This window comes from Gopherus flavomarginatus, chromosome 10, assembly GCF_025201925.1.
Source record: "Gopherus flavomarginatus isolate rGopFla2 chromosome 10, rGopFla2.mat.asm, whole genome shotgun sequence".
In the NCBI taxonomy this organism is placed as follows: Eukaryota; Metazoa; Chordata; order Testudines; family Testudinidae; genus Gopherus; species Gopherus flavomarginatus.
In genome coordinates, this window is record NC_066626.1 from 3,356,990 (window position 1) to 3,933,705 (window position 576,716).

At 43.1% G+C, this 576,716-nt stretch overlaps 1 protein-coding gene and 1 pseudogene across 8 annotated transcripts; both read right to left on the minus strand.

Moving 5' to 3' along the window:
• Positions 1–33,820: 33,820 nt before the first annotated feature.
• Positions 33,821–35,052, minus strand: LOC127030060 (uncharacterized; annotated as a pseudogene).
• Positions 33,914–462,056, minus strand: HDAC4 (histone deacetylase 4). Of its 8 annotated transcripts, none has more exons than XM_050969401.1 (27): positions 461,934–462,056; positions 409,298–409,548; positions 294,813–294,884; positions 243,477–243,721; positions 216,607–216,757; positions 206,276–206,396; positions 189,403–189,524; positions 158,287–158,418; positions 151,345–151,457; positions 140,436–140,552; positions 140,151–140,349; positions 132,108–132,331; positions 125,459–125,716; positions 117,414–117,600; positions 112,303–112,436; positions 107,185–107,305; positions 94,273–94,319; positions 77,001–77,108; positions 76,380–76,435; positions 75,129–75,216; positions 72,664–72,783; positions 69,728–69,825; positions 56,889–57,007; positions 55,003–55,136; positions 43,722–43,806; positions 39,583–39,724; positions 33,914–38,948 (listed from the first exon to the last, which is right to left on the minus strand). In XM_050969401.1, exons 2-27 carry the CDS (start codon positions 409,317–409,319, stop codon positions 38,909–38,911), a joined length of 3,255 nt encoding a protein of 1,084 aa, XP_050825358.1. In that variant the 5' UTR covers positions 409,320–409,548; positions 461,934–462,056; the 3' UTR covers positions 33,914–38,908. The 8 variants fall into 8 exon arrangements, with proteins under 8 accessions (XP_050825358.1, XP_050825356.1, XP_050825357.1 ...); XM_050969399.1 differs by having other exon boundaries at positions 132,108–132,346; XM_050969400.1 differs by having other exon boundaries at positions 158,278–158,418.
• Positions 462,057–576,716: the final 114,660 nt, after the last annotated feature.

The following is a 576,716-nucleotide window of genomic DNA, read 5'->3' on the forward strand; positions in this document are numbered from 1 at the left end:
GAGCAGCGGGACACAGCTCAAGCCCAGAGCAGAGAAGCCGGGGACTCACCAGGCAGCAGTGGGACCCCAGGGCCAGGGGAGCAGCAGCAGCAACAGACCCCGTGCCCAGGGCCAGGTGGCGGCCCACATTGCTCCTGCAAAGCAGCGCTCCTGGTGGTCGGAGGAGGAATTATATCACTTCCCAGCCAGAGTCCATCAAAGCCGCAGTGCCCCTCGCAGGGAAGTGGGTTAACAACCGGTTCTAAAACTGCTTCAAAATTTAACAACCGGTTCACACGAACTGGTGTGAACCGGGTCAAACTCACCACTGCATCCATCCCCTCTGAGCTGCTCTGAATTGGAAACATTAAGCAAAGCTCCAAGGCTAAGGGAGTGGATGCCCAATGCTATCGACTTTCCAAGGCCCTAATTCTCCCATGTCTCTGAGGGCAGGGCTATGGGCCATGTCAGCGATGTGGTGGAGCTACAGGTTCAAGAGGTGCAGAAAAACAGATGGGAATAGGAAATGTCACTCCCTGATTGGCTAGGATTGATATGACCCATGCAGGGGGGAGATCTCTGGGATAGTTATGGCATTGCACATTTCAATAAGTAACTCCTTGGATTTGAGCAAGGCACTGTTTGCTGGGGTGGGGGAAGGGGACTTGCTTTGTTTAGATCCACTGTCTCTGTGAACATCCAGTAACTTGGTAACAGAAAAAAGGGGTTGAAGGAGAAAAATTGTCCCAATTCTCCAGCTTTGTATGGCTCTGCCAGCCCAAAAGGGGCTGCAAACCAGAAGGATCCGACCAGCTGGGAATTTCCCCAGTGTAGGAGGCACATCCAAGCTCTGCGCCACCTGCATTCCTGGGCTTCTAGTTTAATGGACATGGCCCGGGCACGTCTGTACTTCCTAGGGTGACCAGATAGCAAATGTGAAAAATTGGGACTGGGGTGAGAGGGCTGGGGAGCCTATATAAGAAAGAGACCCAAACATCGGGACTGTCCCTATAAAATTGGGACATCTGGTCACCCTAGTACTTCCTGCTGCTTCCAGCTACGGGAATGGGCCACTGAGGCCACATGCAGACAGACATGTTCAAACAGCCCTGAGCTGTGCAAACGAGCTTAATATTTGTGTACTCCATGCATATAGACTATGGCTCTCTTCTCCCCAAGTGGTTAATCCACATATAGGAGGCTAAGAGTCTGCAATAGCCTTTCAGCTGCAGAACCTGGGCTCAGGGAAGAGACATGACACACTCAAGGTCACATGTTGAAAAAGCAGAGCTGGGAGCAGAAGGCAGGTTCCCCAATTCCTAGGTCCCTGCTGTAACTGCAGTAGTTTCTGTTTATAGGAACAATCTGATTTGAAGGTGAAACAAAGCCAAGCCACCTCTAAATTGGAAACCTGAATTGAATCAATTAGAAAGAGGGAGATAATTTATTGTATCCAAGAAATTCCAGTTCCATTACCTAAAAGAGAGAAAGACTCTTCAGTGAAATATGAAGCTCTACTTCTGAATGTGCTGCTGGCCTGGGGTGCTTAGTCTGGGAGAGCCCATAATTCTCTAATAAGTGTGTTAGAGAACAAGGCTCAAACCACCCAGTCAGGGCCTGTACTCTAAGCAGTCTTTGACCACAACTTCAGGGAATGCTTCATTTTCGATGCCATAAATCTCTACACTCTCTAGTTCCAAGCAAACTACAGCCAAGTCCCACCAGACAGGTTCCACATGAATCCAAGAATTTCTTGTCCAGAAGCCTTTAGCAAAGATTATGGAAGCATGTGAACTCAGAGCTGGTCCTAAGAAAGTTCCAAATGGGGCAACTGCAAGTAATTCGAAGCTGGCTGAAATGTTTTCATTTGAAATTTTTTTTAGATGAAAAGTGGCTTTTCAAACAAAAATATCTATTTTTTTACAGAAAATTTTCATTTTGGCTTAAAGTCTTGCTCTCTTTTGGAGGAAAAAGCAAAAACCAAAAACTTCGGAAGGGAAAATTCTCAGTTTTCAGTAAAGTTTTTCATGTTACCAAACCAAAACCTGAAAATTGTAACCAAACATATTTTTTTCAGAGAAACAACAGAAAATTCTCATGGGAAATTAAGAATTATTTTAGTTTCCCCACAAAAAATAATTGGCCTTTTTCTGAGCAGCTCTAACACCCCATTGAGCAAAAACCTCATGCTCATGTTTGAAGTGATTGATGTAGATTATATTTGTAACAATGTTGCTGTAGCCCTGTCAGTCCCAGGGTATTAGAGAAACAAGGTGGATGAGATAATATCTGTTATTGGACCAACTTCTGTTAGTGAGAGAGGCAAGCTTTCAAGATCACATGGAGCTCTGTATAAGCTCGAAAGCTTGTCTCTTTCACCAACAGAAGTTGGTCCCCATAAAAGATATACCTTACCTTGTAAACTATATTTCTCTTTTAAATTAAATTGGTGACAGCCTCTTGAAGAGGGCAGGTGAGCAGCCGGGTATTTCTTGTGGGGGATTGGAAATACTGGTTCTTTTCTCTTTATCCTCAGAGATTTCACACTTCCTCCAATACTGCAATGCTGGCACTGTCTGAAATTTAGGAGATTTCCCCTTGGCTAGAGCTGGTTCATCTCTGCTAGCAAGGATTATGTTCTGTGCTGCAGAAACAAACTCTAGTCTCTAGCTCTCTTTCCAGTTAATCCCAGCTCTGTGTGTGTGTATGTGTGTGTTTCCCCCCAATCAGTGTAAATCAGAGGAAGTTTTGTACATGTGGCCATTTGTCATCATGAGATCATTCATTTGCTCTCAGCTAATTCTTTACAGGCATCTCCACCCCCAATTTTCTATCCCTCCCTTGGCTGCTCAGCTCATGTTGACATCCTTTCGTGCTCCGTAATTTCAGCTGGCAGGGCGAACACCTATTTAGGGAGGGCCGAACTGGCTACCTGCTGGCTGCCCTGTTAGTGAACTCAGGAATCAAGCTACTCCAGACCCAGGACAAGAGTCAAGACTTCATATTTTTAGACTAGTGGGAGACTGGAAGCCATGAGGTTGCGTGTTTGTGTGTTATTTTCCTCTCTCCAGAACCAAACACCAGCAAAGTTTAACTAGAGGACTTTTATGGCACAACACTCGGAATAAATTGCTCAACAGACTAGCAGCACCAGGACTTTGAACGGGGATTCTAAAAAACAAGGGATCTGACAGACCGGACCATGATTGATTGCATCACTGTGCTAGCTTCCTTTAAGTGAATGTGAGATGGAATTCTAATGAACTCTGCAGACAATTTACTGCTTTGGATATTTTGCACCCCCACCCCACCCCTACCCCTACCCCTTTCAATGCAGATCTTGGAAGCAGCCTCTGATACTTAAAGATTTAAGTCCTGCCTTTCTCAACTCATAAAGGGAACCAAAATAAATTGTTTTGAAATAACAGTTCAAATCAAATTACCCATTATAGATAAGGGGGACAGAGATGAAAAGGCTTAAGATGAAAGAAGAATTAGCCTGCAACCCCCAAGGAATCATTCAATTCAAGTCTGGTTTTCAGCACCCCTAGAATCTGGCGCAATGACAGTCCCTAATGAAGCCAAAAGATAAACTTGGCCAAGATTATACATTATACTGCAGATGTAGAACCATTTCACCAACCACATGCTAAGCATCAACAAGCCCATAAAATGGTAAAAATATATTAACAGGTTAGACTCTACCATCAATCATCAAAGAAGACATAGAAGTCACCGGGCTGCACGTTGGGGTTGTCGGTGACGACAGTGCCAGGATTTGTTGAGCTGATGCTCTCAGAATTCAGCTCGCTGGTTGGATCATTAGCTTCACTGACTGCTGTCAGCTACTGGTGGGTGGCATGATGAGGACGCTGATCCATTGCCCCAATGGTCTATATAGGTGTGAGTTTAGACCACACAATGGGTTACCATGCCCACCTGAAGAAGACAGCAGCTAAAGTTAAGATGTGCAACAATCTTCTTAGCAAACTGGCAGGTTCGTCATGGGGTACTCGTGCTCCAACTCTGCAGACATCAGCTCTTGCCACCTTATATTCGGTGGCGGAGTCCTGCGCACCAGTTTGGAGTCAATCGTCACCAAACTGATGGATACGCAGTTACATGCCACCATGCATATCATCCCCAGCATCCTGCATCTGACTCTACTCCCATAGCTTCCAGTTCTGAGCAATATTGCCCCTCCTCCTATCAGACGAGAGGTTGTCACTGGCAAGTTACTGGAGAAAGTATGTGCCAACTCAACCTGCCACTGCACAATGACCTTTTTAAACCACCAGCTGCACGGTTGCCATCAGGTTGCCCATTATGGTCTCATTCGCCATGCCAGGATGTTATAATCCCCATCAGTCCCTCGTCACCAACCCCACAATTTGCCCACCTGGTTTTGACCTGCCCCATCACCAATGGTCCCTGTTGAACAGGTTCCAGACCAGGCAAGGTCTCTATGCAGCCAGTCAGTATCGCTGGGGCCTTCATGACAGCAGTTTGCACAGCTATGGTGCAACACAGACAATGACACACATTGTCAATGAATGCCTGCTGACTAGGTTCAGCAGTGGCCTAGAAGAACTGCATCATGCCACTGAAGATGCCATTGCTTGGCTAGATGACTATGAACACACTAAATAAAATAATTCAAAGAAACAACCAAAAAATACTGATTGGGTTCCTACCAAAGCTATTCAGCTCCATGGTTTGGACTTCCAGGGGTGTCAATGACCTTTGCTTTTCCACAGGCACCCCCGGGTCTGCCACTCCTGAGTTTGGCTGTGACTTTGGAGTATGAGCAAATAAAATTCCAAGTGAAGTTGGGTAAAGACAGTCTGGTTCTGCATGGTTTCCACATGGGAGCAAACAATCCTCTCCTCCTTCTTGCACTTGTTGGGTTCTTCAAAACTTGCCCAATTCCACAGAATCTTGTCAAACCTTCTGATGAACAAGGGACAAACCTTCTGCACTACCCTAGCCACAACTTCACAGAAGCTGCAGCTTTACCAAAAACTTAATAATCGGTTTGTTAGAATGCTAGTTCTCCAAATAGTCACAGAGATCAATTACTTAACTGAGCTATCCTGGGATATCAAAGTTGGACAATAATTAATAGATTTGAGGGCCAAACTGAACCACTCTAAGCATCTAACCTGACCCCCGGCCTCAGGCAGGTCCTACAGCTTCACCCAGTGATTCCTACAGTGCTAAGAATTCTTCTTCTTTAACACATAAGTGAATGCTGTTGAGCCCAGTAACACATGGATGTTAAGTCTGAGTTGGCTTTTCTATTATGTGTGGGGGTTAGGATGAATTTCAGAAATTGTTAAATACAGTGAAGAGAGGATTTTAAAAATATAAATCTACACAATTGAAGGGTCAGATTTTCAAAGTTATCTGAAGGATTTGGATGCTTAATTCCCATTAAAATTATTGGGAATTGCACCCAGTGCCCATTAAAATGAATGGGTGACAAACACCAACGTGCCACTTTGAAAATCTCCCCCTGAATCTCTTGACCCATTTATTACTGATAAATCTTCAGCACAAACATAGCTGGCACGTGGATTGTAAAATATTCCAAGAACCATGCCACAAAAATGTGTCCAAAGTTTGCAGGCACCAAATCCTTCCTGTTATTCTCTTGTGGCTTAAAAAAAAAAACTGCCCAAGATATTGAGGGTAAAGTTCTCCTCTCTCATCCACGTGGCAGATGCTATGTGAGATTCTGCTCTGCCTATGCATTCAGAACTCCTGCTGTGAGAAGAATTTCCCTTCAGCATAGTTATTTTAAAAAATCCACACTCCATTAAAGTCCCTGGCAGGTTTGTAAGGCAGCAGTGACAAATTGCAATATGGCCAACTCTCACGCAGCCAGAGATCTGATTAGTACATATACTTCGATGATTATTAGAGGTGGTTGGGAGATGTATTTTTCCCCCTGTGAAAAATAAAAAACATTTGCGTTTGTTTTCACTAAATTTTTTCATTTTAAAACATCAGCTACACCAAACACACACAAAACCCCAAAATTGCTCAGTTTTCTGAAACTGCAGCCTGGGATAATGGCTTGTTTTTTTGTTGTTTGTTTGGGTTTGGTGGGGGAGGAGTGTTGGTGTTTGACAAAAACCTAAGAAATGTTGACAAAAGTGGAACATCTCTCTCAGAAGTATTGATTTTGTCAGAAAGGCAATTTAAAATCAAACATTTTTCAGCTTGCTTGGGTTATTATTGATTTCTATTTGGATAGAATCCAAGTAGCCATTCCGGTTCAGGCTCCATCGCGTAGCTGGTGTGTCGTGCTATAGGGAGACACAGCCTCGGCTCTAAAAAAATGTACAATGAACTACTTACTCCTTGGGTTTTTTCTCAAGCTGCTTTTACATAAGAAGCCAGATCCTTGGCTGGTGTGAAAAAGTGCAGCTCCATTGACTTTAACCTGATTCACTCTCACTGCTGATCTGGCCCAAGATGTGGGGAAAGGAAAACACAAAATACACACATTAAAATTACATGAAGATCAGAGCCACATCAGTACAGGCAAAGATGTTGTGGTTTTGAATCCCTGGCTGCTGATGCCCCTCAGTCCCAGTCCTCACATACGTTTTATTAGTGGGGCTTGGAAGGAGTCAATGTGGTCATGATTGCTTCAGTCAGCAGGTGGAGCTCAGCGCTGCCTCAAACAGACAAAGATGGCAGATGCTTGCACAACGCTCCAACCCTGGTTGATGGGATAAGTGGGCAGGAAGAGGAGGAAGAAATTGCTTTACTACATACACACCATATAGTGAGTTCAGGACAGCGTACCTCCAAAAACCTGTAAAGAGCAGCTTCCAGCTGAGACAAGCTCAGCACAACTGCAGAACTGACTAACAAGGCCCTCCTGCGTGGATTGCCTGTACTTGAGCTTCTGCCTTGGGAAACAGGATGCCAATGTGGAGTGGCTACCCACTGCCCCAGAGGGGGAGGAGTCACTCTGTGATCCCTGGTGGGCAGAGCCAGGCTGGGCTCGCCCTTTCTGCCAGAAGTTAAGGGGCGGGACTGGAAGTATAAAAGACAGGTCTTGGAACTCATTTGGGATGCTGCAGAGGAGGCAGATGTCTCCCACCCGCTCCTGAGGCTGGAGACTGAAGAGGTGCCCTGTCAAGCTGAGGACTGGCCATACCTGCTGGTGCCATCAGCTGACTGAGGCACTGAGGAGCTGACAGGCCTGCCGAGAGCTATCTATCCACAGGAAATGGAGGACTCCCAAGGACCCAAGTGCACACCAAGGGGAGGGGAGGAAATGGCCCAGGAGCAGCAGACTCTAGTCTGGCTGTGTTGCAGCTAGAAACCTGGTCAGCATGTAGCGGCTGGATTCCCCACTGACCCAGTGGCAGAACACTCTGCCATTGTTAGAGCCCTCTACCTCCTGCCACCCCACCCCTGGGGTGGCAGCCTCCCCATCTTAGGCCACGAGGCCTGCATTTATCTGCCGTCTACCTGAGTCAAGATGTCAGGCAATAGACTGCCTACTGCTCTGCCCCAACTTGGAGGCCCAAAGTCACGAACTGTTCATTTGCTCTGCCTCTGCCTGAGGGCTCACTGAGAGCTCATTATCCTGCCCAGCCTGAGGGCCAGAAGCTTCAAGAGGGTTCGGTGCTCTGCCCAGCCAAAGGCCTAACCCATACGCCTTTATGGCTCTGCCCCGCCTAAGGGCTAGATTTATGATTGTTTACTACTGTGCTAATTCCCTGATTGTGGGCAACGCCCACCAGCGTAGCGAAGCAGAGTAGCCTCCCTCTGACTCATAGAAGGAGGCCCCACCACTAACCCACTTAACTACACAATGGAACAAGTCTCAGCTGTGATAACATGCAAGACATACCTACAGTAGGAGTCTAGCCGCAGCATGGGGCCAAGTGTTTGCTTGTCTGTCACAACAGCTGGCCAACAGCTGTAGCCGGCAGGAGCTGAGCTAAATTAGAACCCATCACCCAGAACCAGATTTTTAAATGCCTTTAGGCACCTAAAGATGGACACCCAATGGGATGGTCAATGGCAGTTAGGCACCCAGACATTTTTTAAAACCCCACTTGGCACCTATCTACATGAGTAGGCTTCTGAATGCCTTTTACATTTACACTCCTGTTGTTTGCTCTATCTAGGGACAGTCCTGATTTTGGGGGCTTGTCCTTATCTAGGCACCTATTACCCTCCACCCTTGTCCTGATTTTTTAGACTTGCAATCTGATCTCCCTAGCTCTATCCGCTGTGCTCCCTGCCATGTGATGGGTTTGTTCCTTCAAGAGGAGACTTCGCAGAGCAGCCATTCATTACAAGTGTCATGTAGCAATGCTCCACTAGTTCTTCCCGTAGTTGACAATAAACAGCCCCTGCTCCTCTAGAGCCGGTTCAGCCATTGAAGTGGGACCCAGGGTAGCTCCGAAGCAGGAGGAGTGATATCACAGCGTGACATTTCTTTCTGTGCCCTGTCGTCCCCCAAACCCATTTCATCTCCATCGCCATCTGTTTTCCTTTCGCAGATAAAATCTATTTTGAGCTGAAAGTATGTGCGCTGCACCGCCCACAATCCACTCCTCCAGCAGTGGGAAGAGACTGGTGACTGTGGGTGGTTGCAGCTGCAGTTTTTTTTGCTCGGCTTAGTCTGCATCTGTGCAGGGGTGGCTGATAGAAGCGCTTAGAAAAGGGCAGTGTGCTCTGCTCCCCTTTACTAGGCTGGCAGCAGTGACAGTGAACAGACACTGCTCCCCTGCCCCCCAGCAATATACTCTCTTGGGTATAAATTAAAGGCTCCATCTTGCTGTGCAGTGTGTTCTGCCTGAGCTTAGCACACAAATCAAGGGACTGTGCAGTGTTATTGTTTGGCATTAGTCAGCTAGCAGAGCTCTCACCAGGGGTCCCTGCTAAAACCTACCAAACTCGGCACCACATCCCCTTCCTTCTCCCTCACAAGCAGTCAGTTGTAACAGCCCCATTCAGGATACGGGTAGCAGCACTGAACTGGCTGTGAGGCATTACACACTGCATCCCTCCGCAGGCCACGCTTCTCTGGCTGGAGCATCCCAAGAGGAAGGAGGAGCAGTGTTCTCAGCTGTGCGTCAGTCTGGGCTCCTGAAGGGCGAACGTGAAGCTCAAATCCATTAGGACCCTGGAGGGACTCAAGTTTGAATGACAACAGGACTGCAGCCTTGTGGAACTCTTGTTAGCAGAGGCACTTCAAACACAAAAGTGCTGGAGGCTATTTTGGGAGGAGAGCTATGGGAGACCAATGTTTGCCAGCTTCTTCCCCAATCCAAACTTCCTGGAAGTTCCTCCAGGGTCACCCCTCCCCCAGGCCTTCATGGCATGATGTGGGTACAGCTGGATGAAGTTTCCTTGGGACCCCTGTTATTACTGCTCCTGAAAAGAGCAGACGGGACCACTATAGCACAGGAAGCACTTAGCCCTCACCAGCTTGGAAGGGAAGTGTTGTGTTTACAACATACACACCATAATTGTGCTGTACACAGGGCTTAATTTGTACCAGGGCTGAGACCCAGCACTTATAGGCCTGGCAGTTCATAGCCCTGGCACCTCTAGGATTGGCAGTACATAGCCCCGGGCACCTCTAGGATTGGCAGTACATAGCCCCAGCACCTCTAGGACTGGCCGTTCATAGCCCCGGCACCTCTAGGATTGCTGCATCATTTATGAATGTAAAAAAAATTGCTTGAGCCCCAGCACCTCTTTCATTACAAATTAAGCCCTGGTTGTACAGTAAGTCCTCCAGGATGTGTGGGGATGCCAGACTTCCAGCACACTGTAGAACCACTGGCTTTGGTTTGCACTTAGAGCCCTGGGCAGGGCAGTCAGAGGCCGCAGCTACATGGGAGCAGTAGGAAGTTTTGTTGCCTCATTTCTGTACTTATGTAACCCTTCTGCCCCTCTGAGTTGGCAGTAACAAGGGCCGGGTTCAGTATCCAGGGGTTCAGTTTCAATAACACAATGCCAAACCAGCTCGAGCCCCCACCCAGTGACCTGGGAAAATCTTACACACACCCCTAGGCGCCACAAAGAGGCAATGCTTCCCCTCTCGCAAGCACAGAGTCTCGGTGTAGCAGAAAAGGTTTAATACATGAAATAAACAACACTAAATTGGGAAAACACCTCAACTAGAGTTCATAGACCAAACCGTGAGCAAAGACCCACCCCAGGAAATTGGGTTGTGTCCTCTTTCCTGGGCTCTTGAGTCCAGCAACCCCCAAATCACCCACAGTCCCAAAAGTCCCACAATCCCAAAAGTCTCTGTCCTGGGTCAGTGCAGCCCCAAAGTTCGAGAGTCTATCTGCAGAGGTCCCCTCCCCCAGCCTGGTAGAAAGGGGCACCTTACGTGTCCAGGGCCAACTGCCCTGCCTCTCCGTGAGTTCTGCTCCCGCCTTTTCCACGAACTGCTCCGCTTTACCAGCCGCTTCACTCTGCTCCTCCAGCCGTCCTTACAAACTGCTCCACTCCACCAGCTGTCCCGTGAGCTGCTCCAGTTGTCCCTGCAAACTCTCCGCTCTGTGGGCCGCTCCACCCGTCCCACAGCTACTCTGCTCTGCTCCACCAGCTGTCCCGTGATCCACTCCAGCCGTCCCCACAAACTGCTCCACTCCGTCAGTGGCTCTGTTCCACAGTATAGCTTTGGGCTCCCCACTAGTTAGCACAGTACTCAGTGCTCTCAGCTCAGTAATTTCAGCTCTTTAGTGATTTCAGCTCTTAGTGATTTCAGCTCATAGTAGGGGAGCCCCAGTGCTAGTGCACCATTAGCCCAAAGTGAGTTCAGCTCAGTAACCTGTATTTAGATTCTTAAGGGAATAAAAAAATCAACTCTGACATTCCACAGTGGAGAGAGGAGGGGCTAGAACTGGTGCTTCTGGCTCCACAAGGAGCCTGCACCACCAGACACAGATATCTGTCCCCAACCTCTCTCAATTCTCTGGGTTTTGGAACCCATGTCACTTGTCTAGCAAGTACCACCCAACTGAGGGTGAGTCATTTGTCACCAAGCAGTCCTACAGCTCGGCAGTCTGGGATAGGGTAGGCGTGCCTATGCAAATACACTCTCTGAAATTCTTTCCACCAGATGTCAGTGTAGAGCTTATCCTGACACTGCTTACATCCTCCCCCCAGCCAAGAATTTGTCATCCCGACAAATCACAGTCCCTACTATACCAACTTATTGGTCCCCTCCAAAAGGCATTAGATAGCCCACTTTAGCTTTCACAAACCTGTGTGCTAAATGTATAGGCTCCTCACTAATCACCCCAGGTGCATCGTAAGTTAACCGTTTCACTGGTCTTATTACCCTGTCTCGCCTATTAAGAATCTCTGTTGCTATGGTAGGGGGGACATCCTCTTGAGTGCCGGATGGGGAGGTTTCCTGTGAGTTCCCCTCAGATACTGGCATAGGCCCCTGCATTTCTAGTTCTAACAGTGGAGGGTCACAGGTGCTCTGGACATCCTCCATCTGTATGTCACCACTGTCCAATAGCCTGTGTAAGTCATTACACGGGGGTCCCACCAGTGGCTCAGGGATGTCAGGAATGGGCCTAAATACTTCTGCCATAGGGTTTAGGGCGGAAGAGGATGTGCTGTCTTCTGATTCAGCAAATCGAGACTGAAATCTTGTCTTCATCCCAGGATACTCCATGGTTGTGTCTTCCTCGTCAGACTCACTCTCAGATGTGCTGAGTAGGGGTAGGTTAGCTGCAGGAGGCCAGCTGTCCACGTTGGAAGGCGGCTTTGGCACAGCACCTTCGTTCTGCCCAGTTGCGGCCAATCTCATAAGGGCTGCCTACCAATTCCCCCACAGGGAGCAAAAGGTTTCTGTGCACGGTCTTTGTCTGCCCTGTACCCTCTTCAGGTTTGATCTTATAAACCGGCAGGTCTCCTAGCTTTTCCATCACTAGGTAAGGTATTGCCTTCCACCTGTCAGCTATCTTGTGTTTGCCAGCAATACCCAAATTTCGCAGCAGGACTCTGTCCCCTGGCTGGAGCTCTTGCAGACGTACCCTAGCATCATATCGATGTTTGTTGCGGCCTGCATTCTTCTGAGCTGCAGATGTAGCTAAGTGATAAGCATCCCGCAGCTTTTCTTGTAGTCGGGATAGATATTGCTGGTGAGTTTCATAGCTATCTCCATCCTCGGATACACCAAAGCACAGGTCTATGGGTAATCTTGGTTCTCGCCCAAACATTAAGAGATATGGGGTGACTCCCGTAGCGTCGTTCTTTGTGGCGTTGTAGGCGTGCACTAGAAATGCGACATGTTGGCTCCAGGTTGCCTTCTGCTCTGGCCGCAAAGTCCCTAACATATCCAATAGGGTTCGGTTGAACCTCTCTGGCTGAGGATCACCCTGTGGGTGATAAGGCGTTGTCCTTGACTTGTTAATTCCTGCTATCCTCAGCACCTCCTTCAGAAGGTGACTCTCAAAGTCTCGTCCCTGATCTGAGTGTATCCGGGCTGGGAATCCATAAACTGAGAAATATTTTTCCCACAGTACTCGAGCGACGGTAGTGGCCTTCTGATCACGTGTGGGGTATGCCTGCGCATATCGCATATAATGGTCGGTCACTACTAGAATGTTCCCAATATTCCTCTTGTCTACTTCTAAGGACAAGAAATCAATGCAAACTAGCTCCAGAGGTTTGTTGCTGGTGATGTTCTTCAGATATGCGGCCCTTGTGGGCAGAGTTCTCCTTTGAACATATCGAGCGCAGGTGTCACATTTTCTGCGAACATCTTCGGCCATCCGAGGCCAATAGAACCTACTGCTGTTAAGTTCCAGGGTCCTCTCCATCCCTAAATGTCCAAAGTCATCATGCAGGGCCCTCATGGCCAGGGCTCTGTACTCTTTTGGCAGCACTAGTTGATTCCGTTGCTTTCGTAGAGGGTCTGTGGTCACGCGGTGTAGCACTCCCTGAATCAGTTTCAGTTTGGTCCATTCTCTCAATAGTAGTTTACCCTCTGGGGTAGGTGGGACAACCGCAGCTGGGCCTTGCCCCTCTCTTTTGGCAAGTAGTGTATCACAAATGTCAATATCTTGCAGCTGGGCTTCCTGCCAGTCAGCCGCATTGAGCATGGGCAAGGGAGATTGGTCCAAAGCAATATAGTTTACTGAAGCAGAAGGCACGCATTCAGGCGGCAGGCCCAAAGCGTCAGCAATACATCCATGAAGGCTCTCAGGGGCCTCCGGCTCTTGGCGACTCACACTGCAGATAGCTCTCACATCATCCGTGGGTATCACAGCAACATCAGGTGCCTGCGGACGTCTGGACAAGGCATCTGCATCTACATTGCTCCTCCCTGATCGGTATTGAATGCTGAACTCATAGCTAGCCAAGTCGGCCACCCATCTCTGGCCTGTAGCATCCAATTTAGCACTTGTTAACACATAGGTCAGTGGGTTGTTGTCTGTCCACACCTGGAACTGAGCACCGTACAAGTAGTCTCAAAATTTCTCAGTGATGGCCCATTTCAAGGCCAAGAACTCCAGCTTGTGGATGGGGTAGCGAGTTTCACTGTCAGACAGTCCTCGGCTGGCAAAGGCTACCGTTTGCGTTTGCCTTCCACTTCCTGATACAGTACTGCTCCCAGACCCTCCAAACTGGCATCAGTATGCAGGACAAATGGTTTGCTTGGGTCAGCAAAGACTAGGATGGGAGCATGAGTTAGGCGAGTAATGATTTCCCGAAAAGCTCTCTCACATCTTTCATCCCACCGCGGCCCAAATGGTTCGAAGGGGCCATAGTGTCTCTGCAAAGGAGGCTTTGGAGGCCTCCGCTTATTCTGGGTCTTAGATTTGTTCTTGTTGGACTGGTATCCCCTGGTAAGATCATTCAAAGGTTTTACAATCGTAGCATAGTTCTTCACAAATCTGCGGTAGTAGCCACTAAATCCAAGAAACGTCTTGAGTTCTCTGTAGTTAATGGGACGTGGCCAGGTAGTGAGTGCTTCTATTTTATCGGGGTCAGTACTCACACCCTCTTGGGACACGATGTGACCTACATACTACACTGAGGTTTGGCAGAACTGGCATTTATCAATTGAAAGCTTCAAACCATATGCCTCCAACCTATCGAGCACTTTAAGAAGTCTTTCTTCATGTTCCTCCAGGGTTCTTCCAAACACAATCAGGTCATCCAAGTAAACTAACACCTGCAGTAAATTCATGTCTCCCACGACTTTTTCCATAAGTCGTTGAAATGTGGCAGGGGCCCCAGAAATCCCTTGTGGCATGCGTTCGAACTGGTAGAACCCTAGCGGGCAGATGAAGGCTGGCTTCTCCTTATCCTCTTCTCCCAGAGGGATCTGATAGTATCCACTCCGAAGATCCAACACAGAGAACCACTGACTACCCAGCAAACAGTCCAAGGCATCTTGTACTCGAGGCATGGTGTATTGATCAACTGTAGTGCGTCTGTTTAGGTTGCGGTAGTCAATACACATCGGGATTTTTCCACTCTTCTTACGAACGACCACAATGGGTAAGGCATAGGGGCTTCGTGACTCTGTGATGATACCATTCGCGATCAGCTCTTGAAGATGATGGCGCACGTCTTCCATCTCAGAGAGGGCAATCCTTCTAGACCTCTCCCTGAAGGGTCGGGGATCTTGTAGCCTGATATGGTGTTCCACTCCCTTTGCACATCCCACGTCCCACTCATGTAGTGAGAACACCTTGGATCTCTCGCAAAGCTTCTTCCTCAGGCAATCCTTCCACTCCTCAGACAGCGGTGAGTCCCCGAAGTCAAACTTCGCAGGATCTATCATTGGAACTTCAGCTTCACACTGGGGTCTCACAACGCTTTCAGGCTCAAAGATGTCTGCAATCTTCTGCCCTGGTTTTACAAACACATCATGGCGTGTTTCATTAGCAACCAGTATCGTCACCTCCTCCTGGGCTTCAACAGGTAGGGTTATGACTCCACTGAGAACCAGCACTCCTTCTGGGAGCCCTCCCTTGGTTGGCTGCTCTACCACAGCTAATGTTCCCTTACTGCCTTTTAGGCAGGTACTCCTGACAATCACCTCCTTTTCTGACATGGCAGGCACCACTAAAGGGACCGGGCCCGCATACCTCAGTGCTCCTACTGGCAAATCAGGCATCACTTTTCTTGTGTCCTCAATTTTTCTGTAAGCCGCGGCACAGTGTGTGTGTATCACCAAGGTGTTCAGATATTGGTCTCCTGCTTGCTGTCTGCAGTAATCGGCCAGTATCCTAAAGAGGCTGGAGTTGGTCCCTATTAGCACAGATACATCAGAGGCTCCTTTGGGGTCAGGGCATATTAAAGCAGCAGTGTCCACCTCCTGTCTTACCCCAGCAATCTCTTCTGGGAATTCCAGGTGTACTATGACATAGCCCTGATAAGGGTATTCATCCATGCTAAGGCCACATAGGCCAAGCCCTGTCAGGGGCCTTATAGGCAGATGCCCAAGCATCTGCTGGTAGAAAGATTGGAATATGATAGTCACCTGGGATCCAGTGTCAAGCACTGCTCTACATTCTGTCCCTTCAACCTTTACAGTGACCTCCGCTCGGGGTCCTATCAATCCTGGGGGGATTCGGGCCGAATGGTTCCTTCCAGGGGAGCCTCTGCATCCTGCAGGCCTAGGCGGCTCCCTTCCCAGGCCCTGGGGCCATTTCCTGACTTTCCCAGGTGGTCCTCAGCTTTTGATATACCAGCATGGGATTCTCTGCATTCTGACACCTTGCAGCAATGTGCCCACTCTGGCCACACCGGTAGCAGAAGGAGGATTGTCCTTTCCCTTGCTGTCGAGGGTGTGCAGATGTTCTAAACGTAGTCCTCTGGACCATGGTAGCAGAGGTTTCCTTGTACCTTGAAGTCTTTGCTGAATTGAGGGTACTCTCTAGTTCAGTCACTTTCTGTGTCAAGCCCTGCACTCGCTGAGTAAGTTCCTCTTGAGGATTCACCATTAGTGCCTTGGGTGTCCGTGTGGATGTTGTGCCAGTTGCTTGGTGTTGCTGCACCTCCCAAACCTCGCCAGCTGCCTGCCTCTCTTCTTCCTCTCGGACCTCTTTTATCAGGCGAGAGTAACTTGGTGGATTATCTTGCCGTTCCCTTAATCGAAGGTGGAGAAGGATTGGGTTCTGATATTGAATTCCTCTCACAATCTGAGCCAATCTAGTCCGGTCCATTTGCTCAACGGCTACTGCTCCCCTCATGATGGCTCTCTGTAATAATTTCTCCAATCTTTGGACATAGGCAGAAACCTTCTCTCTCTTTTGTTGCCTGGCATTGAGGAATTTGCAATAAACATCCTCTGAATCCTCAGTTCTCCCAAAGGCATGGTCCAGGGCCTCTAGGCAGTCCCTCACCTTGACCCCAGGGTTACTGAGCTTCAGGGTGCGAATCACATCTAGAGCTGGCCCCCTGAGACACTCTACTAGTCACCTTCTCTTTTCAGCCTCAGGCACCGCCCACTCCTGCAGCATCTCTGTGGTGTGCTCCAGCCAGGGTTCAAATGCTTCCTCCCCAGGTATTGGGGTGGGACCCCCAGAAAACAACCTCAGTTTACGATAGGGGCTTGACTCGGGGTGGGGTGGCATGACCTTCCCTAATGCTTGCCCCAAAGCCTTCACCCACTCATCAGGTGAAGGAGCAGTCTCCTGTTGTGGGGCTCTCGGCTTAAGGCCCAACAGACCCGGCATATCAGCCAAAGTTTTTCCCTCTTTCCCCAAAAAGTCTGACATTTTCTTTAAAAACTCTACATCAGCAGTAGGGGCTGGTGAGGGCTGGCTCCCAGTGGTTATTACCTTCCACTCACCATCATCCACTGCTATCGTGCCTGGAACCTGTAGAGGGTCCACAGCCGAGGGCAGCTCACACAATACAGCAAAAGCCCCCTCTTCCCTCACAAAAATGCGCCCACGCATTTTGCACTTACACAAGTACTCAGTGGATGACCTTAAGATAGGTTCTATTGAGCCCTCATCGACTGCCTCCAGCACCCCCGTTACCAGAAGACAGTTCCTGGGGTCAATATTCATCCCCTTGCACCAATCCTCTAAAAAGTGTAGGGCCATAATACAAACTCTAATCTTTTCCCAATACAACAGATCAAAAACAACAAGGTAATCAGAGGTTTTTCCAATTCAATGGATCACTCAAAATGTGCTTGCGAGGGGTACTGACCTAGGATATCCCGGACGAGCCCCCAAAAATGTAACCCTTCTGCCCCTCTGAGTTGGCAGCAACAAGGGCCGGGTTCAGTATCCAGGGGTTCCGTTCAATAACCCAATGCCAAACCAGCTCGAGCCCCCACCCAGTGACCTGGGAAAATCTTACACACACCCCTAGGCGCCTCAAAGAGGCAATGCTTCCCCTCTCGCAAGCACAGAGTCTCGGTGTAGCAGAAAAGGTTTAATACATGAGATAAACAACAAACACTAAATTGGGAAAAACACCTCAACTAGAGTTCATAGACCAAACCGTGAGCAAAGACCCACCCCAGGAAATTGGGCTGTGTCCTCTTTCCTGGGCTCTTGAGTCCAGCAACCCCTCAAATCACCCACAGTCCCAAAAGTCCCACAATCCCAAAAGTCTCTGTCCTGGGTCAGTACAGCCCCAAAGTTCAAGAGTCTATCTGCAGAGGCCCCCCCCCCAAGCCTGGGCAGAAAGGGGCACCTTACGTGTCCAGGTCCAACTGCCCTGCCTCTCCGTGGGTTCTGCTCCCGCCTTCTCCACGAACTGCTCCGCTTTACCAGCCGCTCCACTCTGCTCCTCCAGCCGTCCTTACAAACTGCTCCGCTCCACCAGCTGCTCTGCTCCACCAGCTGTCCCGTGAGCTGCTCCAGCCGTCCCCACAAACTGCTCCACTCCGTCAGTGGCTCTGTTCCACAGTATAGCTTTGGGCTCCCCACTAGTTAGCACAGTACTCAGTGCTCTCAGCTCAGTAATTTCAGCTCTTTAGTGATTTTCAGCTCTTAGTGATTTCAGCTCATAGTAGGGGAGCCCCAGTGCTAGTGCACCATTAGCCCAAAGTGAGTTCAGCTCAGTAACCTGTATTTAGATTCTTAAGGGAATAAAAAAATCAACTCTGACATTCCACAGTGGAGAGAGGAGGGGCTAGAACTGGTGCTTCTGGCTCCACAAGGAGCCTGCACCACCAGACACAGATACCTGTCCCCAACCTCTCTCAATACTCTGGGTTTTGGAACCCATGTCCCTTGTCTAGCAAGTACCACCCAACTGAGGGTGAGTCATTTGTCACCAAGCAGTCCCATAGCTCGGCAGTCTGGGATAGGGTGGGCGTGCCTATGCAAATACACTCTCTGAAATTCTTTCCACCAGATGTCAGGGTAGAGCTTATCCTGACACTGCTTACACTTAGTTCCTGTTCATAATGAAGGGTTTATCTTGACACTGGATTCATTCATTGGCAAGACTTTACAGTGGAAGGCCAATGAGAGAGATCACATGCAGTGCCTGCTACAGAGCCTGTGCAGCTGTGATTGACTGCCCCACCTGTGCTGTGAGTCAGGGGAAATGCTGGACATGCCTGCAAACGGCCCAAACAGCTATGTGAGTTGTATGTAAACAAGGCCTCCTAGAAGTCTTTGGGGGAGTCCAGGGCAAAATCTGAAACTTAACCCCCCCCTACCCTTCCAAAATAATTGCCATGGAGATGAAAGAGTTTGGGAAGAATAAGACATGTATAGAGTATCTAGCACAATGGAGCCTCATCTAGGAGCAGCCACAATAGAAATCAAGACCACCACTTTGCCATTATACCTCAGTGTAGAGGTATAGAGGACAGGACAAAGGAGATGAAGTGGCTTGCTGATCTACAATACCCACCAAGAACAATTCACCAAGTAGCCGATCTGAGTTTGGAAAAAAAATGCTCAACTTCTTCTCAAAGAAGATGAGGCAAAATCTCTACGCGCCATAAGGCGAGCTATGGCTTTCCATGAGTGTCTTGGCCAGAGACACAAAATACCACATTTGGGGCTATTACAGTTACCTCATGTTTTTCAAAGAATGGAAGAGTCCTTATCAGAAGTGTTGTGTGTTATACATATTGATCTTCCTCATGCCATGCACCAAGTCCCCACTTGCTTAAATATAGTTCAAAATACTTCCAAATTGACTCCTCCTTTCAACTAGCCCAACATGTCACGTGTGGTAATGACCACAAGCCAGGTAACACAAAGGTAAACTTGCCAAAAAAGAGAGAGACAGATACGTTTATTTTCAAGCTGTATTGGAAGGCTCCTTCTGTTGGTAAGGTAAGTGTGAGCTCTGCAGAGAGTCTCATGGAAGAGTTTAACAATGAGACAGTACTTTCAACAAACACAAGGAAAGAACTTAGCACAAAATTTGACCTAGCCCTTTGGGAAATAATTAGCTGCTACTGACCCTCATGCCCCTTTTCTCCAAGTCTTCCTTATCTCCTAATTATCCTGGTTACAATTTACTATACAGAAGACTAATTATGTCAGATTCTGCAGCCACTTTCCAATGTCCATCCTCTGTGCTCCACATCCAGCCCTGCTCCTCGGCAGTGAGTTGCCATCACAGTGTGGAGCTCACCAGGCACTTCCACCCCCCAGCAGTGGCATAGCCTCTCACTCCACCCATTCCATCCCTCCCCCTGCACTGTATTTCCTGCCAGACAAGGAGAACAGCCTCGTTTCCTCTCTTTCTCACATACACACATCCCTAAATCTGTATGCCTCTCCCTGCATGCTTGGGGCTCCCCACTGGTGCCTGGCACCCACAGCAACTGCCACAGGTTCTGGCAAGAAGGTCTGGCAGGCAGAGCAGGTCAGCCAAGCTCCTTCGGAGCAGGAGGTCCCATCCACCACACTCTTTACCTCTTAAGGCTTCCCAGCCACACCAAGAGGAGATGCCACAGCTTCCAACAGGTGGAGCAGGACCTGGCTGCTGGCCACACTCCCAGCCACATGATGTGTGGCAACATATGTGCAACTTAAAAGGGAATCACAATCAAATTTGTCCCAGCCACCCCCTATCATTTTTGGAGCCCTCACAAACAGGAAACCAGGGACAAAATGCCCTTTTGCCTTACCCCCCCACTCTGGGCAGCCCTGTTTATGACAGCTACAGGTGCAAATAAACTAGATATGAGCAAAAGATTGCTCTGCTCTTAACACTGGCAGGCATAGAAGTCCTATATAAGCACAGTGCATGCCATACAGCCACAGAAATAACAAATGTTTGAAGATCGTGTCCCCAGAAAAATTGTTACTTGCAAAAGACATATGTCGAGATGACATGAGATGAGAGCACAGAATGAAGGGGAAACAACAGATGAGTTTGTTATAGACTTAAAACTAAAAAGTCCGTCCTGTGCATATGGACTATTAAAAGCCTCTCTCATTAAAGACCAGATTGTCCTGGGATGTAGCAATAGCAGGGTCTATGAATGAGCACTGATAGAGATGGCTCTGGCACTAGAAAGGGCAATATGTATATGCAACCTGCGAAACAAACAGAAATACAAATAAAAAGCCTAGCAAAGGGCACAGAGCATAAGACTGTGACGAGCAGAGCTAAACCACCAGGTGAAATGTTCACAGAAATGAAGTTGGCCAGGGACAGATGCACAAACAAGAAACAACGGCCGCAATGTGGCAACCAGAATGATTATAGGAAATGCCCTGCATCCAAGCAAATATATAGAAACTGTAATAGAAAGAAAGGGAAAGTGCAAGTACTATGTGCAAAAGAAGATTCCTCAGGCGCAGAGGCAGACCTGTTCATACACACAATAATGGAGGAGGCTGAAAACTCAAAAGTGTGGCTCATTAAAATGTGCACAAGTGACACTTCTACGGCACAAGGTAGATGCTGGGGCACAAGTAAATATTATAACAGAAACTGAAAGAGAGAGATGTAAGGAGCACATAAAAGTGGATGAGTCAAAAGGATCCGTGAAAGACTCCTGGCGGAACAATTCCATGGGAAATTGTAGAGTTCACACTGACTCTTAAATACAAAGGGAAAATGATAAAAAAACTTGTGGTAGACTGGAGCAAGCAACCAGTCGTGGACCAACACATCTGAGGTGCTTAGTCTTAAGTGAATATATCCCATAGAGAAACAAAAGGACAACATTGAACCAGATATGAAAATAATAGTATCATCATATGAAGATGTTTTCACAAGAAATGGGTGCCTCCCAGTAACATACAAAGTACAGGTAAGAGAATATGCAGAACCTGTAGTACATGCTACCAAAAATGTTCTACAAGCCTTCAGAAAGAGCCTAGGAGAACTGGAAAACGGTGTTATTCAGAGAATAGAAAAACCAACATATTGGATTCAGTCCACAGTAATTGTAGAAGGAAAAAAGGAGGGAGTCTATGGCTGCATACAGACTCTAAGGAGCTGAACAAAAACCTAAGAAGAGAATACTTCCACTTGCCCACAAGACGTGAAATGTTGTCAGAGATGGCAGAAGCCAAATTCTTCAGCAAATTAGATGCATTGGCAGTATTTTAGCACATCCCCTTGGACACGGATCGCTCCTAGATCTGCACTTTGAACACACTATTTGGCAGATAGCACTTCCAAAGCCAGTCTTTCCAATTACATTTGGCTCCAGAAGCAGTTCACTGTGTAATGAGCCAGATGCTAGAGGGTCTAGCAGGTGTGAAAGTGTACATAGATGACATGATAACTTGAGGCAGCTCTGCCCTTGAACATTAGGAATGAATGAGGAGAGTTCAGAAAATTGTGAGCACTAATAAACTTAAATTGAATGAAGCCAAGTGTCAATTTCAAACAATGGAAATAACATACCCAGGAGATAGGCGGGATTCAAAGGAAATCTTATTCAAGTACATAAAAGGTGGTTACAAGAAGCAGGGAGGTAAATTGTTCTCTGTAACTTCTGAGGATAGGACAGGAAGGAATGGGCTTAAATTGCAGCAAGGGAGGTTTAGGTTGGACATTAGGAAAAACTTCCTGTCGGGGTGGTTAAGCACCAGAATAAATTGCCCAGGGAGGTTGTGGAATCTTCATCATTGGAGATTTTAAAGAGCACATTAGACAAGCACCTGTCAGGGATGGTCTAGATTCTTAAGATTATTTGTACTGGATCTCCTTTCAAAAGTCCAGTATCACCAAATATTCACTTGAGTTCTTCCACCTTTTTAGCTAGGCCCATCATGGCTGCCTCACTGCGGTTGATAAGGTTGTTGGTCTGTGGTACTTTGACCCCTTGCTGTCTGAATACATAGCTTTCATCTTTTTAAGTTGTTTCTGTGGTGAACCGGACCAAGCAATTCAGAATACCTCCAGGGCAAGTCAGAACTGTCTCAGGTGACTTCAGCTCCAGGAGGGGGTTGAAGGTTACCATATGTCCCTTCTGAGATGACTGAGACGTCAGCTTCTGAGTCAATTTTAAAGTAATGGTCTTTCCTTGAATATTCAGTTTCACTCTCCAGGCAGGCTCTATGTCATCACAAACGATCTATCCTAGAAACAATGACTGTTGATTATCATATGACTCAACTCACTGACTGCTTTCATGTGGCAAACAGCTGCAAAATGTCTATATTTAGGGCATTTATTACACTGTGAACCTCTGGCTGGACATGCATAATCAGCCAACTGAATATGATTTTTTCCACACCTTATGTGTATAGCCTGGAATTTGTCTCTCTTCTAGGGTTGCCAGGTGTCCAGCTCTGGTCAGCACTGCTCACCAGGCCATTAAAAGTGACATCGATGGCTCCCTGCCTGCCCTGGCTCTGTGCAGCTCTGCGGAAGTGGCTGGCATGTCCGGCCCCTAGGCACAGGGACGATAGGGAAGCTTCATTTGCTGCCCCCACGCCCAGCTCCCATTGCCTGGGAACCATGGCCAATGGGAGCTGCGGGGGCATTGCCTGCAAGCAGCATGCACCTGCCTGGCCACACCTCCATCTAGGGGCCAGACATGCCTGCCACTTCTGGGAGCAGCACAGAGCCAGGGCAGGCAGGAAGCCTGTCTTGGTCCTGCTGTACCGCCAACTGGGAGCCGCTTGAGGTAAGAGCTGCCCAGTGAGAACCCACAACCCAAACCCCCTGCCCCAGGTCAGAACCACCTCCTCCACCCTAACTCCCTCACAGAACTAGCATCCCAACCCACTGTTAAAGAGTCTGGACTACAGCACAGACTTGGTGGCCTGGGCTTTTAGCAGCATTTAAAGGGCTCCTCTTGTATTAACACACGCACAGGACCTCTGGATAGCCTTCTGCTTGGCACAATTGACGATCCCCTCCTTCGCTGTCTGCCTGCAGCCAGTCAGCAAACATTCCTGATCCTAGGTTGGAGAGAAAGCTGCAACTCTTGCAGGGCGTGGTTACATTCTAACCATAGCAGCCAGGCATGGGGAATGCTTACATCCCTGTCAGGGTTCCACTCAACACTATGGCATCTCCTCCTGGCTGTCCTGAGGCTTAGCTCCACTCATGTCTGACACTCCCTTCTGCTGCTCATTCATGCACCTGGCCACATCCCCTCTTGCAACTTGGGGTGCTCTCTCTTTGTAACTTGGCCCTCCAGCCAGGTCACTAAAGCCCTCCCCTTCTGGGGTATCAAAGTCCCACAAAACGAACCATCTCAGGCAGTCTCCAATTCCACTGTGCCACTTCTCCAGTGGCTGGTAGGGGAAGCCTGGTCTGCCTACTACTCCAGCTTTCCAGCGGTAATGGTCTGCTTACTCTCAGACTCCACTGCTATTTTCCTGTGTGCCTTCCTGCTTTTCTCCTCAGGGCCAGGATCTCAGCACTTCACCTCTCTCCCGAATGCCCCAAGAGTGACTGCAGGCTTCCTCACATCAGCCCCTTCTCCTTCTGCTGCCAAGTTCCTGGCTTTATCATAGCCGCTCCTGGGTCCTCTCCACTGGGCTCTAGTCCCACTCACTGGTTGCTTATCCATCTGAAGAAGTGGGTTTTCTTTACCCACAAAAGCTTATGCCCAAATAAATCTGTTAGCCTTTAAGGTGCCACCAGACTCGTTGTTGTTTTTAATCCATTTTAATTCCCCTCAGCGGTGCCCTATTGAGCTAATCGGCCCCCTTTGCAGCCTCATGAACCCTTTCAAGGCTGGTGTAGGGTGAACACCCCACCCCAATTCACTAGCTGTCTGTCTGAATGGGCTTTAGAGCAGACAACAAGGGGGTCAGATGGGCCCTGTTGCCAGGGCTGACTTCAGGCACTAGCGCAGCAAGCGGGTGCTTGGGGCGGTCAATGGAAAGGGGGCGGCACGTCTGACTCTCTGGTGGCAATTCGGCGGTGGGTCCCTAAGTCTGTCTCGGAGGGAAGGACCTGCTCCCGAAGAATGAAGCGGTGGCGTTAGAGCCGCTGCCAAAGTGCTGCCAATCGTGGCTTTTCTTTTTTTTTTTTTTTTGCCACTTGGGACGGCAAAAACACTGGAGCCAGCTGTGACTGTTGCGGACAGAAAGCTTCCACTCAACAGAGGCCCACATCGTAGCCTGAAAACAGGACATATCATTGGCATCGCCTTAACAAGGACCCTCCTTCGTGCATATTCTGTACACTTAGCATTTGACCTGCCTATTGTTCTCTCCTTGTAATGTTGTTACAAAAACACTCATTTAAAGCAAAGTTAATTGGATCAACCCCTCCCCCACGCCCAAAAAAAATATATATATAAACTGCAACATAAAGCCAACAAGGAAGTAAACCTCCTCCCTGCAGGACTAGATTCATAGATTTCAAGGCCAGAAGGGACCGTTGTGAACATCTCATCTCACTTGCTGCACAGCACAGGCCAGAGTCCTGCTCCAAACTAGAGCAGATCTTGTATAGAAACATCCAGTCTTGATTTAAAAATGGTCAGGGATTGAGAATCCGCCACAACCCTTTGTAAATTGTTCCAATGACTAATTACTCTCACTGTTAAAAATGTACAGCTAATTTCCAGTCCAGATTTGTCTAGCTACAGCTTTCCAACACTGGATCACATTATACCTTTCTCTATTAGACTGACACGCCCATTATTAAATATTTGTTCCCATGAGGGTACCTTTAGCCTATAATCAATCATCCCTTAAACTTCTCTTTCTTAAGATAAATAGATTGGGCTCATTGAGTCTAACACTATAAGGCCTGGCTTCTAATCCTTTAATCATTGCTGTGGCTCTTCTCGGAACCCTCTCCAATTTATCAACATCTTTCTTGAATTGCAGACACCACAACTGGACACAGTTTTCCAGCAGCTGATGCACCAGTGCCAGATAGAGAGAGAAAATAATTTCTTTACTTCTACTTGAGATTCTATGCGTTGAAGCATCACATTAGCTCTTTCGACCACAATGTTCCACTGGGAACTCATGGTCAGCTGATTATCCACCACTGCTCCCAAATCTTTTTCAGAGCAGCATCAAGCTAAAATAGCTAGGACTTTCTTCAATCTAAATAGTCTCCCTTAACTCAGTATTGCTGAAACACAAGCCAGTGGAGATAACAGGCATGCTGGGAACTACTGTAAATAGTTTGTGGTACATTAATTATAGCATAACACTGTTGTCTTTAGGACTAAGATTACTGGCTATAAAAATTCCATGGCTAAACACGCAATTATTGAAATATTTTATTTCACGCTGAATTCCCAGCTCTGGTGCCAGTGCTGTTTAGTTCATTCCTCCTGGAAGCAGGAGTCAAAAGGACAGATAGGCCAGTTTCACATCCATGCAGTCAAACTGGAACAGAGGAGCATCAGGTACAAAGTCTTTTAGTCAAGGTTTGGGAGCTATGGATTGGAGATCTTGAGTGTCTAGAAACACAAATACAGTACATATACAATGAAATCAGTTCATTCCCCAGCAGGGTGTATGCACTGGAGTTTACAAACACAAGGGAACTCCCTTTTTTAATACACAGTTTTGTAGTTGCAAACATGTTGCTGCAAATTTGTATACCCAAAGATGAGAATTCTCATTAGGGATCCCAAGCGAGGGCACAGTTTGTCACACCATGCCACTCTAAATAGCATCTGCGCCCACACATTTTTAACAGCATCTCTTTGCTGTACTTGGCAGGTGTTAACTCTTTTGACCCAAGTGACTAGCCAAAAATTCAGGCAAGTAGGTTGTTCCTGTTGGGAGGAAAAATTGGTGATAGATATTTTTTGATGCAGTTTTGTTTACAAAAATGTACAAATATCAGGCTTCTTTTGCTCACTGCACCAACAACACTCTTTTCAGGCTGCAGCCCGACACGAAAACCTTCTCCTCAGGTTTCTTCCAGCGTCAGCCACCTGCTTTCAGCTGCTCTTTTAGCCTGTCTCTCTCCCCCCAGTCTTTTCTGCCTTCCTTTCCCCCATCTATCCAAAACAATACTCAGCAAAAGCCCTTGTGCAGGTTCACGTATGTCTTTTGTCTTAGGTAAGGCTCATGTTTACCATTATGGTCTCAATGGGGTTTTATCAGAACCCATAATAAGGTTTCACCTGGCTCATATAAACAAGGGTTCTAATCCATTTTGTATGACTATTAATCTTTACACCCTGCGTCGCAATTAGAGCAAAATAGGTGACACTTTTAAAATATGAATGTTTGTCAACCCTGGGAAACTAAAATTATATTTGAAAAATGCTTTTTAGTGACTTTAAGACCTGGATTTGGTTTACTTGCTGTCGGATTTTGAGAGCTTGCTGGCTTTTAGTGCTCCTTTCTAGGAGCAGGCCGAGTCACTGCTGACTCCTGCCTTTTCACCTATTGTATGTCTCATAGTGAACCCCGAGTCTGATGCTATTCTTGCCTGCATGCACTTGCTAAAATGAAACTAAACAAACATGTGTTTTCACTTCTTTGGAGGGCTGCTTTCTGTTAAGAGCTGATGTAAACAGCTGTCCAAAGGAAACCACACGTGCAGAACAAGTAGTAACCCGTCTTTGATGCCGACGGATGACGCTGCCTCTTCTTGAGCGCCATCTACTGGCAACTCATTAACGATTTTAACTTCTATGCAGATAAAGCATACTCCTATAACACCACATTTAAATACATTATTGGCCAAACAAGGCCAGGCTCTGCATGCAACTTAATGGTGTTATGATGAGAAGTTAATAAGACTGGGATGTCTCAGCTTGGAAAAGAAAGGACTAAGGGGTGATATGTCTAAAAAAATCATGATGGGTGTGGAGAAAGTAAATAAGGAAGTGTTATTTACTCCCTCTCATAACACAAGAACTAGGGGCCACCAAATGACATTAATAGGCAGCAGGTCTAACACAAATAAAAGGAAATGTTTCATCACACAATGCACAGTCAACCTGTGGAACTCTCTGCCAGAGGATGTTATGAAGGCCAGAAGGTTAAAAAAAACCTAGATAAATTCATGGAGGATAGATCCATCAATATTAGGCAGGATGGGCAGGGATGCAAAACTATGCTCTGAAGTGTTCCTCGCCACCCATTTGCCAGGGAATGGGTGACAGGGAATGGATCACTTGATGATTACCTGTTCTGTTCATTCCCTCTGAAACAACTGGCCCTGGCCACTGTGGGAAGTCAGGATACTGGGCTAGAGGGACCATCAATCTGACCCAGTATGGCTGTTCTTAATGTTTTAATTTCTCTGTCTGTTTAGATGTAACATGTGTGACAAAGTTCTTCCCTTACCTTTGTGGTTCCTGTGCTTATTGGCAGATTTGCTCACCTCAGTGATCTTCCCCTCTGGTGGAACCCACAGTCTGGGTCAACTCCTCCTGTGTCTGATCAGGAGTTGCAAGGTTTGGGGGGAACCCGGGCCCGCCCTCCACTCCAGGTTCCAGCCCAGGGCCCTGTGGATTGCAGTTGTCTATAGTGCCTCCTGTAACAGCTGCATGACAGCTACAACTCCCTGGGCTACTTCCCCATGGCCTCCTCCAAACACCTTCTTTATCCTCACCACAGGACCTTTCTCCTGCTGTCTGATAATGCTTGATTGTCTGATAATTCCTCAATCCTCCAGCAGCACACCCTCTCACGCTCAGCTCCTTGTGCCTCTTGCTCCCAGCTCCTCACACGCGCTTCCTCTCCTCTGGCTCCTCCCCGCCTGACTGGAGTGAGCTCCTTTTTAAACCTAGGTGCCCTGATTAGCCTGCCTTGATTGGCTGCAGGGGTTCTAATCAATGTAGCTATCTCCATTGCCTTCTAGAAAGATCTTAATTGGCCTCAGGTGCCTTGATTAACCTGGAGCAACTGCCATTTGGTTACCACGGTACTAGGGATTTGTTTAGCCTGGGGCTAACATGCCTGTTCCTCAGTACTTTACTGTAGCCATCTGGCCTTGCCCCATCACACATGATAACCTCTGAGGATAAGACAAGAAACAATGAGCTTAAATTGCAGCCAGGGCGGTTTAGGTTGGAAATTAGGAAAAACTTCCTGTCAGAGTGGTTAAGTACTGGAAATAAATTGCCTAGGGAAGTTATGGAATCTCCATCATTTGGGATTTTTAAGAGCAGGTTGGACAAACACCTGTCAGGGATGGTTTGGATAATACTTAGTCCTGCCATGAATGCAGAGGGCTGGACTAGACGACCTCTCAAGATCCCTTTCAGTTCTATGATTTCCAAATGCTGCACCCAATCAATTCCAAAATGTCAGGGAATGTTGTAGGCATCAGTGGACAGAATCCTACTGGATTTAGATGAAAATTGAAAAACCAGAAAAGCCATTAGCATTTAAAAGGTCTGTCCCTTGCTCTCCTTGCTGAGATCTGCCCAACAGCTATTGGGTGGGTGTTCAGTCAGCAAGGGGAGAAAGAGACTGAAGAGAGTGAAGGAGAGTCTCTTAATTCCTTCTTCAACTTGTTACAGACAGAGACAAGTGAGCCAGCAGAAGAGTAAGTGAAACCAGGTGCCCTGTTATTCACAAAGAAGAGGGATTTATCCAGGTATTTAGAGGGCCCTTATTTCCATAGAGTCTGAACATCTCAGAATGGTGTTTCCTTTTACACTTAAAGAGTCTATGTTGCTCATATTCAACTCAGCTAACGAGGACCTCCCAATTAATTGCGATAAACCAACCAGAGACGAGATCAGAAAAGCCATCACCATGATGAAGAATAGGAAGGCGGCTGGACCTGATGACATCCCAGCAGAGGCCCTGAAAGCAGACCTGAATGCTTCAGTGGAAATGCTGTACCCCCTCTTTGAGAAGATATGAGAAGAAGAAGTGATTCCGGGAGACTGGAAAGAGGGATATCTCATCAAAATCCCCAAGAAAGGAGACCTTAGCAACTGTGCCAATTATAGAGGAATCACACTCCAGTCGGTGCCAGGGAAGGTCTTCAACCTAGTCCTCTTAGAGAGAATGAAGGATGCCGTCGATCCACAGCTACGAGACGAACAGGCAGGTTTCCGGCAGAACAGATCATGCACGGACCAGATAGCAATGCTTCGCATCATAGTCGAGCAGTCTATAGAATGGAACTCCTCGTTGTACATCAATTTTGTTGACTATGAGAAAGCGTTCGATAGCATGGATCGAGAGACCCTCTGGAAGCTCCTTTGGCACTACGGCATCCCAGCAAAGGTGGTCAACCTAATCAAGAACTCATATGACGGTATACACTGTAGAGTGATCCATGGAGGGCAGCTTACTAACAGCTTCCAGGTGCGATCTGGAGTCAGGCAAGGATGCTTGTTGTCACCACTTCTCTTTCTCCTCGTCATCGATTGGATTATGAAGACATCCGCCTACGAGCGTAGGAATGGAATCCAGTGGATGTTGTGGACCCAGCTTGATGACCTGGACTTTGCTGACGACCTTGCACTCCTTTCGCACAGTAAACAGCAGATGCAAGAGAAGATCAACGTAGTGGCAGCCATGTCATCACAGGTTGGCCTCAACATTCACAAGGACAAGACCAACATCCTTAGGATTAACTCTACTAGCAATGACCCAGTCACACTGAATGGAAGCCCCCTGGAAGAAGTGCAGTCCTTCACCTACCTAGGTAGCATCATCGACCAGCAGGATGGCACAGACGCAGACATCAAAGTAAGGATTGGTAAGGCAAGAGCAGCTTTCTTACAGCTCAAGAACATCTGGAGCTCCAGAGAGCTGTCTTTGGCAATAAAAATTCGACTGTTCAACTCCAATGTGAAATCAGTCCTACTGTATGGAGCTGAAACCTGGAGGACAACCAAAACAACCATCAGGAAGATCCAGACCTTCATAAATAGCTGTCTCAGAAGGATTCTCCAGATCTGCTGGCCAGACACCATCAGTAACATCCACCTCTTGGAGAGGACCTGTCAACTCCCAGCAGAGGAAGAAATCAGGAGGTGGGGTTGGATAGGACATACACTATGCAAGCAGCCAACTAACATCACCAGACAGGCACTGCGGTGGAACTCCCAAGGCAAGCGGAAAAGAGGCCGTCCAAGAAACACCTGGCGACGTGACCTTCAGGCTGAAAGCAAAAAAATGGGCTATACCTGGAACCAGTTAGAATGAATGGCCCAGGATAGAGGACTCTGGAGATCTGTTGTTGGCGGCCCATACCCCGATTGGGGTGACAGGCATGAGTGAGTGAGTGAGTTGCTCATACATTATGGAAATCAGGGTCTCAACGTGGACAGACAGTAGGGTAATGTTTCCTGTCCTACTAGCATCCTCACACTGAGTTAAGGTTGTGTGATTGTCTTGTGTGATGGATGACCTCGCCTGTGAAATTTTTATTGTGACATTTGAGGTTCCAGGCGGGGAACTGGATATACAAAGGCCTTACCTTAGCTGAGCATTTCTCTGTTCAAACCCATTCCCCCCCTTTATATATATTTGTCATCCTCAGATTGGAAAATAGCACCTTTCAAACTCATTAAATTCCAGTTCAGCAAGGAATGGAAGTCTAGCCTGTCCCTAAGTCCTCAGAAATAACGAGTTGAGCCCCAAGAAATTGTGAGATTCTTTTTAAAAGAAATCATGAGATTTAAATAAACTTGAAGGGTTTTTTTATTTGCCTTCTAGGTTTAGCCCTTTAGAAGTTGCATTTTCAAGCTCTTCCCTGCTATCATGAGGGCTATAAACTTATTTTTATTTTTAAATGCAATTCTCAGTGTCACATGATTCCAGGAGCTGGGGCTTTAAGAAAAAGACACCAAATAATATTGCAAGCCTTTTGACAAAATCATGAAAGTTGGTGACCTGGGTAGCAATCTTAAAGTTGCTTTCACAGGGCAGTATTACAATAGCACCAGCCATTCTCTGCAGCATGAGCCAGTAGAGCAATGGGCAACTGCTCTTCTTCCTTTCCCAAAGCTGCACCTGCCGAATCCCAGGATCTAGAGTCTCCCCCTTGCCCTTCAACGTCTACATTAAACTGCGTAGAAAGATGGTGGGAGCCCATGGACTTTGCTGTCAACTCCACCTTGATGAAACCTGTTCTGAAAATTAATCAGCACCACCACAATGCCTAGATGAGGAGATCAGCATCTGGCTGAAGAATAGCTGACAGAAAAACAACCCAGACAAGTCCAAAGTGAAGCTGGTCAGAAGGGGAGGGTGAAACTATCCAGAAAAATGACCATTTTACAATCCTCATGCCCACACTCCACCTTCCACTGGGGGAATCTGTGAAACTTCAAGGTCCTGTTTGACTTCATATCAAGATTACAAGTAGCTTCTGTAGTGTTGAGTCCCTTCTGGCTCCAATTCCCCAGGAATCTTCACCCCTGCTGTTCAGCAGACACCTGGGCCCGGTGAGCCATGCATTAGAAACCTCTAGACTGGACTGCTGTAACTCTACCTGGGTGTGAAGGTGATTGCAATGCGGAGGCCCCAGGAGCAGCCCCTGTCCTCAGTGGGATTAGCCACTGTGAATGCCACAGTCCTGTGCTCTCATCCCTTCCCTGGCTCCCATGGCTAGCTCTTAGTCTTGATCTTCCAGGCCATCAACAGGTTACCCCCTGGCTCCATCAATGACTACATTTACAGGCACAACCCACCATGGCAGCCAGCTCCACTAGGATAATGCATCTTGCAGCACTCAAGGCGAAACATGAGAATCAGAGAGGACATTCTTTGTTGATGGGATTGGGCTGTGGAACAATTTTCTCAAGATTAGATTAATCTAGAGCCTGACCACTTTTGGGCCATGCTGCAAGACTCTCTCACCAGAGCCAAATTTATTGAGGGAGGGAATGGGCACAGGAAATACCCCAGGCAGAGCCTCATCTACCATGGAAGAGCAGAAGCCACAAGAGGCCTGCGAGGAACTTTGTCATGCAGACTTAATTGACTTGGGAAGCACTTCTGTACTCCAGTAATGGGCACTCTAGAGAACTCTGAGGTAGATTATGCTCTCTTTGAAGATTTTCATTATCTATAATCACCATTATTGCCTGCTTCATGCCTCATTCTGGCATGTGTTTCACACTTATGTGGTGAAATTATGTGTTCTGTTTTATTGCAGCTGATGCAGAATACCTTCAGAAGGCTGCATGACTATGGTATTTCATGATAGTTTTTTTGAACATTGATAGGAGACTCTTCCTCCTCCTAGGTTTCTATATGTGATCATGAACAGAAGATGACCTAATTGGGTTAACTATCTTCCTGTTTGGAAAATATGTGGGTAGGAGGTTAACGTTGGTGCATGACCTCTAGGATATAAGGTTATAGATTATGGGTGGGATTTTCAAAAGCACCCAATGTTGGCCTAACTATGCTCCCATTGAAGCCAATGGGGAATAAGAAATTGACTTCAATGGGAACGTGTCCAGTGAATTGATGAGCTAACTGACCTCTGAACAGACCAGCAACTTCACTGGCTTTGTGGTAAAGATGCAGAATGAAGTCTCATGTTAAGCACCCATTCGTGTATGAAAATAAACCTTTGAGTCATAAGCATTGAAAACTGCAGACGCACTATATCTACTCACCCCGCCACGATCTTCAACGAAGCCCTCTATCTCCCGGAGGAACTTTGTCTTACAGAAGTGCCACTGTTAAACACCATTTGTTGTGTTTCTGCTCTGTTTCAGATCTCTTCTGTAACCCCAGAACTACAGCGTATGGCCCCATAATATTCAATAAAAGGCAAACACTTGTGCCTCTTTGCCCATTAATTTCAGCAAGACATTTTTGTTTTTGAGAGCACATCCATTGGCAGTTGTTTTAACGCTGTAGCAGGCTTCTTTAAGAACAATTTTAAAATTATTATAAGTCTACATAAGTTGTATACACAACTTGTTTGCATGTTTGCATACAGTACACAGGATTTATTAAAAGGGGCCGGTAAGTTTTCTGAGTAGCATGTATGTTGGTTGTATTCATTTTCTTCTTTAAGAATTGCACAAGAGATCTGGAAAGACAGACTTTCTAGCTGAAAAAGTTTTGGGAGAAAATGAAGGCCCCGATCCTGCAAACACCCATACATATTTAACTTCATGCACTGTGAACTCAATGGAGCTACTCATGTGTGGATAGTTAAGCACATGTATGAGTGTTTGCAGGATCAAGGCCTACATTCTGAGACTAACACAGCAAGTGTTGTTTTGTGGCATTCACTGTTCTGAAGTACTTTCTTACACATTATAAATGCTTAATTTATTGCCTCAGTGGTATATTCTCTTACTGATGCACATACAGATAGTTTCATTAACACCTTTTGGGGGAATATACCTCTTAAGATATACAGCACACATAATTGTGAGTTTAACCTCAGAAATTTTACATTCAGTTCACTAGTAATAAGAAATATGTTTAAATGTCTACTGACTCAAATGATCAACCATTGCTGCAAGCAGAATATCAGAACTTCTTTTGTTAGACCAAGAAATATTTGGAAAACATTGAACCAGGCGGAACAGTTACTATGCCTCTGATGGTCGGGCAACAAGACTGATCCAAGCAATTAAATAGGAGACATCAGCTATGAAGAAGATCACTAGCAGAAACAAAGATGGTACTATAATTAACTTTTTCTCTTTATTTACACCACAAGAATAACAAGTTGTCATAATGTGGTACAAAATACTGGACTCCTAATAAAGTTGAAATTGAAGTTGGTACTGTCAGAGAAAGACACCATTGGCCAGTAAAAAAAACAAAACAAAAACAAAACAAAAAAAACAAAAACAAGAATGAGAAAAATAAATTCCAACTCCACCAAGTAAAAGAAAGGACCATTAGAAAATTTTAGCACAAAGAATGCTACCATCACTTAAAGTAGGGTCCATACAATAAGAGTGAAATTGTGTCTAAATTACAGAGTAAACCGGTAGCTGCTACCAATGGTGACATCATACTGAGCATGTATAGGTATAAAGTAGAATATAATATAGTTACAACTTTGATACTACATATCTGTAATAAGCTCTTGGGTGAATAATGATCAAACCCATCCCCCCCTTTTTATATTTTTTTATATATATATATATATATATTATATATATAAGTTTGTCATCCTCATAAATTGGAAAATAGCGCCTCCACTATGGAGCACAGAAAAGTGTTTATTTATTTTCTTTCAATAGGATACTTTTTCATCAATATCAAAGTACATGAAGCAGAGCTGAGAACAAGCCCAGCTTCGTCACAATGAAGAAATGTTTTTTATTCCTTTTGATGTAAAGTCTTATTTTAAACCACAGTGTTTGCACAGTACACGACTGTTTAAAGTGAAATCTAGTGAGACATTTCAAAGTCATTAAAAAAGTTAACACAGCTGTGCTGAAGACTTAACGCCTTACATCCTTTTTTTCTCAGAATGAATGACTAGATGTGTTAACAAAGGGACGCGCCCAACTCCCCGCCCTCCCAGAGAAAACAAAACAAAAATCAACAAAAAGAAAAAACCCAAATTTTTGTTTTAAATTGACATAGGCAGTTTACTTTGCGTGTTCTGTGTAGTTTCCCTAAAACACTGTTTGCCACATAAATACAATAAACTCCATTATTGGTAAGTCACAAGTGCTAGATAAACTTTTTCTTCTTAAAATGAGAAATGTTTAAGTAGTCCTTTTTATTTATCTCTTTACAATAAAAAGCACAATTTCTTCAGTTCAGTAAGATGCAACTCCCCCGACCTCCACTCTCCTTCCATACTGCGTGTGTGTTTGACAGAAAATTGCCTCAACTTTTGTCACTGCTGATCCCACAAGAGGGGAATTTTTTTTCAAAGCTGCCAAGTTTGGCGTGCAAAATCTGTATACAATATAAAGACATGCCAACCTTACAGACCATGCAACCTCAAGGTGTAGGAAACTTAAAAAAATATATTCATATATATTTATATATATATATTTATATATATCAATGCCCATAAAACATGTGGGCCCAAAAAGTTACAAAAAGGAAGAATGGAATGAACGCATGACTGCGACTAATAAAGGAATGTTTTGTATTGAAAGTAAAAACAAAATGATCAATTGTGTACTGCAAACTGGGACTTGCTTCTCTGTAAGACAATTTGAAGATGTTGCTTCGTTTCCAAACAAACAGGCAAAAGAAAAAAATTATTATTGTACTGGGCCACCCCAAAGGCTTGGCTACAAAATGATGCACAACTTCTGGTCTCTTGCTGGTGGAGCTGAAGTGCATCCTGCTTGGGTTCAGGAGGGGAAGTAGTAAGGAAAGGGAATGAGTGCTCATTGAATCTCCTTGCAATGCACCTCTTTGGTGGCTACTCCAGAGAGTTTGCTAGCATTCCCCTCAGGACTGGATGCTCACTGACCCACATTCTCTTAGAAGGCTACTGAAATGAAGAGGCCAAAAGCTCAAGGGGTGAAAAAATGGTGGTCTCCAAAACGAGGACCTCCTTTCCCTTCTATCTGTAACAGTCAAGGTCAGACAGGCCACAGAGCACCCAGATGTGGCCTGTTGAGTGGGTTTAGGCAAGTAAGGTTTTAGCCAATCCAAGTGATCTAGACTTTGGAGTAGACGGACGACTTGTAAAGTCTTGGTAAGTCTTTCCATTGCTGGTAATAACTTAGTGAAATGATTTGAAATAAATGAACAATGCATCTTAAAAGTGACAAGGGTACTGAATATTTCAGGCTATTGCCAATCATCTAATTTAAAAGAAATCAACTCAATCTGTCAGCAATTGTTCACAAGGAAAGAGGAACACAAATATTTTCTACAAGTGATACTAAAATTGTTAATTAAGAAAAATAAAAAGGTTACGAAGGTCTGGATACAAAAGGTATCATGTATATGTTGATATTGCCAACATTTATGAATTGGTAAATGATTTAAAATATGAAATCACAGGATTCCACAGCCAAATTACGTTTTAGATCACAGCAGCAAAGTGGTCATTTAAAAAAACAATGCATACACATTTTTTGCATTTTTATATATAAACCTTACTGTTAGAATATGCTGAAGACAGTTCTAATAACCAAAACGTTTCATAATTTTAAATGTACTTGGGTTAGCAAAAACTCAAATACAGTAGTGTCTGTTTATTAAATTGCATTATAAAACAAAGCAAAGAACCCTCTTGCACTTGCATGGTATGTTTCAAATTCTGAAACACAAGCCTGAATTTAGTATGTTCTGAATGGAATGAAAAACAGCTACTTCAAGAACTGGAAAATAAGTAATAAAATGACCATCAGTTGTCATAATAAAAAAAATTAAAAATACCCCTGGTTGTTCAGATAAGGGATCTGTGCTCTCCTACTCTTCTTTGAAAAGGTACACGTGTCAATTTGGTCTCCTTTAGTCACCTAACTCCACAACTCAAGGATTATCTGCTTATACTGAGGGCCAGCTCCGAAAGGCAACAGGGAAAAATCAATGGAGCTGAAGATTAAACTCTCTCACCCAACAGTGACTTCATCTTAAAAATAAATTTGAAAAAAAAAAAGTTCTTTGGAGGACTAAAATTACATTTCTAACAATGGTGGTTCAGAAAGATGCTTAGTGTGTGTGTGTGAATGCTAGTTGCCTCAATAGTGTCTGGCAAGCCTTCAACATGGTAGCTACTAATGCCATATATAATCCTTGCCACAATCCACATGGAGGATATGATACATCACCCATTGTAATACTACTATGCTTAAGGTAAAACTCTTATTTTCTTTACACAGCTTCTATCACAGAACTGAGGAAATATACAATCATTGGTATCATACAAGAGACCATTGGATTCCCCTCTTTTAGTTAAATGCACGCTTTCTGAAAATAAACTCTGGCAACCTGCAACAGTTCCTTACACTTGTGGAAAGCTGCTCGCTGTACAAAAGACTTAACCCCCACCCCCACAGAAAGTAATGTACACGCATGAAATTAGGGAAGAAAAATGTTGACATTGTTACCATTCAGAAAAACAACTGCCAAATGTAAAATAAATGTAAGAGTCACACAAACAAGGCTTCTTTAGGGTTTTTGTGAAATATCAATATAAAAATTAACAGCAAATTCATAATCCTTGCTTAAAAACTCATTTTTTGTTAGAAAACCTTAAATTAAAATACAAATGTTTAGGGTAGTTGCCCAGTGGCTAATGTGTTGGTGGTCTGAAAACTTTCCAAACTGTAGTCTGAAAATGCTCAAGTTTCAAACTAGATCCCTCTCCAAAAGCACCAATTCCAATTAATAAATCTTTCACTAGGGACCTTTCAATGGCTACTTTTATAGTCTGCATTTATTATATATATTTATTTTATATAAATGCATTATAAATATTTATCAATAATTCATAAGAATCAGATTTCTAAGCTTGGAATACATTTGTAATATACATTATACACATATATATATATATATATTTATACCTAACAATTTAAGCAGTATCTCATGCTAGTTGCTTTTAATGAAAAGCATTCCAATCTTAAAACTGCAGTTGTGTCTATTGCATGCTTCAACAACCAGATTGGTAAATTCAATTTCTACATAATGTCTGAGAGAGAAAATGTTTGAAAATTTGTTTTCAAAATTGTTTGAATTTCAAAGATCCAACAGTATTTGCCACTTCCTTGGCAACTACCTTAATTTTTTTCCCACGGCAATAAAACAAAACAAAAAAATCGAAACTTTAGACAGTTTTGGAGATGCTCTATCCAGCTGATGCCTGCTTCCAGTAATCATGCCAGCACAAACCAGTCTTCCTTCCTGATGACAGTTCTTGGCTTTCCCAGAGGAAATATGTTGACAAACTGCTGCTGTTCTTTTTCTTAAGGCATTGTTCCTCAAACTTCAGAATATCCAGCTGCACCAAATCCATCAGCTCAGTTAAAAAAAAGGCACAAACTCATTTTCAGATGGCTTTGGAGTTACTAAAGCCGACTCCTTCTGAGCTCCATTTCCTCTTTTTTTTTTTTGTATTTTTTTCAATGTGTGTGTGTCTATATAAGACTATATATATATAGACTAGTCCTCTTTCCCCCACCCTCCCCATTAAAAATACACCATCTCGCATTGTTCTGGTTTTGAAGAGAATGTCTGACTCACAGGTAGGTGAGAGCCATTTAAAAAAAAATCCAAGAAACAAAACTACAAGATGAGTTGAGTGGTTCAAAAGGAGATTGCTGAATTGTGGGTAATCAAACTTTAAGCACCAGTTTTAAATGAAGTTTGTTTGTTTTTGTGTTGTTGAATCTTTGATTTAATTATTTTTTTCAGAAAAAAACCTGACAACTTTGCCAAAGACTTTCATGGGCTTTGTTCCCCTTACGGCTTCCATTGAGAACCAGAGGAAGAGCGCCCAGCATACGTGCTTGTCTTCAACACTGCTGCTCTTCACTAGCGTTTTTCCTTTTCTGTATATACTGTACATGTGTATATCTATCTATTTGGAGAGATTTTTCTGTTGCTGTGTTTTACACCTGGTTGTCCCTTCTGTATTCTGTAAGAAAACCATGACAGGACGCAGGAGTAACAGGAGAAAGCTTCTTGGCAGAGCTTCAAGACAAAGACGAACAAACAGGAGAACTCCAGCTCAAAGGTGAATGCTACAGGGGAGGCTCCTCTTCCATGGGCTCATCATCTGGTCTGTAAACAATTTCACCCAAAGGAGGCAGGATGGGGGGAAGGAGAAAAAGAAAAAGGGGTAGGGGTATGACAAGGATGAGAAATTTACAGTGTGCTGTGTACAAAAGTGTTACGCTTTCTCTAGTGCACTAATGGGTGTTTTCCTCAAAACTCCCACTAAAACCCAGTTTGCGAACCCTCCCCTACCAACCCATGTAAGTTTTACTCACCCAGGCTGTTAAGAATTAAACTTTTAAACTTTTTGGAGAGTCTGCTACAGGTGGAAAGAGCAGCATTTCTCCAAGTTTTCTAAAGTTCAACATCATTGCACTGAAGAATTGACTCCCCTCCAGTCTTGATGAACACGTGTGCTCGGCTGCTTTGGACCAGTATAACGTAGTAAGACATGGTTGGCACTGTCACCATTCTCCTGGCTAGTCTGAGAGGGTGTAATAAAACAGAGGGGCAGGAGCCACTCACTGTTGAAATAATTACCCTGACGATACTGGGAACGTGTTCAGTTAAAAGGAAATGACAAAAAGATGAAGTCAGACTCTGCACTGCATCACCAGAAGGTTACATATATTATTGTCCTCACTACTAACAGCTTCCATCTCTGAGATCTGTTAGACTGATGGAATTGAAGGGAACTCACCTCTTGTCAGCTGGCTTCACACCCACTGACAGAGATGCCATGGCTGTTACTGTTTCTGCTTCTTCAGTCTCACACTTCTGTGCCTCAATCAAGGAGTACCCCACTGTGGAGGAGTAACGCTGGAGTGAATGCCAATACTTGCCTAAGTGAGACATAGGATAAAACCAGGCTGTTAGGCCAGCTGCTGTACCACAAAGTTATGATGTTATTAGTTATTATGAGAAGTGAGCAGGCTCAGGGCTTGGTGCTTTCAGTGTCACCATGATCTTGCATTCAGACAGAGCCTGACATTTGAAACATTATGGGCAAGATTTTCAAAGCACTCAGCATTGGCCTATCTGAGCTCCCATTGAAGCCTTTCCTAAAACTCCCACTGGTATTTCAAAACCAACGCTGGGCACTTTTGAAAAGCTCTCTCTACACATATAGGAATCATATCACCTACCAATTAAACGCAACCACATCTGAGCCTGTCTCATCCCTCCTCTCCAGAGCCTATGAAGGGGCTTGGGTTTGTGTGTGGAAGACACATTCACCCTTCTTCCTTAAGCCTTATGCAGCCTACAAGGAAAAGTAAATACAGCCTGAATCTGTACTAATTAATGGCAGGCTCTCCCACTCTCAGGGTTGCAGCAGGGAGCTGCAGCCTGGTGGTGAGGTTCTTGAAGGGGTGGCACTGGAGCAGCCTTGGCTAGGTTTTCCTGGACATTGCCTCTTTTTTGAGCCTCCGTCCTCTGTCTGGGCAGATTTTTCAAACATGCAATGTCCAGGGGGGTTTCTGAGCAGACATTGCAGTTTAGAAAAAGCTTTGATTGGTACGTTTCCCGACTGGTCCCTCTCCTGCATCAACAGCTGACTGGTCCATTCCCCTGTAGCCACAGTTGCCAGCTCCCGCCCACGCAGGCCCCCAGCTCGCAGCCCTGGGGTAAGGGTCCCACAGGGAGGCACTGACTGACAGCTGTCGCTGCATCCTGGGCTTGCGCCAGCTGGTTGACAGGGAGCGACACTGCCCCTCCCCCTCCTCCAGTGAGTACTCCTCCTGCAGGCACTCCCCTCCAGCTCCCCCAGTGTATCCCCCCTCCCAGTGCTCTCTTTTTGAGAGCCTGAAATATGGTAACCCGAGTCTTGGCTGATGTGGGAGGATGCAGAGACCCCCAGCAAGCCATCCAGACTCTGTGCTCCTTCCCCTAGCTGTGGGCTGGGAGGAACTGGAACAGAGCTCCCTTTCCACGGCTCCCCTCACACATGGAACATCTCTTGGCCTTTGCCTGCTCCATTCAGCCGAGCTGATCATGCTGAGTTTGGGCCGGGGGTGAGGTGGGGGGGAAGTGGGGAAAAGAGACACAGAAGTTACAGACTTAGTGTGGTTCAGTTCAGAGGATTATCCATGAAAAAGTACCTTCCCCACAGACTGGGGATGAGATGAAGTGGAGGATACTACCCCATGCTACCCCAAAGTCTGGCTTCCAAATCCAAATTAGCAACAGATAAAGGCAGGAGTGCTGCACCACTGCTCTGTCTGCATGGTCAGAAAAACCTTTGTCAAGGTGGCAAAGCATCCAGAGACCCATGGATAAGTCTGAACTGCCTCTAGTATTTGCCAGCAGAGAGGTGCAGCCCAAAGTCTTAGACAGAGGGAGAGATCATGGTTCAAAAAACGGAACAGTTCATCAGCAATTTTAGTGTATTTCTTCATATGCTTTTATGGCTCACAACATAGTGAGGGGAAAAATACCACAGTAATTTTGCAGCCCTGGTGACAAGAAAACTGGAATACAGACATGGTTTTAAAATCATCACCGTGACCAATTTAGTATCAAGAGCTGCGGAAAGGAATCTGGTACATGAGTGCTCAGTCTGAAGATCTGGTTATCTGATAAATATGCTGGCCAACCTGGAGGTAATGATGGCCTCCTGAAGCGAGAAGCTGAGTAGTTCTCCATATGGAAAAGCCAGTTTACTTCTACATTGTAACTATGATGATTCACAGTGATAAACAGTCTGGCTAATTCTACAGCAACAGTACAGTTATTAGCTGATATCTGGCTTTAGTGCCATGCTGCTTTGTTAACATATGTTATCACAGTGGTGCTGTCATAATAAAGATCTGCTTTCAAGTAAGTGTTTACTGTAGCTATGTAAACCAGCATATAATTAGCTCAAACAGTTTGTTTGCTAAGACATTTGAAGTATTTAGAGGCAACAATTTTTCCAGTATGTCTGAACTTTACATCTGGGCACAGCACAATGGAACGTCCTCTTAACGAAGCAGTTTCTTGGAAATCAGGGTAAAATCTTGGTACTACTGAAATCAGTGGGAATTTTGCTATTGGCTTGAGGGTTGGGGAGGGTCAGGATTTTATCCCCGTTTGTTTCCTTCAGACAATAAGGTGCATTTAAAATGAAAGTGGAATGAGGAGGCTGACAGGTTAACACAGTCGAAGTCAGAATTACTGTCTGCCAAGAACCCTGGATTCTATGGTCATTCAGTGCTGGAAGAAACACGCGAAAACGAACTTCTGCCCAGCGCTGCTGAAGACTTTGTTGAATATGCTTCACCAGCATCCTTCTAATCGAACTTTGGATCCAAAACCAGAGCTGAATCACTGGTTGCGAATAAAACTGCTCTTCTGCTTTGAATGGTTAAAAACAGGTGGAAGATATTAAGTGCAAAGTTCACCTGCTTTTGCTGCTTATTCCTCACCTGAAGCCCCATGGCGGTTTGGAAACCTTGTAATTCCTGGCTGTGGAGATGTTTATAACATCACCAACCCCTGAGCCAGGTTTAGGTCAGGAAGCAGCAGCAAGGACAGCTGGACTCTTAAAAATCCTCAGAAATTTAGAGCTAAGGAAGAATATGTGGGAAAAGGAAGAGCGGTTTTGTGGCTGAGGCAATGAACTGGAGAAACGGGTTCAAGGGCTGACTCCACCACAGGCTGCCTGTGGGAGCTTGGGCAAGACACTCTGGCAAACTTCAAAAACACTCAAATGGTTTAGGAGCCAAAGTCCAATTAACTTCCAATGTGACTTAAAGCTCCTAAGTAAATTATTCACTTCTGAAAATTTTGCCCTTATTTCTCAGGTCCTTGGTTCCCTACCTGTAAAACATGGACAACACTTTCCTTCTCCAATTTGTCTTCTCTGTTCAGATTATAAGCTAAACTAGGGATAGGATCTCCTGTGTGTATGTGTTTGGCATATTGGGGCCCCAATTGAGCTTGGGGTCTCTTGGAGCTACAAATAAACAACATTAGCACAAGAGTTCAAAGTGCTCCATGCTGACAGGGCAGCATTTTATTTTTAAAAGCATAGGCAAGCCTACAATTCCAGCACTTCTTCCCAACGCTGGGTTTAACTTCTATTAATGTTCAGTCTTAATTAGAAGCTGTAACAATTCCCAATTCAACTTCTTTAACAGCCATGAGAGGCTGCACATAAGCACTACCCATACATCCCACCACACACAGCACAAGGAGGAAACTTGACCTTTAACCTGTGTTTAGTTCCTTTAACAAATGACCCCCAACCTCAGTTTCTTCACCAACAGTAGCACAATTTGTTTTATGTGTACGATTACTAAGAGAAATGCATCACTTGGGTTTATAGTTGGTTTTGGGTTAGGGTGAGAGAAAGGAAACCAAAAGATAAACAAATCATCTTGCTGTCTGACCTCACGTCTGAACACTACAGGTATGTCTACACAGTCTGGGGCAGTGAGTCAGGCTTCTGCTAGCATGGTAAGAAAAGTTGCATAGACAGGGCTTTGAAGTTGTGCCTTAAGCCTCCCAGTGGATGGACATTTCAGAGGCTGAGCTCCAGCCTGAAGCACAATATCTACACAGCTCTTTTTAGAGCACTAGTGTGAGCCCACATCTATCAACCTGTACTGGGAGGCTTGCTGCTGTGAGCTGTGTAGACACTCTTACACAGTTATTCACTTCTGCATCTTGCATGTTCAGCTCGTGGTTGCACAGGGTGTGTTTACTGTACGTTGACCATCAGCAAACCAGCTGAAGTAAATCTAGCAGACCTCGGGAGAATTTATTTACTATCATCGTTAAAATGATGGAGGTGTCAAAATAGTGTTGTCTGAGACAGCTCAAAGGAGAATTATCTGAGCCAAGCTTATATATACTCACTGTGTATCTCAATTACTTTTTCCATGGAATGCACTGCATTGGCATTTGCTCTCTGCTGCAAGACTTTTTCTGGAAGAGGTTCAAGCTGAAAAAAATGGAATAGAAATAGAGAATTTCAAATGTATAGTACTGTATATGCTCTGTATCCAAGCGTTCAAGACACTGTATATACTGTAATCTGTAATGAGTGCCCAGTCCCCTCCTTTGATTCCCATTATCTGATCCTACTTAAGAGTCTGGATATCAAAACTTTCTAAACGGTCTTATTACTGTATACTTCAGTTTTGCATGTGCATGCACACACACACAGAGCCTTACAGCTGTACTACATGTAATGAATGGAAGTTGAATGGAAAACTTGAGGAATTAAATTATTCACTGCCATGAACATGTAGTGTACTTTTTGAAAAGTTTAGGCTCTGGATGAGAGTTTTCAAAGGCATGAGCTATCTATCAGCTCCCCCAGAAAACTGTATGTGCAGAATATTAAAAAAAAGTTAAGAGCGCCAATCCAGTTTAAATTTGAGTGACTCCTAACTCCCAGCGTATTCTCTAACGTCCTTCTCACATGACCTCTTATACCACATCTTCTATTTCTTCCAGGATACTTCCCCACTACTCCCCCATTGCCATGAGCCATTGTGTGGCCCAAGGCTGCTGCTGGCCACAGACTGTGAATATCTACATGCCTCCTAATGTCCACAGGGCAAGAGCTCCACTAGTGTCCAGCTCAGAAACAGTGCAGGACAGGAGCCCTGCTTTTAAGGATCTTTGAACATGTGCAACTGGAAAGGAGGCCTGAGCTTTGACAGTCAAGCACTCTCAGAATAGCTATTCTGCTTTGGTGAGCTAGGCAGAGCCCTGTTCTACAGTCTTCCCCACCTTTCATTTGTCAACAAACATATTTCATTTGTCAGTCACTGGGCGCACAGAGAAATATTAATGAGGGAGAATGTTGATAACTTTGCTGGGGTTTTTTCTTAAAGCCTGTATATAAGATACTATGTAGATCTATTTCTACGTAAAGTCTGAAGTGTAAAAACAAAGCCATATACAGGTTAAAGGGACCTGGAAAAAAAGTTAGATACCAGCCAAAAGAGTAACTTTTAAATTCCTTTGAACTCCTAATCTAATGAATGTACTTACTTGTAACATTCCCAAAAATCAAATTTGTGCCGTCCGAGTAAATGTCCTAATTTTGATTATGACAAACACGACTTTTCGTCCATTACAAAGGAACCGAAACCCTGCTTTAACTCTAAACTCCACAAAACCTTAAGTACAAAGCCACCGGTAGCGCCTCCATAAGGAGTTCTTTGTAGCTCTTATTATCTGCTGGGTCAATCTTACCAGGGCAGAGAAAGATTAACACATGGATTTAATGCCTATGAAATTTGTGCTAAACTTACTGTGTGTAGAGAATTGTGTTATGAACCTTATTCTCTATGATGCTGGTTTCTTTCCTGCCCTCCTTAAACAGTGAGAAATAATGAGAATAATGTGACAGAATTGAAACTGCAGGTTGAAAGGTGATACAGAACTTTAAAAAAGTTCCTACATTTGAATTTATACTATGTGCACATCAGAGTGTCTTTTGGGGCTCAAGAGCCTTCGCATTCTAAATGCAGATAGGACATGAACTGTTTGTCTCTGTTCTTATCCAAACTCACACGTCTCAACCCTGGTGATAAAAAAAAAAAGTTTAATACCTGAGGCAAGGGAACATCTTTGTTTCCCTAAAAAGAGATGCGTGAATGTTTAGCAACTAGACTAACTCAAAGAAAGTGTGCCCTGGTTGCCAAGAAGGCTAACGGCATTTTGGGCTGTATAAGTAGGGGCATTGCCAGCAGATCGAGGGATGAGATCATTCCCCTCTATTCGACTTTGGTGAGGCCTCATCTGGAGTACTGTGTTCAGTTTTGGGTCCCACACTACAAGGAGGATGTGGAAAAATTGGAAAGAGTCCAGCGAAGGGCAACAAAAATGATTAGGGGGCTGGAGCACATGATTTATGAGGAGAGGCTGAAGGAACTGGGATTGTTTAGTCTGCAAAAGAGAAGAATGAGGGGGGGATTTGATAGCTGCTTTCAACTACCTGAAAGGGGGTTCCAAAGAGGATGGATCTAGACTGTTCTCAGGGGTACCTGATGACAGAACAAGGAGTAATGGTCTCAAGTTGCAGTGGGGGAGGTTTAGGTTGGATATTAGGAAAAACTTTTTTACTCTGAGAGTGGTGAAGCACTGGAATGGGTTACCTAGGGAGGTGGTGGACTCTTCTTCCTTAGAGGTTTTTAAGGTCAGGCTCGACAAAGCCCTGGCTGGGATGATTTAGTTGGGAACTGGTCCTACTTTGAGCAGGGGGTTGGACTAGATGATCTCCTGAGGTCCCTTCCAACCCTGATATTCTATGATTCAATGAAAGAAGCTTTTCTGATGAGGGTATAGTTATACTGGCAAAACCATCTGGGGTGGATGCAACTGTATCAGCGTAAATATGCTGACGACAAGTCCCCCAAACAACATAAGCTCTACTTTTGGCTAGGTCTATACTATGAGTGCTTTTTGATATAGGTACCCCAGAATATTTCACTTGCCAACGTTCCTAGCGTAGGCACAGCTCATATTGGCAAAGGTGAGCTTTTGCTGGCTTCGGTTATTTCAGTCTCCTCCCTTTGCTGACCTGAGCAAAATAAGCAATACCAGCAAAAGCTCAGTTCTGCCATTATAACTCCGTCTACACTAGAGGTTTTCGGTGGCACAGCTATGCCAGTCAGAAATCACACTTCTTCACACCTGTGATCAATATCAATCTGGCTTTGCAAAAATCTATAGCGTAGACCTGGCCTGTATAAGCACAAGCAGCAAAGAATCCTGTGGCACCTTGTAGACTAACAGATGTTTTGGAGCATGAGCTTTCGTGGGTGAATACCCACTTTGTTAGATGTCATATAAGCACAGTTACACTGGTACAATTGCATCTACGCGAGGGATTTCAGTGGCATACCTGTGTTGGTTAAAAGACACAATCACCCCTTAACTGGGCAATAATTCTTAGGTCAGGCCTCACGGAGAACAGCAATGTTTAGAATCTAACACAATATAGTGACAACAATCTCAAACATAACATAATTCAAGTTTAAACATATGCAGGCTGTCCTATTTCACAGGACCTGTAGCCATCTCCCACATCATGGGTAAGTATATTGCAGATGTTACAAGGAGTCAGATTTAATTTGATGCATCAGTGAACAGTGAATTTCCATTAACAATGCATTTACTGTGAAAAAATTCTTGCGCACGCCCCTTAGAAGTAAATGGCACGCAGTGCATAGACCATTTCACTCGGCATTCACAGAACCTTTTGGTGCTTGGGGGTAGGGGAAGGAAAGATTGGAAAGGAAGCATGGAAACCCCCCCTCTAAACTCTCCCTTGATTACATTTCCTTCTGTTTTTCTGGAATAGATTTTCCTCATGTCAGACAAAAAGAAGGCCAGAACTGTTCACTGTAAAGGAATTCCAAACTTTCAGATGAGAAGCATGCCATGAATATGCTGACACTGGGAAAGCCACACTGTTTCCCTCCATTGTCAGACAGGAGGAGCTATGTGGGGAAGGGGAGCCAGCTGACCAAAAAAGCAATATGCCTTTAGCAGGACTTAGAAGCTGCATTTCAAGTAATTACACGAGGGTAGGGGGAGAACCAGATAGCACCACAATATACTGCATTCTGTAGCAAAGGGCCCTATAATCCAATTGTGGCATGAGAACTAGCACAATCTAAAACTCTGCCCATATCCTATTCTGATCCTGTAGCCTTCAACCAATACAAAAAATTTAAAAAATTGAACTGTTCGAAGTGATACTCTTTTTCCTGGTGTTTTCATATCATCAGTTTGGGCGTTGGAAGACGCAGAGAATGAGGGTGTGGCGATTTGAGCAACAAAAAGTCAAAACCCCTCCTTCTCCCGTATGCACAAATCAAGAACAAATGGACTTCTGTCAAAGGGTTTGTTTAGCCAAAGTGTCTGGGCAGGAAGTGAGAGATCCAGCACTAACCAATCTAATTTTGTTCCAACAGCCCCAGACATTGCCAGAGACAGCAGTACAAGGGCTTTTTTTGCATACAGAGGGGCAAAAACTTTTTTTTGGGCTAACATTTTATACTGAGTTAAGTCTGTTCACAGTCAGAAAAAATGCTCCTCAAAAGCTACAGTATCCTTTCCCCTTTCATAAAGTCAATCAAGGCATTTCGGCTACTATTGTTATATCTACAGCACTTGCTTCAGTTCCCATTAAGACTGAAAAATCCTACTTCAAATAAAGCACACTGTGATTATAAAGGCTTCTTCCAGAGAGCCATGCTGCCAAGTAAGTACAGGGAGCTGTGTGTGTGTGTGTGGGGGGGGGAGCCCCTTTATCTTTAGAGGATACCCGAAGGTGCACACCAATTGCACGGGATCTGCCAATTCTGGGAGTGTCACCCCTAGCCTCTTTTGCCCACAGGCAGGAACATTACAAATATTTTAATATGGCATATCCATGATCCTGAAAGGGGCATGTTAGGTGTTCATACTACATCATGCTAGCAGAACAGTATGTCCCCTCTGGAACAGAGATCAGATCTGGAGTATATTACAGGGGAAAATAAGAGTTTGTCTGTTTGTTGTTCTTTTAACCAATACCTTTCTGGGTATTATTTCCCTTTATTATTATTTAATATTAATTTTGTGGTAGCACAAGACTACAATGCTATCTAGCTCAATTCACAACACTACTCAAACGAGAACTGGAACAGCCGGGGGCTACTTGCTAGGATTGGGCTGTGCAGGCAGAACTGCATCTGGGTAGGTTGCAGTGCACTACACACATTATTTGGCTTTCATTCACATAAGCTCTAAATGCTCTGATAACTAGATAAACTCCCAGGCCAAGGTTTTCAAACAATGACTGCTGTTTCCGGTGCCCAACTTGGAACACCTCTTCGTGGCTGGATTTTCAGAAAGTCCGACCGCTGAAAAGTGGGCTCCTTTAATATGTCTGAGGCTAGGCGCCCACAAATGGAAGCACCCACACTCACTAGCCATGTTTGGAGACCTTGGCCACCGCCCAGCAACGTAAAAACAATTTATCAGCCAAGAATTCATAGTACCACAGCTTAGCCACAGACTACCCCCCGCCCTCCACCCAAAGCCCTGGCTTGTGACTATTTGGTTGCCATTTGTATGGTAGTTCAATGAGTGCAGGAATCAATTTTGTCCCAAATTAAAAAAAATATTAATGAGACAAAGTGGGTGAGGTAATATCTTTTATTGGACCAATTTCTGCTGGCAAGAGAGACAAGCTTTTGAGTTTCTCAGAACTCTTCTCCAGGTCAAAAAACTAGTATCATTGAAAAATCTGCCTACTAGAAATGATACAGGCTGAACCAATTTATATTTGATTCTTGTTTTATGCCAAGTGCTTGTTTTTGACTCCGGGAGAAACTCTTCCTCTTCACCTCATTTGTACAAAACTGTAGTGAGCTCTTTACGAATACCCTCAACTTCTCTTGATGTAGCAGTGCACTCAGCATTATAAAAGGCAGTGCTGGGCTCCGAGCTGTAGCCTAGCAGCTGCTCTGTCTGTGTGTTATTCTTTATGATATGACTGCTGTGAGCAGTGGAATTATCCACGTTTGAAGCAGAGCTGTAGGAAATCATCTTCATGTGCTAGGAAGAGGTTTAAGACAATTGCTTATTGACAGCTTGTTTATTATGTTTAAAACCTTTTATTTTAAGGGGCATGACTACCAAAGTTGGCACTAGACTGTGTATGTGGGGTCTGAGGACCGGCCCAGGCAGTTTCACTCTGTTACTGGTAGCCCTGTTTTCTAGGAGGATTGACACTACTCCATCTTCACTGGAGTTTGCTTCTCCAATACCAGTGACTGTTACCATGTCAGTAATGAGATGTGGGACAGAAATAAGGTTGAAGTTCACATGGTTTATTATCCAATGTGCAGGACCCCACCCAAGGTTCCAAAGCTGGTCAGGACCTTCCCCCCTTCATGATCTAGAGTGTAACATTTACACTGTCTTTTCAGAGCCTGGCATGGCTGTATGTATTAATAGCATTGGTGAATGTTATTTTCAGGAGGTGGTTTTAGCAGCTGCTTGAGAGGGGTGGCCAGAGCCCACAGCGAAGCCAGGACAACCATGGCCTGGAGGTGTTTGACAGGAGTGGCACTGAGAAATGACCAACGGTATTTGCAGCCATATCAGGCCGGATCTGAGCATTTCATTCAGTGCAGGGTGACCAAAGTTCTTGGGAGTTTTCAGCCAGTCTCCCTCACCAAGTAGAGCAGTTCACTGCTGAGCTTGAGAAACACTACCTCACTCATTCCTTCATGCCATACCCAGATGTGTTGAGGTGGCTGGTTACGGACAGCCACGTTGTGTGGTTGGCTGGCTGTTCAGATACCTGCTGCGGATTCATGTTGTGGAGGATGGAGGGGGGGTAGGTTGGGTGCCAAACTCCTTGTTACAAAGTATTATGTAGCTCTGTCCAGACAACTGTCTTGGGGAGACAGTCTCTCTTCTCTCAGGCAATCTTTTCTGCAGTCTTTCGTGGTGCACTGGGGGTGGTGAGTGGGTGACTAGGGCTTGAAGCAGGCCTCAGCCTGGCAGTCTCCTCATGGATGATCTCTCTTATCCCTGAAATTTTGGCCTGCAACAATGTTATTTCAAAATGAACCAAGTGGATGTTGGATTGTTGGTTCCCCTGTAGCAGGTGCTTAGTGAGTCGGCTTGCCCTATTACAGCCATCTCAGGCCACAGCACCCTGTAGACAATACCGTCTTGTCTCCGCTTGGTAACTCTACTCCCCTCCCCCATGCAGTACTAACACTTTGCTATTCTTAGGGTACAACTGGCCTTGGTGAACTCAGACCACGGAGCACTGAGGTCTCTTTCATTCCTGATAGGTATTGCTGCCCGTATTGCTGTGGTCAGGCTCCCTAACCAAGATGTTCAGGAACTGGATGAGAAGTGTTACGCTAGGTTCAAGATTACATCTGACAGGACACAGCGTCCCCTCTTCCAGACAGGTCAATCAACCCTTCATACTTATCTGTCCTGGCACTATGATTCTTCATCCTGGCTGAGACCCTGTGCCTGCATTTTCTCCTAATCTTGGAAAGACTATTTCAGTGGTCTTCAGATATAGTTTGGATTTTAAGCAACGGCATCATTCACCAGGTACAAGCAGCTGTTCAGCACCGGCAGTCACAGCGTGGCTTCCCTTTTGGACAGAATCCAGTTTTAAGCCGAGCACCTGGTGGCGCATGTCATGGAATCGTTAGATTACCATCATGTGCAAGCTCCGGTTAATGACCCCATCCCACCCCATTTGATTGTGGGTAAACCTCAAATTACTCATTTGAGTTAAGTGATATTGGACTGTACTGAAACTCAGCCCTGAGTTTCTCCTGAAGATGTGCCAACAGATTGGTGGACCATGTCAGGAAAGACATCAGCTGGGAATGGAGTGTTTTTGTGCTCTCTTTTATGGAAAGATGCTGAGGTATGAGTGGATTACTTATGATAATCCAACCTCAGATGTAACCTGTAACACTGAAATAGGGAGTGTACTGAAAACTGACTGGGTGATTTGCAGGTGGCATATACAAGCTACAGTAGAGTCCAGTGCATCAAAGGTTGCTTCCTAGGTGGCGGTTATATTCAGTGGGGATAATGGTGGTTGGGTATCCTTGGAGTGGTTGGGAAAGGCTGGTACTTCAGCAAACTCTCACATCTCATTGCAACATTTGATGTTTTCCAGATGCAGTAACATGCCCAGTATCTAAATCGTGTAAAAACACAGGTAGACATGGGCTTTGAAATAAAGGTGGCCTGGTAGAGCTTGGATGGTTAGCATGTTTGGTACCTGAATACTGAAGGTAGAGGGAGGTCAGGTGTCTGTTCTGTGCTGTTCTGCTGTTGCCTCCTCCACTTTCTGGAACTATTAGCAAATGTTGCCTTTAGGCGTCATCTCATTATGCTATTTAATAAAAGTTGCAGCTTGTTGGCCATAAGTTACATAAATTGAAAAAGTCCTCAGTGGATCCTGCCCTCCACAACCTTTATTTTTTCCAACAATAGTCAAATTATTTGTAGTGGCTTTGAACAAATCAAAAAATGGTAACTGAAAAAATATTTAACTTCTGATGCTGCTAAATCATTTTACATTAAAATACTCTGAGATGCATGAAGCTTGCAGTTACAACTATATTTTAATTTCCCTGACACTTGGGAATTATCCTTGGCTCTAGGCTTTGCAACCACACAGACATTTTCTTAAAATTAAAATTTTAATTTCAGCTGATGAATTTAATTTCAGCTTGTGAGGCCTGCATTTCCCCCTTCATTTCCTTCTGTTTCACTATATAATTTAGTCATATCTTAAGTTAGCAAATTTCCCCTTCAGCCTGTTGCTATCCACAGCTGGCTGTCCATGTGCGTGCATGCAAAATTGTCTAACACACTGTATATCAAACTTCATCAAAGGGCCCGCAGGATACAGCAACGGTGGCTCACTCCAACTTCCTTGCATTAAAAAGATTTTATAAAAGACCTTGATAAAACCAGTGCTTCCTGCTTTTTGATGTGTGTAAGTTAAAGAACATTGTCATGGTATCTGCACAGTCTTATAACCAGCTTATCAAAAACAAGAACAGGTCCATCCTTAAAAGCTTTTAAGTTCTTTATGGATATTCTGATGTAATTACAAAAAACAAAAAATGAAAAAACCCATCAAAACACAACAAATCAAACATTCTTCTTTAAATTGTCTAAATATATGAACCATTTCAACCTAGCAAAGTGACTACTGAGAAGACATAATATAGGTAAATAAAATCTTTGGAGCACTTAAACTCAGAAAGATGTGTTATAAAAAATGATTCTAACCAAGCTGATCACTGGAGAATAATGCTTGTTCAGAGCTTTAAACTGGGTGTTCTGCAAAGGTGGGAGGCTGCAGAAGAGCAGTTTTGCTCTAAGGTTTGGATGAAGCCAAGGAAATCGCCTCTGATGATGAGAGGTCTGAGAGTTTGTAGTACAAGAGAATGAGGGGCTCTGACAAGCATCATACCAATGAATGGGGTGGGATGCCACTGTGGCTGGTTCCCAAGTTACTAGGGACCAAAAGAAGGATAGAGCTGCTTGGGTAGAGACTGGCTGGCAAAATCATCCCCACTGGGGCATGTGACAAATCTGCCAAGCCAAACAGGGAATCAACAGCCTTTGAAGGCTCTAGTAGAGGGGAACTCAGAGAATTTGGAACAGGCGTTATGATGTCCTGACTATTCTCACCAGGGTCCGCTGGATTTATTAGTGAGATCTTCTCCAGAATCATCTTTCTCCTTGCAGAAATGCCCTTAATGTTTTGGACTCCAAAGTTATGGAGCTGGCTGGAGCAGTCATTTATCAGATATATGTCACCCATGCTTCTATGCAGAATCAAACCAAATACTGTGGACTTCTTGGAGCAGTGAAAAGCAGGTCCCTTGTTATATTGCAGCTCCACATCAAAGAGGTTTATGACTTGTTAATGGTTCAATGTCAGCTTTGCAGTCATGATTCTCAACTTGGACAGCTCCAGAATTGAAAGATTACTCAGGTTTTCCTCCATATGGCCTGCACCTGGAGGCTTTTGGCCCTATAGTCCTCCACCTATTGCCTCTGTAGTCTCTTCAGCAAGGAGGGGTGACAAGAGAACAAACTCTCTTCCTCCAAGGAAGGCAAAGGCTCTTCATCCTCCTTCATCTGATGGGCAGTCAGACTTGCTCTCTGGGGAAGCCGAGGAAGAGGCCTTCAGGGGTGCTCCTCTCTATATTATCCCACATGAGGCTGTCTTGATTGCTTCCTTTTCTCCTCTCGGGGATGTCCGGGCCTTTCAAGATTGGTTGAATTCATGACATATTTGTCTGGATGTCTCAGGACTCACTGAATGAGGGGCCTTCATGTCATCAGCTTGCAGTTGTATAGAGCATGGGTGAGTAGATCTACCAAGCCCTGCATGGGAGTTATCCATGCATATCCCACGCAGAATGACAAATAGACCTTTGTGTTTAAATACACTGCAAAGTATGCATGGTGATCCTTTAATCGAAAAGATAGCCCAAAATAATTCACACAGCACACTGATTCAATCTGTGATGATATCCCACTTTAATAGCATAGCTCCAGTTTGAAAATATATCTAATCACTTTCGCATGCTGCTGCAAGTCTCAGCTGCGTATGATCCAGACAATGAATAGAAGTGATATTGCTTTTCTTCACTCATCTTCAACACTGATTTTTTGAAAGGCTCTTGAGAGCTTTTGCTACAATGACATCTTCTGAGCTAATAGTGGATACTTCCTAGGGCTCCAGTCTGACAATTCTAATGTTAACTAGTTCATTGCTGAGAATTTTGGTAGAAACATCCAACTATAATGTACTTATTTCTTGTTGCTGGATGCAGTGGCAGGGAGCAATAAGGTTGCCATCAAAAATTGCTGGGATGGGAATGAGGAATTCTATTCCTTCCTTCCATACACTTACCATCCCTACCCAAAACAGAAAGGGAAGTGGCTTCCCCATACCAAAAGGTTCAACTGTTTTCTGGATGTCAAGAACTAGACCTGCTTTTCACACTTCCATGGGGCCCAACAGCTTAATAGTCCCCAGTCCAGCTATCAAACGCTCCAGTCCTTCCACTGACAATTTCCATAATACTCTACGCACTTTCAGTACAGAAATCTGCAGCACACTGAAAAACTGAGGGCAGGAAAAAATAAAACGGAATGAAATATTGAAACAAACAGCACAAAGGACGCTATCCTACTGCACTGGGTAAGGACAGCAATGAGGAGAAAAAGGGCCAGAGAATGGCTATAGACATATTTATTTGGATGACTAATTTGTTGTCCTTGTCCAGGATGAGGAAAATGCAAAATACAAACAAGCGGCAAAAATAAATTTTGCTTTTAAAATTCACTCAATTCTTATTGTTTAATTTGTTGATAAGAGTGGCAAGGTAAGCTTTTTAAAAAAGTATCTGTGCTCTCCACTGATACTGTTCCTTTAAAGGAAGGACTAAAAACAAAGATCAAAGTTTCAGAAGTTTAGGAACTTCCTAATCAATGCTGGCAAAATGCACTTTGATAATGTTCAGCTTTGCAATACAGTTGTTGAAATTGTAGCATCTTAAATTTGTCAACATACAGCCATTCACAGTGCCTTTAATTTTCTTTATACCTCGTTTCCCAGCAAAGCAGAAACACATGCCTCAGATGCATCACAAATGGCTGTCAGGTCATGACCTCCTTCGAGGGCCAGAACAATTCGACCTCCGGCCAATCCCATCAGCTGCTTCGTCAGGTACCCAAAGCCTGTAACAGGGAAACAGGAAATGCAACAAAAGGGCAAAGGTTGACAGTGGAATCAGACTCCTGGCAAAGGATCAAAGAATTATAAAAGGAATTACATCATATTAAAAAACCCACAAGGGATCTGGGAGGACTAAACACATAATATAAGCCAGGTTTTATTTTAATACATTCGTTTCAGAATTTCAGCTATGGCTCCCCTTTGGATCCGATTACACGTATGCATTATGGGACAGATTCTGATCTCACACGGGTGCAAATCTGGAGTACCTCCATAAACGTCACTGGAGTTACTTCAGATTTACACCAGCACAACTGAGGTCAGAATTTGCCCCACTTTGTTTTAATGCTTTGAATTATTATAGTAGCAAACAATCACTTTGGGAGGGAAGAAAAGACTAGAAGGAGGTCACTTGTACCTTATCTGATCTTTATGTTATATTATATATGATATGCTCTCCAGAATCAATGCAGTACAGGAGATAGCAGGGGGAAAAAACCACCATCTGTGGCTTGTGCTTCTATTTGTGGGGGGAAAAAAATGGATTATAATGTTCCACGGGTATCTGACATCTAATGCTCAGTATCAGCTTCTTCACATATACAACATGCTATAAAAATCTGTGGGGCACCTGGGCTTTGATCATTTGACACACAGTATATTTAATTCTACTTTAAAAAAAACCCCCACACAGATTAAACGACAGATTCAGAATCTGAAAAAACCCAATGCATTACCTCCTCCTTCAGACTTCTCTATTTTCTATTTTACTAAGGCTCACAAGCACCTTTGCAGCAACAATATTGCATGTATTGTAATGTATTAATTAATAGCTTTGGGACAAAACCCACTGACTGAACCAACGACATAATAATTCCCCTTAGCTCAATTTTACATATTATGAGAGCCGTATACAATTAGAGAAATTCAACAAAAAAGCAAACAAGGTATCACCATTTACAAAGTGTTTGGGGATACCTTTAAATAACTTGTCTCTTACAGCTCTCCTATTTCACTTAAATCTTTTTATTAAAGTCATGACTTCTACTTCCTTTTAAAAAATTTTAAAAGGACTTTTAAGGACAGACAACAAAACACTAAAAATTCCTTCTGATTTTAGATTCTTTGGGTCAAATCCTGTTTTCTGCTGAATTACATGGAAAGAGTCCAGATTTACACCAGCCTAACAGGGGAAAGCGTTTGGCTCTGCGTTTGTGCAATGCACGGTGTGGATCCCAAAGAAAAAGAATGAGATCTGAATTATATAACCTTTTGCCAAGACAGAGAGTAAAATCATCAACCTGAATTATTTACAATGAGTCTGGGAGGAAAGAATGGACAGCTAAACACACTCTGCTTGCTTTTCACATTTTGTTTTTCTTTATTTCTGCATGAGCGAAAAGTCACAATTATTGTTATTTGGCAAGTATCTTTCTCTATATTTAGAATCGAATATGAATCGTGTTTTATAAGAATAAGATGCACCAATAGACCAACAGAAGAAGAATTTTTCATGTTATTTTTTTAGGTGGCCTGAAATAAACACAACTTTAGATAATGTTTTCACCCCTCAGCCAGGAGGCCGAGTATTACACAATGAAACAACAAAAGGTACGAACAGTTTTCTGAAAATGTTTACATTTAAAAATGGAGACAGAATCCTGGCGTAAACTGTAACAGCTCCATTGAAGTTAATAGGGCAATGATAGTTTACACCAGTTTAGGATCTGCCCAGTTGTAAAGCTGCAACTTACATTTTGCTGATAGATTATATCCTCCAAGAGGCGTAGGATGGCCTTCCACTGCATCAAAACCAGATGACACCAGCACAACATCTGGGGCAAATTCATTGGCAATTGGCATTACTACCGTTCTGCAACAAAAATGTAACAATGGCAGACTGATTATTTTGTCTGGCTCTTGAACGAACCGAGGAACATTGAGATCACCTTGAGCAAACAATTATAAATTGCATTATTTTTGAAGTTAGCAAAGGTCATTTCCCCTTTTCTCTTCTCAAACGATGAGAACACTAGGAACTGGTTAACAGAGCACACTGGTATGTCATCTCATGCAGTTCTGTTCTGAAGTCAATGCCAGTTTGTAATGTTGTTTATTCAGTGGGGTTGATTATTTCAACCACTAACAGTATAACAATCTGAATAGGAAAATAGCCCACCATCCAATAAATTTTAGATTTCCAGGAGTGACTGACTCTCTGTTTGGTCATCTCAGACCTTTTGTTCTTTGTGTGCTGGAGGTCAAGTTAGAGATGGGGAGAGGGATGAAAGGGGAAAAGATAGGGTAAACTGGCAGTGACTAAGTGGAAAAGCCATAATTTAATAACCTCCCTGCATGGCATTTGTCTCCCCAGATGCAGCAATGATACTTCTCCAGCTTTTGCAAAGGCACTTATTTTTTCCATCCCACAGTTTTCATTAACCATAATTAAAGGCTGGCATGCCACAAGCACTATCCAGTGCAGAGCTGTGTGTGGCTGGGACAGAGGAAAACCACGTCTGTCTTTTCCTTTACAGAACCGCCACTCAACTAGTAATAGAACAAGTGACCGAAAGCTGGCAATAACGTGTTACCATAAACAAATGGTCTATAAATACATGGATAGACCAAAAGGAAGCTTTAATATTGCTGAAATTAAAAATATATATATATATATATATATCTCACTTACCTACTTTTATATAGACACAAAGCAACTCAATCCATTTTAGGGTGGTACAATGTCAGAGGGGAATAAGAAATAAAACTAAAATGGAATACAGAAAATATTTCTCTGCAAGTGTCAACAGATACTAATCTCAGTGTCGTATTCCGTACAAAGGTACTATCATATTGGTTTATCTTTTTTCCTGTCCCCTAAAAATCGACCCAACCTTAGTTCCGACTCAAAATATAGATTGGAAAAAAATTCAGATGTCATGATGAAAATTTAGGCAAAATGAGCTGCTGAATAGGGAATAAAAAATTGCAGTTTATGCCAATCTCACTGGTAAGGGCATTGCAGAACTGAAAATATGCCATTTTAAAACAGAGAACCAAAGCTGCCTCAATAAAAATGTTACAGACCCACAAAATCCCGTGACTAGGAAAGCTTCCAGGAAGTATTCTTGGAGGAATGCCTTTGTAAACGGCTCAGTTTGATGGTACACTCACTTTGTATTCAGTGTACAGCAGAGACACACTCACAAAACTGGCTCGAGTGACTGCAATCATCCACACTGTCATTGATAAGTGACATGAATGGTAGAAGAGGAAGGATACACAAAACTCATTCCCTATAAAATAGGATTTTCTACTATGATTATTAAAGAATTCAGGACACTCCTGGAATGACTAGGGGAAACTGGGTAATGACATTCCACCTTTCTGAAGTCTTATGTCAGTGAAACTGGAGATGGCAGTACTCTCTATTTCCAGTTTCTAACTCACTCTCCTAATTAGGAAAACCCTTAATCGCCAAGCATGTGATTTTGCATTTTGTGTAAAATAAATGTTAACTCTCTCTTCAAAATATGCTCACAATGGGACTGGTGATCATACCTATGCACTTATATTAGTTTCCTTAAAGCTTTTTACAGTATTACTGTATTACCAGTATATACTGCAAGCTGGCACAAGGAACCGATGGCAAGTGGTGTACGATTTTCACAGGGCTTTAAATACTGTCTGCCATGTCAAAGGGAATCCCAGTGTACACCAGAAAAAACTGGGGTTAGGTCACTAAAGGTGAACAACGTGGCATTCGTGCACAGGGAAAAATAAAAAGTTTCAGAACGGCGAAAGAAAAAACTGAGTAGTGTGTGGTCTGACAAAAGTCTTTTGGTTTCACCTCCTCACATAAGATTGCTATGGTAATCTAAGGAGCTCCTGCATTTATTACTGGTGGTTCATCAGCACTGTTATAAAGACACATAGAAGAAACTACTTCACTTTCCTTACTCTGTCAGAAAAAATATGTTTTTTTGCAGTGGTTGTGGGTCACAGTTCTAATTTGAGTGATGATGCTGTTTGCTGTACTGCAGAGGGCTTTTAACTGCTGTCATAACTCCAGAAAGACCAGATTTTAATTTTTTCCTCAATGAATTTATTGCCATGTAAACTTTTCCTCCACACACATTATTATTTAATAAAGCCTTAGTAGGACTTTTTGCTTATGACTTTAAAGCCAAGAAAATCTTTTTACTGAAACCCACAGACATTCTAAGTAAAAACCACCTCATTCACAAAGAACTTAAGCAGCAGTTTCGAAGCAAGTGCATGTGGCAAAGGTTTTCTTTTCTGTGCTTTGAAGTACTGCTGAGCTATTTAGTTTCTAGCCAAAAGAAAACTGCTAAACTCATCAGATTTTTTCAGAACTAGGGTTTTTTGAGAGTTGCTAGTATTTGTTCCTGCTGTGTGGTATCACCCCAACTCCAATCAAAGTGAAAACCAAAATCAACTTTGAATTGTGTAATTATAATATTACACTATATGGAACATGCCAATACAAACAGTTGATATGACCAGTGATTGACAATTATTTTCTTTTTTTATGCATCATGGAATACTGCATTCTGTTGATTTCCAAAAATTAGCATACTGGAGTAATGTGAAGTAACAGCAAATTTCAGGTGAGCAATAAGCACATCTTACTCACATCATCAGTGGCATTCATCAGTTACATGCAGACCTGCCAGAAGTTAAAAGATACCCTCTAGTGGCATGAAGAATACATACACCCATATGAACTGCTAAGAGTTTGCTGAAAATTAAGAACATGAAACTTATTCGAACACACTGAAAAGAGGAAGCGCCATGGTTACCCTTAAAAGTCAGTATTTGCCAATAGTTATCTCACACACAGGTATCTGAGATTCTCGGTTCCCCCTTTATTTAAAAAAGGAGATCTCTCTGGTAACAGTATTGTAATAGTTGGCAAATGCAAGATTTTTAATGGCTACTACTGCATATATGTAATGTATCAGAGGGTAGCCATGTTAGACTGGATCTGTAAAAGCAGCAAAGAGTCCTGTGGCACCTTGTAGACTAACAGACGTATTGGAGCATGAGCTTTCGTGAGTGAATACCCACTTCATCGCATGCATGTCCCATGCATCTGACAAAGTGGGTATTCACCCACGAAAGCTCATGCTCCAATACGTCTGTTAGTCTATAAGGTGTCACAAGTCTCTTTGCTGCTTTCAAATATCTAATGTTTTAAAAGGTAATTAGTGCTGCTCAATATTTGAAATAACGTTTCAGGTGATCATTAGGCCCTCAAAAGTCTGAGAAATTTGAGCTGCAGACGACCTGTCCAGGACAAATCAGTGTAATTAGAATTGGGCCAGAAACACAACTGAGAGTCTGAACTACCTGACAAATCTGAGGGCAGGGTTTGGATGCAAATCCTGGGATCTAAGCCTCGCTCCTTCTCCAATTTTGGTTCCAGGCTGATACAAAATTTAGAGTGGGTAGATTTCCCACTCAGATGCAGCTAAAATCTCATGCAAAAAGCTTTAAATAAACAAAGAACCCTAAGCTAACAATGCTTGATCAAATCTGTGGTCAAAATTCCATGAAACCCAGCACATGAGATTTTAGTGCCCTGGAATCCAGACCTGAATCCCCTCCTTGATTCATGTCTCAGGCCCAAAACTCTAGCCCATGTCTTAGGTCAGCTGTTGTTTTAAAATGTATTACTCCCTTCTTTATAGTAGTGCCCAAAGGCTGCAAACAGGGATTGGGTGCCAATGTGCTACCTGCTGGATAAATGCATTAGGAAGACACAATCTCTACTCCAAAAACTCACAAATAAGACACGATTGGCATCACAAATAAGGGGTCTAAAATATTGCCCTGGTTCTACAACTGGATCTAATCAAGCATACGCTGGCACCCATGCAGAGGTCCCACTGTCCCAGCAAGGGCACAGGGCTCCAGCCACATTGATCTGACTGAAAGATTGGGGCCTATGGCACCATCCACATGATTTTTGACTGTACTAACTGTACTCTATGGGAATCTCTACAGTGCAGCTGGAAGAGAGCCTCTCAGCCCAGGTAGACAGACTCATGCTAATGGGACTCGAGCTGGAGTGCTAAAGAATAGCAGTGTGGATGTTGCAACTCTGGTGGGACTTGGCTAGTCACGTGAGCTCATACTCAGGGTGTCAGTGGGCATGAGAACCTGAGCCACTGCCTGAGTCACAGCGTCCTCACTGCTGTTTTTAGAAATTGTGAGTCTGTCTACCCCACCTGTGAGCCTCGCTCCCAGCTACCCTATGTTTAAACACCCATTGCATTCTAACCTCTTATTTTTACTCCCTAATACTGCTCTAAAAAAAAATTCCTTTAGGCTCAAGTTTTATATGTGAATCTTTTTTAAGGTTTGAACAAAAGCCACAGAGCAACTGAGCTGCATTTCTAGTGTTTTACTTGTTGACAACATTTTGTCAGATGCACCTAACATACCTGTTTTTTTTTTTTTTTTTGGAAGATGAAGTACATGGGGGAAAATACTCTTTTGACTAAAATTGAGCATGAACCCCAGAAAATAACGCAGGAGAAATTAGAAGTGATTCCTTGATACTGCAATGACAGGTGTATTTTGCAAAGGCCATAGACAGAAAGGTAGGGGAATAAAAGCAGCATTTTATACAGAATGGGCTCTTTCTGCCTTTGTGTGGGGTGGGTGCTGGGACTGTCAGAAGAATCAAGAGAATTGCAACACAGAATGCTTCGAACCTTTTTTTCTTCTTCAAATGTTGTGAATTATATAAATTACAAGCACTAATTACACTTTTTAAGCAACATTCTTCTTTCTTAAACCTTTTCAGTTAATCTTAAAACAATCACGAATAAGATGAACAGTTATGCAGCAGTTAAAATTCACTGTAGTAAACCTTCAATTAATGATTTCACTATTGTTTAATTTGAAATTTTGATAATTTCTTTAATTTTGATTTAATCTGTCTACTTCTGCAACTTTTAAAATCTATTAGCACTCACGTCAGAAATTAAAGCACTATGTATAATATTGCACAATTCATTGAAAAGAATACTTAAATTTTCTAACTGATGAACAATTCTAAAATCTTTAGGTCTATTGATGCCAGCTGCAAAATGATGCATAGCATTTTATTTTATTTAGAAACATTTCCCTTACTGTTGGCATTCTATAACAAAACATCATCTACATCTGTTGCTAATCTCGCTCTCGAAATCATGTCCTCCATTTGTAGCAGTAATCGTCTCTACAATAATTTATTATGCCAAATAGGTTTAGGAATTTAGCTAAGACATAAATAGGCAGAGCATATAAAATCTAAAATATAAAGGTGACATTTCTATGGAAAAAGTCTTAGAAGCAAAACCAAACCAAATTCCAAAAATACAGTTCTGCATATCTCTCATATATATTTTTTGCATAAATAGATTATTTAAAAAAACCTAGTTTTCTATGATATGTACATGGGTCTGTAAGAAATCTAGTACAAGAAGAATCTTCCAACAAACAATACTCATTTGACTTATAATTTGAACTAAAAGGTGAACAACATTAAAATAAAATTATACATAGAATATTAATGCTTCAGGAGATCACTGTCATGTAGCCAAGGTAAACCAAAGACAAGACAACACAACTGCTAGTGCTCCATTGTGGATATGTTCTTACAGTGACTTACAACAAGGTGCTAGCAAAACCTTATTTCATGTGTTAAAGGTAATTGTTCTAGCCTTGTAATAAGGACCTGAACACAATCTTCACACTTTTACTAAGATTTTCCTTGGCAGGTTTGCGCCCTGTAATTAAACATAACCTTTTAAAATGTTATGAGAGTTTAAGGAAGAGGAACATTATTTCCTCTTATAAAACAAGTTAGGAAACAAACTGAACTTTACAAAAGTTTGTTCTATAACTATGTAGCAACAAGAATGGATTCCAATAACATTTTGATAATTTAAGAAATTATTTTAATTATATTACATACATTTGAGTTTAATTCACTTCGCCATAATCTATGAAATCTGTATTGGACAAATACTTTAGTGGTGAATTCAGCTGTGGAATGTTAGTGCAGTAAATGGTTAGCTAAATTATAATGTTATACTGTTTTAAGCAAGCATAGTCATTGTTACAATACCATGGAACAGTGCCAAGCACTGAAAGAAATACCAAATCAGTTTTGTCATATGGAATGCCCACTGATGGTTGAAGTGATCTCTTTCAAAATTTATCATTAATGATGTCACCCCAACTTCAGAACAAAGTGAAATCTACTCATGTTCTCAGCTGTCTGTGATTTCAGCCTTCAGTTATGGATAGTACAAATGGCACAGCTCAGGATAAAACAATTCTGAAATTTTTAACTCTTGCTTTTGAAACAACTCAAAACACAATTACTAATTATTTCCACTTCCCAAGGTATTAAGATATCTTGGTTCTTCTGTCTAACACAAACTTCTAGCTCAAACATGTTTCAGAGTGGTAGCTGTGCTAGTCTGTATCAGCAAAAAGAATGAGGAGTCGTGGCACCTTAGAGAAAAATTAGCATAGGAAATAGTTTTTACTTTGTGTAATGACCCATCCACTCTCAGTCCTTATTCAAGCCTAATTTAATGGTGTCCAGTTTGCAAATTAATTTTCCCCCTACTGTTAGTCACATCTTCTTGTCAACTGTTTGAAATGGGCCATTCTGATCATCACTACAAAAGTTTTTTTTTCTCCTGCTGATAACAGCTCACCTTAATTGACTAGTCTTGTTAGAGTTGGTATGGCAACACCCACTTTTTCCTGTTCTCTGTGTTTATATATCTTTCTACTGTATTTTCCACTACATGCATCTGATGAAGTGGGTTTTAGCCCACAAAAGCTTATGCCCAAATAAATGTGTTAGTCTCTCAGGTGCAACAAGTGCTCCGTGTTCTTTTAGCTCAAACATGTTTGTTTATTTTCAGGTTATTGGTATAATGATCAATAGAAAATCCTAACCCTAAATTATGAATTTCCCTTTGGAACTAGGAAAATGGTCCTATCTGAAATTGTTTTTGAACTTGAAGAAAACTAGGAATTTAACTTGCAGTCATTTGTTTTATCATAAGTAGATTACTTTATGATGCCAACTACCCAATTACTTCTTCATTCGAATGCATACTTTTATCAAACCCATGGATCAGTCACGACCTTTAAAATTCCAGCCATTGTTGCACATTTTTTCTTCCTCATCTTGTTACATAGAAAGGTACCTTTCTAAATACAATGTAGTCAAGAATATCAGGAGTTAAAGTAAAAAAAGAGTACATCAGTATCTCTGCCTAGCTCAAAGGATTTTCATTGATTCCTCTACAGACTTCAAAGCCTCACAGTTTGGCATTTGGACTGGTTTGAATTAAAGTTCAGTTCTCTGCCGTGAGTTTCCAAGTTCATGGTGAAAGTGCCTGCTTCTTCTGGATTTCATTAGGGCCAATTTTCTTATCTTTTTTTCATCTTAGGTTTGATTCCCTGCAAATGCAACGTGGCATTCGATGGGTCGGAATAACAAGGTGCTGCCTTAAAGGCATGTATTGTCTCATGGGGTGCACGCGCGCACACACACAAAAAGGATATATGACCCATTCCCTTCTCTTGTCTAACTTTCAGGGGACTATAAATTTTAAACTTCAAAGCATTTTTTACATTAAAATTTAAAAAAAGTTCAGGAAAATGTTTTTCAAAGAAGCTGGTTAAGATTTAAAAAGGTCACTTGATAATGTATTATCATGAAAGAACTTGGCATAAGATTAAAAAGGAATCCAACTGAACTTCTATGCTGAAGGTGTGTGTGTGTGTGTATATGGCTGGTGTTACTATGTGTAAGATTGGTCGGGCAAGTAACTTTCCTCACAACAGTACTCGCAAAATGACGGCCATGACCATGTTTGGTGTGTGTACGCTGATTAGCCATATTCTCTGGTCAATAAGTGTCAGCATCAATTAGGCAATGGCTGGGTACGTTATTTTTTTTAAGACTATTCTGAACAATTTTCCTACAGCCTTGAAATTCAATTAAAATATAATAGCAATTTGCCATTCAGCTCTGGGCTACAGGTTTTTCCTAGAATGAAAAGATCAATCTTGTTGAGTACTAGGATAAAAAGACCTCCACTTTGCACAATAGTATAACATCACAGTTCTCCTGCAAGTGGAGGAAAATGGGAAGATAAATGATAGTTTCTTAATTATAAATTATTGTAAATTATATAAATTATATGTAATCTTTTAAAAAAATTGTTGAGTTAAATCTCTATTTGTTAGTAAAATACATTAATATTTTTATGAGATAAAAATATGCACACTGAGTAAAGGAAATAATGCTACTGGTTCCACTAGATTGAAAAGATGCAATAGAACCTCATGAAGTTGATATTCCATCTGTGTATTTTCAAAAATGTCAAGATATTTGTATCTGATACTTCGCATGTTTACATTGCCCTAAATTATACAGACATTTGCCAGAAGTCCATTAAACCTGACTTGAAGTCAGAAAACCACTTCAGCGGATAATTGTAGAAAAAGATGCAGAATGATCTCTGGGAAGGATGAAACCTACAAATACGTCAGATCACGAACCTATACATATTTTCACATGGAAAGAAACTAGTAAAAATATTTAGAAAGGAACGTGTTGTCTCACACACAGTCCTCTACGTACCAGTATATTATGTAACACTTTAGTCAAACTTGGTTGTCCTCATTTCACCCTGTTATTCCATAATTTTGACAGTACCTGTCATACTTTCCTTCTATGCTGCCCACATTCATAAGGGGAAAGTGCCTTACTACAGACTTCCACTAAGTTCTAAAGCAGTGGTCCCCAACGTGGTGCCTGCAGGCGCCATGGCACCTGCCGGGGCATTTATGTGTGCCCACCTAGTGCCCAGCAGGGGAGAGAAGCCGCGGCCCTGTACTTGCTGGGGATAGAGAACTCCGGGGCCTGGAAGCTGCGGGTGCCGATGTTCTCTGTCCCTGGCAGATGCGGAGCCATGGCTTCTCTCCAGCTTCTCCGGGGCTGCAGGCTGTGGGCACCGGCGTTCTCTGTCCCTGGCAGATGCGGGGCCATGGCTTCTCTCCAGCTTCTCCGGGGCTGCAGGCTGTGGGCACCGGCGTTCTCTGTCCCTGGCAGGCACAGGGCTGTAGGCTGCGAGTACTGGTATTCTCTGTCCCCGGTAGGCACCAGGCCACAGCTTCTCTCCAGCTTTGAAGCCGGAGAGAAGCCGTGGGCCCGCGCCTGCTGGCGACAGAGAACTTTGGGGCTGCAGGCTGCGGGCGCCAGTGTTCTCGGTCCCTGGCAGGCGCAGGGCCATGGCTTAAGCCAAAGAGAAACTATGGCCCCGCGCCTGTTGGCGACAGAGAACTCCGGGACTGCAGGCTTCATTCTGTTAAATTAAGAATAATAAATATATTTGGACCAGCAGTTCAACAATGTTTTACTTTTCTAAAATAAATAAGATGAAAACTGTTTATGATATTTATTTTGTAAAACTCCTTAATTTTTCTTACAGGTAGATAAAAAAGAGCAAATTCACATGGCAAGGTGAGAGAGTAATTACCAAATAATTTAATTAATTCCTTTTACATGTAAAATTACCCTTTTTATCTTATGGATTCATATATTGTGTAATATTAAATATGTTTTGTATTATTTAATGTACAAATACAAAATAAGCCTTGAAAAATTGCTGGCGCCCACCACACTTTTCTGAAAACATGAATGTACTACTGGCCACAAAAAGGTTGGGGACCACTGCTCTAAAGCATCAGTGATGTAGCATCAGCCTACCCTGAGCTTTCCTCTTGCAGCTCAACAAAGCACTACTGTAAACCTTCAACAGAGTCCCCGAAAGGTGCTACTAGACAAAAATTCTCTCAAGTGAACAAGCTCCAGTGTTCTGTGCATCCCCTCCGACAATATGATAAAGTCAAGGCTCTGATAAGTCATCTTCTACCATATTGCACAGTCTTGTTCTGTTTTAATCCTTTTATAAATGGTAAGAGCAGAGCAAAATGAATGACCTAGAAAGTCACCTATACTAAAGACAGAACATGAATGGAAGAGAATGTTTCTACAAAAGAGCTGCTTCCCACAGTTACATAAACACTCAAGACAGTGGAGAGAGACTTATTTTCAAAGTCAGACACCCTGAGCTAGTGACAATATTCTGCAACCGTGGCTTCCTGCTGTATTATAGGACTTGTATTGATACAATCATTTTGCCTGCCTGTCTGATGTCAGTAGAGCAGCAAGGCTGATCAAAGTGCAGGGTGCAGTGCTCCAGCGGTGACACTGGAACAGAGCTACAAAAGACATGTTCATGGATGGCCCAGGTATTGACCCACAAATACAGCAGATTCATGTGGAATCACACATCACTCTGGTTTCTAGCGTTGTTGTGGTGGGTGAAGATGAGACTAATGGGAATGGAAAAGAAGAGTCTGCTCACAAATTCCTGTGTAAGAACGAAAGGCAGTTGGAAAACTCAGTGATTTTAGAAGGTATTATAAGATTGTGTGTGTCTGTGTCAGCCACCGTGTGGAGAGCAGTGACTGCACCTGGTCAATTCAAAGGGGTTTGAAGACTGTCGGCTCTCTGGGGCAGGGGCTGTACTGTGTTTATACCGTGTCTAACACAATGGTAGCCCAATTTTGGTTGGTCCCCAGGAACTTCCCATAATAAAAGGTATGGAGCATTAAACTAGTTAAGAGACTCTCAGAGCTGGCAAGGGGTGAGGCTATGGAGAGCAACTCTCTCCACCATGCCCCCATCCCATCCAGCCATGGTCTTCACAATCCAGAGGGACATCAGAATGCATTAGGTTTAACTGAATGGAAGGGGATGAACACGACTGATGCCATATTGACTCAGCTCCTTCTGACAGATTTGGGTCAAAGGAGGCGAAAAATCAGAATGTGCTAACATGATCTCGAGTACCAAAGGCATATATTGGATGAGAACAGGAGGTCACCAGCATAAGGCAAAGCAAAACATCAGCAAGAGAGCTGCAGAATAATTCTCAGTGTTACCGAATGGGACACTCGGGGTATCCCTCTGCTCAGTTCTCCCATTCCAGGGCTTCCTGTCCCATTCTTCATTCTTGCTGCCCCCACGCCCTATCCCTCAAAGCATTTCTAACACAGCTTCTACACCTTGCTAACTCTGGCTGTATGAGATGGGCAGGGCAGGGCAGAACGGGAGTGCTGCAGTGCCAGTGTTATGGGAGCTGCGTGAGCAATTCTCCCACACCAGGAGAAGAGACTACAGTTGAACAGACTGGACCGGAAGAATTTGACTGGTCTCAGCAATGGTAACTCATGCCTTAGGGTAACTGCACCTGGAATGAATTGGCAAAAAGTCTTTCTGGGTCCATCTCCAGAGAGACAGAGACAGAGAGAGAGAGACAGTGAGTGAGTGAGTGTGTGTGTGTACAACCAGAGAAGAGCTTATTCACCAAAGCTTCTTCACACAGTGCACAGCCAACCTGTGGAACTCCTTGCCTAAGGAGGTTGTGAAGGCTAGGATTATACCAGGGTTTAAAAGAGAACTAGATAAATTCATGGAGGTTAAGTCTATTAATGGCTATTAGCCAGGATGGGTAAGGAATGATGTCCCTAGCCTCTGTTTGTCAGTATATGGAGATGGATGGCAGGAGAGAGATCATTTGATCATTACCTGTTAGGTTCACTCCCTCTGAGACACCTGGCATTGGTCACTGTCTGTAGACAGGATATTGGGCTGGATGGCCCTTTGGTCTGACTCAGTATGGCCATTCTTATGTTCTTACTGTAATTTTATATATCAGACCAGCCGAGCTTTTGCTGAGCAATGAATAAGAGCCAGTCATTTGGCATCTTGCTCACACAGATCCATTGCTATGACCAGGCACACCCCTTTCCTTTCTCTGCATTGGCCTACAGTCACAGAACGCTCAAGCAATTGCAACCCTATTTTAAGTTTACTAAAAAGAAAAAGAAAGTTGCAGAAAAGAAGAGTGATTTCACTGCAGAAAGATGTGATTTCAGCTAAGATGGGTTTTGTCAGGGCCGGTGCAACCATTTACGCGACTGCTAGGGCGCTGGGATTTGGGGGGCGCCATTTTCTTCAGCAGCGAACCGGATCTTCAGCTGCCCTGGTTGCCACCAGCATTTAGGCGGAGGGAGCTAGGGCAGGGGAGAGCGGGGAGGGCAGCCTGCAGCAAGTAAGTGGGGGGAGCAGCACTCAGGGGAACTCCCCACCCCAGCTCACCCCTGCCCTACCTCTTCGCCAAGCATGCCATGGCTACTTCACTTCTCCCGCCTCCCAGGCTTGTGGCGTCAATCAGCTTAGGCGCCGCAAGCCTGGGAGGTGGGAGAAGTGAAGCAGCCGCGGCATGCTCGGGGTGCTTGTGCTTGGAGCAGGGGTGGGCTGGGGTGGGCAGGGGTGGGCTGCCGCCTCAGGAGCTGCCGCAAGGGGGGCACCTCTGGGAGGGGACACAGGGGGCGTAAGGTGGAAGTTTTGCCTAAGGTGTGAAACATCCTTGCACCGGCCCTGGGTTTTGTGAAAGGAAGGCTCGAATGTTACCTGAAAGCAGTCAAATATTCGGTGTCTCCCATCGGTGGTTCGAGGCCACCAGTAAACGCCATATTAACATTGAACCCAACACCTGGTCCTGTGCCGACCTGAGAAAAGGAATGAAGGAGTGAACAAATATGTGTTAAATTCATGGAAATTCTGTTGATGCTGGCAATATATCTCTGCAGCCTGCCATTTCTTTAAATCCCATTGATTTGCTCTGCTCCTGACTGACTGATTTATTTAGAACACATTGTTGGGGTGCTTTCTTCTTTTCCAGAGCTTTTTGGCTCCCCAAAGGGAGGCAGCTTTCACATGCTCACAAGTGCTCAATTCTATGTGAAAGTGGTGCACACATCTATGATTTGACCACTGGTGGCCCAACAGCTGTGGGTTATCTAAGCATGGAGTCCCATCATTAATATACCAGCGCCTTTTCCATTTTCAAATGGACAGTCTGCCCTATTGAAGGAACTGTTTTCTATAACTCATCTTCAGCTTTATCAACAAACTCAGAAGAGTACTTTATGGTCCTGCTTTATTATGTGAATTTTCTTCACTCAGCTACAAGTGCAGTTTATTCAGAGTGAGGGCCCCCTCTGCTGGTGGAAAATATGACTTGCAACAAATAGTTACACAGAGCTAACTGGTTATTGGTAGTATATGAATCATTGTGTGCACATTTGTGAACATAATCACAGTGTGTATGTAACTTTATTAGAGGTGACAGGTGAAAAATAAACACACGACATTTATGGTAATTAATCTGAAGAAAAATGTGAACCTCCTTTCTATCTCCTATCTAAAGTGAAGTGCTGGTATAGTGTTGCTATCTAAATACAACCAATCTGGAGATTCAATTTAGATGCACTATACAACTACATAAATAGCTATATCAGTTTAGATAAATTACCGAATTTGGGAGTCAAACTTTTCTTTGGCTGCCTTACTGTAAATACTAGCTACTAGAAAACAGTCTGTTCATCCATCCAGCTAATTTTAATACATAATCTACTAATATTTCCTATATTAAAATTTCTGTTTGGCAGAACTGTATTTTGTAAATATTCCTGCGAGAACGTTAGGAAACCCTACCACTTTATGCTCCCCCTCCCCTCCACCTTTTTTTTTTTTTTTTTTTTTAAACAATTTATAGTCTACTAAAGAGTGTCCTTCCAATCCAATATATTTATATTTTAGACAAAACAATCATTATATTATTAAATGATTTTACAGACTCAGCATGAATATGAGTGCAGCTGAGGTCTGTAAGTCTGCACTCCTTGTCCATCCTGCAGCATCAGTTAAACGCTGCATAACTGTTTTGTCGTTGGCTCTGATTATAATGCACAAACGAGGTAATAAAACAAGGCTGTGCTTTATATTCTTTAGATGCCTAGAAGGAATATCAAAATGTGCAGAACAGAAAGGATAAAACTGACAGGGCAAGAAATTCTATGGATTTTCAAAATTACCAACATTTCAAAATAAATATAGTTAATTAGTTAAAATATTTTAATTGCCCTTTGAATCACGTATACAGATTTTTATAACTGCATCTCCATTAGAAAGAAACAACTTTGTTTAAATCAATATTAGTCAAAACTATGGAGTCTTTGCGGACTTTACCAATTATCTAAATTAAACACAGCGAAGTCTGGTTCATTCATGACCTCTTTTTTTCCCCTCTCTCTCTCCATTTGCAGTTCTGTGTAGAATTTATTAAGCAATAGGGATAAATAACCTACAAGCAAATTGAAATAACTGTCTGAGTGAACAGCAATCATTTTCTGTTAGCCCACTCTGATAAATCAAACATCCGGTCTTGTGTAATGAGGTCAACTAACAGTGAAGTTGGGAACCATCATGCTATAGGATTCTGTACAAAGAATGACTTCTGGCTTGCTTAAGACAAGACAGGCAGACTAATGTAATGGTTATTTTAAAACAAAATTCACTTTTTCCCTGACAGTTATGCTTTCTTGTGAAAACCAGTTAAGGGTCCACAAGCCAAAGTAGGCCCTTTGTAATAGAATAAACGATGGAACGGAGAAATAGCTGACAGGTACGCTTCCAAAGGAGAGGCCTAAGTTGAGCTTCTTGAAGGAGAAGGCTGAATGTAGAATGAAAAAGATAGTACTTGATGAATGTGTGTGTGTCCATCTAGTGGAAGTCCAAATAGAAAAATGCTTCTATTCTAGTTGACATGCCTTGTCTGTGGAAGGTTTATGGGTTTCTAAGAGTATGTTTTGGATATTGTCCAACAGTTCTAATTAATCTGTATCTAAAAATCCAATATCCAAGCTTCTGGATGCAGGAAAAGCAGGTGCAAATGCAGCACTCACTCCTCTGAGCAATGACAGTGCATGGCCAGGAGTAAAAGAGATGGATCCCAAGCCTGTGCCAGGAGATCAGAGCATTGGTGAGCCCATGCAGTAATTGTAAAACCATAAGAACTCTCTTGTTTTGTCTCACAAAAAGCTTGCATTGTCAGAAGGAAGGAAATGCATGTGAAGTTGTGTTCCCCAATGAAAAGAAGACTTTAGTCTGCTAAGTAAAGGTGCCTGTTTGAACAACTGTCAAATAATGACTTATTAGAGACTAATCTTGTTGATCAATCACTGAATCAATCCTGGAATCATCCTTATTATTTGACTAAGATGGTCTACCAAGGTGTATTTTTTCCTTGCCAGGACAAAATGTAAATTTTATGGCATTGTTAGGACTTTAGAAACACACAAAAATGGGTTCTAAGAGAAGCATTAATAGACATTCATGTGAGCAAGGGCAGTACAAGCTTTCCTACAGTGCTCTGTCATTTCACTTCTTAACCTATGGAAGTCCCCCCAGTCTTGTCAATGCAGCAGATTCTACCAATGAAATCCCGGGGTGCCAATCACAGTAATTATATGGTGGGCAGGTATCCTGTTTGTTTATGCTCTTACCTCATCAGGAGCTCCACTGCCTGGGAAGAAGTTTCCATCATCATAGCGATGTAGTGAAATATAAAGAACGTTAGGATCACTGTAGAAAGCTTGCTGAGTACCATTCCCATGGTGCACGTCCTTCAGGGACAGAGATTGTATTAGATAAGGAGCATTAGTACACTAGTAACAGTCCAGATGAAAAACACCAGGCTGGTTCTTTTTAATCCAAGTGAAGCAGTATATTGAAAACTAGAATGGATCCACACAATACTAAAATTAGGTTTTCATTACACAGTAGAACCCTTATTTGATCAGCTAGCTGGGGACTGAGGAGTTCCTGAAATTGAAGAGTTCATACAATTAACATCACAAAACCACAGTTGGTATGGTGCATAAGTGGCAGCACAGCAGTGCACTGCATTGCTTTCTTCTTGTCCTTCAAACCACTGCAGAGTAATTGCCAACGTACTGACAGTGTCGGAATATGAAGGGATGTCAACGTGTTTTTCATCCTCATCACTTTTGTTATGTGATTCTCTCCCCACCCAAAAAAAATCATGAAATAGGGTTTGAATACAACTGGTTGTTTGTAAAACTGAGGCTCTACTGTCCTTTCAATTCAACGTAACTGGGTAATTAATTAACCTCGATTATACACCTGAATGAAAACAAGATGTTCTCTTAGACAGAACTGGGAGGAGCTATGTTAATCACTGGAAGTCTGACCAGGCCGTCTGTCTGCAGGCCAAACACTTGTTTAAGCTCTGTGCAGGAATGAGCCCTATGAGTGCAATTTAACAGCAATGCAAAGAAAAAAAAATGATCTCAACCAAACAGGCCAATTCCCCTATCACCAAGATATTAATGGACTAATACAGCTTACCAAAGGAGACATTTCTCCAAATTGTCCTTTAATTTCTGCTACAAAACCAAGTCATTGAGAAGGGAAGAAGAGTAAAAGGAACTCTGAGAAAAGTGATGGACCAATGTGGAAATCTATCCTGAACATTTATTTTTAACTTAAATAGATGAATGAGTCACATCCTGAACCTGAGAAAACAATCAGACTTCCAAAAGGAGTGTTGCATGTTTGTTAAAATCCTAGCTTCTCTTGTTGAGTGACCCACTAGTGTTGCTGGGTTGCCCAAATGTGCACAATGTTGCACAATCGCTCAAGCAGGTTACTGAAATTGTCCAGAACGCTGCTCAAGCCAAGCCAGCCAGGGACCCTGTCAGTTTCAATACAATATCAGCTCATGAGAGCAGAGCTGGGATGGACATAATGCTCATGCCCAGTAATCTCAACCAGCACCTGACACAGCTACCCATCTTGAAGTTTGGATCTGATGTGTGTTCATAGAATCATTGAATATCAGGGTTGGAAGGGACCTCAGGAGGTATCTAGCCCAATCCCCTGCTCAGAGCAGGACCAATCCCCAACTAAATCATCCCAGCCAGGGCTTTGTCAAGCCTGACCTTAAAAACCTCTAAGGAAGGATATTCCACCACTTCCCTAGGTAACCCATTCCAGTGCTTCACAACCCTCCTAGTGAAAAAGTTTTCCCTAATATCCAACCTAAACCTCCCCCACTGCAACTTGAGACCATTACTCCTTGTTCCATCAACTGCTACCACTGAGAACTGTCTAGATTCCTCCTCTTTGGAACCCCCTTTTAGGTAGTTGAAAGCAGCTGTCAAATCCCCTCTCATTCTTCTCTTCTGCAGACTAAATAATCCCCGTTTCCTCAGCCTCTCCTCATAAGTCATGTTCTCCAGCCCCCTAATCATTTTTGTTGCCCTCCGCTGGACTCTTTCCAATTTTTCCACATCCTTCTTGAAGTGTGGGGCCCAAAACTGGACACAGTCTCCAGATGAGGCCTCACCAATGCTGAATAGAGGAGAATGGTCACGTCCTTTGACCTGCTGGCAATGCCCCTACTTATACAGCCCAAAATGCCGTTAGCCTTCTTGACAATGAAGGCAAACTGTTGACTCATATCCAGCTTCTTGTCCACTGTAACCCCTAGGTCCTTTTCTGCAGAACTGCTGCCTAGCCATTCAGTCCCTAGTCTGTAGCAGTGCATGAGATTCTTCTGTCCTAAGTGCAGGACTCTGCAATTGTCCTTGTTTAACCTCATCAGATTTCTTTTGGGCCAATCCTCTAATTTGTCTAGGTCCCTCTGAACCCAAAGCCCTGTGTGTTACAGGCTTTGTTTTGGAGGGCTGATAGCGTCTTTAGAATCGAGAGGAGCGGAGAATGGGAGGAAATTGAAAAAATATGGTAAGAAGATTAGTGCTGTGACTTTCAATCTTGATGTTACCCTTAAATAAATGTTTATTGTATATGAACCATTTTAAAGTGAACTTCAGTTCTGAGCTTCTGTAGTCTGATTGTGTTCACTGAGTTATAAATAATGTCTCTCCTCTGTGAGGAACTGACAGAACTTCCATTGTTACTTTGGTGAGAATAAATGTTTACTCACCCAGTCCACTATAAGGATTTTGCTAACGTTGAGTCTCTGTTGGAGAAGCTTGGCTGCAATTGCCACAGAATTAAAATAGCAGAACCCCCTAGAGGTAATGAGCAAGAGAGAGAGAGGAAAAAAGGGATGTTAATTATATGTTCGCCTTGGTCCTTATATATATGTATAAAAATAAAGTGTGAAACGTAATACAGTAAGTAGGAAGAAATTTCTATTGCTGTCACTATTTCTTCCTCCCTAACAGATATGTGTGATCGATTACACACAAAAAATAACCACATGCCAACAGGTGACTCAGTGATCTCACAGGAAATGGTGAACACATTCTAACACTCTTTACTGTGAGATGCTGCTGAAGTATACAATCTGCCTGACAGTGATTTTTAAAGTTTCAGGGCTCTCACTCAAATTAGGGGAATAGGGGTGCAGTCAGAGAGAAAGGAGGAGATTTTAGTGATACAGATTAAATCATCTAAAGCACAGGGGACCAGTTCAGAGAAGCTTCAAAGAACTCCGCTTATTCAAATCCGATAGCATATATTCTCTGATCTCACACTAACCAAGTATCAAGGGACCAAAGGATCTGAGCATTGGTCATGAAGCCAGGCACGTACTAGTTCAAGAAACAAATTATATCCAGGGCTGAGGGAGATGCACTCATTAATATGGTTTATTACCCTCTTACCTTTTGGGAACCAGAGTTGAAATCAGCCCAACCCAATGTGGCCAAACCACTTTCAACTCTAGGGGAATAAAATCCCTACAAAGCTAAATGAGTGGAAGATTTGACTTCAGTTTCTGTTTTATGAAAATTTTTTTTTTTTATAAAATTGGTATTATATTCCCAAGATAAAATACTGCAACAGGAATAACTTTTATAAGTGGCATATCACTGTTTCTCCATATTAAAAAATCCATGGTATACCGAACTTACAAACTGCTCTTTATCCAGATAAACAATAGATGGGGATGATGGATCTAATAGACTCAATGTAGTTTTAGAAATAGATGCAATCTGTAAGCATGATTCTAAAACAGACTGTATTAAACAAAAAGAGGACTGGTAACTTTCCTGCTTCTAAAGTATTACAAACAGCTTTAAATCTGATGCTGTACTGTACATCATTCAGCAAGGAAGTCTATAATAAATCAAATAATTTTCTAGCTTCCAGCTCCGTATCACATAGAGAATTCTCTTAATTAATGGCTCTAAACACTGAAGCAAACCAATTAACGCACACATATACTTACATGGGGGTACTCTCTTCAGCATGATGACCTGGAGGACGAACAACAGCAAATCCATTCTACATATAAAAACCAATAAGAATACGGATGGGAGATCAGACACAAAAGAACACTGGTATCTCACAGAGTGTGCTCAGAAGCTGTAGTCAGAGTTGCTAATTCAGTTTTGTAATTATTCATTAGTTCTTGATCACTCAGATGAGCATTCATGGCTTCTACTCAAGCCCTTAGCAATGTGTTAACTTTCCTTTCATTTTTAGGAGACACAGGCAGACTGCATTTTTTGGAAACTGACTACTTTTTTTAATTGTGAGTTTCTTGTAGAGCATACTTTGAACAACTGCAGTGAACTCTGGCCCTGCTGAAGTCAATAGCAAAACTCCCATTGACTTGAGCGGCGTCAGGATCTTATGTGAGGTTGCAATTTTTTTTTTAAACCCATCCTTAAAGGTTAGTAATTTTTTTGTTCACTTGCTCATGTCCATAAGGGTCTTGTCAACTAAGGCAAGAAGGGACCATTACAACCTTCAAGCCTGGCCTCCTGTGTAACACAGGCCATAAATCTTACCCTGTCATTTCTGCACAGAGCCCTATATCAGAGCCAAGTGTTACTCCTATACCAACCTTCAATTCTCCTGTGGCCACTTTAAAAACAAGTTCAATGACACAGCCCACAGCCAGGCGAGCCGCACCAGACGAATGAACTTCATTCCAAATTGTGTCACTGTCAACCTAATGAAAACATATGAACAAAGTCAGTTTTCAGAAACAGTGAGAAGAGCCTGCAGTTGGACTACCTAGATTTACAAACTACTTGAAACATAAAATTCTTGTATTCATAGTGATCATTCCAATGAAAATGCAAAGAGCTGGAACCACTGGGGCCTTACATACATATATGTACTAGTGCTAGCTGCTAGTATCACAATGCTCAGGAGGTGGCACACCTGTCTCCCCATGTGAAGAGAGAAAAACTATGACACCGCTGTTGGAGCTAATGTCACAGTAAATTCATATCTATCCATATTAACACCACTGAAGAGACAGGATTTCCAGTTGCTCTGGGTGCTGAGGGAAGGAGGGGAGTTTGATCCCATGCAGTGTAAATCATCATGGGCTTCCTTCTAAGATTCTTATTTGAGTGTTGTCTCAGTATTTCTTTTTACCATCGGGATAAAAACTGACCCACGATCAAACAAAAAGATTTTTAAAAATGTAAAACAAAAAACCTACTCAAGAGAAAATAAATCAATGAAGAATGATGTTTAAGAATAGACGGTTCTCTAAATCTTTGTCAAATCTATTTTGGCTAGATTTACACAGAAATTACTTTACTAGAGAATCAGAAAATAAATGGCCCTTCAACATCTAGGTGTTAACTGTGGACATTTAGTTTAAATGCCAAATATTTGACAGGACTAGGAACAAATCCCTTTGACAAAAAAGTAGACTAGATTAAGGGAGAAAAGGAAAGACATTCTTTTGAAATTCTCTGGTTGCTCGTTATTGTACAAGATCACATTCTCATTTAAACAGGAAGTGTGCAATGTTGGCTTTTACCACAACAAGCCCCACAACTGCACAAAGGCAAGACAGGTTCACACGTAGGTGATGAAACGCCCTGTTTGATATTTACTATGATTTGATTGTGAGCCCTGGATAGAAGTGGACAAAAGGAGCTTTTGGATTCCCATGGGATTGTTCATAGGCTTAGCCAGTGGGGAATGACCTGCTCTGAATCCCACTGATAGTGGGCCAGACTGTTTACACAGAGTGGTGACAGCACTGTGTGCTTTCTTCTTTTCACCCATAGCTTCTGCAAAATCCAGACTTAATGGAACTGTTCCAAGATGAGGGTAGTCTAGCTATCGGGGACAGGCTCAGAGTAAGCATAGAGCGTTTGTTGATGTGAAGAACTGTATGATTTTATTTCTAAGATAAGACTGACTGGATCTGAACTGATCACTTTTGTGGGAACAATATCAGAAGGGGACTGAAGAAAAGTAACATCTGTATTGCTTGGTTTTCATCAAATTTTACTTGCAGAATTTTTGAAAGATATAAGCCAATAGGAGATCCCAGAATCATAGAACTGTAGGGCTGTAATGGATCTCAAGAGGTTATCTAACCAATATCCCTACGCTAAGATAGGGTTATCCTTAGACAGTCCTTGACAGGTGCTTGTCTAACATGTTATTTAAAACCTCTAATGATGGATCCATTTCTCTTACAGTTGACTATAGCCAGTGGACTCTCAATCAACATGGATTGTTAATGGCTTCTGTCATAAGGGTGAGTTGCCCACCACATTGAAACAAGCAGTGATTATGTGAGATCCTACCTGAAGAAGTCCCTTTTAGATAATGATACCAACAAGAACATTGCATCAGTCGGCTCCTGGGACTGAGAGTATATTGAAAGTAGAGCTCCTTTTAGCCATACGCAGTGGAATCAGAAGTTGTTTATGTTGCTTGCATTGGGCCTATCACTCACCACAAGAGAAGGTGGACTCACCATGGGGATGTGGCCCTTCAGTGGACTTGTCCCTTTGTCCCCAAGAGATCCCAGAGGGTAATGAACAAACTGGCTGCCCTCCCTGTCAATCTGTCCAAACCGGGCTCTGCAACGTTCCATCTTTTTCCTTTTCCTTCTTAGTGTTTATGTGAAGCCATTAGAGATACCCAAGTCGTTCTGTGGCTGCAATGTTGTCACTATGCTGATGTTCAGTGCTACTGTGCCTTTTCATTGAACCCAGAGTCTTTACAGCCTCATTCTCCCAATGTCTGAGAGGGGTGGTGATACGAAGTAAGTTTTTATAACAATTGGGGGGGGGGGGTGGCTTCCCACCTATGGAGAATGTCTACTAGTCCTTCTGCTCAATTGTTTAGCATCCTCAGCATCTGCCACAATCCAGTACTACCCTGGATTCTCAGACAACTGATGGAGTCCATGTTATTTACCACCATCTACTTCAGGCCATGAGGCTACGGCCATTCCTCTCGACTGTGCACCACACAATGGTCACTCATGTTTTTGTTACATCCAGACTTGATCAAACACAGGATGCAGCTGTAGCTGCGCTCAATCCTTGTCAACAGCCCCCTATTTGCTTGTAAATATAATATAATTTATGGTATTTGTAGTGATCCTTAAGGAACTGAATGCACTGGGACACCAGTTTATGAATGACTGCCATCTTCCCCTATATGCCCCACCACTGAAATTACGTGGCTTTTACTGTTGATCTGACTTCATAGCTGGTGGTAGTTCTCACAATCTGTCCCACAACCAGAGTCAAGTAACTCTCAGGACACAAATTAAGGCTCATTAGTTTTAATATCAGATGGCTTTTTAGCTAATTTGTGTTTTAATATCTGTGACTGAGGAACCTAGTTGTGACAGATATTATTGAAAGTTGTATAAAAAAGGCACTGGATCATCAGAGGTCACTATGGGATATTTGATGCAAGCCCACTTCTTTCTCTACCATAGATCAGGTAGATCCTGTGCAACCCAACTGGTCTCCCTAAGTTGCCAGTTTTGGCTCTCTTCCCCCAAATACCTGAAAATTACACAAAATGCCTGAGCTGAATGCTGCTAATTGCAGGTGGTTTGATGTCACCATAAGCTAGGCTCATGGTGACAGTGTTTCAGGAAGAACTAGGTGGGGAGGGACAGAGAGGTTTTAGAAGGTTTTTATTCCTTCAGAGAAAACTTAAATACTTAAAAACAAAGCAAACAAACTTTGTGCAATTTGGAAGCCAATTTCCAGGATGTTGTCCCATTCTCCAAGGAAGAGAAGGATTTAACCACAGGGGGTCTGCTGCTGTCTGCTACCTTCTGCATCTCTGAAATAAGGATTTCACACCAACAGCCACCTGCTTGCACGGTGGCCAGCTGCAGACTATTAGGCCCTGATGCAGCAAAGTGCTTAAGCACCTAACTGCAAGTGCATGAACAGTTCCATTGATGTGATCCGGGTTACTTTCCTGTATCAAGGGCTTATACTTTACTGGGATGGCAAATGTTATTAGGGTGGCCATGGTCTGGACTCCTCTCCTATTCTGAAGTTGCTGCTGTTGGTGTATGGGCTGCTGTCAACCCATTCATCATTCTGGATTTATGAAGTTCATTATTGAGCAGATAATATTTGGTCTCCCTACCTCTCCTCCCCATGAATTCTCTGGTGTGGTGGCCATGAGAGGAGTTGTTGCTGGGATTGTACATCAGCCCTATCCTCTGGAAGGACTTTAAAGAGACGAGAAGTATATTTCTTGCACTTTGGTGATGCATTGTTGGGTTTTTCTCTTCTTCTTGGGTTGGATGACGTTATTGTACTAAGAGCAGTGGACCGCCTTGCTTCTTTGAATCTGCTGTTGTTGGCTTAAGAGCAGTTGCTCTGTTCATCACACTCGTCTTCTTGAGAACAATATTTGCTCTATTGAGATTTGGGCCCCCCACTCCCATAAAGTTGCTGTCACTGCTGTTCCACAAACTCTTGGAAAATCTGAAGGACTTTATAAGAGTAGAGAAACTGAGTGCCCCTTCACCCTCAATCACACGTTTGAACTTTTGCAGCTCCTATGAATCTTTTTGTTGGCAGAGGCGTATGGGCAGTGTGAGGATCAGAAGTCTGATACTACCTTTCCTAAGAAGTGATACTTGTGGGATTTTGAATGTAGGGATGTTTATCCCTTATGTAATCTATTTTTTAAATATTAGGATATATCACGGGGTTACTAGTGGTCCAGGCGAATCAAGAGACAACAGGTCTCACCAGGGCAACCGATGCTTGATATTAACAAATATTCCTATATGATTTCATTCTCTTTTTTATTTAAGGGCATTTTTTAAAGTTTTAATTTTTCTATGCTTCTTTTGTTAATCAGAAATTGAAATGTCTTCAGAGAAGCAGTTAAATGAAAGGACACACAGAGAGACATTTATCGTTCCTAGCTCTGCAAAAGTCATAAGGAAAAACTGAGGGAGTCTCATTAGGAACATAAGAATGGCCATACTGGGTCAGACCAAAGGTCCATCCAGCTCAGTATCCTGTCTACTGACAGTGACCAATGCCAGGTGCCCCAGAGGGAGTGAACCTAACAGGTAACGATCAAGTGATCTCTCTCCTGCCATCCATCTCCACTCTCTGATAAACAGAGGCTAGGGACACCATTCCTTACCCATCCTGGCTAATAGCCATTAATGGATTTAACCTCCATGAATTTATCAAATTCTCTTTTAAACCTTGTTATAGTCCTAGCCTTCACAACCTCCTCAGGCAAGGAGTTCCACAAGTTGACTGCGTGCTTTCTGAAGAAATTCCTTTTATTTGTTTTAAATCTGCTGCCCATTAATTTCATTTGGTGGCCCCTAGTTCTTATATTATGGGAACAAGTAAATAATTTTTCCTTATTCACTTTCTCCACACCACTCAGGTTTTTATAATTATTTTCTATATATATTTTCTCTTATCACCACTGAGATATCTGGACATAGCAGCTGTAGACACCATTCATGCTGCTGGTAAATTGTCTTCACTTCACTGTATTCCTTAATCCCACAATGCATCACTTAAATCAATTGTGTCAGCTAGTCAGGACTTCAAATCACATTGCCAATTATTTGTTTCTAACTTGTGTTTTTTATCTACTCTGTTTTGTGGTTCTGTCTACAGCACCAGTCAGGATCCAGACTTGCGCTAGGTGCTAAATATACCTGCAGGTAAATACGCTTCCTGCTTTGAAGAAATTACACAGTCTGAGATCTTACAATCGAACTAAAACAATTTTCTTTCAAAGAAAAAAAAATCAATGCATGATAAATACAACTGAATGCACTCTAAATCCCTTACATGTGCACTGATAAGAGATAAAGCTGTACCTGATACAAAACAAAACATCTTAGAAAGTAATATTAAATCTTGTAATGACAGTTCATTAGACTTTTTGGAACAGATGATACACATGAAGCACTGGAACCATTTTAAATAGTACATCTGTGATGGGGTATTTACCCCATACATGGCAGAGCCAGTAAATTAGGATTATTAACCTGATAGGCTGCACCTGGGGAAGGACTGAATGACTGAAGATGGAATCCAGTTGGGGAGGAAAAGGAGGGATTGGTGGTATAAAGTCAGGAAGTTGGCAGCAGAAGAGGCTGCAGGGAAGTAGCCTGCAGTCACTCCCTGGGAGAAGGAAGGTGTATTTGGGACTTCAGTGCCAGGACTCAGAGCCTGCAGTTATTCCCTGGGAGGAGGAAATTGGGCTGGTAAACCCTCGGGAGGGGGGGTGGGGGTGCGGTGGAAGCCAGAAGGTAGAGCTGAGAAGTAGGAAGAAGTCCAGGGGAAGAGCAACATGGTCTGGGAGCGAGCATGGCACCACTGCTAGAGACAGGGTTCCTGGACTAGAACCTGGTGTAGTGGGCTGTCCAGGCTTCCCCTACCAGTCACTGGTGAAGTGGAACCATCCTGGCAGTGCATGAGAAAACTGCCTGAGACGTTGGTACGGAAAGACTTTGATACCCCATAAGGGGACACACACAGTGACCTGGCTGGAGAACTGAGCCACAAAGGAAGAGAGACCCCATGGGGAGAGGAACTGATAGAAAGGGGAGTCAGACCTGCGAAGAGCTAAACCCCAGAGCAATCAGGAGGTGGCGCCCTAGCAGTGAGTGGACTTTTTAAATTCTCTTATCTAAAATCAAAGTCTAACTCTGTACTAAGTAACATTCTGATGGTTACTTACACTTAAGTAAGGTATTAAGAAAAGACTTACGAATGTGGAGTATGGAGATGTAAAGGTAACAGGTCCTCTCTAAGTAAAAGTGCTCCATACCACACCCATGGACGTTGCTACAGCAACTCAGATCAGCAGGAATAAATTATTACTGTTTAAATCACTACTCATATCTGTTCCTATAACTGCTTCTGTGCTTTTTTCCTACTAAGATCAGACTGTTCTCAGATGGGAAGAGGTTTGTTTTTGTCAATTATGACGTTGTGACAGCTTTTTCTTACAACACAATTGAATAAATAAGAAAAGTTGATGAGGGTTTCGATGGATTGGAAGACGACTTTACACTAGTTGGCTGGCTTTGGAATTCTGGGTTCTTGCTTTTCTGGAAGTGATCCAAAATGTTAAGAAGACAAATTGTAATTGTACTTTTTGCTCTCCATCTTCCTTCCCGTTTTTCCCTTTTGTCACTTCCATTAATAAAATGCTGATTGAAATATGAACATTATACAAATGTTGTAACAATAAAATGAAGAAATACTATTGATGTAAATCTGGTTTGTTCACTATAGCAACTGTGAAGCCACTGCTCCCACCTGGCGGGCCTGTGATCCTTAGCACATGGCTGGGACACAAGAATGTGAGCATTAACCACAAGCCCAACAGGATAAGCAAAGAGCAGGCTTCTGGTGAAGAAAAAGGGAATGATCTGACAGTAAGGCTTGGTCTACACTAAGCGTTTAAACCGATTTTAGTAGCGTTAAACAGATTTAACGCTGTACCCGTCCACACAACGAGGCCCTTTATATCGATATAAAGGGCTCTTTAAATCAGTTTCTGTACTCCTCCCCAACGAGAGGAGTAGCGCTAAAATCGGTATTACCATATCAGATTAGGGTTAGTGTGGCTGCAAATCAACGGTATTGGCCTCCGGGCAGTATCCCACAGTGCACCACTGTGACCGCTCTGGACAGCAATCTCAACTCGAAAGCAGTGGCCAGGTAAACTGGAAAAGCCCCGTGAACTTTTGAATTACATTTCCTGTTTGCCCAGCGTGGAGCTCTGATCAGCATGGGTGGCGATGCAGTCCCAAATCCAAAAAGAGCTCCAGCATGGACCATACGGGAGATACTGAATCTGATCGCTGTATGGGGAAACATATCTGTTCTATCAAAGCTCCATTACAGAAGACGAAATGCCAAAGCGTTTGAAAAACAAAATCTACAGGCTACACAGTGCTGTGTGACAAGCGTAACAGGAAGCCAGAGACTCAAATGGACGCTCATGGAGGAAGGGAGGGAGGAAGTACTGAGGACTCCAGCTATCCCACAGTCCCCAGCAGTCTCCGAAAATTATTTGCATTCTTGACTGAGCTCCCAATGCCTGTAGTTCAAACACATTGTCCGGCGTGGTTCAGGGAATAGCTCATCAATTTATTCCCCCTCCCCCACGTGAAAGAAAAGGGAAAGAAATCGTTTCTTGACTTCTTTCAATGTCACCCTATGTCTACTGAATGCTGCTGGTAGATGCGATGCTGCAGCAGTGAAGAGCAGTATCCGCTCCTCTCCCCTTCCTGGTGGCAGACGGTGCAATATGACTGATATCTGTCGTCACCATCAGCCCATAAGTGCTCCTGGCTTGCCTCACGTGAGGTCGGCTGGGGGCGCCTGGATAAAAATAGGAATGATTCCCAGTCATTCCCAGTAGATGGGACAGAACGGCTGGTAATCGTCCTCATTATAGCAACTGGGGGCTGAGCTCCATCAGCCCCCTCCCTTTCCTGTGTAAAGAAAAGATTCTGTACTGCCTGGACTATCATAGCAGCGGGATGCTGGGCTCCTCTCCCCCGCACCGCTTAATGTCCTGCCTGGACTGTCACAGCACCGGGAGGCTGCCTCCCCCTCATTTTATCTCACTAACAGGTCACTGTTTCTTATTCCTGCATTCTTTATAACTTCATTTCACAAATGGGGGGGGACACTGCCACGATAGCCCAGGAAGTTTGGGGAAGGAGGGAAGCAACGGGTGGGGTTGTTGCAGGGGCACCCCCCATGAATGGCATGTAGTTTATCATTTCTGCAGGATCTGACACAGAGCAGCTGTGCTCTCTGATACACTGGTTCTCTAGTACACTTGCCCCATATTCTAGGCAGGACTGACTCTATTTTTAGAAACCATAAAGGAAGGATTGACTCTGGGAGTCATTCCCAGTTTTGCTTTTGCGCCCCCAGCCGATCTCAGCCAGGGCACCCATGACAGCAGCAGACAGTACAGAAGGACAAATAACTGTCATCTCATTGACAATTTACACTGGCAGCAGACGGTACAGAACGACTGGTAACCATCTCTGCTATCATGCAAAAGCAAATGAATGCTGCTGTGTAGCGCTGGAGTATCGCCTCTGTCCGTGGCATCCAGTACATATACGGTGACTGTTAAAAAAAGAAGCTGAACAGGCTCCATGGTTGCCGTGATATGGCATTTGCCAGGGCAATCCAGGGAAAAAGGGCGCGAAATGATTGTCTGCCATTGCTTTCCCAGAGGAAGGAATGACTGACGACATTTACCCAGAACCACTCACGACAATGATTTTTGCCCCATCAGCCACTGGGCTCTCAACCCAGAATTCTAAGGGGCGGGAGAGACTGCAGGAACTATGGGATAGCTACAGAATAGCTACCCACAGCGCAACGCTCCGGAAATCAATGCTAGCTTCGGACCATGGACGCACACTGCCGAATTAATGTGCTTAGTGTGGCCGCGTGCACTTGACTTTATACAATATTTTTTATAAAACTGGTTTATGTAAAATCAGAATAATCCTGTAGTGTAGACGTACCCTAAGAGACAGTTGTCATGTCTCTGATTTTATGTTAAAATGACAGAGGAAAAAAGAAAAAAAACCAAAATCTTTACTGGAACTAACATCTCTTTGAATGTTATAACAACATTCTCACCCCATTACAATAAATAAGTTCCAACAGCGCTCTGCTTTATTTTCAGAAACATGCTTACCATGTTCTGCTGCCAAAACCCTAGTGCTACGGCTCAATATGTTGGGCAACAATCGGAAGGTAGGTCATGAAGTTGGGGAAGGTGAACCAAAGTCATAAGTTTTCAGGGGGCTGGAAGCTTGCGCTTGGTTGACATGGGAGAAATGGGAATCAATTAATTGGAAATAGGACGGGACAGGATTTAAGAAGAAGTGTACTCTACTTCTCTGTTCCCCAGTGCAGTTTATCGAAGATGAGTGTGCAGAAAGGAACGTGGCTGCATCAAATCAGACACTTAGGTATAAGTAGCATTGAATACAAATGTTAAATAAGTCCAGGTCCAAAGCATCTATTCACTAGCTAGAACTGAAGAATCATATAGAGAACTATTTATTGAAACACAACCAAGCTAACGCCCTCTCCCAAGTACCTCACAAATTATCAAAGCTATTCCATTGTGTTACGTTATCATTGGAGAAAAATAGGAGCTACTTACCTGTAACTGGAGGTTTCTTCAATATGAGTGGTCCCTATCTGTATTCCACTGTGCACCCAGAGTTGGAGAATTTTGAAAGTAACGTCTGTTAGTCCATGCTTGCCATGTGCTTCTGACTGAGGCAATAAAGGGCAAGGTGGACCAACCACATCTTCAGTTCCTTCTTCACCACGGATCAGAAAGATATGAAGTGAAGGAGAGCGGGTAGTGGAATACAGATAGGCACGACATCTCAAAGAGCCTCCAGTTACAGGTAAGTAACCTGCTCTTCTTCACATGATGATCCCTATTGTATTCCACTGTGGGTGACTGCCAAGCAGTACCTAAGTAGGAGGAGGGTGTGAAGATGAGGACAGTAGGACTAAGTGGAGGACCGCGATTCCAAAGGAGGCATCAGCAGCCAAGCCTGAAAATGTGTAGATGGAACTCCATATAAACAGCTTTACAGATGTCTAGGAGGGGTACATCCCGAAGAGATGCCATGGTTGTTACTTGAGCTCTAGAAGCTCTGTATGGGGATGGAAGTTCAAGAGCTGACAGAGTTTAAAGCAGCTGGATATCCAGTTAGAAATTCTCTGGGTGGAGATGACATGACCCCGGACTCACTCTGCTATCATAATAAATAGTCTCTGGGACTTCCTGATTGGTCTTGTTCTCTGCAAGTAAAGGGTCAAGGTCCATTGCACATCGAAGGATGGAGTCTATGTTCTTCCACGGATGCGTGTGGTTTTGGGAAGAATACAGGTAAGGGAATGGATTGAGGTGAAACTCCAAAATTGCTTCAGGGATAAATTTGGGGTGTAGGTGTAAGGAAACTAACTTAGAGGAACACAGTGAATTCAGGGTCTGCCATCCTTGCTCAGAGTTCACTGACTTACCTTGCTGAAGTGATGGTTACAAGGAAGATGACTTTCATGGAGAGAAGGGACATGGAGCAAGTAGCTAAAGGCTCAAAGGGGGGCCTTGTTAGTGCTGCGAGGACAAGATTCAGGTCTCACTGGGGCATGATCTTTTGAGGAGGTCGGAAGGTACATATGAGGCCTTTCCAGACTCGGTTGGTTAGTGGGCTTCCTAAAATGGAGTAGCCCTCAGTAGGAGGATGGGATGTGCTAATCACCACTAGATGGACTCTCAGAGAGCTGAAGGAGAGACCAGATGCCTTTAAAGACAGAATATAGTCTAAAATGAGGGAAATGTCTGTGGCTTCTGGTATAATGCCTCTTAGTGTGTCCAGGAGGAGAAGAATTTCCATTTAGGTAACATTCTCTGTTACAGTCTTTTCTGCTATTAGAAAGGATATCCCACATGGCCGAGGAGCATAATTATTCTAAAGACAATGCTCATTCTAAATCCAAATACCATGCCCTGTGGTGGAGAGGTTGTGGATTAGGGTGTCTGATCTTGCCATTGCACTAGATCAGGAGATCGGGAAATGTCAGGATGGTAATCGGTGGACGAGACAATATGAACAGGAGGCTAGGGATCCAGAATTCTATGGGCCAGAAGGGGCTGATCAGGATGACCGTCGCCCTGTCTTGTTGGATCTTGTGTAGCACAACCATGATATGAGTGGAAAAGAAGGGAAAGCATATTTGAGCTGGTTTGACCAGAAGCGAAGGGGAGCATTACACTGGGGGTGATAATTTAGGGCTCTTCTGGAGCAATCAATACAAGGTGCACTTGCTGTTGGTCTGAGAAGCAAATAGATCTCTGGTCGGGTTCCTCATTGCAAGAAAATGTTGTGTAGCACTCTGTTATGGAGTTCCCACTTGTGGTCGATCGTAAAGTGTCTGCTATGGGAGTCTGCAAGCACTTCTACTTCCCCAGAAGTAGGCTGTAGATAGAGTGATCTGATTGGTGAGGCACCAGTTCCAGAGATTGACTGCTTCTGTGCACAGGAAGGCAGACTTCGCTCCCTCTTGCATGTTGATGTAGAATATGGTGGTACTGCTGTCTGACATTATCTGGACATAGCAAGAGTGGATGAATGGAAGAAAAAAAACTTGCATGGCGTCTTACTGCTCAATGACATTGATGTGCATTCTGAACGCTTGAGATGTCCAAGTCCCTTGTCATGTGGTTGTCTATATGAGCTCACCAGCCTATTAGGGATGTTTGGTAACAATGGTTTTGTCTAGAGAAGAGGGGACAAATGGACTCCCACCAGAGGATCTGTCCACCATAGGAGGAAAGACAGTACCGTTGGTGGGAACTGTGCGTGGAAGGTTGCCCAGATGAAATCCAAAGACTGCGTGGAGGTGAGGATGGACTTTTCGATGTTTACACTGTGAGGAGAGGAGACAGACTATTACAGAGGTCAATGCAGAGGCCTCTTGGTGGGAACCTGGCAGCGAGGAGCCAGTCATCGAGATATTGAAAAACAAGGAGGCCATAATGTCTGACATGAACTGCCACTCCTGAAAACACCTTTTTAAAGACTCTGGGGGTGGTAGCTATCCCAAAGGATAATATTCTGTATTGGAAATGGTCGAATTCCACCATAAATCTGAGACAATATCTGTGGGCAGATGAATATTGACATGAAAGTAAGCATCTTTCATATCGAGACCTGTGAACCACATGCCTTTTTCTAACAATGGAATTATTGCAGCCAATGTGACCATGAGAAATTTGAGTTTCAAATAAAGTGGCTGGGGTGATGGTGGTTGATGACTGGTCTTCACCCACCCTTCTTCTTGTGTATTAGGATGTAGGTCGAGTAAAAAACTTGTTCCCTGATATTGTGGAGGAATGCACTCTATTGGTCTTCGCTGCAGTAAGGAGTTCAACTCTTGAGTGAGGATATTATTATTAGAGCGGTCCCTGAAGTGGGACGGTTTTTTGAAGGAGGTTGCATTACAAACTCAATTGACTAGCAAAGCGGATGACTTTCAGCACCTGCTTGTCCATTAGCAACGCACACCAAGTGTCCCCCCCAAAAAATAAAAAAAGTGATAGTTGATCCCTGAATGGAGTAGTGGGATTGTGAGGTGCTAGGCTCAGTGGTTCGTGGCTGTTGGGCTTGTGTCAAAAATATCCTCTGGTGGGTGGTTGAGATTGAGATAGAAGCTGATGCAGGCATGAGGAAGTGGGATCTTTGAATCTTCTGCTTTTTGCGTGCTGGTTTGTAGGGTCTCTGACAGTATAAGTGTTGAGACCTGTACAGCAGTGTTGTTGACGGGCAATGAAACTTCATCTTAGGTGCAAGTGTGCAGATGCTCCACAATCAAAGCCCTAACCCTAGCCTTTAGGGTGTGTAGTGACACATCCGTCTTTTGTTTGAAGAGGTGAGATTCATTGAAGGGGAGGTCCTCAGTGTTCTGGACCTCCCTGGGTAACCCTAAGGCATAAAGCCAAGACACTCACTTTACATAACAATGGCTGTAGCCATGGGTCTAAAGGAAGTATAGGCTGTATTGACTGCAGATTGGAGGGCAGTTCTGGCTATTAATTTACCTTCCTCAATGAGAGTTTTGGAAATGGGTATGATTCTTTTGTGAGAGGCTGTTGGCGAATTTCTCAAATTTAGCATAGTTCTGGGAATCATATTTAGCCAATAGCAATAATTGGCTATCCTCAGCTGTACCGTGGAGGATGAGAAACCTTTCTCTCCTGTAGATCTAAGCATCTTTTGTTTATCTGCAGGTGTAGATCTAGGATGTTGCTGCTTGAACCTTTCTGAAGCAGCCCGAACCACCGCTGAGTTGGGAGCTGGCTGCGAGAATAAAAATTCAGAGACCTTAGCTAGCACATAATAGCCTCTCTTCACCCCTTTGGGGGTGGAAGCATAGAGGTGTGTGTGGAGGGGTGCCACACTGTCTTAGCTGGCTTCAGCATGGCCTTGTTGAAAGGCAAGGCTACTCTTGTACACCTGAGGTGTGGAGGATGTCCAAAAGCTTGTTTTGGGAGTCCTGGATTTCCTCTGGTGGGATCACCGCTTCGTCCTGCAATGAAGATGGTAGTATAGCTGGTTCTGGTGGAATCGCTGCAACTGGAGCATAGTACTCCTCTCTGACGTTGGGTCTGGGGGCAAGTTCAATGGTTGCCTCAGAGGGGAAGCAGGTGGCGACTCCCTGGTGGAGCGGACAGACTCTGAAGGGGGGTACTGCCCCCAGGGCCCCTAATATGGCCAGTAGGATGGATCGATGGGTGATAATGGAGATCCCTATGACATGGGATACCAATGGCTCTGGGCTAGGTGTCGAGGTGGTTGCTCCCAGGGTTTTGCAGGTCTCCTGGGAAAAAGATAAGTGCGTAAGGGAGAGGTGGCTCCTCCGGTGGTTCTGAATCCCTCAAGAACAAAAAGGCTGATTTAGGCTCTAGTGGCAGTACCGGCGGAGACGTGCACGTTGTATATGGGGAAAAGGGGCAGCTGTGTACCATAGGCTCTGTACTATAGGTGAGTCTCTCGGAGAAGATGCGTTCCCTGGAGACAGAGGGTCCTGATGGAGCGGGGCAGATTCTGGATCTAGAAGAGTGAAAATGTGCTGTGGTGCAGCCATGGATCTGGATCTCCCAGGTGTACGAGTTTGAAGTCCAGAGTTCTGAGCACAGTCCAGTACCTGAGCGGGGTACAGGAAAGGGGGGTAACCCCGTAATCTGAATTTACTCTAAACTAGTACTAAAAGTAGTAAAATTACTAATCTATAGGTTATTTAACAAGTAATAACATTATTTACAACTGTTTATTTAGAATGACATCAGAGATGAGGACACTGAAGAATTAAACCTTTCATCCTCAGACTAATGGACCAATGGAGGAAGAAGATTCCAGAACTGCATTTCCTTAAACCCCACTTGGAAACAAATCAACAGCCCCTGCCCAGTAAAAACCACCAATGTTGTGATGTGCTCTGTGTGTGGAAAACACCTCCTAAAAAGAAGTTGGACATATTTTTCTGCAATAGGGCAAGTTCCCTGGGGGGCTCATTGTGTAGCCTCATGTACGGTCACCGCAGTAGCCTAACCTCAAGGTGACAAAGGCACAGAACCACACCAAAAGGGAAGATTTATCCAAGTACTTTTGGCCATTACTGGGCATTCTGGAGCAACAAGGAATATAACAACACCCAAATTGTGACCCTACATTACAAATACTGGGCGCACTTCCTTAATCAAGACTACTGCCATTTCTTCTCCCAAATTTTCTGCCACCATTATCACAGTCTTGCGTGGGCTGAATCTCAGACAACTAGCTGTCATTCAAATCCTGATCTGAGCCAGTTACTCAATTGTCCTGGTGAAGTCAGAAAAGACAGAGATAGAGCTTGGTGTCATCACCACACTGAAGGCTGTGAAATGCATTCCTCCATAGAAACCTTCGTAATAGCCTCAGGAAAGGAAGAATGACAGAGGCCTTGGGGCAGTCAAACAACTGTCTGGTATTGTGCACCTGATCTTCATCCATCACCAGAAAGACACTAACCAGAGCAGTTTCAGACTCAAGCCTGAAACCAGACTGACACGGGTACAGAGAACCTGAGGCCTATACCACACTTGCCTCACCACAACCTCCCCAATTATCTTTTCTCACCAACAGCAGAAATGACATCGGTTGATATTTCACTAGATTCTTCACGTCTGTCCATGTCAACAGATGATTTCTGAACAGAGGCTTTATGAGTGCTGCCTAACTGAGCCATACTAGCCAATGCTGAAGCATAGAAGCCTTAGCATTATTACAGTGAGGCTCTATTAAACATCTGTAGTGGCAGACAATATAAACTGGATCCAAGATATTTTATTTTTTTAAAAAGTCAAAATGAAAAAAGCCTACATGACAATGCTGGGTGGAGGGGCAAATCGCACACTTCTATGTAATCAGGGGTTCTCAAACTGTGGCTCGTGACCCCTCAGGGGGTCACAAGGTTATTATGTGAGGGGTCGTAAGCAGTCAGTCTCCACCCCAAAACCCCACTTCGCCTCCAGCATTTATAATAGCGTTAAATATTTTAAAATATTTTAACTTATAAGGGGGGTGAGAATTGCCCTCAAAGGTTTTCTGTGTGAAGGGGTCACCAAAATAAAAGTTTGAGAACCAGTGATCTAAAGGGAATTCAAACCGGAGAAAAGGTGAACATATTTTTATGTATTAAGAAAGGAAGTGGCAAAACTACCCAAACAATAGGCTGATTATCTCAGAAAGGGATTTGTTTAAGGCATATTTTTAGGAAAAATCTTAGATGTCAGCTTGATGTTGACAGATAACTATTGAAGCAAATATATGTATCTTGGGCAATCTCTACATACTATGGTACTATCAGTATGTCTGAAATAGTAAACAGATATGTAAAGATACTCTGCGAAAACTGGCATCAGGATGTTAACTACACGAGTACAAATACTGCAAACTGTTCTGTAGATAATGTGTAAGTAGTACTAACATCATGGGGTTTTTTTTTGTTTCAGAACTTAATTCCTTCTGTGTTCAGCCCAGTTGCTGTCTCTGCTAGTTACCATTCATTTTCCATTTGCAAATGATAATTTTTTGCTTTGAATGGCATGCCTGGCTGCAGGGCACAGTAAATCCAAACCTTTTCAAGTGTAGCCAAAAATTTGCCATGAATTAGGAGACTGCAGTATATTTACAATACAAAATAAAATATCTCTAGGAGTGCTTGATGGCGGTGATGATGGTATGAATAAATGCAGATTATTTTTTTTTGACAGGATAATTTTCAAAGGAGTAATTTTGCAAAGACTCAGGAAGAAAACAATTTTGTTTCATTTCCATAACAGAATCCAGACCTCCAGATTCAACCTCACGAGCTATAATTATGTATAAGAACTACCAATGTGAGGTTTCAAACACAATGCCTTTTCTTTTCTCTTTTCTTCCAGATTATTTCTGTATTGTCACTCTATGCAAAATCTTTACGGCAAAAATATTGGCTTGAAAGAACTCTAGGCTTTAGAGTTTCATCTCACTATCTGTTAACATTGTGGGAGCAGGAAAAAATCCCTTTATTCATATGAAGTTTTGACCGCTGAAAACGGATGTTTAGCTGTTCATGATGGATGGAAATTTTAGTCATCTCTTTCATAATTCAGACACGATTGTCCTAGACTCCATACTGAAGGATGCCAGATGCTAAAACTACAATTCTCTTCTGCTGTGCAACTTGCAAGACATTTTACTCCACAACAGTCACGTAGCCCAGAAACAAATATAACAAACTACTACTTATAGCAACATCCCAGATATTATCCTTCAACTACCATTGTTTTAATAAAACATTTTCCACCTGTAGCATTATGGAGGCAGCTCTGAAGCACAAACAAGACACATGAAGCTACCTACACAGTCTGAGTGACACAGAAAGTACATCTTTCTTTCTCTATATTTGCAACACATTGTTGATAGTTATTTAAAAATGTAGTAATCTAAGCCATTAAACATCACTGCTTGGGAAATGAGGTTTCTCTGCTAAACAGCCAGAGACAGCATGCATAATAGATGTCAGTGTTCAAAATAGTTAAAACTCTCACACTGCTTTTGAAGCAACACATGTGAGGCTGTCACTGCAATCCCACACCCCAGAAGGACCTTGTTTATGGATAACATCTGGTAGTAATTATCTGCTCGGTAGAAAACAAAGCAACATTTTTTGTTACCATTGGGACTCAGAGAACAAACAGGGCATTATTTACTCTTTAAAGAAAATACTTACTCCAACACCACCACAAGGGAGCCTGACAAACATTGATGTTATAGAACCTGTGGAAAAAATGAGAGCAGTAAGTTATCAAAAAGGCAGAGTTAACAGGTTTGGCGGATGATTTTTATGGTAATACTGAAACCTTTTCTAACACAGTAACATGCTTCGATTTTATTACTCTCTGTTGAAAGGGACACAAAAAAAGATAATATTTCAACATGTGCATAAATACAGAATATACAATTGTATAAACTACACGCACCTGTATGTACAGTTCCTAGATTTTAACCAATCACAGTGAATATAAATAACGAGCCTGCTGAAGTCCTGCTCATAGAAATAAAACTGATAGCAATAGTAGTGACTGCTAATAGTAACTCCTGAACATGTCTCCTGAGACTAACGTGTAATGGGGTCCTACTACTTTAAACTAAAGGGGGAAATTAAAGCATGAAAAACCTAATTATTAGCTGACTGCACTTGTTTATTCAGGACTCCATAATACGAAAATTAGTCAATATAGTACTAGAGGTTTTTGGACTGTATTAGACACTTTCATACAGTGCTATTAAAAAAGACAAATACCATAAAATAAATAATTAGCCAGCAGGGAACATGAGTTGTTTAAGACTGAAAGATGGAAACCACTTTAAGAGGTTCAAGAAAGATAGAAAAAAGATGCTGGGAAAACATTGTGAACTGATGAGAATGGCAATGTTATTTTCTCTGCCCATACATCAGCCATAATATTCTTTGTGCCTCAGAATAGTACATCATGGTGGAATGTAATCTTGATAGCTGTAATATGCACAAATCTTGGAAAAAAATTCTGAACAGAGAACATCTGTATTACAATTCATGACTATCCTATATACAGTGTGTTTAGTTATATCTATATATACATGCATATACAAACACATGGCAGGAAGAAAACATGTATTTAAAAAGGAAATGTTTTCACCAGATTGGGTTCTTGTTATTCTAGTTGGTCTATATTGAAATAATAAAATGGAGGAAGTTTCCTTAAAATGCAAACAAACTCCTTTGTAGATCATGAAATAACAGTGATGGAAAGCACACTTGAGAGACTGAGAACCATGCTGGAGTGAAATGTATCTCAGACACAGCTACATAAGTTTTCCCCTTCAGCTGAAAGTGAGGTTAATACATCCACAAGATTCATTGTTTGAGGAGATCCATATGGAAGTACTCACATAGCCCTGCCTGAGACCTCCGGCCACATCTTCAACTGGTAATCCACCTATTATTTAATATCAATTGTTCTGACAACATTTTATATTTTCAGTGCATAGATTTAAAGTAGCCTTATTCACCTATATTTAAAAGCTGTTCTGCAGGTTCTATAGCATTAAGCTATCAGACAATAGAGGTGTCTATATATTTCACCCAAAACTTTCAAGGGTGGTAGAAACACCTAAGCAAGTTTACGTATCCTGCCAGGAAAGCCACCAACTTGTCACAGCTAACCATGAACTTCAGACACCATTGGATAAATTATATTTTCACATAATAAAAATACTCAAATTCTACTGGGGCAGACAATTCAAATGTCAGTGATTGATTTAAATAGGTTCAATTGGTTTCTTCTATGTTAACAGAAGATTGCAAAGTCTTTTAAAATTTGTTTGAAAGATTCAAAGATACAAGTATAAAGCAGTTTAAAAGTACAAATAATTAGTACTGGATTTCTACAACATTTGAAAGAACCTGCTTATAATGCTGAGAAATTTGAGATGCAGACTTCCTGGTTTCTTTGAATAAATGCTGCTAGAATAAATGACATCACAGCCATCAAGAACATAAATGAAAAGTCATTCCATGCAAGACCCTTGTTTTCTCTCAAGTTTTCTAAATGGCTCCCTTTGGCTGAAATTCCCAACTCTCAGATCTATTTCGGGAGGAAAGTTCAAACAAAATCAGTTGATCCATTTTAATGGCGCGAACGGTTGTAATACACATCTCTATTAACAAAAGTAAAGATTCTCTGCATGCCAGTAAGTCAAACACAGGCTTGTTTTTAAGCTTCAAACTTGCTGAGGGTTTAGTCCTTTGACATATTTTTAAAAACTTGGTCTTAAATTAAGAAAGTACAATAAGCAGAGATGGGCTTGCTCTCAGGAATAAATCATCTGCTTATAACTTCTCAAACTGTTTTTTTCAAACACATCAAAGACAGCTGTTCTCACTGTGCACTAGATCCATTGCAAAAGTAAACTCTAAACCAATGCTGGGTTGTTAAAGACAGTCTCACCCTCCCCATTCCTGCTCCAAAAAGGTGGCTATTTACATGGGTCTTCTGGAAATACCCCCATTCCAAAGTCATGTCCCAGTTATGCTTATGAAACCTGCAGTTATCTCCCACCTATAACCCAACCCAGCGCATCCCTGGCTGCCGGGTCCTCAATTTAATTTCTCTCTGCAGGATGACTGGCAACCACATTGTGCTGTGATGATGTGCCCTTTTCCTTTGTCTAGGTGGTTATTGCTACACAAAATAGTAAATGCTGGCAGCTACATGTGCAGTGCATGACAGAACCACGACAACAGCAGGAGCTGCACACTAGGAGAGGCCAACTGGCAGGTGGTGATAACATATGCAGTTACGGTCAAGGATAGTCACATGGCTTGGGAATGAGCCGCACATCCATAACTCTGGGCTAAGTGAGTAGGGAAAATAAGCTATCTGGCAAGGTGAGAACTCTCTTGTAAGCTCAGCTAAGCCTCTAAACTCCTGGTGAGCCCCTTCCAATGGAGTTCCCAGGGGCCCTCTCATGGGTGCTGCATGTTCTAGCAGGGCATTTAAAATGGCTCCCTAGCGAGATGTGGTACATAGCTTGAGTACACAGTGCAGCACAACATGGGCTCCAACATGTTATCCATGAATATTATTCTTACAATCAATTCTCTGTCCATCAGAAACATTACTCCCTATCAAGCTCATCTTTCATTCACTCCCTCTCTGTTTGCTCAACGGGAGATTACTGATTTGCTTTAATGAAAGGTTTAAGAGTTGTATTTTTCTTGCTGTTGGCCAAGTCATTGAAGCCTAAGATGGTTCCATGGGTAGAAATCCCATATCGCTGCACTCTTCAGCTTGGGGTTCTTTGTTTTATGGGGGCTCCTCTGACTTATGCGGCTTTGGAAAAAAATATGGGCAGATAAACGTCCTGGCCCATATGAAACTGGGAGACCACCTCGGGCAGAAAGGCCAGGTGTGGACGCAGTTGGATGTTGTCCTTGTAAAAGACCATATAGGGCGGTTCCGAGGTAAATACCTGAATCTCAGAGAGACCCTACGGGTCAAAGTATGCAGGCCCAAGGACCGGAGGGTGGCACCAGAGTCTTTTAACGCTGTGGAGCCGTGCATCGGTCAGCTCCAAGAAGAGCCCTGCTCCCTTGAATGGGAGATTGTGCAGGGTAGTCTGCATCTTCTGGGACAGCCCGGAGGACTATAACCAGGAGCTGCGCCTCATGACCACTGCAGAGGCGACCACTCCGGCAGCCGAGTCTGTAGCTTTCCAGACCATTTGGAGGGCCACTGCTTTACCTTCTTCCACCAAGGTGGCAAACTGCTGGGCTCGGTTCTGTGGAAGGCCCTCCTTGAATTTGCTGCTGGAGTCCCACAAGTTGAGGCTGTACCTGCCTAGCAGGGTCTGATGGTGAGACACCCAAAATTGTAGGCTGTCCGTTGAATAAATTTTTCTGCCAAGTAAATCCAGTCTCTTGACGTCTTTATTTTTGGGTGTGTCACTGGCCTGTCCCTGTCTGTCCCTTTTGTTGATGGCAGACACTGCCAGAGACCCTACCGGAGGGTAGGTGTACTGATATTCAAATCCCTTTGCCAGGACATAATATTCTTTTCAGCTGTCTTGGAGGTAGGCAGAATGGAAGAGGGGGTCTGCCACACAGACTTAGCACTTTTCAGGACCCCTGGTTGGACAGGCAATGTGATCTGGGCCAGAGTGGAGGCATGACACTGAAGAGGTCATCAGACTCCTCCGCTAGCTCCTTGACCTCCAAGTTCAGGTTATCGGCACCCTTTTGAGCAGTGCCTGGTGCTCTTTGAAGTCGTTAGGGAGGGCTGCTCGCAAGCGAGAGGTCCGCCACCGCCTCGCCCGGAGACCAAGAAGATGACTGTATCGCGGGGGAGCCTTTCCCTTGCCTGTCCGGGGATGGCTCTTTGGGCGTCGGGGCCCGCTGCCCCGTACCTGCATCGGACTCAGTACTGTGCTTCGATGCCGGAGGCGGCTGGGCCGGAGGCAGTTTGTCCAATGTGCCCTGAGAGGAATGGTGGGAATATGGGACTGGCATGATTGGTACGTTCCAGGGGCTTCAGTAGTGCCACTGGGAGGGCCACTGCCCCTGCTGCCACCACTGCTGGGGCCATGCGGGCTGTCGGCGATTCGCCTCTCGTAGGCGAGGGGGCTGAACTCTCCCTCCAACTCAGACAAGTGCCCTTCTGGCAACCAGGGCGGAGCCATAGATGCCCAAGTCTGTCGATGACCGGTAAGGAAGGGATGAGGAATGCTGCCAGCCCGAAGAGCAGTACTGGGGAGTTGCAGACTGGTGCTGTGACCGGGAATGATCCCACCCCAAGGGGTATTGACACTGGGGGGACTGCCTAGGTGATGGGGCTCTGCACCATGGTGATCTCTGACGGGAGGCGTGGCATTACTGCGGGTACAGGGAATGGCATTGTGATTTGGGCAACCCAGGCCCTGGGTCTTCTAACCAGAGACCAAAGCTGTGGCTCCGGGATCCTAGGCCATGGTGAGGGGGATCGACGCCTGCAGTCCAGGGACTGGAGACTGTTGTATTAGAGTGAGGTCCCATCACAGGCTTACCCTTAGAGGTCTGGGCCTTAAACGGGTCCATCGCCTGGCCTGGTGTCTTCGGTGCTGGCCGGCCAACTTGGTCCTTGGCTGCCAGGGCCACCTCGGGGACAGCCCCCTGTCGCTCCTGGGAGTCGGATCCCAGGCTGGGCTAGGGGGTCTGACCACAGCGGTACCCGCTTGTAGCTCCGAGGCGGGCATGTGGCCTAGCACAGGTCCTCTGCCTGAAGTCTCCTTGTCCTGCAGCGCCAATGGGCATTTGGGCTTCAGCTGCTTCTTGGGCACTGGCAAAGGGGGACGGTGCCAGGCGGGTTCCAGTGCCGACACTCAAGTACTAGACTGAAGTCCGATCAAGTGGGCTCCAAGGCAGGACAAAGTGCAGCCTTCATGAGGAGGGCCTTCATGCGGAGATCCCGCTCCTTTTGCGCTCGAGGGAAAGTTTTTGCAGATCCTGCACTTGTCTTTTCTGTGCGATTCCCCCAGGCACTTCAAACAGCTATTGTGGGGTCACTAATGGGCATCGGACAGGTACACAATGAACACAGCTTAAAGCCTGCGGAATGGGACATGCACTGCTCCAAAGTCCCAGTCAGGACTCTAACTACAAAACTATTATTAACACTTAACATAATGGTCAAACTAAGCACCTAACAACTAACTACAAAGGAGACAGAACAATGGATTGAAAGAACTGCTAACGTCTTTGCGACCAGGGGCGGTAAGAAGGAACTGAGAGGGCGTAGGGTCGGCAGCGCCTGATATATCAACTCATGAGCATGGCACTCAAGGGAGAACCGCAGCCATGACTCTGCTCGTGGGCACACACACACCTAGAATGGAATCGACATGAGCAGGCAATCGAAGGAGAACGAACTTTGTTAAAGGAAAACAATATCCTGCTAGAGAATACCAAAACATATTTTGGTTGGTTGGTTTGGACTATAAAACATAGCACTTCCATAACATTTTGCTGGGGGATAGTCTCTTTAGCCATTCCTTCTATTATTCATTTACTTTCACTCCATCTCCTCCCCTATTACTTTTCACTCTAGCCTTCCTTTCCCCGACTTTTCTCTCCCTCCTACTTTACCTGTGACCTTTTGCCTTCCTCTAATTTTTCTAATTTACTTATAAGTATTCCCAATATTTTAATCCCATCTCCTCTATTTCTCTGCTTTTCCCTGTCTCCAGCATAGACACACTATTGTCTCATGGATGTCCTCTCCACCTGTACCACGACCTCCTCCCAAACATATATGTCTGTAGAATCTCTATTCTTTTCCAGCATCTACTTATGTGTCTTTTCAGTTAAATGCTGTGAACGTGACTAATCATACACATATACATTGTGGATGTTGAGGAGGGATGTTTTTCACGGTTTATACTTAAAAACTGTCATTGTAAATGGTGGTATCTAAGATCTCCCTGGTAGTTTTAAATTTTCAATCAAGAAACGTACAAGTTGGCAAAATTGTCCAAACTGTCAGAGTAGGAGAATTTCAGGCCAGAAGGGACCAATAGAACAGAATGGAAGTCAGTGATTGTCAAGCTATCCTCTAAACAGGGTACAATTTTAGAGATGTGATATGTTCTGTGTTTAAGATTATTTGTTTCTGAACTGAAAAAGCAAAGAATTTTTTGAAAAAACAAGTTTTCCCTTATTCTGATTAGTTTATACATTTGGGCAAAGAGAGACTGTTTCAAAGTCCTGTCTAACTGGTGTTTGCTTTTCACTTATATTTGTGTATTTATTTTTTTCTGTGCCTTAAAATTTCTCTGAAGTGTTTGGAAATTTTGATTCAGAAATTTTCTTCTGAATGCTAAGTAAAACACACAGTATTATGTGTTTGGTTTTCTAGGTCTAATTATTTTTATGGAATGATTGCAGGATGTATCACTAGCTTTGCTAAACCAGGACCACTTTTTCCTCTTCTTCATTATGTGGAAATCCTGCGGTAACAACCAGGATTTCTATATAAAGATAAAGGGTAGTTGTGTCCCTATGTGAACTTCAGGTGTTAGGATTTTCAGTAATAAGAAGTACTACTGCTGCAGGTCACTGTGGGGCGGTAGATTAGTGATAAAATAAAAAGGTTTGATATTCCTGACTACTATTTTTCTATGGATTGCAATTTTCTATGGCTTGCAACTGGCAGGGGCAGCTATAAACCTAAGTGCAGGTAAAAGGATATATACAAGTATCAAATACTCAATGAAGAATAGAAATGACAGATTTCTGGAAGATAACTCATGAATTGCTGAATATTAATAAAACATTTATACTGGCCTACTTTGGGGGCCTTCTAATATCCGTGTCAAAGATGACTGATTCAAATCAAAACTATTTACATCAAATTTAATCAGTATTTAAAATCAGCAAGCAGGAAACTCTGATTTAAATCATCAATTTTAATTCTTGTTCTATATTTTTTAGTTACTTTCCTAAAAGATAGATTCTCACTGGTTGGTGTACTTTGGTACTAATTTGCTAACCAGAAAGATATAGTATATCCATACACATTTAAACAATTTTATAACTTAATGTACATTTATTCAGGGTCTTGATTTTTTTTTCTTTAACTTTTTGTTAGAGAAAGGTGAATGACATTTCTTATTTACTAGATAATCATTATCTGGTTGAAATAAAACCTGTTTTGATTTTTTTTTAAATGACCGATTTTTATGTACCCTGATGTGTGTTGATAAAATACTCGATATCTATCAGGAATCTTAAGATGGCATCCTGTTTCTGAACAGTCAAAATCTGTGAGTGTGCCCATTGTGAAAACAGACATTTAAGTAAAACATTTAAAACTATTTATTTTCACAACAACAAACTTAGAGAAAAAGCAAACAGTGTCCCTAGAGGGATTTTACACTGAGTGACTCGCAAAACAATTTTCCAACAACGAAATGATAAAAAGCAGGGACACGATGAAAATATAGAAAACAGTGAAAAGTAGATTGGGAGCTTGTTCTCCCTGGCTTGTACCAGAAGAACAAGATGATGTTTAATGAAACCGAAAGGTGCCAAATGCAAAACTGTTCAAAGGAGATACTTCTTCAGAGAGTACACAATTTGACCATGGAACTCATTGACCATGGAGATCATTGAGGCCAAGAATTTAGCAAGATTCAAAGAGAGAATTTTATAATATTTATAATAATAAACTGACAATGTATAAATGTTATGTTTATAATATAATCATAGAATATCAGGGTTGAAAGGGACCTCAGGTGGTCATGGAGTCCAACCATCTGCTCAAAGCAGGACAAATCCCCAGAGAGATTTTTACCCCAGTTCCCTAAATGGCTCCCTCAAGGATTGAACTCACAACCCTGGGTTTAGTAGGCCAATGCTCAAAGCACTGAGCTATCCCCTCTCCCCTAAAGAGGATCTGGTATTTATATGCATAACAAGAATACCCAGTTATTATAACCTATATGAAAAAAGTAGATTGGAAAGGATATTAAACCTCATGCCTCAAAGTTTAAGACAAACTCTAATTATTAGGGATTAGAATGAGACCTTTATGGGCACAGATTAACCCACATCTACCTACTGTGCAGTTTTTTCCATCTTCCTCGGAAGCTGCTTGTGCTGGCCACTGTCAGAGACAGGATATTGGACTAGCTGGACCATGATTCTGATCTGTTCTGGCAATTCTTATATTTCTATGAATCACAAGTGCTTGGAAAATGCTTGGATTACATCACAGGGAACCTGGACCTCAAGGTATATAAGTGAAGCGTAGGCAGCAGTCCTTAGCTTTTGTACTACTCCACGTATCAGATACGCCTTTGGCGTATCACTATTCCAACTAATTAGCATCACCCACAGCTGCACAGGTTTTTGACAGCATGCTTGGTTTCATTTAAAAAATGTGGCAGTCATAATCTGGTGGGGGAGAAGATGTACATGTTTATTTGGACAGGTAAATATTGTGTCTAAACAGACCAAGAGTTTTACACTGTTAAAGACATGATGTTTGACTTTCTTTATAGAGTGCATGTTAATGGTGATGCCAGGCCTGGTCTACATTATGAGTTTATATCGAATTTAGCAGCGTTAAAACACATTAATAGTGCACCCGTCCACACAATGAAGCCCTTTATATCAATATACCTGATGAGTGGAGTAGCGCTGAAATCAGTATTGCCATGTCGGATTATGGTTAGTGTGGCCGCAATTCAACGGTATTGGCCTCTGGGCGCTATCCCACAGTGCACCACTGTGACTGCTCTGGACAGCAATCTGAACTCGGATGCACTAGCGAGGTAGACAAGAAAAGCCCCGCAAACTTTTGAATTTCATTCCGTGTTTGCCCAGCATGGAGCGCCGATCAGCACAGGTGACCATGCAGTCCCAGAATCAAAAAAGAGCTCCAGCATGGACTGTATGGGAAATACTGAAGCTGATCTCTGTATGGGGAGATGAATCTGTTCTATCAGAACTCTGTTCCAAAAGACGAAATGCCAAAGCATTTGAAAAAATCTCCAAGGCCATGATGGACAGAGGCCACAACAGGGACTCGACCCAGTGCTGCGTGAAACTTAAGGAGCTAAGACAAGCATAATGGAAAGCCGAAGAATCAAATGGATGCTCACGGAGAGAGGGAGGGGGGACTGAGGACTCCAGCTATCCCACAGTTCCCGCACTCTCCGAAAACCATTTGCATTCTTGGCTGAGCTCCCAAAGCCTGAAGGATCAAAAACATTGTCGCAGGTGGTTCAAAATATGTCGTCAGCCCCACTCCCGTGAAAGAAAAGGGAAAAAAATCATTTCTCGCCTTTTTTCAATGTCACCGTATGTCTACTGGATGCCGCTGGCAGACACGGTGCTGCAGCACTACACAGCAGTATTCCCTTCCCTTCCCGATGGCAGATGGTGCAATATGACTGCTATCCGTCAGCATCATCCCGTGAGTGCTCCTGGCTGGCCTCAGTGAGGTCGGCCGGGGGCGCCTGGGCAAAAATGGGAATGACTCCCAGTCATGCTCTTCTTGCTCCTGGAAATTCAGTCCTGCCTGGAATATCATAGCAGCTGGAGGCTGCCTTCCCCCTCTCCCCGCTTTTCTCTCTGCTTGCAGAGGCAATAAAGTCAGCGTTTTTTCTTATTCATGCATTCTTTATTACTTCATCACACAAATGGGAGGATAACTGCCACGGTAGCCCAAGAGGGGTGGGGGAGAAGGGAAGCAATGGGTGGGGTTGTTGCAGGGGCACCCCCTATAATGGCATGCAGTTCATCATTTCTGCGGGATGTCTGGGGCTCTGACCTGGAACGGCGGTTTGCCTCTCTGGTTCTTTAGTCGGCTTGCCTGATATTCTAGGCAGGACTGACTCTCCATTAGACAAAACTTAAAGAAGGGAATGACCTGGGGAGTCATTTTTGTCCATGCACCCCCGGCCAACCTTACCGAGGTCAGCCAGGAGCACCCATGACAGCAGCAGACTGGTAACCGTTATTGCCAACTTGCAAAGCAGCAGACGGTACAATATGACTGGTAACTGTCTCTGCTAACTTGCAAAGGCAAGGGGATGCTGCTGTGCAGCACTGCAGTACCGCCTCTGTCAGCAGCATCCAGTAGATATACTTTGACAGTGTAAAATGGCTAAACGGGCTCCATGGTTGCCGTGCTATGGCGTCTGCCAAGGCAATCCAGGGAAAAGGGTGCAAAATGATTGTCTGCCGTTGCTTTCATGGAGGGAGGATTGACTGATGACATTTACCCAGAATCACCCGCGACACTGTTTTTGCCTCATCATGCATTGTGATCTCAACCCAGAATTCCAATGGGCGGGGGAGACTGTGGTAACTATGGGATAGCTACCCACAGTGCAACACTCCGGAAATCGACGCTAGCCTCGGTACATGGAGACACACCGCCGAATTAATGTGCTTAGTGTGGCCGTGTGCACTCGACTTTATACAACCTGTTTCCAAAAAACGGTTTCTATAAAATTGGAATCATCCTGTAGTGTAGACATACTCCCACTCACACTGCCAGAAGAACCAAAAGTTTGCAGCTCAGATTTCTCTGGATTTTGAAGAGGTGGTAACTCTCTCAAACTCAGCAATAACCACAGTGCTAATAAGATTTTTAAACACCTGCTGTATAGTTTTCCTCTTTGGGGTTTTTGCATAACTACTGAATTTGTAGCAAAGCCTTGCCAGCTCTCTTACCGTGAGTATTAGCTCCACTGAAGACAATCAGGTTAATCCCCTTTTCACACTATCGAAACTGAAATCAATCCCCACTACGGTTTTCTCAAACTGCATATTCCAGGACTATGTCTCTTACTCTTGACTCCCAGATGAGAACTTCCAAAACTATTATTCAAACCTATCACCTAATGCTGGTAACAGGCACTTGAAAATTACAAAAGAAGAGAAGGTTTCTGCATGAGTACACTCAGGTAAGAGTCATTTAAATGTGACTTGTGTGATACTCGTACAATCTTTTTCTGAGCAGCAATCCCTAGTTTGTACAGTAGGAAAGAGGGAAAGTCTACAGTCCATGACTAATAGATACCTCCCTACTCAAGAAGACTCCAATCTTCAAAGAGAAAAAATAACCTCAGAGGATCCACTGTATAACTACAATGAATGCTTTGCCACTCAGCTGATAATACTTGGAAAACAGCCTAGCAACAAGCAGTTACTCTGCAGATCTTCCTTTTCTCACTCAGCTCCTAGGAAACAGCTTGGTGAAATGAGCACTCTAACAGGGCTGCATAGTTTTAGTATGATACATATCACATATAACACACACAAAATTCATCCACTTGACAACAATGAAGCATGGGACCATCAGAAAAAGATGAACATGGGACTTGATGGGTTAGGGGATTCATAAGAGGATACAGAACCTCCCTCTTTTAGATCAGTGGTTCTCAACCAGGGGTACGCGTACCCCTGGGGGTATGCAGAGGTCTCCTGGGGGTACATCAATTCATCTAGATATTTGCCTAGTTTTACAAGACTACAGAAAATGCACTAGTGAAGTCAGTACAAACTAGAATGTCATACAGACAATGACTTGTTTATACTGCTCTATGTACTATACATTGAAATGTAAGCACAATATTTATATTGCAATGGATTTATTTTATAATTATATGGGAAAATGAGAAAGCAAGCCGTTTTTCAGTACTAGTATGCTGTGAAACTTGTGCATTTTTATGTCTGATTTTGTAAGCAAGTAGTTTCTAAGTGAGGTGAAACTTGTGCATTTTTATGTCTGATTTTGTAAGCAAGTAGTTTCTAAGTGAGGTGAAACTTGGGGCTACACAAGACAAATCAGACTCCTGAAAGGGGGACAGTAGTCTGGAACGATTGAGAGCCACTGTTTTAGATCACCATTTCAAATCTGCCTGCGGTAGGTAATGGCAGGGAGTGGTCACCATCTGACAACTGTTTGACGGTGTAAATCCAGTTCTATGGGGACAGGACCAGCATCACAAATCCTACAAACCAGCTGGTATCTTGTGACAAGCACAGCAGAGTCCAAGGGTAAAATGGGTATGGAGACTGAACTACCTTCTCCCCCTCGGTGGCAGTACCTCTAGGTCTTTGGCACTTTAAAGAGAGGAAATAAAGGGTATTTCTACATTGTAAAAAACAAAAAAACAAACAAACCATGTCAGCGAGTCTCAGGAGCCTGGGTCAACTGACTCGGGCTTGCGCTACGGGGCTAAAAGTAGCAGAGTAGACATCCCCACTTGGTCTGGAGTCTGGACTCTGAAACTCAGTGAGGGAGAAGAGTCTTGGGCTCCCACCCAACTAAGAACAGCTACAGTGCTACTTGTAGCCCTGAAGCGGTGGCCAAAGTCAGCTGACCCAGGCTCAGAGACTCACTGCCATGTTTTTTTTCCCCAGCGTAGATGTACCCTGGAAGAAAGAGGAAACCAAACGTCTACCACCTGTCCCACTGAAGCGCAGAAGAGATTACTTGTGGCGTTCAGAATGGTGTATGCTCAGTAACTGCCAGGGTCAGTGTTATGGCTAACTAAGTTACTCTATGAATGTAGGACCAAAGAGGTAGTGAAGCATGACCCCTTGCTGTACCTAGAAGTTTCTTGCTGTCCAGTTTCTGTCTGTTCAAAGGGTTTGTGCCATACAGGAGCGTGTGCGCCTCCGAGTGAACTGTCTGTAGCTCTTCTAGAGTTGCTTTTCTTCCACGAATACACTGCAGGGGGAAAGGAAAGAAGTGGTAAAATCATATTTACTACAATTACCTAGCTTGTCTTTTTACTTCCCTTTGGTAAAAAGGAAATACTGCTGGAAGTCATACTGCACTAAGGGTTTGTTTTATTTAAATTATAGGTTAAACAATTTTTTGCTGACAAATATTTTTATTAAACTGTTACGCAGAAATTCTTACTTTGTTTACTCACAAAGGTACATTTTTAGTCATGAGAAGGATTTCAGCTTAATCCCATTAATCAAAAGATTTTATATGTAAAATAACCTTTTGGACTTTTTAAAAGATACATGCTCCAAAATCTTTGCCGATTCTCATATTGATGTGTCAGGATTTAGTGGTATAAATCATTTCCATGAATAAGAGTCAGCCACATAAGCTGTTCACTGATGGAAGAACAGTGTTCCAAACCTGCACAATGAAACCCCACCACAACTAATAATAGCTGAACGGCAAAGACTTTGGGGCTTCTCTTCAGAGAAGCAACTAAGGGTTAATCAAAACCTTTTTGCTCTAAAAACTAGGCTGGAGATCACGCAAGGTCAAACTTGAGATTCCAACCTGATTTAGGGTATGCCAGAAAAAAACAGAACAATGTTTCTCCTCCATGCTCTTATTTACAGCTGGAACCAGCAAGTGTAGATGAACACAGAGGATGAAATCCTGGCTTTAATGTAATCAATGGCAAAACTCCCATTGACTTCAATGGGGCCAGGATTTCACCCAGAAGGTTTTACAACTTGGACCCTTTCCCAAATTTCAAAAAAAGTTCAGTCTGCATTCCGGGCAAGCCTTAATGTTTAACTCATTTTTGCTCTGGTCTAATTGCTATGACTGAAATTCACCTCTGTGCAGTGAGCCAGCAGAAGGCATGTGCAACAATGAAGTGCTATTTTGAAGTGCTGAGTGGGACTTAAGCGGTGCAAAGACTTTGGCCTGATATCTGAATAAGAGTGAGCTTTAACCAATATGAAAATGGCACTTGGATTCTCTCTCTCATGCTAGGGAAAAGGCAGTAACTTTCTGGAGTTAAGGAAGTGACAGACTTTCCATTTTAAGTGGGGGTTTGTAACCTTCTCTAAAATGTCACAAAGGAAATATACAGCTTGGACAAGAAAGCATTATTTTGCTGATGTGGAAATGAGAATTTTTGGAGGCTAAGCGTGCTGCAAAAGTCGCTTTGTTCATGAAACGTATGAGTGTAAAAACAGGTGTTTTAGGTGGTTCAGAATTTATTCTAATGTGCTTGGGGTATTTTTGGTCATAGTGTCTCTAAAATAAGTTAATTTTTTTGTGGCTTTCCTTTAGAATAGAATGAACTTTAGCATTTCCCTGACAGCATGATTTCTATTTTCAATATACTAATATTAGTATTCCTGCATCACTGCGCTCTGTCCGCAGCACGTGGAGGTCCCAGGAGCACCAGAAACTGCCATGGAATATCTTTCATTTTACATGAGGGCAATCATCAGGACTACAGAGACTGGAAGGATGTTGTTCACATCTCATTCAGAGCACAGCAATACTTCCAACAATTCAGCACCTGTTCTAGTGCAGAAGTCTCACCACTGGCTGTGGGCTCAAAATCTTGGGCAACTACAATGTCTGACATTCCAGAGAGGAGTGCACTACTTAGTGAGCCACAATGACACCTGTTAAACTGTACACAGGCAGCATCTTCTTGTAGACAACATTGTAGGGCATAATGCTAGGTACACAAACCAAGCTAATCAGAGGAGATTTTGCCTCAAAACTTTGGTGCAACCAGTATTCATTTGTTTTAAAATGTATTTGCACAGGAAATAGTTTTATAAAATCCTTAAGCCTTAAAACCAGGAAAACAAAGCACAGGAGGAAGCTTCTCCCATTCATGATTTGGGTCATCTGTCCAGGCAAGTTCCTCTTTTGTTTGTATTTTCTTTAAACTCTACAGGTAAGATTTTCTGAGGGTAAATGCTGATGCAAAATACACAGTCACGTTACAAAGTCGCTGCAAAAACACAAGCCCCAACGAGATTGAAAATAATCTCAAAGAAAAAATTATTTCCCCTCTTTTGTGCCTTCACTTCCCACTCATGATAAATCTGTTTCAATTATTCCTTCATCCTTTCTCTCTTCGGTCTTTTCCCCCTGCCTACAGGGTTTTGGAGCAGAGCCCGGGGCTGGAGTGCGGAGCAGTTCCTGAGCAGTGGAGCTGTAGGTTTTTGCCTGGAGCTGGAGCAGAGACAGAGCACAGCTCCAAACCCCTGCCTGCCTAGATGCCATTCTTGTTCTCAAGACAGATGAACTGACTTGTGCTCAAATGCTGCTTTTTTTTTTTTTTTTTTTCAGATTTTCTGGAATAATACATCGTGTTACTTGTATTATCTGACTATGCATAAATAGAGGAGAATGGTAGCAGGTCTCCAAATCCTCATCTGGTAAACAGCTACATCTCTGCTGATTTCAAAGGAGAACTACCATTAACACCAGTGGAGGACTTGACCCTACATGTGTCATACAAAGTAAAGTGAAGCTCTGAGGTGTGCTTGTCTCCGCAAAGTCTGTGCCCAGTGGGAGGCTAGAAACACCACTCTCCACTCTAAATAATATCCTAGTATTTTTAGGTACTGTAGATTTCATGTTGCTCAAACCTTTTTTTCTGTATTTCTAGTAAGACATCTTTTATTCTTCTCAGAAAACACATAGTTCCACATAGACTTTGAGAGACAAGCACGCCTCAGAGCTTCACTTTACAACCAAAACATCCTTTTAATGTAGAGTTTTTGTTTTTAATAAGTATATAACGTGCCTAGGAGGAGTTTTCTCCTTCCAATGTCAGGGATGAAAAATTAAGCCAAATTCTAAGACACTCCTACCAATTCCTTCTGGACCATTCAAGTTCCCTGACATAAGACCTACAGATGAAGCTTGATATCTGCAACAGTCTGCAGTGTACCCCAGCCTTGTGGGGAAGCGAAAAGGTTATTTAGAGTCAGTGCAAACAAGGGACAGGTAGATTCCAACATGCCAGTACAAGTCAGTCAAACCTGACAATTCTTCCCAGTCACCTTTTATAGATACCTTGCATCCTGCATTCCGATACTGCCTAAATACAAAACAATATATTGTAAACATAGTCGTAACTGCACACCAATGTGTAACCCTCTACAGAGCTAGAACCCACAGGAGAGTTTTAAGAAGAGATGAAGAGGGAGGATGTGACTCAGGGGCTTGGAAGTTCCAGAGGGATGACTCAGTGGGTCAGTACAAGTTAATGAGTGACCCCAATTAGAGTGGCTCAGAGGAGAGGAAAATAGGAACTGCCAAGATTAGGAATGATGCGAGTGGGTGGGCAAGAAGGCAGATGAGCCAGAGGAAGGAAAGGGAGGAATGGAGTGGCAAGTCCAGGCACCATTCTGAAGATAAGGAATGAGGCCGTGGGACAGGTTTGGAGGTGACTATGAAAGCAGTGGAGAAGGAGGAGCAGGAAGATAATAAGAATCTGGAAGCCAGTGAGGCCACAGCATTCTGGGCACCCTGAAGTTTACTGACTAGAGATTGAGGAAGATCATAAGAAAGGACATTGTAAAAGGAAAGATAGGATGTGATTAACACACGATTAAGGCTTTCAGGAGAGGCAGGGTCAAGATGAGGTTGAAGGCTACCAATGTTCAGAAGATAATTACAGACCAGGGAAAAGTGGGAGGAAAAATGTTGAGTGTCAAACATAACTCCAATATTTCCGCCCTTGGGAGCAGTATGAAGGGTCATATTAAAGTGGGTAACAGTTGTTTAAACTTTACAGATCAAAGCACTTCATTGCCATGTGGAGAATGTCTGTGATACAGAGCTAGGAGATGAGGCAATTAATACTGCATGGTTTAAGCATTGCTTGTAAAAAAACTGACCTAAATGACAATAGGTTGTTTGTCTTGTGTATATTTTTCAAGAGAGAGAGAATAATCCCAAAGTTCAATTCAATTTGACTTTTCAGACACAAACCAGTCTCAACTCTTTCCTGTTCGCTATATAAAGATGCAAGCCCTAGAAGTTTAGCTAATGACAATGCTGCCCCCAAGTGGTTAGCCTTCCTTACTGCTCAGAAATTATTTCTAACCAGACTAGCTTAATCAGAGGCAGCTGTGTAATATGCAGTTTCCTCAGGATAAACCAATCTTATAGGAATTCAGTTACATCTGTGTGCCTTCATTAGTCTCCTCCTGGTCTCTACAACAGAGATGGGCAACTGAATTAATACAAACCATACTGACTCTCTGATTTGTGGGACCATAAACCCCATTAAAACGCCTTCTTCTTTTGCAGGACCTCAGTCTTAGCTAGACCATCAAGTTCACCACAATATTAAAGGGGAAAAAAATGCCACAGAAGCCATGGAAATATCAAATTAATGATAGAGTTTAACCAATAACTCCTGTTATTACAGCTTGGGGTTAAAATACAAATCTTAATTTACAATAGCAATGGATATTGAACTCCGGCAAGAGTCAGTGCTAGATAGGTATTTCATTATAGTAAGAGTAATATCAGAAAATTATATGACTGACTCCTACTGCAAATACTGCAATAGGTATTGGCCAGACATACAGTATGAAGTTCTATGAATTTTGTGATTATAACCGTCACAGTAATACTATGAATTTGGACAACCCAAAAAGTACTCATGGCAGATACAAACAGACAAATAGAAAGAGTCATGTATGAATGGGTTAAACATAAAACACAATTGGCAGAACCTAGCCCTCAGTCAGATCCATGAAAATCCAAGAACAGAATCTGGTACAAGTTTGTGTGCCCATGTGGCAATCAGAAATCCAAGTTGCAAATTCAGTATGCTGGTCTTTAAAAGCAGAATGTTAGAGTTCCTTAAAATGCACACACATGAAATACTACAGCAGAACCAAATACTAAGTCTGTTCTCTCACTCCCAAACACATGACTGAAACAACATGTCTGCCCGTTCCTGTGGTAGTATTTATTACCTCACACTTGCCACGGAGGCCTGTCTCTTGAAGCCTGGACCAGATGCTCTGGATTCTCCCTGCATGCTCTGGGTGGCTGTTTGTGTTTCCGCAGGTACACTGGTGTTTCAGCATCAAGGTGTCATATACAAGGCCTGCGGCAGAAGTTACAAAAATTGCTTGCAATAAAAAGCTGTCTTGTGAGACATGGAAAAAAAGACCTCTGCTGTGCACTAGCACATACTGTATTGAACTGAAATCCTAAACACAATGGAAATACGCATTCCACAAGTAGATGAAGAGCATTAGGAAAACAAAATTGTAGACTGCAGTAAATGAGGTGGACAACTTGGTTATATGACCGAGTTGTGTGCAATCGTGGGGACTGGAGGTGGTGATCCAGGAGGTTCCTTCCAGTCCTATGTTCTTAACTTCTAAGGTTGGCATTGTACTATCAATCATGCAATGACTTCGCCCTGTTGGAAATTCTCAGTGTATTTGGGAAAGAAATGAATCATTAATACTACTAGAGGATGAATCTGTATGGTTTATAACATAGAATCATAGACTATCAGGGTTGGAAGGGACCTCAGGAGGCCATCTAGTCCAACCCCCTGCTCAAAGCAGGGCCAATCCCCAACTATTTCTCCTCCCGGACCCTTAAATGGCCCTCTCAAGGACTGAACTCGCAGTTAGTGAGCCAAAGCTCAAACTACTGAGCTATTCCTCCCCTTCAGCAGATGTACAAATGAAAGCAGGTGAAAGCAGAGATTTAGGCAGACGTGAATACAAGGAAGTGTTATAAAAGGACACCACATTTCTATGACTCTCACATGAAGTATTATTACAACCGCTGATAAAATGCTTCCAGGTTTTTGGATTAAGGAACAAGCGAATATGTCCCTGGAAGGGTCTTTGTTCCATAAAACAGTTTGCTTTAAAGTCGTCACAAAAAGGTTACTTGACAACACAAGACTTAAAGTACATGGAAGGCAGTTTATTAGTACACACTTAGGGATAACTATTCAATGTGTTACATGGGAATTTAGCAGTGTTATTTCCTTTAAACATGGGAGTCAAGAGGCTGAATCGCTGAGCAACAATATTTACCCAATCTCAACAATGTAGGTGACTCTGATACATGTTACACTTCCACCCAGTTACACTTCTGGACCAGGATTTGTGAATTCAGGTCAAATACACCACTCAACAAAACTACCAGTTTTTCCACAATTGTGTATTCTGGGGAATAAAGGATGACATTTTTTGTTTAAACACAACAGACACAGTGAAAAGTTTAGTTCTAGCTTTTCCTTAAGTCAGAGATAAGTTTGTGTTGGGGAGCACCCAAAAATCTTTGAAATATCAGGGGGTTCTGAGGATGCAGGATAGATTTGCAATTAGTGTTGCTCCTTTGAAAGTCAATCAATTTGCCAAAGCTGTCTTTCCACTGTGCACTGGGGCCGGTGCTGACACTTTCAGCCATTAAGGGAAGTTGTCTGGCAATTCCTCACTCTGCTCCAGTTTTTGGGACCTCTGAGTGCAGGAAAACACACACAATAGCTCCAGAGGACAGAATGGAGCTCTCATTAACTAAATGATTAAGTTAACCAAAGTTCAATTAATCAGGGCTTTACAATAAATATTCATAAAAGTGCCCACCTGTCTGCTTCTTTCTGACATTATTCAGTTCCATTAGGAGCTGTTTGGGCAATACCAAGCAATGCAAACTGAAGTTGATGAGAGGATGTGGTCTAGTAGAATGGATAGCTGTTGTTTTTGACCTCGGCACTGGGAAAGAACACTGGATTTTGCTCTGTCTCTATCTCAAATACATATCTATTATAAATAGGGGGCATGCATGCACACAGGGGTGTGTGCACATAGATAAAAAACACATAGTATAGTATTTTATATAGATACATTCATACATTTAAAGAAGAGGTGGTGGTGGGATGGGCTACATATTCTTCTTTGGTAAGTTTGGAGAGGAACCAGGACTCAGAAAAAGTCTAATTTAATTAAATTTTAAAACTCTTCCCACCCCTGGTTAAACAGTGACAAAGCAATATTTCACTGAAGTTTATCTTGTATAGTATTTATGTATTATTCCCCATTTTTAACAGACAGAGAGAGAGAGACCGTATTGTGACAGGATGCCCTAGAGCACTTCTCTGTTTGCCTTTACAAATATTTAAAAAAAAAATTCATTCCCTACCCTCCAAATCAGTATTTTCTGTATCAAGTGGACAGAACTTCAATTCAAGAAAGTAATTCTCTGTACCAATCTTACTGGGTAAGTCTCTTCTAGAATATGACTGGAGTATGGCTGAAACACTTTGCTTTTCCTTTCTGTGCCTAGCTCACCAAAATATTAAAGTTTTAAAATCTGAAAACTCTGCTGTTACTGTGAGCTGCAGTAATAAAATGGAAAATTCTTTTCCATGTAAGGGAATGAGATATGTACCAAAAACAGTTGTCTAAAAGGTTCCCCGCACCCCCGCCCCAAGAAAGAAAAAGAAAGAAAGAGTCACGACTCGAATAAGGGCAGAGAAGGATTTAAATGCACCATTTATAATGGTATAAGGAAAGAACACAAAAATATTCTTTTCCTCAACATTTTCTATTACCCAATTTCAATGACACAGACAGCTGGATTGTGACTCTCCAATGCCTTGCACCTTATGTTGGCTGTCATCTGAACTTGTGCAAGTGCAAAATGCTGCCATTCCAATTTTAAAGGGTTTTACACCCCACTTTCCACTCATTGCATGAGTATGAATAATTGCACAATGTTCAAGGTAGTGGAGAATCGGGCCCCTAGAGTTGAAAACATTTCACAAATTAAATGTTGTGAAAAGGATATTAACCAGATAAAATACACTAAGTACTCTGCACATTATTGTCTTGTCACTGTAATATGTGCCGCATACAATGTAAAGGTAATGTGGGTTTCTTCTCATTCTAAGCAATTTTTTAATCCTACTAGAACGCTTATTTTCTTTAATTTGACATCTACAATTGTAGAACTTTCAGCAGATTTATTTACAGTTTTCAAAATCACTACTCATTGTTCCATTCTAGTATATAATTATAACTGAAATTACGAGGCACATATTTCGGTAAAATGTAAACCCCATGATAGTAAATATTACTGTACAGTCAAATTTTGTAAAGACTCACACGACTGATGCTGTCACTTAAACGGTGAAGCCAGAAACAGATACGGGCAAGTCATGACTCAACTTCTAAAATGTACATAGGATCTGTAATCTTGAAGACTGGGATTTTCAAAGTGGGCTAAGAGAACTAGGTGCTCACTGTCCACTGACCTTCAATGGGGTTTGAGTGCCTAATTCCCTTAGGATCCTTTGAAAATGCCAGCACACACTATTGTATCCTTGCCCTTCTGGTGCCACTGCTGACTGCATTGTTGTTTCCATTAGAAATCAAGGTATGCAGACGTTATAAAAACTTGACATAAGGCCTGATTTTCAATAAGCAGGCAACTGCGTGGGCAGGTGCACTGCTACCCATGTGTGCCTCAATTCACAGCTGCATGCACAGGTACCAAAGGCTCGCACTTTACATTTAACTGCTGTTATTAATGTAGGCCAACAAACTTACAGACCAAGCTGGTTGTCTTTCAGGGTATGGAAAAACATTGGTTTATCTACTTCAGTTATTTAGCGCAAAGAAAATAAAAATAGGAATTGTCATTTGGCCTTGAGACGTTTTTGCACACAGTCATTTTCATTATTTGGTAAGACATTCATTCCCAAAACGGCCTTTGGTACATAGGGAAGAAATCAGTGCATGTTACAAAACTCTTAACTACCTAATGTAGGAATTGAAAAACTCCATACGAGTGATTATCCAAAACAGAATTTACCAAAGAAAATAGAATGCATACGAAAGAGTTTTGATGATGGTCCTTAATGGCTCAGGAAGGAGCAAACTTTTCTCTCTTTAGGTCTCTGGGGGAGAACAGTATCCTACATACATTTAGACACTTTAGTAGCTGATCCAAGAATGAGGAATTGTGCCTACCTACCTTCCAGGACGGGGCTAATATGGACTATAACAAGAAAACAATATCCATGTTATAAAAAAGCCCATTACTGCATACTTACAATTTAAGCTCAGCTGCCAGACCATTTACACTAAGGACTGAATATTTTCCTTTTTTTCCCTCTCTCTCACAATACAACAGTGAAATTAAACTGTAAAAAATCTATTTAAAAACCAATGTATCTCTCTTATGCTAAAATCCATTCAGTGCAGGAGGGCCAGGCGATCAGGTAACTTGACGGCTACTTTAACGTAAGACAAGTGACTACCATCCACCATCTGTGAAGTGATCTGCCTCGGACATACCCCTTCCTGCTCCTTACACCAGGGAGGAGCAGGAGCTGACTGGCAGAGCAAGCTCCTATGCCAATGATACAACAGCTGAGAATTTCCCCTGTCCCTGGGAGGAATTCACAACAAGGCTGCTGCAGCCAGACCACAGCCTGTTTGTGACACTCAGAAGGTGCAAAAGGGCTTGAACTGGGGCAGAGAACATGGTCCAAAATCTGCCTGGAAGTAAATTAAGAGTTCAGGCTAGAAGCATTGCTTGGTATACTGTCTTTTATCAATCATGCTGTGCCTCTTCCTTCCTCATGTTTACATCAACTGCATGGTTTAGTCTGAATTGGCCTTGTTTCTGGGAATGTACAGTCATAACACTGCATCGCTTTCACCTTTTTTTTTTTAGCTTAATTAAAATACACATATAGTATTCTCCCTCTATAGGATCTCTCCCTTTGGTGATGGAGGTTGGTGGGAGGGGAGAGGGTGGAATATGGTGTATAATGACTGACGCAGATTGTTCCATCCCCCACTTAGTAAGAGAGCATGAGGTTAGCCACAGCCATAACAACATCTTGGCCTCCAACTGATAGTAGGGAATACACCAGGTTTGGGGGTGGCTTTTTCACGGGATGGCAAACCGTGCCTCCTCCAATGATGCATTAGCATGACCCATTCCACTTCTACATGGTCAAGTGCTTTTTAAGGAATAAATGATAATGGACCCAAACAGAACCCTCAGCCACATCCAATCACCCTCCAATGCCCTGAAATATTACCTGTTGTGAACCTTGGCTTAGTGGGTGGCTCCTGCACGGACATGGGGAAGGTGGCAGATGCAGGTGAGGACTGTGCACGAGACAGAGGCCGATGTCCTCCAAAAGACACTGGAATGCCAGCTGCCTCCATTGATGCCTGGTAGTTTCTCAGTTGGTGAATGCGCTGCTGCTCTAGTAGAAGGGCTTGCTGTTGGGAGGGATGGAAAGGACTATAAGGGGACGGTTCACGCAAATATCGAAGTTTAAAAAAGGTTGGCATGGAATTTTAAAAATAATATTCTTTGGAGTTTTGGTTTATTTCCTAGATGCAGTAAACACACACACACACACACACACACTGAACATACATACTAAAATAAAGCATGCTAAAATAAAGGCTTGATCCAAAGCCCAATGAAACAGTGGAAATGGTCCCATTAAATTCCATGAGCTCTGAATCAGAGACTTAGTACACACTCACTCACACTGCAGAGTCTAGGCACCCTTACACAGCTATTCAAGTGCAGCTTTTAAAAAGCTCAAATTTGCTTTTGGATACAAAACCACACACTGACTTTGCAGCCTTGCATGATTTATGTTTTTGCAACTCAAGATCACCACTCCCCTTCTGAATATGTGTAATAGTCTAAATCTGCACAAGAGTTATCACCCAGAGGCCCTACATGTGACTGGATCAGGGCTGACGGCAGAATGTTCCCAATGGAGGACCCTTCACTAAATGGCTTTCCCATATTGATCCATCAGACAAGGGTCAGGACCAAGACCGTGCCAAGCTCAGATACTTGTGCAGACACCAGAAGCAATTAAGACAAATTAACTGAAGGTGTTATGTTAAATAACATTAAAACCCTGCATAGACTGCGTACTTTAGAAACAGAGAATTTAACGTGAGTGTGACCTTCTGTATATCACAGGCCACCAGGACCACCCTGCACCCACACACTAAACCCAATAACTGAAATTAAACCAAAATATTGCAGACATCAGGAGACTAAACTATTATGTGTCACATGCGGAGAATAGGGGGTACTGAGGTGTACCAGTGCCTGAGGCCCTTGCAATGGCAGGCAATTACACAATTACACAAGATACACTCAGATGATCCAGCAAGAAACCTGCTGAGGAAGGCAAAATTTATCCCAGGCCAAGCTGATCGAGGGGAAAAATTCCTTCCCAGCCATTGGGTGGGACAACCGTTTCACTCTTGTGGGTTGGATGCCAGTTGTGGGGCACCTCTGCAGTCCACATATAGAAATACATGCTGTAGAACATGGTGTCCTCCATGCACTGTAATCATTCACATATAGCATGTGAGATTATGCTGCACAGAGGATGCCACTTTGCAGTGCAGGTTTCCTCGGGGATGGGATGTGAGGTGTGTGTGGACGCTTTTGAGGGCCAGATATGGCCCACTGGCTGCCAATTAGACCACTGTTAGTTAGACCCTGTGCATGTAAGCAAGAACCAGTCAGCAAGCACCGGAGGGAGAGAACGCTCGGTGCAACCTCAGAACACTGGCCTTTGTTCCCAAAGGGGATTAAGTAAAGTGAACTAAGACCATTTTACTTCTGAATGAGTGTGTCCACATGGGAGGTTAATAAGCTTTAAACTAATGCATTTTAATGTCACATCTTTAGTTAACTCCACTTAGCTTTTTGGAGTGTCCCCATATAGAAAAACGCTCAGTCTTCTGTCTGAACTGTGAAAGACGCTATCTTTTTGGGAAAAAGAATGAGGAGTACTTGTGGCACCTTGGAGACTAACAAATTTATTTGAGCATAAGCTTTCGTGGGCTAAAACCCATTTCATCGGATGCATGCAGTGGAAAATACAGTAGGAAGATATATATACACAGAGGACATGAAAAAATGAGTTTTGCCATACTAACTATAATGAGGGTAATCAGTTAAGGTGGGCTATTATCAGCAGGAAAAAAAAAAAAAACCTTTGTAGTGATAATTAAGATGGCCCATTTCCAACAGTTGAGAAGAAGGTGCGAGTAACAGTAGGGAAAAAATAGGCTCTACTTTGTATAACGACCCAGCCACTCCCAGTCTTTATTCAAGCCTAATTTAATGGTGTCAAGTTTGCACATTAATTCCAATTCTGCAGTTTCTTGTTGGAGTCTGTTTTTGAAGTTTTTTTGTTGGAGTACTGTGACTCTGAGGTCTGTAATCAAGTGACCAGGGAGGCTGAGGTGTTCTCCAACTGGTTTTTGAATGTTATAATTCTTGACATCTGATTTGTGTCCATTTATTCTTCTGCGTAGAGACTGTTCAGTTTGGCCAATGTACATGGCAGAGGGGTATTGCTGGCACATGACATATCACATTGGCAGATGTGCAGTTGAACGAGCCTGATATGATTAGGTCCTATGACGGTGTCCCCTGAATAGATATGTGGACAGAGTTGGCAATGGGCTTTGTTACAAGTATAGGTTCCTGGGTTAGTGTTTTTGTTGTGTGGTTGCTGGTGAGTATTTGCTTCCGGTTGGGAGGCTGTCTGTAAGCAAGGACTGGCTTGTCTCCCAAGACTTGTGAGATGAGGGATCGTCCTTCAGGATAGGTTGTAGATCCTTGATGATGAGCTGGAGAGGTTTTAGTTGGGGGCTGAAGGTGACTGCTAATGGCGTTCTGTTACTTTCTTTGTTGGGCCTGTCCTGTAGTAGGTGATTTCTGGGTACTCTTCTGGCTCTGTCAACTTGTTTCTTCACTTCAGCAGGTGGGTATTGTACTTGTAATAATGCTTGATAGAGATCTTGTGGGTGTTTGTCTCTGTCTGAGGGGCTGGAGCAAATGTGGTTGTATCTTACAGCTTGGCTGTAGACAATGCTTCATGTAATGTGGTCTGGATGAAAGCTAGAGGCATGTAGGTAAGTATAGCAGAGAGTAGGTTTCCGGCATAGTCACATAAACACCACTCTATCGCTTATTAGCACTGTACTGTCCAGGAAGTGGATCTCTTGTGTGGACTGGTCCAGGCTGAGGTTGATGGTGGGGTGGAAATTGTTGAAATCCAGGTGGAATTCCTCAAGGGTCTCCTTCCCGTGGGTCCATATGATGAAGATGTCATCAATGTAACGCAAGTAGAGGAGGGGCACTAGGGGACGACAGTTTTCTTTTTAGGGTTGCTCAGGTAATTGTCTGAGATTAATACCTTATGTCTATATTTTTATTATGGCAGAGGGAAGCTGTAAATTTGGGAAGGATTCTTGCTGCAGCCAACTGTTAGCAGCATGATGTTAAATGCTGCTTAAGTTTTATTAATGCAAATGTGCCCAAATGTTCAGGCAATAGGCTCATGTTTGTGTAAATCAAATAAATAATGGGCAATAGAAGCATGGCTGCAAACTGAAATCTAGAAGATAACTAAAGAATGCAAATGCTAGAAAAAACAGATCTTACACTGGTCTCTGCAGCTCATCAAACCTAGATACAGGCAGACTACCAAGGGGAAGAAGTTCAAAAGCACAGAGCCCTCATCTGGAGGGCAGAAAGCAAGAACATCCCTATCAGTATGAACTGCCATGATGGAGTAAGCTGAGAGGGAATCTTACAAGTATCCAGGTACCAGCACACTAAAGCCTCTCAAACATCTCACACTTGCAAATTAAAAGGAAACCAGTGCAGAGCTTTGAGCACAAGTGCTATGCACTCAATGTGGCCCTCATACTTCGAGGGGCAGACACACTCTGTACCTCTGGGTCAGGAATGTCGAATCTGTGGCCTTCAAGGCTCTAGACTGTGACCTGGCAAGGGTATTGAGAAGGTAGCATATATGGGATGATGAACTGAAAATATGCTCCCTGATTTTTAGGCTGAAGTGTTTGAATCAAGCCCAGCACACTGGGGAGAAGTCAGGGGGCAGCTGGACTCCAGCAGTTGCATGGAGCAATTGATTTGCATTTGACTCACAAAGGGCAAAGAGGCCCAGCCAGTTGCCCTCAAACCCTGTCCTGGTCTGCAGGACATAGATGAACATGGGCTAGGTAGCTCTGGAAACATTAGGTTGCTTGGGATTAAGTACTGAAAAGGGAGTGGGGCCAGTGACAACTGGGGTCAGCTGACACCTTCCCCCTTTTTACTGCTGTAAGGACATGATACCTTTGGGAGATATTTGAAGGTAATGAAGTTGCAGCCACTTGATCCTCATTTGGCTCCCTGCTATTCATAATGCACTGGTCTTGCAGCATTTCCACGAGGTCAACAAACTTCTGCTGTGCTAGTCCTATACAGGAGGCTGGTTCCAGGGTCGAGGGCTCCGTGCCAAAAACACCCTGCCCCTTCTCCCTTCATTCTGGGGCTAACAGTTCAACTTAGACAAAATCCTCAGCCTGCAAATATCTACTAATCAAAGATGTATTTGTTTATTTTAAGTTTCACTTTTTCTCTTATATAGGAGGAATAAGAGAGGCCCACAACTACAAACATGTGCACTATATTTTGAATAGCTAATACGGATTCAAAACCAAGGTGAGGTGAACTTTCACAACACTTTCAACTAAGCTTTCACAGCATTTAGCTCCATTTTAGAGAGCACTAAGTGACTGCTTTCCCACACCACACCTATTGTTGGTGGGTATTCTATTACTGGATGCTTTTAGAACCTTAAAACTTGGAGTGTGGCCATCTATCTACATACCCAAACATACTTAAACAGCAATGCAGGCCAGGAAGACCATCCTGCATGCACCTTGCACAAGTTTTCCACTCCTATCCACTTTATGCAATGTTTATTAATATACGAATATGGGTTTTTTTCTGCCCAAGTATGGTGACACACTGAGAAGTTACTGCTATTTTCACAGCTCATGGCTTCTTCTGTGGGCTGGACCATAAGACACACATCTCTGGAGTTAGGAGGCAAAAGAGCATATATTCTATCTTTAAAAACCAAACTAGAACCATACAATGCCAGAAACACACACAGCCTCCTGATAAAAATCAGTGATTTACAACAAATGTTACCATATTGCAGCAGAAAAGACAGGACCAGAGCCTCAACTGGTGTAAAGCAGCATAAAATCACTGACTGAAGTGGAGCTACACCAATTCTCAGCAACTGAGAATCTGACCAGTTACATTAGCAAAGGACACAGAGAAGTAGAATTATGACAAGTGACCACTGGCAGAGATGTCCAAGGTCTTGAGCATGGGCTTATGAAACACCTACTCTGTATATGTTCAAGGCCTAACATGATACCAAACAAGTAAACGAACGCTGTTTAACAGTCACCTTTGGAATTCTAGGTATTCCTGTGCAGAAGTCACAGTTTATTTGCCTGTATTATTCACTGTTTACAAGGCTGATCTATTTAATGAAGGCATCTCGGGATTTTTTCCTAATAGTAATAGGTATTTTTCTGTTTTCTTGACTTTCTCAGTACAGATGAGATACAGTCAGGCACTTGTTTCCTTCCTCTTTAATCCACAAACCTGGCCTACCAAGGGTATACAGATCCCAATGCAAAAGACTCTATATTAATTTATTTATCCTAATTGTATTGCATGCAATGAATATCCTGCTCTCCATAACACTCAGGGCTGCTCCTCTAGCTGGGGATCAGGAACCAAAGGAATACATCTGTGATGCTGTCTGTGCTGGCTGCATGGAGGGGAGGTAGCATAGGAGCAGTTTTAGCACAAATATGACCTGAAGATTCCTTCAATTAGAAGGAATCCTCCAGCAGCCAGATGCCCTAGCTTTAAGATCGTTTTGTGCTGTCAGAGTGGTGCAAGCCAGTCACAGTACACTGGAGACTCAAGAGACCAGTATCCACTGTGATAAGGCAGGAATTCCACTTTATTTTCTAAAGAAATGACATTTGTTTCCTAGAGTTGGCACACTGTCCTTTAGTGAACAAGTCATGTGTTGATAGCACGGCGGGGGTGGAGAAGGCTGCCTGAAACTGGCAAAAGCAGGGGCACAGACATTAGAAATAATCACTTTCTTTCTGCCTAAATGCAGGTCCAATTTGCATACTTTCAACCAAGCTAATAAACCTGGAACCATGTGTACCGTGTTCCTGTGTATAAGTCATTACAAGAAATATACAGTTTTGCCCTGATGCTTCGTTTCCCCCCGGCAATCCAGTCACACTTCCTGTATGCAACGTCTGCAGATGACTTGGTATGCTGGCCACCAAATGTCTCTTGGTGAAAAGTGCCGTGTTCCAGCTGAATCCCAAAGGACATAGAAATGTTTCCAAAGGTTGCATCATGCTGTAATTACAGCTAACATTATATTCCACAGGCAATGGGGATTCACCAATTTGTAACATACTTCTCAGCGGCTTTAGGTAAAGCCCATTGAAGTCAATGAAAAAACTCTTATTGACTTAAATGGTCTTTGGATCAGATCCTAATTGCACTGTCTTGCAGTAGTGCCTCCTCTCACCCCCTGCTTGTGCCAAACACATAATACTATAGTCATAAAATTCAAGTGCTGTCATCTCTGTGGACCATACATTGGTGCACTGCTGTCCTTATTCCTCTTCTAATGGGGTTCAATATACAGCTGTGTAATGATACCCCAGCCCTTCTATCTTCTAACCGTATTTAGAGATGGCAATATGACGACGCTTATTGATATATTATTTAATTTCTATAATTCTAAGGATAAGTACTTCATTATTCTTTGCTTATTAAACTTATTAGAAGTTGGGTTAATTTTAGAAGTGTTTTCATGTAGTTAATCGACTTGGACTTCAAATGTATACTAATTATAAATACTCTATGCTTCACACATATTTGCCCCTTTAAAATCAATAATAATTGTACAGTAAAAGCTTTGTTATCTGGCATATTGGGAGAACGGGAGTGCCAGTCAGTGAAAAATTCCAGGTAATTAAGCGTTATGCTTACCAATGGAATACTAATTTTCAAAGAGTTAAAATTCAATAAAATGAATAAATAGCATACAGGTACTCACCAATCCAGTAGCAGTACTGCATTGCAGAGTGGTTGGTTTCTTGAAGCAGTTAGGTGTATACAGGTAAAGTGTTCTATACAGTAGGTTATCTTATGACACTACATATCACTATGGGAGGCGCATGTCAGACAACCAGATCACTAAAAATACACTTAACACTAAAACTACACTGAACATAATTTAATTTTTTTTTGATGATTCAGAAGGCACTTCAGGATCTTGCAGTGCTCAGGATAGTTATTATCAACATCAGTTATCACTGTAGATGTAGACTATGTAGGAGATTGGGCTGAATCTGTCTGTAATGATACTATGACACAGCCTGGAAGCTGCTTTTTTGTATAAATCCCTGATACCAGCTTGCTTACTTGTCTTCTGCCCCTTTTGCATAAAAGTAGAGTGCAGAATGTGCAATTACATAACATGCTGGGCAATATACTAGTCCTGGTTACTAGATTGAAGATTTGTATTGGGAGATATCAGAAATGCTAGTTAATAGAGCTTTCTGGTTGATAAAGTGCCAGATAATACAGCTTTTACTGTATAATTTGAAGCATATCACTGAATACAGTACCAAGACACTGTGTGTACAGCAAAATGATGGCAACACTACTCCCAGCAAGCAGTTGGCTCAGTCCTCAAAATGGATCAGACCATCATATGGTACCACCAGGGATTCAGTCCTCTGCCCACTGCTGCTCTGTCTCTCTTTGAAGGGGACCTAGCAGATCTGGCAGCCTCTCTGCTGCGTCCAGCATGCAGCTCTCTGTGCTGTGGGGTTTTCCCAAGCAGTTGTGCCCTTCACACTGCTGGGGATGTTTTGGCATGCTGGCAAATACTTGAAAGAGCAGCAGCTCAGCACTACTTCTGCCTCCACCAAAAAGAAGATAGTCTATATGTCTCTCATTGAAACTCCCTGCGAGGCTATGCTAGCATACACTGCCCTTCTAGCTATTTCATTATTACAGATATTAATCCATATTACTATCTCTGCAAACTTATCTCAAATACCTCAAAATTGGTACAGAGCAGACGGTGGCAGCAGAAGCTTACCAACAGTTCAATGCCAGTCTGCTTCCATCATACTTCAAGAGACCACTTTGTATATCACTCACCTGACGGAATAGCAGCTCCTGTTCGGCTTGCCGCTGCCCTGGGTCTAGTTCCAGTGGTGGCTCTGTTTCCTCTTCATCACTCTCAATGGGCTCTTGTTTCACCTGCACCATACTGGCCAACCCTTGCACCTCCTTTTGGCTTGAGACTCGGTCACTGTATGGCTCCTCCAGAAGTGCTTGGTGTTCTCGTAACTCCTCTTCTGTCTCCTCAGGGTGGCTTTCATGCTGGCGGGCTGGTTCATTCGGTTTTGGTATCATCTGAAAACATCCCAGAGGTTAACTGATAAATAAAGTGTAACACATCAGAGTTAAAGCTGACTGTGTTCTCAACTAAAGAATCAACTTAATGAAAGCAAAATAAAAAGTGACTTAAAATTTCTTAAAACTAGCTCCAAAACAAAAGGATAATTATAGTAAAGAGAAAGAGACTGGGTTAGCCTATTAATCTCTTATCAGGGAAACATGTCCTAAGTAACAATGATCCTCTTATTTTTTTGTTGATTTTTCTCTCATGAAACTGGAATCCCCTAAAGCCTGTATGCTTTGCAGGGCTGCTCCACTTCATTCAGCGTCCGCAAGGAAACAACCATTTGGCAGTAAAAACCCAGAAGGAAATGAGTGACAGAGTTGTTCTTGTCTGGGTTTCCTGTTTGCCAAGCCTCTTTCTGACATACCCATAAATCGCTTCTTACAATACCAGACGCCTTCCTCCTGGTTCCCAGTGAAGCTGAAGTCAAGTATTTTAGCTACTATGGGAGAGAAAAGTTGCGTTTGGTGATTTGTACCACAACTACAAAAATAAACACCAAGATTCGTGCTGCCCTACACTTAGTCAAGTGCTGCTAGTAAGCTTGTTTCCTCCAGCGGTCACACTCACTTTGCAATCTCAGATCCCAAGTGTTTGGGAGTCCATGTGACTGTGACCCTAAGAGCCCCTCCGTACCAACTGGCAAAGGGTTTCCTGTTCTGTCAGCAACTCCTACCACTCCTGACAAACTCACTACAACCAACACATTGCTGTCACAGAATCTATCTATCTATAAAGTATATCATCTGAGGAATCAAAAGGAAGCTGGTGACACACGGGTCACTAATATCACTGTGACATTTATGTACTAACACTACATGAGGAATTATATATACATATTAATATTAGGCTTTAAAGTCTGTAACCAAACAAAGGGAGAAACTGGTTTCTTCCAGTCCAGAGGCAAAGTAGTGATCTCTCTCTGGTAGGCAGATTAAGCGTTGTGAGCCAAAAACAATGGGAGCTATACTGGCATGCAAAGTCAATAGGGAAAACAAGTTGATGGGGGTGGGGGAGAAATGTGAGCACAATATGGCGGCAGTACACCAGGGGAAAACCAACAGGAATGCATTTCAAAGGTCTACTGGACTATAACAAGGGGTGCAAGGAGAAAACCATTTCACTGAGGATGCTATTGGCAGAGAGCGGTGATTCATGAAGGCACGGATACTGGATTGACTGAAAACCAACAAGCTCTGCAGAAAGACTTCAAGGGTGAGAAACTGCTTTAGACAACGGTTGTAGCCTATTAAGTCAAGTCTTAGTGCTGGTCTACACCGGAAACTTACACTGACAGAGCTACTTCTCTCAGGAATGTAAAAAATTCACACCTCTAGAAGTGTATTAAGCCAACCTAAGGCTATGTCTACACTACAGCCTATGTTGGCAAAATGTACGTCACCCAGTGGCGTGAATATTCCACCCCCGAGCAGCATGAGTTACGCTGTCATAAGCGTTAATGTGCACAGAGCTATGTCAGCAGGAGAGCTCCTCCTTTGAGGTGATGGGGGGTGAGGTATTATCCCTATTATGCAGATTGGAACTGGGTCCTGGGTGCAGGAGGTGATGTTCAGTGGGATGGGGGTTCTGAGTGGGGGGGGATAGGCTCGGGGAGGAAGGCCCAGATGCACGGGGATTGGATAAACAGGGGCAGCAGCTCCCCCTACAGTAACCCCTCCCCACAACTGGAACCCCCCAACCAAACACCCCGCATCAGGAACCCCCTGCACCCAGAACCCCTCCACCAAGCCCTCTGAACCTTCACCCCACCAAGCCTCACCCCCTGCATCGGGAGCCCCCCACACCCCCACTGAGCCCCAAGCAGCTGCACCCTGACCCACCAAGCCCCACTCCCCCAGCTCCCATACCCCCCACTGAGCCCTAATCACCTTCACCTGAACTCCCCTAGAGAGTCCCACTCCCCCTGCACCCAGATCCCCCTACTGGGTCCCTGAGCATCCAGATTCCCCCCTCCCCATACCCAGACTCCCCACCAAGCTGCCCGCACCCAGGTTGCACCACAATGAACCCTGGTACTCTTGAGGGAATTCTGCACCAAAAATTTTAAAAAAATTTAAATGCTGCATATTTTCTTTGTTCAAAATAGCACACTAACACCATTAAAATATAATCAGATCATTTTCAATTATTTTGGTAATTTATTTCAAAATACTTGTCAGCAAATAATTAAAAATGATGTGATTATATTGTCTTATTTTGACAAATAAAATACACAGAATTTTTAAATACTGTGCGCAGAATTTTTAATTTTTTGGCACAGAACTCTTTCAGGAGTAGCATATGCATAAGGTGGGTGAAATAAAATTCCACAGTGAACTTTATTTCTGGCATTTCCTACCTTCTAAATGCTTGACTTTGCAACCTTAATGTTCTTTTAATGTACGTTTTTGTGTGTAATTTCCTAAGTTTAAAAAAAACCCTGAAAAAACAAATTCCATCATAGGCATCATATTGACACCTTCAGGTATCACCAGCAGGGCTGGAACCTTTAGATCCACCACAAAGACCTCTGCCACTTGATCTAACGGGTAACTGATAGCAGCAACAGGCTCTCATCCAATATGTGGATCAGACTAGCGGGGGATCAGACAGGCAGTTTGCAAGTGGGCTTCAGATATTTGCTGATGGTGAAGGAATAAAAAAAATTAAGGAATCCTGGGTTCCATTCTAGGCTCTGGAAGGGAGTGAGCTCTAGTGGGTACAGACTCTTCTGCCCATCTCCCTCCCAACTAGTCTTTATCCAAATTCTGTCTCTTTCCCACCCCTGGTTCCTTCTCCCAGTCCCACTTTCCTTGCCCACCCAGACCAAGTTTCCACTCTACTTCCCACTCTGCTTCTCAACCCAGTTCCAGTCTCCATGCCTGGCCAGTCCTAGATCCTTGCTCCAGGTTTCTTGTCTGAACTGTCTCCCCCACTCATCCCATCCCAGCTCCGTGCACCAAGCCTACCCGGTTCTTATCCCAGTCAAACCCTTCCCTGGCTCCTTGTCCTAGTCTCTTTGATGAACACATCCCAGTTCTCCCCCACACCGCAAGCTCCTTGTCAGATATGTTTGCCTTCCCCTGCACACTGGTTTCTAGTCCTAGTCTCTTTGTCTAGCCAGTCACAGTCTCCTCACGGCTCCTCATTCGAGCTCAGTGTTTTCCTGTTCCAACAGGCTCCTAGTCTATCCTCTGCCCTTGTGTGTCTCACCAGCTCTTCCCAGATTTCTCGCCCAATCAATCTCCGACTCCTTATCCAGCAAGTCTACTTTCTCCTTGACACCCCTCCAGTCCTAGTCTCACCAGACTTCTTGCCTCAAGCTATTCTTTTCCCTTCCCCCAGCCTAGCTTTTGTGTCCTCCGCATTTCAATCATACCGCTTCCTGCTCCTCTCTGCTTCGGCACCCCAGGGGTTCACTGAGATCACAGCAGAGACAGGTTCACTGCTCTTAGTTCCAGTGCTCAGCACCACCCTGGTTCTGAGCAGTCATTACAGGGAGAGCATGGCTTTGCCCCTGTACCCTTAGAATGGAGCATTCACAAGCGTTGCTTCACCATATCTAGGAGCTGTGAGGAGATGGTGCATGCTCAGCTGCTCTGTGGGGATGGCACATGTTCAGTCAGTGCTAGGAGCTGTGAGGGATGGCATGTCTTCAGATGGGATGGCACCTGTATAGGCCAGTCATCACTAGGAGCTGTGAGAACTCACTCCGTGAGGACAGAATCTTTGGAGATTTGAGCAACTAAACTCTAAGTCGTCTCCACTGAGCCTGGGCAAACTGAAATTTTTGAAAGTTGAACTTGGTCAAATTTGGGTGGATTTTCACGGGGATGGCAAAAGGCACACCCGTGACACAGAAGCTACCTTGCCTTCAAATTTCAAGTACCTGCTCCAAAGGGGGGGGGGGGGGGGGCAGGGACTAGAAATTTTAAAAGAAAATGTTGCCAGAATTTTTTATCAGCAGCAACACATCTTTTCCCCCAGCCTTGTTCTCAGAAAAGTCTGAACTATTTTGGCAGAAATTTTCCAAAAAATTCAGCCCGAGGCAGACATCTGACATGGAAAATTGAAAAGCAAATGGTAAAGGTTTGGCAAAACCACAAGCAACTGAAAATAGAGTGCCATGAGCCCTGCCTATGATTAAAAGACAATAATCCATTACGTGACTTTTAGTTATGCTGCTACGCTACATATGTGAGCATTCTGAGAATAATTTTTCCATGTCCGCATTTGGATATTATCCCATGGGATAAAACTGCCACACACACAGTAAGTTAAGCATTTTAACTCATTACTTTAACAAGTAAAACAAATGGAAATTGTCCTCAGTCAGCTAGTTCAGCTCCCCCCACCCCCTTTTTTCCATGGACATGACAAATCACAATTTTAACTAGGTCTGAGTTCAGGCTACTGAAAGAGGCATCAGTCTGTACAATATCACACACACATTTCAAACTCCTGGGAGGTCTAAATGAAAGCCTCAATGAGTCCAGTAGGTACGTCACAGTGAAGTCTTTGGACACTTACAAGTGTTGGCAAGGGAGTCTTAAAAAACTAAACAAACAAGCCACTGAAGTGTAATTTACTTACTAACAAAGAAACTGAACCTACTGCCTGCTTCCAGCAATCCTGATTTTGAACTCCACCACACAAAGCATGTTTAGAGTGAGGTAAGGGAAATCTCCATAGCAACAGCAGCTCCACACCACATCAGTATGCTAGACTGAATGAAGTCCAGGGCTGGCACATGCGTAGCGTAGTGGCAAATATCCAGAAGTACAAGATTGACGTCAGTAGCTTGTGTAATCAGCCCGACTTAGCTTTATTCTATAAACAAAGTGTTTGGGGGGTTTTCTTCCTTTAAATTGTGATTCTCTCTTTTACTGGAAAAATTTTATATGGGCCACCACTCAAGCAGGCTAATCCAGCTTCCAGTAGTTATATTTTCTCATATAACTGGAACAGTGAAAATATTTGGAGTAACGTCCACCCGAAATGGAACCACAGCACTCTGAAAAGCAAACTGGCAGTCTGAGTTTTCTTTCAGAATCTGTCAGTGTGTGGAGATTTTTTAAAAACCACAACTGGGGGTCCTTGAGTTTTTTCTTTGTTTTGTTTTGTTTTTTAATACTAGTACAAGTATGCTGGTTAGAACAGAGCTAAAAATAATTATAAATACTTATGATCTATCCCCCACTCGGAGCAGATTTCTTTTTATTGTAATGATTAGCAGCTGACTTTACCTTCCAAGAAGTGGGGAAGATTAGCGGCTGGGGTAAATTGCCATAGCTCCAGTTACACCAGTTGAGATCTTCCCCCATGTGTTTAAAGGACAAGTTTTAAATTCAGATTCTATCCTCACTTATGTGAACCATTTTCTCTTTGAAGAAATATACCTTCACAACAAGTTGAAATAACCTCTTCTATCTGTACACCACAATCTATTTGACCTGCAAAGTGAATGCAATATTTGTGTACTGATGAACAGCTTTGTGCAACACATGTATACTTATCTGCTGTTCATGGAAAGCGCGATAATACTTAAACTCAGATAGCACTTTCCATCTTCAAAGCACTTTATAACTATTAACTAATGAATACCCACAAAACCTCTTTGGGCTAGAAGTCCTCATTTTCAGATGGGGAAATGGAGGCAGAGAAGATAAATGATGTGTCCAACACCATAGGCGGGGGGTGGGGGTGTCTGCATTGGAGCTGGGAATGGAAGTCAGGAATTCCTGGCTCCCACTCAAGTGCTCTGTCCCATTACTCTCTCAGAAGATTATCCTGGTGAGCAAACTTTAAACAAATCTGAAGATCCTCTGGACTAGAAACAGCCCTTCCCCAATTAATTTTTAGTTTATCATCAATGGAATCTTTTACTTTCCTTGTATTTTATTACACTACTTTATACTACACTCTTTCTCCTCCTTCTTCAAGCAAAATTGGGTACAATATATCCATTTTTCCCTATATTCCTTGAGAGCATTCTACGATCTCCTCTCTAAAACTGGATAAGATGCTGATGTGGATGAACGGCACCACAAAAAGAGTTTTGAAAATATGATTGGAAAACCATTAGCTTATATCGTACTTCCTTTCCCAGCATCTGCATCAGAGGTATCATTTCTTACCTAGATGATGATATGAATAAACCACTGTATGTAGCCTAATATATTTCACAAAATTATGAAAAAGAGATCTAAGGATGAAGAACAATTGATTAAATTGTTAGAGGCCATACACATTACAGTGAGAGAAACCATTAAATAGGAACGTTAGCTAAAGGCTGCATTAAAATTGCAGGAGCAAGAAAGCATTTACAATCAGCGTGCCTACCTTGTTAATGTGAAGCTGCTGTTGCTGGAATTGCTGTTTGTGTTTCTCCAGGAACTGTTGATGCTGTTGCTGGATCACTAACTGCTGGAGGGCCTGGGCATTCTGGGGAAGGGGAGCAGACTGCGTGCGCCCCAAGGGGCGGTGTTGTCGGAGTTTGTGTATTGAGGGGGAGACCCGATCTGCGCCAACCAGAGACTGTGCATGGAGGGGCAGTGGCCCCAAGCCTGAAAGATACCAGTCTGAAGATAATATGGAGGAAAAAACAGCAGAGAAGAAAGAAAAAAAGGAAGAAAGGAAGGGAAAAAATGGCTATTGAGTACTCCGATGGTGACAATAATATACATATTGTTAAAACCAACCACCTTGTCATTTGCAGCTGAAGTATCATCCCTTAAAAAGTAAACAAGAACAGAAAGTAAGCAGTTACCATTAGAAAAAAGAATGTTTGAAATACTCCTGTGATATATGTATATATTTTAGAGCTTCCAGAGAATTTATACCAGGTCTGGGAATTAACAGTGAGATATGAAGCCGAAGCCTTTTATCTCTAGATTGCTGTTTGAGTTAAGACCATGTTGCTGGACTCTACAAGGAGTTAAAATCTGATAGCTGAACTATGTGAAATGACAGAGTTTTAAGCCTAGTTCCAAGTGAAAAAGTGTTATCACAATACCTCAGAATTGATATCCACTCACTCTTTTGGGCACTCTCAGTAGAAACGCTAGGGGCAGAAGAGGCATGGAGATGGAACTACCTTCTCACCCCAGATCAGGGTTACACCCACTGGGAAAGCTTGCATTGCCACTGCTGTGCTGTACCTACTCTATAGAATAAACTGGAGCTGACAACTTCCAGTATGGTAAACCCAGCACTTTCCATGAGCATTAAATAGAGTGGTTGCCTGTCAATCTAGTCAACTTTGCCTCTGATAGATAAATATGGTCACCTCAGTATTTTGTATACATGGAACACGGAATGGAGTGAATATTGAGTTAATGTTATATAGTTAACTAAGGCAAAAATTTTAAGATTGACCACTGTATATTTTAGGAGGTGGGGAAGATGTTTAAAATACATATTTATAGTTTTTAGTTTAAACTAATATTTAGCAGTAATAGTGCTGATGAAATTAATGCCAGGACTTCCTGGTAAATATTATTTAAGGTTATATAAAAATCTTGGAATTCATCGGCATTTTGGACAGCTTCATGCTATTCTGCATTACTTATGGACTTACAGTTGCTAAATTATTCCCCTGAAGCATTTCAAGAACATCAGAACTATAAATACCTAGCACCATTACTGCAGTTAGGACAAAAAAAGTGAATTACTATGGGGCAGGCTGGTGTGGTTAAACATGTAAAGGGATTTCCATTGTCATCCCATGTATTCACACACACCTTCATGAAATAGTCACCTTTTTGTGTGGAAAAGTTCATACTTGGTTTTTGCCCAACAGCGAATGTTTTTGGAAGATATTAGCAAAATTCTTTCAGTTATTTTCTTATGAGAAGTGGAAAATATACGCACATTTATACTGTAAAATATCTAACAGCACTTGTTAAAAAACTACATCAAAAACAGCCTAAGTATAAAACTTGAAAAACAGTCTGAACAGAGGACCAATGCCTTTGTTTTATTTTAAATGCTGCTGCTTTTCATGCAACACTAATATAACTATTTGAAAATTGACTACTGAGCATGGGCAGTAGAAAAATGTAGACAGCTTCTAGGGGCATAAAGACTGCCCTTAACACAGTACACCATCACAGCGCCTGGACACCATCGGCTTATCCTTCACTCTTTCCCCTTGCTTACTGCTTGCTCTGGCCTCTTCTCCACTCCTCTCCCTCACAGATCTTTCACTTCCAGACTCAGCAGAGGGCCTCACTGGAGAACACTCTACTGCTAACTCCCCTTGTCTTTAAAATCAGTGGTTTCAACTAGTGGTCCCCCCTCTACGATTTTCAGGACGATGCAAATCTCCATGCGAAAGTTTTTCGGGGTCTGCAAATGGCAAAAGGTTGAAAATCACTGTTTTAAATCAAGGACGATCCAGGCTTAAGCAGTCATGCCGATGAGAGCTGCAGCAATATGGCATGGAGATAGAGGTACTCAAGTTGGGTAAGTCACAGGCTATGTAGGACTTAAGGAAAACACTACACCTTAAATCCCACCCGAAATCTAACAGGCACTGGTGTCATGCACTGCCAGTGACCAACACAAGAGCAGGCTGCTGCCTCTGGCACCAACTGATGCTTCTGGGTCCACTTGCCTGTGCAGAGAGGAGAACGTGATCCCCCTAATGACTCAGAGGGATTCTGCTCCTTCTGCTATCTGGAAGGGATTGCAGGGAGCATAGTCTTAGAGACATGTGCAGACACAGCAGACCTGGCAGCCAGTCTGAAAGGGGCTTTGGAAGCTTTTGCAAACGCAGTTTTGGCTTGCTGGGTATTGAGGTGCTGCTCCTGAACAATGGCTGAGAAGGAATGCTGTGATCTTTGGTGATATCTGTGTTGCGGTGGAGAGGAGAGAAAGGGTGCGGCTGGGGGAGGGAGGGAGACCTAGCAGCTTCAAAGAAAACCCTGTCCACCACATAGGAGACTTTCCCCCAGTTCCAAAGGGGAACCATTTATTTTCCTTTACTCTGGTAGAGCACGACAGACTTTTCTTCTGGCCAAGAAGATGTGTCATTTTTGAATGGTGGTCAGGCCATCAGCAAGGAAGAGTCATAGCAGCACTTCAGAAAAACTGAACAAAACTAAAATCCAGCAAAAATTGGAGCCAAGTGATTAAAAATGCCTTGAGTCCAAACTGCAGTAAAGTTAAGGAACTCTGGAGGGAGAAATGAGAGGGTTCCCTGTCCTCCTGCTCTGTAGCAGATGGTATCCCATCTCCTGCAGAATTCTAGGAACTGAACAGATTGGATATCTAGTCACTGGTAACAGCTCAGCCTGCCCCAAGAGCAGCAAGATCTATTGAAGGCCCATTGTTACAATTGACACACCTGCCTGAGAAAAAGAATTGCCAAGTACTTAGAACCAAAACCTCCCGCTGAGCAGCTCAAGACAGAGACGGGGCTGGGGAAAGGATATGTGGAAAAGGAGAAAATAGCATTAACGCCAAAATAGGAAATCACCTGTTTGTTCTACACGGGTAGAATATCAAGGACGTACATATACAGCAACAGTACATTCTAATTTAGAATTCTGTGTTCAGATGTTGATAATCATAAAAAAGTACATTAAGCTCCATAAAACACGTATATACTACTAAATTTCGTTAAATTGATTCCCTCCGAAGCACTAGGCAAATCACTATCTCTGCCTCAGCTTCCCCACACATAATATTCTGACACACTGGGAGTTACGGGGATAAGAATGTAGAACACTGTCTATAAGGGGCCAAATCCTGAGACTTCAATGTGAGGTATTGATGATCAGCACCCTTAAGGATTTTGCTTTTCAAATTTAAGCATCATCCAAGATATAAAAGAAAAAAGTCTCTCAGCAATTTAAGTACCACTGAATGCTTTCTTGCATCTTCCACCTTAGCCCGATATTGGAAAGCATAGACCAGAAACATAACTCAGAGGTGGCCACTGCTTTCTATTTACTCTTAGAGCAAATATGTCTCTCCAATCAACTACAAACAACTGGATAATTTTGAGAGTACAACCCAAGGCCCAGATTCAAAGGGATTATGGACAGTTTTTGAAATCTTAATAATAAATGTGAAACACCACTAATTTATTATCTTTTGAAATTTAACAGATTTAGTTACAATTGAAAGACAAAATGGTTACCCACTTTCTCGTAAGTGTTGTTCTTTAAGAGGTGTTGTTCATGTCCACTCCAATCAGGTGCGTGCACACACACTTGCAAGGTGGCCGGACGATTTTTCCCCTAGCAGCATCTGTCGGGTCGGCCTGGGCACCCCTTGGAGTCGCACTTTCATGGCGCTCAATATAGAGCCTTGCCGACCCGTCACCCCTTCAGTTCCTTCTTACCAGCTACTCCGACAGAGCGGAAGGAGGAGGGTACTGGAATGGACACGAACAACACATTTCGAAGAATGACATTTACAAAAGTGAGTAACCGATTTTTCTTCTTCAAGTGCTTGTTCATGTCCATTCCAATCAGGTGACTCACAAGCCAAAGTTTAGGTTGAGGTCCGAGTTGCCCACTGATTGAAGCACTGCTCGTCCAAAGGCTGCATTGTCTCTGGCCTGCTGGGGAATCGCATAGCGTGTGGTGAAAGTATGTATAGAGGACCATGTCGCCGCTCTCCAGATTTCCTGGGTGGGAACCTGGGCCAGGAACTCTGTAGATGAAGTCTGCACCCTGGTGGAGTGCGCAGTGATCAGACGTGTTGGGACACCTGCCAAGTTGTAGCACTCACAGATACAGGACACTATTCATGAGGAGATGTGTTGGGATGAAACAGACTGACATTTCATCCTGTCTGCCACTGCCATGAACAATTGGATCGATTTTTTGAATCGTTTCATTCTCTCGATGTAAAAGGCCAGTGCCCTGCGGATATCCAGAGAGCGGACTCTCTGCTGCCTGCGGCTGGAATGAGGCTTAGGGTAGAAAACAGGGAGGAAGATGTCCTGGTTGATGTGAAACTGTGACACCACCTTCGGGAGGAAAGCCGGGTGAGGCCTGAGCTGCACCTTGTCCTTATAGAACACGGTGTAAGGAGGCTCTGATGTTAAGGCCCTGAGCTCAGACACCCTCCTGGCCGAGGTTATTGCTACGAGAAACGCCACCTTGTAAAAGAGGTAGAGCAGACAGCACGTTGCTAAAGGCTCAATGGAGGGCCCCCATGAGCCTAGAAAGGACCAAGCTGAGGTCCCAGACAGGGACTAGCTGACCGACGTGAGGGTATAACCTGTCGAGCCCCTTTAGGAATTGGCTGACCATGGGGTTAGCAAATACCGAGTGGCCCTGCATGCCCAGGTGGAAGGCCGAGATGGTGGCTAAGTGCACTCTTATAAAAAAAAAAAAAAACAAGAGGCCCTCCTGCTTCAGCTGGAGGAGGCAGTCCAGAACGTGTGGCACTGAAGCTAGCGCCAGGGACGAATGGCGCTGTGCCAACCAGACTGAAAATCTCTTCCACTTGGCAAGGTATGGGGCTCTCATAGAGGGGTTCCTATTGCCAAGGAGGACCTGTCTGATCTAGTCTGAACAGGAAAGCACCAACAGATTTAACCATGGAGCTTCCACGCTGTGAGATGGAGCAACTGGAGGTTCAGATGTTGGAGACATCCATGATCATGTGAGAGAAGGTCTGTGGACAGCAGCAAGGTAATCAGGGTTCCCATGGACATGTCTAGGACGGATGTGTACTAGTGACGATGGGCCAGGTCAGTGCTATCAGTATGACCCAACCTCAGTCTCTGTGGATATTGAGCAGTACCTTGTGAACGAGCGGTATGGGTGGAAAGGTGTACAGGAGAGAAGCCCTTGGAAGCCCTGTCTCTCACGCTGGTTAGCAGGGTCCAGAAGAAGAGAGTCAGAGGGTGGGTGGGAGTATAAATGTTCAAACCCTCTGGAGGGCAAGAAATAACGCCTCTCGTTGCGCTTGGCAGTGGGTGGCAAGGAAGCTGGGGTCTGCCACAGGGCCTTGCTCGCGTCCACAATGGTTTTAATGAGTGATAGGGCAATATGGGAAGGTCCTGAAGGGGCGAGGATGTCCACCACGGGATCAGCCTCCTCAGCCTTAATGCCCAGACCCTGAGCAGTGTTGTGCCCAAGTGCCAGGGCTATGGCTGTACCTGCCAATGCTTCATCAGGAGATGATGAAGAGAACGCACTTATAAGGAGTGGATGCTCCCTGCCATCCGCCCCCTCCCTGCCATCCGTCCCTCGACTCTCGGGGCAGCGTCAGTGCCAATGGTGCGCTCAGTGGTGCCAGGGCTGCAGACGCCAAACCCAGTGTTGGTGCCGCCAACAGTACGGTGGGAGGAACTGTCGATGCAGCCGGTGCCGATGGAGAGCCCATCGCTGTCATCAGTGCATGCACCATAGTCAACTTCGACAATGGTGCTGGCGTGGAAGTCTGGCGAAACAGCAGTGCCGAGGTCGGTGCTGAATCTGATGCCGCTGCCAGAGGTGTTGATGTGTGGGCAGACATCGAGGGAAGCTGCGTAGCCGATGGTGGGATGAAGGTGGCTGAGGGCACAGAAGACATTGCGGAACGGTGACCTTGGGTACCTCCCTGGCCTTGGTGAAAGGCCCAGGGGGTCCAGCAGGGCCACTGTGGTGGAGTCTGTCACTGCGGAGGCCATGCCTGGGGCTCCCTCCTGTCTCTCCCCGACCTCAATCTATGGCTCCTACTTCTCCTGGAACGATAGGAGTCGGACTCTGACTCCAAGGTCTCCGAGACTGAAGACCACGGAGGTGCCGAGCCTCGGTGCCTCGAGAGTCGAGAGCTCGGGGAGTGGGTAGGCTCTCTGTCTGAGTGGGCTGGTGCTGAGGGACATGGAGAGGGGGAGCACTTGGACATCATAGCTGGCTTCCTTCTTGACTGCTCCAGGGAGCAGGGTGGGTCCACTGGCACTGGAGGTTTTTCCCTCCTTGGGGGTGAAAACAGTGCCATAAGCTGCAGGAGGTCCAAGGTGGCTTGATAAGCCTTCAGCATCGATGGGAGCTGGAGCTGCTGTGTAGGGACCAGCGACCGTGGGGGCCCTGGACTCAACCGCCTCGACTGAGCAGGAGTGGACGCGGCCCCAGTAGGAGAGCCGGAGCTGTGGCCTGCCTGGAGTCTCACTTCCCTGGATTTAGCTGGAGGTGAGTGACTGTCCGGCTTCTTTTTCTTCTGAGGCACCAGTGAGCGGGATCGGTGCCTGCTCTCAACCAGGCCTCGTGAGGTGTCGTGTCGGTGCTGAGCATCCTGGGATGAGTCCTTTCTTGGCGTGAGCTTGACAACGGTGCTGAGGCACTCCGTGTTGAAGACGATGCGTTAGGAGCTGGGTCTACTGAGCCCAGGTCAGAGTTGGGGCATAGAGCTGCCTCCATGAGGATCACCTTAAGCTTCTCTTCCCTTTCTTTAAGACTTCTAGGGCGGAACTCGTGGCAGATCTTCCTGTGATCCTTCTGGAGATCCTCCCCTAGGCACCGCAAACACGAGGAGTGTGGATCGCTGTTTGGCTTGTACTTCGCACAGGCCACACAGTTTTTAAAGCCCAGGGAGGCAGAATGGGGGAGGGGGTAACCCCCAACAACTCTATACTAAAAACTCTAATACTAATAACAGATACTAAGGTAATTATATACAGGTAACTATGGAACGCGCTTGCTAAGCAAGGGCTGCGAGACCTTCCAGCCAACCATCACTGGCAGTAAGAAGGAACTGAGGAGGTGGCGGGTCAGCAGGCCTCTATACTGAGCGCCATGAAGGAACGACTCTAAGGGGAGCCCAGGCAGACCCGACAGATGCTGCTAGGGGAAAAATCTTCTGGCCACTGTGCATGTGCGCACACATACCTGACTGGAATGGACATGAACACCTCTTGAAGAAAAAGAATTATTATTAGACCGACTGTGCTTTTCATATTACATTTTACAATGAAAACACATGCTTTGGGTTTTATAAGAAGGATAGCAGCTATGCAGTAATTGTAAATACTAAACACAGTAAATTTAAAAAAAAACATTCCCTAAGAAAATACCTTCTCACTGTTCCTTTGATCAAACTGGGTAGGGTTCTACTATTAAAATACTAATAAATTTATATTTACAATGATATTTATAAACTAGTTTATCTTAATCCTGCCAAAATGATATTGATGTTAGCCTCCTCCCACCTCTTACAGATGTGTAATTTGGTCAATCACAGATCTTTTCCAATACTGTAGGTGCCCATTACATCAACAATACATGCTCCACGTCATAAACATATATGATTTCAGAGATAACTGGTATTCCCTTATTCCTTTCATGAAGAAGACTGCAATAAATTGAAATGGATTGTACCACTCTCCCAGTTAGGAGCTGCATTATCTTAGCCTTTGCACACAAGCTTTGGTAAGCTCACCTGTGACTAAGGGAGTTTGTGCAGTTGGTTGTTCCAGTAAAACCATGTGCTGCAGAAGAGAGTTGTGTGAAGTTCCCCCATCCCTTTCCAAAGTCGTAGAGCTCAAGTAAGGAGTGAGATGGGTGCCAGGAAATAAGGAAAGCCGCTGTTGTAGGGTTGGAATAGCAAGTCTCTCGGCATCCTGCTGTCCTGATCCCGCCTGCAAATATACAACTGGTAAAGTATTCAGCTTATGAATGAGTCAATGCAACCACAACCCCAGAGACAACATTAAACATCACTTACACTGGCAGGTCCAGTTGCGGGCAGTCCTAACGTTATGTTGGGCAAGGAAGGAGATGTGTAGAGAGGAAGCTGTGTTACTGAGCCTTCACGATTCGCTAGTCTGTGAGCCAGGCTGGTCTGGAAATTGAATTAAGAAAACTGTGACAATCAGATAATGTAAAGAGAATAGTCAGGAGCTACATTTATAGTCTGCCTAATTCATGAACCATCTTGAGTATGAAGCAGAAAAGGGAATGACGAAAAATAAAAGGCAAACAACTTCACTTCTGATACCAAAAGATTCTGAACGTAGGGGCTAATCTGTGCCTAGTACTCAGTCCAAGTAGATGGGATAAGCACTGAGTGCATTCACAAAGGTAGCAGAGCTGCTCTGAAAGGGTTAATCCAACTGAATGGCTACAGTAGCCTTTAACCCATTCATAGCCCTAACATGGGCAGAGAACTGGGAGATCCATGCAGCAATGGTTTCTTTTCACACCCTGGAACACTCTTCCCACTCCCACAAACTGCTCTACATGACCCTGGAGAGGGAGTGGGGATCATCTGTGCAACCCCACCAGAATCCTGTTTCCTTTAACCCTTTGTGCAGGAAACATCGGTTCATATATCAAGAGAGCCTCCATGGCTCATTTGTCCCTTACAGTACACGGCTAAAAAAGGTGGTTTTAACAAACAAACTTTACATTACACAGGATGGATGTTCTCATCACCAGGCCAAAGACAGTATGAAATGCATCAGTCACTATCAAGTTGTTGTTTAAACACAAGGTAAAGCTCCATTAAAGAGCCTGGATCTTCCTCTTAGGTGGATATTTCTTGATTTTCAGGGAAGGAAGAGGAAGATACTCACCATGCACAGTAACTGACGTTCTTCGAGATGAGTGTCCCTGTGGGTGCTCCACTCCAGGTGTTAGTGCGCCCCTGCGCCTTTGATCGGAGATTTCTGCAGCAGTACTTGTACTGGCCACGCATGCATAGAGCCTGCCCCCCACCAGCTCTGAGTAAACCAATTAGTGAGCATGAACGGCCGGTTCCCTCCAACTCCGAAGTAGAGGGGAGGAGGGTGGGTAGTGGAGCACCCACAGGGAAACTCATCTCGAAGAACGGCAATTACTGCACAGGGTGAGTAACCTCCTCTTCTTCTTCAAGAGATGTCCCTGTCGGTGTTCCACTCCAGGTGACTTAGAAGCAGTATATCTCAAGGAGGTAGGGACTTCGGATCTGGTAGGAATGCAGTAGATAATACTGCTCTGCCTAATCGTGGGTCAGAGAGAGGGCCCTGAGTAAGGGCATAGTGTTTAACAAATGTGTGTTCGGAGGACCAAGTGGCTGCTTTACAAATGTCAGTCAATGGCACTTTACGTAAGAAGGCTACAGAGGTAGATACAGGTCTAGTGGAATGGGTTCTGATGGATGCTGGAGGTATAACGTTTTTTATCCGATAGAGTCGTATGCAATCGGAGATCCAGTTTTCAAACATACGTCTCTGGGTAGAGATAGGCGTGCCTTTGGAGCGCTCCGTGATGGAGACAAAAAGTCTAGAAGAGTTTCTGAAGGGTCGGGTTCTATCCAAATAGAAGGACAAGGCCTTGCGCAGATCCAGCGTGTGTATTGTGGCTTCGAAAGAGTTTGCATGTGGTTTTGGGAAGAAAGTTGGTAGATGTATTGCCTCATTAATGTGGAATGAGGCGTGAACTTTTGGAAGAAATTTGGGGTGTAGCCTCAGGGTAACCTTGTCCTTGAAAAAGAGCATATATGGTGGATCTGCCATGAGGGCTGCTATTTCTCCTGCCCGTCTGGCGGAGGTAATCGCCACCAAAAAGGCTGTTTTCATCGAGAGGTGTAATAGGGCGCAGGTGGCTAAGGGCTCAAAGGGTTGATGAGTTAGACAGGACAATACTAAGTGAAGATCCCACAGAGGGGTAGGTGGCTTAATATCTGGATATAGGGTTTGGAATCCCTTAAGGAAACGCTTGGTGATGGGATGAGCTAAGTATTGTCGATTGTATCATGAAAGGCTGTGATGGCAGCTAAGTGGACTCTGATGGAGCTGAAAGAAAGGCCGGCTTAATGTCAAATAGGTAGTCTAGTATGCGGAGGAGGGGTGTGGATGTAGGAGAAAGTTGTTTAGTTGAACACCATTCTGTGAATCGCTTCCACTTTCAGAGATAGGTGGTACGGGTAGACTGTAGTCTGCTGTGTAGGAGCACTCTTTGAACTTGGTCAGAGCAAGCTAGTTCATTTTGGGAGAACTATGCAGGTATCAGGCTTTGAGATGAAGCATGGAGAGATTGGGGTGAAGAAGCTGGCCGTGTTGCTGCGATAAAAGGTTCGGGATGAGAGGCAGCAATATCGGTGGTCGAACTGACATTCTGGTGAGGAAAGGGAACCACGGTTGCCTCGGCCATGAAGGTGCAATCAAGATCACCCTGGCAAGGTCCATTTGTATCTTTATGAGGACCCTGTTGAGAAGTGTATTAGGTGAAATGCATAGAGTAAGTCCCGGTGCCATGGGATCATGAATGTGTCTCCGAGGGAGTGTCTGCCAGTCCCACCCTGGAGCAAAATTTCAGGCATTTCGTGTTTTTCACAGTTGCAAAGAGGTCTATGGTTGGGTGACCCCAAGTGTGAAATATGTTGTAAATGATTCCCTTGTCTATCTCCCATTCATGCTCTCAGGGAAAACGTCTGCTTAACTCATCTGCAGTGGTATTCATCACCCCGGGGAGACAGGCAGCTGATATGCGGATGTGGTTCGCAAGGCACCAATTCCAAAGTTTTATGGCCTCTGAGCAAACAGAGTGGGAGCGAGCCCCTCCTTGCCTGTTTATGTAGAACATGCAGGCAATATTGTCTGTCATTATGCATACGTGCTGATTCTTGATTAGTGGCAGGAAGTGGCAGCAGGCATTTTGTATGGCTCGAAGTTCTAGAACGTTTATGTGCAGGGAGGTCTCAGAGGGAGACCATAGTCCATGGACTGTTTGGTGAGAGATGTGGGCACCCCAGCCTGTGAGAGATGCGTCAGTAGCCATTATCAGAGTTGGGGAGGTCTGGAGGAAGGGGACTCCAGAGCAGAGGTTGGAGGGGACTGTCCACCATAGGAGAGAGTCTTTGACTCGGAAGGGAATGGCCAGAGGTTTGTTTAGCGAGTGCATGTTTAGTTTGTAAACCGTGGCCAGCCAAGCTTGGAAGCACTTCATGTAGAGAAGTGCATTTTGGACCACGAAGGTACATGAGGTCATGTGCCCTAGTAGTTGGAGGCAGTCTCAGGCGGTGACCTGGGGGCTGTTGCGAAGTTTTGTAGCCAGCAGTTTTATGGTATTGAATCGGTCGGGTGGGAGAGATGACAGTCCCGTTCTGGAGTCAAGGTCCACTCCTATAAACTCCAGGTGTTGGATAGGACGTAAAGTGGATTGGTTTCTGTTTATTTGCAGGCCCAGAGATAGGAAGCAATCAATGGTGAGTTGTGTGAAGTGGAGAGCTTCGTCGAATGTGGAGGCCTTGAGAAGGCAATCGTCGAAGTAAGGGAATATTATGACCTCTTTTTTCTTGAGGTAGGCAGTTACTACCACTAAGAGCTTGGAGAAAACTCTGGGGGGGGGGATGGCAGCGGAAAGGTCGAAGGGTAGAATGCTGTATTGGAAGTGTATTGAGCCGAGGGTAAAACGAAGGAAATGTCTGTGGGCCGGATGTATAGTGACGTGAAAATAGGCATCTTGTAGGTTGAGGGCTGAAAACCAATCGCCCTGCTCCACGGCTGGAATTATGGTAGTGAGAGTAACCATCTTGTACTTCTGCTTTTTGATAAATTTGTTGAGCCGCCTGAGGTCGAGGATTGGTCGCCATCCTCCAGTTTTCTTTTCTGTTAAGAAATAATGGGAGTAGAAACCTTTCCCCTAGTGGGATTCAGACACGAATTCTACAGCCCCCAGTTGAAGGAGATGTTGCACTTCTTGCCAGAGGGGTAGCTTGTGAGAGGGGTCCCTGAAGAGGGATGGGGAGGGAGGGTGGGTGGGAGGTAAGGAGAGGAAGGGGATGGAATACCTAGTTGTGACGATCTTTAGAACCCACTTGTCGGTGATAATGTCCTGCCATTGGTGAAAAAATAGCCTTAGGCGGTGTCCAAAGATAGCTGTAGGCGGTGCATACGCTGAAGTCGAGACGATGTTTTCGAGACTCTCAACCAAAGGTTCAAATCTGCTTATTAGTTGGAGGAAGTTGAGGTGCCCTGGAAGAATTGGGGCGACGACGTTGATATCTGGATCTCTGGCATTGGTATTGCTGTTGTTATTCCTGAGATCTATTGAAATGCTGTGTATATGGAGGGTAGCGTGGACAGTGGTAAGGTTGATATCTGTACTGTTGCCTTCTGGTCGTATGGGTTTGGATTCCTAAAGACCGGAGGGTTGCCCGTGAATCCTTCACTGAGTGAAGCTCATCATTCATGGTGGAAGCAAAGAGTTTAATCGAAAGGAAGATTCTCTATAGTACTTTGAGCCTCGCGAGGAAAAAAGGAAGAGGAGAGCCATGAACCTCGGCGCATGACCAATGCAGTAGCGGTAGATCTTGCTGCGGTATTGGCTGCATCCAGAGCTGCTTGAAGAGCCGTGCGTGATATGATCTGGCCCTCGGAGACTAGAGCTGTGAATTGCTGTTTCTTTTGATCTGGAACGTCTTCAATAAAGTCCATGAACTTGTTATAGTTTCTGTGGTCATACTTTGCAAGAACTGCAGTCTAATTGGCAATTAGAAATTGTAAGTTGAAGAGGCATACACTTTGCGGCCAAGGAGGTCCAAGGGTTTGCTTTTCTTGTTGGTTGGGGTGGAGTGGAAATACTGTTTGTTCCTTTGGCTGGCTGCGTCCACTACTAGGGAGTTTGGTGCAGGATGTGAGAAAAGGAATTCGGAGCCCTTAGAGGGAATGAAGTATTTACGGTCTGCTTGTTTGCAGGTAGGCTGGCTTGTGGTTGGAGCCTGCCAGATGGACTTAGCGGGTTCCAGAAGGGCTGCATTGATTGGTAATGCCACTCTGGACGAAGAAGAGGGTTGCAGGATGTCCGTTAACTCATGTTGTTGGTCAGGGACTTACTCTAAATCGAATTCTAAGCTCGCTGGCAACCCTTTTAAAAAGGTTCTGGAATTTCGAAAAATCATCTGAAGACGTTTGAGGGGAGGGAAGTAAGTCTTCTTCAGGCGTTACTTCAGTCGCTACTGGGTCAGGAGCAGGAGTTGATTGATCCTGCAAGTGGGAGAGTGCTGCCAAGTGTGTCATATCGTTTGGACATTCATCTGATGGTGCTAAGCAAGTGCTGTGCATCGTCGAAGTGGAGTAGCGGATGTGCTGCCAAGGAAAAGATGCCCATGGGGCTCAATACTGTCATGGTGGTGGGAAGGGCATAGGTGGTACCATCCAGGGGTTCACACACCAGGAGGCAGGATCTTGAGGATAGGCTAAGGTAATTTTCCTGTGCCCACGGGTGACAGGGATCCGAGGATGGGAGTCTGCATACATTGAAAAAATCACCCTGTATTTCAGGTTCCTCCTCACTGGAGGAAGGCTGTTCGGACCCTGAATCATTCATAGGGGAGAAGCATTCCTTAAGCAAGGGTGACTGCAGCATAGGTGACACTAAGAGATCGCTTCACTGGGTGAACTGCAGCGCTGAGGCAGCTGAAGGTGAAGGCTGAAGACGATATAACTGCTGTGAGGGAAGCCGGGTCTGCACCGGTGTTCTGAGTCTTGGCTCAGTGCCAGACAGCGCTATCAAGCTGGTGCTGTGCTATTAATAGCAGGCTGCTCCGACTCAGGGAGGCTCTGGTCTGTCAGCACAGCGATCAATGCGGTGCCGATGGGTGCCATGATTGAGGCAGGCAACTGGAAGCCTGAAGCCTCGGCACCGGAGCTTTGCGCTGCTGCTGCAGCCACAGGCGGGTTTGGCGCGGTGCCTGAGGAGCCCGGCTCGTCGAAAGTGCTCAAACGGGGAAGCACAGGTAAAGAAATAGTAGATCTGACTGGAGAAGGCTTGTGTCAGAGGGTTTCCTTTGAGTTTGACAGAAGGTGCCCTCTTTTTGCTGTTTTCTTGGCCTTTTTGAAGCGGGGGAGCTGTAGTAGGGAGCGGAGGCAGAGTCCGCGCCAGGGTCTGAGGCTGACCCTAAGGATTTTTGAAGTAGTATGAGTTTAAGTTTTAGCTCCCTGTCTTTTCTCGCTCTGAAGCTTAGTTTAGTGCAGTGGGCACATTTTTGGGGAATGTGGGTCCCCCCAAGCATTTTATGCACTGTGAGTGTCCATCCGAAAGAGGAACAGGTTCCTTACAGGACGAGCAGCGCTTAAAGCCTGTGGAGCCAGGCATGTCGGAAGCGGCTGCGGCTGAGAGAAAAATATTTTTATTTATTTTTATTTTTTTATTTTTTTTTAAAACAGTAGAAAAAACGTAAGTAACACTAACTAACAGCTAACTAACAAGACTAGTTAACTACAAGTTATTTTAAGATGAGGAAAGAAATTCTTTAACGAGTCTGCTGAGCTCCGTCTCAAGCCGGGGACAGTAGAGAAGGAACTGAGGGAACTGGCCGCCCATGCTCACTAAGAGGTATACTCAGAGCAGGGGGTGGGGGGACAGGCTCTGTGCATGCGTGGCTGGTACGAGTACTGCTGCAGAAATCTCCGATCAAAGGCGCAGGGGCGCACCGACACCTGGAGTGGAGCACCCACAGGGACATCTCTCTCGAAGAATGTGAAATTAACTGAGATGAATACGTTATAGCCAGCTAATGTGGCACCATGGAAGTGTAAAAGTCATTTTTAATTTCACAGCAGTGATTGCTTACAAATATGGACTCAAATATTTATTTCAAATATTAACTGTAGTTATTGAGAAGTGTCTGAAGCCCTGATTAGAAAATAGTTTAACATTTACTATTGAAAAGCAAGTCTTCTATATACAAATATTCTCTAAAGAAAAATGAAGAGTGAAACTGGAATTGCTGAATACGGTAACATTAAAGCTATTCCTGTGAGAGAGGATCATAGACAAGTGTAGCAATGATACCTTTACAAGACTACATTTGCCATCTTTACAGCCAAAGACTCTGCATTTCCAAATAAATGGTTTAATTTGACATTAGTCAGTTAGTCATTCCCTTTACTGTCCTGCCATTTATTTACATGATAAAGTAGTAAAGTCATCTAGTTCTTACATATGCTCAAGCTAAGTTCAATTTGCCAGTGAGGTTCTTTTCATTTCTAAAGTATCCTTCTGTGTATTCGCAATCTTGTCAACAATAATTATTAAAAACCTGTTGAAGATCAGTTCTATCACAAAGGTCTTGTCATCGATAATTTCTCTGCAGTTGTTAAATATTTCCACTGGCACACACACTAACACCAAAGCAAAATTGTAAAGAACTTGTTTGTGTTTCCACTCACTTATTTGCCAGGGGGATTTTGAACACTTGGCAATTTTGCTTTAAAGCATGAACATAATGTTACTGCACCACATGCTGAAAATAAGGTATGTACTGTAGGTGAGGTACTGAAATCTCTTCTTGATTTTTACGGGGTACTGATCTTATAAAAGTAACAAAATTACATCAATTTACACTTTAAACAGTCAAATCCCCATTTAGTTGTGCTTCAAATAGTCTCAGCGGGTTTATTTCTATTAAGCACAACTGAATGAAAAACACAACAGCTTGAAACTAATTGCGCACACAAAATTTCAGTTCCATTATCATCATCTTAAATATACTGAATCTGTCTAGGAGTTGTACATAAATGCTGTGGAAATACAGAGAGTAGCACAAACCCAGCATCTACAGTTTTTGTCTAATCCGGCAGCACCTTTTAAAGCTGAATATGAACTAAAATGTCAGTGAACGTCAAATAGCCTTGCATAGGTGGAAAAACATTACATTTAACACAATATTAAAAAAAAATAAATGCTATATCTACTATGAACAGAATGCAGCTGTATGTTTACTACATTTGAGGCAAGTAATTTAATTTAAATAATATAAAAATGATCAGTTTTCCAATTTGGTATGGGACGAGAGGTGAATCTCTGACCAACTGATGGGCAAATATACACATTTCGCATTTAAAACCGAACACTCAGGTAAATGTGAAACTATCACAATGGAGAAGACTAACTGCTCAGAAATTGTTGATTATTTACAATTTACAAAGTGGAAATGGGTCTGATTTACCAGAGAGAGTCTATCATTCGGGGTAATACAGAAATTGGAGTCCAGTTTGTGCATTACACTGACCTTTTACAAGACACGTGGAAGCAAGCATTAATCGGGTAATACTATTTCCTGATGTATACAACAGCCTTCATTTGAAAAGAAATATCTGCATTTAAAACGCTGTCTTAATTAACTGTATTTGGATAGCTGCTGACAAATGCAGGCAGAAGAGTTTGGAGGAATGGCTCTGTTACCATCATGAAATATCCAATGCTTACAGAAAAGAACTGGTAATGCAGGGCATGACCAGTTTTTGGAAGATGTGAATGTTGAGGCTAGGGAAGATTTAATTAACAGAATAAACTCTAAAATCTGTTGACAGCAAGAGAGTTGGTGCAATAGGTAATCAAAAAATATTTGCCATCCATTAGTGGATTGTGAGGTTACCTGTGGACTGTGGCCTCAAAGATCTAGTGGACCGAATGTTCATATCATACCTACTTTTAAAATCACGACAGCACCATAATTTACAGACTATATTCTTGTTCTCTTCCATAACATCATAGAACAGGTGAAAAAATTCCAGGTGCAATTTTCAGAGAAACAGCAGAAGAAAATGTTTTACTTTTCACATAGGTTCTTTTGGGGGACTACATTAAAGCGTTTCAATTTAAATTAATTCATAGATCACATTGGACTTTTCACATGCACCTGGACTAAGGTGTAGAAAAAAAATGAATAGAAACATGTTGTTTACCTTTTACACAATACAAAAACCAGGTATCATTTGATTAAATTAAATAGTCAGAAGGTTTAATGCAAACAAGAGAAAGTACTTTTTCACACAACACAAAATTAACCTGTGGAACTCATTGCCATGGGATGTTGTGAAGGACAAAAGCATAATGGGGTTCAAAAAAGAACTAAGTACATTCATGGAGGCTAGGTCCATCAATGGCTATTAGCCAAAATGGTTAGGGATGCAACCCTATGCTCAGCGCGACCCTAAGCTTGTGATTGCCAGAAGGCAGGAGTATAAGACAGGGTGGATCACTCCATAATTACCCTGTTCTTTACACTGCTCCTGAGGCTCTGGTACAGGCCACTGTCAGAGACAGGATACTAGGCAAGAAAGATCATGATCTGACCCAGTATGGGAGCTCTTATGTTTTTATGACTTGGACACTGTAGTAAAACTGTGGAAGAGGTGGGGAAAGAGACAAGTATCTTTTACATGTCTGGAGAACTGTTTTGGCAATGGACAGACTTTACATGTCTGGCATCACTCATGCCTCAGTCTTTAAATTATGACTTCACTGCTTTACAAGAGGCAATAGGTAGTCACTGAAAGTGGCTATCAAATGCTTGCAACAACAGCATGTGTATCTAAAATATTATTTGTGCAGAAGTTACTAAGGACTGGAAATTAAAGCCCTGGTGAAATAATACATTCATTTGTAAAAAGCAAAGTTATTTGGAGAGAATATTGCTTCTGCATATCCACACTCATGGGATGAGCCCTCCCACAACACTGATGCTGGGGAAGCTGTGCCCTTTGGAACAGGTACAAGTTTTCCTGTGCAGCACTGAATATTTGTAGCCGAGGCTGAGTCTCTCAGCAGTCCCCAACTAAATCTGCTAAACCCCAGATGGGATGAGAGCAGAATGCTGAGGGGAAGGAGGACTGGCTGTAGTGACAAGTCATTGTTATTACTTTCACTCCTGGGAGAAGTGTAGAGTGAACCAGCGAAGAGTATGCCGCTACTAGGCAAAGTTCAAATAGCCTGGCTTTTGCTTCAAAATGCACCTTTCCACTCTCCAAAATTACAAGTTGGAGGACAGTCTGATTAAACCAAAATTCTGCTTTGTCAGGAAAGTTTATAAATGTAAATGCATGTACAATATTCAAGGGAAACAGCAAATGCAAAGCCTGCAATGCGAAATACTGCAGCGGGGTCTGGATAATTACACACCATCTTTTCAAATATGAAGGTTACAAAATGACAGAGTGGGTCACGTATTTTCAGATTCAATAACAGGAACATAGGAATTGGCAGACTAGATCAGACCCAACTGTAGTCTAGCATCCTGTCCCCGACAGTGGCCAAGACCAGAAGTTTAAGAGGATGGCGCAAACACCCTTCAGTTTATGGGATCATTTATTATTAATAATCGGTTATGGAAACAAAAACAAAGGTTAACAAAAGATAAGATTTAAACTGCAGAAAGGTGGGAGGATGTTAAAATTTGGTAGCAAACGTCAACACACTACTGGAAATCTTTGAGTACTGCGCGAGGGAGAAGGAACTTATTACCTGGTTTATTCCTCCACCCCTGTAACTGAACAATGCTTGTATTAATCCCCAGTATAAAGTGAAGTTATCCCACATTATAAAGCATGAAAATAAATCTCCAAAATTTTAAAACACTCAAGAGAGTTGGCAACTTATATTTGACAACGGAACCCTTTTCACGACTTTCCCCCAACATCCCTTTCCTTCTTTTAATCTATCAATCCGTATTATGGCTACTGCCAGTTACCCTAAGCACAGATATTTAGGAGCAAACTCAGACTAAGCATGTTACATACACAACACATTCAAATCTTCACTGTTTAGGAGAGTAGCCATCCAAATCAAGGTTCCGCTTTCCCTGCATATTTAAAAGCTTCCACAAGTTCATTGGAAGCACAAGTCCAAGGTAAAGAGCAGTTCTGTACCTCTGCTTGAATACTTGTGACTGATCCTGTAATTCCATTCTCAGCACTTATGTTATTAGAGCTGTTGTTTGGAGAACTGGGACCAGATCCAGGAGCACTGTTGCATGCAGAGTCTAAAACACATTCAAAAACAACTATTAGAAACAGTAAAAATGATCTCTGCAAGCTCTTAAGAGAGATCTATCAGGGAAAACAAAAACCCTGAAGAGCTAATAAAACATTTCTATATTGAGAATAACACAACAAGATGTACTTTCAAACAGCGGGGCCAAATACTTACTTACTTCCATCTTTTCTCTGCAACTTTTTTTTGTATAGTGTGTCAAGAACTTTAAATATGATTAAACACACAATAAACAATTTAGAAAGCATGAACAAGCCAAGTCAGTCTATGTCAAACTGTTCTACTACAGTTTTATGAAGTGCCTCCCCCAATCCACTTTAGCCTTTTATCTTAATCATGCTCTCGGTCTTGCACAACTAAGTAACTTTCGGAGCTCTGACGTTTTCCCATGCACTCTTCTTGTATATCTGAATTTATTCATGTTTTAAATGGAAAGATAACTTCATTCCTGACCCTTGACAGATATTTCACACCAGCACCAACATTTACTTTTACAAAAAGTGCCCTAATGAACGAAAGTGGTTATTTGTTAAGAGCTGACGGCGCGCTTGGCATTCTATGAGAAACAGTTATTTCTCTGAGGTGGTGTCATCTACAGAATTGTAGCTTCAGCAGCACACAGGACCCTAACACCAATCTGGAGCCCTGGTCCACTATTGAATTAGAGGAAACAGTACTAATTAGATAATTAATATAACTTCCCACAACACTTGGGTTTTCCTTGGAAGTCTCCAATCCAAGTACTAGTTTCTTTCCATTCCCAACATGGAAGCACTAGGAAAAGACTGGAATCAGAAGAGCATGTGCAAGTCTCCAGGCTTCCAAGTGAGGAAGCAATGAACACAGAGGATGAAGTCTGACTTTCAAGTATACATTTTTTTGTCCCCTGGATTACAGGCAGATGCCTCCGTATGCTGCCTTCTTATCAGGACAGAACAATGGGAGGATAATTGAGAAAATGAAAGACAAAGTCATAATAGTTGTTTTGAGTATCTCCAGACATCAGTCTCTCTACACTTATTGTCCTGCAGCACTAGCTGGACAACTCTCTATCTCAGGGGTAGACAACCTATGGCACGGGTGCCGAAGGCAGCACGCGAGCTGATTTTCAGTGGCACTCACACTGCCCAGGTCCTGGCCACCAGTCCGGGGGGCTCTGCATTTTAATTTAACTTTAAATGAAGTTTCTTAAACATTTTAAAAACCTTATTTACTTTACATACAACAATAGTTTAGTTATATATTATAGACTTATAGAAAGAGACCTTCTAAAAATGTTAAAATGTATTAGTGGCACATGAAACCTTAAATTAGAGTGACTAAATGAAGACTCAGCACACCACTTCTGAAAGGTTGCCGACCTCTGCTCTACCTTCATGAAAACGTGCAAAGTTCCCAGATATTACACTGAAAGTCCCCCATGTAGATACTGGTCAAAGTCTCTCAGAGGTAACACAAACCCACACAGAGTTTGTCCCTAGGGAATCCTAGTCTGTTCTGGCCACTCACTAAGTACTGATTGACCTTTCCCTTTCCACTGTCTCACTTGCAGAGCTTGTGCCAGGCCTATACGTCTAGAACTATAAGCCTCTAGGGATAGGTGTTCCCTTGGTCAGGGGAACTGCCTTTGACCCCATCCTGCACTTTGTATGATTACTCCTTCCTAATTACCTACAGCTTGTTACTTCTGACAGTGATGGTAGGATAGGACAGATATAAGACCCTGTCTCTAGGACAGTCCACTGACCCATTCCTGCACTGGTCCAGTGTGGGGTGTGTACAACTTATCAAAACACAACCACGAGAATTTTGTACTTAAAGTAAAACTTCACTTTATAATTCTATTGCTATATATGCTGCCGCTATGTTCTTAACACCCCCACTAACCAGGGCAAGTGGGACATCCAACTGAACCCAAAACATTTTTAACAGACTATAAAGCTGCATTTCCCAGCTCCAGTGCAGCATCGCAGATTAACTGATTTCACGGCTACCAGAAATTCTTTTGGAGCACAGAGCTGGCCCATAGAAGCCTCTCTTATTTAGCATATAGCACAGTTTTCAGTGTTTCTCTTTTTATTATCTCAGAAGTATGCTTGGCAGAATTCCTTTTTTTTTTTTTTTTTTAATATTTTTGACATATAATATGTCAGTTTTAAGCGTTTTTATTCATGTAAATTTTCACAGTCAAAGGTAATTATTTGGGCAGGGAGAAAGGAAGTAGACTATAATTAAATGAGAGCAGCCACTGAGATTCAAAAAGAAAGCTTTATAGCTGTTAAAATTGTCAAACTATACAAACTGAATATCCTTAAAATTAAACTCTAATAAGTTCTCCAGCAGCACTTTTCTTACTTTGCCTATCTGTAAATTTGGACTGTCAGCACTGGAAATATTTTTTGGTCAGTTTGTGGTTGCACAGTGAAATTGATGTTTACCAACAGAAAGCAGAAATCACTGCAATCTTTTGACAGCCATTCCAAATATGAGAAAATAGGATTTGGCTGACCCCAATATAATTTTCTGGTAGCTGTGATATAACAGCCTGATGCAATCTGGGACGTTTCACTGGGATGTCTCAGTGGACATAGAGCCAACTGGTATGACTTTGGGGACATGATACAATTTTTGTTTTAGTTATTTAATTGCTGAAATCCCCTTAACCTGGTTAGTGGAGTAATTCAGCACATATTATGGTAGAAGTAGAGTAAATAAGTAGATTTTATTGTCCTCTACAACCAAGAGAAATTTAAGGATTAAGTAACAATCTTAAACTGACTGCCCACCTAGTAATGATTGCACATCACATATTCAAAGGTATCCTCTTTCTATAAATCTGCTACTAATCTGATTATTCCAAGCACTATGCATTTTACCTATGTGACTCTATAAGCTCTAGTGAATCGACATCCATTACTACCACATGTCCCAGCCATGAAACTATGGAACCGTCTCTGAGCTTCAGCAACTATTTTCTCCACACCTTCCAAACAATACTATGATTTCTCAAGTCATGCTTCCCAAAACACTTGTAAAGAATGAGAAGCCAGCAACAGGACTTATTTGAGTATGCATACATGTATGAGCATGCTTACTGAACGTACTGATCAAATGGGAGACCTTCTTCCCCTGCCCAAATCCTTATTCCTGACATTGTAAGCAAAAGTTAGTACTCAGCACTATTCCTTCCTATATAAAGTTAACCTACAAGCAAAAGGAAATTCTTTTCATCCATGGACTTGCCCAAAATAGCAATGCATTTTCTATTCTACTGCAAAGATATGAGAACGAAGCCATTACCAAGATGCATGCTCATTTAGTTCACTGATGACACTGGAAGTGGAGAAAAGCTCTTTCAAAGTACTATAGAAGAGTTTGAGAAGAAATTAACCAAATACTTCTTTTTAAAATGCTGATCAAGGATGTGGTTCCTCCTTAATTAGACATGAGATCATTACCTCAGCTGACAGGAATGCAGACACTCAGCAATAGTAGCACTGAGGCAGAAAATCCTTTTTTTTTTTTGGTAACATCACTTCGTGCTTCGAAAAAAAATTACTTTCTGAGGTTCTGAGACCTCTGTAGCACCGCATTACACGCATGAATAAACCAGTATGTTAAGCAGGCCTTCATACTTTTAGAACACGATTTTGGGGGGAAAAAAGGCATCTTTGTGTAAAAACAGCCTCATTACTCTTTCTTGTGCCTTGCCTCCTGCTGCCAGGGTTGGTCTTCCTCTGTCCAATTAAGTGAGCACTAAGCAGCAGTATTTTGAGTGAAGAAAACCCAATTAACCTGAAGTTTCACTACTGCCCTTCAACTTTCCCCACAATGGGCACCTGTGGCGCTTAATGAAAACCTAGACATTGTACAAAGAACATTCTGGTTGGATAGAAAATACATGCACTTCTGTAAGTAACAGGTCATGAGCTATGATTTATTGGATTCCATGTGTATTACCTAAACAAAAGAAAAGAACACATGGCAATCAATTTATCTTTGTGATACATTCAAGCCTTAATTTCATCCAGGGGTACTCTCGATGGATTCAACGTACAATTTCCCCTTGAAAAGTGGCTGTAAAAATGGCATTTTCAACTCAACACATGTACTCTGTATTTACCTAGAGTCTGACTCGCTGACTAATGACCAAAATAAAATGCTCATGCTTTTCATTCCTAGTAGTGCAGCAAGAGCCCACGCAGCTAAGAGCATAAGCAGGAATCTTTTCCTGCCTGTGGATCAACAGCGCTCTATTTTTCTAAACTTCGTTCCAGTCAGTTACATCTGAAGACACCCAGCAAAGTTGGGCATGCACAGGTGTCACAGAGGGCACCATGTGAAAACAATGAGGTTGCACAAGAGTTACAGAAGCCCTAACTTAGCCTGCAGAACCTTTGTAACGGGCAGGAACATGAGGAAGAAAGAAATAAGCTTGCCTCTCAGCTCTGTTGTGGAGTTTGCAGGGCTGCTAGTTAGAGAAAGCATCTCCTGCCTTGTCAACCAAGAACATTTGGTAAGGAGATCACACACCCACACATACGCTCATGGAACCCATGATGCCATTTCTACAGAGTCACTTTTCAGAGCAGAGCTGAATTTTATGTTGCATAAATTATGACATTGCGCTCTGAGGAGCCAGGAAGGTCTGAGAAAAGGAAAAACAGTGGTTGTCCAAACGTACCTACAGACAGCTCTCTCTAGATGGTGCTCAATATTAAACTTTATGATAATCTAGAGTCTTACTTAGTTTACCTCCAAGTATGAAATTTATCAAATAAAAGAAATACTGATTACTTTTTACAAGAGGTTGTGAAATAAGTATATATTATCTATGATAAAACAACACAACGTGTTTTTACATTTAAACTAGGGCTGTCAATTAATCGCAGTTAACTCACATGATTAACTCAAAAAATTAATCTTGATTAATCACACTCATAGCAATAGAATACCAATGGAAATTTATTAAATATTTGTCTACATTTTCAATATTGATTTCAATTACAAACACAGAATACAAAGTGTACAGCGCTCAGTTTATATTATTTTTAATTACAAATATATGCACTGTAAAGATGATAAGCAAAAGAAATAGTATTTCTCAATTCACCTCATGAAAGTACTGAAGTGCGATCTCTTCACCATGAAAGTATAACTTACAAATGCAGATTTTTTTTGGTTACATAACTGCACGCAAAGTAAAACAGCGTAAAACTTTAGAGCCTACAAGTCCACTCAGTCCTATTTCTTGTTCGGCCAATTGCTAAGACAAAAAAGTTTGTTTACTTTGTTGGAAGATACTGCTGCCTGCTTCTTATTTACAATGTCACCTGAAAGTGACAACAGGCATTCACATGACACTTTTGTAGCCAGTATTGCAAGGTATTTACATGCCAAATATGCTAAACATTCATATGCCCCTCATGTTTCAGTCACCATTCCAGAGGACAGGCTTCCATGCTGAGGATGCCATAAAAAAAACAAAAAGAAAAAAGTGTCAATTAATTAAATTTGTGACTGTACTCCTTGGGGAGAGAAATGTATGTCTCCTGCTCTGTTTTACCCGCATTCTGCCATATATTTCTAAAAATAGGTACAGCACTCGATCCAAGGTTTAAGAATCTGAAGTGCCTTCCAAAATTTGAGAGGGACAAAGTGTGGAGCATGCTTTTAAAGTCTTAAAAGAGTAACACACTGATGCAGAAACTACAGAACCCAAACCACCAAAGAAGGAAAATCAACCCTCTGCTGGTGGCATCTGACTCAGATGATGAAAATGAACATGCATCGGTCCGCACTGCTTTGGACTGTTATCAAGCAGAACCCATCATAAGCATGGAAACATGTCCTCTGGAATAGTGGTTGAAGCATGAAGGGACATATGAATCTTTAGTGCATCTGGCACGTAAATACCTTGTGACGCCAGCTACAACAGTGCCATGCGAACACCTGTTCTCACTTTCAGATGACACTGTAAACAAGAAGCAGGCAGCATTATCTCCTGCAAATTGTAACCTATCTTGTTTGTCTGAGCGATTGGCTGACCAAGAAGTAGGACTGAGTGGACTTGTAGGCTCTAAAGTTTTACATTGCTTTATTTTTGAATGCAGTTTTTTTGTACATAATTCTACATTTGTAAGTTCAACTTTTATGATAAAGAGATTGCACTACAGTACTTGTAAGAGGTGAATTGAAAAAATAATTTTTTGGTTTTTTACTGTGCAAATATGGGTCATTAAAAATAAATATAAAGCGAGCACTTTACACTTTGTATTCTGTGGTGTAACTGAAATTAATATATTTGAAAATGTAGTAAACATCCAAAAATATGAAAAATAAATGGTATTCTATTGTTTTTTAATCGCTTGACAGTCCTAATTTAAATTGCTTGATGAAGAACAATGGAGGTCTGCATGAGGCCTATAAAGAACATGGCGTCAAAAGCACTTATTGTTGGAGTGGTACAGTTATGAATTATGCTTAGCAACTGTATCTATGGACATTAGCAGAGATACAGCATGAAACGTTTCAAAGGTATTTCCCAACAACCTGTGATTTCTATCATCTTGAAATACTACACTGGCACCTATAACTGATTAACACAAGCTTAAAAACTAAAGTTGTGAAACTGAGGCTGTGAACTTGGAAACAATGCCTTCAATGATGAATGTGCAAGGACTAAATAGTTAAGGGTGCCAAAGGGAGTATAGAGATCCTGACTAAAGAGTTAATCAGACATATAAACAGGTTTTAAGATGGGAGCCTTGTATAGAATTTGACAAGAGGCATGGCTTTCAGTTGCTTACCCAACATACCTGTGACATCCAGGGGACGCTTCTTAAGAGCAGTAGCCACTGGGCCATCTTTCCTCCGTAACAGGGGACTGCTCCGTCTTTCAGCAACTTTCTGCTTTAATCTGGATCGTAACTTCAGGTTGGGTTCAGATGCTGTACAAAGAAAGGAAAAGTCATCACTGCATGCAGAGTTCCAGTTAATATCATCTTATTCATTGTTTTCTGCCAACTATATTGGCTAATCTTCAGTGAAGGATACCACAGAAATGTAAGGGAAATTAGTCATATGACATAATTTGAATAAAGAATTATCAGTATAATGAAAATATACCAACAGATGTGTTCTGCACTAGTTCTGTTAAAACACTGATGATCAGGATTAATAGTGTTTTTTATAAAAATTAATGTTACAATGTTTTACCTATAGACTGGAGATAGTGGATTGCAGTATGGTTTGTTGTAAAGTTCATGAGATCTAATACAAAGTAAGATATTCACCTGTAATATATTTATAACCACTCCACTGCTGACTACTAAGCTTATCACAAAGGTAGAGCCTTGCAATGGATATTCTGTAAATTAATAAAAGAATCAATGGGTCTCTATAGCAGAAAACAAAAGAATAATTATCTTAATTTTCCAAGAATAATTCAAAGATTGTTGTATGACTAACCCACACCAAATATTTTGCAAGTTTATCTTAAAATGTCTGACTACCTTAAGGTCATCAGCACTGCCAAGAGGACGTTTGTAACATTTGAACTCCTTTACATCAAGTGATACACATTTTAGCTATCCCCTAAAATGAAAGTTTCAGGCACGGGAATGTTCCAAGATGCTATATTCATCCACTGCAAGAATCAGGAGATGTGCTCAGAACCCTCACCACATCCTCCTAAGTAGGAATCAGAAAAAAAACAGTGAACTGCCAGGACTACGAGTCTCATAAAAATATTTTTCAATAGGTAAGGAAGCCATGAGAAAGGGAAAAAAGATTCCCACTGGAAGATATCTTTCTTTGTAAACTTTGTGCTCTCTTGAGTATATTTGAAATATTTCTTTGAGTGCTCCAAGGCTCCTGACATTTACTGAATTTGTGAGCTTACTCAATCTTTCCCTTCCTTCACTCTCCAGCAATTCTGTTGTCTAATTCCTTTGACTGGCAATTCTATGCTCTCATCACTAAATACTGATACACTTGATTCTTTGTGCCCAAGGGTAGACAATATAAAACTTCTTCAGCAGACTTGAAGTCAGGTTTACAAACTGATCTTGTTTAACAAAGTCTGGTTACAAATTTATTTCCTGCTAGAGTGTGTAGAAGGCCAACACAGAATGTTTTAATTGTGGAGAGCACACAAACTGGAAATTGACGACTTCATGATCAAATATTTGCTTAAAAGTTCTCATCAAAACTGTTCTCTGATGAAACTTTACAAAAGGAGTGTTTCATGAATATACCATGGACAGAAAAAAATGTCTATCTAAATTTGCTTTAAAAAAAGATAAAGGAGGTACTTTAAAAAAGTGTCAGACTCATCAAGATGATGTTTAAAATTCAATTTGAAATCCATTAGTGAAGGGCGAAATAATGTTATATACCATTTACATAAAGAAAGCAAGTGGAAAGAATATAAATCTGCTGTTTGCCGGAAGGACAAAATTAAAGAGGAGGCTATTTAAATAACAATTGCACTTTCTTCAATGTTAGTTCAAAAAGGAAAAAAAAAGACCTAATCTTAGTTTAAGAGTAGACAATAGATGTGAGAATACTCAGAGCCTCAAGGTAGATAATTTACACTTGCAGCAAATTTACATTTTAAATAAACTAATTGATTAGATGCTTGGGTCTATAATTTAAAAATAAAGCAAAGCAATGTTTCATATAGATGTGGTTATGTATATTGTGCATATATATGGAGTATCTACATATGCATGCAATGGAGGCATATTCTACAGTTGGTTAAAGCATCTGTCTTCTGACAAAGAAAATTGTGACAATATAAATTACATTAAAATGAGGATTTCATTCATATTATTTATTCCTGTATGGGATTTGTCTGAATTATGTTTTTGTTGGGAACAGACAAATCACTGTTATTTTAAAGATATACAATGAAGGAAGTGTCTAAGTATGAAACACCTTAAAAATGGAGAAAAAATCAGGGTATCAGATTAGCGAATATTACAAATGATGCTACAGGTCTGAATATACTAATAAGAATCCTTCCCTGTAACAAGAATTTCAGTGGGAATGAAAATAAGGAACCGCGTGCTTAAACAAAACCTCTCCAAAGGAAGATATGACCATCCAAAGAAAACACACTGGAACTTCCCAAACAAATGTATTACATGGTGTTCTTCAACCCCTCCTCATATCGAGATAAGTTTCAAAACAGTGAGACATTGTTTAAACCCTTACCATGCTACAACTAAATATTTAGACTTTGTTCTACCATATTCCTTTTTATTTTTTATACTAATCCTATACAGAAATCTTTATCAAAACTTCAAGGACTTTTTAAACATTGGTATCCCATTTCACCTGTCATTCATATCCACGGTACATGAAAATATCTGTATATATTTCACTAGGTGTTATGTAACGCAGAGTTAAGTGAATTAAAAACACCCTGCCAGCAGCACAGAATGATCTGAAATTCTAGGTATTTACATATGTCATTTCTGAATGTCTCAGAGTTATGAAGAGGTTCAATTTTCAACAATGCATATTGAAAGCTCAGTCAAGGCCAACAAGCTTATTTGTTTTTTTCACTGTCATCTAACAAAAAAAAATGCTGCCTAAATTCAAGAGACCTGTACTTCAAAAGAATAAATAAGAAAATAACATGAATCAGGCAGCACATAACTCAAACAATATTATGGAGTTTGAGCGTATAGGTTCAATTTTCTTTAAGAAACATCAGTTCTACGGAAAATCAACTGAAATTAATCCCACCATACAATGTCTCCACCAAACGAAGTGTTTCTCAGAATCTTAACACAATCTATAGTGCTTGGAAGTCAATTTCAAAAGCTTTGTACTCTTCAGGTCATGTAATGTCTTCTGATCTAACGGTATACACTTATTAATTCAAAAATTCAATTAGGTACTTATTCAGCCAGATAATTAAGGACATGCCTAACTTTAAGCATGCTGTTAGTCTTACTGAAGTCAATGGGACCATTCATATGTTCAATTACCTTACTGAATGGTGGCCTTAGTGCCTTAGTTTATTTAGAGAAAATATGTTACTCCTGGGGCAATTCTGAACCACTGTGGACATGCAGAATTCATGTCTCCTGTAGATTTCTTCGCTTGCCCACAGAAAAATGGGGAAGTAAAGAAATCTGCAAGGAAAAAAATGCCCTTTCCCCAGCAGCCAGGTTCGAGCGCCCATAGTAGCTGGCAGAGATGTAAATGAATGTGGGGGAAACGGGGGTTAGGCATGCATGTGTGGGGAGACGTCAGTCACCACGAGAGAGGGCAGGGCTGGGTAGGCATGTGTACAAGCAAGAGACACTCTTGCTCAGTCTAGTGTGGAGGGATAGGGCTTCGGGTTGTTTGGACGTAGGTATGAGGCAGGCTCTGTCCTCTCAGGCAGAGCAGAAAATGTAGTAGCCTGCCTGCATAGTTGTTCCTATTGTTGTTAGTTAATTGTTCTCATTTATAGCGAATTCCCGTAGGAGCATAAAACCGGTGTAAAACTTTTAAGGATCCTTTACATTGCCAGAGTGGTGTAAAGGAGCCTTATTGTAATGACAGTAAGGGAATCCTCAGCTAGGAAGATCCATGTGCTCTCTCGCTTTTTTCCCGTGCCAGAGTGGCACAATGGGGTAGATTACAATTCAGGATCTATTTTACTTACCCATCTAAAAAAAAAAAAAAAAAAGACTGAGGAAAAATAAAATGTTTATCAAACGGTCAATAAAACGTCAGGACTGTCCGAACCAGTCACTTTCAAAAGTAGCTAGCCAGGATTATAAGTGTGATGCAGGGTATTGGTTATCAAGTATTTGTAACTTAACTCCCATGTGTTTAGGAAGTGCTGAATAGTTAGCGACTTTTTTCTGTACGGTAGTTTAAATAAATTACTAAAATAATTTGAACTGGTTTGATTATATTGCATTATTTTGACAAATAAAATATGCAGAATTTTAATTTTTTTTAGGCAGAATTCCCCCAAGAGTAATATGTTCTCTTCTCTCCTCTCAGGCTTCTCTATTGCATGAGGAACATAGGACCTTCACCATTGCCTTTATGGGGGCACACAAGCCTTCCTGCCATGTCAAAGCATAATCCATGGGCAAGGAGAGGGAGAAAATAAGTTATTAATTTACTCACAACATACGAAATTAAGACATGTAGAACAACTGCTTCCTCGATCCACAGGGTTTCCTAAACAAGATACCTATCATGTGCTTTTCCACAGGATCCAATATGACTTGAGCCATTCTATCTGGCTTCTTTCAGCCTCACTGTTTTCCTCCCTGAAACTATTCATTTTAAAGTGGTCTTCTGAAGTGACCTTACATACTGCCTCATTAGCTATTCAGGCTAACAGCATAAGAGATGTAGCATTTTTCATAGTCCCAATACAACACATTTATGGGAGAAATTATCAGACAAATGTGCCAGGAGTATACCTATCTTTACAGATATTAATGGTAGTTCTTTAGTATTTCTAAGTAATATTGACTTTCACAATAAGTCTGGCAAAGGGCAAATGCTATCCTGGGAAGTATAAGCAGAAGAATCTCGAGTAGGAGTAAACAGGCTGTTTTACCTCTGTATTTGGCATCAGTGCAATACCAGATCCAGTTCTGGTGCACAAAACTTAAGAAGGATGTTAAAAAATTGGAGAGGGTTCAGAGAAGACCCACAGGAATGATTAAATGTGTCATCTAGTGACAGATTCCAAGAGCTCAACCTATTTAACATATCTGGCAGCTGGTGGTACTGCCCATAGGCCCGGTAATAATCCGGGGAGCGATGCCACCTGCTTCGAGGAGGGTGTGCAGGCTCTTGCGACCGGGACTACGAGCGTGGGGATCGTTTGTGACGCTCTGGTGGTTGGCTCCAGAGAGCGCCAAGGAGGCTCTGGCGAGCGGCGCCTGAGAACCAGGGAGCAGCGTCTATCGGGTGACTGCTGCTGGGGTTCTGGGGACCAGTACCGTGGGTCCTGTGACTGATGTTGGGATCCAAGGGATCAGTGCCTGGAGTCCAGCGTTCTGTGCTGGGAACTTGCCCAGTGGCCACAACTCTGTGGTCTGAGGTATGGCTCCGGAGGTTGTTGGCACGGCTCTGGCGAGTGAGATGGGGAAGTACGATGCTGCAGGGCTGACTTCTGTAGGGGTGCCATGGAATGCTTTCCCCTACAAATGGTTGGGAGGAAGGGGTCCTTGGCCCTCTCTTCCTGAGGAGTACGCGGCACTGGGAGGGAGAAAGGCTTGAAAGGCTTCCGAGATGGACAGCACCATGAGGTACTGCATGCCTCTATTACTCCCTGGAGTAGGAGGCAGATCATGGAGAGGACTAGGCCCAACAGGTGATGCTGCCTCCTGGCTACCCTCTTGTGATGGTGAGATGGTCCAAGTTGGTCTAGGCTCAACTTCTCCCTTATCCTTGCCCTCATGGGTCCCCAGGGAGCACCCCCTTCCTGCGTGCTCTTTGTGCCTTTTGGCTGGTACTGGTGACATGGGGCGCTTCTTGTTGATGCCGAAGTACTCAATACCAAGTCCAAATGTGCTGGCTCCAAGGCAGTTGTGAGCACTGACTTCATGAGGAGCATGCAGAGTCTTATTTCTCTCTCCTTCTTGGTCCAGGGCTTAAATCCCTTGCAAATGCAACACTTCTTGCTAATGTGGGACTCACCCAGAGACTTCAAATAACTAAGAAGTGGATCGCTGATTGGCATGGGCTTCTTACAGTGATCATACAGCTTGAAGCCTGAGGAGAGGGGCAAGCCCCATCCCTGGGCTAAGTCTCTCAGGGGACTATATCTCTAGAGCAATGGTTCTTAACCTGGGTGCGCGCACTCCCTGGGGGTGCAAGATGCCCTTTCTAGGGGTGCAAGACATGCCAGATTTTTTTAGAAGGTAAATCATTAAAAACACAAATTAAGCACAGGCACATAAGTACTGCACAACTGCTTTGTTCATTAAATCTATGCATTTATTAACTTTATACATTTTTTTAACGATTACTGTAATATATATAAATCTAGGTTTAAAGAACTGACCTACTTCAATGGCTCCTGATCAGGAATGCGAGAACATATTTTGAGAACCAAAGGGGTGCAGGCTGCAGTAAAGGTTAAGAACCACTGCTCTAGAGTATACTAAAACTATTAGGAACTGTTAACTATTGCTAATTACAACTATTTACAAAAGAAATGGTTCAAAGAATCACTGAATGAGAACTACTTGCTAGAGCAAGAGGAACATTCGAGCACTAACACTAAGGCTACGTCTTCACTACCTGCCGTATCGGCGGGTAGCAATCGATTGCTCGGGGATCGATATATCGTGTCTCATCTAGACGCGATATATTGATCCCCAAACGCGCTTATATAGATTCCGGAACTCCACCAACCCCAATCGAGTTGCGGAGTCAACATGGGGAGCTGTGGACATCGATCCCGCGCCGTGAGGACGGTGAGTAATTTGATCTTAGATACTTCGACTTCAGCTACGCTATTCACATAGCTGAAGTTGCATATCTGAGATCGATTTTACCCCGTAGTGTAGACCAGCCCTAAGAAGGAACTGAGGGAGAGAGAGGGGGCCAGTAGCCCCCTTATACCAGTGCATATGTGCGCCACTCCAGAGGGTGCCAGAGCAGGTCCCCTATCGATACCACTGAGGGTATAAACGTGCGGCAATGGTGCATGTGTTGAGTGCACACGCCTATAATAGAATGGACACGAGCAAGCACTTAAAGAAAAACTCTTGTTTTCTGTGCTTGCATGAACAGCTTGGTACAGCTGTGGAGAAGGGCTGCTTCTGTATTTTTATGTATGGCTCTTCATCCTAATTAAAATCTAATTAATGACTTGTGCTGTGGGTTTGTTAGGACAAAATGTTTATTAGTGATCAAAAGAAACTTTGATTTTAGGATGAACAAAAGCTGTTTACACTTCTTTTATAGCTTTGCTATAGTTTGCTTGCCTGACCGTAGAAGAAATCAAAATAGCAGTAGAGAGGAGTATACAGTGGGGAGTTCCTTTGTAACTGGCCAGACATTTCATGAGAATGCCTAGAACATACAGCTTCACATGTGGAAAGGCCCTAAACTAGTGATACTGCTGCTCTTGTGCTGACGCCACCCCAACAGTTACAGAAAAACACCACAGTCATGCTGTGACGCTTTCCAAGGATACCCAGGCCTGTCCGGCACCTGGCTACCTACCCTTAATATGAGGAAGCCTTGTCTGGCCCTGCTGGGGTTCAGCTCCCCAACTCCATTGGCCATAAGCAACACAAGTGCTCTCCTCTAGACCTGCACAGGCCTTTCTGCCTCTCTACGGAGGAGGGATTGGCTCATTCCAACTCTGAGCCCTGTGAGTGTCTCTGTGGAATGTCCAACCCTTGCTTCACTGCACACTCACAGTATTCACAGACTGGCAGATTCTAAAGGAACAGTACACCCAAACTTACTCGTTCCACTGCCGAAGGCTTACATCACATCTCTGCTTAACATACAGTTCTTAGATACTTTGCGAAATACACTTTTACATGTTTTCATGATACACGTATCGGGATTTGAGTGATAGCAAGTAGAAGAACTGGAAACAAATGGTTATGATTTTACTTCATACGTAACATGCATTCTAGAACTCAGACTTAACTAGATACATTTCTGTCTTACAGAGTAATGCTCATACCAAAGCCCTTACTGCATCGTACAGCCAGATTTAGCTGTGATCTTCCATTCATGTGTGCCTCCTTGGTGAAAGATCCAGGGTATGTCACCAGACTCCCAGGTACTCCAGAACTATCCGTTATCCTTACTCATAACTGGGATCCCCCGACTGTGGCTTTCCCCTCTCGTCAATATCAAAATCTCCTGATTGTTCTTGGGCTCAGTATACAAATAGACACACATTGTGAGATGGACAATACCCACTACACAATGACCAGACCGGGATATAAATATCTGTTACCTCCTGCCTCAAAAGAACATTCCTGAGGTATGTCACCTGCTGGTTACTTGCCTTAAGAATATAACTTTCCGTACGGACCCAGCTCATTATATATTATCTGTATGTACGTTTTGCAATGATTATGATGACCAATGGGCTACAAGCTCTCGGTAGAGACCTCACATGCCACCCTTTGGGGAACTACTGTGCATATACTGAATGCAGGGGATCCCTGCAATTCCCGGTGCACCCCCTGAGCCCTCTGCTGGCTGGCATCAAGGGGTTCCAGGGTCACTCTAGCATAGCGGACAGCAAATTTATATCAGCTAATGAAGAGGGAAGATATATGGCAGGAGACAAGGAACGGGAGGAAAGGAGCATAAGGGCCAAGTGTTCAACACCTAAGAAGAAGAAAAAGAGCTGCTGGGTTCAGAGAACTTCTGAAAAATCAGACTACTTCATTTAGGTGCTTAATAGGGAGCTGAACTCTCCTGAAATGCATAGGGAGAGCATCTAGTCTTTAGACAGCAAAGGACAAAAGTGCTTGAGTTGCTGCAATGGCTACAGAGAGCCTGATGCTGGGCATCCATTCCAAGCTGGTATAGCAGGAGGATGGCAACAGTGCCTCAGAATTATCAGAAAGAGGTTAAACTACACTGATAAGCCAAAACAAGGGGTGCGTTAGTACATTACTGGAGCATGTGTCAAGTAGAATGAGGTTTATTGGTACTAGAATAAGACTGATGAAGTTGAAATTTTATTTGTTGAAAACAAGTTTGATGGTATTTATATAACACATTCATAGTGAAGGATGAGAACGGAAGTATGGAAGAAATAGAAACATTCCCTCTACAACTAACTCTACATGTCATGACATTTACTAACATTTCCCCTTCCTCAGAATACATCAACATCTTCAGTTGTGCTTTTTAGACAAACCTGACTCTCTTTCTGCTGCAATAGGTGGCCACAAAGACCCTTTTTCAACTCCCACCTATTATAAGAACAACACGAGGAATATTAAATCTAAGTTAACATAAGCAATACTCCCAATTTAATTTCTGGAATACAAAGTGGGAGCTCATCAGGGGCAGAAAGGGCAGCTGGGTTCATCACGGGGGCCAGAAGAGGCAGTTTAGAGCTATTGCTCTTCTCTCCATCTGCTACCTTCATCCCCCAACAAAAATTGATCCAATAGGGTCAAGAAACTGAGGGTAGCTCTTAGTTCTTCTTCCTTTAGTTAGGGGCTCTTTCAAAACAGCTCAGCTGCTTCGAGAGCGCCTTGGAGCACTGTGGTAGGTTGGGAAGGGAAATAGTAGCTTTCCTTTGGTGCGTAACTATTCATGCCCCTTTTCCATCAGGACATCAAAGGGAAGCCATGGCTCCCCCCCTCCACACTCCCGATAGCACTTAGAAGTGCAAGAGAGCTGGCTGGACTGCTTTAACGTGACTCCTGACTGAGGAAGCTGAATTAGGAACTGCATTAAAGCCTCACCATTAAGGTTCTTAATCTAGTGTAGGCGGGCTAGGCCAGAAGTCAGCAGGTGGTAGGAGAGAAGGGCTCCATGGCACGTGATTTGCAAGCTTTGACTGCATTTGCTAAAGCCTGTAACGTTGTTTTTTTTAAAAGAAAATCCCTAACACGCATTTTAGAGTTGATTTTCTGAAAGGACATGGGGGAAGATATTAAAAGCAAGGCTCTCCCCCCAACTTGCTGTTTGGTTTCTTTTACTATTTTCTAGAATTTCTACAGCTTGACCTGAATAGATGTTCTACAGAACCAAAATACTAGGCAATTTTTATGCATTTTATTAAGTTACTTTTAGTAACATATATACACTCAAAGGCTATTCCTCTCCGCACTTAGTACAGGAAATACAGATGTCTTAATAGGTCAATGACTACCTCTCATTAGAAGAGTATGCCCTGAAGTAATGTGTGGATATGTGGTACAAAGCATGTAATGCAAGAGAACCAGAACCTGGATCACATCAGCATCAGGAAATACAACATAGGTGGGAAAACAAAGATTCTCTTAAACTTGAGTGACACTATGTAGTATAAAACTCAAAGACTTTCTCTAAATTATACTCCCACACAACGCTGGGATTTCAGCCTACTCTATTTTCCTCTAAACAATCTTTGTCATAAAACAAGCCACTTCACACATCCAAAGGATCAGAATCCGCTCAGAAAGGTATGAAGTGTTTCTTGATGAATGCAGTGTTTTAATTAATGACAAAATGCAATTTCTTTTTAACACAAGGTGTTCAGCACAATTCTACCACTTTAGCAATATAATACCACCCTACCCATGTTCTTGCAACATCAAAGGAAAAAACAAACAAACAAAAAATTTCACCCCGCAGCTATTGGGCACGTTCCCCTCCTGCTCTCACTCACAGATTCTTGCCTGATGCATGGAGGCACATGGAAATGAGTGCTAACCAATAGGAGATGATTTTTCTATTACAATTATGCATTTTCTTATCCTGCATCCATCACCACAGGATCTAAGCAACTGTAAGTCTGTATTGTTCCCCCTTTAGAAATCAGCATCAATGAAGGAGACATGTCTTTTATGCTGCTATTTAGAAATTAGCCAGCTCAGTAGTCTAATTGTCGGCATGTGGAGTGCATGGGCCAGTCCTTTCCTGTGAGACTCCACATTAGCAAATTCAGGAAAATTACTGACCTGTCATTTTGCTCCTCTGAAGCTGCCATTTGCCAGGATTTTCATTCTTAGGTCTCAGCTACCTAAAGCAACATAGAAGCATCTACACAAGCTCCTGAGGCCATGGGATTTGGGCTACTTTTTTTTTTTTAAATCGCTAAAGGCAGCAGCAGTAACAGGATGGAGCACAAACCACCAAGTGGCAGTGACCCAGCGCTAGCTGAAAAGCCAAGGTAAGCACAGAACTGCTGAAAAACCAAAGCAAGACACAGAGCACTGAAAAAGAGATGCTAAGACACCAGGGCAAATAGCAAAACCATGAAAAGTGCCGAAGTCCTGGTGTCAAGCACAACACCACCAGCACTGAAGCACTCGGGAAAACTGGCAAGTAATTTTTCAATAATCTAGACCTTACTGGAAGACTGGGCTATGGAAAGGAATCCCCAAAGATGAGTGAAACAGTTCAGAGTAAAGAGCCTGAGTAACAACAGGAAAAGTGCACTCCTCTCAACGCCCCTTCCCCACTGACATTAAGGAGGATCTGACTGGAAGATTCCAAGGGTAGATGTTATTCTCAGCAGGCTGGGCTCAGGATCTAGTCTGCTACCTCTCCTTAGAGAATAATCATGTCAACAGTTAGGAGATTTCAGTTGTCTCACACCATGGAACAGAGAATCAGGTGTGAGACTCTCGGCAGATGGTATCTTTTAGAGAATGAGGCCTTGTACCTTATACCTCCCGCTGAAGTAAATGGGAGCTTGGCACCTTAGAAAAGAAACCATTCAGGTTCATTTTCACTGTGTTCTATAAAAGTGCATCTGTTAAAGAGACGTAGGAAATTTAGTACAGAAGCTTTTACGCATTTAAGTAACCAGCACATCAAAAATCAGCTTATCTTTCTTCATTTGCTTTATGGACAGATGCAAAAATGTTGGTAATCTCATGGGCAAGTGTCATAACATTTCTTCCCAGATCTGGACTTTAGTGTCCAAAATATGGGTGTTAGCATGAAAACCTCCAAGCTTAGGTACCAGCTTGGACCTGGTATCGCTGCCACCAGCTAAGAATTATACAGTGCCTAGCTCACTGTGGTCTCCCCAAAACCTTCCCTGGGGGACCCCAAGACTCAGATTCCTTGAGTCTCACAACAAAGGGGAATAAACCATTTCCCTTCCCCCTCCTCCCCTCCAGGTGTTCCCTCCCTGGGTTCCTGGAGAGATATACAGAAGCAAGCTCCGTGAATCTAAGCAGAGGGATTCCACCCTCCCTGTTTCAAGTCCTTGAAACACAAGCACCGAGAGAGCTAACCTCTCTCCCCCCTGACCCAGAGGGTATGCAAGGTCAGGCTTAGTAAATCTAACACAAAGAGATTTTCCCCCTGACTTCTTCCTCCCACCAATTCCCTGGTGAGCTGCAGACTCAATTCCCTGGAGTCCCAACTAAAGAAAAACTCCAACAGGTCTTAAAAAGAAAGCTGTATATAAAAAGAGTGAAAAAGGACATAATATATAGTCTCTCTATCAAGGTGACAATGTACAGGGTCAATTGCTTAAAGGGAAAAAATGAATAAACAGCCTTATCCAAAAAGAATACAATTCAAAACACTCCAGCAACTACACACATGTAAATACAAAAGAAAACAATATAAACCTATGGTCTTACTATCCTTGTACTTACAACTTGGAAACAGAAGATTAGAAAGCCAGGAGATAGAAAAATCACTCTCAGAGCCGAGAGGGTCAGACCCAAGACAAAGAACAAAGAACTCACACCCAAAGCTTCCCTCCACCCAGATTTGAAAAAGTCTCGTTTCCTGATTGGTCCTCTGGTCAGGTGTTTCAGGTTCCCTGTGTTAACCCTTTAAAGGTAAAAGAACATTAACCCTTAGCTATCTGTTTATGACAGCAAGTAATTTATGAGCATTGCTGGAAAAGTTCCCAGGTCTACAGACTCCAAGTCTGCCAGGTTAGCCAGTAGACCAAATTACAAACTGATATATGTAGAGTCCTGTAACACTCCACGCAGACCTGTGAGAATAACTCTGCTGGGCCAGTACCGCTCTCAGTTTGGCTGTGATGTATGACAGAGAAGAGGCACCTGAGGCTGATGGGAAGGAATGGAATTGGTATAGGGTTTACACAAGAAAGCCCATTCTGTGTATTCTGACTTTAGCATCTTGAGTTGGAGTTCCATTAGCCAGACTGGGCTGGCATTTCTCTCTCGGCCCTCAGTGGTCAAGGGTAAGGATGGTTCTTGGTAGTTCCTAGCCAGCCTCTCTCTGAGAGCCAAAAGAGTTGTACATAGGGATGCCAACTTTTCAGTTTTTCAAAACCGAACACTACAGGCCTCTCTGTCACTTACTCCTCCCTTCCCCGGACTCATCTGCCGCCTGCAGAGCAGGGGTGGGAGGATGTGCTGCTGGCCCCGCTCCTCCTCCAGCAGCAGCTGCTCTTCCCTCCCTTCCCGTGGTTGATCATGGTTACTGCGGTAACTTGACTTTTGGTATCCAGTCAGCGGGGCTGACCATAAACTGCACAGGTCCCCTTTTGACCGGATATTCGAAAACCTGAAACCTGGCAACTCCATCAACTTGTACAGACTATAAATTATAGTTTGTAATGGCAGCAATTTTCACAGTCCTAGCTTTGGACTGATGGGAAGCTGGTCTATGTATATCTTTCCTGTTAGGAGTCAGGCTCTTCAGTCAGTCTTTATTGCAAAGAGTGGACAAGTGCTCATTTCTTTATTTTGTTTTTATAACCATCTTTATACTAATGATGTTGGAGGGGACACCTCTGATGAATAACTGGAAGAAACCCTGAGACTACATTGATTTGTTCACTTTTGGGAAAGGCTCAAATACAGATACCAAGACAAAAACAATTTTTACAGGTAACAGATTTCAAAGACTTATTTTTTACCAGCTGGCTTGCTCCTAATGAGGTGCTGAGTCCCTCCAGAACTGCTGAATTTCAGCAAAAATTAAATGCATTTAGCATCTTGCAGCACTGGGCCCATGAAACTGTAGTTACTGTAGGAGTTCAGTCTGGTGAGATGCTAACCATTCTCAGTTCCCATAGAAGTCAATGGAAGTTCAGGATACACAGTGCCTGACAAAGGTTGGTTGGCCTTTGCAGAATGGACAATCCACAAGAAAAAAAATAGGGTCTTTTTAGATAAACAGAACAGTAACACCATTTCTCTTCCTCAGTCTCTTAAGTCTCGGTGGTGCATTTCAGGACAAAGCAGGACATTTCATAGTATTCAAACTTCTCAAAAGTCAAGGGACAACATGAAAAGCAAAAGCAAAAGAATCAGAATACAGGAATAGTAGAACTGGGAACCTATATCGCTAATCATGTAAATCTGAAGAACCATATTAAACAAAACTTCAACAAATATAAGAGAGTTTCTGACAAACTGCAACGGGTGTTGGAGAGGTTACAAAAGACCACCACACCTTAGGCCTAGCAAAAACAATAAAAGATTAGCTGTCAGTGGATATTCTGAGACTTCACTACAGTAGGCAGCAATTGTTTTAGCTCAGTGCATGGCACCTCAGCAGCTATATTATATCTGAAAGAGTCATCCTCACTTTAGGAAAACATCACCACTATTTTCTCAACAGCTGCAAACAGGACTTGTACACTCAGACCTTCATAAACAAATCTCAATGAATGGAAAAAAGAAGTTGCTATTAAATTCTTAGACAAGGTAAAAGATTTATACGATCTGATTATACAATGGAAGAAAAAAAGTCACGAGAGCACTAAACTACTAACTTTTCAGTTAAAACAACGAGAGACAGTATTTGAGATACATTTAACAGTACAATCTTGCAACCAGATTGAGAACAGGGCAGAAGTAATTATAAACTGCATCTCCAAGGAGTCTGACGCAGAACAATTTCATGCAGAAACCAATGGCCAAGAAACAGCAACAGATCAATCTGGCCCTACAAAATACATTAGAACAGAACTTTGAGAGACGGGATACACGAATGACATGCTGTTAGTATTTACTGTTTCACAAACTGAGTTTTCCAGAAATAATTCTTCAGAAATGATTCATGCCCATTGTATGTGTTTTTTCTGAGGCAATATCAGTTTATATGGGGATTTGACCTTGTTTGTTTAAAAAGGAGGAAAAGGCTATGCTTATATCTTAATTTTAAAGTAACATCATCAAATGAAGTATGTGAAGTGCACAAAAGAATATAAAAATCTATTGCCCAAGATGTCATGATGCAGCTGAAGTCATTGAAGACAGAAAAATGACACTAAAAATAACCTACTGTGGTTACATATGTATTCTCTGAATGACTCCATATTAAACTTTGTCAGTGTACAAGTCAAACTGCCAACACTGAATGTTTAACCTGGAATTAAAGAGTCAAGCTGTGTTCTCTTAGCCTCTTACGTCACACTTATGTTGGATTCCAGTTCTTGTAATCAGAACTGCACTGTGATGGACTTCGTATTTCAACTAAGAAAATTTAATCAAATTTAATAAAAGTTGGAAGGTATGACATGGCAGTTTTAAGTTACAAATACAATTAAGGCAGCATTTTTACAAGCCCCAAAATCTGAAAGCTCACTTGCAGGGTTTTTTTTAAATAGAGTATCAGTGCACCAGAAAACCAAAGAAAAAATTCAACGGTACTTGTATACATTGTACTGTGTTGTCAAAAAGGAATATCAATACTGATGTACAAAGAGGACCAATATCTGTACTTTGGAGGATGAAGTGCTAGTGCAGTATCAATTACTCATCTAAAATAACTCTTATTATAAATCAGAAACCATGCTTTTGCAGATTTAGTTTGTTAGTTGAAAAAAAAAGAAGAATTGGCTTGGTGGTGCTGGGGAGGGGAGGGATAGGTCAGTGGTTTGAGCATTGGCCTACTAAACCCAGGGTTGTGAGCTAAAGTCTTGAGGGGGCCACTTAGGGATCTGGGGCAAAATCAGTACTTAGTCTTGCTAGTGAAGGCAGGGGGCTGGACTTGATGACCTTTCAGAGTCCCTTGCAGCTCTATGAGAGAGGTATATCTCCATATATTAGAATTCCCATTCCTTAACAGCCCAATCCTGGCAACTGCTATTCCCTGTTTTAAGGACTACTCCCATAGCTGAATGAAACAAATTACATGGGAGTCACATCTTACACAGGTGTTAGGTTCTGAAGTCAGTGCGTAAGGCAAAAATCACATATAGTCAAATGCTCATTGAGTGGAATGACAGGCAGAATCACCTACACTACAGGTACAGTATTTAAATTGTAATTTTTCTTTGTTTTGTTTTGTCAAGCATGTATAGTTAAAATCACATAAGTTAAATGCACCTATGATGCAACTCCACTGTAATCATTTGCATTTTATTCTGTGCTCTTCAGGGTTCTTACCTACCCAACAGCAGTCTTATCCAGAACACCTTAAAATGTGGTCTGGAGACACAAACGCAGGGAGAAAAAGGGGGTGAATTATCTTGATGAAGACAGTGACGTGGTAGAGATGAGCACGAAAAGAGCTACTACAGGAGTCCTTCGTACATGAGGACAGTGTCAGAGCAGAAAGGTCAGGTGGCAGATGAAAGTGACCAAGCAAAGAGTTGGCAGAAAACAAGGTAGTGGGAAGGGACGGCATTCTCAAGGCACAGGGGGATAAAGTGGAGAACTTTAGGACCAGAGATAAGATTACTTGAAGGCTGCAGAAAGGAACAAGAAGCCACGAGAAAACTGAGGACAATAGGGAGCAGTGGAGAAGGATTAATTCAAGGGATCATCAGTTTGAGGGGGCCAGACACACTCAGGGTCCCTTATTCTCTCGAAGGCTGACGTGTATGAGACTAGAGTTGGAAGAATTGCCAAGTGAAGGGAAACTGGCACAACAAATGGTGCCAGTTCTGGCTTTAGAATAATTGGTGAAATCCTGGGCAGCAGAGCACACTAAGATACAGCATCAGAGTTAACTGGACATCAGCACAGTAATGGGCCTTCCAGAGGTCACTTAGCGAGTGAGTAGTAATGCAGCAAGTGAAGGTAAGGGGACAGTGCAATTTAGCCCCCAACACCCCTTGTGTCTGGTGCCCTCGCACCAGGGTTACTGTCCCACTTCACCTCTTGGGGACCTAAGGACTCCATGACAGGTTCTCTTGCCTTTATAATACTCCTGCTTGGGGATAGTTTATTACATAAAAAAAAGACCAAAAATCTGGGGGGGTGTCCCCCAAACATAGTCCATTTGTCATACCCAGCACATTTAGTCCTTAAAAGCCCATAACATCTAGTTCACCGACATAACGTGTCACACTCCAACATCTTCATCGTACCAGGGCTCTTCTTTGGTCCTCTTCTGTTCTTCTGCCAAGATGGTCATTCCAGCCCTACCAGATGGAGTGCAACTCTGCTTTCCCCAGGAGGAAACCCTGCAGCCTTTCTGCTGTGAGTTCCTCCTCTGCAGAGAAGCACCCATCACTCCCTGTTCAGTTCATCTCTCCTCTCAGACAGGGCAGCAGGCATGCCTTTCCACTGCTTCCATGGCCCTCAGCCTTCCAGCTCTCCCAAATGGACATATCAGCAGATCATAGCCACTCTGCTGTTCTGCCTTCAGCCCTTTCTGACCTTCACTCTGGCTTGGGAATGTCAGCTGGCAAACTTGTTGCTTTCCTGTCGTAAGCCTTCCTTCAGCAACCTCCTACAAGCATGGAAACATCAGTGGGTTAGCCCCTCCATTGCTCCGTTGCTTTCCTCCCTCTCCAGCTCTCAGGCTTGGCTCTCAGGCTTGTAAATCAGCAGGCAACCCCATCGGCTGCCTTCAGCCTTCTCTCACAACTTCCTTCAGGGATCTCCTCCCTCTTTGGTACTCCCTGATCCTTTACAGTCCCAGGTAATGCACTGCCCTCTTAACTGCCCAAGCTGGGAGCACTTGTAATGGCACAGGGGAGCTGGACCTGCTTCATTTAAAGAGGCAAGACACCCAGTGACAACAGCCAGAATTTGTTATGGGGAAAAGGGGGTAGTCTAAGGAGAGCAAAGGACAGAGAACAGAACTATAGAGTTGATGGAAGGGGAGGAGCTAAGAGACAGAAGTAGAGGTCTGACAGAGGCAGCCAAGTCAAAGAGACTCAGAGATTCACATCACGGAAAGACTAAGACTCAAGGTGTATGACAGCCAGGAGAAAGGGAGAGTTTTCAGTATTGACAGGGAATTAAGAAATGGAGAGATGGAGGAAGCAGTAGTGTTTGGTGAAAACAGGATGATAATTTGTTCAATTTTGAAATTTAATTTTAATATTTAAAATAACCTTTGAGATGTAGGGCTCTAACGTTTGTCCTACAGGTTCTTTAGAATTTTCTAAAGCAAACAAGAGAAAGTATTTATTTTTACAGTAAAAATCCTAAAGCCAAGATGATGGCTAGGATGGAATAGAGAGGAAAAATAAATTCAAGCATCAAAGCCAGAGTGAGAAACTGAGGAAGGCCGGGGGAGAGAGTTTTTAAATAAAAGATGTGGGAGACATGGGAAGTAGCTAGAAAGAACAGGAAGGAACCAGTTCTTACCCTAAGAACTGTATCTGCGGGTTTCAGAAGCAGTGAAATTTAATGCCCTGGTTTACAAGCTAAATTGAGATTCCAGAATTTTTTTCCAAATGAAGAACTAGAGAGAAGGGTCACTTAGAGGGTCGCAGTGAGCCTCTGAAGCTAGCGAAATCTGCAAGGAAACGCGGGACCCATGGAGACAAGGACAGAGCTTTGTCACAGTATATATCTAGGAACAAAGAATGTAGTCCATACTTACAGGATGGGGGACTGGGAAGCAGTGACTTTAAAAAAGATTTGAGCATTGTGGTAGATAATCACCTGAACATGCGTTCCTAGTGCGATGCTGTGGCCAAAAGAGCTAATGTGATTCTGGGATGTATAAATAGGGGAATCTCAAATAGGAGCAGACAGGTTATTTTCCCTTTCTATTTGGCACTGATGTAACTGCTGCTGGAATACTGTGTCCAGCTGCGGTGCACACAATTCAAGAAAGATTCTGATGAATTGGAAAGGGTTTAGATAAGAGTTGTAAGATCAACAAAAGGATTAGAAAAAGATGGTTACTCACCTTTGTAACTGTTGTTCTTTGAGATGTGTTGCTCATATCCATTCCAATTAGGTGTGTGCGCGCCGCGTGAACATCTGTCAGAAGATTTTTACCCTAGCAACACTCGGTGGGTAGGCTGGGCGCCCCCTGGCATGGCGCCACTAGGGCACCAAATATATACCCCTGCCGACCCGTCCACTCCTCAGTTCCTTCTTGCCGGCTACTCCGATAGTGGGGAAGGAGGGCGTGTTTTGGAATGGATATGAGCAACACATCTCCAAGAACAACAGTTACAAAGGTGAGTAACGGTCTTTTCTTCTTCGAGTGCTTGCTCATATCCATTTCAATTAGGTGAATCCCAAGCCTTACCTAGGCGGTGGGGTCGGAGTGAGATACTGCAGCATGTAGAACCGCAGAGCCGAAGGCTGCGTCCTCTCTGGATTGTTGCCCCAGGGCATAATGGGAAGTGAAGGTATGTACTGAAGACCAAGAAGCTGCTTGACATATCTCCTGGATGAGTACTCGAGCTAGGAAGGCGGCTGATGAGGCCTGAGCCCTGGTATGGAAGGTGGTCTTACCATGGCAGGCTTGCCTGTCGATTGAATAACCCGCACCGGCAGTGCCGGGGGTTGAGGCAGGGCGGGCTCCGTTAATGCAATAAGTTCCCTCGTCGTAGCAAATGTCTCTGGCGTAGTGGGAACGGGAAGCTCTACCGAGGCATGCGCCGGGGAGCTGTCATGCACCGGACTCGATGGCTCTTGCACGGCTGGAATCAACGGTGCAGAGATTGTCGGTGCTGCGGCAGTTAGTGGTGCTGGGCGGCTTGACTTAGATTGCTGCTCAGACTGCAATGCAGATAGTGGGGCCGCAGGAGCTTTAAGCTTCTTGGCACGCGGGGAGAGGGAGTGGTGCCGGGCCGGTTTCTGGGCCGGTGACAGCTGGTGCCGAGCTGTCTTTGCGGTGCCGGCACTCTCCGGTGCCGATGAGGCACTTCTCCCCGGCACAGACTGTCCGGCAGCCGGTACCGAAGGTGGAGAAGTGAGTGCTGCCTCCATTAGGAGCTGCTTAAGGCGAAAGTCCCGCTCCTTTTTCGTCCGAAGCTTGAAAAATTTGCAGATCCGGCACTTGTCTGCAAGGTGGGATTCCCCCAAGCACTTGAGGCAGGAGTCGTGGGGGTCTCCCGTGGGCATCGGCCGACAGCAGGCCGAGCACGGTTTGAAACCCGGTGAGCCAGGCATGGGCCTGGGCACCGGGAGAGGGAAAGGGCTAATCCCCGACCCTCTGAATTATATACACTAACTACGTTTACAAAAATCTATTAACAACAACTACAGAGAATAAACTATATACATAATAAGTATTAGAACGAGCGAAAAGCTAGGGAGGTGGAGATCAGCTAAGCTGCGCTCCACTGTTTCAACGACCGACACGGGTGGTAAGAAGGAACTGAGGAGCGGATGGGTCGGCAGGGGTATAGATTCGGTGCCATAGCGGCGCCACGCTAGGGGGTGCCTAGCCGATCCACCGAGTGTTGCTAGGGTAAAAATCTTCTGACGGACGTGCACGCGGCGCACACACACCTAATTGGAATGGATATGAGCAAGCACTCGAAGAAGAAACCTGCCTTACAGTGATAGACTCAAGGAGTTCAATCTATTTATCTTAAAGAGAAGGTTAAGGGGAGACTTGATCATAGTTTATAAATAGCTACATGGGGAACAAATATTTAATAATGGGCTCTTCAGTCTCGCAGAGAAAGGTATTACATGATCCAATGGTTGGAAGTTGAAACTAGACAAATTCAAAATGGAAAAAAAATGTAAATTTAATTGAGAGAGTAACCATCATTGGAACAATTTACCAACGGTGTGAGGGATTGTGGGCCTTGAACCCGGGCCCATGGGTCCCCAGGCAGTGCTCAAGCCACGACCGGGAACGAGCAGCTCACCTGAGTAACCAGAATCATAGAATATCAGGGCAAGAAGTCACCTCAGGAGGTCATCTAGTCCAACTCCCTGCTCAAAGCAGGACCAATTCCCAACTAAATCATCCCAGCCAGGGCTTTGTCAAGCCTGACCTTAAAAACCTCTAAGGAAGGAGATTCCACCACCTCCCTAGGGAACCCATTCCAGTGCTTCACCACTCTCTGAGTGAAAAAGTTTTTCCTAATATCCAACCTAAACCTTCCCCACTGCAAATTGAGACCATTACTACTTGTTCTGTCATTGGGTACCACTGAGAATAGTCTAGAGCCATCCTCTTTGGAACCTTCTTTCAAGTAGTTGAAAGCAGCTATCAAATCCCCCCTCATCCTTCTCTTCTGCAGACTAAACAATCCCAGTTCCCTCAGCCTCTCCTCGTAAGTCATGTGCTCCAGCCCCCTAATCATTTTTGTTGCCCTCCGCTGGACTCTTTCCAATTTTTCCACATCCTTCTTGTAGTGTGGGGCCCCAAACTAGACACACTACTCCAGATGAGGCCTCACCAATGTCGAATAGAGAGGAATGATCACATCCCTCGATTTGCTGGCAATGCCTCTACTTATACAGCCCAAAATGCCATTAGCCTTCTTGGAAACAAGGGCACACTGTTAATTCATATCCAGCTTCTTGTCCACTGTAACCCCTAGGTCCTTTTCTGCAGAACTGCTACATAGCCATTCAGTCCCTAGTCTGTAACAGTGCATGGGATTCTTCCATCCTAAGTGTAGGACTCTGCACTTGTCCTTGTTGAACCTCATCAGGTTTCTTTTGGCCCAGTCCTCTAATTTGTCTAGGTCCCTCTGTATCCTATCCCTACCCTCCAGCCTATCTACCACTCCTCCAAGTTTAGAGAAGGGAACCAGCGAAGTGGTAGCTCACAGAGAAGGTCCTGCTCTTGGGGGAAACATCCAGCACACCCAATAGGCTGAGGAGCTCGACATAAACCAGGAAGTAACACAGGAAGTTGAACAAGCAACTAGAGGAATCCATGGCTGGCTGCTACTATGTGGCTGGCTCTTGCTTACTTGACTCCTGAGCCCTGCATTCCTGCCTGTTCCTGGTCCCTGCTTTATCTCAAACTCTGATCTACTGCCAGTTCCTACTTTCCTGTCTTTCTCCAGGTCTCTGTTCCTATGCCTTACCCCTGACACTGTCTCAGGCTCTGACCCCTGAGCTGACCACTAAGATTAACTCCTGCCCAACTGCTAGACCTGACCACCTACCTTCCGGTCACAGATAATGGTCATGGTGGATTCTCCATCACTGACAATTTTAAAATCAAGATTGGATGATTTTCTAAAAGATCAGCTACAGGAATTATTTTGGGGAAGTTTATGGCTTGTGTTATACAGAAGGTCAGACCAGATGATCACAGTGGTCTTTCTGCCATTGGGACCTATGAATCTATTAATCTTATTCTAAATTACTCTCAGGTTGACTGGCAGGACTCATGCAAAAAATAATCAGTAATGACCTTGTCACAGAGCTGACATTATAAGTCAATGGTTAACTATTCCCCACCAGACCTGGTTGAAGGTGGATCCTACAGTGGGCACCTTTAAACTGTATACCATTCTGAAATATTCTACCAGTTCTAGCTGAAAGTCTATTAGAGAGATGAGGACTACTACTAGAAATGGTAGAATCTCTCATAATGGAAGAAACGTTTTTAAGTACTTCGCAACTGTATCTCAAGCATTATTCAAAGACACTAATATTTGTTTATTAACAAATGGCTCCTGCTTTGCCATTTTTCAGCTCAAATAGGGTGGTAGGTACAGTTGCCCAATGTTGAATAGAATGAAAATCATCACGACATAGAAACTTATGGCCTGCTTCCTCTGAGTGCATCTTTTAGCCATAAGATTACTAGCAGCTGGTTGAGTCATATGTTTAGCTAAAAATATGACTCAGCCAGCTGCTAGTAATGCCATTCCATTCAATGAGGTCATGATGCCATCAGTGGCAAGAAATGCTCAAAATTAGTTTTACACAGTTGGGAAGGGTTGAATTTATCTGGAGGCTGAGGTACTTAAATCCCTTTGGGACATTAGGGAAGAGGATTTAGCTACTTTGTATGAAACCTTCATGTCAGTAGTGAGAATCATGCCTCAAAACTTGGACACCTTCATCTTGAAACCGTAATGAAAATTATAATCCTTTGAGATGTAAAAGAATTGAAATAGCCACTGTAGAACTAGTATGGAAGAAGAGCGTTCAAAGCTAATTTGTTCTTTTCTTTTCTATCAGTTTTAATCTTATGGCTAAAAGATGCACTGGTAGAACTCACCAATGGAAAAGGTTCTAATAGGAACCATCAAATTAAATTTAACACTTGTTGATAGAATTACATGGACTTGAGAGCTACTTGGATCCCATCATGATTTTGGTTAACAACTGGCATCTTTAATGGAAAATGAGACAAAAACTGAAATATCTCCTCAATGTCTCTCTCTGCTCCTACTCCTTAACAATCCTGATCTCAAAAGATCTAGCCATACAAAAGTGCTCATAGTAGACTGAATCAAATGTAATAGAACAAAATTAACCTAGTTTTATACCAGGAAAAATACAGGAACATGGAGAAGATGGTGAAATTCATGCACAAAACCGTTCCTCTCACCTCTTTCCTCACATATGCCATTATGCTTACTGTGTATGGTATAAAAATAATGAAGAGTCTGGCGGCACCTTAAAGACTAACAGATTTATTTGGGCATAAGCTTTCATGGGTAAAAAATCCACTTCTTCAGATGCATGGAGTGAAAATTACAGATGCAGGCATAAATATACTGACACATGAAGAGAAAGGAGTTACCTTCAAGTGGAGAACCAGTGTTGATAGGGCCAATTCAATCAGGGTGGATGTGGTCCACTCCCAATAATTGATGAGGAGGTGTCAATACCAAGAGAGGGAAAATTGCTTTTGTAGTGAGCCGACCACTCCCAGTCCCTACTCAAGCCCAAATTAATGGTGTTAAATTTGCAAATTGATTGTAGCTTCGCAATTTCTCTTTGAAGTCTGTTTCTGAAGTTTTTTTTGTTGAAGGAGGGCTACTTTTAAATCTGTTATAGAATGTCCACGGAGATTAAAGTGTTCCTCTATTGGCTTTTTTATGTTACCATTCCTAATCTCTGATTTGTGTCCGTTTATTCTTTTACGTAGAGACTGTCTAGTCTGGTCAATGTACATGCCAGAGGGGCATTGCTGGCACATGATAGCATATATCACATTAGTAGATGTGCATGTGAATGAGCCCCTGTCAGGGTTCCCTCTCCAATCTGGGGACCCAGTTTAGATTAAAAACTCTTGTACCTTGGATTAGGTAATGCTGTCACCAACAAGTGATTAGACAAAACTCAGGGAAAGAACCAGCTGGAGTTCCTACTGCCCCCTAATATCCCCCCAATCCCTACACCCCCTTTCCTGGGGAGGCTTGAGAATAAACAACATGAGCACAAACCAACTTTGGACTTTTTTAGGACACTAAAAAATCCAAACTTTATTAGAAAGAAACATGGTAAAAGAAGCACCTCTGTAAAATTAGAATGGAAGATAATCTCACAGGGCAATCAGCTTCAAAACACAAGAGAATTTCCCTCTGGGCATAACTTTAAAGTTACAAAAAGAAAACCAGGAATACACCTCTCTCTCAGCACAGATAAAATCACAAGCCAAAATAAAAAACACTCCCTTCCTATTTCTTACTAATTCTAACTGAGTTGGATTGCTTGCTTTCTTGATCTGTCTCCAGCAAGTACCCAGAAAAGACAAAACAAATCCCACCCCCACCCCAATTTGAAAGTATCTTGTACCCTTATTGGTCCTCTTGACCAGGTGCCAGCTAGGATACCTGTGCTTCTTAACCCTTTACAGGTAAAAGGATTTTGTGCCTCTGGCCAGGACGGATTTTATAGTACTGTATACAGGAAGGTTGTTACCCTTCCCTTTATATTTATGACAGCCCCTGATGGTATGGCTCATGTGGTTGGGTCCTCTGATGGTGTCGCTAGAGTAGATATGGGGACAGAGTAGATAACGGGGTTTGTTACAGGGATTGGTTCCTGGGTTAGTGTTTCTGTGATGTGGTGTGTAGTTGCTGGTGAGTATTTGCTTCAGGTTGGGGGCTGTCTGTAAGCGAGGACTGGCCTGCCTCCCAAGGTCTGTGAGAGTGAGGGATTGTTTTCCAGCATAGGTTGTAGATTGCTGATGATGTGCTGGAGAGGTTTTAGCTGGGGGCTGTACATGATGGCCAGTGGTGTTCTGTTATTTTCCATGTTGGACCTGTCCTGTAGTAGGTGACTTCTGGGTACCTGTCTCGCTCTGTCAATGTTTTTCCTCACTTCCCCAGGTGGGCATTGTAGTTTTAAGAATGCTTGATAAAGATCTTGTAGGTGTTTGTATCTGTCAGAGGGATTGGAGCAAATTTGGTTGTATCTTAGGGCTTGGCTGTAGACAATGGATCGTGTGATGTGTCTTGGATGGAAGCTGGAGGCATGAAGGTAAGTATAGCAGTCAGTAGGTTTCCAGTATATGGTGGTGTTTATATGACCATGACTTATCTGCACTGTAGTGTCCAGGAAGTGGATCTCTTGTGTGGACTGGTCCAGGCGGAGGCTGATAGTGGGGTGGAAATTGTTGAAATCCAGGTGGAATTCCTCAAGGGCCTCCTTCCCATGGGTCCATATGATGAAGATGTCATCAATGTAGCGCAAGTAGAGGAGGGGCACTAGGGGACGAGAGCTGAGGAAGCGTTTTGCTAAGTCAGCCATAAAAATGTTGGCATACTGTGGGGCTATGTGGGTACCCATAGCAGTACTGCTGACTTGAAAGTATAAGTTGACCCCAAATCTGAAATGGTTGTGGGTTAGGACAAAGTCACAAAGTTCAGCCAGCAGGTGTGCTGTGGCCTCATCAGGGATACTGTTCCTGACAGCTTGTAGTCCATCCTCGTGTGGAATAATGATGTAAAGAGGTAGAGTAGCAGATAGAATAACCCTGGTCAGGGCTCTGGGGGTGTGTCTGTGTAGATCTGTTCCTGTGCTATAGCAGGGAGTTTCTTGAGCAGATTGTGTAGTTTCTTTTGGTAGTCCTTGGTATTCCTCCTTCATGTGTCAATATTTTTATGCCTGCATCTGTAATTTTCACTCCATGCATCTGAAGAAGTGAGTTTTTATCCATGAAAGCTTATGTCCAAATAAATGTTAGCCTTTAATGTGCCACCGGACTCCTCGTTGTTTTTGTGGATACAGACTAACACGGCTAACCCTCTGACACCCACTTATTCTTGCAAACATAGAACTGCCTGCTCACACAGCATAGGAAAAAAATGCTAATATTTAATTTGCCTGCATAAGTAAAAAGTCATACAACTGAATTTGAGGAGGCAGACTAAAATTGGTATTAAAAGATTCATAGCCCTTAAGACATACTCTATTTCTAATTCCATTAGAGAAATCCAAATTAAACCCTATCTAGAGCTACTTCCTCCTTGGTTGGGTCTAAGCAATTAACCTAGGCTTGTGTCCTTTTCCTGGAAGGGCTGCAGTTAGTAAAGGTTCTTGATGTTCGTGTACAGGCTACTCTCAAAGAGAGGTTCTGTTATTTTGCCACACCTATGCCTAGTATCCAGCTTCTCTACACCCTCTTTGTGTTTGGTAACAGCCCCTCTGTGGGCCTCTAATCATGGCTTCTAGAAATTAATGAAAATTTACCGCTCTCCTCTTTATTCTGAGAATATCAGGGCACAAACACCACAACGGAAGTGGAAAAGCTGAATAAGCACAGACAAAAATATCACAGTATTGACTCCATTCCATGAGTCTTCTAAGGCCAAGTGGATCACCAACATTCTCCCACATTTAGGTAGAAATCTGAGCAGTCTCATTCCCCCCTCCCCTCCTTACTTCCATCTATAAAAGCAAGCAGAGTTCATTCCTCCCATTTGGGGTCTGATTCTTTCACTTGTAGATGGGTATTAGGTTGTTTCTCCTGCTCCTCCTGGTGATTGCTAATACTTATCTCTGAAAATCTGTATGTTTGTTAGTGTTCCATCGTTTTTATAATCACAGAACTAGTAATGTTAAAACTGGTATTCCTTATACTAACATTTATTTTCTTTGGCCTTTCCCTCTTTCTGCTTCTCTTGTGATAAAACTTGTTTGAAACTATGAAATTAGAAACTCTTTTCCAGCTACACAGGATGACAGCAGTTTATTTATATGTCAGAGTAATGCACAAAAAATATAATGGAACTAGCTGACAAAAATATTGTTCTAAAGTTCTATGGTGTACAGAACAATAAGTACCAAATAGAGTGACAGCTGTCATACTAATTTATTATACATGATTTGCATTAAAATTCTCATGCTGCAGGGCTTTACAAAAACAACCATTTAAATGATTGAAAAGAGTGACTAAGAACACTGCGAGCGGAGACTATATTAGATGCAGTAAGGAGTTAGAATATAATTGGACACTCCATCTATAAACTAGCTTTTTAGGCAAAACCTTTGCAAGAAAAAACATGTGTATGTTAGTCCCAAACTTTTTCTTAATCTTCCATATGTCACGAAAATGGTGCACTGAAAACATGAAGGACCGATATCCATATATTTTCACAGACATAGTCTTTAAACAGATCTTAACTAAAGAGAAAACAGGACACCCAGAGAGGATTTCCCAAAGCTTGCTATAAATGTTGGAGGAACAGGATGCATTTGGAAACACAAATAGCATCTAAGTCAAAGTCTTCCACAACAGCAGAACAGATACAGATTTATTGTACAATTGCTCTGGCTAGTGTTTACCTGTAGCGTTTAAATTTCAAAGTAGATTGGTCTGCTCCTATTTAAAGTTTTGTCATATGAGCCAATACTAAACGAAGTGCTGTTCTTCTCTGAGAAATGACTGAAAAAACAGCATAGGATGTTTAATATTTATTCTCTCTCTGATTTACATAATAAAGATTTTCTTTTTAATTTCTGCCAGACTTGCAAACTCAACCCCGGACTCCAAGTCAAGCTAAAATTTTCCTTCTCATGTAGTATCTTCTGTAATAAAAGTTTAACAAGTTATATGAAGCTCTCAGTCACACCTGGGTAACCCCTTTAACCTTCAGTGGGTTTGCAAGGGTGTAACTGATTGGAACTTAGTAAAGAGTTCTATTGCTGAGAACAAGGAATACAACCCACTCACACTCTCTTCTCTATGCTGGGTCATGCAGTACTAATAGGAGCAAGAATAAATAATGCAAAACAAATCAGGTAAAGTTAGGTCTTCTCTTCTGTCTGCTCTTGCCTTAATTGTGCCAGAAAAATGAATCCAGAAGCCCTGTGGGTATGAGTGTGATGTCCAGGAGGACCAAACTTAGATTTTTCAACAAAACATGCAAACTGTAGGAGTGAACCAAAGATCCAACTTGATTTACTGGACTTGTGCTAACCCAATACCAATCATGTGTGCAACCTTGGGACATTTCATCCTAAGAGAGCTGTAGTTCAACTCTATTAAGACAACATTCCCCATCTTGACACTTCAGATTATTTTGGCTCCAAATGGGGAAGCTAACTGAAGCACAATTACCTTACTATATATAGGAGTTAATAGTATTGGAATACTGTAATGGCACTATACTTAAAACAAATGTCTCACTTATGATCAGACCATATAAATAAATGCATGCCAGTAAAGGCACTACAATTCACTAGTGGAGGGGGCAGTCTAGGGTGACCAGATGCCCTGATTTTATAGGGACAGTCCCGATATTTTTATATAGGTGTCTATTGCTTCCCACTCCAACCCAATTTTTCACACTTGCTATCTGGTCATCCTAGGGCAGTCCACTGCAGGTGAACAGCAATTGAAGTATGGTAGCTAATCAGAGCACAGAGATTAACATATTTGCAACATGGTTACTGTAAAACAATCATAACATGATTATGAAAATCACTGCACATTTTTGGCTGGTGGTTGTTGGCCAATCAGAGAGCATGGATTTGCATGGTATATACAGTTAGAAAAATAGCCATGTAGGCTGGCAGTTTTCAAAAGAAGCTGAAGTGAGTTCTGTACACAACTCCTTTGTTCAAATGCACCTCTGCTTTTAGACTCAGGGTTTACAGCCAGAAGGGACAACCAGATCATTTAGTCTGACCACCACTGTATCACAGGCCATCACCACCAAACTGAGACCAAAGTTTTACAGCCCACAGGAAGCTAGACTATTATGCGCCACAGGAGGGATCGAGGTGCAACAGAGCTTGAGATGATTGAGTGAAACATACCCAGTTACAACCCATCTACACCCCATCCTGGACAACGATCCCACACTTTCACAGGCCTTGGGTGGCAGGCCAGTCCTTGCTCACAGACAACCTGCCAACCTGAAACATATTCTCACCAGTAACTGCACACCGCACCATAATAACTCTAGCTCAGGAACCAATCCATGCAACAAACCTCGATGCCAACTCTGCCCACATATCTACACCAGCGACACCATCACAGGACCTAACCAGATCAGCCACACCATCACTGGTTCATTCACCTGCACATCCACCAATGTAATATACGCCATCATATGCCAGCAATGCCCCTCTGCTATGTACATCGGCCAAACTGGACAGTCTCTACGGAAAAGGATAAATGGACACAAATCAGACATTAGGAATGGCAATATACAAAAACCTGGAGGAGAGCACTTCAACCTCCCTGGCCACACTATAGCAGACCTTAAGGTGGCCATCCTGCAGCAAAAAAAACTTCAGGACCAGACTTCAAAGAGAAACTGCTGAGCTTCAGTTCATCTGCAAATTTGACACCATCAGCTCAGGATTGAACAAAGACTATGAATGGCTTGCCAACTGCAGAACCAGTTTCTCCTCTCTTGGTTTTCACACCTCAACTGCTAGAACAGAGCCTCATCCTCCCTGATTGAACTGACCTCGATATCTCTAGCTTGCTTGCTAGCATATATATACCTCCCCCTGGAAATTTCCACTACATGCATCTGAGGAAGTGGGTATTCACCCACGAAAGCTCATGCTCCAAAACATCTGTTAGTCTATAAGGTGCCACAGGATTCTTTGCTGCATACCCAGTTAATTTTTGGCAAATGATCTGAGCCCACATGCTGCAGAGGAAGGCAAAACACCTTCAAGATCACTGATGTCAGGGAGAATTCCTTCCTGATACCACACCTGGCAATCAGTTAAGACCCTGAGCATGTGAACAATAACCAGCTAGCCAAGCACCTCAAGCACCCATCTGAGAGCCCTGGCCCTCCTTGTCTAATGTCCCATCTGCAGATGTGGTCAACTCTGACACTTCACTGGAAGAAGATATATGACATGGGGGAAGAAAAATCCCTTCCCGACCTCTGCAGATAGCCTGGTGAAATCCTGAAGCATGAGCTTTCCCCCTCATTTCCTCTCCCCTCAAAAAAAATCAAAAAGAGCGCTTTAAATAGGGATGTTCCAAATTAAATCGGTAATTTTCAAGTTCCCTATTTAAAAGGTAATTTAAAGACATAGCACTGTGTGCTCAGTCCTTCCCAGCATGGCTGTTAGTGAAATCGAGGGGAGCTCATCAGGGTGTGTTTACTCAGAGCTTTATGCTGTTGAGGTTAGAAGCCAACACTCCATGTTGGCTGTAGGCATAAGATGTGGAGTTGATGAAAGCAGCCAAACAGAACAGATATTTGAATAATGTATAGCTGAGAAATAACTGGCCCCTCAATCAAAGCACAGGGAAGAGCACAGCTGAGAAACAACTACACACAGGTGTGAGCCAGTAACTGTGCTGTAAATCCTCATGCTTTGACTGGCAGAGATGATTATTTTTTGCAAAATATCATACACACAACAAAAAAGCCCCTAAAATAGTATTAAGAAATATGCATTTTTCTCATTCAATGAAACACTTATTGATCGAAGAAGACAAATCTGTTTTAATTTTGCACTTGTGAGGATGACAAACTCATGAATTTTACGTAAATTATGCTTCCATGTGAAGTTTTTATAATTCTTAATAAAAAATTTCTGCCTGGTCAAACTAAACATTACTGAAATTCTAACACTTTCATTAATTCTACAGTGCTATAGAGGTAGAGGTTTAAAAAAAAAAAAGAAGGATTACACGTTAAAAACATCACCCATGATTTTAGTTAACATTTACTCCTTTTACAAAAGGACAGACTGCCACAGTAAAGATATTTAGGGTGCAAGACAGAACATTAATATTGGATTTACCTGTTTTTCGGAGTGGAAAGTCATCTTTGGAATCGTACATCCCCAGGACAGGGTGATTGTAGGTGCCCGATATTCCACTTTGTGGGGGAGAACTCTGGTCAAGAGAACTGTGCTGAGTTTTCCTATATGGGAAGGAGTAGAAAGAGAAAGTGGAAACTTTACAAAAGTTATGTGTAAGAGAAGATTAATCTATACTATCTTCTCTGTTTATATTAAATGATCCTGTACTGACATTCAAAGCAGAGAATGCCCATTACTGACAATGAGAGTTAACCCTGGACAATGTGTTCAGAGAAAAAGGAGGTTACTCAACTTCTGAAGTAACTAGAGTTCTTTGAGACATGTCCCCCTGTAGGTGCTCAACTTCAGGCGTGCACCTCTGCCTTTGCTCAAAGATTTCTGGTAGCAGTGCCCTACACATCCTCATGCCCTGCAACGAGGCTATAAAGGGCTGCATGGGTGAACCACTCTGAGTTTCTTCCCACAGAAAAACTCTGAGTCAGAGGGCAAGGAGGGCAGCTAGAGGAACACCTATAGGGGGACACATCTGGAAGAACTCCAGTTACTGCACAAGGTGAGTAACCTCTCCTTCTTCGAGTAGTGCCCCTGCAGGTGCTCCATTTCAGGTGACTTCTGAGTAGTAACCCCTTTAAGAAGATGGGCGATTCAGAACAGAGTCCAGCACTAAGGAGAGAACTATGTTACCGAACGGCACGCACCACGGTCTACACTACAGCTTTCAGCAACTGGGACTTTCTTGAGCAGGGCTAGAGATCATGACTGTGATCTAGTAGAACATGCAGTAACTCACAGGGGAGGCTGAGCATCAGCCAAGCCATACCAGGTAATAATACATCCAGAGATCTACTTAGACAGTCTCTGCATGGAGACAGTAGATCCTCCAGACCTATCTGCAATAGAAATAAAGTCTAGGGAAGCTCTGGAACGGTCTGGTTCTGTCCAAGTAAAAGGCTAATGTCCTTTTAACAACTAGTACATGGAAGATGGCTTCCGGTGTAGTCTGGTGTGGCTTAGGAAAGAAAACTGAAAGGAGAATAGATGCTAAGTGAACCTCGATGGAACTCGTATAGACCTGATGTCTTCAATTCCAACAGGTAATCTAAGATTGTGGAAAGACAACTGAATAGGTGAAAGGTGACGGCAGTTACACCAAAGATGATACCTTCTCCATTTCTGAAGGTAAGTGTGTCTTGTAGGGTCCTTGCTGCTATTTAACAGCACATGTTTTACTTCTGATGAACGGAATGCTTCTAGTCCCAAGAAACATTGAGGAACTATGCTTGGCGTTGCAGAATGTTCAGACTGGAGAGAAGTCTACCACCTGCATTCTGATTCAACAGTCAAGAACTGATGAGGAGCCTCCACAGAGGATGAGAGGAGAGTCTGATGAGGTAAGGAAACCAAACTTATCTTGGCTAGGCTGGTGCAATCCAAGTGACCCCGGCTTGGTCTGACTTGATCTTGCTAAGAACCTTTAAAAGCAATGGAGTTGGTAGATATGCATACCACCAAAAAAAAAAAAAAAAAAAAAAAAAAAAAAAAAAAAATTCTTGTCCATGTAATGGGAAAGGTGTCTCCTAGAGGTTCTGGATTGAGTTATCCTTTGGAACAGAATATTCTGCAGTTTGTGTTGGCTGCAGTGATTAAAAAAGTCAACATCTGGAAACCCCAGCTAGGAATATTTATTTAAAGACTAAAGAGTCCAATTCACATTTGTAATTTAGGGAAAACAGTCTGCTGAGGTAGTATGCCATAGTGTTTTGTCTACGTGGGACATAAAAAACTGAAATGGCCATCTCACTAGCTATGCACCAATTCCAAAGCTTTATCACTTTGCAGAGTGAGGGGGAATGCGCTCCACCCTGACTACTGATATATACACAACCTATGTTGTCTGTGATGATCTTGAATGTTTTTGATTAGGGGAAGAAAGTGGAGGCAAGCATTTCTGACAGTCCTTAACTCCAGCAGATTGACATGCAAGTCTTGGTTTTGCTTTGACCTTTTGCCTTGGGCTGTGTGAGGACTCATATGTGCTCACCCTCCCAAGAGGGAACTGTCTGATATTATCATGACCATAAGATGATTCTGGATTAATGGGATTCCTGCACAAACCTTGAAAGGATCCTTCCACTAGGTGAGTGACTGCAGGACCCAACTGGTTATGGACACCTGTTTGTTCAGACTGTTTGTGTTGGGCACAAACTGTCCTGAGCCACCTTTGGAGACATCAACAATGTAATCTGGTGTTCTGTGTTACCAAAAATGCAAGATGCTGCATTGCCCAGAAGCAGTGGATATATCCTTGCTTTTGATCATTAGAGGACTTCCTGAAGAGAGATGGGGAAATGGGATGGGATGGAGGCAAACAAACAATCATAGAACCAGATTTAATGGCTTCCCATACTCACCTGTCTAATGTTTTAGTCTCCCAGGCATGTTAATATACATAAAGTGTTGAAACTGAGGAAAATGGGTGGAATGGTACAGCTAAGAACTCTCACTATTGGGTGGTTTAGACTCTGCACAAAACCATCAGAACTCGTGTTTGGAAGATGCTGATAGCTGAGATGAAGCAGCTGAAGTAGTCACTGGCTTCTTTTTAGAGAAATCCTAGCCAGTGGGGTTCAGATGGTCTATGGAAGGTGGAAAAACTGAGCAGGACAAGATCTTTGAGCCGACTGAAACGTGCTACATTTCGTTTTATTTGCAAGTGTGTTTATGTGCAAAGATCTAAGTGTACTCTGAGTCCTTTAGGGTATGATGTGAGTCTGGTCCCTTCTGACCCTGGAATCTATGGATCTATGAATCTGTGGAGACTGCAAAGACGTTGTGGCCACTAAATGTCCTCAAAAGCCAATTGTATTTCCCACAGGAAACTAGACAACTGAAGCCAGAAAGTTTGTCTCATCACTGCTGTGGTGCAAATAGACCAGATTGCAGTGTTGTCTTTTAAGCTTCACTTGATGCAGACATCTTCACCAAGAGCAGACCGACCATTACTTTGGAGTTAAACTGACCTCAGTGTTCCTTCTGTAAATAGTCAATAAAAGCATTAAACTTCTCATAGTTCAGCAGTCACATTTCAACCTCAGGGTGTGGCGATTTGCTATCCTGAACTGTAACATTATCAAAGAGTAGCTTTTATGACCAAGAAGGTCCAAACGCTTCAGGTCCTTGTTATATGGAGTAGATATTTGAGCATGTTATCTCCCCCTTTCATTAACTGCATCTACAACCAGAGAATTTGGTGGCTGGTATGAAAAAAACCTTGGATTTCATCACCAGGATGTAGTATGTTTTATTGGCACTCTTGCCTGTAGGGGTGCCATTGCTGGAGTTTGGAGTTTGCCAGAGGGTCTTGGCTGGCTCTAAAAGTACTTAATCAGCAGTGCCACTCATGCTGAAGTAGAACTATGCAATACGTCCATGAGCGTGTGATGTGAATCCTGTACCTCTTCCAGGAGAATCTGAAGAATATCCACCACCCGCTTCAACAGGTCCTGGAACTGACAAAAGTCATCAGCTAATGGTGGTGGTGGTGCTGGTGGTGGTGGTATTACTGCCTCATCAAGTATCAGAGGGGTAGCCGTGTTAGTCTGGATCTGTAAAAGCAGCAAAGTCTTGTGGCCCCTTATAGACCAACAGACATACTGGAGCATGAGCTTTCGTGAAAGCTCATGCTCCAATACATCTGTAAGTCTATAAGATGCCACAGGACTCCTTGCTGTTTTTACTACCTCATCAGGTGATGATGAAGAGTTATTTGTAAGGGAGTGAACTTTTCCGCCCTCACCTCTTGCTGCTCACAGGTCTCCTCTGCTGATTCAGAGTGGAGGGGAGAGGTAGACCGCGCTGGAGAAAGAGCTCTTTTATGTTTCTTATGAAACTGAATCGGGACCCCTCAAAACTGCTGGTGGTACACTGCCCATGGGTCCCAATAAGGCTAATGAGAAGGACTAGAAGGCATGGGGGAAGATACCCATCGGTGGTTGTCTCAAGTATCAACAAGCAGAGGTCATGTATCTTGCCTGCCTGGCATATGAGGAGGAGAATAACATCTCCTCGAGTAAACTGGAGCACTTTGAGCCAAAAGCTCTGAGTCTGAACACTCTTCCACATATTGTACAGGAGGTGACAACCCTACTTCCTGAATAGTAGAAGTTGGGGAAGTGGTAGGTCTCACTACAACATGTGTGGTCAGTGACCAAGCAGATCTCAATACGGAGAGATGTCTAGATGTTGCAAGGAGGGGACACACTGGCTCTTTCGGTAACAGGAGATCTTTTAGGGTAACGTGGTACCAGGAGCACAACAGATTTTGGAATGGGCACCAAGGTTGTTCTCGATGTCTTCATCTGAGACATTGATTATGGCAGAGAGGATACCACAGATTCCTATGATGCCAGACTCTTACTATAATGGGCTCTGTTGACAGCAGTCTTCGGTACCATGCCCTTTACCACCGAAATATGGAACTTCACTGAAGTCTTGAAATGCTTCACTGTATCCCAAGTGCTCAGAGCCTCATTAGCAATCCTTTTGGGGCCTGAGGTCTCTGGTGACCGAATCCTCTGAGAAGGAAGTTTCTACTGTGCTCCTCTAATCTCCTTCCTTAGTCTTTGAGTGGGAAACCCTCAGTACTGCAGTAGTGGTTATAGGTACCTCCCTCATGGAGAAGGTTAGGAGGCTGAGGTCTCCGCAGTCTTCATCATGGAAGCTCTTGGTGACAGTGATCTTGACACAGACAGAGCACTTACAGAGGTATAGAGTCCCTGTAACAGAAAGATTCTCTGTACCTAGGTCCAAAGATGGTTTTAAGGCATGCTCATCATTAGTAGTCTATACTTAATTTCTGTTTTCACAGAATTTTCCCTTAAAAGAAGTGGAAATCTTGCACTTGTTGGGGATATGCGAGTCTTCCAAGCAACAAATACACTGAGAATGCCCATTGCTGATGGGCACCACTTTTCTACAGGAGAGGCATCCTTTAAAGTCAGCATCCCAGATACAATTAAGTAACCCAAAACCACCCATGAATTAACACTATACGCTATTTTAACTCTAGAGAGAGGACAGGCACACACTAAACTGGCCGATGGCAACTGAGAAGAAACTGAGAATGGTTCACGCTCGCATTCATATATAGTCTCGGTATGGGGCACAAGGATGTGTAAGGTGCATCCGTGAGCCAAACAGGCACTGCTATCAAAAATATCTGATCAAAGGCACAGTGTGCATGCATACCTGAAGTGAGACACCCACATGGACACTAGTCGAAGAAGAATCTCGGTCCTTTTTCTTATTTATATTCTAATGACTTTTTGCATCGTTCCAGTTTCCTTTTTCCTAGACATCCATCTGAAACTACACTGAAGAGAAAATTTAAGAACTCAGGCATTGATATTGCAAGGCAACTAAGCACATGCAAATCTTTAAGCATGGGAATAGTCCCAGAAAATAAAGCCCAAGTTCAGCAAGGTTTTTAACCAGGTGCGCAACTTTAAGCGTATGCTTAAGTACTATGCTGAATTGGGGTCTTACTTCGTGGGACTACTCAGATTCTTAAAGTTAAGAATATGCTTAAGCACTCTGCTCAAAGGCTGAGTTAGTTATCACTTCTCCCACCGACGGTTCTTTGTTGAACTGGAACCCAAACTGGAGAATAAATATGACAGTAAAATTAGAAGAAAAACATTAGCCACCATCTGTAGACTTTACTAACAGCAGCAGTGCTGGATAGCTGGTGTCCTCGAGATTGCTTTAAGCACATACTTAGGCCTTGACTGAGAAAAGTACTTGAGTATTTTGCAAGGTTGGAGCCAAATTGTTCAATATCTTTCAGAATCAATCCCAAAAACTGGTAATTTACAGTTTTGTTTTTATTTGTTTTATTTTGTTGGCTTTGTGTTTTGTTTCAGAAGGCTGTTGGGTGTAAATTATGCCAAATTTGTTAAAGATATTCAATTAATTATTTCCCCAAGCCTTCTGCATGTATGCTGGATGAATCTGATGTGTATCATGTTTGTCAATTGATTTGTGTGAAATTTATAGGCTGATTTTGCAGTCTGACCAGGATACAATTTTGGAAATCTCCAGATTTTCAATATTAATAGTCTGGAGAATTTAACAAAATAAATCCTTTTAGCAATTTATAAGTTAAGCAATGCAGCTGTCAAACAATTTGCACAGAAACATATTTCACAAACAAGAAGTCCAGATGCCCCAAAGTGAAGTTTACTACCAAGAAGCCTCAATCCACCAGGACACACTATGTAGAAAACCACTCTTTGCTCTTGTCCATACAAAAAACAGTTTACCTTATTGTGGCTTAAAGTACAGAGTCATGTCAGGTTAAACTGTTTTCACCACGTTGTTAGAGAATGTACACTAACTCCAAATATGAGTTTAGATGTGCTTTGGATTTCTCAATCACGGAACAAAGGAAGTCCTGAATACTCCAAACATTTATACACCATAACTGTTTGTAGGACTGGGATCTAAGATGCGACAGCCCTACGTATGGCACTATGGAATATATACATCCACACTCTTACAAGAATTTCAGAAGTCTGGTAACTGATCACACCTTGAAACATCTAAAATTGCACAGTGAAGTAAATTCATGAGCATTTCTGATCATGCATGTCTCCAAATACACAAACATATTATTTGAACTGTTGTGATACTTCCCACAGGTTTGCACAGTAACTTTATGTATGATACACACATGGCACTTATGTTTGAATGTACATTCATTCAATTCATGTATCTGTAATGGAATCTCACGCATACACAGAATGTATGCATCTGTGTACATTTGATTAATCTCAATCAATGTCATCGTAAGTCCATCTACCTAGAAACTCACTTATTAACTTAAACACAGATGCATTCATAGTAAACTTCCATGTTTTTTTCCTTTTTTGAGAAGCAGCCACTCTCACAACTCAATTCCAACAAGAAAGGTGATTGAGAACTCCCTCAGAAAATTTAACAGTTCTGCCACTAAGCCTACAGTGCCCTGTCCCATTACAATGAAACCAGATGAACCAACATTTTTAGCATGTTTAGACCCCTACAGAATTATGACTGTCAAATTAGTTTTAGAAGTTATACAGTGGGCAACAATATGACAAATTTTGAAAGTAGTTGTGTTACGCTTTATTACCACAAGCTGACAATTATAGTACGGAAAGGACTTTTAAATAGTTGAGAATGAATGTGAAATATGAAAGTAAAAGAGTTTACAAAATGGCATGAAAACATTGGTTGCATGTAAATTCAATCTAAATATGTATTCCATAAGAACCTCTTGACTAAGGAATATTATTGAGAGTTACAGCTTTGAAGAACTGATAGCTTCTCTCCTTCATTTAATAGATCCTTTAGTGCAGCGGTCAGCTGTAGAACTGATAAATGAAATTGTTTTTAATTTATTAATGTAACTTCTGTTCACCATCCACACTACACTTGCCTACACTGTAACTTCTGTTGCATATTGTAATTCAAACCCCATTTTAAAACACTCACTCCATTTTGTAAAAGCTTCCTCCAACCTTCATTTTTGCAAACCTTGCAGTAATCTTATTAGTTTAGTTTAGATGTGTGAATGAGGTATGTATGGATGATGGAATCAACCTCCAGCCCCAGCCTGTCCTGATGAGATAAAGTTCAAATACCAACGGCTGAAGACCTAGACAACAGCCCTAAACAAAGTAAGAAGCATCCACCCTAAAAAGAAGAGAACAACAGAACAACAGAAGGAAGATCAAAGCCAGGTTCAAGGCTGAAAGTCACGCCTGCAATTGATGGGTGATCAATCCAAACCCAGAGGCAGCGTGACACAGCAAGACCTATAGACTTTGAATCCAAACTAAAAGCCTATAAAAAAGAAGGGTGAGATGAGAGACTCTGGGTAACATTCTGCTGCCAACATGGAAGGACATGGGTGCCTGCCCAACAGAGATCCAGCTTGTCCTTGTGCCCGGCTTTCCTGGCCAGTTAGCCGCCACAAGCTACGAACCCAAGCTACAAAATCAAGCTATGAACTTAAGTTATCTTCAGGACTGGTAACTATGCAGCAGCTGCAGAACATCTGATGGATGTTTGTGTATAGGTATGAGGTATAATGTGTGCGTATAAGAATTAAGATATTAGTTATTAGTCATAAATCAAATTGTTATCATATTAAATGTGGTATCTTTGTCTTGCCCCCTGAAAAGATCCTGTGTGTTTTGTCTGTACAACACAGCAACCTTTCAGAAGTGGTGTGCTGAGTCTCCATTTAGTCACTCTAATTTAAGGTTTCGTGTGCCAGTAATACATGTTAACGTTTGTAGAAGGTCTCTTTCTATAAGTCTATAATATATAACTAAACTATTGTTGTATGTAAAGTAAATAAGGGTTTTAAAATGTTTAAGAAGCTTCATTTAAAATTAAAGTAAAATGCAGAACCCCCCGGACCTGTGGCCAGGACCCAGGTAATGTGAGTGTCACTGAAAATCAGCTCGCTTGCTGCCTTCGGCACCAGTGCCACAGGTTGCCTACCCCTGCTTTAGTGTACAGCTGTACTCTGAAAAGCCACTGTGTAAAACTGGGCCCTTCGCAATCAGCAGATGTTTTGCCTGTGTGTATTCAGAATCATATCTATTTATGTTAGTGACCAAAATAACAAATGGTGGCAGCTTTTTATTCCAGTTAGCCCTGCAGAGCCACAAAGCTGACAGGGAGAGCTGGAGTCAATTTCTTCTTGTGCATCAACAAAATTCTAACATATTTGAAATCCCTTTGAAGGCAACAAGATTCCACAGGGTTCACTCATGACAATCTGGAAACAAGTGGTGGTATGCACACAACTAGAAGCAGAATTCAACCTTTATTACACATTGCAAAAAAGCAAGAGGAGCTCGTTTGCATTTCATATCCTAGGTGGAGTTTGAAACTAGAGCAAAGGAAACAAGTTCCCCTGTAAACTGCACACATTTGATATTGAAGTTACTGACACACAAACATGAAATCCCATAATGCCGTTTTTACAGATTTACTTTTCAGAGCAATGCCTTCTGTATTAAAATACTGGATCCCAATAAACCTTAAAGAGAATGAAGTAAGTGATTGTCTGGAGGTGTGTCAATTTTGTGTCTATTCTGGAATCTGTTACCCTTTAATTGGCTTGACTGTTCAGAGAACAGATGTCATACTTCTTTTCTGTTAGCATTAATTTTGTGTATTACACATAGTTACTACTGATTACTTCATGTCAAGAGTATGCCTACACCTAAGTATCTAAATAAGTGACTTGGTAGCCTATGTGATTGTATACATACACGTGCCAGTAATTTGTTAATTTAAAAGGTCTTCCGCTTCCCTTCCGAAAGAATGGAAACTGAAAAGTTAGCCTTCTGACTGAGGCATCAACAAAGGGCTCTCTTTTTAAAAAACGTCCTGCGAGTAAGAATGAACATTTATTTGCTAGGGCTGTTAATTAATCACAATTAACTCAAAACAAAAACTATTAAAAATTAATTGCGATTAAAATGATGCTTAATCACAATGTTAAACAATAGAACAATTTAAATTATGAATATTTTGATTTTTTTTTACATTTTCAAATATATTGATTTCAATTACAACACAGAATACTTCCATGCTCATAATACTCATTAAAAAAATAATGCATTAATTAAATGATTGACCTTCTTGGGGGAGAACTGTATGTCTTCTGCTCTGTGATTGTACACCCATTCTGCCATATATTTCATGTTATGGCAGTCCTGAATGACGATTGAGCATATGTTATTCGATTTAAGAACACTTTCATTGCAGACCTGACAAAACGCAAATAAGGTACCAGAATGAGATTTCTAGGGTAGCTACAGCACACAACCCAAGGTTTAAGAATCTGAAGTGCCTTCCAAAATCTGAGAGGGATGTGGTGCGTAATATGCTGTCACAAGTCTTAAAACAGCAACACTCATTTACAAACTACAGAACCTGAACTACAAAAAAAGAAAATCCCTATTCTGTTGGTGGCATCTGACTCAGATGATGAAACTGAACCTGCATCCGTTCACACTGCTACCTGCTTGAGCCCGTCATCAGCATGGAAGCATCTCCTCTGGAACGGTGATTGAAGCACGAAGGGGCATACGAATGTTTAGCATACCTGGCACGTAAATACCTTGTAACGCCAGCTACAATAGTGCCATGAGAACACCTGTTCTCGCCTTCAGGTGAAACTGTAAATAAGAAGTGGGCAGTACTATCTCCCGTAAATGTAAAGAAACTTGGCTGTCTTGGCAATTAGCTGAACAAGAAGTAGGATGGAGTAGACTCTAAAGTGTTACATTGTTTTGTTTTTGAGTGCAGTTATGTAACAAAAACACACACGATTTGTAAGTTTCACTTTCACAATAGATTGCACTACAGTACTTGTATGAGGTGAACTGAAAAATACAGTTTCTTTTAACTTTTTTACATTGCAAATATTTGTAATAAATATATAATGAGCACTGTATACCTTATATTCTGTGTTGTAACTGAAATCAATACATTTGAAAATGTAGAAACATGTAAAAATATTTAAATAAATGGTATTCTATTAACAGTGAATAAAACTGATTAAATCACAATTTTTTTTAATCTCGTGATTAATTTAGATTAATTTTTTTAACCATGTGATAGCCCTTTTGCCATTAAGAGGCTGGATTACTGGGGATAATCAGTGCTGCTACTAGCTTCCAGCCTCTTCTAGAAAGACAGTGAGTAACACTGCTGCTCTCTCCTATCCCACTTACAACAAACAGCTCCCAATCAATCACAGAATATCAGGGCAAGAAGTCACCTCAGGAGGTCATCTAGTCCAACCCCCTGCTCAAAGCAGGACCAATTCCCAACTAAATCATCCCAGTTAGGGCTTTGTCAAGCCTGACCTTAAAAACCTCTAAGGAAGGAGATTCCACCACCTCCCTAGGTAACCCATTCCAGTGCTTTACCACCCTCCTAGTGAAATTTTTTTTTCCTAATATCCAACCTAAACCTCCCCCACTGCAACTTGAGACTATTACTCCTTGTTCTGTCATCTGCTACCACTGAGAACAGTCTAGATCCATCCTCTTTGGAACCCTTTCAGGTAGTTGAAAGAAGCTATCAAATCCCACCTCATTCTCCTCTTCTGCAGATTAAACAATTCCAATTCCCTCAGCCTCTCCTCATAAATTATGTGCTTCAGCCCTCTAATAATTTTTGTTGCTCTCCACTGGACTCTAATTTTTCCACATCCTCTTTGTAGTGCGGGGTCCAAAACTGGACACAGTACTCCAGATGAGGCCTCACCAATGTCAAACAGAGGGGAATGATCACGTCCCTAAATCTGCTGGCAATGCCCCTACTTATACAGCCCAAAATGTCATTAGCCTTCTTGGCAACAAGGGCGCACTGTTGACTCATATCCAGCTTCTTGTTCACTGTAATCCCTAGGTCCTTTTCTGCAGAACTGCTGTCTAGCCACTCAGTTCCTAGTCTGCAGCAGTGCATGAGATTCTTCTGTCCTCAGTGCAGGACTCTGCACTTGTCCTTGTTGAACCTCATCAGATTTCTTTTGGTCCAATCCTCTAATTTGTCTAGGTCCCTCTGTATCCTATCCCTACCCTCCAGCGTATCTACCACTCCTCCCAGTTTAGTGTCATCTGCAAATCTGCTGAGAGTGCAGTCCACACCACCCTCCAGATCATTAATGAAGATATTGAACAAAACCAGCCCCAGGACCGACCCTTGGGGTACTCCACTTGATACAGGCTGCCAGCTAGACATAGAGCCACTGATCACTACCTGTTGAGCCTGACAATCTAGCCAGCTTTCTATCCACCTTACAGCCCATACTTCTTTAACTTGCTGGCAAGAATACTGTGGGAGACCGTATCAAAAGTTTTGCTAAAGTCAAGGACTAACACGTCCACTGCTTTCCCCTCATCCACAGAGCCAGTTATCTCGTCATAGAAGGCAATTAGGTTAGCCAGGCATGACATGCCCTTGGTGAATCCATGCTGACTGTTCCTGATCACTTTCCTCTCTTCTAAGTGCTTCAGAATTGATTCCTTGAGGACCTGCTCCATTATTTTTCCAGGCATTGGGTGAGGCTAACTGGCCTGTAATTCCCTGGATCCTCCTCCTTCCCTTTTTTTAAAGATGGGCACTACATTAGCCTTTTTCCAGTCATCAGGGACCTCCCCCGATCTTCCACTATGAAGCTTAATTATACATTTAATGTTGGTTTCTTTACTAAAACCTAGAAGAACCAACTTAGCAACACGTATCACACAAACTCTGGCTACTTGTTAAGCACTAGTGCTAATCAATTCTTCATATGAAACATTTTTTCCAAAAAACACAAAGTTTTTCAACTGAAAAACAATTACAGAAAATATTTAACTTTTCCTGACTAGCTCTATTAAATTATCATCTCCCTAGGTAGTCCCAGTCACCCATTACTAACTGATAAACAACCACTGTACCACACATTAGTTAAATCTTGTCATGGATTTATAAGAGAATTTATAAACTGATTCTAATTAACAAGACTGACCTTATGCTCATCTCTAGTATTCAATATCATATCAAAGAACTATAAAGGTACTTTTTTGCAGCTTACAGCTAGAGTAAGTTAAAGGAGTACACTTTAGCCATTTTGTAAATGATTCAGTATTTTCTTATCACGTGAACATAACTAGATACCTGAGATGAGTTCTGGAATCTCAGGATCTGGAAGGCTGGTTTAAAATTACTGGTTAATTAAAAGCATATGTGGGGTGGCGGCCGTTATTTTTGGTTTACTTGCTTTTGTGAATGTACTGGATCATACACTACATATTTACAGTCTGACACTTTATAACTCACGGTCTAACTGTCCTAAATTAAATAGAATCTGATCCCAATGGAAGGGGGCTTTTGCCTTGTCTTGCCTAGATGCCCTAGGTGTTGATATGTCTCAGGCTGACATCGCCTTGCCCCCCATTTCCTCTTCATGATCCCCATGAGTGGCAGGATACCTAGCAATGGCCTGAGCAGTCTGGTGTGGGTGTCCCAGTGTCAGCCTCAGGGGTGCCACCCTGGGGAACTGTGAGACTCAGACAGGCCAAGTCCCTTGAGCTGGCAGCCTGCTGGAGGGAGTAACTGGTAGTCTGAAGACTGTTGGTAACTCTGTGGAGCAAACAAATGGGGATAGCCACAAAATTTGAGATCTCAGTCCTAGAAGAATTTCAGGGGCCTCCAGCCCTTCCCCTACCCCCTCTTTAGTACCCTATGTCAGCAGGGTACAGAATGATCTCTCCACTTTTTGCAGACATGAGCAACTGAACTCGAAGTTGGCAACCCCCTTAAATACATAGGTAATGGGATGACATCACCACAATGTTTGTGTGTACTGTATCTGATGGCAACACCTGGACTGGCAAAGAAGATCACAGAGAGGATTTGAAATTTCAGAAATTTAAAACATCAATGTATTTCACTAGACTATCTGTGTTCTGTACTTCAGAACGATTTGAAGAATTCAGTGAGTTGTCAGCATTTGCTGTATCAAAGGACAAAACCACTTGTTCACTAACATGCTGCATTACCACAGCCCTTTGAAGTGACACTTTAGACTAGATTTAATTTGCTGATCTATAAATCAATTGAGGTGCTGATTTATAAAAACAAATCAGCACCCTTAATTGATACACACACATACGTGTATACACATATACAGACACAAAGGGATTGACTTCCCTCTCAGACATTTTATAACTTTTGTAACGGAATTTACTTTTGTAACAGATGGGATGGGAGGGGATGGATGGATTTAAAATTATACATCAAACCTTCCTCAGGCCACAGGTTCAAAGTGAGCTAAACTCTTGGAATTAAAATGTTCACTTTTTATTTTTGATTCTGTAACTGCCCTAATGCAACTTTTCCATAATGAAATTAAGGCATTTTAAGCTAATAGGAAACTGAGAATATTGCTGTTTACAGCGCTCAAGTGTTCTTAGCATAATTCCAAAATGTCTCATGATTCTTGTAATTGAAGAGAATACTAGAAAATCAATTATGTGAGAGAAAAGGAGAAAGTAACAGCATGGGCACAGACAAAATGTATATAGGTAGGCACATTTCCGGTCAGGACTGAAAACACATGCACACCAGGCCATTATGCCTCCAGTTTCAAATTCAGATTCATTAAAAAAAAATTCCCTGATTATTCATTTAGCAGTCTCCACATAAATCACCCACACGACTTTAGCATACAGATAAGCCCATACCGATACCACGCAATAACCATACAATCATGATTAGCTTGTAACTTATTTTTAAAGACACATTTGATTTTTTTCTCCCCTCACCCCATCATGTCACTATGAAGTAGAGTTAAGATTTTTTTTAAGTGCCTTAATTGTGCATTTCCATTCTTCAATGTGTTTGGATTTCTTTTAAGTTAAGGGTTAAACTCTCAGATTCTTGAGTTTATAACAATTGTTTCTGGCATACTTACAACATCCCTGTAATGTTTTTACTGATACATTTCTGATATGAACTCAACTTTAACTCAAGTTTAATGTAGTTTTTATTGGGAAATGTTTGGGTTTTTAAAATTTCCGATCACTAAGACAGACACTGAAAAGAATATAATTTTGTGATAGAATGTGATATTTTTAAGGATTTTAATATATATAATACCACTCTTAGTTTTAAAAAATACACTTGTAAGGCCAGATTAAGCAGTACACTCTGGAGCAGCACTCCACTCTGGAGCAGCACAAAGCAGTCAGAGCATATATGCCAGTTTTTTCCAACTCTGGATGTCTACACTCATCTGCACCCATACTGGTCCCCCTCCACACACACACATATATGCTTCCACTTCAGTCCTGATCCCAAACATTTCCCCTGTACATGCACAAACACAAGTTTAGTCTGAGAGACTGAGCTAATGGTATATTGTTGGTGTGCAACCAGTAAAAGGGATCAGGTGATGTTTCTTTCTGAGTTACTACTACGGAAAGGTGAAAAAGCTTGGAGCTAGGTGAATTTCATTCTGTCACAGAGTGGGAGGATGAATGAGAATGGTGCGAGGATGGTATTGTTAGCATTTTCTCCTCCTTTGCACTATTGTCTAGGAAGTCTCAGTCAGCAGAAATGTTCCAGTGCGGGAACACTGAAGTTTGGCTATCATCACCCGGAAACAGGGTCTAATATTTCTCACTATGGCGAGTTTATCATCTTCATTTTGGATACAAATGAACAGACGGGAATAGCCAAATCCAGCTGTTTCTGGAGGGACAAAGCCATCTCAGAGTTTCAACTAGTTTCACTCACAGACATCCCTCCTGAAATAAAGGCAGAATGCAAGCATCTTTTGAAAAAGTGGTGATTAGGCCGTTGCTTAAGAAATCTTTTCCTGACATTTATGGTATCACTAATGCCTCTTTTCCCCTCTAAATTTCTCCATCAAGGATTTTCTCCCTGCAATGGCTAATATTCAGGTGTTCAAGCGAATTCTTTGAGATACGTCAGCAGCCTGTGGTACTGCTGACTGAAAGGTATTTGTGTGATTTATTCTTTACATTCTACTGTGAACTCTGGTCAGATGGCTGGAAAGCACACAGAAGTGGTTTCCCCTCCTCCTTTCAGAGAAGTGGTGCCGAGTAACTGTTGGGACCACAATGTTCAGGTCACTAGCATATGGGAAATATTACTGAGAAATGTATCCAAGCAGCCCACACCCACCACAATAAAGCACGTTTATTTTCATCTTCCCTCATTAGTAGTATCCTGAAAATCCTTTCATATACAAAGAACGGGACCTTGGGAAGAAAATAGCTATGGCTCCAGCCCTCCCAAGACAAGCTGTAAGTCATTCACCATTTTGTGCTTCTCATTGTCTGCTTCCTTATAAAAAAATAAAAATAATAAATACCAATCACTGCTCTATACAGGCTGAGTTGTATCTCCTTGAGAAATCTTTCTTTTGTGTGTGCCACTGTGGCAGCTGAGGTCTGCCGGCACAGCCTCGCTCACAGGGCCTGTTTTGAATGCCCACGGGTCAACAGTTAGGCATTTTCAGTATATGGCCTTCAGCTCCAGAATTCCTTTCCACATTTGGTCCACCACTACCAGACTCTGTTGACTTTCAGGCAACATTTTCTTCAGGCTTCTGCCTGATTGGGGATGTAAATAAGGCGCATTTGGTACTTTTAATGGATTAATTTTAAGAGCCAAATCCTTTAATTTTTGATTGGATACATACCTGTAGTGTCAGAGTGTAACATGAGGAGTAAACTTTAAACATTTTAATAAAAATAACTTGAGTGACAATCCAGTGAAATGCAACAGTAATCTTCCCATTACACTAGAGTCCTGATTTTCTAGTATCATATGCTGAATTAAGGAACTGTAGATGTCTAGTAGAGATTGATCTGTAAGTACAACTACACAGAACAATCAACTTTGAGTGATCATAGATTAAAGAAAAGAACATCAAAATCCTCTGCTACTGGAAACATCATTATAGACCCTTACATTACAGACCTCATCCTTACATCATTACACATAACAGTGCTTGAATTGAACTGTTATAGGGAAAGGATCTTCATCCACACGTAAATTAAGAATATAATTAATGGGCTATCAGATTATTCCTCTCACACCCACTACAAATGTTGATCTAGTTATGTTACAATTTAACTAATTACTTTGCAACACCTTTATTTGTAAGATACTGTTCACCCTTTAAATGCATTTCCTTCAGCCCTCCAGCAATTGTGAACAAAGGTGGCATCGGCTGAATCATGATAAGCCCAGTACCACTTACCCATACCAGAAGCGGGGATCATTGGAAATGCAATGGTTGAGATTCCGGTGTGCCAAAGCTTTCTTTTTATTTAAGACAAACTCCTGTAATTTCATTTTTACTTCTGTGCTTGCCACTGCACCTGAAACACCCAAAAATAAAGAGAGAGGTTATTTAACCAACTTCATTTGATGAAAGCAGCAGTTAATTAAAACTTGCAACTTTCATTCACAAAGCAACAAAGAAAATATTTGAAAAGATTGAGAGCTAAATCTTTGGCTCTCCAATCAACGTAAAAGCTTATTTCAAAGAAAAAAAGACAAAGAGGCTTCAATGAAGAACTCCTCTTTACTATCTGGACTTGTACATAATTGCAATCTATGTCTGAAAAGGGAGATATAATCAGAGATTTCTCATTTTCCTAAAAAAAGGTTTCTGAAGAGGATTTTTGTACTTGCACAAAAATACATGTATAATAAAGCACTTGTACTAGGTATTCCAGCTTTCTTTTAATCAAAGGTATTTAGGATAAGGGGTCTTGGGCATCATCAAGTTTTTAAAATGTCACATCTGCAAGCACAAGGGGAATGAGATGAATATCTCATATGTAGACTTTGTCTTGAGAAATCTTGCAAATAAGGATCTCTTTGTTCAATGTATCTGTGTACAATAAGACCTACACAATATTCCAATTCAGTTACAAGTCTGCAATCCATTTCTTCAAATAGAAAATCTAGCATTTTAAAAAATATCTGAAATTTCAAAGTGTAGAGTTAAAATGTCAACTGTGTAATTTCTAACAATTATCTACTCCACAATAGAGACCAGTCTATTTTACTATGATGATGGATTAAAATTATCCTTCAGTTGGCAGAACTGATTCTCAGAGAGCATTTCTGAAGGAGTAACACAGAGACATTTTGGTAATCACAGCAAGTAGTATATGGGGGCTCATCTAAACCACAGTGTAAGCCAATCATCCAAAGGGATAACATCTGGAATGCAAGAAAGTCATCTGGACAGAAATACACACTGTCAAGTCATGGGTAGAAAAGTCAGCCAATATGAGCACCAGCTTTTACTTGTTATACTTAACATTTTGATGCCACCAGATAGGTTGAAGAAAACTTTTCATTTGTCCGTGAAGAAAAAGCCCTCAAAGTTATTTGCTCAGCACTTTTTGAAGGTGCAGCATTGCTCAATATTTTATAGGGAGTGATAAAATCTTAGAAATTTGTTTTTTGGGGGGAAAACAGTATTTCTTGTTACTTCTAGATAAAGTAGATTGGGCAATGATCCAAAGAGGTAGTTCAAATGAGGGAGGCTTGTAGGAAGTAATATAGTACAATGATGGAGAAGGTGAGAAGTAACAGAGAGCGACTAATAAGACCACACATCTTTAAAAATACTGTCTCGCCAAACAATTCTCATGTTTAATCACTAACATCTTCAAAATAATCAAATGTGGCTAGGTTATGGTGGCTCTGGTTAAAGATGACAGTATTTAGAAGCATCAAGCCAAATATGTGTAGCTCATAGGGTTTACAAAACCTCCACCGGCAATAAGTGTGTGTGTGAGTGTGAGTGAGAGCGCGCGCTGAAAGGCACTACATACATATCAAAGGAGAAACAAAAACTAAAGGCCTTCCATTCTCTGTCCAGTTCTGGGGAGACAGACAGAAAACGAGCCTGGCTTCACCCTCCACCATTCTCCAATGTTACCTCTGGCAGAATTGGAGCCTGACTCCAGAGGGTTTGAACTGGAACTCCCACCATTCTGTTACTGTGGGAAAGCATCCAGAATTCGTCTGCACATCCATCAGTTCCATTCAGATTTCTATCCTACACTTCAGGAAATGGGTAAATACACAGATGTGAAAACTGATTAATTATCCTCCCTGTATCAATTTAACACATCTAAGTGTCACTTTCATGTGAATTAAAACGTTTTCTGTTCTCTAGGTACAGCAGATAATGGCATGTCAAAGATAAGGGGCAAACTAAAACAGACAAGTTTTAAAACTAAAATTAGTAAAAAGGCAAATAGCTAACAGGACATATCCATTAATATCACCTCAACATTCCCTCGTTTATTGTCTATTATACTTATTCTTGGTGTTATCACAGCACGTAAGACCCCCAGCCATGGCTCAGGATACCATTGTGCTAGGCGCTATACAAATGGAGCAAAAAGACAGTCCCTGACTCATAGTCCCAATGCTGTATCAAGGCGACTGGGGCAGAACCCACTGTGGTTCCACTGAAGTCAGTGAACTGCCACACTGGTGCAGAAGTCCTCACTAGAGGATCACTACTGTGACAAAGTTCCTCCTCTACCCTGGTGGGTCCTGCGCTTATTGGCGGATTTGCTCTCCTCACAGATTCACCCTGTGGGTTGGGAAACAGCCCAGAGACCTTCCTCTCTGGTAGGAGCCACAGTCCAGGTCAATTCCTCCTGTGTTTGATCAGGAGTTGAAAGGACTGGGGGGAACCCGGGCCCGCCTTCTACTCCGGGCTCCAGCCCACGGCCCTGTGGACTGCAGCTGTCTAGAGTGCCTCCTGGTACAGTTGCGTGACAGCTACAACTCCCTGAGCTACTTCCCCATGGTCTCCTCACAACACCTTCTTTATCCTCACCACAGGACCTTCCTCCTGGTGTCTGATAACGCTTGTACTTCTCAGTCCTCCAGCAGTATGCCTACTCACTCTCAGCTTCTTGCACGCCTCTTGCTCCCAGTTCCTCACACACACTTCCTCTTCTCTGGCTCCCCCTGGCCTGACTGGAGTGAGCCCTTTATAGCATCGGAGGGGCCTTAATTAGAGTCAGGTGCTTAACAGCCTCACTTGACTCTTAGCAGGTTAATTAGAGTCAGGTGTTTTCATTAGCCTGGAGCAGCCCCTGCTCTGGTCACTCAGGGAACAGAAAACTGCTTATCCAGTGGCCAGTATATCTCCCTTCTACTACTCTGCTGTTAGGGGAGAGGGATAGCTCAGTGGTTTGAGCATTAGCCTGCTAAACCCAAGATTGTGAGTTCAATCTTTCAAGGGGCCACTTAGAGATAGGGGGCGAAACACAACAACAAACAGTACTTGGTCCTGCTAGTGAAGGCAGGGGGCTGGACTTGATGACTTTTCAGAGTCCCTTCCAGTTCTATGAGATAGGTATATCTGCATACTAAGTCAGGCCATGGTCCATCTTAACAAAAAAAACAACACTACTCTGCTGTTCCCAAGTGGCCAGGGTCACACTATGTAAACTTTTGGGGACAGGGACAGTCTTTCTGTGTTTGTCTACTGCCTAGCAAAATGAGGCCTCAATCCTTTACTGAAGCCATTAAATGCTACCCTAATTGTAATAATAATAGGGGGTTATGTAATTGTATTGGATCCAAGAATCCCTACAAGAAACTAAAAATATAAGCTAGTTACAGCAAAATCTTACTAGTGTGCATATGGAGGACGGTGGGAACACTGTGTCTGCAGAACTTTGCAAATTAGCAGGTTAGTGAACAACACAAAAGCAAGGCTAATACTTCCAAAAAGGTGCTTTGTACTACTTCAGAATGTTCCAGAAAAGGCTGAAGTGTAGTGTATTTTGTTAAAAAGCAGTAGCCTTGGGAATATGACATCTAACACATTAACCCTGCTATTAATCTGTACCAAGAAGCTGGGAGAAAGGGTTCTTATTGTGTGTGAAAATTAGCCATGGATGGACTGACAAGGTTCTATTGTATGATTAGTTTAAATTAAAGGTGTCCCTTTTTTTTGTTCTTCTATGATATAAAAAGGCCTGAACATTTATTAGCCCTCTTCCTCTCCTCCCTCTCTCCACTTAAATGGATCTCTGTTATGTTAAAACTTCAGGTCTTATTTACCCACATTTTTCCTAAAAGATGCTATATAACCATCAATTGCACTTCCACACAGCATCTAAAACTGATTTTGCTAACAGCTATTTGACTCACATGCCTGAGAAATGCTTAGGAGAAACTCCATCTTGGTTAGACTAAAAGCCTCTAACCCAGTGGTCCCCAACGCGGTGCCTGCAGGTGCCATGGCGCCTGCCAGGGCATATACGTGAGCCCATATACTGGCTGGCAGACAAGCATCTGCCGAAATGCTGCCGAAAAGCGACGTCACCTAGGGCTGGTCTACAAGGGCAGGGGGGGGGGGGGGTATCGATCCAAGATACGCAACTTCAGCTACGTGAATAGCGTAGCTGAAGTCCAAGTATCTTAGATCGATTTACCTTGGGTCCTGACGGCACAGGATCGACGTCCGCGGCTCCCCGTGCCGACTCCGCTACCGCTGCTTGCTCCGGTGGAGTTCCGGAGTCAATGGGAGCGCGTTCGGGGATCGATATATCACGTCTAGATGAGACGCGATATATCGATCCCCAAAAAAATCGATCGCTACCCGCTGATACGACGGGTAGTCTGGAAGTACCCCAAAAGGCGTTGTGGCCGAAATGCCGCTGATTTTCGGAGGCATTTCGGCAGCGACACCTCTTGATGACACTATTTAGGCAGTGATGCTTCATGACATTGCTCCTTCTCGGTGCCGTTTTGACGGATGCTTGTCCGCTGGCCATGGTCTTCGGTGGCTCGTTGTCTGGCACCTGCCACCCGGAAAAGGTTGGGGACCACTGCTCTAACTCTTCAATTAAAGACAGAGACAGCTTCACAATCCACAGCTGAGGCCTCCTAGAGGTCCTCCAACAAAACAAGGGAAGACCAGGGGACAGTAGGAGCTGGAGAGTAGGAGCCCAAATACCACCGTGGCCTCCTAGGTAGAAGGAGGAGGAGCAGTCATTGTACATGTAGTAGTAGTGTGAGAAGGGGGGAAACTAGGTTTCAGTGACTGCAAAGAAATAAAAGGAAAAAAGATAAGAGACTATAAGTGGTGGTGTTTTAATTTGAGATAGGGTATTGTAGAGGGAATGGGAGACAGGAAGAAGGGAGCGGGAATATAAGAATTAGACTGGTTTATAAAGACTGAGGGATAGAAGTTGTGGTAAGAACAGGTTCTGCAGAGGGTAAAAATGAGACTAGAGCCTGAGTTCGAGCAAGGTTGGCATAGGCACGGACTCAGAAAGAGAATCCAGAGGTGGAATACGGTTTTATTACAAACTGCACATGGGAAACTGAGCAGAGGTGTGGGGGAGTAGAGATGGCATGGTGGAGAGGAGAGAGCTCTGAAAAGATAGGAAATAACGACAGGAAAAACGTGCAGAGGTGCTGAAACAGGAGTGAATGCAGTCAGCATCATGGGAGAGATCATACGGATATGGTGCAAATAAGGCAGACAACCGGATAGAGTGGCAGGCTAAAAGGGAATTAACAGGACAAATCAGCTCATTAATATACTTAATTATAGCTTAGACTAACTAGGGTTGCCACAACTACTGTAACAACAAGGAGTCCGGTGGCACCTTAAAGACTAACAGATTTATTTGGGCATAAGTTTTCTTCACTCTTCTCACTTCTTCAGTTTTTTACCTATGAAAGCTTATGCCCAAATAAATCTGTCAGTCTTTAAGGTGACACCGGACTCTTTGTTGTTTCTGCGGATACAGACTAACAAGGCTACCCCCTGATACATCACAACTACAGTGCCACAGTTCAGAGATAGAAGGACTGCAAGCTGTGACAGCAGAAGGGCTAAGAAAAGGCAGTGTGCCAAAGGTAACTTGTGCTGAGGAGGACTGTGAAAGTCTCTGCAGTAGCAATGGACTTTGAAATTCCATGCCTGGAACGCCTGGATTAGCAGCAGATTATGGGGCCAGGTGTGGCTGGCTGGGCGCAGTGCTTAGAACTGGTTCTAGGTCCTACTGATAATGGTGGGAAGGTAGGATGACGACAGGCAAGGTCCAGCTCTCTGCTGCTGATGCTACTGCTTGTTATATGGTAAGAACTTACAAGTTAAGAAAATTTAACGTAGTCTACTTTGTTTGCTAAACATTTTCCTTTTATATTGTTGTTGTGGAAGTTATATTTTTGGTCCAAATGCATCATGACAGCATATTTCAAGTCACATTCGGCAGTTTTGGTATCCTGAGATGAGAAAGAAGGGAGATGCCATTATTACGTTAAGTGAAATCTGTTTGTGTTGTCTCTTACGAAATACTACACAGTGTATTTGGTCTCATATTCATGGGTGGGGGAGGGTAGACTTTTCTTGTATCTAGTATTTCCTCCTTATTTTCTAGCTTAGGATAACTGTAGCTGAATTAAGTTTAGCAAAATGTTAGGATGTAAGAAAAATATTTTAAGTGTTCTAAAATGTTTAGCTGCACTGATTATACAAACACTATCCTGCCTTTTAAATAAAAGTATTGAAAAATAAAGAGGAAGACTGTTTCCATGATTACAACATAACATCCCACGGTTCTAGTCTTTCTTCTGCACTTATCTGAATTTCTTTCAAAAATATTCTTCAGATCCTTTGAGTGTTTTGTAGCCAGTCTGTTTTATTGATTTTTTTTAAAAAAAACTTAAAATAAAAACAAAACAATACACATTTTACAGGAAGAACAGATAGAACAAAGCATATATATCATCATCAATTGATCTGAGCTAACAATGGAGAGGGAAGATGTAATATTTAGTTTCCACATGGTAAAAGATTATTGTCATTACTTAGGATTTACACTAAAAACGCTAAGAAAAGGGAAAGTATCATCTCATATGGCAGCCAACAGCACACATCCTTGTGGTTAAACCACAGGATTGATCCTACATGGAAAATCATCTTCACCCACTCATCAGCAGCACCAAACTACCCAATTTCTTAATGGTAAATTCTGACTCTTTTGCTTTAGTCATACCAGCTCATCTAAAATAGCTCTGACCTTAAACAAAAGTGTTTTATTGAGGCATTTACCAAATCTACAGCCTCCTTCACTTTGAATGGGGATTAGATTTACTGCCTACCCTTATAATGAGGGGGCTTATGGTGGGGGAAATCAGATTCTAGGAAAAAAGCAGACAAAACTTAATCTCCTAGTCCTGGCAGATCCTGAAAGGCATTGTGTTTCTGGAAAAGCCCTTGCATGTCCACCTCACATATCTTATCTGGTCCCCCATAAGTCTCCCCTATCCACTCACTCTGCCTCTTCCACCTCTCACTTCCTTTCCTTGTCTCATTTTCCTGATGGAAAATCCCTAGAGAATTTAGAAGACAATGGGAAACTCTTCTAAAGGGTTTTCTGAACCATCACATGCAACTTATTTGTCTCTCTTTCTTTTTTTTAAAACAGTATATTGGTATCTCTATAAGGGTTCACAATGTTTTGATCTTTGTAATTCCGTCATGCAGAAAACAGCACTTCCTAGCAACTGGAAGACTCTCCAAATTATTGTCTAGCTCCGGCCACCAAGAAAACATACTACTTTGCTCAATGTTTTTCCAATCAGGTAAGGAGGTGGGAAATGGCAGTCTCAGGAGGGTTGGTAATTGGACCCCTTGCATAGCTTAGTCACTAGTTCAAATCTGTAACAGGCTGTCCCGACAGTTACTTGCAAGCTCATCAGCACCCTATAAGGAACGAGTTGGTGAGTCAGTGAAGCTTCTAGTGGACAAATGTTTACACTGTGAAAACTACCTCTACAAACAGCACCCCTGCTGGCTGTCTCAGAGAAGCTGCTGACTGAATGGAGTACCTCAAGTACCCTTTAAGCCAGGGGTAGGCAAACTACAGCCCGTGGGCCACATCCAGCCCACAGTACCATCCTGCCCGGTGCTTGAGCTCCTGACCCAGGAGGTTAGCAGCCCCTGGCCCCTCCCCTGCTGTCCTTCCTCCCCCGCAGCCACAGTTCGCTCGCTCTGCTGCTGGCACAATGTTCGGGGCAGCAGGGCTGTGAGCTCCTGGGGCAGCACAGCTGCAGAGCCCGGCCTGACCCGGTGCTCTGAGCCGTGTGGTGGTGGCGGCAGTGTGGCCTGGCGGAGAAGCTGTAGCGCTGCCAGCCAGCGGTGCTCTAGGCAATGCGGTAAGGGGACAGGGAGCGGGAAGGTGGGATAGAGGGCAGGGGAGTTCGGGGTGGTTGGCAGGGGTGTGGATGGTGGTAACGGGGTTGAATGGAGGCAGGGGTCCCGGGCGCGGGCAGTCAGGAAGGAGAGAAGCTTGGATGAGGCGGCAGGGGGCAGTCAGGGGCAGGGGTTCCGGGGGCAATCAGGGGACAGGGAGAATCATAGAATATCAGGGTTGGAAGGGACCTCAGGAGGTCATCTAGTCCAACCCCCTGCTCAAAGCAGGACCAATCTCCAGACAGATTTTTACCCCAGTTCCCTAAATGGCCCCCTCAAGGATTGAACTCACAACCCTGAGTTTAGCAGGCCAATGGTCAAACCACTGAGCTATCCCTCCCCCATAAATTAAAACTTTTGTAGGGATAATCGTAGAATGTCAGGGTTGGAAGGGACCTCAGGTGGTCATCTAGTCCAACCTCCTGCCAAAGCAGGACCAATCCCCAGACAGATTTCTGCCTGAGATCCCTAAATGGCTCCTTCAAGGATTGAACTCTCAACCCTGGGTTTAGCAGGCCAATGCTTAAAGCACTGAGCTATCCCTTCTCCCTATCTCAGGTCCAGCCTCCTCCACCACCCAGCCCTGCCTTTTCCCAGGGTTCCGCTTCCCAACCCCAGAGAAGGGGTGGTTGGATGGGGCAAGGGTCCCGGGGGGGCCATCAGGAATGAGAGGAGGGGTTGAATGGGGCAGCAGGGGTCTGGGGACAGTCAGGGGACAGGGAGAAGAGGTGTGTGGATGGGGCAGCGGTCTAGGTGGGGGGCAATCAGGAAACGGAGAGGTTGGATGGAGCAAGAGTCCAGGTGGGAGGAGCAGATAGGAGGTGGAGGCCGGGCCACAACCCTCTCCCCTAACAGGCCCTCCATACAATTTATGAAACTCGATGTGGCCCTCAAGCCAAAAAATTTGCCTGTTCCTGCTTTAAGCACTAAAGGTGGTCTCTCCAGGGCAGGACTGAGACACATTGGGAGGGGAGCCTGCTTGTGAGATCTGGGGTTAATGGAGTTCAACCTTCAATGCTGCTAACTGAACACCCCTCACGTGCTTCAAATTCATGTGCAATAAGGATCAGAATGAGCAACTGAAATGTCTGATGGGGAATTTGTGTGGTCCTAATGCAAATACAAAGTAATGCACTCTTGAAAACAATTCCAACTACATCTACAAAATGATGGGGGCCAAATGAGCTGTTACCACTCAAGAGACAGACCATGGAGTCATTATTTCTCTGAAACCATCCACTCAGTCTGCAGTGGCAGTCAAAAACATTAACAGAACGTAGGAACCATTAGTAAAGGGTAGATAAGACAGAAAATATAATGCTACTATATAAATCCATGGTACATCCACACCTTGAATACTTTATGCAGTTCTGGCTCCCTGCCTCAAAAAAGATACATCAGAATCGGAAAAAGTACAGAGAAGGGCAACAAAAATTATTAGTGGTATGGAACAGCTTCCATATGAGGAGAGAATAAAAAAACTGGGACTGTTCAGCGTGGAAAAGACATCGACTAAGAGGAGATGTGATAGAGGTCTATAAAATCATGAGAAGTGTGGAGAAAGTGAGTATTTTCTCCTTTATGTAAAACAAGAAGCAAAAGTCACCCAATGAAATTAATAGGCAGCAGATTTAAAACAAACAAACGAAGTACTTCACCCAACATTCAGTTAACCTGTGGAAATCATTGCCAGGAGAAATGAAGGCCAAAAGTGTAATTGGGTTCAAAAAAGAATCAGGAGAGAATCAAACGGAAAATAGGTCCATCAATGGCTATTAGCCAACCTGGTCAGAGATGCAACCCCATGCTATGCATGTCCCTAAACATCTGACTGCCAGAAGCTGGACTGGACGACAGGGGATGGAACAGTCAATTTCCCTGTTCTCTTCATTTCCTCTGTCAGAAGACAAGATACTGGGCTAGATGGATCGTAGATCTGACCCACCATGCCATTCTTATGTGATGATAATTTTACTGCATCTTGTTGCACACTTTTCCTTGGGTACTACCACATACACAAGAGCAAACCATACTGTGTAAGGTATAAAGAAATACTTTCAGAATTAAGATACTTTATTGTACATATATAAAAAACAAAATTGAGGGCTCAGATACAGTTTCATCTTTTCTTTATCCTTAATCTCTTCTCACAGTTAACATGAGAATTTCATGCAACAAGTCTCCGTATGCAGAGAACTACAGATGTTTCCTAAGCATTGTAAACTACCTTTGTACAACCACAGTGTAAAACAGAGTTACGAGTGCCCATGGCTTCTATCCACCTACTGTAAATTCCATCACTGAAAAGCTATCTTGCTGTTACTTACTTTCTTTTCCTTTCTCTTTGTTTTTTAGCTGTTGTAGTTTCTGTTCTCTATGCTGCTTCTCCAGCTCCTGTTCCTGTCGATGTTGCTCCAACTTTCTCTGGTGCTCCAAGAGTTCCTGCTGATGTTTCATTGCTAGCATTTCCTGTTGCTGCTGTTGAGACGTGAAAGGAAAAAAGAAGTGAATGCACACAGCCTGACCACCCAAAGCCTTCATATCACAATGCACCAAATAGGAACTGTTATAACTTGACGCTGATGCGTTTTAATACATTTAACAAAACAATGAAAGAGCATGTCTCCTTGTGCAAATGGTTCTTGCATTAGGAGGGCAGGTCACTCCACTCATCCTCATTCCAAATTTAAGAGAGAGAGCACATGCTAAGTTATGGCTAACCTCTTCGGAGATGTGGTACATCTTGTACCTGGCTTACCCTCTGTGGCCCTGTGTAGGAGCTGGTTACAGTCAGAGCCCCTGTACTTAGTGAGCACGTGGACCTATTGTTTAAATAGCACTAACTTCTCCAAAAGGGGTGGGGCTATGCTCCTCAATCCACAGTTGGTTCTACATGGAAGGATGGACAATGATCAGAGCCACCAGAACTCCAGAAAGGCATTTTCGTCTAAGCCAGTCTCAAAAGCTCCTGGATTTCCCAATGGTGTGGCATGCATCTGCACCACCATCCACACGAGGCTAAAACAACTGTGCTCACAGACTGGTCAATTTCAGGCACTGCAGCAGGTTCTCACTTGTGTCAGGTTGTCACAATCATTTTTAAACATTTCCTTTTGGAACCATGCCCTAAGGATACATGAATAAACATTTCTTAAGGGAGGCCCTAGTATGTTTAGGTAAATCAAACCAACAAACCACTACTGGTACAAAATTTAGCTTACATCAGTGCATACTTAAGTAACATGCACTGATGAAAGCCCAGTTTTGTGCTGGTGCAGCACATCTGCATTATGGGTGTGCACATCTACATTACAGGCTTGCACAAGGATAACCAACATCAATGTAATTGCACTGGTGAAAAAACTGCCTAGTTTAGTACTGTCTAGCCATTGTGCATTTTAAACTAACGTGCATTTGTATATATTCTTGATCAACTGAAATGCTTTATAAGAAAATTATTATAACCAAAATAATCACGACTATATTAAGAAAATGTTTTTGAGGTTACAAAATGAGACCCTCACAAATTAGTAAAGTGCCAGAATAAAAGTTGTCTGAGCCCAATGAATTCAAACTCATCCTGGCCACACCCCTCAGAGGTAGATAGAGCTTTGACAAAAGAAGAACTGAGATTCAGGGAGATGAAGACCAAAATCTGCAAAAATCTCCACTAATTTTGGGTGCCCATCTTGAGATACCAAGATGTGATTTTTCAGAGTATTTAGTGTTTTTAAATGGCCCTTCACATGTTCAAAGTACTGTACAGATATTACATAATTAATCTTCATAACTCCCCTGTGAGGGAGGACGGTAAGTAATATTTAAGTACTGTTGCCCCTTTGGCTCAAGTGGTTAGCGAATATCCAGGGCCTTGCCAGGCTGTTTCAATGAGGAGAGAGATGAGATGAGGTCAGGTGTATTATTTGGCGCACTCCTGTTTAGTTACAAAGACTGTACACTGTTTTCCCTGCACAGTAGAAACAAACAAGAGCAGGCGGTTTCTTATTGTTGGTTTCCAAGTCTGCCCTTCCAGTCAGGTCTATGCCCAAGGATCTCTGTCTCTGCTCACAACTGCTTCTCATGCCTTCTACTGACGGGCTCCTCTAACACATACACAACTTGCCAAACAATCCCCTAGTCCCTGCATTTACAACCAGTTCCAGAGACATGTTCAGAGCACACAGTTTTGCAGCCTGAGTCTGAAAGTCTATACCGGTTTGAAAGCCTTGCAGGCAGAGCCAGAGCTGGCTGGCACTGTCCAGCCGCGGAGTTTTTTTTAATCGGTGTAGACATATCAGATAGCAAAGCCAGCATTAGCACTGAGGGCCTCCTGAATCCCTGCATTCCATACCACATAGCCTTACTCCAGAGGGTCTGACATCCACAGCTCCCACTGATTTCATTTATCACTGTGAGTGCTTAACACTTCTGAAAATCAGGGGTTTAAATGTAGACAGCTAGAAGATGAAGAACACACAATTAGTGACCATTTGTGAAAGTTTGATTTAAGTGATTTGCCCACCATCACATACAAAGTCCCAGCCCAGAGCACCATCTCCTAGGCCAAATGGTATTTTCATGGGACATGGGTATGTCGGCAGTAGGATGAGAATCTATTTAGTACGCTAGCACACTAGGGTGGGTGAATGCACAGTGCTAACAAAGTTCAGTGTTATAATGGCAAGCCAGGAGAAAGCTGCACCGAGCAAAAAAACAGATGAGAAATGACAGTGTTTAGTAGCAAATAACTTGGCTATATGAGAATGGTTTTTCATGGGGCCACAAAAAGGCACCTTCCTCATAACAGTACTAGTCTCCTGCCAAATTTCAAGTTCCCACTGCAAATCCTGGAGATATTAGAACTCTTCAAAAAAAGAAGTTCCACCTAAATATATGGGTTATCATCATTCCTACAATGCTTCCAGATTTCACGTGCATCCTATGTGTCGAGATGGAATGTTCTGCGTAGTTCAGTTACGTATATTATTATGCTGCAGATTACTCAGAGTACAGGAACACGTTTACTCATTGGCTTGAGTTACCATAATCACATTACGCCCACCTTGCATTCTTTACCTTGGCAGCTTATAAACTAGCAGATTGATTTTAAGTTGGCACTGTTGACTTTTAAAACCCTTAGTAGACCCTGGCGATAGTTGAGACTTCTTCCTTCAGCATTGACTTAATGGGTATCTGTGCTCAGATACCACCCACTGTCAAAACTTCCCACCACCTTGTCTTAACTGGGAGGGGACTGGGTCAGAGCTGTGGTAGCTGCTAAAATCTGGATTTCTAACTTGCCTTCCGCTCAAGAAAAAAAAAAAATCACTCCATCTCTCCCCAGTTTTGGAAAGTATCTTAATCCTTTTTAAAATCCAAAGATGTTTTGCTTATTTATAAAATATGTTTTTGCTATTGTGGGCCTGTATTTATTACTTTTTCCCTCCCCTTTTTCTTTTTGCCATCTGTTTTTATTTGTTAAAGTTTTTCATAGCTATCTTTTGGGGGTTTTAAGTGGCGCCATTAAGATTTTCAGCACAATGAGCTTCTGTAAGGGGCACATTATAAATAAAGTTATTATAAAATTCTATACAAGCATGTGGAACGAAAGGAGTAATGGCTGCATATGCTGCAATCTAACTGGATAACTACTCAGAGTTTTAAACATTCCTCGATCATTTTTTGCTAAAATTTTAAGCATATTAACTACTAAATAATGCAGAACTGCTTACAATTACATTCATTGCAAATACCACGGTCTATTCATAATGTTCTAGTTCAACCCACCTAAACAATGGAGAGCAATTCAGGATTTAACCACATACAAAAATGAAACCTCCAGAAGCCTGTTCTTTTGTTTTTTAATTAACTAGCTGCATCCACTAACACTTTTCTGTTGGGAGAAAAAAATATTACAGACTTATAACAAGTCCACCACATGGTGGCTATAACCTAGCCCCAGAAAGTATGCAAATGAAAAATAATTTTTGCACAACTGGTTTAAAAAGGCTTTTTTTTTTTAAATGAAATCAGGAGCCTTTTTTTTCTCCCACCTGCAGTCTGCTGGGTTTATCATGTTATGCTTCCTGGAATGGCTTAAATACACAGATGTTTTAGAAGGAACTGTTATTTCATTAACATCTGTAGTGAAATGTAAATGAAGAAGAAAAGAAGTGAAGACAGATTTGTACTGGATTTCTTCCAAAAATTTCATTAAAGATGTGCTGTTTCTGCTGGAGTTCCAACCCACTCTCTAACAAGTATACTCGCTATAGATTATGAATCTTTTCAGAGAAAAGAAATGAAAAAAAGCCTGTCTTATTGAAGAGAAGAGACAGCATTCTAGATCACGTTGTTAGGACAAAGTGAAATGAGGTCTCCTGTAGACTCTGGCAATAATGACAAATGCAGAACCCACTTTTCTGCTGTGTCTATATTGGGATTTTTCCTACATTGCAAATAGAGGCTTCCTTCTTTTCCTACTGGCTGTGTGATAGCACAGAAAGCAGACATATATTGCCCAGACTGACTATTCATAAGTGTCTTTTGAAATATAATTATATATATGCAAATAAATATTTAGGTGGATTTGTTAAGGCTTGTTAGTTATCCTAGTAAGAACTTTCTCTCATACCTTTATGAAACAGTAGGAGACACTATCACCAAACTCTGTTACAGGCAAGTCTACCAACGGCAATTCTGCAATGCTCATATGTTAAGTGCACAGTTCTTTTAAAAGTATGTTTTCCTTGCAAAGTAAGAAAAATTGAATATTTGCAAAAAATAAAATTATACGGCAAGGGCAAGCCCCTGCCTTAGGACTAATTCCAGAACACATCATAATTTGAAGAGTGTACTGTGAAAAATATGGATACTGTATTAAGTAAGAGTGCAGCAGGGAATATCTGAATAAGGAACTCTTGCCAAAATAAATATTTGTAAATATGTATAACTATAGGGATTCCTTCATATGCTTAATGTCACTGCTTCTACTATTTGCAAAAAATGCACAAATGCTTAACTGTACCTGTAGCTAAAGCTTCTGAGGCTCCACTGGCATATATTAATGCTAAAAAAATGTATTCAGAAAAACATAGCGGATTTAATGGCATTTATCATTTTACAGCTAAATGTGAAGACAACAGTACAACAAATGTCAATCATATTTACTAAAATGACTTTTTTTTTTTCATTCTCCAATTAATTCAGGTTTATTTAGAAAACAGGGGAGCAAACCACAGCTTTTTAACTAAATACATTCTAAACTTATTTTCTTTTCAACTATATCAAGTAAAGCAGCTAAAATAGAATCCCTCAGTCATTACAAACAGAGATACTGCTAATTAAAGCTCTCATTGAAATTATTCCCAAAGAAATACAATACAGTCATTGAAACCAAGTGTTACTAAAACTTACATGATAATTAAGACTCAATTTACCACAACAAATGCAACTACATTTCCTAACAAAATGGGGCCAGCCACAGACACAAATGGGCCATCATCATGGTAGGAATTAGGCATGTCCATTGGTGATTCCTTGGAGTTTGAAGATGATTGCCTTACATAAAATCCAGGATCCACAGATCTTGTCACAATTGGTGCAGACATTTCCCAGTGGAAGGAGTGGATCTGGATTGTTGAGTTGGGCTCCAGCACGTTCTTTCCTCCTTTTCCACTGTCTCTGGGATCTTTGACAGAAGGTCCTTTTCCATTTAGGTCAGTCGAGGGCTTGGGTTTCCCATGAGTTTAATTGCACTTCATCATATTGGCTTTGAGGATGACTTTGAAGCACCTTTTTTGCCCTCCCCTTGTCCATTGGCCATGGCTCAGTTGTGAGAACATGATCTGCTTTGGGTGTTGATTTTCAGGCATTTGAAAAACATGATTAGCCCAATGGAGTTAGTGGTGGGTGATCATAGCTTCAATGCTGGAGGTTTTGGCTTGGGACAGAACGCTAATGTTGGTGTGTCTGTCGTCCACTTGACTTAGAAGATTTTGCAGAAGCACTGTTGATGGTACCGTTAAAGAACCTTGAGGTGTCTACTGCACATGAACCAGGTTTTGACACCATACAAGAGAGCAGGGATAACAACGGCCTGGTACATGAGAAGCTTGGTGTGATTCCTGATGTCTTGCTCTTCAAAGACACGTTTTCTCAAGTGTCCGAAAGCAGCACTGGTACATTGAAGATGGTGTTGAATTTCCTCATCAATGTCAGCTTTCTGCGACAGATAGTCGCTGAGGTAAAGAAAGTGTCTGACATTCTCCAGGGTCCCTTTACTGACCTGAATTACAGGGGTATGATTCTGGTGATTTGGATCCTGTTGTTGGAGTACCTTCATTTTCTTGGTGTTGATTGTGATGCTGAGTTGTTGTAGGATTCAGAGAAAGTGTTGATTCTTTTTTGAAGATCATCTTTTGAGTGGCACACAGGGCACAGTCGTCCGCATATTGGAGTTCAATGGCTGATTCAGTCTTTGTTTTGGATCGGAGACAATTGAGATTGAAGAACTTGCCGTCCACTCTGTATTGGACATCAAGTCCGGAGGGGAACTTGTTAGAAATGAGGAATAGGATGACAGAAAGGAAAATGGAAAAAAGGGTTGGAGCAATGAGACAGCCTTGCCTAACTCCTGTCTTGAATAGGAAGGGGTCCATTTCGGATTCATTGCGGATAACTGTCAGATATGTCGCCGAGAAGGAGTCAGAGGACAGCAACAAATTTTGGCGGGCATACAAATGTAATGACAATTCTCCACAGAGTCTCACAATTGATGGAGTAATATGCTTTCGTGAAGTCAATGAAAACCATTTACAGAGGTTGATGTTGCTTGCGGCACTTTTCTTGAAGTTAGTGGGCAGAGAAGATCATGTCAGTGGTACTCTGAGATCGTCTGAATCTGCACTACAATTCTGGGAGCATTTTCTTGGCCAAGAGGAGCAGCCAGCTGAGGAGAATTCTCGCAAGAATCTTTCCGGAGGTGGACAACAGAGTAATTCCTCAATAGTTTCCACAATCTAATTTGTCAGCCTTCTTCAAGATGGTCACAATCATGGCATCTCCAAGAACTATATGGATTTCTTCTCAATTCCAAATCTTGAGGATTAAGGCGTGAAGCTGGTGAGCCTGTTCGCCTCCTCCTCTGAAGATTTCAGTGGGGATTCCATCAGGTCCAGATGCCTTATTGTTCTTCATGTGTTTGATGGCTTTCTTTACCTCAACGAACATTGGTGGGATTCTAAGGTCATCCTTGATAGGATGTTGAGGGATTAAGTCAAAGACCAACACTGAAGTCACAATTCAGATGGTCTTTGAAGTATTCTTTCCAATATGCACTGGTAGATTCATTCTCCCTAAGAAGGTTCGCTCCATCCCTGGATTGGAGTAGGGTTAGCCCTGGGGAACCATAAAGGGCTTTGGTGGTGTTCAAGAGTCCTCGCATGTCATGGGTGTTGGATCTCTTTTGCTTTGCTCTCCCATTATTTGTTCTTCATTTCACTGGTTTTCCTTTGAACTTCAGCTCTGAGTTGATAGTGGAAGTATTGCTTCTGCTTGGAACTGATATTCTGCCAATCACAGAAGGCCTTGTGCTTACGGTCGATCAGGTCTTGGATTTCCTCATAGTTCTCATCAAATCAATCTCGGTGCTTCTTGGTTGAGAAGCCCAGTGTTCCTTCACATGCAGTGTGGGCAGCAAATCTGAATGCTTTCCAGTGATCTTTGGGGCTCTCCATCTCAGTTTTGATATTCATCAGTTTCTTGGGGAGGCACTGCTGGAAATGGTCAAGTTTAGTTGGTCTTTAAGACTCTTGGCATTGATCTTCCATCTAGCTGATATCTTCTGCGTTTGTCATTTTGAGGTAAGTGATACAGCAGATAAGGCAATGTTCCTCAGTTATCACTTTGGTGATGTAAACGTCTTCACAATCACCAACAATGACATAGTCAATCAGATGCCAATGCTTATATCACATGCTTCCACAATGTCTTCTACTTATTCTTTTGGTGGAAACATGTTGTGTGACAATTAGGTCATATTCCGTGCATTTGGTCAGGAGAATTCTGTTGAAATTGATCTTGCCCACTCTTTCCTTTCTGATTGTGCCATTCCAAAACGCATTAAAATGACCAAGGAGTATGAGATTCTCCTCTTCGGGGTTGGTGGAGAGAATTTGGACAAAGTTGGCGTAAAATCCTTCTTTGGTTTCATCATCATTGTCAAGGGCTGGAGTGTATGCACTGATGAGTTGCATGTTGATTTTGGCAAATTTAACATGGAGGGTCATGATGCTAACTGGTAATTCCAAGAGCTGGTTGACTATTTCATTTTTGACAGCAAAACCAACACTGTAGATTTGTCATTCATTGTCATCTGCTACTTTCCAGAAAAAAGTGTAACCACCACCTTGTTCCTTGAGCTTTCCTTCTCCTGTATGTCAGGTCTCACTCAGTGCAGCAATGTTGACGTCATGCCTTCTGAATTCTCTGGTCACAGTCGCTGTTCTTTGCTCTGGCTAGTTATTTTTGGGTTGTCCATCAGGATTCAAACATTCCAGGGTCCAAATTTCATTGTTCAGTTTTGACTGCAGTAAGGTGATCCCTCTGGACATTGTTATCCAGTCTGGGGGAGACAAGGCAGACTGTGTTTAGGGCACCTTTTCTAGCCCTCTCCCACACAAGGTGAGCAGTCTGGATCCTAAAAGGGGCTGCTCAGTCGTGGTTGTTGCTGCCAAGTTGCAGTCCTGCCTCTGTCCAAATGCATAAATAACCATCTGACAGCCGCTGCCTACATGTAGGTCTGTAACCAGGAGCTTCTGGTAATAACTGTCTTGCTCCACCTACCCTTCCCCCAGCCACAAAAACCAACCCAGAGCTAGCTCCCTCTTACTCACAATTTCAGGCAAGTTCCCTCCCGCCCAAGATATTTATAACCTCCTATTTACAACCTTTCCCCTTGACAGCTTTCTGCAAGTAGCTTCAATTTTTTGTTTTCTAAAATTTGGTCAAACTGGGTAAAATTTTTGAAAGCACCTAAGACATTTAGCGACCTACTTCCCAATTCATTTTCACTTAGATACTTTTGAAAAATTACCCACTGCAATTAGTTGAAGGATGTGTAAAACTACCTGTAGCCAGAGAATTTAGTACTGCCTATGTATCTGAGGAGGATCATGTGCATGGTTTACTTTAGCAGAGATGTACAGCTAAATTACGCTCAATGCATTTGTTTCAGATTCTTGGTTACTATAATCTGAAATAAATTTAACTTCTGTGAAGACATAAAACCTCTTAATTTGGGTCAAAATCAGTCCCTGTGACCACCATACACAGTTCACCTGCTGAACAAAAGGCTGCAGCATGAGTGGAATGTACTCTGATCCTGACCAGACAAGGCACTCCGTGCTACTCTGTACCTATCCTAGATACAGTTCCTAATCCACTTGGCAATCATGTAACTGGGGTAAGTATGAAGAATAAGTATATTGTTTTTGAATACTGAATAGGATAGAAATTGGGAAAGTGCTCCAATCTCTCCTCCTTTTCTAGCTGAGGACACTAACAGGACTATAGAACTATATTTAGACTTGGAAGGATTTGAATTCTATCAGTAAATGTCAGTACATGTTCATTTCACCATACACAAACAAACTGATAAAATAAGTATTACCATCCATAATAATCACCATTTAAAGATAGGCAAAGTAAGAAAACTGCTTTTTTGAAAACTTACTAGATTTTGATTTAAGGCTATTTGCTATATTTTAACATGTGATGTTGGGAGTTTGTTTTAACAGTTATAAAGCTTTAATACTTTGAATTATTAAATAACTACTGTCTGACCCCCTCCATAATTTTGCTCAACTGTGAATATTTAAATTGATAAAAAGACAAAAATGCTCAAAAATAATCAAGATTATCAGTCGAAATTATAAAACAATAATCGAATTCTGCCAAACCGAACTATATGAAAAATGATACTCAGGGAGGAATTTTCAAAAGCACACTGTGTTGATCTAACTACTCCCAATCCAGTCAATGGAAGTTTTAATATTGACATGAACAGGAGCAGACTTAGGCCAGTGCTGAGCACCTGTGAATGCTTTGAAATCGTAACTGCTTGAAAACAAGCCTGTCTTTGGAGGGGTGGAGCGAAGGGTGACTGTTAATCTTAAGAAAATTGGTCAGCCCTCAACAAGTTGTGGGATTCCAAGCAGGGAAGGAAGTAAGAGTCCAGATGGAAATAACTCCCTGTATCCCTCCCACTGATCACAAGAGGGTGCTAAGAATTGTGGTTTGTATTCTTAAAAAGCTAGGAGCTATATCAAATCTTCTCACAAAAATCAAAGTGTGTTGGAAATTTGGCCATGCTTGAGCTCCCTCTGGCCCAGCATCATGCCATGCCCATCACCACGTAATGTTTGTGCTCATCCGTAACTGCAGTCTGGATCACTTTATCTAATCTCTCTAATTCTTTTAGGAAAGCTCAGTTCACAAATCAGAACAAAAGACTTAAGGTGCTTGAGGAGGAATGAAACACTTGACCCTGGTGCAGAAAGCCGCAGAACCCACGGGGAGGAAGATTCAGAATCATCCAGATAATCTTAGGCCCAGTCTACACTACACGTTTAAACCGAATTTAGCAGCGTTAAACCGATTTAACCCTGCACCCGTCCACACGAGGCCCTTTATATCGATATAAAGGACTCTTTAAACCGGTTTCTGTACTCCTCCCCGACGAGAGGAGTAGCACTGAAATCGGTATTGCCATGTCGGATTAGGGTTAGTGTGGCCGCAAATCGACAGTATTGGCCTCCGGGCGGTATCCCACAGTGCACCATTGTGACTGTTCTGGAAAGCAATCTGAACTCTGATGCACTGGCCAGGTAGACAGGAAAAGCCCAGCGAACTTTTGAATTGCATTTCCTATTTGCCCAGCGTGGAGCTCTGATCAGCACGGGTGGCGATGCAGTCCCAAATCCAAGAAGAGCTCCAGCATGGACTGTACGGGAGATACTGGATCTGATCGCTGTATGGGGAGACAAATCTGTTCTATCAGAGCTCTGTTACAGAAAATGAAATGACACAGCATTTGAAAAATCTCCAGGCTATGATAGACAGAGGCCACAGCAGGGACTCAGCACAGTGCTGCATGACAAGAGTAATGAAAAGCCAAAGAATCAAATGGACGCTCATGGAGGGAGGGAGGGGGGACTGAGGACTCCAGCTATCCCACAGTCCCCACAGTCTCCGAAATGCATTTGCATTTTTGGCTGAGCTCCATATGCCTGAAGAGTCAAAACCATTGTCCAGGGTGGTTCAGAGTGTATCTCGTCAATTTACCTCCTTCCCCCTTCCCCCCCGTGAAAGAAAAGGGAAAAAAATCGTTTCTTGCCATTTTTCAATGTCACCGTATGTCTACTGTATGCTGCTGGTAGATGCAGTGCTGCGCCAATGAACAGCAGCATCTCCTCCCCTTCCTCTCCTGATGGCAGATGATACAAAATGGTGGAAAACCGTCATCAGCCTGAGTGCTCCTGGCTGGCCTCGGTAAAAATGGGAATGACTTCCTGTCATTCCTGGCAGATGGTACAAAATGCTGGGTAACCATCCTCATCATAGCAGCTGGAGCCTGAGCTCCGTCAGGCCCGCCCCCCCGCATTTCACGTCTAAAGAAAAGATTCTGTACTCCCTGAACTATCATAGCAGCAAGTGACTGCGATCCTCTTCCCCCAATCCTTTAACGTCCTGCCTGGACTATCATAGCAGCTGGAGGCTGCCTCCCCCTCATTTTATCTCACTAACAAGTCAGTGTTTCTTCTTCCTGCATTCTTTATTACTTCATCACACAAATGGGGGGACACTGCCACGGTAGCTCCGGAGGGTTGGGGGAGGAGGGAAGCAACGGGTGGGTTTGTTGCAGGGGCACCCCCTAGAATGACATACAGCTCATCATTTCTGCAGGATCTCTGGGGCTCTGACCTGGAGTGGCTGTGCTCTCTGGCTTTCTAGTAGACTTGCCCCATATTCTGGGCAGGACTGACTATTTTTAGACAAAACAAAGAACGGAATGACCCAGGGAGTCATTCCCATTTTTGTCCTTGCGCCCCCGGCCGACCTCAGTGAGGCCAGCTAGGAGCACCCATGACAGCAGCAGATGGTACAAAATGATTGATAACCGTCATCACCACTTTCCAATTGCAAACGGTACAAAATGATTGATAACCGTCATCTCATCGCCAATTTACAATGGCAGACGGTGAGACAGGGATAGTAACCATCTTTGCTACCTTGCAAAGGCAAATGAATGCTGCTGTGTAGCACTGCAGTACCGCCTCTGTCAGCAGCATCCAGTACACATACGGTGACAGTGACAAAAGGCAAAACAGGTTCCACGGTTGCCATGCTATGGCATCTGCCAGGGCAATCCAGGGAAAAAGGGGTGCGAAATGATTGTTTGCCATTGCTTTCACGGAGGAAGGACTGAGTGATAACATTTACCCAGAATCACCCACGACACTGTTTTTGCCCCATCATTCATTGGGATTTCAACCCAGAATTCCAATGGGCGGGGGAGACTGCAGGAACTATGGGATAGCTACCCACAGTGCAACGCTCCAGAAATCGATGCTGGCCTCGGTACATGGACACACGCCACCGAATTAATGTGCTTAGTGTGGCCGCATGCACTTGACTTTATACAATCTGTTTTACAAAACCGGTGTATGTAAAATCGGAATAATCCCGTAGTGTAGACATACCCTTAGCGAGAGATCATCTCTAGGGACACTTGGAGCAACACAGACCAGCGGACTACTGGAAACTGACCACTTTCTTTACAGCCTTCCATGTCACTGTACTGGGAGGGAAATGAAAGGCAAAGGAGAAAATACACTCTTGTGAAAAGGCATCCTTGGCTCCTGCTCATGAGTTAGAATTCTTGCTACAATACAGAGTAATGTGTTGTTGGCATCAAAAAGGACGCCCATGGATGGAATGCCCTACCCTGAGATAATCAGTCAGAACCCTTTTCTTCCTTTTCAGCTCCTTTTCCTGGAAAGATCTGTGACCTGCTCAGCCAGTCCACCTGTCAGCAGAATATCTGGTACACATTACAAGTCTAGATGAATCAGAGTTTGGTCTCTACTCAAGTGCACAGTTTAAAAGAAGTTATAAAAAATAAAAAGAATCATTATGTTTAAGCACCAACAAGGTGCCTGGTGCTTTAAAAAAACAATATAATATTTATAAAAAGAGTCCCTTCCCCCAGGAACTTATAGTCTAAACAAGCGAAGAGTCAGCAGATACGTGAAAATGGCTGCTTTTGTAAGTTATATAACTTGTCCTCTCATCTGAAGGTTTATTTTTATTTTTTTGGCAATCACTCTTTAGCAGGATATTTATCTGCCTGTGTTAACTACATGCAAAATGTTCTGTGAAAATTCTATAGATTTTTGGCTGAACACATGTATTCAAAAACTTTAAGCTCAGAACCTAAAAAAATTAAAATTGTAAAGATGAAACTTTGCAAAACAAGAAACTATATTGATTGAAGGGGAACTATTTGTACACAGGGTGATTTTAAGTGGAAGTTTTATTTCATTTTGTTTTTTTAAGGATTTCAGCATTGCCTATTAGCTGCTTTGACTTCTTATTTCAAGTTGCCACTTCCTTGATTACTGAATTGTCAAGCTATAAGCTCTGATTTCAGGAACCTTTTTGATTACTCTTCTACCACGTGTTTTAATTTAATTTTATGGTGGATCTCTTCAAGGGCACAGGATGCTAGGTTGAGGTAACTGGCTGAACTGGCAGAAAGAGAAAGTGTTATGAATGTGAAAGGTTTTCAGAGAGAGACACCCAGACACAAGCAGTAAAGGTTCCCAAAAAAGTAGACTGAAAACACAGTGCAGAAGAACACAGTTTTTTCACCTTCCCTGATGGAGTAATACCAGAACGTACATTCACTGTGCTTCTCATCGCAGACAGGCAGTAGGCAGCCAACCTGGCACTAGGACTCTCTGCACCCAGCCCTTCTTCTCTATCCCAGTTGTGAGCTTGCAGAGCTGGAGAATAAATGTGCTCAGATTGCCCCACATTTGTCTAGCTAATTACTGTGCTTGAGTCCATTCACCCAGAGGAAAACCCTTCAGTCACAGTACAAGTTGGTGTGACCATATCACCAAGACCAATTAGCAAGTAAGATAAATGGTTTTCTTCTGCAATATGGCAATCCTCAGTATACAGAATGGGTCTGACTAGCAGTGATAATACTCAGGAGGAAAAGGAGAACTAGAGGTAAAAGCTCAGAGGCTCTGTATAGGTGAAAGAGGAGGAACTAGGGAATACAGAGGATGTGAGTGAGAGGAGACTGCTCGGAACCCCCTTTTCAAGGAGAGACTTCTAGAGCTGCTGGGTTACGATGGATCTTAAGAACTCCTTACCAAAAACTGTCAACTGACCCAGCAGAGCTAACTGGCTGCGTCCAGAGGAAGTGTGAATTGAGTGCCAAGTGTCTGCCCAACAAAGTGGAGCTGCCCACTTGTCAGCTTACACATTAAGCCACCATTGGAGAGGAGACCTAGAGGTATAGGAGGCACAGATATTGAGACCTAAATGAGTTTTTCCCTCATCATGCCCATCCATCTTCTGATAAAGATCTCTAGAGAGTGACATTGGCATCCAGAGGCAGGTCTGAGGGCTTGGAATGGTCAATCCACTGTGGAGTGGGCCAGCCAAACATTATAGAAGGCAGGATCTAGCATGCAGATTCTGTGGAGGTGCTTGGGAAGAGTTGATGGGGCCAAACACCAGATCTTGACCCTAGTGGAGGAAGGAAAGATGCAATTGGGAGCATGCTGCTGGTTTGATGAGCCCTGTGGGGGGGGGGGGGAAGAGAAGCAAGTCTGGCAATGTTTACCAGGTGCTCCAGCACTATGGTGACTGCGTACGGCATATAAGAAGTTAGATAGGCTTCATAGCAGAATCAGATAGTTTTGTGAGGTGGGAGACTCCTCAGAAGCATTCTCTTGGGACTTTCAAAAAAGTGAGAAGGAAAGAGCTGAAGGAGAGGAAATATGTCATTTATTACCCTGGGAGAAGTGAAAAGGTCCCCAAAGACAATGGAGGAGATGGCCAGAGAGACCCAATGGTGAGAGAGCAAGAAATACTCTTGTTTGGCTGTTTCTTGGACACAGAGGAAAAGGAGTCTCCCAGAGGGGAGAAGATGCTAAAGGTGAATGTCTGGTTGATATAAGCTGTGGTCTCTAAGTAGAATCCCTCATCCAATGAGAAAAGAGCCCAAGGAGAGATCGGATCTCTCCTGTGTCCATAAAGCTCAGATTAGTCCTCCTGTGCCTTATCCTTCCAATACCCAGAGTTGGCAAATGAACTGCTGAAGCATGATGAAAGCAACCATTTCAGCTCTGCTTCTGCTTCCTCTTGACCTGGCTGCAGCATCACTGTACAAGGCGGTGGTCAGGAGGAGGATGAAGTAGTGCTATTCTTTGCAGATGTCTGTGATGAAGACATTTGACCTACTTTTGCAACATATTTGAAGAAAATTTTGTGCATCAAAAATGAATTTAAATGTTTTATGTGAATATTCACTATAATTTGAATGTTCACCCATGCACATATCAGGTACATTAATTTAAAGGTAACATACTGCATCATTACAAACTGAATAAATTCATTTGTTTCACAGACTGATCACATTTCAAACAAGAAAAGTAAACGTAGAAAATTCTCATGTAACATTATTGTTGACATTTTAACAAGTCAGGTTATTCAAAATTATGGTTTCCATTCAAATGCTAACTCTGTTCCCTTTCATAACTTTTGTAAGCAGATCGCAAAGTTGCTATGGGACCCATAAGTTTGAATTTATTGAATTTTGTGCATGTCAAATTTCATCAACAGCATTTCATTAATGGATTTTTTGTTTTGCTTTCTTTTTGTTTATTTTCCAGTAGTGGCATTATTTATTTCCTTTCAGTTAATATATTTAAAATTTATTTCATAAAGTTAAGAAATTAGATACAAGATTTGAGTTGAAAATTCATGAGAATTGCAACGTACTCTTTTTCTAATGTTCCTTATTCTAAAATCCCTGTACACATGAAGAGATACCAATATATACATATTTTACACAATATAAACATAATGCATAATGTTCAGATTTGGATGGGAGACAAGTTGATGCTATAAAGACCAAACACTCCATAAATCACGCTATAACTGACACAAAACACAAGGAAAATAGAAAAGCTTCTTTACCCAAAATATATTTGCATTTCCTATTAACTGACTAGTGAACTGCCTTTCTCTACATATTTTCTAGATAATCTTGTTGAATACTTGCAAAGAAACACCATTCTAGCCTCAAATAGCATTGGGCAGCAAATGAAAAACAATGCTGAAACAGAAATTTCATAGAATCATAGAATATCAGGGTTGGAAGGGACCTCAGGTCATCTAGTCCAACCCCCTGCTCAAAGCAGGACCAATCCCCAACTAAATCATCCCAGCCATGTCAAGCCTGAGCTTAAAAAACTTCTAAGGAAGGAGATTCCACCACCTCCCTAGGTAACCCATTCCAGTGCTTCACCACCCTCCTAGTGAAAGTTTTTCCTAATATCCAATCTAAACCTCCCCCACTGCAACCTGAGACCATTACTCCTTGTTCTGTCATCGGGTACCACTGAGAACAGTCTAGATCCATCCTCTTTGGAACCCCCTTTCAGGTAGTTGAAAGCAGCTATCAAATCCCCCCTCATTCTTCTCTTCTGCAGACTAAACAATCCCAGTTCCCTTAGCCTCTCCTCACAAGTCATGTGCTCCAGCTCCCTAATCATTTATTCTGGGCAAGGAGGGCACACAAGGAAAAACATGAGGCATCCGAGATATCATGTGCAAGTTGAAAGTTCTCATTTCCTCTTTGTATTATAAATCAGACATGTCTGCAAAATCTGAAATTTAATATTCTGGAAAAAATTGGGAGCCAAAACTTCACAGATTAACGACCTCTAATTTATACAGTGTGCAATAGTAATATGAGCTGTAGCAGCACGTATCTGAGGATTGGTCAAGATATCATGGCATGATCACCAGTAACTACACTGAGTACCATTAGGTTGTTTTATGATATTGGATTTTATTCAGACATCAGTTCATGTTATTACTATGCACAGCTTATTGACCTTCCTATCTGGAAGCAGCAACACATCTTCGGGAGGTAAAAATAGAGCCTGCTCTGTCAGTATTAGTCTTGTTTGATGTCTGTAAGTAAAAGGTTTTGGCCTTTGGGGACATGGGAAATTACCCTTTCCCTGAAAAAGAAAGTGCCCTGGGCCTGCAAAGGCTTACTCACACGTTTAACTTTACGTATTGTGAATAGTTCCATTGTTACTCATCATGCATAAAGCAAGGGACCTGAGTAAGTTTTTGCATGATCAGGGCTTAAGTCTTTAAAATGGTTAAAAACACTGGACTCAGTTGCTTTTAACAGAAAAACCAATGGAGACCCCTGAAACAGAAAAAGCAGGAGGCTAAAATTACTGTAACCTCCACCCCTCCCCCGGGCATGTGGTAACCTATTTAAATATTAACAAGGCACAAAACATGGAGTCTGCTATAGCCCACCACTAAACCTTCAGGTGCAACTTTTTAGACCAATAATATTGTCATCACAAGATGCATTGCCCACTATTGCATACCTGTAAGATTACTACATTTTGTTAGGTCTAACCTTCAAACTATAAACCCTGCTGTGCAAATGACCAAGTGAAAATGTAAATAGAATGGCTAGTGGGCAGTTATCAACTCAAGTTAACAGTTCTGAATGCTGTAGGAGATATATAAACCTGCTTTGTGAGATTCCTAAAATGGTCCCTAGATCTCTCTTCACATCTCTTCTTATCGTAAGTTTGCAGTTACACTAGTGGATATTAGCATTATTGCATTTTCAAATATATGTAGGTGGTCATATATAAATATTCACTAAAGTCACAGACGTATGCCTTTATGACATTAAGGGAAAATAACCTGCTCTACATAGCTAATACGCTATTCATCAATTCTTTTGGCTTTTCCTTTTTACAAAAACAGAATACAAGTGATCAGCCTGACAGCACTAAAAATGAAAGTCCTCCATTCATGAAATAGGTACAAATAAGAATAGCGGCAGTGCTACCAGTTCTACGTGATCAGGAACACCTCTTGGAAAAGAGAACAGCTCAGTTTCACTAGCCACTGAATAATTCAGATGTTCAGAAGGATACCAAATAATGGCAGTTATGGTGCTGGTTTTATTATGGGGACACTTTTCTATTAGGAAAGTAACAGGCCACCGCCACATTTCACAGAGGCCACTAAAAAGCCATCAGAGTATACTAACTTTTAGTATAAATTAATTCTATGGACTCTCTTGTATGCACAGAGTAGAAAAAGTACTCATGTGTGTCAAAGACTGTAGGGAAAAAGCATAGCTTTATTTGAGAAACAATATGAGACTATTCAATTGAAACTTTCATCACAACGTGTACACACAAGAAGGCAAAGTCATGTGCAATTTCCTGACTTGCAGATGTTTACCTGTCTCTCCCATAACATCTTCTGTCCCACCATTAAAACAACAGTTTTGTACATTTCAACTAGTGCTAATGGAAGTGCCAGTCTAACAGCACCTGAAAGCAAAGTCCTCAGTACACCCAAAAACCAGATACAGTGCAGCGTGCACAGTGACTGTGCAAGCTTCCCGATACTGTGATACCAAAATGCCTGAACCCTGACCAGGAAGAGTCCAGCTGTATGGGAGAAAAGATAAGAGAAACTGTGTCCATTCAGTCCTCCAGTAAACCCACCAATAAATACATAAGTTAGTGCTAAATGTGGTGGGTTTTGTAGGATAAACACCTGTGTCCTAAAACCAGACAGACTCCTCAATCATGTCACTTAGGCCACTGATTAAAATGTAAATGGCAACACCTTTGGGTCACTACCAATCAAGTTTGGATTGGAATTGGAGACTGAAAAGCTCAGCACCAAGTCCTTCATAGGCAAAGTCCCAACAAAATTTCCACTGGAGTTAGTGGAAAGACTCTGATTTCATGGAGAGCTGGATTGGGCCCCAAGTCCCCATTCAAATTCCTGTTATTCTTATGGTTTGGCTGTTTGTGTTTAGTGAAGTAGATTAGTGAGTACTACAAATGCTGTTACACTGCTCGCAAAGCATGTTTATGTGGATAATCCATCTCCTTAATGTATCCATTTACCATCACTTTACAGAAACAAACATTTCTCTCTGCAGCAAGTCCTCAGCAGAGAACAGCCTTTAACTTGCTTTCTTGAACTGCTTTCAGATGTCAAGTTTTAGCAATTTGTGAAGCTTCATGGTAGTTGTGAAAGACAGTTTTCTATATTTCCATATGGTGTGAAGCCTTCATAAGGCTGAGTTTATTTTCTCTAAACATGTTTGGGTTTTCTCATTACTCTGTGTATGCAGTGATCTTGCTTCCCTGGTAAGCAGAACTCCTTAACAGCACCCATTCTACTTTCCCACCACAAATATTATTTCTTTCAGATTCTAGTCCTCTAGTTTTCATGATCTTTGTACTGGTTGGACTTATGCAGAGACCAATTCTTCCAGAGAGCTGAGACTAAATACTTTAAAAGCAATCAGCTGCTGCCACTGTTTTGTATTAAAGCAACAATTGTCAGCTGGGGAGGGGAGGAAGGAAGGAGTCATGAATATATCCAGGAGGTTTCACAACTACACTCCTTTCCTTTATTGGCTGGATCAGAGGATGGGCCTGAGACTCTTAGGTTGTAATATGAAGTCATGTTCTGGAAAAGGTTGAGTGTTGAGACTTAAAGGGGCACTGTCAATTTAAAAATGAAAAGAAAAAATCACTTCTATAATACTTTTAAAAACCAATTCCTGTTAAAAATAACACCTAAAATTACTATAAAGTGATTTATTAGAGACAAAAAGATCTCCTCCTCCCAGTTTGTCCAGGCTGTATTTTTAACAGCATTTTCTGTATAGTCCATGTCTCTCCTTCTCTTCTAGTGTCAGTCATTTTTTCCCCTGTTTTGTGCAGGTCTTTCACACAGCAATAGCAGAGAGAAACACACGTGACAGAAAACGGAAAATGTGATTGCCAAACCGCAGAATTTGACAGGAGGGGGCTCCGGGACTACTTTTTGAAACGACCAGAACTCAAGTTAACATGTCCTTTTAAGTATTTACACAACTATTTGCTGTAAATTTATAGTAACGGGACTGTATGTATTTCTTTTAAAAGACATGGTAGCCTCCAATTTTCAAGTTATAAAAAGCTACTTAAGAAATCTATACAAAATGTATTTAGTTCTCTAGGTATATCCGTATACACCTGTATAATATTTACTATGTTTAATGTTTAGCCATTCAGTATCTGTTGGCACTGAAACTACTCACCAGCTAAAAGGGCAATAGTGTAAAGCTATTTTAAGTCGCATTACTTGCCAATACAAACATGTAATGCAATATCTTATTTCTGTACTACTGTAATTGTACACTCTGCTTTGCAGTATCCAAAATATGCTAAGCAAAGTTCTTGCCTGCAAAGGCTTGTAATAATCTAAGGCAGAGGTGGCCAACCTGAGCCTGAGAAGGAGCCAGAATTTACCAATGTACGTTGCCAAAGAGTCACAGCAGTACATCAGCAGCCCCGCATCAACTACCCCCCCACCCCGCTCCCAACACCTCTCACCCACCAGCAGCTCTGCCCACGACTCCTCTCCCCTCCCCTCTCAATTAGCTGTTTCGTGGTGTACAGGAGGCTCTGAGGGGGAGAGGGGAGGGGGAGCAAGGTCACGACAGGCTCAGGGGACGGAGCAGGGCCTGTGGCAGAGCCAGGGGTTGAGCAGTGAGCACCCTCCAGCACACTGGAAAGTTGGTGCCTGTAGCTCCAGCCCCGGAGTTGGTGCCTATACAAGGAGCTGCATATTAACTTCTGAAGAGCTGCATGTGGCTCCGGAGCCACAGGCTGGCCACCCCGATCTAAGGCATAACTAGATAAAATACAGCAGAGAGGCATGTGGATATTATTGCCCATATACCCAAAGAGACATATAAGCAGTAAGTATACATATGCATTCACTCACTAATACGCCTGCCATTTAATTTAATGGAAAAGCACAGGAGAGCTAAATTCATAAATTGTAGATACTTATGTCACAAATATCATACAGGAAGGCAGAAATGTTTTCCCTCCTCCAAAAGATAGTGTCCTAACACACCCACAGGGTACAATAGAATGAATAATACTGGAGACCTTGATCATTTTTGGGGAATTCATGACCAGCTAGGACGATGTAATCCAACTCATCGTTATTCTCAGGACAGCCATAGCTCAGTAGTTATTACTTACAGAAAATAAAATTACATGAAATACTAAAATGTACTTCTGAATATAGTCAACTTGAAAACTGGAAAGAAAACCTCAAAAGCAGATTCAAAGCCATGATTATCTCCTCCCTGCATAGAAAGATATGAAACAATTTCATGGATTTCTGCCTGTCCATATTGCAAGCTTTATAATATTTAAACATTTGTCCATTCAAAATGAGTGTTTTTCCCTAAACTATTTCAAAGGCTTCATTGCCTGAGTAAATCAATGCTTAGTTATTTTTAAAAAGTGTATTTTGTACCTGCATCTGGCATAATAGTCAAAAAATAAAACAAAACTAATTAGTTGCCCAGCCTTCTAGAACAGAAGAAGATATTTTCAGTCTATCTGATTATATTTTTATTGAAAACTTCCTATCTGCATAATTACATAATCAAATAAGTGCTTTTTCTATCAATCCATAGGATGCCATCAATCCGTTTAATATGCACAGTTTTTCTGGTAATATTTCTAAACTTCCTGCAATAGACTGGTAATGTTTGCTTTAAATACTGAATCCTATTAGTAGCAGTTGATCCTGCTGGCACAGGGTTAAGTGGGCTTTGCAGATTTACCCAGACGGGCAACTTATTACCCCACTACAATGTAAGAAAACCCATTATTGTGACACAGGTGGGCCCTGGAGCTTTTATAGCATGGGAGGGGGGCGGCTCATGTCAAGATTCCTTCCCTACTCTGAACTTTAGGGTACAGATGTGGGGACCTGTATGGACACTTCTAAGCTTAATTACTAGCTTAGATCTGGTAACTCTGCCACCATCCAGAAATTTCAGTGTCTGGATCACTCCCTGTCCCCCCAAAACCTTCCTCTCCCTGGGTAGCCTTGAGGGACTTCACCAATTCCCTGGTGAACACAGATCCAAACCCCATGGATCTTAAAACAAGGAGAAATTAACCATCCCCCACCAATCCCTGGTGAGTTCAGATCCAATTCCCTTGGATCTAAAAACAAGGAAAAATCAATCAGGTATTAAGAAAAAAGGCTTTTAATTAAAAAAAGAAAGATAAAAGAAAACCCTCCAGGAGAGATTAGCATACCAGCTACTCTCACAGACAACAGATTCAAAACACAGAGGATGTTCCCCTGGGCACAAATTTAGTTACACAAAAAAAATAATACCCAAATACCCAATTTGATTCTACCTCTAATTGCATAAGACAGGTTACAAAGAAATAAACAAACTTATTTATTCCTTTCTAAAACTTACTACTCTTATAAGAAGCTGGTTCCTTGATCTTCCTCACTCCGGCTGAAACTGAAACTCTAAACAAAGGAAAAACTTCCCTCCTTCCTTTTGAAACATCTTGTTCCCCCATTGGTTCCTCTGGTCAGGTGTTAGCTAGGCTAGGTGAACTTTTTAACCCTTTACAGGTAAGAGGCATTAACCCTTAACCATCTGTTTATGACAGCTCAGAAAGAAATAGATTGAGAACCCCTGCACTAATAGAACCTAAAAGTCACGAAAAACCAAAGTTAAGTGTGAACATGTAACCCTTTCTTACTGTTTCTGCTTCTGTTTGTGGTCTCTTCAAACCCTCCACCTCTGTGCAGTTAGAAACATAATACCTAAACTGAAGGTTGGAAAAAAAGACCTTTCATCTAATTTCAACATATTTCGTAAATTATTCAGATCCAGCACTTTTTCCAGCATTGAATAGAGACACCCCACAGTCCCAAGTCCAACCTTCTACAACAGTCTACTTAATAATTCTGAATTCCCAAGTGGAAGGTGAGAAAATGATGTGCTCCTAGGAATAAGCAAGAAATAGGCAGGGCTGACTCTTACTTTATCCCATATAGAAGGATTAACTTAACACATGCATGTGGTCCAATTTGAGGGGACCTTTTATCTCAGCAGAACACAATCCAGAGTGATATCAAAAACTTCCCATTCCGCATTGATCTGATGTTTGTCTTGGTCTCTCTAAATTATGCGAGTGAGCCTAATAAGTTTGGGCATGGTCAGCCTTCCTTCTTTAAAAAAACTAATACAGCTTTTTAATTTTCATTTTTAAGGCCCATGTTGTATAACATTGAATGAAACATTTATTTTGTCTCATGGATACAAGAATAGGAAGAGTTTGAATGATAAAGAAGATCCTCTGCAAAAACATTATTTGCATTCACATTATCTTGCAAATCCAGGAAAGAGACAATCGCTAAATGTGTCTGTTAAGCTGAATTAAGAAAGCGATAAAATTAACACCAAAAGTAGGATGATGTGGCAGATGATGTGAATGAGCAAGTATCACATACTTTGCTTGCTCCATTGAAACGGCATAGATTTTAAGACCAGAAGTCACTATTATTATCATCTTGTCTGATCTCCTGCAATAACATCCTACATCCAGTTCAATGACTTGTGGCTGAACTACTTGTCTATCTTTTAGAAAGACGTCTTGGTTTAATGAGTACAAGAGATGGAGAAATCAATACATGCTTTAGTAATCTGTTTCAATGGTTAATAATCCTTTCTGAGAATAACCTTCACCTTATTTTACTTGAAACATCACATGCACCAAGGTGGCCTGTCAGCGTTTGATTCTGGGATCTTTCACACCCTCTGTGAAGAACCATTCTGCTATACAAACAAGACACAAACAAAAGTTTCCACAAGGCCCAATGGAGATTTGAACTGAGGACCCTAATTTACAAGGCCAATGCTCTAACCTCCAAGGTATGGAACAATTTAAGGATCTCTGAACTAGCTTGTTGAGGTTTTACTCTAACATTAAACATGTTGAAAATAGACACTTCTACAATTCCATAATCTCTTAAATAATATGATACCATAAAACATAAGGTATATCTCCATTTTGAGCTGGCGGTGTAAATTCCAGCTTAAATGGACATACCCACTGATAGAGCTAACATGCTAAACACAGAGAGAGATGTCACAGTGATGCAAGCAGTGGGAAGGGCTAGCCACCCAAATACACGCTTAGTATCTTGGACAGGTACGAATTCAGAATGGCTGGCCTCTGCCCCCCACAACCACACTCTCTTTTTAGCGTGCTACCTCAATCAGAGCTAGCGTGGGTATGTCCACTCAAACTGGAATTTACACTTCCAGCTCATAGTGCAGACGTACTCATAGCAAACAATGCTAATTTATGCTCAGAACTCCTAACTGTCATGCCATGAATCAGATATGTCTACAGTGCAAAAGGTTCAGTCACTAGAGCAAAAAGTAAGGGTCATAAAGGGAATCTCTACCTGGACCTGACTAGAACTTTCATTATGCAACTAAGATATAGTTATGCACACACATGGACAGTAGACCCTTCCTTACACACTACAGTATAACAGAACTCTCCTGCACATGCTAAGCATGATTTTCAAATCAAAACTTATTTCCTCTGAAAAAAGGACGGGCACCACCCCTTCAAACAGGGCTATTTCTATGCCAAGTTTTACCTTTCAGCTCACAACTAGCTTCTCTGTTTTGGCTGCAAGGTTGGTTGTTTGCTTTATTTTTAAAAAATGGGATGAGCATTCCCCCACCCCCACCCCCTGCTCCATATGTCCTATGCTCCAAAACAGCTCAACAACAATAAAAATAAATTGCAACCACTACCGTTATCTTTGGGCAGAGATCAAGCATGAGGTTCTGTGTTTCATTCAAGCTCTTGAATGAAAACTCATATAACTATAATGATGGTTGGAATAAATACAGTTGCCAGTTTTCCAAGGTTAATTCACCCATTTTATTAAATATCAAGTATTTTTAAACGTAGGTTGAATTATTAACAATGCAATAAAAACATGCCAAAACTGAAAATAATGATTATGACATTAGTAGAGTTTGGTTTAAATGAACTAGCTTTTTCAATCTGTGCTCAATCGTAGACTTTTACTGAAGTCAAACACAAATTTTATACAAATCAGAAGATGCACTTTTTCAAGATACATTCAATATATACATTAATTTTGGAGGTTCCATGTGATATGTTGTTGTTTTTAAGATTATTATTAATGGCCTTATAATTAAGTTACTAGCAGGAATGTCTCCGCCTGACACCTGACAACCACCATACCTTTTGTACAGTTCAGAATGAGCAGCATTTTTCATGCTCAGAAACCCGGAGTGCAATTTAAGTCTGTGCTGAAGGTCAGTACTGTGGTACTGACAGTACCATTATTTAACATTTACATTGTGGTAACACCCAAAGGCAACAAACACCCAGATTAGGCCTTACTGTGCTAGACACGGTACATATACATGGTAAATAACAGTCCCTGCCCTAAAGAGATTATGTTCTTAAAACCACACAAACGCATGCACAGTGCTGATGAGCCACACAACAGCTGGCACTAAATCTTCAGTTTCTTAGGTATTATTGCTGACAACTTAAGTCAATTATGTTACAATGGACAGTAATTAACACAGGTCTTTTCTAGTGTTTAGACAGTCTGTAAATATAATACAGCACTTAACCTTTAAAAAGAAAGGTTATATATGAAAAAGTTATATAAGATTCAGAGTCCAATCACTTTTTAACGTTACATCAACACTATTTACCCTGTGCAGTTCTAACTCCCCTTTGAGAGGAAAACTGATGTTACCATAGCAATACTCTGTTACACTGAATATTTATATAATGTTTAACATTTTCACTGTGCAACAGCAATCTTCCAAACCGTACCTCCTACTTCCATTTGTTATGTTAGCTTTCATTCTGTTTGACAGAGCAGTTTAAAACATGAGGGTAGAGGTTAACGTGCACTTAATATTGAAAGGCACACCACACACACTTCTCCTCCCCCTCTCTCCCCCTTCCTCTTCCCCACCCTGCATGTGCTTTTGTGCTGCTCTGGAGGAGATAATATCCAGAGGACTGCTTTATAACTTGCAGATGTGCAATGGACAACGTGTTCAGTCCATTCTAACAGCAAATTTGTAACATTAATCAAATTAATTAATGCTCCTCTATTCAGCACCCCTTACTCCGGCTGTTTCCTCTGCAGTTAATAGGAAATATGATCCATCATTATAAAAGCACCACATTTGTGCTAGGCTTTGCTAAAATACCAAAGCGCACACAGTCCCTACCTCAAAGAGTTTACAAGCCCTAGGAAGATAAACTGCAATGACTGAATATAGACTCTAATATCCCAATCTCAGATGTTTACATTCAAACCTAACCCTTCGTTTAACTTTCTTACAGAATGTTACGTATATTGGCTATATAAAGGATCCATCAGGTGGGAATACTTTTGGAATCCTATCACATACACAATATTTTCCCTCAACCTAGCACCTATGGTCACTAACTTATAAGTGCACTTTTACATTTAGATATTAGGCAGAACAGTAACATTGGTCTCCTACAAGTTCTATTCTCAATAGCCATATCGGCAATAAAAGGGGCTCTCTCTTTCTTTATGTAGGCCAAGATTTTTCAAAAATGAAATCCTAAATGCAGGCTCCTAAATCCACACTTAGGCCTCTATATAAGTGGGTTGATGGGAGTAGTTGGGCAATTCAGCACTTCTGAAAGTCAGGCCACTTATTTAGGTGCCTAGATAAGGACCTAGGAGACCGGAATCTAAATTTAATCTCTCATTGTTAAAAATGTGGTACTTGGTTCTCTGTATCAAACCTACACATATGGCTCTCTAAACAGGGGTTACCAGTCCCACTGCTTCTCCGTCTTCCAAACAAATCCGCCTACATTTAGAGCATTTTTTGTTAAATTAGTATTTCTACACACCTCTCACAGCTGTTTCAATCACTTACTTTTATATGTTCATGGAGCTGGGCCTCATGCTGACGGGAGAGCTGCTCATGCTGCCTCTGGAACTCGGCTATAAGGATTTGTCTCTGAATTTGTTGTTTTTGTTTGAGAGCCAGGAGTTCCTGCTGGAGCTGCTGTTCTCGGAGTGTAGGTTCCGTCACTGGCATGGAAAACTGGTGGTCCAAGCGGAGATCCATGGGGACTGAAGTTGGTGCAACTTGCAAGGGCAGTGCTGTGTTCACATCAACTGCAAAAGAAAAAAACGAAAAGCGATCAGCCTATTCCCTGTTCAATAGTGAATTTAGCTTTGGCTTTTAGAAGGCTTTCAGGAACCACAATACCTGAATCAAAAACGTCATCTCTCTTATATTTCATATTGCAAAAGGACATACAACCGCTGGGGTATGTGGTTGGGTACAGGAGGAGATGAGGGGTGTGGGCTCTGGTCAGCATTTACCTCTGGCATCTCCCCGGAGGCGTCAACATGTCCCTCCTGCTCCGAGGCAGCTCTGTGCAGTGCATGCTGCCTCCGCCCACTGGCATCGACCCCCGCAGCTCCCATTGGCTGCAGTTCCTAGTCAATGGGAGCTGCGGAGCTGGTGCTCAGGCAGCCTGTGGAGCCCATCTGGCCACGCCTACACCTAAGAGCCAAGGGACATGTCATCGTTTCCAGGAAGCTGCGTGGAACCAGGTAGGGAGTCTGCTGGCCCCGCCAACTGGACTTCTAATGGCGGGTGACTGGAACCACCAGGGTCCCTTTTCAACCAGGCATTCCGGTTGAAAACATTACACCTGGCAACCCTAAAGAGGACCCACTGTTTAACATCATCATAGGAGCTGCACACTAGGTGAGAAATTCATATTAATCTGCTTCTGGAATGGGAAACCTAGTGCACAGAGTACTAGACTGGAGACCTGAGGTCAATTCCTGACTTTCACTGTTCTGATGGGTGATGCTGCCTAAGTAACCTCCTTCCTGATGCCTCAGTTTCCCCATCTACAAAAGAAGATGATATTGACCTTTTTAAAGTGCTTTGCGATCTAAAGATGAAAAGATCTAAAGACAGAGCTAGGTAGGGTATTAATATTATTACAGACTTAATGCAAGCTGCTAAATGAAATCTATTCTGTGGGATATAATTGTGGCCAAAAATTTACAAGGAAACGGGAAAAATTCAAATTTCAGGTGAAGATAGGAGAGGTCCCAAGAAAACTCCCTTTCCACAGGGGAAAAACTGTAGTGTAACAGAGAAGCACTAAACACAGCTCAGTGTACTAGCAGCTAAGGCAGGGGTTCTAAAGCAAATGGATACCTAGAAATGCCACATTATGCCCCTTGGTACAGTGTAGCATCTGTTTGGAGATAAGCCTTTAAATAATCAGGATCCAGGGATAAAGAGGATATAAAAATATACTTGAATACTTGGCGTATTAAGGAGTTAGTTATTTGGCTACACAAAGAGCATTTCTCTGGGAACTTTTCATAAAGAAGCAAACAGGACAGGTGTTCAGTGAAAACACTGCAGCAACACTGATCTCAATCAATATATTTCCATTGTTTTTCCGTTTACAACCACAACCATCCACTATCATCTAAATATTCAAAATTGCAACCAAAATTCTAATTCTGTACTAAATATTACAGCTGTTTATATTTGTTGTATTTTTAATGTTTTGCTCCACAAGGAAACTCAGTATCTCCTCTGAGATGTTTATATTTATATGAAAAGCCATATTTGTTAAAAAATGATAAAAATATATGTACATTTAACTTTACAAAAAAATCCTTATTCCTTTTCAAAATGATTTACTACATTTATCTACAATTAGAACACACAACATCTTGGAAAACACTTGTGCTAACAAAATGTTTGTCAAATTATCGAAGTATAAAAATGTGGTGCCGGGGTACACAGCCCCCGCTGGAAACCATGGGGTTGGGGCATCAGGGGAGGGGGTGCACAGCCTCCGCTCTGGAGCTGGCTGCAAGACAGGGGTGTGTGGCCCTGGCAGCAGTCCTTGCCCAGCCCAGCCGCAGCCAGAGGGTGGGGTGCATGGACCCCGCTGAAGCCCCTGGGCATAAGCCACAGGACAGGGGATGCAGGGTCCTGTCTGCTTCCAGCCAGTTGCAGGGCAAGGGCGCACAGTCTCGCCTCCAGCCCCATCTCCAGTCCCTGACAGCTGAATTTGAAGAAGTCACAGAGGTCCGGTAAAGTCACAGAATCCGGAACTGCCATGCCCTTCATGACTAAATCGCAGCCTTAATAATGTTCAATAAAGGAACGGAGATGTGTATAGCAGGTCACCTTCTTGTAAATTTCTTTACATGACTTTTTTTTTTTCTCTGCCTAAGAAGCAGTCACAGCTCTGACTGAACTAGCTCAAAAAGGGATAGGCGAAATCATTTAAAAATGACTCAAAGAATCTTTGATAGCAAATTTGACTCACGTGGACTGCAATATTTGACTGCTTACATGTTCTCTATAGAAAATAAACAGGGCTTTGTTTTTGCCCATATGACAGAGTTTGAGTCAGAAACTATTTGACGGGACCTGATGAGAACTGAGGCATGAAGATGACACTCCCACACCCAACAAGTATTAAAACAAATTAAAAGATGGACAATGTCATGATTAACATAGAAGGGCAAACTGTTCTTAGAAACAAATTGGGGTGTGGGTCTAGCAAAAAACGATATAAATTATTCCATCGTAAGTAAAACAGCCAGCTCGCTAATCATTCTAAGTGAGATGCTGGCTACCAGAAAGGTAACTGTCATACAATATAAGGAAACGTCAACTAATATCTCAAATGAAAGCTTTCATTTTATGCAAGATTCAACTGAAATTCTACTTAAAGGCTGGTTGCTTAACTATGGGTTTTATATCAGTCACTTCCCCTATGGAAGTGAGACATGGCTGCAGAACAAGTTGACTTTGATGTTCTTTAAACTGATGTGTCCTTAAATGTCATCTGCAAATATCTATAAAATATAAATACTAAGTTAGGGTTTTGTTCTGAATGCCCCACTGAGCAATGTTAAGAGGAGTTTTCTGTACACAAATGATCTTTTAAAATGTACTCTTCGGGGTGAAAGTAGCATAGAAGATTTACTGGTACAGGGGCCTGACTCTGGGCCCCTGGAAAGGGTGGGGCCTCGGGCAGAAGGGAAAGGGCTGGGGGTCGGCCTCCCCTAGCCACTCTATCCGCGCTGCCTGACCCACGCCACCCAGGGTTCCGGCAGCGATTTAAAAGGATCCAGAGCAGTACTTTGACACTGGCTGCGTACGTGCCGGTACCAGCGACCACTTCTCACCGGTACGCCGTACCGGCCCATAACAGCCTACTTTCACCCCAGTACTCTTCCTCTCTCTGTCTCTCCACACTGGTCTTGTCATATCTGACATGATGGACTGCCAGCTCTCACTCCAAAACTCTATTAGGCCATTAACATAACAAATACCCTGGAAATACCATTCACAAATAAATACCCTTCATCATCAAATACGAGTGTTACTATTGGGCTTCCATAGGCTTAATGTTCTTCAATATTTTTATCAATTATCTGGAAGTAAATATAAAACCACTACTGAAAGTAAATATTGAAGGAATGGCAAATAACGAGAAGGATAAGACAGTCATTCACAGTGATCTGGATTGCTTGGTAAGCTAACCCCATTCACATAAAATACATCTGAATACAGCTAAGTGCAAGGTCAGACAGCTAGGAACAAAGAATCCAGGCCACATCTACAGAATGAGGAACTATATCCTGGAAAACCATCACTCAGAAAAGGATGTAGAGGTCATAGTGGACAAGCAATGCAAAGCTGTGGCAAAAACGGTTAACACAATCCTTGGATGTATAAACAGGGGATCAGTGAAGAGAAACAGAGAGGTGATTTTAACTCTGTATATGGCATTGATAAGACCATTACTGGAATGCTGTGCTCACTTCTGGTGTCACATTTAAAAAGGATGTTGAAAAATTGGAGCGGGTGCAGAAAAAAAGCCACAAACAGAATTTGAGGGCTGTCTTACAGTGAGAAACTTAGGACTTGTCTGCAAGGTGGCGTAATACGCTCTACGGACTGTGGGTGAGGGTGTAATATCAAAAGGGCACTAACATGTTGTGCATTAATTGGCTCATGTAGACCCTGCTCATAACACTGTGAAGGTTCCCTAGAGAGCAGTACTCAACATACAGTAGGGAACCTTCAGGGAACACCAGCAGGGTCTACACAGACCAATTAATATACAACATGCTAGTGCGCTTTAGATACCACATGCTTGTAGGGTGCATTATCCCACTGGGTTGAAATGCCCTTTGAGTGCTCAATTTGTCCAGCTTCTCAACAAGATGATCAAGAACTGACGTGAATTACAGTGTTTAGGTACCATCACAGAGATAAAATACTGCGTAAAGGCTTTTTAATCTAGCAGAGACAGACATGAGAACCAACGGCTGGAAGCCAAAGCCAGACAAATTCAAATTAGAAATAAGGCACAAATGTTTAACAGTGAGGGTGAATACCTACTGGAATAAACTACCAAGGGAAGTGGTGGACTCTTCAATTTGTGTGTCTTCAGATCAAAACTGGACACCTTTCTGGAACACATGCTTTAGTTAAACACAACTGATTGAGGTAATTACAGGGATAAACGGTTGAAATTCTACGGCCTGTGTAATACAGGACATCAGAGAGTAGATGAACTGTTCTGGAGCCTGGTTGTGCCACCCCACCTAAAAGTGAGACCTCTAGGGCTGAGTTCCCAGGTAGTTATTGACTTCTCAGCCCCCCATAAATATGGGAAAGGAAACTGCAGTGAGCCCTGATGATTGGTTCTGTGATATCTGGACCTTCTCCTATGTGAGGATTTTATGGACCCTGACTTTGCACATAATCAGGTAAACTGGAGGAAAAAACAGTGCTCTGCTTATGCTCTGAGAAGGTTTCCAACTCCTCATCTGGTTAAAAAAAATGTGGTAATCTATGTAAAAAACTGTACTGTAATGCAAATGTACAAGCTGACAGCAGTAACGTTGCATGGACAGCCTTAGATTCGATATTTTTTGATTGTGATAGCTACGCAGACAATGCTGTCTTTCACATGATGTGCTGCTCCAATGAAACACCCTTGAAGAAATGAATGGAAACCATTTTTCTTCCCCTCCCTTTTTTTTTTTTTTTTTTTAAAAGGGAAGATGATTGCTTCTAGGAATTTTTAGTCTTGCATTTAAAAGGGGGAACGTGGAGGAATAGTGGACGGGTTCAGGAAGAGATTCCTGTGTATAGGTGAGCTGCATGGGAAAGGTCTACAGATGACAACTAAAGAAGAATATGAAGGGGGTGGAAGCTTGGCTTAGGCTGAGGTGCTCCACCACCAGAACTGTTTAGACATTTGTCAAAAGCAAGGCTTTGTCTGGGAAAAGCAAGCTCTTATCCATCCCTTCAAAACTAGCACACTCTGCAAGGGAGCAGAGACTATTTTGGGGGTACATTTGGAAGTAGAAACCATTGAAACAAAGTAAATTACAGTATGAAAATTAAGACAGGGAAGAAAGACTTTGCACAAGGCCATAGTGTGAGTGGGAATAGAGATATGCTGGATTTTTTTTGTAAGCAAAGTTTTCAATTTGCCTAAATTTGACCTGTGACATGATGAGCAGGTCAAAAAAGTGTTTCACATAAGCTGATATCCAAACTATATATAGGAACAGAGATGACATGATTGACACCGTTAGTGAAATGCAGCCACTTCCAAGGTGGAATGTAGCAATTGTTTACCACACAAAAATGTAGTTTAGCATATGAAGTTACTTGTATTATATATATGAGAACGTCTCCAGATGAAGGTATTATGGGAGTTTACATGAGCAAAAAGTAATTATCCAGCACCAAGCATTAGAGACTCAGAGAGTGTTTTAGCTAATGAATCACCAGAACCACTTTCTGCAGAACCAACCTGTTCCTAGAGGTTTCCCATAGAAGAACATAAGAACGGCCGCACTGGGTCAGACCAAAAGGTCCATCTACCCCAGTATCCTCTCTACCCACAGTGGCCAGTGCCAGGTGCCCCAGAGGGAATGAACAGAACAGGTAATCAAGTGACCCATCCCATCACCCAGTCCAAGCTTCTGGCAAACAGAGGCTAGGGACACCATCCCTGTCCATCCTGGCTAACAGCCATTAATGTACTTATCCTCCACAAATTTATCTAATTCTTTTTTGAACCCTGTTACAGACTGGCCTTCACAACAGCCTCTGGCAAGGAGTTCCACAGGTTGTGTGAAAAAATACTTCCTTTGGTTTGTTTTAAGCCTGCCCACATATTCACACTATGCAGAAGACTTTTTTTTTTTTTTTAAAGCAAAAGGTCAGATTGCTGGAAGCGCTATTTTTCATTCTACAACTTGCTCCCGCCACTTTTATTGTTTTCCTTCCTGACTTTTTCCCTGCTCCATTTTTTTTCCACTCCCCCACATTCCTCTCCAGATCCAGAAGCACAAAAAAGGAAAACAGCCACCACTAGAACCTTGTCTGTGCCCTGGAACATACTGTAGCAAATTTCTCATAGAACATCAGGCTTGTGAAAATGACAGATCATTACACTCTGTAGTTTCACACACAGTTGTTTGCCACTAACTGCTGCATAGAGATAGTATCCTGTTTCAAATGCAGGCATCATCACAAAGCTAGATGAACCTAAGAATCTCTTTGTTGGAGTTCAGTGATCATTTGTGAACCACTTACAACAGCAGATGTTTGTATGGCTGATTCTAAGTTAAAGACTGTGTATAACAGGTAAACAGATAGGCATAGAATCATAAGACTGGCAGGGACCTCAAAAGGTCATCTAGTCCAGTCCCCTGCCATCATGGCAGGACTAAGTATTGTCTAGACCATCCCTGACAGGTGTTTGTCTAACCTGCTATTAAAAATCTCCAATGATGGTGATTCCACAACCTCCCTAGGCAATTTATTCCCGTGCTTAAGCACTCCGACAGTTAGGAAGTTTTTCTTAATGTCCAACAGAAACCTACCTTGCTGCAATTTAAGTCCATTGCTTCTTGTCCTAACCTCAGAAGTTAAGAAGAACAATTCCCCTGGCACCCCCCTCCCTGCCCATAAAAGCTTTTATGTACTTGAAAACTGTTATGTCCCCTCTCAGTCTTCTCTTTTCCAGACTAAACAAATCCAGTTTTTTCAAACTTCCCTCATAGGTCATGTTTTCCAGACCTTTAACCATTTTTGTTGCTCTTCTCTGGACTTTCTCCAATTTGTTCACATCTTTCCCGAAATGTGGAGCCCAGAACTGGACACAATACTTCAGTGAGGCCTAATCAGCATGGAGTAGAGCGGAAGAATTACCTTCCATGTCTTGCTTACAACACTCCTGCGAATACAACCCAGAATATTTGCTTTTTTTGCAACAGTGTTACACTGTTGACTCGTATTTAGCTTGTGGTCCTCACTATGACCTGCCCAGATCCCTTTCTGCAGAACTCCTTCGTAGGCAGTCATTTCCCATTTTGTATGTGTGCAACTGACTGTTGCTTCCCAAGTGGAGTACTTTGCATTTGTCCTTGTTGAATTTCATCCTATTTACTTCAGACCATTTCTCCAGTTTGTCCAGATCATTTTGAATTTTAATCCTATCCTCCAAAGCACGTGCAATCCCTCCCAGCTTGGTATCATCCACAAACTTGATAAGTGTTCTCTCTATGCGATTTTCTAAATCATCGAAGAAGATATTCAATAGAACCGGACCCAGAATTGATTTCTACAGGACCTCACTCATTATACGAAACATTGATAACTACTCTCTAGGAACGGCTTTCCAATCAGTTATGCACCCACCTAATAGTAGCTCCTTCTAGGTTGCATTTCCCTAGTTAGTTTGAGACGGTCATGCGAGACAGTATCAAAAGCTTTACCAAAGTCAAGATAAACCACATCTACCGCTTACCCCCTATCCACAAGGCTTGTCACCCTGTCAAACAAAGCTATCAGGTTGGTTTGACACGATTTGTTCCTGACAAATCCATGCTGACTGTAACACTATCTTCAAGTGTGGGAGTGAAATATGTAATTAAACAACTGGCTATCTTTACAGTTTATTAGGTTAGATCAGCGGCTCCCAACCTGGTGGCCTAGGTCACCAAATGATGGTTCACAGTGGTCAGTCCTCCTCCTGGTTATTAACTGTAACCATTAAAAGACAGGTATAATAAATTAAACATTAATTTTCCACGTAAGCAATTGCAAGAGTTGGGATGCAATGTGGCCATCTCTTCACCAATTACTGGCTGGAGAGATGGCCATGAGCCAGTTTCTGTATTAAAAGAAGGACCATCCTATGGAAAAGTCTGAGAACTCTTCTGTTAGATAGGTTTGAATGGTTATTTTATATATTATATCTGTGTTTACAATTCACTGTGCTGTGGTTCCAAGACTTGCTAAGGTCCGTAAGTACTACCCTTTAAAATAGTCAAATATCACAGTCGTTCCTGCAATGGCACCATCACTTTCATACATGAAAAAGAGAAAGATTCAAAAAACAAATAACACAAAACAAAAAACACAAAAACCCTGCCTTTGTCGGGGGGGGGGGGGGAGAGAGAAACCACTAATGTTGTTTTTACTCATGAGAGGTTCTCAGATACTCTACAATATGGGCCACATAAGAACAGAGAGAGAGACAGAGAGATAAAACATGGGCCAGATTTTCAAAAGAGCTCATCATACAACAGCTCTCCCCAAGACCTGATCTGTGGTCAAAGTTGTACCAGTTTAACTTTAAAACGGTTTTAAAATAGATTTTGTTTAGCATGGATGCTCTTAATTTGAGTTTGTAATATAATGCATCAGTTTAGGTATTTTATAGACAGACATAAAAGGGGGAGTTTAGAATTGTGTCAGCATTTAAGTATGAATTTTCAGGTACTAAAGTTAGACCTAATGCTATATGAAAATTAATGGTTTGGAAGCAGGGGGAAGAAATTTTTAAGTTTGAAACTAATATTCAGTTTCCTAGAGTCCAAAATCTGAACAAAAGCATTCAGATTCTTTTTTTTAAAGACTGAAGATACATTTACTAATGTTCAACTAGTTCATTCAATCTTCAAAAACTACTGGTTCACATTAAGCCATAAAATGTGCATTATAGCAGACAGGGAGAAATCATTTGAGAAGAAGTTTGGCCTAATGTTTCCCTTATGATCTCTTCTAAATATGAAATCTGTTCAACAGATTCTGTTCACAGCTCTATGACAATTCTCTGATGGCCATCTACACTAGACTAGAACTTTAGAATTCGGCGGAGTAATGACAGACCTCCAATGTTATCAAATATCTCTAAATACTAACCTGGAAAACACATACAAATGTATAAAATATTTTAAGAACAGGCAGACAATTGATTTTTCTAAATATGGGATGTCCCCCACCACCATCACGGTTACTTGAAAGTTTTTTCTCCCAAGACAGAACAAGGCTATCATCACAGTAGATTCCTAGAGTACATATCTTTGAGAGCCTGCCAGAAGTCTCAGGATGCTAATAGAGACTAATGAAAATATCCACACACAAAAAGTAAGCAGTAGAAAACAAAAATTTTAACAGCTAGATCATGCACAACTCATCTTCAGAAACAACATGTACTGTGGGTGTGAAGGAGCCAACTTACTATTTCCATCAGAACAACATTTAAGGGCATGTCTACACTTGCCTCCGGAGTGCTTGATCCAGCGGGGGTCGATTTATCACATCTAGTGAAGACATGATAAAATCGACCACCGAGTGCTCTCCCGTCAACTCCGGTACTCCACCGGAGCGAGAAGCATAGGTAGAGCCGACGAGGGAGCATCAGCAGTCAACCTACCACAGTGAAGACATCGCGGTAAGTAGCTCTAAGTACGTCAATTTCAGCTACGCTATTTTCGTAGCTGAAATTGCGTAACTTAGACTGACTTAGCTCACCGCCACCTTCCCCCCAGTGTAGAACAGGCCTTAGATTTAATAGACAAAGCCTCTGCTCCAAGGGGACTATAGGTATGCTTCATCATATTCACTGTAAACAGTAAGAAATCTGCATGATAACTATACCTGAAACAGGTGGCAATATATTTCTCACAATTTGATTTTTCATGTTATGTAATTCTGAATCTACTCAAGATAATTCATTTAGGGCTAAACTCTGATCTCCGTTATATTGAGGTAAATCTAGACAATCTGTATTGATTTCATACCAGTGAGAGTCAGAATTTAGCCTCAAATTAGACTGTTCAACCAAATCTAGCTTAAGTCCATTACGAGATATAGGAATTTTGTATCAAATACAGCGTATGATCATAAAACAATCCAAACCTTAAAGAAATAGTTAACACTAGAGTAGTCAGCTGTCTATGGATTCCCTGCCCAGAAAGCTTCTGAGAGGGAAATAATGAATATGTACAATACTATGCAAAATCTTGCTAGCACTCACAATTGTATTGAGTCTTTCAATGTTCTTTGTTTTTCTTAAAGCCACAGCTTAGAATTCTTATGAGAGAATCCCACCATTCTTTTTTTAAGTAAGTTTCTAGCCCTTATTGTTGCAGAGAAGAACTTGAAATTGTGAATGCTAAAAGACCAAAAACCAGAGGGCAAATCAAAATAACTCCCAAATTTGTTTGCTTTAATTTCATGCTGTTTAAGTCTAGTGTATGACTTTTGTAGGCCTGACAAGATAATTGAACATTTGGGGTTGGCAATACTGCAAACATCTTTATGGAAACACTAAATAAAGATTAGAATTTCTAAAATGCAGGTGGAAGTTGTTTACTCAATCTGGCTAATTTTCAGAGCTAGGAACCGTTACATCAAAATTATTCATGTTCTAAATATGCACCTAAAATTTCTTCACAAACTACTAATTCATGACCCAAGAGTCAGAGTTACTAAATTTAAAAAATAAATGCTATTCAATGGGAAAAGAAATGAACACTTAAGCTGTTTTGCATCAGACCAAATGGAGCAGCTAAAGCTTTGGATTACTCAATCACTGGAGTATTTAGACGAGAATAGTGAACAATTCATAGAGCTTTTCAGCGCTAAATTACTATTAATTTGCCCCATAAAAACAGCTTAAGTTCCATCATGTTAAAAAAAAAGACAGTTTAATATTCCTGAGAAAACTCAACAAATGTCACATTTTTAATACTGAGTAGAGATACAATGGAGCAACAAATCCACAAAAAATGTCTCAAGTCCTAGCACAGTGTGCCAGCTGCAGAGATCATAACCACAATTCTCATTCATTGTATTCAATGAGTGGTGCGTCAAACATGACTCGTACTATTTCTGTCTCAAAAACTACTTGAAATGCCATGAGTTCCCAACAGAAGCACTGAATGCTTCTGACCTGTAGAGCCCTTCTGAAAACAATAAAACCTTTTCTACTTAATGAACGCATCATCAAAACAAAAAAGCCTGTATTCATGAATATTTTATGGTAGACTAGAAAATTGCTTTTATAGGTTCTGCCTTGAGAACATATTAATACAATCAGATTAATGACATTAGCAAAAGCACAAAGGCTATATTCAGAGTTTTAATGAGAAATACCAAACCCATGAATTAAAAGACAAGATCTCAATTATGAATAATAAACTATCCTATGTTCTCCACATCTTTTCCTGCACTGTAGGAAAATAATCAGTAAAAAGGAGGACACTGCATTTATTTTTCACTAGATATGCAGGGATTCTGTTCAGTCTCTCCACTTACTACTACTTTCATAACATGTTAAAACACACTGTGCTATTCTTCTGCCCCAAAATAATGAAGACATTTAGAGGTTTCCAAGAAAACGTATGTTGTAAATTAGATAAGATCTAAAGCATCCCACTCCTTACCGGTTGAAGTCATTAAGAGTCTGGCACTTAGATAAAATGTTACATTTGACAAATTTGGAAATTCATAGTTTCCCCAAAATATAATTAATGGGAGTCATTTGTTGGTTACGAATTGCCATAATGAACTGTTCACTCTAAACACTGAATATTTTCACACCGTAGGTTTCTCATATTTTCCTGAAAGATCTTCTTACATTAAATTATTTCGTATTAAGGCTACATATAGTACCACATTGCTAGATTTTCATGCACTAGTATTTTTTTTTTGCTTCTTGCCCCAGAACTCTGGCAAATAGCTTTCTGCCAATATTGCATGTGTGTATGTGTGTGTATAGAATTTTTTCTAAACGGAAGTGGGGGAAGTGTCACTTTTATACACACAAAATTTACATTACATTTCTTCAAAATAATTTGCATTTTTCTCTTCTCTTTTATAGTGTTCCTGGCGGTCTTTAAAACACTGAATGTAACATTAAAGCATAAAATACTAGAAAGACACAAACATACATTAACAAAATTATTTTAAACAAAACATCTAAAAATGTAAGAGCTCAATTAAAATCTTCTCATTTTCAGTGCAATGTTTACTTAGATACATTTTACTCAAAGGAAATGTATGTCCCAGAATTAATTTTAAATATAGAAACCAATTTCTCACAAAGTAGTTTATGTAAAGTAAAACAGAAGACAATACCTTTATTACAATTTAGGTGCAATGTCAACTTCGAAAGCAGATGTATTAAACTAGTCTTTTGCTTTGTGACACTCTGATGCGCACATACACAGACAGCCACACACCCCAGAATCTACAAAATACTAACTACCTAGATACCCAGTCCGGTTTACTCCTCAGTTTTCTCCTGATCCAAGGGAGAAGATACATTAATCTCCACAGTCTCCTATAAAAACAGTGAAGGTGAGTTTCTGCTCAAGGCTGTGGGGGAAAAAAAACAAGATTAGAGTACAGACATACCACCACGTGTCTGATAGACAGCGAGCTTAGGAGACAGAGTGCGCAACACCCCAATACAAGAGCATTTCAACACATACAGTAACTCTGTAGCCCCTGGTGTATTTCAAACCACTACACATCAGGGAGGAACACACTCCTTCTGGATCAATGTATCTGAACTTAGGAGTCCAGTGCTTTCCAGAAACTATTGGCTCAATCTCCCTCCCTTCATCCCCCACCCTCTCACGACTTTCTTTAGCTTTGTTTCTGACTAATGAGTTTTCCTTCCCTCTAATTGCTGCCATGCTAGTGTTGCCCTTCAGATAAATTCTGCCAATACAGCTTGTCAAGTGTGTTAGTATAAAAGAAAAATAAAATGAAGCAGCCCTGGTCCACACCCGCAGTCTTTCAGTTATTACCATCAAACACAAAGCAAAACATCACACACTGCCTTTCTGAAAAAACAAGGTATTTGCATAGTATGAGGCACACAATAAAGGATGACAGCTATTTCTGATGCAGCTGAATGAGTAAGCACGTGTACAAATCTCCCCTAAGAATTATTTTCAGTGGTTTTCATTGCTAGATGGAACTGGAAACAGCACTGTGTGTGTCGAGGTGTTTCATTTCACATGTTTTATTTCCTCAAGGCTGACACGCTGCACTATTCAAAGCCTAAAAATGCAGGGTACTATTGTCAGAATGATTTCCATATGCCAGAAACATGTCACATAAAGGAACACGTATACCGAACAGCTGGGAGACTTCAAAGGCACGAATGCAGTTTCCAAAAAACACAGCATTAATTTGGTACAAATCATCTCCTAAACGAAGTAAGGGTAATTTCTTCTGGATGAAAATTTAGATTTGCCTATCCTTATGTATTCTATGGGTGTCTCAAAAAAATTAATCACACCACATCATTTTCAAATACCCTTTCTCTGCTTCCATGCAGTGTTTTTCAGCACTGAAGAGAACGCCTATCAAACAAAACAACAACAAAAACCCAAAACACCTGGTACTGTTGTGAAGGGTTCATTGTGCATGCAAAGCACTCTTTCTACTGTCTACACTTCAGTAAATGTCAAAACTCGCCGAAACACTAAGAGACAGTGAGATCAGGGCTATTTATAGAAACAAGCTTCTGCAGTATCTGACTGCAGTGCCAAGATTAAAAAAAAATATATTTTCCTGTAAACCATAATGGGACAAACGAAAACATGGAATTGCATCATAATCATGTTTGAAAGATTATCACGTATGAGGTATATTTAGTCCACAATATGCTAGTTTTCTGCTTATCATCGAGTTTGTTATTAAAATATGAGAATGCAATTAGCTCACATTAAACTGGGAGTCAAGAAACCAGCTATCCATTTCAATACAAGACCAGAAATGTTTATTAGAACAAAGAAAGAAAATAAATTGAGATTTATGTTAGCATGATGTCATAACCCATAACCAGTGCTTCATGTTTTCATATTTTGCACTGGGACATTTAACAGTTAAAACACGCATGAAATATCAACTGCAGAGCACTGCTTTTTATCTCAGAGAAACCTTCCTATCAAATATCCACCTGCTCTTTCCGCAAAAGAAAATGCTTTAAAAACACTACAAAATCTAGAACAATTAGTCTTTATTATGAGAGATTTCCTACCAGCAATGATATCTTGGTAACGATCTTACCTGGAGACTGTATGTTACATAAAAAAATCAAATATTTACAGAGTTACTAGCCACCTTCAAAGTTAGTGTTTGCTATGAGACAGATGATCACAGCAAAGGTTTTTAATTTAGAGACAATGTTGAGTGTGACCAAACCAATGCATGTGTTTAAATGAAAAAGAGTGAATACTTATTCAAACAAACTATTCTGCTACCCACAACTCACTGGGCTAAAAAGACTTGCCTCCCACAACACATTAATACTGGTTGTCACAGGCATTTCTGATGATTTGGCCATCCTCGAAAAGCAGGTATCTCAGTTCACCACAGTTGCTATTAGTTCAGCACAGCTCAACACTTACATGCCTTGGATATGCGTGGAGTGAATTCAAATACAGCCTTGGTCATCCTCCTCAGAATTCACACACATTTCTAGTAATAGCAGCGTGGATTCCCTACAACCAACACACAAGTTGCAATGTGAATAAGAAATGGAATATTTTGGGAATATGAGAAAATTTCAGCCTGAATTGGAACTTAATTATCCTAACACCCACTGAAAGTTTTCAAATGAGGAGTTGAACTTTGGAAAACAGATGAGGTTTTAATGTTACTTACTCATTGCAAAGAAACATCTCTTGTTTTCTCGTATTTAATACAATCTAAAGCAGTGGGTGGCAAACTAAGGCCTGCAGGCCACATCCGGTCCGCAGGACCCTTCCCTCTGGCCCCTGAGCTCCTGCCAGGGAGTAGGGTCAGGACAGGCTTGCCGAGGAGCCAGCCTAACTTCCCAGTAGTGCGGTGAGTGGGGCAGAGGCTAGCCCCTGGCCCCTCCCCTTCTGCTCCCCTCCCTCACTGCCTCCCTCACAGTCACAGTTCCCCCAGTGCCTGGGCAGCGTGACTTCAGCTCCGGCCAGGTGGCAGGGCTACAGCACCGCCAGACCTGGTGCTCTAGTGCGGCATGGTCAGGGGGCAGGGAGCAGGGGGAGTTCCAGGGGCAGTGGAGGCAAGGAGCAGCCAGGGTTGCAAGGGGTGGTCAAGGGGCCTGGGTCCTGCTGCCAGGGACAGGGGCAGAGCAAGCCAGGGCCCCCCTCCTCCCCCAGCAGCCAAGCCCAGACGGGGAGCGAGCCCTGCCCAACTGCCAAGGAGAGCAGCGAAATGAGCAGGGGAAACGCACAGGGAAAGGACTGAACCTCCTTTTCCCCCACCCCACAGGTAACATGGGGCAGGGAGAGCAGGGAGGGTTGGATGGGGCCCCAGGGGAGACAGTTGGGGGTGGGGAGCAGGGGAGATTGGATAGGGGATAGGCGTCCTGGGGGGATGGTCAGGGGGCAGAGAGTAGGGGTGTTTGGATAGGATGCGGGAGTCCCAGGGGGCAGTCAGGGGTGGAGAGCGGGGGGGTTGGATGGGGATGGAGGTTCCGGGGGGCTGGATGGGGGCCCAGCCACGCCTCAATGTTTGGGGAGGCATAGCCTCCCCCAGCTGTCCCTGCTTGGCCCTCTATACAATTTCTGTATCTTATGTGGCCCTAGGGCCAAAAAGTTTGCCCACCCCAATATAAATGCATTTGTGTAAAATGCTGACAGAATATATAATCACATCTTTTTTGTAAAATCTTTAAATTAAAATGATTTCCACTTGAATATAGATCCCACTAGTAAATTCCTCAGTTTTATTCAATCAAGAAACTAAAATTGAAGATCAAAGAACAAAGACTAGATGGTTTATCAAACTTTTTCCTTTGTATTGGAATCTCAAAATACTATGGAGAGTCAGATTTTGTGTCTCCTCCAAAAATGAAAAGTAGTAAATAGTGTTTTAGGACAATTCTGTCTTACCTATTAAATGGTCTTAGGGAATGGGCATGCACAAACCTAAACACTTAAACATCATTCCACCTAATTATGCGTGGAGGCAGAATTATGAATATTCTCTTTTAGGATCCAACAGCCTGTTTGGTGCCTTAAACCCCTAAGTGGGATAGAGGTATGAAGAAAGAAAATTATGTGTACGAAGGGTGATGCAGTTGAGTGTACAGCGTACTACCCAATCAGATTATCTTCAGGGCCCATCAGTCACAAGCTGAACTTGTCTAGGCACTGAAGAATTCGTTCAGCCTTCACCTTACATGGCTTATGCAATCTCGGCTGGCCCCTAAGCTCATTGTTACTTAGAGGTGGCGGTGTTGCAGGATGATTTAGGAAGACAGTCTCAAGCCTGGTCCTCTGACCAGAGGAATAGTTAAAGAATCCCTCTCCCTGAGAGAATAAAAAAAGTTGTGCAAGGATGCCTCCACCCACATTTTTCAAAAATATCTGATGTTGGAAGTGTTTTTACTTCAGTCTTTCTTGGCTGGGTAGCTGAAGCTTACATAGGTCAGTCAGTTTTTTTAATACTACAGTGCATTGTTGAATGGAAGATGAACGTTGGCTTTAGAGAGAGAATCTTCAACCCATTCGTTGAGCTAGATCTTATCTTTTCATTTGAAAACACAGAGGAACAGGAATTCAATACAATACATTTTAGATCAAGCATGACAACTAAAAAGCCCTTAAAGAGTTTGAAAAGTTTTGATATCATTGCTCTCAAAATGATGAGGGCACAGGCTTGATAGACCCAAGAGACCAGCCAAGAAGACACTAAAGTTTCATAAGGCCCATTATAAGCCATTGCTCTATGCTTTTCTCAATCGAGTCTTTAAGAAGCACAGCACCTTTGAGTGGTATCAGTCATCTTCCTCAGCCTGGAGACAATGGCATCTATCCTTAGGTTTGCTATATTTGTCCATCTAGACTTCATACAGTTTAAGTCAAGTCTAGCTGTTGGTTTTATCATGCTCTAGGCACAGCCCTCTGAAATCCATTCTAGATTCAATGGAAAAAATATGTGGCTAAATCAAGCTCCTTCTTTGGATATTTTCATTTTTAGTGGATTCCTTTTTAAAGTGAAACTTTGTCAGTTTCCTCATCTGACACATCCAGGGTGGACTGGACCTTTTCTATAATACAGTCCAGTCATCAGTTTAAAAAAAAAAAAAAAAAAAGTCTTTCCTGTTGACAGGTAGGCAAAATCTCCTTCTCCTGTGAATCCAACAGGAAAGACTACTGATTTCTCAGATTTGTATTTCTTGGTCTTCCTGAATCTCTTGGAATGTATGTATCTAGCCGTCTGTTTTGGGAAAGACGAGAAGGCAGGTGGAGAGAATAAAACTGTAAATAACTTCATCTTTTGAGGTGGAAGTGGGATGGGACAGGAATATGGGCTTGCCCTGGAAGGGAAAACTTCAAATACATGTGAACATTTGATGTGGGGGACATATAAGAAATAAAAGTCAGAGACACCTCAAAACATCCTCTACGGATCTCTAGGGAGACAGCATAGAGGTGATACTTCCACATCAATGTGTCAGATAAGTGACTTGGCCTGTGTGGGAAGAAGAGGGTGAAGTCAAAATGACTACCAGCAACAGAGGGCAGAGGTGATGTTAACAGAACCAGAGGATGGAGAAATGTTTTAGAAGAAAATATAAGCAGCTCCTTTTCAGCTATTTTAAACAAGTTGTTAGCAAGACATCTAGAAAGATTTTTTAAAAAAAGCTAACATTTATGACAGAACAGAAGGAGGCATGAGAGGAGAAGATGTATTTGTCAACCATTGCCATAGAGTTGAAACAACAGGAGAGAGTAAGGTCTCCTCAGGATAAGATGCAGAGGGGAGGAAGAGGCATTTTTGTATTCTTCTGTAAAGTATAATGTTCACATTAGTGTTTTGAGGAGTACATTTTGTTTTTCCTTGTTTTTTGTTAGCATAATAGGTGATGTGTTATAGATTCAATTTTAAATTCAGTTGGATACATTTTTGTGCCTATACTAAAAGCCTTCAAAAGTTTAGCAGTTTGAACCATTCTGGTAAAATTGCTGCTTTTAACTGTATCCACACTTTAATTTTCCTGTGTGCAGTATGTTCATTCACAGCTTTAAATATGTTTCTTGTCATAGAATTTTTTACACTAGAACAGTAGTTCTTAAAAGAGCCTGTGTTTAAGACATCTGTTATTCCTTGTGAGATTTTGTGGAATTATTATATGGCTAAATTCTGCTCTTTAACCTTCATGTTTTCACAGACTTATGACCAGTTCATAAATTGTGTCCCTATAGTTATAAAGGATAGGTATGGTATTTGTGCTCCATATAGATTAGAAGCAGTAGCATATGTATATGGTGCGAATAAAACAGAATAGCGCTTTAGTCTTCAGAGGATTTGCCGGTATTTTCCAGAAAATGCTGAGTGCTGTTTGTATCTGTTCTGTGCATGCAAAGAAGTGATCTGATGTCAGTAGCTCTTGGAGCATATACAAGGGCCAAGGAAAAGCTTGCTCTAGTTTAAATTTATCATTTTGAAGGTTGGCAAATTTTGCGGGGTAGGGAGAGGCGGGCAAGGGCTGGTGTACAGAAAACCGACTTTTTTGTCTTTTGACACTAACTACTACAAAATTTAATGTTAGTGTCCCCTAATATAGCTATGCTGTGTGACATCATCAACAAAATACTTTAAAAATCTATTCTTGGATCTCCTTTATCGAATTGTAGAGAGTGAAGATTAATTCACCTGATATTTTTCATAAAGAAGCTTTTCATTTCCTTTTAAAATCTAAACTCTCAAATCTGGTTCACAGAGTTTGCACTGGGGGAACTGAAAGGTAACATTTGTTCACTAAGCAAAATTAGGAAATGAATTTATTGTAATATGTCTGCAGTATTACAGAATTTGAATACATCAGGGTCCCATTAGCATTACCTGAAATTTTTATAGAATTATATTTTATTTCAAAATCGTGTTAAAATTGCATAATTTGTTCCCCCTCGGGTTCATTTTTTGAATGAATAAAAATAGTGTCTTGAGCACTGATCCAGCAAAGCATTTTAGTATGTGTGCTAATTTTAAGCAGAAGTCGCAGTAAAGTCAAGGAATGCTGAATTCAACCGGACTACTGACCCGCTTGAAGTCATTCATGCGCTTTGCTGATCTGGGCCTTGTTTTCTCATGATCTACTGAAAATACTATTGTCTTGAAAAGGAAGGCGGACTTGCATTCCTTGAGAACGGTCAGATTTCCCTCTTATCATAGCATGCTGTGTTATTCTGCAGTTATGTGAAAGCCGTTTACTTTTCTTCTGACTGGAGGAGTCTCTGGATTAGTTTCTATTTTTAAGGTAAATTGTAAAATTTCTCTTAACCTATTCTGCGTCTCTGCAGTACACCTGTGCTGAAATGTGATATCAATTGATTGACCAGGTCATTAATCAGCATTATCAATCTGTTCATTTACCATTAAAATATTTTGAGTACTCCTTTTAATATAATTATATTCTATGTCCTAGAAGGAGCATAGGTGACTTCTAACATCTTCTTGGTTTTCTTACTGCTTCTTTGATTTTCTTAAAGATCTTATAGGCTGAAGTTTGTTGACTTTTGAAGAAACTAGTTCATTTAGACTGTTGAAACCATTGCTAAAACATATGTTCTTGTTAAATGACCATCCACTGATTCAGAGACTGTTACGCTTCCTTCTGCATGGAGGCAAGATATTACAAATTTTCTCTTCAGGTACCTAGACCCATTCAGCAGCTTTGTGTTGCCTTTTTTCTGTTCTCTAAGTATTATGACTTTCCTCTTCCTTCCCTCTCAGGCCTGTAGAATCTATTAGACAAAGTAGAGTAGGTGCTGGCTGCACGAGCTCCATGTGGGTTTGGCAGCTGACCAGCATTCCTCTTCAGCAAGATAGGTGGTTCTGATTTCCCAGCTCTGAGTACTCCATGCAAGCACTTCCATGTTATCGGTAGCTACTTTTACCACACAGCTCCTCAGAAGCATGTCCCATGGTAGGGATCTGTTCTCTCTAGAAGAGGACGGACCTGATGGAAGGGTAAATCCAGATCCGGCCAGGCAAATACATCTTAAGGTGCAGCCACAGCTCTGCATCTCCCTGTTGCAAGAGGCACTCTTTTCAAGGTATCAGTACTGTTGCTGTAGTCTTTCCCAGTACAGAAGGGTCCCACATCTTCTGGGGTGCCAGCGATGGTGGTACCAATATATCAGTGTCCAAAACTGCTGGATTCCATTGCTTGTAGGTCTTTTTCTCGTGTCTATAGGACTTGGTGCGTGCTCAGTCCCCTTGGGACAAACTACTGGAAAGAGCATCCATCTCTTTTGGTTTGGAGGAAGACTTAGTGCTTATGAGCATGCTTCCTTACCTCTTAACTAGGCCCCACAATGGTCTCTGGGTATGGTTCTGCTGGCACTGGGGTCGGACATGGTAGCAAGAATTATGCTCCTTGCTGAATCTGGCTGATGAACTGGGGGAGGGATTCCTCACTTGGGTCCAAGTGAGGTCTCAGGACAAACTCCATGAGATGCTTCTGGACGCAAAGAGCATGGCCTTATCAGATGTGGCTGGGGAAGGACTGGCAAATACTGCTCCTGGACGTGATGTGAGCTGCCCCTAGGCAGCAGAGCCAGCGTGGTGGTCATCACTGAATGAGAAGGAACGTGGGCAAGAGGCACAGAGTTTGAAGCCGCGAATCCTGGACCTGCGCGTGGGTGTAAAACCCAAAGTCTATCTAAAAGTCTATCTAAAAGAAAGTACTAAAACTATTGACTATTAGAACTAAGATAAAATGGTTAAACTACTATAAAACTCAAAAACTATGTACTTGGTCGTGCTAGTGAAGGCAGGGGGCTGGACCTAGTGATCTTTCAGGGTCCCTTCCAGTTCAATAAGATAGTTATATCTCCATATATTTGGGGGATGAGAGATAGCTCAGTGGTTTGAGCATTGGCCTGCTAAACCCAGGTTTGAGAGTTCAATCCTTAGGGGGCCATTTAGGGATCTGAGGCAAAAATTTATCTTTGAGCACAGGGCTGGACTAGATGACTTCCTGAGGTCCCTTCCAACCCTGAAATTCTATGATTCTAACTATCTTTTTTAAAGGTGCATCAGAGACAAGGACATTAAAAATTCTGATAGACCAACTGAGATAAAGGGAATGCAGGCAAGAGAGACAGAAAGAAAGGAGATATCAGAGTATGAAGAACTATTAGTTTATTTGGAAATAAATTGTTGCCTTTACCATTCTGAGATCAGAGCAATCTCTTTATTCATTGCATAATAAAGTGTTCCCAAATACAGTATTTCCCCAAAAGAGAGCTCATCAGGCAGCTTTAATATCTGTCACAATATGGCTTTTAAAAAAGCTTGCAGTATTTAGAATTACAACAGAGCTAGAAAAATCAGGTGCAATATGCAAACAAAATTACAAAGGTCAGAGAAAAAGATGAAGATTTAGTGTTTTGTTGGGATTTTTACTGCATATGATTCTTTGGAGGTAAAAACAAAGAACAAAAAATCCTGGCCATCTCCAAACTCTCTCTTCCTTACATAATTATTACTGGTTGTCAGAAATGTTATCTAGGAATTTTTATGTGGCAACACAACATATGTGGTTAGCAGGCTTGTTACATTTTATAGGACACTGTTTTACCATCTGCCTTGATTTTTATGTTTAAGAAGTATATGGTGTTTGTGCAAAATATTTTACATGACCGATATCCCAATATTAGTGAAATTGGCTCAGCCTCACCTGTATCTAGTTATCTGATAGGTTATGGTGTGGGATGCCTGGGCACCTGACCCAAAAACAAGTTACGATAACCAAGAGGCAGTACTTTCTATAAAAGGGAGCCTGCTCAGTTGACAAAGACCTTCAGGGACACACCTGCAGGGGTCCCCACACCAGCCACAGGGAGAGACGTAACTGGAGTGACCTGTAGTGACAGTCAGGAGGAAAAACGCCTTTAAAGAGGGACCTGGAAGGCCCTAAGGAACAGTATGAGGCTTTTAAGGTGAGGCTTGACAAAGCCCTGGCTGGGATGATTTAGTTGGGAATTGACCCTGTTTTGAGCCAGGAGGTTGGACCAGATGACCTCCTGAACCCTGATATTCTATGATTCTGTTTTCAGAAAGAAGTAGCTTGGAGTAGGCAGCATACAGAGGTGTTAAAGGGACTTGACACAAACTGTTTTAGGGGTTATGTCTTTTTATTGCTCAGTGCAAATCAAATGGAATAAACTGCTGAGCCCTGTGAGGGCACCCCTGGACTGAGCAGGGAAAGACCTGCACTTTAATAAACTAATCCCCAGAAAGCGTGTTTATTTGATCTGCACAAGTGTCTGGGACAGTCCTTCAGAACCCCAAGAGTGGACAAACAGAGGCAGCAGCAGGGCCTGACACCAGATGATATGAAACTAATAGATAATTGAACTAAACACATACTTGTAACTTGTTTTCCTTCTCTGAGGATCAACTTCTACTTTCTTTTTTTTCCTTTATGCCACTTTTCCTGGAGAGGGTCGCGGTGACAGCATGGAGAGTAGGGAGGACCAGACCTCCTTTTACTCTGCAACGTATTCCACCTCCTCATGTGGAATTCCCCAGCACTCCCACACCAGCCAGGAGATATAATCCCTCCAGCCTGTTCTGGGTCAGCCTTGGGGCCTACACACAGTGGGACATATCCAGTAGAGTTCCAAGGGAAGCCTCCCAGGGGCATCCTTATCAGGTGCCTGCATCACCTCATCCGGCTCCTCTTGATCCAGAGGAGTAGCGGCTCTACTCTACCTGTCTCGGTGAGTAAGCCCAGCCACCCTGCAGAGAAACCTCACTTCCACTGCTTGTACCTACGATCTCTTCTTTTTGTTCATTACCCAAAGTTCATGACCCTGGGTGAGGATGGGGACGTCGAGTGACCTGTAAACTGAGAGCTTTGCCCGAGAACTCAACTCCCGCTTCACCACCATGGATCAGTATGGTGCCTGGATCACTGCCACCAATCTGCCGGTTGATATCACACTCCCGCTTGCCATGACTGGTGAACAAGACCCCTAGATATTTGATCTCATCCACTAAGGGCAGCTGCTCCCCCCTAACCTGGAGAGAGCAGTCGCCTTTCTTCTCAGAGAGGACCATGACCAGCTGCTTCACATTCAACAGCAAAACGGTCAAGTGCACATCAGAGATTGCAGTCTGAAGAAAAAAAAAGGACATCATCAGCTCCACAGCTCGGCTGCGCCTTGATATTCTGTCCATGAAAATCACGAACAGGAATGGGGACAAGATGTACTCTTGGCGGAGTCCAATGCCCACCTTGAACGAATCTGACTTAACGCCAAGAATCCAAAAGCAACTCTCACTCCAAGAATACAGGGACCAGATAGCACACAAAAGCAGCACCAGCACCTCATACTTCTGCAGCACTTCCCACAAGACATCTCTGGAAATGCGGGCATATGTCTTCTCCAAGTCTACAAAACAAACATGGACCAGATGAATAAACTCCCATGACCCCTCGAGTATTTGCAAGAGAGCAAAGAGCCAGTCCATTGCTCCGCTCCATGGCCGGGACAGAACTGGCATTGTTCTTCCTGAATCTGAGGTTCAACTAACAGGTTTTGCCAGGGAGGCTGAGGAGTGTGACCCCTCATAGTTGGAACATACCCTCTGGTCTCCTTTCTTAAAGATTGGTACTACTACCCCAGTTTTCCAGTTCAGAGGTACAGCACCTGCCTTCCATTCAACATTGAAGATGTGCATTAACCACAACGTCCCAACATTGCAGTGCTTTCAACGTTTCTGGGCAAACCTTGACTAACCCTGTTGCCTTACCACTACGAAAGCACTTCAACACCATATTGATCTCAGCATCAGAAATAGAGCCAATCTCACCACAGGATTCTGGAGCTGCCTTCTGGAAGCGGGGAGTGGGGTTGTCCATCAGGTTGAGGATTTCCTCAAAGTGCTCCTTCCACTTCTTGATGGTCTGCTCAGTCAAGGTCAGTGTTTCATCATTCTTACTGAGTTCAGTGTGGGCAACCTCCTGCTGACCCCTCCTAGGGTGACGAATGGTTTGCCAGAACATCTTTGAGTCCATCTGGTAGTCATTCTCCATAGTCTCTCTAAACTTCTCCCAAGCCTGGGCTTTCACTTCAATTACCACCACAGCCGCAGATCCCTTAGCCAGCCAGTACCTCTCAGTCCTATCAGGAGTCCAGTTCACAAGCATTGCTCGGAAGGCATCCTTCTTCGACTTGACAGATGCCCTCACCACTGGAGTTCACCAGTAGGTTATAGGGTTGCCACCATGATAGGCACCAACTGCCTTCAGGCCACAGCTTTTCATGGCTGCCTAAATGACTGACACCCTGAGCAAGGTCCATTCAGACTCAAAGTCCAAGACCTCACCCAGAATACAGAAGAAGTTCTTCTGGAGGTGGGAATTGATGTCTTTCTGCACAGGGTCCTCCAACAGATGTTCCCAGGCTACTTACAATGATTGTTTGGGGCCTCCTGTGTCTATCCAGCAGGTGCCCCAGGCATCAGATCCAACTCACCACCAAGTGGTGATTGGTTGCCAGCTCTGTCCCTCTCTTCACCTGAGTGTCCAGAACATACGGCCTTAGGTCCAACAAGAGAACTATGAAGTCGATCATTGATCTTCAGCCCAAGGTGCTCTGGTACCAAGTACATTTATGAGCAACCTTGTGTTCGAACACGGTATTCATTATGGACAACCCGTAACTAGTACAGAAGTCCAATAACAATTCAACTCTTGGATCCAGACCAGGGAGGCAGTTCCACCCAATCACTCCCCTCCAGGTATCTCCATCATTCCGCACATGAGCGTTGAAGTCCCCCAGTAGAACTATAAGGTCGGTCAGTGGCAGTCTATTGAGCACCAATCCCACAGTCTCCAGAAAGGCCAAGTACTCTCAACTGCTGTTGGGTGCATAGGCACAGTCAGGTTTTTCCTCTCTGATTCATAAAGTCTCATCGAGGCATCCCTCTCATCAACCAGGACAAACGACAACTGCACAGCACCCAGTCGGGGACTTGTGAGTATCCCTAAACCTGTCTGGAGACCCTCACATGGGGCCACTCCTGAGTAGGAAAGAGACCACCCTCAATTGACAAGTTTGTTTCCAGAGCCAGTGCTATGTGTGGAGGTGAGGCCAACTATATCTAGTCAATACCTTTCCACCTCTTCCACCAACTCTGGCTCCTTTCCTGCCAGCGAAGTGATGTTCCACAACCCTAGAGCCCTCCAGCTGCCATCGCACCTGACTCTCACCCTTTGCCTCGCAGGTGGTGAGCCCAGGAGACGGGTCCACATCACCTTTTTGGGCTAGGCCTGGCCGGGTTACATCAGATGCTCTCCTGACACAGGTGGGTCTCTAGTTCAGGTGAGGTTCGCGTGGTCATTTTTGGGCTTTCGTAAGGGTCTTGAAGTGGATCATTTCTAGTTTGGAACCTGCTCCCAGACCTATTCACCTAGGGTCACCCTATCAGGAGCACTAGGCTTCAGACGACATAGCCCTGGGGCTCATCCAAACACGCATGCCCGCCCCTCCCCCCACAGTAACGATCCTCAGAGGGAAGGATCAACTTTAACTCTTTATTTCAGGACAGTATGCATCTACTCAATCTTCCAAAGGCCAAATCCAATACAGTCTTTCAGTACTACTATTTATAGCTATACTATATCTGAACGGGCTTGAAGTGTGAAGCACATCCTTCACTTTTACCTGTATGGGTTCAGGATATACACTGCAATATATTTCTGCTTTTTATAGCCCAGGTAATCTCTGCAACCACACACTATCACACCAAGCCTGAACTTAAATCACTCTCTCTCTCTCTCTCTCAGATAGTTATGTGGCTGCAAATACCATATTATTTAAGTGCCATATGAGTTTTAACATATTTATCCTCTCAACAGTCCTGTGAGACAGTCAGTGCGACTCTTACCAATTTGCAAAAGGTGAACTGAGGCAGAGACTTCGGCCTGGTCTACACTAATGAGGTAAGTCAATCTAAATTATGCTAGTTAAATTACTAAAATTACATAACTTAAGTCCATGCAGCTTAGATTGACTTACAGTGGTGTCTACATCAGGCTATGTCAAGGGGAGACACTCTCCCATTGACATAGCTTCCACCTCTCAGGGAGGTGAAGTACTGAAGTTGACAAAAGAGTGCTCTCCCATTGACTTATTGCGTCTTCATTATACCCACCAAATAGACGCCGCTGCATCGATCACAGCAGCACCAATTTAGCTGGTAGTGAAGACAAGCCCTCAGTCCTGGTCAGACAATTTCTGTATCACTTTAACTAGGGACAGACCTAGTTCATAACCTACAACCCCTTCACCTGTGTGCAATTATATTGATATTAAAGGAAGTTCCTTAAACTGGAGTTTTCATCTAAATTCCCCTGGAAGTATAGCTTATTCCCCTGAATCTCCAGGAGAATAACCTATACTGATATGAGCACCTTTATGATGGAATAACTGTGTCCACACTAGGAGGACATACAGTTTTAGATTTGTTTCTAAATCAATACAGTTATAGCTGTATAAAAAGTGTGTAGACAACCCCTAGAGGACTTACCCAATTTCCCATAGGAAGTCTGTGGCAGAGCAGAGAATTGAATCTGTGTCCCAGGTCAGTGCCCAAACCACTGAACCATTCTCCCTTTCTGTACGAAACATCACGGTCTTGGAAGGAGTGAGAGAAAACCATTCAAAACCGCCAGCTCTACCAGTGATTAAGAAAATGTCAATGCTACTAGGTGATCAGGTGGCAAAAAAAAACAAACAATTCAGGTCTCTCTCAATCAAGGACCTGGGATTTTGAGCCTACTACTTTACAGCAGCTCAATATATATGCAGACCTGAGGCATCAAATAGTGACATAAGACTGTTTTGCTTGAAGCCCTGCTGCTTGTGAAAACTGATGCCATTTAAAATTAGCACTTTGGACCAACAAGTCTGAATTATATATAAATAAAGAAAATGTAAAATAATATGCCTTGAATTAATGAATTCCCTTTCCCCTGTGAACCAAGTTACCAAAAATCTAAATTCATTTTGATCTGAGGGTTCAGGTAATAACTGAAGTCTAGCACTGCTTTACAACTATCTGGAAATACTTTCCAGTGCTCAAATTTCCAGCTGTTAATAATTTGTATTAAATTGACAGATTTATTTCATCTCATATTTGTAGTGGATGTAAATAACTCTTCCTGCCCTCCCACCCCCCACTACTACTCAAAAGGTTCCTCTGTATGAGATGATTGACTAACTTGACATCCCTCCAATACGGCTCTGCCTTGTTAGAGGAGTGGTGGCAGCAACTAGAGGAGTACATGGATTCAAAATTATGTGACAACTTTAAAGATAAGTTGCTTTTATTAAATACGTAATAGGTGCATGACTGACTTAGGTTTTATCTATGGTGTAGACTGAGATGTGTGACGAGGATCCCGAGGCATAACTTGAACTGTGGGACCACTGAACCCTTCAAATCCACCAACTGGGGCTGCCACTCACACTGGGAGATAGTGCACTTACACAGCCATCCACAGGCAGGGACACACCCAACTATGTTATATGAATGATCTCCCAGTCACTCATGAACCATCAATCAGGTGGCTCCAGTCAAATCCCCCCAGCTACCCAGTCTTGCATCCCAGAACTGTACCATCTTGCACTAGTCAAAAGCCTGGCCAGTGCAAGTTCATTAAGCAGTTCACCACTCCCTCAGTATGAAATGGATACATGTTAGTCTTTGTAAACTGAGCTGAGATTTCCCAAGCAGTTCAACCAAAACACAGTTTTACATGTAAGCAGAGTCAGAATGGGTTCTACCCTGACATCTGGTGGTGAGCTGTGGAAAAGGACTTCAGGGGCTGATCTTGTTTGCATGGGCACACCCACCTTGCCTAGCATGATGGACTGCTGGCCCAAATGATCACTTTGGCTGCTGTGGGATCCCCAGTCTCTTTGTTATTGAGGCAGGAGTAGTAAAGCGTTATCTTGGTTATGTGAATCAAGGACAGTAGTATTGTACTTGGTATTTTATGATGGAGAGACTTGCCCTCAACTAAATAGCACTCGCTAGGCAAGGGATGTGAGTGCCAAACTCCAGTGAACTAAAAAAGGCTGGGGACAAGTATTTGTACCTGGTACTGCAGGCCCCAAACATCATTTCGACTTCTCCTCTCTCCATTTTGTAATAACAGAGCTGATTTTGACTCCATTAGGAGTCCTGTTACATGCCGCAAAGCTGAAATCACAATATCCAGGTCTACGCATTAGACCTACTTTGGGCTAGTGGTGTACTAGCACGGAGGCTCCCCTACTACCAGTTGAAATCACTAAAGAGCTAAAGTTGCTGAGAGCTGTGTTAAGTATGTGTGGCAAGGGAGCCTGAAGATATACTGGGTGAGCAGCTAGCAGGACAGCTGGTGGAGAGAAGCAGCTCACAGGGAAGACTGCAGCAGAACCCCACAGAGAGGCACGTCAATCAGACATCAACACGAGCAGCAGAGCACGTAAGGTAACCCTATACCTCCCCCACCTCCACCTATGCTGGGAGGTAGACTCTGCAGAGGAACTTCTGAACTTTGGGGGGTGCGGGGGCTGCATTGACTACGAGCAGAAACTGTGGGAGGGAGGGGTGACTTTGGGTTGCTAGACTCAAGAACCAAAGGGAAGGGACACAGTCCAATCCACTTGGGGGTGGGTCTTTGGGTTCATGGCTTGTGTTTATGAACCCTAGTTATGGTGTTTTCCCAATTTAATGCTCTGTGGTTTACCTCATGTTAAAGATTTTTGCTACACTAAGACTTTGTGCTTGCGAGAGGGAAGTATTGCCTCTTTGAGGTGCCCAGGGGTATGAGTGTAATTTTCCCAGGTCACTGGGTGGGGGCTCGAGCTGGTTTTGCATTGTATTGTTGAAAGGGAAGCCCTATCTGCTGAACCCGGCCCTTGCTGCTGTCAACTTGGCCTGGCAGAAGGGTTACATACATAACATAAATCTGGTTTATTAACTACAGAAAGACAGATTTTAAGTGATTGTAAGTAGTGGCCATAGAGATCAGAGTTGGTTACTTACAAAACAAAAATAAATTTGAAGTTTAAGTTCTACAAACGAAACAGGATTTGAATCAACCAGAGTCTCATCCTGACATATGGTACAAGCAGGTTACAGATCCTCAATACAGAGACTGGACTCCCTTTTCCAGTCTGGCACCACCATTCCCCAATTTAAGGTCTTTTGCCTTCCAGATGTTGAGTTGAGGGATGAGGGAGGCAAAGTTATTATGTCACTTCCTCTCTTTTAAAATAAATCTCTCTCTCTCTCTCTCTCTCTCACAAGGGGTCTCCATTGCATATATGTTCTATCTGAGAAGTCTCTGGGATGGCCCTTGGGAGAGTGGTTTCCCTTTAATGGGCCAACAACATGCCTGGCTAGTCCTTTGTTGCAACTGAAAGGTTGGCTCTAGGCATCTTACAATGTATTTCCGTAACATGTAGCAATTCTTCATAAGTTCACATATAATGATAGCACAAGGCATACTTTGTACAAAACATATCATGATTATATGACAGTGGTGAAAATGGGGATTCCAGGGTGCTACTTTAAGGTACAGAATGTCACCAGATGTCCTCAGTACCCATTTCTGTCTATATCAATTGTGACTGCTGCACTTAACTATTTGTTGAACATGAAATTCCACAACCTCAGCATAAAGTTATGCTTGTTTTTCTCCTAACTTTTATTGCATTTCTTTGTAAAATGGAAAGTGCTGTACTTTACATACCAAATAGCAACTAACAGCATGATGTTCTGAGGTGCAAAATAACTTCTCCTGGTTTTGTATAACACTGTAGGCTGTATCTAAACCTCAGTTAAGTAGACATCCATTTTTTCTTATCATATGTGAAATCCTAGCTTCAAGGCTGGAGAAGAAATAGATTCTTAATCTGCACATCAATTTAAGACTTATACATGTTTTATGTCTTAAAAATACTGGAAATATTTCTCGAGTTGCTTTAACAGTTTTCCAACACTGTAGCTTCTGAATGTACATAATTCTTGTTTTTCTGGCTTTTTCTCCACCTCCCCAAGTTTCATTCAAAATACATTTTGATTTCATTTTTTTCCTGTAATAAAAACACAGTTATGGTTAAATTATACAATAGCCATTCTGTAAGCAATCTGCACTGGCCAGCATGTATGGTTTTCATAGCTCGCCCATTTGATAGTGATTTGAGTATTAATTGTCTAAATTCTATAAAGGTAAGCAGAACTATCCACTAGTAAGAATTAAAACTTCTCTATTATTATGCAGTTTGAATTGTGCTATATCTAAAAAAAGTATATTTTTCCATAATTTCAGAGAATAATGCATGAATCTATTTATAATTTTCAGGAAATACTGTATATTTTAGTGTTGCTTAAAAGCCAAGTTGCCAAGTAACTGCATTCTCAGCTTTTATTCTTAGCTCAGCACTGCAGCAAGCCTGTTCAAATCAAACACACAGTGTTGGGGGCCTTAAATTCCACCTGCCCTGCAGGAAAGGAATATCATTTTTACCAGAACTCAATGCCAGTCAATGGAATTTATCCTCCAGCACAAAAAGAACATTAAAGTTCCATGAACGGAGAAAGAGCATATTAAAAATAATCACATTTTTTGTCTTTAGGGTGTAGAACAAATTGGAAACAATTTTAGAGAGGAAAAATAACATGCCAATTAATGTTTAAATTACACACAGACACAGATGGTTTAACTATCCAAAACAGAGTTGTGATGACTGCAGTTAAATTATTTAATTTAGAGAAACAGTTCCTTTAACAGAGCATGGGTTGCCCTGAAACTCAAATCTAGAATTGAAATTTAGTTCTCAGTTTTCCATGCTGTGCTTAGGCAATACAATGCATAAAGCATATACAATATTTACCTGTTTTTCTGAGGCTGCCTGATAAAGTGCCAAATCAAGAATAGTATTTCTATATAATGGGGTGAGTGAACAGTGAAGTTTCCGTACTCTACCCTTTCATGTAGTGCGTCCTTCACCCAGCCATTAAAGAGTTAATTTTTGGGAAAAACCTTCACAAAAGTCAGAATTAAAATTAATTTTTCAATGCTCTTATAGTAAAAGTGTCATTTAAATTTGTAAACACACCAGCAGTGAGCAGGCTGCAGCTGGCTTGGGTATGTCTACAATGCAGCTGGGCTCCAGCCCAGGCTGACTGACTTGTGCTAGCACTAAAAGTAGGCATGTGGACAGTGCAGTTCGAGATCTCAAGCCTAGGGAGCTGGGTGGGCTTGAGAACCCAACCTGCAGCCCTACCTCCGACATCCACAGTGCTATTTTTAATGTACTAGTTCAATCCCCACTAGCGTAAGTCTGTTGACCCAGGCTTGAAGGTTCACTCTCAGCTGCAGTGTAGACATGCCCCATAGCTCTCCAGAGCCACAGTAATTCTGCTCTTCTGAAGAGCAAGTGTTATTTTAAAAAGCAAAAGAGAATGCTAAAAAATGTTCTTAGAGGACATTGTGGTATCCATTCACCCACTCAGAGACTTTTACCAGTGCTTCTCACACTGGAGTGGAAGGAGAGGAGGAGGAGTGAGATAGGTAGGAAAGAGGGTTGCCCCCTCAGGGGGCACAGAATTATTTCCCGAGCTGGTTGATATTCATAAAAATGAGTGCAATAAAAAGGTAAACAGATTAACTAAACCAAGACTAAAAGAATGAGGAGTACTTGTGGCACCTTAGAGACTCACAAATGTATTTGGATGTAAGCTTTCATGGGCTAAAACCCACTTCATCAGATGCATGCATCTGTGTATATATATCTTCCTATGGTATTTTCCACTGCATTCATCCAGTGAAGTGGGTTTTAGCCCATGAAAGCTTATGCCTAAATAAATGTTTGAGTATCTAAGGAGCCATAAGTACGCCTCATTCTTTTTGCTGATGCAGACTAACATGGCTACCACTCTGAAATCTAAACCAAGATTATCATTCTCCAAAATCCATCAAAATATTTTAAAGGTAATGTTAAAAAATTATATAGTACACAAGTTAAAAAGCGTCTGCACATCTGGGTATAGCACTTGGATTATCCACAAATACAAAGTTTGTTTTAAAAGTCATAAGATACATATAGTGCATAATCAGCAATAACCCAAATTTAGATGAATAAATTTAACAATACAGTTAAGTATTAGCATCGAAGTATTTGGGTACATCACTCATGAAAAAGTCGTACAGAGAGTTGGTCGTGGAAAGCAAACTATAAGATTGTCCCTCAGTAGTTGAGAATTTAGGGAAGGCTGTCCAATAGAAAATACAATTCATCAGGGAAGTATTTCAGTTACTTTCCTAATCATGGAAACTAAGCTACTTTCACACTACTGGAGGTCTCCTCTCCTGGTCCAGGTGAACGCACGCTAATTTGAAATTATAGGTTCTAAGCCTTCTCCTATCAGTAGCAAGACTGAGTCATTCTTAGTTTAGATAAAATTATATATAGGTGTTTAAAACGAGAACTAATGAAGTGTTCCAGCTATAGTGGCGATGACTCATTTTGTGAGGATTCAGATACACAGAAGAAAATCTTTCACTAGCTTGATCCACTGCCTTTAGAGCAGCTCTGTGCCAGGAGACCATGATTAGAACAGTTTGTTTTTCATTCATCACTGCATTGAAATTGAAATATTTGGCCCTATGCTACCACAGCACAACACTGCCTACATTTATCGGAGGATTGCAACTCGCCTGCCCTCCAACCTTTGGGTTTACGGTCATCGCCCTTTAAATTCAGGTCCCAAAATAAGCAGAATTCTAGTCCCTGTTTTCTGCAGCCTCATCCAGAGAAGATACAAAAACAAACATGTAGCCAAGTTGAAGTCCGAATATAGTAAAGTTTCCCTTTGTATTAACAGTCTAGAATATTGTACTGTATAAGAGCATTTACTTTCCAATTTCTCTGTCTGGGCCTGATTCAAGAGCCTCATGGACTAGGAGAAGATGAGATTACTTATTCCTTCCTTCTCAGGTACATTTCCCCACAAACACACACACACACACCCCTCCCTCCCTTTCTGGAAGCCACTTCTCCTCTTCCCCCTCAGAGATTCACAGGTTAGGGCGCACAGATGTTGCCTCCACCTCCCAGCAACCTTACAGGCAACAACTGTCAGCTTGTATCTCCACATTTGGCAGTAATAGTAGGGGGAAAATTAGCTTGGGGAAATAGTTTTTACTTTGTGTAATGACCCATCCACTCCCAGTCCTTATTCAAGCCTAATTTAATGGTGTCCAGTTTGCAAATTAATGTTCCCCCTACTGTTACTCACATCTTATTGTCAACTGTTTGAAATGGGCCATCCTGATTATCACTACAAAAGTTTTTTTTTCCTCCTGCTGATAATAGCCCACCTTAATTGATTAGTCTCATTATAGCTGGTATGGCAATACCCACTTTTTCATGTTCTCTCTATATATACCTTCCTTCTATATTTTTCACTGCATGCATCTGATGAAGTGAGCTTTAGTCCATGCAAGCTTATGCCGAAATAAATTTGTTAGTCTCTAAGGTGCCACAAGTACTCCTCGTTCTTTTTGCTAATGCAGACTAACATGGCTACCACTCTGAAACCTGTCTCTCTGCAGAATGTTGTAACTGGTTTTAGAATCCAGATACTAAGTAGTGAGGTTAAGCCCCCACACCCATTTCAAGTGGAGTGGGACTCTTACCTCTACAATCTGTTTAATTTTCAGTGTCCAGGGGCCTAGCATTCCATGTTGAGCTCCACTCCTTCGTTACCCTTTCGGGAATGTGCTGTGGTTACCACTGAGCAAACAGCGTGGCGACTTCTGTTCAATTTTTATAAAGATACCTTTCAACTAAGAATATAGTAATAATCTCTGTTTTGAAAAAAAGCCACAAAATTTTAAGCAAATCTGCATAAGTCACAGAGTGATTCCTGAAGCAGCTTTTTATTTTTGCATAGATATATTACATCAAATTTCAGGATATTTAGGAGCAAAGAGCTCCCCGTTCATAAAGAGAACCTTCAGTGCTGGTGCTGGACTGTGTCTCTCACGCTGCTCCAGCCAGTATATAGACACACATCATAACTCAATTAATTTAAAGGGGAGGCTTTACTTCTTTTTCAGAGCTACTAGGCTCTTCTTTTTTAATCATGTTGCCTTTAAAAAGGATAGAACAGAATAGCTCATGTACATTACCTCAAGTTTCCTCAAGATATCTCAAAGACTTTGCGTTTAGATTGGATATTTGGTAATATATTTGAAAGTCTCTACTCTAACACAGTCCATTCCATCTGCAGTAAAAAGTAAACTTTAAGCTACAGTACCTGTATGCTGTCATCTCTTAGAACTGTGAGCATGACAATGATGCTAGGTTAACCGTTAATTGAAATGCCCAGCCATCTGCACTGTGCTGATCCAGACAAGACAGCTTCACAGATGTTCCAGAAACTCCAGGATTTGGTAAAGGGCACATTAATAAAGCTTACCTTGGCCTACTGCAGTAAGTACAGGAACTGGAATATAAGAGTTCTATTTCCCTGCTGCCCCTGCTCCTCCTAACTTGCCTTACCATTTTGCCTTCCACAAACCCCAGTGAGGGAGACCCCAAGTCACCTCAGTCAGTAATATCACTCCCATTTTACAAGTGAAAAGGCAAAGAAAAAGCAAGCTTTGAACACCAGAGGGCAAGAGATGCAGGAATAGAATTCAGTTTGCTGGTCTGCAAGACCTATGTTTTATTCACTAGGACAAATGGCTGCAACTCCAACTTATCTATTCCATGTGTGAATCGGGGATAAGTGTTTCTTCGTTTTTGTAAGGCACACTGAAATACACAAATGAAAGAGTGCTACATAAATACAAAATATTATCATTGCCCACATTTAAAAGAGCACTTCTGTTCTAAAAAGGGAGAAACATAGCATTGTAGAGTTCCAAGTCTTTTTCCCTAAGTGCCAGCCCTGTAAATTCAGCCTGGCTCTGCAAGGAAGGGCAAGCTAAATTCTTTCCATCTCATTCCTCACTAATAGTAAAGATTCTGCAGGTCAAATCAAGCCATCAGTTACACCTGTGCAATCCATTTCATAGAATATCAGGGATGGAAGGGACCTCAGGAGGTCATCTAGTCCAACCCCCTGCTAAAAGCTGGACCAATTCCCAACTAAATCATCCCAGTCAGGGCTTCGTCAAGCCTGACCTTAAAAACCTCTAAGGAAGGAGATTCCACCACCTCCCTAGGTAACCCATTCCAGTGCTTCACCACCCTCCTAGTGAAAAAGTTTTTCCAAAGACTACAGTTCCCTGCTCAGGTATAGATGACCTGTAACATGCATTTTTACAGGCAAAGAGCTTTACCTTAGGCATACCAAAGCTTTTCATAGCTTTTCACAAGCTTAAATGGAGAAAGACTGGGAACAGTGAGCATTACAGAATTCTTGCACAATTCCATCTCTTTATCTCTGCACTTTCACTGTTTGAGCAGGGGAGTTAAAGCTCAATCTAAGATTGAGAAATTGCTCAGTTTTTGTCCAGACATTTCAGGTTAGCTGCACAGTTGTTCCCCTGTTATAGCTTGCAACTCCCTTCCACTCCTGCAGCACTTCTGAGGTGGACAATCTTAGTGAATAGGTACACAGTGTCTCATTTATCTGCCATTGTTTTTTTAAAAAAGGTCATTCTCTTCCTTTCAGTCTCCCGCCTCACCGCAATGTCATCTAGAGTCAGGGCAGCCTAAAGAAGACAGAGGGGATTACCATACAGCTTGCCCCCAGATAGCACCTCCAAGGCACAGCAAAACTTCCCTGCAAAATACAACATGCTTCTATAATTTTTGGCACCTTTTTTTTTCCTGCTGCTTCCAACCCATTCCACAAACAGTGCCACCTTCCTTTCAAACAGCAAAGTGCACACTCCACTACCATTTTGCAATTATGAGGAGGTAGTTAAAACAGTGCCTTCCCTCTATCCAAACAGCCTGTGAATGGCTTCATTAACCAAGGAGCTGGGTCCTCCCAGAACAACTGGAGCAATCTCCATACATTAATGTCCATTTTGTTCCTGGGGTCCAAGAGTCCTTTCTCCACTGAGGTACACAGAGCTGAGTTCTGAAAGACCCTAGCACTGTGGACCCTTTGAGGCCGTCCAGCGTCTGTCCATAAGTCAGCCCTAGATTTCACTCACACCCTGGAGCACCATGGAGAAATACCCCTTCCGTTTATGAATTCTAAGCCCTGAAGTGGGAGGAGCAGGGAGGAAAGAGGAGTACCAAGTAATTGGTGCATGGGTCGCATCACTTGACCCAACATAGTCTGGGAACCCCATGCACGCAAAGCCATCAGTAATTTCCTCAGCACTACCAAACTTTATAACTCAGTGCACAATACCTCTTCTATGACATCACACACCTGCATGACAATGGCCCTCAACAGTCTATTTCCCCAGGTCAAATTGCTTGTCTACAGACTAGTAGTATTCAGTATTGACGAGCTTCCAGATAGCAATGGCAACCACCTCTCAACAGGCAAGGGGCATAGCATGTTGGTACGCTGCCGCTGCAGCTCCAAACTAGTTCAGCACATCTCAAAAAGAGGCTGCTCTCCCCATCCTGAAATTCTCTCGCCACTGATAGTCATCCAAATGCTGCAGAACAACCTTTTCCCACCAAAACACGCTGGTTTCCTAAGCCTAGAAATGGCACTTCACAGTATGAGGTTGCTCCAGAAACCACTCATGTATTATCAGTTGCTTGGTGTCCTCCTCCTCTTTCTCATTCTGCTTTCTCTGACTCTGAAGCTCTTCAAGCTGCTGTCACATCACCTGGTCCATGATGCAGCAGGTGGAGTCCTAGGAAAGCAGAATTCCTTCAGCTTTGAGCAATGAAATACAGCTCAAGCAGCCTCTGGGTATTCGTGGTTACCAGCATAGCGGCAACAGCTTTGCTGGGTCCTTTGCTGGCCGACAGCATTCAGAAACAGTGCTGGCCAACCCAAAAGGGAAGGATGGGGTAGAGATATGATTTTTTTTTTATTTTATTTTAACATGCCTGGTTCCCACTGTGTATCCCACAATGCACAGAGAAAAATCCTAGGGTGAACACTGTTCAGCAGAAAAGAAAAAGGACCATGGGATATATTCAGATAATACTACACACTTAGTACATAGCAAGGTGGCACCACATGGACACAATATGTTTTAAAGGCAGGTACAGGCATCCTTTGTGCATGCTATTAGTGCATCTTGTGTACTACATGCTACCTGACATCAAAAAGCTGCAGGTTAAGCCTGCTATGTACAGAAGCCCCCAAACTGTATTCCACATCACTTTGGCACGTATTGTATAGAGAGGAGTAGGTAACCTATGGCACGCATGCTGAAAGGCTGCACGCGAGCTGATTTTCAATGGCACTCACACTGCCCAGGTCCTGGCCACTGGTCCAGGAGGCTCTGCATTTTAATTTAATTTTAAATGAAGCTTCTTAAACATTTTAAAAACCTTATTTACTTTACATACAACAATAGTTTAGTTATATACCATAGACTTATAAAAAGAGACCTTTTAAAAAAGGTTAAAATGTATTACTGGCCCACAAAACCTTAACTTAGAGTGAATACATGAAGACTCGGCACAGCACTTCTGAAAGGCTGCCGACCCCTGGTATAGATCTAGATATGCATTTACTTTACAGCTGGCCAAAAATGTTCAAAGTTTTAAAATGTGCTGTTCTGAATTTGCTGAACTTCTGTGGAATCGCAGGAATTTTGCAAAATGCTTTTGCAGAAACTTGAGTGAAAGGTCACATAGAATATTTCCAAGTTTGATGGTGACACAAGTTGTATGATATTAGTTCTTGCTTTCTGATTGTCTAAGCTTATTCCACATGGTCAAAAGAGTTCACAAAAACCATTCTATTTCTCACACCAATAGGATGCAAATATGCTTCCTTCTGAAACATTAAATTAGTATTGTGTTAAAAAAAAGTCCAAGTCTCGTTCTGATTGATTCACATTTTATATTTTTTTCCATCGCATTATGTAGGCACCATCTGTGTGCAATCCTTCCTGAGTCCTTATGGTCCACCTTACTTGTAATTTCCAAAGCAAAATAAATATGTTATCAAATAGTCTGAAAGTAACAGTTTCCTGGAATACATACAACAGGACTGCAGCACAAAGTTTGTCATGATAATTTCCCCATACAGGTCAAACGTCAAAACTATTTTGGACGGAAAATGAAGTTCTTCTCATTGGCTTTTTCTAATAAAGTTATTCAAAGAAAGGTTTGCAGCACACACACACACACACACACACACACAGACACAATCTGTAAATAGCTGAGTTCCAAATGCTCTTCATATTCTCAGTGTCGGGTGAGACTCAAAATTATCACTGAAGGTCCAAAGTCCCAAAGAAGTCTGTTGCTCTAGCTCCTGGCACCTCCTGTCTATCCTTGATATATGCTGGCAACTCAGGACATTGAAAAAGATCCATTAATGGTACCATCATAACTTGATGATCTTTGTGAACATGACAGGAATGCAGCCAGGATAAAAATGAGGTTTGTCCTAAAACATGTGGCCCCCAGTTGCCATGAAGAACAGTGGTAGAGTAGCTGCTACAATTACTGCTGAGTACAGATAAAGTTTAGCCTTCTCTCAGAATTTTGTTAGAAGTTTCTATGCAAAACTGGCTTATGAAATTTACCGGATAGAACTGCTGTGGTCATGAGCTTCTTCCCAGTTTTTAAAATACCTCTCTAGCAAAGTGACATTAAATTGTAAGTACATTCTGTGTGATATTCCAAATATGTAAATTAGATAACAAAAACTTAGGACTATTCTATAATGAAGGATTTCTAATCAAACATGAAAGATTCATCCAATATGAAATAGTTGACAAATGGCAAATAGAGGGAGAAACGAGCAACAAAAGGAGTAGCTTAGGTCAAAAGGTATTAAGGTTAAGCAAAATGAAAGGATATTTAATTACAGAATGTTCCAAGTAAGAACATAGGAGCCTTTGGTTTAAGGTTGACCTCAAATTACCATCCCACGGACAAGCAGGGGACCAGCACCAGCCACAAGCTTCTTTCAGGAGTTGGCTGTGGCATGAGTCTGCTCAAGTACAGTGCACTACAGTGTACTCAAACAGAAAATTATCCAGTTCCCAACAGCATTTAGCATGGAGTTGACAAATTTCTGGGGCTGCTGGGAGGTAGGTTGCAGCAAACTTCATTCTACCACCTCATTACTCTTCCTGGGCCAAACCTCCTACCAACTTCTGCTGTGTCATCCTCCTCCCTTCCCAACAGGACAAAAAGCAACAGGGGAAGACAGAGGCTAGGGTTGGGCAGGGAACCCATAGCTGCTCCATGAAGAAGAGCCAGCTGGTTTGTCACAACAGGTAGGGAGAAAGAGAGGAGATATTTGGTCAGGGACTTTCAAAAGTCTGCAGAGCAAGCAAGGAAAAGGAGGAAATTGTAGGAGGCGGCGGAAGTGGTTTATGTTTCCACTCAGATCTCAATATCTTCATCAAATCAGGTGCTCTCTCTCATCTCCAAAGCCCTTCACATTAAAAGTCAAAACACTCGATGGTTCAAACTGAAAGTGTTCCTACATTTAATCAGGTTATCCAATGAAAAGCTATGTTACCATACTTGTTTGCAGGGCATTGGAGCGGAGCTGGAGCACGGAGCAGCTCTGGAGCAGTGGAGCTGCAGGTTTTTGCCTGGAGCTGGAGTGGAGCCGGAGCACAGCTCCAAAGTCCTGCTTGTTTGGGTTGGACCTTGCACCTTCCAGCCCAAGAGTCCGAGGAGGGGAGGAGAGTGTTAAAGTCACTCATCAAGGCCACAGCTCAAAACAGGTAACTCTTCAGAGCAATACATGGGAACTGCTGCAATGTGTTAGAAGTGTCTTCAGGTAAGCCATTAAACTAGGGATCCCTTTCCCATTAACATCAAACACACAAAGAAGTGGTACTCAAGCTTCAAAACTTGTAAAATACAATTGTAATGGAACATCCCACCCTGTGCAAAGTTAGCACAAAATCAAGATGTTGATTAATTAATTAAGGAATTAATTAAGGAATCAAAGAACATGAGAAGAAGAAATTGTTCAATTGCCTCTAACATCAATGCTAGGAACAAAATTAATTAAGGAATCAAAGAACATGAGAAGAAGAAATTGTTCAATTGCCTCTAACATCAATGCTAGGAACCTGAGTAACAACCAAGAAAGAGCAGAATTGCTCATTAATAAGCATACATTTGATCTACTTGCTATCACCAAAATCTGCTGGGATAATTCACACAAACAATGTTAAAGTCAATGGTTATGACCTACTTAAGAAGGATCCAGTGGGCAAAAGGGAAGGGGGACTGTCAAAATATATCAAAAATGGAATTACCTGTTTCCGAGTCACTGATAATTCAGAAGAAAATGATCTTGAATACTTATGGATCAATGGCCTAACAGATAAAGTACAAGATGAGGTACTAGCTCGTGTCTGCTACAGACCACCAAATCACACTAGGGAACATGACTACTTCCTCCTTTTGCTCCTACCTATAATTGGTAGGGAAAATAACTATGGGAGACTTAAATTTGAGTGACATATGCTAGAGGTTTCATGTTACCAGTACTAAAATATTCTTAGAATTTCTAAACATTATAGATAACTTCCTAACTCAAAAAGTGTGGCAGCCAACACAGGGGAATTCTTCATAAGACCTTGTGCTAACAGGTAATGAGGAACTGATCACAGAAGATAGCTTAGGTACAAACTGATCGTCACTTGATTTATAATGTGCAAGCAAAATAAAGTCTAGTCCAGTAGAGAAAAAATACACATACTTGCACACACAGCTTTAACAGGTCCAATTTCACAAAGGGAAAACAATTATAAGTCAAATCAGATGGGAAGAAGTATTTAATCAGAAAAACGTAGCTGGCAATTGGAAATCATTTAAGAATGCATTACTAGATGCCCCAGAAGCCACAATCCACAGTTAAGGGAGAAGGCGGAGCTGGTGAAAAATCGACATAGTTTAGAGGGGAAGGGAAGGTAGCTAGAAAATAACTTATATTGTATATATTAAAAAATGGAAAAAAGAGGAAGTTGATAGTAATAAATATAAATCAGAATTTAAGAAAACTGATAAAAGAAACTAACAGACACAAGGATAAATATACGGCCAACCAAGTTAAGGGGATATTTTTATATATATATAGAACAAAAAGAATCTGGACAATGATATCAGTTCTTTAGTAGATGGAATTGGTAGAATTATCAGTATGACTGCAGAGAAGGCAGAAGTATTCAAAAAATATTTCTGTTCTGGATATGGGGAAAAATCAAATGATATAGTCTCATGCTGATAACACTCTTTCCATTCCACTAGTATCTCTGCAGGATGTTAAACAGAAGCTACTAAAGTTAGGTATTTTAAAAATCAGCAGGTTCAAATAACTTGCATCCAAGTTTTGAAAGAGGAGATCGCTGGACCATTAATGCTGATTCTCAGTAAATGTTGGAACAAGTCTTCCAGAAGATGGGAAGAAAGCTCATGTACCAATTTTTAAAAAAGGGTAAACAGGATGACCCAGATAATTGCAGGCCTGTCAGCCTGACATAGCTCCCAGGCAAGATAATGAAACACCCGATAAAGGATTTGATTAATAAAGGAGGAGAATATAATTAATGCAAATCAACATGTGTTTATGGATAATAAAACCTTTTTAACTTGATATTTTTCTGATATTACACATTTGCTTGATAAAGGTAATAGTGTCGATGTAATATACTTAGACTTCTGTAAGGTATTGGACTTGGTACCACCACCACATTTTGATTAAAAATTACAAAGATATCAAATTAACATTGCACATATTAATAGGTTAAAATCTAGCTATACAATAGATCTCAAAATGTAATTGTGAACAAGGAAACATCATCAAGTAGCTGTGTTTCCAGTGGGGTCCCAAAGGGATCAACTCTTGACCCTACTCTATATAACATTTTTATCACTGACCTGGAAGAAAAATAAAAATCACTGAAAGTTTGCATGTGACACAAATACTGCAGGAATGGTAAATAATGAAGCAGATCATTCATTGTGATCACTCTGGATCACTTTGTATATCAGATGTAAGTGAGCAATATGCATCTGAATATGGCTAACTGTAAATGTACACATCCAGGAACAAAAAATGTAGGCCACACTTATAGGATGTGAGACACTATCCTGGGAAGTAGTGACTCTGAAAATGTTTTGAGGTCACAGGGGATAATCTGCTGAACATGAGCTCCCAGGGTGACGCTGTGGCCAGAAGAGCTAGTTCAATCTTGGAATTCATGAACAAGGGAATCTTGAGTAAGAGTTGAGCAGTTGTTTTACCTCTCTTTTGTATTTGTGCAACTACCACTGGAATACTGCACCCAGTTCTGGTGTCCACAATTCAAGAAGAATGTTAATAAAGTGGAGAGGGTTCAGAGAAGAGCCACAAGAATTAGTACAGGATTAGTAAACATGCCTTATATAGTGAGACTCAGAGCTCCATCTACTTAGTTTAATAAAGAGAAGGCTGATTACAGTCTATTAAGTTCTGTGTGGGGAACAAATATTTAATAATGGGATCTTCAGTCTAGCAGAGAAAGGTCTAACAGGATCCAATGGCTGGAAGCTGAAGATGGACAAATTCAGACTGGAAAGAAGGTGTAAATTTTTGTCAGTGAGAGCAATTAGCCATTTGAACTATTTACAAAGGGTCATGGTAGATTCTCCATCACTGATGACGCTTAAAATCAATTCTGGATATTCTTCTAACAAATCTGCTCTAGAAATCATTTTGGGGAAGTTCTACGGTCTGTGTTATAAAGGAGTTCAGATCAGATGATCACAGTAGTCCCTTCTGGCCTTGGAATCTATGAAAGACTGCATCAAGAGGTCATGTCATATTGCAACCGGAAGAACAACATCTGTTTAATGCCTAGGTACTGGGAATGAAGAGGGGTTCACGCCTCCTTCTCCTCCCACCCCCTCAACTATTACATGGGGATATTGTTCCTCCCTTCTCAACCCTTCTATCTACCCTCTTGCTGGTCTGGGGCTTTTCTTCTCTTCCTTGCTTTGTTTCTCTATTTCTCAGGTCTGTGAAGAGGGGAAAGGAGTATTGAGAGGCAGGTTCAGTGTGTCAGACGGGGTGGCTGACACATTGATCTGATCTTGGATTCAAATGCCTTGCCCTGAAAAGCTATGTAGATGATACACCCTGTGGTCCTGTTCAATATGTCCTCTCTCATTAAAAAGTTTCCTACGCCCAAAGATGTATGCTCCTGCTGAGCATGTAACAGTTGCATTGCTTATGGAGTCACTGGACTACACAGATCCAATTAATTATGCCAAAAGCACTTCAAGGATTCCTGAAGTATGACGTGCCATCACAAAAATCCTTTCTGGATCAAGCCAAATCTTTTTGTGGAAAAATATACTGTGAATAAAATAAATTTTTCCAACTTGAGGCTAACTCTGTGGACTATCAAAAGCAGCAGATACTTTCCTGTCATGTGTTGTGAAATTTTTTTGCTAAGGAGGAGTTTTGGTCAGTATCACCAGCATAAAATCCCATGTTGAATACAACTACTGAACTTTTTAGCTGTATTCATTCTTTAGAAACAATTAAGGCAATTCCTGAACTGTACGGTGGAACTGACAGCCAGAACGTAGGAAAGTTTAAAGTTTGATCATGGTCTCCCACTCCATCCTAAAGCTGTAAATCCTGCTTGACAAAACTGAAGTTACAAATGGAGGAATTTTCATTGCTATCTAGCAGACACAGAAATGGGCCTCTCAAAGGTACTGATAAATCCAAACGGTCTTACAAACACTGGGTTCTGAATCATCTCCAGTGAAAAGCAGAATGATGGAACATATGTTAATCATGTGTATCCAAACAGTACTGTCCTGGCATGAAAGAAATCAGAGCCCGCTTCCTCTGACTGCCATTTTCTCCAGCAGGGTTGTAGATCCAGGCAAAATAAAGAGGTTACAATTATAGAGAGAGCAAGTTGGAGGAAATGAACAAAGTAACTTACAGGTCACATCTGAAACCTGAAGAATTCCCTACTGAAAAATTCTTAAGTCCAGGATCAAGTCCCCATGAAATATTAATCACTTATTTTTCACTCATGGCACAATAATGTCATTTTTAGAAAGCCTAGAGGCAATGAGAACCAATTACTGATTAAATTTTTGTTCATATCTTTAAAGAATCATTTGCATTTTAATTTTTCTTCTTCCCCTACAAGATCTGAAAGTTCAGTGTAAATACTGTCTTGAATTCAAAGGCCCTCTTCTAACACTGCTTTGCAGATACATAAATGCAAATTCACATGTTTTAGGTTTTTAGGACAGAGAGGCAGGTGTGCAAGTCACACTTCTGTGCCCAAACAAGACTACAGTAGATCAACATTGGGAATTTTAATAACTTGAATAGGGTCGGGGAGAGATAAATAAGCAACTGGAGCCTTGTAGTAAAGGGAGCAGAGAGGGAGAAATAGCTGAGGATGTGTATTATTCATCCTATGTGAATTGTGCTAAGGGTTAAAAATAATACTTCACATTTAAATGCTGCTTGACATTTTCAAAGAGGCAAGCAAATATTCATGAATTAACCCTACAACACCTGTGAAATAGGTACCGTATATACTCGTTCATAAGCCGGTTCATTTATAAACCAATCCCCCCACCCAAGATGGATAAGTAAAAATGGAAAATTTTTATAATGGTTCATAAGCCAACCCTATAATTTAGAGATCAGCAATCTTTGGCTCCCAGGCCATCAGGATAAGGTGCTGGCAGGCCAAGATGATTTGTTTACCTTGAGCATCTGCAGGCACGGAGATAAACCTAAGTAAACACAGTGTCCCGGTACACCAGCTCCTTACCCTGATGGGCCAGGACAGCAACTGGTGGGGAAATTTTTTTTTGGGGGGGGAGGGGGGAGGGGAGAAGCTGGGACTCAGGGGAGTAACCCCTGTGACCACCCCCCACAAGACCCCACCCCTAGCCCGGGACTCCCACGCTCTCCCCATCCCATCCCTTCCCACCTTATCTGGGGAGGGCCAGGGGAGGAGGTCTCTGACCTGGCTGGAGCTGCTTCAGCAGGCCAGGCGGTACAGCCACAGCATTCTCCAGCGGGCCAGGCAGCACGGCCACAGCCTGCTCTAGGGGTCGGACCGAGCGACACGGCTGCAGCCTGCCAGGCCCAGAGCTGCAGCTGCTTTGGAGGCGGAGGGGAGGAGCAGCGTGGCCAGAAGTGGAGAGACTCTGGCCCCACCTCTTCGCATCTGGCTCTGCTGCCTCTCTTTGCTCCCTCTGTTGGGGGGAGGGGCTGTGTCCCACCTCTCCCTCACTACACCCATTCATAAGCCGACCCTCTTCTCTGATGCTTCCCTTTTTTACTAAAAAAAATTCGGCTTATGAACAAGTGTCATTTCCATTCTTATATATGAGGAAATGGACACAGAAAGATTACATGACATATCCAAGGACAAACATCAAGCCAGTGGGGGGAAAAAAGCTTAGAACTTAGGAGCTCCCAATTCTCAGCTCTGTCCTTATTCCACAAGACTAGGCTGCCTGAAGATTAGATACATAAAGATCAGAATGGGGTTTGACGAGATTTGAATCCAGAAAGGGTACTAGAAAATAAATATATAGGACAATTTCTGGATTCAAACCTCCTCAGACCCTCTAGTGTAGGACGGAGTTATCTTCAGGCTGACATAATTAAATAATTAATTTGCTTGCAGATGGAAACTGTAATGAAACTTTGGCTGTCCTACCCTGCCATTTTTCTGTCTCATGCAATATCATCTAAAAATGCCACCCCTATGTGATTTAATAAACATATCAAACCTAGAGACACAAAAACCATCATAGAGGCATAGGCCGATTATACAGTTATCACTAGATAACAGTATAGTCATTAATGTTAACAAGTAGACTTGTTTAATTGGGTTACCACATGGATGCCAACAGATGTGCCATTTTACAGTAACTTGGCAGTTAGCCTGTGTTACCACTATAGGTTCAGTCTCCATGAAGGATATGCCATGTAGTATACAAAGTATAGTAAAACACTAAGCTTGCTCAGCTTGAGAAATCTTCTGGAGTGTTAATAATCCCGTTGGCTATCTGTTTTAATGGTCTCCTTTCTTGAACAAAACCAAGTAGTTCTGAGTATCCAAGAATTCTAAGTGACCTGTCTGAAATCTGAACCGGGTTCAGAAAACCACAGTGAACTGAACAAACCTCTCCATTTTCTTCAAAAGCTTTTGGAATAGAGGACCTAGAGGCAGTGATCTGATAGCTGGAAAGTCTCAATGCGCTGAAAAGGCACCCTTGTTCCTTTTGGATGTCTAAACCAACAAACAGACAAACTTCTGTCCATGCTTGACAAACTGCTCTATTACAGAGTCCATCTCCTTGTGATGGCCAACGTCTAACAGCTGTAGCTTTTTAAAAAAGAATTTGTGAAAGGGAGACTGGCTAATTAGGTCCAAGAAGAGGATGAAGCAAGGACCTGAAATTTCATGCAGCCTATTGCTATAGCACAAGGGTTCTCAAACAGGGGGTCGTGAGATTATTATGTGGGGGGTCGCAAGCTGTCAGGTCCACCCCAAATCCTGCTTTGCCTCCAGCATTTATAATGGTGTTAAATATATTAAAAAGTGTTTTTAATTTATAAGAGGGGTCACATTCCGAGACTTGCTATATGAAAGGGGTCACCAGTACAAAAGTTTAAGAATCACTGCTACAGCACTTTTCTTTTGCTGAACTACTATTAAAGGCATTACACTGCAGTCTCAGAGTCTGAGAAAACGTCCACAGTAATACGTTGACAAATTTTGACTACATAGGCTATTAAGACAGCAGTAGAATCTTTCTCCTCCCCCTTTTGCTTACTACCAATCCCTAGCACTTTGAGGGGATTACTCTGTATCTTGGGCAGCAACAGGCTTTGTTGAGCCTACTGAAAATGTTGATACCTCCCATCTCTAGTCTGCTACAGACACTACAACCACCAAGATTCTCCATCAAACCAGTGAGTGGTGGTGGTTAAGGTTGCTATTGCTGATGTAATCATCTTGATACACCTTTTCAACTCTGACATCCACATTACAGAGTAAATAGCATCTGTTAGCTATGCTTAAGTGCTGCTCTAAATACCTACTTTATAATGGATAGGAGGGATAGCTCAGTGGTTTGAGCACTAGCCTCCTAAACCCAGGGTTGTGAGTTCAATCCTTGAGGGGGCCATTTAGGGATCTGGGACAAAATCAGTACTTGGTCCTGCTAGTGAAGGTGGCGGCTGGACTCTAGGACCTTTCAGGGTCCCTTCCAGTTCTATGAGATGATAATAATATATGGAGATATTCCTATCTCCCTCATTAACCAGTTCTTTTACAGTGGTTGGTATGACATGTCAAAACAATTGCTTTGTTCCTTGAATGCCATCTATCTATAAACACCACAGCCGAAACATTGTTAAAGGAATGTGTTCATACTTTCCTGGAACAAACTCACTCAGTAAATATGCTACAAGGACACAGCCTAGTCACTTTTAAACCCAATAGATCTGTCATGACATGCACAGAAGATCAGCTAGTGCCAAGTTGCACAGTTTTGCTACTCAAAGTAAGAACTTTTGAGTTTAAAAAGAACATGTTCCCATGGTGCATTCTAGCATTTTCCTGGCAACTTATATACACCAAGTTGTTTTCATACTTCCAACAGTAGAGAAATTGCTTAAGATTACTTTCAATTGTAGCAAAATGAGCAACAATAAAGTTTACGCTGACAAGAAAACTACTTTACGTAAGTGTTTCCACCTTAAGCAGCATGAAACATGGTTTTTTAAAAAAAAAACATACTCATTCGAGTGCTAAAATGAAAGTACACTTAATGTAGACATTATTGTATTTGATCAAACACGCAATGAGGGCATTCTACAAAACATAATATTTGATTTAAATCCTGAAGAGGCTTATCTATATATTTTACATAATGCATCAATTCTGATTAAAATGTTGGAGATTCTAGTTTTACAATGAAAACCTTAAAGCAGCTTTCATTCAAGTGGCATAGACAGACATCATTAATACACGTTCACACATTTTAATATATAGGCTAAACTCCTGTGTGTAGAACCTCACATCCTCACCTCTGATCCGAGTTCATTGAATAAGCAGACTGACATCTAGTGAGCACCTGCGAGCTAAAACAACATGTGAAAAGCTATGTGCATTTGATTCATGCTGCCTGAAAACCTAATCAGTTTGGTCAGAAGACCGTAGAACTGCCTATTAACTTTTCTGAATTCAGCGAATAAAAATACAGGGGAAGACCCATTATATGAAAAAAAAATCCCTATTACAAGTACAGCATTTCAAGCCACACCAGAGCTCTTCTTCAGGTCTGGGAAAGGTACACTCCCAGCATCACAGCAAAATACAAGGTGGAACAGACTGTTCACAATAAGTATCTGGCACATATTGTAAGGGACCACTAATCCCCTCTTTTGTTCAATGACTGCAGAGATGTTAACAGGCCATTCTACCTTGAATAGTCCCTTACAACATGTACTAAATATTTATCCTAAGTAATCTGTTCCACCTTGCATTTTGCTATGATGCTGGGACCTGAAGAAGAGCTCTGTGTGGCTTGAAAGCTTGTTTCACTCACCAACAGAACTTGGTCCAATAAAAGATTATCCTCACCCACTCTGTCTCTCTTAGTCATCTGCACTTCTTTATGACACTGCAGATCACAAAGGCCAGAATGAAGCATTCAAGACATAGGGACAAGGCATTCTCAGTTGAGGGGATCTGGCTGTGGAATGAATCTTCAAAGGAGAACAGAGAAATCCAGAGTCCAGTCACCTTTGGGAATGACAAAACATTCCCCTTCAATAAAGCTTTTCCATCATTACCAGTATGACACTAACAGCATCTACCACTATGTCTTCCCTTCTCAAAGTTATTTTAAGCAAAGCTTTTTATAACCCAAAATAGAAGAACCAAAGACGACTCCATTAAGTGCACTAGGGAAACTTACTATCACCAATAACAACGAAGAGTTCTGTGGCACCTCAGAGATTAACAAATTTATTTGGGCATAAACATTTGTGGGTTTTAGCCCACAAAAGCTTATGCCCAAATAAATGTGTTAATCTCTAAGGTGCCACAAGGACTCCTCATTGGTTTTGCTAATACAGACTAACACGATAATTGGTGTGAAAGGCACACAGATGGTATGGTGATGGGTGACAGTACACAAACCTAAAGGTAAACAAATAGATACAACTAGACAGTGCCCTTGGAGCCCAATAACCTCTACATCCAAAACCATGTAATGATTTCACTTAAATATGTTTGTCCATAAAAAAACATGCTAACCTATTGCTTATGCCCTCCTTGCTGAAACATGTCAACCATGGAACAAAGCTCCCTTCTGCCTTTCATATAGTAACACAATGTTTTACTAGGAGAGGTTGGCTTTTCTGCAAAATCTCTTCCCTCATATTAAGAAACCCAAGAGCATCTTGGGTGCTTAAGAGCAGGCCAGGTTATAGGAAAACACGAACTTGTAACCTCAGACAATGGCCAGGATCCATGTATCACAGGTGACTGGGGGTCATTAGAGACACAGAACCTCCAGTCTGCCTCGAACAGAGAGGGCCTGCACATTACTGGTAATTGCAGGCAGGCTTAATACTATGGAATATTTTAAAAACTCTTGCGATTTTGGTGCCTGGTAGAAAATGGATTAAAAGCCTTCAGAGAGACTTTGCCATCCCTCTCATGAAGAAAGGACCTGAGGGAGGAAGGAACAGGCCAAAGTGAATCCAGGATGACCTTTTTTCTATAGCCCTCTGCTCCACAGCTGATCTTCAAGCTCTCAGCATTTCTATGCCTGTGGCCCAGCAGACAAGCAACAATACCATCCATGTTGAAGACTGCTTTCGCTTGATGCGCAAATTGGATCTTGTCCCTCAGAGGAGCTTTTAAAATTCCTGGTATTTCTACTGGGGAAAAAGTCAACCAAGTTTGAGATCTCTATCCATATCGCCACATGACCCTTGACCATGAAGACCTGGTACTCCAGTTTAAAGATAGCAGCTGTGATTTGGAGATCCTTTTACTCAGTACCACCAATGTCACTGATCAAAATTCTAAGAGCTGTGGGAATTCTGCACATTGAAAAAAATCAAGACCCATGAGTGAGAATTCTCCCAGGTGGTACCTTTAGAAAGAATTATGTTTAATTAGTTCTGCCACCCCTAAGCAATCATGCTAGTCTGTACCTCTCTGTCAGTCCTCTGATACACCCTGGCACAAGAAGACACTCTACTCCTTACTCTTTCTCCCCAGCTCCTAAGGAGCAGCAACTCGGAGGCCACTTCACTTTATAATTCCCTCCAGCCTGTGAGAAGCCTAGTAATTCAGGGGTTACTCCGCTCTTGGTCCCTCCTCACTTTCTGCGAACAACTTTGTAGCTCCAGTCACTCTACTTTCTCCCAACCCCTCTAATAAAAAAACCCAGGAAAACGTGGGCTGTTCTGCTCCTTTCCTCTCACTTCTCGTTCAGACGAGCCAGCAGCTCCCCAGTCACACTCACCAGGTCAACATTTTCACTCACCGTGGAAAAGTGAATTTTTATAAATCCTAGTAGACATCATTCAATAAATTTACAGCTGTAATCTGCTAACCCCTTTACAATAGAAAAATAAGACAATACTCTGCATGCCTTTCTTCCTGGAATAACACTCAACAGAAATGTATTTTCTCCTTACCAGAACTGGGCATATGGTTCACTCTAGGTGGATTTAACAGCTCTACTGGCTGATCTCGACCAGAAAGTCCATCTGGAAAACACAAGAAGGATTTGACATCATCACCTGTTTGCAAAATGTCTAAAATAGTTCAATTAACCAAAGTTACTAACAGAGCCAGCACTAGGGGTATGCAGACTAAGCAATTGCTTAGGACCCCAAGCAGCTCAAGGATCAGGGGGGGCGGGGCTGGTTGTTAATCATTAGCGTGTGTTTGGAAGGGGGCAAAAATATTCCTGCTTAGGGCCCACAATGGGCTAGCACCACCATCTCTGGTCACTAACTAATTATCAATGCAAAGGAAAAAAAAATACCAATATCACAAATCACTTTAAACAAGGATGCTCTAAAGTCAGTACCATAACGATCTCTATATATCAAACCAGAAAATATGAAACATACTTTAGTCTCTTCTGCTTTGGTTTTTATTTAGTATTTAGTTGTAGTTGTCAGAATTCCGGGAGCCTTACTTGTCAGTCTTGCTACTAAAAAGGTACAGTAAATAAGTCCTATCACTGAATAAATAAATGGCTATTTATTTTTCTGTTTAACAACAGTATGGTGAAGTTGCTAACAGAAACACAGACCTGGGAGGCACATTCTAAGAACAGCTGTAATATGCTGAAGAGATGGTCAAAAAAACAGTGTGGTGCAGGAGATTAAAATGCACAGATATGCCTCATGCACCTTGTTTTGCAGTGGTTTGGATTTCAGAAAAGTCACTTCAAAAAAAAATAAAAGCAACCCACATTTATTTTGTACAGTATGTAGAGGTCCATCTTGTCAAAGCATTTTTCTATTTTAAAGATTACATTGTCCATACAAAACAAGTTGAGGTAGAATGTCACACCAGACTTCTTGACTTTTGCCCAAAAATGATAGAGCAAACACTTAAAGTATTTGTTGACCATGCAACTATGGCCCACACCAACTTCCTCCACTTTTTTTTTTTTGTTAATTCTTCTCCTACATCCTGCTCTCTTCTACCTTCTAAAGTCATGTGAATCAAGTTATATACAGTTCTAGAAAAACATCAAAACTGGTACCCTGTCTCTCATAGTCAAATCAAAAGACAGCACTGAGTTTATTATTTACATGTTAATGTTTTTTCATTACATAAATACTGGCTCATCTTTTCTGCTTATTTTCTCTACTCCAAAAAGTTTGAAGAGAAAATGTAATTAAAAGTCTTATCTGTTGTGTGCATCAGTTGTCTCTTAGGCCATGGCTACAGTAGAGAGTTGCAGCGCTGGTGAGGGGGTTACAGCACTGCAACTTAGGATGTGGCCACACTTGCAAAGCACGGCCAGCGCTGCAACTCCCTGGTTGCAGCGCTGGCTGTACACCGGTCAAGCCTCAGGTGTAGGGATTCCAGCGCTAGTGATCCAGCGCTGGTCAGCAAGTGTGGACGCCCACCAGCGCTTTTATTGACCTCCGGGGTATAAGGAGGTATCCCAGAATTCCTGTCCATAACAAACTGGAAGAAAGGGAGAGCTCGGAGTTCTGCCAAACTGCTTATTTAAAAAATAAACACAGCTCCTGTTTGCAGAGCGAGCGGAGGCAGGCAGGGGAATTACTTTGGAATGTTCACAGCTGTTTGCTTGAGGAGAGAAACAGCACTCTCACATGGCAGAGGGGAAGGGGGAAGTCCGTGTTGAGCAGTTGCTTATCTGGTCTGACGGGTATTTAAAAGTACGTAATTTGCATTTAGTGAATGAGAGAGGAGTGGGGGAAGGGAGTTACAACTTTTAAAATGATTGAAGGTAGGCACAGTCCTTAGAACTTGCAAGGCAGGGAGCTGAGAACAGTGTCAACTCCAAAAATCCATTCTGTTTGTCTCCTCCACGCTGCCTGTCACATTCCACCCCACCCCCCTCTTTTGAAAAGCACGTTGCAGCCACTTGAATGCTGGGATAGCTGCCCACAATGCACCACTCCCAACAGCGCTGCAAGTGCTACAAATGTGGCCACACTGCAGCGCTGGTAGCTGTCAGTGTGGCCACACTGCAGCGCTGGCCCTACACAGCTGTACGAACACAGCTCTAACTACCAGGGCTGCAAAACTGTAAGTGTAGACATGGCCTTAGTAGCACTTCCGATTTGGTAAAACCTCAGGTACAATGTTTCAATAAAATGAGCTGTGTCATGAGCTTTTCTTTTCAAATGGTAGCAAATATTGCCCCTCGAACACATGCCAGTTAAACGGTTTGGATGCTCGTCTTTTATTAAAGGAAATAGAATAGCCAGTAAAATAATGGATGATCCCACAGCTGCAGTGGAATGAATATGAGAGACTTGTCTATAAGAAGTTGGTGTTTGGCTGAGGACTAGGTTCTGCTGAGGGGTAATCTGGACAGCTAATACTAAACTGGAAGAACTGGCTAAACTTATATCAACATTATTAACAGGTGGTGTATAATCATTTGCGAATCAAGCTCACAACTTTGTGGCTTTATTAGAACAAAGGTTACATAGCAAAGAGCCTACTGTCCCATCCGTGCTTAATAAGAGTGCAACTTATTGTTTGGGATGTGGCACTTGGTACACTTATCTATGCATTTGTCACCTTACCATTAGACTACTGTAATACTATTTAGGGCTACACCTAAAATTATTCAGAAGCAGACCACCCTCCAGAATGCAGTAACTCACGTATTAAGCAAAGCTTTGCACTAGGAATACATGTATTCTGCAAGCTTTCTGTAGGTTTCCAGGTGGCATTCAGGGAACTAGTCTTAATTATTTGGATCTGGGTTACCAGAGTACTACACTGCCATAGCTTTAATCATCAGAAATGTTAAAAGTAATCTCTCTATATACAGAAGAGGGTGCTTGTGGCAGAGGGTTCTCTGTGAGAGCCTCCTGTCTCTGGAAGGACTTCTCCCCACCCCCTTACTCTGCAGGGGTCTAGAGCAGGGGTGGGGAACCTTTTTTCCTATTGGGGCCCAGTGACCCATAGAAAATATCAGTCACGGGCCACACATAGCCCCACTGGAGAGCGCAGAGGCTCGGGGCTTCCCCTAGGCTTCAGGGTAGAGCCAGAAATGAGAGGTTCAGGATGCAGGAGGGGGCTCCGGGCTGGGACCAAGGGGTTTGGCGTGCAGGAGTGGGCTCAGAACTTGGGCAGGGGATTGATGTCTGGGCTCCGGCCAGGTGCCGCTTACCTCATGTGGCTCCCAATCAGCGGCAGGGCTAAGACAGACCCCCCACTCCACCACACTGGCCCCATGCCACTCCCGGAAGCGGCCACGATAAGGCCAGGTGGCTCTGCACAATGTGCGCTGTCCTTGCCCACAGGAGTCACCCCTGTAGTTCCCATTGGCCGCGGCTCCAGGTCAATGGAGCTGTGAGGGCAGCACCTACAGGTGGGGGTAGGCACACACAGACTTGAAGCTTTCTTGATTGCCTCTGCGCTTAGGGGCCGCTGACCAACCAGCCTGGCACCCTAGCTTCCCCCCACAGCAGGGTAAACTGGCGCTTGTGGCTCCAGTCCCATGTGGGGGCGCTGAGGCTCAGGGCTTCCGACCCATGGCGCAGAGACTTGCCACGGGCTGTATGAAATTAAGCAGGAGGCCAGATCCAGCTCTCAGGCTGGAGGTTCTCCACCCCTGGTCTAGAGTTTCAGCACTGGAGACATGCTGATCTTTAGCAAAGTATTTGGAGAATGGATAGAATTACAATTAGCCACAGTTATTTACTGGTATAAGATAGTTACAGTCTGGGGCTAGCTCAGATTGTAATTGTATGGATTCTGGCTACTGACTTTAAAAATTTAGGATTTTTTATTATTGTGAATGCTCAGTTTTAGAAGGGCTGCCTGATCTTGTGATGGATATTTCTAGTATCTTTTTAGAAATCTAAATAAGAAAAATGCCCAATTCAATTTTCAAAAAGCCACATATCAAAACAATTAAACCTTTTTGTTTACTCTTTTTTTATTCAGCCTCAATAATATGCTCAGTTCAATACAAGAGAATTTGTTTTAAAAATCTCTTTCTTAAAACACTGAAATCTTAAGAGACAAGAGTATACTGTGTAAGCCAGAGTTTTCGTTTTTATAAGCTATGAAATCACTATTTAGCATGGAAGGAAGTGCGTTACTAAGAGAAATCATCATGGAGAGGACAGTAGGTTTGCTACCACTTAGAAGTACATATGTTTGATTCTGAAATATACCTTATTGACATCCAACTCAAAGTTTCAGAAACCAATCTAGAGTTCACCAACACTTTTAAACAATTTAAAAAAATTAAAAATATGACATTTTTGAAATTTCAAAAAATCCTATTTCCTACCCTAAAACAAAACAAAACAAAAACAACACAGACATTCTAGTAGTGTACTCCCTGCTGCTTCCCCTTCTCCAGCCCACTCATAGCTCCCAATGTACCAAAGATATCCAGGCCTTGACAGGGGACAGTACAAATATTAACAAATGTGAAGAATTACTGAAGTGATGCTATGATGAGGGTGAAGAGGTTTTTCAATTCACAAGTCCTACAGTATCTAGACAGGAGCCTCATGACAGTATTTTTTTTAAATTGAATTGGCTGAAACCAAATAACTTAGACTATACTTACTTTTCTCGCTGTTCCCATAGAAAGAAAACTGCAGTAAAAAATGCTAGCACCAGAGACCAGACCACCAATAACACACATGAAATGAATACGACATATATACAAAATCCTATTCTGTTGATGCTTTATTTCCCTCCATTTTAACATTAATTGTTGAAATAGATTGTTGGGGAATACACCAGATTCTCCCCACTTTAGTCCCTGGAAGTAACATTCTCCCTCTTTGTTCCTATCAGCCCTCATCTGATCACCTGGAAGGCATTCTAGAATTTTTATTTTAACTGGGATTAAATTTACAGGAAGGGTTGTTTCAATGGTTAGTTTAGCTAGCTTGCAGGTTGGCGAGTATCTGGGATGGAAATGATGCAATTTAATTATTATGAACTGTATATTAAGTTATGACACAGGCACCTAGGTTCGATAGATAGATATTTCTGTATGGGTCTTAAGCAATAAAATGTTCAGTTCACACGCCTATACACCTCTAACCCGATCTAACGTGACCCGATATAACATGAATTCGGATACAACACAATAAAGCAGAGTGCTGGGGGGCGGGGGGAGGCAGGGCTGCGCACTCTGGCGGATCAAAGCAAGTTCGATATAACACGGTTTCACCTATAACATGGTAAGATCTTTTGGCAGAGGTGTATTTGATCTAATTCTCTTGCTAAAAGGGTTAGCATAGGTAAAAGGGTTATCATGCTTAGAAAAAGTAGTCTACTTTCTTTCCCGTAACTTCACTGCCCATGACATGGGCTGTTCTGTAACAGATCATGACTACAACAAGGAACTTCCTCCCCAGGTTCTAAGCACAGAGCTCTCTCCCTTTCCTCTTATACGAATCTCTTTACTTCCCATTTTTTAACGTACATCTGCAGGGTCTTAATGAAGGAAACCCAAGGGAAGACTGCAGAACCTTACACACAAATGTCATACCAGAGCACAACAGCATGTCCATGTTACAGACTTCCAGACTGAAGACCCCCCAGAGAAGTGTCTGCTTCGCTGAGTGGCAAGGAGACTGATGAGTTGGCAATACTCTGAACACTTCTCCCTGCCAGCATGACATTGAGGCTACGTCCAGACTACCCGCCGTATCGGTGGGTTAAAATCGATTGCTCGGGGATCGATATATCGCGTCTCATCTAGACGCGATATATCGATCCCCGAGCGCGCTTATATCGATTGCGGAACTCCATCAACCCCAATGGAGTTGCGGAATCGACAGGGAGAGCCGCGAACATCGATCCCGCGCGGTGAGGATGGGTGAGTAATCCGATCTTAGATATTCGACTTCGGCTACATTATTCACGTAGCTGAAGTTGCGTATCTAAGATCGATTTCCCCCCGTAGTGTGGACCAGCCCTGAGACTCTGAGGGAGGAGGTGCCCTTGTGTTTGAAGATGAAAAGGGAGAACCCAGTCACAATGGATCAGGATCATCTCCATGAGTTTTAACTCAATATTGCAATTCAATTTTAACATCAAAGCAAGGGTATGGATAATATGCAATGGGATGATAATCAAAACAACATCAATGACAGTCAAAACAAAGAAAGTTCTCATATATTAACTAATTTTCTGCTCACTGCTTTACAGGAGTAAGGTATCTCCCAGGCAATTAATTCCTCATAAAAAGCAAAATCGGTTTTTTCACCTGGAGTTTTGGTGTTGCCTAGCACTGTTATTACCTGAACAGGCCAGGCAAAGCAGAAATCCTTTTCCACATCTGCTGTAACCCAACAATTGAAAAGATCAGTTGAACACAATTCACCTGTTGCCAGGACACTCTGAAAATCACTATTTTAAATCAGCAGGCAAGCACAAATCTGGTCTGCCTGGGGAAATCCCTTTTAGTAGTAAGATAAAGATACCATAGAAAGCTAAGTTTTGGGACCAAATAGCAATCCAGAACCTGAGGACATTTTCTTTCAAAATTAAAATCATACAAATACATACTGTCAATGCATTTGCTACAGTAGGAATTAACATTAACATTCAGTAAAATCTGTAATGTTACATCGAAAATATACATGAAAGAGTTTGGTTATGTATCACTACAAGTTAGCTGCTGCATATTAACCACCGTTATAAAACTGAATAAAAAAATAGAAAAGTCAGGAGTCACTTCCCAAAAGCAACTACATTCCCTTAAAGAGATACTTAGGAGTTTCCAAAAAGCAGCTCAGGAAAAAATATCTAACAAGCAGTACAAAAGCTACTCTGATCTATTGGTCAGGGTTTGCACAATTTTTGCTATGAAGATTAAAATTCCACACAATGTTATTAAGCATGCATGTCTATTGCTATTAGAATACTGGAAAACCATTATTTTAAAATATTTTTAAAAACAACGTTACCGTGCTTGAAAAAAGAGATTTTTTTAACCATAACTGCCAAATCAAGTCAGATTTTCACCAGATGACAAAAGACCACATATCCAGTTTAAGAGCTCACTTCCCTGCAAAATGTCAACATTCTTCCCCCTTCTTCTGGAATGCTAGAGAAGAAAATTTGCCTGGATTGTCTTCGCTCTCAAAAAAAGATTTAATCATAGCTGAGCAAACTTTCAATTTATTTATTTATTTTTTAAAGAAAGGCAGCATTCTGCCAACAGCAAATCTAGTGAAAGTTTGAGAAAGCTATGAGCAACTGAAAAAAGGGCTGTTGGAAGAGGACTGATTAGGCAACCTTACAGCTGTGACTAGAAACTCTAGGTATACTAGAGAAAAAACTATAAAATGTTTTTTAAAATAAAAAATGTGTGATAACAGCCAATACAACATATGTTGTGCTACCACACTGAAAATAAGCTGGCAGTCTTGATGGAATTTTACTTCAGGCCTTGAATAAAAAAAGCGCTTTCTTTGCTCCTGCTGAGCTGCGTTCCCTTCTTACCATGGTTACTTGAGACGTTCAGTTCATAATTCTGATGACGTGTAACTGACCTTTACAATACACGAGAAATGCTTTTACAGAGTTTTATGCCAACATTCACGAATAAACGAAGAGATAGACATTCTGGATTGAAAAATGACAAAATGAATAAAATTAGTTTCCGTTACCAAAATTCCAAAGACATTTTAGCTCTTTCTCCCCAGCCACCCAAATAAACAAATACAATCAGATTAATTAAGGCAAATTTAATTGAAGGGAAAAAAGAGTAGATATTTCTCCAGGCTGTTTTACCAAGTCACCTGTACTGCACCAGTTTCTCTGTCCTCTCTTTCCTGGTGTGTCCTCCAGGAGCAGGAGCCACAAAGGGGAGTAATATCTCATGGCAAAGTTAAACATCCCAGAAAAACACGGAGGGGAGGAGATACAATAAGTGATGTCTCATGTGACAGACTAGATAACCTGAGCAGAGTGTACTCAGCCTGATGTTGGTTAAAATAATTAACACCTTTCTATAGGAGAGTCTGGTATCAATCTCCTTCAAATGACAAGTCATTAGACCAATGAGGCTAGTGATCATGCCAATTTACACCCATTTCTCTATCACTTTTTTTTTTAGCTCAAGTTATTGAGTAAGTAGTAGTGAGGCAGCTGTGTCATCTCAATTCCACATTCCTTTCAACCTGGCTTTTGGGCTGGGCATAGCACAAAGAAGAGAACACAGTGCTTGTTGATCTGTCTGCGGCTTTCGATACCATGGTATAAACTGAAAGTTTTGTTTACTTGCCTATAGATTGGATCACTCTTCAACAGTTCTGTTCTCAAAGAGCTTCTAGGGGCTACTATCAATAGCTCAAATGACACTCAAACGGAGTTCTATGCTGTTCTACTCCACCATTCAGATGGTGAGGCTTTTGGGTAGACAGACATTTGGGGCTATTTTGCCATAGGTATGCAGATGACATGCAAATCTGCATCTCTTTCATCAAGCCCAAATGGGGAAAACTTCTGCTTTCCGAGTGCCTAACCAAGAAAACGTTTAGTTGACAAGCTAGCTGAAGCTCAGCTCAGACAAACAGACACTGCTCAGCGCCTTAGAGCAGTATCCAGAAGACATGGCAGACAAGACTAACTAAACTTTGTCTGAAAAGTTTGCAGCGTAGGAATACTTTTAGGTCTGATAGATCCAAAATCCTCACTTGGCACTAGTGACCAGAAGTATCTTCCCCTCTCTCCCACTGATTTCTAGTAAAATGATTGTGACTCTGTCTCTGATGTAGACCTTGTCAGAGTTATTCCTGCCTTTGTGATCCTAACATTGAATTATTGTGTTGTTCTCTAGAAGGGCCTAACTTAGGCGGCCACTCAGAACATACGGTTAAGGGAAAATGCAGCTGCGCACCAACAGAGTAGAGCTAGGTTACAATTAAAGCAAGCATGTCACACTCATTTAATAGTAAGGGCTGCATTCCACTAGCGCTGTTCTTTGGGCCAGGGTATAAATTTAGTACTCCATACCCCATCTCCCCATCCACAACAGAACGCCCACTCATGTCAAGAGGATGTTTGCACAAAGATCAAAGATAGAATCTGATCTTTGTATAATTACTATACTTTTAGTTACTACTGTTTATTAAGCATTCAGTGGAAAAATGTGTCCCCTCCTCTACCCTGGGACACCACTATTTCTGTCCTCTCTTCCTTCCCAGACCCTTTGTTTCTCATCCCTGTGTCTTTGTATTCTCTCTCTTCTGTCCTCTGCACTTCATTCCCTACAGCAGTGTTTCCCAAACTTGAGACACCACTTGTGTAGGAAAAGCCCCTGGTGGGGCAAGCTAGTTTGTTTACCTACCATGTCCACAGGTCCAGCCTATTGCAGCTCCCACTGGCTGCAGTTCGCCGCTCCAGGCCAATGGGAATGCTGCTTCTCGCAGCTCCCAGCGGCCTGGAGCAGTGAATCGCGGCCAGTGGGAGCTGCGATCAGCCTGACTTGCGGACAGGGCAGGTAAACAAACCAGCCTGGCCCACCAGGGGCTTTCCCTACACAAGCGGCGTCCCAAGTTTGGGAAACACTGCCCTACAGCAATTCCCAATACCAGAGCTTCTCTCTCACCTCCTTCCTCATTCCATCTGTTAAAATGATCAATAATGCAGTTAATGCGACACTGAAGTGTCATTTCAGGAATTCATGCCTCTCTAAATCTGCAGGCATAGGAAGATAAGGCTATCAATTTACCCTTAGTTTATATTCAGAAGATTTTATTTACAAGCATGTGGCCTAGAAGTTTGACTTTATTTATTTATTTATTACAAAGGAGACTCTGGGCCACAGAAGTAAATCAGTCAATAGGTCAGATTTTAAAACTGCACAGCTGCTTCAAAGTGTAATTAAAAGTATTTACATAGAGCTCAAGCTATACAATATATAATAGGCAGACTAACATAGCTTTTTCTATCCTGGTGTAAGTCATCACAGCAAGTGACATAGTATGGTGTGCTCTTGCTCAGTGCTGACGTTTGAAATCTTGGGGACTGAAAGCAGGGTGTGCTCAGGAGGGTCCTCTAATGTTGCATTCATTTCTCTCATCTGTCCAACATAACCTGAAATCTATTGACCTACAGGACATGGCAAAGCTCACCTATTTTATCAGGATTTCTTCAGATGTTTATAGTGTGGTATGCATTGTAACGTATGCATCGATCATTGAATTGTGTGTTTGAATTGTGTATATGCACCCAGGGACTATGTGATGGACATGTTCCAAATCTAATAACAACAACTAGATATTTGTTTCTATTATAGGTATATATGCACTGTGATCACATATAACTTCTGTTTATGGATTTATAAAAGGAGCATAAAACAGAGGGGTAGTTCTTGAATTAAAATGCCCACAACATTCATCCACACCTTTTATTTGAGGAAAACAGTTCAGTTCATGGATGATTTAGGGTTTTGTCTTCCTAAAATGTAGTGAGAAACAGTGCCCTTCACTAGTATTATTGGAATGAAAGAATTCTGAACTGGGATATGTGTGAGGAATAAAGACCAGCACAATTCATGCCTGCCAATTAAATGTGATCCACTACTATTTCCTGAATTACAAATTGCTGTCATACAAGGTAATTGAGAAATATAACACTAAGGTAAAATATTAGTAATGAGAAGAGTAATTTTACTGAATGTATTATTTATCTGCCTATTCACTTGAAGTTTACAAGAGGAAAAAAAACCTGTACATTTAGGAGTGAGGAAGCAATTAAAGGCAGCAAATGCATTATTTTTCCTTAAACCTATGAAAAAATGCTCTATGCATGTTTCCATTCTAATTTGTCTGCACTCAAGAATCTATTTTTAGAACTCTCCCTGGACTGGACCTTGGCACATGTACTGTAATGGCATTTTAATTAGCCCAGAGAGCTGGAAGATGCACTGCGCATCCAAAAGGGAAGAAGTCTAACAGAATGAAAGCATCCTTCACTTGCTTCTCACAATGTGATTTATGGCAGTTACCAAGAAGAAACTCCAATAGCGCATTCAATTGAGTTGACTGCTTAGTTTATTATTAAAATTCAGCATATGCTAACAGCATGCAGAACTCAGCAGAAACCATCATAACAAATATTTGCTGTAAGCAGCTATTACTGGACAAGCTCTATTTACTACTATTACAGCAATTGTGGGGTAAAAGATAACTGGGGATATCCACAATAAGAACTGGGGCGGGAATAAGGGAAGGGTATAAGAGGAAAAAGTTAATCCAACACTGCTCTCGATTTTACATATACTATCTAGCATTAGAGACCTTTCACTGCTTATGTCTGACATGGTGCCTAAATTATCAGTGCTCTCTCTTAGCAAAGCCTTGAGTATTTTCAGAAATATTCGTTTTCTTATGTAACACTTCTTTTCTTTTGATTAACAGTAAATATGACCAATGGCCTGTAATGGGATGTTAGATGGGGTGGGATCTGAGTTACTTCAGAGAATTCTTTCCTGGGTGCTGGCTGGTGAGCCTTGCTCACATGCTTAGGGTTTAGCTGGTCGCCATATTTGGGGTCAGGAAGGAATTTTCCTCCAGGGCAGATTGGCAGAGGCCTGCGGGTTTTTCACCTTCCTCTGCAGCATGGGGCATGGGTCACTTGCTGGAGGATTCTCTGCACCTTGAAGTCTTTAAACCATGATTTGAGGACTTCATTAGCTCAGACATAGATTAGGGGTCTACTACAGGAGAGGGTGGGTGAGATTCTGTGGCCTGCATTGTGCAGGTCAGACTAGGCAATCATAGAATATTAGGGTTGGAAAGGGCCTCAGGAGGTCATCTAGTCCAACCCCCTGCTCAATGCAGGTCCAATCCCCTACTAAATCTAAGGTCCCTTCTGACCTTAAAGTCTATGACTATCATATGCATAAGCAACAGCAATTGAGTCACAATGTCGTCTTCTCTGTCTACTATACAAAAGGTTTACAGAGATTTGAATTTTAAATCTCCTTCATGTCCCTGACACAACTGATTACCCAAGAGACATTACTATGTCTGAATGTCACATGGAAGGTGACAAGTATCCCACTGAAGTCAGTAACAGCTCAGCAGCACCTTGCAAGTTATTTTCTGTAGCTCTATTTTGCCATATAAACCATGAACGTTTGGCAAACAGGATCAGATGGGCAAAATACTTACAATGGCTGCAATGTACATTTCTGCACAAAAACAAGTGACATGAAATCGGATCTCACTTCAGTTAAAGTTGAGACACTGTAATGCTGACTATCCACAGTTAATGTCACCTTCACTATATTACTAGGAAGTTTTACCATCTCTTTCTTCAAATTATATTCCACTTGTCAGCCAATTCCATGAGAGAAGAAAGAGCTCAAGTTGCTGATACAGACCACAAGATACTCAAAAATTAATATCCAAATGACAAAAGTAATATTTTTAAATGTCAGATGCAAACGTGTTCTCTTCAGCTTCCTGTGCCATTACTTTTTAATTGTCTGTGGTGGGAGAATAAAGCCACTCAACTTCAACAGGACAATAAGTCAATTCCACTGATTTGACCTGTGCACACAACTGAATATAAATTTCAAAACTCTGCTATGAATGAGGGAAACAATGTACTTTTTAAAAAGTATTTGCAAAGTAAGATGACACTTTGCAAGGCTGTTAATTAGGTTAAAAGCTTTGAAAGTCAGTTAAACAGTCCAGCATAAGTGTGATAAAAGGAAGTTTAGCAATTGTAATGTGTACATTCCTTAGGGGAATAAGGGATGTTCAGACCGTTTCATACAAATCAGCTATCTTTCAAATAGGTGAATTAGGTAACTGAAGGCAAGGTGAGAGAAATGGAAAAGAAAATACAATTAAATACTGAAAAGATATGGATACTCTCCATAATCCTATTGTAAAATACCATTCTGGGTTAATACTGCCACTTATTTTTATTTTCTTTTAGCACAGTATACCCATCTCTACTATTTTCTCATTCCTTTTTGTCATTCCCCTGATCAATTAGAGACTGCAGATCTGATTTATTTGATTCACAGTGATGGGAACGCTTTAAAACCAGATATTAAAGTTAAAACCATTATGCACATAACAAATGCACACCAAAACATAGGTGTCCTATAATTTGGTGATCTGTCACATTTCAATGGCTTGTGTCAAAATACACACTGGCAGATCTGGAGTTTGAGAGGCATGATGGTACCAATATCATTACCAGAAATATGGCAAATTACTGTTTTGCCTAATATAAAAATCTATCTAATGAATATGTGGGCTACTATACTGGCTATAAAAACTCGATTTTCTCACGCTTACACTTCATATAGCAGATTCGGAGATAGAATTTTAAATCTACAAGGAACAAAAGGTGAAACCTCTTAGCATCCACTCAATACCTTTGATATCTTAGGTCCAGGAACATACGTACAGTCAGACATACGGCTGCTCCCAGGGAATAATGTGAATACTATTTTTGCTTTTAATTCTTCAGTTATATATTGAGATGATCACCAGTAAGCGAAGATCTTGTTCATGTGAAATAAATTGTGGGTTACTAGTGCAGACTTCATGCACTATGCCAGAGATTCTATTTTGTGTTTACCTGTGAATAACCCTAGTGTTTTTGTGCAGTCTCCTTACTTATTAACAGCAGGCACCATCCATAGTGCTGCACCCTTGTAAGCCCCCCTCCACTTAAGTGCAGTACTCAAGAGTGCCAAGAGAAAGGAAGCCTAGGCATTGATTGGCTCCGTTGCAGACCATGGCTTCGCTGCCAACCATCTCAACCCCCTGCAGAGACTTCAAGGGAATCCACATCAACTAGGCCCTCCCCAGGCCCACGAATGCTGGGTGTCATGGCCATGACTGGCTGGGCCATTTAGGACAGTCAACTGCTCCTGATGCTTTGTTTTTGCTCCATTTCTGAGATCCTTCCATTTTATTCAGTTACTTTGCATCTTTCTGCTGGCACACAATATTCATTTTGCCATGAGTTTCATTCCAGATGTGCTTTCACTGAAGTGGAGGCCTCTCCAGAGGGAATGATGAATTTAGAACCCACTTCCTTAATTACCGCATCATTTTCACTAGCTGTAAGCTATTCTTGCTGCACTCTCCCTTTCGTCTGAACCTGTGGAGCAGAGGGTTGTGTGTGTGTAACTATCTTCTCTTTTTCATTTCCTTGGCAGGCCTAGATCATGTACCATCAGCAGCTCCATCACTCAGGCCACAGCTGCTAGCAGAACCAGTCAAGCCCTGGATGTACCACTGAGTGGATAATTAAGTCTGAGCATTTTAATCTGTGTACATTCAATATTAACATTTTTATCTGAGCTAGGTAAGTATTGCCACTGAGCACAAGACAAGACAGACTCCTGCACATATGGGATCTTTAAAGAACATATTTTAAAGCAAGTATGATCTTATGACAAAGGCAGGATGGTGTCAGAATACCTCCTGTGTGACCTGCAGCAAGCTACTTAACGTCTGCTTCAGTTTCCTCTACTGTAAAATAGAGATTGTATTTCCCTTTACTCACTGTTAATTCTCTAAAAACCTGGGAAGGGAAGGTGCTATAACAGTGCAAACTATTATATTATACAACTGAAACACTGTTAAAACATTGGGCCATAGTTGAGTCCAGGGGAAGTGAAAGATAGAACAAAGGCTTATGTTGTTGCTATATTTAATGAACGATTCACAGAAATATTAGTTTCCATTTAAATATGCATTTTAAAGATAAAACCCCAAAGAGTTAAAAAGGCTGCATATTGTTTACAGTATTTTACACACCATATTTTAAGACATCCTCTAACCCTCTCTATTCTTTTACCTTGACAATAATAAAAACATTACATCACAGTATTTTCAAGAGTAATTCTTTAGCTAGTTATCGACAAAGGAAACTTACTGTATTAGTAATAAATTGGTGCCATTTGCACTTAGCCAGGTAATTTACCTAAATCATTAAGGGTGTACGTGACAAGTTAAAAAGACATGTTACCACTTCAAATAATAAAACAATTTGCAATGAGACTCACTAATCTCGCCATTGTTCTATTCAAGAGATATTTGCATAATCTAGATAAAAGACGGTTACTCACCTTTGTAACTGTTGTTCTTCGAGATGTGTTGCTCATATCCATTCCAGTTAGGTGTGCGCGCCGCGCGTGCACATTCGTCGGAAAACTTTTACCCTAGCAACTCGGTGGGCCGGCAGGTCGCCCCCTGGAGTGGCGCCATCATGGCGCTTGATATATACCCCTGCCGGCCCACCCGCTCCTCAGTTCCTTCTTGCCGGCTACTCCGACAGTGGGGAAGGAGGGCGGGTGTGGAATGGATATGAGCAACACATCTCGAAGAACAACAGTTACAAAGGTGAGTAACCGTCTTTTCTTCTTCGAGTGATTGCTCATATCCATTCCAGTTAGGTGAATCCCAAGCCTTACGTAGGCGGTGGGGTCGGAGTGAAATGTGGCAGAATGAAAACTGCTGAGCCAGGGGCTACAGCATCTCTTGTCTGTTGAACCAGGGCATACTGCGAAGCAAAGGTATGGACCGAGGACCAATGGAGCTGCGCGACAGATCTCATGTGAAGGAACACGAGTCAGCAAGGCGGCAGATGAAGCCTGAGCCCTGGTAAACTGCACGATGATGTGGCTTGGGGAAATATGAGCCAAATCATAACAAGTGTGGAAGTCTGCCATCACCCGAGATGAGATCCTCTGAGAGGAAAACAAGCAAGCCCTCCCTTTGGCCCGCTACCGAGACAGAGCTGGGCCACCTTACGAAATGGTTCTGGCAGCGCAATATAAATGCGAGCACTCCACAGATGTCCAAGGAGTGCAATGGTTGTGCCCATTGCGTTGAGCTGTGGGTAACATGAAAGGCCGAAAACACCTTAGGGAGGAAAGCCGGGTGCGGTCATAACTGCACCTTGTCTTTGTGAAATCTAGTGTACGGTGGAACCCCCGTAAGAGCTCTGAGCTCGGAAACTCGTCTGGCTGATGTAACAGCTACGAGGAAAGTTGTCGTCCAAGACAGGCATATCAGAGGGCCAGTCGTGAACGGCTCGACTGGGGGAGACATAAGTCTGGTTAAAACTAGGTTGAGGTCCCAGGTCGGGGCTGGGCGGCGCACCCGAGGGTGCAAGCTCTCCAAGCCCTTGAGGGATCTCGAACCCTTAGAGCGTGAGAACACGGAACGTCCACCTTAGCCTGGCTGGAAGGTAGAGATGGCTGCTGAGTGTATCCTCAGCGATGATACCGCCAGGTCCTGCCGCTGAAGGCCAGAGGCAGGCCAAATAGAGGGGATCGAGACCTTAGCAGGAGCAAGATCGAGCGTATTGCAGCTGTAGAAGAAACGCTTCCACCTGGCCCGGTACGTTGACCAGGGGGGAGGCTTCCTGTCACCCCGGCTCAGTTACGCAGCAGCCACACCGTGAGGCGAAGAGGCTGCAGGTCCGAGTGACGAAGCCTGTCGTTGCCCTGAGTGATGAGGTCTGGGTGGGGTGGCAGGGTAATTGGGTCTGTTATTGACAGGCCGAACAACGTGGTATATCAGTGCTGCCTGGACCACTCTGGAGTGATCATGATGATGCGCGCTCTGCCCCTGCGGAGTTTGAGCAGGACCTAATGAACCAGTGGGAACAGTGGGAAGGCATAATGGAGTTGGCCTTTCCACGGCATCAGGAATGCGTCCAAGATCGATCCCGAAGAGAGACCTTGGAAGGAGCAGAACATCTGGCATGTTCTGCTCTCGCGGTGAGCGAACAGGTCTATGTGAGGAAACATCTCCGCTTCTGGAAAGCAGAGCGCCTCACATGGGGCAGAGTGATCACTCGTAAGACAGGAAAGACCTGCTGAGTGAAAGCGCCAAGACGTTCCGAACGCCTGGGAGAAAGGACGTCACCAGCTCCATCGAATGGGCCATGCAAAAGTTCCGGAAATGGATGGCCTCCTGACAACAAAAGGCGGGGGGGGGAGGACCATGTCCCTCCCTGGATATTTATGAAGCACATGGCCGCTGTGTTGGCTGTAAACACCGAGATACAACGGCCTCGCAGCTGCCGCTGGAACCCTTGGCACGCCAGGCGGACTACTCTCATTTTTGGGGCATTGATGTGGAATGCCAGCTCCCGAGAAGACCAAAGGCCTTAAGCTCGGAGTGACCATGAGCACTTGAGCAGAGAGATGACGCGTCCGTCGTCAGGGGCAGTGAGGGCTGGGGCGGATGAAACCGCATCCCTGCCCACACCAGGGAGTGGGTTAGTCACCACTCTAGGGAGCCTAAGGTGCTCGAGGGAACGGTGACTACCATGACCATTGGCTCCCTGTCCGGGTGGTACGCCGAGGTGAGCCTGACTTGGAGAGGACGGAGGCGGAGCTTGGCGTGTTTGGTTACAAACTTGCGGGCAACCATGGACCCAGGAGACTGAGACAAGTATGAGCCGAGGTCGTTGGGAAAGCCTGCAGACCTCAGATGATTGTTGCCATCACCTAAAACCGCAGTTGTGATAAGCAGGCTCCGGCTAGGGAGGAGACCAGGATCGCTCCTAGGAAGTCCAACCTCTGCGTGGGAACCAGAGTGGATTGCTCTATAGTAATCATCAGGCTTTGACCTGTTAATAAGACCGTGACGATGCCCACGCGCTGAGTGGTTTGTGTCTCAGAGTCTCCTCGGATAAGCGAATCGTCCAGATACGGAAAAACGCATATCCGACATCAGCGAAGGTAGGCGGCGACTATGGCCGTAACCCAGAAGTACTGACAGTTGGCTAGAAAGCGGAGGTATCTCCTGCGCGGAGGGAAGATGGCGTTGCGAAAGTACGCGTCCTTCATATCCAGGGCGGCATAGTAGCCCCCAGGAGGCAAGGATGGAATAATGGTTCCCATGGATACCGTGCGGAACTTCAACCTTATCCTAAACCAGTTGAGTCCGTGCAGAACTAGGAAGGTCTGAGACCTGCGTTCGAGTGGGGGACTAGGGCATAACGGGAGTAAAACCCCTTGCCCCTTTCGTCCATCGGCGTCTGCACCTCTTGTACGAGGAATTGCTCGTGAGAGGGGTCCCTGAAGGGGGACCGGGCTGGAACAAATTAGAGGTGGTACCTATGCTCCACCGTGCGCAGGATCCAGCGATCTGAAATTAACTGGGGCCACGCCAGGAGAAGGCGGGATTGGGATCCCGGCCTGTGACTGGTACACCGCCCTCAGGCGCACCCTGGAAGGTTCGTCTTTGGTCCCAGTGGTAATTGCGAGGGACCTTGACCTTGGCTCTTTAGGTGTCCTGACGTTCGTCTGCGACCACCTTGGCCTCGCCGTTTGCCAAAGTCCTGTCTCTGGCTAGGCACAGAGTATGGCGGCTGGGGACAGAAAGGCCTGCGTTTGGTCGCTGGCATATGCATGCTGAGAGAGCGCATTAGGACCCTATTGTCCATCTGGCTTGGCAGCCTGGGGCTGTCCTTGCCGCTTGCCAACAAAGGGTAAATCCTGAATGGCCTACTGCAGCTCCGGCCGGAGGTTTGAAACCTGAAGCCAAGAGATGCACCTCATGGCGACACCAAAGGCCAGAGTCCTGGCTGCAGAGTCTGCTGCGTCCAACGAGGCCTGGAGGGACGCTCTGGGTACCTTTTTTTCCCCCGTCCTCCAAGACGGTAGCGAACTCTTGGCGGGAGTTTTGAGGGAGAAACTCCATAAACTAAACTACCTTCACCCAGGTGCTATAATTATCGCAGCTAAGCAAGCCTTGTTGCTTTGCTACCCAGAGCTGCAGGGCCTCTGCAGAGTACACCTGGCAGCCAAAGAGGTTCATTTGCCAAGCCTCTTTCAGTTTCGGGGCTGGCGCCCGCTGGCCATCATATCAGAATCGTGGTCCTGAGCATAAGATCTGCGCATGTGGGATGACACAGATGCGTGTCCGGATGGCCATGGAGGTACTAAAAGAAGGCACAGGCAGAGTCTCTGACTCTATCGGACCTTGCCCGACTCGGCACCGGGAACCGGCACTGGGAGGCGTAACAGTACCTGGAACAAGATCCAGACCCACAACCAGAATGGTGCCTGGAGGTCGACCGAGATCTCGAGGCTCGGGGAGAGGCTACAGGAGTCAAGGTACCTGTCGCGGACCCGGGAGTCGGAACGGTGCCGATAGCAGGTCGGCAAACGGGACACCGACCGGTGCAGCGAGTGCGACCAGTACCGATGAGGAAAACAGCACCGGGACTGCAAGTGGTGTCGGGCGTGCCGACAGGATCTGGAGTGTCTGCGGGACCGTGATCATGAACGGTGCCGCTCTGCTGTGTTGACAGAGGACGGTCACATGAAGAGAGTGTATCACCCGCACCGGCGGTGCCGGGGTCAGGCAGCATCGACTCTGTCATGGCAATGAGATCCCTCGCCGTTGGTAACGTCTCCAGCGTGGAGGCAACAGCAGGCTCAACCACAGTGCATACTGGGGAGCTGTCAGGCACCAGATTCGACGGCCCTCGTGGGACCGGGATCGACGGTACCGAGGTCGTCAGAGCTTCGGTAGGCGTCGGTGCCGGGCGATCGGAGTTAGATGAGCTGTCCGGCTGCGGTGCCATCGGCACGGAAGCAGCAGGAGCAATAAGCTCAACCACGGCGCGCGCCGGGGAGCCGTCAGGCACCGGATTCTACGGCCCTTATGGGACTGGAATCGACGGTGCCGACGTTGTCAGTGCCTCAGAGGCGTCGGTGCTGGGAAATCCGACTTAGACGAGCTCTCTGGCTTGTGGTGCTGTTGGCACGGAAGCAGGAGCAGTAGCTCAACCACGGCGCGTGCCGGGGAGCCGTCAGGCACCGGATTGTACGGCCCTTGTGGGACCGGGATCGACGGTGCCGACGTCGTCGGTGTCGCAGCAAGTGTCGGTGCCGGGAGATCCGACTTAAACGAGCTCTCTGGCTGCGGTGCCGTTGGCACGGAAGCAGCAGGAGCAGTAGCTCAACCACGGCGCGTGCCGGGGAGCCGTCAGGCACCGGATTATACGGCCCTTGTGGGACCGGGATCGACGGTGCCAACGTCGTCAGTGCTGCAGCAGGTGTTGGTGCCAGGCGATCCGACCTAGACAAGCTCTCTGGCTGCGGTGCCGTTGGCACGGAAGCAGCAGGAGCAGTAGCTCAACCACGGCGCGTGCCGGGGAGCCGTCAGGCACCGGATTCTACGGCCCTTGTGGGACCGGGATCGACGGTGCAGACGTCGTCGGTGCCTCAGAGGTGTCGGTGCCGGACGATCCGACTTAGATGAGCTCTCTGGCTGCGGTGCAGTTGGCACGGAAGCAGCAGGAGCAGAAGCTCTACCACGGCGCGTGCTGGGGAGCTGTCAGGCACCGGATTCAATTGCCCTGGGGGACTGGAATCGACGGTGCCGATGTCATCGGTGCCTCTGCAGGTGTCGGTGCCGGGCAATCCGACTTAGGCGAGCTCTCTGGCTGCGATGCAGGTGCCACGGAAGCAGCAGGAGCAGGGGGCTCAACCACGGCGCGTGCCGGTGAGCCGTCAGGCACCAGCAGGACTTGTAGGCTCTCTCGACCTCGGAGGAAGGGAGCGGTGCCGAGTCGACTTCGGTGCCGGTGACGGCCGGTGCCGAAAGGCCTTGGTAGTACCGGCGGGGTCCGGTGCCGAGGAGGCGCTTCTGCCAGCCGCTTGATCATCGCTCGGCGCCGAAGGTGGAGGGGTAAGTGAAAGTCCCGCTCCTTTTTGTTCTCGGCTTAAAAGCCTTGCAAATGGGGCACTTAGCTGTCAAGTGCAATTCCCTGAGGCACTTCAAACAGGAGTCGTGTGGATCTCCCTTCGGCATCGGCTTCTGGCAGGCCGAGCCCATTTTAAAACCCGGTGAGCCGTGCATGAGCTCCGGCACCGGGTTCATGGAAGGGGCTACTTCCTGAACCCTGCTAACAATTACTAAACTAACTATGTTAGCAGAGAAAAAACGTATAACTATACAAATATATATATAAAAGGATTATAACTGCATAACTATATACGAGAACTACGAGTAGCTAGGGAAGTGGAGGTCAGCTAAGCCGCGCTCCACTGTTCCAACGACCGACACGGGCGGTAAGAAGGAACTGAGGAGCGGGTGGGCCGGCAGGGGTATATATCAAGCGCCATGATGGCGCCACTCCAGGGGGCGACCTGCCGGCCCACCGAGTTGCTAGGGTAAATGTTTTCCGACGAATGTGCACGCGCGGCGCGCACACCTAACTGGAATGGATATGAGCAATCACTCGAAGAAGAACTGTCACTAGCAGTCCTGTCGACAGTGTAGACCTCAAACTAGGAAAAGGGCATAAAAATTCTTCACATAGCTAACTACATAAAAAAAATATTTTTCTTATTTCATAGGTTGGATTTCAGGACCAGCCAAACTATGGTCAAATCTCAATATGACTAAACAAACAAAGAGGATGTGCTTGACCTATTATTCAACAGATTTCACAGACATGCTGTTCAACTGTGGAATTATAAACTAGAGACTATGCCAATGTTTGAGTAAATATATTAAGTAGAATCACAAAATCTGACTCTTATTTCGAGGTTTAGCTAGCATTCAGGAGACTGAAAATCCACAACTCCATGCAAATCAGATAAGATTGTTTAGTCTCAGACTATTAAGGGCTTTTTTTTTTCCCCCCAACTCACTCGAACTAGTTTCCTCTACCACAATTTTGGCTACTTTAAAATTTGATAAAATATGAAGTTCTTGGCATACAGAATGTAGTTCCATAATTTGGGATTTAAAATATTTCTAAACCAAAGTGAAAAAGAAAATTACCATATTTAAATAGTATTCTACATGTTTATGTCCCTTCATAAATCTAACTGAAAGACTTGAGGTATGTCTATACTACCCGCCAAATCGGCGGTAGTGTTCAATGTATCCGGGATTGATTTATCGCGTCTCGTCTGGGACATGATAAATCGATCCACTAATTGACACCCGTACTCTGCCTTGGCAGAAGGAGTAAGCGGAGTTGATGGGGACGCCACAGCAGTCGACTTGGTGCCGTGAGGACAGCCAGGTAAGTCGAACTAAGATACTTCGAGTTATGCAACTTCAGCTACGCTATTTAAGTAGCTGATCTTAGTTCGAACCCCCCACTCCCCCCAGCAAGTGTAGCCCAGGCCTTGTTTCCCTTGATACTGTAGGAACAGAACTGGATTTGTCACTGTCTGAATACCTAGTTAGACATGGTCCATACAATGTAGTGCTTCCATGATAAAGAGAGAAAGGCCTACTGCTCTTCAGAGAATTCTCTCTGCAGCTTTTGTTCTGACTCTGCCAGCCCACCTGACTGGGAAAAGGAGAGGTCCTGGCAACCTACAAAAAGGACCGAAGACTTCACTATTTCTGGAAAAGACAAATGTTTGTATATATCAACATACAAACTTTAATGGTGAAGCACTATACTGTATCTTCTTTTTCCAATACCAAGTTCTTATACAACAGGCACTTGCCATAAGACAAATCAGCCTTCTTTAGAGAAAGAAATCCAAAACAAGGTCCACTAAAATTGCATTTGGAACCTATCGTTAAAATCAGAGATCAGAAACAAATAGAAAATTCTTTCTGTATTGGCAAAAATCAGTCTAATTTTAATCCCATTACTGTACTGCTTGTGCATATTGAATATCATACTAAGCATTCCTACAGGTAACTGAGGAATAAGATACTCCAATTGGATTAATCTCTCCACAGCACTCTAAGGCCCTGTAGGAATAACAAACAAACAAAAGTCTTCCACAAGGCAGCACTACCCATTATCCCTATGTGATCAAGTAAAATGAATCCAACAAAATATCATACATCAGAAATGTAAAGACTGTCCTCCTGATTTCTACTTCAAAATATTTTCTTATCTCTTGACAACTGCATGATATTGTATGTTTTAATTGTGATTTATATTGGAAGCTGATTTTTTAAACTACTACATAGTATTGATTGTTTGAGATAAAGCCAACATTCTATATGCACTTCTAAATATTTACAGCAAATCAGTAGTATAAAAGCAAGATAGAACCTACAAGCTGGTGAAAGAGACAAGCTTTGCAAAAAAAAATTCTCCAACAGAAGTTGGTCCAATAAATAAATATTACCTTACCCACCTTGTCTCGCTAATATTCTGGGACCACTATGGCTACAACAGCACTGCAAACCAGAAAGTTTCACATTATTTGACTGGAGTTTGTAAAAGACAGCAATCAATCACCAACTTTCTTTTGGTATCTTGGAGATACTTGCAAAGGACTGGATAGGTTAAGTCTCTACGAAGTGTGAACCACTCAATATTTTTATTTAGAAGCTTATTTTAAAAGGGTCTCGTCATAAACAGATAGCTAAGGGTTAATGTTCTTTTACCTGTAAAGGGTTAACACAGGAAACCAAACACCTGACCAGAGGACCAATCAGGAAACAAGACTTTTTCAAATCTGGGTGGAGGGAAGTTTTGGGTGTGAGTTCTTTGTTCTTTGTCTTGGTTCGGTGACCCTCTCAGCTCAGAGTGATTTTTCTATCTCCAGGCTTTCTAATCTTCTGTTTCCAAGTTGTAAGTACAAGGATAGTAAGACAATAGGTTTATATTGTTTTCTTTTGTATTTTCATGTGTGCAGTTGCTGGAATGTTTTAAATTGTATTCTTTTTGGATAAGGCTGTTTATTCATTTTTTTCCTTCAAGCAATTGACTCTGTATATTGTCACCTTAATACACAGAGATCATTTTATGTCCTTTTTCTTTCTTCTTATATAAAGCTCTCTTTTTAAGACCTGTTGGAGTTTTTCTTTAGTGGGGACTCCAGGCAATTGGGTCTGCAGCTCACCAGCGAATTGGTGAGAGGAAAAAGTCAGGGGGAAATCTCTTTGTGTTAGATTTACTAAGCCTGACTTTGCATACCCTCTGGGTGAGGGGGGAGATTAGATCTCTCGGTGCTTGTGTATCAAGGACTGGAAGCAGAGAATCTCCTAGGGTCATCCAGGGAGGGGAGCCTGGGAGAAAATAAAAAGGAAACAAGGGGAGGGGGTTATTTCCCTTTGTTGTAAGACTCAAGGCATTTGAGTCTGGGGGTCCCCCAGGGAAGGTTTTGGGGAGACCACAGTGAGCTAGGCACTGTATAATTCCTAGCTGGTGGCAGCGATACCAGGTCCAAGCTGGTAACTAAGCTTGGAGGTTTTCATGCTAACACCCATATTTTGGACACTAAGGTCCAGATCTGGGAAGAAATGTTATGACATGGTGTGCAGCGTTGTGGGAAAGATAGAATCCAGAAGCCAGTAGGAATGTTATATTTTTCTTTTCTCTGCTAGGGGCTTTTAAGCAGAGAGGGTTTGGTTTTAAAAGGAACCAGAGAGAATTTTTTTTTCTGTTCTCTCCTGGCAGTAGCTTGCATATTAAGCAAGGAACTATCAAGCTGTGACAAAGGGTCTTTTGTAAACACTAGCACTCCGATTGTGAGTCAAATACCCAGCAAAACACACATGCAAATAAAGTGGTATTTCTGGTTTAATTTACATTTAAAAGATTAGCTAGAGCAAGAAAAAAAGGCACTGTTGCTAGGCAAACCCCAGGGGACAACGGAGAGCCTGTAGTTCAGACAACAAACACCAGAGGGCACCCCAACACAAGAAAACAGGAACCATGCCTTCCAAGACTAAACTGGATACAGAGGAACAAATCAAAGAAGCAGACCACAGGCAACAAATGGAAAAAAGAGAAAAAGAGGTGGAGCTGAAAGAAAGAGAAGACCGGATCAAACAGGCAGCCCATAAAAGAGAACAAGACGCCAAAAATGCAGCCCACCACAGAAAACTACAAGAAGAGGAGGCAGCCTACCGCCGAGAAACAGAGAAAGCATGAACTGGAGTTAGCGCAGGCTGGGCAGCATGCTCCAGCCAATCCTAACAACCCTTCGCCAATTATGGTTCCACAACACAAGAAATTTCCCACCTACAAGGCAGGTGATGACCCTGAGGCCTTCTTAGAAAATTTTGAAAGAGCCTGTCTTGGGTACAGCATCTCTGAAGACCAGTACATGGTAGAGCTGAGGTCACAGCTCAGTGGGCCCTTAGCAGAGGTGGCGGCTGAAATGCCAAAGGACCGAATGAACGATTATAAACTTTTTCAAAACAAGGCCAGATTAAGAAAGGGGATAACCCCGGATCATGCCTGTCGGCGTTTCAGAACCCAAAAGTGGAACCCAGATGTGTCATTTCCCAAACACGCCTACTACGTTGGAAAGAATTATGAGGCCTGGATATCAGGAACCAATGTTAAAGCCATAGACGAACTGCACCACCTCATACAAATGGAACAGTTCTTGGATGGTGTTCCTGAGGACATAACACGGTACATACAAGATGGAAAACCCAAAAATCTCACCAAGGCGGGGGAGATTGGAGCCAGATGGATGGAAGTGGCAGAAAGCAAAAAAGCTACTGTCAAGGGGAACGAATACCCCAGAGGGCACACCGACAATAAACCCCACAACCGAGGGCAGCCAAAGACCCCACCTGCAACCCAAGGAAAGCCACAGACACCCTATTCTTCAACCTCACCAGTCTCCAGTAACTCACCTCGACCCAGTGACCAGTCAGCTGGAAGATGCTTCAAGTGTAATGAACTGGGACATATAAAGGCCAACTGCCCAAAGAACCCCAACCAGGTGCAAGTCATTACACCATCACCCAAAAGATCCCCAGGCCCAGATGCCTCTCAAATACCCTTGGAGCGAAGGGAAAATTTGAGAGTGGGCGGAAAGAAGGTTACTGCGTGGAGAGACATGAGGGCACAAGTGTCAGCTATCCACCAATCCTTCGTCGACCCCAAATTCATCAACCCAGAAGCCCAAGTGAATTTACCCCTTCACGTCACAAGCCGTAGACTTGCCTACAGCTGAACTGCCTGTCCAGTACAAAGGCTGGTCAGGAAGGTGGACTTTTGCAGTTTATGACAATTATCCCATCCCAATGCTACTGGGGGAAGATTTGGCCAACCAGGTGAAGCGGGCCAAGAGAGTGGGAATGGTTACACGTAGCCAAACCAGGAAAGCTTCCAGACCCATTCCTGTTCCTGAGTCGTCCATAGAGGCCCCGTCTGTGTTACCAGAGACCCAGACAGAGGTAGTGGACCTGGATCCCATGCCAACGGAAACAGCCACAGCACCTCCAGTCCCAGGCCCGGAACTGGAACAGCCCCCAAAACCCACACCAGCGCCAGCAATCGCAACTACATCTTCAACCTCACCGCCAGAAGGCGCCAGCGAGCCAGAACTGGCAGAAGCAACAGACAACCATACCAAAGAGGCTCAGCCAGAGCCTGAAATACCCTCTGGTGCACCAGCGGAGACCGGTTCACCAGCAACAGAAACAACCCCATCACCTACATCGCTTCCAGGGGGACCAAGCCCAAGTCCCCAGTCTAAGGAAGAACTGGTGTCCCCAGCCTCAAGGGAACAGTTCCAGACTGAGCAGGAAGCAGATGACAGCCTTCAGAAAGCTTGGGCGGCGGCACAGAGCACCCCACCGTCTCTCAGCTCTGCTCACCGATCCTGGTTTGTTGTAGAACAAGGACTTTTATACAAGAAAATTCTTTCTGGTGGACACCGGGAAGAATGGCAGCCGCAAAAACAGTTGGTGGTTCCAACTAAGTACAGGGAAAAGCTCTTAAGCTTAGCCCATGATCATCCCAGTGGCCATGCTGAACAGAATCAAGGACCGGTTGGGGAAGTCCTTCCACTGGGAGGGGATGGGCAAGGACGTTGCCAAGTATGTCCGGTCTTGTGAGGTATGCCAAAGGATGGGGAAGCCCCAAGACCAGGTCAAGGCCCCTCTCCAGCCACTCCCCATAATTGAGGTCCCATTTCAGCGAGTGGCTGTGGATATTCTGGGTCCTTTCCCAAAAAAGACACCCAGAGGAAAGCAGTACGTACTGACTTTCATGGACTTTGCTACCCGATGGCCGGAAGCAGTAGCTCTAGGCAACACCAGGGCTAACGCTGTGTGTCAGGCCCTAACAGACATTTTTGCCAGGGTAGGTTGGCCCTCCGACATCCTTACAGATTCAGGATCTAATTTCCTGGCAGGGACCATGCAAAAACTGTGGGAAACTCATGGGGTGAACCACTTGGTTGCCACCCCATACCACCACCAAACCAATGGCCTGGTGGAAAGGTTTAATGGAACTTTGGGGGCCATGATACGTAAATTCGTCAAACACTCCAATAATTGGGACCTAGTGTTGCAGCAGTTGCTGTTTGCCTACAGGGCTGTACCACATCCCAGTTTAGGGTTTTCACCATTTGAACTTGTGTATGGCCACGAGGTTAAGGGGCCATTACAGTTGGTGAAGCAGCAATGGGAGGGGTTTACACCTTCTCCAGGAACTAACATTCTGGACTTTGTAAGCAACCTACAAAGCACCCTCCGACACTCTTTAGCCCTTGCTAAAGAAAACCTAAAGGATGCTCAGGAAGAGCAAAAGGCCTGGTATGACAAACATACCAGAGCGCGTTCCTTCAAGGTAGGAGACCAGGTTATGGTCTTGAAGGCGCAACAGGCCCATAAGATGGAAGCATCATGGGAAGGGCCATTCACGGTCCAAGAGCACCTGGGAGCTGTTAACTACCTTATAGCATTTCCCAATTCCTCTCTCAAACCCAGAGTGTACCATGTTAATTCTCTCAAGCCTTTCTATTCCAGAGACTTACAGGTTTGTCAGTTTACAGTCCAGGGAGATGATGCTGAGTGGCCTGAAGGTGTCTACTACGAAGGGAAAAAAGATGGTGGTGTGGAAGAGGTGAACCTCTCCACAACCCTGGAACGTCTGCAGCGGCGACAAATCAAGGAGCTGTGCACTAGCTTCGCTCCATTGTTCTCAGCCACCCCAGGACGGACTGAAAGGGCATACCACTCCATTGACACAGGTAATGCTCACCCAATTAGAACCCCACCCTACCGGGTGTCTCCTCACGCCCAAGCTGCTATAGAACAGGAGATCCAGAACATGCTACAGATGGGTATAATACGCTCATCTACCAGTGCATGGGCATCTCCAGTGGTTCTGGTACCCAAACCAGATGGGGCTTTTGCGTGCACTACCGTAAGCTAAATGCGGTAACTCGTCCGGACAACTATACAATGCCACACACCGATGAGCTATTGGAGAAGTTGGGACGTGCCCAGTTCATCTCTACAATAGACATAACCAAGGGGTACTGGCAAGTACCGCTAGATGAACCTGGCAAGGAAAGGTCAGCATTCGTCACCCATGCGGGGGTTTATGAATTTAATGTCCTTCCTTTCGGGCTGCGAAATGCACCCGCCACCTTCTAGAGGCTGGTAGATGGTCTACTAGCAGGACTGGGCGAATATGCAGTTGCCTACCTCGATGATGTGGCCATTTTTTCTGATTCCTGGCCCGAACACCTAGAACAGGTCTTTGAGCGCATCAGGCAGGCCGGACTAACTGTTAAGGCCAAAAAGCGTCAAACAGGCCAAAACAGAGTGACTTACCTGGGACACCAGGTGGGTCAAGGAACCATAAACCCCCTACAGGCCAAGGTGGAGGCTATCCAAAAGTGGCCTGTCCCAAAGTCAAAGAAACAGGTCCAATCCTTCTTAGGCTTGGCCGGGTATTACAGGCGATTTGTACCACACTACAGCCAAATCGCTGCCCCACTGACCGACTTGACCAAAAAGACCCAGCCAACTACAGTTAAGTGGACTGATGAGTGTCAGAAGGCCTTTACCCAACTTAAGGCGATGCTCATGTCTGACCTGGTGCTAAGGGCCCCGGACTTTGACAAGCCATTCCTAGTAACCACAGATGCATCTGAGCACGGTATAGGAGCAGTTCTCATGCAGGAAGGACCGGATCACAACTTCCATCCTGTCGTGTTTCTCAGCAAGAAACTGAGAGGGAAAGTCACTGGTCAGTCAGTGAAAAGGAATGCTATGCCATTGTGTACGCCCTGGAAAAGCTATGCCCATATGTTTAGGGACGGCGGTTCCAGCTACAAACTGACCATGCTGCACTACAGTGGCTTCATACTGCCAAGGGGAACAACAAGCAACTTCTTCGTTGGAGTTTAGCTCTCCAAGATTTTGATTTTGAAATTCAGCACATCTCAGGAGCTTCTAACAAAGTAGCTGATGCTCTCTCCCGTGAGAGTTTCCCAGAATATACCGATTAAAAAATTGTCCGTCATATGTAAAAGTCTTTTAGTTTACATACTTAGTAGTATATGTAAAGGTGCATGTGTTGTATTAATCTGTTTATTTTAAAGTTCTAGGAGGAAATCGCCGCCAGTGAGGTTCCCCACTGTCTGCAATTTGGGGGGCGTGTCATAAACAGATAGCTAAGGGTTAATGTTCTTTTACCTCTAAAGGGTTAACACAGGGAACCAAACATCTGACCAGAGGACCAATCAGGAAACAAGACTTTTTCAAATCTGGGTGGAGGGAAGTTTTGGGTGTGAGTTCTTTGTTCTTTGTCTTGGTTCGGTGACCCTCTCAGCTCTGAGAGTGATTTTTCTATCTCCAGGCTTTCTAATCTTCTGTTTCCAAGTTGTAAGTACAAGGATAGTAAGACAATAGGTTTATATTGTTTTCTTTTGTATTTACATGTGTGTAGTTGCTGGAATGTTTTAAATCGTATTCTTTTTGGATAAGGCTGTTTATTCATTTTTTTCCTTTAAGCAATTGACTCTGTATATTGTCACCTTAATACAGAGATCATTTTATGTCATTTTTCTTTCTTCTTATATAAAGCTCTCTTTTTAAGATCTGTTGGAGTTTTTCTTTAGTGGGGACTCCAGGCAATTGAGTCTGCAGCTCACCAGGGAACTGGTGGGAGGAAAAAGTCAGAGGGAAAATCTCTTTGTGTTAGATTACTAAGCCTGACTTTGCATACCCTCTGGGTGAGGAGGGAGAGAGATTAGATCTCTCGGTGCTTGTGTTTCAAGGACTGGAAGCAGGGAATCTCCTAGGGTCGTCCAGGGAGGAAGTAAAAAGGAAACAAGGGGAGGGGGTTATTTCCCTTTGTTGTAAGACTCAAGGCATTTGAGTCTGGGGGTCCCCCAGGGAAGGTTTTGGGGAGACCACAGTGAGCTAGGCACTGTATAATTCCTAGCTGGTGGCAGCGTTACCAGGTCCAAGCTGGTAACTAAGCTTGGAGGTTTTCATGCTAACACCCATATTTTGGACGCTAAGGTCCAGATCTGGGAAGAAATGTTATGATAGGTCTAATTTTCAGAAGTGATGAGCACAGCTCCAATTGGGTTCAGTAGAATCTGTATATACTCAACACCTCTGAGAATCAGACACTACATCTCCTGGGCTTGACAGAATTGCTCAAAAAAAAGAGAATGAGAAGCCCCCTGAGGCCTGTTCCAAAACTAGTTAAGAATCATAAGTTTGTTTAAAACAGCAAAAAACATGTATTCTGAATTTACTTTATTTTGATTTGTGTGTGTGTTACAGACTGAATAGCAAAAATATCTATAGGCAACTGAAAATGTACACTTTCCTCCAGGATTCTAGGGTGTAGTGACTGAATGAGAGGACAAGAAAGAGCCAAGAAGGGGGACAATCCTTTGAATGGATGCTGACATTCCACATTAAAGCATCCACTCTTTTCAGAGGCTAAGGAAGAAACCCAATTTCTGTCAAGTTTCCTCATACAAAGCTTAGAATTAGAAAATACATTGCTATCTGAGCAGTAGTCATCCAGCAGATGATTTAGATCCACACAAAGTAGAAAAGAGAACACAATCAATGGCACTGCCCTTTTCTCAAAGTTTTCAAGTAAGAGAGTCAGATGTAGAACTCAGGCATTACCATTCTGAGTCAGACCAGCAGTCTGGTATGTAAAGTATGTCTGTCTGTCTTGTCTGCTTACGGGGTTTGATTACACTGGCACTTCGTTGGCAAAATTTTTGTCATTCAGGGATGCTGGGTGTGTGGGTTTTTTTGTTTTTGTTTTTGTTTTTTTAAAACACACACCTGAACCACAAAAGTTTTACTGACAAAAACAGCAGAGCAGTACTTTGCCAGCAGGAGACCTCTCTCCTGCCGCCTAACAGCAGCTACACTATGCATCTTTTAGAGGCAAACGCAGCATAGTGCAGCCATAGCCTTAGACTACGTATTCTTCAGGATGACTATGTTATTATATGTTTGTACAGCACCTAGTATAATGACAGGTTTCAAAGTGGTAGCCGTGTTAGTCTGTATCAGCAAAAAGAACAGGAGTCCTTGTGGCACCTTAGAGACTAACATTTATTTGAGCATAAGCTTTCATGGGCGAAAGTCCACTTCATCAGATGCATGCAGTGGAAAATACCGTAGACAGAGACAGATAGACATGAAAAAATGGGTGCTGCCATACCAACTCTAATGAGAATAATTAATTAAGGTGGGCTATTATCAGCAGGAGAAAAAAAACTTTTGTAGTGATAATCAGGATGGCCCATTTCAAACAGTTGACAAGAAGGTGTGAGAAACAGTAGGGGGAAAATGAACATGGAGAAAGCCCATTGCCAACCCTGTCCACACATCTATTCAGGGGACACTATCATAGGACCTAATCACATCAGCTACATTATCAGAGGCTTGTTCAACTGCACATCTGCCAATGTGATATGTCATCATGTGCCAGCAATACCCCTCTGCCATGTACATTAGCCAAACTGGACAGTCTCTATGCAAAAGAATAAATGGACACAAGTCAGACGTCAAGAATTATAACATTCAAAAACCAGTCGGAGAACACTTCAACCTCCCTGGTCACTCAATTACAGACCTAAAAGTTGCAATTATTCAACAACTTCAAAAACAGACTCCACTGAGAAGCTGCAGAACTAGAATTAATTTACAAACTGGACACCATTAAATTAGGCTGGACACCATTAAATTAGGCTTGAAGAAAGACAGAGTGGATGAGTCATTACACAAACTAAAAAGTGTGTGTGTGCGTGTGTGCACACGCGTGCGTGCGTGCCTTCCTACTCTATTTTCCACTGCATTCATCTGATGAAGTGGGCTTTAGCCCACAAAAAGGTCATGCTCAAATAAATGCATTAGCCTCTAAGGTGCTACAAGTACTCCTCATTCTTTTCACCTAGTATAATGGCTCCCTGATCTCTGTTGGTGCCTGTAGATACTACCATAAATCAAAAGATATAAACCACTATTACCAATGAGATAGCTGGCTGGGCAGGTGCCTTCAATGAGAGATCTGCATGGATTCCTAGAGTGTTAGGGGGAATCTCCAGCACACAGTGTGAAGACACTGCCACCACACTAATAAATTACAAAGTCTAACATGAGGGAGATCATACAGAATGAGACTTGCCATTCCTTACAGGAAATCCCTTTGGACAGGATTTCAAGAACCAATGACATATTGCCCATGCTTTTCAGTGGCCAGATCGATCATTTAGGCTGGGTAATCTGATGATCTGCAATAAGCAAGAAACAACAGTTACCATACTCAAAGTGTGCTCTACTCAGAGGAAAAGGGAAGCAAATTAGCGATATACCATATATACTCGTTCATAAGCTGAATTTTTTTTAGTAAAAAAGGGACGCACCAGAGAAGGGGGTCGGCTTATGAACAGGTACAGAGAAGGAAAGGAGGGAAGCAGCACCTTCCCCCAACAGAGGGAGCAAGGAGAGGCAGCACAGCCAGCAGAGACAGAAAGGAAGAGGCAGGGCCAGAGTGTCTCTGCTTTTGGCCATGCTGCTCTCCCTACAGCCTCCGAAGCAGCTGCCGCTCCAGGGCTGGCAGGCTGCAGCCACACCACCTGGCCCAGGCCACTGGAACATGCTGCAGCCACACCACCCGGCCTACCGGACCAGGTCCAGCCAGGTCAGAGACCACCTCTCCCGGCCCTCCCCAGATAAGATGGGAAGGGATGGGATGCGGAGAGCGTGGGGTTCCTGGGCTAGGGGTGGGGTCATGTGGGGGGTGGTCACAGGGATTACTCCTCTGACTCCCACCTTCTCCTCCACAAAAATTTCCCCACCAGTTGCTGTCCCAGCCCGTCAGGGTAAGCAGCTGGCACGCTGGGACACTTTGTTTACTTAGGTTTACCTCCATGCCTGCGGACGCTCAAGGTAAACAAACCATCTCAGCCTCCCAGCGGCTTATCCTGATGGCCCAGGAGCTCAAGTTTGCTGACCCCTGAATAACAGGGTTGGCTTATGAATGGGTTATAAAAATTTTCCATTTTTACTTATCCATCTTGGGGGAAGGGGGGTCAGCTTATAAACAAATTGGCTTATGATCAAGTATATACAGTATACTTGTGTTTTTTTTAAATGTGCCCATTACACAAGTGTTTAGAAACATGTACACAAATAAAATATATAAAAAAAGATAACTATGGTCATCTAAGTATAAGCAGCCAAAAAACAAGCTGAAAGCACACTATACATATAGGTCACACGCTCCACCATAACCCCTGTCATGCAAAAATGTGAAAGTATAGCAGAACAATGGTCCCAGCTTTGTTTGGCCCAAAGATGAAGTGAATAGGCTCCAACTCTGTTAAAAGATGAAAACTGATGGCAGTACATGAGATACATTTCCATTGCCCCCAGAGTTTGGAAATGGACAGAGTAGGAGGAAAACCTCAGAACTCCTCTTATACAGTAATTACATACCAGCACTGGAAAGTAAAGAAGTGCCTGCAAAAAAAGCCAAGATCAGTACTGAATTTACAATAGCATTGTATTTAAGACAGCTTCTAAAGAGAGATTTTTTTAAAAGTGTACAGATGGAGTTTCAATTCTTTCTAAATCCTCTGGTTCGAGGAATTGGCAATACAAACAGCAGACTCAGTGGCCATGGAGGGACAATTGTTTAAACAAGATAATTTTAACTCTGAAAACATCCTAGAAAAAACAAGAGTAAATAGCAATCCTTTTTTTGAAAAAAACATGTAGTAAGTTCAGAACAGCTGTTTCCAAACACTCAAGTTTCCACACAGTTAACTCTTCGCACTCAAAAAAAAGCAGCAATAATATTTTAGACCCACGAGTTTAATAAAATGCTTTTGTTAACGAAAGGCAGGCATATCAGAACTGGAACCATTAGTCAAAAAATTTGTTCCAGTTTCGTCATTCTCCAAAAATAGCTATTTTTGTGGGGAATCCTGCATTTAAATTGGAAATGCTAAGAGGGCACAGAATGTGTAAAAAGAGCAGTGACTGATATTATGAAAACTGGTCAGACATGTACTGCACAGTCTGATCTGTCCTTACTGGAGTAAGAGGAAGATTGCAAAGGGACTTTTTATTACTGCCATCTGCTGTCTTGATGACACTGCAAGCATGAACAGGCCGCTCGTTTATTTACAGAGTGGCAGAAATCCACTCAAAGGCCTTTCATTCAATCATGGGCGCTTGCGGTTTCAGAATTAAGTGTCACCGTACCAGCTCAAGTTTACAAAGCAGACATCTGCACATGCATGTTCCTGACACTCAGAAAAACTATCACTCCATGCTCACACGAGTTCTTTCTAGGTGGTCAGTATTTTTTTTGAATTAATAATGTAAGTGGGCTTTAACACCATGGAGCAACTGTTCCCACAGGAGCCCTTGACGTTTCTTACTACATTAATCACCAAAATATGAATTTACCAGTTGAGGTTGAATTTCGGCTATTTAAAATCCTACCGATTATACTTTTAACCAGGAATGGGCTCATATAGTAGGTAAGGAATATCAGATCATCAAGTTATTCTAGAGGGCACTAATAAGACTACTCCTTGCCAACATAAGGGTAATTCTATTCGAACTTTCCACTCCTCGACACACACACACACACCCCACACACACACACACACACACACACACACACACACACACCTGTGCCTCTCACTGAATTCAGTTGAAGTGCTCACAATTTGTGCATCAAACCCAAGGTTCTCTAAAGAACAAGAAATATTGACAGCTAGATGACAAAGCCCGGAAAGTAAAAGAATGGTCTCTCTGGAATGAAGCACTCTATTGTTATGAGAAGACCGTTTACACAGAAGTTGCCTGATTTTTGTATGCAAGAGTCCATCAGTCTCCAGAAAGATACTGGGAATTAGCAAACAAGGGACAACTAGAATAGTAAGAGAAAGACAGAGTTACGAGTTCACAGCACACCACAGAACCAGACTGCCTAACGCAGCATAAGAGCTGTTCCTTTTTGTAATATCTAGTGGAAAACTGAGCAGATAAGTAACACTTCTATCTGCAGATTTTACTCTAAGCAGCTCTATTTCTCTTCACCCATGAAGTTGCAACAGGGTTGCCAGGTGTCCGGTTTTTTGACTGGAACGCCCGGTCAAAAAGGGACCCTGGCGGCTCCGGTCAGCACTGCTGATAACTGGTGAAGCAAGAGTACTGTCGAGTATTTTCTCCTTCTTACTAACGTATGTGTCTTTTTGGGGTGGTTTTAAACAGTCACTTGCCATCCATGAGCTGTCCAGGTGTTAAAGCATCTTATTGATGATGGAAGCAATGTAGAGTTGTGTTTAATCTGTATATTCCTAGAATGAATCCATGGAACCAAGCCTCATGACCACCCCACGCAGTCTTTTGTACATGTTGAAGAAGAGGGGAAAGAAAAACTGAGCCTTGGGGAACTTCACAAAACAGAGAGTTGGTGTTGAAGAGCATGTGGCTATCACCGTTCTCTAGGATCTGATCTGAATGAACAGATCCAGCTGACTGCTGCCTCCACTGACTTACGCAGAATTTCATCAACACCACAGAAGCAACTTTGTCAAAGGCTACAGAGATCTAGCAGTATGAGCTTGCTTTCTGTCCAGAGGACCAGTAACATGTTTTTGTACCATGCTCTGATCTGAAGCCCAGTTCTGAGGATACAGAAGGCTAGCAAAGGATAGGTGCTATCTTGGAGCTTAGATGCCACTGCCTTCTCCATAACCTTGCAAATAACCCACCCTGGCAGACAACAGGCTCCCAGATAATCATAAGAAATTGACATAAGTCTATTATATTAGTAATAGGTAATTAGTATAATTTCAAAAAATTGCTTTAGTTTTAAGTTAAAAATTACTGTGTGTGCAATCCACAGCCTGTCCAATGATTCTTAAAACTAATCCAGGAGCTACCCCACATGCTTCTATTAAACAGAATTTTAATCTTTACAAATAGGTAAATCACTCAGAGACTCAAGATGAACATTTTAAAGTTCAAGGCCCGTGGATGGTGCGAGGCCAGTAGCGTCCCCCAGCGCGCCGGGACTGGGTCTTCTTGGAGTCGGGTTGCTTGGGAATGCAGCCCAAAGCTGCTGGTAAACTCCATCTAAGGCTAAATTTTAAACAATGTGTTTTGTAAGGAAAACTCAAGATATTTCAAGTGTTGCTGCATTTAACAAGCCTTTCTCCAGTAGATGTCACTCTTTCCAATAGATAGTAAAGAACTGTAAATTTTCTCCAATTCAACTAGATACAGTCCAGGATGTAGTCCCACAGTAGGATCTCCCTCCTAGGTAGCCTGATTTCATGTCGAAGACTGTCCAGTGTCTCCCACATTTTATTCCCCAAATTCCTCACGCAAATTGTTTTAAAACATGAATCTTGTTTAATGCTTTTGTAAGGAAGCCTAGATGAAAGAACACAGAAAATTAATGCAAAGCAGATTGACTGATTAACACATTAGTGATCTTAGCTCCAAAAACCTTTGGGGCAAGCAATGTGTGTATTTGTAGAGCACTATGTAAATGTACTAACATTAACCTGTAAACAATCGTAGTGATTGTGGTTTTGGGTGCAGATAGGATATCCCCATTAATATGCAAACAAAATGTGCAGTGTTCTGTTCTAAACATACTGGCCTAGGAAATATCTAGATTAGGCTAGGAAGCACTTCAGCATAAGGGTCTAAAATCAGCATCAACAACTTTTAATCAATTTGACTACAAAGAAATTTAGCAAATTATTGCTCTGCCCCAAAATCTCTATATTGAATATAGAGAACAGTAGTGTTGTCTGACCACTATTAAGAAAGTGTACCTATCCATTCCTTTGAAAGCACAAGATTAGCATTTTGTGTTTAATGTAAAGCTCTGTCCCATGCAGGACTGTGGTCTTGGCTACACCGGCGCTTTACAGCGCTGCAACTTTCTCGCTCAGGGGTGTGAAAAAACACCCCCCTGAGTGCAGCAAGTTACAGCGCTGCAAAACGCCAGTGTAAACAGTGCCCCAGCGCTGGGAGCTAATCCCCACGGGGAGGTGGAGTACCTGCAGCGCTGGGAGAGCTCTCTCCCAGCGCTGGCGCTGCAACCTCACACACTTCAAAGCGCTGCCACGGGAGCGCTCCCGCAGCAGCACTTTGGAGTTTTGAGTATAGCCAAGCCCTAAAAGGGTGAACGGGAAATGAGAGGTGACAACCACCCCAGGGGCTATGTTTGCATAAATACTTTAGCCACCTGAATATACACATTACATGATGCCTATCCAGAGATGCAGCTTAGTCATCATAATGGCAACAGGAAATCTCAGTAGATTTTTAACATCTAGGTGAGGCCTGAAGTCCTTAAGGATTTCTGTTTATGTCTGACTTTTAAACTAGCATCAGATGACTGCATGATGAAATATTTTTCACGTGTTACAAAAAACAAAACAGTTTACAAGATTTAGTGCTCATCACCAAATCTGACAGTCAGAATGAAGGAAATACCTGCTTTGTGTCTCGTAGAATCTGTTCATTCTTTTATCTGCAGTCCATTAACTTTATGGATCTGCACAATCTCTTTTCAAAACAATGGTTGCCAGTTATGTGCTACTGAAGTTCAGAAAAATAAAAATTTCTGCTGAATTAGTTTCAAATATACTGTCAGCAGCCAACAATATTCAATAAATTTTACATTGGAAAAGGGTTATTCCTAGGGTGGGTTGTTCAGGTGTGGCCAGAGGTAGACAGCTGCAATCACCAGAGAAGCATACTAGATGACACAATAGAGCATCTTCTTGACATTATAAATGAAATGTGCAAACTTTACCATGCTTACTTCCTCTTGAGTACATCACTAAAATAACAGATCTTTACGCCAAAAACTAGTATGAAAAATTAATTGAACAAAAAATTGAACGCGCCAAGAGAATTATCAGTGATGCTGCTTTTCTCGTTTAAGGGCTTTGCCAAATACGTCACTGATTTATGGTCACTGAAAATATAAGTTTTAAAATCAACAAGTCCACACATAAAAGCCTCTGCAGGCTATATTTAATACAATAACCACATACTTTAAATTTGTGTAGTGAAGTGTTTGGTAAGTCAAATGGTAGTAAGCTGATAACAGCTACCGGAAAGGCAATCAGCACTAACATAGCTATGCAGTATTTTTAAAGAACAAGTAACCCACCACAAGCAGGAAATTAAAAGCCACAGCTTCAAAAAAGCCCACAAAGAATGAGAATCACAACTAGTGCAATAAACCAACTTTAAAAACAGTAAGGATGAGAAATTATCATTCTTAGTAATCAAAGATTATCTGAAAAAACAAACAGCACTTTTTCAAATCATTTATTTGTAATCAATGCTGAAAAAATTGGATTAAGATGTTGCCTTTGTTTCTTAAACACATTACTCTACTTTCCAAAGAAAGACGCGTAGGTTTTTTAACGCATTCAACTTGCCTTGCAGTTTTAGGTGGCCTACTATCTTTATTAAAAAAAAAAAATTAAGACTATGCAGCATTTTCCTCCCTCAAAGCAATGTCAAGTGGCAGTGGAAGGCACATAAACCCACCACAGTTTACGCTAGAGAAAATGATGGGGTCTAAGACACTAACTTCTTGAGAATTCAAACCTGATCTATGTTTCTAGCCTTACCATTGCAAAGCTACATTCATTTCACACGTGGGGCCGGCTTCAGGCACCAGCCTAGCAAGCAGGTGCTTGGGGCGGCCAAGTGCAAGTGGCGGCACGTCGGGTGGCTATTCGGTGGTGGGTCCCTTGGTCCCTCTCAGAGCGAAGGACCAGCTGCCGAAGACTGAAGCAGCAGCTGTAGAGCTGCCACCGAAGTCCTGCAGATCGCAACTGCGGCTTTTTTTTCTTCCCCCTTTCCTTCTTCTGCTTGGGGTGGCAAAAACCCTGGAGCTGGCCCTGCTCACATGTAAAAGTTAAATGGATGCACTCAACTTCTTGAGTCTGCAGACAGACTGCTTCAGTGCCCCTGCTGCTGAACATACTGTAACATTTAAGATATAGCAGTCAATTTTACAAGACTGATTACAATTTAATTAATAATATTCAAAACCCTGCAGGCAGCAGTATAAATGCCAAGAATCACATAAATCGTACACAGATACTCAATGCTATAGGAAGAAAGGGAACCACTGGAGGTACTGACAGGGAGAAGTTTGAAATCAGAAACATACTAGTGGTAGAAATCCCAGCACAATGGAATAAAATTGGAAGAGGCTTCTTAAAAGTTGTTCCTGTATTGCGCTGATGGAACCCCTTCTTTCATATCTACCTACAGACTAATTCTGGAATCAACAGTAGGTGTCAATCTCTGGGTTACCCACTCTGTTCTCTTTGCTAACTGGCCATTCAGATGAAAGGGTTCTTTGAACTTACAAAATCCATTTATAAAAAAGGCTTTTTAATAAAGCTAGCTGTGCTTTTCTAGGTTAAAGGGCATTTTGCTTTCCTAAGCGATAGTCTTTATTAAGAACAAACTTTGGCTGCCAGAAGACTTTTCAGGAGTGCTTCAGTGTACTATGAAGCTGGCCTCCATGGGAAATCAGCTCTTTTCCAAAGACAATGCAAGTAAATCCAAGAAAAATTCAGGTGTGTTAGTCTAACTTAAATTTTCATTTTGGACTACAGAAACCAATCCATATGATGAATCTTCAATATTCAAGGCTGCGTTTGCTTGGTATTAAGTAAAATGAGCAAGCCAAAAACTAAATTAATTGGCTGCTACTGTCCATTAACATTTGTTTTATAAATGTACCATTCTCCTATCAAATTTACAATTTTAATGTATAATTCACAAAACAAGAAATGAGACAATGCTATCATGTAAACTGAAAAGTATAAAATATAAATAAGATGGTATTGTCCTCATAAATAAAAGTGTATCCCACAAGTCTGCACAAGTAGCAAACGACAGCACAAAGGGAACTCAAAGTATCTACAACAAGCAAAGAAAAGGGAGTAAAAGGAAATGTGATTTCAGCGTAAGAAATATTTTATAGTAGGCTGTCATATCATTTCTTGGTTAGGTTGTTTATGGCATGTTAGAGAAGTACGATCTTTCATGAAGTCAGTAAAGATGCTCCAAATAAATGCCAAATAGTTCTCTCAGCCAGTGGTCCCCAAACTGGGGGGTGCTCCCCGCTAAGGGGGCAAGAGGGGCCTGGGCCAGGCCCCATAGGGGGCAGGAAGGGAACGCTGTCCAGGCCCGCTCCATCCTCAGCCCAGGCCCAGCCCCCGCCGCAGCTCTGTTAAGCCCCCAGCCCAGCTCCCACTCCAACCACAGCTCCGCTCCACCTCCTGCTCTGCTCCCAGCCCAGCTCCCACTCCAGCCCTGCTGCCCCCTCTCTCTAGCCCCAGCTCTGCCTTCAGCCCAAGCTCCTCCGCGGAGCCAACTGTGCACTAATGGAGGGGGGCACAGACAGATTTCCATTACTGGTAAGGGGAGTGCAATAGGAAAAGTTTAGGCACCACTGCTCTAGAACTCAGTCTGTATTTTGCCTTTTCCATGGGTAATATGGAGTGTAAACTCCCAGGCAATTTCCTTAGATGGCGGGTTGTCGGTTTCCATTAAAGAGCAATGTATCCTTTAGGGTACTCTGTTGCTAGCAGCTTGTCTTTTGGCTCCTAGCAGCATCCATGACAGCAGCCCTCTGTGTGAGTCCATCCCCAACCCCTGTGAGAAAGACCAATTCAAAAACATATCCATTTCAAACCAATATTTTGCCGATAGTTGGAGATGGCTGAGAGGGTAAAAGGGAGGGGTCATTTCATTTTGCAACCTCTCTCTTGCTGTCTTGTTTCACATGATGGGGGGGTTGCTTGACCTTTTATTTAAATCACTGGCTTCCCAACCGTCTGTTGCGACTGATTTTTGAACACAGGGTGTATAATTCCTGGGATAGATATTTTCTGTTGATACAAGTGACACAGGATAAACCAACAACACGGTTATACAGATTAAAACCCCACTGGCACTTCAACATTACTAGAGTCCTCCATAGGAAGTCTACCAGGTAAGACCAAAAATCTCTCTTTCTACACCAAGCCAGAATGCAATGTTCCCTATGCCAAGCAGTATCCCGAACAGGCTTAGTGAGACAGAAGAACAGAGGGAGTGCTTTGGACAACTACTCCTACAACACAGACAAAGCATCAAATCAAAAACAACAGAACTGCTCCTCCCTGTCCTTGGCTTTTCCATCCACCAGAACTACTGGCTTCACCTACAGTGTCCCTGGAGAGGTGCCCATTTGTTTAATGACACATCTAAAGCACCACTGAATCTTTAGCAACAGTATTAACAAGGCACACAGCCTAGCCAACTAAAATCTAAAACTTGTCACCTGTACATGACTGGACAACAGCATGAAAAACTTCTATACTTTCAAAACGGATACATTCAAGTGACCTGACCAAGGGAAAGGAAGCATGTTGCGTAGCCACTGGCACAAGGCCAAGAACAGCAGCAGTCAGCATACCCTAATATTTTCTACTGTTGAAGAATACAAGAGGAACCTGCAATTTTGCATAAATCGTTGCCTTCAGCACATAGCTATAACTGAAATTAATACATTATTTAATAATGATGTTATAGGATAGCTGGATAAATGCCCGGATTGAACAGTGTAGCAAAAGCCAGTTTTGCATATCCTCAATGATTATATCTATTCTTCTTCTTCCTCTTTTCATGATCAAAAATTCTAGTTTTAAAATCTTTCCATCCCTGGAACAACAGGCTCATTTCATTCTTCACTGGAAACAACAAGTCCCATGTTCCGATTCTAAAGCATTACTGTACTTGCCTTTTGCTTGAACAAACCGCAACATTAAAAGGCAATGCCACAACACTACTCTAAAATATGTAGTACACTGTCAGCTAAAACTCAGACTGAAGTCTGCGATTCCCACAGAATCCAGTCTTCCTTTTACCACCCTGGATATACCCTCTACATCAATCATTTATTCATATCTCCAAGGCATGCAGCTGCTAAAATATGAACAGCTAAAAAATATACATGAAAGTTATAAAATTACACTTAACAGATAGTCACACACATATAAATGTGTATATGTTCCCCACCTTCTGTATGCTGCTCCCTGTCTTGACTGAAGGGTCAAAGGCCATGTCTGTCTCTTTTTGTGCAGCCCTAGCACAAGGAGGCCCTGATCAGGACCGAAGCCTCTGAATACTACTTTAATACAAAAATAATAATCCTTGCAGCTGAACTGCAGGAGCAGTTTTTCCTTATGTAGAGAAACTCAGTGATTTCAATTCCAATTTGCATATTAACTGATATCAAGACAACATATTCAATATGCATCTTCTGCGGTTGAAATACAGTCAGCTGCTACTTACAATTTTGCTACCCTTCGAGACAAATGCTCTGCCATGCTTTCTATGAAATGAGGTGACCAGAACCAAACAGTATAAAATGGGAGGACATGCCATTAGTTTTTATATGGCATTATACGGTTTCCTGTGTAATTCGTATCTCCTCCTAACCAGAATCCATGTTTTTCTCCTCCTTTGGCGCACACTGAGCAGAGATCTTCATTGAGCTTTCCCAGATGAAGTCTAGATCCTTTTATTGGTGTGTTTACAGTGACAGGTGAACTTCAAATTATAGATTCATCATGTATTCTAGTTTCCAGCGTACACAAGGTTTGTCCTTTCCACATATGTATTTAGATTGCTAAGAGTCTCCTTGAGCTCTTGTAAGTACCACATAAGGATGTAAATCTACATAAGGATGAACTGAGAGGAATCTCTAGAATGATGACCAGGCTACTGAAATTTCATAAAGCGAAGAAAACACTCATTGCATCAGTAATACTCTAGCAACATTGAGACTGAGAAAATAGGTTGCTTCTGGCATTTAATGCCTTTTTAATTTTTGAAAAAACATTCAGCATAGACTCTCTTTCCTGTGTGTCAGTGGATATAACATGACACTTCAACACTTAACCATCAAGGAAGATATAAATAGTATTTTTCTTACTTTGGAGGAATGCAACAAATCCAGACTGGCAAATGCATTTTCACGACAGAAAGTTAAGTGCTTCATATGGAAAATGTTTTGCCACATCAAATCTCAGGCATTTTACTTTCTCTGTAATGCACTATCCTACTTTGTGTTATGGATAATATGTATCATTTGTTGTTTATGAAGCATAAAACTAGATGCAATACTGAAATAAAAAAATACATACTGCAAGTTCCAAATTACTCAGAATAGGTACATCCCCACCTGCAAGTTTGTTTTTTCTACCAAAAATAATTGTATAGGCTTTTTCTATAATGTTCATTACTATAGAATATAAGCATCTCAAATACATTAATGGATTTATCCTCTCAACAACGCTACTGACACAGTAAGTGTTTTCCCATGATTTCACATACACGTGTCAGGTCATACAAGAAGTATAGAACCCATATAGCCCAAGTCCTGAATCAATGTCTTTAATAAATGATCTTTTCTTTATGCTTCTACATGCTCCAGTCCACAGCATTTTTGAGTGGGTTAATTCACTCAGCACTGATGATCGAGGAAGCCTGCGTCTTTGATACACACCCAACTGTGAATCACTTCTCCAAAGCACCCATAGGCAGAAGTACTTCCAAGCATACACTACAGAACACAGCATTATTACTAATGCTAAATGTGGTAGGGATATATTTCTTTCTTCAGGAAGGAGCTCTGGATTGCTGGTTACTTTACACACAGGAGATTATCAACTCACAGGAATGAATATTTCTAACAGTCAAGATGTTAAAGAAAGTAGTGCTGAAGAGTAGAGAATTTAAGGAGAGCACCACTGTGCACTTTTCCCCACACACGGTGTCAGAACCTGCCACCACCACTTACTAAGGCCTCGTAACTGAACACTGCTATGTGGATTCGAAGTTTCGACTTTGTGGGTATGGAGTGTGTTTCTTCTTGGCCCAAGACACTAATATAGATCTACTTGAGTGAGGACAAATTCTTTCAAACAATTATTTGACAGCTTAATCCATCCAGATGTAAAAGATTTAAGCTGTGTTGCCTTTATTTCCCTTACCATAGAATAAATATGAGTAACCAATTACCGTGAACTCTCCTAAGGAGCCCTACGATAGTTAACTGCTAAGAAAAATGTCACCTCTTTCAAATATATGTTAGACAGCACAAAAGGAGCATGGGGGAAAATTAAAGGAAGAGTCAATTTTTGAAGTGAAGACAGACTGTTGGCCTGGCTGCTTTCTCAAGGACACTACAGGAATATGTGCTTGACACTAGCTGATGAAAGGTTTCCAGTCACAACCTTACTACCAGTCTCATTTTGCTAACCTGCAAACCTCATACTTCCCACTAACTGTAATGGTCAGTGCTCTCAACACATTTCTCAGCAAATATTTAATAGCCAGTGAATAGCAAATTAATAAAATTTTATCAGAAATACATTCTAGTTATATTTTAGGTAGGGCTGTTGATTAAGCACAGTTCACTTACATGATTAACAAAATTAATCGCAGTTTTAATTGCACTGTTAAATAGAATACCAATTAAAATTTATTAAATATTTTGGACGTTTGTCTACATTTTCATATATACCGTATTGTGTTGTAATTGAAATCAAAGTGCATATTATTTTTACTTACAAATATTTGCAATCTGTTGTGAAAGTGCAACTTACAAATTTAGACTTTTTTTGTTACATGACTGCACTCAAGCAAAACAATATAAAACTTCAAAGCCTACAAGTCCACTCAGTCCTACTTCCTGTTCAGCCAATCACTAAGAAGAACAAGTCTGTTTATGTTTAAGGGGGATAATGCTGCCCTATTCTCATTTACTATGTCACCAGAAAGTGAGAACAGGCGTTCACATGGCACTTCTGTAGCCGGCATTGCACAATATTTACGTGCCAGATATGCTAAACTTTCGTATACCCTTTCATGCTTCGGCCACCATTCCAGAGGACATGATTCCATGCTGATGACACTCACTAAAAAAATAAGTGTTAATTAAATTTCTGACTGAACACGTTGGGAGAGAATTGTACATCCCTTGCTCTGTTTTACCTGTATTCTGTCGTATATTTCCTGTTATAACAGTCTCAGATGATGACCCAGCACATGTTGTTCATTTTAAGAACAATTTCACTGCAGATTTCTAAAGACAGTTAGAGCACTTGACCCAAGGTTTACGAATCTGAAGTGCCTTCCAAAAATCTGGGAGGGATGAGGTGTGGAGCATGCTTTCAGAAGTCTTAAAAGAGCAACACTCCAATGCGGAAACTACAGAACCCAAACAACCACAAAAGAAAATCAACCTTCTGCTAGCGGTATCTGATTCAGATAATGAAAATGAATATGCATCAGTCTGCACTGCTTTGGATTGTTATTGAGCAGAACCCATCATCAGCATGGACACGTCTTCTGCAATGGTGGTTGAAGCATGAAGACACACATGAATCTTTAGCGCATCTGGCATGTAAATATCTTGCAATGCCGGCTATAACAGTGCCATGAGAACACCTGTTCTCACTTTCAGGTGACATTGTAAACAAGAAGCGGGCAGCATGATCTCCTGCAAACATAAACAAACTTGTTCCTCTGAGTGATTGGCTGAACAAGAAGTCGGACTGAGTGGACTTGCAGGCTCTAAAATTTTACATTGTTTTGTTTCTGAATCCAGGTTTTTTGTACATTATGCTACATTTGTAAGTTCAACTTTCATGATAAAGACTGCACTACAGTACTTGTATTAGGTGAACTGAAAAATACTATATTTTTATTTTTTACAGTGCAAATACTTGTAATTAAAAATAAATATTAAGTGAGGACTGTACACTTTGTATTCTGTGTCGTAACTGAACTTGGTATATTTGAAAAAGTAGAAAACACCCAAGAGTATTTAAATAAATGGTATTCTATTATTGTTTAACAGTGCAATTAATCGTACGATTTTTTTAATCGCTTGACAGCCCTAATTATAGGCAACGTACCACAGATATTTATACTATAGTATATTACTAGTATCCAATAAGCATAAATTAAAATCACAGATCCATTTGTCAAAATGAAATATATTGAAATTCATTAGCTTCAATACGTTTTTAAAACTGTGTTTATCTGCTTGCTTGAAAATTTGCAGAAATTGGTAATCCAGAGGTGAACTCTCAATCAGCATGAATTAGCGAAGTTTTACAACAGTGAAGACATAGTGGTCTTACCTGATCAAATGACATCTACTAAGAAGTTTAAATACCAACTAGATATTATGATCTCTTTTTCAATTTCAATGCAATGGCTAAATTTGGATGGAAATATGACAGTTGTGAATGACAGCTAGGTTAATAGGGCTCCTACATATCCGCCAAATGATAGGCAGCTGAGAAATACCCAATACAGATAATGAAAAAAACAGCCATGGTCATCCTTGATTGGTGGCTAAAAGTCAAAAACAAAGAAGAGTGTGCGATTTTGGTTTGCTTTTTTGTTTGTTTTGTATTCACTGGATTAAGAAGAGAATAGACTGGCAATCAGACCATTTAACGCTCATCACTGTCACATCAATTGCCTTACCAAGGATTGTGGTGGAAATTCTCCATCACTGAACATTTAAAAAAAACCAAGACTGGACTTTTTCCAAAAAAATCTGCTCTAAGAATTATTTGGGGGAAGTTCTATGACCTATATAACTGTGTACCCTGTTTAGTGTCTCAACATGCTAGCGAATGCTACAGAAGCAGTAAGCTTGGCTCTTTAAGGGAGATGGAGTAGCTTACATTGCTTTATTTCAAAGAGATGGTGACTCAGTAAAACTCGTCATTCTCAATAGGCAAGGGAAATCCAAAATACTCTGGATGGGTGGATGCACAAACCTACTTTCTAGTAGGAGTGAAGAAATAGTGCTCGCCTATCTTCCTCAGATGGAATAGCAATGATTACAGCGTGTGGCTAGAATGGAAGGGGATAAAATGATCATCATATAGGATATTATACGCTTCTACCCAAATATAATGCTGTCCTCCGGAGCTAAAAAAATCTTACCGCATTATAGATGAAACTGTTATATTGAACTTGCTTTGATCCGCCGGAGCACGCAGCCCCGCCCACAAGCACTGCTTTACGGCGTTATAGCCGGATTTGTGTTATATCGGGTCACGTCATATCAGGGTAGAAGTAAGTGTATGTGCTTTTTGTCCATAGATCTTGAAGGGCTTATTAAAAAGCCAATAAGCAGTTTGGTAAGAAGTAGGAAGTTTTTCAGGGCTTAAAGAGTTGCAACAGTCATGGTTTCAGGATTAAGAACTATACACTGATACATTGTAAATCATTTATTTTTAAGACTCCCAGTGTGCACGACGGTTCCCTGAAAACTTATAATAAAAAAACAGTGTACCCAAAAAAAAAATAGAATACCCAAAGGAAACTGGAAGAAATCAAAAGTATAAATTGTAAAGTTAATCATGTATAGTTTTTGTCAGAAATTTAGAAGAATAAACAGTATACAAACTACAATAGAGGGATATGCTGTTAAATATCTCAATATGATTTAAGACTTACGACCAGAAGTGAACAGTTTTCATAAATGGAATTAAACCATATTCAAATGTCTAGATTTTTTTGAGAAACAGCTCTTGAAAAGATAAACAAGACAGTATGATTTAGTGTTTTGTAGTGAGACAAGGTAAAGCATATAAGGATGATCAGAAGTACAGAATTTAAGTACGTGTAAAACCAGCTATCAAACATGAGATACTTTAGCTTACCAAACAGAGGCTACAATAAAAAAAAGTTATAAATTTAAAACAAGAACACTTAAATGTTAAACCCCATTATGTAGTAACAGCACATGAAACTTCATTTCTAGGTGCAAGTCAAATATTCATAAGCAAAGCTAACAAGTAGGACAGAACAACAGAAATATGCACAGAAATTAGAAGAACACTGGTATCTGTATCCTGCTGGCACGTGAAAGTTTACAATTAAACAGCAATGGCTACAAAAGCCTTTCAAATTTAATACACTGGTTTGAGTCACACATTGATTGGTAGTGATGAAAATATATTACCATCTGATGGCAGTGAACTCTGTGTAAGGAACTCATTGTCTCATTTCTCTTAATCTTGGATTAAGATAAACAAACTAAGGCCACTTTGCTTCTTAATAGAGCATCCCGATAGAGGCTTAATGGATTTAATTTATGCGCTTTAACTTCACACCTTTAGTTAATTCTCTCACCATTCCAGAATATCCCCATGTCGAACAGCCCTTTAGTTACTATCAGAAAAGTGCACATCACCAAAAATATCACCCTTACAAGTGCAATGGTTACTACAGAAAGTCAAGGGATTGAACTTCTACAGTTAAAACCTTGTTGGTGATTCTCCAGAAGAAGAGTTGAGGAACATCAAATTAGTGCAGAAAAAAAACTGAACTGATACTCTCCTGTGGGAACAATTTCCTTTTTCAGGGCTAGCAATATAGCACTTTTTATAAGCAGAAACATACTTAAAATTTAAAAATAGTTAAGAGGTTGCCACTTCGACATACTGAAATCCACGGAATTAATACCACAGGCAGTCTTGCAAGCAGGAAAAAAAACTGGAAGTATAATGGTATCAAACTTCCAACAGCAAATGTAACACTCGATTTACTGTCAGCCTTTGAAAGTTATACTGCCAAATCACACATGGTCACCACTACAAATGCTTCTACAATAACTGAAATTGGTGTTCAAGTGTGTAGCTCTGTTGTCATGTGATACACATTATGTAGTGTGCAATATTTAAATTTTCTCTTACACTAGGCCTCATTCTTGAAAACTATTGCATAACATCTCCACAAATAAATACTGCAGATTTACGTAAACTGTGACACTATCCCATGTGTTTTATTAATCTCTTAATAATAAAGTGAATTACAGGACATGGGTGTGGTCAGTTTTTTGGGTAACATACAAATTTAATCTAGCTGGAAGGCACACAGTAAGACTAGAAACTGTGCCTCAGTTAAATATGGATGTTATTTGCCATCACTCCCTTTTTAAAGAGTACACAAGTAATTAAGCAATGTTAAGCATTACAAGCAGAGAAAAATACATTTACAGCTTCATCCAATCAGACCAGTTGTCAGAGAATAATACTATGAAGTTATACACATTTTATTTTTTGCAATACTGTTTATTTTGGAATAGAAGAACATTAAAAAAACAGTAGATGAAAACTGAAGCGAAGGAATCAGCTAACTGGAAGAAAAAGGGAGTGGATCACCTGGGTCTCAGCAGAAAAATGATGCACAGTGCACTGGAGTACTAAATTGTGAATTTTAAATGCTTTTCTGAATGCAATTCAGTCAAGTTCAATTTCTTGTTCTATAGATACACACTAAATTTCTCTCCCCTGCGATATATTCCTGTTTGTGTCCCCTTCTTCTTTGGGCTGGAATGCAATTTTCCTCTACCCTGCTTACCAGATTTTGGCTAACTTTCAGGTTTCTTTTACTAAACAGAGATGACTAAGTATAAAGATTTATCTCAATGCAAAGACAGGCAGCCTTGGTTATTGGAATTAGATTTTTCCTCTTGATTTGCGGTAAGTTTAGCTTGGTATGATATGAGTTGCTGTTAGCGGTTTAAGTAGATTGGCAACCATCTGCTATAAGGAGGAGCCGTAAAACTGTCATTACTACACTGACAATCTCCTGCAGGACTCCCTAATCATACAGCAAATGAATGAAACAATGTAAAAAAATTTTAATTTTAATGTGGCGGACACTACCAGAAGCCACCATCATAATGCGGAAATTTAGAAAAAATATATACAACTATCACCAACTCCTTGAAAAAATAGGTAGAATATACAAAAACTATTAAAGAAGAGGGAGGGCTTCCCAGACTGCATGTTCAAAACACACTGATCAGTGGGGTTTTTGTTTATGTATAGCTGGGTGGGTTCCCCTTTTAAAAGACAGGCCAGCAATAAATTAATGCAACTGCATAGCTGAGGTTTTATGAGCACTGCTAGAGATTTTCAAATAGTTGTTTCCACACAGTAACTATAACTACCACTATGGGTTTTTTTTATACATATATACACACACACACACAGAGGTTGCATAATACTCAGCAAAACAGTGCAATAGACATGTATGTGTATATGTGTTTATATAAAATAAGAAGAGTTGTACTTCTCATGGGACAACGAAATATTTCCTGACTTCTGAGCATGTAACATTTCATCTGAAAAAATATCACTGCATGGCTTTTGCATTTAAACAAAATATAATTCAATTCAGAAGTGTTTTTGTATTTACAGAAAAAAAGGTCTGACTGAGTACAAACACAGTACAATGCGCCTGACTTCCATAGAAGACCACAACAAAACATACCCATCGGTTAAAAAAGTAGTAACAGACAATAAGCAATTGTCCAAATTGCAACAATTAATGTTACAGGGCTTGTGTTTCACACGGGGAAAACCTTCTGACCCTTCTCTGCCTCCCTACCCCAAAAAAGCTTTTAAAGGAGATGACAGAATTGCAAGTCTTTAGTAGGTAAGATCTCATTCTGAGTTTCTTTAAGATATTAATTTAACCAGTACTGGATAAGAAACAAAGCCTGATAGGCAGCCATCTATACACTGGATTATGGGTAAACATATCATTTTTGCCCATGTCATGGTACTGCCATAAAGGGCAACCCTGGTTTCTAGGGGTTATCGTTATACAAAATATTCTTGGGGATACAGTCTCCTCCCATTCTCCTGACATGACTGAGCCATTGCAACCTCGTCTTCTTGATAGCAGTTTCTAAGTGTGTCAGTCTTGCGCACTACAACATCTCTGTGTTTGCTATTTTGCCTCCCACTTCATTATCAGGATCTTGCACAGGCCTCTCAAATGGAAGCTGTTCGGTCTCCTGACGTGCCTAGCACACGTTGTCCAAGTTTCTGAACCATAAGGCAAGGCTGACAACACCCTAGTCTCAGATTCCCATCTTCACCTTAGTTTATAGTTTGCAGTTATTCTATGCATGTTTCTGTAATAGCTTGAAATTCTTAGGTTTCAGAGCAGCAGCCGTGTTAGTCTGTATCCGTAAAAAGAACAGGAGTCCTTGTGGCTCCTTAGAGACAGTTGACAAAAGGTGTAAGGATAGTTATCATATGGAAAAAGATTCAAGTTTGAAATTCTTAGCTGCTTTTCATACCACTAGTTACTCACTCATCTTTCCTCTTCCACATCTCCTCCCTCCCATGTCTTCTCTCACCTCACCCATACACTTTATAGCACTCATGGTATTAACACTACCCATAGTGCCGTCTCCAGTGACCTCAAACAAAATTGGAGTCCTGGTCAGCTTCACTCTCTGCACTCCCGCAGAAGAGGGAAATGGCTGCCTGTGAAAGTCCAGGAGCAGATCCTCCAAAAACACTTGGGATATTTTGGGGAGTGAAAACATTTGTTTCACCTTCACTGTTTCTCCAGCAGGAGATGATGATAGAGAAGGGGAAAGGAGAGAAATGGTCAGTGATCCTGCACAGAACATTTGTCATTATGTTAGGTAGATACTTATAAGAAACAGATTAAGAGTCTACAGGCTAGCCACAGATAAGCCAGTTGAGGGTCATTCTTCACTGCAGATGTAACTCAAGTTATCTACACTTGTTAGCCTAGACCAGGGGTCGGCAACCATTCAGAAGTGGTGTGCCGAGTCTTCATTTATTCACTCTAATTTAAGGTTTCGTGTGCCAGAAATACATTTTAACGTTTTTAGAAGGTCTCTTTCTATAAGTTTATAACATATCGATAAACTCTTGTTGTATGTAAAGTAAATACATTTTTTAAAATGTTTAAGAAGCTTCATTTAAAACTACATTAAAATGCAGAGCCTCCCGGACTCGTGGCCAGGACCCGGCAGTGAGAGTGCCACTGAAAATCAGCTCACATGCCGCCTTCGGCACACATGCCATAGGTTGCCTACCCCTGGCCTGGACTGAAATGAGGAGAACCGCACTTGAACTACAAAGAGCAGTTTGTGTTAGCAGTTGTAGCCTGTAGTCCCTGGCAGGCCAGCTAATTTGGGTTAAAAAGCACCACCACATTGGTGTTAAAGGTTTTTTGTGTGGGCAACACTTGAATTCAGGGCAACACTCGCGTTAATTTGAGTTAACTTTGCTGCAAAGACAAGCCTTAGACAGCCAACAAGGCTTTTGCATAATTTAATCACCAGTACAGTTGCAATGACATTCAAAGAGGAGCACTTTTAGTGGAAATATACAACAAATGCACAGCAGCTGTATTTTAGTACTCTGATTCGGCAAAATCACAGTTCATCTTTACCATATGACATTTTTCTCATGGTCCTAGACAGAGCAAACAAGCTCTTAATGCAATATTTGCCCCCAATTGGCAAGAAGTATGTGCATCACCAACTATGGTTTATATCTGCAACATGGACCATTCCAGTTACAGGAAAACTACAGGGTAGGAACTCCAAAAAAAGCTTCTAAAATCACTAGGTTCAGGAAATCATTTCAGTATTCGAGAAATCCTACCACTACAATACACTTAGAGCAGCGGATCCGTTTGCAACAAGTATCTTCTATTAATATCATAAGTTGTCAGAGTTATAAAGGAAAGACTTTAGAGAGCAGCAGAATCTGTGCAAAAAACTAGTTTCACTAAGGGCTTGTCTACACACTGAGCACCGCAGCTCTGCGACAGGCAGTAGCTATGTTAGCAGGAGAAGCTCTCCCACTACTCTAGTGCTGTCCAAACCGGCGCTTCTGTCAGTGTAACGTGTCGCTCAGGAGGGCGATTTATTCACACCCCTGAGTGAAAAATGATGCTGACAGAAAGTGTTGAGTAGACATAGCCTAACTTAACTCACTGACCATTTGTGTTGAAAATGCCCAGGTCCACAGATTTTTGAACAAATGTGAGTGATCATCATCTAGGTTTGTAGGCCAAACATTTTGCCTAACATTTTTGTTTCTTCACATCAGTTTAGAAAGAAAAGTTCAAAGTAAAAACATTTAAGTATTCTGAAAAAATTGCCTGCACAGCCCAACACTCATAAATAGTCCTATAGAAACTCACGAGGGAAGTGACAGTAAGAGAGCAAACCATAAGATTTCAGGTTTCAGGATTTCAAGGTGTTACAGAGAAATTAAGATAACAGAATACTTGATGTTTTCCATTTCAATCAAAGACTCAGATACAAAAATTAAATTATATTAATTTCAGATGTTATAGGCTTTGGTTTTCAAGAGGTTGGGTGGGGAAGAGAAGTTTGGTGACAACATCAAGTTTAACTATATTGGTTACTAACAGACCAACCAAACATAACAGCTTTCTCCATTGCATTAGGCTTTTCCCAAAGGCCCTGAGAAGCTACTGAAGAATTAACCCGCAAAGGAATTTCAAAAGTATACATGAGGTGAGAGAAGGGGGCTAAGCAGGACACAACCCTATACCAAATTCAACACCCCATTTCACCTGCATATTTTTTTCCTGGACAGCTCAAAGTGCAGTCCTACTCTGCAAAGTCACTATGTAAAAATGCCACCATAGAGTGGGACACTGCCTTCTTGGGAATCAAACAGAATTGCTTACAAAGTTTCAATCAGTTACACCTGTGCAAACCTACCGGCACTAATGAGATCACAAAGATGTCACTGAGGACCTAAGTTGGCCTGCAGAACCTTTATTACTGATGATCATGCGCAAGAGGGAAAAGTCTGCAGCACTAACCATTTGTCTCAACACTTGCATGCTAAGCACACTTGATAACGAATCCCAAAACCCCACAATGTCACTTCCCCCCCAAAACACTTTTCAGAGTACAACTCTATTTTCTCAGGATGCAGTCGATCAAACTAAAGCCTATGTGAAATTACTGTATCAAATCTCTTTTAAAAGGAAAAAGCAAACTATTATGTACATACTCACAAACAAGAAGGAAAACCAAAAGGAAGCAGTACGGCAAGCCTCTTTTTCTAAAGTAAAGGTCATTCTCATTTGCTTTAAAATCGTCAGGGAAACAGAAGTGTTACTTGCTCATTAGTCTAAATTTTAGCCATTTGCTACATTTGAAAATCAGTTGTTCTTAGGTCAACATTCAAAGGGTATCTGAAAACAATTTACATGTAGCAGCTGTTAATGGTTGGTCTCTACACATCTAAAACCCTATTAGCTTCTTCGGGCTTGGCTACACTTGCAAGTTAGAGCGCATTAAATCAGCCCCAGGCGCCCTAACTCCTGAGTTGACCACACTGGCAAGACACAGAGTGCCTAGACTCCGCGGCAAGCCACCTCCACAAGCATAGAGCTTGCTGCGCCCTGGCTGAAACACCCAAGTGTGGATGATGTGTTGCATTATTGCGCTGTGACTGGCCTCCGTCCCATAATCCCTTGAAGTCAAGTGGCCACTCTGGTCATTGTTTTGAACTCTGCTGCGGGCATGTGAATATCCCCTTTCAAAGCTCCGTTTCTGACAGCCTGCATGCTTATCTGATCTGGGACACAAAGCAAACCATTACTGTGGAATGCTGCTGCTGCAGAGACAGGAGGACGTGCGAGAGAGAGGCGGAGGGGAGGGGATGTCAGGGTTTCCCCCTGCAGTTGTCTCAGGCCTTGGCTACACTCACACTTTACAGCGCTGCAACTGGGGTGTGAAAAAACACCCCCCTGAGCGCTGCAAGATACAGCGCTGTAAAGCGTCAGTGTAATCAGGGCAGCAGCGCTGGGAGCGCGGCTCCCAGCGCTGCACACTACACCCGTAAGGGATGTGGTTTACATGCAGCGCTGGGAGAGCTCTCTCCCAGCGCTGCCGCTCTGACTACACTCACACTTCAAAGCGCTGCCGCGGCAGCGCTCCCGCAGCGCTGCCGGGGCAGTGCTTTGAAATTCCAAATGTAGCCATACCCTCACTGTCTGAACTTACAAGACAGCATGCTGACACACACACTGACCCTCAAAACACACTATCCCCCCACATATACAACATACTCCCTGTCACATTCACATACACCCCATTTGAAAAGCACACTGCAGCTACTTGCACACTGGGATAGCTACCACAATGCACTGCTCTCTGTGGCATTGCAAGAGCTGGTAATAGAGCCACGCCACTGCGCTTGCAGCTGATAGAGTAAACACACAGCAACGCTTTCCCTGCTGAGGTCTCCGAGGGCTGGTTTAACTCCTAGAGCTCTACATCTGGAAGGGTAGCCATAGCCTTAGTATAGGACTCTCCTTCAAATGATAGCACAGGGCACTAATGCAGCAGTCAAGCCATACTACAGAATATCCTTCATGGGAATTAGACCCAAAATTATTGTTAGTATATAAAAGCTAGGTTGCACAGCAGTAACTAGAGTTTTCAGACTACACTGCCTACACAAATCTATACTTCTGGAGATTAATTGAACATTCAGAACACCTGCTGCTGATTAAAGAGGGTCTACTACAAGACAGCTCTCCAAAGCTAGTGCTGAAGTAGTTAGAAAGTTCTGTTCTTGGTTTAATAAATTAAAGACATGGATGTTGCAAAAAACAGATGTTTAAGAGAAAAACATTCTAATAAACCAGTAATACTCCACAGATGGACTCCATAAAGCAACAGGGGATTTCCAGACATCTCATGGCATTCAGAAGAGATCTCTGCTCTACAGTCTGACCTGACATCAACTGACTCCCTTCCCTCCCCAGTCTGTTCCCTTCTTGAGCAGGGTCTCTCCCAGACCAGGCCTCCTTGCCTGGAGAGTTTCACAGCCTTCCAATGTTCCTCACCCTTCGAGTCCTAGCCAGCAACTGAACTGCTCAGCCCCTGCAGCTCCTTTTAACTGAGCCTGCTGCATTCTGATTGGCTGCTTCCAGACCTGCCTGGAAAGGCTGCAGGGAGGACCCATATTCACTACTCCTTTTTCTGGGATAGAGTGTGGGAGGACCACCAGGCATTGGTGAAAGAATTATCAAAGTACTACGGAGGGCAAAAGCCAGATTGGAAAGGGACAAGATCAAATCTGGAAGAAACTAACTCAAGCCAGCAATTGCAGACAATGCATTTGAAGAGCATGAAGATAAAGAGAAGAGAAATCAGGCAATGGAACCTGTTAAAAGTGAGAGGAGGGGCCATGGAAGTTAGGAGATGGACAGGAAGAACGGTTGGGGGACGAGAGCAGGTGGAAAGGTTCTGTGTCAACACAAGTGGGGAGTGGCATATTAGGGGGCAAGGGGAAGAGGAAAGTCACTGGATCGTCTGTATTGTGCTGACAATTGTTATACTGCAGAGAACGCTACTTGTCCTACTGCTAACTAAATGTGCACTGTCAAAGGGAAGAGGTCCAATGTATAGTTTTTTAATTTTCTTCAAAGAAGAAAAAAATGACATCTGGCCAGGTACCAGCAATTCCAAGATAATGGACAGGCAAAAAACAAGAGTTCCAGGAGAAGGGCACGCAACCTCCTTTATGAAGAGAGTGTTCAAACAAAGCTGTGTACATGCAATGCCATGAAGCTACTTCTTACGGCTAAAGCCGCTTTAAATCATTCAAGGTCCAGATAACACTGCGTGTAGGAACTCCTAAATTAAGACTATGACAGGGAGGTTAATTTGACAAAACCAATTCTGATTACATGTAAAAAGGTTCCAATACTTTAACTAGCACCTAGATTTCTGTAGCAGATAGGGGAAAATCTGTAAGCCTTTAACTGAAAAAGCCATCTTTGTAAATATTCTGTTTACTAAGAGGATTACACTAAAAGAAAACTATTAATTCTTCTGCACAGGGAAAGTCCACAGTGATAAGTAAAGTAAGTGCAATTATAATTTCAGACAATACACAAGAAGAAGTGAAAAATGTTTATAATTTAACCATGTGCATTTCTGTAGAGTATCAGTCAGAGTGTTGAAGCCAGTTCCAAGAGCATCTGATTGAAACTTTCATTACCATACTTCCCTGGGTCCTGCATTCCAAACTATGAGCAAAGCCTCTCTTACATGTGGTCTGATTGACGCAAATAAAGAGCTGAGCAAATGATTCATAGTTGTTGGATCGTAACACTTTGTATAAAACATCATGAGGCCAAATTTGCTGATTTATTCCAGCACTCAGTATGTACCAGGATAGGTATCAGATTTGAACGCTCATGTACAGAACAATCTCTTTCAGAGGACAGGTTTCAGAGTACCAGCCGTGTTAGTCTGTATCCACAAAAAGAACAGGAGTACTTGTGGCACCTCAGAGACTAACAAATTTATTTGCTGAAAGCTTATGCTGAAATAAATGTGTTAGTCTCTAAGGTGCCACAAGTACTCCTCTTCTTTCAGAGGAAGCTCCTTTCATTTTCTGTAAGAAGAGAGTTCTGATTTTCCTACCAGCAGGTCACCTGAAGGATTGTTACAACAGAAACACGTAGAATAAAATTTTGGTACAAGCATTTCTCTATCACTTGGCAGGCCAGATTAGTGTCCCCAATGGTGTTAAGTGTCACTGCCCATTTAATTTCTACACATTTTATCAAAATCTGACAGCATACCTGATGGCTGACTCACCTACCAATTCTGACCCCAACTATTTAAATTCATTCCCTCCAACTCTGGTCCCTTTAAAATAAAATAAACACCTTCCTTTTCCCTTCACTTCTAAACAACAATCTCCCACAAACTTCAGGGGACCCAGAGCATGACTGGGCATATAAACGAATGTACCCAGGAACAAAGCGCCCCATGCCATGGATGGGGCTCAGAATAGAAACTGGAAGCAACCATTAGACCTAACTCCAAGGTTCAGCTGCTCCTACCTGGCTCTACAGATACTTAGATGAGTGGATCTCCTCCACACCTAACCAGCTCCAAAGAGGAGATATTCCCCCTGTCCCTTTTTAGGGCTCCTCTACCATGGCTCCACATAGGGTGCAGTGAGGAAGATGAAGCCTATTCCTCCTCTTGTGCATCATTTGCCTCCTACATAATCCTCATTTCTACTGTGTTGGGAGGCTAGGGAGAGAAGAAAGCCAGTTCGATCTTGCTGCTCCTCCCCTGCTGCTCCTCCCCTCTGTCTACCTATAAGTGAGATGGCAGGGGAAGTAGGAGGGGAGGTGGAATCTCCCCAACTGTTTCCTTCCTAAGTTCCATGAAAGGAGTTATGGGGAAACTCATGCCCCAAATTTCTTCCCTTCAAGCATCCAGGAAGCATGGGAGAGGACAACCTCCTGACCACAACCCAGCTTTTATAGTTGGCTGGGAAAGACGGGCATCCTCCCAGGACCCAATCTCAAAAGCAGCAACAGTGTGCTGTATTACTGTTAACTACTCTCTTGCCATGCACAAGGAAGAGCAGGTATATGAACTCCATCCAAAGCAGAGCACGAGAGTGAAGCCATTATGCTAGATAAAAGACCAGAAGTGGACCAGACTATACATAAAGTGCTGTCAAATAAACAATTCACGGAATATATTGTTACTGTCTAATCTTGCTCCATTTTAACAATCCATTCTAAGATATAATTGGCAATGGTAAGTAAAACAATTCAGACAAATGTGACCTAAGAGGTGACAGTACCCCTTTGAATTATATTTTAGAAAAGCAGCTTCTGAGCTACGACAATACAGTGAAGGCTAATGCATAGAAATCCATTCGTTTCATTGTTGGATATTTCATACCATGAGGTAGATGCAATATTGCATTAATCCAGGGATAGGCAACCTATGGCACGGGTGCCGAAGGCGGCACGTGAGCTGATTTTCAGTGGCACTCACACTGCCCAGATCCTAGCCACTGGTCTGAGGGGCTCTGCATTTTAATTTAATTTTGAATGAAACTTCTTAAATATTTTAAAAACCTTATTTACTTTACATACAACAATAGTTTAGTTATATATTATAGACTTATAGAAAGAGACCTTCTAAAAAGGTTAAAATGTATTACCGGCACGCTAAACCTGAAATTAGAGTGGCACACCACTTCTGAAAGGTTGTCGACCCCTGCACTAATCCAACTTCACTAGGAGAAGACGGGAACTGCAAAACCATTTCAACATCCAATCTCTCTCAGCGCACAGTTTTCATTATTTAGACAGAGGCAGATTCCAACAATGCTCAGCCACAATATAATTATTTATGGGGCTCCAATTTACCCGGACTGGCCCTGCCAACTGTTTAGGAAAGGTTCTCTCTACAAAATGTCTTGTGAACTTAGGTATCAGAATTCATTAAAAAATAAAAATTAAAAAAATCCTGAGACACTGCTGGCCTACAGTTCCAAAAGCAAAACCATCTCTAGGTCATGTTGAGAAAACAAGGGCATGACATGTCATTATCAGGATGTAACATATCTTATGACTTCATTGTTTAAATTATACCCTACATAGGAATGCACTCTCTCTTCAAAGGACAGAGTCATTACGAAAAGTCTCACATATTAACCAAGCTACAGTGCCTTTCATACTGTCACTTTTTTACATTACAAATTGCTGACAAGGGTATAATGAAAACTTGCACTATAAAGAGGCAGCACATCAATGTTGCTCAGCTAACAAATAATTTCAAATTAGAAACCGACAATGAAAAGCCTATCAAGACAATACACAGCTACAATGTTTTAATCCCTCTGGTTTAGCAATCACAACCTTGCTAAAATATGCTGAGATGATACCTTTTACAGCATCTTCATCTAGGACACCTCTACATTACTTTTTAAACCAATGGAGTAAATTCTTCTGGTTAACAGCTCATTCATTTTGGTATTGATCAATTTGTTTTTAAGCTATTACATTTTAAAATCAGCAGTTCAAACCTTCCTTGTATGTCATTACAACTGCATAAAGATATTAACAGTTTTGAGATACCTGTGCTAGTATAAAGAAGTGACACACCTCAACCAGCAGAGAGGTTTCAGATGTAAACCCTTAGGGCAGTAGGATGAGACTATATTACTCAACTATTAGGATATGGCTACGCTAGCAAGCTTCCAGCAGCACAGCTGTACCACTGCAGCTGTGCTGCTCTAAGATCACTCATATAACTGCTCTATGCTGACAGGAGAGAGCTCTCCTGCCAACATAGCGCTGTGCATACTAACACTTATGTCAGCGAACCTATGTTGTCCAGGAAAGTGTTTTTTTCACACCCCTGGGCAACACAAGTTTTGCCGACATAAGCAGTAGTATAGACATGGCTTTAGCTGCACCGCTGTAGCACTTCAGTGTAGACATTAGCTATGCCAGAGGTAGATCGTGGGCCAAATCCGGACCGCCTGTTGCTTTTGAATGGACCACAAAATCTTTTTATTTACTTATGATCATTATTCTGTATTATTTTCTCAAGAGTCTGGACCTTGACTACACCTTGACCAAGAAATTTGGACCCTGACAAAAAAATAAAAGATTACCCCATCCAGGAGGGATTTCTCCATTGGCATAGGTAATCCGCCTTCTGAACAGACAGTAGCTAGGTTGACAGAAGAATTCTTCTGTCTACATCAGGAGGCAGAAGACCATAGCTATGTCTCTAAGGGCATGCATTTTTACACTCCCAAGAGACATAGCTATGCTGATGTAATCTCCCAGTGCACACCAGCCCCTAGACAACAAAAGAGGAGATCAATATGTTAGAGGGGCATTAAAAAAACAATTAAGACAAGTCTTAAAATTACATAATTGGAGCAGTCACATCTCCCTTTCTTGGTTAGTCACCTTAAAACATCATTCAGATACAGGACACAATTGTATGAAATTAACTGATGAAGCCTGAGAGTTAGAAAGGAGACCAAGAAGCCAATATCAGACTGACTACATGTTTATGTTGGGAAATCGCAAGAAATATTTAAACAATCTAAACAATACCAGGCTGCACAAAAAATAGTTTAAATATTTTTAAGCGATTAAAGTATCCACAAAGTCCATAAAGGCCTTCTTTCTACAGTCCACACATCAGAAGGGCAACTACAAATGAAAGCAACTGGACAGCTAGGGCCTACAGAGGAACTGGCACATTAGAACAAGGTCCTTTACAGAACAGTCCCAGAAGCTAAAGTTGCTTGCAATGTTGTAGCCATGTTGGCCCCAGAACATTTAAACACACAAGATGGCGAGGTAATATCTTTTATTGGATCAACTTCTGTTGGTGAAAGACAGAAACAAAAGGTATTTAGGTAACCAGAAATGAAAGTTCGGTGGGTTGTCCTAGATTTAAGAAGTTCCATATTTTGTTTTCAAGTTTAAATCTTTAGCTATATTTTGTGAGTAGCTTTGAGTTACTGGTTTGCTTGTGCAAGTCGAGAAGTGTCCCATCTAGTATGGGGGGAGAGAGGGGAAGGCATGCATTCCTAACAGTTACACTGCTGCCCAAAAATCTGGCAAAATGAAACTTCAGCTGTGCTCTCCAAACAACAGATCACTTATTTATTGGCCGTGTGACGACAGAAAGGGATTTTCAGATAGGACACCATAGGCAACTGTCTGCATGTTTCAACAGCTGGATGCCTAAACATGTTCTTAAATTAAAAGGGGGCAGGAAATAGAGTGCTAGCTTTTGAAGATCATGGATGAGATGACTTCCAAGAGCAAATAAGCATCAAAAATGTTGTCAATACATTAAATTTCTCTAGCTCTCAAATTATGGTCTTAAAAGAAACAATGTGCCACTGATACAGTTATGGAGTCTCAAAACCAAATTATGCTGTTTATGGCTTGATGCAGAAAACAGCTTTAATGACAATCCTCGGTTATCTCCACAGTCATTATCCTTTTCCTCCCTGATAATAGATGACAAAACTATTAGCAGTGCTAAAATTGAAAACAAAAAACATTTAACACACTAAACAATGCTTAACATCAACTGGCACCTTGTGAAATGAGTGTGAAAGATTTCAAAGCAATTCTGCTATTCATTTACTGTATTTCCATTTCCTTTCTTTGTCCCAAACTTTTAATATTAAAAAATATCTCTATGGTGTACATCTATGTTTGTCAGCTGAGAAAAAAACGAACAATGTTTCGGCATCAAGAGGAACTACTACTGAAGTACTTTGTCACAAGAGGAATCTTGGAATAATGTCACAAGTAAAAAAGGGGGTGGGGGTGTGACAGGAGTGTGTGTGTGTGTGTATGTATGTGTATGGGGACGGAGACTGTTTTGGGGGACAGAGTGCGTGTCAGCATGCTGTTTTGTACGTTCAGACAGCAGCAGGAAACAACCAGTTTCCCCCTCCCCTGGCATCAGCCCCACCTCCCTCCGTGGGCTCTCTGCACACCAATCTCTCTCTCTTCTCCCCTCCACACACACACACACACACACACACACACACACACACACACACACACGTTCAACAGCACAAGCATTCCACATTAATGGTTTGCTGTGTGTTCCAGAGCAGATCAGCACAGCACTCAAGGGCTGTCAGAAACGGTGCTTTGAAAGGAGAGCAGTGCATGTCTCCAGGGAGTTCAAAACAATGAGCAGAGCAGTCACTTGATGTATTATGGGACAGTTCCAGAGGCCAATTAGAACACAGAAACCAATCAAGGTGTCTACACTGGCACAGAGTGCTGGAGCCTCTGTGCAAACAGCCTTACAACTCGCGCCGAGGCAGTTTTTTTTGCAGTGCAGCAACTGAGGAGTTTCTGCGCACAAAGTGGCTTAGCAATGTGTATGTGTCTGCAGTTTGAGTGCAAAAAGCTGCTTTACTGCGCAGAAACTTGTCAGTGTAGACAAGCCCATAGTATAGCAATACCCCTATCCCATGTTAAATGGTAGCTAGCTAAGCAGAAGAGGACAGAATTCTGACACCCTGATAATGTTCCTTTCTAGAAGGCCTTGTGAAGTGGCTCATGTACCTCCATAGGATGGGGTCAGATGAATGAGAACACCCTCTGGAGATGAATGCAACCAAAATGCACGATCACTCAGAGGTGTGAACTGACCCATAAGTGGGTTGGCCTCTGCTGCCATCTCCCCAAATCTGTCCCAACTCATGTTGTGGAATACCAATTTTCCAGCCATTCCTGGAATGAATATGGATTTTAAAGCACTTTGATATTCAAAATCAGCTCCTTATTGATATGGAGAGAAGGGAAGAGGTCTGCACCTGAGAAATCCCTTGACCTAATGATTCCAACTTGCACCAGTAACTCTACCTGGCTGTAACGTAGAATAGCAATTTTATGGTATGGCAGTAGCACAACCACAAGTAAGATTGCACTAGGATTTCCATTTTCACAGGGGTGGGAAGGGTCTACAGCAATTGTCCTTTGGGTTACAACATCATTTAAAAATTGTTTGTTCACTGCTTGATCTTTTTATACCAGTTTTTGGGTGAGCTATCATTTGAGATTTATCAACTGTTTTTAAGAGACTGAGAGATTAGCATTTTTCCAAGTGTCTGACATTTCCTTCAGACCCCTTTTTCCAATAACCACAGTACCGAAGGATGAAACTGATAGATGTGAGCCCTTGGTTTGTGTAGATTGGATGGATTACTGTAGGAAGCTGACATTTGTTCTCTATGCACATTTTTCATGATAAATATAATAAGATCATGGCATGACATTATTCAAACATCAGCCTCACACTTTCTCTCCTATTACAGGTGGAATTTCTGAACATGCTGACACTGAAGAGAGTCACAGCTACTTGCTTTTCTTCAGTCACAACCTGTCTCACTGTTCAGAAGATGAGGAAGAAGTATAAGGCCTTACCTAATGTTGCTACTTAATAGTATTTCATTATCTCTCTATTTAAATAATGTTTTTTCCCCTTGACAATACTTGTAAAGTAAAAATCTGAGTATGCATGTGGATTTTAAGGCACTTTGAAAACCAGAAGCGTTGCTATCTGCCCTGATAGCACTTCCAAGGCCCTAGAGAAGAATGCAGTTAGAGAGCAACAAAGGCTTGGCTATACTCGAAACTTCAAAGCGCTGCCACAGCACCGCTGCCACAGCACCGCTTTGAAGTGTGAGTGTGGTCGCAGCGCCAGCGCTGGGAGAGAGCTCTCCTAGCACTGCACGTACTCCACATCCTCATGGGGATTAGCTTGCAGCACTGGGAGCCGCGCTCCCAGCCCTGCGGCACTGGTTACGCTGACGCTTTACAGCGCTGTACCTTGCAGCGCTCAGGGAGTGTTTCTTTTCACACCCCTGAGAAAGTTGCAGCGCTGTAAAGCACCAGTGTAGCCAAGGCCTAAGGTGCACTATACTCTCAAATATGCAAACAAATGGAATCAAACTTCCATTAAATGGGTTTTCCTTGGGTTCAATGGCCACATGATGTCACTTTGAGCCACTCACTTACTCTGATGGCAGGCTGCCCGCAAACACTCTGGCTTACACATGTGCAAGCAAATCTCTGACTCATCTGTTGACACCAAACTGCGGATCCCACCTTTACTATAACTTTATAAATATTGCTTCCCAAAGGGCCATGGGCGCTGGACACTAGCAGAAACCAATCCCAAACCAGTAACATCATTTTGAAGAGAATCAGAGCCACAGTGTAAGCCCCAGGCATATACAAAAATCTGTTACAAGAACTGTAAGATTTTGATGTCAATATAAAATGTTTATTTTATCTGAGGGAAGAAGAGACTATTTCAGAAAGATTTTGTTCAAATAGCCTCAATATTTGGACCATTAATCGTACTCTGGACCTCAGGAAGGAAAAGTTTTCAAGACAAACCCTGCAAGCTTGTGAATGTTAGAGGACTTTGACAAGACTGGTTAAGCAGTAAACTAGTCTCATCCTTAACCACAGCACTGCTACAGCCCTACTATAATCCAGGTGGGAAGACATTTTTGGTCTGGCATAGCTATATGTAAATACAGGTTCTGGCGTTCAGTATATTGTGTTACAGATGTAAGCAAATGCTGGAAAAAGGTTATTTTAGCAGATAGGTGCGTGGATAATTATAATCCATTCTGGATAAGCACTGTAGCTATTAGTTGTGGGTTTTTTGCATGTTAGAACTGCAGTATTAGCTGAAGTCCAATATTCTTCAAACTTACCTTGGGACTGGGGTTCAAATGAAAAAAAACAAAAACATTTCTCACATTTCTTTGCCTTTAGAACATCTTAGTGGTATAATTTTCTTTCATAAACCACAATCTGGTGATGTTCATGCAGTTATTTTCCAAGTCTTGGACTTTCCAGGATATCAGAGATTGGATTTCTTTTCTTAATCTGAGAAAGCCTTTAACATGGTTCAGGAACACTTAATACAGTTCTCTCCATAAATACAGCAAATCTGAGCCACCCTGCCTGGTTTCCCCAGCAAAGTCTCTGCATTCTAGATGGACATATTGTGAATTGTATGAGAAAAGACATTCAGAATAAAAGCTCCACTATGCATGGTGATATCTGAAAGTTTTCAGATTATGTCAATTTTTCATCTTATTTTGAGATTGTCAGGTAGTTCAGTACCAATATTAGGGTCTTTGTAAATAAAAAGTGTTTTACAAACCCTAACAGAAATCCATTAAAATTTTACAGGTTTTAATTTATATATTTTGTTAAAAATGTAAGGAATCTACATTGTCCCACTGAACCAGAAAAGCTTTTCTTGGAGGGCTTTACATCTTTAATTTACCTTTTTTTTTTTTTTTTTTGGGGGGGGGGGAGGAAGAGAGTCCTGCACAGTGGTAACCAAGGCATCCGACGACAGGTGCCAAAGTGTAAGAAAAATTGCCAAGATTTTTTTTTCAATTCAAATATTTTTAAAATTTGTTTTTCAGAAAAGTATGGCATATATACAGTAAATATTATGACTGGAAGGTTTTACTGGCACTCATTTGGAATTACCTGGACAACTCCTGTGGTTTCACTGGAGACATTTAAAAGTAAAGTCAATAAAACATTTTTATCATGTAATCATGTCTATAAAACACAAATATTAGTGTCGCAGTCAAAGCACTAATGGCTTTTTATCCCTCAATGATGAGACTCAGTGGAACCTTGTTAAATTGTAAAGGGCGTCTATCCAATATGTTTAACATCACAGTACAAAACAACAACTAACAAATGGTGGATGAATGACATGGTATAGGAAACCATCTTCATATTTTCTGGGGCTGTTCCAAATTAAAAGGGTTAGAGTGATGTTAGAAAACTGAGGCTAAAGCTATTTCAACTACATATTCATCCTAGGGTTTCGTACTAGTGCCAAATACACGACATCTGGGCATATTTCAAAGAAGACTGGCAAAGCAAAGTCCGTAATAGACTTCATAAGGGCTTCAGCGCCTCTTCTCTTTGGTGATAGGAAGATCTGCCTGGGCTAATGGTTGGTTTGGGTTTTTGGTGGGTCTTTGGGGTGCGGGGGATAGAGAAAGGGATGGACAGTTGTAAGCATCATTCTGGTTACGGTGGAAAAGCTTTAAATCAGAAATGTCTTGCAACATGGCAAGTAGGTGATTCAGACTGGATTTATCTGATCTTTTCTGGGGCTTTGCTCCACACCTGGAACCCCACTACCTATTACAATGTTAAGAAACTCCTAATATAGTGTTAAGGAAATGTGCTTATTTTCAATAAATCAGGAAAGACATCTCCTCAGAGTCCTTGTGAAAGTCTCCAATATGTATATTTTGTTACATTACATGTTATTACTCTGATTCCAAAAAACATCACTCCAAAGAAAGTGTAATTCACAAGAATAAGATCTGAGAAATGGAAAGACTTACTACTTGTCTAACCATCTGTAACTAAACTATTTGATGGAAGATGGGATGAAGTGATTAAAAACAAACTGATAACAGAATGCAACACATACAGTTGTCTGTACTGCCTCAACTCTACTATACCTTGTATAGCTGATAAAGTAACTAAATTTTTTTATCTTTAATAAACTAATAGCAAATAAGTTGACTGGAGTACAGTAACTGATTGGTATTTCTATAATTTTTTTAGACGGAATCCTCCAGTGTTATTTTAAGTGAGTTAGCAATGGGACAAAAAAGTCACTGATGCTGAAATGTTCAAACAAATCTACCGATTGAAGTATCTGGGCTCTTCAGTAAAATTTTGGAAAGGACTGTCATAGGAGTTTTGGGTGAAAGCTTACTTAAACTGCTGAACAGCAGCAGTACTGATCATGCCTCTTATACAGGACGTCACTATTAGTGATATATTAGTATGCAAGATAAACACAGTTCTCATAAGAGAGAAAGTGGGTGAAAGCAATATATTTTATTAGACCAACTTCTGTTGTTGAAAGAGAAGCTTTTGAGCTACACAGAGCTCCTCAGGTCTGGGAACTGTACTCAGGGTTCTCATAAGTAGATACATTTGTGTGGCTATCCTTTCATGCCATTTACTCCAAGAATATAGGGGAAGTGGTTCAACTTCACAGAATGGTTTAATATTTTTCTTCTTATGCTCTCATGGTGCAAGACATTTAGCTTACACTTCTTGGAAGACATGATGATGTACTATTTATAGAGTGAAACAGTTCAAGGTGCATGCCTGCTGCAAACAATTGAGTGACTTGTTTTCATGGTAATTGATCTATACAGCATGGATTACAAACAGTTGTTTCGGATTCATTCTCACTCTGCGAGCATCTCCCAGGATAAAAATGGGTTTGCCAATATAACAGCTGCTATTGAATAGGAAAAATGCTAGCAGCTGCAAAGCCTTTAACTTGAAACTGTAGGTAAGTTTTGTAAAGATGTTCAGCAAATACAGCTGTTCGAAAATTTTGCATACAGATGTACACCACACCAGAATAATATAGTATCTAATCAGTTTCCACTTATTTCTTTTGTAGTGAAATGAGGAGGATTAGCTTTACTGATTGGGCTAGAGTCAGGAATAAAATTACTGTTGTAAATCTTTTTTGAATACGTTTAAGGTAAACTTCCTTTTAGCTTGCACTTAAAAAGTTAGGTTGCCACATTAAAAATCATTTTACAGAAGCATTTTAGTTCTGATCTTAACTTAGATTATTAAAGTTACGAATTTAAATCTCATTTACGTTTCTCTCTCTTCTTCTGTATTTCAGCATGGAAGGTATAACTAGACTGATCTCTGCAAGCAAGTGCCATGTTTCTCCAATCTGAAAATCTCGCTCTTTTCCATGTTGTAAGATTCCAATTGATAGCTTTGCAGGACTGCAAACTATCAAACCTTAAACCAGTCCTAGTGTAAGATCAAGTCTTGGATCTCAAGAGTATTTTTTGTGAGGAAAATTTACATTTGGGATAAGATTTCAGGGACAGGATTGTTTTTGTTGTATTTTTTAAATGGTGGCTGTTGCTACACAGAGATTTGGAATGATAAATGGATGAATGACTGGACAGAGAACAAGATGTGAGGCAGTCAAAGATGAATGATAAATGCAACTGATTGTACAGTGGTCAGCACTAAATGTGATCTATATACGTATGCATGCACTGGAAAAAGAGTTATTGTAGGGGTTATATACAAGACAAAACAGAATTAAACCTTCAATCCAGCAAAGCAATCAAAACACGAGTTTAAAAGCATGCGAGTTCCCTCTCAATGGGACGCCGATGTGTTTTAAAGTTAACCACGTTTTTAAGTGCTACATTGGATCAGGACTCAAGAGTTCCACTGTAACCCTACTGTATAAGGAGAGAAGCAACAGGTTGCTTAATACTTTCCATCATAAAAATTCTTGCATTCATTTCTTTGAAGAGAAGAGAACTCTTCTGCAGTTTGCAGCAGGATTCTGAAGTTTGGCAGGGGGATAAGTGCTGGAGTCCATGGGCATAAAATGCCTTTCAGGTTTGTAGTTACAAGCTAGTGAAAATCATAATTTCCAATCCATGATTTGCATAATACATCTTGATTTCATCCTGCTGTGTGAATAGGAAAATCTATCCCTGCTACCTGAAAGTTGCCTTTCATCAAGCAATAAGATCCACAGCTCTGTTACTCATCTCTTACGATGGGTACTTCAACCTGCTTGCAGCTAAGGGGCAGAACCAAGCCTGCCCATCACTGGCAGCAGGGGAATGACCCACATCCTGGAAGTTCCATCCAGTTGAGATTACTTCCACAGCCAGGAAAATTCAAATTTACTTTCCTAAGGTACAGACACTGTTAAAATGTAGTTTGAGAAAAAAGCATAATAATTTTGCTTAGTGCAGAACATAGTGAATTTCACCTAAAAACTTTAATTCTTCGATGTCAATATACATTTCTATTCTGGATCACAAATTTCTCTCCTGGGTAGATCTGTGGACTTCATTACTTGAAGAAAGGACATCTTCAGGTAAGCACAGGTACATTTTCCTATTTGTAGATAAACCAATTGGTTCCAATGGGATTTTGGAAACAGGATCACTAAGGGTATGTCTACATTACGAAATTAGGTTGAATTTATAGAAGTCGATTTTTTAGAAATCCATTTTATATAGTCAATTCTGCATGTCCCCACTTAAGACCATTAACTCGGTGGAGTGAGTCTACAGTATCGAGGCTAGCTTCAACTTCCGGAGCATTGCACTGTGGGTAGCTATCCCACAGTTCCCACAGTCTCCGCCGCCAACTGAAATTCTGGGTTCAGCTCCCAATGCCTGATGGGGCAAAAACATTGTCGCGGGTGGCTCTGGGTAAATGTCATCAGACCCTTCTTCCCCTCCCCCCCGTGAAAGCAAAGGCAATAAATCATTTCTCGCCTTTTTTCCTGGGTTACCCGTGCAGACGACATACCACGGCAAGCAGAGAACTCGCTCAGCTCACCGTAAGTCTCCTGGGTGCTGCCAGAATGGTACCGCATTGCTACACAGCAGCAGCTCATTGCCTTTTGGCAGCTGACGGTGCATTACGACTGGTAGCCATCGTCGTCATCTCCTGGGTGCTCTTTTAGCCAACCTCAGTGAGGTCGGTTGGGGCCACCTGGGCAGATGTGTGCTCCTGGCTGGCGTTGGTGAGGTCTACCGGGGGTGCCTGGACATAAATGGGAGACGACGATGGCCAGCAGTTGTAATGCACCATCTTCTGGCAAGCAGCCAGGTGACGACAACAGTTAGTTGTACTGCACCATCTGCTGCCAGCCTAAGCTGTATAAGAGAGATGGAGTGGATCAAAACAATAAAAGACCAAAATTGTTTTGTACTCATTTGTATTCATTTACCCCCCCCCCCGCCGTGAATATTGGGAGGAGGGATAGCTCAGTGGTTTGAGCACTGGCCTGCTAAACCCGGGGTTGTGAGTTCAGTCCTTGAGGGGGCCATTCTGTGTGACAACACTGTAAGCCAAACCTGTAATCCATGTCGTCCGTCACCCCTCCCTCCGTCAGAGCAATAGCAGACAATCGTTTCGCACCTTTTTTCAGCACAGACACCATAGCACGGCAAGCACAGAGCCCACTCAGATCACCACCGCAATTACGAGCACTGTAAACACCACACGCATTATCCTGCAGTATATGCAGAACCAGAATATGCAAAAGCAAAACTAGACGAGGAGGCAACGGCAGCGTGCTGATGAGAGTGATGAGGACATGGACATAGGCTTCTCTCAAAGTACGGGCCCTGGCAATGTGGACATCACTGTGTTAACGGGGCAGGTTCATGCTGTGGAACGCCGATTCTGGGCCTGGGAAACAAGCACAGACTGATGGGACCGCATAGTGTTGCATGTCTGGGACGATTCCCAGTGGCTGCCAACCTTTTGCATGCATAAGGGCACTTTCATGGAACTTTGTGACTTGCTTTCCTCTGCCCTGAAGCGCAAGAATACCAAGATGAGAGCAGCCCTCACAGTTCAAAAGCGAGTGGCAATAGCCCTGTGGAAGCTTACAACTCCACACAGCTACCGGTCAGTCGGGCATCAATTTGGAGTGGGCAAATCCACTGTGGGGGCTGCTGTGACCTAAGTAGCCAAGGCAAAAAAAGAGCTGCTGATATCAAGGCTTCTCTAATTGTGGTGAGGCAATAGACGGATCCCATATCCCTATCTTGGGACCAGAGCACCAAGCCAGCGAGTACATAAACCGAAAGGGGTACTTTTCAATGGGGCTGCATGCACTGGTGGATCACAAGGAACGTTTCACCAACATCAACATGGGATGGCCAGGAACGGTACATGATGCTCGCATCTTCAGGAACTCGGGTCTGTTTCAAAAGCTGCAGCAAAGGACTTTCTTCCCAGACCAGAAAATAACCGTTGGGGATGTTGAAATGCCTATATTTATCCTTGGGGACCCAGCCTACCCCTTAATGCCATGGCTCATGAAGCCATACACAGGCAGCCTGGACTGTAGTCAAGAGCTGTTCAGCTATACGCTGGGCAAGTGCAGAATGGTGGCAGAACGTGCATTTGGATGTTTAAAAGCGTGCTGGTGCAGTTTACTGACTCGGATAGACCTCAGCGAAACCAATATTCCCATTGTTATTACCGCTTGCTGTGCACTCCACAATATCCGTGTGTGAGTAAGAGGGAGATGTTTATGGCGGGGTAGGAGGTTGAGGCAAATCGCCTGGCCGCTGATTACGCACAGACAGACACCAGGGCGGTTAGCAGAATACAGCAGGGGACGGTGCGCAGAGCAGCTTTGAAAACCAGTTTCATGACTGCCCAGGCTACGGTGTGAAAGTTCTGTTTGTTCCCTCGATGAAACCCTCCCACCCCACCCTTGGTTCACTCTACTTCCCTGTAAGCTAACCACTCTACCTTCCCCCCTTTGATCACCACTTGCAGAGGCGATAAAGCCATTTTTGCTTCACTTTCATGCATTCTTTCTTAATTCATCACACAAATAGGGGGATAACTGCCAAGGTAGCCCAGGAGGAGTGAGGGAGGAGGGAAGCACTGGGTGGGGTGAGGGAGGAGGGAAGGACAAGGCCACACTGCACTTTAAACATTTACTGAAGGCCAGCTTTCTGTTGCTTGGGTAGCCCTCTGGGGTGGAGTGGTTAGGTGCCACACCATGTTCTTGGGTGTCTGGGTGAGGAGGCTATGGAACTTGGGGAGGAGGGCGGTTGGTTACACAGGGGCTGTAGCGATGGTCTGAGCTCAAGCTGCCTTTCCTGAACCTCAACCATATGCCGGAGCATATCAGTTTGTTCCTCCAGTAGCCTCAGCATTTCCTCTTGCCTTCTGTCACCAAGCTGACGCCACTTATCTTCACCCCACCACCTGTCCTTGCATTCATATTGTGCTTTCCTGGACTCTGACATTGTCTGCCTCCACGCATTCTGCTGGGCTCTTTCAGCGTGGGAGAACTGTATGAGCTCAGAGAACATTTCATCGCGAGTGAGTTTTCTTCACTTTCTAATTCGCTAGCCTCTGAGAAGGAGAAGATAGTGTGAGTGTTGAAACATTTGCACTCGTAGAGGAAAAAAATGGGAGAGTGGTAGTTAAAAAGACACATTTTAGAGAACAGTGAGTAGACTCTTTCACGGTAAACCTTGCTGTTAACATTACATAGCACATGTGCTTTAGGTACAAGGTTGCATTTTGCCTCTTACTGAGGGTATGCCGGTTTGGTGTGAGAGATCTTTCATGTAGGGCCGAGCAACAGAATTTGGCTTTCAGGCAGCCATGGTAAGAAAGTCTTTTGGCTTCTTTAACCTTCATAACATGGGAATGGTTTCAAAACAGCAGCAACGCCCTCATTTCCCATACCAAGCAGCTGCTGGGTCGGCCATTTAGAATGGGTTGGCCATTGAAAAGGAGGAGGGGCTGCGGTTTTCGGGTTAACGTGCAGCATAAACTCAATTAACCCCCCCACACACACACACATACACACACCCAATTCTCTGGGATGATCCCTTAACCCCTCCCCCTACCACGTGGCTAATAGTGGGGAACATTTCTGTTCAGCCACAGGCAAACAGCCCAGCAGGAACGGGCACCTCTGAATGTCCTCTTAATAAAATCACTCTATTTCAACCAGGTGACCAGGAATGATATCACTCTCCTGAGGATAACACAGAGACATCAAGAACAGATGCTGTTTGAATGCCAGCAAACACCAGGACCATACGCTGCCATGATTTGTTATGCAATGATTCCAGACTACATGCTACTGGCCTGGCATGGCAAAGTGTCCTACTATGGAGGACAGACTAAGGTTGCCCTCCCCAGAAACCTTTTGCAAAGGCTTTGGGAGTACATGCAGGAGAGCTTTACGGAGATGTCCCTGGAGGATTTCCGCTCCATCCCCAGACACTTTAACAGACTTTTCCAGTAGCAGTACTGGTCACGAATGCCAGGGCAACTTAATCATTAAACACGCTTACTTTTAAAGCATGTGTAATATTTACAAAAAGGTACACTCACCAGAGGTCCCTTCTCCACCTGGCAGGTCCGGAATGCAGCCCTGGGTGGATTCGGGGGGTACTGATTCCAGATCCAGAGTGAAAAACAATTCCCGGCTGTTGGGGAAAACGGTTTCTCTGCTTCCCTGCTGTGAGCTATCTTCCTCGTCCCCAAAACCTGCATCCCTGTTGTGTGCTACTCCACTGACGGAGTTAAAGCACAGGGGTGGGGAAGCGGTGGCTGCACCACCTAGAATGGCATGCAGCTCATCATAGAAGTGGCATGTCTCGGGCTCTGCCCCGGAGCGGCCGTTTGCCTCACTTGTTTTTGTGATAAGATGCTGAGACAAGCCTAAGTTTCACGTGGCACTGCTGCAGGTCCCTGTTATAACCTCTGTCCTTCATGCCCTTGGAGATTTTTTTCAAAATGTTTGGACATTATTATTATTATTAATTTATTTATTTCCTCTTTTGGAACGGAGTTCTGACAGCACGGATTCATCTCCCCATACAGCAATCAGATCCCATACCTCCCATTCAGTCCATGCTGGAGCTCTTTCTATTCTGGGACTCCACTATGGTCACCTCTGCTGATGAGATCTGCACTCACTGCAGATCCCCACGCTGGCCAAACAGGAAACGAGATTCAAAAGTTTGCAGGCCTTTTCCTGTCTACCTGGCCAGTGCATCCGGAGTTGAGAGCGCTGTCTAGAGTGGTCACAATTGAGCTCTCTGGGATAGCTCCCGGAGGCCAATACTGTCAAATTGCGACTACACTACCCCAAATTCAAGCCGGCAAGGTCGATTTCAGGAGTACCAAAATCAATTTTAACAGCCCTTTATGTCGAAAATAACAGCTTCGTCTTGTGGACAGGTGCAGAGTTAAATCGATCTAACGCTGCTAAATTCGACCTGAACTCGTAATGTAGACCAGGGCTAAGTATCGACATTCAAAATGAGCTAGATTATATATAGAAACCATCTTCTCCCAAAACAAAAGAAATGGAACTGGCTAAAACTGAATAACCAACACTCAGAATTTGGTGAAATAATGGCTGTCCAGAAGATCTCAATACAGGAGACACGTCTACTCTGTCCTGAGATTGTCAACAATCCTAAGGACTGGGCCATGATACTTATTTGAAGAAGTATTTATTGAATTTACTATGAGAGTGAAAGTTATGACAACTGTGAAGACTGTCTGTCTAAATTACAAATACAAATTATCAGTGCTTTCTCTAAGACGACCGTAACATCACATTAAAAAATTGTCTGATGGAGACAGCAGCCATTGGGAGGCCTACTGTAAACGGATCGGAAGTATAACAAGGCCTCCTGCAGAGGTTCAATCTGGGCAGTGCTGTAAAGAGCAGAATGAAGTTCCAAAGGTCATGCTTTATGATCTTCCAGGATTCGGATAACGTTGCTGCCCTAAGGAAGTATTTAACATTTGCACTGATATAACACTCCTTTTTTTTTTGAACATGCCAAGAACATAAAAATACAGAGACTGGTTTTTTTTTTTGCTTGGACACTCTTATACCCCCACAATAAAGCCCTCCTTGGAGGAACGCAAGGCTGTGTTTCACTGGTTTAACATGGTAATTAAAACTATGAACTTTGCCCTACTCAGCAGAATAAGTTCTATTTGTTATCTGAGGCACATGAGAGAAATAATGACTTCATCCAAGTTATGGGTTTTAAATTGGCATGGGTCCTGGATGGAGGACTGGCCTTACAATAGCAGACATTCTCTGAGATAGAGACATCCAAAGATCCAATACTAGGTTAATCAAGCCTGAGAGCCATAGCCTCTTCAGATAGAAAAGCATAAACATTATCCCCACTGCTCTCTTGTTCCTATCCTTTCCACCTGCTCCCAGGATAACAAGACAGACATTGCAGGTACCTTGCCCAGCTTCAGAAGAGGTCATTCGCCACTTAACATCCATCCTGGGTCCTGACACAGAGAGCGGACAGGACACTTTATTTATTGTTTCAAGATGCAAAGAGTTCCATCATCAGCCCAAGAAGTTGTCTTACAATGGAGTAAAATAGATCCAGGTGCAGGATTCACTCTGCTAATCCAGTTTCTATCACATTACGTCTTGGTGTTCATCTCCCCGTGGTTAGCAGTGCACCCAGAGGTAGGAATCTTTGTTCGATGCATGACAGGAGAATCTCTCTCTGGGATAGGGTTGATCATGTTGTTCCTGGTCATTATGAAAATCCTATCAGACATGCTGACTGTCACATCCAAAATACACCTGTTATCCCTGTAAGGAGCAGTACTCAGACCTAGAGGAATCACTGCATTTCAGCAGGTGGATGCTGTGCCCTCTCTTCCTAGTACCCAATTCCCTGAACTCAATCAAAAAGATCCTGTCCCAAAAAACACCTTGATTCTCTGCATTCATCAGTTGAGGGAGCAGAGAATATACAACTGGAGCTAGATCTCTGCCAATGGATGAGAAAACTAAACTAACAAACATCTATTTAATTCTCATTCTGGTGCATCTCGACAAAACTATGAGCAGTTGCAGAGGCACTAGAGTGCTCTCTGCAGAGCAGAGAAGACAGCACTGCATTAGCATATACTATGCTCATATTTGGAAAGTTCTCTTCACATCCATAGAAGTTATACTGATTTTTTTTTAAAAGTGATGAAAACTTAATTTATTCAGAAACTGACTATCCTCATTCTCAAGCTTACCTGGGACAGCATCTCATTCACGACTGCCTCGTAGTTTTTCAAAGCCGTGAATGTCTTTTTTTGGACATCTGCACTCTACGAATGCTCAGTACAATAAATTTACAAATACAAAGATTGGGCACACAAGCAGTCTATCAGGAAAGACACTACATATTAGCTAACACCAGAAACTCAATCCTCTCCTACCCTTCCAGGACTTATTAGAGATCAATACACCTCTTCTCTTCCAAAAGTGACACATAAGAACATTCCCATCTACTACCCCATTACATGTTGTAGACCAAACTCTTCCCAATTCACTCCCTTAATACCTGTCAAATGAATGATTCACCGAAGCACAGGCTACAGAGCAACATATACCAGGTGGAGCCCATACACAAATGCACGAACAAAACAGGCTGAAACCCACTTTGTATCTGCAATACCCTACATGTGCTATATTGTGAGGCTCAGTATTTACAGAGCAATGAGATCCCTGTGTGAAAGATGCACACGTGCTCTGAAGCCATGCCATTCCACCTCTTCAAACGATCACTGGAAGCCAGCTGGGATTTAAGTGAGCCAAGAAGCCTTTGTAATTAGAACAAAATTATCCTGCTATGGTGTCAAGTATCAGAGGGGTAGCCGGGTTAGTCTGGAAATTTCCACTACATGCATCTGACGAAGTGGGTATTCACCCACGAAAGCTCATGCTCCAAAACGTCTGTTAGCCTATAAGGTGCCTGCTATGGTGGTCTGCCTAATGTTACCAAAAATGGTGCACCATTAAACTATCCTTCTCTGTCCCTCTTTTCCAAGCATACTGCCCAAATTACTAGAGTAAGAGACTCTGAGGAAAGTGATAAAAATATGAGGCAAAAACAATCTCAGAATGAAAGCTTGCTTCATCTGCCTCTCCTCAAAGTCTGGAGGAAAACTGTTGAGAACTAAAGAAGCTGGCATAGTTACCTGGATGAGAGATGTGAAAACAGAGCCTTTTGACCAGCTGCATGCATCCAAGTTTGCACAGAGGACCTATGATCTTTACTGGTGGCAAAAGACTGGATGAGGATGGGGCAGATTTGAGAGAGAAGATTATCATAGGAAATATATGCATGGCTTTGCAGGTGAGCCTGGTACATGGTATTTTTCAGCTCAGTTCAGCACACTTAGGGTCTGGCTACACTTGCGAGTTACAGCACATTAAAGGAGCCCCAGGCGCGCTAGCTCACTACCCCTCCACACTGGCAAGTCACGCAGAGTGCTCTGACTCCACGGCTAGAACGCTCCTGGTACTCCACCTCAGCAAGTAGAATAATGTTTGATGTGCCCCCACTGGAGCGCCCCAGCATCAGTGTGAACTAGGTGTTGCATTACTGCACTCTGATCAGCCTTTGGAAACATCCCATAATCCCCTAAAGTCAAGTGACTCTTGTCATTGTTTTGGATATGCCCTCTGAAAGCTCCATTTGACAGCCAGCATGCTTATCTACTCTGAGACAAAGCAACCATTACTGTGGAATGCTGTGTGTGAGAGAGGCGCATGGAGAGGGGGAGACCTGCTGCTGTCTCAACTTACAAGACAGCATGCTGATATGCTCTCAGCCCCCAAAAAACCCACTCTCCCCCCCCCACACATACATACAACATACTCCTGATCACACTCCACCCCACCCCACCCCCATTTAAAAAGCACATTGAGGCCACTTGCATGCTGGGATAGCTACCACAATGCACTGCTCTCTGTGGCCATTGCAAGAGCTACTAATGTGGCAAGGCCAGTGTGCTGGCAGCTGTCAGTGTGGACAGACTACAGCGCTTTCCCTACTGCGCTATGAAGGCTGGTTTAACTCAAAGCACTCTATATCTGCAATTGTAGCCATGCCCTTAGTCTGGTATAAAGCTTGAGGGAGTTGCTCACAAGCATGTTACATGTAGTCTTAAACTAGTGCCAATAAAACCTTTTACCGCATTGATAGAAGACTATCAGATAAGACATTGTACAGTATCTCTTTCACAAAAAGACAAAGAAAAGGCCACCCTGGCAGAGGTTATGTGGAATCTCTTTGAAATCCACTAGTAAATAAGCACTTCAAATGATGAGATATTTAGTACATTATGTTAACATTACAACTTCATAAAATAGGAACAGATTTCATCTTTTTCTACAGCAAATAGACATCAGCTGCATCCTTTCCTACTGAGTGTAAAAGGCTTATAGAGTTAAACCCACATTTCAGTAGAAACAGACTATAGTGGCACCTTAACAGTATTATGATAAACTATCAAAGTCTACAAGTCAATTTCACTTGTATCAATCTTTAACCAAGACAGTTCCTAGTGCTTTTAGGTTTATTACAGTTTCAAAGTCAAGGACAAATCAAAATTGGCTGCAAACAAAAATGCATCATGACAAGCAAGAAGAAATGTTCTGACATTCATTACAACTGCAAAACAAAATCAGTATGGGGTTTCTGAAGTAAGCTTATAAATATTCTAAAAAAAGATGCAAAGTTGTGGAACAAGCAAAAAAACCAAAAAATCTATTTCATAACCTTTAAATTATGCACATGGGGAGATTCTCTTACCTACTCAATTACTTTTAACTGTCCATTCATCAAGGTCTTCCTTCTCACGTTATCCACGGGAGACCAACAGCCCTCACCAGACCAAGAGCTTCCTACAAATTAGAGCTCTTCTTGTGGCTAGCTTGGCAGGAGCCAACAAGAAAGTTCCCCTGTAGCTCAAACTAAGTACAGTTCCACTTAAAACTGACTATGTAAAAAGGATATTTTCTTACTCAGAGCTACTCGATATTCCAGAGTTACCTGCTTACTTTAGAGACAAAAGAAATCTCCTCCCCCACCCCCACCCCAAAAAACCATTTTCCCTGCTACTTTTTATTCCTGACTGAAGGGATGCAGAAGCACATCTCCCTTCTTCACAGAGCTAAATCCTGTGCTTGAGCAGATTTCCACATCAGTTTCTTGTCCTTTGAAGTTTGTCACTATTTCAAGGCAAAACAATGACCATTTATTAACTGGAAAAAAGTTTTTAATTTTAAGATTTCCTTTTCAGTATCTGTTCACCTGCTTAAAATACTGCAGCTGAGTTTCTTTCAGCTTGTATGTGTAATTGCGTCTCTGTACAGTATACATCAGATTTTACATTTTATATGCTCATTTAAGCCTAGATGGCTGGTTAAGCATAAAAAGACAGGAAATTGAATACATACTTGCTGAGTTATTCTGCCATCTGCCCCTTACACTAAATTTTTTGAACAAATTAGAATTTGGTACATGCCTCCACTGGCTGTCACATGTTCTACACTGCAAGAACAACAGGGGGAGATTTTCAAAAGCAAATGGCAGTGAGCCACTTAACTACAATAGACTTTCAGGGAGTTAGGCACTTAACAGCCATCTGTGTCTTTGAAAAGTCTCCCCCAGTTTAACGTTCTCGCTTGTTAGCTAGTTTGATTGCATTCAAGCAGAACTGATTTCATACTGGCAATTTCATTCTCTGCTTTAGCTGTATTTTTAAGATATCAAGTGTCCCAATACCAGTAGCATTGGCAATTCCTAAGTCAACACAGTCCAATGTCAATTAAAGTTCCCAGGGGCAGATACGCAATGTGATATTCACAACCACTTGAGTGTTAGTGTTTTTGATTGTTAGCTCCATATATGAGTCATGTTAGCACTCACTTAAAATCCAAAAGTATAAGACTTAGAACTACATAAACAGATTTGTACTATGTGTCCAGATAGAAACATCAGCTGGTTTCGAAAATAAGAACTGATGGTCAGGGAAGTTATATGTCTCTATAACGGCTCTTTGCCAAAGACTGAGGCATTGCTGTGTTGCTTAGTCTCCATATGGGTTTTGTGCTCTTCCTGCAGATCAACATCTCTTTGGATAGAGCTGGCTAGTGCAGTGTTTCTCAAATGTGGCCACCAGCAGATTTTTTTCTGTGTGGCCATGACAGCCTTCAAAGCATGGGTGGAGATTTGGGGGAAGAGGAAGCCCCTCCCTGCAGCACTCAGCTGTTGGTCCTGAATAGCTGTTACCAAGAGCAGCGAGATGTGCTGCCTTAGTGTTTGCGCTAGCACTGCCAGCAGGGATCAATCAGCGCTCTCCACCACACGGCCTCCTTGGGGATCGTGGCCGCCCCTCTGGAAACATGTGGGGCTGGCGTGCATGGCGCTGGAGGTAGCTCTTGTCCGTGGAGTCAGCCGCAGCATTCAGTCACTGGGGAACTCCCCTGCGCAGCTCCCCCACTCCCACCTGCCAAGAGCACAGGGAGCCTGGGACTCCACAGGCGACTGGAGAGTTCCCAACCCACCTTCCCCAGAGCGGGATCTCAATGAAGGGCCACAGGAAGCAGGGACAGAGAGATGGATTTGTGAGAGCAGCCACCACCAAGAGTTGGTGACCGCACTCTGAGGCCACCAAGGAATTTGTTGCAAGAACCCCTGCCCTAGCGTACTATTTTAACTCGTGCTGATTTTTGCTTTTGCATACAACATGACTGAGTATTTGAGTTATATTCTTTCCAGGGTAGCAAGCTCTCTGTACCAGTCACACTAAATGTTCAGGTTGCATTGTGGACTTTTTAAAATCAGCTCCCCTTTTGTGGCTTTCCTATAATCATAACATTTTGAGCATCTTTCAGATCATACCTGGGGAACACACTGATGCGTTCCTGCTTTGGTATTCTGCTACTCAGGTAAATAATTCACACTGGCTTTGAATATTGTTTGGTAACATTTTGCAGAGTACAGGAACTCAACTTCTAATAATGTTTTAGGGTGTAGGATGGAGTCCTGAATATTTGTCAAAACCTAAGAGTGGCACCTGCCATCACAGTGGCATTGTGCAGCCCCCAAAATTCCTTTCACTGAACCACCTCTTTACTCAAGTGGGTATGTATGTACATGCACACAAATAGAGTAATAGCATAAATGAAGATCTATTCTGAATCGTCAGTCTTCTCCTGTTTTGATGGGCTTACATCAGACTGTTTGAAAAATTCCCAGTCACTTTAAAAGTCCGCATTGCAGTTTAAATTCAATTGTTTGCGTAAGATTTTGCATGGTCATTTTAAGAGCACTTAAAACATGTTTTTTCTAAGTGGAGACGTCATTTTCTGTTTCACACAATATACCTTACTAATGTTTAGAAATCTCTGTTCACGTAAGTCTTGGTATATCAAGGGAAAAGAACTATGCATGGTGTCATTAAAAATGTTTTGAGGTTACCTAAAATGTGAACCATTTAGTGAGTTAACAATGAGAGTCCTGATAGACAAAGGAATACCTAAGCATACACAGTATCTGGGTTTAAATTTCCCTCCTTTCCAGATTATTCTGCACTTCCCCGCCCCCACCCCCCACCCTCATTTCAAAAACTGAATATATCAAAAAGATCACAAAAGTACAGAACCACCCTCATAAGAGGGAAAGAATTAAGGACGTAGAGGGGAAAAAGTATGCAGAACAGTTGCATCACAATGACATATGTATTTAACTTTGTCTCTACCTGCTAAATTGGTATATAGAAAATACTATTCACTATTCATTTGAGCTTAACTTCCACATATAGAAAATTAGTATATTACTGCACCACTTTTCCAACACAATCTTTACCAAAACCAAAGTATTACAGATGGCCAGATTTTCCACTGAAAACTTGACATTCTGAGCAACTATATTAAGCTTTGCTTTTGCTTTACACAGTACAGCTAAGTAGCAGTAAAGAAAAGAAGCAGCAGGATTCTAAATATACTTTGATGCCCTTGTAACTTTGTCTGTTAGAGGCTGTTGCAACAGCACAAATTCCAGAGCAACTGTTCTGATGCTTTCCCCTTATTCTTCTACTTTTCTCCATGTCAACCAACTCAAACAACATCACCCAAATCTGAATTCTAATATAAACTGAATACTACAAGAACCAGGTTGTGGATAAAGTGATTATGGAATGTGCATATTATTTCAGCTAGTAGTATAGCACAAGAAAAGCAAGTGGGATGGGGTAAATCAGTAATGTCGTTCTGTCCTGAAAAAGATGATGATCTGAATAGTTTTAGCGGCTGAACATCTGGAAATGGCACATCTGCCAGATCAACTGCTGTAGACTGAACTTTATAGTATTCAGAGCAAGTCACAGTTCCATCAAAATTATCTCCAATTCTGGACAAACAAATGTTATGAATTACAATCAAAAGGTTTAATGGATAGATATAGTACATATAGAAAGTACAGGGAAAGTAATTAGTTATGCTAACTTACAATTGCTAGTTTATTTACATTTCATGTCAAGCTTTCAGTGGAAGAATATTACCATTACCTGTTATTTTATTGGTGCTGGAAACTGTACAGTGATCTTGATATTACAATATAAGTTATGTTAAACTTCTCTCTTAAAAAAAAAGATTCCAGTGACAGGAAAATCACTGGTCTCCAGAATATATCCCTGTACTAGCACCAAGCCTCACCGCAAAAGTGTTCCAGTTCATGACCTTCATGATAATTACGTCAAAACATAATATAAAAAAAGATGTCCTTAATTTAAAACCAATATTTCTGCCATTCAGCCTAATAGGCAGAATGTTAGAAGAAAGCATTTCAAACAAACATTCTCCAAGAACACAAAAGCAAGGAGCTGGATTAGCATGTAGGAAAAATGTTCTTCACCCCTTTCCCAATGGGCAGAAATATCTTCCTATTGTGTAAATACAGACTTAGTCAACAGCGTGACAAATCTGCACATAGATAATGTCACATGCTGATGCCAATGTCACAGCAAACGAATCAAAGTACAGGTTTTCCAACCTTCATCTATTTTTAAACCTGGTTAGAGTATGAGTATTCAGCTCAGTTTTTTTAATTATTATTTTGTTGTGTTTTTAAATATACAAACAGAAAAACAAATGTTTGCAGTAGTTCCTTAAGCAAGGATACCAAATGGAACCAAGACATTTATTTCTACGCAATACTTGAGAGAAAAACTAAGCCACACTGTACTCTAGCGAGTCTTGAAATATGCACTTTCAGCTGAGGTGTCATACGCAATAGAAAGCAGAGGGTAAGGATGGAAGGAACTGTACACAATAGACTGGCACTGACATTTATACTGGAAAATTACACAGATGGGTTAAAAACAACACTAAGAACGCTCACCCCCATACTGAAGGTTACTATTTTAAAAAAAAATTAGTCCTGTTGAAAGTAACAGCCTCCAGTCTATACCTGAACTGAGAGCGAGCAAGCACCAGCACCCACATACACACCTTAAAAACCATGCTGCACTATCACATTCCCTCGGCTGACACTTAAGGTTACAGAATCTTTTAATAACCAACAGCTGTACTCCAGCAGGAAGACATGAATTAAGTAAAATATCTACTCAACTGATATTTAAAACTTTGTCCCTCATGACCATCATTTAATTGTTTTCTTTTTTTAAAAAAAAAGTTGCATTACTCAGTTTTGTTGCTTTCTCCCTCTGCCCCTGTTGCCTTTGGCACTGTTCATACTGACTTTCCCCCACCTCCCAAGTTCTCCACTCTTGTTACCATAGATTCAACTCCAGGGGTTGTAACAGTGGGGGGCAAGGAAAGGAGAGATTGAGTGCTAGTGTACACAAGGTACCAGAAGAAGCTGCTGGTTTTGCCATGACATCAATGAGATATGCACAAAGCAGGATTAGGCAACATGGTGGCAACTTTAAGGCTACTGTAGGCAGAGCCACTGAGTTCAATTAAAATATTCTCTCCTACATTTACTCCTTCTGCCTCCAATTTATTTCCTACAGTGCAATTAGCAAGATGTAAAACAGGAATAAAAAGAAGATGCCAAATGCTGCTACTAATGCTTGTAATCTACACTACAAGTGCTACATTGGCACAGCTGCAGCTATTCTAGTGTAGATATGTACTATCGTGATGGAAGAGGCTTTTCCTTCACTGTAGTAAATTTACCCCTAAGAAGTGAAAAGTAGGTTGACAGAGGATTTTTATTGTCAACCCATCAACGTCTACCCTGGGACTTAGGTCGGCTTAACTGCATCTCTCAGGTGTGAATTTTTCACATGCTGAGTGATGCAGTTCGGTTGACCTAAGTTTCAGGTGTAGACCAGGCCTTTGCCTGATATTCACACAGATACCGAGGGCCAGAATGAGGTCTAATGCAACACTTCAGTCCCACTTAATTGCTATCTTCAGCACTTAAGTGATGCTTCAGGCTTCCTGCTGGCCTTCTGCAGTGGTGTGACTCTACATCTAACAAGTGAGTTAGAAGGTTTAGTGTCTTTGCCCCAAATGTACTGCAAATTTATTCCATGTTGAAGCCTCTATTTCATGTCACAGTGGTGGTTCCCTATCTCAGCCAATGGCAGCAGACGATGAGCCAAAAGAGGACAGAAAAGCAAAGCTACTCGTGTACACTGCATTCATCTAGCTTGAGTTGGAAAAGTACAGTCTCCTGCACACCTGACAGATTAGTATTCTAAGACAGCACCTTAGTATTCAAGACAGATTGGAGTCATGGGAGAAAAGCAGCTAGCCGAAGAACTGACTTCTTCCCACTCCCTTTTGATTGATCGGCTAACAAGAGCACATGGGGGTCAAAGCTCGATTCCACCTCTCCCCTTGATTTTCAACCCACCACAAATTACAATATTTTCATTATGGACTCAGAGTGAAGTACTCCAAAATATATTACTCCTGGGGAGATTCTGTGCCAACGCAGGGGCACAGAATTCATATGGCCTGCATTTTTGTGTGCCCTCTGTGCAGAAAAATGAAAAAAAAATATCTGCCAGGGGACAAATGCCTCTTCCCTGGCAGTACGTCTGTTCAAGCATGCCTGGAGCAGCCTCAGAGATGGGGGAAGGGGGCTGGGCAAGCGTGATCACCATCGAGGGGCAAGGCTGAGCATATGTGTGCACCAATATTCCTGGTCCTGGGGGGATTCTGCGGGACCACGCACCTGCAGAAAACACGCCCCCCACACACACACACTTCCTGCTTTTCCCTGCAAAAAGCAGCAGGGAAGCCTCACGGGGGTGAACATGTGTGCAGTTTTGGGGGGACTGACCCCCAAACAGAGGCAAGGCATGCAGGGGCACATGGGGTTACATGCGACTGCCCCCCTCCCTCCTCATTTCTGCAAACACAGAGCTGCCCAGCACAGAGGCTCTCTCTCCTCTCGGACTCCGCTGACTCTGCAGCTGAATGCAGCCTCCTGGGTCCCAGTGCCAGTTGTGCTCACCTTCTGTGTTCTGGGAGCCTTCCTATTTTCTGTGGAACAGTGAGTTCCCACGGTGGGGCTGGGTAAGGAGGGGTGGGGGAAATGAGGGAAGGGGGTGGAATAGAGCAGAGGGAGGGGAATGGAGAACAGGCGATAGGAGAATCATGGGGGAAAAGCGGGATCCTGGCATGCAGCGTCCACTCAGCAGCAGCAGCAGCGTCCCCCATTAAGGAGGCCCATCGAACCCTCACCCTGATGAGCCCTACCTCCCTATACCTGGACCCTTCCAACAAGCCCCCTACACCCAGACCCCAATCCCACTGAGCCCCAACCAACTGTACCTGGACCCACACCTCATCAAGCCTCAATCCCCCAGCACCAGGACCCCCCCAGTGAATCCCGGAACCCCACAACAAGCCCCTGTGCATCCAGATCCCCCACTGAGCTGCCCACACCCAGACTGCCTCATGCTAAAACCTCTCACCCCACACCCGTATCCCCCTACACTAAGACTCTGCTGGGCTGAACCTGCCTACTCACACCTGGTGCGCCTGGTACTGAAGGGCAGGGCCCCGGGGTGTTTCTGGGGCAGGCCCAGCCCTTACTCTGTGTCAGGTGCAGCCTCATTGCTAAGGGGTGGTGGGGGCTTCAGGGTGCTCCCCACTGCTATGCTGGAGCCACATTTATTTACTGACAAATAAAATGTGCAGAATTTTAAAATATTGTGTGCATAATTTTTAGGAACATAATTCCCTCAGAAGTAATATATTTTGTTATTGAAAGTATTTATTATATAAAAAGGTAGCTCAATGGGCTGCCTGCAACAAATTCAGTACCATTCCTAGTGAAGTGTTCATATCAAAACCATCACCACAACTGATATCTTTATTATAACACCATCAGAAATGAGGCCAAGAACTGAACTATCCTCAGAGTCATCTTTTCTAGCTTATGTTGAAACACTGTGGCAAGACTATATGAGGAAACTTGCACTGACCATACTGTCCCTGGTGCTGTGCAGAAATGTAAGATTTCAGTGTCCTGTTTTGTTAGCCTGGCACATTTCATGAACACTAAACTTCCAATACATGCAATCTGTCATGGGAGAGTTTAAACATCCTGCTAGCTTTTAGGATAAAGTTTTGCTGTATGGTTGACCACTAACAAGTTCTGACCTTTCTTTCAAAGTAGTATTCAACAGTAGACCAGTAAAGCCCATATATGTGATCTTCAGTGCATAACGCAAAGTCTATTTTCCAGGTTTTCCCTGACTAAGTGCATGAAGAAGACTGGATTTTATTTGTGGGGGCTCATGGAATCTCAGCAAGTTGATCAATTGTTCTAATCCTTGTATGAGTTTTTAAAGGAACAGAGGGCATATAAGAACTTGGAAGGCAACACTAAAACCAAGACAGACCCTTCGTTCAAATGCCCACGCCAAGAACAGTAAATAGGTTCCACAACTAAATGTTTTAAAGAAGTCTTCTTTCTTAAAAATATCAATGTGTTTATCAAAATAAAGATAGGGTTCTTTCACAAAGCTGCTGTCTCATCACTCCTCAAGAGAAATGTATGAAATCAAGACCTATTTAGCAGCTGAGCAAAACTAAGCAGCAGCAGCCCCACAAAAACAAGCTGTCAGTGCAAAATAAAAAGATTTTTATTCAGTAGATTATGCAAGTTTCCTCCATGACAGGCTCCACAGCTGTCAAAGAAACAGAGCACAAGAGGAACTGGAAATCAGTTGTGTCAAACTCCCAGCCTACAGAATGCACCTGGGTTCCTTAACACATTTATGTGGCCCATAAAACAGTCCAATTCTTCTATCTTTCATTCAAATACGTAAGTTACTAGACCTCATGGCTGAGGAGAAAAAAAAAAACAAACCAAAAACCTTCCAAACGTGAACTGAATGTAAATAGAATGAGGAGTACTTGTGGCACCTTAGAGACTAAACAGATGTATTTGGGCATAAGCTTTCGTGGGCTAAAACCCACTTCACCGGATGCATGCAGTGGAAGATACATAGGAAGATATACACCAGTATATACACAAAACAAGAAAAAAAATTGGGGTTGCCATGCCAACTATAATGAGACTAATCAATTACAGTGGGCTAGTAGCAGAAATAAAACTTGTGTAGTGATAATCAGGATGGCCCATTTCCAACAGTTGACTATAAAGTGTGAGTTATCACTACATAAGTTTTGTTTCTCCTGCTGATACTAGCACACCTTAACTGATTAGTCTCGTTATAGTTGGCATGGCAACCCCCACTTTTTTCATGTTCTCTGTGTATACTGGTATGTATCTTCCTACTGTATTTTCCGCTGCATGCATCCGATTAAGTGGGTTTTAGCCCATGAAAGCTTATGCCCAAATACATCTGTTAGTCTCTAAGGCGCCACAAGTACGCCTCATTCTTTTTGCTGATACAGACTAACACAGCTACTACTCTGAATGTAAATAGTGCAGAGTTGTATCTTCTGAGCCTGCAACTATAAAGAATGGCATAGAATGGGGGAAGTTAGAATTTGCTGCAGAAAAGGAAATACTGAAGGAGGTTAAGGAAGGAGGAGACAAACAGGGAAGGGAAAGATTGGTAAAATTCAATCTGTGTCCCATCATTTTATGTTCTCTGATACTTCGTGAGCTCATAACAAGTTCTTCCCTAGTTATCCGTACAAGTACATGGCACAACTATGTACTCCTATACAGAGGTTTAATCCTGGATTTAAGTGTGAATCTCAACACAGCTTTAACTATGGAATTGCTATGGAGCATTCACAATTAAATACCTTAAATCTGAAATAAGGAAACAAAAGCTTTATTAGATGGCATCAAATACTGTACCAGAGTTACTATACCTTCAATTCTAAAAAAACCTCATTGAGAGTCTGATCTAGCAGAAGAAAATAGAACTAGCTGGTTAAGAGGTTCATCAAAGGGGAAATCCATTTCCTCACCAGGGTGAGGGTCACTGGTGGCCCATTTTCCTTTTAAACCTCAAATCCTGTAGTCAGAGCAAACAAGTCAGTTGTAGATCATAAAAATCTCTGTAGCAGAAGAGCCTGGTGTAGGATTTCATCTCAAAATGTCTCTCTACAAGATTTTCTTAGAACATCTTGCCAAATCAAAATGTAAAATCAAAAAGCTTCACTTCAGATGGGTAAGTTTCTTGAAAGCCTGAAATCCTGACTCTGTAGTTAATACAATCCAAACTAAAAACCATTCTAGCTAATTCATCTGAAACAGCAGTTAAATTGACTAATTGGAGCAAAAAGAAGAGCTTCTTGACATGAAAAAGAAAGGCTAAGAGAAAGAAAGATTTGGAAGATCAAGAGAATATTCTTTTAAATAGAAGATGTCTTCAGCAATGAATCAAATCTAGAGCTCAGAAATCCCCTCTGTACATTTCCAACCCAAAACAAACAAAACTTCACATAAAGAGAAGACAAAAAAAAGCTCATTTATTCTAATACTCCTGGATGAAGAATTATAATTGCTCCACCCTGACATCTGGTTTCTGTTTCACTTCTATTATATCAGATTACATAAGTAGACGACGATGCACAGGATCAACAAAGTTCCTCTGCAAGTCTTGTGCAGCTCTAATGTTTACATTCTCGCTCATAAAAAATTCAAGCTATGCTCTTCATACAGGCATGTTTCAATCCGACAAACACACTGAGACTAAATGACCAATTCCAGAGAAAAAGATAAATGTCGTTTTACATGTATTTGTAAACTGTTTTTTTTTAAATCCTCATCACTTTTGTATTAGCTGTGTATTCCCTTATCCCTCACTCTACTAGGAAGTGTTTATGTATCCAGAATGTATGCTTGTTTTATTATTTCTGCTTACACATACATGTATACAAATCTCTTCCATCAAAAGATATGAATGTTAAATTTGGACAGTTAAGCACTTGTGTCAGGAAGTGACAAAATGATGTATGCATAAACATATCTACTCCCTCATACATATGAACTGTTATTAATTACAGAATCACAGAACTATAGGGTTAGAAGGAACCGGAAGGGTCATCTAGTCTAATCCCCTCCCAAGATGCAGGATTTGTTGTATCTAAACCATCCAAGACAGACAGCTGTCCAGCCTCCTTTTGAAAACCTCCAGTGAAGGGGCTTCTATGTCATCCCTACACAGTCTGTTACACTATCCTACTGTTCTCACAAGAAGGAAGTTTTTCCTTGAAATTTAATCAAAATCTGCTATGTTGTAATTTGAACCTATTGCCTCTTGGCCTGCCCTTTGTGGCAAGAGAGAACAACTTTTCTTCGTCTTTTTTATAGTAGCCTTTCAAGTATTTGAACACTTATGTCCGCCCTTAATCTCCTCTTTTTCCAATCTAAGCATAGCCAGTTCCCTCAGCATTTACTCATATAGCTTGCATTCCAACCATCTTTGTTGATTGCCTCTATATTCTTTCCAGTTTCTTGACATCCTTTCTATATATCAGAGACCAAACTTGGACACAGTACTCCAGCTGAGGCCTAACCAGCACTGAGTAGAGTGGTACTATCACCTTCCGTGATTTGCATACTATGCCTCTGTTAATGCAACCGAAAATTGCATTTGCTTTTTGTAACAGCACCACACTGTTGACTCATGTTGAGGTTGTGATCCACCACAGCTCCCAGATCCTCAGCTATCCCCCATCCTGAATTTGTGCATTTGGTTTTTCTTACCTAACAGTAGCATCTTATATTTGCCTTTGTTGAATTTCATTTTTTTGTGTATAGCCCAGTTCTCCAATGTATCAAGATCCCTCTGAATTTTCATTTTAGCCTCCAAAGTGTTAGCACTCCCTCCCCAGCTTTGTGTCATCTGCAAATTTGATCAGCATGCTTCCTATTCCTACATCCAGGTAATAAAGATGTTTAACACCAGACCCAAAACAGACCCCTGTGGAATCCCATTTGATACCTCCCTCCAATCTGATATCATTCCAATCATAGTTAGTCCTTGTTTGTGGTTGTTCAACCAATTAGGTACTCACTTAATGGTAGCTCCACCGAGCCTGCCTTTCTCCAGCTTACTTATCAGAATGTCATGTGGGATTGTGTCAAAAGCCTTGCTAAAGTCCAGGTATATTATGTCCACTGCATTCCCTCATCCACCAACAGTTACCTTGTCAAGGAAGGAAATCATGCTGGTTTGATATGATCTGTTCTTAGTAAATCCATGCTGGCTGCTCGCGATTACCCCTTCATCCTCCAGGCACTTGTTCCAGTAGCTTCCCAGGTATCAAGGTCAGGTTGACTGGTCTATAGTTCCCCGGCTACTCCTTTTTCCGCCTTTTAAAGATGGGCACTATGTTAGCCCTTCTCCAGTCTTCCAAGACCTCTCCTGTCATCCATAAGCTTGTAAATGTTATTGCCAGTGACTCTGGGATTCCTTCAGATGATTCCTTCAGCACCCTGGAGTGAACAGCATCAGGCCCTGCTGACTTCAATTTGTTTAAATTAGTTAGAAGATCTCCGACATGTCCTTTACTAATCCTGATCTGCATCCCCTCCCCTTTGTCATCTATGGTAACTCTGCTAGTCATCTGGTCATGTTATTTTTTGTGAGAAGAATGAAGCAGAGTAGGCATTGAGCAGCTCTGCCGTCCTACCATCATCCATTACAGCTCACCTTCTCCACTGAGCAGCAGATCCCTACCATCTCCGATCTTCCTTTTTTGTCTAGCGTTATGTCAAGAACCCCTTCTTACTGTCTAACATTTCTTATCAGCTGTACTCATTCCTTGCCTTGGCCTTCTTGATTTTGTCCCTGCACACTCGCGCTATGACCATGTATACTTCCTTGGAGACATGCCCCCTTCTTCCATATCCTGTAAGAATCCCTTTTGAGTTTTAGATAGCTAAAAAGCTCCTTCTGCAGCCACATTGGCCTCCTGTGGCTCTTCTCATCTTTCCTCTGCATCGGAATAGCCTGACGCTGAGGCTCTAGGATTACATCTTTTAGGAACCGCTAGCCCCCTTCAACTCCTTTTCCTTCCTAATTAGTCTTTCCATGTGACCTTACATACTATGTCTCTGAGATGGTTGAAATCCACCTTTCTGAAGTTCACTGTCCTTGTTTTCCTGTTCTCATGTCTTCCATTCCTTAGGATCTTGAATTCTATCAGATCATGATCACTTTATCCCAAATTCCAGAACATCTTTGCATTTGTAACTAATTCATCGCTGTTGGTCAAGACTAGATACAGAATGGATGATCCATACTAGTTGATGCCTCAGCAGTACTACCTGTGCCAAGAACCTGGAAGCGGTTGCTTATCTCGATCTGTACTGAGGGTATATTGGTTCTCCTCCTTCTTCTGGAGGTCACACGCTGCCAATTTTCTTCCCTGTTCTTCAGTCCCACCTGCACTGCCCTTTCTGAGTCTTTGGCATGCTGTGCCTGCAGTACCAAATCCTGACTCTATCCAGGAAGTCTTCATTTTCTGTGATGCTATGCAGGGTCAATACTTGGTCTCCATACTAGACGAAAAAGTTCAAGGACTGGAGACCCAGCTTGCACTTCACACAGGTAACTCGCTTCTGTCGTCCAGGAGAAAGACAAACACGGCACATCCTGTTTAGGTCACAACAGATGATCCCTCATTTACCATATTTTCTCCCTTGTTATGCATCAAGATCCTCTTCAGATGATGTATTTACTCTTCCCAGAAGCCTCAAAGGCAAAAACTCTATGGGCTCTCCCCCAACATTCCACTGTTTTCTTCCAATGGCTTAGCCTCTTTGTAATATTGTTCTCATTATGGCATACGTTCACCAGTTTCACGGTAATAATTGCCCAATATATCTTTAGCAACAGACTAATATAAATTCTCTTCTCTCAAAGGCCTTTATCTGAAGAAACCCGGTTTAGGAACAGTGTGAGGGAAAAGGAGCTGCATTGCTCTGGCTTTCTCAAAGAAGTCAAACTTTGAAAAAGCAGTTTCCTAGGCTCCAAAATTCCAAGAGCTCTTAGTCACTTGTGCTTGTTATTTTCAAGAGAACTGCACCCCCATGAGTTATGGATTGATGGTCAGAGAAGGTTTAAGTGAAGCTACTGTTCATCTTTTTTTCCCTCTGAGCCACAGGCATTCCAGATCTCCCGTCTTCTGCATATACATCACCATTTGATCCCCTGGGCTTGCCCACACGTTGTACCGTAACTCTATCCTACTTTCCTTCTTGGTAGGAAATACCACATTTTCTGCCTCTTTTTGCTACACATTAACAGGTGCACCTGGTAGCAAGTCATCAAGTTTGGCTACTATGCTGTGGTCTAGCAACTTTTCAAACAGAATTTATGAAATGTGTAGCTTCAGGACCACATTTCAACCAATGAAGGAGTACATGTGGACTACAAACCATGGCTGACTGCACAGCTTCTGAAACTGGTATCCAGTTTGTGTTTGATACACAGAGCTTTCAACATTAATGCCACCTTTAAACACAAATGAATTAACTACCACAATTATTCACTGTCAAACTATGCTGGACAGCCACAGCCTCAGAATCCCATTCCCCTCCATCTATTTCCACCAGCAATAATTTTTTACTTCTGCTTGAATGCCAGAGAAAACATCTTTAAGCTGCCAACATGCTCTCTCTATTGGCATTGCTGAGAGCATTCTGGAAAGGTCAGTGGTTTGAAAAATCTGTGCAACACATCAGTATGCCCTATTAATATGTGAAGCCTGGAATGAAAACCTGATCCCTCATTAGATGTTTTAGTATTTGTTATCCTGGAAAGAGCACCACCATGGTATATTATGAGCCCAAGCAAATACAATAAGCATAATTTATTTTCCTCACTTCTAAGAAAATATTGGTCTAATACGATACTTAAAAGGGAGGGACTGACAGCAGTACACATTGCCCGAGCTTGTGCTGTACTGCCTGTTCTGCCAGTGCACCTCACACTGCAACATTATTGCTTTTTTAATCCTAGATACCTCCTAGAAAACATTAGCAAACGTACTAATCTCTGTAGAATTTCTGGATATACAGATACTTCCAGATTAAAATGATGCTGATAGAAAAACAGAAAATGAGAAAAGTCCAGCAGCGCCCCTTCCTCTCTCCATCTCATTTTAATGGTATGGAAACACCCTAACAGATTAATCGCACCCTTCCAATAGTCCAGAAAAAAGGCAATACTCCCTCCACAAAGGTTAACCAATATAACCAAGGGAAACTGGGAAGGAGAAGAGAAGAGAAAGCACAGGAGAGAGAAGTTTCATAACAGATGATTTCCTGACCTGAAATTTAGCAATCAGTTTAACACTGTGAATATAAGCAAATATTCAAGTCATTTATAAACTATTCACTGATGCGGTAAAAAAAATAGTCATGATAGTAAGTATAATTTTAGTCGCATGTAAAACAGAAAAATATGTTACACTTTCATTAGCTTCTTAAAGTTAGAAACCTTCATATCCTATCTCTCTGTTTCAAAACAAGACTGATTTTCTGTGTTAATACTTAGTGTTCATCCAACTACACTGTAGGCAGAGAGTATAAAATCAATGATCTTTAAAAAAATCTGATTTTTTTTTAATTTAAATCTGATTTATTTTATCAAATGCTTTTTGAGGAAAAACCTATCTAAAGATATCAAGTATGAGGGGGTAGCTGTGTTAGTCCGTATCCACAAAAACAACAAGGAGTACAGTGGCATCTTAAAGACTAACAGATTTATTTGGGCATAAGCTTTCATGGGTAAAAAACCCATTTCTTCAGATCCATCCATAGGTTTTTACCCATGAAAGCTTATGCCCAAATAAATCTGTTAGTCTTTAAGGTGCCACCAGACTCGTTATCTAAAGATAGTTTTAATTAAGATACATTGTAGCTCAAAGATACCTCATTACGGAATAGGAATTATAAAGTCTAATTCTATAGTATGAGACAATATATACATGTAATATTTAAGAAAAGTTTTGCAAATGAGTTCCAATAGTTTGTGGATTAGGGACCCAATCTTATGGGATTCGAGGGGCTTCTGTATAGATTTAGGTTAATCTTTCTATTACCCAACAGGCCTCAATGCTCAGTCTAGAAGATAGCATCAAAGAAGCTGACTTTTGCAGTTCTCAAACTGTGGATGTGTGTCTCCAGAGATAACATGCTTGTAACAAAAGTGAAACTGTTTGAGCAGGATATTCCAGAAGTGTTGAGGTCTTTCTGTGTGTAGCCTTTATTGATTTGAGATCTACCATACCATTCTCTCACTAGAAGGGAAAACCTACAAGGTAGCAGGCCATAAAAGAGACCCAGTTTGGGAATATTGTAATGAAGTTCCTCTACCTGTGGGTAAGACAGGCATGTGTGCAAAATGCAAACAGTGCAGCTAAGAAATGCAAGGCCTGGTTGCACAAATAAAACATCATGAGAAGTGTTGCTTCTCAAGAGGAAGCTGCATTGAAGGAAAGGAACATGTCTGAACATGCAGGATCTTCAGGTTGGCAAACTTTATTTCAGACTTTTCTTAAGGACTGCCTGTCTTCATTCTGAACTTTTCTTGAATTCTCATGTTCCGGCAAAAACTATAGTTGTTATCTATGGTACTATTATTTTAGATACAGCTGTGATAAAAAAATAAATAGCTGAAGTAGGCAGATCTTCCTTTTACAATTTTACTTTTAAAGAAATTCAATGAGTAGTACGGTAAATAATTAAATAACTGCATTGACTTATTTTGTTTAGGAGAATCCATCCTCAACACACAGGATTCTGAAGACTATCCACCTTCAAGATCACCATAATTTTCTATAGTTTCAGAGTTATCTGCTAATGATAGTGTTTCAGTCACATCATGTGTGTCACACAGCCACAGTATATCACCTGTAACAAAAAGGAAAAAACATCTCCACCATCCAGAAACAAGCACAGATAAGAACCAGAAGATTAGAAAAAGAGGTAACTGATGAAAAAAAGCCCGATTTGTTTACACAACAAACTCTCCTTTCCGTATGATTGAGAACCCACATTTCATTAACATGGTTCCGTCATTAAGATCAGGATACAGTCCACACAACAGAGCAGATGTTGCAGGCAAATTGCTGAATAAAAAGTGCATGAAAGAGAAACTGAGCAGTGTGCATATGGTCTAGAGGGTAAAATCGTTAACCTGAGTCTTGATGAGTGGAGCAATGTCCACAATGATCCTGTTGCATGTGCCTGTGTGACAACAGAAGAGGTGAATGTCTTCTTTACGGAAACAACTGATACATCAGGAGATGCGCACACAGCAGAATACTGACAAGTAGCAGCAGTAAAAGCTATAACAAATTGTGCAAAAAATTCAAATGTCTAGTATGCAGCTTGGGCACAGATAATTCTGCAAATGTACCCAAGATGAGAAAAAAGTATTTAGAAGAGAGTCCCAAACTAATAACATATGGCTGCAGTGCTCATTTGAGATACCTCCTGGCCAAAGACTTCAGTGTTCCAGAAATAAAGGCTAATGTTGAAATTGCAAAATACTTTGGTAACAGCCACTTTGCAGCAGCTGCTATGAAAAAAGTGGGAGGAACCAAGCTAGTTTTCCCACAAGACATGTAATGGAACTCAGTAGTGGACAGTTCTGAGCACTATATCAAGAACTGGCCTAATCTGATGACGGTTTGTGAACAAAATGATGGCACTGTCACAGCCAAAGTTCTCAACATTGGGCTTAAGAGAAATATTGAACACATGCTGAGTACCCTGAAGCCTGTTTCTGTGGCCTTGAACAACATGCAGGGAAATAGCTGTTTTATTGCTGACACTGTTGAAATTTGGAAGGAACTGAGTGAGATCTTAAAAAAGAGAAATATGCAATGACAGGAGTTAAATTACAAGCATTAAAAAAAAAACAATGGGGACAAACACTACCTGCAGTTCATTTTCTTGCAAATATTCTCATTACTCAGTATCAGGGTCAAACCTTAACTGCTGAAGAAGAGGAGTTGGCTATAAATGGACATCCAGCAATCTTCCCTCCATAACGCCAATTATAATAAACTTCAGAGCTAAGGATGAACTATTCAAGAAATATATGTTTGCTGATATTTTAAAGAAAGTCACACCAGTGAACTGGTGGAATTCACTTAAACACTTGGATTCAGAGACTGTGGAATAGATAATCTCTCTTTTAAACAGCAGTAGCTTCTTCAGCCAGTGTAGAAAGAATATTTTCTTCCTTTGGACTAATTCATTCCAAACTGAAAAATTGTTTGGGACCTGAAAAAACAGGAAAGCTTGATTTTCTTTTCCTGATTATGAACAAGCAGGAAAATGAAGGTAAAAACGACTGAGTTAGCTGAAGAAGCCGATATTTTAAGTGTCTTATGTTGACCTGACTGACAGTCTATTTAATTTTAGGGTTGTTTTTTTTTAAATATATATTTCATTTAACTATTTTAGTTAAACAATTTAAATAAAAACTAATGTGATTTTAAAAAACTTGAATATTTAACTAAGTTCAAAAATTCATATGCTTGTTTTGTTAAAATATTAATTTGTGTGCAGCTGAAGAAAAAATCCAGAATACATAATGTTGTTGTTTTAGTTAAATAAAACAATTTAAAATGTCTTTCTGGTGATGTTCTCCTCCTAATACAGCATGGCAAGAAAATCCTGCAAATATTAATGATTAATCTGATGAATTGGAGATACTTCACTTCCCAATAACTTCATAAATATCTGCTTCAATTACCTTTGGTAAATGAAATAACCAATCATTCATTTTCTGATATAGTTGTAAAATTAATCTGAAAAGTCTTCAAAAGAAATCACTGTTTAAAAATGTATAGTGTGTACCTTCTAAAAATGAAACCTACATCTATCTCTGAGTTGTGAAGAATATGTATTAAGGTTATAAAAACCAACAAGAATGCATTTTTATGTTGAAATCCATGATTAAATCGATGCTTCCTGACTAGTGATTTAAATAATTATTTCAATCAATTTGATTTAAGTCAAATCCACCCTGACTGTAGGGGATTATGATTTCAGTTTACGATTATTACTTTTTTCCTAAACAAACATGTGCACCAACATTCAATACCAGAAAGAAAAAAAAAAGAGCCTTTTCTATTGTGACCCAAGATTTTTTTTTTTTAAATCAAAGAACGATCAGGTTCAACAGATTAGTTCATTGCACTAAAGTCTATATAAATTCTCATGTTTTCTCAATACCATTTTATCTGAGGTCTGAGAAATTAATCAAAATTAACAGTCACTGAATCAAGGAGTTAGACCTCATTTTCTCTATCAAACAAGAGTGAATTACTCAATCTACATGCATACAAATATAAAGTCATATTAAGTAATACTTGGAGATGTTTATTATAAACCTGTTCATAATTTATATAAAAGCACCTATTTAGATTTAGGAGTCTGGTTTAAACAAACATACACATACCTGATGGTAGAAACAAGCAACTGCTGCAAAAACAAAAATAAATTTGCCCCAAATTTCAAACACAAAATTAAACATCCCACCATATCCATCAATATCAACCCTGTTTACATTCCTCCCTCCCCAAAAGATGTGCCTTGCAGCAGGTACTGAAGGTCAACCGATTTAGCCTATTTCAGACTATTGGGGAAAGCCAATTTAAGTGTACAGCCCATCAGGAAGAATTAGGGGTACCAATTTTGGTTGGATGTATTCCTGGAGATTACCACATGACAATCTTTAATTAGATTAATCTTTAATTCCTGGAGACTCCAGGCCAATTCTGGAGGTTTGGCAACCCTATGAAGAATGCCCTGCCAGATGCTCCCTTTCTTCTAAGGATAGGGGACTCCTGTAAGTGCTGACTGCAGATGTGGCAGAACAACATGTGGGGAGAAAATGAAATAAGCAAGAATCAAGTGATTTGGGGCTGTACAAATCAAACAATGCCTTAAAACTCCATCTAGAAGATAACAGGCAGCCAGCACAAATCCCAGGACTCTTACCAAGAAGCTCCACTTGAGAAGTGGACTGCAGCATTCTTCACTCTATTCAGTTTCTAGATTATAGCATAGCCTCACAAAAAGTATACTGCAGCAGTCTAAGCTTGAGATGATATCAGCACAGTCAGTAGGGACCACATCCAAAAGAAGTGAACAGTGTACCCCCAACTTTTGCCTGCCTGGGGAAAAGTGTTCATAGATAGTGATACTGCTGCTATCTAATAGAAGGCTGGGTACAATACTCACAGACCACCAACCTTGGTAACAGATAGTGGACAAACACCATTCATTAGAGGCAGATGTAGTCCTTGCCACATCTTTCAACTGCTTATCCAGCTTACAAGCATTTCAGTCTTATCCAGATTGAGCTTTGACCAGCTAGCCTTTATCCATGCCCCAATATCTACCAAGTGCTGGTTAAGTCATTTGACAGCATTGTTTGGAAGTAATGAGACAAATAGAAGGGGTTATCAGTATAGCCCAGGCTTCCTCACTAACCTTCCTAGCTGCCTAGTGTACATGAACTGGGGAGGGAAACAGGGAAGGGGAAGATAAGAGACAAGAAAGAACCGTACAGAAGCTCACTAGAGAGAACCCACTGGGTAGAAAAGCAGTTCCTCAAAACTACTCATTCGGATCCCAAGTAAGAACAAAACCCCTACCAGGCAACCCTGCTTACTCCTGTGAACACTGCTGGTGAGTCTTGCCAGCGATACTGATCCCTAACAGCCAGTCTGCCCATCTAAGTAGTCACGCTACTTAGCCACTTTCCCTTCTTCAGAGTTCAGTTCTTAAGGCCTGAGGCATTAAGTGGAAGGAACAGAGGCAGTTGAGGATCACACAATCTGTTTAGTATCACTCCAAAGGAGAGTGTGTTGCTAATAAGTAAGGTACGTATTAGTCACAGGTATTTTTAGTAAAAGTCATGGACAGGTCATGGGCTGTAAACAAAAATTCACTGCTGCTTGTACGTTCTATTTAACCACTACTGACATTTAACTGTACCACTATATCTGCAATGATCGATGCTGAAATCAGTAAGAGCCTGACTAACTTTCTGGACTTATGCAATTCCTTTTCTCTTCTGTTGCAAACTAAATGAACAAAACTGTATTAAAGTTACTGGAAGTCTCTCAAGTCATTCTATGAAACTACAACTAAAGGCACATACGGTAACTAACAAGCATGCCCTTTGGGACAAAGTGACAACTGTTTAACAAAAGTGTATGTATACTTAAACATCCTGGAGGACTCCACTGCACTTCAGATATACCTCTACCTTGACATGATGCTGTCCTCAGGAGCCAAAAAATCTTATAGGTGAAACTGCGTTATATTGAACTTGCTTTGATCCACTGGAGTGCGCAGCCCCCCTAGAGCACTGCTTTACCACACTGTATCGAAATTCGTGTTATATCGGGTCGCGTTATATCGAGGTAGAGGTATTATGTACTGTGACTATTTTGCCCTGCCTTGAAAATTACTTCGGAGTTATCTATAGCAGCATACCTACACATATTCATAGGCAGCAGGTTATATTCTTTTGCAGTGCCTGGGCTCCAGGAATATTCAGGGCCAGGGGCTCTGCTCCACCAATATTTGAAGCTGGGTCTCTTCCCCCTGGCTCTGCCTGCAGCGGGCCCCACCCCACGACCCCCCGGGTTTCCTCCCCACCAGGTCCCTGCCTGGAGCAGGCCCCAGCCTCCGCCTGCCACCCCTCCCCCACACGTCCATCCCCCCCACACCGCATCCCTGCCTGAAAAAAAAGCAGCACACACCTCTCCTGTGCCTGCTTGTGCTGCCGGAGTAGCACATTCCTATGTGGAGCCCCACTCCCGGCAGCAACTGCTGTCTGCTGCCCCAGGGTCCTAGTGCCCCTCATCCAAAAATAGCAGGGCAGGCAGCCCTTACCCTGCCCTATCACTCTAGCCCTGAGCCTCTCCAACACCCCAAACCCCTCATCCCCAGCCATAGCCCTCATCCCCCTGCACCCTAATCCTCTGCCCCAGCCCTGAGCCCCCTCCTGCATCATGAACCCCTCATCCTCAGCCCCAACCCTCATCCCCCTGCACCCTAATCCTCTGCCCCAGCCCTGATCCCCCCCTCCCACACCCCATACCCCTCCTCAGCCCTCACCCCTTCACCCCTCCTATCTCCAAACTCCCTCCAAAAGCCTGCACCCCCTCCCTTTGCACCCCCTCCCACCCCCCAAACTCCATCCCAGAGCCTGCACCCCTCACCCCCTCCTGCACACCCACTCTCTGCCCCAGCCCAGAGCTGCACCCAGCACCCAAACTCCATCCCAGAGCCTGCACCCCAGACCTCCTCCCCTCACCCAACCCCCCTCCAAGAGCCTTAGGCAGAGGGGGCAGAGTTTGGGGTGGGCAGACTTGTGAGAGCGGGTTATGGGCACCACCAAAATTTCTACAAACCTGCCACCCATGCACATATTGGGGGTGACCAAGATCAACATATTACACAGTACCTCTCCAGAAGTCTTTGGGTAACTTAAGCACACCAGCTTTCCAAAAACAAGCCTGAATTCACGTTTAAAGCTGAAGTTTGTGTGTTGCTTACATTTCCCCTTTACTGCCCAGTTATAGCAGGTGTTCTTCACACTTACTGAATATGCACAAGTGAAATCCGAATCAAGGCTGTATTTTTACTGTTTCACTGAACTTAGACTTGCAGCTCAGTCTTTCAATAGATGTCCAAGTATTAATACAATGGTATGAACTCAGCGTGCTGTTATCCTGCCATCAAATCCAAATTGCTGTTATTTGTTCCTTACATTTTTCAAGTTAAGAGTTTTCTTATCTGATTTCTGTGGCAGACAGGGATACTATTTTCCATGTGGGCAGAAAACTCAATTATATCTTTGAAAGCTGGTAACTAGTTTATGCTACCTGACAAATTTCCTGCCTTCTATTTCCTGCAACATGCAGTGTCCAGAGTGTATGATTATGATTGTTCTAGGAAATGGTCAAGTAGATAATTTCACTCATTTCAGATGGTTGTTATGAAGACAGATACATTCTTTATAATCTAGGCATTTGTATAGTCCTCAGCACAAGACCATCTGAACATCTCACAGGAATTAATGGGATTTTACAGCACAGCATTCATGACAAAGAAGTATTATTCCCATGTTAAAGATGGTGAACCTGAGGCACAGGATATCTCAAAGTGACTTGCCCAGGGTCATACAGCAAGATTTGTTTTTGAGCTAGGAAATGAATTCAAGTCTCCAGAGGCTCAGTCCAGTGCTCTAAGCAAAGATACAGAAAAGGGTAAAACATGAACTGCAGTAACAAAGCACGATTTCAGACTGGAGCTCAGATCTCTGCTGACTCACAAGTGAAATGATTTTGTCAATGGCTAAGTACTTCTGCAACATAAAATCTCCCTCAGTCATTAACACATGGAGCTACTCACGTGCACTGGAATAGCAAGAGTTCAGATGGTAAGAATTAAAGAGCAGGGAAAATTGCTCTGTAGAGAAACAAGCAAAACCTAGAGAGCCAGCCAGAAGGTGATTACAGTCAGTATATCTTTCATAGCAATGAAAAAAGAAAAAAAAATAAACTTAATTCAAGTAGGATGAAGTATGGTTACAAAAGGCATTTGGTATGATGATAAATTCTAAAAATTTACTTAATTTACCCTATTAATTAAGACAAATTTCTATTTTAAAATGCCCACTCATTTTGGAGATATTTGTAACAGTATCCCATATAAAAGAAATACGCAAATTCCAAAACTTAATTACTACTGAGAAGTAACTTGTAACCTGAAAAATGACAACTTTAAAACCACACCACTCAGAGCAGTATTCATTTGGATTTAGCTATTCTACAGCTGTAGAGCTAGCAACCTCTGGCCTACTTTCAGGCATGGTGGAGTCTGGCTTTGTGTTTATGTTTGATACCAATAAGCAAAGGTTTATGACACTTCATTGACGCAAGCTATTTCATGCTACATGCCAGAAATCAATCAGAAGAGGAAGAATTCTCTTCAGGCAGCCACTTGGAGGCTCTTGAATTGTTTAAGTGTTAGAGAAGGTAAGCGAGTTCTTATATGAAGAAAGCCATGTGGAAGAAGGAACACAACTAACAGAAGCAAGTACAAAGCATACAGAGGAACAGTAATGTTGAGAGTCAAGAAGGAGGCCAGTAGAAAGTGGCTCTGAACTCACTGGCAAGTTGTATCCAGTCAGCAGTTGGAAATGGTCATGTTATGGTTGACTATTAGGTATTTATTTTCTCATAAAAGGAAATCATGCTATGATGTATTAATAAGGATTAGAAAATACTACTATACTGTCAATATAAATCAATGCTATGCCCCAAGAGGCAGAAACAACTGAGGAACAAGGTGAATGATGAGGCACTTGAGGAAACGAGCTAAAACATACTTTCCTTCTGATTGGCTGAAGATGATTAGGAGAGAAGGCAACTTTAAGCCATATACCTCTGACTGTACTGTACCGACACTCCTGCTGTGGAGCCACCATAATAAAACCTGCCAAGAAGTTACAAACCATCAACAGACCTTCCATCTGCTGGAGAGAATAAAAATTGAATGCCAACCAGCCTGACTCTTCAGAGAGGGAGTGATATCCAGGCTCTTGTTTTCAGCTAGAAGATAATATCCCTTTATCTAAGAAGGGATAAGAATGTGTTCGCTCACTTTATGGAGATTGACATGTCTTCTTGGAATAACAGGTGGCCCTGATCTAACATCTGATGGATTGTCAAATACGTTTTTGAACTCTTCAGTCTTTAATGGATTGTGTATATATTTGCTTTCAAGAAAAGAGCTGCATGAACACTTATTGCCCTAAGAAATCTTAAATTGGGATTTGAAAAGATTCAAAAAGAAATAACTCACATTTCTTAATACCCAGCCTGTTTTATTTAAAAAGTTTACAATGTTTAAACAAAATCCAATTCCTTCATAACTAGAAATGATATGCAATATCTTTTACACAACATCAATCAGCAACAAAAACAAGAGTAAACCATTTTTAAAATATTCTTTGCAAGTTTCATTAATATCCCCTTACCAAAGCCATAGCTGAAAACTAGCAAGTTGTAAAAAAAAGTTCTATCTGAAGACAGATCACTTGATTAGGGAGTGGATCAAAAGTGCTGAAACCAGTGTTACAGTGGGTAAGAATTACCCCTCTGGTCTTCCATAAAAAGAAACAGAGGAAAACTTTGCTCTCTTCTGATTAAAACCCTCCCCCTTACTAGCTTAGTGTCCAAAACAACCGTGTGTAGAAAAAGCAGTTGCATTTATCCTGTTTTATTGATTAAAAAAGTTGGAAGTGGCATCAAAGTCTTCACAAAGTAGTTCATTTGAAGTGAAGGTATCACCTAGAATCAAAACAAACAATGCAACAAAGTACATGGCCAAAAAGTAAGTGGCACACTCTGCTCTGAAGGTTGTTATCATAGAATAGCCTCAGATTTTTCTCTGATAGGAAGAAATAAAGGTTATCTAAAGCCAAGGCTGTCAGTTCAAGGCTCACAAACTGAACTTCATGCTTGTTACAACTCCCATGTAAAACTGCTCGTGTGGTTTGGCACTGTAATAGCTGAAAACAAAATGAGTAGGCAGATTCTTCTATAGAGAAAGGGGTTCTGGAGTGATTAGTTTTTGATTACTTTGGATTTCACTGCCTGCCTGCCTCCCCATCTCTCACTCTCACCCCAATCTCATTACCAGAGTTACAGGTACAGCAGAAAAACAGATGACAGCCTTCCACAAGTCGTCTCCTCTTCAAACAAGAGAATTCCACCCATGTTGAAGAGTATCTACTAAACAGGAGTTATTTTTTAATGCTATCACAAATCTTATTGGTTCACAATCTATTGAACAGCAGGAATAAAAATGCACACTAAGATCTTATCTATATTGAGACTGCCACTAATGTAACTTCACTGGTGCAAACTCTTAATACAGATTGTAGAGTTTTGGTGCAGTTTCCCCTGGCTTCATACTCATCTGCCCTACGATATCACAGTGTTGCAGCTACATCGGTGGCCAAAGACACCAGCTGTAAACAAGATCCTCTGGGTCTGGTTTCTGGGTTACAAGGTTGTGCTGTGTTAGTTGGGTGGCGATGCACTCCTGAAAGCACTCTAGAACACTGCTGCTAGCAATGCTCCCTTCTCCAAACTCTGGTGCTGCTGAGATGAGGGTCAGAGCCAAACACACCCTGCTACAGTAGCACTACTAGAGATGCACAGATGGAAGTGAAGTGACAGGCAGGAAGAGGATGGGACTTCAACGGGGGCCTTGAAGCATCAACTTCCCATCACCTATTAATGAAATTAAAAGTAACTACCAAAATTGATTGTTTTCACTTTTTTAAAATTAAGATTTTTCTTATGTTCAGTAATAATAAACCAATTAATGATACAAAGAATGCAACTGGTGATAGCAGAAAGACATGTACAGCTGTGGAAGGGATTTTTTGTTTTTTTTTTTTTTAAAGTGTGTGATTAAGCACAAAGGAAAATGGTAAAATTCTAATCAAATTGCATCTTACACATGGACCATCATTTTTATGGCTTGATGGAAGAGGGCTGTGAGGCTGTGTTTTATATATGGAAAAGGTTGAGAACCTCCTGTTTTAGTTACGATCAGTCCTAGTTTAATTCTGAACATCTTTTTGAGGATGATACCCCAAGCTGTTAATTTTATGCTCAAAGAGAACAGCACACACTTTTCCCTCGCAAAATAAATTAAGAAATATATCAAACAACTTTGAACTAGTTCAGTCAACTTTTATCAGCACATAGCCATTGCGGAAGCCATACACATGGCTGCCAAGTCAGCCACATCCAAAGCAGCTTGCAACATGGCCCTAGTCACATATTTTCTCTCATCCACCAGCAAGGAGAACCCTTGCCTAGATTCTTATGATATCAAGTCCTTGCATTTCTGCATGGAGTCCCACAGAGTAAAATCACCCACCCACCCCCAGTGGAATAAACTTTCCTACTGAACAGGTCTAATTTCTTCAAGTCTTGACTTTGGGGTGGCACCCTGATGACCCTGCCTCTCTCAATGGCAGCAGGTATCACCAAGGATCCCCAAGGACGGAGGTAGAGAGTGGCGGATGGCTGTACAGGACCTCATAACCCTGGGCTGGAACAAAGTACTTTTGTTCAGTCCTTTTTGACGTGTGGGGGGGGGCAGGGGTCTACCACAAGGTAGTAACAGGGTCCATAATGGCCTCACTTAGAGGCAAGGCTTCTTTTGACAGGTCCACAGCAGCTAAATGTCAACTAGACAATGGGAGGCCTCTCTCCCTACCTCTTGGTGTATGCCCAGATTTAAGGCCACCCTCTTCAACAACTCCTGGTGAACAGTATAGTCATCCAGGAGAGGCAACATGTCCCCTCCTGAAACTGCCTTGTCTGGAGAGGCAGAGACCTCCTCAGGAGTGAATGCTATTTCTCCCTTTCCACCTCAGCAGGATCCTGTTGAGCTGCCTTTTACAGTTCAGTACTGGGCTAGGTATTAGGAGTCTGGACCAGGTGCTGCCTGATGGGACAATGCCATCTGCCTTTCCCAGGACACCTAATAACCCTGGAAACTGGAGGGGAACCAAAAGGGCCAGTGTGACCTCCTCAACATGAACTTGATGGTACTCCTGTGCCTGGGTCCATGAACAGTAGAAATCCTTGGAGGAGTAGCAAGAACGACTCCTCGGACGGGAGGAGTAAGACCCAACCTCCAACTTGGAAGATGACAAGTCTGCCCTTGTTGCATGAGGCACATGGCTTGAAGCCTGCCGAAAGAGGCATGCCTTGGCACCAGGGAACAGACAAAAAACTCCGCTACAACATGAAGTTACAGAACTTCATTAAACCTAGCTAAAACTGACTACAGCTAAGACCACCATCACTTAAAGAGCTTGCAAAGCAAGGATATCAGGTCCAATGACCATCATGGGCAGGAAATAGGAATTGAGGGGCCGTGAGGCCAGCTGTCACTTTATACCAGTGCTGTAAGTGTGCGTCTGCAGATAGAGTTCGAGCTGTGCCGATGGATACCACTGAGAGAAAAATTTCTGGCAACTGTGCTCAGGGCGTGCACACACCTAGAGTGGAACGCACATGTGCAATCACTCGAAGAGGAACACTGGTTTCCTGCAGACTCCTGTTCTGCAAAGTGTCTGTCCCCAGCAAGGGACTGAAGAGAGAGAGAAAATAAAATAAAATGGAAAAAGCTCCTGCCAGGAGATAAAGAGGAAAGGCCTAGAGCAGTGGTTTTCAACCTTTTTGGGCTCAGAACCCATTTGTAAATGTTTATGGCCTGTAATGACCCAGTAATTTGTCTAAGGGTGGAAGCCCTGAGGGAGTTTTGGTTGCATCCTGCCCCCTGGCAGGTTGGGTCCTGCTCAACAGTCACCCCACAGTGGCAGCTCCTGCAGCACCTGTGCTGTGAGGCTAGCTGGGCTTAGCTCTCCACTCCAGGCATTGTAACCTCCAGAATTGCAGCACTGCTCAGGTTTGGCCCCGTCCCCCTGAATGAGCCAAATTTGAGAGAGCGGAGTTGTGATCTGGCTCTTGACATTACAGTCCCACTCACTTACATTTGGCCTACTTGGACTCTCATCATCATGACAGCTGGGCCAAACCTGAGTGGTGATGGGCTCCCAAAGGTCACAGTGCCTGGAGCAGGGAGGCAAGCCAGCCAGCCCTTTGAGTCAGGAGCCACAGGAGCTGTTACATGACCCTCAAACATTCTGGCAACCCAATTTTGGGTTCTGACCCACGGATTGAGAAACCCTAGCCTAGAGGAGCCTCTTCCTTCTTTCCATGGAGATGAGACACCGAGGGCTGATCAACACTCTTGATGCAGCAGGGACCGATTTAGTGGGTCTAGTGATGACCTGCTAAATCGATGGCAGAGCACTCTCCGGTCGACCACAATACTCCAACTCTCCAACAAGTTGACCTAAGCTACATCGACTCCAACTACGTTATTCCCATAGCTGGAGTAGCATAATTTAGGTCAATTTACCCTGGTAGTGAAGACAAGCCCTGAGTTCAGTAAATTCTCTGACCAGCTCCACTTGCTAGCACTACATTGTAAACTGAGAGAGAACTTAAAAACAGGAACTTCCATAGCTGGAAAATGAGGAAGAATAATTCAGTTGTAATGGATAATGGAATATCAGGTGCCCAGAAAGGAAAAGAAATATATTCTTCTGAAGTACAGTTCAAAAAGGACGATGATACTTGGACAAGCTATGCATAGAGTTTAAAAGACTATTTTTTTCTGTTTATTGAAAGAACAGTTTTACCCCAATACAACTTTTTCAAAAGGTTCTTTATTGCCAGAAAATAGGTCACTCATTTAAAATCTATTTTGAAATGCATCTTTAACACAAACTTCTTAGCCTTTAAAAAACAGCATGTAAAATATTTAATTTATGGTGTAAAAATGCTTTAGAGAGAATAACTGATTAAAGAGGAAAGAGGTTTGTATGTATACTGCATGAAACAGTCTTTCATGTCTCATCAAACTATGGAATAAACAGGTAGTGTGGTTTCTTACACCTGCTCAGATAACATGTCATAAGAAAGTACTTTATTAATCTAGTGGATCACAACATGTGACTAACTTGTTTTGCCAGTGCTCTGCAATTACGACGCTTTCTGCTCTGCATATGAAACTGCTCTCACTTGTTTTTAATTATCTTTCTACAGAACTTTCGTATATGCAACTCATTCTTAAAATTCAATATTCTTAATCAAGCATTTAGTATTTCAGAACTAAAAATTTGCATCTCTGCAAAAGCAGCTTTTAAGAAGCAACATGAATGCAAATGTTACACTCAAAAATTAGCAAGAGAACATTTCATAAACAAAATCCTTCATTGAACATGAAAATATTCATTTATTTTACAATAAAGTGAATTTAAGACACCTACAAATCAGTTGAGTGATTAACCTGAAATGTTTCTTTTTAAAAGAATCTTTATGGATAATATTCCCCCCAGAACAGTCTATGCTGATTAAGGTACCAAACATTAAAAATTAAGGTTCCAGGATTTATTTATTTTGGGGGGGGAGAGGCAGAGGAAATCAGCTGGAGGGCCAGTTAAACAATGGGCTCTGATATACTAAACAAACGTGTATTTTTAAAACATGTTTCAGAAGTGGGATTAAGGAATGATAGGGGAGACATACCCAAAACACCAGAACTCTCCTTGAAGTCCACTGAGAATACTGCCATGCAAATTTAATTTATTTAGGCAGCACTTAGACACTACAACAGCAGTTCACAAACGGTGGGTTGGGACCCAAAAGTAGGTCATGACCCCATTTTAATGGGGTCACCACAGCCAGCATTAGATTTGCTGGGACCCAGGACTGAAGCCCAAGCTCCACCCCAACCCAGAGTGGTAGAGCTCAGGCCCCGTCCCCGTCTATTCTACTCGGGAAGACAGGGTTCGGGATAAGGCTCTGTGCTGCCGCCCCCTCTCCCCCCCCGGATCACGCAGTAATTTTGTTGTAAGAAGGGGGTCGCGGTGCAATGAAGTTTGAGAACTGCTGCATTACAGTGATGAAAACTACAGAGGACAGTAAGATAAACAGCCCCCACATAAGGAAACAAGCTATCTGAAAAGTCTTACGTTATATATTCTTGTTTACCTAAAAAGTAGAGTTCCAATGAATCATTCTTACAATGCCAGCTAACAGCCTTTAGTAAAATAAATAGTCAGTAGGTTGTTAGCAGGACAGATATGTAGAATTATGGATGTATTATTTTCAAGTAAAATATCTGAACAACAGTTTCTTTCACTTACTTTCCTTTCCAAGCCCAGACTTGAAGATTCTGCATTTCATGGCCATCTAAAAGTGTGGAAGAAATGTCACCATCCCAAACAAAGGGATTTGCTGGAGAGCAAATAAGAAAGTGGGATTTCCAAATATTCTCTCATTTCTAATTTAAGTTTGCACATAATGAGCAGCTGCAAGTCTTTTTTTGTCACAAGACCAAAGTTCACTAAAGTTGTCACCAACAACACATTCTCCTGCAACCAAGTATTTGCAACCAAATCTGTTGTAACCTATTCTCATGCTACAAAAAGTCTTACTGGAACTAAGGAGCCCCAAGGAAGGACAAAGTCAAAGCACCTTTCTAAGACTTTTCATTTGATACAAGTTGACTAAATACTCACAATTCCACTTCCATTAAGAAAAATAATTAGTAGAATTGAAAAAAAAAATCAAAGTTAAGCAAGCATAGGTTATAAAGCCCAGTTTGCTACAAGAGTGGAAGTCAGACTCACTAGCCATAGCTTAGAAATTATGTTTCAGTGTCTTGGGAAGTATATGGACAATAGTGGTACAAGCCAAATTATAATGCTGGAAGTAACACTAAGGGGTAAATACACAATAATGAGGTCCAGTCTAACCCGTTTGCTTAAACGGCTGGTCAAATACCCACAGGAAGGAAGCATGGATGGAAGGAAGGCAGACAGGCAGAAAGACAGAAAGGGAAGAAAGAAAGATTTAAATAGTCTTTTCCATTAACATAGCAACATGTTACAAAATAATCACTAAGTATGTTGGATTCTAAAAGAAGCTGTTTATTACATGAAGAAAAGCTTGAACTACAGGGCATGTCACATGTCATTAGATGTGAAATTAGATATGCCTTTGCTCACTTTAATCTTTATGACCCTAAATGTTATCTTAATTAGCCTAATTTTCTTAGTTAAACTTCACAATAATCTCAATATGATCTATTCCAGTATTATATAATTCTTCCTACTCCAACTATTTTTTTCCAGAACATGAGAATACACAGCACCATATTTTCCTCCAACAAAACTGAATAGTGTATGAATTGCTCACAATATCTATTAGCCTTCAAAAAACAAGCTAATTACTGTACGCTAGCAAGGAAGTTGTATAATCCAGCTATTGGAGTAGTTATTCCAATTATTTTGCATCCAGCCAATGCACTAAATCTGATGCTCTATCTTCATATCAGTACCGGCACGAGAGTGAGAGTTGGTTCACGGTTTTCACCACATTTATATACGCCTGAGGTTGTGCATCAGGGATGCAGTCTCGCCCTGGCACTACTCTGTCAAGCTATTGTCTGGACATCAGGACTTGCCACTCCGAATATCAGAATCAAGGTTGGTCAATGCAAGCTTATAGCCAAGACTATGCCAATGATGCTGCTTTGCTTTAGAGAACTCAAAATTTCAGCCCCACTTTCCAAGGTCTCCAAGACAACACCCACGGTATGGGGTTGAACATCTCATGGCAGAAGATCAAGATCTAGAACGTGAGGGCTAGGCCACTAGAACCCCAAGTGCAGGTGGAACCAAGTACTGTGGAGAACACTGAATCGTTCTTCTAACCAGGCTGTAGAGTTCAAATGGTCACAAACCAGACATTTTTTGTGATGAAGAGGCCTTGCAACCTCCTGCATGAAGTCCATGTCTTGCACATTGATGCAAAAACATCTTTGCACTGAAACAAAGTTCAGGATATATCAAACTAGTGTACTACCTGTATTGCTATATGGGTCAGAAATCTGGACCCTCTTACTTGGAGTGGCAAGAGGCATTCTACAGGTGCAGCCAGTGCCAAATCCTGAGAATGTAGTGGTTTGACTTTGTGTGAATGTTAATCGCAGATCTGGCATTCCTTTAGCTGCTCATTATATTGAAAAGCGGCACTGCGTACTCTTCAGTCATGTCTCCAGGACGGACAAACATCACAGCACACTGTGTTCCCAAACTCTCCAACAGGTGAAGAGGTGCAAGCCTTGGCCCTACCTGGTACCACCCAAAGGACTGCCCCAGAGATTCATGATTTGCAGCACTGAGCTAGATTTGGGTACTTCACTACACAAATGCCTGGCATGACACCATTCACTGTGGTCAATCTGGATGGTGCTATGATCCTTAGCAGGCCATGCATGTTTGATGAATGCTCTTCAACATAGTCTCACTCTCCAACACATACCGCCTTTTCAAACAAAGTTTTTGATTCATCTGTACTACAATCTTATCATAGCTCTGTTTGGGGAGGGAGGAAGAAGGGAAAACCTTCTGTCACTTCATGTTTATCAAAAACCAAGTTTTCAACATCCGCTCAAGCTGAGCCGGAGCCTTCCCTTAGGCTGTGCACATCATTAGTAAAAATTATTTGGAGCAATATAACCAAAACAGGTATTAACCCAAACATCAACTATCTAGAAGCTGGCTTTGGCAAGGTTCAGAAGAATTGTCCCAGAACAATAAATTTCTACCTCACATTACAGAGCATGTTTTGAAAGAAATAGGTAGTAAGAATATCCCAGTGTAAACCAGAGGAAAATAAGACATGATTCACCAAGGAAGTCTAGCTCAACACTTGGCAAGATAATTGCATCTCTAGTCAAAATAAAAGGTCAGGATTAAAAATGAGGCAAACTAACACTTGACTGAAGTCAAAATTTCATTCGACAGGTATTAAGGTAACATAGGATCCACGGCTCAAGATTAAATGGTCTCTAAGAGCTGTATAAAGCATGTACTGAACATCACCCTACAAACACAATATGGTAAGGTCATTCTCCCTCACAATACAGATTTTCTTTATTTCCCTAAATACCCTACACTGAAAGAAAAAGGAGCCAGATGAAACTAGAATCATGCCAGCAGAGATGAGGGCTTCAACTGTATCAGTTTGCCCCATGTTTCCTAAGGCACTCTCATTCACGTTAGTAATTGCACTCTATACACAACTCCACTTATGTACCAAATACTTAATTTGCAATACATATTCCATGTTTGGAATGACCAAGTTTGGTCATTATTCCAAACATTCATAGAATTTTCAAGTGCTGATTTTTAAAAATAAATAAATCTTTAACAGATCTTTTAACTCTAAAGCATTCAGAGGACAAGTGCCTAAACAGTTTAAAGAAACATACAAGCAGGTGAGTGGGAGCATGAGTGGGACTCAATTAGGTATACAAGAAAAGCATTTCAGGATAAACTGTGCTAGAATTATTTGTTTGGTGACAGAGAGTGAAAGTCATAATAAAACAAATACAAATCAAAACTGGTCTTAACTACTTGGCTTTCAGAGGTTTCCAAATGCCCTTCCTCCTAGGAGAGGACTCTTTGCTGTGTCATCAGTAAGGGGCGGGGCCAGGAGTAGCAACTACCTATAAAAATTGATGAAGACAAGGCTCTGGATGTCAACATCTCTAACAGCAGCAGAATTCGGATGAGCTCTGGCAAGAGATGGAGAAGTCAGAAGCAATAAGCACTTGTGCTGCTACCCAACCCTCATCAAGACTTCTGCTAGCAGCGTGACTAAAGGAGATTCATCCCCTCCCATAACATCACCGGTAAGTTGCTCTTGGGGAATAAGAAAGGAATTTACTAAGGTGGTGTTCTTTTTACAGAGGTTCTCTGAGAAATGTTCCACAGCATCCCACTGATGTGGGAAAGCCCAATACCCACAGAACTCTTATTCCTGCTTCAAGGGAGAGAGAGAAAATATAACTATCCATTAGTTTGGAATACAGTTCATCACACAGCAACTACTCAAACTGGAGTCATTTGTGCAATTTCAGTTTTGTCATGCAAATATTCCAACACAAAATTTGTTTCTAAAAAGACCTATATCTAGTCTCCACACTGCACAATGCCAAGTGCAAACTTCAAGAGCTAAAATAAAGAAACTGCTTCTTCTAGTTACCTGCTAATCTCTTATTCGGTTCTGGGCCAAGATTTTCAAAGACAGGAACCTAATTTTAGGCCCTTCCTGCATGATTTAGGCTCCTAAATCAATGGAGGTGATTCTCAGTATTACTGAGGAAACCACCACCTAGTATCTCCCACTTGACTTCCTTAGCTCTATAACCAATATCAGAAACATTTAAAAGAATACTATGCCAAGTAATTTAGGCCTAAAATCAAGGTTTTGCAACAAACAAAAAAAGGAAAGTCATAAAATACAATGTAAATTGAAATGCCATATTTCGGGGGTTCCTTTCCAGTTTTAAGAATGGAAGATTAACAAAACATTGTGTTAGTACAGAACAACCTTGAAAGCAGAACTGATCAGACTAGATTCCCTACCCAAATTCAAAAAATGGCAAGAGTCATTCTTTTTCCTTCGCTGAAACATATCCCTTCAGAATGTCAAGATTCCCCTATTTATTTTAAACTTATTACAGACTACGCATGAAGTTGGAAAAGTGCAGGTATGTTCCATCTATGTCTATCCAAGGACAAAGTTTCAGAGAGCTACTTGAGCCACTAGCCAGTTTAAACTGTATTAAAAACACGTGTCTTCCTAACACAAAAGTTAACTGGGATTTGCCGAATAGAGAAAGTCAACAGTAAAATTTAAGCTATAAATTGTTGAATAGGCTCAGGATACCTACAAGTTTTTCTACAGAAAATGGTAATATGTAGTTTTATATGAAAATTATTATTTAACCATGGTGCTGTTAACAAAAATACACCAGTGTTACGAAGTTCAAAGATATTTTGGCAGTTAACTTCTAACAGAAGCATTTTTGCTCATTAAAGGGGAGATAGTGTCTTAAGTCACCTAGTTCACTTGTTCAATAATTGATAAGAGAAGCACCAACAGAACCACAATCCCATGGAAACTACAACCTATTTACATACATAGAGTACAGTATAATGTATTTAATTCTAAAAGGAATTAAATATGTGAGCAAAAGGGAGTTCCTCAGAGAAACAGCTAAAAGGTTTAATGATACATAATTTAACAGATAGAAGCGTAAGAGGGAAAAATAATTCCCCACATTCTTGAGTGAGATTTAATATCGATGCAATCAAAATCTCCAGTTTTATTGCAAGTTTAATTTTCAGATGAAATATGCTCATGCAGAGAAGTTGGAAAATAAAAACCTTTTGTAACCCCCACAAAATTGTTCATTCAGCACAAAACGTGAAAGTTTTCAACGCAACAATAAAAAAAATCCACTTGCAATCAGCAAAAAGCAACATTGTTTTTCTTTTGCCAGCTCTTCTAATTATTTTGTTCCTATACTGAAGGAAAAATTTCCCCTTACCTGGATGGCTTTGGGAGCTCATTGCTAGCAGTGTCTAGTCTTTTGGAAGGGATTCGAAATGGATCAGTTTCCACACAATCAACAGCAGCCCTGCAGAACTCCAATGCTTCACCAATACATAGACATACAGAGAAGGGGGATTAATTCATAAACACCAAATTAAATCCAGGGCAGAATAACATTCTGTGCTGTAAACAAAGTAATCCAATAGGATGGCAGAATAATCTTCAAATGGTTTTCAGAATGTGAACCTGTAATTATAAGAAAAAGATATTAGAAAAGTAGGTTTCTTACAACTGCAGAAGTAACACAAACACCACATTGTTTCTTTGGGATAATTTTTAAATTGAGGTATCATTTAAAGGTGAACATATGTATGTTCCTCAAAAAAGAGACTTCAAAATGTGTAGAGGTGGTCTTTATTTAGAAGTTTTGTAATTACCGTACAGGAAAAATGCAAATAAATATGAACCATAGTAAGAAAGCCTTTCAATACACATTTTAAACAAAAAAGTTTGTTTATTTTTTAATTAATCTGATATTTCAACAGTACTGCAGGAAACCACTTCATTTCCAATAGTTTCCATATTTCAACAGCCACACTCAGCCATATGTACAAGTACTAACTGCTCTTCATCCATCTGTTCTCATTTGCCAACAGAAATCCAAAGAAAGATTTCTAAATGGCAGGTCACCATAGTCCCCTATGCCAAATTATGGCATGAAAAATAGGAATAACACAATAACAGCTAATGTTTTTATAAAAGGGAAAGTAAAATTGGCAAAAAAAAATCAGCTGTTTTCAATCTTCTGCTGGGTCATACATTTGACGAAGACCTACCATCTTATATGGTATACCCTCTCAAAATACAACTTTGCCCCCTGAAATATATGGTCTAGCAAGTATGTCCAGTCTTAAAATGCTCCACAGATGGTGATTCTAACATGCAGCTTGAAAGATTTCCACAGGGAGATCTTGCCGCGAGGAATTGAGTCCTGATATTTAGCCTACGTTTTTCCTTTTCATATTTTATTTCTATTTATCCTATGCATCTATTTATCCTAGTTATAACCCACTGTATCACCCAAAGACATTCACTCTTTTTCATATTACACCCTTCAAGCATTTTTTAGATAGCTGTCATTAGATAGACATACCTGTGTAAAGAGCAGGCCTATTTTGTACCAGTACAAGACCTAATATGGATGCAGTTATTCTGGTATAAAGATGCCTTATATTGGTATAGCTTACTCCTCTTCCAGATATAAACACTTTTATACAAATATAACTATCTACATTAAGGAGGTTGTCTCACCTTACCTATACAGTTAAAGTGGTTTAGATTATGTTTAGACAAACCCTTAGGTCAAACTAAACCTTCATTATTTTAATTTTTATGCACATGTATCAATCTCTTTAATCCCTGCAATCATTGTCATTTTGTTACTTCTTTCTGATAATGAGGTGGCCAGAACTGAAGACCATTTTGCAAATAGCTCCTGCCCTATTAATGAACGTTCCTGCTTTGCAATATAATGCCTCACCACGTGTGCCCTAAAAGGCTGACCTTTACTGTTATATTGCATTAACAAGTCTCTAATTTGCTATTCATCTGCACCCCTGAGATGTCGCAATGTCAGCTCTTACCAAGTTTCTATGCTCATTTTGAATGTGTTTTGGATTATTTTTCTTTTTATGAATTAGAGGGCATGAAATACCTTGAAAAATGCAATTTCTGGCCCACACTTTAATCCAGTGGTTCTCAACCAGGGGTACACAGAGGTCTTCTGGGGGTACATCAACTCATCAAGACATTTCCTAGTTCAGTGTTTCTCAACCTGGGGGTTGCGACCCCCAGAGGGAGTCACAGAATAGGTTTTGAGGGGGGTCCACAAGTCCAGAGTCAGCATTTGGGTGTGGCAAGCAGGGCAACTGCCTACGGTCCCACGCCACAGGGGCTCCCGCGAAGCTGAGTGAATACCCACTTCATCAGACTCATGTGGGTATTCACCCATGAAAGCTTATGCTTCAATACTTCTCTTAGCCTATAACGTGCCACAGGATTCTGTCACTTTTTACAGATCCAGACTAACACGGCTACCCCTCCGATACCCTACACAGTTACACATTCTTGTGGAAATTTTCACACTCAGCAGAAGTTTTACTGATTAAAAAAACTTCTCTTGGGACACTGTAATGGGATATTCACCCCACACTTACCCTGAAAGGGTTTATGCAGATTGAGAAGGGGCTAATTAATCCAACAGGTCACAGCTGTGGGGAATCAGGTGGCCAAGTAAGCCCCTGACTGAGTGAGGGGGCCCAGCTGAGAAGGAGGGAGCTGGGTTACGGCTATAGAGGCAGGAAATTGGGAGCAGAAGGGGGGCTGCCAGGAAAATCTACCATCACTCCCTGGGAGAAGGGAGGTGCATTTGGACCGACATACTCAGGGGGAGCCAGGAAGGTAGGATAGGGCTTAGGGCAGGAGTGGCCAACCTGTGGCTCCTTGTACAGACACTGACTCCAGGGCTGGAGCTACAGGCGCCAACTTTCCAATGTGCCAGGGAGTGCTCACTGCTTAACCCCTGGCTCTGTCCCAGGCCCTGCCCTGACTCCACCCCTTCCTGCCCCCTCCCCTGAGCCTGCAGTGCCCTCGCTCCTCCCTGCTCGCCCCTAGAGCCTCCTACATGCCATGAAACAGCTGATCGGAAGAGAGGGGTAGGTGCTGATCGGTGGGAGAGATCACTGGGAGCGGAGGTGGGGGGGGCTGCTGACATTACTATGGCTCTTTGGCAATGTACACTGAAATTCTGGCTCCTTCTCAGGCTCAGGTTGGCCACCCCTGGCTTAGGGAAAGGCAGTAAGGTCTAGAAGGGAACTGACCTTGACTGCTAGCTAGAGGGTCCTCGAGCCAAAAACCGGAGTAGAGGGCAGGTCTCAGTTCCCTGCCAGCCACTGAGGGAGTGTCACTACGAGGAAGTAAATAGGAAGACTACCTGAGTCTACTTAGAAGAGACTTTCCAACCCTCAAAGGGGAAACCATTTGGTGACCTGGCTGGAGGGCTCAGTCATGAAAAGGCAGCAACAGGTCATGGAGCAAGAGAAGGGCCGCAGACCCAGAAAGGTAGAGAGAGACAGCATACAACTGTGGGAGGAGGCATTGATCTGGACAGTTATTCCCCAGAACGGACAGGAAGAAGCACCATCTTGTTGGTGAGTGGAGCACCAGTCACACACAAGCAGCTCATACAATATTACTACACAGTTGCTTTGGGTGTTTTGGATAGCTCAGCCAGTCTGGCATAAATCTAACTATTTATTGGAAGTGGGATAGCAACCCAAGATCCTAATCAGAATTCCATTCCCCACCAGGAGCTAACATGTAGGTTGCGAGTAGACAATAGTAGTACAAGCTACAACTGGAGCGAGCAGGGTGATGGTAGACACAGGCCATGTTACTTCCAGTATGCAGTGTTCCTGTAGCCATGTTGGTCCCAGGATTAGAGAGAAAAAGTGGGTGAGCTACTCTCTTTTATTAGTCCAATCTCCGTTAGTGAGAGAAGCTTTTTAGCTTACACAGAGCTCTTCTTCAGGTCTGGGAAATACAAGCAGAGTGTCACAGCAAAATATAAGGTGGAACAGATAGTTAACTACTTATGCTAAATAATCTGTTCCACCTTGTATTTAGCTGGGTTAGGTTGCAGATTTGATACAGCAGTTTATATATATTTTCTCTCTCTCTCCAAGGTTGTATACACACACAAATGTAGGGGGTTTTGGAGGGTACTAGAAATTTTAATTTAAATTATTAAAAGGTTAATTTTTTGTTTTAAAAGGAAACAATCACTCCTGCCTAATGATGTCAGTTTCTCGCTCTGCAACATTGTTAAAGCAATAGGAAGCATAGCAGACACTTGTTTCAGTAACAGAGCAAAAAGAGCTAAAGCACAGAGGAGTTCTCCTGGGTCTGTGTAGATTAAGGAGGGCCTTTTAGACAGCAGAAACTTGGGTTGGGCTTTGCCTTAGCTTGGGATGGCAGACTTATCAAGAGATTCTTACTGAATTATTTCACTCTTCAGTATCATTTGCCTTTTAAACAGGATTAGTTTGCTTTAAGAACCACAGCTTTCTCAAAACACAATATGAAACCAAAAGCAAGCCACTAAAGTACAGAACCATTATTTGAAATAAATTAGAAAGTGTTATTAGGAGGTTGTCTATGAGAAGCATCTGTGGGTTAGAAAGCAGGCCCTTATAATAGCACAGTATGCAATACTCTCTCATATAAGAGGAAATCCTTTAGGCTGGTAGGGACAGTTGCGTGGACCATGGTCATCTACACTGAGGCAGCTCACTGATGGGAAGTCTTGGAACCAAACAACTCACCCTATCTAAAAATTGGTAAATGCATCAAAGATCCAACAGACTTTGTCTTATAAAAAACTATAATGCTGGCATTTTTCTAACATATTTACAAAGCCAAGAAACAGATTTCCTGCCATAGGACGACATTTATAGGTAAGGAAGTATTAACTACTCTCATTCATAGGGTATGTCTACACTGCCCGCCAGATCGGCAGGCAGTGATCGATCTATCAGGGATAAATTTATCACATCTAGTGTAGACATGATAAATCGATCCCTGATCGCTCTGCCGTCTACTCCTGTACTCCACCGTAGCGAGAGGCGGACGCGGGGTTGATGAGGGAGCGGCAGCAGTGGACCCTGCACCGTGAGGACACGAGGTTAAATCAACCTAAAATACGTCGACTTCAGCTATGCTATTCTCGTAGCTGAAATTGTTTATCTTAAGTCGATCCCCTCCCACCCCAGTGTAGACCAGGCCACAGTCAATCCATTAGTCTAGAATGAGCAATTTAAATGTTAAAAAGCAGTCTAAACAGTAGTACAAGATAGTAGTACAATACTCCTTTTTGTCCAAGCACTAAAAATGGATCTTAAGGAATCTTATGGAATGTGCTCTCAAACTCGAGAGGAGAATATCCTCAGCCTTCCCCTAAGACTCAACAATTGTTGCATCTAAAGTCTCTAAACCTTTACTCCTGACAGCTTAAAACATGAATAAGACAGCTGACTTCTTGAAGAAAACAGTAATGTATGGGTAGGATTTGATATTTCCACAGACACAAGCACTTGTCTACATGTCGAGTTAACTCACAGCAAGCCAGGGTGCGAATCTACAGCAATCAAGTTTACTAACTCATTGCGTGGACCCTGCTACAGTGCATTAAAAATTCTGTAGTGCACTGTGGCATACTACCATTTCAAAGAGCAATATGTCAAAGTACACTAGGAGATTTTTAGTGCACTGTAGTAGGGTCCACAGGATAAGTTAGTGCATGGCAAGCTAGAACGCTGTAAAATCATACTTTGGCACGCCATGCAATAGTTTGCCTTGTAGATTAGACCTAAGTGATGCAGTCTTATTTCCACAGGATGAGTAGAGAACGATCCTATGAATCATATCCTGATTCCAATGGTAAGGAGAAACACCTTTGAAAAGAAACTTTAGAGTTCTCCATAGTGCCAATTTGTGAGAGTGGAATTTTAAGAAGGGTTTTGATTGTTTTAGAGTATTCAGATCTCTGATTGGTCAGAAAAAAAAACTGCCGCAAGAAACATAGAATATCAGGGCTGGAAGGGACTTCAGGAAGTCATCTAGTCCAACCCCCAGCTCAAAGCAGGACCAATCCCCAACTAAATCATCCCAGTCAGGGCTTTGTCAAGCCTGACCTTAAAAACCTCTATGGAAGGAGATTCTACCACCTCCCTAGGGAACCCATTCCAGTGCTTTACCACCCTCCTAGTGAAAAAGTTTTTCCTAATATCCAGCCTAAACCTCCCCCACTGCAACTTGAGACCATTACTCCTTGTTCTGTCATCTGCTGTCACTGAGAACAGTCTAGATCCATCCTCTTTGAAACTCCCTTTCAGGTAGTTGAAAGCAGCTATCAAATCCCCTCTCATTCTGCTCTTCTGCAGATTAAACAATCCCGGTTCCCTCAGCCTCTCCTCATAAGTCATGTGCTCCAGCCCCCTAGTCATTTTTGTTGCCCTCCGCTGGACTCTTTCCAATTTTTCCACATCCTTCTTGTAGCGTGGGGCCCAAAACTGGACACAGTACTCCAGATGAGGCCTCACCAATGCCAAATAGAGGGGAATGATCACATTCCTCGATCTGCTGGCAAGAAAGGCTTCTTTAGTCAAAAAGTAAGTTGTAGTATCCAAAGATTCTAAGGCAGTGGTATCTGATCTTTAGAACAACCGTGTGCCACAAAGAGCAGAAAGCAATCCACAAGTGGATAGCTCCAACATGGGGAACCTCTGACGTGCTTCCCTAGCCCCTGGTTCTGGAGGTGTACCAAAGGCGCGGGGGTGCAGGGGGAGAATGGCTCAAATTCACTGCGCTCAAGACTATCACCAGCTGACCTATGGTCCCTAAGGGAAAAAGGAAGTAAGCACTTGTTTCCAGGAGCATGATGATACGACTGTTTAACAGAGGTTCTTCAATAACTAAATTTCATTTCAGAAGCCTAGTGTTTTTCCTCATCACTTTTCTCCCTCTATAACTAGATTTTCAGAGCACTTTTTACTGTTCTAGAGTATTTTTCCCTACACACTTTCCCCAGACCACTTTTCTCCCTGGTCAGCCAACTAGCCAACAATGGGTACAGGTTTATATATGGACAGGAGAAGGTTGTATGCAGTAAGACAGTTTTCCAGATATGTTTGTACACATTTTGTGGCCAGGAAAGCAGACAAAGCTTTCTATACTGAACTGAGTTAATTCATTAGAATTCAAGAATCCTATGCTGTTTTAACATGTGAGTATGTTTTGACAATCTGCTTATCTCTTCCTTCCCTCTACCCACACCACAGCTGTGTCATTCCATTAGTTATAGCTACATATTTGAACTAACCAGTAGTTAAGATTTGACAGCACTTTTTAAAATAAGAGATGTTTGTAAAGGAGTTTAAATAGCTATAGAATTTCACTCAAGACCAAAAAAATTAATTTATGGGTGAAGTGCTAAGACTGACTTAAAACAAAGAAAATGGGGTTGCTTCAGGATGTCTATAGAGCAGTAGTGACCTCATTTCAGATTGGGACCTTGTCCATGCCTTGGACACTAAAAGATGGAACGATTATAACACTCAGGGTTAAACAAAATATCATTTTACAAACTTCAGTTAAGTACAGAATGCATAGTATGACTACCCAGTATAGCATGCATGGTGCATATTACACCTGTCTGCTACAGACTGCAATGGTTTCAAATTTACTTCTGTGCTCAATGTACGGCCTTTGTTACACAAGCCTTACACCATACAAGTTAAAGACAACTTGTACCACAGCCTTGTATAACCACCAAGCTTTGTGGAAGACAGTCATTAAAGGAGGAAGAAAGACTAGACATCTCCAGCAACTGGTAACAGGATACAGAACCTTTCACTGCTAGGTGACTTTTGGCTAAGTTACTTCCATCTGACACTGTACAGTGGCCTGTGTGTAAAGGTGCAACACTTTTACGCAAGTGGTCCCCAAACTGTGGGGTGTGCACCTGAGGGGCAGAACATCATGGGGTGCATGGAGAGGCTCGGGCCAGTCCCCACAGCAGGCGGAGAGGGAGCACCATCTGGCCACAGCTCCGGCCTCGCCCCCAGCTGCAGTGCCAGCCCCGTTCTGTCCTCATTCCCCTTCCACACCCAGGCCAGCTCCGTCTGTAGCCCCATCTTCTCCCTCATCCCCACCTCCTCCTCCATCCCCAGTTCCACCTTCAGTCCATCCTCCTCTGCTGAGGAAGCCTTGGCCGTGCAGTAATGGGGGGCTAGGAGGGGGGCACACCACAGACAGATGCCATTAATGGTAAGGAGGAATGGGAAAGGAAAAGTTTGGGCACCACTGTTTTACTCCAATTCTAAATACAGAGGTGTCCCCATGATAGGTGTCATCATAAGCAACAGCCTTTCTGGAATTTTTAGTAAAGATGCCAAGGATTAAGGGCTTGATCCAAAGCCCACAGAAGCCAATGGTAGTTCTTTGATTTCTCTAGTCCTTGGAAAAGACCCTAAGCAAACGAGAAAAAACTTAATTCCCAGAGGCACTCTCTCTGGACCAAAGTTGAGGTAAAGTTTTAATCCTACACAACCCTTTCCATGTACAATGATTTCCCACACAAACACATTTCACATGCTCAGTCTTACTCTGCCTCAGACTGTAACATGGTAGCTTCTTAGCATGTATCTTCTGTATCAAAATTATTCAAATTAGACTTTTCTCCTTTGTAATTAGAATCTTCGGTGTTACACTGCAGCACCCACTAACAGCAATTACAGAAGTACTAATCAGATAAAACAAAGGAAATAATTTATCATATAACTTAAATATCTACATAAAGAATGCAGCAAAGCAAAAGCAATTGGAGAGTTTTCAAAATACCAGTATAGTACAGCTGGATCTATTAAATAATTGTAGTGAGACAGTGAGAGACCAGTAATAGCAAAGCAGATCCATTTGCAACAAAAGCAGAATACAATATGACATGTTCTGTGTCATGATAAATGTTATCAGTAACCTCTTAAGACTTGTTTGAGGATGCAATGGTTAAGGTATCACATCATATGAATACTATCTTCTCTAAGGAGGCCATTTCTACACTTTACTAACCAATGCCAATCATTATAGAACTATCCTCATGTCAGCCTAGAGAAGGGCAAACCTGCCATTTTCTCAATATCCTTAAACCTTTGTTTTAAAACATATGTTGTGAAGAGCTTTGCTCCTATTGGCTCACTCACAATAATGTTAACTTTGAATTTTTTCCCTTGAAACCCTTTTTTTACAATATCAGAGGTATCCCAACTGTTAAAACTGTAGGTGTCTGACAGTCTTAACAAGGCTGTGTGCACCTTAAGGATAAAAATAATATCTACTTTACCATATATTACTGCTATTGCCCCAGGGATAATTATAATTGAAAAAAAACGTACCCAGTATGTGCTTTTGCTGCAGTTTGTGTATCACAAAATAATGTGTTTAGCCAAACAGAACCAGAATACTAATACTAATATTATATGTGCACTGAAGCCATCATCTGAAGTTTGATTAAAGAACTCTAAACAATTGCGCTAAGTGCCAAGAGTGACTAAAGATTAGGAACTAATAGTTTGCTACTTTACATCTGAATCATAATCCTACATTATTCATGCCAAGTGATCTTGTAATCACAACAAACAGTACCTTTTGAATTATTTCTAATAAATCCCAACATCTCTTAAGACAAAAATCAAGTACCAGTAAGTAAGCAGTAAACCAGTAAGCAGTAAACCAGTAAGCTCCTCTTCCTGTATCATCCTGAGAGAGAACACAAAGGTCCTCGTGGATGTGGCAGCACTACCCTTAAAATACAAGGGGTGGGCTTATCCAAGAATAGCTTGGAAAGCTAACCAAAGTCAGCCGCTTCAGAGAAACAGACACCCATCTGGTGTTAGATGATCAAAGCAGAAGTAAGGGCCACAATTTCCAGTCAGTAGGCACACAGTAAGATGAAGACTTGCTCATCTTTTTGCAAGTTTGCACTTGCCTTTAAACCAACGACTACACCGGCTTTGAAAACGGAAGACCCTTTCTCTGAGACTTAGAAGCAGTCTTACACCTTCTGATGGGCAGAACGTGTTGCATGTAAAGCTTAGTGGCTCTTTTACACATACTTAACAGTGGAGGTAAACAGCAGATAGATCTTAGTTCTACAACCACAGAATCCGGGGGGGATCCCCAATGGTAAAGCCCTATAACAAACACCAATAAGAGGACAACGAGAGGTCAAAAACCCAAAATGAGGGAATGCTCACTTTCATAGTAACAGTAACAGATGTGGCCATAGAATCAGTATGAATCACAACATTAGAAATCTCAAACATGTACAGGCCACAGGTAAAGGCTTTGGAAACAGCATCTGACAATCACAGGTCATTCATACAATACATAACCCAAGATGTTACAGGCCACACTGCTCCATTTAAGGTCTCTCTCAGAAATACCCACCTTGGATTCAGACTGAAGATTCATCACCTTCAAACTGAGGGTGGCCAGCAGCCTGGAAATTTGAGAAGTCAAGTGTTCCACATATGTGACTCATTGAAAAACTCCAGTTGAGGAAAAATTTCCACACCCTACCTGCAATGGTCTTTCTACAGGATCAGAGGATTCTCCTACAAGCAAGACCTAGACAGGGAGGCTAAAGAAGCTGGGAGCTTAAAAACTGAATTAATTCAGAACCAAGACAAGAAGAAACAAACAGTCTCTCAGAAGAAACTATGCGGCAGGGAGCAAGTATGCAAGTCTAACTGGGCAGCCTGCTTTCCTGCTACTGCAGCCTCAGAGATATTGAAAGGGCACCAGAAGTTAAGGAGCCTTGATAGGTCTCCATGGAGTCCACAGTGCTGTCAGCAGTGAGAACTACAGACAGTGGCCAACTATGGTGTACTCTGCAGACAAGTCGGAGGGCACAGTGCTCTCTGCTCTGTGGCGTGAAAAATAAGGCAATCAAAACAGGGAAAACCCAAATCTGAGGAGAGATTAATAATCTGAGGAGAAACTACTGAACTAAAAAAAGTGGGGGTGGGAGGGCTGTATTCCCTGTTTGACAAGAGGAGAAAGATTGTCAGAGACTCACATACAGCTTGGGGGAAAGAATGACACAGGCCTGAAGAGCGGAAGGTAATTACTGCAGGAAGCCCTGCAAGATGACTGCTGAGCAGCATTGGTACTACTTACAGATTAGTCACAAAGCAGAGAGGGGACATTACAGCAGAAGTCCTGCAAGCAGAGAGGAACAGACTGAAGGAGGAGACCTGCGCTCACTCCACTCTTCAGGGAAGCTGCAATGGCTGTGTTGTGGGGAAGAAAAACAGGATCCTCAAGAGTCAGTCAGTTAAGACTAGGCAACAAAAGTGCATGCTGTGCTGAAAGTTAAGAGCACCTGCTGAGGAGACAGGACTGAGCAAGGATCCCCCTATTTGACAAAACTGTCAGTTGGGATAAAAGCTAGGCATTTGGGGGAAAGGCTCTAAAATAGTCATTGATAGTCTCCTGCCACTTCACTGGGAGCCTAGAGGGATGGAGATCACCAGAGACGTACATTAGCTGGACATACTGTAGTAGCCTAGGCTCCCCACAGGCTACAATATGGCCATCTAATATTGTTTCATGTGTGTTAACTGTAAGATATACGCTAAGAGGGCTTTTCAATGGTGTCATGCTAACATGATGAGCTAACACAACAGGCATGAGGGGAGAATATGTTTCAGTCAAGACAGGAGCTACCCAACTGTTTTACGTCTAGCTAATAAGAGGACTGTTGGATCTGTGAGGGGGGCCTGCTTATCCTGCAAGAACGGGGACATTTCAGAGAGAAGACAGGAATATGGTCATCATGTGGCTCTAGCAGGGAAAAAGGGTGGAAGTGCACAGAAGCATTCCTTGCAATGGTCACCGCAATGTTGAACACGTCCCGCCTAGAGGAAATAAGGGAAATCTATGCCTGATATATCACAAAGGGAAACCCCTAAAACAAAGGGATAGTCACATTTTGCTGAAGAGGAAGGGGGAAAGTGATGGAAACAAACTTGTTCTAGTGGAAGGCACAGATGACTGGAGGATGAACTGCTATTTAAGATGAGCAGCAGCAGAATGAGACAAGTGGGCTTTTTACCCATGAAAGCTTATGCCTAGCAGAATGAGAGGCACCTGAATTTAAATGCCAACCACCAGCGAAGACTGGCCTGCTGGAGTAAAAACTCTGGTGATTAGGAGAGCAAGTCACCTGAGTTGCAGAGCCAACTATCCCTCTGAAAAGTGGGGCCTGCACAAATGGGGAGGGTCACCTGTGAAGTGCTCTTATTCACTTTTCTTCCTCAAAACCCCCCTTTTCTTTACCTCCTGCAGCCCAGAATTTTTTCCTTTCTCCCAAATACAAGAGCAGAAGGAAGGCGGGGGGGGAGGGGGAGGAGTGCTGGAATCAGAAGACTACAAGCATGGCTTACTCACAAGCAAAGAACCTGGAAGAGATGTCTGGTGTCCGCCTCTCTTTCATAATTTCTTTACTCATGTTTCTTTATAAGTAGCATCCTAACCAACTCCACTGAATCCTGTCTTAATTTGAGCATCTTATGTTCTGGTCAGCTACTCCTGGTTATAAATTCCAAAAAGTTTGGATATCCTTTTATTTTTCTAAAAGTTTGGTTTGCAATGCTCTCAGTGCTAGGGGAAAAAAAAGTTGATTGGTGGGTAAGAATGATGGAATATTCCAGTAGATTAAAAACTACAACAATTCCATCAAGAGAATGAGCATCAAACCTCAAAAATGTAAGTATTACATAGCGTATGAGTGCCTGAGCCACTTAGTTTTGAGCATCAGTAACCCATATCAAAGTAGATTATATTCAAAAACATACAAGTCACTGAAGCTTCAATATTCATATAGTGGATGAATATGCAGCACTGCACATGCACTTATACCATAGTACTAAGCATTGCAGCCCCAGTTCTCAGCTGCACTGGGGTGACTTCTGCCATACTGAGAGCTTTAAAGCACACTAAGTCAGCTACAAAAGCCTCTCCTGAGCTGGGACAGGTGTAGGGAAAATGCAGCTAGGGAAGCTTGATGTAGCTGAAGCATACTAGCACCATAACAATTACCAGTTGCAAAACAGACCTTGGAAGATAGCATAATTTGGAACATCCCATAGGCCTGGTTCAGAAATCAGAAGGTCCATGATCACAGGAGTATAAGTTTTTTTTTTTGCATATCATGGAATATTAGGGTTGGAAGGGACCTCAGCAGGTCATCTAGTCCAAACCCCTGCTCAAAGCAGGAACAATCCCCAGATTTTTACCCCAGTTCCCCAAATGGCACCCTCAAGGATTGAATTCACAACCCTGGGTTTAGCAGGCCAATGCTCAAACCACTGAGCTATCCCTGCACATACGCTCCAAGCCGCATAAAGCATTACTCAGCTGCTCATGTCCATAGCATGGAGAACATTCACTAGGTACTATGTTGCGAGACATTTCATATGCTTTCCAGAAATGAGTCACATTAGAACTCAAGTCTCCAGGCAGCTTTTCATTTTTGACTACAGGAACTCCTCACTTAACGTTGCAGTTATGTTCCTGAAAAAAGTGACTTTCAGTGAAATGTTAAGCAAATCCAATTTCCCCATAAGAATTAATGTGAGGGGGAGGTTCCAGGGATTTTTGTTTTTTGCCAAACAAAAGGCATTATACACATTTTAAACAATTATGAACAAACAATTTAATACTACAGTCATCACTGCTGACTATGAAGCTTGGTTGAGGTGGAGGAGTCAAAGTGTGAAAATGGATGGATTGTCCGGCTGCTCCTCTTGCTGTTCTTGCAAGCAAAGGCACTAACTTTGCTGGGAGCAGGAGGCTCAACCCTTAACCTATCCACTCCACTCCTTCCCCCACCCTTGACTCCTCTCTTCTCCCCCCCGACTTCCTCTCCCTTTACTTCATATATTGCATCCTTGCTCCTCCTCCCTCTTCTGAACGCTGCAAGCCAGCTGACTGCCGTAGCCAAGAGGCAGGAGAGGTACGCTGAGACCTCGCTCTCCCCTCTCCTGCCCAGGGCAATCAGCTGGCTTGCGGTGTTCAGAAGGGAGGGGAGGGAGGAGCAAGGATTTGGCATGCAAGCTCCCCCTCCAACCCACTCTCACCTCCTGCCCGAGACATTCAGCTGGTTTCTGGTGACAGGGGAGGGAGGGGGATCTTTCGCGCTGAGTCCTTGCTCCCTCCCCCCCCCCGCCTCCTAAATGCAGCAAGCCATCTGATTGCCACAGGCAGGCAGCAGGAGGAAGGTTCTGATCTGTGGGTCTCCCAGTGGGCGGGAGGCTCGGGGGGGAGGGGGGGTTGGGCAGTGGCAGCATAGGGAGGCTGCCAGCTGTGGAGAAAGCAGGCAGCCAAACGTAAGAGTGCAGCACTGCATAACTTTAAATGAGCATGCTCCCTAATTGCTCAGCAACATAACGAAACAACGTTAACTTGGACGACTAAGTGAGGAGTTACTGTACTGTGCTACCTAGGCATGAATTAATGGTTATAATCTAGACTGGATTAATAGAAATGGATATTCCTTGATGCTTTACCAAAACTAGCTATGCTTTTTACACAACTATTATTCATATTGAAGCCTACAAGTGGGAAAAAGGCCACAAAGAGGAAGGCAATATAAGAGAAGATATTGTGTGTGCACCAAGAACACAACAGCTACCTTTCCTATTTATACACTTCAGCTTTTACAGCACACCTCTCAACTTTTTGTTCTTTTTGATGAACTGTTCAAATATTATTTGGTAACTAGCTGTGCCTGACCCATCTGGTCAACCGACATAAAAACAAAGTAGCTGAGCATATTATATATGTGTCATCAGTCATTGCTACCTACCTCAGTACCTTAGACACAGTACTGATTTCTAAGAACACAATTCTACTTTAGGTTAGCACTCTGCCAAGAAGTTTTTTAAAAACACAGTCCATTTCTTTGGTGTCTCTAATACGGAATGCAAGCTATTCCCTACACTAAAAATCTACATATCACTAGAGCAAAACCTCAGAGTTAGACACACCTTCAGAATGGAGGTTGCTTGTAACTGAAATGTTCCATAACTCTGAACAAGACATTATGGACTTCAGACATGAGGAGGAGGGGGAGGGTTGGGGTTGCAGCTGTAGGGTGAGGGAGATTAGGGCTCCGGGCAGGGGGGGGGAAATCGGAACTTCTGACCCTCAGGGTGCCAGGGCTCCGGCAGGGTGTCAGGGTTTTAGCCCTGCAGGACTGCTGGGGTTCGGGGTTTCAGCCTTGTGGCTCTGCTCCCAGTTTTAGCCTTGCGGTGTTGCTGGGCTCAGGGCTTCAGCCCCGCAGCTCCATTTCTGGTTTCTGCCCCACAGGTGGCATTGGGGCTCCCCACAGCTCTGCTCCCGGTTTCAGCCAGGGGAGGGGGGTGTGCCAGGGCTCGGGGCTTTAGCTAAAGGGGGTGCTAGGGCTGAAACCAGCACTCCTCTTGTAGATAAAGCCCTGAGCCCTGGCACTCCTCAGGGGGCTAAAGCCAGGAACAGAGCCACGGGGCTAAAGCTCCAAGTCCTGGCACCCGCCATGGGGCTGAAATTGGGAATGGAGCCAGGAGCCCCAGCGTTTCCCCCAGTCTAAAGGCCTACATCCCAGTGGGTCAGAAACCCTAAGCCATACACACCCCATCCCAGAGCCCCAACTTCCCCCCTTGGCTGAAGCCTTTAGCCCCAGACAAATTCCTAAGACAATACAGTAATTGCTAGGGGAAAAGAGGTGGGGGGGGGTTGTTTTTTGTCTCCCTGCTGCCTGATTGCTTACTTCCGATTCCACATGGTATCTGGTTGACCAGTAAGTGCCTAACTCTGGTGTTGATATCTTTGACGTTCTACTGTAGATATAATCCTGGTATCCAGCAGGATCTAGTTTTCTTTTTAAGGTCACAATGTTGCACTGCTGGCTTCTGGCAGCACAGGAATATCAATATGCATATTGCTAAGCACTCGGCCATATAATAATTGTCATTGCACATCTATTCCAATCCATGTACTTTTGTGTGGAGAAAGTAAATAAGGAAGTGTTATTTACTCCTACTCATACCACTAGAACTAGGGGGCACCAAATGAAATTAATAGGCAGCAGGTTTAAAAACAAAGCAAAGGAAATATTTCATCACACAATGTACAGTCAACCTGTGGCTTTGCCAGAGGATGTTGTGAAGGCCAAGACTATAACAGGGTTCAAAAAAGAACAAGATAAATTCCTGGAGGATAGGTCCATCAATTGCTATTAGGCAGGGTGAGGAGGGATGATTACCTGTTCATTCCCCCGGGGCACCTGGCATTGGCTACTGTTGGAAGACAGGATACTGGGATAGATGGACCTTTGGTCTGACCCAGTATGGCCGTTATGTTTCTACATTCTTGGCCTCTGTCACTCACCTTGAAAGAGAGAGAAACTATGGGGCTCAAAAGCAGCTGCATTTGCTTCATGGAATCATTTAGAAGTGATCTGTTTTCATTAAATACCTATTTCAGCCACCTGCTGGTGGTCAAATAGTGCTGAGAAGTGACATTTGTCACACAGGCAGCATGAGAGCACATTTTCTGAGGTTCTAAACTACAATTTAGATTTTTATTATTCCTGAAAGTGACACATTAACAGCAGTGGTAAAAACAGACCACATGTATTAGGTATAGAGCAAGATTTCCGCCTCAACTCTGAGGAGGCTTCTCTTACTTGATGAGAAATACCCTTCAACACATTGCCCTCTCTTCTCCTTTCCCATAATAGGCAGGACGATTCCTGTAAACCCCAGTGTGCACTGAGCTGGGAAGACAGAGAATCCACCCCATACACCATTTTTTACATTTGGGAAGCAGGCAGCATTCACTGTTTCCATGGGTTTAGTGGTGGGGCAACATTAACTGGGCGGTCAAAGTTCAGCCATGGTCTTCATGACCAAGCAGCAAAGGACACAACCAGCAGAAGACCAGGCAAAAAAAGGCATGATCTGGAGCACCTGTGTGTGTTAGGCTTAGTTCTTGGTTAACAGGTTTTGGGTAAGTTCCTCAAGTCCTGACTAAGCAATTTAACCTTTCAAGGAAGATTTCTAAACTTTCAAGACATCATAATTTCAATTGAAGTATAAGCACTCACTGCTTTTCCACACCCTAGCCTCATCCTCCACACCACTAGGGGAAAACTTCCACCAATGCAGCTACACCAGCAGTAGCAGCTATGGGAAAAACGACCATCCACTAGTGGAGACAAGCTGCCAGCATTTTAATTGTCTTAGCAGGTCTGGACAACAGTGGCTAAACCACCAGCACTAGCCTGTGTCTTGTCTGCAACTAGAACTCCCACCATGAGCAGAGCTGCAACAGTGGTAGCTACAACGGAGAATACCGAAAGTCTTGGGTAGACAAGAGACTGGTAAATACAACAACATGGGAAAGGTTTAAATTATGCCTAATGGAAAAATATTAACAGTTTCGCTGTCTCTTAACTGGAGAGATTTGGGTTTGAAAAACCGTTCCTAAAGAGAAAAAAGTTGCCAGGAATTTGGATCCTCATATTTATTTGGGGGGGAGGGGAGGGCGGCGCATTAATGCATGTTTAAGCCTAATAAAGGCCTTTGTATGTGTATGACATCCTTCATTAGTCTGGCTACCCTGGATTATTTGTGGACTAAGTGTTTGTTTATTATAGGCATTTTCTCACATCAGTTTTCTGGCAAAGACAAAAAAATATGCATTTTATGTTTCCTGTATGTAGGTTCTAGTCTTCCATCTGTAAGTAATCATAATGCATTTTCACTTATTTTGAAAAAAAAGTCTTATACAACTTCAACAATTCAAAAGTTGTATATTTTGTTACAGCACAAGCGTTACAAGATTCTTGCTAAAGCCTTACAGAAAGATCAGCATATATGTTTATATGGATGAAGAGAATCAAGTCAGCGTACAGCATAAGTCATTCTCATTCAAGGAAGCCAAGACATCAAAGTCAAAAAACTTTTTTTATTATTATTTCTATATTTGAGAAAAGTGTATTTAACTGGCTTTGTAAAGTTAATGTGTTGATTTCCAGAACATAAACACTGCCTGCAGTAAAGTGATGATCCAGAAGCCTTTGACCAAAATGAAGACAGACAACTATTTTTGATCAGAATCCAGAAGTCTAATAGAGCCATAAGAGGGCACGAGGGGGGTAACCTCCTATATCCTGTTGATGGTCATGGAAGTGTCAGAAGCTGCCTCAGTTACTAAAAATCTGACTGGTGCCTGAAGGAAAAGCTAAAACTAATTTTGTGAAATCCCAAGCATTCTAGGCCACTACACCGCTCCTAGTTACAATATCTGGGTGATTACAGAGCTCTAAAATGATAACATGTGGCCAAATCTGACCACACCCTATTACCCCACACCCTGACAATACCTGAAATCCCAGCAACTGACTCCAGATCAAAACATCCTAGATGCCACTGATCTCTGGCAGACCTCACAGAACAAATTCCAAATTCTATTGTGAATGTCCTGGAACTGGCCTCAGAAATCCTGTGCTGCAGGGGAGGGGGGTGAGATAGAAGGAGACAGAGCGAGTGAAGGAAAAGAGGCACAACACAGAAAAAACACAGAGCTAAAAAGGGAGGCTGAGGGCTTGTCTACACTAAAAACACTAAAGGGGTGCAGCTGACCACAGCACTGCAGCTGCAGTAGTGCTTCAGTGTAGACGCTACCTATGCCAATGGGAAGACTTCTCTCTAGAGTACATAATCCATCTCCTCAAGAAGGTATTCAGGTCAACAGAAGACTTCTTCCATTGACCAAGAGCTGGTCTACACCAGGAGTTAGATTGGTGGTACAGCTGCATCTCACAAGTGGTTGGATTTTTCGCACCCTTGAGAGATGTAGCTATATAGTAAATTCCTAGTGTAGGCCAGACCAAAGATAGCTAGGCATGAGGCCTCATGTTTAGAAACACCATCGTTTCCACCAAGCAATAAATCAGGAGACACTGCAAATACATTTCACAATATCTGGGAAGAGTTAAACACACCCAAGAATTGACCCATGACAGCCCCAGATGCCCTCTTGTCAACAGTTCTGGACTCCAAGCTGTTCCATGGATTGGAAAATTGACTTGGGTGTGGGAAAGACCTGACACCTCCAGAGCACTTTGCCAGTGTAACAAAGGAAAATATGCTCTATAGATTGATTCCTTTTTGGCCCTCTTGCATCTCCAAACACCCACACCTATTGCCATGGACAGAAGCAGCGGGGGTAGAGAACACTTGGTACCCCATGACCCAATCACTCAATGTGCAGGCATCCCCCGGGGGGACATCACTGTCTTGAAGGAGCTGGGGGCTAATGTGTATTTTTACAAAATATAATTTAATGCTAAATAGAAGAGTAATTGACAATCTATATTTAAGAGCAGGTACCACGCCCAGGATCACCCTCTGCAGGGGCAGAGGGTAAATGTTAAAGGCACAAAGGAATTGGAAAGATTCTCTACCAAACCATATTTTGAAGAAGTCTGAACTATTGTAAACGTTAAGTTGTACACACTTCCCCATATAATCTTCATAATGGGACACACATCCTCCCTCCTACCTATCATTTGTAACTATCGCACTGTCTCTTACCTTTGCTAACCCAAACACCAGTGATAAATGATAATTTGACAAGGGGCTTTGGGGTAGGGACAATGTCTACACAATGGAGTGACAACTGATTGTAACTTTTGGGTACCACCGTAACAATTATCCCCATTTTGCTTATGTTGTTTTTATTCTCTGACAGCCTCTAGAACAGAGAAATGCCGATATACAATTATAATTATGGTATGTTTGGACTTCCTTTTGTAAAGACAGGTTTTACAATAAGGGAGTCGCTAACAAAATTCAAAAAAAAAATCTTGATTGAAGTCTTTTTAACTTGTCAACAGGAAGTATGTCATCCATTTACAGAATGCAGCACTGAATAAAACTACAGCTTTCCTTTCACAGCAAAAATCAATATAGTACAACTCCTCTCAACATCAGTGCATGAAAAATGTCTGATGCAGTTGCATGTCCACATCAAAATGGCAAAGCTGAAGTATGTAAGTCACATGGGCAAAGTTAAAGCTAATGAAATGGGAATTTAAGAAGCCAGTTCACACTGATTAAGCCTGAAATTTCAATAGTGGTTAGACTGGGACTTTCTACAACATGTATACTGTTATTTCAGCTTTATTCTTACATAAACCTACTCCCTTTCTAGCTGATTTTTCATAGGGATTATCTAGAGCATCGTCTTTGCAAATCCATGGCTTTACTGAACCAAGACAATGTAAGATTCCCATACTACAGTACTAATGTGCCTTAAGCAGCACCTACAGAGACCAACTCCAGGGATGAAGGATAGTTCTGTCTCTACACAATTCAATTCCTGGCCTACCTGCTGAGGCTGCTAATTGTAATATACCACACTCATCATCACAGAAAAAAAAATTAAGCAGACAAGTGGATAGATCCATGTGTCCACTAGAAACTGAACCAAGAATATTAAAAGGTAACCTGCTAAGGGGAGGGGTGAGGGAAGTTGGCTTGTGTTCTTTGCTTCCTTAAGAGGGAAAGCTTGAATTTCTAATGTAAAATAACTTGAAACATTCAAATTCTATCTAGCTATGAAAGTGTCTTCTGGGCTAAATTTAGTGAATTCATGACTACCAAATTCACGGCCGTGAAAAATGTGTCACGGACCATGAAATCTGGTCTCCTGCATGAAATCTGGTCTTGTGTGTTTTTACTCTATACTATACAGATTTCATGAGCGAGATCAGAGTTTTCCAAATTGAGTGCCCTGACCCAAAAGAGGGTAATGGAGGGGTCGTAATGTTTTTGTAGGGAGGTTGCGGTATTGCCACCCTTAATTCTGCACTGCCTTCAGAGCTGGGTAGCTGGAGAGTGGCAGCTGCTGGCCAAGCATCCAGCTCTGATGGCAGCACCCCACCAGCAGCAGTGCAGAAGAAGGGTGGCAATACCATACCATGTCATTCTTACTTCTGCACTGCTGCTGGTGGCGGCGCTGCCTTAAGAGCTGGTCGCCCGGCCAGCAGCTGCTTCTCTCTGGCCACCCAGCTCTGAAGGCAGCACAGAAGCAAGGCTGGCAATACTGCAAACCCGTGCTCCCCTCCCCCCACGCGCACACACACACTCCCGTCCCCTTTTGGATCAGGACCCCTACAGTTACAACATGGTAAAAATTCAGACAAATATCTAAAGTAATGAAATTTATTTTTTTTTAAATCCTAGGACCGTGAAATTGACCAAGATGGACCATGAATTTGGTAAGGATCCTATTCATGACATTTCAGCAATAGAGAGCTAAAGCCAAGCAAAAGGAAGGCCAGGGATTTTGATCTGAATATTAAACTGTTACCACCACTTATTTTACTTCAGTGCCTAATCAACATTTTGGAAAAAAGATGACTGTTGAATCTTTACCACTGCCACTCCTTCAGTTAAGGTGCAAGAGCTCAAAATACACACTGAATAGCCTAGCAAAAAAATGTCTGGGAAGAGCAGAATTTACACTGTTAACCATTAGAAATACCAGCAAACAGCACACCTCAAACACCCATTTAGGCCCTGCCTATTTATCTATCATCAAAAAAGTGAACACGTTTTCTTTTAGTTTTTGAAGAGGCCTTTGCAGGTCACCTTTAAAAGGGATACCATCAAACTCTGAACAATTTTACATTGGAGGTATTACAAGTAACACCAAGATTACTATTTAACTGGAAGTATAGAAAATATTTCTCTGTTTACTCTGTGCATTTGACTGCACTTTGTATAGGCAGGTTCCCCTGTTTATGTGGGTCTTTCACTCAAGAACTGGGATAGGAAATTAAAAAAAAAAAAAAAATAGAAAATTGGATTGTAAAACCATAAAAACTGGGAGCAAAATTCAGGGAAAGGTATATTACTTGAAGCTATTTTTACCTTTTTTTAATTGACTAGATTTTAAGATACTGCTTACCTTTAATTCACTTATCACCCAACATCTGACAAACTTCAATCACCACCTACAAGGAGGATTAAAGCTCTAGCTTAGACATGCGACTTCAATAAGTTTCCCTGATCCATCCCACCCCCATCAAGGGGTTGTACATTAAGCTGTACACAGCTACATTTATAGATTTTCATACTAGTTAACTGTGTACATACAGACACTTCTTAAACTGAATTTTCCTTCCTGGAGGCTAGAAGTAGAGTGTCACAGCAGTTTAAGCCTCATGTTCCTTTTCACTGCTACCTGTTGCAGTATACCAAACTATCTATAAAGTCATATATTAGTGTTCTGTTCGTATATTCTTTTGCTGCATTATTTGCAGACACCTTTGTATGTTCCAGATTAGCATGAAGACCCAAAGGACGTAATCTTTTCGGGTGATAAGCCAGAAGGAACAGCTTGGATTTCATGTTCCACAGCCATTAGCTACTAAATCTAATGTTAGAGTTTCCAAGAAGCTGCAAAACAGAAAACCCTTTGCTTTATGAAACAATTTGTTCTACTCTGAAGAAAGGGGTTGGATAGGGATACAAAGTACTTTCAAAATCTTAGTTTTTATGATAATCTGGAGACTTATTGCTGTCACCATGAACACAATATGATTAATATGTAACATTATGATGAAGGGAACATAGCCTAGAAATTGAGATTAACAACTATTGCTTACACTAGGATGCCTTTCTACAACGTCACAATGAAAATGTATCGCTAGTTGTGCTACAGCACAGAAGACAAATGACTCCTTGGGAGTTCATCTCAGTATATTCTTAAAATGAAATTTACACTTTAGCAATATCCTTATTATGCAGTAACCACAACACAAATATGCTTCTCTCTCCCTCTAAACACATCTGCATTCAAAGCATGCTCAGGCTAAAAAGATGTTGATTCTAAAAATATGAAGACTTTTCTGTTATGAAATGGAGATGAGGGACAGAAATGAAAAGGGGCAGAGGTAGTATAATTAGTACGTGTGCATAACAGCGAGTGAAAACATAGGTCATCTCTCTCAACCCTACAAGAAGCTAGTATATTTTAGCGGTTTAAAAATTATTATGGCATGTAAGCAAGTTATCAAACTGCAGTGTGGAACTAAATCCATCTTGGTCAAAGTGAAGCATCATATTTACTTCTCACTCCTGAGCAAATAGTTCTCTACTCTCAACAGATTGCCTCAATTCAAAGTATAGTCAAGTATTTATGAGTCACATTTTAAAATGGTATGAAGTTTTCATTGCTCCAATTTACTATTTACCAGTACTACATACTATTCCCCATCAGATGAGCACAGTGTAACAAAACCATCTGTATTCAAATATTATAAGAGCACAATATGATAGTATGAAAATACACCTGCCAGAACTGAAGCACTATTACGTGCTCAGTTCTTATATCTCATGAGCTAACCTATCTCAGTATTGGCTATTGTGACCAAGTGCATAAACAGTATTTGATTTCACAGGAAGGTACAATATGCACCTTGGTAATTATTAAGATTACATCCCCTCAAATACTAGACTTTCAACATTAAAATGAAAATCCACTTTCAACTGCACAGGAAATGTGCGCGCACACGTTTTCAATTTTGATGTAAGCAACGTCCAAAACAGAACTGCTAGGACACTACAGAGGAATAACTGGAAGATATTAGCACCCTCTCCATTTTTCACCATCTTATTAGTGCAGCTCCCAGAACATTAGCAGTTACATATTTTTAATATGGCAATACTTCATAGTAGTCCAGAAGTCCAAGTAAGATCTTGGACTAGTGTATCACTAGAACCATATATACAGAGAAGTAGTATCACCCCTCTGCAAAGTAGTAGCAGATGTTTGAGCCTTACAGGTTGGTTCCCCACTGGATGAGAAGTCAGTAATGTGGACTTCACTATGTACACCAGTTCCTGAATAAGTGCGATCAGACAGCATACAAGCAAATCCCTTTTGCAAAAATCTCAGTCCAAAATACCAATGCCTGGTTAGAAAAGTTATGGCAAACAGCTTCCCCCAAATAACCTGTGTCACAAAACTAACAATATGATACTTTCTCCCAAAGTCTGTCCACTGCTTGCACGTTGAGAGAGAACTTGTAAAATGATACGTAACAGCACCATCTGGTGACTCCCACCATAACAAATGGAAATTCCACTTGGGGGCGGGCCGGAGGGGGAGGAAAATTCACTCATTTTTGAGTTTGAAGCATTTTTAAAAATGCTGTCACAGACTTTGCTTCCTTTCTATAGTTAAAGGGGACTGCACTGCTATGGTGTGCTCACCACCACAACAAATGCTCCCAAGAAATGTTGATCAGAAAAATGTCTGCTGAATAATTCCTTGCAGTCATGTACAAATAAAGCAGAGGAGTGGCGACCAATGAAAGTTCAGTACTGATAATTTCTTATTCTTCTTGACAACTATTCAGCCATTAAGAAATGAGGAGGTCACATTGAGGTTTTTCCCCAGAGACCATCCCCTGGTTTCAAAACAGAGGAATAGCAAGAGCAATAACTTAAATTAATTGCTCTGTGGATATCAAAATTATAAAGCGATCTATACAGACTTGAAGTCATCAATGACAGCGCCAAAAGATGAACTGTACAATGTAAAAAAGAGGTGTCCCCACCATGACTGAGGAAAATGCTTTTTTGCTAAAGAACACTGATACCATTGCAAGAAATTGTGTCCCACAAATGGAAGACGATTGTAAGATTAGAATTACAATTTAAATGGCTCGTTTTATTATTTACTTAAAGTTAGCCTTTCAGAGAAGGCAATACATACCCAAAAGCCACCTTCAAAAGAACATCTGTCCTTGGGTTTCTGTTTTTTTTTCTTCCTTTTTTTTGGGGAGGGGGAGTGTAAACATCTAATGAAGAATACAAAAATAGTATACACGAATACTAAAGACCCGAGGAAATTGAGGATATTGTACTTCATTTTACTTATATAGCACCTTTGAATCAAAGCACTTGATAGGTTTAACTGAAGGACAAGTTCTAGAATTCCTTTTGGATACAAGATTTGAGCCATCTTGTGCTGGCACACACAGGATGACTCTGGAAACAATGGCTTGAATGGAAACTAGATCAGATATGACCTGAAGTACTTGCTACCTGATTTCTATTCACTCAATTAACTGATTAGTCCATTCCCTAGTGGACAAGCATGCATGCACATCACTAAAACCAGCACTACTGGCACATTTGATGGGCAGAGAGGCCAAGGATTGAATGTGCTTGGAAAATTAACTATCCTCTTACCCCAAGAGTAATATCAATACATAAGAGCTGAGGCCCTACAGCAGTGGAAAGCGCTGAAGCTTGCAGCACTGCTGACTACTGTGCGCTTGTTTTGCATCTAGGGGACTTTGGTCTGGCATGCTTCAGAAACAACAACATTTATATACAAATTGTGAAGACAAAAGAACTGTAGCCAGGCTAAAGTCACCCAATTCCCAGACAAGATTTTTAAATGCCCTTCATGTTACTGCAAAAGGTAAACTGCTACAAAGATTGAAGGCAATTTGTGTTTCTTGAGAAACAAGCCTTAAGTGGAAGCGAGGATTCCAAAAGTGCTGTGTAGAGAAAAATATGTTTCCAGATCTCTCCAACTAACATGACAAAAACTAATTTTAATAATAGATTTTTCAATTACTGGTTCAGTTAAACAGCACTGATAAGCTCTGAAAAGAGGGCTGCTATAACAAAGGGGTATTCTGAAATGCTGCCCCACACCCTGCAAGGAGGAGACCCCTCAGGCAAAAAAAGAGGAAAGGTAAATAGGTACCTGATTCTTGACTCAGGAGGATTTAAGTTATTCCTGTAGGATCTCTTACAATCTCCCCCACTCCGAGTTTGCCCTTCAATAACTGCTGTAGAGATCCCCAGCTGACATGGCCTGCAATCACTGCTTCTCCATCAATGGTTCTCTTGAATCCACATTAAAATATTGGTATCATTTCCTTGATTTGCTGGAATTTCACACCTACACACTGGTCACAGCATATGCTCAGAAAATTACAATTATCTGTATTTAGAGAGTGTTTCAGAATCTGGGTTTTCTTTGCCAGTATTAAGAATAAGCCTCTGCGCTGCACATGAGGGCACTGGAATTTAAATATATGATAACACTGTAAATAAAAGGAAACAAATTCCTTAAGGAAAACCTTTAAGTATGCCAGCTCAGTCCTCAGTAGTAGCTGCTCTACTTTGAGCAGAGATAAATATTTACAGTCTGGAACAGAGAAATAACACCTTATGTTGCAATACTGGGAACACAGGCCCCATCAGTCTTTAATATACTTTAAAATCCCAAGCTCTTGAAAGAGTTTGAGTACTTGGAAGTGCAGACATTAAAAATTACCCATTACTCAGCAACTTTGGTACTTATAGTAACAAAAAGGGGAAAAAACAGTACAATTATGTAGGGAGTTTATCTAATATGCACTAAAAACTTAGAACTGATCTTCATGAGCAGAGAGCTCATCTCTCAAAGAATGTAAAAAAATCAGTCACTTTTGAGAAGTGTGTGTATAGCCTCAAGTCACTCCTCTTTAAAGGCCCCCTCCTTAATTTTAAAAATCACTCACTGCTCTGAAGAATGCAGACACTAGATTTTTCTGTTCCAGAGCTACGCTGAATTAGCCCTTCTGAGGTTGTCCTCCCTGACCAGGGTCAGTGCACTCAAATCCAATAGCCCAGGGGTCGGCAACCTCTGGCACGTGGCTAGCCAGGGAAAGCACCCTGGTGGGCCAGGCCAGTTTATTTACCTGCCGTTTCGGCAGGTTCGGCCGATCGCGGCTCCCACAGGCCGCAGTTCACCATCCCAGGCCAACAGGGGCGGCAGGAAGCGGCATGGGCGAGGGATGTGCTGGCCGCGGCTTCTCACCACCCCCATTGGCCTGAGACGGTGAACTGTGGCCAATTGAAGCCACAATCAGCCGAACCTGTCAACACGGCAGGTAAACAAACTAGCCTGGCCCACCACGGAGCCTACCGTGGCGAGCGGCGTGCCAGAGGTTGCCAACCCCTGCAATAGCCCTTTCAAAAACACATTTGATTGAGTTGCCAAAAAAGATGCACAAATTGTGGTTCCTCGGATCCATTGCTCCCTGGGGTTCCTTTTAGCAGCCTTTCTAAGCCAGTTCTTTTGTCTAGAATGAAGAAAGATGTGGAGAGTATTATACATGATCCAAGAATTGAAAGTAGTGTCCAACTGTACTACACTATCTCTCATTAAGATGGTACGACAGTCCCCATGCAGTCAAACGCTTACACAAAAGCTCTCAGAAAGCACTGCATCCAACACAGGGGAATTATATATCAGATCTTGTCTTGACAGATAAAGAGGAACTGATCCCATAACTAAAAAGTTAATTCTAGCTTAGGTACAAGTGATTGTGACTTGATCACATTTACATGCCAACAGAATGAAGCCCAGACCAGTGATATATATTACTTAGTGGAATAAAAGGGTCAATTTCACAAAGCTGAAAACAATCATGAGCCAAATCAGCTGGAAGGAAAAATTTAAAATCAGAAAAATGTCAATGATTGTTGGGAGATATACAAGAACACTATACTAAATGCCTCAAAAGCCAAAATTCCACAGTTGAGGAAGAAGGCCATACTAGTTAAAAAATAATCCTGCTTTAGATGGAAAGTGAAGGCAGCTATAAAAAAATATATTTATTTTATATATAACAAATGGAAGAAAAGGAAAGTTGATAGTAGTGAATAGAAACTAGGAGCTGTAGAAAATTAAGGGAAGCAAAGGGACACATGGCCAGCAGAAATATTAGGAACAAAAAGAATCCTACTCATGGTATTGATCCATTGCTAGATGGAAATGCTATAAATTCTAACACTTCTTCCTTTTGTGGATTCATAATCTATATTACCCTCCTTACACTCTTTATTAATAAATCAATCTACATGAGTTTATGGAAAACAGATCCTGTCAAACTTGGTATCTTCTTTTGATGAGATTACAAGGTTGGCTGAAAAAGGTAATAGTACTGATGTAATGTATTTAGTCTTCTGTAAGGCATTTGACTTGGTACCCAACAACATTTTGATTAAAAAAATTAGAAACAAAAAATTAAGATGACACATTAAATGGATTAAAAGCTTGCTAACTACACCTGTACCCCAATACAATGCTGTCCTTGGGAGCCAAAAAATCTTATCGTGTTACAAGTGAAACCGGGTTATATTGAACTTTCTTTGATCTGCCGGAGGGTGCAGCCCCCCCTTACCGCATTATACCTGAATTCATGTTATATCAGGTCACATTATATTGGGGTAGAGATGTAACAGGTCTCAAAGTGTAAATAATCAGGGAATCATCATCCAATGGGTGTGTTTCTAGTGGGGTCTTGGCAAGGATTGTTTCTTGGCCCCATGCTATTTAACATTTTTATCAGTTACCTGGAAGAAAAAGTCACTGATAAAGTTTGCAGAGGACAAAAATTGGAGTAGTAAATAATGACAAGTCACTGATACAGAGAAATCGGGATCTATTGGTAAGCTAAGTGCAAGCAATCAATATGCATTTCATATGCTAAATGTAAATGTATACATCTAGGAACAAAACCATACTTGCAGGATGGAGGGCTATCCTGGGAAGCAGAGATTATAAAAAAAGATTTGGGGTCATTGTGGACAATCAGCTGTACATGAGCTCTCAGTGCAATGTTGTGGCCAAAATTGTTAGTCTGATCTTTGGTTGCATTAACAGGGGAATCTTGAGTAGGATTAGAAGTTAAAATTAACTCTGTATTTGACATTGGCGTGACCACTACTGGAATCCTGGGTCCAGAATTCAAGAAGGATGTTGAATAAATTGGAGACAGTTCAGAAAAGAGCCACAAGAATGATTAAAAGTTTAAAGAACTTGTTTTATAGTGATAGACTCAAGGAGCTCAATGTACCTAGCTTAACAAAGAAAGGTTAAGGGGTGACTTGATTCCAGTTTATTAGTACCCACGTGGGGAACAAACATTTAATAATGGGCTCTTCAATCTAGTAGCAAAAAAGTATCCTTCATCCAATGCTAGGAAGCAGAAGCTAGACAAATTCAGCTGGAAATAAGGTGTACATTTTTAATGGTGAGAATAATTAACTATTGGAACAATTTACCAAGGTTTGTGGTGGATTCTCCATCTCTGAATTTTAAAATCAAAATTGAATGTTTTTCTAAAAGATTCTATGGCCTGTGGTATACAGAAGTCAGACTAGATGATTAACGTGATCCTTTCTGGCCTGGAAACCTATGATTCTATGGCACACACTGTATATACTCATTCATAAGCCGAATTTTTTTTGGTAAAAACGTGACGCATCAAAGCTTATAAACAGGTCTACACCAAAATTTGATTTTAAACTCTATGGCGGGGGTCAGCAATTACTGTGGCATACTGCTGCCAGCCTGGTGTCCCCGCCGCTGGCCCCACTCAGCCCACTACTGGCCTGGCTGGACGGAACCCCAGGGCAGCAGTGGGCTGAGCCGCTCAGCCTGCTGCTGGCCTGGGGTCCCATCCACCGGCCTGCTCAGCCTGCTGCCTGTCTGGGGTTCCATCCACTGGCTCCTGTAAATGTAAAATTTATTACTGGCGCGCAAAACCTTAAATTACCGCAAACAAATTAAGACTTGGCATACCACTTCTGAAAGGTTGCCGACCCCTGCTCTATGGAATAATTGAATTGAATATCTAATACATTGCCATTTTGTTTACCTGGAGCGTCTGCCACTTCCTACAGCTTCCATTGGCTGGGAATGGTGAACCGCGGCCACAAGGAGCTGAGGGGCTCCATGCCCGCAGATGCTCCGGGTAAACAAAACATCCCGACCTGCCAGCAGCTTACGCTGACAGGCCGGGAGCCAACATTTCCAACCCCTGAAATATAGGATTGGCTTATGAAAGGGTCATACAGTTTTTGCTATTTTTACCTATCCATTGGAGGGAAAGGGGGGTCAGCTTATAAACAAATGGGCTAATGAACAAGTATATACAGTACTTCAGATAAATCTCAAATAATTTTGTTTCTACCGCCATTTTCTAAATAGATGGTTAAATGTATCATTAATATACACCCAGTATTGTCTTTGTGCTTACCTATGTAAGAGTGGACTGGAACTTGATTTCAAATACTGAATACGTGGAGTGAGTACAATCTAATGCAGTGGCTCTCAACTCTTCCTGACTACTATACTCCTTTCAGGAATCTGATTTGCATTACGTAACCCCAAGTTTCACCTCACTTAAAAGCTACTTGCTTACCAAAAAAAAAAAAAAATCAATCAAGTACAAAAAAGTGTCACAGTACACTATTACTGAAACATTGCTTATTTTATCATTTTACCATATAATTATACAATAAAATTGGAATAGAAATATTGTACTTACATTTCAGTGTATAATATATAGAGCCCTATAAACAAGTCATTGTCTCCATGAAATTTTAGTCTGTACTGGCTTCACTAGTGCTTTTTACGTAGCCTGTTGTAAAACTAGGCAAATATCTATATGAGTTGATGTACCACCGGAACACTTCTGTCTACTCCTAGGGGCACATGTACTCCTGATTGAGAACCACTGATCTAGTGGTTGTACCAGGGGATTTGGTGTCAGGAGTCTTGTATTATATATCTAACTGCTACCAGCTCAATTTCCTGCCTTCCTGCTTCCTTGTTCATGTAGGTGTGTGTATGCCTTGTGAGTTTTATGGCACTTATAAAAAGTCTATTACTCATGCAAGGATTTTAGTTTCCTTTTGACTTATTTTCTCCTCAAAAATAATCCTCCTGCATATTTTTTGCACTTTTTCTCCCTAGGAATTCAATTACGTTTAATCACTATTACTGAGATTCAACTATAATGATTTCTTAGGCAACTTCTAAGTTTTCCATTTTGGTCTATTGTGCCAGGGTATTTCCACTTTGTTTTCAATGTACCTGATCTTGTGTGTTTAGTTCTGCCCTTATTATAAACTAATATGCCACTGCCACCACCAGTCTGAGATTCAGTCAGAAATGAGACTATGCAGTAATTTCAAATTAAACAACATTTTAATACTACAACAACATTATGGACAATGGCCATGTAGGATGAAGCCTAGATCCAGTCATGCAGAAAGGCCCAACCTAGTGCTCTACTACTACTGCCTGCTCTTGAATATTCACTGTTATTGTCCCTGATTCTCCCCCCCTGCCCCTCCAGTCCACCTTCCAGCCAGTACAGAATAGCCTGATGTGGCTAGAAGCATCTTTACTTGGGACATTCACACCAAGTGCTGGAGTTTGTTTTGTTTCAGAAGTGTATGGGCTTGTTTTCCTCAAGTTTTGTGGCACAAAACAAAATCCATATATTTAAATCTGCCACTGAACATCAGATTCACCAGTGACAGCAAACCACCATTTATATATTTAAAGGCTGTGACTCTGCACAGCTGTTTGATGATGAAAAGAGATTGGCCACTATGGTAAAAACACAAACTGATAAATGACTTTACACAGGTATTAAGTGCAGAGGAAAACGTGCCTACCATCAGTGTTGCCCTAAAACGATATATAAAAAGAAAAACCTTGTCCCATCTCAAGCAACACTGCACATGCATGCTTAAGAAAGCTTTCAATCACCAGGCCATACGTAATGAGTCATCTCTGAGCCTGATAAATGCTTCTGAGCATACCCGAGTCTGACTGACAGACAGCCCTCAGATAAACAACCAGACCAATCTTCAGGTGAAGATTTAACCCGATGTCCCCAAGTCCAGGGATATAGGATCCCCATAAGAACAGCCATTCTAGGTTGTTCAATGTTGCTACCTCGCCAGAAGTATCCCCTATCGCTTAGTGGTTCTGAAAGACTGCTCCTGCTCCAGCCCCAGCCAGTGCCTGTCTCATTCCTGCTCTTGGTTCTTGATTCCTTCTCTGATCCCTGGCTCCAGTCCCCAGCCGGACCACTGTTGCTTCAACTTCATCTACTTCTCACTTTTTGACTAGCCGAGCAGACTGACCACTTATGTGACTGGCGCCAGCAACTGAGATGGAGGTCCCTGGAATGACGATCATTGATGATGACAGAGTTGATCCAAGCCTTCGGGGTCAAGTTGCTCAGTTGAATCTGGATAATGCTTCCCTCCACTCTCAGATCCTGTCAGCCACTGTAACCATCAAGAGTGTAGGAACGGCCATACTGGGTCAGCCCAAAGGTCCACCTAGCCCAGTATCCGACAGTGACCAATACCAGGTGCTTCAGAGGAAATAAACAGAACAAGACAATTTACTGAGTGATCCATCCCCAGTTGTCCACTCCCAGCTTCTGGCAATCAGAGACTAGGGACACCCAGAGCATGGAGTTGCATCCAGAACCATCTCATGTTAATAGCTATCAATGGACCTAGCCTCCATGCACTTATCTAGTTCTTTTTTTAAGCCAGTTACACTTTTGGCATCCACAACATCCCCAGGCACCCAGTTCCACAGGTTGACTACTTCACAGAACGCATACTTTCTTCTGTTTGTTTTAAACCTGTTGCCTATTAATTTCACTGGGTTTCCCCTGATTTTTGTGCTGTGTGAAGGAGTAAACAACACTTCCTTATTCACTTTTTCCAATGTTAAAGACCTCTATCATATCCCCCTTTCATCTCTTTTCTAAGCTGAAAAGTCCCACTCTTTTTCATCTCTCAGATGGAAGCTGTTCTAGACCTTTAATCATTTTTATTGCCCTTCTTTGTACCTTTTCCAATCCTAATATATCTTTTTTGAGATACAGTGACCAGAACTGCATGCAGTATTCAAGGCATGAGCATACCACAGATTTATATAATTGCATTGACATTTTCTCTTATCTAGCCCTATTCTAATGGTACCTAACGTTTCGTTCACTTTTTTGACTGCAGTGTCACACTGAGCACGTTTTCAGAGAACAATCCACAATTATTCCAATTTCTCTTTCTTGAGTGGTAACAGCTAATTTAGATCTCCTAATTTTGTATGTATAGTTGGGATCATGTTTTCCAATGTGCACTACTTTGCACTGATCAACATTGCAGTTCATATGACATTTGGTTGCCCAGTCACCCAGTTTTGAGAGATCCCTTTGCAACCCTTCAATCTGCTTTGGACTTAACTATCTTGAGTAATTTTGTATCATCTGCAAACTTTGCCACCTCACTTTTTACCCCCTTTTCCAGATCATGTATGAATATGTTGAACAGCACACTATATACCTCTCTCCATTGTGAAAAATGACCATTTATTCCTACCCTTTGTTTCCTGTCTTTTAACCAATTACTAATCCATGAGGCGACCTTCCCTCTTGTTGCCAGATGTTGGTTGCGTGTGTTCTCTGTTTGCTGTCCCAGCTCTGCGCAGATAGTTGGCACAGCAGACCTTGATCGAACTGCCCAATAACCACAATCTCGTTAATAGCAAAGGAACTCGATCAGGGTTTATTGTTAATGAAGCATGGTCCTAGTATCCCATAGACTCTTCAGGACCACTAACACATGCATGTCTCTCACAACAAACCAGCTCAGTCATAGGCTAGCCTAAGATGCTCTTTGAGACTCCTTTTTATACACCAATACAAACAAGATACATACTGTCCTGCTCACATGGTTAGCCCTCCATCTACCTTGTACATGTTGGTTCCATCAAACCATTTCTATCCATCACGCTGTTGTCCTGACCTTATCTTTAAGAGAGGTCAACGTGTTCCTGTTATCTCTAGGGAATGTGTTTGTACTCACTTGGTATCGGGGTGTTCTGGTACCACCTCTCTCAAATTTATGTATGCATGTCCTATACCTAGCACTTCTCCAGAAATGTGTGTGTGTGTGTTTGCAATATCTGCCCTGTTCTTGCCAGATTCAGTTAGCCTGTTCATAGCCTGTCTCTTGTTAAACTTTGCTTTATATTAGCAACGCTTGGCCACTACTTTAGTTCAGGCCTCACACCAGGCCTCTGATACAAGGACTTATGTCTCAGACTCCCCACTACTTACCCCATGAATGCTTACTTTGCTTGAGAGCCTTTGGTGAGGGACCCTGTCAAAGGCTTCTGAAAGTCCAAATACACTGTATCCACTGGGTCACCCTTGCCTACATTTGTTGACCCCCTCAAAGAATTCTAAGAGATTGGTGAGGCATGATTTCCCTTTGCAAAAGGTGTGTTAACTCTTCCCCAACAAATAATGGTCATCTCTGTGTCTGATAAGTCTGTTCTTTACTATAATTTCAACAAATTTGACAGGTACTAAAGTTAGATTTACTAGCCTGTAATGGCCAGGATCGCCTTTGGGGCTTTTGAAAAATTGGCATCACATTAGTTATCCTCCAGTCCTCTGGTACAGAAGTACAGTCGGCCATGGTACCTTTAGAACTTGGCCCAAAGGTTCTGTTGCCAGAAAGATTTGATGGGAACCACCAAAGTGCTGTGGTTTTCTTAACCAGTTCCGTCATTTGTTCACTCTTGCAATGTATCTCAATGATCAGTTCAAAATGGGGTTTAGTATCATTTTATTGATTGGTGAAGCCCTGGACTGGGTCTTGCTCCTCCTGGAACAGGCCAGCCCAATTCTCGGTAATGCTGATCAGTTCACCCACATCTCCTTGGTAGTACTTAATGATCCAAATCGCATCTCTACCACTGAATCTGCATTGCAGTTTCTCCAGCAAGGCCATCAGCCCATCTCTGCTTATATTGTCCATTTTCAACATCTAAAAACTTTTCTCCCTTCTCCTGAACTTGCCTGCAAGCTGTGAGACATTATGCAGGCTCTGGTGAGATGCATATTAGTTCAAAACTGCTCTGTCATTGTCTAAGTGATCCTGAAGAGATAAGAAGCTGCTGAGAAACTCTGACTGTGGGTAAGAGTTGAACAAATCGTTTGGTGCCAAAGGAATCTGCCCCAATCTTTGCATTCCATTTCAAATACAAGATTCTGGGGGAAGGTGGGTGAGAAAAACAGAAGCTAAATTCCTAGAGGAAAAAATCCACGGGCAAAAAGCTCTTATTCCAAACAAAAAGAGGAAAACACAGAGGCAGAGGCCCTGAGACAATGTCTGTTCAGTAAACAACCAGCAGGAAGAGCTTTCATTATCAAAAAACTCTGCTTCCAATCCACTGGATTTGGAAAGAAGTCTAACTCATGGTTTTTTTCTGGCAGAGTACTAGTCCTACACTGGAGAAAGGACTTCCAAACACTTGACTATAGTTGAAAAGCAGAGACCCAATCTTTCCCTTTTCACAGTCATCACAGACCACTGACCAAAGCACTAACAGACAGTTAAATAAAAGATTGAGTATTGGGCCTACTCTGCAGGATTCATTTCTCCAAGTCCTAAGCCAATTCCTGAGTGGCTGAGGCTTGCTGGTCAGTGTCAGCGGCAACAAATGGAAGTTTGCAAGATGTCAGGTCCCTTTTACTGCTGCTGCTGACAGGTTGACAGCAGCAGTGAAATCGAAGTTCACAAAAATCCAGTCACTGTTGCTGTTCAGGAAATATAAGTAGCCAAGACAGGGGGCTTGTCTACATCAGAAAGTTGCAGCGCTGGTGAGGGAGTTACAGCGCTGCAACTTAGGAGGTGTACACATCTGCAGGGCACCACCAGCGCTGCAACTCCCTGTTTGCAGCGCTGGCCGTACTCCCGTTTTGTCTCGGGTGTAGAGGATCCAGCGCTGGTGATCCAGCGCTGGTAATCAAGTATAGTCACTTACCAGCGCTTTTCTTGACCTCCGTGGAATAAGCAGGTATCCCAGCATACCTGAGGAAGCCTCTGGTAATCAAGCTGGTCTCCTTCCCCGGCTTGCTCTCGCGTTCCCCGAACCCCGAGCAAGCAGGTCTCCTTCCCTGAGGTTTGCTGGGTGGTTCCGGGAAGGCGAGAGCAAACCGGGGAAGGAGACCAGCTTCGCCGCGGTTTGCTCTCGCGTTCCGCGAACCACCCTGCAAACCGCAGGGAAGGAGAGACCTGCTTGCTCGGGGGTTCGGCGAACGCGAGAGCAAACCGGGGAAGGAGACCAGCTTCGCTGCGGTTTGCTCTCGCGTTCCCCGAACAAGCAGGTCTCCTTCCCTGCGGTTTGCACGGTGGTTCGCGGAACGCGAGAGCAAACCGCAGCGAAGCTGGTCTCCTTCCCCGGTTTGCTCTCGCGTTCGCCGAACCCCCGAGCAAGCAGGTCTCTCCTTCCCTGCGGTTTGCAGGGTGGTTCGCGGAACGCGAGAGCAAACCGCGGCGAAGCTGGTCTCCTTCCCCGGTTTGCTCTCGCGTTCGCCGAACCCCCGAGCAAGCAGGTCTCCTTCCCTGCGGTTTGCAGGGTGGTTCGCGGAACGCGAGAGCAAACCGCGGCGAAGCTGGTCTCCTTCCCCGGTTTGCTCTCGCCTTCCCCAAAACCCCTTGAAGCCGCCCAACAGCGCTGCAGTGTGGCCACATCTAACACCACTTGCAGCGCTGGTTGCTGTAAGTGTGGCCACTCTGCAGCGCTGGCCCTATACAGCTGTACTAATACAGCTGTAACAACCAGCACTGCAAAATTTTAGATGTAGACATGGCCAGGAACTCAAACCATTTGCTCCTCTGAGTGTATATACAGGCAAGGGAAGACCTGCATTCTTTTATCACGGCCACAATCTTCAGAAGCTGAACTGTGAAATTAATAAGAATGGAGAGGTTACTCATTCTGTGCAGTAACTAGAGTTCTCCAAGATGTGCATCCCCACGGCTGCTCCACTTCAGCTGTGCACACACACTATGCACCTTTGATTGGAGATCTTCAGTAGCACTACTCATCGGCTCATGCATGTGCCCTATGCATCCTCGTACCCCACACAGAGGCAAGACAGGGTATGAGGGCAAACCTTCCCCACTGCACAGTCTCGTAGAGGAAACGCCAAAGCAGAGGGGACGGAGGAAAGGTAATGGAGCACCCACGGGGGACCCATCTCAAAGAATTCCAGTTACTGCACAAAATGAGTAACTTTCTTCTTTGAAATGTCCCTACTGGTGCCTCAGATGACTACCAAGGAGTACTCCTAGCTGGAGGGGGAGTTTCAGATCAGAATCCAGGACTATAATCAAGACTGCATTCCCAAGGGCAGTATCCGATCTGGAAAAAATTGACCACCACACATTGTTTGGAAAAGGTGTGTATTGAAGTCTAAACTGCAGCCTTGCAGACCTCAGCAATGGAAACATTCTTGAGCAGTGACACTGAGTTAGAGAGTGCCCTTGTGGATTAGGCCAATACCCTAGAAGGAGGCTGTATATCAACAGATTCAAAAAAGGAAATGACATCCAGAAATCCATCTAGAGAGCCTTTGTGTGGAGACTGTAGACCCTTTAGATCTGTCAGCAATTGACATGAACGGTCCAGGAGACTTCCTACAAGACTTGGTTGTGTCCAGATAGAAGGGCAATGCCCTCCTGACATCAAGTTTGTGTAAAACAGTATCCTTCCTGATCTGGAGTGGTTGGGGGATGGGGGGAGCTGGGAAGAACAGATGGATGACCTGGTTAATCTGAAACTTGGGCAATACCTTAGGAAGAAATTTAGATCACAGACATAATAAAATATCTTTGAAAAATACTATAAAGAATGGGTCTGTCATTAATGCTCCTATTTCCCCCACTTTTCAACAGTCTTCATGGATAGGTTAAGAAGGGAACAAATAGTCACTGATTCAAAGGGAGGTCTCATAAAAGACACCTGAATATGATCCCAAATAGGAGTGGTTCTCTTACCCAAGGGAAAAAAGGTTCCCCAATCCTTTAATAAATTTAATTATTGCAGGGCTACTCACATAGGGAATCCCTCAAGGAATGAAAGGCCATTATAGCCACAAAGTGGATTCTGATGGAAAGATAATCCTGTCTTGACTTCAGGAGGAAGCCTTGAAAAGTGGAGAGGGAAGAATGAGTAGGTGGAAGATACTGCTGTTCACACCAATTGTTGAATCATCTCCACTTTGGAAGGTAAGAATTTTGGATGGATTATGTCCTGCTGTTCAACAATACCTGTTGTACTTCTACAGAGCAAGCAGTCTCTACTCCCAGGAACCACTGAGGAATGACACCTTGAAGGTGACTTACTCCTAAACTAAAGAACCCAACCAGCATCTTAAGGAAGTAGATGAGGAGTAGCCAGAAGGCTTTGTTTGACAGACATCCAGGTAAGGTCACACCTCTCTTGGCCATGTTAGAGGCGATTTCCTCTCTCAACAAATGTTCAGAAGAGGGAAGGGGAAAGGAGGTAAAAATGTATGGAGCATCTCAACGTTATGACTTCCAAGATCCATTTCACTGACACTGTTGCTCGTTTCGTCTCCACAACAATTGTTACATGCCTGGCATCTTGGCTCCAGCTCTCTGGATTCCATAGGAAGGTCCAAAATACAGTTGAGGATCTTCCCTTTGATGGTTTTAAACTTTTTACTGAGAATACTGAGTCATTTCCAAGTGTTGACTCCAGAGCCAGCTTGAGATCTCTTGGAATCTACATACCCGCAAGTAAATGGAGATCCCAGGTAGCTCAGAGATCCCAGGTAGCTCAGAGATCCCGCCGCATCCAGTTGTCTGGATTCCAACCTGAGCTTCTGAGGAGGAAATCAAGGTTTCAGAAGAATAGACAATCCACTACACTGGGTTCAACTACAGAACCCTTCTCATCATTAAAACATCAATTTTGACAGACTGGTTGAGGGTCTGAATCATCCCTGTTTTTTGCATCTCCAGTTGCAACAGTTTGCCCATCTCCCTCCCTTCAGGGACACACTCTCCCATCATAAGCAGTCTCAACTTGATCCCCTAGTTCTTCCTTTCCCTGCTCTTAAAGAAGTTGGACTTCTATGGAAAGTGTTTCTCCAAGGCAACAAACACACCAGAAAGGCCTGTCATGGACCAGAATCACTTCCTGGCAAGTGAGGCAATGTCTGAACCCTGATGATGCTGGCATACTCCTTCAATGGAGAGAGAACCTCCCAAGATGAGGAGGGCAGAAATAAAGAGGACAAGGAACAATCCTCTTCCAAAAACTGACATATCTAATTATACCAAACTACTAACAACTAGCCAAGGCAAACTTGACTGATTGAAGCAAGCACGCTGGATACTCCATCTCAGACCGAAGTGATCCAGCCATACAGTCAGGGCTTTGGAGCAGAGCCCAGAGCTGGAGCACAAGCCAGTAGGTTTTTGCCCGGAGCTGGAGCAATTCAAAAATCTGATTGCTCCAAATTCCTGCATGCAGCCCTATGTAGCCTTGCTGCAGGATACAAGGTAAGTGCAGGAGCGACCAGACCAGCGCTGATACCAAAAATTGCCAAAGCACACATGCACCTAAAATGGAGCACCCATAGGGATGCTACTCAAAGAATAAATGGTTAATTTCCCTGTTCCTCAGAACGCTGAGCAACTGACTTCATTCTTAGAAATTACATGCTCTGCTTAGATAAGCAGAGCAACACAATAGGTCAATGATTGTGTGCTGCTCAATGCCCCTCCCTATCCCCACAAGATGAGAGAGCAGGAGGGTGCTATTCTACACCCTTTTCCAACAAGGCCACTATGAAAGACATGACCCAACCAACACAGTCCTGAGACTGATCCCTGATGGGAAGTCCAGTTCCTCTCCTTTCCCAGCAGCTTAACAGGTATACATGCTGTGCTTCCCAATTAGGTGTTCATCTCTGAAACCTGCTGGGTGCCCATCTGTATTTTTTTAATATGGGTTGCCTGATAGTAGGATTCCTGAACATTTTTCAAGTCCTGGTCTTTATACCATCTACTGCTTTAAGAACCCATTTGATGTAGAGTTTTTACAAAACTATATCTGACAGATGAGGTGGGTGAGGTAATACCTTTTATTGGACCAACTTCTGTCGGTGAGAGAGAAACTTCTGAATCACACAGAGCTGTTCTTCTATTTGACAACTGACTCAGTAAAAGATATCCCCTAACCCACCTTGTCTCCCTAATATCCTGGGACCAACACTGCTACAATTACACTGCATCTGACAGATAAAGATGACTGAGTTCCCTGCAGTGCTGTGGATAAGAGATACTTAGTTCATTACATAACAGATGAGAATTCTTTTTAATAAACCGCAAGAGTTAAATATTTTATTAAAATAAATGTTTGAAATGAAATATACACAGGTTGAGAGGGAAGGTATTGTACACCTGGGGCCAGGCTTGGGTTATGGGGGGTTACAGATATTGTTTGCAAGGATGGAAAAAAATACATACATATCATATAACCGGCATAGACCCAGATTGGGGTGCAAGAGTTTTTAAACTGTCAGTGAATAAGTAAGCTCGGGTTCGCCACCCATGGAATGAATAAGGAGTCCAAATCAGTATCGGTGGAGCGGATAGGTACATGGCTGGGGTGCGTCCCTTGGTCGCTCAGGGAAGGAAGTGGGTTATTTCCCTGGTCTGCTGTCTCAGTTACTCAGTGTGGTATTGGCAGTGTCCGGTGATGCGTTCGATATAAATGTCTCTGGACCACCTGATGGCATCGGACACCATGAGCTGTCTCATGAGCCGGGTGTAGCGTCGACTGACCCCACATGCTCTCAGAACCGGCTCGTTGCGGGGGTCCCACAAGCCTAGGGCTCCCACGATCAGAGCATGTACCTGTACTTCGTAGCCCTGGGCTCTCAGAATCTCAGCCAGCGGGACATACTTCGACTCCTTCCGTGCTCGGGCCTCGTGGAAGGCAGGTGACCGGTTTTCGAAAGGCACCATGTCATCTACCAAGAGGACCGTTTTCTTTTCTGCGTCCGTCACGACGATGTCGGGTCACAGTGATCTTCCGCAGGGACGGTGGGATGTCTTTCACTACCATATGGGAAAGTTAGCTTCTAGACTGTAAATTCTCTTTCTGGGACCTTTCATGTCTGAATCTGAACTGTGAGGTGTACCCTTCTCCCTCATTCTTGGGAGTTAGATAATCTTTAGACTGTTAAACTGAAAACTCAAGTAAGGAAACTCAAAGTTAAGGCTGATATTGGTGTGAGTGAAAGATGAAGTATGTCTAACCCTTCCTCTTTCAAATTATCAAACGTTCACTAAGGGCAGATCAGAACCAGCCTTAATTTCTAGCATTAATCACTCCCCTATCTCTCCTTTGCACACATCTTCCCTCCTAAATTAAGTTGTCTCAATCTTACAGTTCACTCTGGTTTTTAAATTTACAGGCTCAATAATGTTTAAATAAAAATGAATACTATTAAATAAGCCAATACTATATAATTAACATCTGCTTTTTACTTGGCTATGCTGTACTATTTAGACATAATACCAGACTGGTAATTACATATTTTATAGGAAACTATACCGAAAGAGTCAGTCCAGTGTCTTGACTGATAAGAAGAACCTATAATCCGAAGTTCAACACAATCTATAACAAATACCAACACACAACCAGATGACTGTGCAATTCCCAAGGGAAAATGTAATTCCATAATGGTTTGAACAACACTCCCACTTTGAATGCTGGTTTAGGCTGTCATACAATAGAACTAATTTATTGTTTCAGGCTTAAACATCAATCCAACAAAAGCATCTGAACTGCATAAAACTAAATGCTTTATAAACAACGCTAAACCAGAAACCCCTAACATGCACATTTTTATACAGAGCAGATTTCAAGTGTTTCTATAAACCATATTAGTCTATTTAGAAAATGTGTCACACTGAAACTATATTTACAGAGTTTTGTAAAAGCTACAAGATTAACCCTATGTTAAAATGAAGTAAAATATCATACAAGATGACTATCCCCCGAAGAAAACAGAAAAAATAGAACATTAGAAAAAAGTTTCCTTGGCTAGTGTTCCTGTTTTTCTCTTTTGCTATTAGAGGCTCAGGGTTTAAAAAGGGCTCTCTCTAGTATACTAATACTCCTTCTTGAGGTAGTTTGATATTGGAAGTGATTAGCAGGGATGTAATCACAATGCTACAAATTCTGCGTTTTTCCCCGCAGGATTGCAGAGAAAATGGAATACAGAGCTTTGCAAGTTAGGAAAACAAACAAAAACGGGGGACTCTAACTTGTACTAATGATGGGCCTATAAAGAATTACTTGCTGTTTCTCAAGATTCAGTTAATGCAAACTGAATAAGGAAACCAAAAGCCATTTTGCTCATTTGACAAGTGTAATTTATAATAAATCAGAGTATACTAATAAATGTTAACACACTTTATAAAAGTAATTAAATTTTAATAGAAGATCTCACTACAGCACTATTAAATATTTCCAAAAAGTAAGGAGTATGAATTACAAATGTAATCAGATGCTAGTGCTTTCCTCAGAATGAAAGTGCATCTTTAAGAGGTCACCTAAAACACCATATGGTGCTGCTATCGTTCTGTTCACTGTACTGGTCCCCAAATTACTGATGTTCTAATCCTGGAATTTATTTGTAAAGAAGTAAACTGCTTCTTTACTGTCCCAACCCACTAATTTACAGGTTTGATATAAAATCCCAGCCCTCTTAAGCAAATATATACAGGCAGGTCTATAAGACGTCAGACTTTACAAAATGAGAGGTTCAACGCACCAGCAACCACATACGTGACAACCAGATTTCACCTGAGGCATTGTCCTTGTTATTCAGTTTCAGCTGTACGGAGAGAAGAGGAAAAGTACCCCACTATACATATTCTCCATCTCATCACCTGCCTACATCTCTCACACATGTACCATGGCTCCCTAACCCCTCCTCCCCCTTCCCCCCACAGAATTACCTCCTTTCTGTCTCTCTTCTGGAGACATACTGTTAAAGGATTAAAGTAATTTGCAATTCCTTAAGATAAGATGGTACTGAATTTGTTGACCCATGATGGAATCCTACTAAGATGGGCTTTTCGGTTAGCGGGCAGGAGGGTGAAGCTGCCACCATTTTGGGCCTGTGCTATGCTTCACCAGCAGAAATGAGACTGCAAATGCGTACCTGAAGTCTTCACACCACCCAAACTGGTTCCAACTCTATGCCCCTCTATCACACTAGGGAACAAAAACTGTGTGGTAGCCAAGGCCAAACAAAAAGTTGGTCAGAAAAGTGATGATGTTGATGATGATCTTAGTTTCAAATACAAAAGTATTTTCAAATGTGGTTCGATCATCATGTCTGACCCCAAATCCCCACACATTCCTCCGTACTTCTACAATGCCATCTGAAACACTGCCACCAAAACTACTCTCAGATGTATCCACCAGGGAAGCAGAAGGGGAAAAATGAACTGGATGAAGATGTGCACAACATTAAATACCATGACTGAGGCTGAATTTTTATATTTAAAAAAAAGCAGGCCAAGCATATATTCCTTGCACAGGAAGAACTATTGAAGCTTTCCAAGGGATTTTAGAGTCTGTTCATGTTTCTTCTTTCACTGCTTTTCTACAATCTTGTATCCCCCTCCACCATTTTCCCTCTCATACTTTTCTCCCCTTCTCTAACTTTTTCTATGACTGTAATGACTACACAATAACCCCATCAAGGAAACACAAGGCAGTATTTGTTTTCTCTTCTCAATTTACCTGTGCAAATCCTTTCCAGGTGAAGAGACATTACCCAAATATCCTGCTTACTGGTTAGACAGCCATGGTGAGGACAAGAATCACTCCACACATCTATCACACATTGTGGCCCATTGTAAGATAAAGCATCCCTCCACTTCAGTTTCCTAGTTAACACCATCAAAATAGCAAGAGAAATTGCTCATCCAAGGCACTCAAATACCATAGTAGCAGGAAGCACACAAGAACTTGGAGAGCATGGCAAGCAGGAAGTTTTCCAACCACTTTCTGAAGAAGGTAAGTTTTCATTTTTTAAAAAAATTAGCTCTTACGGTTGAGAAGGTCTGCAAAATGTGAACTGAATAAAATGATGATGTACTGCTGTCTTCCTGGTTCTACGGACAGCTCCAATACCCCTGCTGCTTCCCAGCACCCACAATCTGCAGCAGAGTGGAAACTGACCCACCAGTTTTCACGACTTTTTTCAGACCTCTAAGCAGCAATGAAACAGAAAAGAATCAGGTCAATTTTATTATGCCAAGACTTGAGAAAGTTGAGAGCAACAGCAAAGGCAGACACCAAAGCTATTATTTGGGGAAACGGGCTAAAAAATGACAACTAGGAGTAGGGTCAAGCATTAGAAACTGACTCTCAGCAGCAACAAAGCAGAGGGATGAATTCAGAAAAGCTACCCCTATTTAGTGCCTGCCACTATTTTCATATCACTCTGAGGGCTTGTCTATCCTACTGCGTGGGGTCGATTTAAAATGTGTAACTTCAGCTACAAGAATAGCACAGCTGAAGTCGACGTACTTAGATCTACTTACCATGGTGTCTTCATTGCGTAAGTCGACAGCTGATGCTCTCCCGTCAACTCTGCTTGTGCTTCTCATTCTGGTGGAGTACCGGAGTCGACAGGAGAGTGCTCAGCGGTCAATTTATCACATACATACTCGATGCAATAAGACTTTTGCTGTATCGATTGCTGCCTGCTGATCCAATGGGTAGTGTAGACAAGCCCTCAGACGACAGATTTAGTGCTTCAGCCACAAAAAGTCTAGTTAAAATTTTAACTCCAATATCTGGCTTTATTTTTAATTTTAACTCCAATATCTGGCCCTGATTTTTCTTCTACACAGACCACTACCTTGATAATTATTTCCTCCACTCAGCCAACAGGACACCATACTATACTTTAGAAAGAGTGCAGGGGACTAGTTACAGTGGAGACCTTTCAAAAGCATAAGGCTGGTCTACACTGGGGGGGTGTCGATCTAAGATATGCAACTTCAGCTACGTGAATAGTGCAGCTGAAGTCAAAGTATCTCAGATCGATTTACCTCGGGTCCTCGCAGCGCGGGATCAATGTCCGCGGCTCCCCCGTCAACTTCGCTACCGCCGCTCACCCTGGTGAAGTTCCAGAGTTGATGGGGAGCGCATTCGGGGATAAATATATCATGTCTAGATGAGACACGATATAATCGATCCCCGATAAATCGATCACTACCCACCGATAGGGCGGGTAGTCTGGCCGCACCCATAGTATGGGCTCTAACTGCAATTTCAGTAGCATTTTCAAGGAATCTAAGAAAGGCAAGTTTTCATCTTTGGCCTTAAGTTGCATGTACCCAAGCATTCAACACACCCAGGATTTAAGTGCATATAACATCAAATCAGCCACTGGTCTTTGGGGGAACGGGTTCATATTATTGTTTAAATCTTACAATAAAGAAAATATTCAACTTAAAGAATTTAGGAAAAATGAGTTCTCTGTCTGCCTCTCAAATCTTGTTGCCTATCTTTGAAGTTACCTTAAAAAAAATCCTTGACTACTCCCCATCTTTAAAAATTCTGAAGGGCGCTAGCAAGATGACTAAAGGCTTAAGGAAGAGTTACATCTATCAAGTCCAACATTTGTACCCACTTGTTTCTTTGATACATGCTTTATGCATTCTCAAACAAAATAAAAAAAAAGCTGCAACTTCCTTAAACTACAAACCTAGGCCCCAAGCCCACAAGCAGACTGCTAAGCCCAGGTAGAGCGATGTACCACCTATGCACTATAAATTGCACAATCAGGGCTCTAAAGTAGAATGTATGAAATCACCACATCTTCAAATCAAGGACACCATTGGACATAGCTTTAAAAATCTACCCCACAGAGGTAAGTGGAAAGCTGTCTCTAGCTGTCTGGCCGGGGGGTAATGAGCTTAAAATCATCAATTTCTATAAAACTTCTTGGTTTTTAGTAAGTTCTTATTTCTCACTCTTATGATTGCAAAGATAGCCCAGATGCTAAAAGAATGAGAACTGATTCCATGTTTTCATAAGCCTGCAGACAGGCTACTCCTGTACCTCTGCTGATGTCCACAGCAGCATCAAAGTATATAAAGAAGAAACTGGAAGTTTCACTGTGTACCATGTGAGCAGAAAATGAAACTCAAATCAGGCCAATTCAAGCTGCTGCTGCATCAGAAAACTACCTGCAGTGGCAACTGCAGACATAACAGAGTAATTCAGGTAGTGAAGAATTCTGCAGATTACATGGAGAACCTGCTCCCAACCCAAATCCCCACAGTAGAAAAAACGGTTCCAGGGGATGGGTAAAGTAGTAGAAACCCTCTCGCAGCTCTAAGGAAAAGTGGAAAGAAGAAACAGTCTCTTCTTCCGTTTCAGCAGCTAGAGGGGAGCTGACTAGGGTGACCAGACAGCCAATGTGAAAAATCAGGATGGGGGGGGGGGGGAAGAGAACAGGCAACTACGTAAGAAAAAACACCCAAAAATCAGGACTGTCCCTATAAAATAAGGACATCTGGTCACCCTAGAGCTGAGCAGTAAATTTCAGCCACCTTTTATCAGAAGCTGCTGTGATAGCAAGCCTCAGGGACAGCAACCAGACTCAAGTCTCAAAAGCTATGTGTGACAATGCATTGCTCCTGGACATCACTTGTAAAGTCCTCACCCTCATCTTTCATATCTATCTCTGGCTCGCAGTCCCCTGGTTTTTCAAGTGTGTCTATTAATTTTGGGATACAAACAGTAATTTCTGTACCATCCTCTATCAAAGGATTTAATCTGAAGCTGTTATTGAAACTTCAGCTTGATTGTGAAGCTTTAAAATTTGCATGTTGACTGTATAATTTTGTATTTTGTTCTTATAAATTTAAACATAAGCCATAATCTAAACAAGTAACTAGATTACTGAAAATCTGTAATATCCATCACCACCTTGTTTAAAAGCTTTTTTTAAATTGCTGATTAACTTCAATAGACAAGAGATCTAATTTATGCTGTCAATCCCATATCAGGAACTTTATGCACAGATCCTGCTGTTTCCTGATTTTTGGTTCCTGGCTACTACTTATAACAAGGCATCCTGGGATTTTACTTTCACTGCTTTCTTACCACTAACTCTATAAAGTTATCTCCTGTTCAGACTTGTCTGATTACATCTGTTGTACATTAACTTACCCGTATGCTGAAAATCTTGGCCCATGAACACTAAATTCTCCAAGTGTGTTCCACCAGATGAGACAACAGCTTTTACTCAGATTTGTTTTTACGTTACCTCTATTAAATCATTTTATTTCCAGAATATGTTTGTGTTGGTTTAATCCACTTTACCTTTCTAAATCAAAACCCTGAAGCAAAATTAAATAGTGAAGTTCAAAGATGGCATTCTAAAGGTCCACAAATAAGTGAACACAATTGATAATAATAATGAAGGATATCTGATAAGATGCACATGCCTAAGACATGAAAATATAAAAACAGCACAACATTCATGAAGTTTCTCTTACATATTTTGGTTTATAAAAAAATGTGGTCTCTTCTAACTGGGTGGCATTTTGCATTTCAAACTGTAATTGAGTGAACATGTTGCCATGGTAACAATGGAATTGTGCAATAATTTTGTTGCCTTGTAATTGCTGGATATTTGTATACAAGCAGCTGAGCTTTCTTAATTCAATGCCCTCTCAAACCTTTCAGGCAGACTCTGGAGCTACAGCAGCATCTTTTAATGTGAAAACTCTAAAACAATTTCTGATTTTTCAGCCACTATCAGAATTCAAAGCAAAGACAGGCCATATTACAAAAAAGAAATCCTTTCAAGAATCAGGCTACATAAACTTCTGTGTTCCTTAGCTTTTTTTAAACATTGCCGTTTTTAAGAGATCTCATTTAGATAGACAACTTCCAGTAACTTTTGGCCACAACTGAAGGCACCGACAGCAGTGAACACCGCACAAGTCACTTGTATTGATGCTATGTAACAGCAGTAAATCCAGATGTACTCTGATGCCTTTCTTCAATAAGAGTGAAACACACTTTAGGTACAGAGTGCAAATACAAGGCTCTCTACATGACTTAAATCTCGCATTGAGGCTATGCAGAAAGTAAAATACGGGCATCTCTAAACTAGCCCATACAGACAGATGTGGATGAGGTGAGACCAGAGGATCCATACTGTGACTGAGTGACCCCAACACACAACTACTACATTCTCAATGTCCTGCTTCCAGGTTGGTGGGTGACTTTTGTCTGCCCAGTCCACCCACAATTCTCTCACAAACAGCTCAGTTACTTGTGAAATAAACTTCCATAAACTCCCCCCTAAAATATTAGGCAAATCTATAGTAATGGACATTCTGTTAAATCCAGAAAGTCAGTATTTTAAAAGTGACGAGTCTAATTTATGCAATGCTTTATATAAAAGCTGTCACAGCAAATCTAGTGACAAACTGAAAAAACCTTCAGTGACATGCAAATACATACATAAGCACGTAATATCATTACATGTATTTTGAAGAAACAGAATGGATCAGTTTTACCTCCCTCCAAATGGTATGAGATGTCTTGGTATAATGTCAAATAATCATCATGTAATAAAAGTGAGTTTGCTTAAGAGGTCATGCTGCGCTTACAAGGCCACACACGCACAGCAAAAAAAAAATTGAAAAAATTGAAAACATTAAAGAAACAAGTATTGCACACAGCATCTTCCCTGATAAATTCCAAACAGTTCAGTAACACCTACCTTCTAAATACATTATAATTAATTTTTTAAAACTGACATGAAAATTGTTGCACAAACTAATATTTCATACAGTAAAACTCCCTTTTAAACACACAGCAATTCAGGGGGGAAAGGGAACAAGACACAGTGCAGGGGTAGGCCAGAATGTTACCCATGTTTGATTTTATACTGTCATTTTGTGTTGTACATTAACAGTATAACAGCCTAAAAGTAATTATGAACATTTGTTACACAAAACAATCTACTGCCCACTCCTACCATAAGAAAGAATTAATTTTTGTTTGCCAATCAATAAGTATTGTGACAGACACAGACCAGTGGGGTACAGGAGTCTGGTAAAATACAAATATACTAGTCACTGGATGAGTAGTTTTCTGTTCCCTGAGTGACCAGGGCAGGGGCTGCACTAGAGTAATCAGGAACCTGCTAGAACCAATTAAGACAGACAGGCTGATTAGATCACCTGCAGCCAATCAAGGCAGGCTAATCAGGGCACCTGGGTTTAAAAAGGAGCTCACTCCAGTCAGGCAGGGAGGAGCCAGAGGAGAGGATGTGCGTGTGAGGAGCTGGGAGCAAGAGGCACAGGGAGCTGAGAGTGAGAGGGTGTGCTACTGGAGGACTACAGAGTACAAGCGTTATCAGACACCAGGAGGAAGGTCTTGTGGTGAGGATAAAGAAGGTGTTTGGAGGAGGCCATGGGGAAGTAGCCCAGGGAGTTGTAGCTGTCATGCAGCTGGTACAGGAGGCACTCTAGACAGCTGCAATCCACAGGGCCCTGGGCTGGAACCCAGAGTAGAGGGCGGGCCCGGGTTCCCCCCAAACCTCGCAACTCCTGATCAGACACAGAAGGAGTTGATCCAGACTGTGGGGAAAATCACTGAGGTGAGCAAATCTGCCAATAAGCGCAGGACCCACCAAGGTAAAGAAGGAACTTTGTCACAATATCTATTTGGTTCGCATAACCATGGACAAGCAGAATTTTGTAATGCTGATTTACTAGTATCTCAAACAAGGTAATGAAATAAGTTATAAAAACCATCATAAGCATGAAATGCAGAAGACTCCCACATAAGTTCAAAGATACTTTACATAAGACATTTTTTACTATAAAGATCAAAACAGCTACTCTGAATGGGTATCAGCAACAGATAAAGTCACTTTTGAACAACACATACATGTATGTATAGCCTGGACTATCATGATATTAGCACACGCATATGTGCAGAAGGTGCAACAGGGGACAAATATTTAAAAAAAAACTTTTACAAGAACACAGGTCACAGCATAGCTTTGTTTTGTGCCATCTCCCAAATACTGGAATTACAACTAAACATTCAAAGCAGTAATTGATTACGGTTTAAAGAGACATCTGCACCTCTTTATCCCAGCAGTCTCATTTATGTTTTATTTCTTGGCTATGAATAATTCAACTACCAAAATTCCCATTTTATCGAAGGGTTCATTTCCTAAATTTGATAGATATATATTACTATCCTAGCTATTAAGAATTTTTTTAAAATTAATTGTCACTCAAAACAAAAATCAAATTTTCCCTTTAAATTATAATTGGTTTAAAAAGCAGAATTGTAAATAGCTCAATCAATTTGCAAGTGAGCTCAACCCTTCTAACGCCAGAACCCTCCACCCATTCCCCTGCCCCTTCACAGAACATGTCTTCACTATTAACTGGGTGAGATAGAAACACAGCTCTGCACAGGGAAGGGAGAGAGATTTTTGGGCAGTAGGAGGGAAGGGGGATGTGAGTACACCCAAATTCTCACTGCCTCTGTCTGCAACGGTCACCCTGCTGCAGGGGCAGATTCACACACACGCACACCAGTGCCTGTGACAGCCTGACAGCCCCCCTCCCCCCAACATATAGCGCTGAATGGACAGCCAGACACACAGCGACCCTACACACAAACATGCTGACTGCTGGACAGAGACAGCCAGACACTCCCCACCAACGTTCCCTCACACACAGCACAGCTGTTGGGCAACACACACAGTGACTGTCAGACAGACACACACAGCCACCCCACCCCACACACAGCAGAGCCACTGCCAGACAGACACACGCTAGCCCCCACATATACTGGGGCTGCTGGACACACAGACAGAACTCCCCACTTACACACAGGCGCACACAAGTGACTGCCAGCCAGCCAGACACTCACCCATCCACACAAGTGACTGCCAGCCAGCCAGCCAGCCACACACACACACACACACACACACACACACAGACACAGTGACTGCCGGAAAGACAGACACCCACCTACACACGCACACAGTGATTGCTGGACACAACCTCCCCCCAGACACACACACTGACTGCCAGACCGACAGACATGTATATATACAAGCATACACCCCTAGTTACTGTAGACATAGTCCGCACACATAGCGACTGCTGGACAGACACCCCCCCACACACACACACACACGTGACTACCAGACAGTCACAACCCGCCCCCCACACACACCCACAAGTGACTGCCAGACAGACAGACACAACCCCACACACACACACGACTGCCGGACACCCACACCCACAAGTGACACACCCAGACACAAGCCCCCCACACACACACAAGTGACGGCCAGACAGGCACAACCCCCCCGCCCCCTCCCCCACACACACACAAGTGACGGCCGGACAGACACAAACCCCCCCCCCCCCCGCCACACACACACACACACACACAGTGACGGCCGGACAGACACAACCCCCCCCCGCCCCACACACAAGTGACGGCCGGACAGACACAACCCCCCCCCCCCGCCACACACACACACAAGTGACGGCCGGACAGACACAAACCCACCCCCCCCGCCACACACACACACAAGTGACGGCCGGACAGACACAAACCCACCCCCCCCGCCACACACACACACACACACACACACAGTGACGGCCGGACAGACACAAACCCACCCCCCCCGCCACACACACACACACACACACACACAGTGACGGCCGGACAGACACAAACCCCCCCCCCCCGCCACACACACACACACACACACACACAGTGACGGCCGGACAGACACAAACCCACCCCCCCCGCCACACACACACACACACACACACACAGTGACGGCCGGACAGACACAAACCCACCCCCCCCGCCACACACACACACACACACAGTGACGGCCGGACAGACACAACCCCCCCCCCGCCCCACACACAAGTGACGGCCGGACAGGCACAACCCCCCCCCCGCCACACACACACACACAAGTGACGGCCGGACAGACACAACCCCCCCCCGCCACACACACACACACACAAGTGACGGCCGGACAGGCACAACCCCCCCCCGCCACACACACACACACACAAGTGACGGCCGGACAGGCACAACCCCCCCCCCGCCACACACACACACACACAAGTGACGGCCGGACAGGCACAACCCCCCCCCCGCCACACACACACACACACAAGTGACGGCCGGACAGACACAACCCCCCCCCGCCACACACACACACACAAGTGACGGCCGGACAGACACAACCCCCCCCCGCCACACACACACACACAAGTGACGGCCGGACAGGCACAACCCCCCCCCCGCCACACACACACACACACAAGTGACGGCCGGACAGACACAACCCCCCCCCGCCACACACACACACACGAGACGGCAGCACACGGACACACACGGGAGGAGGCTGCCGGCCGGAGATACCCAGCCCCGCCCCCTGCCCTGCGGGCGGCTCTCGGGCCGCGGCCCCCAACCCCTCGCGGCCGCAGCCGCTCCCCGCTCCACTCACCCCCGCTGCATCGCTCCCCGCCGAGCCCCGCGCATCAGCGAGGCGGCGGCAGCGCTGCTCGCTGCGGGAGGGGGCGAGGCGCAGAGCTCCGGCGGGGGGCGGGACGTACCACAGCCCCGGCCCCACCCTGCTCATTCACAAAAACCCAAACCACGCCGAACCGCCGGGGAGCGGAGCCGCATGCCCCGCGCTGAATGGCCCCACCAGGGGTCAGTCACCTCACGACCCGCCCCCGACTCCACTTCATCCTCCCCTATTGGTCCTCCCCTCCCCTCTTATCACTGCTACCTAATCACAGTGCAGCGCGAGCCTTCAAGGGGCTCAAAAGCACCCGCCACTGCAGCGGGGACGCCCCCCATTGGTGCTCCGAACTGCCCATCAACCTCCTGCCCGGAATCCTCCGCGTTCTCCGCTCAGGCCAGAGAGAAAAATAGCCGTGCGCGACCCATCCCTTTAAGGACCCACCGGTCGGGAGCAGCCTCAGCAGAATTAAAAGCCGGAGGATAAAAATAACCGCAGCCTTAAAGGGGCCGCGCAGCGGCTGCCTCCGTACAGATGCGGCCACACGTTGCGCAGCCCGCGCGGGTCGCGGGAGCTGGGTACTCACCTGTGCGGCGGCAGCAGGCGCTCGGGGCTGCGGCAAGCCACGGGGAGGGCCCGGCGCAGGGCGGACACAGCGGCGCGCGCGCCACCAACGGAATCAGCCCGTGATGGGATCCGCCATTTTGGAATTTTTAGATGGAAAGTCACGTGGTGCGACCATTTTTTTCCTCCGCCAATCAGGAAGCCGCAGCTATTTTTAGCACAATTCTCCCCCCGCCCCCCATGGACGAGGCGAGATGGAGGAGGGGGAGCGCGGGTGGGTGCGGGGGGAGTGATGCGGTGGGTGGGCCTGCAAGCCGGGGTGGGGCGGCGGGAGCAGGGAGCTCTGGGGTGCAGTGCGGGGCAGGGAGCCGCGGGGAAGGGGGTGCGGGAGGGAGGGTGCACAGTGTGGAGCACGGAGCCGTGGGGAGGGATGGGGTGCAATGTGGGGCAGGGAGTCATGGGGAAGGGGGTGCAGTGTGGGGCAGGGAGCCGCGGGGAAGGGGGTGCGGGAGGGAGGGGGTGCAATGTGGGGCAGGGAGCCGCGGGGAAGGGGGTTTGGGAGGAAGGGGGTGCAGTGTGGGGCAGGGAGCCGTGGGGAAGGGGGTGCGGGAGGGAGGGGGTGCAGTGTGGGGCGGGGAGCCATGGGGAAGGGGGTTTGGGAGGAAAGGGGTGCAGTGTGGGGCAGGGAGCCGTAGGGAAGGGGGTGCAATGTGGGGCAGGGAGCCATGGGGAGGGATGAGGCGCAATGTGGAGAGGGGTGCCGGAGGGAGGGTGCACAGTGTGGGGCACGGAGCCGTGGGGAGGGATGGGGTGCAATGTGGGGCAGGGAGTCATGGGGAAGGGGGTGTGGGAGGGAGAGGGTGGCAGAAGCAGGGAGCCATGGGGGGTCAATGCGGAGGGCGGGGGTGAGGAGAAGCAGGGAGCTGTGGAGGGTGCTGTAAAAGGGAAAGTGCAAGCAGGAGCAGGGCACTGTGAAGGGAATTTGGGGTGGGGTGTAAGAGGAAGCAGGGGGCTGGAGAGGTGATGCAGTTGTGTGGGTGGCAATGTGGGGAGGGGGGCTAAACTGAGTAAACCCAATGATCTGAACTACACCCCTGACCCTAAACACAAGGGCCCCAGCTGAAGTACTGTTTTCTATGGCCTCCCCCCCCTCCTCTCTCAAACCCATGGCCCCTTTAACTAGTTGCTGACCCAACCCCTACACAGGGTGTTCCAGACCATCAGGACCCAAATTATCTTAGGAGTCAGGGAGAGTGGCCCTTTCCCTTATGCATCTCCTGGATGTGACTAGCTGAACAAGCTCTCCCATCTGCAGGAAGCTTTCAAAGGTGGATATGGCTCCTCCTCAGTCCTCCAAGGAATGTGTACCAATATTGCTGACTCTTAGAGTTCACAGAACATGAGTCAAGACCCCCAAAATCAACATTTTCTTTTTAAATGTTTGGTCATTGTATGTACCTTCTGATTTCATGTCTTCAGAGTTTACACTTACAAGCTTGTCTCTACAACAACAAGGGCTTGAAACATAGTCTCAACTTTCATTTAAAGAAAGAATATCACATACATCACATGACTCCAGGAGCTGAGGCTATAAGAAAAACACCAAAAATCATGATTCTTGATAACACTAAGAATTGGCAATGCTGTGGAAAAGTCATTGCTTTTGTCCCACTCTGCTGGAGCTCAGGCAGAGCTTGGAAGGCTTTTTTGGCAAGATTCTCCTCATAAAAGCAGGGAATCCCAGAAAACAAATTCCACCCACCTGGGTGGGATTTCCCCTGTGCAAAGGAAGACCTGCCTAATTTAGTTTGACTTCCACTAAGCACAAAGAGCCAGATCCACAAATGTATTTAGGTGGAAATCAATGAAAGTTAGGAACCTAAATACCATTATGGATCTGGGCCAAAGAAACTTCTCTAGGCAAGGAAAACACCACCTAATGGTATGAGGGCTTCCCACTGAAGCACAGGGAAATCCTGCCCACTAAGGATTGTGTGTGCCCATAGGAATGAAAAGACATCTATCTGAAATAGAGCTTCCCCATGTTCAGTCTCAGGAGTGGCCAAAATGGCTTCTGAGCCATTTGCAGCTCTTTTACAGTGCAGCTCACAGAGCTCCCCCCATTCTCCACCTACCAGACTGGGTGGTGTGGGGGAGCTTGGGGTTTCTGCCCTGCAGTACGGTGGTGGGGTATCTAAGGGCTTTAACCCCTTGGCCCAGCAGGCGCCACCCAGTGGGGCAGATTATGCATGTCTTGTGACTCTTGAACTCCTGAAAATTATTGTATGAAGCTCGGAGGTCAGTAAGTTTGGCCACACTCTCTTCAAAACGGGTTGAGATCCGTTTCCCCTAAGCTTACCCAGGAGGTCTCCTGGCAGACTTTCCCTCTTCCACCTCCCAATGCAGCTCCATTCACTGGTGGATGGGAAGAAATGCATGTGTGTGGAATAAACGTAGCAAGGGCTTTGGATGACTTCACATAGGTTGCAGAGGGGGCAGGGATGAGGGAAGACTGGGGCATGATGCAACATGAAGGAGTGCAGAGTAGGCACATGTGGAATGTGAGTGGGTGTGGAGTGGGGTGTAAATGACAGTAAAGGAGGTTGAAGTTGGTGCACTGGAGCCAGAAGACCCTTTGTTCTTTTCTACACTGGCACTTTACAGCGCTGCAACTTTCTCGCTCAGGGGTATGAAAAAACACCCCCCTGAGCGCAGCAAGTTACAGCCTTGTAAAGTGCCAGTGTAAACAGTGCCCCAGCGCTGGGAGCCGTGCTCCCAGCACTTGTAGCTATTCCTCTCATGGAGGTGGTTTTTGTAGAGCACTCTCTACCAGCGCTCTGCCATGACTACACAAGCCACGTTAAAAGCGCCGTTGCCAGTGTAGACTGGCCCTTAGCCTAGAAAGCACAGGGAGCAGTCTCTCCTCCTCTCCACACATGCATATGCTTACTCTGACTGAGTGTGAGAGTGGTGATTGTGCTTTCCCTTTGAATGTCTTCTGATCTATTGCCACATGTTGCATCCTTCCTCAGCACCAGCAGCTCATGTCTGTTCACTTCCCTTTTTCGCCACCCATTGAAACTGCTCTCACTAGATGACGATAAGAGTGGGAAGCCAAGGAGAGGCGCTGCAGCAGCCAGGAGAAGAGAAGACTCCAGGACAAAGCTTTTTCCATGTTCTATTGTAGTCCTTTTAGTAGAAGCTGCCTGGTACCCTGCAGCTCTCATTAGGGCTTCCTCACAGCATGCACCACGCCATCTACTACCTGCACTTTCTCCCAGTGTTTCCACCTGCTTCAAACTCCTGAGTTTTGATGGGAAAGTTTCTTTCATACCCTCCCAGGCAAGCCTACTTTTGGGGAAATGACATGGAACATTGCAAGTTCTGTTCTGATGCAAACATCAAACTACCCCCTCCAGCCCATTTCCTACAAGGAAGTAGAAATAAGGTGTGGAAAAGTTTAAATTCAGATCAGATTTGGATATTAAAATACAAGCCCCAAAAAAGAACCAAGCATCAATGGAGAGATTACTATAGCTAATTTTTACAGTGTTATGTACACTGAATTTCTTTAAAAAAAATAGAACTCATTTCTGTTCCAATTTTAACAAGAATTAGGAATAAGATAAGATATAGAAGATTGTCATAGTATGTATGACATATATACTTATCCAGTGCAGGTAATGTAAATTTCAGCAAATCTGAAGTTACTGATATGGTTGTTGGAATAATGGGGGGAAATGCAAAATATATTGGACATATACTACCTGTTCAATTATTAGCAGACAATCAGACTGTTAATTCTTTCTGAGGAAATTGTCTGTATAGGATCCTGCTCTTGTGATGCTCTCACCCTTCTGTTTTGCAGCTAGTATTGTCTGTAAAGGGGATGTCATGCACACCTCCTCGTGGTATCAAACATCCACAAGAGAGTATAAAAGAAACCCTTATGTGAATTGCCATAAGTAGCAATCAGGAGTCCTCTGTGCCCCTTTTGTTTACCTCCATACTTTCTTGGCAATCATTTAGTGTTTAATTGGATTTTGTACTTTAAACTGTTATTCTAATATATTGTAGGATCTTCACCATCTGTAGTTTTTTGCTTGGCCTGAGGATTTGGTTGGCAGCACTCTCATTTTGCTTGGAGTCATTCAGCACCATATCTGAAACTAATAAAACATGCTTCAAACATTTTATCCTGCAATGTTCATAAGAACATCCATACTGGGTCAGACCAGTGGTCCATGCAGACCAATATCTCATCTTCCTACAGCAGCTGTGCCGTGTCCTTCAGAGGGAATAAACAACAGGGCAATTTATCAAGTGATCCATTCCCTGTCATCCAGGCCTAACTTCTAGCAGTCAGAGGTTTAGGGACACTCAGAGCTTTGGTTGCATCACTGACCATCTTGGCTATGGCCATTGATGGACCTATCCTCCATGAATTCATCCAATTGTTTTTTGAAGCCAATTATACTTTTGGCTTTCATGACATCCTCAGGCAACAAGTTCCATAGGTCTACTGTCTTGTATGAAGACGTACCTCCTTCATTGCCCATAGAATACATTTGTACTGTTTACTTAGCCTTCCCAAGCATGACCTCCTGCCATTCTCATCTACAAGATATAAAATAGATACACAATTTCCTATTTATATGTGATCATCCTGGCATAGTGCTTGTGATAGTTATTTGGACTGATCGATTGACTTTTGCTAAATCTATTTTAAGCTTCCAGATCTTCCACAAAGAAAAATAATTCTGTTGCCTTATAGTTCCCACAATTCACTTGTCTGAGGTTAAGTAAAAACTAGGAACTGAAGGAAACTAATAGCAACTGTATTTTTATTAAAAAAAAACACTATGTATGTATATATTATTGTAGGATATGAGACAGAGTTCCATGTAATGTTAAATCTCTCTCTTTGTGGTGGTGGGTAGCTCCTTATCTTCCAGGAAGAGCTTCTGGTATAAAATTCTTGCAGGATTGGTTTGTCACCCTTGTTGTTGTTTTTCTACCAAGCTCCAAACAATGTAATCTCACATTTTGGCAATCGTAAGAATTGTTCCCTCGCGCCCCCTTCTCCAAAGCATCCAGATGTAACATTTTTTCCCTGAGGCTCAGGCTTCTCCCTAGCACTCCACTTTTTTAGGATAGATCCCTAGAATTTTACTTGGGGCTACTTGTGGACACCACTTGCAGATTGGAACTATTGCAGAATGCGGCAATTCAACTACTCAAGAGCCTTCATCTGAAAGCTTCAGTGATGCCTGTGCTCTGGGAACTCCTGTGGCTTCTATAGTTCAGCGAGGGCTTAACATTGCTCCCTTTGAAGTCAATGGAAAGACTTCCATTGACTTCAAAGGATTCTGGATCAGGTTTCTAGTCTCTCTTTTATTATTCAAATATTTCTACAGTAAGGTCACTTTATCCAAAGCATGGTCTGTAACCTTACACCCCCCACAGACGCACACTTAAGGTCACCGAACATGGAACTTCTGGTCATCTGAAGCATGAGAAAATAGGAAACAGACCCTTCTTTGTAGAAGATGATTTGAAACTTTGGAATGCTCTCCCCTTTAATAGATGCCTAAGTACATCATTGGCAGCCTTCTGCATAAGGCTGAAGCCCTTTTTTGTTTATATTGGTTTGGGGGCTTGTTTGCTTATTATTCTTTAGTTGGTGAGGTTTTGGATTTGCTTCTGAAGTGGTTCGGCAATCTACTTTTTGGGTCAAAGTGTGTGTTTGTGAGTGTGAATGAGAGAAGGAGCAGACTCACCCCTGCGGCACCTCCTGCTGGTGACTCCTGGGAATTAGCTCATTCCAGCTCTGGAGCACCCTCTGCAGGCCAGTCATCTGCCTGTCCTCTCCCTCCCCCCACCCCCATGTTCCTCCCTGGACCCAGTGCCCTTCTACCTGGAGTGCAGCCCCCTGGCAGTAACCCCTCAGTCTTTGGGTCTCCCTCCCCTCCCTGGGGAACCCCCACCCACTATTCCCACCTCTCCTCAGTATAAGGCTACTGCCAGTATCATCTAGCCCCCATGCCCTGCGGCAGACTGCAGTATCAGCCTAGTCATCATGGACAAGGCTGGATTTGGACCTGCTGCCTTTACCTGCCCCTGGGCTGCCCTCTGCAACCCCCAGTACCTGTTGCCTTCTGCTAGGCCACAGCCTGAGGCTTTCCAGGCTGGAGCTCCCCAGCTCCTCTGCCTTTCCCCAGCCCTGCTCCACTCAGGTAACTTGTGTCTAGCTCCCTGCAGCCAGGCCTTTCTCTTTCTACAGGCAGTTGACACGAAGCTGGGAGGTGTTGCTAACACAGAGAAGGACCGGGATATCATACAGGAAGATCTGGATGACCTTGTAAACTGGAGTAATAGTAATAGGATGAAATTTAATAGTGAAAAGTGCAAGGTCATGCACTTAGGGATTAATAATAAGAACTTTAGATATAGATTGGGGACGCATCAGTTGGAAGCAACAGAGGAGGAGAAGGACCTTGGGGTATTGGTAGATCGCAGGATGACTATGAGCTGCCAATGTGATATGGCCGTTAAAAAAGCTAATGCGGTTTTAGGATGCATCAGGCGAGGTATTTCCAGCAAAGATAAGGAGGTGTTAGTACCGTTATATAAGGCGCTGGTGAGACCCCACCTGGAATACTGTGTGCAGTTCTGGTCTCCCATGTTTAAGAAGGATGAATTCAAACTGGAACAGGTTCAGAGACGGGCTACTAGGATGATCGGAGGAATGGAAAACCTGCCTTATGAAAGGAGACTCAAAGAGCTTGGCTTGTTTAGCCTAGCCAAAAGAAGGCTGAGGGGGGATATGCTTGCTCTTCATAAATATATCAGAGGGATTAATATTAGGGAGGGAGAGGAATTATTTAAGCTTAGTACCAATGTAGATACAAGAACGAATGGGTATAAACTGGACACTAGGAAGTTTAGACTTGAAATTAGACGAAGGTTTCTAACTATCAGAGGAGTGAAGTTCTGGAACAGCCTTCCAAGGGGAGTAGTGGGGGCAAAAGACATATCTGGCTTTAAGATTAAGCTTGATAAGTTTATGGAAGGGATGGTATGACAGGAGAGCCTAATTTTGGCAATTGATCTTTGATTATCGCCAGATAAGTATGCCTAGTGGTTGGTGATGGGATGTTGGATGGGATGGGATCTGAGTTACTGCAGAGAATTCTTTTCTGAGTGCTGGCTGGTGAGTCTTGCCCACATGCTCAGGGTTTAGCTGATCGCCATATTTGGGGTCAGGAAAGAATTTTCCTCCGGGGCAGACTGGCAGAGGCCCTGGACGTTTTTCGCCTTCCCCTGCAGCGTGGGGCATGCGTCACTTGCTGGTGGATTCTCTGCAGCTTGAGGTCTACAAACCACAATTTGAAGACTTCAATAACTCAGGCAGAGGTTAGGGGTTTGTTATAGAAGTGGATGGGTAGGGATCTGTGGCCTGCTTTGTGCAGGGGGTCGGACTATTGGTCCCTTCTGACCCTAGAATCTATGAATATATGACTGCCTAGGCTTCTGGCTCACAGTCTCTTATAGGGGCCAAATGGGCCTGATTGGGGCATGGCCACAGATGAGCCTACTTTCCCCAATCAGCCCAGGCTTCTTGCCCCAGCCACAGCCCTCTCCTAGGCTGTTTTTTACCCTTCAGGGCAGGAGCAGGGGTTCCACCCCGCTACAGTATGTATGTATATATGCTTTCAATTTTTTTAAGTGCTAAGAGACATGGGTACAAGGCCGAGAGCCTCAAAGGTATGTAGGTGCCTAACCACCTTTGAGGAGCTTGGTCTAAGTAACTTGCATCAAAGTTTATTAATAGTGGGCAGTACAATTGACAGAGTAATATTTGGAGGCTCTAAAGGTTCCTATATGGGTCTGATTGAACTGTGACCAATGCTGACCTAAGTTGGGGGAACAAAGTGGCTTTATGTCCACTTTAGTGGCTTTCCATTTTGGGGTACAGCATAAATTAGAGCAGGCCCACTGCCCTAAGGGGTCATTCCAGCATCTGAGCACAACTAGAGCCTTGAGACACTCTGCCCACATCCCATTTTTCCTGATCATTTCCCCTTATGCTTGGAACTGAAGGCTGTGACATGGACCCATTCCTTTAGTGATGCCACTGGAGGAATTCCTAGGGCCAGATTTCCTGGCTTCACAGTCTTTTTTCACTGCTGGAGGAGCACACAAAGGTGATATTGGAAAAGAGAATTGTACCCTAAAAGTTGCTTTATAGAGTAGCTATTATCTTCAAGATTTGATTGATGTACTACTGGGGGGGGAAGGTGTACATAAATTAATATCCAGTCTAAGCTAACCAGTGCTTTTGCACAATGATGGAAAATTCAACCTTGTTGCAGTCGCTTTAAATTAAAGAACAAAAGTTAACATGAAAAAAACATTTCTACTATATGTTAAATTCAAGTGTATTCAGGGTAGTCTGTTTTCACACTGTAATTATTCTGAAAATTTTGCTTAAAAGCTATTGAAATCCAGAAAAATTCAGCATGGCTAATTCATAAAGGCTTAAATAAGATGCAATTAAAGTACTTCCCACCCACCTCCACCTTATCTTTAGCTGATTGCTACTTCTTGTTTGACAAAATGGTACATTTTTGATGTTCTTAGTAAGGGAACAGACATCACCAGGCCCCAGCAAGTCTCCCTCCCCAGTCACATGAACTGGGTGAAAGTAGAGTAAGGCATCTTGGCTGTCTTCAGGATTAGCTGCAGCAGGGTGGTCTAGCTGGGGGTTCCTGCTGTACTTTCAGCCCCACCAGACCTGCACCAGGCCTAGATGTTGGTGATGTCACACTGTTTTGTACAATTTAAACTTTGGACACAAGTTTCTGCCTGCTGATTGGTGGTTTCCCCCAGCATTCTCCTCACCCTTCTCCTCACAGTCACTCTGCTGCCACCCTCACTCTCCCTTAGTGTTCAACTCTGACCCCTCCTCTCCTCATCTGTCTCATCCCCTTCTTTCCACATTCCCTTGATTCTGGTTACCTGCTCCTTCCTGCCATCCCACTTCTACCACACGAAAAAACAATTAAAAACCTTTCAAGAGTGAACTGATGTAGCTTGTGCCTATCATCACATTGTTTGTCTTCCCCTTTTCCCTACAACTTGCCAATACTTTATCTCGTTAAAGCTTTTCTGGCCAGGGTCTGTGTCATCCTGTGTATTTATATGGTGCATAAAACAGCAGAGCTCCTTGTGACGTTGCGGTTCTGGCGGGACCCAACTGAGAGTGCCAGTTCAGGACCAATTGCTCAAACAGGGCAGTCACAGCCCAAGGCTGGGGTTTTTCCACCTCTAAGGCAAACCAAACCAGCCAGACAAAAAGGACTTCGGTTTTACCCCACTGGCTAACCACAAGTCACACAAGCAATTTCCTTAGACACATCAGTCTCCCAGTATCACCACCAGTGCCACCCGTCCTGGGATGAATGGTTATGAAAACCAACACCCCAGTAAAAGAAAAAGGTTCTCTCGATCCCAAAGGACCAAGCCCCAGACCCAGGTCAATATACACATTAGATCTTACCCACAAATCACGCTGTTGCCAGTCCTTTAGAATCTAAAATCTAAAGGTTTATTCATAAAGGGAAAAAGATAGAGATGAGAGCTAGAATTGGTTAAATGGAATCAATTACATACAGTAATGGCAAAGTTCTTAGTTCAGGCTTGTAGCAGTGATGGAGTAAACTGCAGGTGCAAATCAAGTCTCTGGAGAACATCCCCCACTGGGATGAGTCCTCAGTCCCTTGTGTAGAGATTGAGCTTGTAGCAAAATCCCTCCAGAGATAAGAAGCAGGACTGAAGACAAAATGGAGATGAGGCCTCCGCCTTATATAGGCTTTTCCAGGTGTAAGAACACTCCTTTGTTCCCGCTGTGGAAAGTTACAGCAAAATGGAGTTTGCAGTCACATGGGCCAGTTTCTGCACACCCTGCTGAGTCACAGGGCGTAACTGCCTTCTCTCGATGGGACAATTGTGTAGGTGATGGTCCTTAATGGGCCATCAAGCAGGCTAAACAGAGCTGACACCAACTTGTCTGGGATTTTTCCCAGTAACACAGCACAAGTTTGAAATATAGACAGCATACAGCCAATATTCATAACTTAAACTACCAAAATGATACAGACATACAGACAGCATAATCATAACCAGTAATCCGTAACCTGGTCTTAGACACCTTATATGACCCCCTTTACTTAAGATTTGGTGCCACTGCAGAACCTTGGTTGCAACCCATGTTCTATATGGTCCCAGTTTATATCAATAACGTCACACCCCCAACGCAAAATTGATGCAGGAAGGGATGACACAGACATCACTGAATGCATCCCAAAAGCTCCCCATCCCTGGGTCTGTCTCACTACAGCTAGTGTTGGGTTAGAAGCCATAACAGTGTATAACAGAAATAGTTTATCAAAGTCATGTTTAATAACATGATTGAATCTCTTTAAGAACAATAGTGGATTGGATCTGCTCTTGCAGCAGGTTTCCTGTATGTCTCATATGATTTTTCCAAGAGCTAAAGAAACTAGCTATTTTATCTATACAAGCTCTGGCAAATGTTGGGAACCAAATTAACATCAAATTGACATAGATATTAATGTTGTTCACAGCGTAGGAATCTTGGCATTTAGCCATGAAAGCAATATGGTAGTGTGCCTCAGTTTTCCTTTTCATACAGCACATTCGGTCTGGAATGTCTATTCTTCTGTGAAAAGTTCCAAGACTGTTTACAGGCACTAGCAGTGAAACCTCAGTATAACAAGGCCTTTTAACATAAAGCATGTTTTCATGTACTGCTTTCAACACATTTAAGGGACTTTCCAAAGGACTGGGCACATTGTACATTCTTACAATTCTTGGTAATAGCAACACATTAGTTACAAAAATCATCATTAGCCATAACAACAAATTCATTGAAAGTGTCCATTTACAATTATGTTTGTTATGCCACACCTTTGGCTCAATACCATTGGAGTTTGGGAATTTTAGGGTTAACTTTTGGCTTCCCTTTGCAAAATTTAGTTTTCTCTTTCCTTCTTGTCCTGCAGGATTAAACCCTGATTTCTCTTGCTTAACCCAATTTACTGGCTGATGGGGTGGGCTCTTTGTGCTAACAGCTATTAGCAAGTTCTTCTCCCTGCCAGCCAGGTAATTTGCATTAACACAAACACCAGCTTTTAACTTCTTAGCTGCCACCAATTTCAAGGCTGGACTCTGTCTTACAGAGATACCACACAAATCCAAAGGGTCTGAGAGTGAGAGTTTGTTTGTTTTCCCCTGCATCCTCAAGCCTTTATCCATAAAACTATTTTGCTTTGAAACACCAGTAACCCAATCTGTTTTTAGATCCTGAAGCACAGACTGCTTACTTAGCCCACGTCCAGACTAACCCGCGGCATCGGCGGGTTAAAATCGATTGCTCGGGGATCGATATATCGCGTCTAGTCTGGACGCCATGTATCGATCCCCGAGCGCGCTTACATCGATTCCGGAACTCCATCAACCCGAACGGAGTTCCGGAATCGACACGGAGAGCCTCGGACATCGATGCCGCGCCGTCTGGACGGTTGAGTACCTCGATTTTAGAAATTCGACTTCAGCTACGTTATGTAGCTGAAGTTGCGTATCTAAAATCGATTTTAATACCCTAGTCTGGACGTGGCCTTACAGAATCAGCATGGAGACTTCTGTCCCAACACCATTGTCTTCCCAATAAGCTGGCCCAACCCATCCACTTGGTTATAAGGCTGCTTAACTTCCTTAACAGCTTCTACTTCATCTGAGATCTTTTCAAAGCTACCCACACTGGATCTTTCAAAGGGAAAGTCAGCGGATCCATTCACAACAGAAAATTTCTAGCTATTAGGAACTGAAACTTCATTGATTAAATTACTTTTACACCCTTCCGTTGCAGCAAACTGCTTGCACAGGCTACCATGAGGATTTCTTTCCTTAGCAGCTTCTCTAAGCAACAATTCACCCCTTACAGACATTCTGCTCTTACCTTCTTCACCTAGGGCTTGCTCTAAAGGAACACTTCTCTGAGCCCTCACAGATTCTTTCTGGGTCTCACTTACATCCAGAATTACCTCTGGTTCATCAGGCAGATTCCTACACAATCCCCTTTCAGGCAAACCTATAGACTCACTAGATAAAAGGTTAGAGGTACTCTCCTTCCCTCTGCAACTTTCCTTATAGTCACTGGCAACTTGCAAGTTGTCAGGCTCAACACACACAAGTTTAGGAATCATTTCCTCCTTGTTACCAGTTGTTAAACTGTCAGTAGGTAACACAATTAAATCACCTTTCTGCTCTCCTTGTGCCCTGGCTAGGGTGTTACCCTGAGCAGACAGAGTTGCTACACCCTTTTCCAACCACACATTAGCAACTGGCAAATTACAAGCACCAGAATTGTCTGGTCTCTGGGATTTTGCAAAGACACTAACTGGATGCACCCTAGTTACAGTGCCATTCTCCCCAGCAGACACAAACTTAGGACCATTCCCTTCCTGGGCTTTAGCTGTATTTACAACCAACTCTGAGACAACTGCACTATTCTCAGCCATCACAGGCTGAAGGCACCTTCTGTCTGCTGCACAGACACAGAAGAGCCGGAGACACATTCTCCTTCACCAGACACACAGTTTGGGATTCCACTTCCCTTGTCCCAGCACACAGGGCTGTTCACAGACAACTGCTTGGAGACTGGGGTAGCGTCCTCCATAGGCAAGTCAATACCCCTGACAGACACAGGCACATTTCCTTCTCTGTCACATTTCTCCACACAGGAAACAGGTAAGGGATAGGGACACTCATCTTCCACTATCCTTGTTTTCCCACATTGCTGACTAGACAAAGCCATCAGCTCACAAGGCTGCCTAGGCTCATTCAGACTTTCCTTACCAGGCACATTGCCACTCCCAACAGATAAGCCGCTGCTTTTTTCACCACACTGAAGTACTTCCAGCAAATCACAGTTACCCATTTCAGGTTCACTTTTACAAGCTGTACTAGCCACCAATCCATCACTCATCACAAATTTACCCTTTTCTTCCTCAGTTAGGGCTTCCACCTGACCATCTACTTTAATCTGCTTCTGAGAAACATTTTCCTCCCCCATGAGATCTTTCTGCTCTTGATCTAACTCCAGATTCACTTCTGAGACATTAGACAGACATTCAGAAACTCCATTCACAGACACACTGCTTTCTTGCACAGACAACCCTTTGGTGCAACCCTCCTCAGGCCAACCATTGCCCACAATAGACACAGGTGTAAGATCATTCCTGTCCTGTGACTGGCTACCTGAACTGAACAAAGCTTTAACATTTTCCCCAATTAAAAGATCTTTAGGCAATAACTTCCTTACCCCAGCTATAACTTCATGCTTAGCCCCATTCCATTCGAGGTGGATTCTGGCTAAAGGCACATGGACAGTAAACTCATAGAGGATCACAACATTCACACTCTGATTTGGTAAATAATCTCCCTCTTTGACCAGATCTGCTTTAACAAGAGTGATGTTAGATGCCATCATTAGCCCCAAACAGCTTTTACCATTGACTTTTACACACTCTATGAATTTTCATTACCCTTCTCATACATAGCATTGGCACAATGTATGGACCCACCTTCTACTGAACCCACAGTAACAGCATTGACATAAAAGGTGGCAGTGTTGGGGTACATTTGGTTACACCCAGACAACTGCTCAGAGTTATACAACATACCAACATTGTTATAAACTGGACTTTCAAGAGGATACAGTTTCTGCTGTTCTTCCCTTGCCTTTTTGACTTGGAGCTGAAGTCTGGCAGTTTCTTGTTGCATCTTCTGTTGCCTCAGTCGAGCTTTCTCCTCAGCAGCCAGCAGTTCCAGACGCCCCTTACGAGCTCTTTCTTCTCTCTCATCAGCTTCTTTCTTTTGTTTAGCAGCTTCTCTCTCTCGTTTAGCAGCTTCTCTCTCCTGTTTAGCAGCTTCTCTCTCTCGTTCAGCAGCCTCTTCCTCCAGCTGGGCCAAGGCTTGCTTCTCTCTCATTCGAATTTCTGCCAGTTTTTGCTCATATTCAAACTGCAGTCTGTCCATCAGGGCTCGCAGTTTCATTGCTTTTGCTGATGCTTTCTGGCTCATGGTCACTGATCTTTAACCAACCAAACTCTCAATTCCAAAATTCAAATTTGGATAGCGTGGGGTTCTGACCCAAAGCTTAATTGACCTGGTTCTATGGATCCAAGCACGACTACGTCACTGTGACGTTGTGGTTCTGGCGGGACCCAACTGAGAGTGCCAATTCAGGACCAATTGCTCAAACAGGGCAGTCACAGCCCAAGGCTGGGGTTTTTCCACCTCTAAGGCAAACCAAACCAGCCAGACAAAAAGGACTTCGGTTTTACCCCACTGGCTAACCACAAGTCACACAAGCAATTTCCTTAGACACACCAGTCTCCCAGTATCACCACCAGTGCCACCCATCCTGGGATGAATGGTTATGAAAACCAACACCCCAGTAAAAGAAAAAGGTTCTCTCGATCCCAAAGGACCAAGCCCCAGACCCAGGTCAATATACACATTAGATCTTACCCACAAATCACGCTGTTGCCAATCCTTTAGAATCTAAAATCTAAAGGTTTATTCATAAAGGGAAAAAGATAGAGATGAGAGCTAGAATTGGTTAAATGGAATCAATTACATACAGTAATGGCAAAGTTCTTAGTTCAGTCTTGTAGCAGTGATGGAGTAAACTGCAGGTGCAAATCAAGTCTCTGGAGAACATCCCCCGCTGGGATGGGTCATTCACTCCTTTGTGCAGAGCTTCAGTTTGTAGCAAAGTCCCTCCAGAGGTAAGAAGCAGGATTGAAGACAAAATGGAGATGAGGCCTCTGCCTTATATAGGCTTTTCCAAGTATAAGAACACTCCTTTGTTCCTGCTGTGGAAAGTTACAGTAAAATGGAGTTTGCAGTCACATGGGCCAGTTTCTGCACACCCTGCTGAGTCACAGGGCGTAACTGCCTTCTCTCGATGGGACAATTTTGCAGGTGATGGTCCTTAATGAGCCATCAAGCAGGCTAAACAGAGCTGACACCAACTTTTTCTGGGATCTTTCCCAGTAACACAACATAAGTTTGCAATACAGACAGCATACAGCCAATATTCATAACTTCAACTACCAAAATGATACAGACATACAGACAGCATAATCATAACCAGTAATCCGTGACCTGGTCTTAGACACCTTATATGACCCCCTTTACCTAGGATTTGGTGCCGCTACAGGACCTTGGTTGCAACCCATGTTCTATATGGTCCCAGTTTATATCAATAACGTCACACCCCCAACGCAAAATTGATGCAGGAAGGGATGACACAGACATCACTGACTGCATCCCAAAAGCTATCATAACCAGTAATCCGTAACCTGGTCTTAGACACTTTATATGACCCCCTTTACATAAGATTTGGTGCCACTGCAGAACCTTGGTTGCAAACCATGTTCTATATGGTCCCAGTTTATATCAATAACGTCACACTCCTGAACTCTCTTCCCTTGCTACTAAATCTGTCTTCTGCATGCCATTCTCCTACCCTGACCAGCACAAAGGAACCAAGGTTGTTCTGCTGCTGAGGACTTTCTGTGCCTCTAGAGACTATAAGAGGCAGCATTTGGCTCTGAAAGCTATTGTTTTATGTTGTCTGCAGCTTCAACCCTGCATCAAATCTTCACAACCATAGGATGAGAGCCATCGAGCAAAGAAAGTTCATCCTGAACTCTAAAATAAGGCAGCAAAACTGGGTCAAGGTTTTTAGGGTTACCTGGCCATCTCTTTGTCAGAAATTCCCATAGTTTTTGTTGAATTGGACACGCTAAACAAGCAGCTTGAAATTGTTCTCTTGTAACTGCAGTAAGAGTGCTTGTAATAAGGGCAACTACTACATCCTCATCCTCTGCTGGACCATCTGGTGAAGGCAAAGGCAGGTGAGAAAGGCAATCAGCTACCACATTTTTGTTTCTAGGCTTATATCCCAGTTCATAATTGAAAGAGAGTCGTCTTGAAACCATCTAGCAATATGATATCCTGCTCTTCCCAGTCCTTTCGTGGTGCGCAACATCGTCAAAGGGCTGTGGTCTGTGCACAACTTGAACATGCGGCCCCACAGCTAAGTTCTCCATTTTTCAGTAGCCCAGACACAAGCAAGTGCTTCTTTTTCAACTGTAGAATATTTTCTCTCAGCATGACTTAGTGTCCTTGAAGCAAACGCAACAGTTCTCTCTGTGTTGTCCTCATGAAGTTGTGTGAGGACAGCCCCAAGTCCATAAACAAAAGCATCAGTAGTTACAGTTGTGAGCAATGCAGGACTGAATAGTGCAAGTACTGGACTATGTACAAGCAAGCCTTTCACCGTTTCGAAACTAGCTTGTGCAGCCCTTTTCCACACTAAGGTTGAACTTCTCCATAGTAATTCTCATAACGGTTCAATGACAGAAGCATAACTGGGAATGAATTTTGCATACCAGGAGGTAAGACCCAAGAAGGAACATAAGATTTGCAAATCTGTTGGAGGAGGAGCATTTGAAATTGCCAGGATATGATCTGGATCAGGTTTTAGTCCAGCCTGTGAAATTGTATGCCCCAGAGAGTTCGGTTTGTCTAAATTTGCATTTGGACTTAATAAGCTTGAGGCCTGCTTTGCTGATGCAGTGTAGTACAGACTGCAGGTTATTGTCATGCTCCTCAGTAGCATTTCCAAACACGATAATATCATCCAAATAGCACTGAAATCCATGTTGTTCTTCAGAGTCAATGACATCATTTTTTGGAAGGCACTTGGCCCTGATGCGAGACCATATGGAACACGTTTAAAACAAAATAGTCCCTCATGTGTAATATATGCTGTGAGGTCTCTGCTGTCTTCATGCAACATAATCTGGTGGTATGCGCTCTGCAAATCAAGAGTAGAAAACATCTTTTCTCCATGGAGTTCTGCAAACACTTCTTCTATGTGAGGAAGAGGGTGGCTGTCAATCACAATAGCTTTATTTGGCTCCCTTAAATCCACACAAAGGCGAATGCCTCCACCCTTCTTCTGTGTCACTACTATAGGTGAAACCCATTCCTAGGAGTCAATCTCTTCAGTAACGTCCTTTTGAACAAGTTTTCTAAGTTCCTCTGAAACAGCATCCCTGACTGAAAATGGTGAGTGCCGTAATTTCTGTCATACAGGCATCACATTATTGTGCATTTTAACTTTATGCAGAAACCCATAAGCACAGCTGAGTTTCTCCTCAACCTGGTGTTGTGTCCCAGCTGAAACTGGTGTGTGTACCGCAAGAGTGCTTTGCTGAGGAAGATCAATTCGTCCATTAACTACCCTGAGATTTAAAGCAGCCAGTAAATCTCTGCCAAGGATAGGAGTGCCTTTGAGGACAATGTAGAACTCTGCAGTTACACAGCAATCACCAAAAGTAACTATTGCTGGCAGGCAGCCATGTACTGGAATATGGTTTTTCAAATATCTTACGAACTGAAGTTTGGGTTCAGTAAGAGGCACATCTTTAAAGTAATGCAAATAGATGGAATCAGGTAGTATAGATAATGCTGAGCCAGTGTCCAACATCAGCTGAATAGAGTGTGATTTGCCTGAGGGTATGGCGGAAACGTTTACAGTGCACTTTATCTGTTCTGGAATATGTGCAGTAGTGGTTTTGTCCATGCTCAGCACAGTAACATCTGGAACTGTAGCTGCATGCACCTGTTGATTGAACTGGCTACTGTGACATACTTTAGCAAAATGCCCAATCTTTCTGCAATGATTGCACTGAGCTAGTTTTGCTGGACATCCTGTGTGGCTTGCAAGGTGTTGTGGGGATCCACAGCGAAAGCATGCTTTTACTATATTTTGAATTTGCTGATTCAGTGGCTTTTCATTAGTTTTCCTCCTCCAATTGTTTGTCTGCAGTGATAATGAACTTTTCTGCAAAGGAGTTACAGCCTGGACTGTGCCTCCTGTATCCCTGCTCATTATTTTGGCTTCAGCTGTAGCTGACTCAATCTGAGTAGCAATGGTTATTGCTTTTTCTAGTGTAAGTTGTGGTTCTAGACATAAGCATTCTCTTACACGAAGCATGGTTGTTTTCTCAATGAGCTGGTCTCTAATCATCTCATCTGCCATATTCCCAAAGTCACAGGTCACAATCAGACTCCTCACGGAAGCAGACTGCATTATAGTTTCCCCTGGTTTCTGCTCACACTGGCAAAATCTGTAGCAATTAGCTACTACATTCACTTTTGGCACAAAAAAGTTCTTTAATGCAGTAAGTGCAGTCTCATTTTTACCATCTGCAATGGGAAAAGTGTAAAATATATGCTGCCCTTCTGCTCCAAGGCAGTGGATTAGCAGAGCATGCTTTCTTACTTCAGAAATCTTTGTAGCACTGATTGCAAGCAGATAAGTCTCAAACAGATGGATCCAGGCAGTAAAAGCAATTGGAGGCTCACCTGGGCTTTGGAGAAAGGGTGCAGGTGGGTTCAGAGGCAGAAGATTCATCCTCATCGCCAAAATGTTGTATCAACCAGACAAGGTACTAACAAACTTTAACAGTACTTTATTTTTAAAGTGGAAACCTCTTTACCAAGCTGCTGCTGCACCCTCTGTAACTCTCACTCTGTCTCCTCAACTCCTTCCCCCTCCTTCCTGTTTCCTATCCTTTCAGACTCCCAACAGCCAGTGCTCCCAGTTCTAATAATTTCAAGCAACATCTGAACACCACACCTGGTTCAGTCTTTGTTAGATCCAGCAGACATCCCAGGTGGTAAACAGGGTTTTTTCTCATGACTGGCCTCCCCCTTTGTCCTGCTCAACACCCTTTTATAGATTTGGCACAAGGCAGGAATCTTTTGTCTCTCTGGGTCCCCACCCCTCCTTCTAAATGGAAAAGTACCAGATTTCAGATGGATTTAATTATCATGGTCACATGTTACTGTAAGACCCCTAGTCTCCATTCCCTGTGGGGTGGTCCACATGTACACAGGAAGGCTTTCAAGTAACTAAGGCCATTCACAACTAATTGTGTTTGGAGCACCTTAATGGCCTCCACTTAATATGTTTACATCAGCAATACAAGTTAATATCTTCTTCTCCTAACTCCAAATATAGAAATAATACATGCAAACAAATAGAATGAACACACTTAGTGGATTACAAGCTTTCTAATGACTCCATACAAGGGGTATTTAGCATGAAGCATATCCCAGTTATGTCATATTCATAAGCATATTTCCATAAAACATATGGAGTGTAAAGTCACAGAGACTCTGAAGCAGAGGGAAAGAGGGGTGGCAAGTAGTGGAGTTCAAGATAAGCAACCTCTCCTTTTTCAAGTAGTGTCCCTGTGGGTGCTCCACTTCAGGTGACTCCCAAACAGTATTCCCAGACAGAGGAGGGAGCTTTCAAGATGGATTGCATGCTGGTGATCGTACTGCCGTCCCAACAGCAGCATCTGAACTGGAAGCATACCAGGGCATAGTGTTTGGAAAAAGTACAGTATGCTCTGATGCCCCCAAATTGCAGCTTTGCAAATGTCAAGAACTGGTATGTTTTTCAACAGGACCATGGATGTAGATTGGGATCTTGTAGAATGAGCTATCATTCTAGACAAGATCTGAATGTTAGCAGCCTCGTAACAAGAAAGAACACATCTGAAAACTTCTGAGAGCAGTGAATTGTGACATGAAAGTAAACAGCCTGATGGTCCTGAGCTGCAAACCAATCCTTGGAATCTAAAGATGGAATCATGGCTGCAAGAGTTAAATATCTGCAATGTCACAAAGATGTTTAGGCACCTCAGTTCTAATGCTGATCTGAATCCCCCTTTCCTTTTGGGACCAGGAAGATACTAGGAATAGAATCCCCCCTATCCTGGACTGGAACTGGTTCTATGGCTACTGTGCATAGCAGGGTGATGACTTCCAGTCTCAGCAAGTGTTCATGAGATGGGTCCCCCAGGAGGGATGGGGGTGGGACAGAGGGATGGAAGTAAAAAGGATGGAGTAATGCAATGTTATAACCTCCAAAACCCATTTGTCAGCTATAATCTGCTTCCATGAAAGTCGAAAGTGGAGGGTGAGAGGTGGGTAGCGTGGTTGTTCTGGACCCTAAGCCAACCCATCAGAATTGTTGTTTCAATGAGCAGGAGGGCTGGATGGTAGTAGATGGAGGCCTCTTCTTTTGAAATTTCAGTCTCTTTTTAGGTGGTTCAGCAAATCTATGTGTCAAGCTGTCCTGCTGTGGTTCATGAATGTGAGTACCAACCTCAAGGTAGACTGTTAAGAACCAGGGCACAACCCCTAAATTGTTGTGAGTTCTATACTTAAACTTCATTGACCAATTATCAAGTGTAAACTGCTCAGGCACTATAACAGCTTTAACATGGAGTGACAGACAGCCCTTTTGAGTATTCCAATCTGTCTTGCCACCCAGATGAGCATACCTTTGCAATAGACAGTCCCTTACACCAGCGATCACAGCAATATTCAGTTTACTCCAGTCCCAAAGGACCAGTCATTTACCCCAGGTCAATTGCACTTTAGATCTCATACCAAAGACAGCTTTTGTAGCCAATCCTATAATAAACCATCTAAAGATTTATTATACAGGAAAAGGAAACCAGAGTTATTTACAAGGCTAAAGCAGGTAAACATATATACATACACAAGTGATTTCCAGTCTTAAGTTTCAAAAAATAATAGAAGCTTCTATAATAAGCAAGCTGTATATGTCCTTCATGGGGTAACCCAGGTAGCCTCTGTTGCTTATACCTGGTAATCCTTGCCCCCCAGCTCAGAAGTCCAAGCAGCATAAAGATACAGTTCCTCCTTGGTACGTTTTTTTAATTCCCTCTCAACCTTCTGCTTTGAACTCCAAACTCAGCAGATGGGAGGAATTCACTTGCAAGGCTAATCTTCATTGGGGTTGGGGGAGTAAACAACAAAGTCTTGTGTCCTCTTTAATGTTCCACTGTAGTCCATCTGATGTCAAGAGTTCCTTTCTTGTCAGGCAGGACATAGCACCTTCTGTTGGAGATCAGCACTTTATGCTAGTTGATGTCTCTCTCCTGTCTGGTGATTTACACAGTCACAGAGGCTTGTAATACAAATGCTTAAAAATGACCTTACAGTATGGGAGACACATGTTATAAGTGCATGCAGCAACTTATAAGCATTCAATAAAGTCTAAACACTAAGCACATTTTTGTAATTCAATAATATTGTTAAACTGAGTAACCCATGTGGACCAGACTGATTCCTGCTATATATTTGACGATGAGGCCTGGGGACGATGTCATGAGCTGCACCTGCTCTGCCAGCATCACACTATGAAAGCTAGGAAACTGGTCCAGGCAGAATCTCTGAGCCATTTGTGATCTACTAAACTTTCTTTTGTTCGCAGGTGTATATATACACCAAGGAAACTAACAGTATCCCTTGAGTCCTTTGACTATGCAAGGATTCATCCATAGACGCACTGAAGAGATTAAGCCCATTGAAAGGGAGGTCTTCTATGATATTTTGGACCTTCTTAGGAAGTCACAACAGCTGCTACCAAGGTACTTGAGGTATGATGACAGCGGTGGAAATGGAGCAAGCTCAGTGTTGGCTGCATCTAGGATGGTTTGCGACGAGTCCTTGCTAGGAGCTGAGCTTCCACTATGATGGCCTGAAATTGTTCCTGGTTTTCCAGAGGGAGAGTTTCAATAAAAGTATTGAATTTGCTGTAATCGGTATGATTATCCTTTGCCATCAGAGCTTGGCAATTCCCAGTTCTAAACTGTAGTGTCGTAGAGGAGTCGCTCCAGGCCTTTTCGGTCTTTATTTTAAGAGGTAGCCTATGCTTGGTGCCTGCTGTGCTGGTTGATGCCCTCCACAACTAAAGAAGTAGGTGGAGGGTGTGAGAATAAAAATCCTCAGAGGCTTTTTACTGGGATTTCATACTTTTTGTTGGCACAGTTGCATGTCAGTGGTACAGTGGACAGAGTCTGCCAGATGGTCTTGATGGGTTCAAGGAGAGCCTCATTCACTGGCAAAGCCACTCAACGAGAAGTTTTCATGTAAAGAATCCCTAAAATCTTGTGCTGAGACTCTTGGATCTCCTCCAAGGGGACATGGAATGAGTCAGCAATCTGTTTCACAAGCTCTTGAAAATATTTAAAGTCATCTGCAGAAGAAGGTGGGGGAGGCATCACAGCCTCCTCTCATGAATATGAGGAGATATTGGTTCGTGGTGTCTCCTCCTTGTCAGCTCTATCCTCTTGCTCTTCAAAAGACTTCTCTTTAGATTGCTGAAGAGAGAGGGATGGGCAGGAGACTGTCTTCCATGATTGTCCCTACAGAAATAGCTAAGAGTTTTTGAAAAATGTTGGTAGTAGGCAGCCCATGGGCCCCAGTAGAGACACCAAGGGGGACCATGAGGTAGAGGAGAGAGCATCCAGTGCTGTTCAGACCAGTGAGAAAGGGCATAAGATTGTCTCGCCTTAGGAGCGTCTCTCTCAGTCAAGATGTCAGGAGAGATGTTTCTGTGCTGGTCAGTAGGAGATCCATGCATAGAAATCTGGGAATCTGAGGAGGTGACTTCAGCATACTCAAAGGGAGGAGTAGACAGCAGAGGCAATGATTCCCGTCTGTCTGGTCTTGAAGATATTGGAGAACTTGGAAGTACCAGGGAAAGGTAAGGTCTTACTGACCCACCAGATTCTAGTACTGATAATTGTTCAGGAACCCATTAACAAAGGAAACTTTGGCTCATCTGAGACAAACAACTCTCTAGAGACTCTAAGATCTTGAGGTATTGGGTGAATCTGCATCAAAACTGAGCCAGGCTCTGCAATTTTCAGGGGAGGGATGACATTGGCTTTGGTGGTTCTGGTCTAGTAGATAGTGTTAATACTAAATTATTGACCACTTTGGAGGTACCAGTGGAATAGTCTGAAACACCAGCTTAGGTATTTGGGGTAGCATGGAGAGCTCTGTAGATGGTGTGGACTTCCTTGACACAGAGTGTTTAGAGTCTCTGCTAGCATGATCATGCTTAGGCAGTACTGAAGATGGCTTTGGTACCAAGGTATGCTCATTACTGTGATTCTTCTAAGAGGTTGTCATTTTTTACTAAGAGCTCCCACTACTGGGAAAGCCTGGAGCCTCAGTGGTACCCATTCTGGGACATGAGATCTCCAAAATAGTTGGTTTCTGCAATGACTGAGGCTTTTTTGAAGCAGGTTCTTTCTGTGGAGATCTGGAATTCCTCTTCACAGAAGGCTTGCTAGTACCTTCTGTGTAATCCTGCAGAGTTCCAGGTGAGCAGGTTCAGATATGGAAAGGGCACCACAATCACTTGGAGGCAGATATATCTGGAGTATTTGGGCCTGGATCCAAGGTTGGTCAAAGGGTGTGCTACATCATGAGGAGCCTCTGTCTAATCTCTGTTTTTTCTAGATCTGCTATTGAAGGCCTCCAGCCTGAGCCTGAATGTCTACAATACAATTAAACAGCGCCTTACCCAAGCTCCTGACATGGGCCAGCCATGAGTGTTTAACTGTAGGGTAGACATACCCTCTGTTTTAGAGCAAAGCGCATTTGAGAAGGAACTGAAGGGAGTTCACCCACACAGCTCTATAGAACCTTGGTGTGGGGCACAAGGAGATCTTGAAAGCATGTGTGGGCCAAACAAACATTGCTACTGAAAATCTCCCATCAAAGGCTCATGCACACTTGAAGTAGAGAACCCATCGGGACACTACTCAAAGAAGGACCCGTAGATGTTTTGGTTTTTTTAACTCTCTTTTTCCTACAATAAGTCCCAATTCAGCAAAGCACTAAAGCACATGCTTAACTTTAAGCAGATGTTTAGGTCAGCAGGTCTTAAGCATGTGCTTAAATTGAATAGGGAAGATTTGCTGAGTCAACACCACAATAATTACTAACAGCTTATTCTTCAACTTTACTATTTTATCAGTGACAATATGGTTACTGATTATTAACTTGCAGACAAAAATTACCCCAACATTAAAAAAAAGAAAAGAGAGCGAGCAAGAGAGAGAGTGTGAGCGTGAGACAATGAGTCTGGAAACTCATTCCATTTTCAACCATCAGCTAAATACAGGATTGTGATCAGCCACTGGGGAAGAATTGTGGGTATGCAGTGGGTGTGTGCGCAGTGGTAGCCTGAAAGAAAATATTGATTCATTTTTCCATTATATTTCCTATGGCCAGAAAATAAAGAGATCCTGTAGTGTGGAGGGTAAAAAGCCAATTAGAACTAAAATAAATGTAGAGAGAAAAAAAACCCACATAAAAGAACAGGTTCTCTTTTTCAATAAAAAATATATGCAGGCTGGTCCCTGGGTGTTGGTTTTAAGTGAAGATATTGACTTCTAGATGAATGACGAGTAGAACATCTTTCCACTGAAATATTGATAGTAGATTACACTAAACCACAAACTATCTCCATGAAGCCCATCATTTCTAATTCTAATGGTGTTTTCTTTCCTGGGGATGACTACTACATTCATGATATAATGGCTTTATTCTATCTTGGGGAAAAACTTTTTACTGTGCAGCTAAATTAACTTGTCAAAAGACTTCGAACTTCGGAAGCTTTTACAGCTCAATTCAGAGCTATTATTCAAGATTGAATGAGAAGGCTGTGGACTGTAAAAGCTAGCAAAAATAAATTCCACAAGCATTCATAGACTGAATGAAATACTTACTTTTTGTTCAGGTTGTATGTCTTTCATTGAATCGTCTCTGAATTGCTGTATTTTGCTCATAGACCCTTAGCTCTGTAATGAAAGACAGTATGGTTTTTATCTGCTGCCCTTGAAACTGCCACCCAGCGTATGCTCCCTCATGCCCTCTTGATAATATTTAGATTGTACCAAACTAACTGTCAGACAATTCTCCAGAAATGGGGAGAGTGCTTGAGAAAGAGGGCTCACTGCTAAAATTAGGGAACGAGGATGTAATATAATACGATGCCATTTATTGTTGCATAGGCTTTTTCTTAAAACAGAATCTCAATGTTTTACAACCAGTTACAGCCCATGCATGCAAATACAAATAAGTGTTTGTATCAGTCATGCAGGTAGTGGGCACTGGTCACATCCTGATGTCCTCACAGGGAGGTGGATCATCTCCTCACAAAACACAAGTGGAGGGGTTCTCCATGCACATATCTCTGTACAGGTAGGGGTGTTTCCACTGCTCCGTTCTTCTCCAGATCAAGACCTGCTAGAGCCCTCTCCATGCATCCAGGGAGGGGAAAGAAACTGGGCAATAGGATTGCCACCACTTCTGAAGTCTCGTAAGACTGCAACCAAACTTAGAAAACTGTCCTACCCTCCTCAGCTCTGCAACTAAAGAGAGAAAGACAACTGCCCACAAAATATCTTTTGGACTAGGAGAAGGTACACCAGCCTGGGAGACAACTGAGTTCAAGTCTCACCTTTTCGACTGAATGGTTTTGTATTTCTGTGCACTTCACACCCTTCTGACTGAGCAAGGGGTAGGCAACTATCATTTCCCCTGTTTTACAGACAAGCTGGCAGAGCTGGGACTAGGACCCAGTCCTTAGATATACCATATTAATGTCTCACCCTCTTTGCCACACAACCTTCCAGAAAGGATCTGCCAGAATTATGTCCTTAGTCTGCTATCTAACACTGCCGTACCCAAAGGACAACACTACCCTTACAGAGCCAGGAAGTGAACTCAGGGATCCTGATACCCAAAATTTCATTGAGATGTCACAAATAGTTGTGTAACCTACTGGCAAAGTGTGTGTCATGTCTTCCTTTTGTGATTGCTCCACTCAGCAGATAAAAACCTAGTTTAACTCACGTTGGCTTACGTGGTAGTAACCTGTGCTGTGTGCCTCAGTGTCAAACCCTGCTGACAACCTATATTAGGGGAAATTCATATAATTAAAGACTGTATCATAATGCATATGAACAGAGGGCAGAACATTGCATGGGAAACTTGAATTCTCACATTTCTTAACTTCTGTGCACACATAGGGTCCTCCTCTTAAGTTAGCACTTACTGGGGAATGGATGTCTCAAAGCATTGTTAAAGAGTTACAGAACCTTTCACCAGTTTTAATCTGTCTAAGCTACATAAGGAGTCAAAATTGTTCCTGCCTACTGGATGTTTGGCAGCTCCTACAGGAGATGCACTTGGAGGGTATCACAACACAAACTCACCTCCATGCTTTGTGCATTATTGGCAGACTCAGCAGAGAGGCCAAGATGTGTGTCGACCATGAAGACTGAATTACCCAATGATAATAGGCACTTTTCTCAAATTTTTACTGCCAGATGATAGTTATATTAACAGATAGTATTTCCTATTGCACAGTATCCCTTTCAGGGAAAGCATTTAATACTAAAATCAAGCTATCAGAAATGCATTAAAAATCCACATGTTAAGGTGACTGTGTTGTGATGAAATATCCATTACTTTATACTGGATAAGAATGTGTTTTCTTAATGTGACTCCAGTCTAGAATATCCCAAACTTTCATTTTCTTTGCTTCTAAGTGCCTCAGTTTTGTACGCTATGTGATATATCAGTGATTCTTAAACCTTTCCCATATTGCAATCCCATGCTCCAATGGGAAGGAAAATATAGCAGGACTCCTTTTCCATTTATCCATAAAGAAAGGCCGGGTGGTCACAATCTCCTGAAGTCTATCTGCAACGCCCTAGTGGTTGAACATCATGTGATAGATAACATCATTGTCACCTAGCAACCTTAACAGGTTTTTTTAAATGAAGCATTTTATTTATGGAATACACAGATGATAGGCAAAATTCAGAGGTTCTCAGGTTTTACCTGGTCCTCATTCAGGCCAAGCCCCACTGAAGTCAGGGACTGAGTTAACCACTGAACAAGGACTTTAGCATTATGGCCCGTATCTGAAGTTTTGATAGTGGAGGAGTGAAGATGGATACATTGGACAGCCGTAGGGCCAGAGACTGAATCTTTTTAAGACTAAGCATGGAAAAACTCAAAATATCCAGTGCACAAGGTGTAATTAATTAGATGTGTGATGCAAATGAGAATTTGAGATCAAGCTAAACATTCAGGTTTCCGACACTAGGGAAAAAAGTAGACTTTGAGTTGGGGTAGAAAATGGTAGTTGTAGGTCTTGGCTGAGGTGTTCTTCTCAGGAGATGAAGAAATGGAGTGAGGAAAAGGCTGGAACATTGAAGGGTTAGAATTTTGGATATCACTGCACAGAAATAATGCCAGAGGTTGATTTTATCAAGGCTGTACATCTAGTGATAGAGGACTGCTGGTCACAAAAAAGGAGAAGTTAGATAGCTATGAAAAAAATCAGATTAGAGACAACCAGGGTGACTGAAAAAAATATCATGGCTGAATATCAAATGCTTTGAGAGACAGGATGTTCCAGTGGTTAGGATGCTAGCTGGGGGCTTGGGAGATCAAAGTTCAACCTTTGGCTAGTCAGTTAGTCTTTCTGTGCCTCAGTTCTCCATCTATAAAATGGGGGATAATAGCATTTCCTTGTTGTGAGGATAAATACACTAAAGATTTTTAAGGCATCAGATACTGCAGTAATGGCAGCCATATGCATACCTTACATCTCCTGAGGCTGAATTGAGAGTGAACCAAAAATGGAAAAAGAAGCTGACTGACCACACATCCAAGGGCAGCTTGTCAAAGGAGCAAAGCCTACCTGGATATGAAAAGGGAGGTCTTTTTTCATAGAGATAGTTAGAGAAGAGACAACTGTTTTCAAGATGTTGCTAAGACAGGAATGATGAGATAGGCAAATAGCTGGCAGAGAAATGTATTACTCTAAAAGATTTTTTGTGCTGGGACAATCTGTAGGGCATCAGGCAAAATACCAGTAGATGGTAATTTGCTGATGATTACTGTCGAGGCTCACGAGACAGGAGGAGACATAGTGAGAGCAAACAGACAGGTATGTGATGTATTTATTTGCTGAAAGAATGATGCCAGAGAAGTTGTATGGAGGGCTTACTGGGAGAGTAGGAAGGAGGATGGGTGGAGGGATAGATGGAGTAGTACATAAAGGACTGGAAATAGTAGCATTAGCAAAAATGTTCCTGCAGAAGCTAATGATCTTTGCATGCAAGGACTGAAACTCTATGTCCACTGTCCTTGAAAACACTCAATGTTACATGACATGTAACCCTGTTACAAAGCTAGAAATAGATTAGACTTGAGCCAACATAGCTGCTTGCTCACACGTTTCTTAGCTTTTCATAAGTAGCCGGCCCTTGTGCTAGCAGCTACTGTCACAAAGTGTAATGGCTATAGCAAGACAATGTACGTTCCGTAGTTGCTCTGTGACATCCCTGCCTAATATTTGGAGCTTTGGAGATATGAAAGGTGCAGTGTGGTACAGAAAACCTGTGAGCACTTTAGCCATCGCATGGAGGCTAGAAGCCATCTAACTGAGGGCAGGTCTACACTTAACATGCTGCAGCTCCTGTGTACCGATGAGAGAGCTTCTCCTGTCGGAATAGTTAATCCACCTCCCTGAGAGGCAGTAGCTATGTCAATAGAGAAGCCCCCCGTCGACAGAGCACTGTCTGCTCTGGGGGTTAGGTCAGGGTAACTGTGTCACTTAGGGTGTGGATTTTTCACACCTCTGAGCCACCTAGTTATACTGATGTAAGTTTGTAGTGTAGACCTGGCCTGGGCTGCAGCAGGCCAACAACTTGCTGCAGAATACTTCTAATTGCTGCCCTATTTATTTTATTCTAAAAAACAAAACAGAAACCTCAGAACAGCTGGCGTGAGGATACACAGCTAGGAAAGCGGACGCTGCGTTGCCTTTCTTTCATTACACTCTGATAATCTTCCTGGTTCTCTTTGTCCACCCATTGGAGATTGGCAGTTGTTGTCAGTGCTGATGAATGTTCTTTAATCAAGATACTGCTAGACATCAGACTTATTCACACAAAACCACAAACGGCATCTGGAAACAAGAAGGGTCAGTAATGCCCAATGACAGAAGCTGCGTGCCGGTCAGAAATTAATCCTTTTTCTCAGACATGGTTGCTCATGGCATTGTTTGATGAAGGTTCCACAAGAAAAACAATTTCTGTTTTAACCAGAATAGTCTGATGGAAACAATGGCAGAAAGTGTACACATGCAAAGACCTTCAGAAGAGTCACACTCCCATCGCGTTCATCCTCTGCTTTTTACATTGGCCACAATTAGTTTGAATCTATGCAGTTCCTGAATATGTACATCTATTAAAAGGTTTGGGCAACTGTGCTTTGTTTTTGGCCAAAACCTCAATCATCATGTTTTGCCTTTCCTCTAACAAAACCAAAACCACAGCTGGTATTGGATTTGTACCCACGAGTAAGTACTGAAATACCTCATATCTTCTCTGTCTACTTATGGTACTTCTAGGGCAGCAGTCATTGTAATATCTTAGCCTTTCCTACTGCATCTACCTACTGGAGTTCTAGGAAGTACGAGAAAAAAGAATGGCATAGAAGGAAGAGGGTAGGACCAAACAAGTGAATTAAACGCAGCCAAAAGGAAGAGAGAATAGAGCAGAGTATAAGGATGCAGCATAGTTAGGGGGGAAATCCCATCCCATAGAATATACCTGAGCATATACAGCTAAAATGATGTAAACAGGTTTCTTAAAGGTACAGTATGGTCTCCAACTCACATTGCCAGAGTAAACATGGAAGGTGCTATCCATCTACTAGGCTTTTTAGGCTGGATAGAGAATGTGGATGGGACAGACTTGACTTTCTGACTTGTGGTAGAATGGTCAAGGGGGGACGGTGTTGTTTCTTGGCTGCATCTAAAGAATAATATACAAGATGTTGTGATCTCTGCACTATAAGCGTGAAAGGGGTTCTGTGAAGTGAGAGGGAAGAGGTGAGATGTTGGTGTTGTTAGCTCATAGCAGGCAAGTGACCTGGAGGTTGGTCTGTGGCCCATAAATGTGGGATTTGTGGCCCAAACTGAATAGCTGCATGGGAGTTTCTGATATCAAGCGGAGAAGAGCTTGAGTGATGGATGATGTGTGTTATTTTAATATATAATATATAATATGACATTTATTACAGAAATTGAATGAGCTTGAGCTTCATGGAGGGTAGTTGAATGTTTGCTGCCATAGTTTTAAATGCATAGGGATTTTTAATTGTTACTTTTCTTGTAGTATGTATATTGTGACTTAATATTAAGGTGCAACCTTAGTTAATATTAAGTTTTTGTCTACTATAAACAAACCCTGGAGTAGCATGTCCCATGACAGTCATGAGCAGAACATGTAAACACTAGCTACGCAGCTCAGTGAGTAATACAATTTGCAATGGAGGATGGACAGAGTCAGTCAAGGGCCCTTATTTTGATTTGATACCTAGTCTATACACAACGTGCGTGTCATTGAAAAGCCCTGCATTATATAAATGGATAAAATGACGGCTCAGAGATGATGCGTTGATTGTGGGGAGAGCGGGGCACAGTTCAAAGGTTCTGATGGTATGCAGTGGGCATATAAACTCTGGCAGAAATCGGGGGTAGGGGGCATGTGATCCCACATGTTCCCCCCATGTGTCTCCTCTGGAAGAGCCCCATCTGTGATAAGTAACAAAGTATGTGTTACATAGAAAAGGTCCGTTTGCTATTCGATACTAGGTGCTGTCTGAATAACCCACTGGTTGCTTTTCTAGATCTGAGCACTGTGTGGATTGGTGCTCATCCTGCTGGATATTTAAGACTCTGGGTGCTGGAGAGGCCCCGCTGTTGCAGTTTGAAGCTCCTCATTTGTATAGAGCAGAGGGCTGTTGAATCCCCTGCACAAAGATTTCAGTGGGCACTTCCTTCTGATCCTCTGTCTCCCTCTCCCTACACAGACTCTTGCCCAGATGTCCCCAACAGTATGTCAAATCAGAGTACCAGATGAAGAGTTCTGCTCAGCAGAGCAGGGGATCAAGAAATCCTACTCTTGCTCTGTTCGACTGTTTGGGTCTCAGTGCAGGAGCAGAGGGGAAGAACCCGACTCCCTTCTCTCCCTCTGTCTCTCCAGACCCCGCTCTTCAATTCTCTCTCTCCAACTCCCCAGATCCTCTCCTAGGGCCTGCATAATGTTGTTCTTAGCAGGGCTGTGCACAGGCCTCTTGTCCGCTAATTCTTCCCCTGGGGCCACACTGTTGCCTACAAAAGGTGCTGACTGCCCGGTGAAGTGGCCTCTGATGAACCTGAAAACTTTCAAGCTGTTCTCAAAAGATTCTGGAGCTCTTTTCTGTGCCAGGCGATCAATTAGAAATGCATCAAATGCAGCAGTGAAGTGCAGAATGAGGAGAAGGAGGGGATCCAAGATGGGCTAAGATAGACTTTTTAAATAATAAACTATGAATATAGGATAGGTGTGGCTTTAATCAAATCTGAAATCTTTCCAAAATTTCTCAGCCATTAAATGACCACAATGGCCCAGCCGTTCTAATGATGTTGCATTGCACACAGTTTCCATCTTTAATGATTTATATTACAGTGGGATTTAGAGGTCTCAGCTCAGTGTATGTCTACACTACAAGTGCTGCTGCGGTTGAGGTGCACCGCGGTAGCACAGACGCTTACCATAGCGATGAAAGGCATTTTTCTATTGCTCTTGTAAATCCACCCCTCAAGAAGTGGAGCTGGGTTGATGGAAGAATTCTTCTGTCAACCTAGCTGTGTCTACAGTGAGGGTTAGGTTGACCTAACTTCGCTGGACAGGGCATGACATTTTTCACAGCCCTGAGTGATGTCGCTAGGTTGACTTAAGTTTTAGGCATACAGCAGGCCTCAGATTGGGCCCCATTGTGCGAAGGGCTGTACAGACAGTCCCTGCCCCAAAGAGCTTACATTTTAAGTAGACAAGACAGACAAAGGGTAGAAATGGGGAAGCGAGACACAGAAACTTACCCAAGGACACTAGCATGAGGCAGGGCTGTGAATAGTCTCCAGTCTCCTGGTTCAGTGCCCCTATCCACTAGGATATGCTGTCTGACAAAGCATTAAGAACACAGGAATTGCCAGACTGGACCAGACCTGCAGTACATCCAATCCAGTGTCCTAGCTCAGCTGCTTCAGAGGAAGCTGCAACACATCTCACCTTAGGCATTTTCCTCCCCGAGAAGAATGGGGAAATTAATTTTACAGAGTAAAATTATTCTCTTGTTTTCTGTAGATTCCCATTCCAGTGAATTAAACCCATTTATTTCTTTATGGCAGCTAAACATCTCCTTATTGGCTAGTTTGCATGCTGGAGCAATCAGACAGCTATTGCAGGATGTTCAGAATTCTGTACTTACTTGAGAGAGGAACCCAGCATCTAGTCTGCTCCAAATTCCTTTGCAAATTGCAGGCGGCTGTACTATTAGATTTCAGGAGGGTGAATTTTTAATCTAAAAATATGTTAAAAGGGCAAGACTCCTAGATCCAGGCATGGAGAATCCCCATTTCTGCATGGAAGCGGCTCTCCTGCCAAAAAGGTGATGTTTTTTCAACTCCCAGACCCTACAGAAGCCTCTCCATGGGAGCCTGAAGACGGGGGTGGAGACTGGATGGGGAGGACTGCATAGAAATTAGCCAAAACAGATAATTATCTTTTCTGCTGATCCCCCACCATGGCAGATAGCCGCGGCCAGGGGCAGCCCTCTAATAAGACTCCAATGGAGTTTGGAGGTAGGGAGGCACCAGGGCCACAGGCAGTATGGGAACCCAGGCCTTCTGCAGTATTGCCAACCCCAAATGTTCAACAAGCATGAGTTAGGCTCACCAAAAATCAGGAGATTGGCTTTAAAATCATGAGATTATGTAAAAATAATAGACGTGTTCTTTTTATTTGCCTTCTGCTTTTTGAGCCTTTAGGGTGCACTGGGGTCACATTTTAAAGCTTTCTCCACAGCCACGATTTTAAACATGATCTAAACTTGATTTTATTTAAACTCCCCTCTGAATTCTGCTAGCCCTGGGCAATTCTCGTACACCGAAGCACAAGGAAAGCTTCTTGTTGCCCTGACTTAGGGGGATCTGAACTAAGGTTTCACTGCTTTAGCACAGGTCACTTCTTTGCTTATCCGTAAAAGCTACAGCTGTTTGTGTGTTTATTTCAGTCATATATTTCAAGGGACCATTTTTCCAGTAAAGTAAACAAACAGAGTAACAGCTGCGGCTGATAAAGCTCACGGGCATAGTCATCTCCCTCTTCCTGATATCATATTGTTACAGATTTAATGATGAATTTCCCTTGAAAATAAGCTTTGGATTCACTATTGGTGCTGAACATGAACTTGTTTCCTTCAACATGACAAGCACAGAGAGGAAAGATATTTTGAACAATCCCTTTCTCTTAAGAAAAAAAAAATGTGTAGGGGGTGAATTTTAAGCAAAAGTCAAGACCTAACAGCTCTGTCAGACAGAGTGTAAGGGGAGTTACTCAGGCTTGCTCTGCCAATGCACTTCAACGCCCTTTCTGAGGCCTGCTAGTCCAGTTCTGCCCCCACAGCTCTGCCAATGAATCTCAATGCTGACCTTAAACATGGCGTGAATATCAATATAAATTCCAGGACTGACTGAGCCACAAGCAACCCCAGATCCTCCAATGGGATCCACCCATGCGGGCATAAGGGATGGCCTGTGTGGATCTTGTTGCAAGGCTGGGAATTTTGGAAGGTGAACCATCCTGGTGCTAACAGTACGGAAACTTGCTTACACATTCATGGCTGAATTTTCAAGAGCATTGGATGCCTTAGCTGTTGGGTAGTCAACTTGAGGCACTAAGGGTCTGTCTACATTGCAATTTAAAAACCTGTGGCTGGCCCATGCCAGTTGACTCGGGCTAGCTCAGAGATACTGTTTAATTGCAGTGCAGAGCTTGGGCTGCAGCCCAAGCCCGAATGTCTGCACCACAAGCCCTCATCGCTAGCACAGACCAGTATCTAACTGCAGTGTAGACATACTCTTAGGGTCTGATTTTTTTCAGGGGTGCTGATCACCCACAACTCCCCCTGAAGTCACAGCCTCTGAAAACCTGGCCCAAGATTTCTTGTGCTGAGCACTCAAAAACAGAGGCAAACAGAACAAGAGGCAACGTCTGAAAATGTGGGTCTCAATGCAGTCCAATGATCCCTTTGATTTATAAGTTTACGGACAATAAGCAACTGCATATCTTGGGAAGAAAAAGTATTTAAAGCTTATGAGCAGTAATTATTCCAAAGTACTTTGTCCATTAAAATAAATAATTGATACCACACTCTTGTCTAGCAGTTTTCATCAGTTGATCTCACAGCACTTTACAAAGGAGGTCAGCACCATTAGACCCATTTCAGACACGGGGAAAATGAGGCACAGAATGAGGTGAAGTGACTTGACAAGGTACCCCAGCAGACCAATGGCAGAGCCAAGAATAGAACCCAGATCTTCTAAGTCCCCATCTAGTGCTCCATCCACTAGGCAACACTGCACTCACTTTTATTTTAAATTAATTTTTCAAAGGTACAAACAATCAAACGTGGTTCTGAATTCTGTTAGAGAATGGGATAAGAGGGAAGGTCCTCTACATGGATCGGTCACTGGTTAAAAGATAGGAAACATGAGGTAGGAATAAATGGTCCATTTTCAGAATGGAAAGAGATAAATAGTGGTGTCCCCCAGGGGTTTGTACTGGCATCAGTTCCTATTCAACATATTCATAAATGATCTGGAAAAATGAGGTGGCAAAATTTGCAGATGATACAAAATTACTCAAGATAGTTAAGTCCCAGGCAGACTGTGAAGAGCTACAAAGGGATTTCTCAAAACTGGGTGAGTGAGCAACAAAATGGCAGATAAAATTCAATGTTGATAAATGCAAAGTAATGCCCATTGGAAAACATAATCGCAACTCTACATATAAAATGATAGGGTCTAAATTAGCTGTTACCACTCAAGAAAGAGATCTTGGCGCCATTGTGGATAGTTCTCTGAAAATACCCACTCAATATGCAGTGGCAGTCAAAAAAACTAACAGAATGTTGGGAATGATTAAGAAATGGATAGATAATAAGACAGAAAATATCATATTGCTCTATAGAAGCAATAGAAATCCCTGGTATGCCCACATCTTAAATATTACGTGCAGATGTGGTTGCCTCATCTCAAAAAAGATACATTGAAATTGGAAAAGGTTCAAAAAAGGGCAACAAAAATGATTAGGAGTATGGAGCAGCTTCCATATGAAGAGAGATTAAAAGACTGGGACTTTTCAGCTTGAAAAAGAGACGACTAAGGGGGTAATATAATAGAGGTCTATAAAATCATGACAGGTGTGGAGAAAGTAAATAAGGAAGTGTTATTTCCCCTTCTCATAACACAAGAACTAGGGGTCACCAAATGAAATTAATAGGCTGCAGATTTAAAACAAACAAAAGGAAGTAATTTTTGACACAACACACAGTCAACCTGTGAAACTCTTTTCCAGAGGCTGTTGTGAAGGCTAAGATTATAATGGGATTTAAAAAAGAACTAGATAAGTTCATAGAAGATAGGTCCATCAATGGCTATTACCCAGGATGGGCAGGGATGGTGTCCCTAGCCTCTGTTTGCCAGAAGCTGGCGATAGGGGATGGATCACTTGATGATCACCTGTTCTGTTCACTCCCTCCGGAGTACCTGGCATTGGCCACTGTTGGAAGACAGGACACTGGGCTAGATGAACCTTTGGTATGACCCAGTATGGTCGTTCTTATGTTCTAACCAGTATGAACAGGGGCAATACAAACTTCCTCAAACTGTCTTGGCAATGTACCTCAACCCAGTCCTGGAGGCACTAATTCTGGAGGTGCAGGCTAGTTCAGTTTCCTTTTTTGCTGATTCAGTCACTGATCTTTCTGTTGAGACATCCTGCAAAGATGCCAAGTGAAGCGGTGGGTTTTGCGATATGCATACCTAACAGCTAGGAACTGGAATGGGACCACAATTCATTTCACAGAGGTCACTGAACTACCACTAAATGTTTACTGCTTTCAGTCACTACTCACATAGGCTGGATTTAAGCCAGCAGCCTCAAGGAAAAATCATCCCTATCCCAAGACCTATCTTCTGATACATCCCATCACCTATCCCCCTTTTTTTAGTGAGCCAGCAGCGCTAGTCTATATTCTGGACTAGCAGTCTGTACAGTGGGTATTTTTTTGCATAATCCAATTTTTAAGTTACACAAGTGAATGTGAAAGTAGAAAATATTTAGGGCCAGATTCTCTGCTGGAGTCACTGCATGTATGTCAGTGGAGTTATACAGCAGAACACATGGTCCTTAATTCTCCCCCTCCACACACTCAATTTGTAGCTATTTTTTTTTTAAATAAATTCAGATTAAACCATCATCATCACCCCAGACTAAGATTTGGGATGTCAAGTTTCAAAGCATGATTGAATGCTGCCAATGGAAAAAAAATGGCCTTTGAAATAATTTACTTAGGTTAGAAAGGATAACCCACCCGAAATTTAACACCACAGGCACCGCTGCAGCTTGTTTCAATAAACATTATTCCCCTAAACCAACCATTAGCAATGAAATAGGGCAGTGGATTTTTATGCTGTTAGCTGCACATGACATCTTTCTGTTACCTTCATCCTCCCTTTAGAGGATATGCAACCCCTGCGTTTGTCTCAGGCCGGAACTACGCTTAAAAGTTTTGCTGGCATAACAATATTGGTTAGGAATGTGAAAAAAACCACACCCTAAATGACATAGCTGTGTCAGCAAAAACCCCAGTGTAGGTGCAGTTAAACCAGAAAAAGGCCAGGTGCCAATATAGCTTATTCATTTGGTTAACTAGTATAAGCCACACTGGAAAAGAACCTTCTGCATGTATAAGCTGCATATCCAGTTTGCCAGTACAGCTATGCCAGCCACACTGTCAAAGAGGGGCGGCTCCAGGCCCCAGCACGCCAAGCACGTGCTTGGGGCGGCATGCCACGGGGGACGCTCTGCTGGTCGCTGGGAGGGGGCAGGCAGGGTGCCTTCGGCAGCATGCCTGCAGAGGGTCCGCTGGTCCCATGGCTCCATCGAAGCAGCAGAGGACCAGAGGGCCCTCCGCAGCCACACCTGAGGGAGGTCCACTGGAGCTGCGGGACCAGAGGACCCTCTGCAGCCACGCCTGCAGGAGGTCCACCGGAGTCGCGGGACCGGCGAGCGGCAGAGCCCCCTGTGGCATGATGTCATGCTTGGGGCGGCGAATTGTCTAGAGCCGCCCCTGCTGACAAACCTTTTCTTGTGCCACCAAGGCCTCTTTCTGGAGTATACTTTAATTCGGGCATATAAAGACAGATTTTCAAGAGCTCAACACCTTGGGGCTAGGTTTTCAAATGCACTCAGCCCCTGCAGCTCCCCTAAGGCCAGATTTTCAGCACATGCTCGTTTGTAAACCTTGCTGTTTATTTTCATGCCTAAATGGGAGCTGAGCTCTTTCTAAAACCTGGTCATGGAGAATATGGCTCGACAGAGAAATAGAATTAATCAATTCCAATATGGTTGATCAGTTGACTTTAGGCCAATGGTTTTGTGTTTTGACTCTAGCTGTGAATGTTTTAACAGTTCAATAAAAACAACAAGGAGTCCGGTGGCACCTTAAAGACTAACTGCTCCTTGTTGTTTTTGTGGATGCCAACTAGCACGGCTACCACCGATAATTAACTGTTCAATAAACTTCAATGCACTAGGATTTTTACACCTTAGCTACATATTTATTACAGATGGGTATTATAAGCTCACAGGAAAGCAACACTGGGAATCACTACCTCAAACTAACCTAACTTCTTGACTCTTAATGAACAATTTAGTAAATATGAGGGTATTGAAATGAAGGCAGTAAAAGGAGCTGCTCTTTGAACAATAGATATGGGCTGTAGCTGTGCTTTGGATTTGATGCATGCTCTAACTAACAGGTATGCAGCTTGTGTGGGCTGGTGACATTTAAAGAAACACATGTGCAGTCCAAGGGGGTTGGCTACAGAGCCTCTGATCAATTGACTCCGTCCTGGGAATGCTAGAGGAGTGGATCATGACTGTAGAAATTCCAGGCTGGGCCAGCTCCGGGTGGCATCCCTCCCGAAACCATAAGCCATACTTCATGGGAGGATAACAGATGAATGGAGGGGGGGAAAATTCAAAAGTAAACCCAAAACATGTGGTTTCAAAGGGATAATGTAACTACTGTTAAAAATGTGCCTGCCTGCCCTTCGGCCACAGATGCAAAGAGAACTCAAGTTCTCTGAAATTCGAGGTGGCTGAACTGGCTGATTTCAACAATATCCCCATCTTTGGTTTCTTCCGATTAAAAAAACAGTGTGTTTCTAGCCCCTTTCCTTGTGAAGATAGCTTAGAAAACAAAAATGGATGTTAGCGAATCAACAAAAAGACCAGGCAGGCAGGCTCCATTTCTGCTGCAGGGCGTAGAGAGGAGTTAGCGATAACATCTCCCTTTCCACCTCAACCACTTTTACATAAAAAGCTTTGAGGGGGATCCCAAAGACTCCTCTCACTAACTTTCCCCAGAATTCTCAGGCCAGCCCTAGGTGCAGTCATGGTCAGAAGAGAGAGATCAATTACTTTACTAATAAGGAGGGAGACTAATATTACAGGTCCCTCTTTAAATGCTCAAGCAGTTCTGTTGACAGCACCACAATCAAGTATCAAAAGCATCGATTGGCTGTGATGTTGTTCCTTAAGCTTTCCTTCCAGAGGTTGTATACTACTGGAAATAACCTGACACAGCTTTTGGTGTATCCTAAGAACCTATTTTGCATGACAGTCACCATGGGTTGCACAACAGGGATTAAGGAGAACCTTGGGCCCAGCTAGTCCTGTCCTATTATACATGCAGCCAATGCCAGGTCTGGAGGGGGGAGAAAAGAAGGCGAACTGGCTCAGTGTGGGGCTGACTGGCCAACATATTCTACGAGTCTATGCCTCCCTTCCTGAAGGGAAGGATCACAAACATGCCAGCCAAGGCAGCTATCTGGGAGTAAGCAGTGTCTCCCCAGCCAAATGAGACCTAGGAGTTTCCAGCACCTGAGGTACCTACTGAGGAGGTGTGGAAGGCCCATCTCATCTAAAGGCCCCTCCCTCAGTCTAAGCAGGGAGTCAGGGGGGACACAGGGCAGAGAACCCTGGACAGTGCCCACTGCCCCTCGAAGGCATTCAGGGAGCTAGCGGACGTGGCCCAGAGGAAGTCTGACCGGATATGTGAGCGAAGGTCGGAGGGGAACTAGGCCCCACAGTCACAGAGCACCTCACTGTCCAGCAGCCTCCTTCTGGTATGGTGGATGGCCACCCTGACCAGCGCTAGGAGGAGGTTGACCAGGAGGTCTCGAGACATCATGGGGCCATGGATGGGAAGTGTAGAACACAAGGGTTGGGGAAAAATGCAGCCAGAATATAAGGAGAAGGTTCGGAGGAGCCAGAAAAGGGGCTGCAACCTGGCGCACTCAAGGTAGATGTGGGTCAGGGTCTTCCATGCACCACAGAAGCAGCAAGTGTTAGGGAGAGGGGGTGAACCACACCAGGTACACACCTGTGCTAACGACTCTATAAAGGAGCTGCCAGATAATATCCCCAGCGGGCTGTGGGACTAGGGTGGAATACAGGGCTGGCCCCCCAAGGCTCCTCACTCTTCACAGTGGTAAAAGGTCCCTCTACTTGGTGTTGGGGCAGGATGCAAGGGTGAGGAAATGAAAGGTGTGGGGCACGAGCACATACAGCTGTTTCCTAGGCATGGTTCGGAAACAGACTGGCTGCAGGTCACGCAGCCAGCTTGGGTATGCAGGGGGATCAGCTGGAGGGGCTCACAGGGCAGGGGCCCAATTACAAGGCCTGGAGGGGCACGGGCAAGGGGTGGGTGGGAAGCACGCTCCCACAGGACCTGCTCAAGGAAGGCCCAAGAGGCGGGCAGTAAGGCTGACTTCACCGCCTGGAGTAGGTGCCGGGGGTATTTTTGAGAGTATTCTCTATAGCAGCTTTTCTCAAATGCTGCCACCAGGGACTTTTCTTGCGGCCACAGCCTCCTGGGAAGTGATTGGGGGGCAAAGCAGTCGCTCCTCTCCCTCCCTCTCCCTGTTGCTCCCTGATGTGCCACCTTGGTGTTGGTTGCTGGGGCTGCCAGCAGGGGTTGGGCTATGCCCCTGCCCCCTCTGGACAGTCTGGGGGTGTTACAACGCTGGAGGAGCAGGCAGACAGTGAGTTCCCCATCTTCCCTGGGGTGGTGGGTTTCGGGCTTCCACCCTAGGATGGCGGAGTGGCAAGCTCTGGCCACGGGGCTTCAGGCTTCGCGCTCTGTCCCTGGGCCCTGGCTGGGAGCTTCAGGCTCTGGACCCGTCCCCATCCCCTGGCTTTGGGCTACAGCCTAGGGGCTTCCAGCTGGGACTCTGGCTCCCTGGTGCCTACCTCATTGCCCCTGGCTCCTGCTGCTTATCCATCCACCTCCCCATCCAGGGCTTAATTTGTCCCCAGGTTTACTGGGGCTCAGTAACTCTGCTGTGAAAAGTGCTACTGGTATGTTTGTTAATATCACTTTTCACAGCTGAGTTAGTAGCTGGCTGGGAGGCTGTGAAAAATATTAGACACACAAATATCACTTTTCACAGCAGCAGACTTACTAGCTAGCAATAAATAAATCACAGTGATTTTCATGTGCATATTTATTTGTTTTTCCTAAAGTTAATTAAGTATTTTAGGAAAAATTGTCTGAGTGGCCACCAGCAAAGAGTTGGTAGCCACACTCTGAGGCCACTAAAAAATTTGTCCTGAGAATCCCTGCTCTATAGTCACCGGTAATCAGTGCCGGAGTGGAGTAATTTGTAGTCATCATGGTAAAGGCCTGTTTTAGAGGATCATAAGTAAATCATCTAGAAAGTAAAGAATCTGAATTTTAGGGCAGGGATTTTGACGTTATAGATAAGAGAAAAAACAGGTACATGATCTAAAACTGGGAAAGGTTCAGAAGGAAATGCTACACTTCTATCAATCTAGCCTAGAATAAGATTCATGGCCAGGAGACTAGAATGTAGTCTTTATTCCCTGAGGTTAAATAGCACCCAGGGTCTGGAAGCTGTGATTCAGATGTAAAGGAAGAGAACTGTGATTCTAGGAGGAGATACATATTTTGGAGATGTGAGGCAGTGAACCTGAGGACTTAAAGCATTACTGAAATGTTTAACATGTGTCTAGCTGTACTAGTAAAAACATAAGGAATGTAGGGGCCTGTCTGGTAATCTATAGATCCTAGACATATTGCTTAGTCCTGCATTGAGCTCTGTGTGTGGGGATCCCTCATTGCAGAATTGAGCCAAATTCTGTTCCTGTCTAACACACTGGAAATGACCCACCTGCCATCTTCACCTGCAGTGATTGTGTTGGCCATAAAGCGTGGGTTTTTACGAGCTGGCAAAGAAAACTACCCTTTTGTGGGAGCAATAAGAATTGCAGGGCACCTGCTGCAATCAATCCCCAACTATTTAATATCCAGATCTTTCAGGTGGGTGTCTTGTGTTAGTACCTATCAGCCTTTTCTTCTGTAAAATGACTGATCACATATTCTTTCTGGATAGGGTACAGAGTCCACTCTACTTTCAGTTACAGTGCATTTAAAAACTGCCCCTTCTTTGCAAGGGTTTCTCACTGTTAATACTATGAGGATTGACTCATATCTCTCTTCAGCCCCTGTAATAGTGAGATGCAGCCTTACCAAGCTGCCATAAGCAACCAAACCACATTTTAAAAATGTACATAATAAAAACAGAGTAAATGCAGAGGGTCCATGTTATGGTATTAGCCTCCCAATTTAATTGGGTTAGTAAACCAATCACTTACATGATCATTAAACCTTAATACTACTTTCTAATTCTCCTAATTCTCTCAGGAGGTGTGTACTTCCTTAAAGATCTGTCTCTACACCTTTTCCTCTTAGGCTGGAGAGACATTGTACTGTAGTTGTGTTTGTTAGTTATCTCTATCCTTACCCTCATACGGGCCACCAACTATCCCGACATCCTGACCAGGCTGTCTGCTGGGATTGAACGTGGGACCTCTGGAGTCACAGGGGCTACTCACATATTTTAAGTTAAGCAGGTGCAAGGTCTTTGCAGAATTGGGGCCATAAATCCTAATTTTTTAATTTCCAGTTTTCCTTAGAAAAAAATCCAGCTTTATTCAAAAGCAGAAGAACAGCGTTAGCAGCTAAAATCTCTTTTAAAAATTATGAGTCACACTCATTATTTGTATTATAGCTGTGTGCAGGGACCCAACCAAGATTGGGGCCCAATTGCAGCAGGTGTGTTCTACAAACACACATGATCTGGTCCTGTCACTTGATCCATGCACCTAGATGGCTTTGAGCTATTTAATTTTTTAAAAGGTATACGTAAATAAAATAAATACCAGGGCTCCCAGCTGGTCCAGACATTATCAGCTGGCAATTTACTGTAGGCATCTGCCACACAGCACATTCACTGATGGGGCACCTCCTCTTAGCTACTCTGGGGATTAGCTCCTTCCAGGTCCAATGCTCCCCTTCATCATTCATTTATGTGCCCCACAGCCCCTCTCTCCACAACTCAGGGTGCTCTCTCTTTCTGGCTTGATCCTCTGGCCAGGTCACTATAGTCCTCACCTTCCAGGGTTGCAAAGTCCTATTGGATGACTCCCAGGCAATCTTCTGTTCTACTGCCCAATCTGTGCCACTTTCCCAGTGACTAATAGGGGAATCTGGGCCCACCCTCTACTCTGGGTTCCAGATCAGGGACCCTCTAATTAGTAACAAGGTCTGCAATGTCCTATCTTGCTGACATTTCTCTGAGCCTTTTCCTACTCCACCTCCCCCAGGCTTTTTCTCCACCACCCTTCTGGATAAATCCTCCCTTCAGGGCCTGGATCCCCTGGGGTTTTTACTCTCCTCCTGGGTTTCCTTCCTTCCCTAACATCCATAGAGTGGCTGCAGGCTTCCTCACTGCAGCCCGTGGTAGCTGCCAACTTCCTGGCTTTATAGTAGCTCTACCTGTTCCTTCTTGGCTGGGGTCCTCCATCAATCTGGGGTTACTTAGGCCAGCATTTTTCGAAGTTTGGGTCGTGACCCAGTACTGCGTCACGGCATGTCAGACACTGGGTTGCTCTTGTCAGCATCACCGACTGGGACGTTAAAAGTCCCATTGGCGGTGCTGCCCAGCTAAGGCAGGCTAGTGCCTACCTGTTCTGACACTGCACTGCGCCCCAGAAGTGGCCAACAGCGGGTCCGGCTTCTAGTCAGGGGGGGCATAGGGCTCTGTGTGCTGTCCCCACCCTGAGCACTGGCTCTGCACTCCCATTGGCCGGGAACTGAGCGTGGTGCCTGCAGGCAAAAGACGCTTGTGTACCTCCGCCTGGGAGCCAGACCTGCTGCTGGCTGCTTCTGAGGTGCAATGTGGTCTGTGGTGCCAGGACAGGCAGGAAGCCTGCCTCTGCACCCCGGCTGTGCTGCTGACCGGGAGCCGCTGGAGCTAAGTCTGCACCCCAACCCTGCACCCCAATCCCCTGCCTCAGCCCTGAGTTCCCCCAACCTGGAACCCTTCCTGCACTCCAAACCCTTCATCCCATGCCTCACCCGAGTCTACACAGCCAGCCCAGAGCTCTGACCCTCTCCCACTCAACATCCAGTCGGTAGTGCTGACCAGAGCAACCCAGTGCCTGACATGCTGCGACCCAGTACTGGGTGGCAACCTGAACTTTGAAAAACGCTGGTCTAGATAAATCAAACCCTAATTCGTATAATATTAGATTATTGATATTTGTATCTAACCTTTATCAGGATTCAATTCTTGCTCAGAAATCACTGGATTGATAACCTATTGCAGCGTAATACTTTACAGACCATTCATTTTCTTATAGCAATTTCTACCACTTAATAACAATAAAAAGAAAAATAATACACCCAGAAAAGTGAGGGGGGAAGAAATATCATGAATATGATGCTGATGTTTTGGGGGTATAAACTTGAATTTGTTCCTTTCATGGCCACACTGCTATTATAGGAAGGTTACTAACCCTTTATAAAAAGTGATTAATAGATGTTTTTTTAAATGATTAATCAGTTGTTATAGATGATAATAGAGTCCAACAGGTCAAAAGGTTGTTTAAAACGAGAGCTTATAAACAGCTAGAATAATCTGCCCTCTTACAACCATCAAGACTACATACTGCTCTGGTCTAGAACATACTTATAACATCTATTAACAATTTATTAACTAATTATAAACTATATATACTCTACGTGCATGTCCACTCCTTGTGAGTGGCAAACTCAAAGATAAATAATCATGGCTCAGATCGGAATACTCCTTTCTGACTAGTACCTGACTCTGTGAGTCAGAGGGACTTTTTTTTAGCTGAAAAAGGTATTCAGTATGAGTACAGGTAACAGAGCCTGGTATTTTGCTTATACGTGGCAAAAAATATCTACTGCTGTCTTGAGAATCCAAGTTTGTTACAGTGTTACAGACTGGCAGAATTTAGCCTTGAGGTTTTTAAACTGATATCTGAGCCTCTTGCAATGTAATTTCAATCTTAATAATGTACTTGAATTTTCTTACTATTCAGCAGCAAGGAAGGGACTGAGGTTTGAATAGCAATCTGCTTGCATTGCTTCGAAGTGTAGGCAGGTTCAAGTTTATCTTAGAAAGAGTGAAGTGCAAACTAAACTATATATTTAAAGGACAACGTCAATCGGTTATTTCTCCCAGAGGGTTTTTTTCACTCTTAGTTTATACTACTTTCCAAAAAGCTTGAGTATAATTTTTCCCCTTCTTTTGTTCTCTCCTATTTCACAAACATTAATTCTAGCCCCCCTGTTGGGAGCAGAGATGAAATAAACAGCTGCATTAGTAACAACTCAAACAATTCTACCTTCTAGTCATGCCAACATACCTTTATCTGTACACCAACACCATCCACTATGTCAGCACTGCTTTAGGAATAGGATTTGCACAGCCAGCAAAGGCAACAAAGCAAAACCCTCGACTTTTCATATGTCCTACAAAAATAATGACTATTTAAACAACACTCCTGGTAGATTCTGAAAATATGCAACTAGCTGCATATTAAAATCTGAAGGGATTCAACAAGACATCAAAGTAGAATAGTTTTAATATAGCGGCATTGCTATGAATCAGAAAAGCTGAATAAAATGTGCAGGTTTGTAGAGCGTTAGCATTATGGCAGGCACAATCAGGTGGCACAGTTACACACAGTCTTTCATGTTCTTAACACATAAGCAAGTTTTGACTCTTGGAAAGACATGCTATGTTGTTTTTAGTTTTGTGTTGTTAGTTTTGGGTACAGGCAGCTTATAGTGAGAAGGAGCTGTGCTAGCAGCTGGAGAGATATCCCTCTGCCTTGATGTGTAACTAGAGTCATTTTAGAGGGCACAATTGCTCTCTGGGAAGCAGCCATTTGTGTTGGGCTGAGATTGCTGAAAGAGGGGATTGTCCTGCATGCTGTTTGACCACCTGTGTTCCAGGACTGGTATGTGTGTGTAAATAAACCAGTTATACTTAAATATATATCATACTTTATGTCACTGATTTCTCCTCTCCTGGGAAGCCAACCTGCAAGACCCTGAACATCTGCTGCTGCTTGGTGGAGGGGCAACACATATCAGAAAAGGACACTGGTATGAGAAAAAAGAACAATGATATTTTAGCAGTTATGGCCAGGTATGAAAAGGCTCCCTTGCTGGGCAATGACAAACTGGGCAGTTACCATTTCTGAATGAAGGCCCCGAATCAGCCAGCGCTAAAAGGTGTGTATAACCATAAGCAAGTGCAAAGGCCACTTGAACACAATGGGGCTACTCGCACGCTTATGGACGTGCACGTGTTGAAGCACTTGGCCCAGTCAGAACTTATGTGAGCAGAGATCCGCATCCACGATGGCAGCTTCCCATTTATCCTGAGGATGAGCAGCCCTGTCCCTCATTTTTGTTCTTCCCCCTTTTCTCTTCATGACTCCTTTGTTTATGACCAAATGACTTGTGTCTCCGGCCCTTGGCTTGGTGTAAATCTGAAAAGAGAACCAATATCGGTTTGTTATTAATGTGTCATGGCACATGGCTCATATATTATTGATGAATGGTATTAATGACTGCCTGCTGTCCGTGTACTTTATTGTAAAATGTTACTATTAATTATTTAAAGCAGAATAGTTTTAAGAGAGGTCAAATCTAGGGCCAAAAACGCTTGACTGGCTGTGGTGTATTCATTCCTCTTCCGTGCATGCATCTGTGATAGGTGGATGTGCACTACATTCAAAATGTATCCTCCAGTCTAATGCAGTGGTTCTCACTCTTTTTTACTGGTGACCCCTTTCACACAGCAAGCCTCTGAGTGCAACCCCTTCTTAATAAATTAAAAACACTTTTTAAAATTTAACACTATTTTAAATGCTGGAAGTGGAGTGGGGTTGGGGGGTGGAGCTGGGCTGGTGGAGCTTGGGCTGTCAGCACCACCATGTGCAGGGACTGACAGCTCATACAACCCCCAGGTAATTACTCTGTGACTCCCTGAGGGGTTGCGACCCCCCGGTTTGAGAACCCCTGCTCTAATCGGAGCAGCTACAAAGGTTGCTGGTGCTAGTCATAGGTGCAAGCTAATCTAACCTCTAGAACTTAATTTTCTTTCCATGTCTAGTACATAGGCTTTAGCCCACAGGAAGGAGCTCTATCTGTAAGCAATTCCAGCTCGGGCCTGTGGGGTTATGTGCACAGTTCAATGTCCCCAGTGCCTCCCTGAAGATCCCAGTACAGCACCCAAATTCTGCAGCAGAGATCCTGAAGAGTTATCACTTTGCTCTTCCACCTTAGCTTTCCCTCCCTCATGACCATGAATGCTGCAGCCTTACCCTCCCCACTTCCTCCACCATCAACAGCCATGGTTTAATTCTGATAACGTCCAGGCAGCGCCTGCTGATACCCACTCTAGCGTAGAGCTTTCCAGCTGAGAAGGACCTTAACTCACACTGTCCTTTAAAAATGCATTCATATAGCAAAATATGGATTGAGCAAATTAAATGAGAGAAATCGACACACACCCACACCCCTTTCTCTACTTCCTCCAACTCCCCATTCTCTCTGGTAATGTAACCCATGCTAGGCCAGTGTGGCTCTTTGTCGCCCTGGTGGCCAGACTACATTTAGGGGCTTACAAGGCTGAGTGACAATCATAACAGGGATTGCGGTGCTACAGAAATGACTCCATGGAACTGGGCATGGAAAGACGCACTAATTTGACCAAAGTTTTAGCTACTGCTTGACTCCCTAGATCCAAATTTTACCATCATGTGAGGGGAGGGAAAGTGAACATATGTTTTAAGAGCCTGTCATATTTTAGGGCCATATTTTCCTCTCAGATTCCCATGGTAGAGCTCTGACTTGTAGAAACTACAACAGAAAAAGAACCCAAGAAGAGCTCCTGGCATTGAGGAGAGGGAAGGAGCTAGGAGTGCTGCTTGGTAGGTCTAAATGGCCTGTTCAGCAGGTAAGTACACAGGGGTTAGGTGCTATAGAGAAACATGAAAGAGCCACTTACTGTAGATGGATCTGTCCATGTAAAATATTGGAGTTGAAAGGTGAATTTTACCTTTAGACTTTAATATTGATGATGGATATTACAGTAAGCCCTAGAGGCCCCAGCTGAGGCCAGGGCAGCATTGTGCCAGGAGCTGTACTTACAATCTAAACAGACACAGGATGAGGTATGACTTGCCCACACTCACTGAGCAGGTCAGTGGCAGAGCAGGGAATAGAACTCAGGTCTTGGAGCTCCCACTCTCGTTCCCTACCCCTTAAATTGCACTGTCTTTCCTGGAACCAGATGGATCTGGAGGACATGAAAGCCAGATCTGTGACTTTCCACAGGCTTCTGGGGCACCAAAGAACTTGAATCCAATGGGACAGAGAGGCTGGATGAATGAAAGGATCAATCTGAAATTTGAGTGTGTAATTTAGGATACCTGGAAAACAATTCTTAAAACCTGCTCTTAAGGAGAGAGAGAGAGAGTGTGAGTGTGTGTGTGTGTGTTTTAATTGCTTTGTGGTGCTGGCAGGAGAAAAGCAGAACACCCAGGTGTAATCATCCCTTCTCTATTGATTGCAGTGTGCGTCACTGAGTGCAGAAGTGTGGGAGGTGCAAGCACGCCTTACAATCAAATCACTAGCCTTTCAGGATTCTAACAACACCTCCTGGGGGATGCTTTCTTTCTTTTCCTTTTCAAAATAAAATTAAAAAAGCAAACCAGGAAAGGAAACAAATGCTCCCAACAATACAACTCAAAACAACCTGAGGGGAGGAAAGCCATTTTTTTTTTTGCGTAACACCTTTTAAAAAATGATTTGGTTCAGTGGTAGTTAAAGGTAATGGGGCCCTCTAGAGGCCTGGAAGTGACACAGAGGAAATTCATAGATTTCATGACTAGACGGGACCACTGTGAGTATTTAGTCTGATCTTCTGCTTTGCACAGGCCCCAGAAACTCTCACAGTCTTAGGTGCATCAGGCCCAATGTAACCACTAGAGTTGGTCTGAACATGTTTCCAGTAAATGTTTTTCCATCCAAATATGTTGTTTCATCAAAGCCAAAACGTTCCTGAGACATATTGATTCTGACAAAAATTTTAACAAGGAAGGATTTTGAGGTCCAGAGTGGACTCCCCAGTCACTTCCCAACAGAGACTCAAACCAAAAACCTGACCTTTTCTTCCAAAAACCAGACCCATTTGGACAGAAGACAGGGAGATTCATTAGAGGACTCCTAAACTATTCATAATACCCAGCTTTCACTTTTCCTGCTGGCCCCTCAGTACAATATTCCCAAAGTATTACCTTGTGTTGTCATCTGTCCCTTTTCATCAGACCCTCTCCCTTTCCCCTTCACATGGGGCCTGCCCTTGCACCATTGAACTCAATGGACATGTTGCCATTGACTTTAAGACATGTAGGATAAAGCCCATGATGTATAAAATGTAAGGAAATGAAGACCCTTCTGTGCATAGACTATTGTCTAGGCTGACTTTTGAGTGTACGTCAAGTTGTTTTTAGAGATCATAGAATCATGTCTAGTTGGCAGCCGGTTTCAAGCGGAGTGCCCCAAGGGTAAGTCCTGGGGCTGGTTTTGTTCAATATCTTCATTAATAATCTGGAGGATGGCATGGACTGCACTCTCAGCAAGTTGGCAGATGACACTAAACTGGGAGGAGTGGTAGATATGCTGGAGGGTAGGGATAAGATACAGAGAGACCTAGACAAATTAGAGGATTGGGCCAAAAGAAATCTGATGAGGTTCAACAAGGACAAATGCAGAGTCCTGCACTTAGGAAGGAAGAGTCCCATGCACTGGTACAGACTAGGGACCGAATAGCTAGGCAGCAGTTCTGCAGAAAAAGACCTAGGGGTTACAGTGGACAAGAAGCTGGATATAAGTCGACAGTGTGCCCTTGTTGCCAAGAAGGCTAATGGCATTTTGGGCTGTATAACTAAGGGCACTACCATCAGATCGAGGAACGTGATCATTCCCCTCTATTTGGCATTGGTGAGGCCTCACCTGAGTACTGTGTCCAGTTTTGGGCCCCACACTACAAGAAGGATGTGAAAAAATTGGAAAGAGTCCAGAGAAGGGCAAAAAAATGATTAGTGGGCTGGGGCGCATAACTTATGAGGAGAGGCTGAGGGAACTGGGATTGTTTAGTCTGCAGAAGAGAAGGCAAAAATCTGTCTGTGGATTGGTCCTGCTTTGAGCAGGGGGTTGACCTCCTGAGGTCCCTTCCAACCCTGATATTCTATGATCTGATAGCAGCCTTCAACTACCTGAAAGAGGGTTCCAAAGAGGATGGATCTAGACCAGAGGTCAGCAACCTACGGCACACGTGCCAAAGACGGCACGTGAGCCAATTTTTAATGGCATGCTGTGCCGCTGCTGACCCTGCTGAGCCCGCTGATGAACCCTGGCAGCACACTGAGCAGAGCTGACGGCCGGGACCCCAGCAGGCAGCAGTGTGACATTAAAAATCCTGCCCTGCCCAGCATGCTCTTCTCCACCCCCAACCTACCGCTCTCTCCGGCGGGGGCAGGGGGTAGAAGCAAGCTTGGTCCTGCTGGCTGCTGCTGTAGGGCAGACTCCACCAGCAGCCAAGCTTCCCCCTCCCCTGCCTCTTCCCCAAGCATGCTGCATCGTGTCCCACCTCCTCTCCCTCTCTGCCGCCGATGGCCCTTGCAAGGGAGGGGGGAAGAGGAGCCCCAGTGCCCTCACTGCTCAGACCAGGAAGGAGGTGGAGAAGAGGCAGGAGCGGAGCCTTGGGGAAAGGGGCTAGGAGTGGGGCGTATCCCTCCAGCCCCCTGCCATGAGCTGATCAGGGCAGGGGGCTGGGAGCATCCCCCAGATCCCAGCCCATCCCCCAGCCCTCTGCCCTGACTCCTGCACTCCCTGACACCCCAGCCCCCTGCATCCCCCCACGACCCCAGGCCTGACTCTAGCATCTCCCACACATACCCAGCCCCCCCCACACCCCATGCCCTGACTCCTGCACCCCCTCACACACCTCCAGCCTTCTGCCCTGACTCCTGCACCCTCCACACATACCCAGCCCCCCTACCCCATGCCCTGATTCTTGCACGCCCCACATCCCCACCCTGAGCATCAAATGGGAGCTCCTGCACCCCCTCCCATTCCCACCTGCACTCCTCACACCAAATGGGAGCTGCCCAGGTAAGCGCTCCACACCCAAACCTACTGCCCCAACCCTGAGCCCCCTCCCTCATTCTAGCTCCTGGACAGACCATGCACCCCAACCCCAGCCTGCTCCTTCACCCCTAGCCCTGTGCTCAGTGCAGAGAGAGAGAGGAAGAGAATGGGCCAGAACCAGCAAGTAGGTAGGTACCCACTGTATATGAGCTGGGCCGGGACCCCAGACCAGCAGCAGGCTGAGAGGGCCGGCAGCCGGGATCCTGGCTGGCAGGAGCCAGAGGATGGAACCCCTGAGCGGCAGCGGGCTGAGCGGCTCAGCCCGCTGCCAGTCTGGGGTTCTGGCTGCTGGTCCCTTGCCAGCTGGGGTCCTGGCTGCAGGCCCCGCTCAGCCCGCTGCTAGCCCAGGTGAACGGAACCCCAGGCTGGCAGCGAGCTGAGCAGGCCGATGGCGTAAGATCAGCATTTTAATTTAATTTTAAATAAAGCTTCTTAAACATTTTGAAAACCTTGCTTACCTTACATACAACAGTAGTTTAGTTATATAATATATAGACTTATCATGAGAGACCTTCTAAAAAACATTAAAATGTATTACCGGCATGTGAAACCTTAAATTAGAGTGAATAAATGAAGACTTGGCACACCGCTTCTGAAAGGTTCCTGACCCCTGATCTAGACTGTTCTCAGTGGCACTGGATGACAGAACAAGAAGTAATGGTCTCAAGTTGCAGTGGGGGAGGTTTAGGTTGGATATTAGGAAAAACCTTTTCACTTGGAGAGTGGTGAAGCACTGGAATGGGTTACCTAGGGAGGTGGTGGAATCTCCTTCCTTAGAGGTTTTTAAGGTCAGGCTTGACAAAGCCCTGTCTGGGATGATTTAGTTGGGGACTGGTCCTGCTTTGAGCAGGGGGTTGGACTAGATGACCTCCTGAGGTCCCTTCCAACCCTGATATTCTATAATCATGGTCTTCAACGCCCTCCTGCAGGAGCCCCTGCTGCCAGGGTATGTGCTGAGGAGGGAGGGTGCATGATGAAGTGGGCAGGAGGTGTGGCCAGGTCATCCACACACCCTAGCTGTCCTCAAGCTACCACAAAGCCCTAGCTCCAAGCTATGGCAGCCCCTAGGAATAGCCCCAATGGAGGGGCCAGGGCTGGCCACTGTTGCTTGGTTTTTCTGGGTCTATATTGATTCAGGGATGAATCTGGCTCTGCATTTCTCTGAATTCCTTCATAGCTTTAGGATTCATTAAGGTTGGATGTGCATAGAGACTGCCATGGAGGACTGGGTTGTGAGTATTATGGCAAAAGGGAGCATTTCACAGGTTAGCTCACAGAGCTAAGACAAATAGTCCAAAATTTAATTTTTCAACAAGGGGGGAAAATGATCAAAATTTGCCATTTATATTTTATTTTGCAGTTTTCGAGCAGCTCCATTACCATACTCTCTCTTTCTTCTGATTAGCCAGGGGAGGCTAAATATGATTACATAGAGGCATCTTCCTAGTTGCCAGGCACTTCATCAGTGACCATATTCACACTCCTGTTCTGAAAGACTGGCCTTCTGCTAGCGGGTGTGTAAGCTGCCTTGTGCATTTCCGTTCATGGTATTTTTGTCCAAGGAGCTGGCACAATAGACTGTGACTGCTGATCTGGCAATGAAAACATATTTAGGCTTTTATTTAAGAAAAAGGCTTTTTATTTACTTGGTAAATCAAAATGGCCCCTGCACATTTGTTACAGGCCAATGTATAAATCCTTCGTAGCTAAGGCCCTGCTTAACAACTGATGATATTGTAGAAATTGCAGATCCTGCACTACTAGGCTTCTACCACCATTTTGATTTTAATGAGCTCCGGCTCTCTGTCACACCCATGTGTGGGGGCACCTGCTGTCAGCCACAATTAATAAAGGTCCATTATAACTTTTCCACGAGTCTCCATGTCTTGTCTACAACTTGGCTGCAATTATTTGACAATCACCCCATGATTCAAGTGGGGCCCTATTCATAGGCTACAGACCTGGCAGACTGTGATGGTTGTCAGGAGTCACTGTTACTGAGGCCATTAGGGGCTCCATTACCTTGGAAATGGAGAAATCCATCCTTTTGCCTTTTCCAGGTCGTCTGAGCACTTCCATCATCCACTGAAGTCCTGGGAGATGCAGGTACTCAGCACCCTTGTGCATCAGACCCTTTCTCAGCTGAAAGAAGGCATTTTAAGTCTCTTCCTTGGATGTTATGGAGTATATTTCCAGATGTTTGGCTAGGGTGTGTGTGTGTTAGCTTTGCAACACCCATCGGCATTAATTGGAATGACATCATTAAATCCATACACGTTGCTTTAAAAAGGTGCCTCTCTGCAGCTTTCTGTCCAAAACCTGTCATAGGTGGCTGCTGTGCACAAGCTTAGCACTAATTTCCAGGCCAAATCCCAGGTGTGGAGGTAGGAAAGTGGAAGGAAAGAGATTACTGGAACAGAGCCTTTTGCTCCATCGAGTTTCCATGTCACTTTAATTCTCAAAGGGTAAGTGTCTCTCATAGGGTCCACTTTCAGCTCTGAGAAATATGGTTACTTTATGAGATGGAGACTGCAATCTATAGGGTTTGCTATGGCTATGTTATACAGTGAATCAGGAGAAAGGATGTTTTAGGCAGGGCCGGCTCCAGGGTTTTTGCCGCTCCAAGCAGGAAAAAAAAAAAAAAAAAAAAGCAGCGATCGCGATCTGCGGCACTACTGCCACCACTTCAGTCTTTGGTGGCAATTCGGTGGCTGGGCCTTCACTCTAAGAGGGAGTGAGGGACCCGCCGCCGAACTGCTGCCGAAGACCCAGATGTGTTGCCCCCGGCCGTTGGCCGCCCCAAGCAGCTGCTTGCTGGGCTGATTCCTGGAGCTGGCCCTGGTTTTAGAGCACTTGGTTTGGCTCTGCCCCAGAAGGCCTGTGTGACCCCGGGTAAATCTGTTAATCTACCTTCTGTCTCCATTCCCCAGCTGTAAAATGGAGATGATATTTCCCTGCCTTTCTGGGGTGCTGTGAGGATAAAATCCACTCAGGACTGTGATAGACTCAGGTACTCTGGTGACCAGGGCCATGTGAGTACCCAGACAGACAGACTAAAATCTACATGGAAACAGCAGAGTTCCATTCAAGTCATTGAAAAATCACTTGAGAACAGTGGGCACTCTGCAGTCTACCTTTTCTGAGACAGCCCTTTGGAAGTTGATATAACCTAAAATCACATCCCACTGCGGTGTGACTGTTTCCTTCTGTTAGCTTTAAATTTGGAAAGCCCACGTTCCAAGTGATGTTTTTCTGAATGTGCTTCAGTCAGTGCTTCATTTACAATAGAGATGTTAATCTATTTTATGCTTCAGCTTGTGAGTAATATATTCTATTGATATTAGTCATATTTCAAATGCTTACCTTTCAAAACAGCATTGGATTTGATAGGATAATCTTCCAATAGACATGTAGGAAGTTTTCATTGAGGGACTTAGTCCTCTTGGCAAATTATAACCTGCCACTCTTTGTACTGATATGTTGAATGCTTTTGTTATGGAGGTTTTTGAAACTTCAAGTGCACAGAATCAATAGCCACTCAGGGATAGATTTAAAGCCAGCCATGGATTTTTTCCCAGCATTTTGTGAAATCCAAAGAATATTACATCCACTTTTGTTTTGATGGAGACTTTTTCTCTTTCTGATCTTACTTTCAAAGGCTCTTCCTTCTTAGGAGTTTTGGGCTGTCATCTCTAGGGTACCAACACACAACTGATCCATTTCCAGCTATAACGTTCTTTTTGCAGATTGACATGACATCTGAGATGACCCAGTCTAAGATTTATTTGGAAAATGACAGAGTGGCACTTGTAAAAAGCTGTTTTGTCTGTAGAGGTTTTCACATGAGCAGGGAGGTTCTTAGCTGGTGCTTTTATTAACACGACCCCAAAGCTTGCACCCTTTCTCATGGCTCAAAAGAGACAGGTCTTCTTGACTGAAAAGTGATGGTCTCCCCTTTCTCGGACTCTGCTGTCATTGTTCAATAACATTTAACCTGCACTATTTCCTGAACACAAAAATCCAGCATTGCCGAGAAATCAAAAATACATGGTTTAAAGATTGATTTTATTTCACACACATAGACTTGGGCCTAAGAACTTTTGGAGCCCAAGACAAGATGCACCTAGGGTGGAAAAAGTTTTCTTGTCCCATGAAAATTGTCAAGATTTCAAGAATTTTTCTCATTTCACATTAGGACAAAACAGAGACCTATTTATTATTTATTTATTTTCGGATGGAAAAATGAGACACAGGCCCACCCCAGATAGGACGTGGGAGACAGATGCAGTTCTGATTCAGAATATGGACTTGAACCTGGATTTCCTACATCTCAGGTGAATGTCCTAACCATGGGGCTATTGGCTATCCTTGGTGGGGGGCTCTTTGACCAGAAAATCCATCCTGCACCTGAAAAAACAATTTTGATGAACGTTTCAGTTTTGACAAATTGATATTTTCCAACAAAACACAAATTTGGCAAAAAATTCCTGACCAGCTCTACTGCAGTGTCCCTCAGATGTAACGTTTAAACAGCTCACTACAGCTGAAAGTGGGTAAGAGGGGATGAGCAGAAGGCAAGTTTGTACAGAGACAGTGAGACATATATCATAGTCTACGCTCAGAGCAGTGTCAGGGCATTCCATGACTAAAGTCAGTCTAAAATCTGGAAGGGGGAATTTGTCTGGTACTTTGGCAGAGGGAAAACTGCCATGTAGCCTGGTTAACACAGAATAAAGCTATTGGGTTGATACTTGGAAAAAATCAAAGCTGAATACAGGAGTCAATTATTAGCCTGAAAAAGTAGGCTAGCTCAGCCTCTGGTGGGAATAGAGGCAAGATGAAAATGCAGAGACTCTCTAGAACATGATCTGTGAAAAATCCACTCAAAGGTCTATTTAGTTCCTGAGCATTTGAGACAAGGATAGAGCTAGTCAAGTTACCAGCTAGTAGTTGAAATAGAATCTCGAAGGCTATATCAATAAAGTGAGATGTTGTTTGGTGATGAGTAGTACACTGGTACCTAGAGGCCCCAACTAAGATCAGGACCTTGTGCTAGGTGCTGTACAAACACAGAATAAGAGGCACTCATTGGCCCAAACAGCTTAGCATCCGCGTAGACAAGCCAGACAAAAGGAGGCATGGAGGGGAAGGGGAGACATGACTTGCAGATGCATTTCATTGATACTTTTCTTAGCAGTGGAAAATGTAAATTGTGACCCATCAGAGAGGTGCAGGAAGATGATGATAACAGCAAGCAAAGGGCAAATACAAAGTTCAGGACATTGTACTAAAAGCAACTTGTCTGCAGAGAGTTTTAGTGCTGCAACTAGGTGAGAGAGAGGTTTTGAAGGGTTTGGAAGCCCCCTCCCCTTGTTCTGAAATAAAGAATGATAGATTTAAAAGAATCCTCCCCTCAGTAGTGTCAGCCATTTCAGACCTGATCCTCTCTTACCCTGTACCTTGCATAGTCATTTGCAGCAGTGCAAGAAATGGATGTGAAGAGACTCATATCGTTTCACGCTCACTGTGCACTGGTGTAGATGCCTACAGGGGTAGCAATGGCAGCCCCTTAGTGTTTTGCACCCAAACAATTAATAGTTGAAACAAATGAGTCCTTTTTAAAAAATGGCCTTGGAGAATCTCGAGCGCCAGGAGTGTAGGGTTTGGCCAGCTATCTGCACATCCTGGAAGGTACCGCTGGTCATTGTTGTGGGAGGGAGTACAGTCGGGTGCATTGGTCTCTAAAATTTAAAACCTTCCACACGTTTTCTAGCATGAGACTCTCATGCAAATAGTCCCTGCAATATTCAAACCGCTTGGGCTCTTTCCTTATGTTGTTTCTAAGTTTGAAGGAAGCCTGCTGGGTGTAATTAATATTCCTCCTCCTACACTTACCATTACTCCTGACAGTAAAAATTAAAACATGAGCCTCTCTTCATTCAACCCCAGCCCACGGGAATTAGACTGCACAGAAAAGTTGCTAATAAAGCGAAAGGCTTGTAGATCTGTGTTCAGCCAGGCAAGGTGTAGTTTTCATTCAGTTACCCTGATGGATACAGGATCTCTCACCTCATCCTGATTGGATGCTTGGCAGTGGCACTGTTTAGCCTTGTTTGGTGAGAAGTGACAACAGACTGCACTGCTGAGCCAGCTTATACTGTTGATTCAGTTCCCTCTCTCTCTCTCTCATGGTAGGGATAGCTGCAGTATTGTTGCAATCTTACTAGTACCAGACAGTGTTGCTATGGGCACTGCTGCCTAGGAGCAGAGAATAAGACAGGGAATAAGAGAGGCTGTCCCAGAACCTTCAAAACTAAGCTACTTATTATGCTGCATGTTTTTTGTTTCAAATTACCTTTCACCACAGAATACAGTTTTATTCTTATTCTAAGCATTGTTGACAGATGTGTTAATTCGTGTATTTAAATAGATGTTTAATAAGCAGGCAGAAGCAGCATTTAAATATAAATCATTATTCTAAACAGGCTATTTATCAGACTCATTCTTATGCTTTATTAAAATATCATTTTCTACACCTATTATCAATTTGGATTAGCCAGAGTGGCTTTGTAAAGGCTTCCAACATGAGCACCTTACAGAGGTACGTGTGTGTGTGTGTGTGTGTACTCATGTGCATTTCACAATTAACTTTTCATTTTCCTGTGAGTCGGTCAGGCATGCAACAGATTTTCTCCCTGCCCTCCGCCACCCACGCTTGCTGGCAGCAAAAGGCTGAAGAACAACTAATCAAACTGCAGGATTTACACACATGACCCTATGATTCCTTCTTGTCCTCAGCTCCCTAGTTTGAGCTGAACAAATGTATTTGTGGTAGGAGTACATTAGGTTCCTGGAGAAGTGCCTCTGTTTCCACTCCTTATATGAACCAGATCCCCAGGGTGTATTCCAGGACCACAGGGCGGCTGCGCTGGTTGACCAAATCACAGGCAACCAGTGTTCAAGTAAGATGATGAGAAGGTCAGGAAGTAGTTGAGATTTTTGCAGCCAAACACCCAAACTCTTGTTTTCAATCCAGCTGGTGCCTTGGAACGAGCGGCCCAGTGTCCGTATGAGATTGGAGGGTGGATAAGGATTACCTGGTTGTAGCTCAGCCCAAAGGAGACTAATGTGGGTAAGATGGGGGAAGCAAGACTGATATTGGAACCCCTGAGTCAGGGAGCATGTTCCTCATTTGTTATGCAGCTCTGCAGTGTAGGGTCTTCTTACATCTGGAGCTCCTACTGGATATGGTTCAACAAACACTTTAGGAAGGGAAGCAGATTTAGAGAAAGCTAGTTTTAGATCCTGGGGACCACAGAGTCTCCATAATGTCCTGGGCAGACATGCAGGGTTTTCTTGCTTTCTCTCATCCCTTTAGGATCTCACTTTTCCTGCAGGCCCTCAAACTTCATTGCAGCATCTGAACCTGCTATGGCCACAGGGGATGATGATGGGGATGAAAGAGTAAGAAGGACCCACCCTTTATCTTTTTCCGTCACTCTGAGACTTTGCCACATCTAAAAGGATACATCTTCTGCATCTGCTTCACCTTCTCCCTTGGGATATCTCTGTGATGGTGTTGTACTAGCAACTACGAGAAGCACCGGGAAAGAATCTGATGGATGCACACTAATAGGAATTGCTATGACAGAGCAATGGTCCATCCAGACTAATGTCCTTTCAGCAACCATGGCCGATACTAGATGCTTCACAAGGCAGCACAAGAATCCATGAAATAGGTGAGTGTGGGATAACTTGTTACCAGAGAATTTTCTTCCTATCCCCCAATAGTTAGAGGTCAGTCTATCCCCTGAAGCATGAGGGTTTATATCCCCTCTGAAGTTATTGGATATTGTTCAGTAGAAACTGTTACAATGGTGGATATCTGTGTTGTCCATTTAAATGTCCAATCCTTTTCACAATCCTGCTATGTTCTGGGCCTCAGTAGTCACCACAGCGAAAAGGTTCCTCCGCTACAAATGTCCCAGTGCCAGAATCTAACCCCTGTAGGCCTTGCGGCCCCAGCCAGTTCACAATCACCCCGGGAGCTGACAAGAGCAAGCCATCAGATCTTAGCCTTTGCAATAAGATGAAGGGAGAGAGGCAGCCTCTTGTGGAACAAGGTCTTATGGCTTTGTAGATCACGACCAACACCCTGAACTGCACCTGAAAACAAACAGGTAGCTTGCCCATATGCAGAACACGTTATGATGTTAAAGACCAGCCAAGGTTTCCTTGGTGGGACCTAACTCCTTTCTATTTAAGAGTGACTGGCTGCTCACCAGCCCTCATCTATAATGGTCTCCAAGCCTTCCCACTGGCCCTCCCATTGGCTGCGAGAACCCAGAGCTCATGGTAGTGGCAGGACACAAATGCTGCAGAGTGGCCAGGACCTCACTTCACCTAATAGAGAAAGCTCAGTGAGAGAAGGTGGAGGTCTGTTAATCTTCTGGTGTAGCCTTGCTCCATTCCTTCGTGCTGGCCAGGTAGCCCTGAATCCTAACCACCTCATCAGCAAAGCAAGTGGGAAATTCCTTGCAGCAAGGCAAACGTGGACTGTGTGAAAGGAAGCTGGATTCATCAGGCTGCCGGATTCATTAGGCTGCCCACCATGCTCAGCAGCTCCCATGGATGAGTCTGCAGATGCTGAGGGAGAGGCATATTTGGATCTGATTACTTAGCTCACTGCCACAGGTTTGAGGGCAACTTATGTCCTAGTGTCACTGTTACAAACAAGGCTGTATTTATACCAGCTGCCCTTGGCTTTGCATAGAAAGACTGGCTGGGCTTACAATCGAATGGTGGGCTTACCACACAGGGGAGTTATAATAGCCATTAAAATTGGTCAAGCTTCAGCAAAGAGGAATTTGATGGATTTAATTGGTTGCCAGGAATCTCTGAGCGACTAGGCTGCTTTTTAGCTTTCTCAAAGAAAGTAAGATACAAAAATTCTGAAATAAGGAAGTAAAGTGGTGCAAAGGTAAAAGTGAAGTGCTTTAAAACACCCGCAGGGACCTGAGGAGGGTCACCTCAGTGTTATCATCAAAAATGAAATTTTACAGGGAATTTGAGAGAGAGAGATTTAAAAATCAAATGTCAGTTACAATTAGAATCTCTGATGGCTGCTAATGTCCTTGTTAGAGCATCACTCTCCAGTTCTGCTCAATGTATCTTCAGGACAGGAGTGGAGATTTAATTTACACCAGCTGAGGAACTGCTCAATCAGCTTAACTCCACCGATTTAAGGCCAAATCCTGATCCCAGTCAAGTCAATGATAACACCCTGATTTATTATTATCATCATCATTATTGCAATGGAACCAAGATTTGGTTCTTAATGCAGCATTTGGGGCATGTTTCTTTGCTTTTTGTTGTTTTGGGTTTCCCAGGGATAATTTAGGATATCCAAATCCTGAAATAATGAAGCAAGATGTGCAAGAATAAAAGTAAGTTTCTTTAGAATGCTCAGAAATAAGATGCACAATACCGGACAGAATGCAGGAAACTAACTGGGCCTCCCCAGACACTACTGGGACCATTGCAACATGTCCTACTTTAACAAGGTTATGCTCTGCTCTCAGTCTGGGAAAGGTGAAGAATTGACCATAGCAAAGGAGGTAACTTTACACTTTCACCCAGATCCCCTGCTACTGTTCTTCACCCTTCCCACATGCCATGTAATATAAGTGCATGGGTTTTGCATTATTCCATGAGTGGCTATTTCCAGAGAAGTGATGTCAGGCCTAGAGTGATGAGAAGGCAAGTGTGAAAAATCGGGATGGGGGTGGGTGGGTGAGGGATAGGTGCCTATATAAGAAAAAAACCCCAAAATTGGGACTGTCCCTATAAAATTGGGACATCTGGTCACCCGAGTCAGGCCATTCTCTAAGATTGCTATCTGCATTTTACAGCTCAGGTACACTGACATTAAAGGCTTAAGCCAAAGCCCACTGATGTTAATTAAGAGTCGTTCCATTGACTTTAGTGGGGTTTGGATCAGGACCTAAGTAACTTGCACGAGGTCACAATGAGAGCCTGTGGCAGGAGCAAGAATAGGTCAAAGGGGCCTTATTGCTTTGCGCCCTGTGCAATAACACATATCAGTGGAAAGTAGGCAGAAAACGTTACCAGCTCAGCATAATGTTGGTTACACCCACTTTGCACAGGTGTACATGACTGAACAAGGCAAGGTGCAGGGCAACGAGGAAACAGAGCCTAGCTGTTCTGACTTCCAGTCCAGTGCCTCAGCCACAACACATGGGCCTTGCATTTTCCTCTGAAATTGGTATGCCCTGTGGTCACTCTAATTCTGGGGTGGGAGGCTATTCTGCAGCCACTGTGCTGCCACTGAGAAAGCCCTGCTCCTTTTCCTGGGAGTTTTATCCTTGGCTCAGTCAACTCCAACATGCCTGATGAACACAGATAATTTCAGTAGATCACAGAGACGTGGTCCCTGGGACAATCAGGACCCAGTCTGCTGTAGATGATACACAGGGACATGGGAATTCCCAGACTGGGGACAGACCTGAGGTCACTCTACTCCAGTATCCTGTGTCTGACAGTAACCAATCCAGATGCTTCAGAGGAAGGTGTAAGAACTCTGCAATAGGCAAAGGTGGGAGAACCTGATCCTCACATTAGGTGTCAACCTGCTCACTAATAATTAGAGAGTAGGGCCTGGTCTACTCTACGCGTTTAAATCAATTTTAGCAGTGTTAAACCGATTTAACGCTGTACCCGTCCACACAACGAGACTCTTTATATCGATATAAAAGGCTCTTTAAATCGGTTTCTGTACTCCTCCCCAACAAGAGGAGTAGCTCTAAAATTGCTATTACCATATCGGATTAGGGTTAGTGTGGCCGCAAATTGACGGTATTGGCCTCCGGGTGATATCCTACAGTGCATCATTGTGACCGCTCTGGACAGCAATCCAAACTCGGATGCAGTGGCCAGGTAGACAGGAAAAGCCCCGCGAACTTTTGAATGGAGCTCTGATCAGCACGGGTGGCAATGCAGTCCCAAATCCAAAAAGAGCTCCAGCATGGACCGTACGGGAGATACTGGATCTGATCGCTGTATGGGGAGACAAATCTGTTCTATCAGAGCTCCGTTACAGAAGACGAAATGACAAAGCATTTGAAAAAAATCTCCAGGCTATGATACAGAGTCCGCAGCACAGTGCTGTGTGACAAGCGTAACGGAAAGCCAAAGAATCAAATGAACGCTCACGGAGGGAGGGAGAGGGTACTGAGGACTCCAGCTATCCCACAGTCCCCAGCAGTCTCCGATAAGCATTGGCATTCTTGGCTGAGCTCCCAATGCCTGTAGGGTCAAACACATTGTCCAGGGTGGTTCAGGGTATAGCTTATCAATTTACCCCCTCCCCTCGTGAAAGAAAAGGGAAAAAAAATCGTTTCTTGACTTTTTTCAATGTCACCCTATGTCTACTGAATGCTGCTGGTAGATGCGATGCTGCAGCAGTGAAGCACAGTATCTGCTCCCCTTCCCTCCCCAGTGGCAGACGGTACAATATGACTGCTATCCGTCATCATCATCAGCCTGTGAGTGCTCCTGGCTGGCCTCAGGTGAGGCTGGCTGGGGGCGCCTGGGTAAAAATAGGAATGATTCCCGGCCATTCCCAGTAGATGGTACAGAACGGCTGGTAACCGTCTTCATCATAGCAACTGGGGGCTGAGCTCCATCAGCCCCCTCCCTTTCATGTGTAAAGAAAAGATTCTGTACTGCCTGGACTATCATAGCAGCGGGATGCTGGGCTCCTCTCCCTCGCACCGCTTAATGTCCTGCCTGGACTAATAGCAGCTGGAGGCTGCCTCCCCCTCATTTTATCTCACTAACAAATCAGTGTTTCTTATTCCTGCATTCTTTATTACTTCATCACACAAATAGGAGGGACACTGCAACGGTAGCCCAGGAGGGTTGGGGGAGCAGGGAAGCAACGAGTGTGGTTGTGGCAGGGGCACCCCCCGTGAATGGCATGTAGTTCATCATTTCTGCGGGATCTGACCTGGAGCGGCTGTGCTCTCTGGTTCTCTAGTACACTTGCTCCATATTCTAGGAAGGACTGACTCTATTTTTAGATACAACATAAAGGAGGGAATGACCCGGGGAGTCATTCCCATTTTTGTCTTTGCTCCCCCAGCCGACCGCAGCTGGGGGCACCCATGACAGCAGCAGACAGTACAGAATGACTGACAACTGTCTCTGCTATCATGCAAAGGTAAATGAATGCTGCTGTGTAGCACTGCAGTACCGCCTCTGTTCGCGGCATCCAATACACATACGGTGACAGTGACAAAAGGCAAAACAGGCTCCATGGTTGCCATGCTATGGCATCTGCCAGGGCAATCCAGGGAAAAAGGGCGCGAAATGATTGTCTGCCGTTGCTTTCCCGGAGGAAGGAATGAGTGATGACATTTACCCAGAACCACCCGCGACAATGATTTTTGCCCCATCAGGCACTGGGATCTCAACCCAGAATTCCAAGGGGCGGAGGAGACTGCGGGAACTATGGGATAGCTATGGAATAGCTACCCACAGTGCAACGCTCCAGAAATCGACACTAGCCTTGGACCATGGACACACACTGCCGAATTAATGTGCTTAGTGTGGCCGCGTGCACTCGACTTTATACAATCCGTTTTATAAAAACAGTCTATGTAAAATCGGAATAATCCCGTAGTGTAGACGTACCTGGCTTATGCCCTGTAGCATGAGGGCTAATATCCCTTCCAGAATTTGTTAACATTAATTAATTTTAACTCTGCATATTCTTGTTATCCAAATAAATGTTCAATGCTTTTTAAATCTTGCTAAGTTCTTGGCCTCAATGACTTCATGTGGCAGACAGTTGCAGTGCCTAATCACATGTTGCGTGACAAAGTATTTCCTTTAATTGGTATTGAATTTCTCACTGTTCAGTCTAATTGAATATCCCTGTTGTTGTCTATGAGTAAGGTGGTGAGTCTTTCACAGAGGTCATGGAAATCATAGATTCCGTGATTTTCTGGGACCTCCGTGACTTCTGCAGCGGCCGACCCCAGGGCTGCCCAAGCAGTGGTCCCAGAGCAGCAGCAGCCGAGCCCCAGGCCACCCCCGAGCAGCAGTGACAGGACCTTGGGATGCCCTTCCCCCCAGAGCAGCAGCGGTGGTGGTGGTGCCCTGGACCCTCCCAGAGCAGCTAAGATTTAGAGATTTAGTCAGGGGGTATTTATAGTTCAAGTCATGGACAGGTCATGGGCTGTGAATGTTTATTGCCTGTGACCTGTCCATGACTTTTACTAAAAATACTCGTGACTAAATCGTAGCCTTAGCTATGAGACATGAAGAACAAAAGCGCCCAATCTACTTTATCTAGACCAGTCTTATTTTATATACGTCTATTATGTCCCCACTTATTCATCTCCTTTCCAAGGTTAAAGTCCCAATCTTTTCCATCTCTTTTCATTTGAGAGAGTTTTTTTCATACCCTTGCTCATCCTTGTGACTGGTTTCTGAATTTCCTCTGGTTCTGCAATATCCTTTCTGAGGTGGGTACCCAGTGCTGCCCACAGTATTCCAGTCGAAGCCATTTATATAAAGGCATTGAAATATTCTCTGCATTCCATACTGTCTGCATCCTAACCTCTTGTTTGCTTGTATGTAGCTGCACATAGGGCAGACCTGTCCCTTCTGAAGTCGATACAGTTAACAATCCTGTAATTTGACATTTATCCCTGCAATGTGCATTTGTTTGCATTTATCTACACAGAATTTCATTTGCCATTGTGTTGCCCCCTCACCTGGCTTAGTTAGGTCTCTCTGAAGTTATTCACAGTCTTCTCTGGGCCTGACTAACCTAAATAATTTGTTTCATCTGAACATTTTGTTACTTCCCCTTTCCAGTGTCACAGTTCAGGGCAACTGCACATGCATCCCCCTTAATGGTTCCTTGAGGGCACCCACTCTAGGCTCCCAGCTCCTTAGCTGTCACCTCTCCTGGGCAGAGCCATTTGTCTCTCTGTCCTGATGAGTTTTTCCAGGCTGCAAGATTCTCTGCCTACACTGTGATATTCACAGCAAGCCAGACTGTCTAAACAGGCCAGCAACTGCACTTTGCTTTCTCTCCAGAAGTTATGAACAGCTGTAATTGCCGGCAGGCATAAGCTACCACATAGCTCTTTCTAAGCAAGCACATACATTCTTAAGGTTAAAGCATGACAGAAAAAATATATTAAAAACAATAAAAGAACTCAGAGGCATGCTAAGAAGCTTACCACAGGTAACCCCTGCCCCACTCCAACAAAGGCTCTGTTAGGAGTCAGTCATTCACCTCCCCCTAGAGACTCCCCAGGCAAATCACTTGACATTGTTTGTCCCCAGAGTCCATCATAGTCTGGCATATTGTTCAAGATAGTCCTTTGAAGTTCATCACACGCCCCGGTTCACATCACATCTCCCCCTTTACAGAGAATCCTGGGTTTTCAGAGACCAACAGACCTTGACAACTGAGTCCAGGACTTCCTTCTGACCCAGTGAAGAGGCAGGACCTTCTGTCAAAAGGAGAAGAGGGGGTGCCTTTGCGAAGCATTGAAGGAATTTGGCCTGCTAGGGCCCTGTAAGACTGATGGGTGACCTCGGGTGAGCTTTTAGCACATGAACAGGGACTTGTATTGTTTTTATGTTTCCTCTGTAATGCTTTTGCCTTAACAAAAATGTGCTTGCTTAGAAGGAGCTGTATCGTAACTTGCAGCTGCTGATAATACACTGCTCATTGCCCTTGGAGATAAAGCAACTCGTAGATGCTGGTCTCTAGGCTGACTGGCTTGCTGGGGATATCACAGTGTAAAGCAGGGAGCTGTGCAGCCCTGGTCAGGAGGGAGAGACCGTGGGTCTGCGCCCAAGATGTGACATCTGGGAGCCTTAAGTGGTGCCCTTGAGGGACCCCAGAGGAGGAATACATGTACAGTTACCCTTGAAACTGTGACAACCCTACTCTTTGCTTTCTATCTTTTGGCCAGTTTTTGATCCACGATACTACTTTGCCTCTCACCTCATTAAAAAAAGGTTAGAGTCAATGGCTTCACCATCTACCCATCTCACTGGGTTACAACAGAACGCTACAAACCAAAATGGAGAATTTGCTTCATTTCTAACGTGTTCCAAGAAGTGTCTTTTGCGATAGTATTGTGTAACCTGCAAATTAACTAAGGTCTCTTAAAATGTTAAGCATCACAGGAATACATTTGAATTGTTCCCTTTTCTCTTCAGTTAGTGCCCGCTTTTAGAGCTGGGAGCTCAAAATACATCACTGGAAACTAAGCAACAAAAGCAAGCCTGAAAAAATTGCTGTTTTATGGTAGACTCTATATTTAAAAGCCTGACCACATAGCTGTTATCTGCAACAAAAAAGACACTTTATTCACCTGTCAAGTTCTATTGCTTTCTTTTTTGTGTTTTATTTATTCTTTAAATGGAGCTATTCCCAGAGTAATACAAGTGCTATAAATTATCCATCTGTGATGCATCAGACTTTGCTGATGGGTGTTCAATAAAGGAAGCGAAAATTGCAGAAATGTGGGCTTCAGGGTTTTTTCCCTGCCGGACTGAACAGGATAAGCACTTTCAAAGCTGCCTAAAGTCTTCTAAGTGTGACACATTCTGAGGGACAGCCCTGTTAGGAAATGAGCATGATTGCTTAACAGGGCCCTGGTCTAACAGGGCTGAGCGCACTGAAAAATGGAGAGAAATCCAGGGTATATTGCCATGGCAATTCTAATTGTTCCAACTTTATTCTTCCTGTGTGGCTGTGCAGCCCTAGTCACTCTAATAAAAAAAACATTTCAATGGGTATGCTGAGTGTGGAGAAATACCCAGCTAACACGGGGGAACAATCATGTTCTTTTTATCCTTGTTAAATAAAGCCAAACAGAGTAAATGAAGTCTGGCTTTAATGAAATTTTTATAAGTACGTAAAGGTTGGTATAAGATAATGGAATACAATTTGTTTGAATGGTGTAGTCTATTTTAAATTAATTTTTCATGATCCAGTTCAATTTCTCTGTTACTGGTGTATTCATAGAACTCAATTGTCTGCATGCAGTGACAGATTTAACCCTTGCATTTCCTAATGGTTTGTAAGCAGCTGGAGGGGGGCTTTTGGACAGAAGTTTGTGATTTGGAAATTCTACTTAAGATTGTATTTTCATTCAAAATGAAAAAGGTTTTTTCCCCCAACTGATGTCTATAAACTCTCCACAAATGTTATCCCTCCTCTTAAAGCAGATCATATAGACAGACATGCCTCCTGTTCTTTTGCAAACATCAAAGCTGCCTCCAGTATTCTGTAAATGTCAAGGTGCTAATTAGTTGAAACGGGAGTCAGCTGAGGACATATCAAGGCATTTAAGAGAGAAGATTAAATTCAGTAGAAATATAGCAGTGCACAAAGAGCACTGGGTGTCCTTTAAATAGTCTGCCGGCAGCTTCTGAGTGAAGGGGTATTAGTTATATGCAATATCTTAGATCCTTTGTATATATCATGCTGATAACATGATTTCAAGCATAGAGATAGGGCTTATTATACCTTAGGGCTAAATACTGGATATTCCTCCATTACAGGCCCTTGACACCTCATAGTTAGTGTGGTTTTGCTGTATGGGTTTGGAGGCGGTGAGGCAGTTCAGGGGATGCCATGCCCTTGGAGAATAATAGAGCTCTGCTCCACTGTGTCTCTCTGAAGCAGCCCAGTGTGGCTATGGCTAGTGGATCTGCCATGAGGTAAAAGCACAAGCCTGAATTCTGTGCATGCTCCCTAACACAGCAGAGACTTTGGCCTGGTCCACACTACAGCGTTAAATCGATTTAAACAGCGTTAAATTGATTTAACGCTGTACCCGTCCACACTACAAGGCACTTTAAATCGATTTTAAGGGCTCTTAAAATCGATTTCTGTACTCCTCCCCAACGAGGAGTAACCCTAAAATCGATATTACTATATCGATTTAGGGTTAGTGTGGACGCAAATCGAAGTTAGTGGTCTCATTCTTTTACTGAGCTACCCAGAGTGCACCGCTCCGGAAATCGATGGTAGCCTAGGACCATGGACGCACACCAACGAATTAATGTGCCCTAGTGTGGACGCGTAAAATCGATTTTATAAAACCAGTTTTATAAGATCGGTTTTAATAATTTCGATTTTATGCTGTAGTGTAGACGTGGCCTTTGCTGCCTTGATGGAGGGAGGATTCCTTCCCCTAGCCCTCTGAGAGGAGCTGTGTGACAAAGCCTATCGAACTCAGGCTGTGCAAGGACTGAGCTTCCAGAATTTGGCCTTTTGGGCCACGATTCTGTAATGATGTAAGTATGCGCTTAAATTTATGCACACTTAGCCCCCTGGATGTCAGTGGGAATGCTCACATCCATGAAGTCAAGCATGTGTGTAAATCTTTGCATGTCTTGGCTGTGCTTAACTGACTTTGCTCTTATCTGGCACTTTTTTTTCAGTACATTTCAAAGCACGTCACCAAAAAGGTCAATATCATTATCCCCATATTACAGATTGGAAAACTGAGGCACAGAGGAAAGGAAATGGTCACCCAGAAAGTCAGTGGCAGTGCTAGGAATAGAATCCAGGTCTCCTTACAGTCCAGTGTTCTATTCGCTAGGCACAAAGACTCACAAACTCCCCCGTTGGCATCAACTGAGTCGGGAACTTCCTCCTTCTTGTGTCCTGTTAGCTGTTGGTTTTTCCTTACATATAACATGCTCTGCTCATACCGTTCATCAGATTTCAGTCAACACTTTATAATTACAATTTTTTTCCTGTTATATTTTAAGCTTCAGGGCATAAATATCAAATAAGTCCTCTTTGTTTAGATGGTGTTGGTTGACCATTTAATTACATAGTCATTACCAGGTAGTGACAGGGTAATTACATGGTAAGGATCATATCATTACACACAAGTACTTCACTCTTTCTAACCAAGGTGCAGGTTGGATGGTGTAATTACTTTTGAATCTACTAAGTGCAAGTGCACAATAATTTACAGCAGCCTGCAATTATTGAGTAGTTGTATGGTATTTACCAAGTACACCCTAGAAATTATCATTCATACAAAGGCAAGACAGAGGAAGCCACTAAAATGGCTGATGGTTTCAAGCCATGCAATCATAGGGCCAGAGCCACTCAGGCCAGCATCTAACAGCCACACTGGTCTCACTCGGAGCCAGATGCCCATATTAGACTTAAAATGCATGTAACATTGATTTAACTAGCAGTGAAAACCCCGGGATCCATAAGAGTTTGTGGATCAGTGTTGTGATTGACTCAGTGCAGTTAAGTTCATGTGACATTTGATTAAAGCAAATAATTTAAAAAAGCTTCTATTAGCCTTTGGGGTTTCAAATGACTAACAGCCAAAGTCATCAGATTTATTGTATCTCATGCAGCTGCTTCCCATGAGCAGTGAAGTAGGCTCAGAGCCAATCTGCAGGTGATGCAAGCTTATGAAGAACCTGGATGTTGCAGCAGTGAGCAGAGCTGGACACAAACAATAGTGTAGCCAGGGTGCCCAAAATGCCACCCACAGAATCCTAAATATGGCCCATGGTTGTCTCCTTTAATATAGTGGTATAGCCAGTGGAGATCATGTGTCCCATCATACATGGCTCCATCTTTATCACAGCAGCCTCCATCAGTGGCTGCAGTATCTATAATGCAGATCAACGTGACATATGAAGCTGGTTCTGCTTAACACGGGTTAGCACTTGATGGCTGGTATGCAAACTTCCATGTTGTAGAACACCAATCAAATACAGAAGTGACTGCCAGAGCCCCAGAAATGTGCCAGTATGGTACTCCACTGGCAGAAGTTCGGATAGGCCAGTGCAATAGTTCACCAGTGTGGATAAGGAGAGGGATGAATTTACAGGGCTTCTTCTGTTCCTTGATTCTTTTGTCTTTTATGTTCCAGCCTTGTGGTCTCCTGTCCTCTATGTATATTAGCAGCAGCAGCCGCTGCGTACCAGCCATCACTGCAGAGGTGTGACAAACTATTGGCTCAGGTGGGCAACAAACCTATCATTTATTATTCCAGCAGGACTTAAAGGCCTCAACCAAATTGGGGCTCCATTGTGCTAGGCACTGTATACACAGAATAGCAATCTACTAATGTCTGAGTTTATTTCTCCATACAGACTAATAAGAGGTCATTCCTTTGAATATTAGCTCTACCAATTTTATTTACTGATACCCATGTATCCATTTTTCTTCTGTTCATTTTGATTAAAGTGCCAATGTACCTCCATTGCCATGTTGCCCATTTTGATATTCAGCTAATTGACTTTAGCAAGGACTCTTTGGTTTCTTCTTTCTAGAAAATGAGAAATGTATTGTCTCCTTTGCCCATTCAAAATCGTTCACTTGAGCATGCAGATTATTCAAACATAAGCGGGGATTTCAGCAATCATACTGGGTTTTGGAATGCAAAAGCAACTCCATGACATCAAATTCCTCTAATTTATCTTCAGAATGCTAAATCCTAACACTGTCGTACAGAAATAGAGCAGAGAAAGAGCAGCTTAGTTTGACTAGTGGAGCAACACATGAACGTGGCAGTGTGCCAGCTCTGGAAACTTGGAACCTTGTGTTGTGTGGGAAAGTCAGATGTTGCAAAGCTGATGTTGTTATTCTGTAGGAATATAGGTAGGGACATTTGTAGAAGGCTATTGATGTCTCAGCTGCAGGATTAATGCCACAAATTTAGCTGCTCAAAGAAAGGAATGCAGAAGAGCTCTCATTTGGCTGTATCGAGGATGCCTTAACAACAGCACTGCTAGGAATCATGAAAAATCATTCAGTATCTCTGACATCGTGGCCTTGCAAAGAAATAATTGGTTTGGAAAAATCAATTAAAGCTTTTGAACAATTGCACGTTCAAATTAGAAACTAAGAGCTGTTCCTAAAACTCTTCCCACTCAAAAACAGATTTCAGCACAATCCTCAGATGCAGAGAGCACGTTTGCTTTTTTTTCTGTGCATTGCAAAATATCATTTAGAAAGCAGCAAATCAGGTCACCTCATTGCAGACTACCTTAAGGTTCTGTTGGCATTATGTAGAAAGATATTGGTGACACCTTCTATGAATGGTACAAAAATTTCTACATCTTGACCCCAGGCGAAGATCATAATTATAACGCTGAATTTCTTTATCCATCTTCCAAAACGTCAACTTGATCTCAAATTAAAAGGCTTGCTAGAGAATGCCAAAAACATCAATGAAATAAACAAGGCAATAAAAAAATCTTAAATAGTAAATGTTTGCTAAGGGTAGCTGAAAGCATGGCTGGGAAAGGAAATGAGCCACCGGCAGAGAACAGTGAAGTGACACAAGACTCACTAGAGCAATGAAAAGCATGACTCATCCAAATGGCTGCTTACCTGGTGTAGACGAGCGGACTCACCCTTGCAGCGCCTCCTGCTGGTGTCTTCCGGGAATTAGCTCAATTCAGCTCTGGAGCACCCTCTGCACGCCGTGATCCACCTGTTCTCTGGCCCCCCTGTCCCTCCCTCGACCCGGTGCCCTTTTACACGGGGTGCTGCCCCCTGGCAGTAACCTCTTTCTCTCAGGGTCTCCCCTCCACAGGGAACCCCCACCCTCTATCCCCACCTTGCCTCAGTATATGGCTACTGCCAGTCATTGTCTAGCCCCACGCCCTAGGGCAGACTTCAGTATCAGCCTACTCATCACTGGCAAGGAGGGTGTGGACCTGCTGCCTTGGCCTACCCCTGGGCTGCCCTCTGCAACCCCCAGTACCTATTAGCCCAATGCTAGGCCACAGCCTGGGGCTTTCCAGGCTAGAGTTCCCCAGCTCCTCTGCCTTTCCCCAGCCCTGCTTCACTCAGGTACCTTATGTCCAGCTCCCTGCAGCCAGGCCCATCTCCCTCTATAGCTAGAGAGAGACTGTTTGCTCCTGGCTTCCCTGGCCTTCTTATAAGGCCCTGTTGCTCAGTTTGGGGCATGGGCCCAGCTGCAGGCACTTCCCCCAATCAGCCCAGCCTAAAGACTGTTTTCTCCAGCCACAGCCCCCTCCCAGGGCTGTTTTTACCCCTTCAGGGCAGGATCAGGGGTCCACCCTGCTACAACTGGTCTGGTCGGGCTCGGGGCGCCTTTGTTCGCTCCCGCATCCGCCTCCTTCGGGAGATGGATCGTGGCTCCCGCTTCTTCTACGCCCTGGAGAAACGGAGGGGGGCCCAGAAGCACGTCACCTGCCTTCTGGCGGAGGACGGCACCCCCCTCATGGATCCGGCGGAGATGTGCGAGAGGGCCCGGACCTTCTACGCGCGCCTTTTCTCCCCGGATCCGACCGATCCTGCCGCTCGCAGACTGCTTCAGGACGAGCTCCCGACGCTCAGCGCGGGCGACCGGGACCGGCTAGAGCTGCCTCTCTCTCTAGCCGAGTTCTCGGACGCCCTCCGTCGCATGCCCACCAACAAGTCTCCGGGCATGGACGGGCTGACCGTGGAGTTCTACCGCGTGTTCTGGGACGTCCTCGGCCCAGACCTGGCCAGCGTCTGGGCCGAGTCCTTGCAGGGCGGGGTCCTCCCTCTCTCGTGCAGGCGAGCTGTGCTCGCCTTATTGCCGAAGAAGGGGGACCTCCGCGATTTACGGAATTGGCGTCCCGTCTCGCTCCTCAGCACGGACTACAAAATCATCGCCAAGACCATCTCACTGCGGCTGGGGTCCGTGCTGGAGGACGTGATCCACCCAGACCAGACCTACACCGTCCCGGGCCGTAGCATCTTCGATAACCTCTATCTGGTCCGGGATCTCTTAGAGCTTGGGTGCAGGGATGGTCTGTCGTTCGCCCTCCTGTCCCTGGATCAGGAGAAGGCGTTCGACAGGGTGGACCACGGGTACCTCCTGGGCACTCTGCGAGCGTTGGGCTTCGGGTCCCAGTTTGTGGGTTTTCTCCAGGTGCTGTACGCTTCTGCAGAGTGTCTGGTCAGGCTCAACTGGACCCTGACCGAACCGGTCGGCTTCGGGCGGGGAGTGCGGCAGGGGTGCCCCCTCTTGGGCCAGCTGTACGCTCTGGCCATTGAGCCCTTCCTCTGTCTCCTCCGCAGGAGGTTGACGGGGTTGGTGCTTCGGGAGCCGGAGCTGCGGCTGGTCCTGTCGGCGTACGCCGACGATGTGCTCCTCGTGGTCCAGGACCCGGGCGACTTGGCGCGGGTGGAGGCTTGCCAGGCGGTGTACTCGGCTGCCTCCTCCGCCCGGGTCAACTGGGTCAAGAGCTCTGGCCTGGTGGTCGGGGACGGGTGGCAGGCAGGCTCCCTCCCACCCGCGCTCCAGGCCATCCGGTGGAGCGCGGGTCCGCTGCTCTATCTCGGCGTTTACCTTTCCGCCACGCATCCGTCTCCGCCGGAGAACTGGCACAGTTTGCAGGTCAGGGTGACGGAGCGGCTCCGGAAATGGACAGGACTCCTCCGGTGCCTTTCCCTTCGAGGGAGGGCACTGGTGCTCAACCAACTGGTCCTGTCCATGCTCTGGTACCGGCTCAACACCCTGGTCCCGGCCCCGGGTCTCCTGGCCGACCTCTGGAAGGTGGTTCTGGAGTTCTTTTGGCCAGGACTGCACTGGGTCCCTGCAGGGGTACTCCACCTGCCCCTGGAGGAGGGAGGGCAGGGCCTGAAGTGCCTGCGCACTCAGGTCCATGTCTTCCGCCTCCAGGCACTGCAGAGGCTCCTTTATGGTGCGGGTAGTCCGGCGTGGAGAGCCCTGGCGCACGCCTTCCTGCACCGCTTCCGAGGGCTCCGATACGACCGGCAGCTCCTTTATCTCAAACCGAGGGGTCTTCCGCGAGACCTCTCCGGGCTGCCGGTCTTCTACCAGGACCTCCTCCGGACCTGGAAGCTGTTCTCTGCGACCAGGTCCGTAGCGGCCACCGAGGGGGCTGACCTCCTCGCGGAGCCCCTGCTACACAATCCCCAGCTTCGTGTGCAGGTGGCGGAGTCCCCCGCGGTGCGCCAGAGGCTGGTCCTGGCGGAAGCCACCAGGGTCGGAGACCTCCTGGACTACGACCGAAGAGGCTGGCTGGATCCCCTGATGCTCGCTCACCGCATGGGGCTCTCCAGACCTTGCACTCCCCGGCGCGTACTCCAGGAGGTGGAGGCCGCTTTGCCGCCCGCTGCTCGGGCCTACCTCGACCGGGTCCTGCAGGAGGGCACGCCCCGCCCACCCCCCACCCCAAGCCCTCCGGACCTTTTCATCAGGCCTCTGCCCCGTAGGCCCGACCGGCCCCCCCGTCCCTTCTCCGCAAGCCGGCTGCACGACCTGCAGCCGGTCCGTTTCCAAACCGCGCCGAGGAAACAGCTCTACACGCTCGTGCTCCACACCCTTCACTTCCTCACCCTCGTGTCCCGCCCTGATACGAAGTGGCGGGACCTCCTGCCATCTCTGGAGGGTGCGGAGCCCCGGTGGGCCAGCCTCTACTCCACCTTGGTCCCAAGGCCCACTGGGGATATCAGTTGGCGGCTCCTCCATGGGGCCGTGAGCACGGGCGTGTACTTGGCGCGGTTTACCCCTGTCCCGGACACCTGCCCCTTCTGCGGCGTGAGGGAGACCCTGGCGCATGTTTACTTAGAGTGCGCCAGGTTGCAGCCCCTACACCGGCTCCTCACAGCCATCCTCTTACGTTTCTGGTTACACTTTTCCCCTCACCTCCTTTTGTATGCACTCCCTATCCGTGGCCCCACGAAGTCCCGGGACCTCCTGGTCAACCTCCTCCTCGCCCTGGCGAAAAAGGCCATCCACGCGACCAGGGAGGGGAGGTTGGCCGATGGAGACTCCGGTGACTGTGGGGCTTGCTTCCGCTCCATGATCCGATCACGCATCCGGGCGGAGTTCCTCTGGGCGGCGTCCACTGGCTCCCTTGACGCCTTTGAGGAGCAGTGGGCGCTGTCCGGGGTTCTCTGCTCGGTGTCCCCATTAGGTTCTCTCCTTCTGACCCTTTGACCTCACTCCTGTCCCTGTTCTTTTATTAGTTGTCCCCCGCACTTAGTGGGTTCTGTGGCCCTGTGGTTCCTCCCCTTAGGCTGGGGGAGGATCCTTTAGCAGTGGGCGGGCTTCGCCCGCCCACTTCCCAGACACCCAATAGGTACAACTGGTCTGGTCTTCACCAAGCAGTGCCCCCTCTCTGATTTTCCCCTTCTCCAGCCACTGCCTTGTGTTCTTCAATAGTTCCCATCCACCCCCCTCTTCCCATTATCTGCTGTTTCCAGCCCATCAATGTCAACCACTTCTCATCCACACACAGCCTCCTCTGTCCTTCCCCATCTTCCACTGACTCAATTGGTGACTCCCTCCATTCCATGATCTCAATTTTTCTAAGTTCCATTGCCTCTCTCCCCACCTCTGCCCCACTGTGGTGGTCCACCCTGCCAACCAGCAACCCTAGATTGCCTCACCATTCTGTTTTTCTATGCAGCAGAGCATTCCAGCGGAAGTCCTGTAACTATCTCTTAAGACCAATCTTTTCTGTGATATTCATGGAAAAACGGCCTAGAGGGGAATAATCACTTCCCTCGATCTGCTGGAAATGCTCCTACTAATACAGCGCAATATGCTGTTGGCTTTCTTGGCAACCAGGGCACACTGCTGTTTCATATCCAGCTTCTTGTCCACTGTAATCCCCAGGTCCTTTTCTGCAGAACTGCTGCTTAGCCTATCCATCCCCAGCCTGTAGCAGTACATGGGATTCTTCCTTCCTAAGTGCCGAACTCTGCACTTGTCCTTGTTGAATCTCATCAGATTTCTTTTGGCCCAATTTTCCAGTTTGATGCATCTAAAGAAGTGGGTTCTTTACACACAAAATCTCATGCTCAAATAAATTTGTTAGTCTTTACGGTGCCGCCGGACTCCTTGTTCAATTTGTCTAGGTCACTCTGGACCCTATTCCTACCCTCTATCGTATCTACCTAACCCCCCAGTTTAGTATCATCTGTGAATTTGCTGAGGGTGCAATTAATCCCATCATCCAGATCATTAATAAAGATGTTGAACAAAACCAGCCCCAGGACTGGTATAAATGCACTTAAAGTGTCGGAAGGTTTCCCTACAAATACCATGGTTCAGGTACTGAGCCTGATCCTCAGCAGGTTTAAATTTCACTGATATAACTGAGAAGACAATTTGGTTCATTATAGGCTAACAGCTCATACATATCCTTGGACAAGAGGATCTGGTTTGGCTTGCATCGAAGTCAATGAACAGACAGGTGGGCTGCACTGGGTCCTCTATCAGTAAGAACAATAATCTCTAAAAGGAGAATCTGTTGAATTGCAGCAGTGGAGCTACACCTAAATGCACAGGATTATGTTGATTATATTATGAGTAGTACTAAATTCTGGCTTATTTTGAATAGGTACACTGGCAGAGGTAGACTTTTCTTATTGGGACCTGTGATGGAGCGGACTGGCCCTGCACTGGGACTGAGAGAGTTAACCCTTTCCTGCTGGCAGAGAAAGCCACGCCCCTGAGGCTGTGCTGGGCATGCTCCAACCGGGAGCCACGCATAAAAGCCTGCAGAAATGCTCAGTCAGGGCTGGTGGCTGGGGAAGGAGGACGCCCAGCGGAAGCTCCAGCCCAGGAGCAGTTGCGACCCTTGCAGGAGGGAGCTGAGGAGCCAGGAAGCAGGCCCAGAGACTGGCAGCTGTTGGAACCCCAGGGAGCGCCGCGTGCTGAGGAACCTGAAGACCTTGATGCCACAGGAACTGCTAAGTTTGAAGAACTGTTAGGAAGTGACTCAGGGAAGGGAAGGGAAGGGAGTGCTATCTACCACCACTCTGAGGGCAGCGTGTTGCGGTAGGATTCCTCCCTAACCCATGGTGGATCATGTCATCACTGACAGGGCCCTGGGTTGGAGCCCGGGGAAGGTGGGTGGGCCCCGGGCTTCCCTACCAGGGGTCTCTAACCACCCCCTTGTGATGACATAATCCACTGACCCCCCCCCCACTCCAAAGGAGATAGATGGACTCTGGCCACAGGGCCAGGCTATCCCCTGAGCGGAAAAGAATTTAGAGAGATTCTGGCCATTAGGCCACGATGCTTTAGGAGCACACTATAGAGACTCTGGCTGCTAGGCTGCGCTACCCCACCAAGGGAAGGAAGGGTAGAGAGACTCTGGCCATTGGGCCCTGCTGCTTTAGGAGCTCACTATATGGACTCTGGCCGATAGGCTGTGCTATCCGACCAGGGGAAGTGGATTTAGAGGGACTCTGGCCATTGGGCAATACAGCCCTGACTACCGGGGAGGTAGTAAAACCAACGTAGATGCAGGGAGGTGGGGTTAACCTCGTCCCCCCTGGAACCAAAGGGGTTGACAAGGTACAAAACCCACCACAGGACCCCAATGCATCAAGACAAAATGCAGTGCTTTCTAAGTGCTGGGGTTAAACATTGAGGGTTGTGTGATCCAATTTTCCAGGGGAGGTTGGTCACCCATGTTGGGGTGTGGCAGAACAGTACTCGCTGCCTCTCATACCACAGCATCTGCCAATGAGCACTTGGGAGAGCACAGACTGCATCTTCCAGCAGGAGGTGTGAGGGATGCTGTACAGCAGGAGTGGCCAAATTTACTGACCCTCCAAGCTGCTTCCCCCAACCCACAGCTCCCAGCTCTTTGCTGCTGCCTCTCCACATAGAGCTAACATCTGAGAGCTACAGAAAGGGGCTGCTGAGGATAAGAGGGGTGTGTGAGACTTAAACTGTTGGGGGGTGATTCAAGTTATTGGGGGGGATGACCTCTAAATTGTGTCCCCCGCTCTCAGCAGAAGTCCCTAGCCCCACCACTGGGCAGAAGCCCCAAGCTCCATAGGCACAGGAACTAGGGGTGTGGGGGGTGCTGCAGCACCCCCAGATTTTGCATGGGGCTGTGCTCCTCACCCCACATGGGGTCCCAGCCCCATACCTGGGGATCTACTTCTGGCCTCCCATGCGGGGGCCTGGCTGCCGCACTGCACCCGGGCTCCGCTCCCAGCCCTGCACACAGGATCACAGCTGCTGGCCCTGCGCCTGGGTCTACCCTCCTGGGCCTGCACACAAGGTCCCGGCTTCTGTCCCACACCCGGGGTTCTGCTCCTGGCCATGCACGTGGGGTCCCAGCTCCGCGTCCAGGGCTCCGGTCCCAGGGCTCCACTCCCGGCCCCACTCATGGGGCCCCAGCTGCTGGCCCCATGCCCACCCCAGCCTCAGCCCCCTTACCCCTGTCCAGGTCCCCCTCTGTAGACATGGCCCTGCTCCCGGCCCAAGCTCTGGGAGACGGAGCGTGGACAGGGGTAAAGAGGCTGGCTTTCAGCACCCCCACTAGTAAAAGTGTTCCAGCGCCACTGCCAAGCTCCCCACTCCCAGGCCTGGTCTATATTACAACTTTAGGTTGAATTTAGCAGCGTTACCTCGATTTAAGCCTGGACGCGTCCACACGAGAAAGCCCTTTTTTTCGACTTAAAGGGCTCTTTAAATCGATTTCTTTACTCCACCTCCGATGAGGGGATTAGTGCTGAAATCAGCCTTGCCGGGTCCAATTTGGGATAGTGTGGACGCAATTGGATGGTATTGGCCTCCGGGAGCTATCCCAGAGTGCTCCATTGTGACCGCTCTGGACAGCGCTCTCAACTCAGATGCACTGGCCAGGTAGACAGGAAAAGGCCAGCAAACTTTTGAATTTCATTTCCTGTTTGGCCAGCATGTTTGCAGAGCTCATCAGCATGATGTGCTCATTGCCAGGGCACATTGCCTGGCCCGTACTTTGTGAGAAGTCTATGACCATGTCCCCCTTATCACCGTGCTGCTGTTGCCTCCTCGCCTGGTTTTGCGCAAAACAATTGTCTGCTGTTGCTCTGACGGAGGGAGGGGTGACTGACGAAATAGCTTACAGGGAATTAAAATCAACAAAAGGGGTAGCTTTGCATCTAGGAGAAACACAAACAACTGTCACACAGAATGTCCCCCTCAAGGATTGAACTCAAAACCTTGGGTTTAGCAGGCCATTGATTTCACAAAACAAATCCAGTCAATTTCTTGTTTTGATCCATCTATCTTTTACATCATAGGCTGGCAGCAGATGTAGTACGACTGCAAGCCATCCTCATCTCCTGGGTGCTTGGCAGAAGATGGGAATGACCTGGCTGAGTCACGCCCATGTCTGCTTAGGCACCCCTGACTGATCTCACCGAAGTTGGCTAAAAGAGCACCTAGGAATATGATGACGATGGCTACCAATCGTAATGCACCATCTGCTGCCAAAAGGCAATAAGCTGCTGCTGTGTAGCAATGAAGTCCCATGTCCGCCAGCACCCAGGAGACGTACGGTGACGGTGAGCTGAGCGGGTTTCATGCTTGCCGTGATATGGCATCTGCTCAGGTAACCCAGGAAAAAAGGTGCAAAACGATTGTCTGCCGTTGCTTTCATGGAGGGAGGGAGGGAGAGGGGGGCCTGACGACATGTAGCCAGAACCATCCGCGACACTGTTTTTGCCCCATCAGGCATTGGGATCTCAACTCAATATCCCAATGGGCAGTGGAGACAGTGGGAACTGTGGGATAGCTACTCACAGCTACCCACAGTGCAACGCTCCGGAAGTCGATGCTAGCCTCGGTACTGTGGACACAGTCTGCCGACTTAATGCACTTAGAGCATTTTGTGTGGGGACATACACAATAGACTGTATAAAAACGATTTCTGAAAAACTAACTTCTATAAATTCGACCTAATTTCGTAGTGTAGACATACCCCCAGTCTGGTAGGCAGAGAGTGCGGGTGTGGGCTGACTCCACGAGATGCGCTTTGACTGTAAACGAGCTGTGGTTTGGCCACCCTGCTATAAAAATTTTCCTCTGCTTCATTGGCTTATACGTCTTATCCGCATTTGAAATCCTCACCCTTTCTTTGCGATATTGTAATCATCACTACAGCAACTAATTGTGACAAACAGAGGGCTGTGTCTTCACATGGACAAATAAACAGCGAGATAAGTAACGTCTTAACAAGCAAAATTCTGTTTGCCTCCTGTTGCTATCACTAAACGGCTTGGCATTTCCTTAACCTATGCGGGAGCAAAGGCTGGTTTGGTCCCAGGCATGTGTTATGAACCAGACAGTTCTTGGAATGCACTTGCAAACAGATTTATTTTGTGTTTATGGCATATTCGTGTTCCTAACTAGCAGCCAAGATCAGTCTCGGATGCAGAAGAGCCTGTATATCTTCAAAAAATTTGCTACCATGTTAAATATGTGTTCTCAAGTAAGGCATGATGAGAGTTGAGCGGAAGTTTTCAGGCAAATAGTTTATTCACCAAAACTGCCATTTTGGGGGCAAACAAAAACTGTTTGAGAACATGGGTGAAATTTGCCTAATAGTTTTGGACAAAAAACTCTAAGTTGAACTCTTTCGCTTTGACATTTTTGAAATAAAACATTTTGACTTTTCATTTTGAAATGATGTTTCATTTAGAAATATAACTAGATTTACTTTAAAAAAGTGGGGAGAAATACCCACAAACTAAATGAAAAAAAATGAATAAAAATTTGGTTTGGGTCAAACAAAATATTTCATTTGACCCGAAACAATTTTTTTTCTCAGTTTTTCATTTCAGTGAGAAAATCTGAAAACAAACATCTATTTTGGGTAGACATGAAATGAAATTTTTCTCTTTTTTTCTTTGACCACTGAACCAAAAAAAATCAATTATTCATTCAGCTCTAGGTATGATTCAAGTCTACTTTGAAGTACTTTGGTCAATGGGTTTTCATGCAAAATCTTTACTGAATTAACTTTCAAAGACAGACTTTGGTAGTGTGGAGAATTTCCAGATAGACCATACATCTATCAAACACTAGCAAACACTCTATCACTGTGCACACTACAATGACTCAGATGGACAGATATCTCTGCTAAATCATTTTGCCTTTTAGTTTGAGCACCACATCCAATTGCAATTTACCGCTTTCTGTCCCACCAGATAACTAAGTTTTATCCCAGCCCCAATCAGAATATCTCAGTACAATAACCATCTTAGCATAAATCTGTCCTTTGTCCTCAGTCTAATTTTAAATACCCAATACACTGTTTTTAATACGATATTTAACTCAAGAGATGCAAGCACAAAAAGATTCCTGTGTATACTTAGCGTGTTGATTTAACTCTGTCATTGTTATTACAGGTAGATTTATATTTGATTGAATATCTTTTAAAGACAACTTCTCAAGTCACTGAACTCAAGTGCCCTGGACATTATCAAGTGTGTGGTCAATATTTTGCGTTCTTTAAATTAAATGCAGGTTTCCATTTGAGAGCAGGTATTTCCTTCAGTGTTTTTCACATGTGGGTCCAGTTGACTCACCATCCTGATACATCAAGGAATGAAGTCTTGTTATCGTCCCCTTTTGTATAACCCCTTCCCTTTTAAGGTGAAATCAGGTGGCAGGTATCTCATACCCTCATACAAAAAACCTTGTTTTTCCCAGAGGAACATTTCAAGAGTTGCATGAATGGCTTGGCTCTTCTGAAACAGCCTCCTGTTCTCTGCTGGTTCCACCTGTTGTGCCTGCTCCTTCAGGAGGACTAGCAGAGTTTGACACTGGTGGGCTGCTCAGGGTTGACCCAGACCTGCCCTGAGCTGTTTCTCTGATGTTAAGTCAGAGAACGGAAGATGCGACAGCAGCTTTGGAAGCTGAACTACTTCCCCTCGTTCAGACATCTCTCTGCTCAATCTAACTCATAGCTGCTGGATCCAACTCAGGAATGTGGTAGGAAGCCAACTTAACTGGGGTAGAGGCTGACACATTATCAAGCTTGGTCTGTAGGAGGACTTTCTGGCTTGGTATGAAATCCTCTGCTCTTGGGGAATTTCAATAGTGTTTGGGCTGGGTCATGGGCTGCCAGCCTATTGGCTGGAGCCAGGGGCAGACGTCAGGAATTGGAGTCCTGGGTCAGGAACCAGGCGTCAGAAGCAGGAAGCAAGGCTGAGTCAGAAATTGGGTATCTGAGCCAAAAGATAAAGGCAAGGTCCACCTTGAAGGGTTCAGGCAGTCTCAGCTGAACCTGTCAACAGCAAATCCCAGACGTTCAGTGTCTCAGGGACCAGTGGGTAGCACTATTCCCCAACAGAGACATGGCCTACACTACAAAACTCCCTGACACTAGTGCAAACTCATCCACCATATGTCTAGAATGGCTGGGCTACTCCTTTGCAGGGGAGGTCCCTCTTCAGTGAAGGCGCTGGGTGCCAGCTGTACATGAAAGCAAGCCAGCATACTCCTGCTACCTCAGATGATGAAGACTTGGGTGGATGTGTCCCCTGATGTCCTAGGAATATATCGAAAGATCTAGAACTACCAGGATGGCTATAGATATCCTTTATGTCTGCTGTTCCCAACAAACCATTGAGATATACTATGGTCAGGTCACTGTCTGACAGAGTAGGTGCCATGCTGTACAAAGAAACATCTACACTTACAAGTTTGATGTGAGGTTTGAACAAACAGTCTCTGCAGCCAGCTAGCAATGGATGTGACATGGCCACAATGCTGTCTGAAGCCCAGTGATCAGGAGACAGACCATCATACATTGCTGGAAACCTTCCAACATATTTGTAGACAAGCAAAAGTTGAGACTTCCAGCTGCCAAATACTAGAAGGCATTCCTTGCTAAGTGTAAAAAATTTGAATTTCTTCCTTGGCTCATTAAAAAACAAACAAAGGGGATTTGTTTTAAAGTACTCAATTGTTTGTTTGAGGGCAATAAAGATTTATTTTCTCACACCTTCTCAACAGGTGTAATCCTCTCATGGCAGAGGAACTGTAGAATGATCCCAAATCAGCTATACCAAGGCAATTCTGCTACAGGAGATGTGAGTAACTGCAGTGAGGACATGAAGGGGCAGTCTCTGCCTCAGTTTCCCTTCTCTCAAGTCCTTTAAGAACATTCATTTGGACTGTGATGAGTAAGACAAAATTCCCATGCGGGGGTTTTACTTTATTAAACACAAATAAACCTGACATTGTCTCTCTGCTTGGCTGAGGGGTTGCCCAGCCTTCCTCTTTGGTGCCTGGCTTCTCAATCCTGGGAGCTCCTCTCTCTTGGAAAAGCCTCTACCATCCTCTACCATCCTGTAACTGCCCCCTGAATACTTTTTATCAGGCCCAGGTGCTTGTTATCCAATTAATCAGCTTGATGGGCTCTTTAAATTAGCTTGTCATGGGTAACCTGAGTCTGCACCTCTCCTTAAAGGGACCAGCAGTGTTGTGCCTCTCGGTCTCTCAGTCTTTTCCATTATCCATGTCAGTGCTTTAGGGCAGTTTTTCTCCCACTTATTTTTAATGAACATTGTTACAAAAGGTAAAAATGTATGTACAATTTCACAGTAAAACCCACCCTTCCATATCCAGTGTAGCTGGGCCGCTTGCATCTCATACTTGTCATGTTCAGCAGCTCAAAACCAACCTGAGTTGTGAGCAGTGTGGGCTGGAGACATGAGCGTAGCTTCAAGACTCAAAGGCCTTAGGTATAATGTGGCTCCACCATTCTCTGGCTCGTCATTTAACCACTCTCTGGGTCTGATTCTGCTCTTACATCACTTGTTTCCTGGTGTAACTCCTCTGTCTTAAATGGAATGGCTTTGGATGTATGCTGGGGTAAGTGAAATCAGAATCAGATCCTTTATCTTGGTTGCTCCATAATACAGGCCCTGTCCTGCTGTAAAGGGGTGCTGCAGAGATGCACAGCTGCAGCCTGAGCTTGGGTAGGCCTAGGGCATCATAGTTCACTGTATGGCATTACATGGGCTGCTGTATCTGTGTAAAGGGTGAGTTGGATCGTCACACTGGTGAACTGCACCACTCACACAGGTCAAGTGACACCTCCCTTGTTCAACGTAGGTGTAACTGCAACCCCACTGTTGGGCTCAGTACATTGATGTTTCAGCTCTTAAAGGCATTTGAGTAGATCCATTTCCCATCCTGCTCTACAAACACAGTCCATGTGATACGCAAAGCCCAAACTCGCCCCCTTCCTGGGGTTTGGTTTAATTTATAAAGAGGACAAAAATGAGAACTTAATTCAGGTTTGGCTGTTGCAATGCTCCTACCTCAGGATTACTCAGCCCACACACTAGGTCCTCCCTTTCTAGACAATCATGCCCTTTTCCCTTATATCCCAGTTGGGTAATACATCATCTGCCTCAGGGAGTCAGCAGAACCCACTTAACCCTTTCTCACCTTAACAGAATTGGGTATTTTAAGGAAACACTACCAGCCCACTTCACGATTTTTGAATAGGCAGGGTAAACACAAGCCCTCAATAGAACTAGTGACATGTAGAGAGCCAAGAAACACCATTGCATGTTACATGGATGGTGTGACCAGCCTTAGTAATGTAAAAAAACCACACTCATTGACTTTATGTGTTACACAAAAACAGCATTGTGCATGTTTATACTATACTGGTGACAACCAGCAGCCTGTCGTATTGTTCTGCAAACTGTACTAACAAGACTGATTCCACCAACATAAAAAAAGCTCAACCAGTTTGTTTGCCTGATGGCTAGTGCTTTATGCTGCTAGATGGAAGTCTGGGTTAATTCCTGATCTTTTGCTGCGGGAGCAGCCCACTCTCCTTGCAGTTTGGGGTGTGCATTCCAAAACAGCATCTGTTCTGGCTGATCAAAGCAAAGGAGGGCTCCTGACCTCTCCTATCAGAAGATTAGTGGCTGTGATTTCAGAGACAGTGAGGGAAGAAGTGGGGGCATTCTCTGAACTCTGGGAAACCTTCCCCAATATCACAGAATGGTAGCAGTGCTGCCTCTCACTTCTTTCATGGAAGAAACCATTGCTGTAATACATGGAAATGGCTGTGAATCCCCAGCCCAGGTGAAAAGAAAGTGTATCACCACTTTCCCACTGTCAGGTATTCCTTCTCACTAAGTAGAGCACAGTTATTGAGACCTTTTTATCCAGTCTGCTCTGACAGTGGAGGTACCAACCCAGCTACAGGCAGTTAGCTAGCAGTTGGGAGGAAGCTTGTGGCCATTGTGGTACTGTTAATGGCAGTCTGGAGGTCTCCCACTACAAATGCAAACTGTGTTCTTCGAAAATCAAGGAAGCACAGCTCTGGGTTTGCATGAACAGAAAGATCAGATCAGCTTTGCTAGGGAGCCATGAATAATATGGGAGCTTCAGGAAGAATCAGAAGGACAAAGCTTTAACCCTTGCAAACAATTTACATTTTCAAGGTGCTCGGTGCAATAAGAAAAGTTAAAGACATTTTTAAAGGGCCAGATTGATACCTCTACTCCTGTTGAATAATACCTTGTTAAACAAATAGTCCCACTCAAACCAAATTAAAGGTGACTTGAGCCTTGATGTTTAGAGGACCCCAGACTCAGTGGGAAGATGGCTACAGGTTTTTTTGGGCTTCAAAGAACAGCTAAGATAGTTCAAAACCTAATAATGTTATTGGTTATATCGTCCCTCTTCCTTCTCTGGACAATTCTTCATTGTACTCTAGGTCTCCCCAGTGTGGTTGTGTCAGTTTAGCGCCACATCTATTTGAATCCACCTTGAGAGCAGCTTTGTACTGGTGTCTGTAGGCAGGCATTACCAGATGTGAAGCAGCAGAAAAGATTCTGAAATTCATCTAAAGGAGTGACCTTTATGACTCATTTATTTTGCCAAAAAAACACTGCCCTTCTCCTTGAAAGGCTCTTCTCATGCTGAAAACCAAGTGACCCATCTGGGCAATCATGGTTATCTAAATTAAGCAGAGAAGCATATTTCAGACCATTTCCCCATCTGTCTGAAGTGAAGGTTCTTCATTTGTGGTGAGTCATTTATTCAGCACATGACAACATAGACCCATCTGAGCGTTCTGTCTTTAATCTTCACTTTCTCACCATCTGAAAGAATCCTGTTAATATGCTTTGGAGCATATATGTTATGCAATGGCTTGATTCTGCGCCTATTCAAGTCCATATGAATTTTGCCATTGACATAGCATCATAGAATATTAGGACTGGAAGAGACCTCAGGAGGTCATCTAGTTCAATCTCCTGCTCAAAGCAGGACCAGGACTTCAGTGGGAGTTGGGTCAAACCCTAAACCTTGAGATTGGAGGACATCCACTGATTTTTTTTTGTTTAGCTTTAGAACTATAAGCATTGGACAGAGGCCAGAACAACTTTTGAGTTCAGATGAAGAAACATTTTAAAACACATAAAGGTTGCAACAAATTGTGGTGCCTCAAAAGATCTGAGGGCATCGTCTCTGTTTGACAGTCTCTCACAGCATTTTTCTCCACTGAGCCCCAGAGAGCTTTTTGGATGAGATTTTCAAGTCTTCCTAAGGGATTTGGATTTTCATTTCTCATTCATCTCAGTGGGCCACTGGCTATCCAAAAGCCCACAGATGTCTGAAGATCTCAGCATTTCCTCTCCAACACTGTCTGAGGCTGCTGTTCCTTGCTGGAGCTCTCTGACATAGGAAACAAAACCATATTGGAGTGTACCACAAAAGATGGTTGAAAGTGTCAGGTATATATTTTTAGAGGAAGAAAGAGAATGATTTGGGATTATCTGGGGATGGCTTCAGTCCCCTTGTCACTCTATCACTCTGGCCTACCCATAAGACTTTTGCCCCCTTCACCTGGGATCCCACCACCCTTTCTTTTACGACCTTTTAAAACAGGGTCCAAACCTCACTTTATTTTCATTGCTCCCAACCCAAGAGCATAGAGTAACTGCATAGTTCACATGTCTGGAGGATTGGCTCTGAAGCTGACTAAAATGGCTTTGAGGCATAAGTGAGCTGGTAATCAGGGCTGGTCAAAATTTTTCGGTTGAAACTATTTTTCAATGGAAAATTGGGTTTTTAACAAAACATTTTTCCCCTCAGAAAAAGTGTCTGCTTTCCACAGAAAATCTCCATTTGTCATCAAAAATCAAAATGCCTAAAAAACAAATTATTTCTACTGGGAAATTCCACCATGATGCCTTCTGGGTGGGGGAGGCTTGCCAGGCATCCAGTTTTGACCAGAACACTCAGTTGAAAAGGGACCTTGGTGGCTCCAGTCAGCACCGCTTACCTGGTTGCTAAAAGTCTGATTGGCAGTACAGCCTGCCCTGGCTCCAGGAAGTGGCTGGCACATCTGGCTCCCAGGCGCAGAAGCAGCCAGGGGGGCTCCCTGCACTGCCCCTGCCCCGAGTGCTGGCTCTGCAGCTCCCATTGGTCGGGAACTGCGGCAGGTGCAGGCAGCACACAGAGTCCCCTTGCCTATCTGCCTCTTGCTGGCTGCCCAGAGCCCAAACCCTGCACCTCCTCCCACACCCCAACCTCCTGCCCCAGTCCTGAGCCTCCTCCCTGGCCTGCACCTCCTTCCACACCCCTGAGCCCCCTCCCTGATCCCACACCCCAACCTCCTGCCCCAGTCCTGGAGCCCCTCCCTGGCCTGCACCTCCTTCCACACCCCTGAGCCGCCTCCCTGATCCCACACCCCAACCTCCTGCCCCAGTCCTGAGCCCCCTCCCTGGCCTGCACCTCCTTCCACACCCCAACCCCCTGCCCCAGGTCAGAACCCTATCCCACAACCTGTTCTTAAAAAAAGGTACATTTTAAAAGAGTAATTACCAGGATTAAGCATCAGCTTTCTTCCTAATCCTAATTCCCTCCCAGAGTCTGCACTCCAACCCCCTACCCCAGCCCTGGAGCCCACACTCCTCACACCCTCCCATGCCCAAATCCTCTGACCCAGCCCTGAGCTCGCACACAACACCCTCTCCCGCACCCCAACCTCCTGCCCCAGCCCAGAGCCCCCTCCCCTGCCTGCACCCTCTCCCACATCCCAATCACCTGCCCCAGGTCAGAACCCTGGCCCACAACCTAACTCCCTCTCAGAGCCTGCATCCAAAACCCCTGCCCCAGCCCTGAGCTCCCTCCAACACCAAAACTCCATCCAGAATCCCATGCTCCACCATCCCCTCCCAAACCCCTGCCCCAGCACAGAGCTCCCTCCTGCACCCAAACTCCCTCCTGGAGCCTACTTCCCCCTCCCCCCCACATTCTAACCCCCTGCCCCAGCCTGGTGAAAATCAGTGAGAGTAGGGGGAGAACGAGCAAGAGAGAGAGGGGGGAAGGAGTGAGTGGGGATGGGGCCTTGGTGAAGGGGTGAGGCAGGGATGTTTGCTTCTGTGTGATTAGAAAATTGGCAACCCTAGGGAGTGGTTGTTTGGTTCCCTCACGTCCTCATTCCCGTCTAAGGGCTGGGATCCCCAATCAGACAACATCTCCCATGGTACATCATGGTCAGGAAACAAAAATGATGCAACACCAAGAGGAGAGACTATGGTGCATCATGGGAAATGTCATCTGTGATAAATGAAGGCATGGAGGTAGCTTCCTTTTATGGACACTCAGCCAGACAGTAGCTATAAAATCTCTTAGTAGCTGTTCTCTAATTGCTCTACCTGTAAAGGGTTAAAAAGTCTCACTGCTACGCATAGGTAAAAGGAAGTGAGCGGGCACCTGGCCAAAAGAGCCAGTGGGAAGGCTAGAACTTTTTAAAATTGAAACAAAGACTCCCCTCTTGTCTGTCTTTGTGGTTTGATCAGCTGCAGAGGGAATAGGGCAACAGCTATGCTGTAAAAAGCTTGGGGCTAGGTATGAAAAATCGTCGGTATCATACCTAGAAACTACTCATTTGAAACCCCAGATATGTACGTAGATCAGGAAATGTCTAGGAAGACACAATTAGGTTGATCTCTTTTTATTTCTTTATGACTTGTGGAATCCTCTGTGCTATCCCCAGGTGCTTTTGTTTTGCTTGTAACCTTTAAGCTGGACCTCAAGAAAGCTATTCTTGATGCTTAATCCTTGTAATTACTCTTTTAAAATGTACCTTTTTTTTAAGAACAGGATTGGATTTCTGTGTCTTAAGAGGTTGTGGACATGTTTTTTAGTTAGCTGGTGAAAACAGCCAATTTCCTTTTTTTTTTTCTCCTCAGCTCTTCCCCAGAGGGGGCAGGAGGGGGAATGGGCCTGAGGGTACTCCATAGGAAGGAATTCCCAAGTGCGCCTTCCTGGGCTCTCAAAGGGGTTCTGCACTTGGGTGGTGGCAGCATCTACCAATCCAAAGTCAGAGAAAAGCTGTCACCTTGGGAGTTTAATAGTTTAATAGAAGCCTGGAGTGGCCAGTATTAATTTTTAGAGTCATTGCGGGCTCCCACCTTCTGCACTCAAAGTGCCAGTGTTGGGAATCAGCCTTGACATCATCTTATCAAGGAACCTGGCCTACAGAGGAGAATGGGAGCACGAGACACCCTAACTATAATTCCCCCAAGGAACTGGGGGGGGGGGGGGGGGAAGAATAGCTCAGTGGTTTGAGCATTGGCCTGCTAAACCCAGCATTGTGAGTTCAATCCTCAAGGGGGCCATATGGGGATGGGTCCTGCTTTGAGCAGGGGGTTGGACTAGATGATCTCTTGAGGTCCCTTCCAATCCTAATAATCTATGATTTCCAAATGAAAATATTTAGTAAAAGTCAAAAATGGAAAAAGTCTACATTCATGCCAATGTGCTATCTAACATTTAGTAAAGATACATAAACTATATGTAGGTGGTCAGGATGCACGGTCTAGAGGAGAGAGTATGAGATTGAGAGGTTAGAGTTTGGAACTAGGAATTGCCAAGACAAGTCACTCCAGCTTTCTTTGCCTCTGTTTCTAGGACAGTGGTCCTCAACCACGGTTTGCAGAGGTCTTCCCAGGGGTATGTCAGTTCATCTAGAGATTTGCCTAGTTTTACAACAGGCTACAGAAAAAGCACTAGCAAAGTCAGTACAAACTAAAATTTCATACTGGCAATGACCTGTTTATGCTGCTCTATATGCTAAGCACTGAAATAAGTACAATACTTGTATTCCAATTGATTTTATAAATATGGTAAAAATGAAAAAAAAAGCAATTGGTCAGTAATAGTGTGCTATGACACTTTTGTATTTTTATGTCTGATTTGGTAAGCAAGTAGTTTAAGTGAGGTGAAACTTGGGGTACACAAGACAAATCAGACTCTTGAAAGGGGCACAGTAGTCTGAAAAGATTGAGAGCCACTCATCTAGGACAGTTAACACAAGACGTTAGGAGGCTGAATTATTTAATGCTGTGAAGTCCTATGAAATCCTCCAATAACAGGCATTCAAAAGGCGTTTTCATTAATGAACAGAGAGAGGTGGATTTGGTTTAAGGTTACCTGAACAGGGCACCACAAATCTGTGAGTTCCTCTATTTGGGATTGTATAATAAGCTGATATGCCCTGTTAGTATAAATGAGAGGGCCCTGTTGGCTGGGCTTTGTCTGTGAGGGCCCCAAGGTTTTGCAATTGGCTGGCAATTGTCACTCTAGACAAGTCCTGGATTAGGAGAAGAGGGGTAAATAGTTCTAGACAGAGGTGCACAGGCAGAGCCATGCTAAAATCTTGCATCTTGCTGGGCTCTGCTTAGCTATTGTTATTTATGTCTCAAATTCATGAGCATTAGATTTACTAACATGTCAAATTATGAAAGCAAATTCATGGTCCAATTTTTTTATGGGAGAGGGTGGAGAAGGAGGTATGGTGGTGGGAGACATGCTTGTTTTTCTTGGAGGTAGATCACGTGTGAAAACGAGTTTGCTGATTCTGGGCAAAATTTTCAAAACCTCCAAAGTGATTTAAAAGCCCAAGTTTCATTTTCAAAAGTGACTTAGCACCCAAGTCACTCAGCCACTTTCTAAAAACTTTACCCTTAAGCTCCTAAGTCACTTTTGAAAATGGGACTTTGATGCTTTTGAAAATTTTACACATCAGACTTGTATCCTTCTCCAAGAAGGATTTGACTACCAGAGGTTCATGTTTAGTGTATTAAACCATTTACTAACCTAACTGTCCCTAGTTTGCCTTGATCAAATGTCATGAAATTCCAAATAGCACATCTTATGAGCTTCCCCCTCCTCTGTTGGCCTTAGTTAAAATTATCTTAGATTAGTTAGCCTGGCAAAACTGGAAAAGATTTCCTTTGAGTCGCAAACTTAAGCCTATTCCCTAGGTAGCTTTTCCCCAGGTTCACACACAGCATCTCCAGCAAAATGTAATATCTCATATAAAATCTAATCTAGCACCACTTTACTCCTGGTGGGATTCAATTTATTGTATGCATTTCCCTTTCTCGTCTCCCATTTATGACACTGTTAGTGACAGCTTTTACAAGAATGTTAACCTTTCCTAACTATATTATTCAGTGTCTCAAAGTTTCATTTCACTGTTGAATTTTAAAACTCAACTGTGTATTTACAGTACATATGAGTACACTAAGCCAAATCTTGCAGTGCTTACATAAGCCAAACACACATTCACATCAATGGGAATTTTGTCTGGGTAAAGACTAAAGGAATTGACTCATTGCTAATACAAAACGCATTCTGTTCTGAAGAGTAATTGGAAACAAAGGAAGAGTGCGTTTCCATGCTATTTCTGTTAGTGATTTCCAGTTCAAATTCGCTCAGTTCAAGTAAAAAGATGACCTGTACAAGTTTCTCCTGCTGGGGAGAATACCAGTGGAAAATTGTGACTGCGTGTTTTTGTACAGCAATTTTACTCTGTTGAAGACAACAAAGCTACGCTGATTTACACCAGCTGATTTACACCATCTAGAGGGGATGCCAGGATATAAGGAATTATCTAAATATCTTCTGGAATTTTCCCAGATTAAAAGACTATTTTAGAATATTGATGCAAGAATTATTGCAAGACTATGTCCTTCTAATTCAGCGGTTCTCAACCAGGCCCTCCTAACATGTTATAAAAACTCCACAGCCCAGCTGTACTACAGCTATTTTTCTGCATATAAAAGCCAGAGCTAGCATTAAGGGGTAGCAAGCACAGCAATTGTCTGGGGCCCCATGCCACAAAGCTATGTTGCTCAGGCTTCGGCTTCAGCCCTGGGTGCTGGGGTTTGGGGCCCCAGGCTGCAGTCCTGTGTGGTGGGGCATTGGGCTTTCTGCCCAGGGCCTTAGCAAGTCTAATGCCCGCCATGCTTGGTGGACCCCATTGAAACCTGCTCTTGACCCCCGGACTCCTGCTTGAGAGCCACTGCTCTAATTCATATGATTACGGTGTTAGTAAAGAGCCCTGATTTACTGAAATTAAATAAATATATGTACATATTTCAAATTCTTGTGACTGCTGCCAATAATTTTATTTCATTACTAGGGTCGAAAAACATGTATTGCCTATGGAAATATGATTGATTACAATAAAAGAATTAAGGGACAATTTACTGCCACTATTAGAACAACAGCTGCACTATTTGAGGAAAGATGTGCCCAGTGTGAAACCGTAAATATCATTGATGCAACTTTTATAAAAAGAGGTATATCTACTATATACTGCTTTAGCTCCGCTGTATCTGCTATGCACATGATCCACAGATCTTCATCTATTCCACACCTGTTTCCTTCTGCCAAGGCTAGTCTCAGTCTCTTCCTCTGACATCTCCTTGTGGATGTTTAGCCTTCAGATCAAGCTTGCTGTAGCTAAAACTGAGTTCTTATCCCCCTCTTCCCCCCAGCTCTCTAGGCTACTTTCTTTCTCAGTCAGTGGAAAACACCACCGTTCTACATAAGTATGGTCCTACTGGGCCAGACCAATGGTCTATCTAGTTTAGTATCATGTCTTCTGACAGTGGCCAATGCCAGGTGCTCCAGAGGGAATAAACACAACAGGGCAATTATCATGTGATCCATCGCCTGTCATCCCGTCCCAGCATCTGGCAGTCAAAGGTTCAGGGGCACCCAGAGCATGGGGTTGCATCTCCAACCATCTTGCCACTGATGGACCTATTCTAGGTTCATCTTGCCACTGATGGACCTTATCTAGTTTTGTTTCTGAACTCACTTATATTTTTGGCCTTCACAAGATCCCTGGCAATGAGTTCCACTGGTTGACTGTGCATTGTGTGAAGAAGTACTTCCTTTTGTTTGTTTTAAACCTGCTGCCTATTAATTTCATTGGGTGACCTTGGTTCTTCTGTTACATGAAGGGATAAATAACACTTCCTTTTTCACTTTCTCCACACTATTTGTGATTTTATAGACCTGTATCATATCACCCCCTTAGTCGTCTCTTTTCCAGGCTGAACAGTCCCAGTCTTTTTCATCTCTCTTGTCTCTCAGGCTCATAACTAGAGCACCATCTTTGACTTGGATCTGTTTCTAATTCCTCAAATCCAGGCTATGTCTGAATCTTGCAGATTCTTTCTGCAAAACATCTCCAAGATATGGCCTTTCCTATCCATCCATACAGAAAAATGACACCCAGGCTCTCATCATCTTGTGTCTTGATTACTTCAACATCCTTCTTTCTGGCCTTAGCAAAGAGATTTTGCCCCAGTCATATCCATTCAGAATGGTGTTGCAAAGATTATTTTATTCTAGCCTGTTGCTTTAACCATGTCACTCCCCTCTTTGCATCCCTCCACTGGCTACCTCTTCTATCATGTAAGTCCCTTGTCTTCACGTTCAAGGGTCTTCACGACCAACACCTCCCCTAACTATCATCTTTCATTCACTGCTGAAAGGTCGACTCCTAACTCCAGTTGTCTCATGATGTCAGCACTCATTGCCCACTTGTTAAATTTTCAAACAACCACCTTTGCTTTCTCTTATGCCACCCCTTACACTTGGGAGGAGCTCCCTGTAAGCATCTGTAAATCCACCTCATTGTCGTCCTTCAAAACCCTTCTTAAAATTCTCCTTTGCTGTGAGGCTTACAGAAAACTTTACAATGGTTAGGCTGTTGTTGTGCTGAGACCACACACAGTCTGTCACATTGACCAATGCTGTCTGTTTCCCTGTGCTCCCCCGTCAGTTTGTCTGCAACAAAATGCTTGTTTTTGCCACTATAGTAGCCAGATATGCCTTTGATGAAGCAGCTACAGCAGGGATCAATGAGTAAGGTGATGTATTTCTTATACAGTCAGTTTTCAAAGCAGAGTTGAACTCTAGGATTGTCACAGTGGCTACATACTCAGGGTGGAAGCCTGTGCCACTGTTTGCCATTGTCCTTGTACCTGCAACCACACTACTATTTTTAGTGCACTAGCTTGATGAGTGTTAGTATGTCTGACTTGGGAATCACACCCCCACTCCACATGCAACTTGTGTGTCACTCTGAAGCCTAGAAAGTCTGTTGAGTTAGTATGAAGTGAAGCAAACAGCTATAAGCATAGATTTTTGTTCAGAACATAGAATATTAGGTTTAGGAAGGGACCTCAGGAGATCATCTACTCCAACCCCCTGCTCAAAACAGGACCAATCCCCAAATGGCCCCCTCAAGGATTGAACTCATAAGCCTGGGTTTAGCAGGCCAATACTCAAACCACTGAGCTATCCCTCCCCCCATCACCAGGTTCCATCATCAATGGGATTCATGGTCTGTTACAGTCTGATTTTTAAGTTCTCAGCCATTTAGATTTTAAAACTAACATCTGTGTAGCGTATAGCTATAGTAAGTTGTGTATCTGTGCCATGCTAAGAGTCCTCAACTATTATGATATCAGAGGTAATTCAACCTATCATGACCCTTACTCCAAGCTAATCTGCATGCAACAGTTTCATTGGTTATATGAGGGACACAGCATCAATGGTGGTCCGACTGCCACACGATGCAATAGCATGGCCTTTCAGCTACTAGTAATACTAGATATTTCTATTGTACCATCCTTCTGAGGATCTCCAACCAACGTCTCTCATGACTGAAGGTATTAAGCCTTACAACACCTCTTTGTGGTAGGTAAATATTATTATCCTGAAGAAACAGGAATAGAGCCCAGAACTCCTAACTCCTCCTCCAATTCAGCAAAGTACTTAAGCAGTGCTTAACTTCAAACTCCATTGGGATTTCAGGTGTTTTGCCCAAGGGGGTGGACTTAACCACAAACTTAAAGCTAAGCACATGTTGGGACTGATAGCACAGTCTGTTATTAAGGTTGTCCAAAACTTCCCACTATAGGCCTTGTTTTAAGCTACTTATAATGTTGTCAAACTTTCATCATTATGGCTGAAAATTTTCATGTTGGGTGTCCGCCACTGGTTGAATATTTTTGGAAAATTTCAGCCAAAACCATTTGGCTGTTTCTGAAAGTGAGGCTAAGGAAAATACATTGCTTTGCCCATGTTAAAAATCCTGGCGACCTTTCCTTTGAGAAGCTCTAATGCTTTGGATCAGGGACTTGAAATTAGGCAGGGGGCTGCCTTTGAGTCTAGGCTGTAACTGTGAAAATCTGTTGAAATTTGGTTAAGCTATAAACCTTTGAAAAATGCATTTTGCATGTGTTCAGTAGAGACTTGCTAGAGCTTTGCAGTGAAGCATGCCAAAGATTCCATCTGCACTGAGCATGCTTCAGCCTGGGGCTGAGCAGAACTTTCCCTGCAGTTTCAGTTCTGCGCTGCTGTGGACCAAGCTGAGGCTGGGGCACTGGAAATGAAAGCAGGGAGCTTGTCTTTTCTGTGCTCTCACTGACTCCCCTACTGGCGCCCAGGCAGTGTGGAGTAGGAAACTTTCTGAGTTAAACGCAGAGGGGACAAAAGTTGGATTGGGGGGGTGAGGGATAGTAGATTGGGACAGCAGCAAAGAGTCCTGTGGCACCTTATAGACTAACAGACGTTTTGGAGCATGAGCTTTCGGGGGTGAATACCCACTTCGTCAGATGCATGTAGTGGAAATTTCCAGGGGCAGGTATATATATGCAGGCAAGCTAGAGATAATGAGGTAGTTCAATCAGGGAGGAGGAGGCCCTGTTCTAGCAGTTGAGGTTTGAAAACCAAGGGAGGAGAAACTGGTTCTGTAATTGGCAAGCCATTCACAGTCTTTGTTTAATCCTGAGCTGATGGTGTCAAATTTGCAGATGAATTGAAGCTCAGCAGTTTCTCTTTGAAGTCTGGTCCTGAAGTTTTTTTGCTGCAGGATGGCCACCTTAAGGTCTGCTATAGTGTGGCCAGGGAGGTTGAAGTGTTCTCCTACAGGTTTTTGTGTATTGCCATTCCTAATATCTGATTTGTGTCCATTTATGCTTTTCCGTAGTGACTGTCCAGTTTGGCCGATGTACATAGCAGTAGATTGGGACAAGAACCGTGTGGGTATGGGGACATACAAATGGGACAGGAGGCTCATGGGGAGAGGAGGGAAACTTGGACTGAGTTAGGGTGGGGAGAGGAGAATGGGACTGGCTGGGCAAGGAGACTGGGAGAGGGAATGGGGTAGATGGGGTCAAGCTTGGAAGGAACTGGCTGAAAAGTCTGTGCGCACTAGAGCACACTCCTCTCTAGAGCCTGGAATGGAACCCAAGATTCCTGAGTCCATTTCTCTGGTGTCAGCAAATATCTGTGAAACCTGCTGGCGAAGCGTCTCATCTCCCTTTAGTACAGGTCCACCGAGGATGACAACCTACCTCTGAGATCAGTTATTTCATTAGTTCAGGTGGCAGCGTGATGGATCTAAAGGTTTCAACTCTGCTGCTGACCCACATGGGTGTCACTGTGGTGCCACATGATGAAATGTAGATTTTTCCAGTTTGCTTTTGAAAGGAGACTTAGTATTTGTGTGTGTTATTGCCTCTGTTAAGAGAACATTATTCAGAGATTGCAATGTCAAGCACCCAAGAGTTCAGAAATGCCAGAATTAAGGTTGCCTGTGCAACCTTAATTGGGATCCTTTGTGCGCATGCATTATGATACAGTCTTTAATTATGTGATCACATACTAATTTTTTTCCACTGGCTCTTTAGAATGTTTAGTGATTCTGGCAGGCTGCCAATACACCCACGAGATGAAAGAAATGATGATTTTTAATACTTTGCAGCTCAGCTGAAATTGAACAGAATTTCACAAGACCAAGAAAAGGCACTTCTGTAGCCTGAGGGGTTTCTCCCTGCTGAATACCAAAGGTTTGCTGCAAACAATGGAGCTGATGATGCTTCTCAAAAAAGGGCACAAGAATGGGAACGGGGGGAAAATGGGGCCAAATCAGGACCACTCCTCCCGCAGAACTCCACAAACCCAGAACTATGCAGGGGAGATCCCCCCCCAGCTCTGGGGGACACAAAGACCCAGGTGATGCCTCCCCCGCTGACCCCTGCCACATGGCCTTGGGGAAGTTCTGCAAGGAGGAGCCAGCCCGAGACTTCAGTGGGTAGAAGCAGCTGCAGAAGCAGACAAAGCACGAACCTCTGGACATTCACACCTTTCTACAGTATGACTGGACTTTCTCTGCCCTGTGCTGACTTGCTGTTGGCACCGACCCTCCCTCTACCTCACCATCTCTTTACCTCAGCTTCACTCCACCCCTGACCCCTCACCCCTCTTCTTCCTTTGCCCTGTCTCCTTCACCCACTGCCCTTCAGTGCCCCCTCTCCTGTCCCTTTTCCTTCCACTGAGCTGGTTCCCTCCTAAGTAAGCCTACCATCCCACTCTCCACTCCACTGGTGTGTTTTGTCCCTTCCCCCACCCTGGATCTGTCTGGTCTATTTAGATTGTCAACTTTTGGGATCAAGGAATCTCTGCTACTGTATGTTTCTACAGTGCCTGGCACAATGGGGCCACATTCTGGGTTAGCCTTTGGGCACTAACGTAATACACATTCTTAATAATCCTTTGTTTATGAAGGCAAGTGTTAGGCAGCCTAAATATAGGGGTCGCCGCCAGCTCTTCCTTTAATATTAAGTAAAAATAAAATTCCCACATATTTCCCCACCAGTCAAGAAGGAGAGAGAGAGAGAGAGAGAGAGAGAGAGAGAGAGAGAGAACGAACCACACAGGACAGATGTTAATCATAACACTTAATGCACGATTGGAAGGGGCTCAGATACTCTGGTGATGAGGACAGTATGAGAAACTGAACAGAATAAAATAAACTCTACCATTGAACTGGAACAAGTGAACAATAGTGATCTCTCTGCCTCACAAAAATGAAAGACCTCATCTTGTCTCAGGCTGCCGAGAGAGTTCTACTTTCCGGCTATCACAGCCAGAAGCTGCACTTCATGCTGCAAAATAACTGATAGCCTCCAAAATGCCACAGGGTGCAAGGCAGCAGGCTGTTTACACCTTCTTGAAATGTACAGTTCACCTGCACCTCTTGTTTTCTAGGCATAAACCATTTATTTTGTGTGCACGCGCTCATTAAAGATGTGTGGGTGGAGCATGCCTGTGTTTGTGAGTCACCCGCTGCTCTCAAGTACCATTTTCTTATGAGGAATATATTTATTTTTCTATTCCTGGTCTTAAAGATGGCTTTAAAAAAAAACAAACCAGCATTCTTGCCGGTTGTATCACACATGGGTAATAGCCCAGAGTCACCACCTAATGTGAAGTGACACAACTTTACAGAAAGAGGGGAGGGGTATGTGCTATTTATAAGTTAAAACATGTCCCCTCTAGGAATCACCCTGACAAGCTAAATTATTTCCAGACTTATTGCCTTGAGAGTCGGGATAAGCTCATTTCCTCACTGCCAGAGACCCTCTCAATTATTTGGAAATGTCTTTAGGGTCCAAAGTGATTAGGTTATGGTGGGTTTATTCTTTTTTTAGATAGATGTTGATGAATAATGATATGGGAATTCCACTCTGTTTTCATCACCATAGCTAGAGTGAAACGGAGCAAACAGCCAGCAGTGAAATTTATATGGAGGGATTTCTTAATATTTTCGAGTGAACTGAGTGCTTATGAAAGTGAAGGACCAGCAGCATTGCTTTGGGATAAGCATAGTGCTGCAGTCAGTGGTTGTGTAAGCTTCTTCTCCACACTCAACATTCTCTGCTATTCCAGGTCTCTGCCAACCAAGGACTGCCAAACCACATGGTGGTTTTGTAACATGGACACACTGACTACAGACTAGTGTACAAGCATCAAACCTGCATTCCCTTGGATGTGGGGGGCAGAGGCATGTTCCACTTGGATCCAGGAATCAGTTGCAGAATAAGGGATTTATAGAATATTGCCAGGTTGAAAAGACAGCTACTTGTGTGAATCCACATGCAAGTGTAATATCTGATTTTTCCAGGATATTCCTCTATATCTGCCTGAATATCTGAGAGGTGAAAGAGAAAGATCCAGAGGGTGAGCTTTCAAACCCACCTAAGAGAGCTGGATGCCTAATTCACATTAGAAAATAATGGGCAGTGGCTAATCTTATAGGTGACTTTGAAATATAAAGTATTTATATGGCCCCATCACCACAGCATCTGAGCACCTAGACAGTCTTTAATGTGCATATTCTCACAGCCAGAGGCACTGACTTTCTGATTTCCCCAGGGGCGCTCAACCCCCACTCCACCCCTTCCCAACCCTGTTCCCCTCCCATGAGTGCACCCTGTTATCACTCCACCTCTTCTTGCCCTGCTTCTCCCTCCCCACACCTGCTGACCACCAGGAGGGCAGAGGCACTGGAGGGAGGGATAAGAGCTGATCGGCAGGGCTGCTGAGCACCCATTATTTTTTTCCCCGTGGGTGCTCCAGAGCACCCACAGAGTCAGTGCCTATGCCCACAACCCCCTTTACAAGGCAGGACAGTGCTATTATCCCTGTTGTACACACAGGGAACTGAAATGCGGAGAAACTAAGGGATTTGACCAAGGTTTCCTACAAAGGTCTGACAGAGAAGGAATTGAACCTGCATCTCCCAGAGCCAAGCTAGCATGCTAACCACCAGACCATCCTTCCTCTCCTTGTACTTTTCAGGTGAGGTCAGTAAGCCTCAGGTTGGTTCAATTCTCATTATAAGATGAGCTCAGTGAAAAATTACCATCCTGATCACTTAAAAATATGTAATATCTTGCATTCTAGCTGTGGAACTCTCCCTCATCCCTCAATGGTCAAAGGAAACAAACTCTTCAGGTCATCCATGAATATGCCCATACTTAGTGGTATGAAAAGTCATGATCATATTTATATATAAATTATGATGCAGAAGAGGCAAAAGTATTCAATAAATATTTCTGTTCTGGATTCAGAAAGAAGCAGGATATGTATTTATATCTCACAGTGATAAAGGAATACTTTCTATTCCATCGATAATTAACGTTAAACAACAACTACTAAATATTCAATAAACCACACTCACCACTACCAGGGCTTGCTCCTCCACAGACTCTTCCCCTCTTCCCAGGCTCTGCGGGGCTCTTCTCCCACTCTTGCGCAGAGGGATGCCTCCCAGGACTTTCTCCCTGGACTCCCGGCTCCGAAGTTAACAATCTTTCACCCCTTGGTGTCAGGAGATTTCTGCATCACCTTTCCCAGTGGACAGTAGGCAAACCTTGGCCCACCCTCTGCTCTGGGTTTTAGCCCAGGGACTCCATGTTGAGCAGCTAAGATCTGCTCCCTCAGACTTCTCACTGCCTCCCTGGACTTTTCCAGCCATCACCTTCCTTCAGGCCCTTTCCCACACTCCTCCCTGCTTGATTGTATGTCTGCCTATCTCTAAGCCTTTCCTCCATTCTGGCAACCAGAGTGGGACTGCAGTGTTCTTTCCCTGTCTCATCTGAGCTTCCTCCCTTTATGCTCGCTACCCAGTTCGACTTCATCTTTAGTTGGGGCTCCCCCCACCTCAGGACAGCCACATGCCTTAATTGAATTCTCTAGCTCCAGTTAGCCCTTGTAGTGCCAGTGTGGGGTATGTACCTCATCAGTCACATGACATTCTGACTAAAAAATTAGTATTATACAACATCAGAGCAGTCCATCTCAAATGGTGTCAAAACTGGTTAACTGAATAATCTCAAACAGTAACTGAAAATGGGGAATTGTCATCCAAATGGGATGTTTCTAGTAGGATTCCTCGGGAATCTTCTTCTCAGTTCAATGTTACTGAATATCTTTATCAGTCATCTGGAATATAAAATCATTGCTGGTAAAATTTTCAGATGACACAAAAATTTGGTAAATAATGATGGTGACAGGTCAGTTATACAAACCACTGTGGGTTCCCTGAAAAGGGGGACTTATTAGAACAACATTTGTTTTAACAAAGCCATATGAAAGATCATACATGATGCAAGGGCTGTATTCTGGAAAGCAGGGACTGAAAGGTACTTCGGGGTCATGGTAGATGACCAATTGAACACAAGCTTCTAGTGTGACGCTGTAGCTAAGAGGGAGAACATGATCCTTGGTTGTATAAGCAGGGGAATATCAAATAGGCATAGAGAGGAGGTATAGACAGTATCAGTGAGACCATTACAAGAATACCATGTCCAATTCTGGTGGCCACATTTAACAAAGATATTGAAAAATTGGAAAGGGTTGAGAAGAGGATCACTCATGTAGCTCAAGTTCTGGAAAACATGCTTTCTAGTGAGAGACTAAAGAAGCTCATCTATTTTGTTTATCCAAAAGAGGCAGCGATTTGTTCCTGAAAACAAGTACCTACATGGGGAAGTGATTTCTGGTAATGGATGGCTTTTTAACCTAGCAGAAAAAGGCATAGCATCAAAAGGCTGGAAGCTAAAACTAGACAAATTCAGACTAGAAATAAGGTGCACATTTTTAGTAGTGAGGATGATTAACAATCGGAGCCACTTAGCTAGGGATGTGGTGCACTCTCCATCACTTTAGGTCTTTAAACCAAGACTAGATGTCTTCCTAAAAGGTAGATAATATTAGATAATACTTAGTCCTGCCATGAGTGCAGGGGACTGGACTAGATGACCTCCTGAGGTCCCTTCCAGTCCTATGATTCTGAGGTGTCAAGAGCTCAGACAGAAGTTATGGGCTTAATGCAAGAATCACTGGGTGGAATTCTCTGGCCTATGTTATGCAGGAGATCAGGCTAGATGACCAAGTAGTCCCTTCTGGCCTTGCAATCTACAAATACAGTCAAACCTCGCAATAACACGCCCCGCCATAATGCGAAATCGCATATAACGCGATCACAGGTTGGCTCCCCTTTAAGGTATAATACAGTACAGTTCTGTACCAATGGTCCCCAACACCATGGCAGGGGAGAGAAGCTGCAGCCCCGCAACTGCTGGGGACAGAGAATTCTGGGGCTGTGGGTGCCAGTGCTCTCTGTCCTGGCAGGCGCGGGGCCGCGGCTTCTCTCCTGCTTCAAGAGGAGCCGCGGCTCCCCGCCTGCTGGGGACAGAGAGAACCAGCGTCCGCAGCCCCGGAGTTCTCTGTCCCCGGCAGGCGGGGAACCGCGGCTCCTCTCCCCTGCTGGGCACTAGGGGCACTAGGCGGTGCACATCCATGCACCGCGTGGGGGAGCACTGACAAACCCTGCTATATAGCGACCCCGCATTAAGCACGATTGAAGTTTTTGGACCCCAAACATCGCGTTATAGCGGGATTTCACTGTATATACAAAGCAAATGTTCTAATGGGTTGAAATAGCAGATTCTACTGGCAATAGTGTAGCTTTGCACTTCCTTTCTTGGTGTTAACCAAAATCATTTTTACTCCTGAGGCCAGATTTTCAGGCCCCTCTTCTAGCAGCTAGGAAGCCAGCCCAACTAGTTACCTGGGACTTCCACTAGTGTAAGGGCATTTCTGGGTGACACATAACGGGTGTAAGCAGCATAGTGTACATCTTGGGGTGAAGCCAGGCGAAGGGGATGAGATGATTTAGTAGGGGATTGGTCCTGCTTTGAGCAGGGGGGTGGACTAGATGACCTCCTGAGGTCCCTTCCAACCCTGATATTCTATGATTCCAAGGGGATGAGGCCAGAGTACCACTGCATTTTGATGGTCTTCAGCTGCCTGAATGGCCTCTTAGAGGCCTTTGAAGCCAGGAAAAACTTAGAGCAGTTCTACAATTGACCAAACCAGTGCCCAGCCAGGCCCAGGTGTGTGTTTGTAAGTGGTGTGCGCCTATCATTGCTCCCACCTCAGCTGTTGTATTAACATGGACAAAACTCCATTTTATTTTCATTTCATTCCTGTTAAGCTGTACTCTGTATTTCAAAGATTAACTAATAAATAACTTGGTTTCCAGCACTGTAGCCAGGTACATTATGGGGGAAGATTTCAGGTATGTTTTCAATAGTAACCATTAGTCCAGACCAGGAGAATTATGACTGTGGAGCATTTTAAGGGACATGACAATAATTCATAAAGCAATGGAAGACATTCTTCAACGTGAAACAGAAGTGTTTCAACATATACATGGCAAATACATTTGCTAAAGTCAGTTTTGCCATAGCCTTAATGTCTATGTGGATTGTGATTGCAAAGGTATAAATTGAAAAAAATAAGTTAGGATTGTGTGTGAAGTTAGGAAACAAATTCATAAAAAGGAAAATAATACAAGCGTACGGAAAATGCCAAAGCATAATAAAAAGCAAAACAGCAACCCTATTCACCATGCTTGTCATTAAACTAGTCACAGAGCTACTATGCTCTAATGTTCTCCTCTTTGTTCCCTGTGAGTCACTTGCATCTTATTTGCAGAAAATTCTTAATGCAATTGGGCAAGTAAGAAAAGTAAAAGGCCTTTTTGCATCTGCTATTAATGCCTTTTGCTCACATTTCATTCCTCTATGATTTTAACCATATTTACATTTACACTGATAAAGCATATACTATTTCTTGTTGACATGGTTCTTGTCATCTGTGTTTTCTCTGTCTTTTTTCTGGGTATGACTCCATATCTTGATTTCTCAGCTTATTTACTGATCTTGAAGTTGTCATTGTGCACAAAGAAAGTACCCTCCAGCACATTTCTGTGTTCAAAACAATGCTTGCTCTAACTTTGTAATTTTCACTTTCAACAAAGTGATGTAACAGCACCAGCATAATATGGTCATTTTCTCACAACTTCAAACTGAGCATCTTTATTAGCAGGTGCTAAATTGCTGCTCCAGCTGCTGAATGGTAACAATTAACTCAATTAACATCTAAACAGCTGTAATTTTTGCGGAAACGAATAACATTAATAACCACCAAAAGGGGAAAAAAGCTGCAATTACAAATGTGGAAAAAATCATGGCACAGCTACAGACAGGCGTATGCTGTTTCCAGCATCCCCTGGAGAGCTGTAAAAGTACAGCCTTTTTTCTGAGCGTTGGCAGTATGTGTAGTTAATAATATGCATCAGACTCGCTGCTATGGATCAGAGTATGTTTGCAATGAATACAGTTTGGTTTGTAACCAAAGGGTTAAGATCTGAGGGCTTGATTCTAGCTAGGACAGGAAGCAGAACATACTAGAAATAACAAGATGGAAATGGATGTGTGGCTTTTCACATTAAAGCAAGGAGGACTTGTATTTAGCTATTAAATTCTTTATTCACACTTGACATAACACCACAAATATGAGAGCCTTCTGATAGCTGCAGCCTTTAGCGGCCTGTTCCACCCTACAGCCCCACCTTTCAATATAAAGGGTGACCTTTTGATCTACAACCACACTCTTACACAACAATTAGCACCTTTTTTCATTAGTGTACCAGCTAGTCATAAAATATAGAGTCACAGGCACTATATATACACACACTGGTTATACTGATTAAAGAAATCAGCTAGAAGCTATAGACACAAACAAGCTTCCCTGCAGCTCCAGTTCCAGCTTGGTCATCTTTGTTTACTAGGGATCACACCTTGTCTAGAACTCTATCTACAACACACGGAGACACCTAGTGGTTGAACAACACACTGCAATCAACATACCATTAGACTCTTTTTTTTAACAGGTTCACAGAAATATTCCTCTGAATTATTAAATGTATTTGTTTTAGTCTTGCATTCAGTTTCTGTGAACATTTGAGGGGGCTAGATTTCACTCATAGACTCATAGACTCTAGGACTGGAAGGGACCTCGAGAGGTCATCGAGTCCAGTCCCCTGCCCTCATGGCAGGACCAAATACTGTCTAGACCATCCCTAATAGACATTTATCTAACCTACTCTTAAATATCTCCAGAGATGGAGATTCCACAACTTCCCTAGGCAATCTATTCCAGTGTTTAACTACCCTGACAGTTAGGAACTTTTTCCTAATGTCCAACCTAAATCTCCCTTGCTGCAGTTTAAGCCCATTGCTTCTTGTTCTATTATTGGAGGCTAAGGTGAACAAATTTTCTCCCTCCTCCTGATGACACTCTTTTTGATACCTGAAAACTGCTGTCATGTCCCCTCTCAGTCTTCTCTTTTCCAAACTAAACAAACCCAATTGTTTCAGCCTTCCTTCATAGGTCATGTTCTCAAGACCTTTAATCATTCTTGTTGCTCTTCTCTGGACCCTCTCCAATTTCTCCACATCTTTCTTGAAATGCGGTGCCCAGAACTGGACACAATACTCCGGTTGAGGCCTAACCAGCGCAGAGTAAAGCGGAAGAATGACTTCTCGTGTCTTGTTTACAACACACCTGTTAATGCATCCCAGAATCACGTTTGCTTTTTTTGCAACAGTATCACACTGTTGACTCATAGTAAGCTTGTGGTCCACTATGACCCCTAGATCTCTTTCTGCCATACTCTTTCCTAGACAGTCTCTTCCCATTCTGTATGTGTGAAACTGATTGTTCCTTCCTAAGTGGAGCACTTTGCATTTATCTTTATTGAACTTCATCCTGTTTACCTCAGACCATTTCTCCAATTTGTCCAGATCATTTTGAATTTTGACACTGTCACAAATGTTCACAGAAAGCAAATTTCAATGTCTCATGCAAAAAAGTATTTGAAAAATCTGAATTTTAAAGTCACATACAGATGAGAATTAACACCCACAGTGTTTGTGCATGTCCAACCAGGAACCAAAAACTGACTTGACTTACCTGACAAATCACAACTAAAAATGCAGCTCTAATTCTGAATATTAGTGATGAATATGTAACCTGAGGGAGACATACTGAGTCAACACTATGTATAACTATTACACTCCCTCTCTTCCTGCACCTCAGCTTAACCCTGCTGAAGCAGAGGCCAGAGGTCTGTCTGTTCAGGACTTTTCAGAAAGCATTACATAGAGTTAAACCTCAGGGCTGTTGTATGTAAAACCCTGATAAATAGATGCATCTGAGAAAGTGGGTATTCACCCACGAAAGCTCATGCTCCAAAACGTCTGTTAGTCTATAAGGTGCCACAGGATTCTTTGCTGCTTTTACAGATCCAGACTAACACGGCTACCCTCTGATACTTGATAAATAGATGTTAGTAGTTCCCAGTCAACTTCAACGCCTATGCTTTAGTAGTAAAATAAAGATATAATGGAGACAGAAAACATTATAAATAGTAATTAGAAAGTTATGAATATCTTTTGAACAAAAGCTGTTATATAGCTGTTCCCTATACAGTCTTCCCCTGAGTTTGTTGCTGTTACATCTATTCACATATAACATTTGGACTTCTATACTTTAGCACACGTATAAATACATTCCACATGGGTAGTTTCTCAGAGTGGATTTCCCAGTCTCTGCAATGTGGCCACAATATGTGATGCGTGTCACATGGACTATTCAGAGTTTGAGAAGAATGGTAGCATTTGAATTCTTTCCAACAGAGCTGGGAGAATAGTTGATTTTTCAGCTCAGCCAGCAAAGAGAAAAAGTTAGACAAAATATTCAGTTTGGTTCCTAAATGCCAGCAAACAGCACGTCCCCATCCATCTGTCTGTCCCACTTTATAGCCTTTAACTCAGATGTTAGGGCATTTGCCTGCAATGTTGGAAGACTAAATTTCAGTGGAGTAGAGATTTGAACTCAGTACCCTCCAGCTGAGCAGCTTCATCGCCAGGCTCCCACTGAAACTTCTACTTTGCATAAATACTTTAATATTCACTGGACCAGAGAGAATGATTCTGTAGCCCAGCAATTACACCATTCACCTGGGAGGTAGGAGATGTGGATTCAAATCTTCTCTCTACCTGATTCAAAGGAGAAATTTAAACCCCACCGCCTCCCACCCAGGCCACAGAGTCCTTCTCTTCCTTTTTGGCCCAAGAAATATTTAAGTAGCTAGACAAAGTGGAACAGCTTCAGTAGGAGAGATTGAGAGCTACCCACACTGCTCCAGAACAGCTGATAGTCCAGGGGTTAGGCTGCTCACATAGGAGAGGGAAGAGCTGAGTTCAGTGCCCTGCTTTAGAGTGGGGATTCAAACGTAGATCTCCACATGCCAAGTAAGGGCCATAGCTAGTGGGTTATAAAGGGGGACAGACAGATAGACACACCTGGTTTCCTAACCTGGAACTTTTTCCCAGCTGAAACTAATTGGATCAAAATTCACTAATAGCATCAGCTCATCCAAAGCTGCAGTTTTCTGCAATTAGTCTGAAAAATGTCCCCCATCTCTCTTTTTAATCACTTCAGAAATCTGTCAGCAAATGATCTGGGGTCTCATCAGCAAGCAGCACCCCAGCCTTTAGGTTAATAGCTGACTGGTCCTCTCAGGGGCTGGTGAAACAGAAGTCTGTAGCCTGCATCCCAAGTGGTACAAGCTTTGTATCAGCATAACCGTTCACTTAATGGATCTCAGTAAAGCTCCCATGCTAGGGCAATACCTTCTCCCTATAAGCCTGGCAAGAATGTACAAACCTTGACCTTGCTGAGAACTGCCCTGCTCTCTCTAAGAGAGACAGAATTCCAGTTTAAAGCAGGCATCTGCACATTTTACAGGCTCTGTAGTCTCTAGGGGTAACAAATGCTTGTCTCCCTATAGGTTCATAGGGCACACTTCAGTGGACCAAACGTTGTCCTAATGGAAGTTTTCCTGAGTAAGTAAAGCTGTAATAACACTCACCTGTATCCATGGTAGCACAGGGATTGGGAGCCAGGCCTCCTTGCAAATACATCTTAGTCCCGTGTATCTACAACCTGTCTTCAACACCCACATTTATAACCTCCCTACAACACTCGGATTGGCTCCACTCTTAGAGAGTGACCCAGGGGTGATCTGGCAGGAAGATTGCCCACCGTGTACACTTTCCACACAGCTTCAGAAACAGCTACTCAGCCATGTTTCTAGATGTTTCTGGGCCCTTCTAGCTGAGTTGCCCTGCCCTCCATGTGTGCAGATACACAGAGTATTCCAGCTGAAATCCATGTCCTCTCCTCACCGCTTCTCTCCTTTTCTCTGGGCCAAAGTCAGATACTGCAGTATAAAGCATATGGGTTACAAATACATTGAGCAGGGGTCGGCAACCTTTCAGAAGTGGTGTGCCGAGTCTTCATTTATTCACTCTAATTTAAGGTTTTGTGTGCCAGTGATTCATTTTTAACGTTTTTAGAAGGTCTCTTTCTATAAATCTATAATATATAACTAAACTGTGGTTGTATGTAAAGTAAATAAAGTTTTTAAAATGTTTAAGAAGCTTCATTCAAAATTAAATTAAAACGCGGAGCCTCCCGGACCGGTGGCCAGGACCGAGGCAGTGTGAGTGCCACTGAAAATCAGCTCGTGTGCCGCCTTTGGTATGAGTGCCATAGGTTGCCTACCCCTGACATAGAGTAAGATATTCCAACCTCTCTTCTCCCTTCCCACACCCCAGCTCCTGTTAAATAAATAAGTTCTAAGAAATCCTGGCTTTACAACCTTCAGTGTATTTACCCTCAAAGCACCCCATGAGGGATGGAAGTGCCGTTATTACCATGAGGCTCAAGGACACAACGTGACTTGCCCAAGGTCAAGCTAATTGAATGTAGGTTCTTCCAGGCCATCCTTCCTCCCGGAGCTAAATCCCTCTCAGGCCCACGCTCAGGGGTGATGCAGTTGTTCATGCTATACTTGGTCTATGGATACTCAGTGGACTTTATGTTTTTTATATCATAGCAATAAGAGCTTGTATTTAACAGCTAAATTATTCTTATTTAAGGGTCATACAACCACAAGAGAAGCCAGAGTCTTCAGTTCACAATGTCCTGCAGTTCAACTTCTTCAGGCCAGAGCCCCACCTTCCAAAATGAAGGATGACCTTTGTCTCTGCAGCCGCACCTCACATTCTTACACACCCGCAGCTGCTTTCCACAGTCTTCAAACTGCTGTTCCAGCACATTCCATATACTACAAATCAGTTTTAATTAAAAATATGCATAACGCTGATGCACAAGACTAAGTAGAAAGTAAGAGCCAGGGGTTCTGATCCCTCTGTTGCTTTTGTTTCCATTGGGTCTTATCTCTGTATTACAGTACACACCCTTCAGTGCCCCTGTAACCTAACTGCATCGTCATGGAGTACTATGGGTGTAGCTTAGTGGGCGCTCCATAGGCCAGGTAGAAGATAGATGTTAACATTACCGTGTTACCAAGCCCTGGGAACAATCTATTTTCCTGCACTTTAAAAAGCCACCTCATCCCATGGTTTCTTGTTGCAGCCATCCTCCATTTGACAACTGCCCAGATCTCCCTCTCAAGGCCATGCCTTCTAGAGCTGTGTGAATAACTGATGTTTTAGTTCAGTGGCAGTTCAAAAAAAATTGTGAAAAAAATTGTTTTGGGTTGACCCAAAATGAAAACTTTTAAAAATTTCTTGCAACTGAAAAGTTAAAATTTTTTTATATCAGTTTGATTTTAAGCATTTCTAACATTTTTTATTTCTTTTTAATAAAACTGAAGGAAATTTCAAAATGAAAATTCATTTCAAATGGAAAAATAGAAACATTTCATTTAAAAAATGTCAAAATTTTTCAGTTTTGTGGAGATTTTTTTTTCCCAACTGAAATAATTCAGCAAAATCAACACAAAATTTGAGAAATGTTTTGGTTGGCTTGAATCTGCATTTTTTCATCAAAAATAATTTTGGACCAAAAATTTTGCTCAGCTCTAATGTCTTATCTGCTGGCTGCATTGTTATTGAGCTATTTACAGCACTCCCTCTCCTGATGGCTGAATGCCCTGCCTTCACAGCACTCCCACTGCTTGCTGGCCTGGGGACTCCAAAGACAAGAACCTAGCTGGAGTCTCTTTGGGTATGTTTATATTGTGTTTTAAATTGTGCAGCACTGCGCCTCAGAGCCCGGGGTCTACCGACTCTGGCTCACACTATGGCACTAAAAACAGCTATGTAGACATTGCAGCTTGGAATGGAGCTCAGGCTCTGAAACCCACCACCTTTCCCTGCTCCAGGACCGAGCTTCAGATTCAGCCCAGCTGTTCGTGCCTTGGCATGAGCCCCGCAAGCCCAAGTCTATAGCCCCAGGCTCTGAGACTTGCTGCCATGGATTCTCAAATGCTGCGTGGACATGCCGTCAGAGATCATGGATACAATTTTCTAAAGTGCCTGAGTGTCTTAGGAGCTTAAGTCCTACTTTTAAAAGGAAGTTAGGCACTTAGCACACTAAGGCTCAATGGGACATAGGCTGCTACGTGGTTAAATCACTTGGGAGCTGTTGAAAATGTTTCATGATATGATTAAAGCCTCAAATCAAACCCATCCCTTACAGACTGGTAGTGAACAAGGAGCATGCTTCTCTAGCATGAACATGCAGACTTAGTAAGCACCATTCTCTGTTGCATTTACTGTTTAGATTAAATTTTAAACAGCATTTAATTGGCAATTGCTCCATTCTTCCCATTTATTTACCCTGCATTTCACTGTGCTCGTTTGAAAGTCAAATTGAATATACATTTTTTTTTTGGCGCAATATGCTCTCTAATTCTGTGTGATGATCACAAGGGAACTACAGCCAGTCCCCCATATGTGAATGCTAATAGCTGTCATTCACTTTCCGGAAATTATGCTGCTGAGAGAGCCAATGTGTGTGCATTTATTAGTGAAACTGAAAGATAGATACATATACAGCCTTTCTAAAAGCAATTGTTCACTATATGTTCCTTAGTGCATTTCATTAAGTTGTTTGTTTACTTACAATATTCTTTCACACATTTCTACACTAATTGTTGTGACCTCAGCAACAATGGTCAGCACTAGGATTTTCAAAGGAGCCTAAGGGAGCTAGGCATCCATTTTCCACTTAATCTGAGCACTGACTCTCCTAGGCTCCTTTGAAAGTGCCACTTTCTTTCAGGTCAGATCAACATTAAATGTTTTTCAATGGTAGTACATTGCCTTATGGGAGTTGTAGTTCAGAGTGTGTGTTGCCCTCATTCTCCCCTATGGGCCAGCTACCTTGGCTGAACTACTTTTCCCATGATGCAGTCTTCTCACTGACTGATCTGTTTGGTGCATCTTGGGAGATGGAGTCCAGACAGGGTACCTAGAACATAGGGGAGAATGAGGGCCCCTGGCAATCTGAACTATCACTTCCATAAAGCAATGCGCCATAATTGGGAAATGCAGTATAATATTGAACTGACTCAGAATGAAACATTTCATACCAGATCAGCAATCCAAAATATTTTGATTCAGGTTCACCTGACCTGAATTGAAATATTTTGTTTTAGTTTTTGGCAAAATTGAAATTTCCCCACAGAAAATGTTGATCTTGCTGAAACTGCATTTTCCGTTGGAAAATCATTCTGAGGGAACCTTCCTAGCCAGGTTCAAACATAGGTCTTCTGAGCCGCAGGCTAGCACAAATATAACACGGCATCCTTCCTGCCATCCTACTATATCCACGTTCACACGACAACCTCCAATTGTATGTCCACAGTGGAATAAAAAAATCTACAGTCCTGAGTCCAGAGCCCAGGTCAGCTGAATTTATCTAATCTCTCTGCACCTGACTTTCCTGTAAAATGGGGATAAATGATGCTTTGCATAGATAGCTTTGTAACATACTTTAACAGCACTATAGAACTGCAGGGTATAATTAATGCCTAATTAAAGGCAATTTCCTATCTTCCCTCCCAGCTCAGGGCTGAAGTATAATGAGGAGGTATTGTATGAGAGAAAATATGTGCTGCTCAATTCATCAATCATCAGTGGGATTCACACTCTGCTCCCATCCAATTTTTAAGTTCTCAGCCATTTATGAATGACACCAGGCACAGGCTTTCAGCTACAGCAAGGCATGCATCTATGCCATGCCAAGAGTCTTGGACCTTTGTGATATCAGAGGTAATGCAATCAATCACCACTCTTACTCTACAGCTAATTTGCATGCAACAATTTCATTGGTTGCATGAGACTGCACAGATTGTGGTTTCTTTGGCTCATCTGCCATTGTTCTTACAGCACGGGATTTCAGCTACTAATGTATATGTAATGTGATATCCATACTGATTATCAAGAGTAGGAATCAAACCTGGGACTTCTGGATCTAAAAGCATGAGCTACTACTGAAAGACCTACTTGTTAGCTAGAAGTCACTTGACACATAATCTTTTATGCCACCAGAGGGAGACAGAGAGCTACACTGTCAACAGGTTATCTACATGATCCAATCTACTTGAATCTGAGTATCTCTCAAACATTTATTAATCTATTTAATAACACCCTTTTCAGATAGTAGACATGGGTGGGAGACAATTTTCGCATCCCATGAATATTTTTGAGAGTTCAAAATTGCTTCCCATCTCAAACTCAGACAAAAAGTTGAAATCTCAAAAATATTCTCCAAATGGAAAACCAATTCTTTCATTTTGGATCAACTGAACCATTTCACTTTGATAAATTTGAAAAGTGTTGTTTCACTATTGACCTTTCTTTTTTAACCTTTTTTTTTTTAGTTTCATCAACTTAAATTTCAAAATGAAAATTAATTTCGAACCAGAAAACTGGATTTTTTTGTTTAGGAAGTGTCAAAACAAAACACTTTAACAATTTTGAAGTCTTTTTTTCCCCCCTCAACAATTTTTTGCGTTGGGAAATACGTTGAACCATTCAATTCCTGCTTTCCCCCCAGTGACACAGAAATACTGGTGCAGAGCAGGGCACTGACCTCTGATCCCTTTAGTCTCATTCCACTGCCTTAACCTCAAGACCGTATTTCCTTAATGAGCTGATGGCCTCTGTGCAGATGCCAGTGGACATAGGCCCACATGATTATTATTATTGGGAAATATATACATAGTGTTGTGGCCGCTATGGTAGAGAAGCCAGTGGATCACTGCATATGCAGATTGGACTGTGTCAGGTGATGATAGTGCTAAGGTGGGGCATGGTGCTGTAAGTGCACTATGGAGAAAAAGGGGTCATTTGCATGTCCAAGCCCCTTTTCACGAACCCCAATTAAAGGAGAACATAAAATAAGTGAAAGTGCTTTACCATATATCAGAGGGGTAGCTGTGTTAGTCTGGCTCTGTAAAAAGTGACAAAGAGTCCTGAGGCACCTTATAGACTAATTGACGTATTGGAGCATAAGCTTTTGTGGGTGAATACCATGGGAAATTCACAACAGGCATCCTATTACTGCCAAGAGGAATGTGCTCTTGTCTCCTGCATTGACAGTAAAGCCAGGAATTGGGGACTCTAAAAGGAAAGGAAAATGGAGACCTAAGATTGACACTGAATTTTCAGCTCAGCCCATGCCTAGGCTGTGCAGCATGGATGGTCCTTTCATTAAGGACAGTGGGCCGTGTTGCATACCGTGTCTTCCACTGAACCATGGCTAGGCACATGAAGGCTGAATTGAGAGTGCACTTTTAGCCTGGACTGAAAATAGCGGTGTGTTGTTGGTTTGTGTCTGACCTTTAGGGTAGGTCTGCACTGCAGCCATGGGTGTGATCCGCAGCTCATATAGATGTACCCACTCTAGCTGTACTCCAGCTAGCTTGCTAAAACCAGCAATGAGGAGGCCTGTTTAGTGCAGACTGTACAAGCAAGTACATAGCTGCGGGTCAGCTGGGGCCAGGCTTCTGCCACAACATTCTCACTTTTATTTTTATGGAGCTAGCTAGAATACAGCTTGCGCAGGTATGTCAACATGAGCTGCCATTCACAGCTCCAGCTGCAAGCAGTTTTAAAGGAATACATTTCAAGTTTTTCTATTGGAAAACACCTGTGAAACCACTGGCAACCCATTCTTGCCCATGCTACCCCTTGGGTGGTGGCGAATGGTGGAAAAGTTATGGTTTGGTAATGATGCAAAAATCCAAACATCTGCTCTCTCCCCAGTGTAGCCCAGTGGGCTAGTTTGCCTTTGTTATATTCCAAGGGTTGGCAACCTATGGCACGGCATGCAAGCCGATTTTTAATGGCACGCTGCTGCCTGCCGGAGCAGCATGCCATTAAAAATCCTGCCCAGGCTGGCCCAGCCCTCTCTTTTCCGCCCCTCCATCCCCACAGGGCCAGAAGCATAGGCGTGCGCACAGGGTGTGCAAAGGCACACCCTGATGCAGGGGTGGGCAAATGGCCCCACTCTCCCGGTGCGGCAAGCCACTGGGTCTGTGCTCCTGGGCCGGAACGCCCGGCCGAGCGCAGCAGGTGCCGGCCCCTTCTCCATATACCCCCCTCCCCTGGAGCCCTGCCACCACACGCACAGTGGTCTGGGGGCCAGGGCTGCATGCTCCTGCAGGGCAGTATCCAGCTCTGCAGGGAGGCAGACACGCTCCTCGCTCATCCAGAGCCATGTCGCCGCGTGTGCAGCACTCTGGAGGCTGGGGCTGCCCACTCCCACGAGGCAGCGTGTCTGGCTCTGCATGGAGCAGAACATGCTGCTAGGAGCCTCATGGTAAGGGGTCCGGGGCTGGGAGGGTTGGGTAAGGGGTGGAGGCAGTCAGGGGATAGGGAGCGAGGGGGTGGGATCTCAGGTGGGGTGGTTAGGGGTAGGGGGTCTCTGAAGGGGCCAGTCAGGGAGCAGTGGGGGTTGGATGGGGTATGAGAGTGCCGGGGTCTGCAGAGAAGAAGTGGAGGCAGGGCCTTCGGGAAGGAGGGGGTGGGTGGAATAGGGGCACACCCCCACCCCAGCCCTCTGCCCTGACACCCTCTCACATACACCTAGCTCTCTGCCCTGAGTCCTGTGCCCCGCACACCTGCCAGATGCCTGCCCTGAGCTCTATACCTCCCTCA

Excerpts from the sequence above, each read along its gene's own strand:
- HDAC4 (XM_050969394.1), bottom strand. The coding sequence starts at position 409,319 with ATGAGCTCCCAAAGCCATCCAG. Across the intron at positions 294,885-409,297 it reads GAGCTCCCAAAGCCATCCAG|ATGGACTTTCTGGTCGAGAT; the intron begins GTAAGGGGAAAT and ends TGTGTTTTCCAG. Across the intron at positions 94,320-107,184 it reads GGACAGCAAGAAACTTCTAG|GTTCTATAACATCAATGTTT; the intron begins GTACAGCAAGGG and ends TTTTTTCCACAG.